Source organism: Clavelina lepadiformis, chromosome 8 (genome assembly GCF_947623445.1).
Source record: "Clavelina lepadiformis chromosome 8, kaClaLepa1.1, whole genome shotgun sequence".
Lineage (NCBI taxonomy): Eukaryota > Metazoa > Chordata > Ascidiacea > Aplousobranchia > Clavelinidae > Clavelina > Clavelina lepadiformis.
This window is the reverse complement of record NC_135247.1, coordinates 14,082,677-14,563,978: the sequence shown is the minus strand read 5'-3', so window position 1 is coordinate 14,563,978 and position 481,302 is coordinate 14,082,677. Positions and strand designations below refer to the sequence as shown.

The 481,302-nt window shown below is 36.1% G+C and overlaps 44 protein-coding genes, 3 long non-coding RNA genes and 1 pseudogene across 78 annotated transcripts; 25 read left to right on the top strand and 23 right to left on the bottom strand.

Moving 5' to 3' along the window:
* The first annotated feature begins 6,886 nt into the window (after nucleotides 1–6,886).
* LOC143468866 (growth hormone secretagogue receptor type 1-like) lies at nucleotides 6,887–11,491 on the top strand. The gene is made up of 9 exons (XM_076966316.1): nucleotides 6,887–7,212; nucleotides 8,363–8,485; nucleotides 8,769–8,898; nucleotides 9,300–9,428; nucleotides 9,650–9,789; nucleotides 9,975–10,111; nucleotides 10,266–10,394; nucleotides 10,651–10,789; nucleotides 11,084–11,491. The coding sequence occupies exons 1-9, from the start codon at nucleotides 7,187–7,189 to the stop codon at nucleotides 11,220–11,222; spliced, it is 1,092 nt and encodes a 363-aa protein (XP_076822431.1). The 5' UTR covers nucleotides 6,887–7,186; the 3' UTR covers nucleotides 11,223–11,491.
* A 7,435-nt stretch (nucleotides 11,492–18,926) lies between these two features.
* On the top strand, nucleotides 18,927–24,504 carry LOC143469071 (catenin beta-1-like). Its single transcript, XM_076966629.1, has 16 exons — nucleotides 18,927–19,226; nucleotides 19,338–19,534; nucleotides 19,626–19,805; nucleotides 19,935–20,059; nucleotides 20,185–20,386; nucleotides 20,462–20,606; nucleotides 20,977–21,116; nucleotides 21,277–21,375; nucleotides 21,447–21,650; nucleotides 21,930–22,103; nucleotides 22,220–22,354; nucleotides 23,016–23,151; nucleotides 23,300–23,418; nucleotides 23,505–23,613; nucleotides 23,709–23,929; nucleotides 24,045–24,504. Exons 1-15 carry the CDS (start codon nucleotides 19,016–19,018, stop codon nucleotides 23,888–23,890), a joined length of 2,358 nt encoding a protein of 785 aa, XP_076822744.1. The 5' UTR covers nucleotides 18,927–19,015; the 3' UTR covers nucleotides 23,891–23,929; nucleotides 24,045–24,504.
* A 9,067-nt stretch (nucleotides 24,505–33,571) lies between these two features.
* LOC143468848 (uncharacterized) lies at nucleotides 33,572–40,568 on the top strand. Its single transcript, XM_076966287.1, has 6 exons — nucleotides 33,572–34,031; nucleotides 34,258–34,385; nucleotides 34,719–36,654; nucleotides 37,962–38,109; nucleotides 38,309–38,889; nucleotides 39,955–40,568. Exons 1-6 carry the CDS (start codon nucleotides 33,721–33,723, stop codon nucleotides 40,028–40,030), a joined length of 3,180 nt encoding a protein of 1,059 aa, XP_076822402.1. The 5' UTR covers nucleotides 33,572–33,720; the 3' UTR covers nucleotides 40,031–40,568.
* A 2,011-nt stretch (nucleotides 40,569–42,579) lies between these two features.
* LOC143469301 (protein SSUH2 homolog) lies at nucleotides 42,580–56,113 on the top strand. 2 transcript variants are annotated; one of them, XM_076966949.1, is made up of 13 exons: nucleotides 42,580–42,719; nucleotides 43,201–43,285; nucleotides 43,414–43,498; nucleotides 43,824–43,878; nucleotides 50,247–50,705; nucleotides 53,140–53,266; nucleotides 53,432–53,498; nucleotides 53,603–53,732; nucleotides 53,848–53,959; nucleotides 54,112–54,197; nucleotides 54,481–54,573; nucleotides 54,680–54,911; nucleotides 55,055–56,113. In XM_076966949.1, the coding sequence occupies exons 2-13, from the start codon at nucleotides 43,226–43,228 to the stop codon at nucleotides 55,208–55,210; spliced, it is 1,662 nt and encodes a 553-aa protein (XP_076823064.1). In that variant the 5' UTR covers nucleotides 42,580–42,719; nucleotides 43,201–43,225; the 3' UTR covers nucleotides 55,211–56,113. The 2 variants fall into 2 exon arrangements, with proteins under 2 accessions (XP_076823064.1, XP_076823065.1); XM_076966950.1 differs by lacking the exons at nucleotides 42,580–42,719; nucleotides 43,201–43,285; nucleotides 43,414–43,498; nucleotides 43,824–43,878 and adding an exon at nucleotides 46,135–50,112.
* A 58-nt stretch (nucleotides 56,114–56,171) lies between these two features.
* On the top strand, nucleotides 56,172–64,241 carry LOC143468751 (uncharacterized). Of its 6 annotated transcripts, none has more exons than XM_076966121.1 (7): nucleotides 56,173–56,391; nucleotides 57,083–60,528; nucleotides 60,814–62,397; nucleotides 62,473–62,623; nucleotides 62,868–62,939; nucleotides 63,132–63,300; nucleotides 63,398–64,241. In XM_076966121.1, the coding sequence occupies exons 3-7, from the start codon at nucleotides 62,338–62,340 to the stop codon at nucleotides 63,507–63,509; spliced, it is 564 nt and encodes a 187-aa protein (XP_076822236.1). In that variant the 5' UTR covers nucleotides 56,173–56,391; nucleotides 57,083–60,528; nucleotides 60,814–62,337; the 3' UTR covers nucleotides 63,510–64,241. The 6 variants fall into 6 exon arrangements, with proteins under 6 accessions (XP_076822241.1, XP_076822236.1, XP_076822237.1 ...); XM_076966124.1 differs by lacking the exon at nucleotides 56,173–56,391 and having other exon boundaries at nucleotides 56,404–60,528; nucleotides 60,814–60,943; nucleotides 62,228–62,397; XM_076966125.1 differs by lacking the exon at nucleotides 56,173–56,391 and having other exon boundaries at nucleotides 56,404–60,528; nucleotides 60,814–60,943; nucleotides 61,392–62,397.
* A 3,110-nt stretch (nucleotides 64,242–67,351) lies between these two features.
* Nucleotides 67,352–76,136, bottom strand: LOC143468885 (uncharacterized). The gene is made up of 16 exons (XM_076966349.1): nucleotides 73,712–76,136; nucleotides 73,277–73,481; nucleotides 72,901–73,151; nucleotides 71,500–71,608; nucleotides 71,177–71,403; nucleotides 70,960–71,097; nucleotides 70,705–70,875; nucleotides 70,380–70,522; nucleotides 70,163–70,265; nucleotides 69,785–69,868; nucleotides 69,395–69,575; nucleotides 69,149–69,241; nucleotides 68,905–69,031; nucleotides 68,628–68,699; nucleotides 68,138–68,325; nucleotides 67,352–68,048 (listed from the first exon to the last, which is right to left on the bottom strand). The coding sequence occupies exons 1-16, from the start codon at nucleotides 73,727–73,729 to the stop codon at nucleotides 67,465–67,467; spliced, it is 2,694 nt and encodes an 897-aa protein (XP_076822464.1). The 5' UTR covers nucleotides 73,730–76,136; the 3' UTR covers nucleotides 67,352–67,464.
* Nucleotides 76,137–77,399: 1,263 nt separating this feature from the next.
* LOC143469293 (uncharacterized protein C11orf42-like) lies at nucleotides 77,400–80,011 on the top strand. The gene is made up of 7 exons (XM_076966933.1): nucleotides 77,400–77,611; nucleotides 78,028–78,139; nucleotides 78,265–78,395; nucleotides 78,528–78,739; nucleotides 79,099–79,270; nucleotides 79,677–79,795; nucleotides 79,854–80,011. The coding sequence occupies exons 1-7, from the start codon at nucleotides 77,529–77,531 to the stop codon at nucleotides 79,913–79,915; spliced, it is 891 nt and encodes a 296-aa protein (XP_076823048.1). The 5' UTR covers nucleotides 77,400–77,528; the 3' UTR covers nucleotides 79,916–80,011.
* LOC143469292 (replication factor C subunit 3-like) lies at nucleotides 78,989–87,643 on the bottom strand. The gene is made up of 8 exons (XM_076966932.1): nucleotides 87,412–87,643; nucleotides 83,044–83,218; nucleotides 82,854–82,929; nucleotides 81,650–81,769; nucleotides 81,002–81,132; nucleotides 80,640–80,754; nucleotides 80,442–80,564; nucleotides 78,989–80,318 (listed from the first exon to the last, which is right to left on the bottom strand). Exons 1-8 carry the CDS (start codon nucleotides 87,638–87,640, stop codon nucleotides 80,127–80,129), a joined length of 1,161 nt encoding a protein of 386 aa, XP_076823047.1. The 5' UTR covers nucleotides 87,641–87,643; the 3' UTR covers nucleotides 78,989–80,126.
* Nucleotides 87,644–93,348: 5,705 nt separating this feature from the next.
* LOC143468768 (microtubule-associated protein 1 light chain 3 gamma-like) lies at nucleotides 93,349–96,014 on the top strand. Its single transcript, XM_076966154.1, has 4 exons — nucleotides 93,349–93,593; nucleotides 93,887–93,942; nucleotides 95,042–95,148; nucleotides 95,387–96,014. Exons 1-4 carry the CDS (start codon nucleotides 93,530–93,532, stop codon nucleotides 95,544–95,546), a joined length of 387 nt encoding a protein of 128 aa, XP_076822269.1. The 5' UTR covers nucleotides 93,349–93,529; the 3' UTR covers nucleotides 95,547–96,014.
* An 8,400-nt stretch (nucleotides 96,015–104,414) lies between these two features.
* Nucleotides 104,415–109,040, top strand: LOC143468767 (uncharacterized). The gene is made up of 12 exons (XM_076966153.1): nucleotides 104,415–104,569; nucleotides 104,783–104,926; nucleotides 105,166–105,287; nucleotides 105,406–105,518; nucleotides 105,635–105,805; nucleotides 106,021–106,187; nucleotides 106,313–106,515; nucleotides 106,618–106,977; nucleotides 107,184–108,042; nucleotides 108,233–108,372; nucleotides 108,550–108,692; nucleotides 108,848–109,040. The coding sequence occupies exons 1-12, from the start codon at nucleotides 104,515–104,517 to the stop codon at nucleotides 108,912–108,914; spliced, it is 2,544 nt and encodes an 847-aa protein (XP_076822268.1). The 5' UTR covers nucleotides 104,415–104,514; the 3' UTR covers nucleotides 108,915–109,040.
* A 1,982-nt stretch (nucleotides 109,041–111,022) lies between these two features.
* On the top strand, nucleotides 111,023–117,638 carry LOC143468761 (uncharacterized). Its single transcript, XM_076966138.1, has 11 exons — nucleotides 111,023–111,196; nucleotides 111,280–111,404; nucleotides 111,804–111,892; nucleotides 111,964–112,134; nucleotides 112,364–112,530; nucleotides 112,770–112,927; nucleotides 113,195–113,581; nucleotides 113,764–114,730; nucleotides 114,961–115,070; nucleotides 115,791–115,927; nucleotides 116,933–117,638. The coding sequence occupies exons 1-11, from the start codon at nucleotides 111,139–111,141 to the stop codon at nucleotides 117,021–117,023; spliced, it is 2,460 nt and encodes an 819-aa protein (XP_076822253.1). The 5' UTR covers nucleotides 111,023–111,138; the 3' UTR covers nucleotides 117,024–117,638.
* A 287-nt stretch (nucleotides 117,639–117,925) lies between these two features.
* LOC143468760 (uncharacterized) lies at nucleotides 117,926–124,747 on the bottom strand. The gene is made up of 11 exons (XM_076966137.1): nucleotides 124,208–124,747; nucleotides 123,842–123,957; nucleotides 123,575–123,720; nucleotides 123,383–123,498; nucleotides 123,125–123,173; nucleotides 122,522–122,662; nucleotides 122,343–122,448; nucleotides 121,604–122,135; nucleotides 121,247–121,422; nucleotides 118,826–120,923; nucleotides 117,926–118,367 (listed from the first exon to the last, which is right to left on the bottom strand). The coding sequence occupies exons 1-11, from the start codon at nucleotides 124,653–124,655 to the stop codon at nucleotides 118,300–118,302; spliced, it is 3,996 nt and encodes a 1,331-aa protein (XP_076822252.1). The 5' UTR covers nucleotides 124,656–124,747; the 3' UTR covers nucleotides 117,926–118,299.
* A 6,071-nt stretch (nucleotides 124,748–130,818) lies between these two features.
* Nucleotides 130,819–138,635, bottom strand: LOC143469403 (cell division control protein 6 homolog). Its single transcript, XM_076967084.1, has 9 exons — nucleotides 133,737–138,635; nucleotides 133,379–133,581; nucleotides 133,059–133,231; nucleotides 132,663–132,812; nucleotides 132,437–132,533; nucleotides 132,047–132,221; nucleotides 131,687–131,895; nucleotides 131,459–131,599; nucleotides 130,819–131,331 (listed from the first exon to the last, which is right to left on the bottom strand). Exons 1-9 carry the CDS (start codon nucleotides 134,416–134,418, stop codon nucleotides 131,242–131,244), a joined length of 1,920 nt encoding a protein of 639 aa, XP_076823199.1. The 5' UTR covers nucleotides 134,419–138,635; the 3' UTR covers nucleotides 130,819–131,241.
* Nucleotides 138,636–139,306: 671 nt separating this feature from the next.
* On the bottom strand, nucleotides 139,307–151,604 carry LOC143469651 (importin-11-like). 2 transcript variants are annotated; one of them, XM_076967407.1, is made up of 13 exons: nucleotides 150,999–151,604; nucleotides 148,568–149,801; nucleotides 148,124–148,457; nucleotides 146,747–147,489; nucleotides 146,551–146,677; nucleotides 146,380–146,473; nucleotides 145,283–145,463; nucleotides 142,611–142,783; nucleotides 142,228–142,435; nucleotides 141,865–142,085; nucleotides 141,436–141,629; nucleotides 140,208–140,561; nucleotides 139,307–139,986 (listed from the first exon to the last, which is right to left on the bottom strand). In XM_076967407.1, the coding sequence occupies exons 3-13, from the start codon at nucleotides 148,430–148,432 to the stop codon at nucleotides 139,708–139,710; spliced, it is 2,883 nt and encodes a 960-aa protein (XP_076823522.1). In that variant the 5' UTR covers nucleotides 148,433–148,457; nucleotides 148,568–149,801; nucleotides 150,999–151,604; the 3' UTR covers nucleotides 139,307–139,707. The 2 variants fall into 2 exon arrangements, with proteins under 2 accessions (XP_076823522.1, XP_076823521.1); XM_076967406.1 differs by lacking the exon at nucleotides 150,999–151,604 and adding an exon at nucleotides 150,290–150,442.
* Nucleotides 151,605–151,844: 240 nt separating this feature from the next.
* LOC143469650 (uncharacterized) lies at nucleotides 151,845–158,365 on the bottom strand. 2 transcript variants are annotated; one of them, XR_013119175.1, is made up of 3 exons: nucleotides 154,547–158,365; nucleotides 153,379–153,512; nucleotides 151,845–153,314 (listed from the first exon to the last, which is right to left on the bottom strand). It is a non-coding gene; the product is annotated as an uncharacterized LOC143469650 (long non-coding RNA). The 2 variants fall into 2 exon arrangements; XR_013119174.1 differs by having other exon boundaries at nucleotides 151,845–153,512.
* A 3,896-nt stretch (nucleotides 158,366–162,261) lies between these two features.
* LOC143469648 (importin-11-like) lies at nucleotides 162,262–177,947 on the bottom strand (annotated as a pseudogene). Its single transcript, XR_013119173.1, has 7 exons — nucleotides 177,201–177,947; nucleotides 174,349–176,012; nucleotides 172,948–173,690; nucleotides 172,752–172,878; nucleotides 172,576–172,669; nucleotides 171,459–171,639; nucleotides 162,262–162,530 (listed from the first exon to the last, which is right to left on the bottom strand). The product of XR_013119173.1 is annotated as an importin-11-like (transcript).
* Nucleotides 177,948–185,545: 7,598 nt separating this feature from the next.
* Nucleotides 185,546–204,255, bottom strand: LOC143469423 (importin-11-like). The gene is made up of 8 exons (XM_076967117.1): nucleotides 202,247–204,255; nucleotides 201,805–202,138; nucleotides 199,885–200,627; nucleotides 199,809–199,815; nucleotides 199,689–199,730; nucleotides 199,518–199,611; nucleotides 197,036–197,216; nucleotides 185,546–187,704 (listed from the first exon to the last, which is right to left on the bottom strand). The coding sequence occupies exons 2-8, from the start codon at nucleotides 202,111–202,113 to the stop codon at nucleotides 187,512–187,514; spliced, it is 1,569 nt and encodes a 522-aa protein (XP_076823232.1). The 5' UTR covers nucleotides 202,114–202,138; nucleotides 202,247–204,255; the 3' UTR covers nucleotides 185,546–187,511.
* On the top strand, nucleotides 192,080–193,976 carry LOC143469646 (uncharacterized). Its single transcript, XM_076967404.1, has one exon. It carries the CDS (start codon nucleotides 192,123–192,125, stop codon nucleotides 193,650–193,652), a length of 1,530 nt encoding a protein of 509 aa, XP_076823519.1. The 5' UTR covers nucleotides 192,080–192,122; the 3' UTR covers nucleotides 193,653–193,976.
* Nucleotides 204,256–209,245: 4,990 nt separating the features above from the next.
* Nucleotides 209,246–211,777, bottom strand: LOC143469422 (uncharacterized). The gene has a single exon (XM_076967116.1). It carries the CDS (start codon nucleotides 211,775–211,777, stop codon nucleotides 209,246–209,248), a length of 2,532 nt encoding a protein of 843 aa, XP_076823231.1.
* A 4,083-nt stretch (nucleotides 211,778–215,860) lies between these two features.
* LOC143469647 (uncharacterized) lies at nucleotides 215,861–220,897 on the top strand. 4 transcript variants are annotated; one of them, XM_076967405.1, is made up of 2 exons: nucleotides 215,861–217,270; nucleotides 217,355–220,897. In XM_076967405.1, the coding sequence occupies exons 1-2, from the start codon at nucleotides 215,948–215,950 to the stop codon at nucleotides 217,427–217,429; spliced, it is 1,398 nt and encodes a 465-aa protein (XP_076823520.1). In that variant the 5' UTR covers nucleotides 215,861–215,947; the 3' UTR covers nucleotides 217,430–220,897. The 4 variants fall into 4 exon arrangements, 1 of the variants encoding a protein (XP_076823520.1); XR_013119171.1 differs by having other exon boundaries at nucleotides 215,865–218,939; nucleotides 219,453–220,897; XR_013119170.1 differs by having other exon boundaries at nucleotides 215,865–219,452; nucleotides 219,651–220,897.
* Nucleotides 220,898–223,971: 3,074 nt separating this feature from the next.
* On the top strand, nucleotides 223,972–232,666 carry LOC143468781 (transcription termination factor 3, mitochondrial-like). Its single transcript, XM_076966174.1, has 5 exons — nucleotides 223,972–224,874; nucleotides 225,063–225,254; nucleotides 231,942–232,072; nucleotides 232,242–232,345; nucleotides 232,411–232,666. Exons 1-5 carry the CDS (start codon nucleotides 224,312–224,314, stop codon nucleotides 232,582–232,584), a joined length of 1,164 nt encoding a protein of 387 aa, XP_076822289.1. The 5' UTR covers nucleotides 223,972–224,311; the 3' UTR covers nucleotides 232,585–232,666.
* Nucleotides 232,667–232,800: 134 nt separating this feature from the next.
* On the bottom strand, nucleotides 232,801–242,917 carry LOC143468780 (activin receptor type-1-like). Of its 2 annotated transcripts, XM_076966173.1 has the most exons (15): nucleotides 239,706–242,912; nucleotides 238,824–238,915; nucleotides 238,374–238,525; nucleotides 238,154–238,287; nucleotides 237,682–237,809; nucleotides 237,398–237,475; nucleotides 237,158–237,254; nucleotides 236,728–236,918; nucleotides 235,457–235,603; nucleotides 235,261–235,345; nucleotides 234,662–234,753; nucleotides 234,430–234,538; nucleotides 234,233–234,363; nucleotides 234,035–234,142; nucleotides 232,801–233,926 (listed from the first exon to the last, which is right to left on the bottom strand). In XM_076966173.1, exons 1-15 carry the CDS (start codon nucleotides 239,830–239,832, stop codon nucleotides 233,819–233,821), a joined length of 1,779 nt encoding a protein of 592 aa, XP_076822288.1. In that variant the 5' UTR covers nucleotides 239,833–242,912; the 3' UTR covers nucleotides 232,801–233,818. The 2 variants fall into 2 exon arrangements, with proteins under 2 accessions (XP_076822288.1, XP_076822287.1); XM_076966172.1 differs by having other exon boundaries at nucleotides 234,233–234,538; nucleotides 239,706–242,917.
* A 2,775-nt stretch (nucleotides 242,918–245,692) lies between these two features.
* Nucleotides 245,693–255,003, bottom strand: LOC143468779 (uncharacterized). 3 transcript variants are annotated; one of them, XM_076966168.1, is made up of 27 exons: nucleotides 254,781–255,003; nucleotides 254,421–254,525; nucleotides 253,972–254,199; nucleotides 253,078–253,207; nucleotides 252,736–253,016; nucleotides 252,449–252,553; nucleotides 252,289–252,374; nucleotides 252,046–252,222; nucleotides 251,658–251,854; nucleotides 251,390–251,492; nucleotides 251,041–251,133; nucleotides 250,782–250,934; nucleotides 250,232–250,288; nucleotides 250,024–250,149; nucleotides 249,450–249,576; nucleotides 249,198–249,263; nucleotides 248,945–249,125; nucleotides 248,735–248,859; nucleotides 247,696–247,940; nucleotides 247,505–247,605; nucleotides 247,239–247,447; nucleotides 246,981–247,084; nucleotides 246,777–246,888; nucleotides 246,637–246,687; nucleotides 246,404–246,522; nucleotides 246,116–246,263; nucleotides 245,693–245,991 (listed from the first exon to the last, which is right to left on the bottom strand). In XM_076966168.1, the coding sequence occupies exons 1-26, from the start codon at nucleotides 254,933–254,935 to the stop codon at nucleotides 246,133–246,135; spliced, it is 3,567 nt and encodes a 1,188-aa protein (XP_076822283.1). In that variant the 5' UTR covers nucleotides 254,936–255,003; the 3' UTR covers nucleotides 245,693–245,991; nucleotides 246,116–246,132. The 3 variants fall into 3 exon arrangements, with proteins under 3 accessions (XP_076822283.1, XP_076822284.1, XP_076822285.1); XM_076966169.1 differs by lacking the exon at nucleotides 250,232–250,288; XM_076966170.1 differs by lacking the exon at nucleotides 252,449–252,553.
* Nucleotides 255,004–261,705: 6,702 nt separating this feature from the next.
* On the top strand, nucleotides 261,706–267,120 carry LOC143469404 (uncharacterized). Its single transcript, XM_076967086.1, has 16 exons — nucleotides 261,706–261,916; nucleotides 262,121–262,128; nucleotides 262,624–262,724; nucleotides 263,063–263,267; nucleotides 263,576–263,680; nucleotides 263,827–263,899; nucleotides 263,991–264,088; nucleotides 264,203–264,304; nucleotides 264,426–264,610; nucleotides 264,718–264,940; nucleotides 265,051–265,269; nucleotides 265,911–266,000; nucleotides 266,181–266,241; nucleotides 266,321–266,463; nucleotides 266,599–266,790; nucleotides 266,862–267,120. The coding sequence occupies exons 1-16, from the start codon at nucleotides 261,814–261,816 to the stop codon at nucleotides 267,021–267,023; spliced, it is 2,070 nt and encodes a 689-aa protein (XP_076823201.1). The 5' UTR covers nucleotides 261,706–261,813; the 3' UTR covers nucleotides 267,024–267,120.
* Nucleotides 267,121–270,034: 2,914 nt separating this feature from the next.
* On the top strand, nucleotides 270,035–273,849 carry LOC143469290 (protein ABHD18-like). Its single transcript, XM_076966930.1, has 3 exons — nucleotides 270,035–272,747; nucleotides 272,919–273,145; nucleotides 273,336–273,849. Exons 1-3 carry the CDS (start codon nucleotides 271,880–271,882, stop codon nucleotides 273,582–273,584), a joined length of 1,344 nt encoding a protein of 447 aa, XP_076823045.1. The 5' UTR covers nucleotides 270,035–271,879; the 3' UTR covers nucleotides 273,585–273,849.
* Nucleotides 273,850–275,379: 1,530 nt separating this feature from the next.
* LOC143468205 (snake venom 5'-nucleotidase-like) lies at nucleotides 275,380–284,088 on the top strand. Its single transcript, XM_076965238.1, has 11 exons — nucleotides 275,380–275,656; nucleotides 276,042–276,498; nucleotides 276,853–277,294; nucleotides 277,780–278,019; nucleotides 279,716–279,892; nucleotides 280,842–280,961; nucleotides 281,174–281,309; nucleotides 281,561–281,766; nucleotides 282,038–282,328; nucleotides 282,568–282,846; nucleotides 282,933–284,088. The coding sequence occupies exons 1-11, from the start codon at nucleotides 275,632–275,634 to the stop codon at nucleotides 283,338–283,340; spliced, it is 2,781 nt and encodes a 926-aa protein (XP_076821353.1). The 5' UTR covers nucleotides 275,380–275,631; the 3' UTR covers nucleotides 283,341–284,088.
* Nucleotides 284,089–284,532: 444 nt separating this feature from the next.
* LOC143468206 (deoxynucleotidyltransferase terminal-interacting protein 2-like) lies at nucleotides 284,533–291,606 on the bottom strand. 2 transcript variants are annotated; one of them, XM_076965239.1, is made up of 8 exons: nucleotides 290,912–291,606; nucleotides 287,612–287,983; nucleotides 287,318–287,435; nucleotides 286,913–287,040; nucleotides 286,604–286,736; nucleotides 285,407–285,531; nucleotides 285,123–285,246; nucleotides 284,533–284,962 (listed from the first exon to the last, which is right to left on the bottom strand). In XM_076965239.1, the coding sequence occupies exons 2-7, from the start codon at nucleotides 287,944–287,946 to the stop codon at nucleotides 285,153–285,155; spliced, it is 933 nt and encodes a 310-aa protein (XP_076821354.1). In that variant the 5' UTR covers nucleotides 287,947–287,983; nucleotides 290,912–291,606; the 3' UTR covers nucleotides 284,533–284,962; nucleotides 285,123–285,152. The 2 variants fall into 2 exon arrangements, with proteins under 2 accessions (XP_076821354.1, XP_076821355.1); XM_076965240.1 differs by lacking the exon at nucleotides 290,912–291,606 and adding an exon at nucleotides 290,654–290,911.
* Nucleotides 291,607–298,607: 7,001 nt separating this feature from the next.
* LOC143468798 (GMP reductase 1-like) lies at nucleotides 298,608–300,585 on the top strand. Its single transcript, XM_076966199.1, has one exon. It carries the CDS (start codon nucleotides 299,014–299,016, stop codon nucleotides 300,052–300,054), a length of 1,041 nt encoding a protein of 346 aa, XP_076822314.1. The 5' UTR covers nucleotides 298,608–299,013; the 3' UTR covers nucleotides 300,055–300,585.
* Nucleotides 300,586–300,935: 350 nt separating this feature from the next.
* LOC143468797 (parafibromin-like) lies at nucleotides 300,936–310,517 on the bottom strand. Its single transcript, XM_076966198.1, has 11 exons — nucleotides 308,054–310,517; nucleotides 306,954–307,129; nucleotides 305,933–306,114; nucleotides 305,618–305,789; nucleotides 305,175–305,470; nucleotides 304,872–305,009; nucleotides 302,367–302,576; nucleotides 302,059–302,201; nucleotides 301,879–301,979; nucleotides 301,646–301,787; nucleotides 300,936–301,272 (listed from the first exon to the last, which is right to left on the bottom strand). The coding sequence occupies exons 1-11, from the start codon at nucleotides 308,182–308,184 to the stop codon at nucleotides 301,236–301,238; spliced, it is 1,728 nt and encodes a 575-aa protein (XP_076822313.1). The 5' UTR covers nucleotides 308,185–310,517; the 3' UTR covers nucleotides 300,936–301,235.
* A 353-nt stretch (nucleotides 310,518–310,870) lies between these two features.
* LOC143469460 (uncharacterized) lies at nucleotides 310,871–311,453 on the top strand. The gene is made up of 3 exons (XR_013119115.1): nucleotides 310,871–310,961; nucleotides 311,074–311,166; nucleotides 311,279–311,453. It is a non-coding gene; the product is annotated as an uncharacterized LOC143469460 (long non-coding RNA).
* Nucleotides 311,454–314,071: 2,618 nt separating this feature from the next.
* LOC143469596 (uncharacterized) lies at nucleotides 314,072–316,900 on the bottom strand. 2 transcript variants are annotated; one of them, XR_013119150.1, is made up of 7 exons: nucleotides 315,776–316,900; nucleotides 315,508–315,662; nucleotides 315,325–315,394; nucleotides 315,136–315,240; nucleotides 314,844–315,002; nucleotides 314,623–314,714; nucleotides 314,072–314,534 (listed from the first exon to the last, which is right to left on the bottom strand). It is a non-coding gene; the product is annotated as an uncharacterized LOC143469596 (long non-coding RNA). The 2 variants fall into 2 exon arrangements; XR_013119151.1 differs by having other exon boundaries at nucleotides 314,619–314,714; nucleotides 315,776–316,898.
* Nucleotides 316,901–320,345: 3,445 nt separating this feature from the next.
* On the top strand, nucleotides 320,346–325,191 carry LOC143468312 (uncharacterized). 3 transcript variants are annotated; one of them, XM_076965442.1, is made up of 17 exons: nucleotides 320,346–320,524; nucleotides 320,664–320,738; nucleotides 320,858–321,016; nucleotides 321,305–321,405; nucleotides 321,559–321,729; nucleotides 321,917–322,034; nucleotides 322,251–322,368; nucleotides 322,466–322,548; nucleotides 322,628–322,758; nucleotides 322,849–322,918; nucleotides 323,058–323,157; nucleotides 323,238–323,405; nucleotides 323,485–323,577; nucleotides 323,751–323,866; nucleotides 324,005–324,089; nucleotides 324,315–324,390; nucleotides 324,493–325,191. In XM_076965442.1, exons 1-17 carry the CDS (start codon nucleotides 320,426–320,428, stop codon nucleotides 324,701–324,703), a joined length of 1,974 nt encoding a protein of 657 aa, XP_076821557.1. In that variant the 5' UTR covers nucleotides 320,346–320,425; the 3' UTR covers nucleotides 324,704–325,191. The 3 variants fall into 3 exon arrangements, with proteins under 3 accessions (XP_076821557.1, XP_076821556.1, XP_076821555.1); XM_076965441.1 differs by having other exon boundaries at nucleotides 321,254–321,405; nucleotides 322,251–322,359; XM_076965440.1 differs by having other exon boundaries at nucleotides 321,254–321,405.
* Nucleotides 325,192–325,578: 387 nt separating this feature from the next.
* Nucleotides 325,579–330,127, bottom strand: LOC143468313 (delta(24)-sterol reductase-like). The gene is made up of 4 exons (XM_076965443.1): nucleotides 327,272–330,127; nucleotides 326,926–327,175; nucleotides 326,572–326,807; nucleotides 325,579–326,341 (listed from the first exon to the last, which is right to left on the bottom strand). The coding sequence occupies exons 1-4, from the start codon at nucleotides 328,147–328,149 to the stop codon at nucleotides 326,104–326,106; spliced, it is 1,602 nt and encodes a 533-aa protein (XP_076821558.1). The 5' UTR covers nucleotides 328,150–330,127; the 3' UTR covers nucleotides 325,579–326,103.
* LOC143468314 (N-alpha-acetyltransferase 60-like) lies at nucleotides 328,159–331,157 on the bottom strand. The gene has a single exon (XM_076965444.1). It carries the CDS (start codon nucleotides 331,044–331,046, stop codon nucleotides 330,189–330,191), a length of 858 nt encoding a protein of 285 aa, XP_076821559.1. The 5' UTR covers nucleotides 331,047–331,157; the 3' UTR covers nucleotides 328,159–330,188.
* Nucleotides 331,158–338,122: 6,965 nt separating this feature from the next.
* LOC143469722 (N-alpha-acetyltransferase 60-like) lies at nucleotides 338,123–340,054 on the bottom strand. The gene has a single exon (XM_076967520.1). It carries the CDS (start codon nucleotides 339,941–339,943, stop codon nucleotides 339,086–339,088), a length of 858 nt encoding a protein of 285 aa, XP_076823635.1. The 5' UTR covers nucleotides 339,944–340,054; the 3' UTR covers nucleotides 338,123–339,085.
* Nucleotides 340,055–343,409: 3,355 nt separating this feature from the next.
* LOC143468924 (uncharacterized) lies at nucleotides 343,410–359,763 on the top strand. 2 transcript variants are annotated; one of them, XM_076966408.1, is made up of 13 exons: nucleotides 343,410–343,463; nucleotides 351,775–351,808; nucleotides 351,934–352,039; nucleotides 352,925–352,980; nucleotides 353,200–353,324; nucleotides 355,000–355,049; nucleotides 355,581–356,075; nucleotides 356,305–356,451; nucleotides 357,642–357,686; nucleotides 358,029–358,125; nucleotides 358,372–358,522; nucleotides 358,837–358,964; nucleotides 359,319–359,763. In XM_076966408.1, exons 2-13 carry the CDS (start codon nucleotides 351,800–351,802, stop codon nucleotides 359,386–359,388), a joined length of 1,479 nt encoding a protein of 492 aa, XP_076822523.1. In that variant the 5' UTR covers nucleotides 343,410–343,463; nucleotides 351,775–351,799; the 3' UTR covers nucleotides 359,389–359,763. The 2 variants fall into 2 exon arrangements, with proteins under 2 accessions (XP_076822523.1, XP_076822522.1); XM_076966407.1 differs by lacking the exon at nucleotides 343,410–343,463 and adding an exon at nucleotides 349,706–349,828.
* A 3,077-nt stretch (nucleotides 359,764–362,840) lies between these two features.
* On the bottom strand, nucleotides 362,841–364,580 carry LOC143468990 (uncharacterized). The gene is made up of 2 exons (XM_076966497.1): nucleotides 363,732–364,580; nucleotides 362,841–363,645 (listed from the first exon to the last, which is right to left on the bottom strand). Exon 2 carries the CDS (start codon nucleotides 363,610–363,612, stop codon nucleotides 363,268–363,270), a length of 345 nt encoding a protein of 114 aa, XP_076822612.1. The 5' UTR covers nucleotides 363,613–363,645; nucleotides 363,732–364,580; the 3' UTR covers nucleotides 362,841–363,267.
* Nucleotides 364,581–365,816: 1,236 nt separating this feature from the next.
* Nucleotides 365,817–370,098, bottom strand: LOC143469717 (desmin-like). 2 transcript variants are annotated; one of them, XM_076967508.1, is made up of 13 exons: nucleotides 369,973–370,098; nucleotides 369,598–369,749; nucleotides 369,255–369,528; nucleotides 369,048–369,154; nucleotides 368,837–368,932; nucleotides 368,472–368,628; nucleotides 368,174–368,332; nucleotides 367,975–368,100; nucleotides 367,815–367,904; nucleotides 367,589–367,719; nucleotides 367,193–367,263; nucleotides 366,354–366,457; nucleotides 365,817–366,131 (listed from the first exon to the last, which is right to left on the bottom strand). In XM_076967508.1, the coding sequence occupies exons 2-13, from the start codon at nucleotides 369,735–369,737 to the stop codon at nucleotides 366,075–366,077; spliced, it is 1,512 nt and encodes a 503-aa protein (XP_076823623.1). In that variant the 5' UTR covers nucleotides 369,738–369,749; nucleotides 369,973–370,098; the 3' UTR covers nucleotides 365,817–366,074. The 2 variants fall into 2 exon arrangements, with proteins under 2 accessions (XP_076823623.1, XP_076823624.1); XM_076967509.1 differs by having other exon boundaries at nucleotides 369,879–370,013.
* Nucleotides 370,099–370,944: 846 nt separating this feature from the next.
* Nucleotides 370,945–376,613, bottom strand: LOC143469764 (uncharacterized). The gene is made up of 6 exons (XM_076967574.1): nucleotides 375,571–376,613; nucleotides 374,757–374,914; nucleotides 374,492–374,559; nucleotides 372,240–372,416; nucleotides 371,969–372,121; nucleotides 370,945–371,711 (listed from the first exon to the last, which is right to left on the bottom strand). Exons 1-6 carry the CDS (start codon nucleotides 375,721–375,723, stop codon nucleotides 371,605–371,607), a joined length of 816 nt encoding a protein of 271 aa, XP_076823689.1. The 5' UTR covers nucleotides 375,724–376,613; the 3' UTR covers nucleotides 370,945–371,604.
* Nucleotides 376,614–376,855: 242 nt separating this feature from the next.
* On the bottom strand, nucleotides 376,856–387,003 carry LOC143469609 (RING finger protein 17-like). Of its 3 annotated transcripts, none has more exons than XM_076967360.1 (18): nucleotides 386,080–387,003; nucleotides 385,804–386,001; nucleotides 385,438–385,569; nucleotides 384,676–384,821; nucleotides 382,743–382,971; nucleotides 381,928–382,116; nucleotides 381,523–381,750; nucleotides 380,940–381,223; nucleotides 380,659–380,802; nucleotides 380,319–380,538; nucleotides 379,992–380,087; nucleotides 379,633–379,751; nucleotides 379,103–379,290; nucleotides 378,599–378,858; nucleotides 378,166–378,261; nucleotides 377,858–378,043; nucleotides 377,575–377,759; nucleotides 376,856–377,377 (listed from the first exon to the last, which is right to left on the bottom strand). In XM_076967360.1, the coding sequence occupies exons 1-18, from the start codon at nucleotides 386,677–386,679 to the stop codon at nucleotides 377,128–377,130; spliced, it is 3,750 nt and encodes a 1,249-aa protein (XP_076823475.1). In that variant the 5' UTR covers nucleotides 386,680–387,003; the 3' UTR covers nucleotides 376,856–377,127. The 3 variants fall into 3 exon arrangements, with proteins under 3 accessions (XP_076823475.1, XP_076823474.1, XP_076823473.1); XM_076967359.1 differs by having other exon boundaries at nucleotides 382,725–382,953; XM_076967358.1 differs by having other exon boundaries at nucleotides 382,725–382,971; nucleotides 386,080–387,002.
* Nucleotides 387,004–392,772: 5,769 nt separating this feature from the next.
* Nucleotides 392,773–402,590, top strand: LOC143469369 (krev interaction trapped protein 1-like). 2 transcript variants are annotated; one of them, XM_076967041.1, is made up of 17 exons: nucleotides 392,773–393,307; nucleotides 394,093–394,171; nucleotides 394,408–394,485; nucleotides 394,559–394,734; nucleotides 397,303–397,419; nucleotides 397,608–397,734; nucleotides 397,850–397,965; nucleotides 398,466–398,612; nucleotides 399,381–399,537; nucleotides 399,750–399,880; nucleotides 400,008–400,141; nucleotides 400,274–400,344; nucleotides 400,654–400,758; nucleotides 400,959–401,125; nucleotides 401,290–401,433; nucleotides 401,595–401,751; nucleotides 402,269–402,590. In XM_076967041.1, exons 1-17 carry the CDS (start codon nucleotides 393,150–393,152, stop codon nucleotides 402,434–402,436), a joined length of 2,232 nt encoding a protein of 743 aa, XP_076823156.1. In that variant the 5' UTR covers nucleotides 392,773–393,149; the 3' UTR covers nucleotides 402,437–402,590. The 2 variants fall into 2 exon arrangements, with proteins under 2 accessions (XP_076823156.1, XP_076823158.1); XM_076967043.1 differs by having other exon boundaries at nucleotides 392,775–393,307; nucleotides 400,274–400,329; nucleotides 402,269–402,588.
* Nucleotides 402,591–403,056: 466 nt separating this feature from the next.
* Nucleotides 403,057–406,823, bottom strand: LOC143469407 (Krueppel-like factor 6). Its single transcript, XM_076967089.1, has 5 exons — nucleotides 406,672–406,823; nucleotides 405,797–405,915; nucleotides 404,879–405,560; nucleotides 404,438–404,561; nucleotides 403,057–404,033 (listed from the first exon to the last, which is right to left on the bottom strand). Exons 2-5 carry the CDS (start codon nucleotides 405,896–405,898, stop codon nucleotides 403,982–403,984), a joined length of 960 nt encoding a protein of 319 aa, XP_076823204.1. The 5' UTR covers nucleotides 405,899–405,915; nucleotides 406,672–406,823; the 3' UTR covers nucleotides 403,057–403,981.
* A 7,241-nt stretch (nucleotides 406,824–414,064) lies between these two features.
* LOC143468142 (dnaJ homolog subfamily C member 13-like) lies at nucleotides 414,065–439,725 on the top strand. 2 transcript variants are annotated; one of them, XM_076965152.1, is made up of 54 exons: nucleotides 414,065–416,966; nucleotides 417,257–417,332; nucleotides 419,167–419,316; nucleotides 422,664–422,762; nucleotides 423,037–423,126; nucleotides 423,240–423,290; nucleotides 423,395–423,601; nucleotides 423,689–423,784; nucleotides 424,027–424,185; nucleotides 424,525–424,676; nucleotides 424,855–424,949; nucleotides 425,070–425,175; nucleotides 425,264–425,363; nucleotides 425,499–425,606; nucleotides 425,872–426,027; nucleotides 426,162–426,269; nucleotides 427,255–427,401; nucleotides 427,652–427,747; nucleotides 427,888–427,941; nucleotides 428,282–428,442; nucleotides 428,683–428,728; nucleotides 428,843–428,950; nucleotides 429,164–429,264; nucleotides 429,333–429,492; nucleotides 429,607–429,669; nucleotides 429,798–430,007; nucleotides 430,339–430,541; nucleotides 430,616–430,700; nucleotides 430,777–430,876; nucleotides 431,013–431,113; nucleotides 431,184–431,335; nucleotides 431,627–431,828; nucleotides 432,019–432,134; nucleotides 432,243–432,321; nucleotides 432,450–432,585; nucleotides 432,832–433,016; nucleotides 433,151–433,342; nucleotides 433,567–433,746; nucleotides 433,914–434,072; nucleotides 434,193–434,306; nucleotides 434,572–434,688; nucleotides 434,832–434,885; nucleotides 435,853–435,961; nucleotides 436,191–436,282; nucleotides 436,421–436,595; nucleotides 436,731–436,843; nucleotides 436,962–437,131; nucleotides 437,228–437,324; nucleotides 437,404–437,526; nucleotides 437,662–437,841; nucleotides 437,987–438,130; nucleotides 438,221–438,364; nucleotides 438,624–438,723; nucleotides 439,065–439,725. In XM_076965152.1, exons 1-54 carry the CDS (start codon nucleotides 416,896–416,898, stop codon nucleotides 439,142–439,144), a joined length of 6,672 nt encoding a protein of 2,223 aa, XP_076821267.1. In that variant the 5' UTR covers nucleotides 414,065–416,895; the 3' UTR covers nucleotides 439,145–439,725. The 2 variants fall into 2 exon arrangements, with proteins under 2 accessions (XP_076821267.1, XP_076821266.1); XM_076965151.1 differs by having other exon boundaries at nucleotides 414,066–416,966; nucleotides 435,817–435,961.
* Nucleotides 439,726–440,515: 790 nt separating this feature from the next.
* Nucleotides 440,516–443,843, top strand: LOC143469765 (uncharacterized). 4 transcript variants are annotated; one of them, XM_076967575.1, is made up of 7 exons: nucleotides 440,516–440,650; nucleotides 440,812–441,509; nucleotides 441,786–441,920; nucleotides 442,050–442,159; nucleotides 442,302–442,464; nucleotides 443,041–443,441; nucleotides 443,604–443,843. In XM_076967575.1, exons 2-7 carry the CDS (start codon nucleotides 440,937–440,939, stop codon nucleotides 443,743–443,745), a joined length of 1,524 nt encoding a protein of 507 aa, XP_076823690.1. In that variant the 5' UTR covers nucleotides 440,516–440,650; nucleotides 440,812–440,936; the 3' UTR covers nucleotides 443,746–443,843. The 4 variants fall into 4 exon arrangements, with proteins under 4 accessions (XP_076823690.1, XP_076823693.1, XP_076823691.1 ...); XM_076967576.1 differs by having other exon boundaries at nucleotides 440,529–440,650; nucleotides 440,802–441,509; XM_076967577.1 differs by having other exon boundaries at nucleotides 440,535–440,677.
* A 4,145-nt stretch (nucleotides 443,844–447,988) lies between these two features.
* On the top strand, nucleotides 447,989–454,758 carry LOC143469040 (ras-related protein Rab-5B-like). The gene is made up of 5 exons (XM_076966575.1): nucleotides 447,989–448,238; nucleotides 450,904–451,055; nucleotides 452,287–452,409; nucleotides 452,501–452,594; nucleotides 453,543–454,758. The coding sequence occupies exons 1-5, from the start codon at nucleotides 448,076–448,078 to the stop codon at nucleotides 453,662–453,664; spliced, it is 654 nt and encodes a 217-aa protein (XP_076822690.1). The 5' UTR covers nucleotides 447,989–448,075; the 3' UTR covers nucleotides 453,665–454,758.
* A 2,073-nt stretch (nucleotides 454,759–456,831) lies between these two features.
* LOC143469349 (uncharacterized) lies at nucleotides 456,832–465,509 on the top strand. 2 transcript variants are annotated; one of them, XM_076967014.1, is made up of 21 exons: nucleotides 456,832–457,293; nucleotides 458,067–458,191; nucleotides 459,064–459,181; nucleotides 459,435–459,534; nucleotides 459,737–459,863; nucleotides 459,998–460,095; nucleotides 460,302–460,494; nucleotides 460,621–460,715; nucleotides 461,152–461,284; nucleotides 461,425–461,495; nucleotides 461,655–461,763; nucleotides 461,857–462,060; nucleotides 462,220–462,288; nucleotides 462,457–462,577; nucleotides 462,927–463,143; nucleotides 463,265–463,394; nucleotides 463,505–463,605; nucleotides 463,915–464,092; nucleotides 464,373–464,545; nucleotides 464,896–465,044; nucleotides 465,155–465,509. In XM_076967014.1, the coding sequence occupies exons 1-21, from the start codon at nucleotides 457,097–457,099 to the stop codon at nucleotides 465,192–465,194; spliced, it is 2,748 nt and encodes a 915-aa protein (XP_076823129.1). In that variant the 5' UTR covers nucleotides 456,832–457,096; the 3' UTR covers nucleotides 465,195–465,509. The 2 variants fall into 2 exon arrangements, with proteins under 2 accessions (XP_076823129.1, XP_076823131.1); XM_076967016.1 differs by lacking the exon at nucleotides 456,832–457,293 and having other exon boundaries at nucleotides 459,464–459,534.
* A 200-nt stretch (nucleotides 465,510–465,709) lies between these two features.
* Nucleotides 465,710–473,444, top strand: LOC143469788 (uncharacterized). Of its 2 annotated transcripts, XM_076967604.1 has the most exons (11): nucleotides 465,710–465,929; nucleotides 466,026–466,152; nucleotides 466,954–467,054; nucleotides 467,155–467,717; nucleotides 468,042–468,170; nucleotides 468,314–468,390; nucleotides 468,498–468,592; nucleotides 471,657–471,759; nucleotides 472,296–472,448; nucleotides 472,591–472,757; nucleotides 473,136–473,444. In XM_076967604.1, the coding sequence occupies exons 1-11, from the start codon at nucleotides 465,817–465,819 to the stop codon at nucleotides 473,380–473,382; spliced, it is 1,875 nt and encodes a 624-aa protein (XP_076823719.1). In that variant the 5' UTR covers nucleotides 465,710–465,816; the 3' UTR covers nucleotides 473,383–473,444. The 2 variants fall into 2 exon arrangements, with proteins under 2 accessions (XP_076823719.1, XP_076823720.1); XM_076967605.1 differs by lacking the exons at nucleotides 472,296–472,448; nucleotides 472,591–472,757; nucleotides 473,136–473,444 and having other exon boundaries at nucleotides 468,907–471,741.
* Nucleotides 473,445–476,052: 2,608 nt separating this feature from the next.
* On the bottom strand, nucleotides 476,053–480,496 carry LOC143469833 (insulin-like growth factor-binding protein 5). 2 transcript variants are annotated; one of them, XM_076967676.1, is made up of 7 exons: nucleotides 479,919–480,496; nucleotides 479,694–479,826; nucleotides 479,365–479,499; nucleotides 478,144–478,262; nucleotides 477,090–477,190; nucleotides 476,593–476,700; nucleotides 476,053–476,502 (listed from the first exon to the last, which is right to left on the bottom strand). In XM_076967676.1, the coding sequence occupies exons 2-7, from the start codon at nucleotides 479,765–479,767 to the stop codon at nucleotides 476,392–476,394; spliced, it is 648 nt and encodes a 215-aa protein (XP_076823791.1). In that variant the 5' UTR covers nucleotides 479,768–479,826; nucleotides 479,919–480,496; the 3' UTR covers nucleotides 476,053–476,391. The 2 variants fall into 2 exon arrangements, with proteins under 2 accessions (XP_076823791.1, XP_076823792.1); XM_076967677.1 differs by having other exon boundaries at nucleotides 480,316–480,496.
* Nucleotides 480,497–481,302: the final 806 nt, after the last annotated feature.

Below are 481,302 nucleotides of genomic sequence, written 5' to 3'. Positions count from 1 at the left end.
TTATTCGTGTAATTTATGACCGCACACCTATATAGAAGTGGATGTTTTATTCGGCATGCGCTTTTGAATCAATAATAAAAGAATATCACCACCGGGTAAGTTTAATATCTTTTTATACTTAACTAAATTCCCTTTCTGACCTCATATTCATTTGATGAAATTGATACGGGCGCCCTTTTATAAGGTATAAAACCTGAGTGAGATTCCACCACACTACATATTGTTATCACATTATAGGGACTTACACACATTAAAGATGGAAACGTAATGCGTATAAAGGCTTTGGTGTTGGCAGGCGGCAAGCAGAAAACCCAATATATTAAACGATAATTCTATTGCTACAGACGATGTTTTCTTGGTAGTTGACGTTTAATCATATCCGCCGTGAAATAACGATGAGTCAAGATATAGACTGCCTGAGATGCAAATAAACTGAGCACATGAGTAGCCTTGTTAAAATTCTTTCAGATCACCACTAATGAGCTTTTTTAGCTAGATAAAAAGTCCTCACAACACGCTTTACCTGAGTCGTTCCGTCTGATTATTTTAATAATCCAATCTATAACAACGGGCAGACCAAAAAACGCCAGAGTTTGTATACCAGTCCATAACCATAACCAATAAATATACTGATACACCGTTACAGTGAGTTACGTTTTTCTTAATCTGGTATTTTCCCGTCTCTTTATCTTTGGTTTACCTAAAACACAGTCAATTTCCGCGTCTGATGGTTTCGCTTAACCTCTAGCCTTCCAATAACATGTTGCTATATCTAGCAGTGCGCTGGTGGAACGGATATCACGAAGCTAGGGAGACCATTACGAATGTCACGTAATATGATCTCTTCAGCTGTAAAGCAGTCTGTACGTTCGTCGTGCTTTAGAGTGATGATCTTAGTTTAGCAATCAATCTCGCTTAGCCATTACGCATTTTTTACAGCAGACTCGGCAAAAAACTGTTGATCATTAGCCTGCACTGGTAGGATAACTAATTGCTCGACACATCCGATGATTCACAAAACCACGTGACTAGGGGAAGGTATACGCAACAGGGAAGTGAATTAGGTAAGCGTAACATATTGCAGCATCAACACAGCGAAGAAGCTATTATTGAAATAGGCCTATTCGTAAACAATTACGTCATAGTATGGTTCTGGCGCACGACCCAAACTGTACAGCAGTAGTTTCATTTTATGCACCTACTCGAAATTAATGGGGCAATGGAGACGTAAAATGAATGTAAGCAGAAAAGGCCAGGCTGTAATGGAATTTTTAAAGCATGTAACATCCTTTTCGATATTCGTATAGACTCCCATAAATCGAATAACTAAGATGATTGATGCAAGCGGGTTACGTCATGTATGCGCCAATTTTGCGAGGCTATTGGATACGCTCCGCAGTGCACGTTTAATTTTTCGTTTTCTGACCATATCACATGCAGGCCGTTGCCCGTTGCTTGATATAGGCTTTGAAAACAATTTTTGCATGGAAAGTTGCTTGCGACGATAATATTTTTGTGTAAAGTTTTTTCTTGTCGTAACTTGGATTTCTATGTATAAAAGGCGGTATACAGTAGTGAAGTATCTGTCAAATATTTTTCAAATTTGGTTAAGATTTAGTAATTAAACACTTTACCACATAATATCGTTTAATATTTACTTCCGTAATTCCCACGTGATTTTAATCAGGAAGGTACCAAAAAAATCTTAATTTTTCTTTCCAAAATGACATGTATAGACTTTGCAATTCAATGTTATAAATGTTTGCAAACCAAATGTTTCATTTTATTGTATGTAAACTATAGCATATTTTGTTTTGGTAACTTTCTAGTTACTTGTCTTATGTTAACACCACATTTAACTTTGACTATAGCAGAGAGCTGAATTAATTATCTCAAGCGACCATAAACGATTAACTTATCATTTATCAATCAACATATTATCGTTAAGTCGCTACAATGCATGAGACCGATGCATGTGCAAATAACAATAGACCATCAAACAATGCCCAGCGATGTGTCAAAACTAGTCAGGAGCCAGTGCACGTAGCGCGGCACGGGACAAAGTGCAAAATCAGCACACGGTTTAAGTGTGTGGGTTATAACTCAAACAGTATACCCAGCTACCTAAAAATTAAGTTCAAGGCACTAATGAATCATTCTAGCATACGTAGTCACGAAAGCTTTTCGTGTGAGTACCATAGATTTAAATGATGTTATTTTCAACTGTGCTTGGAAAAATGTAATGCATCAGACATTTTGTGAAGTGTTGTAAATAGTTTTTGAATAAGCTGATTTTTCAGCAATACAATTAATCTTCCTCGCTGAATGAATCCGTTAACTAGCAAATTCGAGTTTGGGGCAACAAAAAGCTCAATGTATGAAAACTCGTCAGATCGGCTACGCTATCTAGTAGCTATGTATGTAGCTATACTTTTTATTGGTGCTTCTTAAATCTTTTGTAGTCTTGTCCATCCCTATATTACACCGTAAGTATTGCAATTAGGGAAAACTTGTCACGGTCAGCAATGATCCACACACAACAAAAGGACTCCTATATTCTGTTTCCTGCAACAATTTCCATGATTAGTTCTTTTGAAAAGAACGGCAATGGACGGATAAAGAAACCGAAAAAGCAATCAACGTCGCATCTAACCCTTTCATACGAATTAGAAATAGTGGCTGCAGTCATTCAATCGCTACTTAAAGACATTCAAGGATAGCAGCTTGTATGAAACCACAGAGTTTATTTGAAACGTGTCGATAAACACAGAGCTTCCCGCAGCGATAAACATCGGTGAAAGAAAAAGATTCCCTTAAGTTTTAATGTCAAACTTTAGGGAAAAAATCTGTCCACCTGAAATATGTGATATTGTATATGTTTACACAAGTGTAACAGTGCAAATCATAATTTTTTCCATATTCAGGAAATTTCGCAAAGGCCACGGTAAAATTATAGTCTACATGTCAAAGTGATGTAACGTATAGGCAGGAAATTTCGCAAAGGCCACGGGAAAATTATAGTCTACTGTACATGTCAAAGTGATGTAACGTATAGGAAAAAACAATTTTAGACATAAAACAATTCACAACTGAACTTAGCAAATTCCAATTTGACATGAAAACCGTGTTTGATATTGGCTTGTGGACGCGCTGCTGTAAAAATGTGTTTCGGTGATTTTAGTCGCTTGAGGGCGTGGTATGATGAAACATTGTCACTTCAATACGTGCAAATGCAGAGGTAATCAGTACCGTAGTACTATAGCACCGAATTCTTGTACCACGGTACTTTTTCATTACCAATACCGGTACCGTCGGTACTTTTGAAAAAGTACCGGAACCCTGTACCTATTTTCAAGACATTTTAGCTCTGTCTCGATACTTGGTGCTTGTGATACTCAAGTGATTAATTAAAGAGTTTAAGAAGTATGTTTATCAAAACTTCATTTTAAATAAACTTATGCGAATTTTAGCGTTTGTTGTTCATTTTCTATCTGCAAATGCCGAAAAAAGTCGCAAGGAGTGACGACAAATAAGTTTTGAACTGGAGTAATCTGTAGCGGCGCCACAATAAAAGAAAAAAATGCACTTGCAGCAGGATTCGTTATACAGAAAGTACCGGTAAATAGAGTACAGACAAAGTACCGAACTATTTTTGGAAAATAGCATACGGAAAACCGGTACCGGCGTACATTTTTGCCAAGTACCGGTACCGTTACCGTCGGTACTTTTGAAGTACCGACCACCGAAGTACAACTAACTAACTTACAAGGTAAACTAACCTTTTTACTACGAAGGGTAGACTATATCGGATTTTTTCTTGATTATGTCAACCAGTGTAATATACGGTGAGTTATTTGCTATTTCCTGTAATTAGTTGAAATCGATTTTAAGGCGGTATTTATTATCAAACGTATGTCACCATAAGTTATTTTCCTGCAATATAAAGCAAAAACATAGTTTGTTGAACACAAATTTACAGTTAAAAGAAAAGTGCAGCAAAAATAGTGAAGTGGATAGAAAGAACTGGTCTAAAATCTTAGTCCATAAACGGCTGTTATATTAGATGACATAAAAAATTTTTAAAGGCGTCAACCAAAGTTGTTAGTCGGGCCAGGTTTTTCGGGTCCGAATTCATACCCATGTACACTCTGCCACATTTGCGTCGTAACTTCACTTTCTTGACACGAACTTTGCATGCACGCGCAGTATGCTGAAAACCTCCCTCAGATTTCAAAGCTTAACTCAGAAAAGGATGACAGTCAAAGAATGGCATGAAAAGATGACTTTGATTCATTTAGTAAACTTAATTTTCTGGCCCAATTCGGGCTTCAAATAAATTTTCGGGTTTGGGTTAACAACATAAGGCCCTTTAGCAACTTTGACATCAACTGTGGACACACTTTCTATTTACCACAAGTATCTGAGTTTGAAATTAATACCATTGTATAAATAAAAAGCGTTGCCAATGATTATGTTTGGGCAGGTTTCAGAATGGAATGTTAAAAAGGGTCCGTGGTGTAACGTCCGTAGATGATATGCATATAGCACTTGAACTCCTAAATCTTTAAATGTTGAGCTCCTTTACTTATGAAAATTGAGAAGTCCAAACTAAGACGTCAGGTCACCAGAGAACTCGCAGAACGAGTCCACTCGCCATTCCACTCGCCATTCCACTCGCCATTCCACAGGACTTAGTCCTAGATGGTACAGTTACATTACTGAGCTGATTTCGTCATGTTTGGGTATTCCTTTAGCTGACCTGGCATATGTGGTGAAAGATGGTAAACTGTTTAGGGAACTTCTTTTGTAGAACATTTGCCCCAACGATCCTCTTGAACGAATACTGTGGGTTACGAAGAATGTGAAACAGAAGTTGCCTCACACTTTAGCCAAATCTTACTCAGTTGCCTATTGAGGCAAGGCTTCAAAGTAACCTAAGAGACTTCAACATAATCAGGGCTAAGTGGAGTGTGTCATCGGCCAAGTCTCACGCTTGCTAAGTTCTGGTAGGGTTGGATTATCCGGATAGCGGTTAACCGGTTAACCGCAGGGTTTTTTTCTATCTGATATCCGGATATAAATCTGCCGGTTAACCGGTTAACCGGTTAAAAGAGTATCGTTGCTAATGCGTTTTACACTTTTTAATAAGTTTGAACATTCTTTGTTACGTAGAGGCTGACTCCCGCTGAGCGCAATTAACCCTTTTTTCACACTTCTATTGTCTTATACCAGGGGTGGGCAACCTTTTTGAACCCGAGAGCCGCTTTGGTTGTTAAATTTTTACTGACGAGCCAAGTCATAAGAACTTATGACGTCATAAATAGTTATATCGTTTAATTTTTCCATATCTGCATTCCTCAATCGAAAAATATCATTAAATTTGAATAATTAACAACTTGTCATGAATGCTGGCCTAAATAAGGAAAAGAAAAAGAGAGAAACGTTCATAAACGGTAGTCTTGGTAGCCTATACAATTTCTTTGAAATTTTACGATTCGACTAGAAGAGCCACAAAAAACATGCCGGAGAGCCGCAGTTTGTCCACCCTGTCTTATACTTTCAACTACGGTACTCGTAAAATGCACGAGTGAAATTTACTATCACGTCACAATGAAAGCATAATGAATGATTGAATGATGCATTGTGCTTTATAAGGAGGGCGTTGCAGAAGCAGTGAACATTAAATTTGCGTGATTTTTCTCGTATTCGCTCGTACTGCGCGTGTGCGTAGATCTGCAATAAAACTGTGTAATGATTTTACAATCCATTTTTCATGCAAACCTCGTGAAATCGATTGTTTCACTTAGCAGTTATCTAACCGGTTAACCGGTTAGATAAATTCCAAATATACGGATATATCCGTTATCCGGATAGTAAAAATTATTGATATCCGAACTAACCCTATGGCATTGCTATGATAAGATTTGACATTTGCAGTTGACGGACAGCATGAACATGGAACCATGTAGATCCGTATATGTGTACCTATAGGCTATGCTGTATAAACACCACACCGTCATCATCATCAGCAGACATATGAACTTCTTGTATACGTGTCTCGTATATTATCGGCATAGTTTGGGCACAGTTAAGCAAAACGTTTGCAGGATTTAAGTGATAAAAATTTCCATAAACGAGGATTTTTATCTGGGTTAATATACTTGTATTATATACTATCACATGCCGCATAAATCATTTATCAAATTTGTTTTCAGAAGGCCTACCTCAAACTTTTTAAGTGTTGACAGAAAATTGGTGTTATTATTAATATATTATTTCATATTAGTTAATAGTAATATTAGTAGGAATATTAGTTTCAAACAAGTGCGCGTCTACACACGTAAAACTGAAGTATGTTATATGACCAAAAATATTTACGATCTGGACCTGGTAGAAGGCTACTTGACAAAGAAGCTATCAAGATAACTAATCATAATTACACTGGACTTTTTATGACAAGGTTTTTTTGATAGTTTCCATTTAGAAAACGTTTCCCACCTGCTCACAATGATTGTACCAAGTTTTTTCTTGTTGTTTTGGTGTACTTGAGATCAGATTAAAGAGAAGACATTTTTGCCCACATGAGCCCTGATATCCACGATGTAATTAAAGGTACAATAACTTAAGGCAGTTTTTGAAACTTTTTGTCTGCGGCAAGCTTTATAAGGAAAAAGTAAAAACGCAATGCCGAAAAACAACATATGTTTCAATTGAAATATTCAAGAAAGCAGTGGCATACCACCACACACCCTGCGCATTAACTTTGGACTTTATCCAAGTTCGATTCTTTCTTCTAAGCGTGAATGACATTTTCTAAAACGGGATATGCCGTTAATGGTTAGAGATTATGTGCGACAAACCTTGTTTACGGATTTGCTTAGTCGGGTTCGATGCGCTGCTGGCAATGCCAGGTATTTACTTCGCATTTGTACGGTGTTGAAAAGCAAGAATGCAGCTTGGATAAACTGTGAGAATTTCCTTGTGGTTTCAAATACCAGCAGGTTTAGTTTTTTCATCCGATCTTATTTAACATTAAGCAGCACTATGTTTCCTTTTTCATAAAGGTGTTTCTGCTCAGTGACAATAGTTTAGAATAGTTTTGCAGTTCCATGTGACGAAGCTCACCTCACCAAGGGTGGCACGATCAGTTGCTTGCTAGAGTGCTCAAGTTTAGGCCTTCAGTGTCATGGAAACGTACAACGCTACACTCAGGTATCTTTGCTTTTTTTAGCTATAAATTTTAGCAGAATTATTTACTGACATTTTATAGTGATTTGGTATTAACCTTATGTACCAATAAACGTCTACAGAAATCTTAAAAGTATATACGTGGTTGCATATTTCTTTCCAATTTGTAGTCATTTGCATTTTTCACGTCTTTTCCTTTTATACCATTGAAATTTAAATTTTAAAATGGCTTAGAATAGATAGTAGCCAATACTCGGCAGGGACGGTGATAGATATTTCAAACCGGTTTACTGGGCATTTGCTGGGAGTGTTATTAAACAGAAATTCAGCAAATCTAACTCACGCTATCTTATTTTAAAGCGCAAAGATATTGTTAAATCACTTATTCCAACCTTCACTATAGAATAGAGAAAATTATGGCTGACGTAGAGATAAGACGCTTTAGACACGCCTGGGACCTAAGCCGTACTTACAAGCGCTTGATCAAAACCAATCGCTTCTGGTACAAGATGCCACAATAAATAAACACGTAATAACGTATGGTCGTCACGTTTAAACTTTAACCTGCAAGACATGTTAAAATGGACGGGTTGTTGAAAAAGTTTTATTAAAAAAATTGCTGCTATATGGAGCTTAAGCTATATGGAAACTTGAAATGAAAATGCACAAGTGTCATTAAATTTATACGGAGCATGAGTAATCGCCCTTTTTCAAGTACAAATAAACACACAAGTGGGTAGTTCTGTTGTAACTTTCAACAAAATTAAACGTAGTCATAACTAGTTGACTCATAGCTTGATATAGGCGTATATAAAAACATCAACAAGTTATTGTTTTAGCTACTTTTATTCTATCATATTCAAAGTAATTGTATGTTTATAATAAATAAATTTTCAAGTCTTTCGTATACGTCGGTTACTGTTTATGTTCGTATAGTCATGGCTGCGTGGTTGTGCAAAATTCTAAACTTTACCCAGAAAATACAGCACCTTATGAATTTTCCATTGTTATATATAGTAACTAGTACCACCCCATAACATCTATATATAGTTATAGAACACAACACGCACCATAAAAAATAACACTGTTACGTACAAGTTTACAAACGTGAATGACAACACTTGCTTTGTATTGTGCACTGCTTGCAGCCATATTGTTTGTATTTTGTGTACAGTCTGTCTTTCGATGGAACTGCTGCGATCGCGCTCTTCTCTGCACTGATTCCGCTCTGCTTGTTTGGAATTGCAGCTAATACGCTGACTGTTGTCGTCATATCTCGATCTGACAGGCTGCGACAGTAAGTGCCACATTTATTACGTGCTGATGTGATCTGGTCACAATCTTATAATTGTACACTTGATATTTTACTAACATGTTTTCAATTCCGCTCTAATTCTTGCAATACATTGTTGAGTTTGAAAACATAAACGACTTCACTTAGTTGTTAAAGTTGTGAAACTTCAAACTATGTATTCAATTTCATTACAACAAGCTTAACATTAAAAATATTAAAACAGTTTTCCTGGAATGTTATTAATTGTCCGCATCCGTGTTAACCGGATCCTTGTTTTTCTCTGAAGGTCTATTTTTAATTATTTTCTGTTGAGTCTGGCTGTCTCTGACCTACTTTCGATTCTAATAAGTCCTTTGTATCTGTATCGAAGAACGTGGGGCTTGGATCGATGGGTCATCTCTTCATTCCTGTGCAAAGTAAGTAAATTACTACACTTGGACATTTTTTTCGTTTTAAAAGGTATTCTTAAATTTCTGGAAAATGTTATTTTTTATTGACTCTGACTATTTCGTTGGAAAAAAATCGTGCGTTCAAAGTTATTTTTCATGGTTTCTTGTTAACCCAACTTAAATGTCATTCTAACATAGTAAAGTAAACCTAACCGAAATCTTCCTTGTAATATCTTCCTTGTATACCTTGTAATCTAAATCTAACTTCAATTAAACCCTAAATTGTTTAAATTGATTTTTTGCATATCCATTCTCCTGCCCTAACCGCCTATGTTTAACTAGGGGCTGCGTGACCTACACACGGTGAAATAGTCACTCCGTTTTTTATTTGATTTGTTAATTACCGTTGTATATTTTATATCTTTTAGTTTTATTGGTCAACGGAATTATGGACATCTTACGTCACTTCAATCCAAATATTTTTATTTGTCCTGTTGCGTTATGTGTTTGTCAGATCGACGTCACAGCATATTAAAACAAGAATCGTGCACGTTAAGGTGAGTGCAATGCAGACAAGGCTCGTAGGCGAACACAAATTAGAAATATTGTTCAAATTTTAAGTAAGTTTTTACGATTTTTGTTTTTACAATTTGTAAATTTTATAAAACAGTTTTTCAAAAGAGAGTAAAATCAATATAAAAAGAATTTATATAGTTCTAATTAGAAGTATTTCGCTGGTTGGAAGTTTAAACCTTAAGTTCAAATTTTATGCCATTAGATTGTAATTACCGTCGTTTGGATTGTGACATTTTTTGTCGGGTTTGTACCTTTCATGCTCATGTTTGATGCGAAACAGCGCGACCGAAGCAGTGGCGACGTTGACTCAAAATGGCCTTCCTGTCATTTAGATGTCGATTGGTAAGAAAAACTCTTGCAATTATCGGCTTAAGAAAATTCTTAACTTAGTTTTAATCTTTAAATTGTTACTTGTATGTGAGTAAAATAATATTTTAAGAGAAAAGTTTTTGCACTATAGACACATTATTGAAACAAAGAAGTATATTTAGTTTTAAGATTTTGATAAGATTATGTTGTTTTTGCAGGTTAAATGAATTCGTATCTTACACTGTCGCAACTTACAGCCTTTTCTTCTACATTCCAATTATTTTTATCATCTTCATTTCAATTGCAGTCATCTATAAAATTTACCAGAAGAGAAAAATTCGCCGGATTAGAATTAGTAAGATTCAACTTTGCTTGATTTGTTTTTACAAATGCACATAGGTCTAAATGCCAATCAAAAGCTATTTCATATATATTGTTAATTTTTTTGGGGGTATTTTTGAGTATTTTAGCATTATAGTTATTTCATCTACTCCTCCAATCCTACATAGGCTTAAGTCCTGGCTCCATAAGCAAAGAGATTTCAGAGGAAATAAAGCGCCAAAGAGATGAAGTAAAAATAGTTTTCCAGCTTTTGCTCATAGTCAGTTCATTCTTGTTGGGATACATTCCACATACAGGTAATTATTTCACTTGTTTACGTTTTCCTTTTGCAAAAATTTCACTTCCTTCTATTGTCGAAATAGTGTTTAGTCGGCACTTATAGGTTACATGATAAGCGGGATTACGAATGCGCGCCGCGTACTTATCTACACAGTTTACTTGTTTTATGAAAAAATGTTTGAAATATTTTTTTCTGTTTACATAAAAAAAAAATGATGAAGATAGCAAAAAGCACAGAAAATCTTAATTATATGGATATTATCATTTTTTCAGCTTACCAGTTTTACACAACGACTAGGATACCCACAAATGACGTAGACGAGGCATTTGATTGGTGGTTTGGCGTGGCCGAACACATCTGCTTAAGACTGAGCGAATGCTTAAATCCAATTTTTTACAACATAGCATCAAGGTATGATTGCATCTTACACGCGAAAAATACATTTTAACAACTAAAAAGTCGAAGCCGACAAATAGTCGTTGTGCAAGTGCAGGCGATAGTTTTAAGCCGGCTTGGAATGTAACTTGGAAGTCTTGTTGTAAGCAGATAAAGCCACCGTCGTTATCCAACCGCCATTTCGTCTTAAGACGCTTCGTGATTAACAAAAGATTTTTTTTAGAACCTTTGTGGTTTCGAACGATGTTACTTTAGCCACAATAGCTTGTTTGCAAGTCATATTAAATGCAATATTTCTTCATTTTCCAGGAAGATGAGAAAAGAAACAATCGGATTTTTGCACAAGGCATTTTGCTTTTTTTGTAAACCATCCGGATCAACTTTACCGGTTCGGGCGAGTTCTGTAACTGAAACGCCACACAGAAGCTCAAGGATCCCGATGCCTTAATATTGCTGGCATAGATGCGTGCACTTTATAGTCTGAGCTGTGTGGTTGGCAACTTACATGCTTGCTTAGCGTCCGTCACGTGCTACTTGTAAATGTCGTCACAATGTTGTAAACCGCGGCGATAATAAAATAATCACCAGCGAAAACAAACGCTTTAATTAGCATAAAGCTGTAAGCATGGAGAGCCAAAGAAAATCTCGCAAGTCATCTTCACTAAAACTATTTTGTTTGACACAAACGACTTGTTTAAATAGACCTTTTAAACTTGGTGTGTGTCTGGTAAGTTTGCTGAAAAATCTTTATATCTTTATCAGCAAATTTTTCCTTATTGCAAGAAATGATTTGTTTTTTTTCTGGAGTGAATCAAACTATGCTTTGACACGAATCCTTAGCAATCATACCGCAGACCAGAGTAGGTATTAGACGTAAGACGCCAAAATATGTTTACAAATTAACAGAAAATTCCTTTGTTAAATCATAAAATCAGCGGAATATACTTTGTTTAAGACAAGTATATGTTAATAAACAACGGATTCCATATATCGTGTTCTAAAAAAGCCTTAAGCGATAAATCTAAACGTCATGAATTTAGATGACATCATCCATAACGACCATTATGTCTGCCAGTAATCGGATGAAAATTGATGATGACGTCAATAGCGACGCAGAGAAATGCAGTAGCGTGTATCGTAAAACTGCCAATGCTTAAAACTCTCTATACAACGCTTCAAAAAGATCTTGTTTTGATAAGAAACTTGTCTGCAATAAACAAAAAGTAAATACATTGCCAACAAAATAATTCCACAATAACAAAAGAGTGTTGAGAGATCAATGTTATATGATAACTTCAAATTGTGCTAAAACACGGCTTGTTTGTAGATCACCAGGAACTGCTAATGCTACTCATTGTAAAATACCTTCCAAATGGGAATCGCTTCTGCAGCAAAAATAAGAAAAACATTTCCTAGCATTTGTGCTAATTTTACAACGGTTTAAGTTTCAATAAAATAGAACTCTAAGCGGGCGTGCAACAGTGTCTTCTGCCAGTTTGTTTCTGACGTTCCAATGAAGAATATCATAAGCGCAAGCTAACAGATGACAGAAGTGCGCGACTAAATATAAAACAAGTTGCAAGCGGCAGATGAAGACGACTTTGCTTCACCTCTGATTACAGTTTGGCCCCTTTGTTGGAGATACCGGTATGAGTTTCATGTTGGGAAACACTGGTGGTATAGTATATAAGAGGTATAGTAATAAGACAGACATACGAAAGCGGATGAAAAAGTAAAAACAGGAAGTTTACCCCACAAAAAATTTGATGATGGAGATAAATTGCGGTTTAAACAGTTTTGATCATATACTTGAAAGTAAATTTTACCAAGACATGAACTTAACTTTCTAATAAAACTTTAAAAAGATTTCATAATTTTTGAGACACCTGCTCGGAATGACTATTAGTATTGATTACGAAAACAAAGGGTGTTAGAGCAGTATGATCTAATAAAGTTACAAAACAATACCCTTATAGTATTGATTACAAGAATAGTATTTACAGTATAACAAAGGGCAGAGCTAAAAAGAGTTATAGCCAACACAAAGGTAGGAAAGTATTAATTATACCAAAGTAACAAAAGACAAACACATGGCAGAAAATACTTTTAACACATGAAATTCAGCAACGCAAAAACAAACATAAAATGCTATCACCACATATAGGCATAATTTTTTTATAACTTATTGGTTTGATACACTGTATATCTCTACCGTTCTATAAATAGCTTTTTACTAAACTAATGAAACGCTTTGTATAGTTTCTCCTAAATTTTCAGTTAAACATGGAAAGGGTAGTAAAAAACTTAAAATGTTATGCTTACCGTATGGGAAAAATTGCCTTGTTGAGCATGACCCCGCCAAGTTTGCTGGAAAACTTTGGGAGTTAAGTGTGTTGCATTTGCAGGTTGGTGAAGGCGAAAAAAAAATTATATTGATAGCGCTGCTCTTCTAGCTGCAGTCCGGACAAGATATTTAGACAAGGACATAACGTCCATGGTTAAGGATTCTATGCAGGGACTGTCGAAATTATATGTGGACAAAGCGCAAGCAGTAAACATTCATGAAAATAGTGAGAAATTTATTATTGAACTTCGACAAGAGGTTAGCGTAATGAGAAACAGCTCTAAATATAATTTAAATAAAATCACGCAAATATCCGATGATATTTCCATCGAAATGCAGAGAGCTCAAAGAAATAAAAAAATTTGTACAATAAATAACTTACCAAGTTATCCGGTAACTCAAAATATTGCCATCATCAGAAAAATATCTGACAAATTCTCACAAATTTTATTCGGTGATAAGCCGCCTTTGCAAATTTGCTCATGTTGGTTTGGGCTCACTTGCCCGAAAAGAAGTAACGCTGTTTTCCCATTTTGAAAACATAATTTTACTTTATGGTCAAAGGTCTGGAAAACTTCAAAATACTGTCATGTTTCAAATAATCCTGATCAGCAAAGAAAAATCCCCAATCCGTCTCTTAGGAATATAACGTCTTTGAAGAATTTTAAAGTAAACGACAAAAAAACGATTGTTTTTTTTAATAGATACACAAAATGTGGGATTCAATTTAACAGCAACATGGCTTTTGCTGGAGTACAAGCTCTCGGTGATAACAAAGTGGAACTGATCAGGCCATTATCGGGTATATGGTGAATTCGGTAGAATCGTGTTATGTCAAGCTGGGTTGAGAAAACCAAACATCAGACATTTCAAACCGTAATTTGGGAATTGTTAGAAGAAAATTTTTCCAAAGTTTTGATAGCAGCGGCTAATCTAATGAACGATTTTGATTCGCTCAATGTTCTATGTGGGTTTGACCCAGAAGCCAAAATCAAACAGATCCACATCATTAATTATTACAAGCCTGGGAAACATGTTGATTATAAAAATGGACTCGTCTTGCTTTTACATTGTTCATACTCTTGTAAACAATGTATTAGTGAAGCTGGGCACAATCTTAGTTACGTAATTGTAGTGTCAAATGAGTTAAGACTAAATTTGTATTGTCACGCCGGTCAGCAAATAGCTATAGTAAACATTCTCCAAGAAAGTGAAAGCAAGTTGCCACGCTTGACCTAATTTGTAGGCAGGAAAAGTGTGCTGGATTTCTTCGATGTCATCAGATGCCTACGATTAATTCTTCACTCAATTATTTGGGGTAATTAAGGTTCGCATAACAGATTGCGATGCCCTAAATTCCTTAATGCGTGGTGGTAGCAGAGTAACAATGTAGCTCTAGCAGCTGCGTTTAAAATACCAATTCGAACCATGAGTATCTATACTGGATGATAAATTTCGTCCCTCGTATCATGAGCGGATTTTTTCGCGATTCTTCTTTTGTGTTTGCTAGCAGTCACTTGGACAACTTGTTGATATTTTACAAAAATTTCAACAGCTTGCGGGATCTTTATGGACTGATACGTCCTTTATTTGTGGTGTATCCTGTATATCAGCATGCATTATATTCAAAGTCACTGAATTTGCTGAAACAATGTGTCAAGATAGCATTGAGGATCAAGACAACACCAATTCCGACGAAGTAACTTTATCAATGCTAAACGAATTTGTTTTGTGTTTTCTGGACGTGGACAAAGTTTAAGGAAAATTTATCCTGAAACTCGATCCACCTCGTTTCCACAGTGGTTCCAAAAGTGATTAAACGATTTAGACACCATATTTTTTGATAGAGACTAGAAGATCGTCAAGGAGCATTACAAAGGTAGCCTAAAATTGTGGAACACATTATGCAACGGTTTCTTCCTTTGGCTAGAATTAATCTCATTTCATATCCAGCTAAACGAGATTCAGGAATGTGGTTGAGTTCGCATTAGCTCTCCTGAAGTTTACCTTTGTATCCCATAATTTTAATAACAGCTCGCGACTTAGATGTAGAATGTAGATGATTCTATCGGCATGAACTTAATACCTTAAAAAGGCACGACAAAAACAAATTCACGCATCGCACAGAAGTCGTTTGGCGATGGGTCGTCTAGCACAATGGCTAGTTTGTTTCATAGATCACCATTCGGCTCTGATACTCTGAAAAGAAGAACTAGAATGTCGCTATGAAGATAGCATTACCTCTAGAAACAAGTACAATTGGTAGAGCTTACAACAAAACTGTATTGAAGCATTCTCACAAATGGGCTTAACCTTAACAAGTGAAATCTAAAACCTGAATTTTTCCATGTTGCTTACTGTATTTTTGATACCCGCTTTCTGTTTAATTAAATCATAAGTTTTGTTAGTTGCGAGTTTCCAGGTTATGTGGTTATTATCAGGTCTCTCCCAAATGTAGTATTTTCTGTGTATGCTGTAAGTACAATGTGTGTATTGCTTTATAAGCCGCAATCGTAATCTACATGATATCTTGATAAAAATGTTTATTAATTTAAATGGTTATTTTTTGGATTTGGCTGCAGGCGATCTTCAGAAGATCATTTTTTATGTTTTTTGGTGAATTTTCTTTGCCTTAAACTGGCCTAGATTGTAGCTTAACATTGTTTTTGCTGACTATGCCCGTATTCTAATAAAATGCTTCCCAGCGCTATCCATGGGTCAGCTGCATTGGTGATTAAATGTACAAGTAACTGTGTACTGTTGTACGTCAAAACTTGATCTGCAAACAAGTACCGTAAATGAATAAAAAACACATGACTTGTAAACAGCTTCACGTCATAGTACTACCTCAACACTTCCTATGAAATGGTCTTTCCCGTTTTACCCAATATTTATCTGTGTAAACTTTGTGTTTGTGGTACTTTTCAGAGTTGCAGCGGCAATGGGCCAATCGATCATGTATGACATTTTTTGAGCTTTTTTAAGCTTTTCAGATATGTTCTAAGCGTTTAAAACACTAAAAGTAGGCCTACACGCGTGAACCCGTACTCTGAAAAATTTGGTATTTCCGGAAAAAATTGTAAACTATTTTCCAGTTTCAGCTCACGTTTTATTTGAACCCTTATGGTGAATTTTTGCCATCTACTGTGGAAAACCAAAGTTCTGAGAGCGTAAAGCGCCAGCTAGCGATCACTTTACAGGTCACGATCACGATGCATTTTCGTATCGGTCCACTACATCAATTTTTCTGTAATTCTATTTGCATAAAGCTGTCAAACTCATGATGCTCAACTCTGGGCAAAATATGTTTCTGCTTTAAACATGCTACAAACTGGCTCTAGTTTTTTTGTTTAACGACTGCCAGACAACTAACCCAGTGTTCGCTTGTCTTCTACCGAGCGATGTGAAGTTGATCCAGTGTTCGTTGACGAGTTCATTTTCAAAATAAATAGAAAAACTTTATATAACAACTGTATGAAGTGTAGTGTATATGTTGGGTTAATGCCATCAGGGTTGTAGGCTATATAAGCTTCTGTCCGGAAAGTCAAGGAACACTTTTTTTGAACCAACTCCAAGTTTAAGAAACTTTTCTCGTTTTCACTTGCATAATCGCTTGTTTATTGTGTTGCTTTTAAAAATGGTATGTTGATAATTGTACTACTGTGCTCAAAACGTTGAAGTAAACTCCAAATCCGTTATTTCCTTGATTCAAAACGGTTAATTCGACCTTTGTTCTGTTGGTTTAAAACACAGTCATATCTCGATAAATAAAGAAACTTATACAGTACAGTAAGCCTACTATGAAATTTGCGCCCACGCTAAAGGCTGAGTTATTGGAAACTTCAAACCAAAGTTTCTTATAAAAAAGAAGTGTATTCGACTTATATTGTGCCAATTAAGTTTATTGCTGACTTTAACCACCCAACAGTTTGCTTTTAATATAGGCCTACGTTTGTTCCCGCTCTGATCGTTTATCGCATTCACCTAATTATAAAATGCAGAAGGTATGCTTTTATGGACCAAACATTGCCCCAACCAGAATGGGAGTAGGATTATGTTTAGTTGTATGAGGCTGTCACAATCTCACGGCATAAATCGTACGTTCAAATCTATTCTAACACTTTTTCGCTACCCACTACTAACCGCCTATCTTTAACAACAGGCTGCCTGAACTACTTATGGTGAAAAGCTTTCTTTGTAAGATACGGATCATAGTTAAAATCCACTGCAACAGTCTTATTGTTATAAGTCTTCCTTTAATAACGTTAAAACGCCAAATATTTGTTGATCGTACCAGGGTGCATACAAACTACTGTACTGTATAAACGAAAGATAAAGAGAGCATAGCGGCCATAGCTTACCCTAATTAATAAAATGCTTGTTGCCAGCTGATTTGTTAATGGACATGTATAGCCTACCAAAACAGTGTTGTGGAAAATTTTGTTCTTGTAAAAGATTAGGCTAAGCAAAGCACATTAACTCAGACAGCAATACGTTGTAATGTATGCAGTCGTTACTTATGTGAGCTTCGTTACTTTTTTCTTGGTTCGAGGAATCCACGTGTTACTTTAATAGCAGGATTCGTAGGCTTTAGTAGATGAGTGTAACATAAGCACTACGCAGAAATTGAGAAAAGGGAGTAACATAATAGCAGATTGTGTAAAACCAACCTAGCATTTTCTTTAACTGAGACGCCTATCACTGCAGGCAAATACCTTCACAAAAATTACTACCCAGCACAAGCACTGTGGAATTTATTCACTCTTCAGCACATATGGTTAGATTGTCAGGATGTGCCACCTTGGGTAATATACGTGCCGCCCAGCACTGCGTTAGACTCTCCAGCAGCCCTCAACACATACGCCCACGTCTCTCAGTGATCTCAACCCGTGAGTCACGCACCATCACTGTCATCTAATTACACGTCGTAGGAGAAAAATAAACAGATCCAAGCGACGGCATTAGGTTTCTTCTTTATTATCGCCCTCTTTCGTTTCGGCTCGCGGCTTCACCGCGGGATACAATCCTTTTCAACAGAGATTGCTCAAGGATAATAAAAGAAACAATTTTGGACCGCTTGTTCCGCTCGACCACGCGCGTCGATTACTTTTGACGAAAAGAAAAAAGATCTTGCGACAATCAACGGGAGTTGCTCGCCATTTTAAAATACTTGTTTGCTAATCTTGAGTTAAAGGTGGGATGTTTAGGGTTGATAAAACTGGATAACATCTTACAGTTTTCTTGACGAAAATACTTAGTCGAAAAATGCAAGCATCATGAAGTATGGTCAGAAATTACATATGTTGAATGTTAGCTGCTGAATCGTTAGCCTTATAGTTGGAAAGTGCTTCGTATTATGTTGAGGTTGGGCGCCATTGATTTCTTTTCTCCTCACCGCGCCTTTTGGGAGAGGAGATAAGCTTTTTGTCTGGTGAACTTACGTCATTTCCTAAACTTTTAGGCGTAATTCTAGGTTGATTTTAACTGTCTAGTTTCTAGAATAAAGTGGTGAAAGTATTAACTTCCCACTTACAGTTTTCCTTCAACCAAATTTAATGAAACTAACTAAAAATCATAGTAGACCGATACAAATTGAATGAATGCTTGCTGGTGGTTCATTATGACATACTTCAGTAAGTTGAGGAAGTTGGAAGAATATTGTATATGATGGTTTTCATGATCTTAAAATAGACTGAAGGTAGCTTATTTCTGTATGTAGTAAAGTTATCAGTATCACTGTTTTTGCATCTGTACTGGTGACATAAATCTTACTACATGACTTCAGTAAATGCTTTAAATCTTTAACATGTATGATATCTGCTTGCTATAGGATTTGTGAGTATTATCTTGATCCCACTTTACTTTTAAAAATCATTTGAGTAAACAAACGTCTGATTATGGAGGATATGATGATTAGTCATGACCTTCCTGCTGGTGATCCCAAGCAGCAAGTGCACATGTGGAATTGGGATTCTGGAATCCAGTCTGGTGCGAATACTGCAGCACCATCCATTAGTGGAACAAGCCACCATGAACCTGGCTCTTATCCTGATACAAACCAAGTTCTTGGTGATTGGCAGAGAGAATTTACTATGGATGAGGCAAATCGTAAGCAAATTAACGGAATAACTCTATGTTTAGATCGTTGCTGTAATGGTCAATGTGAAATACTGGAAACAATTTAAACTTTGACGTTTTGTTTTATGTATTTCCTTGCAGAAATCCACGACCAGTTTGTTCGTACACGAGCTGACAGAGTTCGAGATGTTCTTTTCCCAGAGACTATGCCCGAGGATGGCAGCATGGCACCGATTCCAAGCACTCAGTTTGACCAAACCGTTTCCACTTCAGTGCAAAGGCTTGCTGAGCCTTCCCAAATGCTCAAGAAGGCTGTGGTTAATTTGATCCACTATCAGGTGACTTCGACGCATCCCAGATACCAGTAACCGAACCATATTCGAGCCACTGTTTCTTATTATACTTAAAAACATAACCTCTAAATTTCAGGATGATGCAGATTTAGCCACCAAAGCTATTCCAGAGTTGACTGCACTACTGAATGATGATGACAGCGTTGTTGTTCAACAAGCTGCGCAGATGGTCCACATGTTGTCAAAAAAGGTTGCAAGTAGGCAGGCTCTGATGAATAGCCCGGCCATGGTTTCTGCTCTTGTTCGTGCTATGCAGGTATATGAAGCTTGTTGACAATCTTCTCGCAATCCATGTTTGCCATAATTTTCAAGTGAACTTTATGATATGTATTACACTATATTAATACATGTAATATCAAATCCATATTTATACACATCTTCACAGAACGCCACTGATCCTGAAACACAACGCGCTTGCACTGGAGCCCTCCACAACCTGTCACACCACAGACAGGGACTGTTGTCAATCTTTAAGTCCGGCGGCATACCTGCCCTGGTCAAGATGCTTAAGTATGTTAAAACGTGGCGAAGTCTTAGAAAATGACAATTTCTGTTACAAACTGATTCTTTGTTACAATGATGTATATCGTTTGTATTGCGTGCCAGATCTACTAAAACCGTTTATTTCACTGCAGTTCTCCAATTGAGTCAGTGGTGTTTTATGCTATCACCACACTGCACAATCTTCTGCTCCATCAAGAAGGTGCAAAAGAAGCAGTTCGCTTGGCAGGTGGTCTTCAAAAGATGGTTCATCTTCTTCAACGAGACAATGTCAAGTTCTTGGCGATTGATACTGACTGTCTTCAAGTTTTGGCCTACGGAAACCAAGAAAGCAAGGTTTGTGTGTTGATTTAACAGTCTTGAACTTTTATAATACACAATGAAACTTATTTACGATACTTTTCTTTTTAGTTAATCATTTTGGCCAGCAATGGACCACAAGAGCTTGTTCGTATCATGAGAACTTATGACTATGAAAAGCTTCTTTGGACCACCAGTCGTGTGCTGAAAGTTCTGTCAGTGTGTGCAAACAACAAACCTGCAATTGTTGAAGCAGGTATGTTAATTGAATTTTAATAACACTGTAAAGGATCGCCTAAAGTGAAGAAATGTGGAAAACTTTCAATTGCTTGTTTTATTGCGTGTTATCTTATGAATTGCTGAAAGATAAGCATCATTTCCAGGAAATAATTGACAGTATGATTTCCTTAGCAGGTTGTAATATGTATATATGTCTAGTATCATACATGGTTTAAGTGTCTACACATTACGCAGCTATCTAGTTTTCCGTAGGCATTATTTTACAGTGCTTAAGTTATCATGCAATTATTCTTTAACTAACTTCTTCCTATGTATGTTGCTAATAATGTACAATCGTGGCCAACTTTTAGCGTATTAAGATCTTATCATATCATTTTGTTTTGAAGGTGGCATGCAGGCAATGGGGATGCATCTGTGTTCTCCCTCACAGCGTCTCGTGCAAAATTGCTTGTGGACTCTTCGTAACTTGTCAGATGCTGGAACCAAGCAAGATCATGTTGAAAATCTTCTTCAAATGCTTGTTCAGGTAAAGCTTCTTTTTGTAAAAGAGGTTACAGGTTAAAGTAAAATTTCATGAATTTGTGGACTGTTTTATTTAGCATGTTATAAAATAAGGTCAGATTTGGCACAGTAAATCAATAAAACTCATGCTAGGTTGAAATATAAAAGGCTTCATATTGTTACAGCTTCTCTCATCAAATGATATCAATGTGGTCACTTGTGCTGCTGGCATACTGAGTAACTTGACCTGCAACAACATGAGCAACAAGACCAGAGTGTGCCAGGTAAAGTGTTATTTGATGATTCTTTTAGGAACTGTAAACAATTTAAAATGAAACACTTGCATATTTTTCAGGTTGGTGGTATTGAAGCTTTGGTGAGGACTGTCTTACAAGCTGGAGATAGAGAGGACATCACTGAGCCAACTGTGTGCGCCCTGCGTCACTTGACTTCAAGACACCCTGATGCGGAAATGGCGCAGAATGCTGTTCGTCTTCATTATGGTTTGCCTGTCTTGGTAAAACTACTTCACCCACCATCGCGCTGGCCCCTGATTAAGGTCAATTTCTTTGATATTAACTTTTAATAATGTTTTGTTATAATTATTTTCAACATAATATATACATGTTCTAGTTTAAATATCTTAACCAACATGAAAAAAAGTGTATTCTTCTAGATTCTATAGTGTTAAACTTAAAATAATTTTTTTACTGTGGCACGTACTATAGTTACAAACATTTTATTAATATTAATTCGTGTTAGCAAGCCTAAGTAACATAGGTGAATCCATTTGCTTACATAATTTAAAAATATATTTTTCTTCTTGTGAATAACACAGGCGGTTGTTGGCCTCATAAGAAACCTAGCTTTGTGTGCTGCCAATCATGGGCCACTGCGTGAGCAGGGTGCCATCCCAAGGTTGGTGCAACTGCTTATGAGGGCTCACCAAGATTCTCAGCGTCGTACCAGCATGGCTTCCAGTCACAGTCAGCAGATGTCCAGTCTTTACGTGGTGAGTAAAAACATTCCTATCATGTATTGTATGAGCCGATGGGCGACTATTTTCATTTATTTTATACTCTCTGTGATGTCCGTTTACCAAGCAGTTTATATGTGGTGTTATTTCAGGAAGGTGTTCGCATGGAAGAGATTGTTGAAGGCACATCTGGCACACTTCATATTCTTGCTCGTGAAGGACAGAGCAGAGCTGTTATTCGAAGCTTGAACACTATCCCACTGTTTGTACAGCTGCTTTACTCGCAGGTTTGGCAAACATATTTGTTTCTAATTAAAACAACCGTGGTATGACCTGTACAATTTTGTATTATCGCCATTTAAACGAAATCTTTTTATACTTTATAATTGAGAGCACCAAGTATATTTGCCTTGCTGGCCACTTAGTATGTCCTTAACAAGATGAGGGTTGATTTCTTCAAACCTTTGTATAAGAAAGTCAAAACTTACTTGAGCAATGGCAGAGATTGTTGCTTAGTTGAAGTTAAACAGAAGTTACAGATACCATAAATTTTTTGAACAGTGATTGCTCATTATGCTTGAGACATGTACAGTATACTATTAGCCTTCATGGCAAGCCCAAACACAACATTTACCTGAAAAAGTATTTGTGCAACATCCTTCTGTAACATTATACTGCTTCTAAACAGGAAGTGCAACACCTTTTAATAGAGTTGTGGCGTTTTCCCCTAAGTTTAGTTTCATTAATGTGCACCTTTTAATTGTAGTTTGTTGGGCTTGTACATTTTCTTATGGCAGTTGAATCTTTACTCATGAATACACAGTACAATTACACTATTAAACATAAATTGAAAGAGCTTGCATAACGCGAAAACTTGTCCATGGGCCGCCTGCAGACTTGTAGTTGGTCCATGCTGTCTTATAGTATTACATGATGTTCTGTTAATAGGTTGAGAACATTCAACGCGTTGCTGCCGGGGTGCTGTGTGAGTTGGCGCAAGATAAGGAAAGTGCGGATATGATAGAAGGAGAAGGGGCAAGTGCACCCCTTACCCAGCTTCTCCATTCCAAAAACGAGGGCGTTGGTAAACGAATTGCTTTTTATGCATAATTGGTCTATAGCAGTAGCTGACAACTTTCATTAGTAGCTGCAGTAGTTGACTACTGCTGTATTAATGTGTTACGTTGTATTATTGGATATACTTAAGCCGAACCTATCCACTTTTTTCCCAGCAACGTATGCAGCGGCTGCTCTCTTCAGGATGTCCGAGGATAAGCCACAAGATTACAAAAAACGACTTTCAGTCGAGCTCACCAGTTCACTCTTCAAAGACGACGGTGCTTTGTACAACGTATGTCATCCTAACTTGAACTCTGTGCTTACAAATACTCAATATGTTACAATTATTTATGAAATTATCATTCTTGTGCTTCACAGGGTGGGGATCTGATGAACATGGACCCAATCATACAATATGATCAAACAGTTGCTCCTCCGCTCTCACATCATAGTTCAGTCAGCTCGATGCACAACTCACAACATTCAGGTCTGCATGAACTCTGGTTATGTAGTTTGTCCAGTGCAGATCGGCAAGCCAGGCAGGCAGTGCTGATATCAAACTTTTTCATCATAAAATTTCAGGATATCCACCACCAGAAGGTCAGCAGCCAATGGACTATGGTCATCCACACCAAATGCAGTCAGGAACAGAGTATCCTCTACCAGAGTTATCAGGGGACATGGATTTTGACCCGATGTTGGGAGGTGATGATGCTGCACAGCCTGGTCAGGATCAATTAGCCTGGCTTGATACCGACCTTTAGTTTCTAAGTCTGGATCAACAACTACAAGTATCTTGAAAGGTTCGGCGCTTGCCTTTTTGTTCCCACGAATTGGTTTAACAGGAACTGTAATCATGACATAATATTGGATAATGGGGGTGGAAAATTGAATTTTTTTTTAAATTTTGTGTTGCAGGAATCAGTGTAAATGCAAATATGACTGAGCAATCATCGTCTTACGTCTCTATTTTAATGGAATGATGATTGAAATCAAATCTTTTTAACACCAGGTTTAAACGCTTTCAGTATTGCGTGTAATTGTTGTATGAAGTGTATAATGAACACATTTTTTAACATTTGTAAATACATTTCGGATTAGCCGTTTTCACACGTCAATTGAGAATTTTACGACTGACTTTGTATTTTTACTGAAGAATGTACGTGCTTGTGGTTTGTAGACACTTGCGAATGAATCTAGTGACGAGATATTTTTTGAGAAATGCTTCCCGTGTTTTTCCACAGCCAAAGCTTGCGTGTTTATGCGTGTAGCCTTAGCCTTTAGCCTGTATTTTTGTACCGCCGGTATGCTCGTACTCCGTTTGTCTGTGGAGTGCGTATATTTTAGCGCCAAATAAACCAATTGTGCATAAGTATAATGAGTGTTGCGACCAAGGTTGTATTTCGTGTTTATGCTAATCGTTAAGAAACAGATTAGATTTCACTGTTGAGGCTTATGATTGGTTTTGCGTGGGACTGACAATAATTACGTGCCGAGCTGCTGTTACTATCCACACAAAACGTGGGTAACTAGCTTTCCAATCTGTTTGCACTCCCCACGTAAACACAATTGAAATGCGTGCAACATACGCAATCCAGTTTAAGGAAATGTTTGGTAGAAAATAAGTCCGATCAACAACGGTAGTGGAATATAATCTCTTAACATTTTCTCTTGGCATAAAACAAGGACAACAGCTGAAACTGTGAATACCGCAGTTACAACGTTTGACCCTCATTTGGCTCAAGCGATGAGAAATTATCGCCGGGTTTAAGTCGTTCAGTCTTTCCACAGTTTGAGGATAAAAATTATCATACCATGACATTTAATTTTTTTGCATGGTTTTGTCACTAACTCGAAAGCAACTGATTTAATTGTGTTTAACGAACGATATTTTTAATAAAAAACCGAAAACTTATTGCGGGCACTTGCATTCTACCCTAATGACTAAAACCGTACCCACCCCACGATCACAGTGAAGGTCAAGGGGGTACCCACACCCAGCTCGCGCAGAGATCAGGAATAAACGGTACGGGGAGAGAACACCCCTTCTCCGCACAGCTTCTGCTTTGTTTTTCGTCATTGTGTGTTAATCGTGTTGTGGATTACATCGCTGTGGTTCGGTCTTCATCAAGTGTTAGCTTTAGGTAATTTATTTTTTCAAATTGATGTCGTCTTTAGCGTTTGGATCGAACGAATCTTTATTTCCACCATCAGAAATAAATTGTGATAAGTTAAGTTCAGTTACTAGTCTTTTCTAACCACGGAATTCTTCTCCCATCTTAAATCCTTTTGTTGTCTCTCTCATTGGCGACAAAGCTTTGTATAGGTCGGCAACTGCTCGGTCAAGAGCTTCTTGTAAAACGTGTATCATGGGATGGCTGCAGACTTTCCATCTGTAGTTAACCGAGTATGTTTTACTTACCTAACGATGACGATGTCTGCTATCACCTACATTGAATGAACTTACTTTTTCAGCAAGAGTTTTTGTCCAAATTTTATCATGACATTTTACGTCAAATTTTCTTTCTGATCTTTGGACGAGTCCTTCAATTGCTTCACAAGGACTGTCAGTCAACTGGAGAATTTTATGGAAGTTTATTCTTGGGGTATGTCCCTTGAGTTTCAGGATCAGAAAGAACTTCTCGATCTCTATTTACGCGTTAAATTCTAACTCTGTCCGTATGGGCAAGCGGCATTCTGATGTTGATTCCTTTGGTTTTTGAATAATGAGTTCCTCTTGAAGACCGTGGTTTGTGCTAAAATCGCTACTGTCAAATACTGAACAGTAGTGACGGAGTGCAAATTGTTTTTCCTCTAACATGCCACCAACGACTTTCAGAAAACCACCAGAATTTGATTCAGTATGGCGTATTTCCAGATTTTATAATGACACAACACTTCAATTAACTATTGCTTACTGCATTTACGCAACAACAGTAACGAGTTGCAAACAGTTTGAGTGCTAAATATATGAGAATGAGAGTTTAAAGCACATATTTCACATCAAATGCTTGCAAAATACATTTGCATCGTACTACACATCAGTCGCAAGCGTTATAGTACTCCAGTGCTAATTGCTAACACGCCTGGGTGGATCGCCTACTGCCTGAACTCGAACTGATTATAGCGGTTACAATTAAGAATCATCATGTGTGATAGCTAGGAAAAAAATGACCATTAGATTAAAACTTGCGTGGTGAGCACTGAGCAGGAAGTCTAGTAATTATGAATCATTCAGCGGCAAATACACGCTTCGCCTACCTGTTTCTGCCCTTGTGCCTGAGATACTGCAATATATCTTAGAATTAGACCATAGCTATTATTTAAAAGTAGATTCCAATGCTTGGTAAGTTCTAAATAATGCTGCATCTACGGTCTGTGTGAAAAACCTCTTTGCTCTAACAAACATTTGGAGTTTACGGCACCTTAGTCGCAACACTAGAAGTTAATTTCTTTCCAATCGATGATAACTTTCATACTGTAGTTATTTCACACGGTCGCCACGCATTATTCAACCTTCAAACACATATTCCCAAGGCATAAAACAGATGTAGCGTCAACGCGAAGCGCAAATGGGTGCGTGTTGTGAGGCATTACAAAGTGCATGACGTGTTTGTTATAAAATACAACTCGTGCGTGTGCGATAAGATACGCACGACATGTAGGCGGTTGCCAGGCTAATTTATGCATACGATTACTTGCATAATGTGCATGAATAACATTTAACTTTGTTGTTAGTAGAGTTTTAATTAAACCTGGTTATTACAATGAGGTTGAACCCCAAAACTGCAAAAGAGTTAGGTAAGAATTATAGCGATCATTTCGAAGGAAAACTAAGTAACACATGTCAACATTTTAGTGAAAGAATTAGCAGGAACTCTTTTAACAGTAAGCGACTGTATTTTTAGAAAAGATAGGGCGCTTGCTAAATTTAGAAGCATAATCTATTCCGAAAATGTCATTATTGCTTGATTTGATTAATTATTTTTTGAAATAGCAAACTTCAGACATGTAGGCTATAAGGCTACAATGCAAGCACAGCTTTATTTTTTATTTGTTCGGCAATCCCATATAATCAAAGTTGTTTAGGCATCTGTTATAGTTATATCGTAATATTTCGAAACGTGATTAATTTTAACCGATTTAAGCTAAATGCTACATACGGTGGATTGTCGACAGGTATAGAAGTTTAGGTGCTTCTCATAGACTTGTATAAAAGGTGTAGAAGCAAGCACACTAAAACAAAGACAATACTTTCTAACAATATTTTTGTTTGATGCCGCTTTGAGGTATTATCGATGGAAGCTTCACGAGCTGAAGAACGCAATTGACCACAAAAGTTAATATTTTCAACTGGGCTATTGTACTTTTTGGGAGGGCTTAAGTGTTTTTAATGAATGCAAGCTGTCGTGCTAATGATAATGGCCAGTTTGTCAAGACAAACAGTTTACACCAAATTGTTTCGTCTTGGTAATACTGCCTTTTTGCAATGTTGTGAAGTTATCTCATCGCCGCGGTTTGATTTATGGTTTTGTTCACCTTTGAAGTCAAGTTTGACCATTTTTCATACCTGTCATATTTTTTAAACATTTTTGAATTACCTTGCAAGTTACGATTGTTACTGCATCGGACGCATCACTCAAAGTTAATTTAGGCTACATAGCCTAGTTCAAGTAGCCCACGCACTGCCAAATGTTAGGCTAGTTTGGCTTAAAATCAATATGATCTGAAACACCAGTTAGCGTGTCGATCAGCTGGCAGTAAATTATGCATGTGCAGTGTGGCTCTCCTTGATCTGTAAATTGGATCGTGGGCTTGGAATAAATCGTGTTGGGCAATAAAGATAATTTAGGTTACCGTAAAAGCAGTGTTAAGATTGTTTAAAATATTGATATCTTTCTTGAATGTTTGGAGAGTTTTGTTGGATTTAGAAATCATTAACACCAGCCGAAAACATAAACAGTAAGGTCTAAAAGTAGTTTTTGGTAAAGTTGGGACATGTCCATGAAGTCTTGCTGATGACAATGGCTGGGTTGGTTAAATTACTAAAATTGTTTCAGGTCATTTTTAAGCGCATCGTATGAGATTTAATTAATATTTCTGTATCCATTTATCGAATAGCCCCAACCGCTCTCTCATTCTCTGTACAAACATGTTCTCGTTTATCAGAAAACTGTTACTGTTTTGGAGGTATTGTAACATGAATTTTTCAGAGGCAAGCGTTTCTGGTAATTTTCGTTCAACGGAATTGGCGTAAATTTACTTCCTGGAAAGTCAAGCCTCTTTTAATGCACGTTATAAGAAGTGGTATAGTCTACTACAAGAGAAATAATTGCGAACTTATAATGCATTGCTGTATGACTCAGTCCACGTTTAGGTAGGTTATCACTTCAGTTTCCGCGTTTTACTTTGGAATGTTCCTGAAAATGTAATTGTCTTTTTATTAAGGGTGATATTTTTTGCTGGAGCATGTCTACATTTCACGAGCTTGACTTCGATACGTCATTTTTTAATTCCTTGTTTTGACATAAATTAACGTTTTACTTTATCATACGTATAACCTTGTTTATTGAGAATAAGAATTGACTGTCGCACGCAGTACGACCAAAGCGAGTAAAGCATCAGAAAAAATTGCCAAATGTGAATTGAATAAGGGGCAGTCAACTAAATGGGAGCAGGACAGGGAAAGTTTTTTGTGCAAATGGCAGCAAAATGCATTCCGTCAGCAATCAATACATTCCATACCGATTTGTGTATGGTGAACAACGTTCTGGGTAGGGAAGTCATGCGATTTAAGGTGCTGGCCAAGATGCCTGGTTCTCTTGGGATGGCGTCCGGGAATTGATACGCGCCCTTAATGCCGCTATTCATCTGTCAAACGACGAATAAAAGATTGACGACATATTGTGTGCGTGTTTGAAAATCAGGCGAATCTCTATGTCCTTCCTCGCTACGTTGACAACAAATTGTTAATAACTTGTAATATGATTGACGCTGAGTCGAAAACACATCAAATTTATGGCTAAATATTAAGTATAGTATATTTACATAATCTATATGTTTGTTGCTTTTGTCACACACGAGATTACCATCTAATAGATTAAAGGCTATAACTGTAAAAATAAAATAACATCGACAGAGTATTACGTAGTTTCTATTTGCTAGAATATGATAAAATATGCAGGCGTTTATATTTTTATCAAAAGAATTCCGTAAACTATATATAGTTTGATAGAAATGTGAAAGACTGTCGACGATAACTGTATTTGAAAATAAAGAAAGAAGCCATGGGATATAACTTACGCGCAAAACTACACGTAAATCCATCGTAATCTAATTTAAAACCTGTAATTTGCAAAACGTAAATTGACAGCCCAAAAATGAAAACCATAAAAACATACCTTGTCCTTTACTGCTCACTTTGTTCAGCATATATGAACCAGAATTAAATGCGAAGCAAATATGTTGCTGAATTCAACTAAATGATATAATTATCAATACAACTTCTTCGGTAACAATCTTAGAACATATGACACTTTGTAGTAACAACTTAACATTTTTTGAGTTGCAATTAGCATCATGCATAACCATACAGGTAAATAAGCGTTTATGGTATGTGTTGGCGATTCTTATTTCAACTGCATGTTAGTGGGCTGCTTGAAGTCTTGATGGATGCGTCCTCAACGCTATTGTGCCTCTTCCTCTGTACGCGGAAAACTGCCTTTGTTTTTCCGTCAGTGGTACACTGTAGAGAGGATGTCCTGCGTTGGTAACTTGACAAAAAGCCTTTACAACCCATAAAATGTGATTGAACTAATGTCATACGGGTGTGACGTTTTGCAAAGTCATGTTTCTTGCTTCAGCTTAACTAAGTGACCTGTTTACTTGTTTTGCTGAAGTGCATTTTCCCCACGATCGATATATCCGCCTGACAAAGTCAAAAGTAATTTCCTCTTATCCTCAGCTTCCGACAAAACAGCAGCGAGGTCTTCTAATATGGAAATGATAAACAACGAACCTTCATTCCATAATTACTTATAGTCAACGATGTCGTTGTCAACGTCCATTACCACCACCGCCGTTATATTTTTCCTTATGTGCTACAACAGAGGAAGGCACGTGCGAGTGTTACCCCAAAGAAACGTTTCGTTTAAATAATATTGTCACAAGGTTCAATTAATTTGTAAAAATTTTCGTACTTTCCGGTACAACTACGGTCATGCGCACAGATAGATTAACGCAGCCGTATTGATTGCACATCACGTAATGCTGCTACACAGACGCGTGACATTTTCTTGTTGTATGCAACATGGCGTAATCATTTCAGTCACAGGCCATTTCCTGGATTTAGACTGGGAATGTAGCAACATCATATATCGTTAGGGTATACCCAATGATTCAGTAACTTTCGTATAATCATGTCGAGCCATAGTCAGTTCACCTGTTTGTGTGGTTTAATAATTCGGTCTGTTTTAAGCGCATGCAGTAAATGACCACACCGACAGCTTCTGTTTCACCTTCTTTAGTGGAAAAAGGCATTTTTATAAACAATTTTGGGGGTTTGTGTGTTTTAATAATTGATATTGCGCCAAGTTCAAAAGTACAAACAATTAAGAAAGTAAGTATCAAAGTAAACCTTTTCAGAAAGTTATCAGCGAAAAAGGTGGTAATAGACAAATTACTACAACAAGCGTATGCCGCATCTGTTGCGGGTTTATACGCCCTGCCCGCCAGCTGGGTTAGGCGTTATTCCTAATACCTATTCCATTAGACCAGTCTAAGGAGAAAAACAAAAATATTGGAAACAGGAATGGAAGGTGGCCTCCAAGATTGACTGCATGCACGCAAGGTAACAAAAGCAAAAGAATGTATTGATTTTGCGTTGCAAGAAATTCACTGAAAGGGCTGTATGCCGTCTGTGAAGTATTGACAAGCATTGCTAAGTGCAAGTTCAGTGTTATTAAGCCCACATAGTTTTAGGAAGGTTATAGGGCGAATGCGTATGAGAAAAACGATACCTCATATGGTAGAAGGATCAGCTGTATCAACTTTATTAAAAGCAACTGACGCCGAAGTGTGAAAATTAAAACTAACTTTTGCTGTATTTGCTCATTAAAGAGTCGGTGAATTCAGCTGCAGTAGCTTTTATGACTAACGAAATTCAGTTACTGCAGGGTGAGTAAAGTTGTGTTAGGAGTAAAAGCTATAGCCTTGCAAAGCTGTTAGTTAGTCAAACTGGTTATTTGTTCCCTATAGTTACTTATTCAAAACATGAATCTGGTTACCTGTCGTCTGGTTTCTTATTCAATTACTTGGTTTAGGATGAACTTGGTTAGATTGCGTGTTACATAGGTATGTCTTCATCTGATTACTCTTAAATATATCCACCGTTATTGAATTAGTAACTAGGGAACCGGTAACCAGTGTCAGGCGACTGTAATGAAAGCGGTGAAGAAGTACTGTAACAGAAGTTTTGTACAGCAACGAAAGGAAAACTTGGTTAATGTACACACCAAATACAAACGTAAATAACCGTGTATGGTCGACTCTATCTCCATAGAATATACATTTCTAAATTATATCTGATTTATGTAGCATGTACAGTAAGTATTTAAGAATGCATCGGTTCAAATATAATTAAACTGAAAACATCTAACTGTGCATCAGAAAATGTAGTTGGCCACGTCTTTACTTCTTGTTGGAAATACAGCGGCAGGAAATTATGCTGATGATCGACATCAGCTGTATAGCAGCTGCGTCTTTTTGCGATAGACCCGCCTGTGCCACCCATCCATCCATTCGTTAAAACAATGAACAAATGCAAATGCATTGTGATGAATATACTGCATAGCCCAATAACTTTTAATATAGTTAAATCATTATAACCGTGCGCAAACCTCAAGAATTTTCCATTACAAATCGAAAATAATTGCTGCATGATGAGCTGTTTTTCCATCGTTATAAGATGTAATGTTGTCTGAGTAGGTAATTGTCTTTTTTGTACTTAACAAAGCTGACAGCTGAGGAATTGTGCAAAGTTTTGATTCCTGATGCATTAACAACTCACTGACGTAGCAAATTCAATGGATCAGTTTTGCCTATGCGGTGATATATCAATAATGGCCTATTCAACTACACCACTGCATAAATACTGTACAGGTTTCTATTAAATTTGAAAGAATACCAGTTCAGCAAAGGATACGTTAGGTTAATTCATGTAAACTGCATGATAAACGAACAGGAAATGCGAGGCGCGCTTCCATGCTAACGTATACAGACTGGGCATGAGCCTACGCAACCAGTGCATGTTTAGAGCTGTGCCAGCATATTTTTGAGATCAAAAACAGCAGTAGGTTATACCAGGCTGTGGTCCAGGTTCTGGTTTTTGTTTTAAATGAAGCCTGTGTGCTGGAAACATAACGATGTTTTAAATTAAAACGTTTGTCCTGGTACAATGTTGCTTGCAGTTGACTTAAAAATCATTCAAGTTAAGTTAAACGCCCTTCTACAGACATGGCTTAGATTAGAAAGAGGCAAATGTCAGCTGTTAGTTTTTGCCGTCTATGTCTTTCACTGTGCTATGCTTCCCTTTCCAATGATCCTTTCATTAATAATTAAGTTGTGCCCGAACACGCACGTATGTTACAGTGACTTAAAATGTATTTCTAATTAATTTTCATGCAACCTACGTTAACGATAAACAAAGATCATTTTTCCTTAGCCCAAAAGGCTTTAGAAAAATATGTTGCCGATTAATATCATACTGTGCGATGTCGGTATTGTCGTGCATAAAGGAAGAGAGTAGGGTCCCCTAATTTTCGTTTTTAGTGTTAATTACTTTTGGGAAACGAGACACAGAAGCAGTTATTGCCGAGTATTTCCCTTTAATTAACCCAGCAGTTCAACAGCGGTCAAGGGCACCAGGATTAGTAGTAGGGTTGCAATCGATTGTACTTATGATTACATTTAAATGAGCAATACATCTGTTGAACATATAGGCATCTATAAACTTGATTGGGAATACAGTTGCCAAGGGAAAATGAGGTTATGACCACTTTGCCCGATTTATTCTTTAAAAACAGAACAATTAAACTTTAAAGATAATAAAAATCAAATTTGTCCGATTTTGTGCTATCCCTGCTGTGTTTTTGCGCGAATTTACACAAAGAGGAAGTGGATTGTTGTTATATGCTTCAAAGATCACATCAACTGTATAAAGTTTAGATGCGTTTAACAAGATAATTACTTTTTGTACAAAAATGCTTTCACATGTTGTGTCGTTCTCGCTCGCGTCTGGAATATGCCATATACACCTCTGTGTGATTCTGAAAACGTAAAGTCTAAATTAACTATCAGTATAGATAAAGGCCAAACATACCGTAGGCTACACCACCGCATACCACTATTATATACAACGCCGTTAGGGCACGAAGTAAGAATAATAAATCATATTTTCATTTTTAGATTTCTTGTGATTAGCTTTAATAGAAATCACAGGAAAGCTGGTTAGTGTTGTTGCTATGAAGAATTATTTTTCACTTCAGTTGACGGCGCGTCCATTTGCTTGGATGTTCAGCATCCAGGTTTCGGCTAAATGAACCGGCCAAGCTCTCAGTGTCTCGAAAGCCTCATAAGAACATTAAGGAGCAACCACAGCTCTGCTTCTCCAAATTATCCCAAAGAAACGAATTGTCTGCACAGTCTATTATTTGAAGCCGTTTCGAGTCAAGTTAACAACGAAAAAGAATACGAGGAACAATCATTAGACGTATACAAACAATTACGTGACTTGGTCATATTTATAGTAGCTGTTGAATTATACTCACGAAAATCTCGCAACACCTATTTCTGTCCAACGAGTTTGTTACCACAAAAACCAAGAATTTTGGATAATAAACATCCTAGGTGAGTACGGCATTACTTCACAGTGTTCCTGGTTTAGATTCCCGTACTCATTGGTCTTATTCATTCATTTACGCACAATATTTTTTATTTATTAGTCTAGTTACTGTTTATCAGTTAAATCTAGAAATATCTAATAAACAGATTACTCTGAATTGAAAACTTCTTAATTACAAAAAAATTTCTTGATTTACCAATAAGTTTACCTTTAATTTGTTCTTGTTTACAGCAAATCTACATCAAAGCAACGTTGGGTCTCTCAAAAATCAGCAATACATTTTACTTCATTAGGGAACAGCAAAACCGACCAGCAAAGAGTCAGAAAATTGGTTAGAAATTCGACAAAGCTTTGTTCAGGTGAGTGCCATTGACTTTATTCACTACGATTTGATGAGTCTTACTAGAAATGGTTGGTATATTTATGAGTAGGCAGTACAGACAAATCACACGTTCCGGAATTCTGTCGTATTTTTCAGAATGGTATGCATTGTTACCATTGCGTTGTTGCACTAATTTGAATAAAGAAAATAGAATATGCTCTATAGGAAATTATGCATCATCATCAAAGAGACGAGGCAATTAATCGTTAAAATAATTTACTTTGGTGGCTGCGGTGTGCTCTTGCTAATTCTGACAGTTCACCTCATGGTAAATTAAACAGAAAGGTTAACGTCAGCATGTTGTTTTCAGCAAACGCAAACGAAAACAACGACAACCCTACAAGTTTACCGCACAGTGAGAAACAATACATAGATGAGAGGAATAGTTACTGCAGCAAGCAACAAGATAATTCAACCGAGTGCTTATCAGCACCCGAATCGCTAGGACAGACTATTGGACCATCGACATTTGCTCAAAGAAAAAGACGCATTAGTTACAACACAAATCCGCTTTCCTCATCGTCTCCAGGGGGTAAAATTAGCCGAAAACTGGAGGCATTTGGCGATTTTAACGTTGACAGCAGAATAAACAATACTAAAAGAAGATTTGAAAACCAAAGCGGATCTGAGACTAGTCAGAAATTTTTTTGCATTAAAGAGTTTTGGGAATCGGAGAAGCGCAATAAAAATTCGTCGGAGTCTCTTTATATACCGCGTCGTCCGTTGAAGCGGCTCCTCCGTCGTTCAAAATCAGTGTATTCTTGTTTTCAAGACGCAAGCCTGGAAAGAGCAAACCGCAGCAGTTTGGTAAATTCAATCGGACAAAGCTACAAGCAACGAGCCACAGTGACCGACTGGGTGACATCGTTTTCAAAATCGGAAAAGTGTACCGACATCCGAGCGGGAAGATACGAAAGAATCTCAACAGCTGGTGAGGATTTGAAAACTCCTCCCCGCGTGTCAAGCGCTCCGGCCTGCATCCCGATCTGCAACAAGAGAGGAAGGCATACTATTTGCGAAACGATTCGTGATTTCAACAGCAACGCAAACGCGGCAACAAGCTGCACAAATTTGCCTTCATCTCTGAAAACGATTTTTGATCACAACCCAACGACTCCATCGCACTTTTCTCATCAAGAAAGCTTCAAGCTTGAGGAGTTTCGTGTCAAGCCACCTAAATTGACGTCGCACAAGACGTATAGTAGTAAAACGAATTTTACAAACGGAAGTTTTTGTCGTAAGAACGCTACCTTAGCTAGCATCACGGGAAATCTGTCACAAATTGGTGAGAAAAACACTGTGGTACTTTCCGGTTTGTCAAACAGCGTCAAAACTGACCCCAGCGCCCAGAAAAAACGTAATTCTGCGAAACAAGATCGTCATACTACTCTGCGTTCACCTACGTTTTGGCCACAGAGATCTACTTATAAAAGGGGCCAGTTCAATCATTCATCCATTCAAGATAAGGAGTTAGTGGATAACAACTGCAGCAGATTAGATCAGGATATAGCGGCTTCAGTCCGTTGTCTCTGTCGAATCTCATCAAGCGAAGATTCTTGTAAAGTTTGCGAATCGCCCAGTTGCATACCGTCGTTCAGAAATCGATTTCGCGTTAAAACCGAAAGTGATTGTCGTCTTTTAACCGGCCGAACATTTTCGGATTCACACGACCTCGTCCAAAAACACGAGGCAACTTTGTCGACAAGTAGGCAAAAAAGTCTCTTCGGCGATTCAAAATATCTGCTAAATTTCTGTCAAAACTCTCAGCAGTCCTCGGTAAACAACCACCACTCTTCAGAAGACTTACTTCCTCCAAGAGAAATCCTCCACCGTCATCGCGAAGATATTGATCTAATCTTCGCGACTGTCAGGTCGTCTCAAACGAACTCAGCACTTCTTTTTAGAAAACTCTTGCACGCCGCAAACGCAGCGTCGCCCAAACTAAGCACCCTGGGTATTATAACGCCAGAACAAACTGAAATGGGATGCTTCCACAGCGTCTCAAACAAGTCCAAGGTTGGTCCATGTCGGACCAACATATTCAGTGATGTCCAGGCTACCATAGACCAGTGCCCCACAGATATAGAAGAGATTTCTCCAATCGTATTGCGCTACAGGACGCCTTATTTTCGTGCGAAGGCTCAAGTTATAATGCCTCCGATTAGACGCAAAGAGACTTGGACCGTTGGCTGGATTCAGGCTTGTGACTACATGAAGTTCATAAACCAGTACGGAACGCTTGGATGGTAAGTTACCTTCTGAATTATATACTTGCTGTTATCCCCACCTTTGTATGCTTATATCTTTATTGTCAACAAACAATATTACCGGTACTGTAGAGTGATTAGGCTCCATTCGTTTTAGAAATCCTAGTCATTCTTTTTCAAAGATCAAGTTGATTTACGTAACAAGATTAAGTGCGAGCTGGACATTATTCATTTCTTAAATGTTGACGTAGTAGGGCATAAATCCCACAGTGTTAAGTGCAAAATATGGTACGCAAACGTTTCATTGCATGTAAATACCAACGAATAGTTGGTTGGGGTTTTTACATTCGTTCAACGCACACAATGTTGCAAGCGTCGATGATTTAATTTGCTTTGTTTATACCTACCCTGTATACTGTATTGGTTTGAAAAGTAAAGGCCCTTATTATTGTGCCGCTTATGCTCAGGCTCAAAAGGAAATATGAGACTACGGATGTTACGTAATGCTTACGTCATCCGGTTTGCTAGTTTCACGATTCTAGTTGAAGCTACAGGAATAGATTTGTTGATTTAAGTTTGATCTTAGGAAGAATGTGGTGTGCGCAAAACACGTCGATTTTTTATTATTTTATGCAATATTGATGACGATATGGCCTACGTGTCTTGTAGGTTTTCTACGTCGATTTGTGAGGTAAAATAAACGTAGCGTCGTAATACGTGAACCACACTTACAGGAAATTACCAATTCTGTATGGCGCTTATTTGAATCCTTTTTCATTTAACCTTACAACAGGAAGTGACAATTTTTCCTGCAATACGACCCGAATGACAAAGCTCTTTGACCGTTTAACCTTGTTTATTTGTACTTTATACATGTTGTAGCCTAAATAAACTTTAATGGTCAGTGTTACAGCCTTCAGTTTTGCCTATTTACGGTATTGGCCTTTGAATCTCAATGCACTCATTTTCCATTGGAAACGTCCATATAGCACCTGACGTGGGTTAACAGTTTTTTAAAGTTTATTAAAGCTTGAAAAATTGAAACTTGTCAAATCCTACATTTTACTCTAGTTACCAAAGGTCATTGTGAAGCACTGAACTTGCCACTTTTACCTGCAACAGTAACAGTTGAAACTAATTATAACTTGGCGTTTATACTCTGCCGAAGTGACCGCACGGTGGCGGTAATAGACAAACAACTGAAACCATGATTATATAATCAATGAGATTTTATCCGAAACAAGCGCATTGGTATTACTGTTACATATTTGCATCCGCATATTATTGACATCTAAATCAATAATGGCCATTTTTAGTCAAACATGCATCTTTGTTGTTTACTTTAGTTCCAGCTGGGAGATTCCAGCCTTGAAATCCGGTAAAATACCAGCAGTAAGTGACAGTGATGGAGTCTCCTATCCGTGGTACGGAAACACAACCGAGATCGCCACCATTGTAGGACCCACTGACACTTACAGAAGAATGAACTTAATGGTAATAAAATTTGGCCTGGGTAACAGTGCAATTTATGTCTAGTTTCATGTATACTAATACTAATGGGAATGGTTTAGTCGTTTAAAATTTATTTTAACTTCTTTAACATGAAAGTATGACGTTTTTCAATTCTGTAGATTCCACACACTCAGACTTTTACAATGTGGATTTATTTTGATAAAAGTTATGATTTTTATAGATGAACGACAACTTTTATCCTTCCGTTACTTGGGACATTCCAGTGAGCGAGGGAACGAACGCACACCTAACCCGCATCGTCCGTGACCAGAGCTTTATCACGTGGCTGGCTGCCATCAACGAAACTACTAAGGACATCATCGTGCTCAAAACGGTTCGGTGGAATTTCTATCTCGAAATCGACATCGATCCCACAAGGGAACTGGGCCAGAGAGCGCGAATCGTTGCTCCACGCATACAAAAGCAGCCAATAATCACCAACGGACCCGGGGAGAAGAATTACTTTAACAGCCCCCTTAGAAATCGTCGCAGGGTAGTCCCCGCCACAGACAACAACAGTAACAGTACTTTCGTTGGCCAGATACCCTTCAGCGCGTTGATACGACCAAGCGCCAACAACGCGCAAACTCTCATCTGGCGTCCCTCCGAAGGCCGGCCTGTCATAGTTGTACCGGCCAAAGAGGAACACAGAGATTCGACCGAACTGGTACTGTTCAATGGTTGCTCTGCGATGCATGGTAAGGAGTCAATCATTAAAGAGATCTCGAAACAAGAAGTAATTCAAATTCAGCAACTTGTCAGGTGACAAAGCATGACGGTTGTTACAAATGCTTTTAAGCCGGACAGCATGGCAAATTTAACTGACTGCTAAGCAAGTCACATTTGTGTTAAAGAAACAAAAAGTGCTTTCAGAAAACCCACATGACATAAATTCTTGCGGCAATACCATAAAAAGGACGGTTTGTATTCAACGCCCGCTCCTAACTGTTCCTTTGCTGAGATGCCAAGTGCACTCAGTTTTAAACGCAGCTGATACGGCATTGGCTGCAACTATATAATTGCACTTATCTTGTTTTTATGTTCATTTTTATCTTTCAAATTTCTTGTTTTGTCGGCCGATGGTTTTCCTCTTTTTAAGCAGCTGTAGCAGTGTAATGCTCTGGGATCCGTCACGTTTATTTTACTAATGTCATTGTTCATGAAGCTTTATTTATTGTTAATAACCGTCAGTCGATATCATTGCTCTTTTAGAAGGAGATTATAAACTATAACTTGTTTTCTTATTGCACATTATCCCTTAGGCAATCTGCTACTGCTTTAAATTAAATCTTTGCTTTCTGTTCTATGTAATGTTCAGTGGTATGGGGAAAATTTCAGCCCAGCCCTTTAATATTTCAAAAATTGTGTTCATGAGAAGATTTTTTATATTTTGCTTTATGCATTGTAATTTTATTTTGTCATGATGGCAATCTTTTCCTTTTTTGCACTACCACCCCTCTATTCTTCGTACTCCCGTTATCTCATTGTTTCTTCAAAGTAGTTTTATCACGATTCCCACAACAAATATCTGGGATCTTATCGTCTTAGTAACTGATTACTGTCTGAAAGGTTTAAAACTGCATATTGATGAGCGTCCAGTTAATTAATATCACTGTGTAGCTCATATCTTCCTTGTAAGAAACTCACTGTGCTCTAATCGCGAATAGCTTTGTTCTTACTTAAGCTTTCCTGGCCACGTCACCATCACTCTGACAGTTACCAGCGAGTTTTAAAACGCGAAGTGTTACGACTTTTGCGATGACTCGACAATAGACATTATTGATATCAATAGATCACTTATTAATCCGATAACTAACCATTTAACAGACAAAGATTAGAGAGTCAGGGATGCGCTTCCTCTTCTTCCTCCTGTTCTTCGTACTCATCCATCCATGACGAATGACGCAAGACGTCTTTGATTTCATAAATAGCTCCTATAGGTACACACTCAAGCTGATTTGCGCTTGTTCCTTACCAATGACGATTGCTTGAAGCTAGTTAGTTAAATTATGTTAATTAGTTAGTTTACTTCCACTCCGTGTGTTTCTCGTTCTCATGCAGTTACTCGGCTTTTTACTCCAAGTTCCATCCTTTTGTTGTTCTTTTTGTTGCTTTCACGCACATGCTTATTAACTTACTGTTCGCGCCCTGCAGCCATGACACTCATAGATTATTCTGGTTTAGCCGATTCATGTCCAAAACATTTCCCAAGATATTTTTTAAAGCCGTCTTCTTGTCCTTCTGTCTTATGTCCAACCTCTCCAAGGCATGCAGGAAAATTTATTTGTTATTTTGCCTGTTCTTCAAATCTTGCCGCCTATCTTTGTACTATCAGCTTTATTTATTCCGTTCTACGATAACGTTTATCGCTTGATTACGCTCGATATTTTATTGTTATTTCATCAAGTTGTACGCAGAATAAAGGCTGTGGCTAAAGTTCATTACAATATACGTTAACAAAAAAGCGGAGTGAAGGTTATTTCAGCAACAAGCAAAAGTTTCAGGCACAAAAGCGAATAAAATCTTTCAAGGAGTTTGCCCTTTTTGTTTCCATTATTTCGTCATTATCAATTATAAGCAAGCCCTAATAAAAAGTTTGTAGTCAATATATTGCAAATTTATTTCATGGTGACTTTGGCATGTAGGTATGTAGTAACTGTTCGAAGAGTGAAGTAGCAATGACACAGGTGGATATTGTATTGCAAAGAGTAAGGAATATACCGATACTTTCCCACACTCTGATATGGGACGGTGTCGGTTTATGTGAGGTAAAACTCGATACCTGTCAATTTGAGTTAGAGGCAATATATGAAAATGTCAAGCTTTTGAAAACTACTTTTTCCACAATTCCTGTTAGCAAGTTGTACGTCATATACCCCACTGTGTGTATTGCTTATGCTACACCACAGCTGTAAGTGCTAAGATTGATTTTTATTTGCCCACGTTCTTCATCGCTTGAGTAAACAAAAATCCGTGTCTATTCTATCACGAGCAACAGGGTGCTTTATCAAGTAGAAATTGTTTTAGGTTGAGCGGTCAACGATGACTGAGAATGTTTTTACTCCACTCTTTACTTGTGCAATGATGCGTTGAAAATAGCTTGATCGAATTCGGTGTCAAATCATTTGATACCAAATGAGTTTTAAGTTTACGCTCAGACACAATGACGATGGAATTAGAAGGTTGTGCTTAAAATTGTGTTCTTCATAGTACGCCAAGCGATCATCTTTCAGACCCATCAACGCAACGCAATCAATACGTGTCGGGGTGTAGCAATAGCATGTGTGCTGCAGTATAGCTGACGCCAAAATAATGGGTCGTTGCTGCCGTGAAAACGTTTGCATGTATGCGCGGAGATGACAGACATGAACGTGTAGCGATCATTTTTGATATACTGATGAATATAACTTCTGTTCAGGCATACCCAAGTTTTTGCAGCATTACACCGGATAGATTATAGCCTTAAATTTAAAACTGAAAAACCTACGTTAGTGCTAAGAACTGAAAGGAGCTCACATGATTTAGAAAAAGACATTTTAGCCCACGATAATATTTAACAGTATATGTACTGCTGATAAACGTGGCAATGTTATTTGCAAAAGCGAGATCGAATGCGGTCCATACCCAGAGTCCGCTTGATAATAATATAATATAACATAACATAGAAACTGTTTATAAATGCATGAAAAAAAATGTGTAACTGCACAAAACTTTTTGATCATCAATTCTTTGTATTTAGATGTAACAACAAACTAAACCGATAACGCCAAAAATAGCCCGAAAAGATTTTGTGGAAAGATAGATGGTAAAGAACCAGCTGATGAAAAAATAACAAGGCGGTCGTTTCACAAATATTATCATAAAACGTAATTCTTGTAGCGAGATCCGGTCTCGGTCAAGCACCACTCTTATGGTGTCCAACACTTGAACGGTCGATATTTAATCACTCTTGATATGCTTGAAAGCGCCTCGTTGATATTCAAACATAGTTTTTAAATGCGAGTCATTAACTTGAAATCCATAACTGTGGGTGAAACGCGATAGAATTGGATTATTTTTTCCACCAAATATTATGGTTTATTGCGAAAGGTCTAATGATTAATATAGCTGATTATAAACAATATAATTAACAACAGACTAATATGTAACTAATTGACAACAGAAGAAAGTGTATGTTAGAAGGGAAAAAGATGGAAGATATATACTTTTGCATCAATGCTATTATGTAACTATGGAGTTAAATATAAAACAGAGTGAAAATTATAACAAATTTCGATGTCTGACAGGCTAAGTGGGTTACTGTTTATCGTCGTTGCAAGCTTCTTGAATTTGATATCAACAACGGGGCATTACTGATGAAAATTATCGTAATGTTAAAGAGAAGTGGAAAATGTACAATTACGTAATATTACTGGTCTTTGAAATGTTATACCTCACATTAACTTGGTTATAGTTTATCGTATAGATTTAAGGTCCTCCGCTAATCAAACCGTTTCGAATATCAAAGCTTTTAGGTAACTGTTTATGAACCAACGCTGTGTATGAACGACTGTTCCTGATCAAGCCAAAGTGGCGAAAATCAGTCTGCAAAGGTAAGAGCAAGCTCCTGCAAAGACAACAACTTAACTTTAACTAAAATGTTAAAAAAATTAATTAATCTTAAGTACTTTATGTGTTTTGATTTACAGTAAATGCATAGGCTATGTATGGATTAAAAGTTTAAATGCTTAAACACAGACTGTATAACTATAAACGGTTAGAAGATATAAGTTATTCTATATCTCAGTGTATTGTATGGTGCAGCGAATTGCCAGAAAATCTCAGTTGACTTTCTATAATTAATCGAAATGATTTATAGTTTCGTGAGCTGAATGTCCTTGTGTTTCAATTTATATGTAAAGGCTGTATGAAAAATTATTTTATTTAGTGATCTGTGCAAATATTTGCAAGTTGTAACAAATCTTATACTATTATTTAGCTTTTAATCCATAACAATGATTATTATTTATTATGAATATGTCTGAATACCACAGCTACTTGATCAAAGTTTATTTACAATCGTGATTTCTATAGCTCAAAGAGTGACTTGGGTGAAAAGATGATGCCAAGTATACCTAAGGGCAACAATTTACACAATGAAGGCATTGAAATATTAGAGGTAAAGTGTTTGGATTTTTTTTCCACTCGACCCAAATTGCAAGGAAGCCGATAGCGCTACCTGAAGACAGATAAAATAATATTGTTTACCTACTTGATGTCATAGTACAGATTGTGATATTTTTTTAGAAAAATCACTCAAGTCTTCTCAAAAGTATTGATCAGCATTCCAATGAACAACAAACCGGAGATGGCGCACATTCGCACTCATCAGGTGCTTTCTTATACTTTAAACTAAACTTGCGTGAATCATTCTAAAAGCTGTGTATAGGATATCCCAAATAAAGACATGGGGTGTTTACTTGAAACGTTAAAAACGAACTGAATCGTTACCGAGAGAAAAAGCCAGATCTGAGAAAAGCAAAGCGGTGATTCGCTAATGAACTGCTATAACCTTCTTTAATTCATTTTAAAATTATGAACGAATTTGCTTTATACATGAAGTAAATCGCAAATTTTCTTTTCATCTTTATTTGTAAAAGAAAAGTTAACTTGGTCTTAATTTAGCTAACGTTAATAAACAAAAATGCTTTTTACAGGACAAATTGAGAAACGTCCTTACATTTTTGGAAAATTCAAAGTCAAATGTATGAGGTGAGAGAATGTTGTAGTTCAGGGGCGCGCAACTATTTACCGCAATGGGCCACAACATATAAGTATAATGATGCTGACGGTCAGACAACAGTAACAAGTATTTAAAAATAATTATAATGGGCTACTTGATAGAGTCTGTGCGGGAAGCGGGCCACATAAGTAAGTACTGCAGGCCGTATGTTGCACACCTCTGTGTAGTTCAATACAGCTTTAATGGTTACTGCTCGTTATTCGTGATGCCAGCAGACCGGAATTTGTTCTAAGAATTGTGAAATATCTGACAAAGCATAACATATAAAGTGCAGTAGAATCTGCTGAATGAATCCACGAATAACATTCGTTCCGCCGCTTATTACATACAATACATCTGGGCACGGACATCTATAAGAAAAATATACGTCGCTTGTTAAATTCGAACACTGTCTCATGCTGTGTCAGTGTTTTGCGCAGATGGAAGTTATTTGTTATAGAAAAGCCAACAAACAATCAACAATGTTGTTACACTGTTGCTGCTTTTAGCGTAAGGTGCATGAATTAAACTAGTTAATTTGCAATTTTTGCTGTATTTGCGGTACATCCGGTTTATGTTGTTCTATTCGAAATCGGTTACGGTCGATTTATCTAGCAAATCTTATTGGAATAATAAACTATAATTGCAGCTTGTTCAATTTCCTACCATAAATGCAAAAATAAATACCGTATACGCATCAGCGCATTATGTATGAACAAGTTTTTATAATATAACAATCTTTGAAGCCTTGCAGCAAGCAAATATATTCTATGTGATACGCAAAGCAACTATTTAAACTTGGCAACAATTTGAGTTGTAACCTTGTTATCGTTAGGTGGAGATAAAGAACAGCGTAACTTTCAAAACATATGTCAGCATTTGGACAGGGCCAATTATAAGATGTTTCTGAACTAAGGTTTAATCCAGCAGACAAACACACATAATGTTTTCAAATCCAATTTAATGCCAATTTTATGAGAAAACCACAGTGTTCTTCAAAAGTAGGAGAAAGGCGAAATGTCGCCAGATGTTATGCCTACATGCTGATATGTTTCTAATTTCTTCTCTTTGTGTACCACTTTCGCATGAGCATGACTTACGCAAAGATACATACCAAAATGTTATTTTTTTTCTAAATTTTGCAACGTGTAGCTTTTTCTAAACTTTTAGTCATCTTATCTTGGTTTGAAGACATGCAACAAGGCAATGCGTATATCAGGTTGAGTGATGAACTCACTTCATTAAACTTTATTTCTGGTTGTTTTGTCAACATTGTTAAGAACTGGCGTAGCAAAGCTGCCCGATAATTATTTATAACCTTTTTCAGTCTGTTAAGCTTCTTCTTGCTTACTTTTTAACAAGTGGGCCAATTGCCGGTTTAATACTTCCGCATATTTGAATCACTCGTTAAACGTCATGCGTTATAACTTGCCATGGAAAATTTTTGGAAAGTTGTAATCTTGACCATGTGGATAACGGTTGGCTGCACATGGCTGGTTTCGATCACAACAAAGAACACCTTTATGTCACGTGGTAGAAGCATGACGTCATCGTATAACACATAATAGCTTTCGAAATTTTCAAATATGTGAGTTAAAATTAACGTTTTGCACGGTTCGCATGTTTGTGCGCTCTGCTGCAACTTGTAATGCAAATGTGTTTTTATCATGCGTTCATTTGCAGCATTTTTACGTTTTAACTTTCTACGCTCCATGAAACATGACTTAAAACCGCAAGAACCGGTTCGAGCTGAACCGAGCGCCATATGATTAACAACGAATAACGCTGTTATGTGAAAATGATGAATGAAATCGAGTTTTAGTTCCGCATTTACTAAGTTTTGAAAAACGAAATTTGAAAAATTAAAATAATAACGACGTTTAAATACGGATAAAGACGTCTTGCGTGTTTCCAGTACCTCACCTTGTTGCAAGTTGACCTCAGTTTGAGGAAGTTTTTTCCGCTTCCTTTGTCGCTAACAATCGTGATTGACATAAAAGGAAGTATATATATATAATCGCTGTCCCTTCCAAAAGTTCCCCTTTTGGAAACTCTTGGACGGGGAATAATACCCAGTGTGAACTATGTATATATATATCTGATCCTCGTAATCTCGTTCGCAGCAAATTCTGAAAACTTGGCAGGTCGAGCGCCAGGCGAGGATAAACGTATTGATTTTAATGAAGCTATACGCCTAATATATACGGTTACACCTCGAATATTATCAAAAGAAAAGAACAGTGCTGGCTTCTTCGATGTTCACAAATATAATTTCTCTCGCGTGCATTTGGATCAAACACAGTATAGGTGCTACTCTGACGTCATGTCTCAAGGAAACAGCTCGCACGATTTGAAATAATTGTGTTAACAAATGTCTAGTGTTAAAATAACAATGTTTGCAAGGTTTTGAATTTGCACTGACTGCCTTTGCGCGTAGGCTATGATGCAATCGTCTGCAACATTTTTCAGCCAATTGCAGGTTGGCCCGAAAGCGGAACCAAGTAACGCAAAGGTGGGTAAAAGGTTTGTTTGGGGGCGTGGGTAAGATATTGTAAACTTCCACGCACCACCCAACAAAATAAAGCGACGAATAGGGGTAACATGAATAAATACTTTCAAAGAAGGCGACTTCCTTTCACAAGATATACTTCGGGTGGAACAGAACGAGTTAGGTCGTTGAGAGATATTTGCATTTGCCATAAATATGCAACGTTTGCGAGTTATGTTGCTGCAGTTAGTTCATCTAAAAGTAAATTTCTCATTTTAACAAAAACCGGAATTGCAATGCGTAAGTTTTATTATCCCAAGAATATTTTTTTTCTAACAAAACGAGCTTGTGTTGTCTGCGAAGTGTACTGCAGCATAGTTTATTGATTTTAAAGCAGGTGTATCGCCTTAATAATGCAATCTCCGATATAAGGAGCACGAACTAAAGCCCTATCCCGCAAAAACTCGTTAAAATAATTACGTTCCTTTTCTTGACTCCAGTTTTGCTCCCGCCGCTAATGAACGTGCGAACGACAGCGAATATAAATTTTTCAGCAAGAAATAGCAATAGGCCTATGAAGGTTAATTGAAAGTATAATAGAGACTGCAATATAGGAAGTGCTGACAGACGACATAATTGCAATTTGTGTATGGATCTTGGAACTTTCGCAAAACATTGATTTTATACAAGAACTCTAACTTTTAATATTACGGTACCAGAAACTAAACCATACAGCCTAAGACTATATTTATTGATGTATATTATTTAGCTTGCTCCATACTGCTTAGTAATAAACACCTTTACGATGCTACGGCATACTGTAATGCGTTTTCACGAAACAGCTGAAACGACCTCCCATCAGAGAATGGTATTAATGTGCTTATAATCGCTTTAAGTAGGTCAATCACCTAGTGCTGATACGGTTATAATTACTCGCTGTCCAATGTCCATAATGAATTATAGGCTTTGCATGCATGTAATAACGACAGCATTAGCAAATGATAATTTGGCTTTAATGGGCAAGGTTTACGAAATTGCAACACTAAGCTGGGATAGCATCATTTTTATTGGGTTGAGTCAGGGTTAAGTTGGGGTCGGATCAGCAGATTTCATAACTCCCCTATAAAGGCGACGACAACTTGTAAAATCTAAGGACTTTTAAGTTTTACAACGTGTCCCTTAAAAGAATTGATCAAGAATTTTAAACGGATATTCAGAATTACAAAGCGTTTTAAAACACCTCCTTTCGACATCCTGTTCTCCCTACTAATACTTACAAGCTATAGTTTTCGAAAGATCATGTTTACGGTTCCGCATATTGATTTTCCGTAACTGTATACTCTGACAAAAACGCTTTCGGGAAGTGATATTACAATATAACAAAGGAATAGCATGAGCAACATTTGAATATGATTGACATGAAATACCTAAATAAAGAATGAAAATGTTAATAGGAAAAACCAATCCGGGATATTGCATACGCTCATTTAAAAAAAGAAACAAGAAGAGAAAGAGTTAGTGGAGAGACAAAGGGAGAGAGACTAAAGGTAAAGGGTGATGCGCGTTTACTACGGAGGCTGGACCAGGTATAAAAAACTCAATTAAAAGTGTATCTTGGGGAGTTGAGACGCTACATCTTAATAATACATAAAGGTCAGTCCGCGTGCAGTAAGCATTACCGACTTTAACTTACTTTTGCAAGGGCCAAGTCAAAATATCAACCTAAGTAGAATCGTAAAATATATTGGTGGAATAGATTCAAATCTAAAGCGAGTTGCTTGAAATATCAAGGACTTAGCACTTATTTTACTAAAATTTGCTTTAATTTTTACGTTAACTTTATCGCAATCTTGATTTTCTGCCGTTAGCCCTCTGATGATAAATCTACCAGATACGACAAACGTGGTATTGGAAAAGCACTTAGCATTTATGCCTGGCAATTCCAGATGCGATAACGACACCATCATCAGTTAGGCGCAATACAGCTACCACAGAGCATGGCGTAGAAACTATTTTACAGTGATAGTGAAAGTAACCTTTGATGCCTGATGAAGGCAAATGGTATAGCTAAGTTTAGGATTTTAATATTCCCGTTTTATTGAGCGTTTATTGAAGTAATACAAGCAGCATTGCGGCATGACGAGAAAGGATTAATTGGCGCCGAGCACTGAGGTAGAAGGCGGTAACCATGCGAACACAATTGTTCTGGGTTTTACGTTACCCTCAAAGTAAATATGTACCCAACGCTCATTATGCTTTATTTTTTTGCAAAAAAAAATAAATTAAACAACGTTATCTGATTTTACATACGTCATCTGGCCAGCTGAATTTAAGGTCGCGACAAATCAGACATTTACATAAACTGTAGCAGGCACAACTGGCCCGTATGATTCGCTTGCGTTAATTGAACCGGTGCAAATTTCCGGAGAAAAAATCAATAACAATCTACAAAGCGCAATCAATAACCTGTGCAGCACCTTTACAAGATATTTATAAGCAGTACGGAGAAATTTCTTTCAAATATTTTCAATAATTCATAGCGTCAAACCATTTATTACGGTCATTTGGTGCTGTTTTTGTTTATTTTCCGGAAGATTTTCTGTGACAAGGATTCAATTGATGTCGGATTGCTTGTCCAAGGCTAAGTTGTAGTTCAAGAGAATTGGTTAGAATTTAATATTCTTCCTCTAAGATGTTTTCTTTGGCAAATTCGAGTTCATAAGAATACAGACTAGGAGACATGGCACTATTGTGTTACAGAGTTTTCCTTTGTCCTTTGCGAGGGATGAACTCGTAAATGACGTTTCAAAACACTCCGTTCGAACTATTTCAATTGTTACGGAATATAATTCTTTTGAAATAAATTTTTATTCCATAGTAATTTTTAATGTCACATACTGTTCATCAAAGAAAAATATGCTCAAGGTTGAATAAGTGTAAAGGAGAAACAATCCAGTACCCCTTTAAATGACGTATCCAGGCAACGCATTTCATTTCTGTTCGTCCGAGCAAGGTGACAACGTGCTGCGATATTGGGGAAAAGTACAGGACAATTGGTGGTCTATATACAACTAACCTTACCGCCCTTTGAAAGTCTTGTAGTAAAAGCATGTTTACTTTGGCATGGTGGGAGTTACAAGCATTGGCGTCAGATTCCCACGAGAATGCTTTCCAACATGAAGTAACTTTCCCGCAACAGGTATAAGGACTGTAACGCCCCGTGAGATTCGTCAGGCGCGAATTCTGTATCCAGTACGCTTTGAGGCGAAAATTATTGATAAGCAACGTGAATATGTTTTTGTTGAACGTTAAAATCGTAAGTTAAGGGAAAAGCATTCCTTAATAAAGCTTCTCTTTCTCAATTCACCTGTTCGAGTTATAAATAATTTAGGCCGGAGCGTCGGTAGCTAATCCATCGATCCAACGGTTACCGGCTTAAACTCAGAAATCGATGGCATTTCTCCAAACTTAATTGCTACGAGTGCATTAGGTAAAATTAACCAACTTCCAACGTGTTTTCTACTCATCTGCTTCCCAGTGTGGTTTGGTTGTAAAGAGATAAGGTTGTGATGTAAATAGGCATCGTAAATAGTTTTATCACGTTGCTTGAGAACAAAGAAAAATTGTCTCAGACAGCGCAAGTGAGCAAAAGGACATTTTGTTGTTAGCAATAATTAAATGTTGCCCGAAAATAGCCAAGAACGCAGCTTCAGATCAATGACAGTTCCATTAAAAGGTTAAAACACAATTTTTATGTAGTTTAGTTGATCAACAAACTTTTTGTTTCTTAAGATCGTTTGAACGTGTGGCCGTTGAGCTTTTTAAACATTTCATTTTAAGCCTGAAGCTGTTGACTTTATAATCAAATAGGATGTCATATCGCGCAAAAAAGACAACCAGATCATCCACATCAGTGGAACTGCGATGCAAAGAAAGAGATCCGTCTCCTCCACCTTCCTATACCTCTTTGTATCCCAACACCGTTGTGAAAGATTTTCCTACGTCTGAAGAGTCAACGGGGAATCAATCGGAGGCTAAGGAGACCAAGATAAGAAAATCAAACGGAAGTGAAAGGAAGAGACAGAGTAGTTTAGGCGAGGAGGTTTACCTCGATGATGTAGCCCAGAAGATTGAAAAAACCAACAGAGAAAGAATGCGCTCCGGACAACATTATAAGCTAAAAACCTTTCCTGTGTCTCTCACGCAACGATCAACAAGCTGTGAATCTGGGACGTCTTCTGGTTTCGATAAGGGAGTTGTTGAGAGGAGGATGGGGAATATTCCCCCTTTTTTGTCTTTTCCAGTTCCGGAGTCTCCGGAATACGCACTGTAAGTGACTCGTGTTTTCGAGTTTTTGAGTTTAAAAATCAGGATGAAATTTAGTTTTACGTAATTATTAAATGCTAACATGTCTCTTATCAATTTTTATTTACATTTTTATTTTAAATTTTTGTTTACATTTCAGCAATGGCTCGTTATTTGTTAAATTGTTACGATTCTTTCAATCTGAAAAGTAATTAAAGGGCCCCTATACTTCAAATGACAAGAAAATCTCAAATACTCGACCTACTTTTAGATAAAGATAACCATTTGGATTTTAGTTAAAGATATTTAATCTTGACAGAGAACAAAAACACGAGGGATCGTTTTCGCTACCCCACCGCAGAGTTGAATTAAAAAATCGCTTGTAACTCCAGCGAGCCATTGTCGAAGAAGATACAATGTAAACATTCCGCGTAACAATTGAAGGGAATCTACACACGCGATTTTTGTGTCACAGAAAGTGCTTCGATCGATTAGGCTAAAACACATATCGCACAGTTTCTTCGTATATTTTTATTGAGTAAAACTCGACAACACATCGCTGTCTTCCGAGTATGCAAAAAGTTTAAATTGCATATAATTGGGCTTAATTCAGTTACACATCTCAAGTTACACGAGGTCCCTCACTAATTACTCGGCGCGCTCATCGCATCATGAAATGTTTAACTTTCCTTGAAGAAGGTTGTATAGTATTTTCGCGTGGCTCGTGAATGTTGAAGATAAAGATTTACTCTTGTCTCTTTTTTGGTTACACGTCAACAGTGTTGTGTACACTGCACGCGATATATGTTTACCGAAAATAGCCGGTATGCATTCGTCAACGAAGCGAAAGCTTTTAGGAGAGTGATTCAACAGGTGCCATTGGAAGCAAGTGATGCGAAGCTACATCCTGCAGCAATTCATCAACATAATGTCTCCAATGTCAAGCGAATAGTGCAATTTTTCATGTGACCTGGCTTGGCCTGACACTGCTTCGTGCCAACCCGGCTAAAAGCGATTTCGCGTCTGTTGATTTTTTTAAACTTTTCAGCAGTTTGTCAACTCCGCAACGTTTTGATGAGGAGGTATTTGCCGTAAAACTGGAGAAAAGTTCCCTTTACCCTTCATATTTCCTTCATATTCGATTTAACCACAACCTTTAACGCTGGCAGTGTGTATTAATTTAAAACGGCGATATGCCGTTTGAGTCAGGGCAAATACTGTCTCTAATATCTACATCTCGTGCGGAGTTGATTTAATTCAACATTGCAACAAGCAAAATCAGGCGTATAAACGAGTTTAAACATAAGCTTTAATAGCGCCTCCTCTGTTACCCGCGCAGCTGTTGACGTCATTAAAGCAACGTACACAATCGTCATTGATCGATAACAATAGATAGTCGATTCATGTTCATTGATTGTGGTTGGTGACTACCACATGCTCTTCTATACTGGCTTGCTCATAAACACAAACATGTTTTTTTAATCTATGATCAAATTTTCTTAACGATGATTATAAGTGTTGGTCTCCGGAGAAAACCTTTTTGTTTTCGTGGATATTGGTGTTTTTAATTAAGGCAAAATTGAGTTTAATTACATATTTTTATTGATTTTCATTTGCAACTACATGATAATCATGCTAAAATTTTTATTTTACACTTTTATGTTGCCCTATGCGTATTGATGGGAACAGTCTTTGCTACGATATTTACGCTCCACTGACATTTACGACACGTTGTTATTTTTATTACCCATTGGTTGTAGTCCGTGGTCTGCCAATGACATTGACATCACATTAAATCACTTTCTCACGGTCCCAAGTGCATTGACTGTATCAGAAAACTCAAAGCAACAGGCGTATGTATATCGTCAGCTGTCAAAGTGCACTGCTGGCATATTATAAGGAGTCGTTTTGTTTGTTGGTAGCAAATAGCAATGTTCTGCGTGGCTCAATGCTCCAAAATATTTTGACCATCAGTAAAATACAGTCACGCCTAAGAACCCGATAGCCCAAGTCTCAAACAATCTGACATTTAAATTCTTCTTGAAACTTGAACGTGGCCAACAGATTTCGTCGCAAACGAAATTAGTTTGGATACTGGTCAATCACTGCAATCCGACTTTTGTGATTATTTTTATTTTAGACATTTAATTATTATCATCACTAACTATTCCGCCGTACGTCACTTGATTAAATGGTGTATTTTCTTGTAGGGTAGGCTTACCGATTTTCATTTCAACGTGGGACTAAAAACGGTTTATTTATATTATACTGCCGTGGGAATGATTAAGAAAAAACTGCTTAGTTACGTAATACGCATATTGACAGGTTATATTGATAGGCCAACAATATTTGACATGTTTTACAATTATGAACGGAAGGTTGTCAGCTTCCTGGCAACATTTGATAATGATGAAACTAAAAACAGCAACATCAATTTTTAAAATTGTGGTTTTTACAGAGTGCCCCACTTGGATAAAAGTGACGTTGAAGAAGTCTTGATGGACTACTACGCGAGTCAAAAATGTTGCGAAAGCAGATTTAAACCAATCAAGATCACACACACTGAGACCATAGTTACGTGGCATGTAAGTTGATTTCACTCGGTGTTATAAAGATATAAAGAAAATGGCAATTACTTAACTAAAAGACTCCAGAATCCATATGTTATTATATGACTGACAGTGTGTCTCTAAAAAATGTCTTAATTGCAGCAAATTAAAATTCTAAAAAGCATCTAACTTACGTTGCAGTACCATATCGAATCGGTCTTTGAACGTCGGTCCACGTGCAAGGTGGCGGCACCTTATTCCAAATCAGGTATTTCAATAATCAATATAAATATTCTTACTCATCTTTGAAACGAAAACAAATTAAACCCTATAGCTTTGGAGAAATTGAAAAAATCCTCCGCTTTGTGTTAGATTTTGGCCAGAAGAAGAATGACTCAAAACGGCCTGATATATGGGACATCAAAGTCGATCTGCCTAAAAATCTTGAAGTAGTTGTAAAAGAAAAAATCCCTTACACTTCTTCAATTCTGGAATGTGATAGGTATATGGCGATTACTAATCAGTCGCAACGTTCGTATCTTCTTAGCACAGCTTTAAATTTATAGAGGGCAAAAGAACTTTTAACTCGTTAACGATTGTTTCCTTTATTTCAATAGTTGCATTGGCGTAGGGCACCACTTTTGTTCCAAATGCAGCAGAACTGGCCAAGTTGCTTGCTGGCGTTGCCATGGTAACGGACACAGCACGTTGCACGAAACACACTACGAGGTGAGGTTTATGCTATAGTTTTGAAGAAAAATTACTGATGACATATCACGGCTTTAGAATGCTTTGATACAAAGAAAAGTAGTCTTTCCGAAATACAGTACGTAATAAGTTGCTGTAAGTTATAGATTATTATCATTATTTTTTGCCTGCAGATGAACCAAGTGACAAAACATCAGGAGATCCGTGGTTGTACCAGGCACGAGACTTGTCACAATTGCGGGGGCGCGGGAATGGAAGAGTAAGTGTGCATTGTTTTCATGGTAAAATTTCCTCGTATGAGAGCTATTCTCAAGATTGTGTCACAAACGCCATAATGGGGTGAAAGAATTATATATTTAACCAACCTGATAGCGGTTAGAGCACCTGCTTGGTTGGAGTGAGTTGACCAAGGTAGAATTTATATGAATGTATAATATTAAGCCTTTTGCGTTTATTTGGAAACATTAGTATCAGATTATGTTACTCTTTTCGACAGTCAATATGATACTTTACGTTTTGAAGTAGAACATTTTTTCCATCAGATGCTGTTTATGTCGCGGCCAGGGCAAGTGGTCCTGCAAGAGGTGTTCTAATTCTGGCAAGGTTGAAAAATACGAACAACTCATCGTAACTTGGTAAGAAAGTGGCTTAAACATTTTGGTATGAGTTATTAGCCGGAAAGCTACAAACTGCCCTTTTAAACATTAACAGCAATGTTTAGATGATTTCTTCTTCATTTAGGAAAACAAAAACAGGAAATTATTATTCCGAAGAACCAAAACTTCACGAGAATATTCGAACCAAATTTTTATGGAAGTGTAAAGGTCTTCCAGTCTACGAAGAAAGTAGCAAAAAAATACGCCCGATTCCTAGCAATGAGTGCTTAAACAAAGAAATGGTTAAAGCATCCAAGGCCTTTATAGAGTTACATAAAACTAACCATACTGCAAAATTGGGAAGACAGAGAATGCAGGTAAATAAATAAACTTCATCCATATATAACGACTTATAACTTTGAAGATTGAAGAATTGAAAAAGATTATTATAAAAAAATTGCTTGGATTTTCGGAAAATTTGTCACGAAATATGAAGATTTTAAAATAAGTGCAATTTTAGTCACAGACGCAAGTCGTGAATCTTATTCCTATCACTGAGGTTTGTGGCTTGACTTCGAGCGGAGAAGGCATAGCTTGGATAATTGGTACAGAGCGCTTTGTATATGCACGTGAACTTCCAGGCTTGAATGCTACATGGCCGTGTCAGTTGTTGTAGCTTGTCTTGTAATCCGATTGCCGTGATGTCACATGTCACCAGCAACATGATTGTTCAGAATAAGGCGAAACGACCGAGTGAAGGGCTGCACCCAGAAACGGTTGCTGTGGTGTTTTCCAACATGATAAAAAGCGCGTTTAGTAAAAACACGTTACGGTATATCCGTTGGCAAACACGCTATACAAGTAAACTAACTTTTAAACTGTAAGTATACTTTCCATTTGCAAAGTGTAAGGTATTCCTTTTAGTATTTGCTTAATGTGTATTCGTTTTCCTTGCTTTACTTAATTGCTGCACTTATTCCGTCTTATGCAGTGCGCGCTATGAACAGTATTGTTCCGTTGTCGCTTAACGAATGTCATAGCTATTTTTGGCATAAATGCTAAAAAATACAGTGACTTTGTTTACTTACTTTTTCACAGATATTTTGAGCACTTTAGTTTATTGTTTACATTTTTATCGCAAATTTGAGTTGTAAAATTAGCCTATAAGGATACGTCTTTCATGAAATTTATGGTGTTTTCTGTTATGGATATTATCGTAAAACAGCGACGATGTATGGATCATACATAAATACGCTACATCTAGTGAGTTAGTCTTTACTCAATGATTACTGTATTACGAGCGCGTAGGCATTTAGTTAGCACAAGCACTTTGATCACTTTTCTTTTGTAGTATGTATATACGCCATGCGAAGATCGTAAAAATTGTGTTTGTACCTGGACAGAGACAACCGTAATTTGAATCTTTCTGCGTTTGACAACGTTGCTTTTATTTGCAAAATGGAAAAAAAAACTTTTAGCCACAAGGATATGTCGGGTGATATTTTTCTATACCAGATACTTGTCATACTGCTTGGTTTGAAGTTAGTGCAACGCCTTTAACAGTAATAAACTTTGATCGGACAAACGTGGTCGTATCAATTGAGTTTCAGCACCCGCTTCGTCAAGGATTAGCCCATAGGAAAGGGAAAAAAGAACGCACGGATTACCCATTCGTATGGGCTAAAAAGAATATTTCCATCTCTTAAAATAATTGTTGGAAGGTTAATCGTGTTGGAATGAGTAATCCAACCGAGCGATAGGTCGAATAAGTAATCCAGTCGAACTGCTGTGGCTGGTCATCGTACGGTACGATTGGATGGCTTAGGCTACTGTTGTAGACTACTGAGATCTATACCGGTATGTATGGATAAGGTTTGTATAGTGATTGATGCATGTTGGAATGCCTTGCACAAACTATAAACGGATCTCACTAAAAATCTGAAAAGGCTGAAATGAACAAAATAGCCTAGTTTTCGATTTCAGTTCTTTCATGCGTTTGGTGTGTCTGGCATTAACGCTGCTTAATCGGTCCTGTTTCGTAGACAAGATATAGGTTATCTACCTCGGGCTTCTACTTACTGAATGTAGAATCCAAGCAAGTTCTAAAGACTGCTTAATTGTTGCACAGTGCAATGCACAATGGTGTTTGAACTGGCAATCCAGCCAACGATAGACCGGTACTCTAGTAGCCAAAAGTCACTTTTTTGGGTTTGCAGTGCTCATGCAATGTATTAAATTGAATTTTGGTAATTGCATGGTGCTTTTATTCAGCATCAGGTTGAAATAGTTTTGCATTCAAGCTGGTGTGATTGCATCAATTATATACAGGTGGCATACCACTGCTGTGGCATAAGGTCAAAGCGTTTCACAGCAATCAACATGGTTTTCTTTATTTGGCGGCTAGGATAGAAGTATAACTTCATATGTCATTTTAGTTCGCTTCCATTAACCTTTGTGGTAATCTTTAATTGCTCCAGCCCCACTTATCTGGCTAGCTCTTAAGCAAGTTCGGAATGATACACATATGTTTTTTATTGCTTGAATTTAGGTATGTTTATCAGAAGCACTGAACTGGAGCAAGCATTGGTAATACCCCAAGGGCATAACAATGGTAGTGCTACTGGGTAGTGAACACTGCCTAATTGCCAGCTCTAACCATTCGGCTACAAAGCTGGCTACTACTCAACATTGCTGCTTTCTTACATAACGAGCTTGCAGAGTACAGTGATCTTGTGTGATTGTCAGAGAACTTCGAAATCCTGAGTGGAGTGAATGAACAACTTAACATTGTAGTATTTCAAAAAGGAAATCCATCTGATATGCAGATCATAAGCAAAAGGCAATCATTTAATTTGTCTTGACTTTCGATAAACGAAGGTTTCAATCGTTCTCAAAGAGTGCTATTTGTCGATTATATGCATTCATGAGTTTGCAGATTATTACAAATTAAAAATGATAATAAACGGCCTCTAGAAAATAAATGTCTTGTGTAAAAATATCCCTGTTTTACCATCAGCCTGCTTCCTCTGAGCAAGATGTTATTTGGCAACACAAACTAGATGTTTGAGCTTGAGTCAAGTAACAACTGGGTAATGCTGCCATCCAAAAATTGATGACTATGTATTCCATGGGGAACATGGGGATACAATAGCTGGATATGTTGTAATCTTTATTTTGCAATCTTCTTTGTGCTACGTTCACAAGTTACACTGTTTGCCATTCCCTATTTTTACAGGGTTGAACAGAAACAACCATCTCCAGATAGCAGGCAATTAAGTCCCCCACGCCATCCTTAGCAGTGTAGAGCCAGTGAGCAATGGGTATCTTGATTTTATTTATCCGGCTTGCTTTTTTGCTGAGGCAAATAGTTTTGGGAGGAGCAATCAGAGTGGCTCCGCTTCATAATGTGCAAGGTAAAGAGTGACTCTATCGCACTGAAGCCCAGCAGGTTCAATGCTCACAAAAACAGAAAAATTGTCATGCTGTGGGGTTCTATAGGTCTACATCCAGTCACAGGACGCTGTTTACTATAACAGTGTAGATTTGGTGCCCAATGCCCGTTAGTCATTTTTTGACCAAAGATTTAAATTTTCTGCAAGGTGTCACAAGGTGAGCTGTTGATGTTAGCTTTAAGCTCACGTTTTGCTACCTTGGTGTTAGGGTAAATGGATGCTAACACTCATTGGTAGCTTTATTCTCCAATTTTGGATATATGCATTGGCCAAGGGTCAGCTCACTGTTTCCCAATTTTTGGCCGAGTACCCGATCTCTTGGTGGGTCGTTATTTAAGTTCACTCACCACTTGGCTCAACTGTGATGGGTAATTAATTATAAATTATTTATCTCCATTCATTAAGAACAATTAGTCTATTGGCAAAGATGCTGTCATTATCACAGTCATGTGTCATGAGGCAAGGTCCATATCTGCTGGGGACTCGCTCAGCATACATAACTTGCTCTGTTGACATTGTTTGCGCTTACTCAGTCATGTGAGTCACAGCAAGAATGCTGATATACTTCAAGACCTTCTATGGTAAACAAGCCACTAAGCGATACTGTGTAGTTCGTACCGCACTACACATCAGGGATGTTTTCAAACGTACCCAAAAAGGACAGGCATCAACGCAGACATCTGGGAAGTGCTTGTTGATATGCAGATCATGCTGTTAGTAGTGGCATCAAGTGAGATTAGGAGAAAATAATTTAAAGAGAGACAACAAAACATAGTGACCAACCAGCAGTCAGAGTAAGTCAGAGCACACGCTGTGGCAAAAACTGCTGTCCGAGAATTTTTCTGCTAATCGATGTAAGATGCTGCGCTTAGCGAAATTGATTACTTTTGAATGTGCTTCATTGCTTTTTAACTTAAGACAAAAGAAGGTTTTGTTAGATTATGCAGAGTTTTTTTGATGGTAATAATTATTGTCAACAGTAAAATATTTTGATTTGATTTCGTATTTTAAATTCTTAAATTAAAACTATTTAAATTTTTTAATTTGTTTGGAATGCAACATTATCCACCACCAAACATTGTTTGCCAGCTGAAATCTTCTGTTTGATGCACATTGTGAATGACTGAAACTTGGTTATTTTGGGAGAAACTTCACTTGGAAGTAAATACATAATGCATGAAGTTGTTTAATTTGGAAACGTTTTTTCATGTGTACCCCTTTACTGACCTTTGTTGTTGTTGTTGTACCAACTTTACCCTAGTTTGGGACCATGAAATTCTGAAGCCTGTCTTGACTTTTTTATTATCTGTTTTACATATTCTTGTAATTATTTCAAAATATACCACTACCTCCGACTAAAAAGTGTCAGTAAGATTTGTTCTACCTTTCCAAGAGAATGTTTAGAGTTATTACTGAAATGTGTACTTTGGCTCTAGTGCTCTTGATTTGAATCTTAGTCCATGCGAAAGCAACCATCTCAAGTGGCTGCCATCAAAATTACGACAAATAATAGGTTGTTGTTGTCTAAACGATTGCTTTTCTGCGAGGATTGAAAACAGCACTTCATTTTGGTGTAATGTTTTCAAAATAAAACTCAATTTCTTCCTGAAGCCACCTACTTTGTATGCTTTTCAGACCAAACATTTCAATTAAGAAAGTTACGATTAGCAAAGTTTTTGAAGGGCACCGGTTACTACAATATATATGATATAATGGATTTTAGTTAAAACATCCTCTTAAAAGTGCTTGTAAACAACTTGCCACCTCTTAAAAGCCATCCACTTTGAACAGTAATGCTGGCAATTTATTCTCAACTGCATTTAAGAATGGCCTATTTAAACAAAAATCTGGTCAAAGAAGTTGTGCAGATAAATGGCTATTTACTCCGAAAAACAATCGCTTATTACAAACAAATATCAAGTAAATTGATTTGGAACATTTGTCATTTCATGTCACAGCTACTATCGCTTATATTTTTACATTTTTATAGCATCAATGCCCATAACTTGGTTTTGCTGAGACAGACAATGACCTCACAGATTAAGTGTTTAATTCACATCAAAGTATGTGCATATAAGCTATTAGCCTAAAGAACATTGTGATATTGTAATACTATAGTGCTGTAGGAAAAGACTTACGTGTACCATATACATAAAAGGGTTGGCCAAACTTCTTGATAATCTTTGAAGCCTTTATGATTTGAAAAGGAGTTGCAGTTGGAACATGGCGCTTACTGTTGATTACCAAGCACCAAGAAAATCATATCTGTGCACAGTAAATTTTTGACATCTGTAAGACTTTAGTGTTGAGCGTTTGCTTTTAATGCAACATGTGCCCTAAGTTATATTATTTATTAGGACAACTATCTTTATGTGTGTATGTTCTATTCTTAATTCATATTGAGTGGTGATTACTTCTTACAAAACTAATTTTTATCCAAACAGTTTAGTTTATTGCATGTTTTAATTTTTGTAAAATTGTTAAAATTTTGTCGTACTATTTGCTCTTTTCTGAGTAACATGGCAAGCACTAGAAGATCTCGGTTAGTTCTTCATGTATAATAGCTAACTTATATGTATATATCTGTTGTATATTTAATTCGATCTTTGGTCATAAATAAGTAAATGTTAGTAATAGTATGGCATTTTTTTCATGTCACTCTGTTTATTTGCATGCAAGTCACTAAAAGTGTTAATAAAACGCTATTCTGAATTGCCGTCCAGATGGACGTAAGATATTTCGTGTAGATACAGACAAGCTGTGTTTTCAATTTAAAAAAAAAAATTTTTGTGTCTCACTTATTAATGATTTGATTTGCATTGTTCAGTAAGGACATTTCACAAAGCCAGCGGGATATGCTTATATCTTTGTGGGAAACAAAAGGTATGAGAACTGCAAAGTCAGAGCACCTCAATGAAGCAACCATTAATACTGGTTTAAGTAAAAACCAAATCAAGGTTATTCATCGTAGATTAAAGTTTTATTTGCCATAATTCATACTTGCTATAGTTATCAGCTCTTTCAGTATTACCGCAAGCTGTAGAACTGCACTCCCTGCTTTACAAACAAGTTACAGTTCATTACTGTAACTCTATGCTGTAATTTCCGCATGAAGTAGGCTATTATGATAGAACTCTGGTTGAAAGATGCCATTACGTACTTTAAGTTCAAAGATTGCAACAGTTGTCTTCGCCAAAATAATCTTGTTGGCTGACAAAAAGCTCTGTTCCTTGTCCGGGACAACTCTCCAACTTAAAGTAGTTATTGCATGTTTATTGCATGATCTTACAAAATGATTAAAGTTTGTCCCTTTCTCAGATCTCTTGTATGATGGTATGTTAAACTGCCACTACTAAATACTTTTGCCGCTTGTTTACTAGCGTTTTGACAACTGCTGTGTTTTAGCGCTGGATTTACAATTACAATGCATCAATAAGGCGAAGGGTTCAAAAAGTTAAACCTTTTCGAAAACGAAGAATCACAGGCTACAATCTATTTTGTTCTTCCATTAAGAAACAGAATATTGGTATTTTTAATACAGTTGCATGATTTCTTCCCAAATTTTCAAGGGAGAAGCTTCTAGACAGCATCACATGTGTTTCATTTAAGATATGTACAAGGTCTGATATTCTGGCTGGTTTGCTTAATTGATCGCTTGCTTCATTGAGTCATTAGCATTATGTCGTTAAATGCACAAATGTAGTTCTCACTGAAAATAATTTTCATTGTTTTTCACCCGATAAATTGCATTCATTGATTTCATGCTTACTGTGTTCGTTACTAAATTTGCATGTCGTAATTTTTTTTTCTCGGTTTGATTGTGAAACTTGTGTCACAGTGTTAGTTGGATTAGTGAAGAGCATGATACATAATGAATGATGCATGACTTGAAGTGCATGCTATTTGTGACCTCACATGATACGTGTGTAATGAATTTCCAAAAATGTGTTTACTGTTATGTTGGTTATTAGAAAGCCTTAGATATCGAAGATGTTAACATTGATTGACGCTGTTAAATCTTAAGAGGTGTAAGCTTCTACTCAACTTCAAAATTTACATAAATGAAGGTTTCACTATGTTAACAGCTGAACAATGAAAGTACTAGTTTAGACAAGTTATCAAAGTGTTTTGCATGAAGTAAGGTCTTGCCTGTTTTCAGTGTTCCTTACTTTCAATTTATGTTCATTTTTTTATAAAGCTTTCAAATGTTCTGTACTAATTTTTAATTGCTGTTTTTCAAGATTTCAAACTCTGGGGTAGCAGGTGGAGAGAACTTCCGAAGCAAACGAAACAAGTTTGGAAAGAGAAAGCAAAGACCTTCAATTCTGAAAGTTCCATACCACCAACTGAAATGGATGGAAATATGAAAAAAAAACTTAGACAAAATGCAATTGCTCGAATAATTCAAGCTGTATGTTGCTGTTCATATTATACTATGGTGTAACCGTGCTGTACACGAAACAAAGGTAACTTGTTCCTGTTTTAGTGTGGTGAACTTGAAGAAATTGGTGTGGCGGTTGGTGGAATGGCATTTGTTAACGATACATTCAATGCATTTGGAAGCAGGGATGTAAGGCCATATTTCTTGGAGCCAAGTGTTCAAAGTGGCTTTATTGAGATTTTACATGGCGGAAAAGGTAATTTTATGTAATTTACTGTGATATTTCTAAACATTTGTAAGAACATGATTAACTACAGTTACATTTACTGCAAGCATATATTAAAAGGAACTTTTATAGCACTTATTTTTTAACTTTAACTCATTGAAGATTTTTTTTGCATATGAACCTGAATGATATTAGTGTCATTATTAATCACGTTAATCATAAAGTATGAAAAAATTTTCATTACAAGTAACGTATGCTATATATTTGTATACAGCTTGCAGTACTTCAAGACAAAAAAACACCGAATTGCAAATGAAAGTTCGAAAAATTTTTAATAAGAAATATTGTAAGTCTTTTTATGACAACAAATTGTCTTTCTTTAGCCTAACGGTGTGAAATAAAAAATTTTATTATTAGTGTTGCGTATTTTTCCAAGCAATAGAATGTAATACAATAGAATTGATGCTAATTGTTTTATCTTAATTATATTAAGTTGTGTTTGTGCATGCCTTGGTATCTTTGCTCTGGTGCTTTACAGGTGAGACAATGCACAAATCCAATGGACGTATGCCGTATGCTAAAATTAACGAGTTCAGCATCACTGGAATGCCTTGTGGAATCCCCTTTCGAAATCCTGGCAGTTATGGTCCAGTCGATTGCCAGAAAATTATAGATGAGCAAGAAAATATTATAATTATGAAAAGGGGGTAAGTGATGGGATTTCTGTAATCTTTGCATGCATAAAGGGATTACATTGCAAATTTTACGCTGTGCGCTTTCTGTTATTCTTGTTGCTCTTTATAGTAATTTGGAGCTGGCAGAAAACAATTTAGTTCTTTTGGTGACAACGGAAGAATGTGAAAATGAGGAACATTTGCACTTTGCTGAACCAACACATAGAACAGTAGATTGGTAATTTGTTCGTGATTCAGTGTTATATGTATAACGAGTAAAAATTCCCGTATTATACGGAACATAAGGCGCACTTTAAATCCTTTTTTCTCCTCATAGATTGATCGTGCGCCTTATAAGCCGGTGCGCCTAATGTATGGATCATAATGCGTATGCGCATGCTCACAACGTATTTTAATGAGCTTTATACGGTAACACATGTGCCTTATAGCCATATGCCCTTATAGTCCGATACGCCTTATGTATGAACAAAAAACTAATCAAAGCAATTTATTGACAATGCGCCTTATAGCCCGGTGCGCCTTATGGTCCGTAAAATACAGTACATCATTTGGCAGTTTCGTTTTGGTAATGTTTGTTATTTTTACATTGCCGTACAACGGTGCAATGATTTCTTCTGACCAACCTATTGTGCTAATATACTGTACAGTATATAATTATATCACACACGTATTGATGAGCGGATAGTTACTTTTCGCTAATTTTCCTTATTTGTACAGTTAGATTTGTAGTGTGCCTCTTTTATAGTCTTTTATTATTAACGTAAGTTGCGATCATTCATTCCATTTTAGCACCTCATCCTTTATTTATGTCCGCATTTTCGTCATTGTATAAAGTTAACATTCGTTAAAATTGTTTGTTGTTTTTTTACCTATTTCACCGTCTTCAATATTTTCATAATTTTGCTTTTCACTTTTTGACTGCGCTTTCGGAAAATATACTGTGCTGAATCAAAGCATTTTTAGTGATAATGACTCACTGCTGTATTTTGGTACATTGATTTTCTATTAAGGCTTAATTTAACATTAACGTTTAACTTAATTTAACAAAATTCCATAGTAATATGGGGGTTCAATATCACTTTTCGTGACACTTTCACTAAAAAGTAGTTGCAATATGTGCAAAACTTTGATATGTAGCCTAAACGAGTCAAACTTGTAAACGATTACGTTAAAAGTCAATGAAGTGACGAATACAAATGGACGTAACATGATAAGAGGTTTCTTTGATAAGTTGGTCGCATGCTAATTTTGATGTGGCCACATTAAAAACAGAAGATCGTGATGTTAACTTCAAAATGTTACTCACACCTTTTTAGGAAGGTTAAATTAACCACTTTAAAAAGGACGCAACCTAACAATGAAAATTCTATGCAATATAAGTTGAAAGCTCTTATCTCTTATTGACGTGTGGGTCGAACACATTTCATCGTAATAATCTCTTCTGTCGTATGATATGATATTATGACCTGATATTATTGAAGAGGTAGGCGAGCTCAATCGCTGCAAGGCTATAAAATTCAAGTTTGTCATAAATATCTCCAACAATATCATGTCGGAATTTAAAATGCTTATTAACACTCAACATGCGTTTATAAAAGTAGCCTATAACCCTTTTGTTGTATGACATTTTGATCCTCTTTCTGGTTCACATGGTAAAACAAGATCAATAAAACGCATTTTTAGATCTTTTTGCCGGTTTTGCCAACTATTAAAATTATGAATAAGTTTAACGAAAAGAAAATTTTCTCAAATGGTTAGTTTTTTTTTATTAAATCTGTATTTTAATAAAATATCAAAAGAGAAACCTTGGCAAGACTTACAACCTACTGTTATTATTTATTGCATCGCTTCAGCAATTATAACTTTAAAACTTAGTGACACACCACATCACGTCCTTTACCGCCGTTCTTTTCTCTTGACGCTCTTTTCTCTTCTCTTGCAGAGACCCAATCCCAAGAAGCTAGCGCTGTGGACAGATCTATAAGCTCAATACTATCAATACTGCTCACAGTGTCTTGAACAATTTCGCTGGCCGGTCAGCTTAGTCAATACGCCCGCGCTTTTTCTCATCCAACACATTCGCCACGCAACTGACTGAATGCGGAATACACGAAAAGAGGGACCAAACTTGTTGGAAAAGAAGTGTCTGACCTTTAGAGGTTAGAAACCCCTGATGGCGAAAACATCTCTGGCCATTTCTCTCCAAATGACTTCGCTGCTGTGCTCTATCAAACAAAGCCAAGCAAGGTTCTGGGTCACAAAATTTCAAGAGCTTTTATCATCGTGATTTAGGGCCCGAAGATTTGTTGCCCCTATCTCTTTTGTGTGTCCTCTTGAAAGTCCGCAAACGCTTGGTCTACCCCTGCGTCGAAACCATAATCGACAACTTCTCCCCTGGTTGAATTCCAGGTCACCCGTATGACCCAGAACATCGCGAAAAGCTTCGGGATTAACAAAAAGGCTGGTGCTGCACTTCATAAACTTACAGCTGCCTATGATACAGTATGGCACCGAAGCTTTGCCTGCAAGCCGCTGCGTCTACTCCCAGACGAAACAGGTACATAATCCGTATAACCATGGAGCTAGTTTACAAACGGAGCTTTACCTTCACCCCAGGTCACAATAAACGAAACAAGCTATGACGCCTTAAAGACGGGATCCCACAAGGATCGATGGCACTCCTTCTTAAACATCTACGCGCTCTTCTGTCCAGTCCCCAAATAAGTCGGAATAACAGTTCGCTCACGTTTTGTCGAACTCGAACAGTTGGCTCACGTTTTGTCGACAACTTGAGTCACTACGCAAGAAACGAATATCCCGGATCGCCTTGAAAAGACAAATGATAGCTTTTGCTCGGGCACTAGGCTGCTACTCTCCGTAAAAAAGCTATGGTTTTATCGTTTTTGTTTATTAAGCGCTCTTAAACGATTAAGGCACACTTAATAATAAAAATTAAAAAAAATCTGCTCGTGTAAATGTCGGAAAGAAAAAAACACGGGTTTTTATCGGAGGAAAAAACACACACAAAACACATCTATAATCTTTAATTTACAGTTGCATTAAGGTCTGCTGGATTGGGTTCGTAGGTGTGTTCACATTTTTCGCATTGGAATGATTTAAATCTGTTATTGATACGTATTATCGAGAAGTTTGTACAAGTACATCTAATAAAGGCTGTTGTACAACGTTCACAGTAGATCGGTTGATGGAAATTCGGAGTTGTTTTCCGTGAGCTCTTGTTTCTTCGGATTCTAATAAGCTGTCCGCATGAGCAAGGGATCAAGCGTGATAGGTTAGGTGGTATCGAGGAAGCATCGTGTGGAATTTGTTCGTCCATAAATCCTGGTTCTTCTTGTTGTTGTTGTTCATCCGATTCTCCGCTTATGTTTTTTCTCTTGTTTCCTCGGATCTCGCTGTGTTCTCGCTCCGAGGATCCCTCATAGGAGTCGGGCTCCCGGCTATTTTCTTGTGGATTCTCTGTTGTGGGTCGACTCTTTTTTGCATCCTTGGCACTCTCTCGTTCTGTTCCTCGTCGCAGTTCTTTTGTTTCGGCAGCAGCATGGTCCACTGTGCTACTTTTGTTGGGGGGTGTTGCTGGTTTTTCATCGTCTGGATCTATAGCCCGCGTAGGTGTTTTCGGAAGTTCCTGTTTAGTCGTGTTGTCGGTACTTGGTTGTATCCTGTTGGGGCATTCTTTGAATTTGTGGCCCTGTTCAGTGCAGTAAGAACATGTTGAGATTTGCCCGTTGTAACTTACCGCACATCTCAGTTTTCCCAGGTATAGGTACGATGGGTGTTGGTGCCGCTCCATCGTCTTCTTGTTGACTTTGTATATCCTTCTTCGGTCTTTGATGCCATATTTGTCGACACCCAGTCGGGCTGGGGCTTGGATTTCGAATTCTTTGAGGATTTCGTCGAGGTCTTTCCACGTTTTAGGTCGACGTGCATTGCTCCTTTTTGCAATCATCGTACTCTTCCTTTCCGACAATTAAAGGCGAAATATTTGATAGACTGCCTACTGCCTAGGAAACGTGTCTGAGGCAAAACAAACATATGGCAAGTATATATGTAATGAACGTTTAATAACTGAAATGCGTACAAAAAATGGAAACAAATGCAGTTGAACGTAATTTTGTGGCATAACTGACTCAAGGACACGGGTTAAAACTAATTAGTTTAAGCTTCATCTTCGTTATCTGAACCTTCGCTTTCCGAGCCAAATTCAGTTAAAATGTGTTGAAGCTCAGATAAATTTATTGGTGATTCACTTTCATCATCTTCTTTCTCCATTGGGTCCAATTTTGCCATATTGGAAGTGCCTAGCTTCTCATTGAGCAGAGGTGTATTCGCTTGAAAAGGTACTGTGCCCTTAATGTCATTTATGAAAGAAAGAAGTTCGATCTCTGCTTGCAACTGATGGGTAACCACATATGGTTCCACAACCTCACAGCCTTCTACAAGATTAGACAGTATGTTTATTTGCTTTTGATAGAAGTTCATCACACTTGTCATATCTTCTTTTAAATGACACATTTCTTCTTTGCACCTTTCCCGAATGCAATGTTGTTCCTTGATTTTTTTTTCAATAAAACCAGGTATGTTTTTAACTGGCCCAGACCCGACAACCATTTCAAAAGTTATGCTTTTCATTTCATTTTGTGGAACATTCTGGTATTTATTATACATAGTAATCTGATGACGAATGTTGTTGTTAACCTTCCTGATGCTTCGCACTAGTCGTTGAACAATTGTTTGACCAGCTGAAAAATCATCATGTACAAACTTGAAAATAACAGAACAGTAGCTTTATCGATAATGTAACCCCATGCATAGTGCATGCACAAATTACCTGGGTATTTTTGAATCAAAGTAGATAAAAATTTTCTTTCGATATTTAATTTATAAATGTTCTCCAAAATTTCTGCTCTTTTTTTCTTCACAGCACTTGACAAATATTTAAGCATCATATCATCTTTTACATCCCAACGAATCAATATACCGTTTTCTACTTCAACTTTGGAAAGATGACTGTCAAGTCTACAAAACAATGCATACAATATGTAAAATAGAAGAACATGCAATACATCGATGAAGAAAGCATATATCATGTCCTGGCAAACAATACTCTTGGCAATTGAACTCCCATATACTGTATTTTCACCATCATTGTGTGGGTTTTAACTTTATCACAGTAAATTTGGTGGATACACTGTTGTTACTGTTTTATAAGCTTTTCTAAGGGTTTCTGATGTTGCAGCAGTGGGAAGTAACAATATTCGTTTATGTCTGGGGAATTATTGTAGTAACTCAATTTAACATTGATATGTCCTTCAGCTTACTTAGCAATTTGGTCAACTTTTCCAGAAAGTATTTCAGACGTTATTTCCTTGGTCAAATCTTCAACTTCTTCTCTACAAATTAACAAAATTATATAGTTTCCTATACAATTATACAAAATTCTATTCCTAAAGGATTCAGTACTTAAATTTGTATGTTCAACAGTTTCGCAATTTTCACTTTTGCAATACAACCCACAAACAGTAACTAGCGTGAATTTTATACACCACAAAATTGTATTGAAAAATGTATCATTCAGAAAACATTTAGTCAACTCACTTCAACCAATAGTATTCTTGAAGTTTAAGTGAGTATTCTTCTACCCAAGAAAAAGATGCCATTTCTGCAGAAGAATACGGCTCTGGTTGCAGAGCTATTGCTTTTAATTGATGTTGTGTTAATGTTCCTGTAAGGTTTATTGTATAATGTTATACTCTCATTTCTGAAAATAAATAACATGGAATATAATAATTCAAATATATGATACAAATACAAATATACAAAGACACATAATCATACATACCACCAGGGTAAGAAGCTGCCATAGCTTCTAATTCACTCTTGGCCAATTCCATTTTGCAGCTAGCTCTCTTCAGCTTGTTCATCAATGCACAACCTTTGAAACAGAGCTTAAAGCTTGTCATATTTGTTTTAGTTATTTAGTGCATGTTTGAAAGCTGAAGAAAAAGAAAACCTAAATCATGCAAGTTTACTTAATTGCGTGAAGATATCTTAAGTCAATCTGGACCAAATCACAAACAAGGCTTACCCAAATTTTTTTTGATTTTGCGCCCATAATGAATCAAGCCATCGGTAAGCAAATCAGTACGATGTTCCGGTTTCATCTCTTTTGAGATTTTGTTAAATCCACGAAGGTATGCCCATAATCGCTCCACAGTTTCACCATCCGTAAGTCCAAACCCGTCCAGGAACCTCGGGTTGAATTGTTTCTAAATTTTAAACAGAACAAAAAAACTGAGAGATAACTATCTCATTACACTTGAATACATCATTATATAAAGATTTTGTCATACAGACAACAAGTTTTTCAAAATTAGACCTTGATATTTTCGCTGAATTTCTTGTGCTCAGTGTAATAAAACTAAAAGACTTTGACCTAACAGTTGTACAATATATAGGTATAAAATATCATGTTTACCTGACAAGAGAAAATATGGCCATATGAATGAAAAACAGGTACTGCAAATGTTATTTTATTAAGAATTGCAAAGTTTTTTCGGACCTAAATAATAAAATCATATTGGAATTCAGAAAGAAAATCACAAAATCTTAATTATTATTTAAACATAAATGCAGTATTTTATGTAAGCAAAAATGATTAACTAACTTGCACATACAGCATCGTCTGCAGCATGCACTAACATTAAGAACACTAATGACATGCAATCAATGACCCAGGAGTAGATTGCTTACAAATAAAATATGTTTCGAAAAATGGGTTGTATACCTATAATTTAAACGTATATCAATGTTGCCATACTAACACAATATCATGTGTAAATTCTTAAAGGTATACCTGAAGATGACCTTTCAGTTTGCAAGCTATGTCATAGAAAACTCTTATTTTATTTTCGTTTCTTTCCAGAAGTTTTTCAATAGCTAAAACTGCATATGCTAGCCTGCAACAGAATCAGTTTTAAAAACATTGTTTACAATTACTAATACACAAATTCTACATATACCGTAGTAATACACCTTCCACAAAACAACTAAAGCAAGAATGTACACTTTACCTTTCACCATGTTTTAAGTCAAAAAACATTGTCGGAAACTCATGTTTACAACAAACACCAAATACACCTTTGATAGCCAGTTTACTGCTTTTAGATTTCGATCTAATGATGCTGCCTGCTTGAAAGTCATTGCAATTTTTGGACTAAAAATAATGATTCTAATTAATGCATAAGTATGCAGCATTTATTCTTATAAATACGCATTAAATTCCTTGAAATGTATAATAGGACCATAACAATATGATTGGAAATCAATTGTTGAAGTTATGTACTTGATTTAATATTTTTAATGCATTTTGGTACATACTGTTAAGAAATAACTTACAGCCGAGCCATATTTGTTTTCATCATAGGTGTCTACAAAGCTGTCGACTTCATTTTGGTTTAAAAAAAAAGATTGTTTGTGGTGAGGATCACAGCTTTTACTCCCAGACAAAATTCTTCTCACCAAACCAAAATTTGCATCTAAGCAATATGTCCGCATACCTTCAGGATTCTACCAACAAAACGCAGTTAAAGCCAAGCATTTACACTCGATCAAAGAGGCCTGGGAACTTTCAATCACACTTCTTAGCTTTACCCCTTCACATGCTGGACACAGGGTACCCGTATCTATATCATCAGAAGAGACCAAACCATGCAGATGTTGCAGCTTATAGACATGGTGTCTATATGCCTCAACCACTTCTTGTAGCAAAACTCTTGACAAAGACTTTACCTAAAACAAAAAAAAACAAGAAACATCCACAGGTTGTTTCGGATTTTCTTAGAAATACAAAACACTAAAAAGTGCTAACCCCTGCTGTATATCCAGGTACTCGCAAAAATCTATTTTCAAGAGCATGGCAAAATCCTTCAGTGGAAAGATGTTTTTCGAGACACAAGGCTCGAAAGTATTCCAATAGGTCAATGGATACTGCTAGTTTAGGCTTTTTGGGCGAACAGGTCCACAGATTTAATCTTAACAGAGTTTCAGGCTCACTCTCACAATAGCAAAATTGTACAGAAACCACATTTTCAAAACCTAAAATGCAAACTTTGCCAATGAACAAGAAAACAATGGATGAAAGAATGGCAGAGATGATTTATAATAAATGCAAAGGAATAAAAAAAATTATACCTTTGTAATCAACCACTGTAAGGTGTCGAGTGTAACTTGACTGACATTCATGACCATCAAATCTCTTCAAAAGTCGTACCGGAGTGACCATTTTGCAAAACATGTTACCCTGTAAAGTGTAAATAATACCATTAACAATGTGTTACAAGTAATATGTTGACTAAAATTGCAAGAGGGTGTTTGGATATTTTAACTAAGTGATATTGGTACATACACAAGAAATACAGGAATAGTTCTGTAAAAAAACTAAGTCTGTTTTAATCAACGATTTTAACAGGGGTAGAAGCTTACCGCTTAATTTTGTTTTCCTATGTGGTCAAATACCACAACAACACATTTTTTTGGTTTCGTGTAACATAGCTTCTACACTGAAATATTTAGGCTGTCTCAAAAAGCAATCATTTACAACCTTATCTTACTCCAACTGTCTTCTGTGATACATTGTGAGCAGAAGCAGCTAAACTTTAACGAAGAACTGCAAAACGTTTTCCCTAAATATATGCTTAACTTAAAATCTCCTTCACCACTTTAATTCTATAATTTCATCATGCCTGGATGCTTCACTTTGTTGCACAGAATTTTTTGTTCCAGATTTGTCTGAATAACTGCCTATCATTGATATAATTGATGACATTGAGCGATTTGAAACAACTTACAGCTAAAAAAAGAACAAGCACAAACATCATTCTCCAGCTACCAGTCTTGCTATTACTGATGTGGCAGAGACCTGGAGATGTTTGAGCATTTAAAAAGGTGTTATTAGTAAGTAGTAGTGGTATAATGGAAGGGCTCTGAAAAATGTGTTGGAGGGGAATCTTTTGAAGGCCATGAAATAAAATGTGTCATACATATGGCACCAGTATTGTCTTTTACTTTTTATACTTCAGATACATTTTTGACACATTTTGTATTTCTCAGCTGTGAAAATGTTTTCAACAATATTGTAAACAGAGATCTAAGTTCAACATTATTCGATACATTCCGGTAAAAATGTAGGAATAATTGCAAAGATACTTCGTTTACAGTATTAACCCAAACAGTTTTTACATTCTACTGCACAAAAAGCAACTATGACATTGTTGTCTAGACCAGTTTAAAGAAATGTAAGCTACTGTTTCTTTTCCTCTAATATTCTGCCAGTGACCACTTTTTCTTGTGGTAATTAATTAAAGGTATGATAAATTATTTTATGTAGACGAATGTATTTAACTTATTATATATATACATTTGAAATAATTATTGTTGATTATCAACAGACAAATTAATAAACATTTCTTAAGACTGCCTACAGCACTAAAATGTTTACAAACATTAATGGCCTTTTATATCCAGATAAATGAGTGGTCTTTTTGTGAATAACCTTTACAAAAATAAAGATATTTGTATATAATTATTATTTACCATCCATATGTCTGGCAAATGATACCAAACAAAAGAATGACAGTTATCCCAGCACTGACGACAGTAATATACATTTGGCCCACAATCTCCACAACGAATTATGTTGGCAACTTCTTCAAAGCATACACAGCAAGTACGTCGCTCAGGAGAATAGAGGGTTATGGACAACTTAAACAACTTTTCTTCAACTAATCGCCAATCTGAAGACAGCTTCTCTCTTCTGATTTTGTAATTTAAATTTTCTTCCAACTCTGTGATAACATGAAAATTAAAATGCAGTATTCAATATGACTGTTAAGTGATTATTTTCAGAAAAAATGTAGCATAAAAATGTGAAATATATTGTAAATCTCCTTATATTATTTCTTTCATTCACCTCCACAAGAACTGTTAACATTACTAGTGCTTGGTATTTCAGGATTTGTAGCAGTTAGATCACCTTCCACAGAACCTCTTGTAACTATGTGACTGTTTGCATTGGGTTTCAACGCTGGACCAAATGTTTTGCCAAAGAGGTAAACGGGTCGTTTTCTTTTTTTGGGTTCTTTTACCCAATATCGAAACTTAGCTTTTGTAATTCCCTATGCAATGGAAAAGATATATCAATATATTGATTACTCTAACCACTATTATTGCTGCCCCATGTAGAAAAAATAACAGGACTACCCTGATTTAGATTAACAAATTCTTGGTATTAACGCTTGAGATTGGTATGAAAAGAAACTAATTACTATCTTATTAGCTATCCCATTTAAACAGACGTTAGATAAAAAACGTAAAAAACATAGTAAAATATAGTAAACGTACTTACTCCTTTTATTTTTCCCATTTCTTGACACGTAGGTCAAGTTTCCATTTGCAGTAAACATACAGGCAAATTCTTGTGCTATAGATATTTTTGTCTAACAATAACAACAATAAATTCAATCCTACAAAGAGGGAGGGGTTATGTAAGAGTATGCAATATTCATTTCAAAGTTAGATCACTACTAACTCAGTTAGATTTTGTAGTGTAATTTGAATCAGCTGGGAAGCCTATATCTGAAAATAAAGCTAAAAGGAATACATTCAAATGTATATATAAAATATACTGCATATGATTGCACAAAAGTTGAGAATAACTGGTCTCAATAGCTGTCTCAGTTAAGAAAAAATTATGATCCTATGTCATGATTCATAATTTACAATACAGTGTTGCAGATTATAATTATTATTTAATGTAACTATATTAGCGACTTTTTCAAGTACTGTATGTATAAATTACCAAACTTACCGGTGATACGAATAAACAAGGCATTAACATGGAGGTACATACCATAGTGTAGTCTATTGTTTATGATACCTGCATACCATGGCAGCGACTTGCTTGCCCAGACAATTTGATATGATATATGCCACAAACATAAGGTATACATATCTCAGCAATATATTTAATACTTGAAAGTTCTTATCAGTGAGATGTGAGTCATCCACATCTTTTTGGGTCTGTTTAGCCAGTGGCAGTAGCCTACAATATATACTCATAAACAAGAAAACGTTTTCGTGCAAATAATTTTTGTTCATAAAAGGATTGCATAGGTTAGTAATAGCCCATTGGTTAAGATCTGCTCATGTAGACCAACAATATATAATAAAAATTGAGTAAAATTCTATCTGCTTATGAAGTAAGTAACATGGAATTCTAACATTTTAAATTAAATTTAAGCAATTTAAAGTAAGTTAAGTCTTGCACCACACTTTCTACTACGGTAACCAGCAAATATTTACAAGGTTCATTTCATTACAATTGGGTACACAGGGCCTGGAGAATGAACTATGCAAGACTCACAGGAGCTCAACCTGCTGACCCATGATGCTTAATCTAGCCCTTGAAATCCTGTAACGGTAACAAAAGTCTGTATGATGTGTGGAAGACCTTGATTTTCAAACAGTCAGTACTTATAAATTAGCTCCTGCACAAAATGCCAGCTCAAAGATGTAGCAGTTAAAGCACCTGGCTCAGCTTGCTACCGCTCGTAGTTAGCTATTTCAAATTCACTATACAGTTTCAAATTCGAGAAATACAATATAAAAAATTCAAATAAAAAAGTTGAAACTTAGACAAAAACAAGTTCAGTTACTAAACTCTAGTCACGCTGCGCAAAGATAAAGGTTGTGATTCTGTAACGAAAAAGTTGATTATTCTGTCTAACGCTGTAACCGTTAAGTTGAAAAATTCCAATGCATGCAATCAATGTTATATTCACAACTACCCAACTGTGAACCGTAAATACTGAGAAGCAAACCTTCCACGTGACAGACTAGCCAAACTGCCATTTTTCATATTTGTATTTTCTTACTTCGGCTACTGGCACCTAGTGAAATAAGTGTCTATTTCAAGACCCAAGTAGACTGGCAAAATACAAATAGCGTAAGCTGCAACCGACTAGGCATGTACAGTTGTAGTTTTTTTCTGAATTTAGAATCTGACCACACTGAAATCATTGCACCTTTCAACGAGATCTTAGAAGTGCAAGATGGCTGAAACTAGAATGACTAGGTGGAGGATGAGTAGGGGTGGGGTGGGGTACACTTTGCAATTTGGTTGGCAAAATCTAGAAACTGTAGCCTGTGTTTGCAAGAGGTAGTGTTTACATGTGAAATATTCGGGTGCAGCAAGCATAGTCTTTAAAAACCTTGATTGTGTAGTTGCCACGCATTCCACAATGGGTATAACTGGCAGTCGGTGAGATAGATGTCACCCAAATTGCAAAGTTAGGCACGAAAGCACCCAATATTGTTTTTCATAAACGTTAATGTCGCATATTGGGCTTGACAGCTTTCGGTGAATTTTCATACTTAATGATGTGGAAAAAAACTCCAAACTCAATTACTCAGCAGTTCGGGATGCTTACCACCACTAGCTGACAATCATTTACAAACATATTTAATATTCTACTGAAGTGTGTTTCAAAGTTAGTTATAGGGCATATAGGCCTTCTTGCAAACATTTTAGTGTGTCGGTGCAGTACTGGAATACTGGTAGCCTGTACTATACGGCCTACACTATATACCTATATAATCTGTAGGCATAAGTCATTTCATTACAAAGGACATTATGTAGGCTATAGGCCAATACAGGGTCCTGTATTTCAACTACCGCCAATTGTTTTAGGCCTATGTAGGCCAAGCACCCTAGCTTATATGCGGGATGACACTATTTATTACACTGTAGATGCAATGAAGTCACTGTAAATTCACGTATGCTGTCTGTTTTCTACACAGCTACCAGCAATGTGACGTGCCCAAATGGATTACTCATTCCAACACGATTAGCCTTCGAACAATTATTTTAAGAGATGGAAATATTCTTTTTAGCCCATACGAATGGGTAATCCGTGCGTTCTTTTTTCCCTTTCCTATGAGCTAATCCTTGACGAATGGGGTGGTTTCAGAGGTGATATGGTTAGGAGAATGAGTTTGCAAAAAAGTTGATTAAAGCTGTTTAGATTTTCATTGAAGTTAGAGTTAGATTAAAGTGTAGATTTTGTTTAAATTTAAGTTACTATGTTACAATAAGCTGATGGAATACAGTATTCTTGCTATTAGCGTCACCTTAGTGCGCTTATTACTTGAATTGAAATTGTTCTTAATTTTATGTCCAACCTTTTGAACTCAAGAGACAGAAATGTGGTGTCAGTATAATTAAAGTGTTCTTATACACAAATTCAATACATAGGCGAAGTTATTTCTTTGCAACAGGTGTTATCATACACGAAACCGCATTATAGTCACAGTCACAGTAGGGTAGACAATCTCTACGGTACCATGTTACCTTAATGAACGTTTCAGCGCTTATGTCATTTTTTTCTTTTGGTACATTGTTGACAAGCGAGGTGAAACACGTCAAAGGGCAAAAAGAAAAATTCCATTGTGGTTTTATCTTTTTAGTTCATTAATTAAGTTTTAAGTTTAAGTTATTAAGTTTTAAGTTTAAAAATAATTAAGTTTTTATTGGTAAATGAAATATTTTGTCGTTAATAGCAAAAATTATGAAGACGATATTAACCATGTAAGCTGTAAGTTCAAAGCCTCAAACAGCAGAAAAACTTCAAGATTTTGGACTCGTACAGTTTTCAAACAATTCAAGGTTTCCAATTAATGCAATGTACTGCTCCACTGAATATCACTCATTGATAAATAGAAATAATGATATAATTGTTATAGATGGGGGCGGGAAAACTGCCACAGAAATTATAGTTACATCTAGTTGTAAAATACAACAAAAGATACATAACTATCAACCTCCAAGGTACACCTCAGAGAACACAAACGGAAAAGATAAGTTTCAGGGGCAGTTGGCCTATGTATGCAACAGTACACCGGAACGGCCTTCACCAGAGCATTATCGTATTTTACAAAAAACCTCATATTACTTTTGACGTAACACTTTACAATTGTGATGTCATAGAGGATACCTATATCAAGAAAATGATAGCAAAATATTGGCTAGGCACGGTGTTGCCAACTAGATAGTGTAACGTAAACGGGATGCAATGACAGAAATTTCCCGTTAAATTAAAATTGCTTAAAATGTCAGTTTTACGGAAGATTCTTCCTTCAAATAAAGTCAACGCACGAAAAAGAAAATGGCTATAGACGAGCCTATGACACCACATATATTTGATAAGCTGACGACATGCGACCCTGAGCTAGCCTGGGAACTTTGCAGGTGAAAGTGATGAGTAAGTAGGGCTACCGTATCTACCTCCTCTATTTGGAGGAAATTTCGTTTTTAAAAATTGAAATTCTATTCAGGTGATACTGAAAAAACTAACAAAACGTTCTTTTTATATATAATTTGCTTATAATGACTTGGCACTTTTTTTTGTGTGGCAGAATTGGAAAAATAATTCACTCATTTAGTGTAGGCCTATTTTTGCCAGCTTCTAAAATGCCTTGTAGCCTACATTTTTTCTTTTGTGTTGTTTTCATAAAAGGCATTTCAGATTTTCCAAATAATTAGAAGAAACGCTGTCGTATCGTGTTTTACAGGACGATGAATGATGATAGATTGATAGTGTAGCATCCCTATATTTAAAAAAATTTACTGTTACTGGGTTCTTTTTTCTTAATTAAAACACATAGAAATTACGTTGGATTTCAACTGCTTGGGAAAGATGCCGTTACCGTACCATTTTTGGACGAAGCTTACCATTATGTACCTTTCGGCGTGATAGTCAAACAGAAAAAGCGATCGGTAAGGCAGCTAAGCATATAGCCTACGTAGCTAATTAAGCCCACGTGTGCGAAGTTTAGTGAGAAAACAATGGTTGTTAGCAAGAACTGAAAAGCTACAGTTAAGCATATGTTGGTAATATGTAGTCTATCAGCGGTTCGAAAAAGTCTTCTTACGCCATTATTGGAGCAATGGCAAACGTAACAGCGCCGCAAGTGGACAAAACTGCTTTCCGTCAAAAGCCAGAACGGGTGCACGAATATACTTTTAACGACAGGTAACTTTTGTCAGCCTACAATTTTGACAACCTGTGAGAGAGTGGAGCAAATTTTAGAAGCCAACTTAGTTCATTTCCGCACAATGTATCAGTATTTCATCACCAACCTGAAAGTATTTCGAAACGTTACAGATATGTCTACCGCATATCAGGGATGAAAAATGGTGTGAAAAAGGCAGTTAAAATAAAGATTAGCGGAACCGAATGCTTTGATGTGTCTATTAGCATGGAACTTGGAAAACTGGTTTTGGATAAACGGCTGCCAGCACTCGCTGACGTAAAGAAGTTGTTTGTTATATACGAAATGTTTTATGCACAATCAGTTAGCGTCAGCGTAACAATAGGTAAGCATGCTTCAAACAAATACTGTACTGAAAAGGTTATCACTTAAGTGAAATTAGTCTACTTACTAAGAATTGTTTTAGACGTATGTCGCAGAATGTAGAACAGCTAAGAAATAGTGTAGGCCACTTCTAGACCAATATTGGCAAGGTCATTCGTAATTTGTTTCAAAAATCGTCACAGAGATATTCTATTCGAAATATTAAAAAAATGTGCTCTACTAAAACTTAAGGAAAAATAAAAATTGAAGGTTACATCATTATGCGATTTATTTCGTTTAACTTTCCCATTGCAAGCGTTTGGAACTTAACATTTAGCCAATTAAACCAATCAGAGAAAATAACAGACAGCATTTACGCAGGTGAGCAACAGCCAGGTAACAAGTACATGGATACAAATAACAGGAAATTTGCGCACGACCGGCGCATGCCTGTGGGCTTCAACGCTCAAAAGTTTCCAATTATGTCAAATGGATGCGTAGGATTTATGGAAAGATCGAGTCTGGACTGTCTACGGGAAGGAAGGTGGAAAAGGTAGCATATTAGCAAAAGGTGGCATATTCTGCTTTAGAAACGTTAGAGTAACTAAACGTGGCCCTGTGCGACAACTAACGGCTTCGTTCAGGGGGCGGACATCCCAAAAAGCTTTACTAGCTTAAAAAAACTATAACACGATCATTGAAAAAGTGAAGAATAATCGCTTTATAACCTCGCGTCAACTGAGTTGGGTCTCATCACCTAATTACAAAGTAGCATACTTAAAGTTTGGTGCAACTAACGATAATACAATGCACATCACGCAATAGTTTTGGAATGGACAAGTTTTATAATCCAGTCAATGCAGCTAGCTCTTGTAAGCATGCGAAGTAGAGAAACATACTATCGACGGCTTTTTTGGAAAAAATATGGTAACTGTGTGAGTATGATTTGAAATCCCCAGAGTCTCTCGACTGCCCAGTGATCCTCTTCCTCTAGCTCCAGCAAATCCTGGACCATCCCGGCCATGGATGAGCCTCCCTGCTCGGAGGAATCCACACGACTTGCTTCCAGCGACACCAGGTAGGTGGGATTAGTACAGGGCATCAGCAGATTACGAAAAATAAAACTTCTCCTTCAGGATCAAGGAGGAATGATCCTCTTCCGCCTCCTCCAGTTTATTCATCTTCTTCAAGTGACTAGGAGCCACGAAGAAAAGTGTTCCTTGTTTCAAGATCAAGTTAAACCATACACTGCTTATGGTGTTTCAAAACCTTGCGTAATACATTTGGTAACTTACTTGTGTTTAACTGGACTTAAGTAAAAAACTAAAAAAATTACGTCAGGATGCAAGATTAACGCACAAACGAAACAGATTTTCGCTATTTAAAAAACACCACGTCCAAAAGTGTAATTAGAACATCATGGCATCTAAACCCTCTTCTAGGAAGTGTTTATAAATGCTCATAAATTTTGCTATGAAAGCCTCCAAATGATATATTGACTTTTGGCCAAGGTGAATGCGATGTTCATATTCGGCTGCAAGCTGAGTGATTTCAGTTTTAAGCGTTCCGTCGCAATTGTGTACTAATTCATCATAAATACCCTGCAGAATACAATCAACAAAAATATTCCTTTAAAACATACATCTTTTTCTAGGCAAAATTTCCATGGTAAAAGCTTTAAAAAAAACTGTGAAATCTGAAAATAAGTGATCTTATGCTCATACCTTCATGATTGCATCGGGAGGAATACACTTGGTTATGAGTTCATATAAACGCTGCCTTATTTCAAGTAACCTTTTCGGACTCTGTTCAGCCACAATGGCATTTGCTGTTTCCCGTAAGTAAATCTATACAGCATTACAAAACTGACAAATTGCACTGCTTTTGAGAATTTGAAATAGTTTAAAAAAACAATTCCTAACCTCCCAGTCAGGCTCCATCACCACTTGGTCGGGAGTGAATGGCTGCTGTTGCACTCTGCAAGTTTCGCACATCAGCAACGCCCGTCGTAAGTTGCGTTTCGAGGCAATGCTAATTCTGGGGAACAACAAATAATTGTTTTTTGGAAGAAAAAACTTTCTCTACAAAGAAACAACTGCACAATTTAAAGTCCACAGTATTAAGGCAAGAACTGTTCGACCAGGCTTTGTTTACATGTTTGAGCAATGAGGGATTGTTCCAAAGTTTTATTCGTGCAAAGAATTTCCTCAGACAGATGATAAAGATTCCAACATCATACATATATTTCAAGCACAATGACTTAAGCAAGTGCTGGCATTTTTACCTTTTGGCAAGTTCAGGCGGAAGAGTAAGACCTTCTTTTCTGCACACATTTGTAAGAATCTGGATGACATCTTCTTCCTTGGGAGCTGGAACACGAATTGCCAAACATCTGCTTTGTATGGCAGGTATGACCTAACATTTATATCACAACACAGCATTGCATAAAGACATACAAAAACAAGGTTTTCTTACAATTATTCCTTCTTTAGTGGTTCAACACCACAAAAATTGCATAGGTTTTGTTGTTTGTTTGTTTGTTTGTTCTTTGTTCAAGTCGTGCAGAGCTTTAATAACACATATATAAAAGCACCATGTAAACTACTTATCTGTGCATCATAGACTTAGTAGGGAGGTGATTCAGTTAAAACAGAATTATGATTGTTGTTGAATGAACCTAGTGCAGGTACAGTTATAAGTTTAACCTTTGTTTACCCACTTTGGCAAAGATATGTTTTGATAAGACTCCACCATCGTGGTAATGGTAATATATATCAAATAAGTAGGTAATTTTAAAAGCATAACACGCAACAACCATCAAGCCAAGATATGTCATTTACAAATGGATTCTGCATTGTATAAGGAAGTAAAAAAGTATAATCATGGCATGCATTATGTTACATCGATAACATCTTATTAAAATAATCAATACCTTGCTGGTAGAGTTGCAGTATAGAATGAGTCTACATGTTGACACATATTTTTCCATGGTTCGACGCAAAGCATGTTGAGCATCCCGAGATAAACGATCCACTTCAGTTAAAACAATCACCTGCAAAATATGACTGAAATGAAATATTGCGACCAGAATTAAGACAGCTGCTTCCCTTATAAACAAAGGGAACTTATAAACAAAGAGATCAAAAGTGAATTGATACATCAGATCTACCAGCTGTATCAGTGGTGGCCTTATAATAAACCGAAAACCAAAAGTGTAATAAAGACCCACTTATTTATTCCATGGCAATTTAACTTCAGTGTTGAGAGTTTAATTTAAAAAAAAAACGTTTCATACATTAAAATTTTAGCGTAAAATTAAATAAAAAAAAAAATTTTACACAGCTTTAAATGACAATTAAGTTGACAAATGCTAATTCTGATAAGTAAATTTTGAGTGTTCGGACCAGTTTTGGGTAAAATGTAAAATAAGATTCAAAACTATCACATATAATTATTATTAATTATGTACCAATAGTCTGGATTCTTATGAGGTGACTTAGATTATTTTAATACTGGGATAAATGTAAGAACCCAGAAACCAGTATTATAAGCCAATATTGCCAGAGAAAAATTTTTTAGGAGGTGTATGGGTCAAAAAATTTCTCTGATTTGGTTAGACTCTTACGTAGGACTTCAAAGCACGTGTTTACACTAATCAGAATGCAGAATGATTGGTGTTTTTTTCTAGCTGGGAATTTCCATAACTTCTGGTGCGTTTTAAAGTTGCAGGTTGCTCGGAAAACTTGGATAGAAATTGTTATGAAAAAGTGGGAAATGTGTGTTTTTAGGCCCAAAAATCCACTTTTGACTTTGTGCCCATGTAACGAGAATTGCGATTTTTACCATATTCCAGTATGTGATAGTATTTGACAAACCTAGTTTACGTGCAAAATTTCAGGGATCTCCTTGCCTTTTTAATAACTTTACTACATATAGAAATAAACAAAGAAATTGACCCTGTTTTGAAACCCGTACGCGTCCTTAACAGACTTCTAAGTGCAATGGTTTTAGTATGATTTTTATTCGCAGCACTACATGTCCATGAAATGCTGAACATCAAAATTTACGATATGAGACTGTTTTATAATACAATTAAATTGCACATTTCTTAGACCTAAAACAAATCACAAATTAACCTTGAAATGTTTTTGAGTTGTCACTTCAAGCTGTTGAGATTGAGCGACAGTTTTGATGAGCTCTTGAATGACAACTCTGCATGGACATCAGGACATGGTAAAAGTGAAAAATTAGAAGATTGAATGCAGAATTATACATACAAATATAATCATAATTTAGGCATATTAACTGTATATATTTGCCTGGTACCTGTCATGAAATCCAGCATCACTTGGTGTGACTTCAATATGATAATTACTGGCAAGTGTAGCTATCTCTACCTTTTTGTTGGAAGGTGTTGTAAAATGATGCTTTTCAATACGCAACTTTTCTACACCAGATCCATACATCTCTTTCAGAAGGCACATAATACGTGTTTTCTTACCTTCCAATATAATTAATAGTCATTTGCAAAAACATCGGAACACTCATAAAAAATCACCGTTATCTATACGTTATACATCACTTTCTAGTTATTAAATCATGCTTTAATTGTTGTTGTGTCATGTTCACCTTATTATAAGTCCATTGTCTTAACACATAATACCATTCTAGCCCGCTTTAAGATCGGAGTTACTTGAGCTTTGTTATCATTTTTGTTGATAAAATGCTCAAAAATGGGTGAAATTAGTACCATACAGATTTAAAGTGTGTTCAGATTGCTGCTAGCAACAAAATTGAATTTTCTTACTGCTAAATAACTTGGTTCTTAACTTGGTGTTAAGAAAATTTATGCTACTAGTTTCTCAGGACATTATAAAAAAAATCAGCAGCAGTCTTTATGACAACCAGAAGAAAAGTGGTTAGCCATACAAAATAACACCAAATGATAAAGGAAATTCATAAGACTAGATACGACTTTTCTGAGAAAAACTGCGCAAACTTCTTTTAGGAACTAGTGGGAGACCACTCCACTTGCTAATAGTTCACTTCATGGCCAATGCTTTAAAAGCTAATAAATATTCCATTTTTGGCTTAATTAATACAGAAAGAAATTTCATAGTTCAACAAAAAACACTTTAATGTGTTCTGGGGCAGATCTAGAAAATTTGATAAGTGAGTGTTCCGTTCACCGCAAGTTTTGAAAATGGGGGTTCCCCAAGAAATGGGGCCTTTGCCAAGTTTATTCTGTGCTAGTTTACTTGCTTTCATACTTCTATCCATATTGTACTGGTTAATGAGCTAAAAATATTTGCGCTTTTTTGAAAAATTTTGACTAAATTGTTCTGAGCCAAGCTCACCCCACTGTTTGCTTTCCTTGTTAAAATTATTCAAAGTATAAAACTACATGCAAATCTGTAAAGGTTGTTGGTTACTGGGGGTAACCCATGTCATTAAGTACGGTTTTCGTTGGCCATTAATACTTCTGGAAAAAATGAAATGGGTTTGTTAACAATGCCTGGATAATGTTATCTGAAAAGCGATTGTTACATCACAACTCACACAATGCTTTAGTGCACACACATACATACAAGTGCAAGGCTATATCTGTATTGTGTCATGGCCTTTGAATATTTGATACAAAGTGTTTAACAAAACCAGGAAATCAGGTAACGTCAAAGAACCTTGTAAAAAAATTATTTGTTAAAAATACAACACAATAAATAAAGAAGACCACATACACTTTTGTTTATAATATTACATATGTACATCTCAATATTATTGAGATTTGAGCAGTTTTTCTCCGTTTGTGTTAGTCATTTTTAACTTAGTCATGACAACATGGGTAGCAATGACACAAACTGTGTACATTACCGCTCTCGGTTATTAATTAAAATGCTCCTTGTTATAGTAAAACAACACGCTTTAGACACATCTAACCTTTTTTTCTAATGGTTATTAAAAACAGAAACATGACAGTTTTTGGTACCATTGAGCGAAATATTCATTAGAGAAAAATAAATGAGCTTTTGAGCAAGTGTCCATCCCACCACCTGTCAATCAATCGTGGGCAGCGGGTCAGATATGCAAGTTAAGCAAATTACTCGGGAACACGTAATATCATAATTACAATAACAATACCAAAACAATGTAATTGTATTCAGTGCATACAATGAGTGCAGCAATGGATATAGGTATTAATTGATAATCTGAATGAAATGAGATAACCACGATGATTACTACTGACCAGATAAGCAAACAGCAAATTGTGACCTATCGGCTATCGTATCCGGTTCTATTTCGTTTGTTTTCCTTCGATTTTAATGACAAGGTAGTTTAGCGCAAATGCAAACCTTCATGCAGCACAGTGTTGTCGCCCAAGTCTGATAGTTGTTCTTGTCACAAAGGCGTAGAGCAGGGGTTCCCAACCGGTGGTACGCGTACCACTAGTGGTGCGCGGGGCTTTTCAGGTCGTACGCGAGCAGCTCTCCGTTGCATGCGATATATAGTAGTATAACAATTTAATTTTGAGTTGCTAAAATATGCGAACAACACTTTCATTTCTTTCCGTACTAAATTCTCTGCACTCAGTAAGCTACTTTTGTCGATCTTGCTCCCGGCTGTCATTGTTATTAATACAATACTGCTGTGGGAACTTAATGGTGTCTGTGACGAAACTATTATGTGTGCAATGTGAATGGTGTCTGTGACGAAACTATTACTTGTGCAATGTGGTCTGTGCAATTGCAGAATTGCGTTTATTCTGATGTTGGTTTTCCGACGTGTAGTGGCTGAATCCTGAACAGCATTACATTTGTAATTTTGCTACTTTCGCTGACTTTACATCCAGATTCATCATCTTGCAAATAATTTAATATTGGATCAAATTAGTTGTTTTGAAAATAGTGGTACGTGTTGACAATCCGTGGTGGCTAAGTGGTACGAGAACATAAAAAGGTTGGGAACCCCTGGCGTAGAGCCTTCCAGTACCGCTATGCATTCAATGCATTGTGTTTCCTGAAAAATATTTCCTTAAGCGAATTGATGATGTAACATCTAGAAGCCTACACGAGCCACTTACACGCTTTGTGCGGGGAAACTTTTAATTGCATTTCAGCCAAGGCATTGTTGATACTAGCAATGCAGTTTTAATTCCCGCTGGACTGCGCTCAAACCAGATGGAAGTATTTAAGAGGGTACGGGAAAAATATTGGGCAATGGGAATAGAGAAAGGCGAGAAACGGGGAGAGGAGAAAAACGCTTGCCTCTTGTCATGAAAGCATTTTAGAAAATGTGTTGTGTTGCAATGGTTATTTTAAACCAGCAAAATAAACTGCAAGCGCCAAAATTATTTCGCCAACTGCTGAGAGTGGTGTTGCAACATCTTAACACCCGAGCTGTATCCACTCCTGGCTGTGTTAGAAAAGCTTTCATTGTCACGATTGCTTTGACATATATATTTTAATGGTAAGTTATCTTTATTCTGAAGTGCAATATATACTGAATAAAATGTTGTCATCTAACGCCAGCTATGTGCCAATGGAATTTTACCTTTTCTACATTATCATATTAAAAATAATGATGCATGCCATAAGCAAATAGTTATTCCAAAAATCACTCACAATTCAACTGCAGTGGTTAAGTATCTGGCAAGCTCATTTAACAATAGGTTTAACCAGCATGTATGAATTCACACTTGTTAATATAACCTCGCAGCTACACTGTGTCATTTGAATGGTCACATGAAATAAACATGCTTAAAGATAAAGAAAGAAACTTTTGATTTGAAGTTAAGAGTTTGGTTGGTAAATGTTCGATTTCTTCACTTGTCATCGCAGTTAACGAAGTGCTTTGCCATGTTAGAAATGTTGATCAAACGTCGCAATTAATCAAACCTGCAATGCCTGAGTAATTATTAAGTTCAACAAATTTCTAGCTGTTTCCGAAAGTAAAGGTGTGTGTTTTTCCGATTCTTTCAAAAAACTTGGTGATCGCCTGGAACTGATTTTTCAATCCTGATGCGGCGTTGTAGAGTTAATCAAAGGTCATTGTATTCTCTCCAGTGTCAGGTTTTACCTTCGTTGAAAGTTTGGAATCTCTAGACCTCACTGTTAAAAGCATGTCCTATTTGTGACGTGAGGACGAATACACTGACCGAATAAATTCCATATATATATATATAATTATAATCAGATAACAAAACGTCATACAGTGAATACCTTTAACTATTTTTAGTGGATGTCCTTGGACATCCTGGCTCTGTAAAAATAGGAGCCCCTCGAAAAAGTCGGATGTTCAACTCTGGCAAACTAAGCTTAATCTGCTAACAGACAGAATCAACCATACAGCTTTTTTAGGTGTAAAATTTCATAAAAGCTCTGCTCTTTTTCTTCTCAATGGTCTGGTTACAATTTCCAGAGTCATTTCCTGCAACTACATCCCTTAATACAATCTCATCATGCTGTGCGCATAGCATAGCATAGTTTGTCAAAGATCACACCTTAAGCAATGGCAATACCCAGACATCAGTCACATTGGCAACCTCATTGCGCAGTGAAGACCAATCATAAAAAAACAATGGTATTCAGCTCAATGTTGGATGCCCAATTCAAAATTTGGTTGCCATGGCACCGACACACCCACTAAAATCCGACATCGTCATACATACATTGGAAGAAATAAAAATATATTCCCTACCTGCTCCAGGTGGCCCATAAACAAGAAGATGAGGAAAATTTCCTGTCTTCACAAGTTTCTTCAAGTTTTCAGCTTGTTCTAAATGATAGTCCAGTTTTGCCAGACTCTTTGGTCTATACTTATCAACCCACAAGCTCATTGTATTCACTGATGATTTTATCACCTTAGAATTATATAGTACTGATAGCTTATGTTTTAAAAGGTTTCTAAATACACGCAAGCATACCATATTATGTAAAAGACCCATTTGAGTACCCATTTTGAAACACTTTGTTAAGTGATACAATTAGCATAGGCCTATTACAATTCACATTTATATAAAACAAGCCAAAAAATAATGGCACTATTGAAAGTAATGCACAATCAGAGCTGGTCATAACACTTTTGTGCACTGAAACAACTCTGGCTTTTGGTTGCAACTTGCTGGTCAAAAAAATCATGGTCTCGTTTTCATTTGCAGAGTTATAGTTAAAGGATAAAAGCATGCATGATATCATGCATTGGTGATATCACAAAAATCTTCGTCTAAAAAGGGTTGAAAAACACCAGCTCACACAAAGACAACCTGTTTCTTTGAGCAAGCGCCAGCCTTCTTCAATTCTTTGTTTATTTGTTATAAATTGGCGTTTGAACAATCAACTTTTCTTGGTTTATTTGTTATAAATCGGCGTTAAGATAAAAAAAGTTCAGCGTGCACGTTCATGAGTCTCGTTCGTCCAGCTTCCGCACTTTCTAGGCTACTTGGGCATAGACGTACGTGATGAAATGGAGTCTTTTTGGGCATGGGGTATAGACTACATCGACAGTGATGTTCAATTAACTCTATGATTTATGCCTATGGGATTAAGTATGATCTTTGAACTGGCCTAATCAAAAATTACTATGGAGCTGTAGGCCTCTAACCTAGCCTAATCTTGGTATGGTATAATCTTTATCCTCTGACAGAGAAAAGTCTTTGTACGACTTAAATCCGGCGACACGACTCGGTCGACTGAAAAGTAAGGCTGTTTTAGACGAGACGTTTTGTGTGCAAACACGCAAATGATGGCGTGCAGTCGTCCACTAAAGCTTCAATTATCTGTTTATTTTTTATAAATTTGCGTTTATATAACCAGCTTTTCTTTATTTATTTGTTATAAATCGGCGTTATGAGTAAAATATTCAGCGTGCATATACGTGTACGTGCAGGTGCCACACTTTCAACTATGGCAGGCTAATCTTTGGGCCAGTGGTATTCAACCTTACATGGTTAGTGGCCCACAAAATCCGTGGATTGTTTATTGCAAAACTCTTTATCCTACTTCTCTAATGCGTGTGCAGTAGCCTTCGCGCTGTTAATTTTGCACAGCAAGCACAAATTGTGAAAAACTTCTGTCCCGCCTTGCTTCGTTTTCCCCTACTACTACGCTATAGGCTAGCTCACTAGTGAGGCATTTTCTCGTCGCTACCGTAGAACGCCCCCATAGCCCCCGGTTTAGAAATCCTGCTTTGGGCAAACCACTTATAGTCTTATACCCTAAGTTTCAATTTGGCGGGAAAGAAATCCTTTTTCAATAAACTTTACCTTACCCAAGTTTTGGTCATAGATATCTTATAATTAAAGATATCTATGGATGAACTTCCCTCAAATAACCACATAAAAATCTTATTCTTCTTAAAATAATAAAGCTTTTTACCTTTACCTATTCATTCAGAAGGCAAAAGTTAAGATTGCTTCTCCAGAACTTTGGAGCAATGCGCTACTGACACTGTACTTGCCGGCCTATAAGTTCAAAAACATTTCAGTTTTACCATTTTCCCTTTCGTCTTCTGAATGGCGTGGTTAAAAGGCCCTACCTTCCAATATGAACTTCCCGACTACCTGTATTGTTCGTTCAATCATTGTTTTCAATATACGTGTTACGTATTACCTATGACTCAAGTAACCAGAGAGACATTCTTACGTTGCATTACCCAGAATAACATTTTGTTCTTAATTTTTGGAGTAACCGTGTGACCAGCTAAAAAATAAAATTTTTGAAATACAGTAGGCCATACTTAGGTTACCATTTGACTGTGTAGTCTATGTGAATAAGTAATAACTCACGGCACATGTCAATGCAAGATCGTTTTAAACCTAAATGAAAAAGGTAGGTTGCCTTTGCTAAGTGTTACCCAAATCGTGTTGAGCACACAATGGGTTGTCCCATGATTGCCGACACTGTACGTCTATATGTAGAGTGTAGAGCAATATTTCTCAACCAGAGTGCCGCCAGATCGGCCGAAGGTGGTGCGAGATTTTAGATAAAACAATGAACTTGCAGAGTAATCTTTTAATCACAAACAATTTTGTTTTAACAATTTGTTTTAACAGTATTGCTCTGTTTAAAAAAACTGATACTACTGCTACTGCTAATGCTCTGGAGTCTGTTAAATTAAATATCTTTCGTTATCTAAACTGTCTCCAATTTGCTTTCGCAATACCTATTTAACCCACCCGCGCAAAATTTGCCACTCGGCATTTGACAAAACATCAACTGTAAGCCTATAGGCTTACTCTCAAAAGCTTTGAAAAACTTTGAGCTATAATAATTTCCATCATCGTCGTAAGATACATTCTGCAAATAAATGCTGTATCACGTCATTTGCAATCGTCAACGTACTTTAAAAGGATTACAACCAAAGTCTATTATTTGAAATCTCAATCGATCTTTTCAGCAACGACCTGCAGTACTGTCATGGCCACCAAAAACCGGGTTCCTGCTCGTGTTGAGGTTTCTTTTAATGTGTGTTTTTTTTTCCCATCCATTGATGTAAAGCATTTTAAGCCATCTGTTTTTTGAAAACTCCACCTGCTCTTCGTCTTAATTAGGCTTTTTTAGTCTGCAAGTTTTAGTCAGAACTAAGAACACAACTCGTTTTACATTTTTTTTGACAAATTGTTTGAACGTAGCCTACAACAAACTTTGGTGTACTCATTTTAGCCAGATCATAGCTAAAGGTGCTACAGCTTTAATGTTCTTATTTTGCAGATTATGACAACGCTTTCCTATTATACAACTCTGCACTGGCGCTATTTTCTGTCGTGTCCGCCAAGGCACAGGTCTAATTGCAGCTTGATCGCAACAGGCTGTAACGAGGGTAGGTCATCAGGGGCGGGGGCAGCAAAAATATTCTGGAGGGGCTTAAATTTCACATCAGCATAGCATTTATACGAAATTGGTTTTATGCATAAAACACTTTAATTTAAGAAAGTGACTATTTCACCGTAAGTATTAGGTCACGCAGCCTGTTGTTAAAGATAGGTGCTTGGATAAGGGGAAAGGTAAAGCAAAAAGTTAATTTTAGCTATTTTAGGTTTTATTGGAGTTAAAGTTAAATTAGGAGGTAGATTTAGATTAAGTTTAAGTTATTCTGTTATGACATTTAAGTTAGGTTGACAAGAAACTGTGAAAAATAGCTTTGAACGTACGATTTTTTCTGGTTAAATAGATGCAGCATTAATTTAGTTATTGACTGTTCTAAAACAATTATGAAGGTGACAACTGAATTTTGTGGACGACAAAGTGGTCAAAAATGATTTACAAGCAGCCTGCAAACGTTTTTGTCTGACACATTTTTCACCATAGCCTAGAGCTGAGATGGACATTTGATTGGATACTAATCAGGTCAACAACTCGATCTATTCGATTACACTTCAATCGATCTACTGATCTGTACTGTAGACTCACTAATTCATTACCTCGTCCCTGCAATTTTGCTCAATAAAAGACCATTATGACGCCACAAACATGTGTGACTGATAATACAATGAAAGTTTATATTTAATAATTCGATCAACGGTTTCTAAGGTACATAAAAGTACATTACAGCGCGGCTACCTCTACGCAGTATCGCACCGATGTTTAAGTCAAATTAAAAATCAAAGAAAAAATTTTAAACATTGGAAGGGAATTGTCGTGACAAAATATTCTTTATTACATCGAACTGGTTTGAAAGAAAGAGTACAAATTTTCTAGGAAGCAGCAAACACACAAGAAAAATTATTTATTGAAGCTACTGGTTAAAATTTCAAGCGCAACGTAGGCTACATCAAAGCTTTTACAAATGTTGAAATCATTTATAAAAATGAAATTGTGCACTCAGTCGTTGGAATCAAAAGTGTAATTACGTGGATGAAAAGATCTTATAAGCATCTGGCTTCTTTCGTCGGCCGTATGCGACACGCGCCGCACTATACGGATCAGCAGAAAGGGTAGTTAAAAATTTAATGAAGGAATCCGAAAGAAAATCTCGATTGGTGTGAGAACAAGTATGTGCAGACAGTGCAGTAGTTGATGAGATTCACCCAGCTCCTTGTTAGTGCCAAAGAAGTGTAATGGCTGCTTGGTCTCGTGAGGATAGATTTTAATTAGTGTGTTGCTGATCTCAATATCATCAATCATCATGCATACGCTGGTTGGCTTCACGTTGCAGAAACAGGATATGACAGCAAAAGGTTAGCTTGTGGTTGCGTAGCCATTGTATTGTAGCAAATATGACGTACGGAAAATATAAATAGATGAATTTCTGGAATTTTAATATGTAGGGGCCTACAGATTTCAACAATTATTAAGGGTTCGTTAATGGGATAATGTTTGGGAACAGCATCATTCACTGGTGCTGGTTTGGAAAAAAATACTGAACTGAATGCAAACATAACTCCAGTCTTATTTAAGTTAATATGAGGGTAGTGCCCTTGAAAATGATGGAAATAAAAAAAAAATAACTATTATGAGGCGGTCGGGCAGCATAGAGAACTGCTCGTACATTTGTATTACATACAGTATGTTATAAAATATAGACCGTTTTTATGTTCATTCGTTTCCATTTTGAACAAAGGGTTCGGGGGCTGAGTCCACAACCTGCTCAATTGTTACTAAAGGCGCCACAGTTCATGTCGGGACTTTCCCAAAATAGGTTTACTGACAGACGAAATTTTGAATGACAAAATTGAAAAATCTACCTGGAAATTCTGTGTTGCCATCCTTCAGCATTGTAAGAAATCAATTTGTTGATGAATATATTGGGTTTGTTCTGTTGTGTTCCAAGTAGATGACTCCAACGAAAACATATTTTCGAATCCTTTTGTTATAAAATAATCTAAAAGAAAAGATAGTGCTGACATTTTTGTTTTCGAACACAGGTCCGCTTTGGTGTGGTGCCCTAATACTCCTAAATTAATTTGAATACTGCGTTCAATGTATTGCCAAATGCCACCTTTTAAAGTTATATAAACTGTTTGTCGGTATAACTGTTTGAAAAAAAATCTCCGTTTACTAGGAATGAATATAACACTTTGAATGTTTTACCATATGCTGGCTTACCCGGTCGGAAAAATTTCATAAGAGTGCAACCTATTAATGACACTTCGGGACTAGTTCATTTATAATAGTATAGCAGCTATATTAACGGTATATCAATGTAAGAAACCCTATTTCTGACGGTCATTGAAAATATTGTCGTTTTGTTGAATATGACAGGCTCGCATGATCGTGATCATCAAACGCTATGCAAATTTCTGGTTATTTGGTGTCACATGAATGAACATGACGCATTAATACGTCCATGCAGACGAAATGGTGATATGCGTAGGCACAACACGTTGGGGAAAGACACGAGACACCTGTTGCCAAAGCAAAATCATTCATTTGTACGTTTACTACTTAGTGTTTCGTATGGTCTGATTTAGATGTGTTAAACAGCTTGAGATGGCAAAGTCCAGCGGATAGAGTAAGGGCCAATAATAGCGCTGGCTTTCATTTTGGTTCAGCTGCTGCCTTCAAATTGTGATTGCGACAACCTCAACGCCTGCTTGATTAGGCGCAATTTACCCGCAGGCAGACGCGTGAGACGACAGCAGAAGAAACACGAAGACGCACTGGCTTGTTGATCACGTTATTGTGTCAGCTTGTATAGCTGGTGAAATGGGGTCGATCTCATTGTTTGGTGGTTTTGTTTTTCAGAGGTTTAGTTTACAAGATTGAGTTGATATGTGCATCTTGCTTTACAAGGAGTGATGCAAATAGATGAACTACACTGCTGATTTGCTGTAAGTCAAAACATTGCTAGTTACAGACGTAGTTTCTGAATTTGTGGAATGGTAATGGCGCGGGCAGAGTCACAGATTGGATACAAAACGTTTAAAGAAACTAAATCATTACGTAAGTCCATAAAGAAAGTATACAGTAAGTTTTTGCTCTTGTGTAGATATTGTGTAGCCGTAAGCCATTGCGCTATTCAAGTTCTACTTTGAAAGCTGCTGTCGTTAATTATATAGATAACAAAGTATGATTGACATGAGCATAAAAGTGGGTTCATTTCCTGGTTCTTTTAGTCAAGAAGTAAATGCCTGCGGGTTGTGTTTTAGCAATATTTCAATTAATGATTGATGTATTTCTTCATTAATATCTTTAAAACGTGACATGCCTTATAGCCAGACTACTCTGTTTTTCAGTTACAAGGAAACACGAAGTAAACAAAATCAGGGAGAAATTTCCTACCAAAATACCGGTAAGACCATTGTAATCAGTATCGATGCTAAGTGTATAACCATTGCTGCTGCTGCCACTTGATTACAACCAACTATGTCGAAATTAAGACAAAATTCGTGTATACTGAAGGTTCATAGTCCAAATAACTTTGTATCAAGCGTGACTTGCACCCGTCGTTTTTGATATGTCGTGCTGTGCAATTGAGTGGGCTTATGATGCAGCTGCTTGCCGGTACATGTGATTTACAGCATCGACAGCGACTTGTGAAATTTCTCGTTTCATTTCAAATGACTTAAAAGGCAATCGCCTTTAGAACTATATGTCACGTAGATCGTGAAACATTCCATGTGTTTGTTGTCTGGCGCTTTTTTACTTGCAACATCGTGATGACATCGTATACGTCACTGTTTAATTGGTGTTTACAAGCGAGATATATCACAATTGACGACAAGAAATTTCTGTTGTTATCGATTGTTCTCACTTACTGTTAATTTGCGGGCAATTGTTCTTACATTGTACACGTAGGTCGACTGGTGCAGACGCGTTTTTCTGAAGTTCATCCATAAAATTACTTTAAACAGGCCTAAAGATTTGTATAGGAAAGTAGTTTTTCGACTCTACATGTCTTTGCTATTAACTTAAAAAGTTGTTGGTCTGTTTCGTTGGGTGATGGTCCTACTCCGGTGGTTATTGTCGGTTTTGTGCCAGTGGTGGTATTATAGCGCTGAAGAAATTAACATGGGATATCTTTGAAAATATGGTTGCGATATCTGAGTCGCCATGCAGTTGCAGTCTACAGGTTAATATACCTTGGCGACATTCATTCTATTTTTAGCGATAGTTTGCATTAAAATTCTAATTTACCTGTGCAACAGAATGTGCCGGTACTTGTAACACATGTTACAAATATGGGACCATTATCACTATAAACATCAAACATGTAGCATTATAATTTTAAAAACTGATTACTTGGCATTTCGATGGATGTGTGCTTGGAACTCCGGTGACAGACAATACTATTGTATTGGTCAATTGCCGTGATGCTTTCCTCCTGTAGTTTTTTGTGCACAGTAACGTAAACTTTGTTGTTTACAAACAAGCTTGAAATTGCATTTTAGATAATTGTGGAGCGCTACAAAAAAGAAAAATACCTTCCCATATTGGATAAGACAAAATATCTCGTCCCACAAGAAATGACAATGAGCCAATTTGCCACCATTATCAGGCAAGTATGCATGTAGCAGGCCATACCATGTTATAGCCTACTTTTGTTATTTTCCTATTAATCATGACTGCATCGACACCCTTCTATAGGCGACCTCTCCTTTGTCAATTTTCTGGTTTGAAAAACTATAATCTGTTGAATCCCATTGAGTCAAACGGTGTAATACCAATTGTATAGCCGGCAGCCAGTTATCATACTATATGTATTGACCGATCCTAAATAACAGATTTTCTTTCAGGAATCGCATGTGCATTGGCTCATCCCAAGCAATTTATTTCACTGTGAACAAAAGACACATGCCGGGTATGGCGCTCACAATAGCAGAAATTTATCGTGACAATCTTGACGAAGATGGCTTTCTGTACATGACATACGCATCGCAGGAAATGTTTGGTTGATTCTTTTGATTGGCTTGAAGACATTTTGCAATTTCTAGGGTGCTTGTAGCCACCAATCCAGTCTTTATGGAAAACAGCTGGCTGTGAAATATTTACGTGTTTATTTGCTATTGAACTTAACACAATATTCAATGGTACTGGAAATATTTTGTTTTTGCTTATGTTGCTGTGCACGTATCGTAAAAACAACATGTACATGTTTATTTCTGCACAGTAATTTGCTATATGTCTGTAAGCTTCTACGTTCATAGCTTAGCCTTATACCATTCTTTCCTATCAAACGAAATCAATGCATATGACACGTTTGCCTGTGATGTTGTTCTCTGTTCATTGTGAAAGATGTATGCAACTGGTAACTTGTAGTAAATTAATCACGCTTGTCGATCTTCTGCGATTCAAAAAACATTGTATTTTATTATGTTTATGTTACGTATTTTGTTTCGTAGAAATAAAATCCGCTTTGTAAAATTTCCTCTGTTTCGAGGCAGAGTTAGCAGCGTTTAAACTGCATAAGTATACTATTACACACTGCTTGCATAACTTTTAAACATTATGTTATTACCATAAGCCCTATATATGTTCTGTCCTTAAAGCTTGTCTTTGTCATCAGTAGAACGCTTCAACGCGGTTGCAGGCGATTGTTTCCACATGAGCACGTGGTGCGTGAAAAGTAGAAAATTACATTAATGTATCGTGATTAGCTGTATCATTTTTTTGCTTTTTAAAATCAGCATTGTCTTATATAAAATTGAAAGATAATACAATAATTAGATTAGGTATCCTTCTCACATGCTGTAGTTTTATACACAAAGGTCTTAAATTTTACATTGATTTTGACCTTTAAGTTTTTTAACAGTATTGTGTACCGATGGTATCGGGCTTAGTTTTCACAGTTTGGAATGTCAGCAAACTGAATTAGGCAGCATGAAATCTAACCCTAAATTATGAAACACATGTGTTTGACAGCCAACGTCAGTGACGATGGGACAGAACACATTGCAAGAATAATTTATAGTTAACAAGTTTTGTATTGGTATAATTGGTTTGTCTGTTGTGTATAATCTGTGTTTGTGCCTGTGGTTGGTTACCCAACTTTACTAGCTTTCACCATGTTTTTCCTCGGTTTGCCGTTTTACTCTGAGCACCTTTCCCCAGCCCTTAGGCACTTTTTGCACCTGCGGTTGATTATGCGCAGCACTTTGTACAAATTCTTGCAGCAACCATTTGTCTTTCCGCCCTGCGTAGGAACATTTTTCCAATTCTTTTTCAGTGTTTTTATTTCCTGTCCCTATTTATACCGGTTTGTATTCGGCGTTTTTGGAGTTTTTGGAGCGTTTTTGGCCTCTGGAGTTACTCTTTAGTAGTCACGGTATATTACCTTCTCTCATTTGCGAATTAACGTGCCCACCTTTTGTCGGTACGCAGTAGTCGCGGCTCTATTTCTCAATTACAGGTATTAGCTTTTGCTTCTCTCACGACTTGGTTTTTATCGTTATTTTTATTAATCGCATTGTTTCTGTACTGACGTTGCGACTAAGTAGCTTAACTATTTGTACACTGAATGCGTAAGGATATTTGTCCGCTGGTAAGGCCAAACTCGAGATGTATAAAGTCCATAAAGTTGAATAGGCTATGTAGACTAATCTTTTTTATAAATGTCTAATGACATAAAATCCTAAAAATAACAAAAAATGCTTTAAATGTGCGATAATGGTTGGATGGTACGTAGGTAACAGTAGGACAACACGCAATAAATCATATCTTGTCGAAGTCCAACAAAATAATAGCAGTTTCTTTGACAGTATCGGAAAAATGTTTATAATGTAGGAGAAAATATTCGCATCTCAATAAGCCATTTGTTGTAGCCTCAATTGGAAACTGTTATTACATAGCAAGCCAGACTGATAAGAAGTTAAGATTAACTTAAGTTTTTTATGTATTAAAGATTTTAAAATAATTTAACTTCCACTAGCCCGCTTGGCTGCGCTATTAGGCAATAATCGAGCTAACTTGAACATGCATATAACTACAGCCTAGCCCTAAAACCTACTTAAATGTTCCATGCCTTAATCTTTACGCCAAACATTTTAAACTATACATGGAAAATTTAACAACGCAACTAAGGTAATTTTAGATTCTATTCAATACTATCGTACAAACTAACAGCAATTCAAAAAAGCTATTCTTATCGGCAAATCAGAATTTTTCTAAATTTTATCTCACTATTTCTACTAGCATGAAATTCGTTACCGGTTCCTTGGTTACTTATTGAATGACCGGACTAACTGAAAATGTGAAGTTGGTTTTCTGATTCTTATTCAGTTACTTTTTCGCAGTTTGAGTTGGCAATCTGTTAAATCACTTGTTAAGTGTTGTAGAAGTTGTGAATTAAAATAAGTTCATAAAGATTGTAAATTTGAATAAATTTATACAAATTTAGATAGATTCATACAAGTTCATGTAAAAAAGTAGACAAACTTAAATCATTTTATAAATTTAAATAATATCATGTAAACGTATATAAACTCAAACTAATTCACGGAAAAGGAAATAGATTTTGTAAATTTGAATACATAATATAAAGTTTAAAATAAAGTTATGTAAATTAAAATGTGTCATACACACTAAAATAAATAAATCAGAAATCAAATAAATTTACGTACAACCAAATAAAATCAAAAATCTAAAAACTGCGTACTTTTTAATACTTGTTTTAGTATTGAAATCAAAGAAGTTTTAGTATTGAAAGGAGTAGAAATGTACAATAGTGAAAACGAATTTTTTGTTAAAGTAAAAAAGTAATGTCAGCAGTATAGCATTGCGTGCATTATTGCGTTTGATTTTACCAAAATTACTGCTCGCTTTATATATCATCGTACATGGTTACCGATGTTACTGATAAATCTACAATAGGCGTAACCTCAACAAAATGTATTTTTACTATGAGCCTATATTAGCTATATACTCTTTACGTTTGTAAAAATCTAAGCACGCTGAACTTGATAGGGAGTTTACTAACTAGACCTTCATGTGAGTTTTAAATAATTTAAATTTGTCATGAATAATGAGGCTAGGCTACCAACCTTATCAAGACTCTGCTGAATGTAAACAATAAACAGGAATGAGGTGAATCGGGTTTAGTGGCCGCGCTAGTTGTTATCGGCAACTTATTACAGTAGGTAACTGAGATTGTTTTTCCTCCACACCTCGCTGGTGACAAAAATAAAACATATGAATAAATTGTTGATTGAACATCTGTTTAAATCAATGAGAAAACAGCGATCAACTTTGATAAGCTTTACAATTGTTTGCATTCTGTATTTCATAAATACGCACCCCAGGATTAATGAACATGTTTTGTGAATATAAATTTAAAATCGAATGCGGTTGTAACAAAAGACAGGGTTGTGTTAGAACTGTAGTTTAACTAAGCGATCACACCATCAAGTTACAAAGTTGCAGCACGTGGTAGATTGTAATTTCTAGTCCATTGATTTATGAGTCTCGAAGCTCGTGTAAATTTTTCACAACCAGGAAGTCTGATAGTTCGGGTTAATTTATTGTAGTCTGATTGCAGACAATTCTGAGCAGTTACTCCAGTTTAAATTGCTGGTAATTTGACTGCTTTTGTAAGCTCGACGAATTACGACATGTTTTGCGAAATTTATTTCTTGTGAGTAATGCAAACATAGTTACTGAAGTCACATAATTTTACCTAAGGTTTCTTTCACTGTCGACCATTGCGATAATAATTACCATAGAGTTAGGAAGTTGTAAAAGCGCTCTGATGTGAACGACAAGCGTATGCATACGATACGTTTAATTTTAATGCCAACACGTTTGTCAACTTAAAGGAGATCGAGGATTATTTCTAAGTGTAATTTTGCCATCGTAAAACCTACCATCACCGGAAAACGTGCTATCACAGGCTTTGTAAAATCGTATCACTGCGAGGCATAAGCTTGAATGATTCTTTGATCACTTTATATTCCACCACTAAGAGCAACAAGGTGAGATATTATATCTAAGCATGGAATGTTGCGTTCAAGGATGAAGGTTTTCGTTGGTACAGTAACAGTTATTTAAACTGAAAATATGTTGAAACTCCGGGAAACTGCCACAAAATGGCATAGTTTGCTATATTAAGCCTTTGATAAATATTGGGCGGAACGTTAATAAAGCAAGGCTTAAGCAGGTGTTTATGAATGTAAGAGACTTGACTTTACGAAGACTTTTCAAGCTTAAATACAAAAAAAACAACATTGAACATCAGTCATAAACTGTGGTTACATGACGGGCGGGTCGAGCCATATACAAAGAAAAACGTGTAAAGAAAGTTCTGTAAAAGTTCAAAGACATGTAACGTCACAGATTTTACGATAAAACCCAAAACGACAACAAATTACCCTCTAGCAGTTTATGCCCGTGCTAAATACGCGTGCATGTTTAAAATTGTGTAATGGCAAAAAATTTTTGCAAACTATTAGATAAGGTCATGCCAATAACTTAACGACAAAACTATTTTAGCCTAAAACACCCCAGGCGTCAAAATCTAGTAATCTTGAGTTGAAATTTATACCCGGCTGCATCTATTTTGAGTAAGATCTTGGATCAAAACTGTGACGAAATTTTAATGTTGCAGATAAGCGAAAAGTCCCCTATAGGCCTACGTAGTTTTTCCAGAAGTTCTGCTAATTATAGGAGAGGAAGCCGTGCCCTATTGCTGAGAAAAACATGTACTGGGCCGTACAAGTGCCGGGTTTAATTGTAAGCCCTTGAGCGTTTTTGTTATACTTTTTAACACGAAGTTTACCGCGAAATGTTGAATTTATAACGACCAATTGCTGCCTCTTTAAGCTGTTGGCGTTTCTTTGCAGTCTTTCTTTATGACAGAACAAACTGAAAGTACTCAAAAATATTTTTTTTAAATCTAAAAATTTTGATTTATTTAAAATTATCAAATTGTTTCTGAAAATAACAGAAACATTTTTTAAACATGTTTTAAAACGCCAGTTAAGTTGTATGTTGTTCGTGATTGTGGCGGATTATTTCTATCACGTAGGTTTCCAAGAACATTGTGCACTGACTCGAAGCCGATGTCATTGTTAACCTTATAACATCAGAAGAAATTTTTGAAACACTTTCATATTGTCTCTCATTACTTGGGACGGGATTCACTCCTTAATAAATATAAAACCGGGATCTATGAAAAGCAATATCTAAACGTAAACCTTACATTAACGCGTTGCAATTAAAACAGACCAACACGACCGCGCATTGACCGCGAATCTCTGGGCTTTGAAACTCAATTAAAGCTGAAGATGACATATCCTCCAAAGATACACAACAAACGATTTTTAGAAGGACCAAATGAAGTAGAAAAGTTGCACGTAAACGGAAGAACAGCATCTAAACCCTGGTCAAATTCATATTTAGCATATACTTTGACGCAAATATTTTGATAAAACTGTTTGTGAAATAGAGTGACATACGACCGCTTGTATAAACTTCCCTATATAGCGAGGTTTGCAGTGCCATAAAACAATAAAAATAAGCAATAAGCGTAATACGTAGGACTTGAGCTTTTTATTAGTGCAAGTAAAAAAAATTATCAAGTTAAATATACTTCATCGTCAACGTTTTTTTGCACAACATAACGTATCGGGGCTAATTATATATAAGCTGCAATTGGAGTTGTGCTGTTGAAAAGCTTTGAATATAGGCAGTCGGCGGCAGTGTGCGGAAGAAAACTCAAACGTGAAAAAGCCAAGGTCTTCGGATCCAATTGATAAAAAATAAGGTTTTCGAGAAAAATAACTACATATGGTATTATCAATACACAATCATAGTTTCAGTTTTAAAGAGTTTTCTTTATTTTTACATATACCTAAAGGCAAACCCAGTTTGCGGGTATAGGTCGTAGATTCATATCTGCGATCATATAATGATAGATTATGATCGAGCAAAGTGTAATTAAATTATTATTGACTGCAGACTTTTATACCTAAGTATATCAAAGGTAAGCATAAATGTGTAGGAATGTCACGGAAAAATCCTTTTCAAAAACTATTTTTGAAAGAATTAACGTTATAGTTGCTGTTATTCTATAAGTGACCTTTGTATTTAAAACGCATTTATCTGGCAAGCTTATATTCAAGCCACTTATACTTACTTTTTACCTCGACATAAATGTTTTGGACATGTTCTGTCTAGTTATGAGTGATATATCAACCAAAATCACCTGGAACAAAGTTTTAAGGTCAAAGTTTGTAACAAAGTTCATTTATGCATCGGCTCAAAAATGTTTGCTAGTTTATGGAAAAATGCTGATTTTTTAAAATAAAGATTTCTTATTCAAAATTTTATTATTTAGTTGTAACTTTAACATCTATGGAACGTGACTTCATTCACATAAGCACTTGCTGTTAAGGAAAACAACTTCTGTATTTGATTGTAAATGGGTTTATTATTAGTACATAAGCCTATATCGCGTACTTCAATAATTTTGAACTTCAAAGCAAATGCATCGAATTCATGATTAATACACAATCTATCTCTGTTATTTCAATGTCAGCCAGCAATCACATCAAGTATGAAACTAGTAGCCTACTGTTATTTGGCGCAGGTTACTGCAATATTTCAAACATAAATAATATTCAAATAAATGTCTTTTTGGCCTATATCAAAAACGGAAAGTATATTGGCTTCTCCATAAACATTGTTGCTGGCACGGCCAGTTACCGAAGCTATATGGTCTTGGTGCGGTTATAGAAATAAAATACCGGATCACTCCTTTACCCGGGAATATTGACGTATATAGGCAATGTATTATAAATATTTCAAAAGTTATTTCACTGGACGTTATCACGAAATTATGCCCTAGAGCAACCCACGCTTGGGTTTTTAGAGTTGAATAACCACTTTCAGCAAAACTGTGATCCCTGTTTGTTAAATTATGTCAAACTGAATATGCTAGTTGAAAATAATAAACAATTGTTCTTTATAAGCCATAAACATACGTTTTTGGCCGATTTATTTCAGTATTGTTAAAAGAATCAAAATCATAAACATACTACGTGCTTGCATTGGGCTTGACGTTTGTAGCACCTAATTCCGTACCAGTGAGAACCACTTTACGATAAGTTTAAAAATGATATCAATGTCGCCCTAAGCATTAATCCGTTTGGCTTATGAACGGTCTACACAGTAATCAAAGCAAAAAAAAAACTTTCGGCTTTTATATAAACTTTGATCAACGCATAGGCTTAGTCAGAACCATCAGTTGTTGCTACACTGAGCGCATAATCTGTGCAACAAGCGCTTATTTCAGTGAAGGAAAATTAAATGGTTTATCATTTTTCACGTTAATTTGAGAAATGAGTATAAATAGATTAGAAGCTATTTTAGCTTCGACAAGAATTTTTAGGCCGTATTCTGTTTTTTTTTATAAGTAAAATATATAAATTAAAATCATTCGAAGCAAAGTGGCTAATATTTTAACGCGCCTCGCTCGCTTAGTTTGGGTCAGATACGTGAAAATGAAAGGTAATTGGCTAAGTGCAAATCGCACTCATATGGATTGCAGCAAGAGAAAAGCGAATGAAACCGCGCATAGTACTATTGTATATGAGGCAATGTGCAGCCAACACCAAATAAAAAATTTTGTGTAAGTGCTACAGTGCATTTATTTTAACGCCACTCATAGCTGTAGTTGGATGAATTCTAAACTCTGGTTGAGTATTCGGAATACTGGTGGTGTTTGAACCTAAACTCTTCTTTAAAATTGTTTTATTTAACTGTTGCGTTTTATTTATTTTTTTTGGCAATTACAAAACGTAACTTTATTCCCTTTCTCACGTTTTGTTAACGAAAACATTTCTGTATTCGTGGGTTTGCAATTGGTATGTTTCTACACTATTACTAACTGTGAATAAAGCTATACGTAGGTCTTCTAACTTCTAACTTATAGGCCTATGTAATTCATGCGCTTTTAGATTTTTGTCTCTGTTACTTCAATCTTATTTATTAGTAGTAAATATAATCTTTAAATATTCGCCTAAATTTTGCCTAAGCATACTTTTACGTTTCAAAACTCAATGCAATCGAACCAAATTCATGATTTATAGGTTATTTTTTTTTGTTATTTCAATGTTAGTTAAAAATCGTATACAGTATGAATCGAGCACTTATATTTTCGAGCATGATACTGTAACACTTCAAACATAAATAATATTCAAAAATATGCATTTTCAAACGCAACAACACGGAAATTGTTGCCATTGGTTTTTCCATAAACATTGTTGCTGGCACCGCCAGTTACCGAAGCCATATGGTCTTGGTGCGGTTATAGAAATAAAAAACCGGATTACTCATTTACTCGTGAGTATAATTAAATTATAGGCAATGTAGTACAAATATTTCAAAATTTGTTTTATTGGAGGTTATCACGAAATTTTGCCCTGGAGCAATCCGTGCTGAGGTTTTAGCCTCGAAAAGCAATATTCAGCAAAAAAATTGTGATCAATGTTTGTTCTTGTCAAACTGAGTAATACCCACGTCATGTATTAAAAATAAATATTTTTTCTATTATAGCCTACTTCTATTTTTTTTTTCTTTTCTTATTTAATTGGATTACACAGTAACAACAACGTATCTCGAAGGACTAGCGCCATGTAAAATAATCAAACATGTGAAACCAAAAATTAAGCGTCCTGGTACAAATTTTTTGTACCAAAACTTTGAACAATGTATAAATAGGGTTCGTGTTCGCATTGGTCTTATAAGTTTCTGTAGAACTTTTTTCTTATAGACTACATGGTTTGAACCATTTCTTCTCGATAAGTTTAAAAATGACATCAATTTTACCCTCAGCAATATGTTGCTGCACATGCATATTTCAATAAAAAATAAAAACTGAAATAAGCTCGGGTAAATAGTTATAATCATATTTTCCAGGTTATTTTGAGAAATGGTTAAAATAGCAGCTTTTATAGGGCTGATCGCAGCTTTCCTCACTGTGGCAGGTAAAACACAATATTTTTAGTTAGTTTAATAAATGCTTATATGAAACATTAAAGTGCACACAATATGATATAAGATATAGTATTTCTGAAGCTTGTTTTGTGTCTGCTTTATCCGCCAGTTCCAATAAAATAAACGCTGAAATGATAGAAAAGTTTTAACAAGTTTTAAACCTCAATTTTTTTTAGGATTTAATTTTTTATTTTCCTTCGTAGATGCGCAGCGTCCCACTTGTAATAACAGAGCACAGAGAACACCTTGTGGCACAAGTGACAGGGAAGATGAATGCAGCACAGCATGTTGTTTTGACGCCACTTTGAAAAGGCCTTACTGCTTCCTTACTGAGGAGGCAGCTAGAGGTCAGTATTCCAACCGATAAGATTAAAACAGATCTGTGTCATGTTATAAATTATAGATTTTAAATAGTTTTGGTAAAATTCTCCCCTATGTAGAACCTTATAACGGCATTATAACCAACGAAAAATTACTAACTATAAGTATAATAAATATGTATGTTTCCGGAAACGATTCCTACATCACTTTTACTTGCTTTCTATACCCTATTATGACATGTAGCAAATCGTTATGAATTTTTCAGGTAGATCACGGGCATTAAACCGGATGAAAGAACAGGCAGAGGGCCGGTTACGCGAAGTAGAAAAGCCAGATAACTTTAACTCTGTCACGGAGCAGGCGAGAGCATTAACCGGAGCTGAACCAGTAGGTTTTCAGAAAAACAACCATTACGTTTTTCACAATTTTTTTGCGCATTTTTGACACAGCTTAACAATAAAAAAAGTTTTCCAACTTCACTGATTACCAAATGTCTGCTCCGCAGGAAATTACCGGCAGAGTCCAAGCACGTGGCTTAAACTTCGGAGGTGGCAACAGCTTGCTAGGCTTTGCTCTCGATTTTCCAGCATGTGCTGTGCCCACACCTTTTTGTCACAGGTACCCAAGATACTGTATTCAAAATAGCCGAGCCATAAGTGCAAAACTGACTTAGTTATGTTTTATAAAGTGATTAACTTATTTCGTAGCTTTTAAAAAGTGTTTTATATTTACAGGACGCGTTGTAATGTTCAAAATCCAGCTGCCGAGTTTGACCCAATAGAGTGTTATAAAGATCCATCCTGTTGCTTTGACAAAGATTTATTTCTTTACAAAGCTGTTTTTGGGCCTGGATACATGGGAGGTGCCCCTGTCTGCTATAATGGCCCCACTGCCTCTAGATACAGGTACTTGCGTATTACAAATTTTTTATCATTTGTTGTTTAACTATTAAGTTATTGAAATTTCATTAACTGAACAATTTTTATTGGTCAAAATCATTGGATTTTTTGTTGTTAGTGATACCAAAGCAACTTAGCAGACTATCCATTGTCGTTTTGATTGTTCGTATAGCCTACGTAAATGAATTGTCTTTCACCCATTGTATGTTGCCATTTGTCAGGCAAATCGCTGCAAGCATTCAACCATGGAATCCGTTTTTTCAAGAAGCTGTGGTAAATATTTTCGAAGATATTTTTGACACGGCCTTAAACTTTCAACAACAAATTATATGCCGAGTTACCAGTTTACTACCCCAAGGATTTGGAGTAGTAAAGTGTGGTTGGGAAGGTGAGAAAAAATTGTTTACAACTAAATGAAGGTAGATGTTTACAGCGTGTTTTAAATTAATATAATCTTGAGTGTTTACAAACCATAAAACTGTTCTAAACTTATTTGATGATCTTAATTTATAGGAATCACCAAGCTACAATGCAACCTGAAAGGTTGCTGCTACAACGATGACGATGACCGCTGTAATTATCCTACAACACTGGGTGGACAGCTGGTAAATCAACCTTACAATCCTATTGGAAACTTCGGCTTCGGAAATCTTCCGTCACAGGAATATTATCCTGAGCTAATCGCTCAAACTCCAGATGAGGCTGTTTGTCAACCGGTATGTTTGTCTTCGTTGTGTATTTAAAACTTGGTATATTTTTGATGTTTGGTATAATATTTGCCATTTGTACTAATTGTCTGACAATTTTCTTTGTTTTAGCCTTTCAGTCCAACTTTTAATCCCAACATTTTCCGTCGATTGCCCTGCCAATGCAATTCTGATATATCCGGTTACACGTCGCTTTTGTTCAGATGTCAAACCTCAAACTGTTGTCAAAACATCCTTGGCCTGCTTCCTGAATTAAGCGGTTTTGCCGCATTAAGTGGTGGTGTCCCGCCAAACCTTCTTACTTCCAATCCATTGTTGACGCCAGTTCTGTTTTCACAAGGGTTCTCCAATGTAGACTTTACAGATTTTTTCTGTCCCTATTTTTACTTCCCGATTCCAGGGTTTCCAGATCTAGATGATTTTACTGACAACTGTTGCACAATACACAGCTGCTACCACAAAAAGATATCCGTAAGTGATAGGATTTGGGCTTTTTAACCGAACCGGTTACTAATGTATACTATACGATTATTAAACAATATTATTTTTCGTCAGCGAAAATTCAGTTTTCACAAACTTGGTCAGCGCAAGTTTAAATTAATTATTTATTTGAAAATAAATGCTTGCACATCACAAACTGAATCCAAAATTGCTAAACCAAATATGTTCTAATGCAGGTCTTCCAGCCACCACCCTTTGTACCGCAAGCAAGATGGGGAAGTTATGGGCCATTTGGACCTTGCCAGGGTTGTGGTTCTAGTGCAACTCAAACAAGATCACGTCAGTGCCTACATTCAGATGGACGACAATCAGACACCTGCCAAGGGTCTGCGGTCGAAACGCAATCTTGTGTAGGACCCCCTTGCGCAGCCTGGGGCGGCTGGCGACCGTACGGTAGTTGTAGTGTTGCTTGTGGTTCTGGAGGAACTCAAACACGATCTCGTACATGTCTTAGCAATGGCCGGCCATCAGGTGGTTGTCCAGGTTCATCAACTAGTACCCGCCCATGTACAGGATCATCTTGCTCTCGCTGGGGCCCATATGGACCCTGGGGTAACTGCAACGCCCAATGTGGTGGTGCTGGAACGGAAATCCGATCTAGATCTTGTATCGGAGGAAGTGGCTGTCAAGGACCGAGGCAGGAATCGAGACAATGTAACGGTCCCCCTTGCTATAGAGTTGGTGCGTGGAGACCGTGGAGTCCATGCACAAGTGAATGTGTTCGTTACCGAAGCCGTGATTGCCTGGATAGGAACAATCAGCCAACTAATCCTTCCAATTGCTTACCAAACCAACTGAGTCAAGAAGGGAGATGCACTGGTGGTACTTGCTTGCCAACACCGTCTACTCCATGGGTCGTTTGGGGTGATTATACCCAATACACTCCTTGCACTAGAACCTGCGGTCAAGGTACACGAACCAGGGAGAGACCATGCTATTATCGAGGCAGATCTAACTCACCAATACATCCACAGTTTTGTATTTGTGCTTACGGAGGGGAGTTGCAAGAAAGTCAAACTTGTAACCTTGGCCCCTGTAAGTATATACTCTATAATTGCCATAATTTTGTGTGTCAGTGCTGCTTAAAACTGTTTTATCACATATGACCCTTGTTTGCTATCGCCCTGAAATATGAATAGTTTTGTTATGCCTTGTGCGAATCGAGCTATTTCTTGGGCTCTATTTTTTTAGAAGCTCATTAGTGAATGTTTGAACAATATTTTAGGTTTTGCAACCCAACCAACGCAGTATTTTTGGGGTGATTTTTCTGCATGGACAGTTTGCTCACAACCATGCAGTCCTGGGCAAAATCAGCAAAGATCTCGTCGATGTTTCCGACGGAATAATGCTGGTCAATTGATTCAGGTAAAATCGAAAAAATATTGACAGAAAACACTTTTTGACCGCTTTCCAATCTTTTCTGCAAAACCGCTGCGGCCTATATGACTGTTAAAATTCATGCGGAATGTAGTGAGCGAGAATGCTCCTATTTGAGTCCCAGTAAAGTATAACATAAGTCGAATAAAAAACATTTTGTGGCAGGTCAACTCAAACTTATGTCCGGGCAGTGACGTGGAAACTCGACCGTGCCCAGCGTGTGGCCTTCCTTCTTGTCCTCCAAATTACTATTGTTGCGAATGGTCGGCGTGCCCCGACACGTGTGGTGGAACTCGTGTACGATGCAGGTAACACACATGTAGCATGGAGTGAAAATCTACACAACTTTGTCATTGTTTTCGGCCTAGGCAAGATCTGAAACAAAGATCACTGTTGAATTAGAAAATCTTGTTTATAAACGAAGGTAACCACATGCATATCTAATACTCTTTTTACTTTGCAGATGTTTAAATCCAACTTGCAGAAATGAACAGCCAAACTTTGACCGTTATAACTGTCCCGCTTGTTAGTTCCAAACAACGTTTGCATTGAATTGTTGGCTGTAAAACCAATAAAGTTGAATACTGTAAAATACCTTTTCTGTGAGGAAAACATTTTGCGCCTGAATAAAATTTCTATATTGTGAAAAGAAACAATTCATACAGCAAAATTTTATATAGTCAAGGTGATTTATAGTTGATCGGACTGGGACAAAACTGTAGAACTTTGAGCCAAGAGAAAAGCAAAATTCCTTTTTTACCAAAAAAAACTTTTATGGCAGTAACAAAATTAAAGATTTTGCTATTTTAAAATCCAATTATCATAAAAAGTAAACAATGCAATTTTTCTCTCTGGTTGCTTTCAGAACTTAACAACCTTCAAAACGTATTTTAATAGCAATCGATTTTAGAATATTTTGAGACAAACAGCAAAAGAACACACAAAGAACAGCAAATTAAAATATGGGAATTTAAACTAGAAATGCGAATCAAGGCACGGCAGGCCATCCATTTTCTGTAAACAATCTTTTACTTCATTTCTCTGGGTTTCTCTTCATCCAACCAATGAATTCATATTAATAATAATCGGCTGCTCCAAAAAGTAATACACTGTTGACAGTTAACATATTTTGCGCGGTACTCTGAAGTCGAGGTATTAATAACAAGGAACTGACAAGTTTGCAAAGCAAAACTTACTTGAGCAGTAACAAAAATTGAATTATACGCTTGGTCGCTGTAACTCCATTTCAAACACTTGCCTATCCTATTTTCTAACATATTCCAAAAACAATCGAGAACATTCACTTTGCATAAAAAAACGTAATGCAGTTTTTTTAGCTCTGGAAAAGTGCATAACATAATCTCAGTACCGCTTGCTTGGTTCCAACTACCCTCAGGTTAAGTTTGAGTTTTACTGAAAAAGGAACGCAGCTTTGGTTCGATTGTCATACGGTCTCAAATGAATGTACCAATAAATCAGTACTTTTGTTTTTGATCATTAGCGCGGCTGGAATGAACAATTGCTATAGTTGCTAATTGCTATTAGCACGCGCTAATGCACGGGGAAAATGATAAAACCAAAAAAAGGCTTAAAACGAAAGGGCTTAACTCTTTTCCCTGTTTTATCTGTTTTGTATTAAAACGCAACTGTTGACATGCCACGACGTGATACTGATGTGTCATACCACAAGTGCGTCATCTTGTGATGTACATTCTTATCGCTTTTAATCACTAGACTGAGCCATGATATCGTAGTATAACTATGACTACATATCCCGGCATATAACGTACAAAAAATTTTATCCGTTTTTTGAAGTCAACTTGTTTTGCGTCGGTTTATGATAAACAGGGTTTGTGAGAGACATGGTGTTTTGACTCCCGTAAACGGGCTGTAAAATTTAAGAATCAATCCACATTTTAGAAAGAAAAATTTTGATTACTGTTACTATAAACCTCTTGTCTGTTAGTAAATGCTTGCTTTACGCGGATAAACCAAAAAGTTAGTTTTGTATAAATTAATTGACTTTGTATTTTGGGTTATCGTGTCTTCTCCGCAGTAGAAATACAACAAAACCGGTCAGATTGAGCAAACATAACTTGGAATATTAAATGTATCTGTTATGAATCTCAACTCTCTTTTGAAGTTACTCTGACCATTAAGAAGGTCTATGCCCTCATCCAATTAATGTAACCTGAGATTAAGCGTAATCAAATAGAGTTGCACAATAAAAAAATAAATGATTATATGGCCCCAGGCTATACGACACCCATTAACTACAACAGTATATGACGAGTAAGTCTATTTTGTGCACAGTGCTCTCGGTAAATGTTGAATAAAGACCTACCTCAAAGGTTTTTTCAAAGCTGACAACCGTGAGCCTCAGTAGTTAGCTCCTGACACTTTTGATGGCTGCCACGCCTTCTCTTTAATAGTCATTAGTCGAGTAAGCACCTACGGCGAAAAGTTGTCGTATTGAAGTGGTAACACTGGTAATTTTTGGAAACAGTGATGATAACAAAACCCGGTTCGAGCAATAACATAGGCGTGAGTGTTCAGTGAACCAGATCAGCTTGCAGTAGTCATATACTCACATGTTGGGTAGATAGGATACAAAGAGTTCACAAAATAAACAAGATTTGTAGTTTGTGTAGGTTTCTTACAAACAGGAGTAATCACATATTCTCATGCAGATATAATAAAGACTGTCGTATTTTGGACAATGTTTGCTTTGCATGTGTATTAAAGTTAGTCAATATGTACATCATTGCACTTCTGCTCACGTTCCTCACAGCATTTGCAAATCTTGGCTCAGGTATGTATATATGGTATGATATAAATTTGTGATTCAAAAGTGGTGTAATAATTTCATGAGACTCGTTGTTTTGCAAATTGCAGTGTCGACGCAAGGCTGGTATACGGAACTTGAAAAGCAACTGCAGGCTTCACATGGCATTCGGTTACCTGACAGCATGGATCCTGTAATAAATGCTGGCTTACTGCAAAAATACGGGTTGCCCAATGTAAGGCAGTAATCTTGAAATGAAAATGTTTTTTATTTTGACATATAACAGAGATTGAAGGATTGACGTGAAATGAAAAACGTGTTATTCATTGCTGAAAAAGCAAATTATAACCAGAAAATTTGAATGTAGTAACTATGTGTCGCCTACTGTTATCAATCATCCAAAGTTAATAGATTACACCATCTTTTAGCGTAACAACAAAATCTTACAAAGATAGAGAACCTACATTGTTTGTAATTGTTCACATATAACTAGAAGTTTAAACCACTATTATCAGTTTGTACACTGAACAAAACAGCTGTATATGTTCCAGATTGCGTAGCACACTTATAGTATAAACAAATATAAATGAGCATTCGACAAAAACTTATTGACGTAATTGGATTGTATTTGTAGATAAACATCCAAAAGACGAGCTTGGACATATCTCTTTTAGCTGGAGAAAAGTTACCAAACTGTCCAGTCAGAGTCCCAATCTGCCAGAGGTAAAGGTAAAACCTCTTCACCGAAATTGGAAACTTAAAAATATAAATGTATCATTTTATTAAAATCTTAGAACAAGATGTGCAAGGGACATTCCCGAAGCCGAGACTGATGCGGGGGTTTGTTTGAGAGATCCTAGATGTTGCTTTGATGATGACTTGCTTTTGCATAAACGAATGTTAGGAGATCATTACATGGACAGCGCACCAGTTTGCTATTATGGTCCAACTTCGAAACGTTATTAGTAAGCAAAGATAGGTGTTAGCAGAATCCTTCTCTTAACCTTACGATCCGTTTAATCGCCTCACTTAAACGTCACACTGTGAAACGACAAATGTAAACAAGCGCCATGTACGGTTATTTAAATTTAAGGTTGTGTATATCAGGTCCTGCAAGCTGATCATACGCAACTTGTGCATTTAACTGACATGGTTTCGTATCTGAGAACTCGATACAGTTAGTGATGTTTTTAGTGACATTGCAAGTCGAATCCAACCCTGGAATCCATTCTTTCAGCAGACCGTGGTGGACCTTTTCGTGTCAGGTTTCAACAACACCATTGACTTTAAGCAAGCAATTTGTTCCGTGAGCAACAGATTCACACATACACTGATCCGACAAACTGTATGTGGTTGGATAGGTAATGACCTTGTTTTTGTAAAATAGCTCGATCTAGCAAACTCAAAAGACCTTTGTGTGTAAAAAATACGAAACGTCTTAAACTTGTCGATACAATAAAATGAAGTTAAATTTGCATATTTGACCCTAAACGTTAGATAGTCGAATGATAAATACAAAACTTGTGACAAATGGTACTTAATAGACGGAGAACAACCAGATTATCTTCTCGATAAGAGCTATATCATATTTCACGACCAGGTATAACAAAGCTGGAATGTAGACTTAAAGATTGCTGTTTTGACGACATAACTGGTGAATGCAATTACCCTAACCTAAGGCTAAGCAAACATACTGACATTGCGCTATCACATCCCGAGCTAATAGCAGAAAGCAAAGAAGACATGGAATGCTCTACGGTGAGTTTTAAGAACATCTTTGGGTAAAATGCAATGTTAGGGCAATGTTGCAATGTTTACTATTATAAGAGGAGTCGTCCTAGATCCCGTTGTCAAATATCTTTACATTCCATAACTGCACACAAGCTTTCATAAGCATCAGAAAAAATACAATTAAAGATAATATAAATTGCGTTAAAGTATGGTGTAGCGCGAAAAATATCCTTATAAATCAAACAAATTTTACTGAAACGATTTTCTCGGAATAAAATGTGAATAGTTTTACAGGACTCGGAAATCAAGCCATCAACATTCCGCCGACTACCTTGCTTGTTTCCGAGGACCAGTGACTTTAATCTCACTTATACTCTACAGTGCCAGAGCTCTGGCTGTTGTAGAGACTTTTCGCCCACAGTGAACAGATTACCGTCTGTCGAAGGCGTAACTCAAGAACTCCTTTTCGAATTGCAGCAGAAAAGCCCAAACTTGCTGACGGGAATAAATAACGACAACCTGTTGGCATACTTAACTCTGATTTCAGGAGTACAACCGCGGGTGTCAACTTATACGAATAACTATTGTCCGTACAAATATTTCCCTTTCCCGGGTCTGCCTAATTTGAGCGATTCCGTGATTGGTTGCTGCTCCCACTACATTTGCTACCATCGCAAATTCGTGAGTAAAAATGTGAAAAGACAAAATTAATTTGTTATGATTCAGACATATTTTTGTGACTGTACAGACACTAGACTATTGCAATTAAACAGAGTATAAAAAACAAGCAATTGCTTTGGAAATGTAGCTGTTAACCCAAACAAATCTTTGAGTGGTTCAAATATACTTTAATATCATTGCAGAAGCCAGTACCGAGTTCGGTGAACTCCCCGGTTTTAGCAAGAAATGTAAATTCTGAATCTAATTTAACACCGCCACGAGTTCAGGAAGTTGGGAGTGCCTGGCTTTCATGGAACAGTTGGTCAACCTGCTCACATAGCTGCGGATACGGAACTCAGCAAAGAGAGCGTCACTGCGCTAAACATGCTCCACCAAGAGAGATATTGCCCTTTACAGAGTGTGACGGTTTGTCGAAAGAAACACAGTCCTGCTCAAAAAACTGCACCCACATTGCAGTCAAATGGAGTACATGGCAGGCCTGGGAAGACTGTTCTGCCAGCTGTGGAGCTGGAAGACAGCAACGACGTCGCTACTGTATATACGATAGCGAGCCTCAGGCTGCGGCCGACTCAAGGTTGTGCCACGGTTCGCCAGTCGAAGACAGTGTTTGCAACGGATTGAGCTGCCCCATTTGGGATAAATGGAGTCCGTTTGAAGCTTGTCAAGCTTCATGTGGTAAGCCTGATACTCAAACGAGGCATCGTTTGTGTGTAATAAATGGCGAGGAGGTTAACGTTGACTTATGCGTTGGCAAAAGCTCTGAATCTCAAACCTGTTTCACAAAAGAAAATTGCGTGGTTATAAATGAATGGGGACCTTGGACTGACTGCTCAAGCACTTGCGAGCAGGGAATTCAGCAACGAACGAGAGCTTGCTTTAACAGCACAATAGCACCAGATCAAGATTGTTCTTTCAATATTACCGAAAACCGTAACTGCTCGCGAGGACCTTGTCCAGCAAAGGTTATAAACTGGGATGACTGGGGAAGCTGGGAATACTGTTCAGCATCGTGTGGAGAAGGTCGTACAAAGCGTAACAGAGAATGTGTTTTAGTGGAAAATAGTGGTGTCATCGTGCATAGGTCTTTGTGCGCAACATGGCTCTCTGACAACCAGCACGAACAGCACCGAACTTGTAATTTGCGTTCCTGTAAGTTTTCGGTGTAAATCTATTCATAAAGAAGATTAACATGTATTTCAAACAATAACACTATATTATTCACAGTACGAATAGCGTACTGTAACCTCCACGACTTAACATTTTTATTACACCAAGAAACTATACTTTCTAACCCCGTGAGTAGTGACAGCTATAACAGACTATTAAATTTATTGCAATGTTAGTCGAGCTTTGCTCTCCAACTATATTTTTATAAATAGGTGATTCATTTCATGAATGGACGTCATGGTCAGCATACTCTACCTGCTCAACATCGTGCGGTGGGGGCATGACCTTCTCGGTTAGAAGCTGCGTTGGAGCGAATGGGCAGGTAAATAGATGTCAGTTGAGATGCGATAGTAAACCTTAAACAACACTACATCGAAATTGAGTAGACTTAATCATAAGCGATATACAGGGTAGGTCTGAATAATTGATTGTTCTGTCGATGGCAGTGCATATATTTTGTGGCTTTTACTGTCGTGCTACTTTTGGCAGAATTTGCAGTCATTTTAGGCCTTGGTAATAGGCGTGAGATTGGGCTATAACCTATTGTTATTAGGTCAGTTATAGCGTAGATGCGGTAACACAAACACATTAGTGACGATGGCTCCGCGGTCGCTCAATAATGAAATTTACTGCGGGAAAATTTATTTTTGTTTACAGATTAGTATAACTGATTACAAATACTGATAATCAAAATATTACTACGAAATGTATTGGGATAAAATATAGTGGTGTTGATGGTGGGTGAGATAGATAAGTGCTGAGATAAAAGATTGTTAATGATTGTTGTTTCCCCTTGCAAAAGGTTAAACGTCGTAGAAAATTTATCTTGAATTATAGTAAACTACAAATTATTACCTCAGAGAAGGGAGTGGAACATGTATTTAAGACTGGCCGTAGGGGTCGCGAAATTTTCCTTCTTATTATGCTGTAGAAATGTTAAAATGTAATAAATTATCATTTGCTGCGAATGAGATAATCTTCGGTGAAACCTTTACACGCTATAACCAGTTTCAAACTGTATTCAGAAACATATGTGCTTTAGGTTTCACCACACAATTGTCTTGGTGCATCAGAAAAATTTCGATCCTGTCATCAACCAGCTTGTGCTATCTACACAGAGTTAGCCTCGTGGGGGCGCTGTTCAAAATCATGCGGCGTTGGAATACAAATAAAAACCAGGTTGGAGAGAAATGACAGTGGTTTGATAAAATGAAATATGTTAGTTGTATGATTTTGTAACTTTCGCACGAGTGCAATTTCTAGAGAACTATATAAACGTGGCTTCTACTCGTTCTATCCACAGTCTGATTTTTATCCCCAAATATGACATAATTTGAATTGGGTGCGTATTCAAAGAAGATTGCATTTTCTTTCACGTGAATCGAATGAGTGAAAAAAATTCAAACATGTCAATAACTCTGACATTTTGGGATACTTTTGAGAGTATGAGTTATTAGAGATCAATGCTTCTTAAAAGTCAGAAAATTGCTCCAACTTCCGAAAACTAACATATGGTGTCCCACGAACGTATAAACTACTGCGTCATACTGAGATATATGACGCGTAATCGCGCTGAAATCATATACTTCGGTAACTCTGGCACTTATCGCTCTTGGATGACATAGCCCCCGGTATAATTGATATTTTACGGTGACCGATTGCAATGTTATATTCGAATAATAGCGCTTGTCAAACCGTATAATTTAGTGTAATGTCGACCCATTGCAATGTTATATTCGAATAATAGCGCATGTGAAACAGTACAATTTAGTGCTAAAATATTTTTATCATTTATAGAAGTGTATAATGAAGAACATCTGCTCTATTCAAAACACATTACGTTTGAAATCGGCGGTAAACCTTTATAACGCCACCACTTGGAATAATCACGATTGAAGTGGTAGTCTGTACAGTGTACACCAACGCGCGATCACGTATATACTGTATAAACCTTTTGAGCATAAAAGTTGTCCTAATATTTCATTCAAACATAATCGACTGGTCATTCACGTGATAAAGTGTAATAAATTCGTGATGTTTTATTGGTCTTTGAACGTTGGATGAATAAAATTAAATTACATTTGAACTGTATTCTATTCTATATGATATCATTATATCCACTGTATTTCAACAGAGTCATAGCCCATGATTTTTATGTAAACTCAGATTATTATTCATCGATAGGTGCGTTATGGACGAAAGTTCAAGTTGTTTACCAAACTCAATGGACTTTGAAGCTCGAAACTGCAGCCTCGCCCTCACTTGCTCAAATTAAACAAGATTGTTGTGAAGTAACCAACAAAGGTCAGGGGTCATGTGTCACAGAGGAGGCCGCATCGGAACGTAATAAGGGGGTTTCCTGAGAAGTCAAGCAAACTGCTTGTGCCAGTAACAGAAGAATCATTCGCTGGAACACCACTCAGATGACGAGTTCATTTCTTTGCCCAACGGGGTTCCAGTAAAACCTGATTTTAATATGACAAGTCTGATTTTACAACCGCTACAATCGCCAAAAGCTATTTCTCTTGCTTGTGTAAAGAGGGTTTATTCGTTTAAACGTTGCATTGGTATGTTAATACCGATCTATGTAAGTTTTTATACGCCAACTGATTTCGTTAACATTTCGAGTGCAATCATGAATGCTGGAAACGTTTTGATAGCGAAAAGTGATCGCGTTGGTTTAGCGCTGTTGTGCGTTTTTCTTCATTTCATCTAATCGTAGCGAATATTTTTCGCTGTTAATCAAGGGAAGCGAAAATATGGAACAAACCGTTGTTATGCAGCACAGTGAAAACTTTCCCAATTTGAATATAGTATTTGTTGATATCAAGTTTTTTTCACGCTTCACTTTAAAGAGGTTTCAATGCAAAAAATACAGATATGTAACGTAGTGCCAAATATTGCTTTGCGCAGAAAAAATTGGAAGGAAATATGAACGTGATTACTATTTAGGGCAAAATTACCGTTAAATGTAGCTGGTGTCAGAGATGCTATTAAATCCGCAAATAAATAATCCATAAACCAGTCGCATTCGAAGGAAACCAAGGTCTCCGATCAATTGTCTGCAAACTAGAACGACCGTTGCCCGGTAGGCCTATGTCTGATGTTTGCTTACACCAGTGAAAATTATGCTCAACCTGAGTAATGAGTATACAACAACACAACAGCACTCATATACAAGTTGAAGAAATGATCAATTTAAACGAAAAACAGCTGCTTACAAACAGTCGACGACTTTGTGTCAATGAAGAAAACGGTGCGGAAATGTGACAAGTGTTAAGCACATATACATGATACAAAATATACATTACAAGGTGCATATAATGACTTACAATGCTAAAAAAGTGGACAAGATTGCATAGTAGTAGCAAGCGTATTTTTGTACAGCTAAGAATAGTCTTAGTGTGAAGCGTTGCGGAGAAAACAGACCGAAAAACAATGTCACTGGGGAAAAAATTATTTCAAAAGCAAGAAAACAAATAAATTTCGTTTAAAGATTTCCATTGGTTGGTTGAATTTTTGAGATGCCGGCACACGCCTATCTTACACTCTCATAACGATACGATCCATGTTTGGTCTGGATCAAGGCCAAGCGATTGCACCACATCGAGAACACCACCTAGCGGTAAACAAAATCTACATTAATGATATTTGGGACAAAGCGACTAGAATTTTTCTTAAAAAGGCCTATACCTCAATAGAGTATAGAGTTGTAAGTCGGGTAGACTTTTCGGGTCTGGTTCGGGCTTAAGTTTGAAAAAAATTCCGCCCCAAATTCATGCTCAACACTCTTCCACAATTGCGTGTGAATTTCATTTTCCTTACACGTATGTCCGTGGGCGCAGAAAGCTCCCGAAAAGTGCAATTTAGAAAAGAATGACAGTCAAAGAATGGCATCAAAAGATGACTTTGATTCATTCAATAATTTTAACTTTCTGGCCTAATTTGGGCTTCAAATAAATTTTCCGGTTCGGGCTTGTATTTTCGAGTTAACAACATAAGACCCGTTTACAACTCTAATACAGTATACGAAGCATATTACTAAATGCGTTCAAAATTTTTCGTCACTAAGCCTACCTTCTTTTGGTTGTGCAGACGACTTCGCTCCATTGTCGCCATTGTCTGCTACAGTTTGTTCTTTCGGACTTGGTACAACAGGTCGCTGATCTGGTTTGTTTGTGCGACCAGGAAAGATCTTTATATCAAAGTCCTCGATTTTTCCCAGATTGTGCGGGTCTGGAGAACGGCTTTTACCCCTGTCAATGTTCTTAACATTAAACCCGATTGCTTGGGCTACTTTCTGCTTCATCAAACCATTTGTGGCTAGTTTTGACTGAGTTTTTTTCGTGTGTTCGACATCACGACTACATGTGGAGGCGCTTTCGTCCGCACTATTGTACAACTGCATTATGATATCAAGTTCTGCTGAGGTAAGAGGAGCACTGTGTGACGCAATAGGCACAGGGGACTCTACAACCCTACGATTGGGGACATGCTCTTTTATGTTTGTTGGGACCGTTTTATCGTCGGTTTTGTTTCCCCTTTTAGGCGTCGTTGGTTGAAACAACAAGTCGTCCTCACTTAGTCTATCTACTTCCGGCAAACGCCGATACTGACCAGAATGATCCAAACTTTCACTTTCCGAAGTGTCGTCACTGTATTCCTGTGAATGCGCAAGCGATTGTCTGGGTGTGTGATCGTAGATGCTTCCAGAGTAGCTGGCGACTATGCTAGCCTGGGCTGGTGATGGCGACATAGTGTTTTCGTGGGTTGAGTTGCTGGCAGGAGTAAGTATTTCGTCGGGTAATTTGTACTCGGTCGGGGCAGTGTAGCGAAGGTTTGCGACGCGTAAGTTTCCTTTTTGATTTCGGCCTTCCAACACAGAGTCGTTTACTGCAACAATGAAATTACTGTCAGTCGCGGAATGTGATCCTACATTTTCCTCGGACCTGACGGAAACGGAGCTCTCATCACTCGAAAGATCGGGGTCCACGTTTCTGATCTCGTACTTCTTACACTTGTGGAGCATTGAATCAGTGACGCTTACGGCAAAAGATTCGCTTTCCTTACTTCCTTGGGAATTACTCCGCGAGAAGAAAGGAGCAGATCTGATAGAGCTATGAGAAATGTTGCCTTTTGCTGAAAAGCTGGGTGTGACTTTGGTTGTTGTGGAACTGTTGAGATTGTAATCGGAGCTGTTAAGACTGCTACTGCTGGAAAAGTAACTCTGACTTCCGGTAGTTTTTCTCTGCTTGGCCCTTTCGAGATCACTTGGACCTAACCCTAGGATCCTTGCTGCTCGTTCCTGTAAGGTTTCTTTATGTTGCCTGGGAGATAAACCAGCCATGAGGGCCTGGTTGGATCTGGAAAGTTCCTGCTTTAAGGACTCCTCGCTTTTTGCTCGATGAAGGAAATCGTTCATGTCCAAGGAGTAGGAGTGCTTGAAAGGATTCATTTTGATCTCGTGGGATGGAGAAGTGACTTCAATGCTCTTCTGTCTCTCATAATGGTTGCGGGCATCATTTAAGTCAGAATGAGGAATGAAAGCGATAGTTGCTCTTCGGTCAAAACTGTTAATTCCAGCACCTTCCGTTTGTGATGAGGATCTTCGATGATAACGGAGTCTTCTCTTCATGGTGAGAGAGTCATGACTGTCGATACGGACCAGCTTACTTGCCAGTGGACTATTTTGCGCCTCAGCAGTCGGTTCAGAGTCCGAAAAGCTGAAAGAGGGAGAACCCGCGCATTCTTTTTCTGCATTACTACTAATGGATGAAACGGAAACGGAAGATGACGAACTCTTTCTCTTCCCCGTGCTAAAGATCTGCTCTTCTGCTTTATCTTCAATTTCTTCCGCCCCAATGGGAAGAGATGCCTCGGAGGTGGTTTTTGCAAAGATCCGTTTCACCTCGACATTGGCACCCTTTGATTCCTGTGATGACGCTGATCTGGGTGAAAATAATCTACCTTCCATGAGATCTCTCTTGGAAGCGGTGATGTTTTGCTCTTGAAGAGCAGGTAGGGGATTGCTGGGTGCATCCTCTAAATGATGCTCATAGTTCTGGGAGCGGCCATGGACAGATGCGACTTCTTTCACAAAGGGAGGCGATCCGGTCAGACCGAACCAAGTACCAGATTCAGCCGGTTGAGAGATAACATTGGGTAGAAGTTTACTCTGCAAATTTGTAGTTAAAATATCTTAAGTTCTTTAAAAATTATTTCATTTCATTACATATTTATGCTGGAAAATACCAATTTCATCAAAAATAGATATTATTTGTGAAGTAAAACAAAAATTTATTTATTTACTGAAACGGTCAGAAACCACGGAAACAGTAATTCGTGTAGAAATTACGGATAAAATATCAGTATAAACAGGAGAAACAGCATCTTTTAAAATTGTATTTGAGTACGCCAGAGTGATGTCAAGAGAGTAGAGTCAATAACAATGCTAATTGCAAGACTTTACAATAAAAGGAATGCCCTTGACGGCCGTACTTGTGCTTTATCTGCTACTCCCGTGTTATCTTGCATGTCGTCCATATAATCGCCGTTTGGAAAAGATTCTGATTTTGTTCGTTTGATACAAAAAACTTTCCCACCGCTGGTGAGAAACGACGTAGCGACTATTGACTCCTTTTCACATAACCTCATTATCGGTTCGCTTGAAGTACCTTTGAATACAGTTCGGGAGCACACAGTAAATCACAGGTAAAACATGTCTGTAGTGTTAATGGCATTGGCACTTTATGCAACATTCCTATGAAACATTAGCTTGTCATCTTATAACATCATGTTAAGTCGCTGATAACGGGAGAATATAATTTTCGATTTTTTTAGCAAATCATGCCTCACCTGCTTGGCCATGGGGTACGCTTTCGGAAGATACAACATTCTGACTTGTTCTATCTGAAATGATTGTTGCCTTAGACCTGTGAGTTTCCGAAAACTGATTTGAGCTAAATTCTGGCAATACGTCGTCAATGAAAACTTCACGTTCGGACAAAGGCTGTAATATCTGGGTTACATTGGACGTTTTTGCTTGGTTTAGGGTTTTAGGAGTTTGACTGAAAGTTGGTGTTGTCTTTTTTGGAGTGTCTAGAACAATGTCGTTGCTGGAGGAGTCTTCGTTGGATGAATCATCATCTGAGTCTTCTTCACATGAAGATGAAGAAGAGAAATTTTGCTCTTGAAGATGAAACTCGGCGTGCTTCACTGCATCAACCGATATCTCCTGATTTGCTCGATACGTCACGTTTTCGTGGATAGACCGCCTTGTTTCAGATATATCGTTAAAATAAGTTCCAGTAACTTCCTGTTGAGATCTCGGGGAGCCAAGACCTCCGGATGACAGAGCATCATCCATGGACATCGACTGGACCACCTTCTATAAATTAGCAGGAAAACGTTTAATGGTTCACTCTAATATAATCTAAATACGTCATGTTGCTGCACTCTGTATACCAAATAAGTTAAAAATCAAATATTTTCAATTTTACACTAGGTAGAAATGTTGTTCAATATCACAGCTTTAGGTATTTTCATTCGTGTTCAAAAATTTGCCAGTTACAGTAGCTACTGCCTCATTTTTCACCTGTTTTCGAAGCTTTCTCCTGTTATCCTGTACACTTTGTAGTGGATCGTCTGGCGCGATTTTATTGATTTCATTATAAGAACGGCTTCTGTGGACTCCCATGCGGCTTCAAAAAATAATAATTTGTTCTCAAAGGGCCCCAGAAGCAAGGCCACTTAAATCTTGAAAAGCATGCTAACCTTCCTGCTGCATATTGCTGTTTCTCCATGTGTGGTAGAGCACTGGTGGACATATAGACATGCGGGGACATCATATACGGATAGGGAGGATAAGGGAAACCGAAATAAGGATTCATTCCAAATCGAGGAAGTGATCCGCCTCTAGAAAACGGGAAAATGCACAAGCATGTACAGATAAAAATGAAGAAATGTCTTGAAGCGTATGCCGCTATAAGCACACAAGCAAAAATCTACTACATTCCAAAACAAGTCACTTATCGCCGATGTCGCCGCTGTTTTACGTTTTATATCAAAATCTATCGGCAGATATCATTTATTAATGTGGAAGTTTGTTAACTCGAAGCTAAAGGGATCGGATAAGTTACTTGGTGTCATCAGAAGTTGGTATAATTGACTTTATTGTAAGCGTTAACGAGCTTCTACTGTATTTACAAATACAGAACATACATTCGACTCGCAACACAGCTACTGTACATTTCATTGAAAATGCCAACCGCAGCGTCTTCCAAATAAATACTTTCTATTGTTTTTGCTCTTGCGTTCGTTTGCGTTTGAGTCTTAACTCCTAAAATTTATTGTCTGACGCAGTGAGTAGTATTTTACCTGAAATCCGCCGCTTCTTCATTCATATATACCTGATCTACCTGAAATGCTGCAAAACAATTCCAAAGAATAAACTTGAATAATACAGTAGTTTGTCTGAATGAAATAAAAAGTTACCGCAGCAAACTGCAGACGCAATTCTCATACAGGCCTATTCATAAATCGGTTGAATATTAAAAATTGCTTTCCGAAAAAATATTATTTCAAAAAATATGTATGACTTTAAAACAAAACAATACGGAGCACAAGTTGTCTTACATCCATCTGGAAACATAGTTCCTACTGGAGAGCCCATTCCGTCGACTATTTGATGTGGCCCGACTTCTCCTGAACTCTTTCCGTAAACGTTTGGTAGCGTACTAGCGTAAGGATATCTTAACAAACAACAAAGTGTTTGAGTAAGGGTGTTGGACTTCAAACTTGACTACAGCAAATAAGGCTTCAACTCACGGGTAAGTATTCGACCAAGGTGATGAATCTTGGGGCCAGTAATGAACTGCCGAGTTTAGCCAAGCTCCAACTTTGGACGCACTTGCGCTGTTCAGATCAGGCACGCTACGATGTGTTTCAATGTCTTTGGCAAGATTAGCTGATTTCTATAAAATAGCGATGCTAAGTAACACGTATAGTCTACTTAAAAAACTGAACGGTGGATCTGCTTTTATAAAATGTATAGTTAGAAGTGTATGGTTTATCCAGACGTAAAAAGTCACCCACCCGTTTTCCCTTTTTGCGATTTTTCATATCTCTTTTTCCGTTCTTTGGTGATTCGTTTTCATTCTTTTCCTCAGTTTTATCAGAACTCTTCTTTCTGTTTTTGCCTTGTTCCTTTCCTATGTAATGTGTAAAATATCACCAACTTTTGTTTAAACAAAACTAAAGATATCAGCAAACAGCAAACTGCATTAAAAGTATGTCCAATATAGGATGCCACTAATGCAAAGACCATGGCAGAAAAAAAGGGTTTCGAAACTTAATTTGTGGTTGCAATTAAACCGCAAAAATTGCCTGCACCCTGCATACTATAAAACGACTTAAAACAAAACCAACAAACCGATGCCAATACCAGAAAATAAGACATACTCTGTTTGCTTTTCTGACGCGATTTTGCGTCGCTTTGTTTTTCATCTCGCTGCTTTGATGACATTTCTGATTTTTCAGGAGAAGATTCCTTGCGTGGGGATCTATCCCGTCGCTTCCTTCGACGCCGATCCGAGTTATCAACTTTCTCCTTGCGACGCGAGAGATCATCGCGGGAGGATCTCTTTTGCCGTTTCAGAGATTCTTCCTTCGGTGTTTTTTCATCTTTTAGATCGGATTTGTGCGATTTGTTTTTCCTTGTTTCATGTCGGTTTTCTTCACTAACGTCACGATTGTTGTTTTGATTTTGTTCCGGTTTTGCATGTTGTCCGACCTCAAGTGGTTTCTTTTGAATGTGATTAGGTTTGGACGGAATGTCGTCATCAACTATGTAAGGTTTGTGATGTTTTTCTTTCAAAGGAAGCACATGGCTGCTGACGTCAGCACCCATGACGTAATCATCCGGATTTTACGTCATCCAAGCAGTAAAACAACAAATAAAATTTATGTGTCTTAGATAAAGTTACAGTCGCGTTTAACACCTTACCTGTAAAATGCAAACAAGGTTTAGTGTCTCTCAAAAGAGGGTAAAATCTCTTCGTTTTTGCATCGTTTGAAAACAATGAGATATAGGAACGTTAAACATATGTTTACTACCAGTTCCTTTTACAATAGCTATGTCATGACTCATGTCATATGTGACCGTACAGTAAAAGATGCTTCGTGAACATTTGGAAGTGTATTAACAAACATCGTTTACCTGTGTCCTCAACAAAGTGTTGAAACTCGCTCACGAAAGCTGATTTTAAAAGCAAGAATAAAAAAATGAGTACAACGATAACAACGTACGAGCTAAGTGCAATACTGTTAAATTAAATTTCACTTCTATTAAAATTTAAAGAAAGCAAATACAGACACCGCGCGAAAATTGTGAGATTGGATTCCGAGCTGCTGAGACATTTCATCCAATAAAGGATTTTGGACCACCGGTAACGCAATTACGCAACCGGCCGTATTGATTACTGCAAAATGAAACGAACGGGTTACAAGGGAGTCCATCTGTTCAACATACGGTTTGTAACTGCAGAGTAAACACAAGCCTGAAATTTTCAGGTATCTGGTATAGGCCTACTGCGTGGTTTTTGGCGCTTGCAATTCATCGATAATAATGTTTCACAAACAAAATGTTTTGGAAAGTTCGAAAAAACAACATGTAAAACGCACACAACAAATTCTTTCTCCAATCCAACTTCGTAAGATATCTGTCTGTCTGTAGCTAGCAGCTTATAATGTTTTCACGTTGGAGTCAATTAGTGGATTTTTCACGTTTTGTTAACTTATTATAATTGAAGTATTTCCTTTTCAACTTTAAGTTTTTCTTTAGTTTTGTATTTTATTGTTGCTAAAAACTGAATCTTTTTCACCAAGTTCACCAAGTCGAGTAAATATAATTAACCTCTGGAGTGCTACTGTATGATCTGTTTTTATTTTATTAAGAATTATTTTATTAAAAATTCATTAATAATCAATTTTTTATTAATGGTTTTACATACAACGACCTTTCATCAATACCCAGCACAAACATATAATGGCCAAAGGCAATTCAACAATGCCAACAAACATTTTATCAACACTGAAAGCAATTTTAGCACTATTCGGATCAAATCTATCAGAGTTAACAATAACGCAATTAATGTCGATAATATTAGAAAAGTGTTTCTTAGTACTTCTTGCAACATTGACAACCAATTCATCTTCTATAAGTCAAAGCAAACGCCGACAGCATGAGATAAGTTCATGATCAGTAGATATAAAAGTTGTCTACATTTATTTACAATCTAAACTTAAAAAGAACGTGTGAAACTGCGTGCCTAAAGCGGTGAACAATATTAAAACAACATTCTCACAAAAAGTGTTTCATGTGCTATATATAAAAGTATATATCTAACTAAACGTAAAGACCGGCTCCAAATCTCCTTATTTCGCATGGCGCTTTACAAAAGGCACGATAAAATACGTGGTGAGGCCTTGATTTGTATCAGAAGAACAGAGGGTTACACGATGACATCACAAGTATATTGAACTGGAATGACTTTTTGTCCAAATCGGACGCAAGTACGTGCAGTGCAGATACGATGGAAAAAAGAACTTTCCCGTCTAAATTCCGCTACTAACACTACAGTAACTTATTATAGTGCATAAAACGGATGTATAGAAGTAAGAAATGTAATAAGCTTACAACTAACTTACCACCGCACCCTAAATCGGTTTAATTCCATCAAGTAGTTTTGCAAAAGGACCTTATTGCCAGCTAAAATACCGTGTAGGTGCTTAACCTTTGCACAACGTAGACAAGATGTATGCAGAATATTTTAACTAGTCATTCTCTCCATTGTGACAACACTAGTCGTTGCTGTCCTAAATGATACAGAATTTTCATTTTGCTCAAAATTGAAACTTTATTGATTGACCTGCAGTTGGTCTTTGTAAAATTACGGTGAAATGGTATCTTGGGGAGCCTTTCATTCATGACAAGTAGTAAGACAGGATTGTTGTTAGCTAAATAAATCAATTAAGTAATATTGTAACCAAGTTTTTCTTGGGCCAGGAGGCCTCCCGTTTTAACGGCTAGTCACTTAGCCGGTTTCTGCCCTCCTATCTTTTATGAGTCTTCCTTTAATAAAAACAAACGTCTTTCTTGTATTAAAAACGAAGGTAGACTGAATTAACTCTTCTCCAAAAAACCACAGCGTAAGCAATTAATTATCATTCCGGTGTGAGAATGGAAATTGCGGGCAGCGTAATATACCCCGGGGGCGAGTTGTGGGGTGCAAAACGTATACGTGTGTAGAAAACTTACTAACAATAAAAGGAATCACAAGTGAAATATCGATGAATTACTAATTCTAAATAAAAACGCAGTCACACATTATGGCCACAACAATACGGGTGAAATACATCTTAATATAAATCTAAAAACACATCGTGGAATATACATCTAACTATACAACTAAAACGTATCAATGTGCAGTGCTACATAATAAAACAAGGGTGTAGAAATAATCCCGTGACAATATGAATGCCAAAAAGGTGTTGGAAGGAAAATAAACTAAGTTTTCAATAAAGCGTTTATAGTAGTAGGCTTATTGTAGTAATAAGCACTTCACTATTTCACAAAGTTAGCCTACCTGAGAACGGTATTCGCGAGAAAACGCAAGATTTATTGAGACGGCTAGAGGAATGTAAGAATTGTAATTAAATTTTCAAATTTGAGGACTGAAAGGACCGAGATGTTGCATCCTTTTGTGTCTGCGGTTAGCGTGACTGCGTGAGGTTGCAACAATGCACAGAACGCACCTCCCCTTTTATCGACTCGATAACGATTTATTTCTTAATACTCAAGCAAACAAGAGACAAGTATACGCAAATAGCTAAAAATTTTAGCAGTTTCATTCAAATCATGCAAAAGTTCATCCAATTTTGGCGAACCCGAAAAGCTCGTCTTTCTGTGTGTCGAGTCATGTTCAACTCTTGCAGCTCACATTATACACAAATGACGACATGAGCCCACAAGCGACTCTCCCAGCATAAAATATTCATGGTTTTTAAATTATGGTAAATGCAGATCATTTTTCATCAAACACTTTCCTATTTTCGGAAAAGGCCCCACATCAAAGCAAACCGCGTCTCCTAATGTCATGCAAAAATCCTTTCTGCAACATTTGGTAAACAATAGTCGTAGTTTGCTGGAAACCACAAATCTTACGTAGTCATTGCAAGGCCTTTTTCACTATTTAGTGTTAATATTTGCTTACACTGACCAGTTAAGTTATCTGTGCGCTGGGTGAGAAATTTTTTGCTCCTCGTTTCCACCCACACAACACTTCGTTACCAGATTAAGAACATTACAAATACACGCTTAACAGAATAATGCCGTACATAAAAAGCAAACTAACCAAACATTAAACATAAACTAGCATTTTAATCCAAGGTTTGTGGAACCATGACCCAGTACAAAAGAACACTTTACTACATGAAAGAAATTCAACAACTGAGTTTAAAACGAAAACTTAAACTCTCTACCACACAATGCTTGTAAAAAGCAGTTATAGGCAATCAAAACTTCTTGATTACAGCGGATGCAATCAGATGGTTTTTGTACATCGCTAACTGTAATTGAATACAACAAGCAATAGCACTTAGGACAATAACAATTGAAAGCCTTCAAAGAAAGCGGGTGTTTTGTGGAATCACTGTCATAATAAACTACATGACGTGATTAGTAACCTAACCTGCTTTCACACAAGATTATCTCAATTCTCTATCGATGAATGCAAATTCAATCAAGCGTAGAAATAATTTCCAGACCGTGACGATATTGCGGTTTTAGTACAGTGCTCTGTTTCAAGTCAAAACTCCCATACTCTTCCCACGATTCATTGGCAACAACGTCTTGCGAAATTAGATAGATACACAGTTAGTTACGGTAAACAATTTTGTCTCCTTCAGTAGCCAACTTCCTTAATAAAATCGAATCACTCGGGAAATAACACACCAGGGTAATCATTTTCATAGCTTACCCGTTTCACAACACGTAACAGACTCATGGGTTTTATAGCGGTCTTTGATCAGTCCAGCGGAAACACTTGAACATCTTACGGTCACTTAAATTTATAACGGTCTCCTCTTCACTTATGAAAGTGTCACTTTAACAGCGGCTGGCCGCTCTAACAAAGTACAATTTAAGAACCACACTAATCTATGGTCAATTACTGGTCTACTTACTACGTACCTTAGTTGTAGCCTTGATACGAAAATAACAAAAATGGTTGACAAAAAATAAGCCAAAAACATTTACAAATGTCTTACAGTGTGATAACACACTATCAGTCCAGTAGTAAACGGCAAACAATAAAAATAAAAGACCTTTCTTTATCTCTGCAGCTGAAATGCTATTGTATGGGCTAGTTTTATTTACTCAAAGTTATATCGCTGCGCTGCTGTAGACGAATAGTCACTATGGACCCGAACATAATTCAGTTAAAATTTAACTCTCAGTCAACAGAACTCATCCCGGAACTACAAACAGACATGTACCTTCGGTAAATATTGAAGCCTTTGGTGAACGCTTCCTGGAATGTTTCACTAGCAAGCTTTTCAAAAAACTTTTGAAACTACAAATATTGTTGAAGAGTACTACCTTTATAACAACTTACTTCACAATCTAACATATGTCCTACTAAGCTAATACAAATTGTCAATATCCTTTAACAATTCAATTTAACGAACTGACATGTCAAGTTCGTAGAGCCCTTGAAAATTATTAAGGTGCCAGTTACAGCTATCTGTGGCTGTGGGTAGAAATGTTATGAAATAACTCCCGTTTCCTAAAGGGAAAACAGAATAGATAACCTAACTTCATACCACGTGTAGTTTTCAACACTTTCTTCCTACAAAAGAATTAAAAATAATCATAAGTTTAGCGGACATTTAAGTCAAGGCAGTTTTGGTTGTAAGCCATCAAAACATATATCCAAAGTTGTTTTTACCTCTCCTACTTCGATGATTAAACTGCTAGTTAGCTAGTAGGTCTACTTCAACCAAACACGCAAAATCCTATTTTCAGGCTGCCTATTCATCAACAGCACAAGCTGGTTTGTTCAAAGCCTCTTCTCTTACAATAGAGCAGTAGACCATTCTAACAAGGGCTTTGTTCTCGTTCTGCTGTCCTCTCGCCCGCCGCCCATCACTATAAAAACGCCGACGTTGTCGCTGCGGTGATTGCCGCTTGCGTTGCCATTAAATTCCTATTTTAATGAAAGACAAACTACATTTCACATTTATAGACCATTCTAGAGTTGTCTATTTGAAATTGTTCATGACACTCAAACCCTCAAGTTGTAGTCAGTAAAATCTATCTTAGTCGTGACCTCCATACTGAAAGTTGCTTTATCTCGGTAAGTGCTTATACAATAAACCTGAGAGTAAAATATAAAAAAACAGGATATAGTTTGGCATTCTGAAGGTTAACTTTACTTATAGGGGTATTAGTACTTTAATACGCAAGCATAAGCTTGCTTCTTCGGGTGTACTCCGAAACCTGAGAGTGTAATATTTTGATACAGTAATCGAATCTTTATTTTCTTAAAATGTTTCAACGTTAGTGACGAAATATATAACTACTATTAATTCTGATAAGTGATAATACAGTACCGGCATACGACTGATAGGAACGAACAATGAAAAGAATTTTATAACGGCAACATAGAAATTAGACTTAATGCAGAGAAATAATATCAGATCCGTTAATATTTAGATGAAATCTTTAAAAAATCAAACCTACGTAGTGGTCACCGCTTTATAAGCCCACCTGAGGACCAGGCTATTATGAGCGGCTGGAAATAACTGTACTTGCGTTGGTTCTATTTTGCAGTGTATTCTTCTCTTGCTCTTCAGAATGGCGTCCACGCATATGTATAATGGATATGAAATTAATCTAACTCTTGCCGCTGGTTATTTCTACGTAAAAATGAAATGTATGTTTTCGTTATCCTACAGCAAAAATAAAAAATACCGTCTGTTTTTTGGTGGAGCGAGATATCCCAATTTAAAGGTGATTTTGCTTTTCTTTTTATTAAAACCATTGACATACAATAACCATTACACGTTTCACAACGCACTCAATAAAAACACTGACAACCAAAATCATGCAATTGCAATACAAACAACGGGTGCAGTACAATGACTAAGAACGTGTGTAAGGCAGTTCTTATCGAGTGAAAAGAGTGGCAGTAATATTTTCAGTTCCACAATGCCGAGAACTGCGGCACCAAAACAACACACCATAAACGCATATCTTTTTACAATTTCCACAATAGCATTAAATATAAATATTCACATATATGCTATAAAAGACAATAAAATATCAATTAGAAAGTTTTTCTGTCATAAAGACATAACTCGCATCACGATAGAAGAACAATAATAGCAGTTATATGACGACAGTGACTTAAGATACGTATGACGGAAGATATTTGTTAAGACAAGTTCATCTGCAAGATGGAAGATAGCAATGCTTTGCCTTGAAGTGCAAATTCAACATCTTTTTCTTGCATATTTAATTTAATCTGAAAACATGTTTAATTTTAAGCATTATTATGTGTGCATTAGGCGAATTTACTGTATAAATATGAAATAAAACACTAAACATGTGTTACATAAAATCTATACACAGTACAGCATGGGATAGCATACCTTGGTCTGTCTCATTTGCTTCGCTTTCTTAACTGATATTATTCCACGTGATTCCACCAACCCACACAGAGATACAAATTCTGATTGGCCAACAGATGGAACGTGACGCCTCTTGCATATGGTCGAGTAAGATTCATGCAGCTTTCAAGAAATATACCATTGGAATAACAAATAACAAAAAAACAGATTAACGCCATATTGGCGATATCACAGATTAATGATACATACTTTTCCCAACGATGCTTCTTTAGTTTTGGAGGTTTTACACAATAGGAAAAGTGAACAGACTACAAGCTTTTGCTGGAGTGGAAAAGCATCATCGTTGTCAGTTTCATTATCATTGTTTGACCTCGCACAGAAATTATTGGACTCATAGACGCCAGACAAAACATCAGAGATTTGCATCAATCCAACCTTCAGAACTTTTTTTGAAGATGCTAAGGGTAAGTTTGTGCAAACCATTAGCATTATAGTAACAGCAAATAAAAGGGTTCTTGTGTTTTACTACAAAAGATAAGCACAAAATCAGAGCAGATTGAACAACATTACGTATGTCACAATCTGACTACGTTGTTTGCCTTTTTTCACCTTTACTAGGAGACAATGTCTGCTTAGAATGTTTCCTCTCAACCATTTCTACGGCTCTTCTACAAACTTCCAAAGCTTTTCTGGCATCTCCAGTCATAGCAGCCACCTTGCGAGCACAGAATTGAACAGCAACTGTATCCACAACACTGACATCGTTCTCTTCATGCTCTGAGGCCTGGATTGATAAAAAGCAAAGTTAGCTTCGGTTCGGCTAACAAAGGAATGAAAAAATTGTAACAACACTGTTTTCATTGACACTGTGATATGCTTGAATCCACTTATGACACATGCAAGTCATTCGTAGACAAGCACCTATTACAGTAGTAAAATCTTAATTGGCAATTCAATTTACTTTAAAGATACTTTTTCGTGTTTAGTTGAGAAATATACCTTTTTTATCCTCGCTTGCAAAATTTGGACAAGTTGATCTTTTGAATAAGGTTTGAAATTAATTAAACGGGGTTTGCATTCCACATTAGCCTGTAATCTGCAATTGACAAATAAACATAACCTTTTGGGTACATACCACTTTCAGTCCACAACTATCATTTACTACCAACATACATAATTACTTGTTACCTGCTGCAAGTGTAAAACAAATTTTTTAATAACTTACCGTGGTAGAATCCTGTCAGTTAAATCGAGAGAGTTTGCAATTCCAATGAGAATAAGTTTAGAGTTTGTTATGGAAGCCCAGTCAAACATGGTGTAAAGAACTTCCTGGTGTTTTGATTCCAATTGATCCATTTCATCTAAGAGTAGGAGTCTAAAAGTGACAAACATAATTAGGATCTTCCATTATCTAGCACTTATTAAAAGGAACTAAACTGATAATGCAAAGAGAGCAAAGAGATGTACATTGACCAATACAACTGCATTTACACTGCAAAAAAAGAAGTGATAGCCAAATTATTCGAAGAGCATGAGAACATTAGTAGACAATAATATACAGTGTTACATGGTGGTATTGCATGTAAATAAACCACATTAATGTGAGAGTCTTTTGCCTTACTTCATTTTTCCTGGTTCAATTAATTTTTGTTCAATGAATTTCTGCGCCAATCTGGCCGATTTTAACTGACGACTTGTTGCTCCCATGTTATAAGCAACACGTTGATAAATTTGTTGGGCAGTGCGCATTGACATGCAGTTGATTGTAATCACTTGATCTAACTTTTTGCAAATCTGGAATACAAGTCAAACATAATCAGGAAATATATAAAATAGACGTCTTGTTTAGGGCTACAATACAACATTTGGATTACTGAATTTCTCAGATAAATACAAATAAAAAATATTTTTCATACTGTATATCCCAATATGAATATGAACCTTTTCGTTTGATAAAACATTCACTAAACATGCACTTTTCCCTGTGCCTGGAGCTCCAGAAATATATAAACTGCCAGCATTCCCTGAGGCAATGTGATTAGTGACAAAGGATGAAATTTCTGATAATTCTGGGTCACGACCTACTAACTGATCTGGTACAGCATTATGTAAAGCACTCTTCACTTTGTTGTATAGATTATTATCTGTGAATAAAAACGGTCAGAATAGTCAATAAATGAAATTAGGACAAAATCAATTGAAAAATGCATGAAGTATTGACTAAAAAAAACTTCCATCCATATATTAACAAAACTAAATATCAAATTCGTAACTGTTGTTATTTCTTTCAAATATATACCTTTCTTCTTCAGTTGAAAAGGAGGAATGTTTTCCTTGTTACAAAACTTATCTTGTAATATAGCCTTTGTAAATTTGGCCGGTGATTGCACAGATTTCGCCCGTCTTGGTTTTCCAGAGCTTTGCCCAAGCTTAGTCTTCTTACTTGGAGAAGGTGAAGAAGTAATAAACTTTTGTATCACTTTTTTAGGGCTTGCATTGGTGGCATCGTTCAATGGGGTTACATTCCCATTTGTAAGCACACTATTATTTTCAGGTAAGCTTCTTTTCTGAGGTGATTTAAGAACCTTTGGCGATGACTTATTAACTGAAGGTGGACTAGCCAACAGCACTGCCTGTAACTGATTCTGCAATGAAATTGAGAGAGCAGGACTACCTTTTGTCGAAGGTGGAGAGTTTAACGTTAAACTCCGTAATGGAGACAGAATGCAACGACAGTTACTGGCTTTAGGTACTATGTTTTCTTTGCATCTTTTCACAGGTGACACGGGAGAGAGTTTAAATATTTCTTCTAAAACTAACTCATCTGTTAGTGTGTTTTGCTTCATGTCTGTTGATGAGTCAAACAATGCAAGCTTCTTTCTTGCAGATTTTGTAAATGATGAATCATCTTTGTTCTGTCGATGCTGCTTTACTTCGGGAGTTGCATAGACTCTGCCACTTCTAGTAGTTCTCACAGACATGGCGACAAGTTAAAAAATAAAATCTAAAACCTTAAAATCTAAAGTTAAATACAATAAACATTTTCGAACGGCTGTTACAAGCAAGCAATTATTTGAGTTTGGAATAGGTAGGATGCTTGTCAAACTTTACATAAACAGTGACCAATAAACCATGAAAATCAAATTATAACAAATGTTCTTCATAAAGGTAATATATTTAAGGACTGCAAGGCACAACAGCAACAATATAAAGTGCTGCATGCCATGTCTTCAGAAAATGGGGATATTTTTCGGTTATTGGCTTCAGTTCCACACTACTGTACTAGGCAAAACTTCTGGGTTAATCTTTTTCTTCTCACTCGCATGTTTTTTGATTATCGCACACACATGGTACGAGTACAGTACCATTCAGTAATAACTTCTGTCAAATATTTTTGTTCAAAGCTGAGAAACCTCAAAATAGTAAAAGCCTCGTAAACTTGTAAATAAGCCACAATTTTCAGTTCATGGTCATTACCAGGTGTACAAGTTTTTTATTTAATTTTATCAATTCCGCTGGAGATGTAGAAATAAAAAAAGCTTGAAGTCGAGAAAACATGAGCTTTTGACTGCAATATTCCTAAGTAAACGAGCCCGAACGTTTGACGTCATAATAAATCGAACAAAAAAGAACTGTGAGCGAAATGCCTTTGCCATTATACTGCAGTGTAGGCTACATCCATAGCATACGTCCTCCGTTAGCTATAGGGGGATTTACGTGGATGTATGAAATGAGAGCATACGACTAACACAAACTGTGAGATAACTCTTTTAGGAACAAAAATTACGGTAGTATATTGTATATATAATACTCATGCCAGTGTTATAAGTCAATGAAATAACGAGTTAAAGATTAAGTGTAATATGTGAGACATTCTGCGCATGACATGCATGAACTATATAATGACTACATGAAGTGCACACACCTGTCGATAGCAAATAATGAAACAAACAAAAGTACATCAACATAACCAAGTTGTATATGATTTTCTTTGACAAGTATCACACTTTTTCACCCCACAGGCTTCACAATACCTAATTCCATACAATCCAATTTTCTCTATTGTAACCTATTAGTGTATTATTATATACCTATTCTATTGTATTATAACCTTGTAGTGATCGACAACAAATTTCAAACATGTATATCTTTAAGTTGCTTGGAAAAAAAACTCTTTGGCAACAGTATATATACTTCTTGTTTATTTGCCCAAAAGTTAATGTTCGGGTAAATCTGCAAGTGAGGCTCATGCCAAGCCTTCAAGCTCATTTTCTGTTTGGCATACCCCTAGGTTTTGCACATGCTTTGCTACGGTAGCAGTCTAGGGCTGAAAAGTCTAGTCTACTCGAGTACTTCTAAGTTACCTACACACTTATACAGCCTAAGCCCTAACCTATTGGTTAAGAAAGAAAACAAAACTTCAAGCATAAGAAAACTTAACACTGGAAGATTAGCATTGTGAAGCTGATATTTCAGTCACTCACTTAATCCTATCCAGAGATATACTTGCACACTTTGAACAAAATTGGGGTACCTATAGAATATACAGGTTCGCCTATACAGGTGAGGAAAGTGCGGCCTTTCAGCTATTTGCCTCCCAAAAGAGCCTACACAATAAACTAAGCCTATCTGCTAACAGACAATGTAGTATTTTTTGGTCAAAGGTTTCATAAAAGCCTTTCCTCTTTCCAATTATCTGGTCACAACTGTCTGCACTGCATAACTGAGTAATTTTCCTTTAAAGACATTGCTTAATACAATATCTTCATGCTGTGCACATAGAAGGCTTTGGCACAGATCAAGCTTTAAACCATGGCATTCTCCAGACATCAATCAAATGAGCAGTGCAGTGAAGTGTTACCCCTCCATTGAAAAAAACAATGGGTGCCCAGTGAGCATCTTTTTAACTCAATTTTGGATGCCCAATGCAAAATTTGTTTGCTATGGGAATGAGATACCCTTTAAAATCTGACCCTGCATACTTTAGACATAGTCTGTAACTTTATTGAAATAACAATTGTAGTTTGTAACAAGATAGTATTTCAGGAGGCTTTTGTGGATAGTTTTACCAACTCTTATATGACAGCAAGCGTTATTAAAATGAGTAAACAGAATTTAAAAACTATGGTAATTAAGAAATTTGGTTTGCTAAAAAATTTCAGTTACCGTAAGTGCCTAGTGTATGAATTTTGCTGAAAAATCATTATTCCAACATTCTTATGATCTAAATTTATGGAGCAGGTAGTAGGCATGATTCTTCTTCTGGCCATAATATGACATATTTAAGTAAAATGTTTCTTTTATTTCTATTGCATCCAACTTAGCCATATCATAAAAAAAAATTTTAAGCCCGAAATGAAATTGCGATGTTCGGTACAAAAATATATTATATCATAAAGGGAACTAGCTAGTGAGCCTTTTTTGTACTACAAAGTCAAAGTCCCTTCCTGCATCTCAATGAGTCACACAAGGCGGCCTATCCCCATTTGCATACTTTTTTCGCATGCTTGGGTCTTAATTCTTCCTTAACATTTTTGTAATTTGACTTACAAAGCTACCTTTTTTGCAAGTTTCTTTTTTAACCACTTTTCTCTGTGTGGGTTTAAGTTTTGTGAACCAGCCATTTCTGCGTATTCTAAGTATCGCAAACCGAGTCTTCAATCACTGCAAGACTGAAGCAATTTAAATAAATTTATCTAAATAATCGAAATAAGTTTCAGACAATTTCTATGAGGCTTGAACAAAACTTTTTCAGAATAAAGCTGAATTTTCTTATGAACATCGTCCAAAAATTAAATACCAAAATATTTGATGTCTATTTTTAACAAATCAAACAACCAGAAAACAAAAAATAGAACAGCAAAATGTGTGAAATAGAAAATTTCGTACACTGGCTCCATTAGCCCGATTGGAAAGTACAGCAGTTTTCCGCAAGAAATCGTGTATGCAAAAATGAAAAGTTTGGCATGAAGTTCACACTGAAGCTTTGTTTATTTATTATAAATTGGCATTAAGATAAAAACCTTTGACATGCACGCATTTGATTTTTGCATTTCGCATCTGATGATATAAATTTTGTTCCTTTGTCACAACAAATTCTGATTGATCTGCTCTTTCCATTTACCGCCAATACAACAAACCATTGCTTTTAAAAAATTGTAATGAAAACGGATATTTTCACCGGTGTGGAATATATAATAACGACATGGCAATCACTGGAATTAAAAACACCGGCATTCTTGTATAAAATCAAATACAGTAGAATAAATCCTCTTGCACAGAAATCCCAATCACCACAGTGCAATTACCTAATTAAAGTAAAAGATCAAAAAGTACGGGGGGTGGGGGGGGGGTGTTATATGCCTCGGAAAGAAGTTGTGTATAATGGTGTAGCCTTGTACGTGTATAAGAAACTTATTAAAACGCTAAGTCACAAGTCGTATATGAGTAAAATATTAATAAAATACAAAGCTACACATGGTGAGCATTAATGTTTACATAGTGCGTAAAAGCGGTCATAACAATATAAATAGTATACATCTAAAAACATAAACTCTTAGGCGAATGAATACGGCTAAGTAAAATAAAAATAAATCATCGAGAAGGTCTAGTGTTGACCGTTGTTCTAAGGAAACTCATATATAAGGTTAACCAATAGTTCAAACAAATCTCCTCAGTCCTCTTACTTTTCTAGTTTGGATGTTGTAATAGGCCTACAGCTAAAACAGAAAACTATTGCTTTTAATTTACAAAAAAAACGCATGCTTAATACAATCTACCGAACGCTTTCTGATGAGTCTCTTTTATACTTTTGCACTCCCATGCAAATCAGGGTTGAGTATTGAGGAATTAATACATCATGACTTATTTTCTATTATCTCATAACTCCTCCCCATTTATATAGGCCTTTAAGTCGGAGTGCAAAAGTATATGAGAGCCCACCTTCTTAAATTTTAGCTTAAGGCACGCCCTACCGTATATTAGTTATGGTGAAGCGTTCTGTAAAACAAATCCGAAAAGTTAATCATCACTTTAATCCACCAATAGAAATACCTTGTGCCCGAGACGTCCACCGATAACCACTAACAGACCCAGATAAACGGCACCTTAACAGGTAAAACAAGAATGACGATGGTAACTATCAAGAGAGTGAGCCTCAAACACCCTTTGCGCGGGAAAACCACCTTCCACTCCTTACACCTGCAAATTTGCCGCGAACTGATGAAAGAAAAAACAACACCGCTGTAAATTCGCGGCACTTTTTCTCAGAGGTCTTTGTAAACTATAGACATCTTAACAACGACGGAGCCTATAAATCTCGCTACTTCCCACCTTATAAAATTTAGTGAGTAGAGCTTACAAAAAAATATTACGGTACGGCATATTATGAATATATATTCTATAATCCTTTATTTCCTCATATTAAATGGGAATGAAGATTATTATTGAATATATACCTAAAAGATAAATGATTATAACTAGCAGCTGTCTATAGAGATATTACACCAGTTACAAAGTTACCTCCATCTTTTATATTTCTTTGACATACAAGTTAAACACATATTTGATTAACCACACACAAATGATCCACTGTTGAAATTTATTGCAGCTTTAGAAATATAGCCTACAATGCTTTTTACCTCGGTGTCGGAAGAGTTAACTGACAAACTTTTGCAATAGTCTACCTTATACACAAATAATTTTTACACTACTCTCCCTACAAAGTGAATTGGCATCCGATGGTTAAAAACAGTGCTCTATTTCCCAGCAATTGTCTATATAAATTGATACGCCTAGTCATCAACTGTAATTCCAACGTCATATGAAACTCAAAACTGATTATTATATGTCATTGAAGAAGTGCACAGCTTGAAACAAGCGTAAAATTTATTGAAATCTCTCATTTTAAACAAAAGGGATAGCACAAGCCGCGAAACTACTAATGAGCTCAACTGTAATGATTGCTTCACTACCTGCAATGAAACATTTCCAAAAACGAGAAAATGAAACAGTGTCATAAAAATGTAGCAGCGGTATAAAAACGAAAATGTAGCTTATCACCAGCTATCAAACAAACGTTACGAAAGCACTTTGCATTCAAGACTTTTTTCCAGGTGATTACTCAATACGCATGGTATCAAACTTGTTCCAAATAATCCAAATCGAAATAAAACAATAATCTTGCCTCTCAGGCAAATGTCTTGTACAACATTAAAAGCTTGTTTAACATAATCCGCGCAAACCTTCGCTTGTACATAAAACTAATAATTCTATAAAAAGTTTTGTAGTTCTTGCAAAACTTGTGCATCTACAACCGCAGTGAGCATAGTTTGAAGATTGTCCGCCCCGCCGTGAATATCAGATAAAATTTCCAATTTTTGCTTCACAAAGGTCTGTAGTGAAACTGTATGAGTAGGACCTGCGTTTAGCAGGGTACGCACCCTCATGAAATGAAAGTTATCCCATTCGTTGAAAACAACTGGCGCTTCGGGATTTGAAGTTACTAACACCGTATCGGAACCACTTTCATCACAAACGTCATGGAGTACCTATCATACAGAATAATAATATTATATTTTTCAATATGTACATAAAAGGGATCAATGATAAACAAAAATAGTATAAAAGTACCAAGGTCTTAAAATAAATTGCATAACCAACACAACCAAAAGAATAGCAAAAAAGGTGTAAAAGTCGAGGCATTTTCATCGATTCTATATTTTAGTTTATTTAACCTTGTAATGCCAGTAAAAACGAAACCAGCACTTACTTGTACACAAAGGCACATGATCTGCGGCAGTGAATGTCGAACTGGTTCACTTTGGGCGTACTGGTCGAGTATGCTGAGAGAAGCCATTGCTACAGCTTTTCTCGGTTCGGTCTCAATCACACAGTCGATTCTGTCGTTAAAAATCTTGGTTAACGCCATCAACGCATTCCCAATCTGCTGACCGGTTTGTCTCTGTAGAAGGTTCCAGAACGCCGATGGATTCAACAGCGCAAGTCTTGCAATCAAGACCATTCTGGCGGTCGACAATATCGTTGTTGTTTCGTCCGTAAGAACGTGCTGAATGTTGTCACGTACATATTGTTGAAATATTTCAGGCACAACAGCCGGGGCAACCTGAAAAAAATGATATCTGTCAGGGCAACCGACAAGAAACTTAAGGTAAATAATATTTGAAACGACAAGTATTAAAGCAGCACTGTGCAGGTAAAACGCTACAAAGCAGAAAAAAGTCTATTTCACAAAAATTATACGATTCACTTGAATCATCTCACAACCCCTTCAAGGATCTGTTCAAAATTTCAGGCGTACTAACTAACACATAACAGAATTGTGATAAATAATTTAAGTCAAACGTGTTTAACCCGAAATTGTTTAAATCCAGACATCAACTGATCATTTGATTTTTCGTCAAAAGCGCGGAGGGGATGAAAAAATCAAGCCAGTTTTTATTAGCATGTGCTGTTGAACGGGAAGAAGTGACAAAGCCGAACAGGCTTAAAACGTGCTCAAGAATAATTAAGGTAATAATTGCTGATGACAACTAGCACGGCCACTTAACCCATTATAGATTATAAACACATATAATCAAGAATTACGAATGCGGTTAACAGATGACCGCAACACAGAGTCCATTAATTAATTATGCAAAAGATTGCAGTACTGAGCATAGCCCGGCTCACCAACACCAAATAAGAAGCGATATATTGTTATTAGGCTAATCAGTGATTAGCCTGATTAGTAACATTGTGACTAGTAACCACATACATTCCACAGAGAAATATTGGCTTCACTGACATGTAAAACTACCATCTCCACGCAAACCAAATACCGTTGATAAGTACAGTACAGTACTTGGAAAACATGAGCTCATCTTTTCACATCCTGCTAGTCAGTGAACACAACAATTCCTTAATGCCAGTAACCTGCACTATCTATGATGTTTCAAGTAAATTGGTCTGAAAATATCAGCAAAAACAAGAATGCAAACCTGCAATGTGAGCTCGAGCAGACGCGTGACTAGCAATAAGCATTCATCCCGGACATCTGTAACTAGAGACAGAATGGCGGCTGACAACTTTTGTCCATGAATTCCACTGATGAAACTGCAGCCGCCGAGGACAACATATGACTCCACTATTTCAATACATGCTCGGACTGATTCCGAACTGAACTCAAACAGACCTTAAAATGTTGAAAATTTTCTTTTAGAATGAATTAAACAGAAGTATTTGCATACTTTTGGAATAGATTAAAAGTAACTTGTACAATAACTAACTTAAGTGGAATTTAGCGTCTACCATAGTCAATCCCACAATTAAGAATATGAAAATTGATAGTCACAACAAAAAGTGATATTTTGAACCAAACCAATGTAAAGAAGCAATAGATCATAGATGTAACATATCTATAATCTAACCATATATATTGTTGAAAAGCTGCATCAAGCTGTCTGTCAGGTCAGTGGTGTTCTGTAAGACAGTGATCCACAAATCCAATCCATCAGCAAGCAAGTATATATGTGCTGGGGATGTCGTGTCTGTGCTTGTATGGATAACATTTATCAGAAATGGATGGAAAGAGACTGATTGCTCTTTAAGACCAACAACAACATTGGTAAGTGTGGTTAGCACTGCACATCTAAACATGATTGCCATTAAAACTAACAAAAATAATATAATGATATTCAAGTAACTAATAACGGTTATTGTTTACTGTATAATGTCTTCAACTTTCCTGTAACTACAACTTCCTTTCAAAATGCACCCTGTTCATAACAAACCTCAGCATATTATGTGCTTCTGAAACTTGCCAAATTGCTGGAAGTATCTCTGCAAGTTTGTGGGCACAAGACACCACCCTTGACCCCAGCCTCTCTATAACAAAACTTAAGACATGGAGCACTCTCATCTTGGAATCTCCTGTCTGAGAGTCTTGAAGAAGTTTATACAGAGAGTCAGTGCATTTCTCTTGAAATGGGGCGAATGTATCTGGAAAAGCATCACTTAATGAGGATTTTGATACTATTCATGACGATGAAATATCATTTCTTATATTCCTTAAAGTTACCGCTATTAAATGAAAAATCTTACAAAAGGAGTCCAATACTTGGCAAATTACTTCTTCATGTTACTTAAAAACTGGAAGCAATAATTATTTTTATACCAAGGTCAAATTCAAAATCATCCAATATTTGGCGAAGAGCACTGGATGCTGCAAGACGAACAGCCATGTTAAGATTGGAGTCCATAGAAGAAATGATGAAGTCATACATTGCAGTTCTTGCTTCATTCGGGGGTTTAACTCCCATCCATTGCTCAATTAACCATAAAACACGTCTGAAAATATTCAAAAGAAATCAAAATAATTCTACAGGAGATATGTAATAAATTATCACAGAATGGGATGGATTGGAAAATTGATGTAAACTGGGACAAAAATTAGTATGTTTGAGAAAATTTAAATGTTTGCATAATATTAATAATATACACTTTTGTGTTTTGTTTTTCATGTACACACATGTTTCCAAAAAATCTTACTTCTGGTAAACATCAAAGTTTTCGGCCATTACAAAATTTTGATTTTTTTAAAAGGCAGAGATCTTCTTAAATGATCCTATATATTTCTAATATATCCTTTTACCATAAAGCTCCATAGGCTAATATCTGCAAATAACTTGGAATTGGTGATAGTAACAACTAGGTATATGTGCTAAACACCGGCCTGAGCCTGAACAATAAGCACAAGCCTCAACCAGTTAAGGTGTTTCCACAAACCTGAGCTTCATTCCCAGGTTTACCCAGCTGTTTATTTTTTGGACAAATACACAAAAAGCATTTTGTAGCCAGTTTTTTTTAAAACAATCTCAAGATTTATACAATTCTTTGTAAAAACTTGCTGTCGATCACTGCAAGGCTAGGTTAGAACAGTTTCACAGTTATTGTGAAGCGTACTGACCCTGTTTGACACTTGGTGCCGGTGATGGATAGTTTTTCTTTTGCAGTATAAATGACAAGTGGAAAGTAACTAATCAAAAAAATGTGAAAAAGTCATTTATAAGCAAATAACAGATAATTTACAAATGGAGAAAATCGGTTTGTATATAAAACGCATGCGCATTGTGTAGCCTACTTGATAAAAAGGTGTGATACTTGTCAAACTAGATCAAGTATAATCAGATATTTTAAAAACTGCAAATTTCCTCTAGTTCAGTGCTTCTCAAACCGGGCCACTTGGCTCACTAAAGGGGGAATTTTTAATTCCATGGAGGAAATTTTCTCTAGGGAGGAATTGGGGAGGAAAAAACTGTATATGAAAAAAACTTTAATTTTTTAATTTTATTTGTAACAGAAAAATCCTCTCGAAGAGGTTGTTTAGATGTCTACAATAGTGCGCGAGGACAAGCTCCTTAACTGCAGTGACAGACGTTATAAACGTGTCTGTTTGGTTCATAATGGCTATTGTTTTCTCTTTATTGTTAGTAAGGTACTTAGAGAACTAGCTAGTAAGCTAGTGATGAAAAAAAGAGGAACACACGATATTTGCGGAGACCTTCGAGCAAAACTCACACGCTTTTCTCCTCGATTTTGTTTATTAACTTCTCAACATGAGGCTCACGGTTCTCACTAACAATGAGCAACGATTTGTTTGTAAATTTGTTTGGTTATTTTGTAAGAGCGTTCTTTTGCAATTTTGAGTTTTATTCCTGAGATAAATCTTCAAAAGACATCACCCAGGGACAATATTCAGGTAGTGTAAAAATTTTGGAAATTATTTTTTGTGATTTTTTGGGGGGGAGGAATTGACGGTGTTTGGGTTGGTAAGGGAGGAATCGGAAAAAAACTTTGAGAACCACTGCTCTAGTTCCATTATTTGCTACCAGCAGTTGCCTGTACAGTCGGGGTAGAAAATCATCCGATGCATAGGATGTTACATGTATCACACTTAATCTTTTGGTTCGCATATTTAAGAACCTACAACTTATGTGTGCGAGTATATATGATATACTGCTTAATGTCCATGAAAGATCAACGTCACAGCTTGTATTAGTCAAATGTTTTCATTTCATACATCCATTTAAATATACATATACCTAGACCAGGGCTTCCCAAACTGGGGGTCGCGACCCCTTGCGGGGTCGCGTAACGAACTTCAGGGGTCGCAGAGCGTATACCAATTTTACACGAAGTACAAAATACAATCAAAACAAAATATACTTCCAGCCTAATAAACATAGAAACCGCCTTGAGACCAGCATTAACAGATATTGAGCCACGGCTGGACTTGCTTTGTAGCAGAAAGCAGTCGGACCAATCACACTGAATAAATGTGTGTGCTTTTTTGTTTGCAGTAGCCTACATATGTGTAAAGTAGTAAGTAGGCTTTGAGTACTGGTGGCTTGAATTCAGTCTTTGCATCTCAATAAATGTCACTAATGACTAATGTATATTTCGCACTGCTTATCAATTTAAACGTGAAGGGTCGCGGAAAACTTCAGAAGTTTGAAAGGGGTCGCGAGCAAATAAAGTTTGGGAAGCCCTGCTCTAGACGTAGCCTCGGCAAAAGCATTTTGCTGACTTGTTTGTTTGTTTTATTATGACGTCATGCGCTCAGGCTCAGCTACTCACAAAAGTTAACGTTAAAAGTTTGGGTTCTAACAAGCGTGAGCTTTTTTCATATTTTCACTTCCCTACTAAAAACACAATGTTCATTGAAGTGATTCGCAGTTCAGGTAAACAGAGACAACATATTTGAGTACTTCAAGTGTAAAAGAGATTCGAGTTATCGATAGCTGCTCACACTTATTTTATTAATAGGCGAATAAGCACTACACTTACCTGTGAAGTATTTTTCCACATGGAGTCGTAACACATTTCTGCACATAAGGTGACAGGTAAGTTAGAAACCACATTTCAAAGTCAAGCTCATCAAACAATTCATTGGCGGCCAAGCCAACAGCAGCAAAAACAGCATCATTTAAAAGAACAGAATTTACACCCTGATGATCCTGCAAGACGTCTGAGAAATGTAAAAATATAGAATATCTTACAAGAACTTTTCCGTTTTAGTATTTAATTATTAAAGTTTAAAATTTTGAAGGATGATTAGTTCAGCCAAAATACTTTTAAATGTATCTGTGGTAGATGTTTTGTTTCAATCTACAAACATTTCAAATTTTGGTGGTATAACACAATGCAGCTAGATTTTGTTTAGACTCGGTGTTAAGGAAATAAGGAATGAAATCATAATTGCCCATAAGGCCATTGAATCTCTAGTTCAGGGGTGTCCAACCCGTGGCCTGCGGGTCACATTTGGCCCTCAGGAAGGTTCTGAGTGGCCCGCGCTGTATTTTTCGAAATGACTTATATTATCAACTGAACAGCCTACATAATTTATGGTGATTTACATTTTGAGAAATTGGCATTAATTATTTGCTTTCTTTGTCTATTGCTCTATACAATAGACTGTGTAGTATAGAGCAATAAATAGTAGAGATAACAGATAATTAATATTGATAATATACTATAGTCTGGGGTGCACAACTATACAATTTAATTTTATTGCATCACAAGTTATTTTTCAGATTAGAATTTTGGTGTGAGGGTTTTAATTAGAAATTAGCAGTAAACAGTCAAGTGGCCCACGCAATCATTCGTAAATCGCATGTGGCCCCGTGGCCAAAAAGGTTGGACACCCCTGCTCTAGTTGCACTATGATTATGCCATCATAAGGATAGAGAATACTTCTAAATTGAAACGAAACGACCGTTAACGATATGTTCAAAAATATTTTGGTTGAATTATACATTGTTCGATTTACAAGCTGCACCAATATTCACAAAAATTTCAGCACTATTCACACAAGAAAAATATAAGCATCAGTAAGTATGCATAATGAAAACATATAAAATACATACTAAATTTTAAATATAAACCTTTTTGTGAATTTTGATTTACGGTGTCCAAAGTTGCCAAAATAACAGGCACAAAGCGTTCAGGGCTGCGATGTAGCAGGGTAAGAAAAAGAACCTGAAACAGCAATTATCAAATAAATTTTACAGAAAAACATAAAATTTTGAAATAATATCTTTAATTTTTTGTCTAACCTCCGCACTTGGTCTTAGGTTGTACTTCCACGTTTCACCGATCTCTTCGGAACAAAATTCTTCCACGTCTTCTTCCCAATTTTCAAGATCAGCAGCAGTCAATGGTAGAAAGGAGAACACCAAACCCCTAAAGACACAGTAATTCATGGCATATGACAAATTATTCATAGTTGACAGTAAGACTTGTCAAACTTACTTTAAAAGATCTTGCATATCATCCATTGAAACGGAACAATCTTTTTGGCCTTCATTAGGACCCACAAGTAATTTGATAACGTTCATGCAATTAACAACAAACCTCTCAGGAAACAAAGCTCGATTTTCAGCGAACAGGAAAATGCACTGTTTGCACATATTTACTATATCTGGCACAAAGTTTGCTACTTTGTTATCCTCCACTACAAATGTGTCAAGTAGAATTTTTGAATAAACCAACAAAACTTTATGGCATTTGTCCAATACCAGTTGATCTTTAAAACTGTGGGAAGTTGTTAATCCCAGAAAAGTTTTTAACATAGTTAGGACTTCATTGATAAAATTGCAGTTCGTTGTAGAATCAAGAGCTGGAGAGATACACTTGAGCGATTTCAGTATGTGCAGCAGCTTTTCAATAGCATGAAGCAGTGTGTTACTGTCACCAGTTGATGACGAAAGCATTTGAACAACCGTCTTATGGAATCTATCAAATGTTGCAAATATGCATGGATAACTGCTGCAGCTAATTTGTGAGAATAGCTTGCGATCATTTGGTAATCTTTTTGTGCTCAACTCTTTCACGACATATCGAAAAGTGAGCAACACAGTGTTGTCCCTTTGCTTTGTTGACAACACTTGCATGCTTTCTATTGCTGTCAGAAGAATATGCAATAAATGTGGCCAGTTCTTTGGATAGTCATATCTTGCAATCTTCGAAACTATCACCGCAAATTGCAGAGCAATCTGGAATATCAACAAACAAGGTCTAGTTAAGTGACATCATATATACTATTGATATTGGTTATCAGTGAAATATGAATCCAGTGGGATCACTCTTTTTCTGAAGTTCATTAAACTTCCATCATGATTCAAACTTTCACCCTATCAATTTAACGTATTTTATCCCAATAGTTTGGGAACCGTCACTGTTTGGATACAACAAAGAAGTTTGGAAAAAGGGGATCACGTCTATCAAAGTCAAGTAGTTCTTGCGTATTGGTAATAAAAAAGAAAAATCAATACTAGCAAACAAATATATGTGTCTGCTGTTGAACTTGATATGGATGTAAATGTGGTCTTTGAACGGGTGGACACAATAAAGTGTGCTGAAAACTTGACTTAGTTTCCACTCATCAATTGTTTTATTGGCACAGCTAATTAGGTCATAAATATGCATGCATTGTACTGCACCATCTCAGTCTTAAGCCATATCAAGTGACCACCGCATTACTATAGATTTGCAACAGTGAGTATATTTGATATTACTGAAACTCTATCTGATAATGTGCTGGGGACAAAATGGTTCCAAGATTACTGGCATCTTACTGTAAATGAGTACACATTAGTTCACCGACTTATTGGCAAAGCTTAATTGTACCTGATTGACCTCTTCATCAAAGGAGCTTAATATCTCATTTCGTATAGAATTCTTCTCTTCTTCTGTGAGCGGTGATGGTCCATGCATCCTCCAGTGCCTTTCAATGCCATTTTTAAGATATAAAACCGCAAGCCATCTCACATGAGTTTCTAGATTAAGTCCTGATGAAAGTGCCACTTTGAGCAGGGCAAAATGAAATCCAAATTTATCTTCATTATCTGTTAACGCTTGAACTGCTGGCTTTATATCAGCAGACTGTTGACTTGCAGCACTTCGTAGTGTTGTTACCAACTGTTCTAAATTATCCATTTTTTGTGAATTTGGTGATTGTTACCTAAAGGGGAGAACAGATTCATGTTTAAGTATTCATGCTTATGATATAATATGTACAATCAAGCAGAACAATGAAAAAAAAAACATGAAGCAACGTTGCAACATACCAACCTGAAATACTTTGTAATTATATGAATTTTGAAAAGAAAGCAAGGCCAAGGTATGCCTCAACAGAAACAACAAACTTTTAGGACTATGTCAAAAAGATTAATAATTGTGAGAATACGAATAATGGATTTTGATGTTTGTGAGAATCTGGATCGAATCTGGTAACTTTGTTCAAGTCCCTTCATTTAACTACATGATGAGCAACATAATCATGCAGAAATTTGTCATTTTTTTGCTGAATGAAAAAAGAAATAAGTTTTCTTGTTTATACAAGTAACTAAAATTTATTGCAACCATTTAATTGCTACGTTATGATTAATAACCATTACGATTGATCATACAAACAAGAACTTCATTGCTTTGCTGTTGATTTCTTACTTCAGATTGCAAAATTAGTATTTTGCCCAAATTTGCTTGGAAGATTAAGATTAATGCGATTAAAAAAAATTGTCGATTATCGTGCATAATATTCAGATCCGTATTCAATTCAGGACATCCCTACTAACTTTACTTACTGGTCAGAAATTTTGGTTAACTTGATTTCTTCTAATAAACGTTTGAACACACAAGACACAACCAGATAGTGCAAGTCAGCAAATGCAATAAACAGTATGATACTAAAGGGGTGAAAAATCATGCAAGTACAATCTGATCACAGTCCACAGATATTTTCTATTTTGACTGCTGACTGGTTACTAAAGTTTTTTCCGAATTTCTTCCAAAAAATGTTCGGATAACATGCAAGGGGGCCATGTATTGTATTGTTTATTTTTCCTCTTTAACTGTGCGAAGCAAAATTTAGGATGCTGCCCATTGTAGTTGCAGCACAATAAAACACATGCTCACGAACAATTAACAAGCAGGAAAAAGTGGCGAAGTCCAAGGGATTAAAATATGCAAGATAGCAATAATACAATTGTGCTATAAGATGGTAGGTTAAGATGACCACCAAACCCACAAAATAGTTGCTAAGTTTTACAAATTGAAAACCAAAATAACACAAACAATTAAACTATTGAAATATGTAGAACACATGTTCCCTAAAATTAAAAACATGGATATCAACAGCTAAAATAAATAAATAAACGAACATGGTTTGATTAAAAGGACAATGAATATCTCAAGTGCACAACAAATGGATGGTTAAAGAAAACTGCACAAAAGAAACTCCACCCCAGGGACCTGAATCCCGTTTCCGTGGCCAAGAGAGGGCATAATATTGAGGCCCACAAGTGAACTAAAAGATAAAAAGTAAGAATTAAATAAAAAGTATAATATTGCCATTAGGAAATCATGCCTCTACATTCCCTTCAACTAAAGTATTATGATATGTGACGAATAGTGAATAAGCTAACTATGGCGTATGCGGGCCTAGTATACAAATGCACAACCATATGACGTCACAATTTGAGTAGCTGGGGTCTAGCAAACAAAGGGATCCTGTTGTTGTGCACTTATGTATTAGACCTGCGTATGCCCAACCATTGCCCTTCCCCTTATTACGGCGCCCCTGCCTATCTACAAGCATATCTTCTACATGTCCCCAAATGTTATTTTGGGTATAAAAATTGATAGTCCTATGTGTTTTCTGAGCTTTTGTTGGTTCTTTGTTTTTTATTTAGTTTTAACTTGAGCGGAAAGCGGCTTAGGGCCTTCTGGGTTTGGTGACCGACTGACCGTGTTAAACTTATATCGTTGTATAGCACCACTAGGTATAGCTTACACCTTGCACATTTTAATCCCTCAAAAATCTAACGCCTTATCCCGTTCTTCAGTTGTTTGTGAGGGTGTTTCTTGTTTTATCATCCATTCATTCTATAGGCTAATAAAGCTAACACCAATTATGCTTTTCGTTCAACAGCTCCCAATAATTATAATCAATGACGAAAATAATACGATCCCACGTGACAAGCAATCAGATTATGTGAAAAGCACATTATTCAGCACATTATAGGAAAAGTGTCCAATTACCATAAAACCTAATGATTCGACAGGAAGTTACATAAAATTAAACAAGTTTAACTAAGATCCCGAATACAATAGAATAAGAGCCAAAGACTTTTAACAAAAATTGGATAACTTATTGTCTACCGACCAAACTTTGTGGTTTAATATTATGATATATGTGTCAAAAATGTTTTTTGTTAGGGGAAGACCCTAAAGTGATTTAATTCCATGAATCAAGTAGTTTGAACGTCGTCGTCAATATATTTCTTGGTTCTTATAATTTGAACTATAAATATGACGTATAATCAGCTTATGAGCAATTCCAAATTCGTGAGATACAGAACAATTTAAGACCAAATAAAAAGTATGTGAGTTTGTGTATGAGAATTTGCACAAAGGATAGCTTACGAATTGTAGTTCGCCAAGTTTAAGTCGTGCAAAGAATTTTCTCAGTCACACGATGAACATTAATAATTTTATGCTGTACCGAGTTGTCTCCATTAAAATCTCTATAATATTTCCTTGATCTTTTGTCTCCTTGGGCATGATCGCTTAAACGTAGTCCTAGCATCCCATGCTTCTTAGACTTAGGGCTTATTGATTTTTCTTTCTAGGATCAGCCTTCGAGCACTTCATTGCGTCATTGATACTTCTGACGAAAAATTTGTGTTTTAAAACTTTTTAAAAATTTGTTTTCACGACAAGACGATAAATAAACTCGAAATACTTAAATTTATAAAACAAAGTAAAAATGTGGTTCTGCCAAATTTGAAGCAACCAGTCTTAGTGATATGTTTCGGCGTCGGGTATTTTGTGATACACTTAGGAACCCATATTATTATTATCGCGCTTTATTAGAATGAAAACACCGCTGTTCATGCTGAACGTGTGGTCTAAACTCTAAACCTACTGACCTATAGGCTCCCTGCGCATAATTGCCTTTATGTTCTAAATTCTAAGCTATATTATAAATATTACAATGGCATGGTGCAAATTTTATCGTTACAGTTATTGGTGCACTGAAAACAAATTTTCCCAGTAGGTTATTGTGATAATAAGGGCATATTATTCTATACAGATCGAATATAGCATAGACTTCCTGCTTTCGGACATTGGCTTTGCGAAGCTTTGCAATGCGTGACGATGACTTCCTGTTGTCCGTTTTAAGTCGTGACATAAATGTCGTGCCTGCCTATCCTGCGTGTATTATTCACAACTGTTCAATGCATTGTTTCTGCTAAGATAATCGCTGCAACATGGACGTCTTTATGCGCGCACAGGAAAAAAAAGTGACTGAATGCGTTCCCAAAAAAGTGGTATGAATATCCCGGTATTTAGCCACTACCAGCTGGATAAATACAGTCCTTCTTGCGGCTAAATGCTAGTCTGAAACGACTAAATCCTTTCCAATCGTGTTTGGTTATGAATATCCCCATATTCAGCCTCGAGCGTCATAGTTAATGTAAACCTGGCTCAATACTAGCCCATATAGAACCTAGACCAGCCTGGGGTTTTCTTGGCTTAATCCATGCCAATTGAAATGTCGCACTTGAACATCACGTGACCAAAATGCATAATTAGCCTACCAGTCTTACAAAATTTTAATTATGTATCCTTCCAAAAAAGTGAAAGAAAAGAAAAAGCGATTACTTTCAAATTTCACAATCGGCTTGATGCCGTCTACCACAAGCTACGAGAACGAAACTAACGGAAATGGCATATAGACAAATAAAAATTATATACAAATGCAATACTGTAATGATAAAGTTTTTACAATAAACTTAAAGAAGACAAACAAACACTCCTCGTTTCGAAATACTGTAATGTAAACATTCAAGCGAAATTATTATTATTTAAAATTATTATTTTGGTTAATGTAATAAAACCGTATATTGCATATGGAAATAAAGAAATAAAACTTTGAGAATTCATAATTAGAAATAAAATTTAATTAGGCTACATGACCCATATTCACACAACGTTGGAAAATTGAAAACTGAAGAAGTAACCAATTTTTGCGATCGCCCCACAACTTTTTACCTGCAGCAGGATATGCTAAATCCAGGATAAAATACACACAAAGCAGAGATAATAGACACAAAAAATTCAGATTTTCCTAAATCAACAAATTGCAATTGGTCAACAACAACTGATTCGGGTCCCGGATCTGATTTAGTACCTGCACACAAAATATGTGGCTGATTTCGATCTTTAACGAGCTTTACACTTCCATCATCCATAAGCTTGATGACAGTAGATAGCCCTTTAGGAGAAGAAATTCCTTCTAGTTGGTTCATAACTTTGGAAAATTCCATTAGGCATACACATCCTGTTTCACAGCACAATGACCTTCCCTCGATGAAATTGCAAAATCGCAACCGGCACTTGTTCACAATGTTTTCTTTAGAGGAATATCCAAAGAATATAGCAATGTCGATTATGCACTGCAAAAATAGAGAAAACGTTACAACAATAACGTTGAAACGATTTTGTATCTTATGTTTACTAACGACAAAAAGCAGAGCCTGTTGTTTAAATTTTATGCTTAATGAAATATCAGTTAAAATCACACTTATCTTTTCTTTCAACTTGTATGATGGGTACTTTTCTAAAGTCTTTGCAGTGCGTTCGTTACCAGGAAATTTGATAACTTCCATCCCCCTCTTGATCGCTATTAATGACATTTCTTCCTCCTCGTTTGTGTGATTTTTCTTTTTCAGAAGTGGCCTCATTGTGAATTTATTTAAGGCTGCCATTTGGTTGTTGAATCGCTTTCGGATATGGGCAAATGAACAGGGCTTCACTGCCACAATGAAAATACAAAATCTTGTTTGTTAGATCCTAACTCACAACAAACCACTGTTCACCTCCACCAAAAACTGCTCCATCGCTGTTCCAAAAAATCTTTCAAGAAGTCTTCTGTCTTTGAGACTGAATGGACTGATATTAATTCCAACTTCTTGAAGAGATGAAGGCAGATCGTGTACTGTGACTTTGGCAACTGCAAAGTGCACATATTGTAAATTATTCGTTAAAATGATAACGCTTATAAATCCTCTATATTTTTTTTTAAATATGATTTAAACTATGTATTTTTATTATAGTATGTATTACAGTAGCCATGGCAGTTACCAACGTAATGAAATATAATAACGCAAAAGCAGTGCAGTAATCACAAACTTTGCTTTTTAAAAATAAAGACAGGTTTACATTTTTGACCGTAAAACTAAGGGCTATAATTTTGGAACAAGTTGCAAAATTCACTAAGTTTACGTTAGCATTAAATCTCTAATACTCAAATACAATGCATATTAGGCTATATCTATTGTAATAAAATTTAGTGTGTACACCACCAACACTGCGTAAACCGATTTTTACATAATAAAGTAACCAGTCACCAATGCAATAGACAATTTATAGCCCAAAGTTTAATCATTTAATATCACGAAGCTCGTTCCTCGTGTTGGTACAGTAGAATGTAAATCGATTCATTTTTGGCCGGACAACAGCTAGACATATGTGCGAATTAATGGAGTATAGTTAAGTATAGTTTACATAAAAATATGCCCCTCCGGTCTCCTTCATAACAATGTCACAACTCACAAAGCTTGAAAATAGTTCGCAACGGTTCATGGTTGCAAAATAAAACAGTCTTGGCTACATTACAAAGCTTTTTTTGTATTACCAATCGCACACAATTCAAGCATTACTGCGTTATGTGTAATTTCGTCATCGTCCTCTGTTTTTGCTTTTTCTACGAATCATTGATTACGCATGGAATCACTCTGGGATCAAGTGCGAAGTAAAAACGTAACGCGCGTAACGCACCACCGTCAGGCGAAATTAGTTACAAGGAAGTCTTACAAACGGAGCAGAAAGCTTTTGAAACTAAGCTGTTTTGAACAGCAATAGAAGTTTAATAACTTTGCTTGCCACAAGTTATGAAGTTTTACAATAAAAATGGAATAATCGGTTGCCGCAAAACAAAACGCCACATATGTAATGCCTGGAAAAACAACAGAATTGATAACAAACCTTCAATCCCTTTAATGAAAGTTTCATGCAAACCATTCTTGAAAGCGAAGTTTCGTAACCAAGGGTCCATCTCGTACAGTGTGGTGTTTGAAAAGAAAGTATTACTAGACTTGTGTAAGACATCATCCGCAAAGTTGTCTTTTATTGGTTGGATTGTTGGATACTTCCCAAATTATTTTGAGACTTTTTTCTTTCCGGCTAAATATTCTCCAGGTCTACCCACTTCTCTCAACTTCCCTTTTCTTGGCCAGTTAGTTTGCCAGCATGTAATCGTTAGCCGCAATACTTTATGCATAGTTCTCCAAAAACTTGGTTTTGTGTGCTAAATCATGAAGCTCTTTATTTGTAGAAACTGTACCAGCTATCAGAATGCAAATTATGCATGCAATTCCATTCGACTTTACCACAACCATTTGCGGAAACATGTTTGCGACTCTAGTTTTCGTTACGCTTGTCAAATTGAAAGTTGCAGGAAGAGATAAAAATTCCAATTTCCTGGCACAATCTAAAAAATAAAAATTGTCCAAGGAAAGTAAGTCTGGGTGCAAACAACCTCAACCCAGAGATTCACTGGCCGACATGATTTTTATTTTCTGGCAAAAATGGTGACTTCTAAGATAATTTGCTCACGCTGATTACGAATATGAAGTCGCTTTTTTTCTATCACGTCAAGAATTTTTATAATTTGTGATTTAAAATTTGCACTTCACTACTAATAACAGCCTGTTCAATGAAGTATTCCTCGTTGTTGGGTCATACTTACTATTGTCATAGCCATTATACATTATTATGACGTCATAATAATTTAATTGTGAGTAAACCAATTTACATACAAGCACATGTACAGTACCATATGCCAGCTTGTGCGTATCAAAGTCAAGCCTAAAAGCTGTATTGTGGCACAATACAGATCAATTTGCTTCTATCCCTGTAGCTCATTCAACTAGCATGAAGGAGTCTTACGAAAATATGAAACTTTTTCTTTCGAAGTTGCAATATAGCACTCATACATGGAAAGGTTGCGTTGATTTTAAAGTCCTAAATATGCTACTGGGTCAACAATTTGGATTTACAAAGTACCCTTGTTTTATGTGTGAATGGGACAGCCGAGACAGGAGAAATCATTGGATCAAACGTGAGTGGCCGTTAAGGGAGTATCTTACACCAGGCTATAAAAATGTTTTACAGCCTGCTCTTATCGACAGATCTAATGTTATATTCCACCATTACATATTAAACTGGGTTTTATGAAACAGTTTGTAAAAGCTCTCAACAAAGGAGGTGTATGTTTTACATACATTCGGGAAAAGGGGCCTCACTTGAGTGCCGAGAAAGTTAAAGAGGGTGTATTTGTTGGACCTCAAATCAGAACACTTACCAAAGACCCCCAATTTCTTATTACCATGACGGATGTGGGAAAAAAGCATGGCTCTCTTTCACCGAAGTTGTATCTAAATTTCTTGGAAATACTAAAGATCCGGATTACCAAAATATTGTAGAAAACATGTTGGTTTCTTATCAAGCACTTGGTTGTCTAATGAGCTTAAAGGTTCATTTTCTACGCGCACATTTGGACAATTTTCCTAAAAACTTGGTGGCATGGGTGACATGAGTGAGGAGCATGGTGAACGTTTTCACCAGGACATCAAAGCTATGGATACGCGGTATCAAGGGCGATGGGGTGTAACGATGATGGCGGACTACTGTTGGTACCTGAAATGCGACTGCGAGAATAGTGAGGCTGCAAGAAAAGTTAAAAGAAGAAAATTCATGCCAAACACCTATAAGAGTCGCTGGCTGGCGCCCTCGCGGTGCTCCCAGCACATGTTTATTTAAGCACCGTTAGTTCGTTTTACTGCCCTCTTTCCGTTTTACACCGCTTACGCACAGGACGTGTGAGTTTTAGTAAAGGTCAAACTCAGAACCTCGTGTTAATTTACTTTAATATATGAGCGAAGGAGAAGGAACAGCGATAGCAACCTTCTGTGACAAGGAGTCAACAACGCAGCAACGTGACGGCAACGCAACAACCTACAAGCTTTACCTTCGCCATAATAGAACCGTTTTTGAGTAAAATTTTCATTCAATTTTTTCAAAAACGTGTGACGTGATGGGTGAATTCTGACTGCAAATTCGGAATCAGCATAGTCAAATTAGGTAAACTCAATTAATTGTTTGAAAAAAATAAAAAAAAAGTTGAAAAATGTCGCCCAGTGTTATGTTTATGTAATTGACCCTACCCCAAACTGAAAATGGCATCAAACTTGCTTTACCTCAACACCAAAACACAAACAAGCAAACCTACAGGTCTTGAACATATTTGTTGTGATTGTTAGCATAGATGTCGTATTTTTTTGTGAAAAGGGAATAAAGTATTCGTAGCTGTGTCAAGTGGCTCAATATATTACGTGACGCGAATGAGATTAAGCCACTTGTTTTGCACTTGTAACGAAGTAAACGCCAATCACATCGTACACTGGGTTTTATTTAGCCATAATTGTGCGGCGATCGTGATAACAAATTATAACAACTATGTTATTGGCACTTTAAAAGCGGTTTGTGTTTGTTTCTCCAGCTGGATGAAATTGAATGTTTAAAAAGATGTATTACTCGTCGTTAAGCAGTTATTCAAACAAAGGAGTGTAGCGGCCGGAGTTTGAAATGTTTCAAGTAGCATTGTATTTTTACCGTGTAACGTTTCAATGATACTTTGGTCAAGAGTTTTGGTGATAATAGAATAATATTAGATGTGACATAGCTTGTACGTAGGAATGAGAAAAGAATATATGGCACGAGCCCATTGGTCAATACGGCGAATATAAAAGCTAATGTTTCGTTTAAATCGCTCTCTTCGAAACTCTCTCGTATCTTAACTATTTCTTCGGTTATGCTGAATTGAAGTGATTGTTGAATTATTCGGAATTGGAATCATTACTGAATTCGAGTTATAGCTTTGTTTAAATGTGGAAAGATAGTGTAAATGTTTCTAATTCGATACAACCTATTCGGACAATATAACAATTAGACTTTATGAAGTTGGTGTTGCTTTGAAGAAACATTATAGAGACAGCAAACGCAACGGAGTCAAAGACAATTAGCTCGGAGTCAAACAGCAAGACTTGGCTTTAGATTAGGCCAACCTTAAAGTAAACCACCATCATCATTCCCCATAATTGTTTCCAATGCATCGGTGGTGCGTAGTTAGCCATACAAAGGTGTTGCGAACTGTATGTAGGCAGGTTTATGGTACTTGGACCAAAATAAGGCGTGGGGAGTGTTTTTTTGGACGAAAGTGGCATTTTATTAGTCAATGATGAAAATTGTGGACTATTATCAGTCACTATTTTTTCCTGTGATGCTGTTGCCGTGCCAATGTTTTGTCTAAATGTATTTGTTAAAAGAAGTCTCATTATAATCAGTATATACCATCACGGGCGCCGAACCTGGGTGGACAGGGTGGATTTGTCCACCCTGGATTTTTCTAACAACTAATAGCGATTTTATGTTCAAAACGTTATACAGTCAAATCCGGTTAATTGCATTCTGGATAATCACATAATTCGTTTTATCGCATAAAGGGCGCAAGTCCCAAACTGTAGGCGTAGTCTGTCATTTGTAAAGACAATACTTCGGTTTATCGCATAACGGTTTATTGCATAATCCGGTTAATTGAATAAAAATGAAGATAATTTATTCGATTATTCAAAAATGTTTTGAAAGATAAAATTGAAAACAGCGCGCACTGGGAGCGCACACGCAATGCGTAAGTTTTGTGACTTGTACTGCGGTCTGTTACGAAACAATGAAACCAACAGTACTCAATTTAAGCATTAACACAAATAACACGTGGCTATCAATACGCAGACATTAACATTCGCACTGTTTTAGTTTCATTTAAGCGTTGCGTTAAGATTATGCCGTAATATGTGAAGACGTTTTACGAAACAAACAAGTTGAAAAAGACGACAACAATAAAGAAAGCACTGGTGACGCAATCGTTGTGACAACACCAAAAAATAAAGAAGTTCCGCATGTACTTCATACAATTCGCCAACGATTAGTTTGAAGGGGCGGACATGGCCACATTTGTTCGCTTAAAAACACAAATGCAAGAAAGCATGTTTTCATCTTTTGCGTGCTTGAATAAATGAATGATCGCTATACATAATAAACGTTAGTGATTTGCGTGTTGACGTCTTTACACGTGACCAGCGTCGCACGTCAAGTAAGAAAATAAGTGGAATCTGCACTTTCGCATAAACACATAATTCGTTTAATCTCATAAAAAGGCTTGGCAAATTGACTATGTCACTATGCAATTAACCGGATTCGACTGATATGCTTTTGTTGGAAGTGTTTTCCCATCTCTGGTGTTACGTCTGTACAGACAAACATAATGACCAAAAATAACCTTGGGACGACACATGCGAAGAGTTTAAAGAGAATAGGGAGAGCAAAACTAGAAGAGGTGCAGAAAATCACGGACGATAAATACAATTGAGCTATAAGTGTTAGGTTAGCATAACCAACAAGTGTAGAATTTTTATAAAGAGCAAAAACTTGTAGCATGGCTGTTGCCGCAAATAACGTTGATTAGAAGTATATTTTATGTTGTTTTGTGTTTTGCAACAATCCTTGACACGGGGAATTCCCAAACCCATTATCATTTCCACCCTACATTTTGTAAACTTCGTCGCCTATGTATACCATTGTTGAATTAAATTTAAAGTAGCTCTGCTGCCATATACCTCCTTTCCATCATGATGCTCCATCATACCTCCTTTCCTTCGCTGATGCCCCAGGTGTCATATACCTCACTTTTCGTTACAGTATGTAGGCCAGTGATTTACAAAGTCGGGGCCAGTGCTTCTGTAGTCTGTGGGTGCGATGAGGTGACGTCGAGAGTAAATCGTGACAATTTCAAGAGCAGGATAATAAGCAACTTTTAGTCATTTTCGCTTAAAAATAAACACGAAACAGAAAGATGTTGACTGTACGAGCTTTGTGACAGATAATGTGGTATTCTTGTAGGCAACGTTGCTTCACTGAGTAAATCGTTTTTGAATAGTAGTACTCTTAACCGGGATTCTGGCTTTGAAAGATTAATATAGATAAGCCTGACTCTACACTTTTCGAAAGAGGTATGTCTTGACCTTGTAAGAAATGTTTTAGTTGTATAAATAGACCCATCATATGTCGAGTAATTGTAAAAAGAAACAAATTTCAGGCTAATTTTAGTGCTGATTTTGCAAGCATGCACATGTTTGTTTCCTTCCCACTTATCAAAGCTGGTTAATAAATTCGTTTTTACTTTTTTGTTGAATGTGTGTTTGAGCACAATTTAAGTTCATGTTTCAAAAAGTTATGGAAACACTGTTATAGACGTATAGCCTACTGTGCAGCCGAGCTGCAGACTATGGCCGTTTTCAGCAAGATCTTGGCTGCGCCAAATATATTGAGCATATTGTTTTAGCTGTTTGTTATTGCAGGTTGATTAAAAAGAAGTTTTTATTGACACAAGTTTTGTAAGGCTTCACTGTTAACCTTATCCTATTACAAGTGAAAAAGTTCAAGCTAACTCTAAATGTTTAAAATGTCTGATGATATAGGATGTAAACTTGTTCAGGAGGAGCCACTCGCAAAGCTGATCTTCGAGGAATTACAAGGATTTCGAAAGGAAATCAGACAGGAACTCAGGATTTTAATCGATCTGCTCAAGCAGTTCATGTCAGTTCAGACCAGAAGAGGAACATTAAATACCTCTTTGGATTTTACTTCAAATGCCACACATCCGTTGACATCCGCATATGACGAGATCTGCGGTCTGAAGTCGGTCCAAAGCACAAACAAAACTCTTAAATTACAGCTGTTAGTGATATGATGCAGAAAGAAACCAATCATCCACAAAAGGTTCACAAAAAGATCTTTATGATTCCTCACATCAAATCAGGTGTTTTGTTTATAAACAATCAGTCTTTACAAGCTGCTTCTCCAGAAAAGGATTTGTCTTCGAGCGTTGTTGCATGTAAAGGGGAAAATATAAGATCAATTTCTCCTGAAGGTGAAGTGGCACAAATGACAGATAACTCACTTTCCAAGCACAAAATTTCATCAAGTTTTTATGAGCCAGTTGGAAGGAATGAACCTGCAGATGATGATTATTCCACAGATAATACTGATGAAAGTGGTGATATTGTTGAAGACAGTTTTCCAACGAGAACAACATCATCATGTGAACCCTGTGTTGAGGATGACGAGGACAAGAAGCTTACTGCTTCATGTCAGTTATGTTCAAGAATATTTGTGAATAACGCTTCACTTAAGTTACATTTGCGTAGTCATGCTGTTGTTGATGTTGGTAGTGTAAAAAATGAAGGCAGTAAATCTGTGAAAATCTCAATTTCGGAGAAACAAAGTAATACTTTCAGTGAAGGCGATCTCATTAAATCTAAAAACAATGAACCCAAGAAAAGGTCACTTTCAGAAGCATCTGATAATTTGTTCAATGGCAATGCGAAAAGGATGAGTTATCAATGTGAATTCTGTAACAAAATATTTACTATGGCTTCAAAGCTTGACTACCACATCAAACATCAAACATCAACATTCGGACAATCGGTACCTTTGCAAACATTGTGACAAATCATACAATAATAAGGTGCTTTTGTTAGAACACCTAAAAACTCACACTGGCGAACGTTTTCAATGTCACAAATGCAAACGTCTGGTTAAGGTGTTTGAAACTTACAAAAATCACAGCACCATATGTTTAAAATATAAGTTTTGTTGCAAAATTTGTAACGAAGAGTTCATGAGCAGAAGACATTACGATAGACATATGAATAGTCGCGCTCATGCCATGAAAAGAGCCAATGTAATGAATGTGAATGGAAACACTCCACCGACGTAAAACATTCAAAGTTTTTCGCGACTAAAGATTGTTTTAGCCATTAGCCAAAAATGTTCATGAAGGAGGGAATTTGTAGCAAAATCTTTGGTAATCCATTGACTGACAGGAATTCTGTTAATGTTAATCATTTTAATGCTTCATGGCTTTGTTTTACTGATAGACTGTGTGGTGTAACATGACATAAATTGCCAACACAACCCTATTCATCACATTTCTTTATAAAAAAAATACAACTTTTGCCTACAATTTACATTGTTGCATGAAATTTAGACACTATGGCAACTAAAGGCTAAAAAGAGTTGGCTAAATTACCTGTCCTAGTCCATCACTCTCTGCGACAAGAATAAAAATGATTTGATCACTGCAAATGATAAATGTCGCAACCACGAGCATCAACGTAATTCAAGTTAGAATGCTATCTGCGTCTTTAGTTCTTTTGGCCTTTCTCTTTTCCGGGGTTGTTTTTTCTTTTTTAACTGCTTGACGAGACTATGTGGGATTCATGTTGAAAGATTGCAAAAAACTCTTGGCGTTTGTGGCTTGCATACTACAGTATTACTATAGGTGTTTTTTTTTAAAGCAATTAAAGCTGGAATTACAGGAATTAACAGTGAAATTATTACATTTTGTGGAAATGATGACAAACATATTTTGCATGGCGTGTGCTAGCTCGTTCTTTTTCCATAGTTAGGATTGTTTCTGATTATTATCTTTTCAGGTGATCGTGTGAAATGTTTCAATTGTGCTGAGAGTAGTCAATCGTTAACAATAGACGTTCTAATATTCATTAGATATTCATACAATATTCATTTAATATAATATATATTCATTTAATAGCCTACTTTGGACTGACTTGAGAGTCGAACTTGTGATTTATGAAATCATTGTGTGATAGTTTTCCATACAAAAATATGCAACGTACAATTGAAATCCGCCAAGTTTTTACTCCAGAATATTTTACACCTTAGTACGGGGGTGTTCAAATGGCGGATCCGGATCTTTTTAACTTTTTGTGTTGATCTTCCAGTGTAGTCTTGAAACAATCTTGCAGCTGTAGCACACTTCACTTTTGACCTGTAAAAAGTTATAAATAAGCTGTAGGCCCTACAATGTAGGGTACATTTACACAAATAAAGCACCATAAAAATTAAAGCATGTCCAATATGTTTACTATTCGTATTTAGTGGATCATCACGTTGTTAGGTTTGGCTGTCGTGGATCATGGCAGAAATAATTTGAACACCCCCGCCTTAGTATATCAAATCTAAATAAAGTGATGTACCATTACGATTTCAACCATGTTTTTGGGTTGGTTAAACCTAGCATTAAAACTATGGCAGCTATACTTTACCCGCAATTCGAATGGCTCTGGTTAAGTAAAATAGCGTGACATGACACCTCATTGTTTTAGAAAGTTGAGATCAATGGCGATGATGTGTATAGATTTGGAAAGTGAGCATCTCTTTTGCTTGGCGTTAAGTCTGTTGTGAGAATGTTCAACTTTTAAGGGCTGGCGTGTATGACTTTTTGAGGACCCTGAAAGCACTTTGTAAACTTAAGATATTGTACGTAATTTAGCCAACCAGGCAATAAATCCTCAGCAAGAAATGGCATAGATACCCATGTTTGACCTAGGTTATAAAGTACGTATTCACATAAGAATATAAACAAGATGTGGCAAGAACAAGGTAAGTTATCGCAATGAAGTCACTAACTTGATGATGTAATACCTTGCCAAACCCCCGGCAACAAAAGTCTGCCTATGCCTGGAAGTTAACACCAATGCTTCCTCATTTTAATGTTAGATGGCTGTAATAATAGTTATTTGTCATTTCTGTTCTAGTTAACTGTTGCTAGTGGCAGGAAAAAAACTGCAAAAAGTTTTAAATTTTTCAGGAAAAACATTTTATATCGTGTGTACGTAACTTTTGTAATAACGTCTTTGTTTTTAAAGATTGCTTTATGGATGTTTTTAATTTTCATTTAGGATTTAAACGTTGTACAGTAATACCAGCACCTGGCGTGTGTGCGCTGCCAGACCTGAGTGTATGTATTTGTTTTTGCTGCTATGATCTCATTCTTTCTTCTGAGTTATATTTATCTCTTATACTTTTTCTCTTGGGATTAGACAAACGCTTTCCCTGAATACAAATTCGAATTCCGATTAGTTGCAATGTGTCCAATGCATGATTTCTAAATTTGACAAGTTTGATGTTTTATCGCTGTTTTTTCTAAGCCAAGTTGTGTTTTGACCTTGTGGCAATCAACATGCCGTTATGGGTTTTTCTTTTTATGTGATGTGTTGTTATGTTTTTTAAATTCCATGCACAAAATTTGTAAATGACCATAATTCAAGTTAACCCTTGTCTTTTTGCATGTGCAGGTGGATGCAGAAATGAATTAGATTTAATGAGTGTTTTTGTTTGAAAATAGAGACAATTTTTGCCATAATCGGCAATTCAATGAAATCGCTGTGTCTGACTTTGTGAACAATGCACCCATCTCAATCAACTGCATTTGTTGTGGAAAAATAAAAATGTGAATCGTGTCTGAGTTTGCGTTAAATCAACCTATCCACAGTTCCTAAGTGAAGAACAGTAGATTGCAATGATCATGACCATTCGGTATCTAACTGTCTATAGTTCAGCGCTTCATACCAATGGGTCAGTAAGCATGCCAAAATGTTTCTAACAAATTGTGACAATTGTTAAGTAGGATTTGTACTGTAGGCTATTGTAAACACATTTTTGTTAATAGGTTATTTTAATTGGACTTGTCTGTAATATTTGACTAAAAACTGTGTCAGCCTTGTTGTATGTAGAAAGTTTTTTTCGAGGATTTGCACGAAATCATGTAATGACAGATTACGATAAATGCAGTTTCATCAAAAAACGAGCCTTTGAAGAGAAAACTTTAGAGCAGCATGCACATGTGATAAAACTTACAAATTTAAACATTCCAAGTTAAATTTTTACAAATTCATGCTCCAACGCCTGTTCGACGATTAACCTGTTAATAATCTCTTCTGCACAAAGCACTTGATTTTTATAGATGTTTAACAAAACAGGTTTGTTCATTCAGATTCACCACTCGTATTGCGCAAATATGTTTTAGTCTGCGTAATGTAGAAAAAGAACGTTTGCTTGTACATGTGGTCACCGAACGAGTTAAAAAATTGTAAGAAATGAATAAGTAGCCAGTTGCATCGCTTGGTCTTTCTGTTTCGCTAAACCGACTAAATTTTCTGAACCATACTTTTAATTCAGCAATTAAGTCTTCCAAAAATTTTGTTAAATCGTTTTGATAAACTTTTCCCATCACTTGAATGCTTTCGATTTGTTTGGCTGACGGCCCTGGCATTAGATCAACTAGAGTTCAACTATGTAGCCCACCAATGATAGATTTGTGGGCAGTGAATCTATACACAAGATTAGGGATAAAACTTTCCGAAATCGGGTTAACTATTCCAATTTGCTAATAATTATAACTGCTTAAAACTTAAGAAGAGCTGAACTGACACAGCATTTCAGTAGACATAATTGTTAATTCAAAATTGTGACATAACTTTTTGTTTTTTTTCTGGAATTCTTTGTGATATCATTTAACTGTATCAATACATCATGCATGAAAATTGTTGTTCCATGAAACATAAGATTGCACTATAGTAGTTGTTTTTGGCAAAAAAACATTTAAAAATTATTAAATTTTCAGTTTTCTAGTTGTGTTAAGTTAAAAGATGTGTCCTAATTTCATTATGGAGGAAAACTACTTATTTAAAAATTGTGAAAATTTGGCTCGAGTGTTTTCATATACAGGCGAATCCGGTTAATTGCATAGTCAATTTGCCAAGCCTTTCTATGCGATTAAACAAATTATGCGTTTATGCAAAAGTGCAAAGTCTACTTATTGTCTTACCTGACGTGCGAAGCTGGTTACGTGTAAAAGCGTCAAAACGCAAAATACTACTGTTTATTGTGTATTGCGATCATCCATTCATTCAAACGCGAAAAACAGTCTATCATTTATTGTTTATTGAAGAAAAATACTGACTGATTGTTCTTTGTTTAATTTTATTTCGCATGCTTTCTTGCATTTGTGTTTCTAAACGAACAAATGTGGCCATGTCCGCCCCTTCAAACTGCAGTCGTCGGCGAATTGTATCAAGTGCATGCGGAACTTCTTTATTTTTTGGTGTAGTCGCAGCGATTGCATCAGCAGAGCTTTCTTCCTTGATGTCGTCTTTTTCAAATTGTTTGTTTCGTAAAACGTCTTCACATATTACAACATCATCTTAACGCAACACTTTAACCCTTTCTTTACGCAGCGTTTAAATGAAACTAAAACAGTGCGAATGTTAATGTCTGCGTATTGACAGCCACGTGTTAATGCTTAAATTGGGCATTGTCTGTTGGATTGCTTTATAACCAAGCGCAGTACAAGTCACAAAGCTTGCGCATTGCGTGTGCGCTCCCAGTGCTCGTTGTCTTCAATTTTATCTTTTAAAAACATTAAAATAATCGAATAAAACACCTTCATTTTATTCAATTAAGCGGATTATGCAATAAACCGCTATGCGATCTAATAATCTTTCTTTTGTGTAATCTAATGTGTAATATAATCTTTCTTTATTGTAATCTTTTCAAGTGATAGACTATGATTTAGGATTTGCGCTCTTTATGCGATAAAACAAATTATGTGTTTATTCAGAATGCAATTAACCGGGTTTGACTGTATTCGTTTGTTAGGTATTTATAGGTATAAAATTGTTGTCCCCATTTAAAATATATTATGTTGTTTTTTTTGATAAACTTTTAAGATAAACTCTAAAGTTCATGATACTTGACCTGGTTCACAATTTTCTGGGGTTGATAGGTCCAATGTTAATTTTACAATTGATGATGATGTGTGAAGAAAGCATTAGTCAAGTGTTTTATTTAATTAAGAAAACAATTGCTGTCATGAGATAAGATAAAACATTTTTATGAAATTGACGGAATTAAATTTGAAAAGAATTATTTTGAAATAGATTATTGTCATCATGTGTAGGGATTCAAATGGTTATATCCTGTTTATTTGTGTTCTTTAAACACATCATACATTTTGTCAACTGTCAAAATTTATTTACATTTACATATTTATTACAATTTACTTTTAACATTTCAATTCAATTTTTGGGTTTTGACATCTTATTCAAATTAATATGTTACTTTTTATTAAAACGTTTTACCTTTCACATTTTCAGCCAATAATTTTATTGTATCACAATCAAGCTATGGAGTGTCATCCAGATAATATGCATGTTGATTTTTTATTGAAAGCAATCAGTGATATGGTTTTACAAGAATTGAAATCAATGCGAGAAGATATGAAGATAGAATTTGCAAAAGTACAAGAAAATATGGAAGATATGGTTTCAAAGATTCTTGTAGAAACAAAGAAAGCTGAAACCATAAACAATGCAATACCGATTAAAGAAACATCACAAACATTAGATGTAGAATCTGATATCGGCTTTTGTATTAAAGGAGTTCATTCTGAGAATGCAACAGTTCTTCCTCTTGTTGAAGCTATCAAAGAAGAACCTTTGCTGTTGCAGCATTGGGAGGTTTCTGAAACTGATCAACCCAGTTTATCCATTTCAAATATGTTTTCTCTTCAATCGGAACTTGGAGTAAATGCCCTAGTTAAAACTGTTGAGCCCCAAACCTGTATTGAAGAAGATCATTCTGAAAAGGCATCATTTTATCCTCAATTTGAAGTTATTGAAAAGGAACCTTTGATGTTGCAAAAATATGCAGTTTCACAGACTGAGATTGATCACCCAACTATATCCATGTTAAATAAATTAACTTATCAGTCAGAGATTGGAGTAAAAGCCACAGTTAAAACGATCGATAGCAGAAATTGCATTGAAAGAAGTTCAGATGAAGAACGCAGCAATTTTGTGGAAATGTTCTTTGATAATTCTGCAACAAATGATAGAAACAATGCTTGCAAAGTTGATGCTCAGTTGCTTGTAGGAAATAACAAAGAAAAACATTTTTCTTGCAACTTTTGTGATAAATTATTCCAACACAAAACAAACTTGAATGCTCACATAAGAACTCACACAGGTGAGCAACCTTATCAATGTCAAGTTTGTCACAAACCATTTCACCAATTTGGCAGTTTGCAATCTCATATGAGAACTCACACTGGAGAGCGACCTTATCAATGCGATGTGTGCCACAAGGCATTTTCTGTTAGCTGCAGTTTGAAAAGGCATATGAGAACTCACACTGGAGAACGACCTTATAAATGCCAGGTGTGCCACAAGTCATTTATCCAAAGCAGCACTTTAAAAGCTCATATGAGAACTCACACTGGAGAACGACCTTATAAATGCCAGGTGTGCCACAAGTCATTTATCCAAAGCAGCACTTTAAAAGCTCATATGAGAACTCACACTGGAGAACGACCTTATCAATGCCATGTAGGTCAAAAGTTATTTTCCCATAAGAGAAATTTGTGGAGACATGAAACTATTCACTCTGGAAAGGGACCTTACTAATTTTTTTTTTTCAAAAGTCCTTTACGTTAAAACGATAATTAATTATTAACACATATCAAAACTCACATTAAAATAATATAATCTTTTTCAAAACGTGTTCGGACAAAAAATTAGCCTTGAAAAACATTTACAAACCATTCATCCAGATACTGCATCCATTTGTTTGTGTTTTATATGTCCACTTTTACATGTTTTATCGAATACTTTTTATGATTCATGAATAATAGAATAGTAATTAAAAATATTTAAAATCTGAATTTACAGGAATTAACGGAAAAACTATTAGATTTTGTTGGAATGATGATAAATATATTGTGCATGGCGTGTGCTAGCTCGTTCTTTTTCCATAGTTAGGATTGTTTCAGATTATTATCTTTTCAGGTGATCGTGTGAAATGTTTCAATTGTGCTGAGAGTAGTCAATCGTTAACAATAGACGTTCTAATATTCATTAATAGCCTACTTTGGACTGATAGGAAAGTCATACTCATATTTGACGAAATCAATTTGTAATAGTTTTACTGAAGAATACTCTACACGCTACACCCTTAGTGAATCTAATCTAAACAAAGTGATACACTATTACGATTCCAACCATGTTTTTAGGTTGGATAAACCTAACATTAAAATTATGGCTGCTATGCTTACCTGCAAATGCAATTCGCATGACATAGGTTAAGTTAAATAGCTTGACATGACATCTAATTGTTTTAGCAAGTTGCGATCAATGGCTGTAATTTGCATAGATTTGGAAAGTGTGCATCTCTTTTGCTTGGCATTAAGTCTGTCGTGAGAATGTTCAACTTGTCAGGGCTGGTGTGTATGACTTTACGAGGACCCTGAAAGCACTTTGTAAATTTAACATGATGTCCGTATTAGCCAACCAGGCAATAATACAAATTCGAATTTCAATTAGTTGCAAAGTGTCCAAGGCATGATTTCTAAATTTGACAATTTTGATGTTTTATCTCTGTTTTTTCTCAGCTAATTTGTGTTTTGACCTTGCTGCAATTAATATACATTAAAATGTATCAAAACATCATGCATGAAAATTAAGTAAATTTCATTCATTTAAACAGGATTTTTCGTAAGCTTTAGCTTGCTTTGTCAGATTTAAAACGTACGCAAAAATATCTTCGAAATAAATACTCAAGTGTCTATAGGAAATTTCAAAATCTATAGCGACTTAATAGATAAATAAAGAAAATCATCCACGTTAACCCAGGGGTTCTTAAAATTTTTGGCACACGCCCTCCTTGACGGTACCTAAAAATTTTGCGCCCCCTTGATTGCAAAATAAAAAAGCATTAAACAGAACAGCAATTTATTTTCAATTAACTTTCATTAATGAGAAGGATGTAGTTGTTTTTGGGAAACCTAACGTTTAATTCTAGGCTTTGTGGAAGATAATGCACACCTTAGGTCGGCTTCACAGTCAAGTTTGTTCCTAGGTTTTGTCTTTATATTCATGAAGATGACGCTGCAAACGACTTGGTCTCAAAACATCGTTTTTTAAGCATATCAAGCATTGCGGTACGACTTTTTCGTTCACTGTGGTATCTATACAGCCATACGTCAGATAATTTTGGTCATACTTTCTTTTTTTCCACTCAATACAATTAGTTTAATTACTAAAATATCTGGTTATTAAATCAATACTAAATTTAAGTTTTACTTCATTTTACGGTTTTAATATTGGCTGACGTTGGTTTTACCGTATTTAAACCGGGTGCGCGACATTACTATCTTTATTATGTGTGGCCGACACTGCACACAAGTTTTCAATCGTTAATGACTCGAAAATTATACGTCGTAAACTGATCGGATATTTACAGGTTAGTAGAAAAAACATCTGGTTTCCTGTATACATCATTATTGTAAAACTAAAGAAAATGCATTTAGTGTAAATTAAGTATTTCTACAACTGATACATTTTTAAAAGTTTTTGTTGTTAGTAAGTAAGCTTTTTGTTGTTGTAAGCTTTTTTATGCGATTAACCGATGTATGCGTTTCGTACATTTTCTCCGCTATTCTCTTTTAAACACCGGGGCACGCATTCTTTGTTCCTCCGCCGATTTTTGGAATGACACACTGCATTATGATGCAACACCATCAACCTCACAGCTTGTATTAGTCAAATGTTTTCATTTCATACATCCATTTAAATATACATATACTCTAGACCAGTGGTTCTTAACCTGGGCGCTACCGCCCCCTAGGGGGCGCTTTTGATTTTTACAGGGGCGGAAATACTCAGGGGGCGTTATATTCAGAAGGTGTAACGATATTTATCTCACTGCAAATTTGCTTTAGTAGTTCTGCTAGATCAAGATCAATGTATGCTCTTGCTTTGTATAGGCCAGTGGTGGTCAAACTGCGGCTCACCGGCACCCACATGGCTCTTATAGTCGAATCAAAAATTGCAAAGGCTACCAAGAGTACCGTTTATGAACGTTTCTCTCTTTTTCTTTTCTTTTTTTAGACCAGCATTTCGTTTATGACGTAACCCTAGACATAGAATCCGAAGAGTTAGTTAACAGCAAGTCAACGGAATTTCATTGCTAAGGCAGTAAGGCAATGGTTCCCAACCTTTTTTGCTGCTCGTACCCCTTTGTCAGGTCAAAGCATTCTTCGTACCCCCAAAAAAAATCGAATGGGATTTTTCATATATATATTGAAAAATTCCATCATTTTCATATATATATTGCTCTATGGCCCAAGGATCTTCGTACCCCTTGATGTTCAACCTCGTACCCCCGGTTGGGAGCCGCTGCAATAAGGTTTAGCTCAGTTCAGTCTACAGAGAAGGGATGCGGTTCGGTCTCTTCAGAGAAGGGATTCAGTTCGGTCTTGCAACTCTTAACTAAGAAGAGAAATAGATTGCAAAGTAAGTAAGAAGGGTGCGTGCAAGTAAGTAAGAAGGCGATAAGTAAGAATACTTAAGTAACCATTAAATACATTTTTCCTGCTTTATTAATGTGTAATTCTCTTATTATTTCTGTTATTATTACTCTTATTAATATATTAAATAACATCGCTTCTCCCAAATACAAGGCAACTGAATTGGTGATTAAGCCGGTCTTTTCACTAAACACTCATCATTTTTATCACAGCCCTTTCATTATTGTGGGCAGCAGACTATGGAAACCTCTGAAAAGTGGCGTTGGGGGAAAAAGGGTTAAGAACCACTGCTCTAGACGTAGCCTCGGCAAAAGCATTTTGCTGACTTGTTTGTTTGTTTTATTATGACGTCATGCACTCGGGCTCAGCTACTCACAAAAGTTAACGTTAAAAGTTTGGGTTCTAACAAGCGTGAGTTTTTTTCATATTTTCACTTCCCTACTAAAAACACAATGTTCATTGAAGTGATTCGCAGTTCAGATAAACAGAGACAACAGATTTGACTCACACTCACACTTATTTTATTAATAGGCGAATAAGCACTACACTTACCTGTGAAATATTTTTCCACATGGAGTCGTGACACATTTCTGCACATAAGGTGACAGGTAAGTTAGAAACCACATTTCAAAGTCAAGCTCATCAAACAATTCATTTGCGGCCAAGCCAACAGCAGCAAAAACAGCATCATTTAAAAGAACAGAATTTACACCCTGATGATCCTGCAAGAGGTCTGAGAAATGTACAAAATATAGAATATCTTACAAGAACTTTTCTGTTTTAGTATTTAATTATTAAAGTTTAAAATTTTGAAGGATGATTAGTTCAGCCAAAATACTTTTAAATGTATCTGTGGTAGATGTTTTGTTTCAATCTACAAACATTTCAAATTTTGGTGGTATAACACAATGCAGCTAGATTTTGTATAGACTCGGTGTTAAGGAAATAAGGAATGAAATTATAATTGCCCATAAGGCCATTGAAACTCTAGTTCAGGTTCAGGGATGTCCAACCCGTGGCCTGCGGGTCACATTTGGCCCTCAGGAAGGTTCTGAGTAGCCGCGCTGTATTTTTTGAAATGACTTATATCATCAACTGAACAGCCTACATAATTTATGGTGAACTTACATTTCGAGAAATTGGCATTAATTGTTTGCTTTCTTTGTCTATTGCTCTATGCAATAGACTGTGTAGTATAGAGCAATAGAAAGTGGAGATAACAGATAATTAATATAGATAATATACTATAGTCTCTAGTGCAGGGGTGCACAACTATACAATTAAGTTTTTATTGCATCACAAGTTATTTTTCAGATTAGAATTTTGGTGTGAGGGTTTTAATTAGAAATTAGCAGTAAACAGTCAAGTGGTCCACGCAATCATTTGTAAATCGCATGTGGCCCCGTGGCCAAAAAGGTTGGACACTGCTGCTTGAGTTGCACTATGATTATGCCATCATAAGGATAGAGAATACTTCTAAATTGAAACGAAACGACCGTTAACGATACGTTCAAAAATATTTTGGTTGAATTAATTATTCATTGTTCCATTTACAAGCTGCACCAATATTGACAAAAATTTCCGCACTATTCACACAAGAAAAAAATAAGCATCAGTAAGCATGCATAATGATAACGTATAAACTACATACTAAATTTTAAATATAAACCTTTTTGTGAATTTTGATTTACGGTGTCCAAAGTTGCCAAAATAACAGGCACAAAGCGTTCAGGGCTGCGATGTAGCAGGGTAAGAATAAGAACCTGAAACAGCAATTTAATTATCAAATAAATTTTACAGAAAAACATAAAATTTTGAAATAATATCTTTAATTTTTTGTCTAACCTCCGCACTTGGTCTTGAGTTGTACTTCCACGTTTCACCGATCTCTTCGGAACAAAATTCCTCCATGTCTTCTTCCCAATTTTCAAGATCAGCAGCAGTCAATGGTAGAAAGGAGAAAACCAAACCCCTAAAGACACAGTAATTGATGGCATATGACAAATTATTCATAGTTGACAGTAAGACTTGTCAAACTTACTTTAAAAGATCTTGCATATCATCCATTGAAACGGAACAATCTTTCTGGCCTTCATTAGGACCCACAAGTAATTTGATAACGTTCATGTTATTAACAACAAACCTCTCAGGAAACAAAGCTCGATTTTCAGCGAACAGGAAAATGCACTGTTTGCACATATTTACTATTTCTGGCACAAAGTTTGCTACTTTGTTATCCTCCACTACAAATGTGTCAAGTAGAATTTTTGAATAAACCAACAAAACTTTATGGCATTTGTCCAATACCAGTTGATCTTTAAAACTGTGGGAAGTTGTTAATCCCAGAAAAGTTTTTAACATAGTTAGGACTTCATTGATAAAATTGCAGTTCGTTGTAGAATCAAGAGCTGGAGAAATACACTTGAGCTATTTCAGTATGTGCAGCAGCTTTTCAATAGCATGAAGCAGTGTGTTACTGTCACCAGTTGATGACGAAAGCATTTGAACAACCGTCTTATGGAATCTATCAAATGTTGCAAATATGCACGGATAACTGCTGCAGCTAATTTGTGAGAATAGCTTGCGATCATTTGGTAATCTTTTTGTGCTCAACTCTTTCACGACATATCGAAAAGTGAGCAACACAGTGTTGTCCCTTTGCTTTGTTGACAACACTTGCATGCTTTCTATTGCTGTCAGAAGAATATGCAATAAATGTGGCCAGTTCTTTGGATAGTCATATCTTGCAATCTTCGAAACTATCACCGCAAATTGCAGAGCAATCTGGAATATCAATAAACAAGGTCTAGTTAAGTGACATCATATATACTATTGATATTGGTTATCAGTGAAATATGAATCCAGTGGGATCACTCTTTTTCTGAAGTTCATTAAACTTCCATCATGATTCAAACTTTCACCCTATCAATTTAACGTATTTTATCCCAATAGTTTGGGAACTGTCACTGTTTGGATACAACAAAGAAGTTTGGAAAAAGGGGATCACGTCTATCAAAGTCAAGTAGATCTTGCGTATTGGTAATAAAAAAGAAAAATCAATACTAGCAAACAAATATATGTGTCTGCTGTTGAACTTGATATGGATGTAAATGTGGTCTTTGAACGGGTGGACACAATAAAGTGTGCTGAAAACTTGACTTGGTTTCTACTCATCAATTGTTTTATTGGCACAGCTAATTAGGTCATAAAAATGCATGCATTGTACTGCACCATCTCAGTCTTAAGCCATATCAAGTGACCACCGCACAAACCACAACACAATACATGGCATTACTATAGATTTGCAAGAGTGAGTATATTTGATATTACTGAAACTCTATCTGATAATGTGCTGGGGACAAAATGGTTCCCATATTACTGGCATCTTACTGTAAATGAGTACACATTAGTTCACCGACTTATTGGCAAAGCTTAATTGTACCTGATTGACCTCTTCATCAAAGGAGCTTAATATCTCATTTCGTATAGAATTCTTCTCTTCTTCTGTGAGCGGTGATGGTCCATGCATCCTCCAGTGCCTTTCAATGCCATTTTTAAGATATAAAACCGCAAGCCATCTCACATGAGTTTCTAAATTAAGTCCTGATGAAAGTGCCACTTTGAGCAGGGCAAAATGAAATCCAAATTTATCTTCATTATCTGTTAACGCTTGAACTGCTGGCTTTATATCAGCAGACTGTTGACTTGCAGCACTTCGCAGTGTTGTCACCAACTGTTCTAAATCATCCATTTTTTGTGAATTTGGTGATTATTATCTAAAGGGGAGAACAGATAAGTATTCATGCTTATGATATAATATGTATAATCAAGAAGAACAATGAAAAAAAAAACATGAAGCAACGTTGCAACATACCAACCTGAAATACTTTGTAATTATATGAATTTTGAAAAGAAAGCAAGGCCAAGGTATGCCTCAACAGAAACAACAAACTTTTAGGACTATGTCAAAAAGATTCATAATTGTGAGAATACGAATAATGGATTTTGATGTTTGTGAGAATCTGGATCGAATCTGGTAACTTTGTTCAAGTCCCTTCATTTAACTACATGATGAGCAACATAATCATGCAGAAATTTGTCATTTTTTTGCTGAATGAAAAAAGAAATAAGTTTTCTTGTTTATACAAGTAACTAAAATTTATTGCAACCATTTAATTGCTACGTTATGATTAATAACCATTACGATTGATCATACAAACAAGAACTTCATTGCTTTGCTGTTGATTTCTTACTTCAGATTGCAAAATTAGTATTTTGCCCAAATTTGCTTGGAAGATTAAGATTAATGCGATTAAAAAAAATTGTCGATTATCGTGCATAATATTCAGATCCGTATTCAATTCAGGACATCCCTACTAACTTTACTTACTGGTCAGAAATTTTGGTTAACTTGATTTCTTCTAATAAACGTTTGAACACAAAAGACACAACCAGATAGCACAAGTCAGCAAATGCAATAAACAGTATGATACTAAAGGGGTGAAAAATCATGCAAGTACAATCTGATCACAGTCCACAGATATTTTCTATTTTGACTGCTGACTGGTTACTAAAGTTTTTTCCGAATTTCTTCCAAAAAATGTTACATGCAAGGGGGCGATGTATTGTATTGTTTATTTTTCCTCTTTAACTGTGCGAAGCAAAATTTAGGAGGTTGCCCATTGTAGTTGCAGCACAATAAAACACATGCTCACGAACAATTAACAAGCAGGAAAAAGTGGCGCAGTCTAAGGGATTAAAATATGCAAGATAGCAATAATACAATTGTGCTATAAGATGGTAGGTTAAGATGACCACCAAACCCACAAAATAGTTGCTAAGTTTTACGAATTGAAAACCAAAATAACACAAACAATTACACTATTGAAATATGTAGAACACATGTTCCCTAAAATTAAAAACATGGATATCAACAGCTAAAATAAATAAATAAACGAACATGGTTTGATTAAAAGGACAATGAATATCTTAAGTGCACAACAAATGGATGGTTAAAGAAAACTGCACAAAAGAAACTCCACCCCAGGGACCTGAATCCCGTTTCCGTGGCCAAGAGAGGGCATAATATTGAGGCCCACAAGTGAACTAAAAGATAAAAAGTAAGAATTAAATAAAAAGTATAATATTGCCATTAGGAAATCATGCCTCTACATTCCCTTCAACTAAAGTATTATATGTGACGAATAGTGAATAAGCTAACTATGGCGTATGCGGGCCTAGTATACAAATGCACAACCATATGACGTCACAATTTGAGTAGCTGGGGTCTAGCAAACAAAGGGATCCTGTTGTTGTGCACTTATGTATTAGACCTGCGTATGCCCAACTATTGCCCTTCCCCTTATTACGGCGCCCCTGCCTATCTACAAGCATATCTTCTACATGTCCCCGAATGTTATTTTTGGTATAAAAATTGATAGTCCTGTGTGTTTTCTGAGCTTTTGTTGGTTCTTTGTTTTTTATTTAGTTTTAACTTGAGCGGAAAGCGGCTTAGGGCCTTCTGGGTTTGGTGACCGACTGACCGTGTTAAACTTATATCGTTGTATAGCACCACTAGGTATAGCTTACACCTTGCACATTTTAATCCCTCAAAAATCTAACGCCTTATCCCGTTCTTTAGTTGTTTGTGAGGGTGTTTCTTGTTTTATCATCCATTCATTCTATAGGCTAATAAAGCTAACACCAATTAAGCTTTTCGTTCAACAGCTCCCAACAATCAATGACGAAAATAATACGATCCCACGTGACAAGCAATCACATTATCTGAAAAGCACATTATTCAGCACATTATAGGAAAAGCGTCCAATTACCATAAAACCTAATGATTCGACAGGAAGTTACATAAAATTAAACAAGTTTAACTAAGATCCCGAATACAATAGAATAAGAGCCAAAGACTTTTAACAAAAATTGGATAACTTATTGTCTAGCGACCAAACTTTGTGGTTTAATATTATGATATATGTGTCAAAAATGTTTTTTGTTAGGGGAAGACCCTAAAGTGATTTCATTCCATGAATCAAGTAGTTTGAACGTCGTCGTCAATATATTTCTTGGTTCTTATAATTTGAACTATAAATATGACGTATAATCAGCTTATGAGCAATTCCAAATTCGTGAGATAGAGAACAATTTAAGACCAAATAAAAAGTATGTGAGTTTGTGTATGAGAATATGCACAAAGGATAGCTTACGAATTGTAGTTCGCCAAGTTTAAGTCGTGCAAAGAATTTTCTCAGTCACACGATGAACATTAATAATTTTATGCTGTACCGAGTTGTCTCCCTTAAAATCTCTATAATATTTCCTTGATCTTTTGTCTCCTTGGGCATGATCGCTTAAGCGTAGTCCTAGCATCCCATGCTTCTTAGACTTAGGGCTTATTGATTTTTCTTTCTAGGATCAGCCTTCGAGCACTTCATTGCGTCATTGATACTTCTGACGAAAAATTTGTGTTTTAAAACTTTTTAAAAATTTGTTTTCACGACAAGACGATAAATAAACTCGAAATACTTAAATTTATAAAACAAAGTAAAAATGTGGTTCTGCCAAATTTGAAGCAACCAGTCTTAGTGATATGTTTCGGCGTCGGGTATTTTGTGATACACTTAGGAACCCATATTATTATTATCGCGCTTTATTAGAATGAAAACACCGCTGTTCATGCTGAACGTGTGGTCTAAACTCTAAACCTACTGACCTATAGGCTCCCTGCGCATAATTGCCTTTATGTTCTAAATTCTAAGCTATATTATAAATATTACAATGGCATGGTGCAAATTTTATCGTTACAGTTATTGGTGCACTGAAAACAAATTTTCCCAGTAGGTTATTGTGATAATAAGGGCATATTATTCTATACAGATCGAATATAGCATAGACTTCCTGCTTTCGGACATTGGCTTTGCGAAGCTTTGCAATGCGTGACGACGACTTCCTGTTGTCCGTTTTAAGTCGTGACATAAATGTCGTGCCTGCCTATCCTGCGTGTATTATTCACAACTGTTCAATGCATTGTTTCTGCTAAGATAATCGCTGCAACATGGACGTCTTTATGCGCGCACAGGAAAAAAAAGTGACTGAATGCGTTCCCAAAAAAGTGGTTATGAATATCCCGGTATTTAGCCACTACCAGCTGGATAAATACAGTCCTTCTTGCGGCTAAATGCTAGTCTGAAACGACTAAATCCTTTCCAATCGTGTTTGGTTATGAATATCCCCATATTCAGCCTCGAGCGTCATAGTTAATGTAAACCTGGCTCAATACTAGCCCATATAGAACCTAGACCAGCCTGGGGTTTTCTTGGCTTAATCCATGCCAATTGAAATGTCGCACTTGAACATCACGTGACCAAAATGCATAATTAGCCTACCAGTCTTACAAAATTTTAATTATGTATCCTTCCAAAAAAGTGAAAGAAAAGAAAAAGCGATTACTTTCAAATTTCACAATCGGCTTGATGCCGTCTACCACAAGCTACGAGAACGAAACTAACGGAAATGGCATATAAACAAATAAAAATTATATACAAATGCAATACTGTAATGATAAAGTTTTTACAATAAACTTAAAGAAGACAAACAAACACTCCTCGTTTCGAAATACTGTAATGTAAACATTCAAGCGAAATTATTATTATTTAAAATTATTATTTTGGTTAATGTAATAAAACCGTATATTGCATATGGAAATAAAGAAATAAAACTTTGAGAATTCATAATTAGAAATAAAATTTAATTAGGCTACATGACCCATATTCACACAACGTTGGAAAATTGAAAACTGAAGAAGTAACCAATTTTTGCGATCGCCCCACAACTTTTTACCTGCAGCAGGATATGCTAAATCCAGGATAAAATACACACAAAGCAGAGTTAATAGACACAAAAAATTCAGATTTTCCTAAATCAACAAATTGCAATTGGTGAACAACAACTGATTCGGGTCCCAGATCTGATTTAGTACCTGCACACAAAATATGTGGCTGATTTCGATCTTTAACGAGCTTTTCACTTCCATCATCCATAAGCTTGATGACAGTAGATAGCCCTTTAGGAGAAGAAACTCCTAGTTGGTTCATAACTTTGGACAATTCCATTAGGCATACACACCCTGTTTCACAGTACAATGACCTTCCCTCGATGAAATCGCAACCGGCACTTGTTCACAATGTTTTCTTTAGAGGAATATCCAAAGAATATAGCAATGTCGATTATGCACTGCAAAAATAGAGAAAACGTTACAACAATAACGTTGAAACGATTTTGTATCTTATGTTTACTAACGACAAAAAGCAGAGCCTGTTGTTTAAATTTTATGCTTAATGAAATATCAGTTAAAATCACACTTATCTTTTCTTTCAACTTGTATGATGGGTACTTTTCTAAAGTCTTTGCAGTGCGTTCGTTACCAGGAAATTTGATAACTTCCATCCCCCTCTTGATCGCTATTAATGACATTTCTTCCTCCTCGTTTGTGTGATTTTTCTTTTTCAGAAGTGGCGTCATTGTGAATTTATTTAAGGCTGCCATTTGGTTGTTGAATCGCTTTCGGATATGGGCAAATGAACAGGGCTTCACTGCCACAATGAAAATACAAAATCTTGTTTGTTAGATCCTAACTCACAACAAACCACTGTTCACCTCCACCAAAAACTGCTCCATCGCTGTTCCAAAAAATCTTTCAAGAAGTCTTCTGTCTTTGAGACTGAATGGACTGATATTAATTCCAACTTCTTGAAGAGATGAAGGCAGATCGTGTACTGTGACTTTGGCAACTGCAAAGTGCACATATTGTAAATTATTCGTTAAAATGATAACGCTTATAAATCCTCTATATTTTTTTTAAAATATGATTTAAACTATGTATTTTTGTTATAGTATGTATTACAGTAGCCATGGCAGTTACCAACGTAATGAAATATAATAACGCAAAAGCAGTGCAGTAATCACAAACTTTGCTTTTTAAAAATAAAGACAGGTTTACATTTTTGACCGTAAAACTAAGGGCTATAATTTTGGAACAAGTTGCAAAATTCACTAAGTTTACGTTAGCATTAAATCTCTAATACTCAAATACAATGCATATTAGGCTATATCTATTGTAATAAAATTTAGTGTGTACACCACCAACGCTGCGTAAACCGATTTTTACATAATAAAGTAACCAGTCACCAATGCAATAGACAATTTATAGCCCAAAGTTTAATCATTTAATATCACGAATCTCGTTCCTCGTGTTGGTACAGTAGAATGTGAATCGATTCATTTTTGGCCGGACAACAGCTAGACATATGTGCAAATTAATGGAGTATAGTTAAGTATAGTTTACATAAAAATATGCCCCTCCGGTCTCCTTCATAACAATGTCACAAAGCTTGAAAATAGTTCGCAACGGTTCATGGTTGCAAAATAAAACAGTCTTGGCTACATTACAAAGCTTTTTTTGTATTACCAATCGCACACAATTCAAGCATTACTGCGTTATGTGTAATTTCGTCATCGTCCTCTGTTTTTGCTTTTTCTACGAATCATTGATTACGCATGGAATCACTCTGGGATCAAGTGCGAAGTAAAAACGTAACGCGCGTAACTCACCACCGTCAGGCGAAATTAGTTACAAGGAAGTCTTACAAATGGAGCAGAAAGCTTTTGAAACTAAGTTGTTTTGAACAGCAATAGAAGTTTAATAACTTTGCTTGCCACAAGTTATGAAGTTTTACAATAAAAATGGAATAATCGGTTGCCGCAAAACAAAACGCCACATATGTAATGCCTGGAAAAACAACAGAATTGATAACAAACCTTCAATCCCTTTAATGAAAGTTTCATGCAAACCATTCTTGAAAGCGAAGTTTCGTAACCAAGGGTCCATCTCGTACAGTGTGGTGTTTGAAAAGAAAGTATTACTAGACTTGTGTAAGACATCATCCGCAAAGTTGTCTTTTATTGGTTGGATTGTTGGATACTTCCCAAATTATTTTGAGACTTTTTTCTTTCCGGCTAAATATTCTCCAGGTCTACCCACTTCTCTCAACTTCCCTTTTCTTGGCCAGTTAGTTTGCCTGCATGTGATCGTTAGCCGCAATACTTTATGCATAGTTCTCCAAAAACTTGGTTTTGTGTGCTAAATCATGAAGCTCTTTATTTGTAGAAACTGTACCAGCTATCAGAATGCAAATTATGCATGCAATTCCATTCGACTTTACCACAACCATTTGCGGAAACATGTTCGCGACTCTAGTTTTCGTTACGCTTGTCAAATTGAAAGTTGCAGGAAGAGATAAAAATTCCAATTCCCTGGCACAACCTAAAAAATAAAAATTTTCCAAGGAAAGTAAGTCTGGGTGCAAACAACCTCAACCCAGAGATTATGTTTATGTAATTGACCCTACCCCAAACTCAAAATGGCATCAAACTTGCTTTACCTCAACACCAAAACACAAACAAGCAAACCTACAGGTCTTGAACATATTTGTTGTGATTATTAGCATAGATGTCGTATTTTTTTGTGAAAAGTGAATAAAGTATTCGTAGCACTTGTGTGAGTTGACATTTCAGGATTATTTAAAAAACGCCTTTACCATTTGGGGAAAATAATTTGGGTAATGAAATTTGTAAAAAATCTTGGCCTACTGTACTTACGTGGGAAAACTTTTAAGTTCCTTCCTCCTCTTACAACCTTGCATTTAGTAAAAAACTCATGAAATTATGGCATTGCAGGGATAAGAAAGGTTTTAAACATTGACGAAATGTCACCATCTCAATATTAATGTGGTGTTTAACGCGGTAACAGCAACTATTAAGCCGGTAACTCTGACTGTGTCAAGTGGCTCAATATATTACGTGACGCGAATGAGATTAAGCCACTTGTTTTGCACTTGTAACGAAGTAAACGCCAATCACATCGTACACTGGGTTTTATTTAGCCATAATTGTGCGGCGATCGTGATAACAAATTATAACAACTATGTAATTGGCACTTTAAAAGCGGTTTGTGTGTGTTTCTCCAGCTGGATAAAATTGAATGTTTAAACAGATGTATTACTCGTCGTTAAGCAATTATTCAAACAAAGGAGTTTGAAATGTTTCAAGTAGCATTGTATTTTTACCGTGTAAAGTTTCGATGATACTTTGGTCAAGAGTTTCGGTGATAATAGAATAATATTAGATGTGACATAGCTTGTACGTAGGAATGAGAAAAGAATATTGGAATCATTACTGAATTCGAGTTATAGCTTTGTTTAAATGTGGAAAGATAGTGTAAATGTTTCTAATTCGATACAACCTATTCGGACAATATAACAATTAGACTTTATGAAGTTGGTGTTGCTTTGAAGAAACATTATAGAGACAGCAAACGCAACGGAGTCAAAGACAATTAGCTCGGAGTCAAACAGCAAGACTTGGCTTTAGATTAGGCCAACCTTAAAGTAAACCACCATCATCATTCCCCATAATTGTTTCCAATGCATCGGTGGTGCGTAGTTAGCCATACAAAGGTGTTGCGAACTGTATGTAGGCAGGTTTATGGTACTTGGACCAAAATAAGGCGTGGGGAGTGTTTTTTTGGACGAAAGTGGCATTTTATTAGTCAATGATGAAAATTGTGGACTATTATCAGTCACTATTTTTTCCTGTGATGCTGTTGCCGTGCCAATGTTTTGTCTAAATGTATTTGTTAAAAGAAGTCTCATTATAATCAGTATATACCATCACGGGCGCCGAACCTGGGTGGACAGGGTGGATTTGTCCACCCTGGATTTTTCTAACAACTAATAGCGATTTTATGTTCAAAACGTTATACAGTCAAATCCGGTTAATTGCATTCTGGATAATCACATAATTCGTTTTATCGCATAAAGGGCGCAAGTCCCAAACTGTAGGCGTAGTCTGTCATTTGTAAAGACAATACTTCGGTTTATCGCATAACGGTTTATTGCATAATCCGGTTAATTGAATAAAAATGAAGATAATTTATTCGATTATTCAAAAATGTTTTGAAAGATAAAATTGAAAACAGCGCGCACTGGGAGCGCACACGCAATGCGTAAGTTTTGTGACTTGTACTGCGGTCTGTTACGAAACAATGAAACCAACAGTACTCAATTTAAGCATTAACACAAATAACACGTGGCTATCAATACGCAGACATTAACATTCGCACTGTTTTAGTTTCATTTAAGCGTTGCGTTAAGATTATGCCGTAATATGTGAAGACGTTTTACGAAACAAACAAGTTGAAAAAGACGACAACAATAAAGAAAGCACTGGTGACGCAATCGTTGTGACAACACCAAAAAATAAAGAAATTCCGCATGTACTTCATACAATTCGCCAACGATTACAGTTTGAAGGGGCGGACATGGCCACATTTGTTCGCTTAAAAACACAAATGCAAGAAAGCATGTTTTCATCTTTTGCGTGCTTGAATGAATGAATGATCGCTATACACAATAAACGTTAGTGTTTTGCGTGTTGACGTCTTTACACGTGACCAGCGTCGCACGTCAAGTAAGAAAATAAGTGGAATTTGCACTTTCGCATAAACGCATAATTCGTTTAATCGCATAAAAAGGCTTGGCAAATCGACTATGCAATTAACCGGATTCGACTGATATGCTTTTGTTGGAAGTGTTTTCCCATCTCTGGTGTTACGTCTGTACAGACAAACATATTAGACCAAAAATAACCTTGGGACGACACATGCGAAGAGTTTAAAGAGAATAGGGAGAGCAAAACTAGAAGAGGTGCAGAAAATCACGGACGATAAATACAATTGAGCTATAAGTGTTAGGTTAGCATAACCAACAAGTGTAGAATTTTTATAAAAAGCAAAAACTTGTAGCATGGCTGTTGTCGCAAATAACGTTGATTAGAAGTATATTTTATGTTGTTTTGTGTTTTTACAACAATCCTTGACACGGGGAATTCCCAAACCCATTATCATTTCCACCCTACATTTTGTAAACTTCGGCGCCTATGTATACCATTGTTGAATTAAATTTAAAGTAGCTCTGCTGCCATATACCTCCTTTCCTTCGCTGATGCCCCAGGTGTCATATACCTCACTTTTCGTTACAGTATGTAGGCCAGTGTTTTACAAAGTCGGGGCCAGTGCCTCTGTAGTCTGTGGGTGCGATGAGGTGGCGTCGAGAGTAAATCGTGACAATTTCAAGAGCAGGATAATAAGCAACTTTTAGTCATTTTCGCTTAAAAATAAACACGAAACAGAAAGATGTTGACTGTACCAGCTTTGTGACAGATAATGTTGTATTCTTGTTGGCAACGTTGCTTCACTGAGTAAATCGTTTTTGAATAGTAGTACTCTCAACCGGGATTCTGGCTTTGAAAGATTAATATAGATAAGCCTGACTCTACACTTTTCGAAAGAGGTATGTCTTGACCTTGTAAGAAATGTTTTAGTTGTAGAAATAGACCCATCATATGTCGAGTAATTGTAAAAAGAAACAAATTTCAGGCTACTTTTAGTGCTGATTTTGCAAGCATGCACATGTTTGTTTCCTTCCCACTTATCAAAGCTGGTTAATAAATTCGTTTTTACTTTTTTGTTGAATGTGTGTTTGAGTACAATTTAAGTTCATGTTTCAAAAAGTTATGGAAACACTGTTATAGACCTATAGCCTACTGTGCAGCCGAGCTGCAGACTATGGCCGTTTTCAGCAAGATCTTGGCTGCGCCAAATATATTGAGCATATTGTTTTAGCTGTTTGTTATTGCTGGTTGATTAAAAAGAAGTTTTTATTGACACAAGTTTTGTAAGGCTTCATTGTTAACCTTATCCTATTACAAGTGAAAAAGTTCAAGCTAACTCTAAATGTTTAAAATCTCTGATGATATAGGATGTAAACTTGTTCAGGAGGAGCCACTCGCAAAGCTGATCTTTGACGAATTACAAGGATTTCGAAAGGAAATCAGACAGGAACTCAGGATTTTAATCGATCTGCTCAAGCAGTTCATGTCAGTTCAGACCAGAAGAGGAACATTAAATACCACTTTGGATTCTACGTCAAATGCCACACATCCGTTGACATCCGCATATGACGAGATCTGCGGTCTGAAGTTGGTCCAAAGCACAAACGAAACTCTTAAAATTACACCTGTTAGTGATATGATGCAGAAAAAAACCAATCATCCACAAAAGGTTCACAAAAAGATCTTTATGATTCCTCACATCAAATCAGGTGTGTTGTTTATAAACAATCAGTCTTTAGAAGCTGCTTGTCCAGAAAAGGATTTGTCTTCGAGCGTTGATGCATGTAAAGGGGAAAATATAAAATAAATTTCTCCTGAAGGTGAAGTGGCACAAATGACAATAACTCACTTTCCAAGCACAAAATTTCATCAAGTTTTTATGAGCCAGTTGGAAGGAATGAACCTGCCGATGATGATTATTCCACAAATACTACTGATGAAAGTGGTGATATTGTTGAAGACAGTTTTCCAACAAGAACAACATCATCATGTGAACCCTGTGTTGAGGATGACGAGGACAAGAAGCTTACTGCTTCATGTCAGTTATGTTCAAGAATATTTGTAAATAACGCTTCACTTAAGTTACATTTGCGTAGTCATGCTGTTGTTGATGTTGGTAGTGTAAAAAATGGGATCACGACATATGGCCGTGAACAAACTCACCGGCGACAACTGGTAGTGGACAACTGACTGACAACAAATTAGCCGGCGATCAAATTAACCGTGACGTAAATTGGCCGAGGATGAAATTAACCGTCGATAAATTGGCCGGCGATCAAATTAACCGGCGACAAATTGGCCGTCAAAAGGTCAAAATTCTAATTCACTATCTAGTCGCGCATCAGCTTTAATCCCAGCCAATTAAGTATGTGTATTGCAGTCAAGGTTGACTGATTTGTCAAATAACAGTTTGTGTAAATTTTAGTGCCCTTATTATGTAGTGTCATATGTGTTTTGCAGTGAACTTCTGTTAATGTTGTTACTCGTATTTCTCGTATTTCCGGAAATATTTCTGTTTATTTCAATAAATGTTTCAATGTGTATTGAAATAAAAAAAAAATTTGTTAAAAAAAGGAAATAGTTACAAACAAATATTTAGTTTACATATCATATATTACCATCTGTTCCCGGTTAGTTTGTTCGCGGTCAATTTACGTCACGTTCAGTTGTCCCCGGTGAGTTTGTTCGCGGCCATATGTCGTGGAACCGTAAAAAATGATGGCAGTAAATCTGTAAAAATCTCAATTTCGGAGAAACAAAGTAATACTTTCAGTGAAGGCGATCTCATTAAATCTAAAAACAATGAACCCAAGAAAAGGTCACCTTCAGAAGCATCTGATAATTTGTTCAATGGCAATGCGAAAAGGATGAGTTATCAATGTGAATTCTGTAACAAAATATTTACTATGGCTTCAAAGCTTGACCACCACATCAAACATCAACATTCGGACAATTGGTACCTTTGCAAACATTGTGACAAATCATACAATAATAAGGTGCTTGTGTTAGAACTCCTAAAAACTCACACTGGCGAACGTTTTCAATGTCACAAATGCAAACGTCTGGTTAAGGTGTTTGAAACTTACAAAAATCACAGCACCATATGTTTAAAATATAAGTTTTGTTGCAAAATTTGTAACGAAGAGTTCATGAGCAGAAGACATTACGATAGACATATGAATAGTCGCGCTCATGCCATGAAAAGAGCCAATGTAATGAATGTGAATGGAAACACTCTACCGACGTAAAACATTCAAAGTTTTTCGCGACTAAAGATTGTTTTAGCCATTAGCCGAAAATGTTCATGAAGGAGGGAATTTGTAGCAAAATCTTTGGTAATCCATTGACTGACAGGAATTCTGTTAATGTTAATCATTTTAATGCTTCATGGCTTTGTTTTGCTGATAGACTGTGTGGTCTAACATGACATAAATTGCCAACACAACCCTATTCATCACATTTCTTTATAAAAAAATACCACTTATTACCACCACAATTTACATTGTTGCATGAAATTTAGAGACTATGGCAGCTAAAGGCTAAAAAGAGTTGGCTAAATTACCTATCCTAGTCCATCACCCTCTGCGACAAGAATAAAAATGATTTGATCACTGCAAATGATAAATGTCACAACCACGAGCATCAACGTAATTCAAGTTTGAATGCTATCTGCGTCTTTAGTTCTTTTGGCCTTTCTCTTTTCCGGGGTCGTTTTTTCTTTTTTAACTGCTTGACGAGACTATGTGGGATTCATGTTGAAAGATTGCCAAAAACTCTTGGCGTTTGTGGCTTGCATACTACAGTATTACTATAGGTGTTTTTATTTTAAAGCAATTAAAGCTGGAATTACAGGAATTAACAGTGAAATTATTACATTTTGTGGAAATGATGACAAACATATTTTGCATGGCGTGTGCTAGCTCGTTCTTTTTCCATAGTTAGGATTGTTTCTGATTATTATCTTTTCAGGTGATCATGTGAAATGTTTCAATTGTGCTGAGAGTAGTGAATCGTTAACAATAGACGTTCTAATATTCATTAATAGCCTACTTTGGACTGACTTGAGAGTCGAACTTGTGATTTATGAAATCATTGTGTGATAGTTTTCCATACAAAAATATGCAACGTACAATTGAAATCCGCCAAGTTTTTACTCCAGAATATTTTACACCTTAGTATGGGGGTGTTCAAATGGCGGATCCGGATCTTTTTAACTTTTTGTGTTGATCTTCCAGTGTAGTCTTGAAACAATCTTGCAGCTGTAGCACACTTCACTTTTGACCTGTACAAAGTTATAAATAAGCTGTAGGCCCTACAATGTAGGGTACATTTACACAAATAAAGCACCATAAAAATTAAAGCATGTCCAATATGTTTACTATTCGTATTTAGTGGATCATCACGTTGTTAGGTTTGGCTGTCGTGGATCATGGCAGAAATAATTTGAACACCCCCGCCTTAGTATATCAAATCTAAATAAAGTGATGTATCATTACGATTTCAACCATGTTTTTGGGTTGGTTAAACCTAGCATTAAAACTATGGCAGCTATACTTTACCCGCAATTCGAATGGCTCTGGTTAAGTGAAATAGCGTGACATGACACCTCATTGTTTTAGAAAGTTGAGATCAATGGCGATGATGTGTATAGATTTGGAAAGTGAGCATCTCTTTTGCTTGGCGTTAAGTCTGTTGTGAGAATGTTCAACTTTTAAGGGCTGGCGTGTATGACTTTTTGAGGACCCTGAAAGCACTTTGTAAACTTAAGATATTGTACGTAATTTAGCCAACCAGGCAATAAATCCTCAGCAAGAAATGGCATAGATACCCATGTTTGACCTAGGTTATAAAGTACATATTCACATAAGAATATAAACAAGATGTGGCAAGAACAAGGTAAGTTATCGCAATGAAGTCACTAACTTGATTATGTCATACCTTGCCAAACCCCCGGCAACAAAAGTCTGTGCCTATGCCTGGAAGTTAACACCAATGCTTCCTCATTTTAATGTTAGATGGCTGTAATAATAGTTATTTGTCATTTCTGTTCTAGTTAACTGTTGCTAGTGGCAGGAAAAAAACTGCAAAAAGTTTTAAATTTTTCAGGAAAAACATTTTATATCGTGTGTACGTAACTTTTGTAATAACGTCTTTGTTTTTAAAGATGGCTTTATGGATGTTTTTAATTTTCATTTAGGATTTAAACGTTGTACAGTAATACCAGCACCTAGCGTGTGTTCGCTGCCAGACATGAGTGTATGTATTTGTTATTGCTGCTATGATCTCATTCTTTCTTCTGTGTTATATTTATCTCTTATACTTTTTCTCTTGGGATTAGACAAAGGCTTCCCCTGAATACAAATTCTAATTCCGATTAGTTGCAAAGTGTCCAATGCATGATTTCTAAATTTGACAATTTTGATGTTTTATCGCTGTTTTTTCTAAGCCAAGTTGTGTTTTGACCTTGTGGCAATCAACATCCCGTTATGGGTTTTTCTTCTTATGTGATGTGTTGTTATGTTTTTTAAATTCTACGCACAAAATTTGTAAATGATCATAATTGAAGTTAACCCTTGTCTTTTTGTATGTGCAGGTGGATGCAGAAATGAATTAGATTTAATGAGTGTTTTGTTTGAAAATAGAGACAATGTTTGCCATAATCGGCAATTCAATGAAATCGCTGTGTCTGACTTGGTGAACAATTCACCCATCTCAATCAACTGCATTTGCTGGGGAAAAATAAAAATGTGAATCGTGTCTGAGTTTGCGTTAAATCAACCTATCCACAGTTCCTAAGTGAAGAACAGGAGATTGCAATCATCATAACCATTCGGTATCTAACTGTCTATAGTTCAGCGCTTCATACCAATGGGGCAGTAAGCATGCCACAATGTTTCTAACAAATTTTGACAATTGTTAAGTAGGATTTGTACTGTAGGCTATTGTAAACACATTTTTTGTTATTTAGGTTATTTTAATTGGACTTGTCTGTAATATTTGACTAAAAACTGTGTCAGCCTTGTTGAATGCAGAAAGTTTTTTTCGAGGATTTGCATGAAATCATGTAATGACAGATTACGATAAATGCAGTTTCATCAAAAAACGAGCCTTTGAAGAGAAAACTATAGAGCAACATGCACATGTGATAAAACTTACAAATTTAAACATTCCAAGTTAAATTTTTACAAATTCATGCTCAAACGCCTGTTCGACGATTAACCTGTTAATAATCTCTTCTGCACAAAGCACTTGATTTTTATAGATGTTTAACAAAACAGGTTTGTTCATTCAGATTCACCACTCGTATTGCGCAAATATGTTTTAGTCTGCGTAATGTAGAAAAAGAACGTTTGCTTGTACATGTGGTCACCGAACGAGTTAAAAAATTGTAAGAAATGAATAAGTAGCCAGTTGCATCGCTTGGTCTTTCTGTTTCGCTAAACCGACTAAATTTTCTGAACCATACTTTTAATTCAGCAATTAAGTCTTCCAAAAATTTAGTTAAATCGTTTTGATAAACTTTTCCCATCACTTGAATGCTTTCGATTTGTTTGGCTGACGGCCCTGGCATTAGATCAACTAGAGTTCAACTATGTAGCCCACCAATGATAGATTTGTGGGCAGTGAATCTAGACACAAGATTAGGGATAAAACTTTCCGAAATCGGGTTAACTATTCCAATTTGCTAATAATTATAACTGCTTAAAACTTAAGAAGAGCTGAACTGACACAGCATTTCAGTAGACATAATTGTTAATTCAAAATTGTGACATAACTTTTTGTTTTTTTTCTGGAATTCTTTGTGATATCATTTAACTGTATCAATACATCATGCATGAAAATTGTTGTTCCATGAAACATAAGATTGCACTATAGTGGTTGTTTTTGGCAAAAAAACATTTAAAAATTATTAAATTTTCAGTTTTCTAGTTGTGTTAAGTTAAAAGATGTGTCCCAATTTCATTATGGAGGAAAACTACTTATTTAAAAATTGTGAAAATTTGGCTCGAGTGTTTTCATATACAGGCGAATCCGGTTAATTGCATAGTCAATTTGCCAAGCCTTTCTATGCGATTAAACAAATTATGCGTTTATGCAAAAGTGCAAAGTCTACTTATTGTCTTACCTGACGTGCGAAGCTGGTTACGTGTAAAAGCGTCAAAACGCAAAATACTACTGTTTATTGTGTATTGCAGGCATGCACAACTCAAAACAGTACACGGGCCGTTTTAAGGAAAAAATATTTTTCGCGGGCCGCGTGCTAACGTTGTTGTAACTAACGTGTAGCCTACTTTATATAATGTGACCGATTAACCGTCGAATAAGAGATAATGAGCGAAATCACGGAATATCTCGCGGGCCGCAGGAAAAGGTTTCGCGGGCCGCATGCGGCCCGCGGGCCGTATGTTGTGCATGCCTGGTGTATTGCGATCATCCATTCATTCAAACGCGAAAAACAGTCTATCATTTATTGTTTATTGAAGAAAAGTACTGACTGATTGTTCTTTGTTTAATTTTATTTCGCATGCTTTCTTGCATTTGTGTTTCTAAACGAACAAATGTGGCCATGTCCGCCCCTTCAAACTGCAGTCGTCGGCGAATTGTATCAAGTGCATGCGGAACTTCTTTATTTTTTGGTGTAGTCGCAGCGATTGCATCAGCAGAGCTTTCTTCCTTGATGTCGTCTTTTTCAAATTGTTTGTTTCGTAAAACGTCTTCACATATTACAACATCATCTTAACGCAACACTTTAACCCTTTCTTTACGCAGCGTTTAAAAGAAACTAAAACAGTGCGAATGTTAATGTCTGCGTATTGACAGCCACGTGTTAATGCTTAAATTGGGCATTGTCTGTTGGATTGCTTTATAACCAAGCGCAGTACAAGTTGCAAGGCTTGCGCATTGCGTGTGCGCTCCCAGTGCTCGTTGTCTTCAATTTTATCTTTTAAAAACATTAGAATAATCGAATAAAACACCTTCATTTTATTCAATTAAGCGGATTATGCAATAAACCGCTATGCGATCTAATAATCTTTCTTTTGTGTAATCTAATGTGTAATATAATCTTTCTTTAATGTAATCTTTTCAAATGATAGACTATGATTTAGGATTTGCGCTCTTTATGCGATAAAACAAATTATGTGTTTATTCAGAATGCAATTAACCAGGTTTGACTGTATTCGTTTGTTAGGTATTTATAGGTATAAAATTGTTGTCCCCATTTAAAATATATTATGTTGTTTTTTTTGATAAACTTTTAAGATAAACTCTAAAGTTCATGATACTTGACCTGGTTCACAATTTTCTGGGGTTGATAGGTCCAATGTTAATTTTACAATTGATGATGATGTGTGAAGAAAGCATTAGTCAAGTGTTTTATTTAATTAAGAAAACAATTGCTGTCATGAGATAAGATAAAACATTTTTATGAAATTGACGGAATTAAATTTGAAAAGAATTATTTTGAAATAGATTATTGTCATCATGTGTAGGGATTCAAATGGTTATATCCTGTTTATTTGTGTTATTTAAACACATCATACATTTTGTCAACTGTCAAAATTTATTTACATTTACATATTTATTACAATTTACTTTTAACATTTCAATTCAATTTTTGGGTTTTGACATCTTATTCATATTAAAACGTTTTACCTTTCACATTTTCAGCCAATAATTTTATTGTATCACAATCAAGCTATGGAGTGTCATCCAGATAATATGCATGTTGATTTTTTATTGAAAGCAATCAGTGATATGGTTTTACAAGAATTGAAATCAATGCGAGAAGATATGAAGATAGAATTTGCAAAAGTACAAGAAAATATGGAAGATATGGTTTCAAAGATTCTTGTAGAAACAAAGAAAGCTGAAACCATAAACAATGCAATACCGATTAAAGAAACATCACAAACATTAGATGTAGAATCTGATATCGGCATTTGTATTAAAGGAGTTCATTCTGAGAATGCAACAGTTCTTCCTCTTGTTGAAGCTATCAAAGAAGAACCTTTGCTGTTGCAGCATTGGGAGGTTTCTGAAACTGATCAACCCAGTTTATCCATTTCAAATATGTTTTCTCTTCAATCGGAACTTGGAGTAAATGCCCTAGTTAAAACTGTTGAGCCCCAAACCTGTATTGAAGAAGATCATTCTGAAAAGGCATCATTTTATCCTCAATTTGAAGTTATTGAAAAGGAACCTTTGATGTTGCAAAAATATGCAGTTTCACAGACTGAGATTGATCACCCAACTATATCCATGTTAAATAAATTAACTTATCAGTCAGAGATTGGAGTAAAAGCCACAGTTAAAACGATCGATAGCAGAAATTGCATTGAAAGAAGTTCAGATGAAGAACGCAGCAATTTTGTGGAAATGTTCTTTGATAATTCTGCAACAAATGATAGAAACAATGCTTGCAAAGTTGATGCTCAGTTGCTTGTAGGAAATAACAAAGAAAAACATTTTTCTTGCAACTTTTGTGATAGATCATTCAAATGCAAAAGCAACTTGAAAGTTCATCTAAGAACTCACACAGGTGAGCAACCTTATCAATGCCAAGTTTGTCACAAACCATTTAACCAATTTGGCAGTTTGCAATCTCATATGAGAACTCACACTGGAGAGCGACCTTATCAATGCGATGTGTGCCACAAGGCATTTTCTGTTAGCTGCAATTTGAAAAGGCATATGAGAACTCACACTGGAGAACGACCTTATAAATGCCAGGTGTGCCACAAGTCATATTTAGATAGCAGTATTTTAAAACATCATATGAGAATCCACACAGGAGAGCAACCTTATCAATGCGATGTGTGCCACAAGTCATTTATCCAAAGCAGCACTTTAAAAGCTCATATGAGAACTCACACTGGAGAGCAACCTTATCAATGCGATGTGTGCCACAAGTCATTTTCCTTTAGCAACCAATTGAAAAATCATATGACAACTCACACTGGAGAGAAACCTTATGAATGCAATATGTGCCACAAGTCATTTTCCACAAGCAGCAGATTGAAAGTTCATATAAGAACTCACACTGGAGAGCGACCTTATCAATGCCAGGTTTGTCACAAGTCATTTACCCAAAGCAACAATTTGAAAGCTCATATGAGAATCCATACTGGAGAACGACCTTATCAATGCCATGTAGGTCAAAAGTTATTTTCCCAAAAGAGAAATTTGTGGAGACATGAAACTATTCACTCTGGAAAGGGACCTTACTAATTTTTTTTTTTCAAAAGTCCTTTACGTTAAAACGATAATTAATTATTAACACATATCAAAACTCACATTAAAATAATATAATCTTTTTCAAAACGTGTTCGGACAAAAAATTAGCCTTGAAAAACATTTACAAACCATTCATCCAGATACTGCATCCATTTGTTTGTGTTTTATATGTCCACTTTTACATGTTTTATCGAATACTTTTTATGTTTCATGAAATATAGAATAGTAATTAAAAATATTTAAAAGCTGAATTTACAGGAATTAACGGAAAAACTATTAGATTTTGTTGGAATGATGATAAATATATTGTGCATGGCGTGTGCTAGCTCGTTCTTTTTCCATAGTTAGGATTGTTTCAGATTATTATCTTTTCAGGTGATCGTGTGAAATGTTTCAATTGTGCTGAGAGTAGTCAATCGTTAACAATAGACGTTCTAATATTCATTAATAGCCTACTTTGGACTGATAGGAAAGTCGTACTCATATTTGACGAAATCATTTTGTAATAGTTTTACTGAAGAATACTCTACACGCTACACCCTTAGTAAATCAAATCTAAACAAAGTGATACACTATTACGATTCCAACCATGTTTTTAGGTTGGATAAACCTAACATTAAAATTATGGCTGCTATGCTTACCTGCAAATGCAATTCGCATGGCATAGGTTAAGTTAAATAGCTTGACATGACATCTAATTGTTTAAGCAAGTTGCGATCAATGGCTGTAATTTGCATAGATTTGGAAAGTGTGCATCTCTTTTGCTTGGCATTAAGTCTGTCGTGAGAATGTTCAACTTGTCAGGGCTGGTGTGTATGACTTTACGAGGACCCTGAAAGCACTTTGTAAATTTAACATGATGTCCGTATTAGCCAACCAGGCAATAATACAAATTCGAATTTCAATTAGTTGCAAAGTGTCCAAGGCATGATTTCTAAATTTGACAATTTTGATGTTTTATCGCTGTTTTTTCTCAGCTAATTTGTGTTTTGACCTTGCTGCAATTAACATACATTAAAATGTATCAAAACATCATGCATGAAAATTAAGTAAATTTCATTCATTTAAACAGGAGTTTTCGTAAGCTTTAGCTTGCTTTGTCAGATTTAAAACGTACGCAAAAATATCTTCGAACTAAATACTCAAGTGTCTATAGGTCATTTCAAAATCTATAGCGACTTAATAGATAAATAAAGAAAATCATCCACGTTAACCCAGGGGTTCTTAAAATTTTTGGCACACGCCCTCCTTGACGGTACCTAAAAATTTCGCGCCCCCTTCATTGCAAAATAAAAAGCATTAAACAAAACAGCAATTTATTTTCGATTAACTTTCATTAATGAGAAGGATGTAGTTGTTTTTGGGAAACCAAACGTTTAATTCGAGGCTTTGTGGAAGATAATGCACACCTTAGGTCGGCTTCACAGTCAAGTTTGTTCCTAGGTTTTGTCTTTATATTCATGAAGATGACGCTGCAAACGACTTGGTCTCAAAACATCGTTGCTTAGCTTTTTTAAGCATATCACGCATTGCGGTACGACTTTTTCGTTCACTGTGGTATCTATACAGCCATACGTCAGATAATTTTGGTCATACTTTCTTTTTTTCCACTCAATACAATTAGTTTAATTACTAAAATATCTGGTTATTAAATCAATACTAAATTTAAGTTTTACTTCATTTTACGGTTTTAATATTGGCTGACGTTGGTTTTACCGTATTTAAACCGGGTGCGCGACATTACTATCTTTATTATGTGTGGCCGACACTGCACACAAGTTTTCAATCGTTAATGACTCGAAAATTATACGTCGTAAACTGATCGGATATTTACAGGTTAGTAGCAAAAACATCTGGTTTCCTGTATACATCATTATTGTAAAACTAAAGAAAATGCATTTAGTGTAAATTAAGTATTTCTACAAGTGATACATTTTTAAAAGTTTTTGTTGTTACTGCATTATGATGCAACACCATCAACCTCACAGCTTGTATTAGTCAAATGTTTTCATTTCATACATCCATTTAAATATACATATACTCTAGACCAGTGGTTCTTAACCTGGGCGCTACCGCCCCCTAGGGGGCGCTTTTGATTTTTACAGGGGCGGAAATACTCAGGGGGCGCTATAGGGGGCGTTATATTCAGAAGGTGTAACGATATTTATCTCACTGCAAATTTGCTTTAGTAGTTCTGCTAGATCAAGATCAATGTATGCTCTTGCTTTGTATAGGCCAGTGGTGGTCAAACTGCGGCTCACCGGCACCCACATGGCTCTTATAGTCGAATCAAAAATTGCAAAGGCTACCAAGAGTACCGTTTATGAACGTTTCTCTCTTTTTCTTTTCTTTTTTTAGACCAGCATTTCGTTTATGACGTAACCCTAGACATAGAATCCGAAGAGTTAGTTAACAGCAAGTCAACGGAATTTCATTGCTAAGGCAGTAAGGCAATGGTTCCCAACCTTTTTTGCTGCTCGTACTCCTTTGTCAGGTCAAAGCATTCTTCGTACCCCCAAAAAAAATCGGATGGGATTTTTCATATATATATTGAAAAATTCCATCATTTTCATATATATATTGCTCTATGGCCCAAGGATCTTCGTACCCCTTGATGTTCAATCTCGTACCCCCAAGGGGTTTGATTACCCCCGGTTGGGAACCGCTGCAGTAAGGTTTAGCTCAGTTCAGTCTACAGAGAAGGGATGCGGTTCGGTCTCTTCAGAGAAGGGATTCAGTTCGGTCTTGCAACTCTTAAGTAAGAAGGGTGCGTGCAAGTAAGTAAGAAGGCGATAAGTAAGAATACTTAAGTTGGCAAGTTCTCACCAGCTCCAAAGTAGCCATTAAATACATTTTTCCTGCTTTATTAATGTGTATTGTTCAATATCAACCATTCTCTTATTATTTCTGTTATTATTATTACTGTTATTATTACTCTTATTAATATATTAAATAACATCGCTTCTCCCAAATACAAGGCAACTGAATTGGTGATTAAGCCGGTCTTTTCACTAAACACTCATCATTTTTATCACAGCCCTTTCATTATGGTGGGCAGCAGACTATGGAAACCTCTGAAAAGTGGCCTTGGGGGAAAAAGGGTTAAGAACCACTGCTCTAGACGTAGCCTCGGCAAAAGCATTTTGCTGACTTGTTTGTTTGTTTTATTATGACGTCATGCACTCAGGCTCAGCTACTCACAAAAGTTAACGTTAAAAGTTTGGGTTCTAACAAGCGTGAGCTTTTTTCATATTTTCACTTCCCTACTAAAAACACAATGTTCATTGAAGTGATTCGCAGTTCAGGTAAACAGAGACAACAGATTTGACTCACACTCACACTTATTTTATTAATAGGCGAATAAACACTACACTTACCTGTGAAGTATTTTTCCACATGGAGTCGTGACACATTTCTGCACATAAGGTGACAGGTAAGTTAGAAACCACATTTCAAAGTCAAGCTCATCAAACAATTCATTTGCGGCCAAGCCAACAGCAGCATAAACAGCATCATTTAAAAGAACAGAATTTACACCCTGATGATCCTGCAAGACGTCTGAGAAATGTACAAAATATAGAATATCTTACAAGAACTTTTCTGTTTTAGTATTTAATTATTAAAGTTTAAAATTTTGAAGGATGATTAGTTCAGCCAAAATACTTTTAAATGTATCTGTGGTAGATGTTTTGTTTCAATCTACAAACATTTCAAATTTTGGTGGTATAACACAATGCAGCTAGATTTTGTGGTACTATGACACCTTATCGAAAGACACTTTATCGAACGACAGTTAATCGAGCCGACAGTTGATCGAACGACACTTTATCGAACCGACAGCTGATCGAACGACACTTTATCGAACCGACAGTTGATCAAAACGACAGTTGATCGAACGACACTTTATCGAACCGACAGTTCAAGCAAGATTTTTGCGTGTTTCTCAAACATTGAAACAATAAGCCATAACAATAAGCGATTGAGATTGCAGCAATGTGGTGTAATATACTGAAGTGAGTGTGAATTATAGTATGAATGAGGCATCAGGTAAGTAAATAAAGTGACTAACCGCTAGAAGGGAAAAAGTGTTACCGTAGTCTGTGCTATAAATTCATAATCAACAGGAAATATTTCATTTATTTATATGTTATTATTTATTTATGAGTAGGGCAACCAAAAGTCAATATGGTCAATTTTTTTACCTGCTCAGAATGCTATGAAACAAGCACAAAACAAATTTCAGGTTTGTACGACGTGTGGTATAGAAGTTATTAGGTCAGATAAAGTCAAAATGTTACGTTAGGTCAAAATACGGTCAAATTGTCTCGTTAGGTCTTTTTTTTAGGTCAAAATCTATTAAACTTGTAATTTTGTAACCATTTTGTAATATTATTCTTCCGTTTTTCTCTTTTCTTGTACCGCAAACAATTCCAGTGCAGCAAATTTTACTTAGTTGACAGCGTCGTAGCGCTTCTTCCGTGGTGGGCCATCGATTCCAGCACTCAATTGTTCAATTAACATTTCGTTGGAACCTTGTTCCTGCTTAATTTTCTTGACGAGTCTGCGAAGCGTCGGATGGGATATTGAGACACGCTTGCTGAACGCATTGTGCCATCCTTCAATGCTATTATTCTTGTGATATCTTATTAATATGTGGGCGGGCCGGCCGCCATGCGAAATCGAACACTTTATGATACAAATATAAAATATAGATATAAAATATAAATCGTCAACTTTATGATATATACATCACAATTCATTAATGCACACCATTACAAAGACCGCACATCACAATGGCTCATTGTTTCAATGTTTGAGAAACACGCAAAAATCTTGCTTGAACTGTCGGTTCGATAAAGTGTCGTTCGATCAACTGTCGGTTTGATCAAATGTCGGTTCGATAAAGTGTCGTTCGATCAGCTGTCGTTTCGATAAAGTGTCGTTTGATCAACTGTCGGCTCGATTAACTGTCGTTCGATAAAGTGTCTTTCGATCAGCTGTGGTTTGATCAGGTGTCGTTCGATAAAGTGTCTTTCGATAAGGTGTCGTAGTACCGTGTGCGGGAGAAGCAACAGTCGATTCGATCAACTGTTGCTTTGATCAGCTGTCGGTTCGATAAAGTGTCGTTTGATCAACTGTCGGTTCGATAAAGTGTCGTTCGATCAACGGTCGTTTCGATCAGGTGTCGTTTCGATCAGCTGTCGTTCGATTAAGTGTCTTTCGATAAACTGTCGTTCGATTAAGTGTCGTTCGATAAAGTGTCTTTCGATCAGGTGTCGCGTCACGAGATTTTGTATAGACTCGGTGTTAAGGAAATAAGGAATGAAATCATAATTGCCCATAAGGCCATTGAAACTCTAGTTCAGGTTCAGGGATGTCCAACCCGTGGCCTGCGGGTCACATTTGGCCCTCAGGAAGGTTCTGAGTAGCCCGCGCTGTATTTTTCGAAATGACTTATATTATCAACTGAACAGCCTACATAATTTATGGTGAACTTACATTTCGAGAAATTGGCATTAATTGTTTGCTTTCTTTTGCTTTCTTTTCTTTCTTCAAATGGCCCACGCAATCATTTGTAAATCGCATGTGGCCCCGTGGCCAAAAAGGTTGGACACCCCTGCTCTAGTTGCACTATGATTATGCCATCATAAGGATAGAGAATACTTCTAAATTGAAACGAAACGACCGTTAACGATATGTTCAAAAATATTTTGGTTGAATTAATTATTCATTGTTCCATTTACAAGCTGCACCAATATTGACAAAAATTTCAGCACTATTCACACAAGAAAAAAATAAGCATCAGTAAGCATGCATAATGATAACGTATAAACTACATACTAAATTTTAAATATAAACCTTTTTGTGAATTTTGATTTACGGTGTCCAAAGTTGCCAAAATAACAGGCACAAAGCGTTCAGGGCTGCGATGTAGCAGGGTAAGAATAAGAACCTGAAACAGCAATTATCAAATAAATTTTACAGAAAAACATAAAATTTTGAAATAATATCTTTAATTTTTTGTCTAACCTCCGCACTTGGTCTTAGGTTGTACTTCCACGTTTCACCGATCTCTTCGGAACAAAATTCTTCCATGTCTTCTTACCAATTTTCAAGATCAGCAGCAGTCAATGGTAGAAAGGAGAACACCAAACCCCTAAAGACACAGTAATTCATGGCATATGACAAATTATTCATAGTTGACAGTAAGACTTGTCAAACTTACTTTAAAAGATCTTGCATATCATCCATTGAAACGGAACAATCTTTCTGGCCTTCATTAGGACCCACAAGTAATTTGATAACGTTCATGCAATTAACAACAAACCTCTCGGGAAACAAAGCTCGATTTTCAGCGAACAGGAAAATGCACTGTTTGCACATATTTACTATTTCTGGCACAAAGTTTGCTACTTTGTTATCCTCCACTACAAATGTGTCAAGTAGAATTTTTGAATAAACCAACAAAACTTTATGGCATTTGTCCAATACCAGTTGATCTTTAAAACTGTGGGAAGTTGTTAATCCCAGAAAAGTTTTTAACATAGTTAGGACTTCATTGATAAAATTGCAGTTCGTTGTAGAATCAAGAGCTGGAGAGATACACTTGAGCGATTTCAGTATGTGCAGCAGCTTTTCAATAGCATGAAGCAGTGTGTTACTGTCACCAGTTGATGACGAAAGCATTTCAACAACCGTCTTATGGAATCTATCAAATGTTGCAAATATGCACGGATAACTGCTGCAGCTAATTTGTGAGAATAGCTTGCGATCATTTGGTAATCTTTTTGTGCTCAACTCTTTCACGACATATCGAAAAGTGAGCAACACAGTGTTGTCCCTTTGCTTTGTTGACAACACTTGCATGCTTTCTACTACTGTCAGAAGAATATGCAATAAATGTGGACAGTTCTTTGGATAGTCATATCTTGCAATCTTCGAAACTATCACCGCAAATTGCAGTGCAATCTGGAATATCAACAAACAAGGTCTAGTTAAGTGACATCATATATACCAGGGGTGGCCAAACCTGCTTCATGCTCGAGCCGCATATAACATATTCCAGTTTTAAAAGAGCCACAACACAAACACAACAAAAAACACGAATTTATTCACTCACAAAGAAGTGTAGCTATTGATTAACATTAGTGTTACGTGGTGATACTATGAGTCTCCAACTGGACTTCACCAACTCTTTTTGCAATTATTGTTATAACCGTAACCAAGACTTAAAACTGGTTCAGCCCTGACGTATAGCTGCAATCTGACAGTTTACGTAACTACAGTGTACAAGTTAGCACACTTCTGTACAATAATGTACTTTTTGGAGTGTAATTTGATTATTGCTAACAATGAGTCCATTGTTAATACGTGTGATAGAACGCATTGTTTCATAATCTGATCAAACAACTCGTCTAGACCGGGAAAATGCATGTCTAATTCAACAATGCTAATTCATTAAAGAGCCGCAATCAAAGGCTCAAAGAGCTGCATGCGGCTCGAGAGCCGCAGTTTGGCCACCCCTGATATATACTATTGATATTGGTTATCAGTGAAATATGAATCCAGTGGGATCACTCTTTTTCTGAAGTTCATTAAACTTCCATCATGATTCAAACTTTCACCCTATCAATTTAACGTATTTTATCCCAATAGTTTGGGAACCGTCACTGTTTGGATACAACAAAGAAGTTTGGAAAAAGGGGATCACGTCTATCAAAGTCAAGTAGATCTTGCGTATTGGTAATAAAAAAGAAAAATCAATACTAGCAAACAAATATATGTGTCTGCTGTTGAACTTGATATGGATGTAAATGTGGTCTTTGAACGGGAGGACACAAAAAAGTGTGCTGAAAACTTGACTTAGTTTCCACTCATCAAATGTTTTATTGGCACAGCTAATTAGGTCATAAAAATGCATGCATTGTACTGCACCATCTCAGTCTTAAGCCATATCAAGTGACCACCGCACAAACCACAACACAATACATGGCATTACTATAGATTTGCAAGAGTGAGTATATTTGATATTACTGAAACTCTATCTGATAATGTGCTGGGGACAAAATGGTTCCAAGATTACTGGCATCTTACTGTAAATGAGTACACATTAGTTCACCGACTTATTGGCAAAGCTTAATTGTACCTGATTGACCTCTTCATCAAAGGAGCTTAATATCTCATTTCGTATAGAATTCTTCTCTTCTTCTGTGAGCGGTGATGGTCCATGCATCCTCCAGTGCCTTTCAATGCCATTTTTAAGATATAAAACCGCAAGCCATCTCACATGAGTTTCTAGATTAAGTCCTGATGAAAGTGCCACTTTGAGCAGGGCAAAATGAAATCCAAATTTATCTTCATTATCTGTTAACGCTTGAACTGCTGGCTTTATATCAGCAGACTGTTGACTTGCAGCACTTCGTAGTGTTGTTACCAACTGTTCTAAATTATCCATTTTTTGTGAATTTGGTGATTGTTACCTAAAGGGGAGAACAGATTCATGTTTAAGTATTCATGCTTATGATATAATATGTATAATCAAGCAGAACAATGAAAAAAAAAATGAAGCAACGTTGCAACATACCAACCTGAAATACTTTGTAATTATATGAATTTTGAAAAGAAAGCAAGGCCAAGGTATGCCTCAACAGAAACAACAAACTTTTAGGACTATGTCAAAAAGATTAATAATTGTGAGAATACGAATAATGGATTTTGATGTTTGTGAGAATCTGGATCGAATCTGGTAACTTTGTTCAAGTCCCTTCATTTAACTACCTGTTGAGCAAAATAATCATGCAGAAATTTGAAAAAAATAAATATGTTTACTTGTTTATACAAGTAACTCAAATTTATTGCAGCCATTTAATTGTCTTTACAATTGATCATACAAACAAGAACTTCATTGCTTTGCTGTTGATTTCTTACTTCAGATTGCAGAATATAATATTTGTCCAAAATTTGCTTGAAAGATTCAGATTCATGCGATTAACAAAAATTGTCGATTATCGTGCGTAATATTCAGATCCGTATTCAATTCAGGACATCCCTACTAACTTTACTTACTGGTCCGAAATTTTGGTTAACTTGATTTCTTCTAATAAACGTTTGAACACAAAAGACACAACCAGATAGCACAAGTCAGCAAATGCAATAAACAGTATGATACTAAAGGGGTGAAAAATCATGCAAGTACAATCTGATCACAGTCCACAGATATTTTCTATTTTGACTGCTGACTGGTTACTAAAGTTTTTTCCGAATTTCTTCCAAAAAATGTTACATGCAAGGGGGCGATGTATTGTATTGTTTATTTTTCCTCTTTAACTGTGCGAAGCAAAATTTAGGATGCTGCCCATTGTAGTTGTAGCACAATAAAACACATGCTCACGAACAATTAACAAGCAGGAAAAAGTGGCGAAGTCTAAGGGATTAAAATATGCAAGATAGCAATAATACAATTGTGCTATAAGATGGTAGGTTAAGATGACCACCAAACCCACAAAATAGTTGCTAAGTTTTACGAATTGAAAACCAAAATAACACAAACAATTAAACTATTGAAATATGTAGAACACATGTTCCCTAAAATTAAAAACATGGATGTCAACAGCTAAAATAAATAAATAAATAAACGAACATGGTTTGATTAAAAGGACAATGAATATCTTAAGTGCACAACAAATGGATGGTTAAAGAAAACTGCACAAAAGAAACTCCACCCCAGGGACCTGAATCCCGTTTCCGTGGCCAAGAGAGGGCATAATATTGAGGCCCACAAGTGAACTAAAAGATAAAAAGTATAATATTGCCATTAGGAAATCATGCCTCTACATTCCCTTCAACTAAAGTATTATGATATGTGACGAATAGTGAATAAGCTAACTATGGCGTATGCGGGCCTAATATACAAATGCACAACCATATGACGTCACAATTTGAGTAGCTGGGGTCTAGCAAACAAAGGGATCCTGTTGTTGTGCACTTATGTATTAGACCTGCGTATGCTCAACCATTGCCCTTCCCCTTATTACGGTGCCCCTGCCTATCTACAAGCATATCTTCTACATGTCCCCGAATGTTATTTTTGGTATAAAAATTGATAGTCCTGTGTGTTTTCTGAGCTTTTGTTGGTTCTTTGTTTTTTATTTAGTTTTAACTTGAGCGGAAAGCGGCTTAGGGCCTTTGGGGCTTGGTGACCGACTGACCGTGTTAAACTTATATCGTTGTATAGCACCACTAGGTATAGCTTACATCTTGCACATTTTAATCCCTCAAAAATCTAACGCCTTATCCCGTTCTTTAGTTGTTTGTGAGGGTGTTTCTTGTTTTATCATCCATTCATTCTATAATAAGGCTAACACCAATTAAGCTTTTCGTTCAACAGCTCCCAACAATCAATGGCGAAAATAATACGATCCCACGTGACAAGCAATCACATTATCTGAAAAGCACATTATTCAGCACATTATAGGAAAAGTGTCCAATTACCATAAAACCTAATGATTCGACAGGAAGTTACATAAAATTAAACAAGTTTCAGTAAGATCCTGAATACAATACAATAAGAGCCAAAGACTTTTAACAAAAGTTGGATAACTTACCGGTATTGTCTACCGACCAAACTTTGTGGTTTAATATTATGAATAATGATACATGTAACAAAAATGTTTTTTATTAGGGGAAGAACCTAAAGTGATTAAATTCCATGAACCAAGTAGTTTGAACGTCGTCGTCAACATGTTTCTTGGTTCTTATAATTTGAACTATAAATATGACGTATATTAGGGTAACCATATTTTCGTGGCCTAAAATCCGGACACTCTTTAGTGCCCATTAACGGTTTTTAGAATGAGGTATGAACACATTGTCTGTCAATATGACGCCACATTAGCAATGCCCCACCTTGACGGTGCGAACAAAACCCGCGGCCCACTTCGAAATCATTAAGCATTAAACAAACGACAATTTCCTTGGTTTTTTAATTTGGTCTGCAGCAGACTTCTTGTTGCGCTATTTTTCTACTGCTTTATAATTTTCTTCAGCAAATATATGCTCTTATCGTTTTAGACATGTTCTAAATTTTGCAATATCGACCAAGATATAAGGCCTTCAGCTACTAGCCTAGCGCCCATCATAAAATTCCGGGCATTTGAGCATTTTTTTAAATTCCTCCCGGACGCAAAATTTAACCCTACATTCCGGACATGTCCGGAATTTTCCGGACAGCATGGCAACCCTTTTATGAGCAATTCCAAATTCGTGAGATACAGAACAATTTTAGACCAAATAAAAAGTATGTGAGTTTGTGTATGAGAATTTGCACAAAGGATAGCTTACAAATTGTAGTTCGCCAAGTTTAAGTCGTGCAAAGAGTTTTCTCAGTCACACGATGAATATTAATAATTTTATGTGGTACTGAGTTGTCTCCCTTAAAATCTCTATAAAATTTTCTTGATCTTTTGTCTCCTTGGACATGATCGCTTAAGCGTAGTCCTAGCATCCCATGCTTCTTAGGGCTTATTGATTTTTCTTTCTAGGATCAGCCTTCGAGCACATTGCGTCATTGATACTTCTGACGAAAAATTTGTGTTTTAAAACTTTTTAAAAATTTGTTTTCACGACAAGACGATAAATAAACTCGAAATACATAAATTTATAAAACAAAGTAAGAATGTGGTTCTGCCAAATTTGAAGCAACCAGTCTTAGTGATATGTTTCGGCGTTGGGTATTTTGTGATACACTTAGGAACCCTTATTATTATTATCGCGCTTTATTAGAATGAAAACACCGCTGTTCATGCTGAACGTGTGGTCTAAACTCTAAACCTACTGACCTATAGGCTCCCTGCGCATAATTGCCTTTATGTTCTAAATTCTATATTATAAATATTACAATGGCATGGTGCAAATTTTAGCGTTACAGTTATTGGTGCACTGAAAACAAATTTTCCCAGTAGGTTATTGTGATAATAAGGGCATATTATTCTATACAGATCGAATATAGCATAGACTTCCTGCTTTCGGACATCGGCTTTGCGAAGCTTTGCAATGCGTGACGATGACTTCCTGTTTTCCGTTTTAAGTCGTGACATAAATGTCGTGTCTGCCTATCCTGCGTGTATTATTCACAACTGTTCAATGCATTGTTTCTGCTAAGATAATCGCTGCAACATGGTCGTCTTTATGCTGTTGCTGTGCCAATGTTTTGTCTAAATGTATTTGTTAAAAGAAGTTTCATTATAATCAGTATATACCATTGTTGAATTAAATTTGAAGTAGCTCTGCTGCCATATACCTCCTTTCCATTACAAGCTGTTGCCCCAGGTGTCATATACCTCACTTTTCGTTACAGTATGTAGGCCAGTGTTTTACAAAGTCGGGGCCAGTGCCTCTGTAGTCTGTGGGTGCGATGAGGTGGCGTCGAGAGTAAATCGTGACAATTTCAAGAGCAGGATAATAAGCAACTTTTAGTCATTTTCGCTTAAAAATAAACACGAAGCAGAAAGATGTTGACTGTACGAGCTTTGTGACAGATAATGTTGTATTCTTGTTGGCAACGTTGCTTCACTGAGTAAATCGTTTTTGAATAGTAGTACTCTTAACCGGGATTCTGGCTTTGAAAGATTAATATAGATAAGCCTGACTCTACACTTTTCGAAAGAGGTATGTCTTGACCTTGTAAGAAATGTTTTAGTTGTAGAAATAGACCCATCATATGTCGAGTAATTGTAAAAAGAAACAAATTTCAGGCTAATTTTAGTGCTGATTTTGCAAGCATGCACATGTTTGTTTCCTTCCCACTTATCAAAGCTGGTTAATAAATTCGTTTTTACTTTTTTGTTGAATGTGTGTTTGAGCACAATTTAAGTTCATGTTTCAAAAAGTTATGGAAACACTGTTATAGACCTATAGCCTACTGTGCAGCCGAGCTGCAGACTATGGCCGTTTTCAGCAAGATCTTGGCTGCGCAAAATATATTGAGCATATTGTTTTAGCTGTTTGTTATTGCTGGTTGATTAAAAAGAAGTTTTTATTGACACAAGTTTTGTAAGGCTTCATTGTTAACCTGTTAACCTAAAAGTTCAAGCTAACTCTAAATGTTTAAAATCTCTGATGATATAGGATGTAAACTTGTTCAGGAGGAGCCACTCGCAAAGCTGATCTTCGACGAATTACAAGGATTTCGAAAGGAAATCAGACAGGAACTCAGGATTTTAATCGATCTGCTCAAGCAGTTCATGTCAGTTCAGACCAGAAGAGGAACATTAAATACCACTTTCGATTCTATGTCAAATGCCACACATCCGTTGACATCCGCATATGACGAGATCTGCGGTCTGAAGTTGGTCCAAAGCACAAATCAAACTCTTAGAATTACACCTGTTAGTGATATGATGCAGAAAGAAACCAATCATCCACAAAAGGTTCACAAAAAGATCTTTATGATTCCTCACATCAAATCAGGTGTTTTGTTTATAAACAATCAGTCTTTACAAGCTGCTTGTCCAGAAAAGGATTTGTCTTCGAGCGTTGATGCATGTAAAGGGGAAAATATAAAATAAATTTCTCCTGAAGGTGAAGTGGCACAAATGACAGATAACTCACTTTCCAAAGACAAAATTTCATCAAGTTTTTATGAGCCAGTTGGAAGGAATGAACCTGCAGATGATGATTATTCCACAGATAATACTGATGAAAGTGGTGATATTGTTGAAGACAGTTTTCCAACGAGAACAACATCATCATGTGAACCCTGTGTTGAGGATGATAAGGACAAGAAGCTTATTGCTTCATGTCAGTTATGTTCAAGAATATTTGTGAATAACGCTTCACTTAAGTTACATTTGCGTAGTCATGCTGTTGTTGATGTTGGTAGTGTAAAAAATGATGGCAGTGTAAAAAATGATGGCAGTAAATCTGTGAAAATCTCAATTTCGGAGAAACAAAGTAATACTTTCAGTGAAGGCGATCTCATTAAATCTAAAAACAATGAACCCAAGAAAAGGTCACCTTCAGAAGCATCTGATAATTTGTTCAATGGCAATGCGAAAAGGATGAGTTATCAATGTGAATTCTGTGACAAAATATTTACTATGGCTTCAAAGCTTGACTACCACATCAAACATCAACATTCGGACAATCGGTACCTTTGCAAACATTGTGACAAATCATACAATAAGAAGGTGCTTGTGTTAGAACACCTAAAAACTCACACTGGCGAACGTTTTCAATGTCACAAATGCAAACGTCTGTTTAAGGTGTTTGAAACTTACAAAAATCACAGCACCATATGTTTAAAATATAAGTTTTGTTGCAAAATTTGTAACGAAGAGTTCATGAGCAGAAGACATTACGATAGACATGTGAATAGTCGCGCTCATGCCATGAAAAGAGCCAATGTAATGAATGTGAAAGGAAACACTCTACCGACGTAAAACATTCAAAGTTTTTCGCGACTAAAGATTGTTTTAGCCATTAGCCGAAAATGTTCATGAAGGAGGGAATTTGTAGCAAAATCTTTGGTAATCCATTGACTGACAGGAATTCTGTTAATGTTAATCATTTTAATGCTTCATGGCTTTGTTTTGCTGATAGACTGTGTGGTCTAACATGACATGAATTGCCAACACAACCCTATTCATCACATTTCTTTATAAAAAAAATACCACTTATTGCCTACAATTTACATTATTGCATGAAATTTAGAGACTATGGCAGCTAAAGGCTAAAAAAAGTTGGCTAATTTACCATCACCCTCTGCGACAAGAATAAAAATGATTTGATCACTGCAAATGATAAATGTCGAAACCACGAGCATCAACGTAATTCAAGTTTGAATGCTATCTGCGTCTTTAGTTCTTTTGGCCTTTCTCTTTTCCGCGGTTGTTTTTTCTTTTTTAACTGCTTGACGAGACTATGTGGGATTCATGTTGAAAGATTGCCAAAAACTCTTGGCGTTTGTGGCTTGCATACTACAGTATTACTACAGTATAGGTGTTTTTATTTCAAAGCAATTAAAGCTTCTTCTTCGTTTGAGCGTTTCTTCTTCCTTCCAGACTAGATTTCCGGGCATGAGGTCATCAGCCATGTTATTGTATCCTCGTCTAGTCTTTTCAGACCACGCACACCATGTGGAGGCCGATGGATTGGGCAGGCAATGAACACATGGTCTGCTGTCTGCTCTGTGGCACCACACTCGCATCCTGGTGAAGGAGCCAGTCCCCATTTGTGCATGTATGAACGAAAGCGTCCGACGCCGGTGCGCAGGCGGTAGAGCCTGACTGACCCAAGCAGTTCTTGTGAGGGACATTCCCGGTGGATTTGGGTCGGCGTCGGCTATGAAGTCACAGAGTCTGGAGGTGTTGTTTTGCCACTCTGTGCTCCACATGTGGTTCATCCAGTGCGCCGCACTTAGTCCAAGGACTTCTGCGCTAGTGAGTAGCTGTTGTGCGGCCGGCACAAAGGGATGTCTTGATTTCAGTCGCTGCTTTCCAGGTGGTGGTCGCTGGAGTGGGGTATGGAGACGGTGTTTAGGGTCCAAAGCGCGGCGGGCGAGAGAAATCATGGCTCCTTTGCGGAGTAGCTCAGCAGGTTGGATGCCTGCAAGGATTGGTAGGTAGTCCCTTGGAGTTGGACGCAGGCAACCAGTTACAATACGCAGCGCGTCGTTTATGGCGGGTGTGGGAGCTACGACACCACACTGGTGCGCAGTACTCGGCGGTGGAGTAGATAAGTGCCAGGGTGGCTGTGCGGAGGGTTTTTGTGCCGCCCCCCCAACCTGAGCCCGCCAGCCGCCTTAGGAGTGCGACGCGCGCAGATAGTTTATTGCGCAGTAACTCCAAGTGTCGCCGATACGTGAGTGCCCTGTCCAAGGTCACGCCGAGGTAGGTGGGCTCGGCTCTGTAGGGCAGGGTTTCCCCATCAATAGTGATGTTTATCTCACGCTGCGCTTCCTTGTTGTTGAGGTGGAAAACCGCCGACACTGTCTTTGCCTTGCTGAGCTGCAGCTTCCATTTCTGGAGATATGCTGTTAGTGTTTGCATGTCTTGGCTAAGATGCCTCTCCATTGATTGCCAGTCTCCGGCAGAATGCAGGAGCGCCAGGTTGTCTGCATAGGCATACTTCCTGGAGGTGGTGTTGGGCAGATCGTAGGTGTATGTGTTGAACAGGAGGGGAGCCAAGACGGAGCCCTGTGGGACGCCGTTTCTGAGTCGGCGTAGTCTACTTTGTGGGCCGGTGGTGAGGGTGAAACTGCGGTTTTGTACAAGTTCCATGATCATGCGGACCATGTGCCTGTCAGGAAGTAGACGGAGTAGTTTGCAGGTGAGACCGGTGTGCCACACGGTGTCATAGGCAGCCGTGAGATCAACAAACACGGCGTCGGCCTTCTTCTTAGCTGAGAAGCTGTCCTCGATGTCTTGGGTCATAAGTGTGACCTGGTCTACGGTTGATCTTCCGTGTCGGAAGCCAGCTTGTTCACGAGGTAGCTGTGGGTCTATTATCGGTTCGACACGGGCGTAGATGAGTCTCTCGAGGATCTTGAAGGGGATACAGAGCAAGGAGATGGGACGGTAGCTCTTTGGATCCCCTGGGGGCTTATTCGGCTTAGGGACTGCAACCACGAGGGCTCTTCTCCAGATTTTAGGGATACGCAGGTGGCGCATGCAGCAGGAAAGGAAGTCTTTCAACCAGGACTTCAGGACGGGAGCAGCATGGAGTATTAGTTCCGGACATAGATGGTCAAGGCCCGGAGCTTTACCTGGCTTTATTTGCTGGAGGGCGGCGACGAATTCTTCCGTAGTGAAGTCGCCGGAGATATTGTCTGATGTTGGTACCTTCCAGAGGTCCGTCATTTCCTGAAGGACGGACCTGTCTGATTCACGGTCTCTCGTTTTAAACGTCCCGTTCTTCACGAGTTGTGTCGCGATGGCATTAGGCGAGACAGGGCATTGTTGACGAGATCCTCGTGACCTGCCAGTGAGATTGTTCAATGTGCTCCATGCTGTGAGGCTAGAGTGTGTGAAGTCGATTGACTCGACAGCCTCTGTCCAGCGGAGCTTCCTCTTCTGATCAAGCCTTTCTAGTAAGACTGTGGCTGATGTGTTGGTGTTGTCACCCTGAGGGGCATCAAGGAAGTCGCAGTAGAGGCTTTGGCACTCCTCATCCCAGCATGGTATGTAGGTCTTCCGACGGCCGCGGGGGATGGATTTTTTTTGCCGCAGATGATATTGCGTCGCAGAGGTCCTGGTAGGCTTCGTCCACGTTGATGGTGTGTGGCGGAGGTAGACGGCTTTTTTTGTATGGAAGCCGTAGCGTTTCCAGTTACACCGCTTAACCCGCTTGCTCGGAACAAGCAGTGCGAGTTTGGGGGCCGTGACAAGCGAGGGTCGATGTTGGGACCTTGGGAACTTCTCTAGCACGCGTCTGTGCGGGTGTCGACAGTCGGAGTCCAGACTTGCGAATGCCAGGTCTGGGTTTGTACCAGTGTTCCAGCGCCCGGAGAAGAAGCTAGCAGCACCCTTAGGATCGTGTAGTAAGGTGAGGTTGTTATTGGCTGTCCAGGCAGCCAGGCTTTCTCCATCGTTGTTGGTTGTTTTGTAGCCCCAGTCCGTGTGGTGGCTATTGAAGTCACCAATGTAGAGGCTGGGGTGGGGGAACACTGGTATGGTTAATGGTGTAAGTCGCAAGGGTGGGGGCTTGTAGATATTGATGATCTTGTAGCCTGTTATGTCTACACAAAGCCACTCGAGCTCCGAATGAGCTGGGGATTGATCTTCTAGGGTCCAGCTCAGTTGGTCATGGACAAACGTGGCGAGGCCGTGTTTCCTGCTGAGGGTTGCGCCTGCGAGTGTGAAGTTGGTTATTACCAACTTATCCATAGATGTGCAGTGGGTCTCTTGGAGGACGATGATGAGGGCTTGATGTTTGTTGGCCAGGTGTTCTATAACACTGATCTTGCTGGCGGTGATGCCCTCGGTGTTCAGCTGCAGGACGGTGGGTCTACGGTACTTTTCGACAGAGGAGCTGCCGCGCCCTAGGAAGGGCGTTTCCCTCGCCACTCTGCGCTGAACTCTGGTCTGGGTAATTGCTCGGTTTTGACAAACTTCGCTTCGCATATCTTCGTATTAGATATGTTACTGACAGGGGGGACCACGTGAAGGTGCTTGCTTCCCCCCCCCCTTGAAGCTGTGTTGCAAGAAACTTAGATGAAGAATTCAGCGATTCTGTGGAGATGAATCTCAATAAATCTACTGCAATTGAAAGAATCAATGCTTTCAAAGTTGATGCTCAGTTGCTTGTAGGAAATAACAAAGAAAAACATTTTTCTTGCAACTTTTGTGATAGATCATTCAAATGCAAAAGAAACTTGAAAGTTCATTTAAGAACCTTATACTTAACCTTATCAATGCGATGTGTGCCACAAGTCCTTTATCCAGAATGGCAATTTGCAAGCTCATATGAGAAATCACACTGGAGAGCGACCTTATATATATGTGATGTGTGCGACAAGTCATTTTCCATTAACAGCAGTTTAATAACTCATATGAGAACTCACACTGGAGAGCGACCTTATCAATGCGATGTATGTCAGAAATCATTTAGCGTTAGCAGCAATTTAAAAACTCACATAAGAACTCATACTGGAGAGCGACCTTATAAATGCCAGCTGTGTGAAAAGTCATTTACTCAAAGCTGCTATTTGAAAGCTCATATTACAACTCACACTGGAAAGCGACCTTATCAATGCGATGTGTGCCACAAGTCATTCACCCAAAGCAGTAGTTTAAAAACTCATATAAGAACTCATACTGAAGAGCTATCTTATCCATGTGATGTGTGTCAAAAGTCATTTTCCCTTAGCAGCAATTTGAAAACTCATATGAGAACTCACACAGGTGAGCGACCTTATCAATGCAAAGTTTGTCAAAAGTCATTTACTGTAAATGGCAGTTTACAAACTCATATGAAAATCCACACTAGAGAGCGACCTTATCAATGCAATGTGTGCCACAAGTCATTTTCCGTTAGCAGCAATTTGCAAACTCATATGAGAAGTCATACTGGAGAGCGACCTTATAAATGCCAGGTGTGTGAAAAGTCATTTACCCAAACCAGCAATTTGAAAACTCATGAAACGATGATTATTAACACTTACTAATTTTCCCGTAGTAATTATTTCAAAAATTATGTGAGAATCCACATCGGAGTGCATAATTATCAATGCCAGATGTGTGAAATGTCATTTATCCAAAGCTTCAATTTGAAAACTCATATGATAACTCACACTAAAGAGCAACCTTATCAATACCAGGCATGTCACATGTCATTAACCAAAAGCACCGATTTGCAAGATCTTGCGACTACCTATTATAGCAACATCAAACCATGGAGTGTCATCCAGATAATATGCAAGCTGATGTTTTATTGAAAGCAATCAGTGATATGATATCGCAAGAATTCAAATCAATGCGATTGGATATGCAGATGGAAGAAACAAAGGAAACCGAAACCATGAACAATGCAATGTCCCACCAAAGAAACATCACTACCATTAGTGTCAGATCAAAAGTATGTGTTTTCCCAAGACTCCCATTACCGATATGCGTTGCATTTTGTTTGTCTTTTCCCTTGAATTCTTTAGCAGTATGACAAAGTAATTTCTACTAACATTGTGTGTGAGGAAAATTTTATCGCATCCCGCTGAGGCATTATTTAAATCAAAATGATTGTTTAACCAGGTTGAAAACTCAACCAAGCAAGGCAATTTGAATTGTTATTAATCATCATTAAATTAAACAATGATATCATAAACGAAACTGTTGAAACGTTTTTAATATTTTTCACTAGTACAAATACTATAATTTGAAGATCTGAATTGAACCTAAAACAATTCAATCACATCAATGGTCATAGATCAGTGATTTCCAACATCACGTCAAACAGACTTTAACAGTTAGTTAAGATATAACTTTCCTAAAAGTGTTGCCCTATGATTTTTAAGTGATTGGAGCAGTGTCTATGGTGTGTGCTAGATGTGTGTGACTGTGTGTGCCACTGTTTATGGTGTGTTATGTCATTTAGTATTATTAAGTGTGTTTTGCATCTTGAAACTACGCAGAAGTCTTTACAACCTTATTCTTTCAAAAGAACATGGAATCTTTTTCGATTTTGTTTTTGTATGTGACAGTCACTGCTGCTTTTCACTTTGTAGTAAAGTTTGAAGTTAGAGTCCTGAAAATTGTTGCAGTTGTTTGTCGAGTAGTTTACTTGATGCTATGCAAGTTGTGTTTGTGATAAAATTGGAGCATGACATTATGACACCCAGTTATAACAATCGTCGACTGACATTGCCATCCTGTATCCTTTTAATTCGGCGTCTATCATTACTTGTATCATTCTTGTTTATTACACCAACCAATTTCTTCAGGAAGTAGCATGTAATTAGTTTCATTCATTATTAACATGAACTATAGAAGGTGACCTTGGTACAACGCAAGTTGATGCTGCATTGAAAACTAACAGTCACGTTAATGCAATTTTACAAGAATTTAAATTAATTCGACAAGATATGAAGATGGAATTTGCAAAAGTGCAAGAAAACATGGACAATATGGCTTCAAAGATTCTTGCAGAAACAAAGAAAGTCCAAACCATAAACAACGCAAGTCCAATTAAAGCAACATCACATCCATTGGATATTGAACCTGCTAATGGCATTTGTATTGAGCAAGTTTATTCTGAGGAGGCACCAGTCCTTCCTCCAATTGAAACTGTCAAAGAAGAATCTTTGCTATTGGAAGAATTTAAAATTTCACAAACTGAATCTGATAACCCCAGTAACAAACCCCCAAACAAATTTCCTTCTGTCTCAAAGATGGAGTAATGCCGCAATTAAAGCTGTGGAGCCACAAAGCTGTATTGAAATATTTCAAATAAATAATGTAGCGATTCTTTGGAAATATTCCTTGATGAATCTGCCGAAATTAGTAAAGTCAGTACATGCTTGATGCTCATATGTCTGGTCAAAGTGACAAAGAAAAACAATTTTTGTGCAATTTTTGTGATAAATTATTCCAACACAAAACAAACTTGATCTCAAACGGATGAGTGACCATATCAATACCAGCTGTGTCTCAAGTTATTTACCAAACTAAACCCGCTCCAGTGTCATATAAGAACTCAAACGGAAAAGCAACCTTATCCATACCGGGTGTGTGAAATTTCATTAAAGCTAAGCATGTTTTTGACACCTTATATGCGTTGCATTTTGTTCGTTTTTTGCTTGAATTCTCAGACAATATGACAAAGTAATATCTAGAAGCATTGTGTGTGAGGAAGTTTTATCGCATCTCGCTGAGGCATTGTTTATATTAAAACCATTGTTTAACCAGGTTTAAAACTCAACCAAGCAAGGCAATTTGAAACTTTATTAATCATTATTAAATTAAACAATGATATCATAAACGAAACTGTTGAAACAGTTGGAATAGTTTTCACTGGTACAAATATCATGATATGACGATCTGAAGTGAACGTAAAACGTTTCAATGAAATCAATGGTCATTGATCAGTGATTTTCAACATCACATCAAACAGACTTTAACAATTAATTCGGATATAAATTTTCTAAATGTGTTGCTCTAAGATTTTTAAATGATTTGAGCACTGTTTATGGTGTGTGCCAGGTGTGTGTGTGTGCCACTGTTTATGGTGTGTAATTTCATTTGAAATAATTTCGTGTGGTTTACATGGTTAAACTATCCACAAGTCTTTTGAACCTGTTCTTTTAAAACAACAGGGATTTTTTTGATTTTAGTTTTTGTATGTGACAATCACTGCTGTTCTGTACCGTATTTTACGGACTTTAAGGCACATGTGTTACCGTATAAAGCCCATTAAATTACGTTCCGCGCATGTTAACGCACGCATGCGCATGTTAACGCACGCATGCGCATTATGATTCATACATTAGGCAACGGCTCATAAGGCGCACGATCAATCTATGAGGAAAAAAAGGATTTAAAGTGCGCCTTAAGGTCCGTAAAATACGGTACTTTGTAGTAAATTTAGAGTAAATTTATTTAGATTTAATATTTTTATTCAAATAGTTTTGGTTACATTTTATCAATTTTCCACTATCAAGAAAATCTTCAAACATTTTAATTTTTTTTTCAGCAAATAGGTTATAAGTTTGTATAATAATAATCAGACAATGGAGTGTCATCCAGTTGCAAGCAAGTTGACATTTTGCAAGATTTTGCAAGATTTTGACATTTGCAGATAATATGCAAGTTGACATTTTCTTAAAAGCATTCAGTGATATGATTTCACAAGAATTTAAATCAATGCGACAAGATATCAACAAGGAATTTGTAAAAATGCAAGAAAGCATGGAAGATGTGACTTCAACGCTTCTTGCAGAGATAAAGAAAACTGAAACCATGAACAATGCAATGCCAGTTGAAGAAGCATCACAAACAACAGTTGTAAAATCAGACATCAGCCTTAATATTAAGGAAGTTTATTCCGAGAAGGCACCAGTCTTTCCTCTTGTTGAATCTATCAAAGAAGAACCTTTGCTGTTGGAAGAATATGAGGATTCACACACTGAGATTGATGATCCAAATATATCCATGTTAAATAAATTTCTTCCTCAATCAGATATTGGAGTGAATGCCACAGTCAAAATTGTTAAACCACAAAGCTGTGTTGCAAGAAACTCAGATGAAGAATTCAGCGATTCTGTGGAGATGAATCTCAATAAATCTACTGCAATTGAAAGAATCAATGCTTGCAAAGTTGATGCTCAGTTGCTTGTAGGAAATAACAAAGAAAAACATTTTTCTTGCAATTTTTGTGATAGATCATTCAAATGCAAAAGCAACTTGAAAGTTCATCTAAGAACTCACACAGGTGAGCGACCTTATCCATGCCAACTTTGTCCAAAGTCATTTCCTGTAAATGGAAGTTTGCAAGCTCATATGAGAATCCACACTGGAGAGCGACCTTATCAATGTGATGTGTGCCACAAGTTTTTTTCCTTTAGCGGAAATTTGAAATCTCATATGAGAATCCACACTGGAGAGCGACCTTTTCAATGCGATGTGTGCCACAAGTCATTTTCCTTTAGCAACAATTTAAAAATTCATATAAGAACTCACACTGGAGAACGACCTTATAAATGCCAGGTGTGCCACAAGTCATATTTAGATAGCAGTAGTTTAAAACATCATATGAGAATCCACACAGGAGAGCAACCTTATCAATGCCAGGTGTGTCACAAGTCATTTACCAAAGGCTACAATTTAAAAGATCATATGAGAATTCACACTGGTGAACGACCTTATCAATGCGATGTGTGCCACAAGTCATTTATCCAAAGCAGCACTTTAAAAGCTCATATGAGAATCCACACTGGAGAGCAACCTTATCAATGCGGTGTGTGCCACAAGTCATTTTCCTTTAGCAACCAATTGAAAAATCATATGACAACTCACGCTGCTGAGCAACCTTATGAATGCAATATGTGCCACAAGTCATTTTCCGCAAGCAGCAGTTTGAAAGTTCATATAAGAACTCACACTGGAGAGCGACCTTATCAATGCCAGGTTTGTCGCAAGTCATTTACCCAAAGCAGCCTCTTAAAAGCTCATATGAGAATCCACACTGGAGAGCAACCTTATCAATGCCAGGTGTGTCACAAGTCATTTTCCCAAATGAGCAATTTGTGGAATCATGAAACTATTCACTCTGGAAAGGGGCCTTAACGAGGTTTATGTTTTGTCAAAAGTCATTTACGTTGAAGCGATTATTGTTAAGGAGGCGTCAAACACCTAATACTCAGATCTCTATGAAATTGTTGGACGTCCTACGTAGAGCTTTAGAAAACATGTTTAGACAAATCAGAATTCAGCATGGACGATGTTGTTTTCTAGCCTGGGAATTGCCCTAGCAGTTGACGTGCTTCAATGTCCCATGTCGCGTGCAGAATTATGCTAAAATTTAGCACGAAAATAGCTAAAAGTGGGTTTTTAGACAAAAAATTCCAGTGTTTATTTTGCGCCTCTGTAAAAAAATTTTTAATCATGGTTTTTTTATGGCATTTTATGAAATGCTAGTTCAAAGCATACTAAATTGACATGCAAAATTTCAGAGAGCCCCATGGAGGATTTTTCGGGTAATCAGTCTTTTAGTAAATTCACTGTATTAAAATTTATTATTAATATTAATAATATTATTAAAACTCATATTGGGGCAATGTAAATATTTTGAAAAGGTGTTTGGATAAAAACTTAGCTTTAAAAAACATTTACAAACCATTTATCCAGACGCTACATCCATTTGTTCACTTTTACATGTTTTATCAATAACTTTGTATGTTTAATGAAACATAAAATTGCACTATGTGGTTGTTTTTGGCAAATAGTTTGTTTTTTCTGGAAGTTCATTCTGAGAATGCATCAGTTTTTCCTCTTTTTGAAGCCATCAAAGAAGAACCTTTGCTGTTGCAGCATTGGGAGGTTTCTGAAACAGATAACCCAAGTATATCCATGTCAAATATGTTTTCTCATCAATCGTAGATAGAAGTAAAAGCCACAGTTAAAATTGTTGATCCTTGAAGTTGTGTTGAAACAAATTCGGATGAAGAATTCAGCGATTCTGTAGAAATGTTACTCGATGAACCCAGCGCAAATGCTTGCAAAGTTGATGCTCAGCTGTTTTTTGGAAATAACTAAGAAAATCATTTTTCTTGCCATTTTTGCATTGCATTTTTGCAACGCAAGGTTCCACTGAAGAAACATCACAAGTATGTGTTTTCCCAAGACTCCTATTACCGTTATGCGTTGCATTTTGTTTGTCTTTTCCCTTGAATTCTTTAGCAGTATGACAAAGTAATGTCTACTAATATTGTGTGTGAGAAAATTTTATCGCATCTCGCTGAAGCATTGTTTATATTAAAACGATTGTTTAACCAGGTTGAAAACTCAACCAAGCAAGGCATTTCGTAACGTTACCAATCATCATTAAATTAAACAATGATATCATAAACGAAACTGTTGGAATAGTTTTCACTAGTACAAATACTATAATATAACAATCTGAAGTGAACCTAAAACGTTTCAATCAAATCAATGGTCATTGATCAGTGATTTTCAACAACACATCAAACAGACTTAAACAATTAATTCGGATATAACTTTCCTAAATTTGTTGCCCTAAGATTTTTAAGTGATTTGAGCAATGTTTATAGTGTGTGCCAATTGTGGGTTAGTTTAGGTTGTGACGATTACGTCACGAATCACGAGTTGTTTTCCAAGATGTTTGGAATTTAATTTAGAATCCTATAATTCAGTTGTTTATCAGACTTGCGTTCTCCTTAATGACGTCAGATAATTTCCTCGCTTGAACTAGCTTGCCACATATATATACTGTTGTAATGTTTACGATCTTCCCTTTTACTGTCTCATTGGTTACAGAGCGCGATGTAACATTCAGTAAGCTTTGCCCGAAGGTGAAAGCCTAAGTGTCTGATAATAAATAAAAATGGGAACTTTATAAGTTAGTAATTTATATAGACAGAATCAAGCAACTAACAGCATAGTCACGCAAATTTGAGAAATGAGAACTCATCAATCGAAGCAGAAGCAAAACAAGTCACCAACCATCAATCGTCCTCGCTCATATTCAAACAATTACCGCCAGCATATGCGGTCTTTATGACAGATAAGTTCATTGTGTAATACCTCACACGAGTAGTACACAAGCGAACGAATTATTAAATGTCATAAGGTAAAACTGTTGTGTTATGTCATTTAAGATGATTTTGTGTGTTTTACATCTTGAAACTATGCACAAGCTTTTATAAAGCTATTCTTTCAAAACAACAGGGAATATTTTTGTTTTTGTATGTGACAGGTCACTGCTGTTCTTTACTTTGTAGTAAAATTTGAAAAAATTTGTTTAGATTTATTATTTTTATTCCAACAGTTTTGGTTACACATTATCATCACAAATTTTGTGCAAGAAGAAAGTTGTTCGGAAAATGCTGTCCCTACTTTGCCAAACAGAGAGCAGATAGTCAGTAGAGATGGTACCATTTGGGCACCTGAGTTTCCACCTCAAAATGGACGTGCAAGTAAACGAAATATAATTAAAACAAGGCCAGGTACTAAACAGTTCATTCTTGCACGCTCAGACAATGCAAAAGACGTGTTTCAAGAGATTGAAATTCACAATAGCCGAAGCTAAGCGACAAGGAGATAGCGAATTTTCTCTCAGAAAAGAAGAGTTGGAAGCGTTTTTTGGTCTGTGCCTTCTTCGACCAGTTTTGAAAGGAAGGGATGAACTGCTAACAGATTTCTGAGATTTAGAATATCACTAGGAACAAATTTCAATCAATTATTCGTTGCATACGTTTTGATGAGAAAACTTCAAGGCAGCGTTGCCGACAATCTGACAAGTTTACTGCAATTCGAGGTTTGTGGAATTCAGTGAAGGAGAATTGCCAAAAGTATTATTTTCCTCTTTCTCATGTTACATTTGATGAGCAACTTTTCCCTTGCAGATCTAGTTAAGGCTACATATACGTTTTGTTGCATATTATTACCATATCTGTACTCTCTGTATGAATTTATATTCGTATCAACATTTAGATGCCCATTCATACAGTTCATGCCCCAAAAGCCTATTTGGTATAAAGTTTTGGATGCTGTGTGATGCTACAACCTACTACGTTTTGCAAGTTTTTCTTTTGTTGGAAAAGAAGACCGGGAAAGTTGACATGGGGAGCATGTGGTATTGTCGTTGATGGAAGCTTACAAAAACTGTGGGCTCAATGTTACTACTGACAACGCTTTCACGTCATTGGCTCTTGCTAGGAAGTGATTTAAGAGGAACACTACATATGTTGGCACTATCAGATCTCATCACTGAGAAATTCCCTCTGATGTTGTGACGATTACGTCACGAATCACAAGTTGTTTTCGAGCTGTTTGGAATTTAATTTAGAATCCCGCAATTCAGTTGTTTACCGGACTTGAGTTTTCCTTAATGACGTCAGATAATTTCCTCGCTTGAACTGATTTGCCACATATAAATACCGTTGTAATGTTTACCATCTTCCTTTTTACGTGATCGAATTCACTGGTTACTACAGCGCTATGTAACATTCAGTAAGCTTTGCCCGAAGGTGAAAACCTTTGTGTCTTATAATAAATAAAATGGGAACTTTATAATTTAGTAATTTGTATAGACAGAATCAAGCAACTAACAGCATAGTCACGCAAATTTGAGAAATGAGAACTCATTCATCGAAGCAGAAGTAAAACAACTTATCAACCATCTATCGTCCTCGCTCATACTCAAACAATTACCGCCAGCAAACGCGGACATTATGACGGATATATTCGTTGTGTAATACCTCACACGAGTAGTACACAAGCGAACGAATTATTAAATGTCATAATGTTCACCTTGGAAAAGATATGCAACTGTACACTTCAAATTTGTTTTCACACAACCACCAAAACATATTATGCTTCTCGTGTATCTACTTCCTTCACTTCACATTGTTATGGAGGTAAATGATAAAGCGAAGAAGAAACCATGGGCTATGCTAAACTACAACTCTAGTAAGGGTGGGGTGGATACAGCTGATGAAATGCTCCGCCCTTACTCTACTAAGGCAGCATCACGAAGATGGACACTTGCTGCATTTTTCAACTTGTTGGACATTGTGGCACTCGATGCATACGTGATATTCAAAGATGTGCAAATAACAATTAAAAAGACAAGAGAAGAGAAGACAAAATCTACAATACGAGTAAAAATATAAAACAATAAATTAAAAAACTTCAACATAATAATATGTAATCTAGTTAATAAAATCATAACAAAAGTTTCTGACGATGAGTAGCATTTAGGTATTCCATGTAAATGGTTGAAAACCAATGAAATAGTGTCAGCTAAACCCAAAATAAACGTTTCCTTTTTAATTGTTCACTAGTAACAACAACAAAAACCCAAGACAAAAGAGATTTAAGCCAGCTTTGTAGGCTTAGGATGTTGCAATATGATAAATGAAAAACAATAAAATTAAATAATTTCAAAACATAGACATCAGATATTATCTGTATAAACGGGGTTACCATATTTTCGTGGCCTAAAATCCGGACACTCTTTAGTGCCCACTAGCGGTTTTTAGAATGAACACATTGTCTGTCAATATGACGTCACAATAGCAATGCTTTGCCTGTCCATTGTATAACCGAGTGGATTTTTGAACATAGTGTCGTGAATTCACTAGGATTTTGGGCCATCTCTGATTTGACCTCTGGTCAGGCATACTATATTTTTGTGCTTAAAAAACGGGAAGCTTCGGAGCAACGAGCCTTATCAGACAAATGTGGTTCATATTTTACTAGGAGTATGAAACTATTTTGGATTCCTATCGTCAGGGACAACTAAAGTAGTAAGACACCAAGAAAAACTAAAATAATGAATTATAAAACTTATTTTTATTTATTAAGCAAAACGTTTCAGAACAGCATTAATAGAATATTGCGCAAGTACGCTAGTAACAACTTTTTCTGTTTTTGTGCGGCCACTACTAAACTTCTTCGCTACATTAGAATCAGGGAAAATCTTTTTAAGTAAAACAGATGTACAGTCCATGGACAAAAAGCTATGATGATGCTTAACAGCGTGAAATTCAAGAGTGCCTTCTGCGGCAGTGAGTACATCTTCGCATTTGCTTCCTGCTGTAACAAAATAATTTTCGTTGATGCAACAGCCCCTCTTACTGCTTTGCGATGTTTTTCCGATTCCAGGTGTGTGTTTAAATCACCATTACCTTTGTGCACGACAGATATATAGGTTCCTGACGTGCAAACCAAGCATTTTGCCTCATAATCATTCCTGCCTTTTCTAAAACATGGATGTTTGTTTTGCATTTCGTTAGTGAATGCGCACTTTCGTTTAGAATTAGCCATTTGAAATAATATCTTTTTTTATTAACAATAAATACAACCCAACTAAAAGTGCATAATCTAAAAAATAAAGTAGTTTGCCACCAGAATAGCTGAACCAAATGGTTCCTGACATTTTAAGTAAATCACTAGGCTTCCTCCTCTATGACATTTTAAGTAAATCTCTGATTAAATGTGCGAAATCGCCTGCTTTTATAGACTGTTGGAATGTTCTAGTAATTTTCGCAGCATGTGATCTAGGCTATATCTAACCAATTCTGATTCAGCGCAACGGTCAATAAGTTCAAGAAAGTTCCAAAGCTCCAGAAAGTTCTCAGTGGTAAACATCATTGATAAGGAAAACTCTATGTTACATCATAATTCCGTACAACCTCGTAGTAAAAAAAAAATGCACACGGTACGAAATAACAATGTTCTGGATTGGCAGTGTGCACAGTACGATTGCAGATGCAGTAAAATGATACCAGCAAAGATAACGTCCAAGGCATTAATATCAAAGTAGTAAGTGAGATAATAGCCCATGGAACACCAAAAGACATGTATAAATGTTTAAAGTTAAACATAATTTACAGCAGGTGTGTCCAACTCAGACACGTCGCGTGCCACGTGTTGGACACCCCTGATTTACAGGATTATTCCCGCAATTCTAATTCCCCCAAAACGCCCATCATAAAATTCCTCCCGGACGCAAAATTTAACCCTACATTCCGGACATGTCCGGAATTTTCCGGACGGTATGGCAACCCTAACGTATATGCATAACTAAAGCATAATGACGCGATAACGCAATTTTAGAACTCATCTTTTTGTTAAGTTATTATCACGTCATTAATGCTTGCTTTTCCCCCATCTGTCGAAATTTGACGATATCCTTTACATTTTACAAGTTACTTTTGTTCGGCCTGTATAGAACGAAGTTATAAAGTTTATAACCATAACTTCTTACCTGTTGTAAGATCAGTTTTTTTTTAAAGTTTCTACTGTTGCTCCATTGACAGAAGTAACATATTCTTACCAAGTAATTTCAGTTATTTGTATATATTGCATGGTTCGGTAACGAACTGGTAATCTAGAGCGCCACGCTTGCATTGATTTGTCATGATTTAAATTTGGTGATCTGATGACCAGTCATATTGTATGTTTAGGGCAGGAAATGAGTAACCAGCCACGTGTAATTATACGAACCTGTGTTTGATAACCAGCGGCACTGCTATTATATTGCCATTTTGGAAGTCACTTACGACGTTTGTTCTTGTTTCATTGTCTTGTTCCAGAGTGCTTGCCATGTGAGCCAGCTTGGCCGACTGTCAAGAGGTGTGAACTTGGGTTTAACCTTGACATGGCATTGGCGAATACACATGTTGACGCAAACATTGAAATTGCAAATTCACTTTGCTCTTCAATTTTCTCTTGTTTAGACAAAAAAGAGCACAGTGACTCTTTTGTTAGAGATTGTAGTTGACAAAGCATCTTTGGCGTAACGCCTAAGTTGTGCTTAGAATGAATGATTTTTACTTCTAACTTCAACTTGTTTTATGTTATCTTAGTTGGAATTTTTGTGAAAAAACTGCATCACTCTAGTGTAGTAATAAATAGGTGTTACAAACACTTGCTCTGTGGGCATAAGTTGCTTAATTTATAAAAAATTAATACGTACCAATAATGTATTTTTGCTCGAAATGGTTGTTATATAATCCAAACTCATGGTGTCAAAAATATTACACTTCCTTTCTGCACAAGAAGTTTGTTGCGATAGGCAATATCTCACCATTGGTACAAGTGACTCTCTACCATTCAGAGGCATGTAGAAGGAAGCATGGTTTTAAAAATGCAACGATGCGTTATTTTACTGGAACCACGTCCAATTTTTTGCTCGATCGCGAAAAGATAAAAAGTTTTGTTGAGTTTGACAAGAAACTTTCCCAAGAGATGGAAAACTACGACCCTCCACTAACTCCATTAAATTCAAGAAATTTTGCTGATTTTGTAAACTCGTCAGAACTTTTGCAAACACTTGTGATGTTTGGTGTTAATCTGTCAATGCTTCAGCATTCCCATCCAGCTTCAATACAATTCTTAGTGAAATTAGATATGGAAAGAGATTTATTGCCCAAACTGAATTTCTTAAAATCACTCGGGATTGTAGCAAAAGAGTTTGGAACAATATTGACTAAAAACATATTGATCCTCAATCCAACAAAAGTTGTGGACGATCTTAAAAACGTGTAAGTAGCAACAGTCACAAAATTACATGGTTCATTGTGGTATTTAAATTTTTTTAAAACTCGCAAGAGAGAGAATTATGCATGTGGGTGCAACCATAAAGAACAAGATGATCAATAAATATCACTTTAAGAAAAGAGGTTTATTGCTTTTTTTGAAGCGTTGTTACCTTGGCTGTTTGCACTTTCAGTGTCAGCTACTTGAAGTCGAAACAGTTCTCATCTGAACAGATTGCATCAGTTCTGGTTAGATATCCACAAATACTAAATTTTGAAGTTCCCATGCTAGATGCTGTGCTTGGATTTTATCAAAGAGTTCCTACAAATTACGAAAATCGACCAATCCACTACCGTGGTGATGAAGTACGAACAATAATTACCAAGTAGGTCAAATACGTGATTGTTTTAAATTCGTGTATAATAACCAGGTTTTGACAGCCAAATTGAAGAATAGTGAGATTTATGAGAATACGTGAAACGATTAGAAAGCTGTCTCTCACAACGTCACAATACCAGCGTATTGTGATCTATCAGCGTACTCTGTACTCTGTTTGCAAGAGCCTTCATTCGGTGCACCTTAGAATCAGTTAGAACCTGCCTGTGTTTAGTACGGTGCATTATGTCTAAGCCAAATGAAACACGTAAACGTGTGAACTTGTCGGTGATGCAGAAACTAGAACTGATCAAAAAGCTTGAAAAAGGGGCCAGCGTTGCGAGTGTTTGCGATCAGTATGGTGTCAAAAAACAAACAGTCTCAAACATTAAGAAGAGCAAGGACAAGCTGTTGAAATGCGCTACGTCTTATTGTGTTGATGCGGCGTCTTCCAAGGGTGGTAAAGTGAGCAACAGAAAACATATGAAGATGGGTAAGGAACAATCTTTGGACGCAGCAGTTATGAAGTGGTACGTTCAACAACGGTCCAGTGGAGTGAATGTGCGTGGGACAGAGTTAATCGCAGCTGCTGCTAAACTTGCTACCAGTCTTGGCTTAACCGATTTTAAGGGCAGTGATGGGTGGCTTTGGCGATTCCGAAATCGCCACAGATTATTTAACGAGGTTCTGCATGGCGAGGCTGGTGATGCAGATACGGCAAGTGTGGCCCCCTTTCGCGAAAAATTAACAAAGCTGATTAGTGACGCAGGCCTCACCCTATCTCAAGTATATAACGCAGACGAGACGGGAATTTTTTGGCGTTCTATCCCGAAGAATTCTCAAGTCCGTCAGGGTGAGGAGAAGACCAAGTAGTCCAGTCAATCCGGCTCAAAATAGGGCTTGACCCACCTCTAATTGCAAATGTTTTGACCCATACATTTTCTGAAAGCTTACTTCATACAGAATAACATACTAAAAATCTGCTGCGAAAAATTTAGTGGAACACCCCTTTTTGGGGGTAAAAACAAAATGGCCGCCATGTGTCCCAAAAATCTTCATTTTAACGTATCTTTTCACCTAATTCATGTAATTTAGTTCTGTAAAAGAGCTCGTTCTATATTTCTGGTACAAGGAATTTATAAACAGACACTGGAAAGTTGAAAAATGAGATAAAAATTTGTCAAAAATCTTCGTTTTTCCTTATCGTTTAACCTAATTCGCACAATTTAGTTCTGTAAAAGACCTAATTTTATCAAACAATTAATAGTTTAAACCAAGGCATCATCATCAGAGTCAATGTCTTCCATTAGGCCTAATGACGAATTGGAACGTAACCCATGACATTCACCACATGCAACTGTACATTCTAAACCAGACTTCCGGCATGTGCATCGAAGTGTAGAACAGCCGGTCTTGCAGTTGCAGACAATCATTTCCAGGAACTGAGATGGAGCTGGAGGTTTGTCTGTCATCACAGGCACCAGACTGCCTTCACTAAAACGCCAACCCCACTGTTCCGATGGCACATCTGTCTCATGACCCAGCCACACCTGCACTTGATGATATACCCTGAGACTGTGAAACATCGCTGCTGATGACGTGGGAGGAAGAGAACATGGGTCTACTGCAGTCGTACTTCTTGCTGTCTTTCCACAGAAAATTTGATATCTTAGATCGTCAAGATTGTCATCTTGCCTTCCATTGTACATGGCAATTAGAGCCAACTTCCCTGCTTTTACAACATCATTTGCATTTGCAGAGAATGACATGAAATTTGCTGCAGCTGTTCTGAAGTTTTCATCAGTTCTTAGTTTTGTAACAGCTTTCTGTTTGCCTATTCCAAATACCCTTGAAGTGGTATCACATCCCAACAGTGCATGGGCAAAGAAAAGATTATTTTACACAGTGTCTCCAAGAAGTTTTCTGGTGACTGAAATGTTCCAGCACTTTGATGGTTCTTTAGTGCCCTTTTTAGATGCTGTTTGCAACCAGATGTTGTGTGTGGTATTACTCTTCTTGTAATGTATGAGCAAAATCAGAATATCAGTATCACTTGCTAAAACTACAGTGTCTTGTTGCTGTGCAGATGACATCGCGGTTTCTACTATCAGGACATCTGCATCTCCTCTGGCATGGTGGACAACACATCCTGCTCTTTCGAGTCTGTCCCCTATCATATGGATTAGTCGCTGTTTATTTTTATGGTTAGCAAGAAAGTCTTCCTTTTTGTTTTGGAGCTTCATTGTTGGATCGAAGATTACTTCAGCCCCAATCCTACCAACAGTTCTTCGGAAGTGAGCACCATCTTTTGTGGAAGGCGAATTTGTGTAACCATCAAACACAACAATACAGGCTCCATATTTGGACATCACATAATCAGTGTACATCTGCATAATTTCATCCCATGCAGCTCCTTTTGTCCAAGGAAGTTTATGGAGCAGGGCACCTAGTACATGCTGGACTAAGGGCTTAGATGGTTTTGGAGCAGACTCAATTGATGAAGACCACAAGAAGTCAGCCAAGGAGGCCTTGTTGGCTGGTCTAATGATGGACTTTGATTCAAACAAGGCTGATGGAAATTGACAAAGTTCATACTGGAATACCTCTGGTAGCTGATTCGTTGTTGTGCCAGAACAGACTAAACGTTGAAATAGGATGGGATCAACACTCACTTCCCTGTCCTTGACTTTGACCGATTCTTTTGCACCCATGGTGATGGCTTGGTGTTTCTTTCTGAAGGAATGCTCAGTCACCTTTACTCCAGGCATTAGTGCAAGGATTTTCATACCTACATCCCATGCTGAGTCACAGTTGACACTGTCATGAGCTGCAATGCCTGTCACTATGCTTCTCAGGCTTGGTGGGCCATCCTTTCGAAATGGATTTCTCACTGTCAAATACTGAATTAGATCTTGAAGATCTTTCATATCTCTGCTCATCCTTGCTGGGGTACTCTCTTTGTGTTGCTCACTGGTGAGAAATTTCACCCCTGTGAACTCTTGCATGGTTTCATTTACTTGGGCGCATGCTGGTGCAGATAGAACCCAGATAAGTCGTTGTGTCTCTGTCAATCCACGCCCCCTTGTAAGTCCACCCCTTGACTTCGCAACGAACAACTTGATGTCCTTCCATGAAGTGCTTGTGGACAAGAGGCATCTCACTCTGAAGGTTGGACATCTTGGCTAGGTACAAGTGGATACTTTTCACATAGTGATTGTGACCTGATGCTGCCAAGTACAGAAGCATTTCATACATGGACTGCAGATGCAATGGCCATAAGCCTAGTCGCTCTGCTTTAATGAATTTGCACAGGATTGTGACCATCGAAATGTATTGTAGCCAAAGTCGTGCTGTTCTAAATTCCCTGTAGTAGATAATGGGTAATCACCATCAAAAACTTTTGGAATGCTGTGGCCAGTGCGAAAGTTGACATTACAAGCAGTATGGTAGACTGCATCTGCAGCTGGCAAATCGTGTACATAGAGGACTCTCCCCTTGACAGCATCAGCCCAGGTTCCAAGAAAAGCAACACATGCTTGAAATAGCTTATCACGGAAGTTCAAAGCTCTAATCGGAATAAGCTTATGGTCATTTTTTTTGCCATCATACATATCAGGACATCCACATAATATACAGTTGTCTCTGTAAGAGAAAGTGCATTCTGAACGAAGTGAGTGTTGACCATGATCTTCATCTTGATCTTCCTGACGCTTTTTCATTTGTACCAAGAGTGCTTTTGGATTGGTGTAACGTTTTCTGCACTCCACATGTACAGACTGATCAACAACAATGTTCAGATTTTCTCCTCTCTGTGCACTTGCTTTCACAATTCCGTCAACACCTTTCGCTGTCAAAGTCACAGCTGCATCACATTTCAGTATAGAATTCGAGCAAAAAACACATTCATTCATAATGTAGAGATATCAATAAAATTCAACACACTTACAAGAAGGATATACAGTCTTTCCCAGATCATCAGATATAGAGAATGAGGTCTGTTGCAGAACTAAATTTTTCAGGCAAAGCAGCGCAATTATCACGATAGTTACGTCATAATACAAACGGTAATGTTTGTGAAATATTGATCTGCAAGTTGAAGAAACATGAATATGATCAAACTAGCAAACTTTTTAAGGGTTTATGTTCGATTTACAGTGAGTTATTAACATAAGTCTTTTGCAGAACTAAGTTAGATGAAAAGATATGAAAAAATTAAAGATTTTTGGGACTTGTGGAGGCCATTTTATTTTTAAATTGTTATAAATTTTAAAGACACGTTTTTGTCTCATATTGCAACTTTCCAATGTCTGTTTTTGGATTCCTCTACCAGAAATAGAGAATGAGCTCTTTTACAGACCTAAATTATATGAATTAGGTGAAAAAATATGGAAAAATGAAGATTTTTAGGACACATGGCGGCCATTTTGTTTTTACCCCTAAAAAGGGGGTTCCACTAAATTTTTAGTGGCAGATTTTTAGTAAGTTATTCTGTATGATGTAAGCTTTCAGAAAATGTATGGGTCGAAACATTTGCAATTAGTGGTGGGTCAAACCCTATTTTGCTTGGACTAAAGGGGAAGAAGACAAGCAAGTAAAGGCTGTCGGTCCTGGTCGGGTCCAATGCCACCGGTACTCACCGACTGAAGCTAGCCGTGGTGGGCAAATCGAAGAAACCACGGGCATTTAAGGGATTAAACGTCGAGCGTGACCTGCCAGTAGTTTACTACAACTCTAAGAAAGCTTGGTTTAACTCTGCAATATTCACTGATTGGTTTTTCTTGCATTTTGTGCCTGCGACTCGGAAATATCAAGAAGTGCTGAAGATTTCTCCTGATGATGTACGAGCGGTCCCATTTTATGCGGCCCGCCGGCACTTGCAGAAACTCCTACTCATCACTTATTGTTTTAATTAAACAGGTTACATGACAAAATATTATTCCCTTTACGAGTGTGTTTTTCTCTTCACTTTCAGTGCGTAAACACACACACGCCAGTCGCGCATGTATTGCAACATGCTTCCAGAAACTAGCCGTACACTTCTCACGCATTGTTTGATTCAATTGTTTGATCATAAAATACAAATACGGTAGCGGCTACCGTAGGCCTTTGTGATGAAGATTGCGTAGCTTTAAACGTAACTGAGTGTGAAATGCAAAAATTGTGTTTAATATGAATATGCGTTTATTTACACACCGGGTAAATTTTCCTACTTTGTAATGAGAGTGTGCGGCCCGCCGGCTGCAACATTTTTTCTAATGCGGCCCTCAGTACAAAAAGTTTGCCCACCCCTGGTCTACGCTATAGCAGAGTACTTGACTGTACACTGTACAGTAGTGGGAGTACGTTATTTTCGATTAATGGACTTTTTCCAGCAACGGACTGCTGCTGGTCCGCATTTGTACGTTAAATCGAGGGTTGACTGTATGTATCATTGCTTTTGGTATTTCTGTGAATTCTAATCAGCTGATTTCAATTTGTGACCACACCTGACTAGCAAATGAACCATACTAATTGCTGGAACTTGTCACTTTGTTTGGTGAATGAAAAAAATCAACCTGTTTTTGCTTGCACAAAATTACTAAAAATTGTCAGAACCATTTTTTTAGGATTGATCATGCAATCAAAACTTAAACCCTGAACTAACTCCTGCTAAAGATTCGACCTGAATCTACTTGCAAGAATTGTCTTCATGAGAATAACAAAAAGTGTAATATTTGTGCATTATATTCATGTTCTATTCGGCACATTTCTACTAATAACATAACATTTAACTTTAAGTCCCTCAAAATTAGTGAGTGAACAATTTCCACATAATGATACAGTCACACCTCAGAACTTTAACTTGACTTCTTGCTGGCAGTTGTCGGTATAGTAACACATTCAAATTCCAAAGCAATACTTCTTGGTGATCAAAGCTTACATTAATAATAATCCACTCACAGACTCTCCACCACAATACGTATAAAACAACTATTCGTTGTTATTTTGTAAAGGGGGGTCTAATCTTTTGAACTGTGGGCTGCGAAATGAGAATGATTAGTGTCGGCAGGCCGCTTCCAAAAAAAGTAACGCTAAATTTTGATGAAGGGAATAGTGAATAATCATGTTAAAAAAATAATGAAAATAATCAAGTAATTGTGTTAAAAACACATGGCTGTGTGTGCTGTGGCGTAATGGACGTTAGAGAGCTAAAAAAGTCAAATTTACCAAGTGCTTTGATTACTGAACCTGACAAAATTGGTTGCATAATGGGCCACTTTGTAATGCAAACTCAATATGATGTCAAGGTATCAAACTAGTCTCACAGGCTGCGGACCTCAGATTTAGTAATTTGCATATGTTACATACGTATAAAATGTAACAGGACAACCGCTTTTTAAAACAATCCCGACTTTTCATGTGATTAATTAATTATTATGCATAGTTTTAACTAAATCAATAAGAATTTAAATGAAGGCTAGTCCTACAAATGTAACATAATATTTTCGAATAGTAGGTAAAAAATAGTGTATCATAATACCTTGAATTAAATGGTCAAAACTTGTTATTTCTGCCTATGCTAACAAAAGTATGAAAAGTTTACCAAAGACTTTATCATTTTCAACACCAGTCCCGTTTAAATAAACTGAATTTATTCATGTAATGAGAAATTTCAATGTATTTCCAAGTAACATTCTATGAACTATCAAATTTCAAGGTGCCCTCAGTTAACTGGAGCATCAACAGAAGCAATTTTTCTTCAAATTAAAATGTTGGAAATTTCTTGTGGATTTAATATTTCTCAAATCAGGCAGTTAATTTTAAGCCGACCAAAAGTATTACTAGCAGGTAAGCAGTACTAAACTTAGTAAGCTGCAAATACAAGTAGCATTGAGAAATAGTAGAATACTAAAAACTTTGGCTATTATGTCATATCAGCAATTACAATTAGCTCATTAATGTTTTGTTCTGTTTTTGCTTTCAATATTTTTTTACATAAGTTATATTTTGTTTTTAGAACAGAAATCTATTGAGATGTTATACAAGTTGTACATTAAAGAAATGCTTCTGACACATGACCAATTGGCTAAAAATGCTTTTGTGTTCGACACCAGGTTGAAGGTACATGTGGCTGAATCTGCAAAGCAAGTATGTAAAGGACATATATTTTAGGGTTTTATTCTTAGGTCGTGGAACCAAGACACTTCTATTTGAAGTCCATGAAGAGGAACATTTACCAAGAAAACCAACCTGGTTACTTGCCTTTGTATGATATAATTTGTTCAACTGACCAAGAGTTTTGTGAGAAATGTCAACTTGGACCCAACTCTGATTACGAAAAATTTTTAAAAACTCAGTGAGAAGGAAATCGACAACTGCATTGGAATGAAATAAATACGACACAGTTCATTGAAGCCTTTTTTAATAAAATGTGTCATTGAAGGTATGTTGTATAGCGAGGGCAAAGTGCTCTTCATAAGATGTACAACATGTAGCCGTAACTTATTCTGAAAATTATGTCACCATATTTTGGACTTCCTCTCCTCCTCCATCGCCTGATTCATATAAAAACAATGTTGAACGTGTGGTGATGTACTTAAAAGGCACAAACAATGAATAAAAATCGAATAAAAACATAAAAAGTAAACAGTTGAGAGAAAAACATTTGACCAATGTTTGCAATGTACTATTTGCATTTCCAAAATAGCACCACTAGCAAATTACAACAGGTAACATTTATATAGAGTTACACAGCATTTGATCTGTTGTAGCATGACAAGCACCCTACCATATGTGATTATATGTAACTTACGGTATTAAGACATTTCTCACTATGAAAATAAAAAGTCTAGAAAAAATTCATGAAGTATCATTGATCAGAAAAAGAATAAAAATATTTAAGAAGGCAATATGTTAAAGTGTATTCTATGTACATATGAATTCATTTCGAAGTACGCATTTGCATTATCAAATTTACAAACCAACCAACAAAGGAGAAGTTAAAAATTTTGTTTTACGTTTACAGATTTTTCATGATTAATGCAAAAAGTTCATAGCAAAACATCAATCAACTGGTAAAATTATTAAACACTGATTACAAACCATAGCCCCGAACAAGAAGTCAGGTAGCATTCGATACAGCCTTTACATATACTACTATTTAAGGGATGGAATCAAGAGTAATAGGTACAGTAGAAAAACAAAATCGTCACCACATAATTAAATTTTGATGAAACAGCTCGTATGTTTTAACAAAAAATACTGAACTTCTTCCTTGCACCTTGAAGGGATTACCTTAAAAATGACTGCATGAGTGCGTTGTACTACATCCATCAATATAACAAAGAAATCATGTAAAACATGATTTAAAAGCAGTTTATTCTGCTTTCAGCATTGCAAATAATACTACTTTATTCTAAAAGTCGATCATTCCTTGCAGTTAAGGTAAGTGATGTTGAAGTTTGATGACAAGAAAGCCTGTCTCACTACATAGGCAATGTTTTAAAGTTAACAGAATTGACACACATTCAACCACTCTTGGTCCTTGGCAAGAAATAGAACTGCACAATACTGGGTCACATTTTCCACTAGGAGTTAAAGAAGATTGTTAGCATAAGCACTATCATCTATTTTGGGTGGTATAGTAATAAGTGGATCTTTTTCTGGTGTAACATTCATCTTTTCATGCACAGTAGGAGCAAGCTGAAATACAATTCATGGAATAAATACGATTCCAACAAAATACAAGTACACACATTATTGAGTATTGAAATAATCAGCAAGTAGTGATATTCTGAAATGTATCGTCACCTGATCTTTTGCCTTGAGCAAAGACTTTTTGATTCGAAGAATGGTCAAGCGAGCGGATGGGTTCTTGCACCAAGTTTCCTTCATTATTTTTGTTACGATAGAAAGTGACTGAAACACAGAAGAATGACAAAACAACTGGACAATTTTTGGAGTAGATTGGTTCAGTTTTAAACTAGACTGAACATTTATCTAACTTACAGGGTCTGAGCTCCATCTATTTGGAATAACAGGTCGATAGCCATCTGTGCATACAACCTTCTTCATCTCTTCAAAACTTGGATCATAATTCACAACGTCATAATATGGGGGGTTGTACTCCTCTACAAATCCTGAAAGGGTCAAGCTTTTAAGATAAGGGACTTTTACTGCACTGATGGGCAGTACTATGACCTTACCTCCAGCAATACAACGCCTTGCAATTTCCCACAGTACAAGTGAAAAAGAATATATATCAGCTTGTTTGAAACTTTCGAAACTGTTTGCATTTAGCGTTTCATCCAGCACCTACATGACGAAAACAAAAATGCAAAAATCATAAACAATGAAAGATTTTACAGTATATAATAAAGGTATAAACTTATGTAGAATATCTCGTTGTTAAGTAATGATTGAAGCAAAAGTTCTCACCTCTGGAGGCATATAACGTTTGGTCCCGACACGATGATTGTTCTTTGGGATGGTAATCTTGTCTTCAGCAGGATTGTGAGTTACAGCAAGACCTCAAAAATATTTTGTTTAAATTTCACAAAAGTTTACAAATAAAATGAGTTTGTTTGGTACTTGCTTGAAAGGTGCACGAAAAGAAAACAAAAAAAAGAATAAAAGGTGCAAATAATAAGAAGGCACACGAAATGATCTCAAAAAAGTATCGTGCTTAAAACGTCTCTTAGAACTGGATAAATGTCGTTGTTTTATCAACAAAGGAGGCTCAAAGAAGTGAAACAAAATACCATAGGTACATACTTAACTACTGATTGACAAGATTAACAGCATAGTAACTGTATACGGTATTATATTATTGTATTGTATTATTGCATATAGTATAAATTTATGATGGCAAGATAAAAATAAAGGACGCAAAAAATGCTTGTAAAAAAAATAAAAGCCACAGCTTCTACTCAAATAAATACACTACATATGAAAGTTGAAAAATGCACTTAAAACCAGCATGAAGAAGTGTTGAGCATGGTCGTTTTAATATTGATATTTATTCCTATTATAGTTACCAAGATCTGCAATGCAGCAAGTTAGATCATCTTTCACCAAAATGTTCTTACTTTTTATATCACGATGTGCTATTGCAGATTTTCCCTAAAGAAAAGTAACTTCAAGAACACAACATAAAGGAAATTAACTAATAAAAATCCTGGTAACGCAAAACATCTTCCAACAACAAAAGATATCTAAATTGTATATACTTACACAAACACCCGATATATCAGTGTGTAGATGTGCAATACCACTTGCTGCAGTAACACAGAGTTGCAACATAAGATGCTTATCTAGTTCCTTTCTCTGCAGGAATTCATACAAGGAACCGTGGGGATGATAGTAACACACCAGCCACAACTGTAACGTGAAGTGTTCTCAGTAGTAATAAAAGGTTAATATATTGTTTGTATATACCTTTGTTTGATTAATGTATACAAAATTAAGCAGGTGGTAAAGGTTCTTTACCTAAATGACACTTTTGTACAGGAATTAGTTTTGTGTTGAAAGATAACCATAACACTCTATATTATTACAAAACATTTTTCATTGCTATGCATTATATACATATTAACTCACAATCAACATGCCTGCAATTTATACACCAATATCATAATATTACTTACTCACACCATTAAATTATTATAATTAAAAGTATGATTAACCAAATTGGCTAAGTCCAATTATTTAGCTGCCGATTATTTAAGCCTTAGTTGCATACTAGAAAAGAGTCTTTTTTAATTATTTCAGATAACAAGAGATTTGTTGAAAGTATTCACATGTCACCAAATAAGTAAGAACTTTTAACAAGACTTATACATTTTATTTAGAAACTGCCATGTGATGTGGTTGCATAGCACACTTGCAATATACAGTTCATTGAGGAAATTTATATGTTATTTTACAGCTTTATCAATGGCTGATTAACCAACACCATTAATAATAATCAATCTTAAAAATGGCCGATAAGACAGATTACCAATTAGAACTGTATTATTAGTAACTGAATCATCAGTTCAAGCTTTTTTCAAACATATTTAGTGTTAACTATACTGTACCAAACGAGTTAACCACTGTAGTTTCCAGCAAAAACAGGAAACCAGCATTATACTAATTATTTTTAAGAAAGTAATATGGAGTGTACCACCAAAACAAGTACAACATTTGAAAGGCTTTAAAAGATATAAGACTGATGGCGAGCAAGTCAGTTTGAAAGTGCCTTTCTTCCAAACACAAGCATTCAAAATAACTTGATCACAATTGGCACACTGTAACAGTGTAGACTATTAGGCACCAGGAGTGCTACATGGAATGCCATCTAGGCTGTTAATCCATCATATAAGGCTCCAGTAGTGCACTTACTTGCACAAGCCAGACAGAAGTTAAGCTGTTATTCTTTTTGAGTTTAAGCTGGGTAAACATGCTTTTTAAGCTTGTTATACAGGGCTGTGGTGTTCAATTGAACGCTACTTAACATAGCTAACCTGGGTTTCAGAATTCCTTGATGTCATGTCGGATGCAATATACCCCAAGATGTTGCTATGGCGTAATAATACAGTGTTATAGATTTCGGTTTCTCGGGCCCATGATTGTTCATCACGCGATGCAAAGACTTTCACAGCGACAGGTTCACCTTGCCAAGAACCTTTCCAGACCTCTCCGTAACGACCTTTACCTAAGGTTATGAAGTTACAATTTTACTTCAATAAATGTCACATTGCACAGAGGGCATAAACTGTCCTATCATTCTGCAAGCTCAACTACCGAGTAGTAGTTTTGTAACTTGACTTTTTATTTTAGAAAATTAACCACACCATTTATGAGCAAAATGTCCGGGTGGTCTATGTAAAGTTGAAAAAAAAACTTTTTATAAACAAATAAAAACATTGTCAACTATTTTATACAGCAAAGTACCTATGCAGTTAATCAAGTTTATCTGTCTTGCCATGGTTCGTTGCACAAGAAAAGGTAGACCAGAGCCGCTTCCAGATGTAGCAGAGTTCATCCAATCCTTTACAAGTATGGTACGTTATAGGCTATTGCCCTGGTGAGTGTTTGGTACGGTACTTAGTAAGTACTTGTTCTTGAACGTTGATAACTAAGACAGGCGCAGCCTGTGTCAAGCAATACTTTTCAATTACAATAATATATCACCGCTAATGTGCTATCTCCAATTTGAGTTGTTCTTAAGCCTCCTTCTAATCTACCAGCCTCACGCTGCTCTTCAAGTTCCTAAATGAAAACGTTATCATGCGAGCCAAATGCTGTCATTGCAACTGATAAATAAAGTTATATAAAAAGCTTATTAATCAATTAAATTTAAATTTTATTTATAGGAGTCTATCAACATTTTTTGTTTTACCTTTTCAATTTTTGGCCAACTTTTAATGCTTGCTTAATTTTCAGCATATTTTTACGCCAATTAAGAAACTCCTTACCTTCATTCTTTTTTTATGAAATCGCCGTATGCAGTAGATAACAAAGGCAGACAATAAGAAAAACGCTAAAAACAGACTAACGATAATTGCCACAATCTTCATAGAGTTGCTGTCACTAGGTGGTGGGTCTATGAAAACAGTATATAGTAAATGTATATTTTAAAATCAACCAGCTTTGCCGTTATCATTCAGAGCATTAAATATATGTGTGGCTTAAAACAGCATTAAAACCTATTTACGACAACAAATATTCGTTCAAATTTAAATAAATAATTACCTAAATGATAATTATCATATCAATTATAATAATTAGGCAACAGTAACATCACAGATTAAAAATTCACTAAAAACAGCATTATCAGTGGAAATCAGGAGATCATTTCTCCATTAGCAAAAGCATACTGGCTTTGATAATTGTTACTACATCTTGACAAAATGCACAGAACATACAAATATTCAGCTTCTAACTAACCTGTTGACGAAGGAAGCGTGGGGTTAAGTTCTTCATTACATAAATTGTTCGTACAACAGAGCATTGGCAGGATATCCGACTCACACATAAAACCAACCATTTGCGGTGCAGATATGCAACCTCTAAATGTTTCACTAAAATATAATAAAAGATCTCCGCCATTAGAATACAAAAATTTATAAACCAGTATATAAATGAAATTAACAACAATGCCAATTACCCAGCCTCATTCAAATAAGAATAGCAAGACACAGTAGTGTTGCACAATCCTTGATCATCACAGGGTGAAACATCTGAATTTGTAACAGCTTCTGACTGTTCACAGAGGCAGTAAAATAAATCGTTTTCTTCGACCTGTGGCCCACGTGGCAGCTAAAAGAATTATCAAGACAAAGTTAACCATCAGTGAATTACTGCACTGCCAGTGCACACTATCATTGCATGTTAAATTAACCGAAGTCATCAATGTTAAAAAACAACCCATTCTTCCATTTTACAAGTCATCTTTATATTTAACACAAATGTTTGTCCAAGACAGGTTAAGCTATGAAATACAGTGAGGTGTATGGAATACAAACCCATGGTAACACAGTATAGCTACAGCATATAAAAGTTTACAAGTAAAACAAGACCAACAATAATTCAGGAAGCTATCAAAACTATCGCCTACGTCGTATACTGGAAGATTCCAGCTTCCTTTGCCTCCTGCAGCCAATAAAGAAACTCTTGTGCTGTTGTCAATTCGATCTGGAACGATTTGGCCTAAGGTTGACATTAAGAATAGCGATAAATTTTAACTTCAAATGTAACATTTAAACAAAATAATATACTTAAGTTATATCAGCACAGTTTAAATTAAACACATATGAATATCTGAGGTAGTCATATACATATATATGTGCATCTTAATTAATTTGGGAGATTGCAGAGAAATGTCAAAAAATAAGATCTTGCATGTACCTTACAAATAATAAAATAGTCAATCTAATCTATTAGTTTCCAAAAAATGGTAGTACAGCAGAATCCGCTCAATATGACCACCTGCTTTATATGACCATTTTCTTGTAGCCCTGAATTTTGCCATATAAAATTCTTCGTTTACAACGACCCATCTTCAGATATTATGACCACTTTTCCGATCCTTTTCAGAGATTTTTCGATCACTTTTTTGTGTAAATTATGCAACTTGACAGTGACATTTGTGTCACTTGTATTCCTAATTCACCTACTGATGTTTACTTTAATGTTACTTACTTAACGTTAATGAAATAAATGATGAATTTGACATATTTTGTCATTTCATGCCTAATTGTATTGATCCTGGTGTGGTTAAACAGTACTGCAGCATTTTCGGTTACTTCGATCATTCGGATATTATGACCAAAATGGTCTAGTTCCAAGGTGGTCATAATAAGCAGAGTCTACTGTTTATATAAAGTTTGGCAACTAAATGCAGAAAAATGATTTGAATACTTTGCCAGACTGCGCCTTCTTACGCACAATATAAAATATGACTTACATTAATGAAAAACGGTTGTCAATCATTGCTTACCATTTTCAAATTTTGCACCTCCACCATTCAAGCAAAGAACAACCAACAAAGATACAATCTGATTATTCATGGTGCAGAAAAAATTTACATAATTCCTGCAAAGTATATTTGACAAGTGTAACCACATCTTGATCTTTGCACAATTGAAACGAAGACTGAATGTTGCTAAATGTCATAAATAAGCACAGCAATTTGTCTCAGACTTAATTTATTTAACACAGCATCTCACACCTTGCATAACTATTAACTTATCCAAGTTTATGAAACTGCCTCTATCTTCTCAAAGTTTAAAAATTTGACAACTGAACTGTAAAAATTTCTCTCCAGCTCCAGTCAGTTCAAAAGAGCAATAAAAATTCCACATTCCCAACTAACTCCAAACAAATTACAGTAGACAACGACTAAAACAATTTTATTAATTCTGACACAACACGTTGTTGAAAGATGAAAATTAGAGTAATTAGCATGACGCAAGCCATATAGTTTTGATTGAAGTTGGCAAACAAAAGCTTGTCCAGTTAAATTTTTATTATAGCAGGGTCAAGGTACTTGTTTTGCTTTTGCTACATTTAACAAAGCAGTGTCAAATACACTTACAATTATGTACATTCAACCAACACAAGAACCATTCGTTTGGTAAAGAAAATAAATCATTTTTAAATTGTCAAAACAGCCCTTATAACAGGTAATAAATTATTATTAGATTTACTTCAAGCAAAATCTAGTTCAGACAAAATAATAAACAAGTAGAATGAGTTTGCTAAAAACGTTATGTTGCAGTTGATGTAATATGCCAAATTTGAGAAGTATGGGAGCTTAATAATAAAATTTAATTAAGCACTTGTGAAAAAAGCATACACAATGTCATATGCAAATAACACAATACACTGACAATGGTCTTTTTCATTAAAGATTTGTTAAAAATTTTGCTGATTTTGAAACTGTCAACAGTGTCAAACTACAAATGTTTTTCCTTGGCGTGTAGCATAAGACTTTGGGAACACACTTGAAAAAATTAATTTTATTATAGTTTTTTTCATAGTACCGGTGTGGTTGCAATAAAAAAATTTAGAAGTAAGCCTACATAAATATCCAATACTCTTTGTTATTATGACAATCATGACTGCTAGGAATTAGGATCATATGTGAAGTATTATGTTTTCTGGTAAAATTTTTTGGAATGTTTTATTATAAAAAGCCTTGTAGAAAATCAGTCAGTCAGTCAATGGGATATAATGCTGAAGAATTTTAACAACATTTGAAACAGAGCTTAATTATGAAAACTCATAGCATGTGACATGCAAACGAATTTTTTGTCATTTAAACCACTAATCATCATAAGTAAGGTTACTGTTGGCACAAAAAAGTACATACTTTTACATAAAAAGTCAGATGGCATTCAAGGCAAGCTGAAAGACATATTTTTTAACAAAACTGCAAACCTTATCGTTTATATTTTGTCATTCCTTGTGAAGGAATAAAAAATTAAACGCTAACCATTAGAACATGACAAAATAACAACGCCACCAGCAAACTAAAAGTGGGAAAAAGCAGCAAAGCCCAAACGAATAATGGATAGCAGTGCCACTAAACCCAACATATAAATAAACAAGTTGGAAAAGAGAATATTAATGCCAAAACAAACCTGAAAAACATAAAAATACATAGTAAAGTTATATGAAGTTGGATACTGAGCCAGAGTGGCAATTACAATTAAAATGCTAAAGGATATGTAAAATATCAGTATAGTGACATGGTTGCATAGTAACAACAATAAACACTAAGTTGATAAACATTAAATGCATCTGGATGGTGAAACGAAGCCCAATGATCCGGATCTCTCTTGCGTGGGCAATGTAAGAGCATGTTAACAAGGTCTTCTGGTAGTCTAGTACACTAAACTTATTGAATATCATAACCTTGTACAATACAAGTCAGTAATGAGAAAATGATTTTATTTTTTTCATTAATAGTGGTAGAGATAAAAACAAAGTGCAGCAGTTCATAACCAAATGACGCCACTGTGGCAATTTTGCAATTTTCGTAACAGAGGTGTAGTGTACAAATGCATCATCTGTGTTGCCAGATTGAAAAGTTTACTAAGTGCATGAAGGATGGAAAATATTTACGTATATTACATATAGGCTAATGGCTATTGTTCCATCTTGTTGTGCTAAGGATTTCTTACCCAAAAGCAGCGAACTTTCAAACTTGGCTGTGCTGTTTATGTCCTTTTGCACCTAATTGGAAAGTACAGCATTTTTTGATAAGAAAGAAATTTTGGGAAGATAGCACGCACTGAAGTCAACCCTATTTATTGTAAGTTGGAGCTCAAACCATTCAGGTTTCCTTTGTTTATTCATTACAAATTGGCATGAACATAGAAAATATTGACATGCACATTGATGAATCTTCTGCAAGCATTAGCCACATTTTCCGCCCAAGGCTTCTGCATTAAACTCCAAAAAACAATGCCAACAAACAACAAACAGTTCTTTTGACAATAATGATCAAATGCAAATTGTTCAGCATTCCTATGTATGGTGTTGAAATTCATAAAGCTTAGCCTATGGTGTTTTAAATTTTCTCTTTCGAGTTTTTAATCAGCTTGATAAGAATAAATTAACAGTTCCTCACATTTAGCATATTTAGGCTACATCCTCACTTTCGCCTAATTCACATGTTTCCCATCAAAGCCTAGCCAGCCTATTGCTTTGCAATTCGTCAGTTCTCTAACTCTCTACCTTCCATCTAGTTTAGCCGGGTCTAGTGTACAAGTGCACAACCTAAGGATGCCTTGGTTAGCTTAGTATACTAGACTTCAGCTCCTAAAATTGTGACGTCATATGGTTGTGCACTTGTATATTAGACCCGCTTAGCTCTCCTTTCATATAGTGTAGGGTTGTAGGCTAAGCATATAGCCTATGCAAAAAAATGTTCAGCTAGATATTTGAAATGGTATAATAATGTTTATCCTCGGACTGAGGAAAGTCTTTGCAGGGCTTAAGCCCGGCGATAATTTCTCGTCGGTCCAGCCCCGGTTACCAAGCAAGCCTTTGTTACACATTTTTTATTATGTAATATTGTACTATATATAGTATTGCCCGAATTTAGAACTGTCCACAAGGTTCACCGAACAGGAGCAATTGTTGTTAATGCCTTGCCCAAGGGCATTACTACGGTATGGCGCCACTAGGTAACGAATGATTGTCCGTGGTCGTCGCTTAATTTTCTTAAGTAAAGCTAGCCTGATCTTTTTCCAGTCCGACCTTTTCATTTGTAACGTGGCGTCTACAAATTGTGGCAAGCAACATAATAACTTCAAAGAAACCTGGAAATGAAAACAACTGCAAAGTATGCATCAGTTGGCAACAAAATATCTTAAATCAAAAATATACAGCTTATATTGCCAGTTCATCTTTTAATTCCATACAAATATTTCGTATAATATCTTCAATATGCTGCTAACTTAATTGCTAATTAAATACGATTCCGCATTCACAAAACAAAAATTTTTTCTATACGTTTGATCATCTATCACTCTAAAATAGAAAAATAGAAAATTAGCTGGCATTATTTTTTATTTTATACTCAGACAAAATAGTGACTTAACTTTGGTTCTCACCGCTCGCAATCGGTCACTTGCATTGATTAGGGCCAAACTACGCATGAAATATAGCTGCTCAAAAAAAAAATTTTCGCAAAAAATATTGAAATAATTTTTCATTACAATTATTTATCAATCACTCTAGATTAAAAAAGTATAAAATTTGCTGGCATGATTTTTCATTTTATATTCAAACTATAATTGCCGTTTTGACTTCATTCCTCACCGCTCGCAAGCCGTCATTTGCATAGATATCGGCCAAATTATGCAGTGTTCGCAGACACTGTTCCATAGATTGACACAGGTGGTAACAAACACGGAATACAAGCCATATCTGTTTGCGAGGCCAGCCCTCGAACCACTCGGCTACCGAGTCGACGAAAGTAAAGACACGATATACGAAAGACTACCATTAGCCTTTGTCCATTTTTATAAAGTTTATAAACTGATTGTGTCCGTTTTGGAAATTGTCGTAAATGGAGCTAAATCTCTTCAATGGGCCTAGTCAGGCTGGAATGATTCCTAATGTTTCCGGAGTTCTGTTTTAATGTTTAGTGAGTTTATCTTTCGATAATAGACATCCTATGTGCAGCTAGCATAGATATAAAATAAACAAGAAATTCAGTCAGTCTCCATATGGATCGAATCCAGAGAAAAAAATCAAGCATTAAAAACATTTAAATTTTGATCTAAAATAAAGTTATTGCTCAAATAAACAGTCTACAAGACAAGAAAAGTACAAATCCCAAGAGATTCTCTTGGAAACAATTTTATTCTATAAAAACCTTTCTCGCCACTAGAGGACGTTCCTATATTATATAGTGCAAAAGGACTCATTTATCCGGTCATTGTCAAGCTCCACCATTAAACTCAGTGCAAATAAACTATTTCATTTAAAATTATTCTTAATTTTACGTTTACATTAGTAGAGGGTGAACTGATAAACTCCTCCACTGTTCCATCCTTATGGTGAAGGATCTTGGCCATACGCTTTCATGCGCAAAGTTACAAAGCCATACACAGTTACACACAAAAATAAACATTCACAGATTACTGCCCTGACGAAGCTCACCCGCAAGGGTTTGCGAAACGTTGGTTCATAAAAGAATTAAGTCACCAGCTGACCACCTTTTGTAATTGAAATTATGCCTGGTGGCAAACATAGTATTTTTGTACATGAACTAAGTTCAAAGTTATTCCTTCAGTTTGCCACTAGAGGACGATAGAATACACGGGCACACCCAAGCAACGAATTTAACCGGGATTGCAAATTTAGACACTTTCATACCAAGTTTCAAGATCATAGAACAAACGTACAGCGCGTAATCGTCCGTCATAATCATAACCAATAACTATAACAAACTGAAAAGCAAAAAAAGCATGACAAGCTATAATATTAGGTCAAATATTCAAACCGTAAATCTTGTATCCACTATTCACTTTCTGTTTGAACAAAAAGTGAATAGTGTTAAAAAATCTGAAAAAAACTAAAAGCATTTAGAATAAGCAGAAAGTCAAAGATCACCCCAAGAAGTGGGATGCTTGCCTGCCTGCCCTAATTTTTTATAAAGTCGGTACTAATTACTGCTTTAAGTTTCCATTTCGTACGTATTTTGTTTTGAGCTGCCGTGGTATGTTATTATATGTCAATAAAAAGGATTGGAAAATGGCTGTAACCAGTGTTTGCATTTCTGTTATATCTTTGGGAGTCTGAGTTAGTTTGCGCTTACTGTATTGAATGAAATTGATCATATACTTTAATCAGGATGATGTGCACATTAATTACATCAGTAATGCAATTACAACCACTTGCTTTAACCCGTCGTTCATCAAAAGCTTGAAAGCATCATGAAATATTCTAGAACCAGTATTTAGGAAAAACCTGCATGACTTCGTAATTGATCGCTATAGATAAAGATCGGTACGGGTTTGTGTCATATGTTAATTCGGTGGGTGACAATCTATTGACGTTCCGAGTTACTTTAAGTTGTACCTCATATATTAGTCTAATCGTCGTCGTGTTATAAATACTTCTAAGCAAGCAATAATAGAAAGTCTCAGGTGAAAAATTAGCAAACGGTACGTAATGAGTATACGTTAACCGTACTGTTCTGATGATATAACGGTACTGTTTAATTAACAATCGCTAATACACGTACAGATGACCTAACTGTATTTCACAACCGATATTTTGGTTACATTAAACTGAGGTCGGTAACTTTCGTTCTTGGTCAATAGCTGCAAAGGCGCAGTTCTGATAAAACTTCACCGTCCTCTGCCTCACAAGCAAAACGACGGTCTATAGACGGGTAAAACCTTGTCAAAACTAAAACTGACATACTGTTTATTTCGGATCGGAATTTTAGTTGTTGAAACAAAGTTTAAAAGACGACATTCGCCACTTTATTTACAATCAAGCATTCAAAACAGTTTTTACAATTCAATGCGTTGCTACAATTCGCAAAACTGCAACTTGAAAAAGGTCGAGTGACGCTTAGGAATATATTTTTCATAAACATCATTCCTAGTAAGTAAAAATTTCTCTGTATAAGCCCAAATACACATAAAGCGTTCCACAAAACGACGGCAATTGATACAAGAAGTTTAATTCGTCCAGAAGACGAAATATTACACAAACAATGTCAGAGTCCTGTGATGATGATATCGTGCTCTTTCCAACTAGAAAGTTGACAGAACACACGCATTAAAAAGAGTAATAAACTGAAACATTACAAGATTAAAACTGTTATAAGTTTGCGGAAAAACAAATTCAAAAATATTCAGAGATATTCGAAAAAGTTACCTTTAATTTTGCTAAAATTATTGCTCATTAGTGCCCTCTTCTTCTTGCTCCTGATATTTGTCGTGGGTCCAGAGATCGGGAGATTTCTTGCGTTCCTTCTTCAACTCTTTCTTGCTCTCTATCTGATGCCGAGCATCGTCAATATTTTCTACAAAAGCAAGAAAAATTTGAAACATTTCTGTTTTAAACTATAATAAAAAAACACAATTTCAGATTTCCTGTAGAATGATTACTACAAAAACAAGAGATAAGAACCTTCTGGGTATAAGTACCACAAATAAAGCTTACTTTCTTCCTGCTCCTTTTTATTGGAAGAACGATCTTTTTTCTGATTATCTGATCTGTCTGAATTGTCACTGCTGTAGCTGCTATCGCGGTCGTGTGACCTGCTACGGCGTTCCCAAGATCTGAAATAAAGAAATAAGACACTATTATTTGCGTATCACACTTCGGTATCACCCGTCCATGTCGATTTCTTTCAACATAGGATTTGCAATAAAGCAATAAGGATGAAATTTTACTGGTCTCTTGTGTCACTCTCTCTTCTTTCTCTGTTGTATCTCCATTGATTCCTGCACAAAGTGTCCAGGCATTACAAATACTACAGCGTCTGTATGTCTTCGTTTCTGCTTGTTCTAATTTATGTTGTAGCAAAACTTACCTGTTGTAATTAGGATTGTTGTTGTTGTTGTAGTAACCTCTTCCACGATTGTGGTAGAAACCACGATTATAACCACGATTGTGCTGGAAGTTACCTCGAGCACGATAATTAACTGCAGAAAAGGAAAGCTTTACAAGAGAGAACTATCATTCAACAGCTATATGGTCAGTTAGATACATCCCAACACATACAATAACCACTTACCCCATCCACGACGCTGGTATCTCTGGTTATTTTGGAATCTCTGATTATAAAATCCTCCTCGATTTGATCCATACATTCGACGATCATCATCCCTTGAACGTGATCTGCAACAAACATCAGAAAACTCATACTAACATAACTGTATATTAACGTTTGATTGCTCTCGTCTATAAAATTTTATTGTAATCAAGTAACGTGATCAGAGTTTGTGAAAACACACATGCTGTTAAAAAAATGTGAAAATAAAATTTAGTATACCTTTTGGTTTTCATGCTGTATGCTTTCGGGAGAGACCTGGAACGAGATCTGGATCGTGACCTCGAGTATGAAGAAGCAGAACGTGAACGACGATTGTCAAGTGATCTTGACTTTGATCTTGACCTTGAACGAGACCTAGATGGAGACCTTGGAAGTGCCTCTTCATATTTCATATCAACCTTGGACAGACTTGCCAAGTTTACGGAAACCTGAAAAAATAATGTTGCTGCAAAACTATAAATTTTTAACTAAAACAACCTTCCAACCTTCTGCGGGATAATCTTCTTTACTTCTTCTGTTTCTTCCAAATACTTGTTGATCCGCTCGCATAATGTAAGCTTTGTCATGTGTGTGACAGATCTTGTGCCTGCAAGAATCGCATACTTACCCTTTTCGGCCTTATCACAGTTGTATCAACAGTCAACATGCAGTAGAAGTAACAACCCATTGTTATTACCTTGTGGTTTGACTTTTATCTTTTTCAGACTTTTCCTGCTCATTGTAAGAGCAGATTCTGATGATGCCGAGTCACTGTCCTCCTGGAAGAGGGACACAAACTGATCCTCGTAAGTATCTTTGGACGATTTTCTGTTCTCTATTTTCCCAAAATCAATATCGGCAAATACAGATTCGGAACCCTCTTTAGGCCTTCTCAGAACCAAAGCTCGAATATGGGAAAGCGGGAGGTCCTGGGGGATTCCTCTGAAACAAGAATTAACGTCTCAACCCATTTTTTTTAGTAAAAACACAGACTCCTTGAAAATTGCGTTAAAAAAATTAAACAGTAACACAAAAGCACACAACATCAAATATATAACCACATTAATTGACTTAAGCATAAGTTTAATTCTATCTGAAAAAAGTCTTGATTAACACAAATGCAATCTTAAAAAACTAGCCTATAGTAAAAAATGCCATTCAACAAACACATTTTATTTTCAAGTTTAACTGATTGCAGAAAGCTTTAGATGAAAAATAATTAAAATTGAATGAAAACTACGATAAGTTGTCACCCCTACTAACAGTATAAAGCTATTTATCAGGATAAAACTTACCATGATTTTCTACATAAATCTTTGATTTGATAATAAGTAATTGTAACAAATTATAAACCATTCATTGACTGGCATAGCAAGTAACAAGATACTCCATTGTAATGTCATAGAACATCAATTGAAACAGAATCGACAACAACAATGCAATGAGCCATATTTCAGACCAATGAAAATTCTGCTTTGAAACGTGAAAGCTCAATCATGTGTATCCAGGTTGTTATTACAATCCACATTCATGGAAATATCAATATTGCTGATTTTCCATTATGACCAAAAACAACTGTGATCATCTTAAAAAGTGACTTGTATTAATTCATCCAGCCAACTTTTTCAGCATTCATCCAGGATAAAATTTTGTAAATTCATCTTACAAAGTGTCTGAGTTAATATTTGTTCGAATCATGATCCAACCTGAAATAAATATAAAAGAAATCTTCCTACCTCTCCAAACCATCATCCAATTTCTTTTTCTCGTCTGTTATATCGTCAGAATCCTTCAAACTTTCCCTCGTTGACTTTTTAACTCGTTTTGTTTCTGGTTCACTCAAGTTCTCTGTGTCCTTGTCCTGTGAGTATAGTGAATGAGTTTGAATCGATATTGACATGCAATTTATAAAACTTGCAAGAATCGACAAAAATTATCAACAAAACCTTGTTTTTCTTTTTTTTCTTTCGCTTTTTATCCTTCACAACTGGACTCATCGGCTCATCTGATGCAAATGACTCTTTTCTTTCTTTTTTGTTTTTTTTCTTCTTATGTTTTTTTCCTTCTTCCTCAGATTCATCCATTTTATCTTTTGACATGGATGGTTTTGACTTTTGCTTGATATTTCTGAGAAAATTCAAAAATGTTTTAAAAAACGGGTTTAAAAAGCCAACTTCAAATGTTTTCACAAGAGCTTACCTGTACTTAGATTTGATGACATCATCATTTGAGTCAGAACCTTCATCTGATGAAACCTTTTGCGACCTGTTTTTCAAAATCAAACACTCCACATCACGATACAAACTGTTAAGTTCACAATGCAAATTTGACAACTTATCAACAAAACTGTCACCAAAACAAGACAAGATGGTGTTATGAAGATTCAAAATCTGTCATTTGGACACAGAACAATATCATTAATGTTAATGATTGATAACCTTCCATTTGTACCTATCAGTCCGGCTGAGAAATTCATCAGCTGCAGAGTTCCACTGTTTCTGTTTTCCATCATCAACGACTCGATTTTGTTGCATTGGTATTGGTGTGCTTTGCATGCTGCTGAACACTGGTGTAAATCCTGAAGAAATGTAATTTCAAAATTCAATAATCTTGCAAAAGTTATAAATGAAACTGCATTAAACAAACAAACTACATGACATTGTAGGTTTCCCAAACTGTGTCAACACAAGTGGTCCTTTTTTAAATACAAGGCACCAGCTATTTTCTAACAGCAGTTATTCAGCAGCATGGCCGGCTCTCTAACTCACACTGAAAGTGCTTATTAATCAAAGGCCAAGTCAGCCATGCACACTCATACTGGTGACACAAGATAAGGCAAGATAAACACCTATTTGTTAAATGGCATGGATTTACAGGCTAATTTTTACATTAACCTAAATTTGGTTTCTTAAATTATCATGTGCATATTTTGGGGTCACGAGTAAGACCACTAGGAAATTTTTTTCAAAATTGGTGTCATTTCAGAAAGTTTGAGAAATACTACTATCATTAAGACTAAACAAACCTTGAGTTATGTGAGGGTATGCAACTGTTTGCATAGCTGTAGTTTTATTAAGAACAGAGCTTCCTTGAACATGGTTGACCTGGTCAGTTGCACTGATGTTTGAACCTCGCTCAGCAATGTTTGGATCTAACCAAAAGAAATGATACATCTCCAGTATTATTAGCTTGCCTGTTATTGATTCCACTTGATCAATTGAGTATTATCAAACCAGAGAGTAACACAACATGGCTGCCATCCATACTAATTTCTCTCTTCTCGCATTTCTCTAACAATTACAATTCCAGACAAATCGATCGAAAAATGACACGACATGAGGTTTCAACATCTTTCAAACATTGCTTCCGTTTTGCAACAACAACAAGTTGATATATTTTCCACAAATAACCATCATTCGGAATTTAACATCAAACAATAATGCGAGATGTGGTAGAAAACTTAAACAAATCAAAAAAATGGTTGAAAAAAAATTTATTAGTTACACTATTACAAATAGGTGCCTTTTATGCTAAACTAACTTTTATTAAATTATAAAAATCTAAAAATGCAATATTAGAAACACTTCGCTTGTGATGGGTATTCTCAGATTCACTGCATTGGCCTTGTTAGTGAGGAAAATTTGTAAGCTTTTGTTAAAGAAAAGGGTGAGAGGTTTAATGAACAAGAGAGACTGTTAAACTTAAAATCAACATAGAGTCAAAGCGCAAAACATAGAAACAATCACATGAAAAAGTTTGTGCAACATGAACAATAGAACATACCTTGCTTTGCATCTAAACTGGAACGATGGTTTCTGCCAGCAAGTGTTGGAATATGTTTGCCACCCTCAACCTTCTTTGAGGTTTTTCTTTCCTTGTTTTTCTCACCAAGTATGTCTGGGGATAACCCAAGAATCATTTTATCTCCAGACTCATCTGAAAGATTTAAAAAAGAAAATCTTTACAAAATGTATTGAATGGTGTAAAACTGTATCGAATGGCGTCAGTGGAAACAATAAGAATATGAATTTCACAAGAAAACCGAGTATATTTGGATAATCAAAGCCGGGTATCAATCCAGAATTGTTGTCACTTTTTGTTTTCAACGGCCATTCATTTGCTTTCTCGATGCCATCTTTTAATCATAAAAATCATCATCATGACATCATAAAACCACTTTATCTTAGAATGGTCATACGTTTGCACTACGATGTTTTGTGTCGTTTTAATCAAAGTATTTGGAAAGTCATGGCATTTAGCAAAATAAGTAGTTTGGCAGGTTAACAAATACGTAATATAAATATTCATGAAGACGTGCCTGTTCATACCTTTACAGGCTTACATATGCGATAGGATGAAACATAATGTAAAAAATGTGAAGGACATCAAACCTATGGCGTCAGCTTCATAGTCATCCCACTTGCTTGTGGCTGGTTTAGGAAGGAACCGTGTCCTAATCACCTCCTTTCTACGGGCCTGTTTTTCACTAAAATCCTGGACAAAAATTCTAATTTAAACCATTGTCCTTATGCTCCAATAACGTATAATGTCTATGTTTAGGGTTTAAATATTTATATTAATCTAAAACTTTAAACATTCAAATTAACTTACAAGCTTGGTTAGCAAAATGTAAAGTATTATTATTTCCAGCTCACAAACCTTTGATGATTTCAATGTTAGACTTTCATCAGCTTTAGGTGTGTCATTCGAATCGCTAATGGGTACAACTTTAAGGTGAGATGGAAGTGACTGACTTGTTGGGGGTGGCACGGGCTGTGGTACGTTTCTACTCACTTGCACCGGGGCATTCCCTGGTTTTGTAGTGGGACTTGAAATTGCCTGTGGAGTGGGCTGGACTGCAAACACAAAAAAACGTAACTCACATCAGGGTTAATTGCATTAAATCAAAGTTTACTGATGGTACAATACAATTCTGCAGAAAAGGTATGTTTAAATTTTAAACTTTTATGAAGTAAAACCTTTTACTTTGTACAACATCTTAATTTTTTAATTAAACCTTTCACTTTGTGGTGTGTAGCCAACAGACCTGGTGAGGCGACTATAACCGGTTGGGGCAATGCATGGCTAGCTTGTTGTGGAAATGAAGGAATTTGAACAAATTGAATCATTTGGCCATCTGGGCCTGGCATTTGAATCACATTCATTGGCTGTCCGTAAGGATTCACCATCGGCATTTCAACACTTGGGGGTGCCATCATCATTACTAATTATAGAAATTATTCTTATAAGTGTAAAGTCGATTTCATAAGAAATGGGTTTCACGGCATACCTGGCTGAGAGGGAATCCCTTGGGACATATTTCCAGATGGATAAGCAAACCCAGGAACCAATTGTTGAGGCTGGGTTGGAGGAATACTAAAAACAGAAAAAGAAAGCACTAACTTTAGCTTAAAAGTTTAAGAAAAATAGGGTAATTTTGATGAAATTACATCTTTTCATCTCCCGTCAATGATGATGGTGGATTCTTTTTCCCGGAATTTTTAGATTTCATTGCAGAAATCTTCAACGATTCAGATACCAATTTTTCATGACAGCTATTACCATACAAACCAGATGGAGTAGTATATTTGTATGTAAAGTAGCAGAATGTTAATTTCAATCAGCAAGGCATGTTAAGCACTTCACACACACATGACTAAGAGCAAATCGTAAAATATCTACAATTCACCACGGCAAAAACTTTCCACTAAGACAATAAACTAAGTTCGCAACAAACCTGCGAGAATCTTCATCAGAATCAGTAATCTCAATAACTTTTGTCTTATGACTTTTCTCCTTCGTATTTTTCTTCGTTTTCGATTTTTTCTTCTTCTTTTTACTTTTTTTCTCAACAACCACCTCCTCATTGGACGACTCACTCTCATCACGTTCCTCAACCTTCATCATTTTTCGAAGAGATTTTTCATGGCGTTCCACAGATTCAAGAGCGCTCTTTGTCATCTTTTTCTGCATTTCCTCTCCATCAAAATACTTTCCTCTCCCAGTGTTTTCCATTTCCTTATGTTTAAGCTAATTTTAGTAATGCATGGAAAGTTTAACACAAAACTTTTTAGCAAACCTTGTTAGATGGCATCAGTGAAGATTCCGGGTTGTGAATTTTAAAGGACATCTCCATCTCTGACTTGGGATCACTTTTCATGGAAGTTCCAGTTGATTTGTCTGGAACTTCATCTCCTGATATTTGTGAACTACAACAAGGTAAGGCCAAATTACATTGGTAGCCCTTTCAAATTTAGTAATGCAGAGATGATAAAATAATTGGCAAAAAACCTGAAATATTTAACAGTTTTGTTTGTTAAACTGGAAAAATTTAAATGTGTTGTACGTATTTGTAAAAGAGGATGAATAAAGCTTTTCAATATTCTTCACAGCATCATCCTATCGAATATGGAAAGCACTAATTTAACCAGGGTGTCGAAACAAATCTGAACTTCTAAACTGGTTTGAGCAGAACTTTTGGAAAACTGAACCAGAACCCAATATAATAAATGTGTCTGAACCTAAACCCAACCTGAGCTATTCAAGTCTAAGAGGCAAAAATCCAAGTCCACCGGAATCAAAAATTTTTAGGATGCAACCATTTTTAAGCGGGGTAACCTCATTCAAGAGTTATTGAGAATGTATTCCGAGACTTATAGTATTCCTATTTTAAAATGTAAAAGTCTTAGACTAAAAAGACATCAACGTCTGATGAAATTTATTGAGTTTACCAAGTGCTTGGGCAGTGCAGTTGAGGACACAAGACAGCAGTTAGCTAAATAATGTCATTTAAACCCTGACCAAACAGTTTATTAGCAAGTCTGCTGAACCTAAACCTGGAGTGGAATTAATGTCTGTACCTGATACACACCCGAACTAGAGTAGAACCATAAAATGAAATTTTGAAAAACCTGAACCGGAGTTTAATCGTTTTCTATTGTGATTCCCTGAATTAAACATTGTTAACAAACACCTAAAATATGAAGCTGCTTCAGACTTTATCACATTCTTCTTCTTTTGGTCAAAACGATCTTTCTCCGAATTTTTTCTTTCGCCAGAACGTGATCGAGATTTAAGAGGAGAGTTTTTTCTTCCTCTAGAAGATGACCTTGATCTTGAGTATGAAGAACGATCATATGATGGTGATCTATCATGTGAGTGTGATCTATCACGTGATCGTGAGCGAGAATAAGACCTTGATCTGAAAATGCAAACACAAGTTTATAGGTCTACATACATAAACATTTATACATTTGTATAACAAACATACCAAGAAGCAAGTATAACTCTTCTGAATAGAAGAAAAGAGTGAACAATAGCCAAATAAAAGTAAAATTTAGTCTATCACAATAACAAAAGATTTAATTAGTATAAAAGCGGATAAGGAATTTAAGAACGAATGAAGTCTCTTTGAATAGTTGCCTTGAACGTGAAAAATCCCGGCTATTGTAATCCCTTTTTACTGGAACATAACGATTTCTTCTCCAATTCTGCCCTCTGTTGTAACCTCTTCCTCGATTATGAAACCTAAAAAAATGATTACTAATTAGTACTTATTAATAAGTGGTGTTGATACTCGCTACAGTAACTAGTGTTCATCATAATTTGATAAAATATAATAAGACTGTTAAAAAATGTTTCAGAATGATATCAAGAAAAAAATAATAGAAAAGTTTATTAATAAACCAGTGATAAACTTTCATCTTTTTCAGCTTGTTTAACATCAATCTTATCACTCATCAAATAAAACTAAAAAATCATTAACATTGAAGCATATGCAACCTGTTGTTATAATGGTTATATCCTCCTCTGTTATTGTAATGTTGATATCCTCGGTTTTGTCCTGGGCCACGAAACTTCAACTTCGTCCAATTTGCTGTGCGAAGATTAGCCCCACTCTCAGTGCGAATAGGACTAAGAGATATTGACCGTCGCATTGCTAATATCACTATGCGCAAACTATTAAAACAACAATACTGTGTATCTATAACAACAAAATCATGATAGCAAATTTGTACACAGCAATGAACAATCTCCATGAATCTTAACATACTCTCCATGATCTGATCATCTCACATTTCATCCAAACATGGATAGATGACAGTTTTTTACAAGAATGTTGTCAACTATTAGTATATATTGATGATCATACTAGCAGATACTTAAGTAGTGCAAAAAACACCGACCTTGCTTTGTTTGCCAATTACTAAAAGTATGGATACATGGTAGAAACACTTGGTGGAAAGATATTTTTTGTAATTTTTAACAGTAAACTTTCAGTGATGAGAAGGTTTGAGAGCAGCTTGATATATCTTCGAAACAATATATAATGTTTTTGCTTATTATGGTGTGATATGATAATCTTTATCCTTGGACTGAGGAAAGTCTTTCCACAACTTAAATCTGGCGATGATTCCTCTTTAACTCGAGCCCCAGTTACTAAGCTAACCCTTGTAAAAGTTCCGATTGTCGTAAGTTTTTTTTTATTTTTTTTTTTATTTCTTTTTGTATAGCATTGACCGAATTTAGAACTGTCCACCAGGTCCACTGAATAGTTACAAGTTTCATTAGTGCCTTCACCAAGGGCATTACAACAGTATAGTTCTACTGGGTATCAAACACTGAACACGAGCCTGGAAAAGTGCTCGAACAACCCAGCTTCCTCAGATTGCCGAGTTTGGCATAGGCGCAGTCAATAATGCTTTTCATGAGCTTCAGTGCTGTATATAAGGTGCGTTATTTTGCACTTAATGACTTGGAAAGAACTTCTATGCACTAAATTTTCAATTGATTTAAAGATTGAATAAGTCAAACCGTGTACATTACTGTGAAACTGCGCACTTAAGTGTGCACTTTCATTGTGTCTGAGCATTTTTGTGCACCGCATTTCATTTTTGGGTGTTTGGCACACCTAAAATATTGCTGAAAATCGCCATAGTCTGCAGTGCGATGGCTACCGAGCAGACAAATATAGAATATACCAAAAGCCAAATGCAATTTTACTACAGAAAGCATCATATCCATACAAGAAAGTTCGTGTATTAATCCGCCGCAGCAAGTTGGCTTTTACGGGAATTTTCTGCCACAGAAATGCTGTTTCACCCTATATTCTATATTGTAAGTTTTACCGGTACGTTGGCGTAGCACAAATTTTGGCATCACATTTATCTGGTGCATTGGTGGAAAGTGTGGCACCTGCACGCACGATGTACGAGGTTTATTGAAGTGCACACCCAACTTTTTTATCTGAACGCAGATTTATAATAAATAAAAAAAATACAACTGCATGTATCGTGTTGTTTATCTTTCACCATAACTGTGTGGCACAAAAGTTAGGATGCTAACCGTTATAGTTATAGAACAATAAAACACATGCTCACCAACAATTAACAAACAGGAAAGAGTGACAAAGCCCAAAAGCTTAAAACATGTAAGATATCAATAACAAAATTGGGGTATAGTATATACAAGTGCCCCACCAGATGACATCGCAATTTGAGTAGCTGGGGTCTAGAACAAAGGCATTATGTGGTTGTGCACTTGTATACTAGACCTACATTTGCAATACTTCAATACAATAGATGAGTTGACTTTGACTCTTCCTATATGGTAGATTAATCCTAGCCAAATCAAAAATATTAAAATTGTATATTTGAATATTAAAAATATTAAAATTGCAATATACAGTTATAGGCAGGGTTACCATTCCGTGCTTATTTTCAAGTACAATGTCTAAAAATACTAGGGATGGGCCGATACGAACCCAAACCCGAATAGATTCGCTGAATATCGCCTTTATGGAAGATTCGAGCGAACACGAATACCAACAATGGCGAACCCGAATACAATATTACTTATAAATTTACTGACTTTTGTTAAAAATGATGATCTAGTTTTCCGACAAAGCTAAACTAGAGTCAGCAGTACTTATAATGAACGTCGTTTACCTAACGATTTTGCTTTTTCAATTGTTTTTTTAAATACTATTTTTCAAAAGAAAGCGATTTGTTTATCGATTACATCATGTTACAAGCAAGACTTGACAAATTTTGGATGAAATTTTATTGTTTGGTTCTAATACGAATAGATTCGGGATTCGTTCGTGTCGACCTTCATGATATTCGGGTTCGTACAAACCCGAATAATATTCCTCGCGGCACATCCCTAAAAAATATTAATGTGCTAATTTCTAAGAAACGTGCTTATTTTTAGGGAACAGCTTTCTTTGGGTATTTCGACCCCTTTAGTATAGGCTACCATTTTGTACCAAAGAAATACCAAAATTAAGAACATGCAAAAAGTGTCTCGTTATTTTTTATCTTTGAGGAATATTGATTGCCTTCTCCTGTTGTGCACGGTTTAAGGCAAGGGTCGGCAACCTACGGCCCGCCATATGAAATCGTCCGGCCCGAGACATATTAATTAGTTATCACAAGAATACGGCCCGCCCTTTCTAATTGAGTTTCAAACTGCAGTGTTTGAAAAAAATGTGTTATTGTTACGCCATAAGTACGTCGTACTAGTCTATTGTTACGCCATAAAACTGGTGCGAAGGCGGTAGACTAGTATCTCGTACTAAGTACGAGATTGTCTGTAGAGTAGACTAGACTAGTCGTTATAGATACAAAGAGAGATGCCGTGTCACATTAATGCTGTGTTGTGTGCAGTGTGAAAACATATATTTTGCTATTTTTTGTGATTGGTATGATTGAGATTGCAGCAATGTAGCGTAATATACTAAAGTGAGTGTGAATTATAGTATTAATGAAAATTCCGGCCCGCCAAAGAGTTGTGCACTCGACATTTGGCCCGTGACTAGCAAAAGGTTGCCGACCCCTGGTTTAAGGTATCCTAGTATTCTTCTTTCATTTCTTAGTGGTCCTTATTTTTAGTCCATACCGATGGCAAACCTGGATATAGCCTAGGCCTAAATCAACACCTACGCAAATCTTCAGCTGCATTTAGACCAGCGTGGTCCAACTTCTTTTCATCGCGGGCCATAATCAGAAAATTTTTTATCTTGCGGGCCAATGTTTTTAAATTAGAACTGAAGAACAATGTGACATTGATATTAGAACTGAAAAAAGTTCTCTTTTTTATTAAAACTGAAATTAGAAAAGTTCAAAACTTAGCTGATAAAATTTAAATGCTGATCAATGTGACATCTGCGGTCGAGGTTCTTCCTCAACAATAGCGACTATCAAAGCTGACTATCAGTTCGCGGGCCAAAAAATCGGTGCTCACGGGCCAACTTTGGCCCGCGGGCCTGCAGTTGGACCACGCTGATTTAGACTGTAGTGTTTGGCTGCGTACGCATGCCACTTTATAAGGCTACTCGTGTTATCGTGTACTCCCGTTAGCTCGAATAGGGGATATAGCCTAGGCCAGGGGTCGGCAACTCCTGGCACCCGTGGCACGCGAGATGATTTGACGAGCACGTTATATCACCTTAAGAAAATGTAAAAAAATGCCTTACGAAAATGTTTGGCACGCGAGTTGTTGATATTTTGACATTATTCATAAACTGGCACACTGCATACGAAAGGTTGCCGACCCCTAGCCTAGGCCCTAGTAGAGGACTTGCACCGTGACTCAAAATGGCTGTATGACGTCACATATCTTTGGCCATCAATATCTGGAGTTGTTCAGTAACGTAATTTTATAATAAGCATCTTTGACTGAGCACATGTCAAAATTTTCTGGTGTCGTCACCAATTGCAGCCTGCTGTTTTTAAGTAACACCTTTCAAATGGTTCCTGATTAATGATTTAGACTTCAGAGAAGCAGGGTCGTATTGTATTGTTTATTTTTCGTCATAGTCTGTCGGAGAACGAAAAATAAAATGCTAACCATTGTAGTGTAGCGTCTCGCTTGCCGCTGCTAAATCAAAACACAAAGTCTACGCCGCTTATTAGTATATATGCTCGACCATTGGTAATAACTACTGAAGTGCTAGCCGGCCGCATTTCTTTGGATATTGTCAAGTGGCAGGCGCCTAACTAACTTACACTCTCCCGTGACACGACGAATCTTTAAGTACATTATTTTCTAAACAACAATCTACACTTTACTTGGAACAAATTTATATCAGCTGCTCACTTTTCTGAAAAAATAAAGCTGCGTAACCATAGAATACTAATAACTAGTGTTCTACGGTGTAACGTCACCAATAGCAGCCTGTCAGCATAGACTACTATAAAAGCAATAGCAGGGTGCTATAGAAAAACAGCAGGCTGCAGCACCTGTTCTTTAGGTTACGGCCCCGCCTCTAATTTTAATAGCGACATTGGCGAAAATATGACAGTCCCAAATTATTTCCAAAGTGGTTTATTCAAGAAAAAATGAAACGATTCACTTCTATAAGTATAAAAAAGTTATTATCAGATTTTGCATACTTGTCAACTAGTTCGACTTGCGACGTATTTTTTAATTTCAGTACCATACCCATAGATATCCTATAAAAAATGAAAATAATAAAATAATAGTAATAATAGGATATCTATGACCATACCCTTTAAAATTGCTGTTTGTGTTTTGATTTGTGTGGTTTAACCATAGATATGATATAACCACAAAAATTGTTTTAAAAGTGGTTCATATTTTATCTGTAGCCAACTCTTTCTTTATCTCCAATATTGTATTGTATTGTTTAGTTTTTTGCCATTAACTGTGCGGAGCGAAAGTTACGATGCTAACCGTTGTTGTTGAAGCACAATAAAACACATGCTCACGAACAGTTAAGGAGCAGGAAAAAGTGGCAAAGCCCAAAGGCTTAAAACATGTAAGATACTGTAGCAATAATGCAATTGTGCTAATAAGAAGTTAGGTTAGCATGGCCACCAAACCCACAAAATAATTCCTAAGTTTAACGAATTTAAGGACAAAATTACACAAAACAACTACACTTTTGGAAGATGTAGAAGACATGTTCCCTAACATTAAAAACATGCAATTTAATAGCCAAAATAAAAATGTAAAATGACATGGTTAGATTAAAATGACAATGAATATCTTAAGTGCACAACAAATGGATGTTTAAAGAAAATCACACAAAAGAAACTCCTTCCTTGGGACCAGAATCCCGTTTCTATGGTCAAGAGAGGACACAATATTGAGGCCTATAAGTGCAATGAAAGATAGACAGTACGAATAAAAGTATAATAATGTCGTTAGGAAATCATGCCTCTACATTCCCTGCAACTGCAGTATATGTACAGACTTTAGCGTGTATACACTAGTGATTACGATAACTATGCTACAACAACATATTACAATACACATTAACAGAAAAAAGCAATGTCTCAGGCGATGTCCCAAAGAACATCTTTGTAAGAGATCCGCGATTCAGAACGACCACAACCAGAAATGAGTGTGATCCAATATGACAATATTGCTAAATTTGACCGATGGTAGTAAAAATGCCGTGCCGTCGAACATAAAAAATAATGTAGTAAAAATCATGTACTAGGAGGAAATCCGGTTGAGTGTGCGGTCAAAGTTTACGCTAGCGGGCTAGCGTACAAATAGAAATATAAGTTTTGTTATAATAAATAAATAATAAAATTGTTTAGTACTTACCATATACCGCTACGTATATGAACATTATTTTAATCACTATTCTGTACTCATTGTAGGTAATTTCGAAGAAACCATAGGGACACTATTGAATGCAAGTTTTTTTGTGCACCATAGAGCGTAATTTTCAGAGACTGGTGTGCACCAGTAGACAACAAAAACTGTGCACCAGATGTCCTTGTTTTGGAATTGCTTAGCTTACAAACTAGCTCTTCTGACCCATTTTGGAGGCGGAGAAGTGATCCATTTATGACCTGCAAGCCAGGCTTCAAATTCAGAAGCCTGGGTGGAGATTACAAAGGTCATGGGTTCTGCAGATTGAAGCCTGTATCGAGATTAGAAAGGTCATGACTCGTATAAAATGAAGCCCCTTTGGGGCTTTATTTCCCCAAAGGAGTTTAGGCCTATCATGACAACAAAAAAACAGTTTTCAAAGTAGGGATTGTCTGTAACATCTGGAATCCCTGCATGTTTTTAAAAGTTCCACTTTTTGTATTGTAATATGAGTGCAAAGTTGTATTTAGATCATTTTTATGTGTATTTTCCAACTAGGACATATTTTTTATATATTTTTTGTGGTCTTGCCTGAATTCGGAACTGTTTATCACTTATAAGGGATACAGAACAAGTAGAAGCATTGTTAATGTCTTTTCAAAATGATAGCATAGCACAACACTGAACATAGGCCTAGTTTGTATAATGGCAAGTAAGTCAATCACAAACTGGCAGAATAACCACTAAAGTTTTTAAAAGCTTTGATATTTAATAGATAAAAGCATCTTGTCTAGTACGGATATATTATTTTAATCACTTAGGCAGAGTTACAGCTATATATTTTCAAAACCGACATTTACAGATAGGTTATTAGACCATAGTGGAAAGTGTGGCAGCTGTACGCACGAGATTCATCAACGTGCATGCCAATTTACAAAAGATAAACTAATAATTGACGCTTCAGTGCACACCATCTCGTCAAAATTTGCACACACGATTTCTCGTCAAACTGCTATACTTTTCAGTCGGGGTACCGGTAACAAATAGCAGCAGTTTTAAAATCCCTGATGTTAACGTTGGTTAAGAATAACAATAGCTGCTTTGCGCAGCAGTATAGTGTTATTGTTTTGATTCTCACTCTTCTAACAGATAAAAGATTTTCACACTTTGATAAGTTACAAACTCAATAAAATCAAAATCCAAGAAACATAATAAAGTGTTTTTTACAAAGCTAAGCTTAAAAGCAATGGCAGCATTTAGGTTTCTATCTTATCAGAAGTATCTGTTGAAAAACTGTACAAAATGGAACAGCACAGGTTACTTACTTCGGCAGAAAGCATATACATCAGGTTTGTGTTTGAACACTATTTTGTTGTACCTTCTCCTATATCTGTATAACTGGTAGCAATTTGCAGTAAAACACATTAAATGAAAAATTATGACGTTGCTAGCTTTGAATGTTCAACATTTAGGCTGGCATTTAAAAGTATTTGAGTGTATATGTAATATGTATACATACTAAATAATAATAACTTTAGTTATTGATGTTACAGATTCCCAGGTGAGGAGATGAATTTGCATGCACTCTCAGAAGATTGGAAAGCAATTTAAATTATACTATCATGCATTTAAAATAAATGTTTCGAAAAAAAAATTAAAAAGTTAAATTACTGAATTAGTAGTCTATCATTTTTTACGTTCATGAATGTATATTCTCCAAAGTATGGTTTGTGAGGTTCACAGACTGTGTAATATAATGGTGCGCTTTAATTGCAAGAGCATTAACCTTACTTGGACCACTGAGATCATAAAGATTATTTTGATTTATTGGTTCATGTTTTTTTTTAATCCACGATCCATGCGATCAATCTGGTCCAAGTGAAGTCTTGTACTTTGGAAGGATGTGTTCCCCCATACACAGTTGTTTATTCCAATTTTAATATATGATACTTCAAAATAATTTCAAAACTAAATTTGTTTTTCTATTATTGTGTGCTTTCACCTGAACTGAGTGTTCTACTTTATAGTAATGCTTATGAAAAAATGTTTTTTTCAGTGTCTTAGATTACTTGCACCATTTACATCAAGACAAAATGATATTCATTCAAGTTGTGCAAACTTGGCTACTTCAAATAAAATGTCTCCCAAGGAGATAAGGTAAGTTTTAAAGTTTTGCATATTTCTGGAATTGGAAAAGTGTTGTACAGAATAAAATAAATTATAAAACAGAATGTAAGGTGACACTCTAATGTTTAATGCTCTTCACAAGCTTTTGCAAGCATAAGCTGGCGTCATTATGTGTATGTTAAGAGTTGAATAAAATCTATTTCTAGTAGTTAAAATATCAAACATATTTGAGTAATATTCACAGTGAAACTGCACGTTTATATGAATTCTATATCATAATCGTTTGTATATAAATTGATGGAATTGTATGAATGCACTTTGCAATAATTTTATATTCATTATTATAAAACTATAATTTTACCTTTAAGGGATGTGTGGGAAAATGCATGCGGCACAAACGCTCCTTTATCATTTGACATTGACAAAATGACAGAGTTGTTAGATCACGACAATCACGATATGAGGCGTAAATTTCGTGAATTCATGAGTGATCCAGTCATGACCCCGAAATATGACATATCGCTTGCTGAGGAAAGAGATGTTGCTTTACAGAGGCTACAAAGAATATGTGATGTATGGAAAGTATTTGTAACTTATGTGTAACATAATTTGCATGGTTGAACTGTTTGAGCCACTTTTAGCATATGAAGTAAGATGGGAGAAGCTGCTGTAAACCTTTTAGATGTGGAAAGATTTGTTAAACAGTTCACTGTTCATACAATAAATTTTTTATTCTTAAATTTTGGGTACTGTATTCTGAAAAAAAATCGATAGCATATTTAGTTTGCCATTGTACAATTCATTCACTTAAAAACTTTGCTCTTTGACTTCAGTATGACAACATGTGATTGGTTTTACTTTTGTGATATTTATTTTCTAAGAATGGATTCATTTCTGTCACTGATTTCTGGCACAATCCTCTTCGAATTTTTGCTGCTCATGAAATATCTTCTATAATTGATCCTGCCATGACCACAAAGATGACTGTGAGTTTTGGCTTTTTGATGAGTCTCCGACTCCCCATGCATGTCTGATGCTTATTTTACATGTTCTGTAAGAATTGTTGAAGTGCTGATGTTCAGAAAAGCGATGTAAACGGTACGGTATCAAAAATTATCTGTGTCTTTTATAGGTCCAATTTAATTTGTTTGGAGGATCTGTAATTAAACTTGGAACAAAAAGGCATCATGATAAATTGATCAAAGGTATGTCACATAACATGAAAATTAAAAAGACATATTCAGCGACATTACAATCAGACATATATTTTTGCTTGACAAACTGCTTTCCTTCTAGGAATCGATACTCTAAACGATGTTGGCTGTTTTGGCTTAACTGAACTGGGATATGGAAACAATGCTGTTGAAATGGAAACTACTGCTGTGTATGATAAGGTAACATACAACTTGTACTGGAAAGAAGACTTAGCAAATATGTGATTAGCGCCTCTGCCCATTACTAACATAATGGAGTGGGCCATGTTAACAACAGGTATTGACTGTCAACAGGAAACTGAAGAATTTATAGTTAACACTCCAACTACTCTTGCTCAAAAATATTGGATCACAAATGGTGCTATTCATGCAAAGCATGTCATCGTTTTTGCTCAGGTGAAAATGTATTTCAGTTATTGTTATAAATCGTAGTTAGATTATCCATAGACGCATGAAGCATAAATTACTTAAGTGTTAATGATTTGTAAAGGTAATTATTAATGTTTAAACCACTTAGCTGGAAGTAGATGGAGAAGGAAAAGGCATACATGGTATTCTTGTGCGAATCCGTGATGATAATATGAAGGTTATGCCTGGGGTGAGGGTGGAAGATATGGGTCATAAAATGGGATTGAATGGGGTGGATAATGCAAAGTTGTTCTTTGATCATGTACGAGTTCCTCGAGAGAACCTTTTAAACAGGTTTGCTTTGAACAGAATTTGGAAATACTTTGTTTTTGTGTCACTTGTCAAACTTTATAAAATCACTGCAACAAAATTAAATTACATTTAACTTTTGATTTGTGTAGATATTCTGATGTGTCAAAAGATGGTGCTTTTACAACAACAATCGAAGGCAATCGTAACAGATTCTTAACTGTTGCTGACCAGCTACTGTCAGGAAGGATATGTATTGCTGCAATGTCCATTGGTGCAGCCAAAGCATGCCTCACAATAGCACTGAGGTATGCTGCAACTCGTCTTACAGTTGGACCTAGAGGAAAATCAGACATGCCCATACTCGCTTATCAAGTAAGCTGAACATTTTAACATTGAATTAACTTTGAAGTATTTCAGTAGTACTCTTTTTTTAATTATTGAAATTTAAAGATTTTACCATAGAACTTATGAAATCTGTGCAGCTCCAACAGCGCACCTTGTTGCCATTATTGGCACGGACGTATGCAATGAACATCGCACTTGATTATGTGAAAGAGAGATGGGCTGCCACGCAGAATGTTGAACATGTCAACCCAAAAGACCATACCGAAGTGGTTATTTTGTGTTGTGCTATCAAAGCCTTGGTTGGTTGGCATATTGGAAAAGTAACAACTGTAGCAAGAGAACGTTGTGGGGGCCAGGTAAGCTGCACCTTGGGTTTCAGAAAGCTTTTTGCTCACTGCCTATGTAATGTATACTAGATTGCTTATTATGTTTTACTAGCATAAAAAAAAACATAGCAAATGATCATTTAATTTTTAACGGTAGAAATTAGTGATTATATACTTCGTAAGTGTCCTTTCGTTTATGAACAATTGTTTTCATGCAGAATAATGTTAGATCTTTTATTAGCGTATTTAATATTAACTTGGATCGATCTTGATAATATGCAAAGAGGTGCAGCTAACTCTCACCTCAGTAGTTATTACCAATGGTCGTGTATATACACTAACAATCTGCATAGATTTTACGTTTATGGTGCCTTCTTGAAGTAGCAGCGGTAAGTGAGACGTTACAAACTTACTTGTAATCGAATATTATTTTATCAAAGGAATAACATGAAATTGGAAACAAAATATAAATTATTTCCATAAGAAAAATAACATATTTAGTTAAGTATGGAAAAGATATGAGGACTTACTGCTTGAAGGAATTATTCAGGGCAATTTGAACCAATTCCTGTTATGATATCATTATGGTGTTGATAGAAAAATGCGTCAACTCAAAGTTATCAAATTTCATATGTAACATTTTTATATACTATACCAATTTTTGCTTCCAGGGTTATCTAAGCTGTAATCGATTTGGATCATTTCTTGGTTCAGCTCATGCAGCAATGACTGCTGAGGGTGATAATTCTGTCCTAATGCAGGTAGCTATTGCTTGGTGTTATAATTGTTCAGTAAACATATCTCCACATGCTGTCAAAACGTTACAAAACCAATGACATGATGATAACTGTAGCTTAATTAACTATATGTAATGTTATTTGAGATAGAACTTATAAAAATGTTGCGGTAAATAATTAAAATTCATGTTTTGTTGTGTTTAGAAAGTGGCTAAAGAGAAACTTGGAATGTTCAAACCCAAACAGCTTGCTCCTGTGCCAGAAGGTTTGTATTTTAACATGTGGTGAGTAGGCCTATGCAATTTGTGCTCTACAAAAACTGAAAATATATGAAATATCTCCAGATCTCAGTAATGACGAATATCTCCACTTTCTCCTGGAAGCACGAGAACTATCACAGTTTTCTGAACTTGCCATGAAACTAATGAAAGGAGGGAAAGAAGGCCTGTTTGAAACATGGATGCTAAAGGAGAGTGACTTAGTTCAGGTAAAGAAGTTCTACTTCACTCCTGCTTGCTACCAGCCCTGAAGACCAGAAACTTCGTAATTTTTTATTGCAATGTTAAGTTGAATGACACAAATTTCGGAACTTTTTTGTATCAAAGTTTTTTTTTTAACCCAGAGTGCTGCGTTTGCATTTGGTGAACTTCTGATCTCACAACGAATAAAAGCCGTAATTGATTCTCCTGAGACGAACGATTCCTTAAAACCCATTCTTTGTGAATTACGTCGTCTCTACTTGCTCGACGCAGTGCTGGCAGATCTTGGTTGGTTTGCAGCAAATCAGTTGATAACTCCAGAAAGTGCAAAACATGTAAGTATAGGCAAGTACTGAAGTTTGAAGCAAATTTTGAAATCGGTTTTATGAAAAGTAATTGTTATTAGGTCAATGAAGCTACAGCAGAAGCTTGTCGAACAATAGCACCCTATGCGTTGCGTTTGTGTGACGCATTCGACTTTCCCGATGCAATGTTGTCTGCTCCCATCGCTCTTGACTGGGTTGACTACAATGTTGGTGACAACCGCGGCGAAGTTCAACCTGCCTAATTTTTATTTACAATTGTTATTTTGTATTTCTTCTGTTTACTGCAAAGAATTCCTATTGCCTAATTATTGTTATTAAATAAAATCGAGTATAGTTTCAGGTTTTAAATTCAGAAGGCAGGCGTTGTATCTGAACCAAACAACCTAGTTTTCTAATTACAAGGAATCGTTACAAAATCTACATTATTCTTTCTAAAGTAAGGTCCATGGAACTCAAGGTTTCATTCAGAAACATATGTGGCGCCCGCGCGATCCCATTGGACAATTTAACTTTTTGTTTAATGTGAATTTTTTTTGGTGATAACTAGGGCAATTATTTTTTGACCTAAAAAACTAAAAATTGAAAATTTTGACATTAAAAAACTTTTTTTTGACCAATTTTGACATATGAAGAATTCAAGTACAGTAGTTAAATTACGCTTTATTGTACAAAACGTTAAAATTTATTGTAGTACAACGAGAGATACTTTTCTACATTTAAAAAAAAACAAGACCCTGGTTATTCTCGAATAAAATTGCAGACTAAATAGTTAAGTTGAAAAACAGGGTAAGGAAGTAGACACACATAGAAATAGGACAGAATACAAAACAAGTGGCAACGTTGGAGCCAAATATGGCTGTAGGCTAATCTAACTAAAACGAAAGAATGTGCAAAAGTCTAACAGAAGGGCAAAATCTGAACACGGACCTAGCCTATTCTGAAAATGGAAATGAGCTAATTACAAATCACTGCAGCTAAGACACAACAAAAACTGTTCAATACATGATACATGAAGTATCTAAAGCAATACCGAAGCAAGAGCTGCACCTAACCTACAGCTGCCGCAAAATGACTTAGGACCTAGCAAAAATTTTACACGTTTTGAGATGTGTTGAGCATCACACCATATCAACTTAATTATTTCACTTAATGGTTTATGATTCACAATACGTAGACAATGGGCCATTTACAACAGTATAAAGTAGGCTACAAGGTGTAAAATGTTAAATGAAAAGTTCACTGACAGTGCAACCTCTACGAAACCACGGCAATGCAGTTTGTAAAAAATTTTGACTTTGTAAACAATTTTGACATAGTTTGACCTAACGCTAAAAATTTGACCAAATTTTGACTTTTTTTGACAAGTCAAAAAATAATTGCCCTAGTGATAACTGATAACATTCTTTTATCAGCGTTTAAATCAGTTCGATTAAGTTTGCTTTGTCTATTTCTATGAATTTAGTTCTATCCGGTCTTTTTCTATTGGCCGTTCTGCTGAGCAAGTGCAATGCCGAAATGTACCCGCAGCTTTCAATATCATGTTGAGTCAGATTAACATCATTTCATGCGATGCATCACATTGCAAACTGCCACAGATAACTGTTATGGTATCATAATAATAATATTTACAGCATAGCGTATTACAGTAGTAAAATGTGCTATAATCACAATTTCTAGCGTTGCACTAATCGCATTAACAAACGTAAAATTGGGCGACAGCACGAGTGATCATTGCTTAGTATCAATCCAATTTGTTATAAAACTATGCGATGTGCTTGACAGCTTAAATGATCTTGCAGGGTTCCTCGACTGAAACAGTGAGTATGGGAACCACAACCACTGGCCTTCATGAACGTGGAGTTTTTGGTCCGAGCAAAAATATTTTTTGATGTATTTTTGGGAGAAGGTCCATGTTCAATTAGCTCGTACACTGTGATTTTTTTTTAATTTAAACTATCATTGATTTTCTTATTTTTGAATATGCAGGTCGTTTTAGTTTTAAACTTTTTTAGCCTAAACTGCACATTATGCTTTGAAAATGTACGATGTCTATGCTTTCATCTAAACAGTTCTTTGCTTTTAGTTGCAAACCGAAGTCATTAGTGCCTAGCCTACGCGGTGGTATGAAGTTATGAACGTGAGAGGTGTGGAATGGAATTAGGTGTCTCTATTTCATCGAAAAAAATTCGTGCCTTCAAAGTTATGTTTCACAGTTTCTTGTTAACCTAGCTTAAGAGTTATAACCTAGTAACCTAAATCTACCTTCTATCTATATGAATCTAATCTAACTCTTACAGTCTTTAACTTGAACAAAACCTCAAATAGCTATAATCAACTTTTTGCATGACCTGACCCTAACCTAACCGCCTATCTTTAACAACAGGCTACGTGACCTACATACAGTAAAATAATCACTCGCATGCAATTAACAGAGGCAACCACAGGATGCCTTTTATACTAGCCTAGACCCCGGCTAATCAAATTGTGACGTCATCTGGTTGTGCACTTCGGCACTAGACCAGGGACATCTAAACATGTGTTTTCAACTCCCTTATGGCGAAGGGTTAGTTGTTGTTACGTTGTTGGGATGTTGCGTTGCTGACTCCTTGTCTCAGAAGGTTGCTATTTCTGTCCACTGTCTCCTTCGCTCATATAGTAAAACAAATGAACACGAGGTTCTGAGTTTAACCTTTACTCAATCTTGAGTCCTGTGCTCAGGCAGTGCAAAACGGAATGGGTCGTAAAACGAACGAGCAGTGCCGAAATCAACATGTGCTGGGAGCATTGTGAGGGCGCCAACCAGCGAAAAAACAAACAGACACCCAATGGCCGCTACACCCTTACTAGACCCAAATTATTTTTGATGTTCAAGTATACCATTTAATTTTCGTACCCAAAACTTTTTCGTGCACACCTAAATTTGCAATTGAATCTTAGCAGCATTTATTTCACAGACTGCTCAGCTCCTGGTGATCGAGTTTGGAAAAACTAATTTCAGTTAACAGCAAGCCTGTTAGGCAATTGGTTTTTTTCTACTTCTGTAACCAGCAGTCGATGAAGTAGATACTTATTTTACTGTCCAATAATGTTCCCTCTAATTGTTCACGAGTCGGAGCAAAAACACTAACTCCCTGAGCGGTCCCTTGGACCACTGTGAGCAACATCAGACGTGCGCGTGCGCACTGTGGTCATTATTATGCGTTTATTTCATTTTCAATTCAGGTTGGATTTTTTCTTGTGCGCGGAGACCGTGTCAGCAGTGTGCATTTGCGCACGCGCGCAGCTTAGAGGGAACATTGCTGTCCACCCATTATCGAAGTAGGAAAATACCATAACGGTCTAGAGAAACTATGCTTGTTTTTAAATTGAAATACTGTACATGTTAATTTTCAACCCTAAATAACAAACTACGTTTTCTAAAGTATATATTAAACTAAAATTCATCCCCTCAAACCAAAACTATCGCTTCTCATAGTGTGACACTCGTATGCGCCAAGATTCGTTAACGTGCACGACTTACTTTTCTTTATGCCAAATTATATTAAATAAACAAATGAAAACTGGTTGTTTGAACGCCAATTTATAATAAAAAACAAATAACTGAGGTTTCAGTGTATGCCATCAAGGCAAAATTTGCGTCTTTGTGTGCACAATTTCTTGTCAAAAACAGTTTTACTTTCCAGTTGGGCTCAAAACTAAATTAACTAGGCTAGGTTGTAAATTGTAATACAGTAGAACTCTCATGGATAACCGTAAATATCGGATGAAAATTCTAGTCCGGATGGTTTCCTATTCTCTTTAGTGCATTTCAACTTGCTTATAACCGATTCCTTATCATATATAACGGATACATTTTCCAGTCTCTTTGAGAAAAACCAATGTAAAATACGTGGTACGGTATATAACAAATCCATTCATCATTGCAAAGAAATCGTTTGTTGACAGTGCAATTGCTATTGTCACAGAATTTTGAAGTTTGTTTAAGACAACCCTTGGAAATCCTTCACTCACCAATAAAACGGTGTGACATGGGAGTAGAATTTAATATTTTGCCACAAACTCTCAGTGATCTGATAAAAAACGTATGTACAGCATGTTATTTCTGACTTGAATATGTCTTGTAATTAACTCTGGAGTTTGAGACATAATACATAGGGACCTGGCGAGCCTGTGTAGTGTGCTGAGCGTCAATTTTGTATACAACGGAGGAATATCGCTGGTCCTGACTTGTCCCTTATATGCGAGTTCTACTATACACACAAATTTTTGACTTAAAGGGACATACTATTTTTTCTAAACTCCAAATTAATCTAATATAATCCCCTCAGATCCAAACACTCACCACTCAAAAAAAAATTATAAAAACAGTGGAACGGACTTTGAACACCAAACATCCATCAAAATGTACGAAATTAATTCCCAAACAATCGTTTTAAATAAATAAATTTAAAAAAATAAATTTTATCCAAATTAGACCTTGTAAATCCAAATCTTTTAGGGGCATACCAAAATATTAGCAGCAAAAAATCTTAGCACCTAAAAATTAGTTGGCGTTTATCTAAAAATATTCCTTATCATAGTTTTGCCCACGATTAACAATGTGACTTTACAGTCTGGCAGCTAATGCCATATGACTGAGGGCTAAATCAGCTGCAATGCTAATGCAAAATCAACTAAATTTCCAGCCCTAATTGACAGGCATTGATTAACCCAGTTTAATATACGAGAACAACATTTTTCTATATTTTAATACATATGACATAAAATATATAGCATAATAGTAATATTTACATCGGTGAATTGGCACATAAACCAATTTTCTGATTTATTCTACACATCATACAGATTGTCCAATAGGGAGTTTGCACTAGCATTGTACATAACATTCAATCATTTCAATTTATTGTGATTTCTTAATGGCCTCCAGATTACATTAATTTACTTTGAAACAACCAATTTTATATGGATTTGTGATATTTTTGCATTAGTTAGGCTTAATGTTTTATGTAAAATGTAAATCCCACCACTGACAATGTAACTGCATTGAAGAAAATTGTAAGTTGACCATCTTCTGGACTTTATACCACATCGAGCAGATATGGGCCTCAGCAAAACAGACCTCCTTTTTCGAAAACTAGTCCTGACTAAATTTTATACAAGAGGGTGGGGTAGACCAGATGTGATGAAAAAAATATTTGAAATGCACAAGTTAATCTCGAATAGGGAAACCTGTTCTAAATTGGTTTCACCAAACTATGAAGTAGTCATTGATAAAGAGATAAATTTTGCTAATTACAAGCTTATTCATGGACATTTCATAACTCCACTTATGGATTATCTTCCCAAACTTGTGCCAGTGTGTGCCCAAGTTGCAACATTTGAAGTTGTCATCAATAAGTCCAAGGTAAGAAGCGACAGCCATGGCCCAGCATGCATTCACATGGCTGGAACTGGAGACCACGGCTTCCAACGACGAAGAGAGATGATAGCAAAACCACTTCTAAAATCAGGAATAACTTCAGTGTTGCTAGAAAATCCATTCTACGGAACACGGAAACCAAAGGAGCAATTTAGGTCTGGACTGTTGCATGTAACTGATCTCTTTGTTATGGGTGGGTGCTTGATACTGGAGGCACAGGTGCTATTACATTGGTTAAAACGGATCGGTTATGGTCCACTTGGTGTGACAGGCATATCTATGGGAGGTCATATGGCTTCACTGGCAGGTACAAACTGGCCTGAGCCCATTGCAATTGTCCCATGCATGTCTTGGACATCTTCTTCAGTTGTGTGGACAGAAGGCGTGCTCAGCAAAGCTATTCCATGGAGAACGCTTGAAATGCAATACGCCAGAAATCCGGAATATGAAAAAGAAATATTGAACATGTTACACCATATAGATTCCTATAAATTGGGAATGGATTTTGTGACTAGCAAAGGAGTACTAAAACCTAAATCTGAGCGTGGTAATGTGACTCTGCTCTGCTGTTACTTATAAGTGCCGTTAAACATAAGATTTTGGTGAAATATCACTAAATTACTGCAATGTATGATATTTTTGTATGAAATTATTACGCTCATAATGCCTTATTACAAGGAACTTATTGTTTACAAACACTTATGAATTCTGTTTAAAGTTTCACAAGAAGATGATGATAATATCCCAAAGAAAAACACGGACACAGAACGGAGGCAGCAAGAAACAGTCAAGTTTATGAAAGGGGTCATGGATGAAATCACGCACCTCGGAAATTACTCTGTTCCTGTTGATCCCAGTGCTGCTACATTTGTTATTGCTAAAGATGATGCTTATTTTCCACAATCTTCCTTAACCCACATGTCACAAGTCTGGCCAGGTTGTGAGGTATGCTTACATTTTAGGCCGGTTGGTCTAGTTTGCTGTCAACAAAATTTACCCAAACTGTAGTGGATGGTGAAACCCTGCAGTGTGTGGTGTGCCATTGAAGTTCCATGATCTTCTTTAATGTTTTTAGCTGTAGTTTTGCTGCTAAATATATATGTTGATAATTAAATCATTATGTATGGGCTTTTAGGTTCGTGAAATGAACTCTGGCCATGTGTCTGGCTTTTTGATTCACAATTCTGCCTTTCGTTCAGCGATTGTGGATACATTTGAGAGATTGATGAAAACAGACAAGCATGCTTCTGCAAAAAAACAATCAGGAGAAATAAAAGAGGAAAATGGCTTATGTCATTCAAAGCCTGCAAACTCAGTTCCAGTTAAATCACATAATATATCTTCTTTTGCAATTGCCCTAAAAGCATTTGTGCTTAAATCATAGCGGTATACTTATCAAACTGTTTTGCACTTTTAATTTTTGCAGTTTTGGTATTATTTCTAAAAACTATGCTGGTTATTTTCCGATGTTCATGTGTTGGCCGTGTGGTGCTTATAACACTGTGTTGTTGGACTTTTCTTTCAATAATTTCTAATGTTATACTCCAAATTCATGCTTGCATTTGCAATACTTATCATACTCTAATATACAGTTATCTTTAAAAGAGCAGCAAGTTCATAAAATAATGTAATAAAGATTCACCAATCACTGTTTGTTTGAAATGTTGTCAAACAGCAGCAGTTTTCACGTTTCAGATGTTTTTTGGATGGCTGAGTTGTTTTTCGTGTAAGTAGTTAAAATATATTCCATTGCGAATTAATGCACATGCAATTGCGCCTGAAAACTAGCAAATTATACTTGGGTGACCAACTTCATAGAAATACATGACATTTTTTAAAAGTCGCATATATTACAGTATTAATGGATTATTTCTGTGACAGGAAAAAGTCATCATCAATGCCCGCGCACAATGTAAAAATTTTTGCAGTCATTTAAAAATGCAAGACATAGCAATGTATCCTAGGAGGCCCGGGCTTACTTGATCTAAAAGCATAACAACTTGCTTTTCTTTCAAAAGAGCAGATTGCCTGGGGATTAATTTGCAGCCTCTGCATGATTTCTTCCACTAATTCATTAGATCACTTGGAATATATGGGATTTTATGTCAGTACATGTCGTATATATTAATGACGGTTGGTCACCCTAAATTATACTTATTTGAACGTGATGTTAAGCTAACTGTTTTTTTTAAAGTTGATTTTAGATTTATGAAAAATCAGTTGTCATATGAAATTAGTGTAGTTGGTACCATAAGAAATGTTGTTTCTAGAGTAAATGTTCCTTACAAAGCAGGGATTCTGAACTCATCAAAACACAAATTTGTTGACCAAGTACAGTGAGAAGGCGGAATCTACTATAAATGAATGGCATAAACCAGACTTTCTTACTAATGGTTTATCAGCGGTAAAAACGTTAATGAATGCGACTTAACGGAAGTAGGCTATAATACAGAAATATAGATACTGTAAGACAAATCCTACATCATTCAGTACGTCCGATAGTACACTTACCTATACTGAACTGCAATGCGATTAACCACATAAGTTCACCAAATGACAACATAACATATAAGTCAAATGCGTCAAGGAGATTATACACTTTTGATGTGACATGGGAAATAATAAACGTACTTCAGCGGAGATATTACAGTTATTTTTGTACTCATATTACGCTTTTCGTCAACCCACGTAAAGCACATCTTTAGATACATTGTACATCCACATTAGGTGACAAGTGTAACAAACCTTTGTTATGCGTCGCTTATTGCATGTCAGTGGAAGTCTCCTGGTAGGCCCATGGTTTTGTCATTGTATTTACATCATACTGGGTCATGTGACACTGCTTCGTCAGCTGTGAAGCTACGACCAAACAAAGCAGCAAACATCGGTTAAAAGGAAATGGCTGCACACGGCGACTTAAAAACGCTCTGCAATAGTTTGAGTTTGTTATCAAAGCTCATAAGCTAACCTTTAAGATAAAAATTTTGTTATAAATATTATTATAGAAAATATTTAAAGTTGAATACACTTAAATTATTACTTTATTGGTTATTAAAGCGCTTTTTAATTGAAATAACTAAAGGAAATAGATTCTTGATACGCCCAATACGTAGATGCGTACATGTTTATTATGACCAACTCACTATGAAAAGGTTTCTTTTCCGTTTGCAAAGCTACCAGTAGGAGGCTTCTTTACATTACTCTCCTATTTTACCATTGTTATTATGACCTTGTGAAAACGTTTTTCGTGTTTTATACGTGTTTTAGCTGTACAGCTTATCCACTAGGTTATATAGCAAAAGGTTTACTGAAGTATTATGTGCGCAAATGTTTCATTTATACTGTTAGCTACAACAGGATCGCAGCCGTGCAAAGCAAGAAGTTTATAGGAGCAACTTTGTATGCAGGAATATACTTTGGCAAACGTCTAAATGAAATATAGGCCCACTATGAAAGGTAAGTAAAATGTCAGATTTTGTTTTAGAAAGAGTTGGTTGCGTGTATTGTTTATTTTTCGCCATTAGCTGTGCGGAGCGAAAGTTAGCAGGCTAGATAACCGTTGCAGTTATAGCACAATAAATGTCTGCATTGAGAATGCTCCAAGCTTGCGGAAACGCGATCAAAAATAGGCATTTTTGCCTGTTTGGTCGTATAATGATTGGTGTGGTTGTGAAGTTTGAAGCAGTTTTAGATCTGTAAGCTGCTGTACTTGTAATGTCAGTTACAGCTTACGTTTGCATTATTATTACGTCATAGACTCTGCATTTCACCGTGTTAATAATGTCATGTTTTTGCGAAATAACGTATCTTCCGAAAGGGTGATAATTTGCTTGTATTACAGACTATCAGAAAAGAGGCGACTTGACATCCGAAGATCGAGAAAATTCAACTCTGGCAATTACATCTAGAAGAGACTCGATTAACCGTTATTATCAGGGTGATCAAACTGAAAGCGAAAATTTTTTTGAAGTTGACAATCACCGATCGACAGACACCGAATATTTTAGTAAACATGCGGAAGATACATTCTTGAATTCTACCTTGCAAGCAACTTTTCATCTTTGCCGAGGAAAAAGCAATAATTCAACCAGAAAATTTAGCCTTCGTACCCGTAACTCCAGCGTGGGATTGAGCACAAACAGCAGCCTGTCTAATAGCTACAGTTCGACGTCTTCGTCTCCTATTCGTGATCTCCTTTATAATGAAGACGTGTTCGTTGAACACTGCGATGCTCGAAAGTCAGATATAAACAACAACTTATCTTGCTCTTGTGAATGTGGGTGCGGTATTTCACATAGGTGAGCATTATATACAAGAAATGTATGTTTCAACAAAAGCTTCATGAAAAGTACTACTGTAATGGTGATGCGACGACTGTGGTTCGAACTGTATGCCATAGGTTTGGTATTCTATGCATTCCATGTACTTGATGTTGTTTCTGTTAGTTGATAACTGGCATAATGCAGCGGCGTCTAGGTACCACAACGTATTTGCCAACAGCTAGTTACTGTTACGCTGCGTGTGCGATTACTACCGCCTTGTACGTAGTAAACTGTAATGTCCGTGATTGTTATGGTAATCATATTAAAATAAACAAAGATAACAAGTTTTGGTGAACCGGTTACAAATTACCTTTTAACTAATTTTCTCAGGAAAACGACACCGACACACAGCAACATGGGATGCAATGCAAGCTCTGTGAGTGAAGTTAACGAAATAAATCGCGAGAAAGTAAATAAGCAATTCGACCCGTCCTCACTGGCGAAAACACCGATGTTGAATCGCTCGGAAATAGACGATATTGGGATGACATCGGTGAGTAATGCCGACCTTCTAGATGCGCAACGTTTGCAATCCACTGATGTCACGCGAGGACTGGAAGACAGATGGATAAGAAGTCATTTTTCGGATCAAGTCGTATCGAAAAACGACACCAGATCGAAACGGAGGCAGAGTAGTCTAGTTACTTGTGAAACCGCCTGTGAATATTCGGCCTCCCCGCAGGACGACGGGCAGCTCTTAACACATGATAGTTTGCTTATTGCAGAAAACGCAGATACCTCGATACCACGATATAATGGCGAAACTGAAAATGTAAGTTTGACTTATGAAAATTTATACCATTTAATGAAGTGTTATCAAAAAAATTAATGTGCATTCTGCTTCTGTCGTTTTTGTTGCAATTATAGTTACACCTTTAGCGTTTGAACTAATATTGCGTTCTACATACACCTGGTATGGCATTATTTAATACATTACAGAATATATAGCGTTACTGAATGTTATCTTTAAAAATCTTGTGACTCTTTATTGTTTTGAACACTTGTAAGCCTATCTGCAGCAAAAACAGCTAAGGTTATGTCATCCAAAGGCGAGCATTTAGTTTCACTTTTGTTTTGTGTGGTTATAATTAGGCTTCTGAATTAATTTAGGCAGGTTGTCTTCTGAGTTTTGTTTGATTGTAATTTCATCTCCGACATATTTTAATAATTTGGAGAAGTATAGTTACGCATAAGGGGAATTCCCATTTGACAAACTGAAGCCTATTTGCTTGATCAGCAACCTTTCTTTGTTTTCAGGTGCAAGATCGATTGTGTATTCTTCATTTCAATGACGTATACGAGATAGCAGAGAGAAAAACTGAGCCTGTTGGGGGCGCCGCCAGGTTTGCCCACCTCATCAAACAACAGGCGGACAAAATCAAGAGAGAGACTGGTGAACGACCTCTCATTGTTTTCGGCGGGGACTGCTTGAATCCTTCTACGTTGAGTTGTGCCACGCAGGGACTTCATATGATTGAAGTACTGAATTACCTCGAGGTTTGTTTTCGCTTTGGCATGCAATGTACGTTCGATTATGCTTATGACGCTTGGATTCACTTTATGGCGTCACATAATGCACAAAACGTTGTTTTAGCGTAGGTGGACAACAAAGTGTGTATCTCGCACCTCTTCATGTTGTAACAGTTTACGTTATGCTAAGTATGTTGCTTTTTTCGCCGCCGTCTGTCCGATTTTAAACATTACGTGACGTCTACGTCATTCAACGTAAATAAAAACTTTTGCGTGATGTGATGACACATTTCCTGGTGCTTAACTCAAACCAATGATCACCTACTTATCAGCTTATCTTACTTGAATACATGGTTCACTACTCTTGAAATGCGTTTGTCCAAGTTTTTATCATATGCGTATGAGTAGTGTTACATCTTCTTACACGCATACGTCATACTTTTTACAGTATACTGTATACAAGGTAACTGGTAACACATCATAATTGGCAAAAAACGAGGGTCATTATGACCAACTTGCTGGGTCAACGTTGCTCATTTAAATGTGGTTGCCATCAGGTATAATAATTTAATCATCAAATGCAAGGCAGAACTGGTGAAAAACAGATCTTCGTTATCTGCAGACGTTTTATTAACCCATTCGAGTTAACGTCATCCGGCAATTGGAATAAAATTTGAATTTGACGAAAATGTATAGAATAACAATTGCTTGGTTACCAATTTGTCGCATTGTCAGGAACAATTATGACACATAAATGTGACGTCATCACGATACATACTTAGCTAATACTTTGACGTGGTTATGAAACGTGGTTAAAAATTAATCTATATATTTTCGCCAAACTCAAATTTTATTCCCATTGCCCTGATGAAGTTAACCCAAATGGGTTAATGAAACGTCGGCAGACAATAAAGTTTTGTTTATCACCAATTGTGCCTTGTGCTTGTTGCTCTTTTAAGTTGACCATTTCAACTGAATTCTGTAGCCTTGGTGGTTAATTTGACCTTTATAACAACCTTTCCTTGAAAGTTCTTTAGGTGTCACACTTATTGCGTCATTGAGATGTATGCTGTAGCAGCATGTACCATGTACTTCCATGATGTGAATAAAACTTTATCAGTGGCTGTCGGTAGTCAATTCACTATGTTGGTTGCTATGCTTTGTGAAAAATTCCCCGGATGCAAAACTCTGTTGTCCATATTACTTTGTACAATTTATTTCCTGCTTTTTGTCATAGTTTTGAAAGGGTACCCTTGCTTGTGAGCTATATTCCGACTTTTTATATCTTTCACAGGGATTTTATTTCATAAGCAGCACGTTTGGCAATTATTTAGTATAAATTACGGTTTTACCAGAGTCCTGGTTTTACGGACGCAATTTTAGGTTTAATTGGCATGTGGTAACGCATACAACTGAACTTCCCACGGCTGTGCAAACATGCTAAAACATATTATACATTTGGATTATAATATTCTTAAATAAATGCGTTTGTGTGTATTATGGGCAGCAGTTTGCAGGTTGTATGTACCAACTTTTGTAAACCTTAAAGAATACGCCTATAGTGGGAAACCTCGGTCGCTAAATTCATTGACTGGACACACTACCTAATAAAAGTTATATTGCATTTACAAAATTTCTCTTCCTTTACTCTTATAAGTCATATTGTAGGTTATTTGCAACATTTATTTGTGAAATTGTAACTATAGCAGACGTCATTTGACAGGTCGATGTGGCTGTATACGGGAATCACGAATTCGATTTCGGCGTCGCGCATGCGGCGCAGTGCATAGCAAAGATGAATTCAACCTGGTTTCTTGGCAACGTTACGGACAAGCTGACCAAGCGAAACCTTGCTGAGGGAAAGAACAAGCTTATGATAGAACGAAGAAATGGATTTAAGGTAACTTGTATGAAGCACTTACCTTTGGAAGGCCACTTTGAAGGTTATACGGTACTTGTTTTGCTTGTTGTCCAGGGAATTCAAAGTTTGCTTTGGCGCGCTAATATGACATCGTTTCAGCGCCTTGCACGTTTTAAGCTCTTGAGCCTTAGCCGCTATGTTCCCGTTCGTTGATTGTGTTAGAGCAATGAGCATAATTTCCTTCTGTTATGTTGTTAAGTCAGCACTTAGCACCATCTTTTTCGTTCCCCATAGTCAATGGCAAAATTAAATGACACGTTACGAAAGTTTCTAACAGATATCTGCCAGCCACTTGTTAATCCGAGAGTTTTAAGTAGATAGCTATTTGATAGAATGCGTTGTTTATACAAACCTGCCGTATGTCTACGAGTTGGGTTTAAAGTATAGATCAAACATTGAGGTCGTTTAATCCTACGCGTTCATCATCGCTATTTGCTGTGTGTTCCGTATAAAGCAATTTCTAGATTCTCCCTGTCATAACTACCAGTTTTAAGCCTAACGCAAATGCAGCCAATATCATTTGGTTTGACGTGCATTCGAGCATTTCGTTGGCATTTTGTTTACTGTGTGGTAAAAATACGATCTAGAATAGATTTCTTAATTACGAAGCATAACTGCTCAGTTTAACAAAAATCATAAAGCAAATAAATTCAAACTCTATCGATAGGTTAACTTTTCCAGGAGCGCTATATTGCATATAAATTAGTATTGGTCCTGCGAGTGTGCATAATAACAACTATAATTGGCTAATTGCCCTCATAGTCGAAGGTCAAACGGTAATAAGTTGTTCGGGCACTAACGAAATAGGTTATTGGGCCCTTGATCTCTTTCCCCTCTGACACTACTCACATACAAAAAAGAGTTAATGACAATAGCAATGTACTTTTAAACTATAGCACTCAAAATGTGGCTGTGGTATTTTAAATAGGTTGGATTTCTCGGTCTGGTTGAGGAGGAATGGCTGGACACGCTTGCCACAGTTGCCAAAACCGACCTCGATTATCAGGATTATGTCAGCCGAGGACGAGAAATAGCGAAAGAATTACGGGTATGGTTGTTTGTCAAATCGACTTTGAAAATTTCGCTTCTTTATTTTTAGCAATTATTGTAATTTCTTTAATATTGCTGAAGTCAGCAAATGTGTTGGCATTTAAAGCTTCGCCACATGTAAAAAATGCATCAATGATCGCTTTCTAGCGGAATTCCGTGCAAATATTTGACAGGAATCTCATAAACATTTTTATGACGTTTAATTTTCAGGAAGAAGGCGCTGATTTCGTAGTCGCACTCACACATATGAGATGGCCCAATGACGTACGCCTTACGCAGGAAGTGCCAGATATCGACCTTGTGTTGGGGGGTCATGATCACGGCTACGGCGTGAAGGAAATTGATGGTGAGCTAGTTTACAGTATTTATAAAGGCGATTCGGGCACTTTGTAAAAGTTTGTTAGTTTTTTTTACCCAACCAATTTTTGGTGAAAACAAATCTTAACTTTGATTCAAAATTAATAGAGTTGAATGAGTTGTGATTCAAACTTTTATTAATGACTATGCGTCAAAAAAACGCAGCTATTCCATTGAAATAAAATTTGAAACTTGAGACTCATAATCCGCAACATTCGTTCACCCACTTCCTCGTTTCAGATTGTCTCATAGTCAAGAGTGGCTCCGATTTTCGAAACTTCTCCACGGTCGACGTCCTCATGCGCAAAGAAGGATGTCTTGATGTCAGACTAACGCGTCATGACGTGTCAAAAGAAGTCCCAGAAGATAGGGGGATGGCGCAAATAGTACACCGTTATACATCCGCCCTGGAGAAAAGTTTAGAAGCCAGGATAGGAATTGTACTGGTAAGAAGGATGTGCATCATCCATGTATAGAGTGTTGTTTGTCCTTTCTTAACCATAAGTTTGAGCATAAACAAACTGTCCTGGTTATTAAACTGAATTTTCTGGAAACTGTTGACGGTTGAAGAAATGAAGGGATGCAGTCACAAGAGTTTCCGCAAAAGGACTCTGACGTATTGAGAAGAATATTAAACTTGTTGCAAATTTTATACATTAAGGGTTCTTACATTCTACCAACATTCGAAATTCATCAAATTTTCTCGTCTTTTGATAGACCGACCTCGATGGAAGTTTCGATGTGGTCAGGAGCCAAGAAACTCGTCTCGGAAACTTTGTCGCTGATATTATGGCGTCGGTGACAAAGGCGGATCTCGTCCTTATGAATTCCGGCACATTCCGTTCCGACGGAGTCCATTCCCGTGGAGATTTTCGACTTCGCGATCTGATGACAATCCTACCAATAAATGACAGTGTTGTCGTCATTGTTGCGACTGGAAAACAGCTGCTTGAGGCGCTTGAAAATGGCGTTAGTAAATACCCAAAATTAGAAGGGCGTTTTCCGCAGGTATGTTTTTCGTTTTTCAAAGCTTGTCGCATTATGTAACATTTTTCTATACGCTATAATAAATATCCTTAATAAACTTACACTTGTACATCATATGTTTATGGATGTTGTACATACGACAAGTTCTCTGTTTTAAAACATACGTTTGCTTGATCTAGACACATCGCTAACACTGTGTTAACTTACATTACTCTTGCTTTGTTCGTATGTAGACTATCATTTATATCTTTTATATTTAGGTATCTGGCATATGTTTCGGCTATGACCCATCTGCCAAACCGGGCCACAGGGTGGTGCAAGAGACGATATTAATTGGTGGCAAACCTCTAGACTTGAACAAAAATTACAAGATTGCAACCAAGGCGTATGTCGCCCGTGGAAAAGATGGTTACACCAGCCTCAAAGAATGTAAAATTTTAACTGATCCGGATTCCGGACCATTATTATCAACTATTGTCCGAAACCACTTGACAAATGTCAATCGTCTGATAGATTTTCAAGAAAGCCGAGATTGCAAGGTAAAGCTACGTTGTGGTGACCTTCTGTGCATCATATCTATTTATAAGTTAGCTGACGACTACTTATTAACCTTGCTATTGTATAGGTGAGCATTTCTATGGATGGTTGCAGCATTTCTTGTAATAAATCCAACATAGATGTCAAGGAAGCATTTAAAGATGGAATCGCTGAAGCCCCGATTGCAACCCTAAAAAATTCCTTGAAGTCTGTCATTAGTCAAAGTAGCAGCAATGGTTTAATAGTCCCAAGTGACGCTGCCTTTTCGAACGACCTTCACACACCTCGTCATCTCCCGAGCTTTATAGCAGCGAGCAAGTTCGTGCAAGCAAACTACGGCAGTTCAGCGCACGCGAAACTTCGCCAAGATACGCTTTCGTCCGACCAAGACAATTTGAAGCTTTTACGCGAACGCTCCAATAATCCAAGTGAAGTCAGGTGGCAAGTCTTGCCCTTGATCGAGGCTAGAATATTTCCCTGCGCAAGCAACGTCTGATATACGGCACAAATTTATCAACACTGTGTTCCCGCAACGCGCAGCACTTGTTTTAACCTTGTTTGAATACATATTTATGCAAAAAACCTTGATTGCACTATATCTCATGTTTCTTATAATTAATTTATTATATTTTACTTTCACTTAGTTTATTGTTTATCATCTTAAACTGTGTCCAAGTTAATTTTGTCAAAATAATTGTATAGACACGTGATTCACAATTTTTTAAATTTTGGTGAAAACTGTAATAGGCGTGATGCGTGCTTATAGCAAGAATGGTCAATATCCTGTTGCTGAAAAACTGTGTTCGTGTACATTTTGTCAGGAAGCTCTGGTCAGAACAACACGAACAGAAGTTTATTCATTATACTCAAAGCTCAAAAAATAAATTTTATATTGCTTTTGCCCCTTTGATTACGGTTATGAATTATCTGCGGGTGCAATGCCTCCGAAAAGCTTACCCGTAGTTAATCTTACATAGTCGTAGTTCATGTTTTGCCAGTTGTAGATATAGCTGCTCGAAAAGGCGATTTGTTTCGGCAAATCGCACACAACTCACCTTCCAGCCGAATAACTTTACAACATAGTTAATTGTACGTATTAGTTTCTCTAGTAAAAACAGTACTCTATAGTTAACTTTAAATATTAGAATGTTTTCTTCAAATTGCTAATTTACCAAGGCGTTAACGTTGGGTTCGGTGGCCGTGATAACCATTATTCGTTTTTATCATATGGTCACATTGTTTTTGCACATTTTAAGCCTTTGCGGCTGTTTGACGCTCATTGTTTGCTTAAGAGCTGTTATTTTACCACGCTATAATGGTTAGCATTTTATTTTTCGTCCCTTAACAGATGATGACGACAAATAAACGACACGATCACCACCAGGAGACGGCACCGTTCATAATTTTGTGATCTATTTAGTTGTCACTTGATAAATAATTTCGTTGAAGAATTGTTAGAAAGCCCAAAACTGACACAAACATATTACAGGTTGCAGATAGGCTCCCAGTTCAGCTTCGATATGACAAGCAAAACACATATGCACATTAACCAATACTTGAGCGGTTTCTGATAAGATAATAAACTGTTTGAGAAAGTTCATTAGTCTGTAGCCATAGACTTAAGTATTTGCAATCAAACCATGACCATAAACTCAGCTGGTACACTTACGGTCGGTATGCGGATGAAATTCGCTTTAGTCAAAGTTTATTGCGCATTCAGACTGCATTCCAGCGAATGGCCGAAATTTGAGAAAAATACAACACGAAAAAACTCATAAAACTTGATAGACTAAGATTAATTATTAGTGCTTGATATTATCAACAATCCCTCTTCAGGTGGAAAGCATTTGCACGTAACATGAAGAATTCTTCTGGATATAAAGAATTAATGATAGTGAACGTTGGATTCTGATCTCGTTGGAAGCTAATTGCACAAATTTGCATATCTTTTGATTGTATTCTTGAACCTCAAATCTCCCCAAGAAACACTTTTTGGGGGAACCTTATTTTTTATTACATTCTTCATTTCAAAAGTTCAAGAAAAGTGTTTCAACCAAACAGCCAGTGGCTACTTATGCACCCCGGGTTAAAGCTGTTTTCCATCTATATCTTCCCAATCTGCAAAAAATCACCAAATTAATTTCTCAAACGCTAAATATTAGTTTATCTTATATCAATTTTTTAGAACAAATTAGGAATGCAGCCTGTAAAAAAGTTTAATTATGGATTTTAGACAATGTTTTGATGAATTTTTATTGTATTACAGTAGAGCAGGTACCTGGCATAGTCTGTGCAAGATAATGTCCACTTAGATTTTGGATGTCTTTTTTTTTGATTTGGATTTTTTTAAAGAATGTTTCCTACCGGCTAAAGCTCTTCGCTTAGCATCTATCTCCTTGTACCTATAAAATGATTGTTATCAAGTTCTAGTCGACAAACAAGACAAAACATCAAACAAAAATACTAAATAACAACATAGTGCTGCAAATAATATTAAAAAATCTCACACGAAAGAATAATTTTTGAACTTGTGAAGTATGCCAAACACATTTAAATACAAACTTGCGCTTCTGGTAGTTTTTAAAGTTAGCATCAGCCAGCAGTTCATCCGCTAAGGTTGATTTCCGTTGCTTCTTCGGAAGTCTTGAGGAGTAGAAATCAGTTGCATTGTCCATGATTTTACCCATCTAAAAGTTATATTTACCATCATTTATCAAATTTTAAATCGAATCATAAAGCTACTGACCATAAGATGTTTGAAAAGTGGTTTCAAACACTTGTTGCTATAAATAATAAGCTAAACTAAATTAACAATAACTTAGTGAAGGACAAATCCAAAAACATCCTGGATAAAGGTTTTCTAAATACGATCTAGTGGGAAAGTAGTTACTGCCAAAAATGTATTGCTAATTATGACATCATCAAGTAAAACCAACATGCTTGATTTCCAAGGTTTAAACTACAGAAGGTATGGTCATAGTAGCAGGCTGGCTAAGGGGTTTTGGAGTGAATACGACTCAGCCCTGCAAGTAAACGATTAGTTGCAGATAATGCTTATTTTCACCATAAAAATGTTACAGATGACAGTGTGAGTACAAGTAACAGAAAAGCATTTGTGTCTTTTGGCAATTATCAGCATCAAACTACGCAAATGCCAACAGCCGATAGTCCTAGACTGAGCTAAGTGAGTTGTATCTTAGCACCTATATAAATAAACCAAGTGTAAGCTGGGTTAGGCTTCACTAAAGCAAGGTATTCCTGTTATGAATTACCTATTACTCTTTACCTATACACTTTTCTAGTTGTTCACATGAGACAATCTATCCAATGAATAGTATAGAACAGTATTCATACTAAGCAACACCGCAGTCATGCATGGCATTCTCTTTTTTCACATTTTGGAGTCATAGAAGCCACCACCACCGTCATAATTAATCGAAGAAACAGCATTTGTTGCGATACAGTTTTGTCAAAAACTACTTAATCACCAAGTATTATTGAAAAACTATTTCTCAGTATACGGAATACTTACAGACAACTCATCTTTGATTTAAGATCAACTTGTTTTGGACTTGCCCAAAACAAGACATAATTAAGACTAAGACTGTATTTTCCGACTGACTCGGCATGGTTTAGAACATGATTTAATAAAATAGAATAACCAAGGCATAATCAGTATAAATACCGGATGAAGTTTCTTACATCTAATCTTAAAAAGTCAGGCTAATATGACGAAAGCAAAACATACTCATATTATACCTGGAAGTATTTTGGTAGTGTTTTTCTGTCGTTATGCTTGTAAAACCTTTTAGGATCAAGTACAGATCGCATTTGTAGAATTTTCAAGTCTCGTTTCACGTCTTCAGTCAACTCGGGTGCTTTCATGTGATACCTAAATGTTAGATTCACTGTTAATACAAAAAAATCATCCTTGTTTTTGAAACAAGGGACAGATGCTTTCCTAGATTTCCTTTCCTAGAGTTTTTATGTACATAGTTGCTTATTACCTAAACACAAAAGAGACAAAAGTTAATGAAGTTAGAAGTGAAATGCCACATAACTACCAACCAATTCTTGCCAACAGTTGCCTTTCTTTCCAATTTTCGTATTTTCTTTAATGCTCTGTAACTTGGATTGGAACAAACATCATGCTTGGTTTCAAAATCGGGCGTAACGACAGATTTTTTCAGCACTTCCTGATATTTTGAAGATAGTTCATTAAACAAGCAATAAACTTTACGGCATCAGTTGCCAAATTAATTTACTGATACTCGTTAAAAAAGATTTTACAAAAGTAACAAATGGGTTTGACTAGTTTGGTCTTCATGAGGAAGGTTAAATATTTTTATTTATACGTAAGGTGAAATATTTTCAAGCTGTGAATGTGACTGTTCTTAATAACGTTAGCATAAAATGTTTTTTATGACATCGTAATTAATTTCTCAGGAAAATAGTAAAATTCCAAATACATACCATCTCGCCAGATTCATAAAACAAATCAAGAACATTGTCTCTTCCTGTTTTACCTGCATTGGAATCAACATCTATGTAACTGTCTACATTGATGTCACTGACATCAATTGAAGAAGGCCTAGAAAAATCATTTTTATAGATTACATGCTAGTAAAGAGCAGATTTTGGTATTTTCTTTGCAATATACATATATTTGTTATAAATATAACACATGCAGGAAGCAAACTGTGCCATCATATATTGGCCAGTATTCAAAAGAGCATATAAACCATTTCCGGTGTTACGTATACTTACAAATCGTCCACCTTTTCATCACGTTTCAACAAAATTTTATCAGGTAAGTCAGAAGTCCTGATGGAAGTTAATTCAGCAAGGGGTTTAATCTTTTTTATGTATTTTTCAGCAAGTGTGACTGCAAACGAATCAAGGTCACTGTCACTGTCTTCGCAATGATCGTTCTCTACAGATACATTTTCTTCATTGTTTGTGATGATGGGTTGGTCCTTTATTGTAATTGAAGCCAAGTTGGTGTTGTCACATAATGCTATATCTACAGAACTTTCAGTTTTATCGGATTCTGCAGATGCGTCTCCTCGTTTAAGGAGTAGTCTTGTACTTCGTCTAGGCATAGTGACCAACCTCAGATGTTTGAATGGCTCCAATCAACTAGGTTTAAAACACAGATTTAATGCTGCCTTAGAGTCAATTGACATTGAGCTTGCTCAGTTGGTTGTGCAATGTGATACTGTTACAATCCTAAATAAGCGGTATCACAAAAATAATTCGATTTAGTGTATCTGGCGATCTACGTCTAGGTGATGCCTAGGCTTTGTCCAACACAGTATGTAAGGGTCCAAACACTTTCTCAAAAGCAAATTTTCATAAATGACAGCATCTCGCATGATACTGAACAATTTGAGGAATCAAGTTCACCATGTCTATATGTCTATTCACAAAAGTTAAAAAATGGCTATTTGATAACTAGCAGGTTTCTGCTAATAAATTTATCAACCGTTTGAGAAAGAAAGGCGACTGCGTGGCGTAGTGGTTTGGGTCAGAGCTAGTATGCTGAAGGGTTAAGGTTCAAATCCTGCCAATGCTTGGCTAATTTTTTCAAAATGTATTTTTGAAGTAATTCAGTCATGAGAGGATTAGTTTTAGATGAATCTAGATTTTGGAAAAATTAGTATGTCATTAAAATCTGAAAAGTAGCATATACAGTATTTCAATTCGCAGGTTAACCTAATTGCTGCTCAACTATTGGAATTTTCTTACGTCGGTAACCTATGGCCAATAAAATAAATGCAGCTTATTGTTATTTAAGATTTAGTCATGAGGAAGAGTTATTTCTGGAAAGATTGTAGGTCCCAATGCTCATGCCGTACAGCACAGGTACAAGCACCACACTGACAGTTAATAGTATGACCACCATACTGACCGTTGCAATATTTCAAGTTTTAAAATTAAAAGTTTAACATGCTAAGAACAATACCAAACATATCAATTCAACGTGTGGTCACTGACTTTATTTGTTATATGATACATAAATAAATACTCTTTTTGGTTTGGTTCAGGCCTTTACATCAGCCTGCAAACTATGACACAACATAGACAGCTCACTTTATTTGTATCAACAAACGATTGTTGACTTCATTTTTTACTGCGATACATACACAGTTGAGCTGATTACATTTCGGTTTAAAGCCGTAGGCCAATATATGGCCAGATTGTAAGGTTGCAATTCTGCATATAGCAAAGTAATTTTCTATGTGATTACATTATACAAATTAACAGAGCCAGGTTCCACAAATAGGAACTATTAATCTAAATGAAAATGCTGCAAACTGCCATTAGGTATCCAATAGTTTGTTTATATGCACATTGCACAGAAGTTGACAATAACTTTTGTCCTAAACGTGTAAAACATGTCAAAAGCTTGCTTTATAGTTTATAGTATTGTATGGTTTATTTTTTGCTAATTTCTGTGGGAAAATGAAATACAAAATGTTAACCATTATAGCATAATAAACTTTAAAGTTATGAAACAAATTCAACTTTTATAAATTGAATTGTTCTTTTGTTAAATTTTTTTGACAGTTACTATTTCACCGGAAAAAGTCGTAAGTTTAAAGCTATTTTTTACGATTTCTTGTTAACGTACTTAAATGTTATAACATAGCCTATAGCAACTTAAACCTAACCTAAATCTTCCTTCTAATCTAGGGTCAATCGGCCCTATTGTGGCCACGGCGCTTTTGCGGCCGGTAAATTTTTTTCTGAAATTACCGAAAAATTTTACAACGAAAAATTTTTTTTTTTAAATTAGCCTCATCTAATATTCCTAACAAACAACTCCAGCAAATTTCAGGAAGTTACTCCAAGTAAAACGTTTGTTATTACCCTTAGAACGTGACTACCTCAAACAGAGACCAGAACGATATGAAAAATAGCCAAAAATTTTTTTTCACTCTGCAAACTAAACTGCTGTTTCTCCACCAAATGTTGCTCTTTTTTCATTCTTTTTTCGCACACGAGTAGCTGCATCCTTCTTCTGTGTATGTACAAAATTTGAGATGTCTATGTCTCTTTTTTCAATGTTTTTTTTTTATTTTTCCGTGTTTCATTACAATTACAAAACAACCCCCTAAATGCGGACAGCATAACGTGGTCATTCTAGTTTATCAAATGCTTTGTTTGCACGTGATTATTTGCTTACTTTGGTCTACTTGCGCAATATGGAGTTACCAAGTAAGAAATCAAGGAACTCTTACGATCAAGTAATGCTAAATGCAGCTCTTTCAGCTATTTGCTAAAGTGGAAAAGAGGTCCGGTTGAACCGTCATGGGTAGCTTGTGATTTCTGGGACCATACCAAATGCACCAACCTCAATATCGAGGTTAATGAAATTGAAAACGTGCAGTGGTATTGTGATATGTTTGTGTGAAAATGGTGCTGATAAAATTTTTCGGTTCTTTTTTCATTAGCATCGACTCTCAAGTGGTATTTTCTTGAATTGTTTCTTGTCGCATGAAATAAACAAATACATTATCAAAAAACATGTTGTACCATAAAGTTTTAACATGTAGGCCACACGAATATAAGCTTGCCGCCTTATTCCTTTGGAATTTTTCTTGAACTCGATGCAGGCTAAGCGTAATGACTCGCTTTTTATTTTGCATTACACTGTAAACATACGATAATCGTTACGGTTAAGTTACGCTTATAGGATATGTGAGGTATACTAAAAACGTTTAAAACTTGGCCCGTCCATTATACAAACGCAAAAGTAAAAACGAATCGTAGTGGTTACGCATCGTTTTTCACCAACCAAGTTACCTGAATATTCTTCTCCCTTATTCTTACAATATTTATACATACATATATTTATTATACAGTTATTCGATGAATCAATGAATAAAAACAATTTATTTTGCATTGCTTGTAACTCCAATGTTCTTCTTCAGTCTTGCACACAACAAACGGCAATACTGTAAAAGGCTAAATTCTTCATAAAAATACGTCCGCAAAAGCAGGGAAATGCGGACGCATTTATGGAGATGTGTGGCCGCATTTGCAAGGAGTGTCCGCAATTACCTGGAAAAAGTAGTCTTGGAAGAAATCGTTTTGCTCCGTTTTTGCATCAACAGAAAATAATATAAAATTATAGTAAAAAAGTAGATTAAATTCTGCACAATATGGTGAAAAAATTTTTTCGCTAGCCCCAGGCAAACGTATTTAACATGAGATTTAAATCGCAAAGAAAAAATGTGGCCGCAATACCGCCGATAGACCCTATATCTAACTTCAATTAAACCTCAAATCGAATTTTTGCATGCTCATTCTTCTAACCTAAACGTCTACCTTTAACTAAGGATTGCATTGTTTCCTTTTACACAGTTCTTTTATTTCAGTACAGTTACTTTTTTGGATTGTTTGAGGTGTGCTTTATCAACAGCGGTGCCACGCATAGACGAGCTTGTCTCCAAGAGACAGCACCAGCCATCTCACTGACGCTACGTTTTAGATTTATTTATTGGAACCTTTCATACATTCCTTTTACCTTATTTTTAATTGTACTTGTGTTAGCCTATTATTGTGTGTACATAACTGCATTATTTTGGAAGGGGCTGCTAAAAGGGCCGCGGTACGAAAAAGGTTGAAAACCACTATTTTAACATCATTAACGTGAATAGGCTACCCATTATTCCATCAAGGGGTCGCATAAAAATTTCTTTCCTGAAAAGTCCTATAGAGTATAGACTACAGTCAATGGTAGCCTACTAACCCTACCATGCTTTTTAGAAGAAATACCCATCCATACATACATACATAGAAAAATACTTGTCATAGAAATCATACCTGGTTAACTTTCCCAGTTTTCGTTTTCTTCGAAGAATTATTACAGTATTGCGTTAAACTAAAAGTTTATAGCAAAAAAACTACAAACAATAACGTGGAAGTCTTTTCTAAATATGCGCTGCAGCCTATTAACTTTTTACATTAAAACAATGAAATTACAAAAAACCTAATTTTAACTGTCCAAATCACTGTTGGATACTGATACCCAGTTAGAAAAACAAGTTAATTTTTGCAAAAACCCTGTTCAAATCCAAATGCCTAGTACAATCTGTTACAAGATAATTTTTTCACAGAAGGTAAATTGTCCAATAGACAGAGATGGGCAGTCGGTACTTTGAAAGTAGGCTACCGTCGGTAACGGTACCGGTACTTGGCAAAAATGTACCGACGGTTCCGGTATTCGGTACTATTTCAAAAAAGTAGTTCGGTACTTTTCGGTACTCGGTACCGGTACTTTTTGTGCAAAAGATGCTGCTGCAAATGCAATGTTTGCCGCTATTATGCCCCGGGTAAAGGTTACTCCAGGTCAAAACATATGTGACGTTAATCGCATGCGATTTTACTTGTCATTTCTAGATTAAAAAAGATCAACAGATGCTAAAATTAGTATTAAGGATTAGTTAATATGTATTTTTGAAAAAATACTACCACGTAATAACTACCGAGTAGGCTACTGGGACCGACGGAAATTTCTTTAAAAAAGTAATTCTGTACAGAGATTCGGTACTGAAAAAAAACCACAGTGCAGTAATTCGGTACTATAATACCGCGGTACTGCCCACCTATGCTAATAGGTGCAGTAGCGGTCTATTTACATGCTGAACTAAAGTAGAGTTAAATACTGTGAAGCTTTTGAATCATCCGTTCCAGTGACCACTGTGTTTCCAAAAGCGCCGGTAGCTGGTTGAGGTCAAGCAGTGTACTTCGGTATTTTAACAACCTAATAGGCCTACTACTTTTTACTAGGTTTGCAAGGTTGGTTGTTCAATATTTTTATAGCAATAGTCAGCTATTTAGTGATGAACTGCAAAATATAATTGAAATGTGAAATATAGCATACTAAAATTTTTGTCTATAACCGGGGACCGTCACAAGCTTTTTTTTAAATTTTATAATGTTCAATTAACATAAGCTGGAGCTGGAGCTGATGTTAAAGTAAAAAACACACACACTGAGCCTTTGGAAGAACATGCTTGGAAGCAAATCAGTTTGGAAATAAAAACAAACATGGAGCTAAAATGATCTAACCAGACCCGATCAGTAATCTCAGAATGATCTTCTTGAGAATCCTTACAGACTTTGATTGATGGAAGATTCATTGGATTCTCTCACCGTGATTGGTGTGGATGACGCCGTGATAACTTTGTAATAAGAAAAACTCGAAAGGAAATAAAGTCTAAGTAAAATGAAACACCAATATACTATTAAATTACAAAAAAGATGTCTTAAAATTACGTGAGCGTTTGAGAATCAAATTATATGAAAGTAATCTCAAAGCAGGATGGAACGAATTCACACGGAGGTTCGATTTTCACAACTTTCCCCTATTCTAAACACAATTCATACAGCTAATTAGCTAGACAAAAATTACTTAATTAACTATCAAGAACCAGTGAATCACTCATGTACCGAAAAAATGCGACCAGTTAACAATAATATTCATGCGCAGTGTTTTTTTAGAGCGCGTATACAGATATAGGGTCTCGCTCGCCTCATCCTAAAGCCACTACAGTCTGTATGGAACATTTGCCACCTTGAATATCAATAGTGGCGAAACCGAACACAAAATTATTTGAAAATTTATCGATATCAAAAAATAATGATAATTTTCTGGCTGAGCTAAAGTAGGGTCAACATTTTTACGATGAAGGACTTTTACCTAATGATTTTGCTTTCTCAATCGCAATATAAACATTATTTTCTCGAAATAAAGTACTGTAATTTATTTAACGATTACACCTACCTAGTGGCGTAGGAGCATGTGCTTCCGCCCCTGGCTTTCGTTGAAAATGCCGCCCTATGTAGACTGCAGCAAATTTTGAAATGTTCAAATGTTCATGTTCAAGCAATCTTTTCAATAAAAATAATTACAAATAATGTGCCGCGTCTCAGAAGTTCTATATTGCTTGAGAAAGAAGCCTCACTGTCTCAGCGTTAAGGCCTAAAATAAAAGACAAAATATGGAGAACAAATGTATTAGGCAAATAAAAGATTAATAGCCGCCTCAAAATTGAACTTTTCGAGCTTTCGCCGAAGCAAAATCAGCAATAATATCTTCAAAATCAAGTTTTTGAACGTAGTCTCTCTCTATAGAAAGAATCGATAGAGCTGATAGCCGATCATCATTCATGGTAGAACGTAAATAGGACTTTATCATTTTGAGCTTTGAGAAACTCCTCTCACAGCTCGCAATTGAAACACGAATGGTAAGATAAAGTTTCAGACACAAGCATAAATATGGTGTCGAATCAAGTAGGTGTGATTTAGCTAACCACTGTAAAACATCAAACGCTGTTGCATTACGATCAAACGTGGTTTCACTGCTTCGCACCAGCCTCTTAAATCTGTCAATTTCCACAGCTAACTCCAAAAAGTCCACCTCATCGTCATAAGTGCTTTTAAAAGCGTTGGTCAATCCATTGTGACTTTCGCTTTGCAGCAACGCGTGAGGATTCATAAATCCAAACATATCATTCAAGTGGTGTATGCCGGTAAACCTAGTTTCAGCTTCAAGTTTAAATCTGTCCAATGCTTGAAACATGCATCGTCTTACTTCTCCAACAACACTAAGGCCAGCATCTTCTACGTGTTCGCCAGGCATTCTCTTTTTTCTGCGAACTCTCCGATCTTCAACTGGAATCTCCAGCTAACTCTGTGCATTTTTTGATCGCTGCATCCACAGAACCTTTAACCAGATTATCTCGTTCTTCCACTAAAAAGTTGACAAACGCTTTCATCTTGTTAGAGCATTGCGCTAACAGCAGTCCTTTTTGCTGCAAGTAAGTTTGAATATCATGAGATTCTCGCAGGTTTACTTTCCAAAAACATAAGAAGGAAAAGAAAGAAAAATTCTGAATCGCTTCTAGAATACTATGAGCGTCACCTCGTGTATTAAGATTTTCGTTTGGATTACATAGTTCCTCTAGACTCTAGAGCATCCATAATCTCATCAAAACCTGCATGAAGGGCCTTTACAGCAGCGTGATGTGCGCTCCATCGCGTATCAATCACTCGCTTCAGCGCGATTGGCGCATGCTTTAGTTTAGAAGGACATCCCATCTATGAGTAGAGGCAGAAAAAAAACATACAATCTTTCTAAAACAGCAAAAAATCTGTCGCTTAATTGCGACGATCCGACGGGATGAACACCTGCAAGATTCAGTGTGTGATTTCCACACGGTACGAATAGTGCTTTTGGATTTATGTTTTTGATTTTTTGCTGAACTCCAGTATGAATTCCCGACATAGTAGATGCGTTGTCGTAGCCTTGTCCCCTACACATCATCACATCTAAGTTGTTTAGTTCATGTTCATCTAGAATAGATTGAGAAATTTCAGCTGCCGTTTTTCCGCTCAACGGAAAGAAATTCAAAAACGATTCCTTCAGTTGGGCAATACTGTTTTTGATTGTTACATATCTGACTATAAGAGTCATCTGATCAGTATGTGATATGTCCGGAGTACTGTCGCACATAATCGCAAAATATTTAGCTTCGCGCACCTTTTCAAGAACGATGTTTTTTTTACCGAGAAGCAAAATTAGCTCATTTTGAATAGTGGGAGAAAGATAAGTAGTTGTCATCTTCTTAGAAATATGAATATCAGAAAGGTGTTTGCTGAGTACGGGACTATATTTTGCCAGAAGCTTCACTGTCTCTAAAAATTCCCTTGGTTGTTGGATTCAAAAGCTTCATGATGTCCTCGAAAAGGAAGATTTTGCTTACTTAGAAATAAAATGACATCAACAACGCTTTCTAAAATTGCTTTCCACTTTTTTCGCTCTTCATCCATATGTTTCTGCATGTTCTTGTCAATTGTTTGTTACAATTGTAGTCTCATTGCAAGCTCTTTCCATTTTTCCATGCATTCTTTGTGGATTTTGGAATTCTCATGCTCAAATATGCGTGGATTTAAATGCCAAAAATCATTGAAACATTTTGTGATAAATAAAGCATAGCCAGTAAAATGGAACAACTTACAACAATAACAATGAAATCCCGATTCCTTTTTCGAAAATAATAACCAACTTCTCAAAATTCTGTCACCGTTTTTGAGTATTTTATAGAACCATTCTTTGGAAACACTTCTTCGTTCAAGTTTAGTGCTATCTCCAACTTTAATTATTCTGCTGCTGGAAGCAAATGGGCCATCCTTGTTTTGATACTTTTCTGGTCCTGCTTTGACTAGTTCAACTCTCAAATGGTGACCTATAACTTCAGGCGAAGAGGCCACATCATTGGGCAAATTGTTGACTACTGCAACTGCTTCGTCGTTATTTTCACCTTCGTCTCCATCTATAACTGGCAATGCATAATTGATTTCATTATTGGTATTACTCTTGATAGACCCTGTTTCTTGCGTTTCTGCTGATAAGCTGATCTTTTCAGTATCTCTCTGGAGCTCAGCGTTATTGTCTGGGTTATCATTCGAATCGTTCTCTGGTAATGTTAAAGAAACATTTGAACCAGAAGAGGTTACAAATTTTAGCATAGCTCCCTTGTGCTTTTTTAATTCAGCTCTCTTGCTTTCTTCTTCTTTACAAAAAAAGCTCCACTCTCTTTGACACGTTTCATTTTCGAGTCTAAATTAACACTTGTATAAATTTAATCACAACCTGTCATTTAAACGTTTACAATTAATAACAACTTAAAAGTTTACAATTAAACGTTTAACACTAGAAGGACGACAATTTTCGTATACCTAGAAGGACGGAGTGCGTCAAAAGGTCAAAACGGCCCAAATCTAACGTTTTTTGTTGAGAAAACTGTGCTGTTGCTCCGAAAAAACTACTTCTATCGCATGTCCGCTATGTCCATTTTAATTAACAAAAGCAATCGCATTGAAAATACAAGCCGTCGTGCCTAAACACTTCTGTTTCACGTAACTTCTTTATCTTCTTGCACTCTTTTGGGCCTTCTCTCCTGTTCTGGTGCATTGTCCCTACGAGGCTGCACTTCTTTTCCGCAAGTCGCAACGCCAGGTCAAGTGAGGTGAAAAAATTATCGCAAGTGATGTTGTAACCTCCTTGAAAAAGCGGAGCCATGAGTTTCAGTACAACGTCGGTGGGCACACTCCCTTGGGGGCTCCTTGCGTCATCTTTTCCAACGTAAGGAAAACCGTTGAATAAATATTTGTTTTCGACGTCAACTGTCAGCCAGAACTTTAGACCAAACTTGTCTGGTTTATTGGCCATATATTGGATGAACTTGCAGCGTGCCTTACACGGCAATAGTTGTTCATCCACAGTTATCTTCCACTGTGGAATGAGTGATTTTTGGCAGATTGATATAAAACTGTTCCAAAGTTGTGAAGCGAGTGCAAATTTATCATGCAATAGATTCCTTCGCCTTTCCGTCTTCAGATCGAAGCGAAGGAATCGTATGAGCTCCAGAAACCTGTCTCTTGCCATGGTTTGGGAAAACATCGGACATCCCCACGAATTCCCCCACAAACTCTTCACAGGGAAATTGCGTCCTCCTGTCATGCCACGAGCAACCACCAAAGCCGACGAATTTATCTAATTCATCTAATTTATCTAACTAAGAAACTCTTACTACACTTACGCTTCGATAAACTTCAAAAATTCCGATATTAGGCTGCGCTTGTGACGAAACTACTCTGTTTTGCGGAAAAGTCGACTTGCATAGTTTGTCAACACGTTCGTTACACCCCTGTGCTGGCAGCTGTGACCTAATTCGATAAACCTGTAATTATCAGCAGAAACAAAACATTGCTCTCTATTGCGAGAACTGGTTTTTGTAGTGTGAAGTAACAATGCGTCAATTGACGCGCCCCCTCCTTCTAGGTAGTGACCACGTTAATTATCTCTACCGGTAAAATAAAAACTTCATATTCATGGGTTAGTTACCTAACACTAATGTAGGAAAAGTCAGGAAATATCACGGTTGTGCGATGCCCCACTTAAAAGTTATAGATGCACTTAGGTTGAAAATGCGTCAATTGACGCGCCCCGTCCTTCTAGTGTTAAATGCCCAGGACTGGTTCACCTTCCCCAGTTTTCTTGGTTTGTGGGACCAAATCGTAACAAATTAGCTCGTTTACCGCTGCATTTTTTTTAATTCTCGTGCTGCGTGCACTGTGCAGCCTCATTTTGCCGCCCCCTTGCAGCCTGCCGCCCCTGGCGCAGAGCCAGAACCGCCAAGTGGCTGCTACGCCACTGACCTACCTCATGTTACATCTGCAGGCTTTTAGGTGAAATTTTATCGTTTCGGGCTTTTCATGCTTATAGAAATAGAATTAGGATTCATTCGTGTCAAACTTCAGGAAATTCGGAATCACACGTCATTGAACAATCTTTCTCGCGGCAAATCCCTATGGCCTAGCTCTATGCTAAACACGGCTATAATTGCAGCCGCAGCTACACAAAGTTAATTCAGTTTTTAATGCACTTTCGTCATGTGTTAGTTTAATAAACATTTGCCAATGTTTTGCTATTATGAAACAATAATAACCTATTGTGAATAGATATTGCAACAATCAATTCCAACATATTATAAATTTATTTAAATTTTAAATCCTAAATTAAATTTTGGTGCTTCCATAGAATAACTAGATTGTTGTTAGATTTCTATGATGCTACTCAAAAACAGCATGCTGCGTTATGATGAAAATTTAGCATGTGCTCAGTTGAAACTGCTGTTGGTCAACCACCTGAAATGTATGGTTTGTTATGCATGGTGATCAGCAAAATACAGCACGGCTTTCGCTTTGGAGGTGAAACAGCTGTCAGGCTGTTTCGTGTCAACGGTTAATGGTGTGAAAATTAAAGTTGATGTGAGAAGTGTAAACTAAGAACATGTAGGCCACCTGTGTCTTATACTTTAGCACTCACTCACATTCTCAGGCTACTTATTTACTTAGAATTAGATAGGCTAAGCCAGGTAAAAGTTGACCAGGCTAGCTTTTACAAGTCTCTTGTCTTATGATATACTAAAATAAGTAGGTTGTCGAAATAGCTTCCTCTTGGTTTCATTTGTTTTAGCCAAAACAGAAAGTTTGTTAATTGGTATTGTTCAGCATTTGTTTTTAGTTGACGATAAAAGTAGAGTGACAAATTATCATACCTGCATGTAACAGTGTAACCAGAGAAATTCAAGATGCCACGTATAGATAATGACATTAAACTGGACTTCAAAGATGTTCTGCTTCGTCCCAAGCGGAGTACACTGCGCAGTCGTAAACAAGTGGATATGACTCGCCACATAAAGTTTAGGAATTCTGGTCAAACATATGTTGGAGTTCCTATAATGGCTGCCAACATGGACACAACGGGAACTTTTGAAATGGCGGCTACGTTTCGTAAACATGATGCCTTTGTTGCCATTCACAAGCACTACACTCTTGAAGAATGGCTTAATTTTTCCAAGGAACATGCTGAGTGTTTGGACAACATTGCTGTTAGTTCTGGGACTAGCGATGCAGACTTGGATAAGGTGATTCAAATATTAACAAATATTGAACAAATAAAATTTATCTGCATTGATATTGCCAATGGCTATTCCGAACATTTTGTGGAGTATGTGAAAAAAGTTAGAGCGAGATTTCCATCTCACACAATCTTGGCTGGCAATGTTGTTACTGGTGAGATGGTAGAGGAGCTTATTTTGGCTGGTGCTGATGTCATCAAAGTGGGAATCGGACCGGGTTCAGTGTGCACAACTAGAAAAAAAACTGGTGTTGGTTACCCTCAAATAAGTGCTGTAATAGAATGTAGTGACGCCGCACATGGTCTTGGTGGACATATCATATCAGATGGAGGTTGCACGTGCCCAGGAGATGTTGCAAAAGCGTTTGGAGCTGGTGCAGATTTTGTCATGATTGGTGGTTTATTTGCAGGGCATGATCAATCAGGAGGAGAGACCATTGTAAAAGATGGAAAAAAACTCAAGCTCTTCTATGGTATGAGTTCAAGCACTGCTATGGTAAAGCATATTGGTGGTGTGGCAAACTATCGTGCGTCTGAAGGCAAAACTGTTGAAGTCCCGTATCGCGGTGATGTTTCTGCAACACTTCTTGACATTCTTGGTGGAGTACGTTCTACTTGCACATATGTTGGGGCTGCAAAATTAAAGGAACTCACTCGCAGAACCACGTTTATTCGAGTTACGCAGCAGTGGAATTCAATGTATGGGCATTAATCCCTTTAACATGAAACACAAAAATTCTGTTGGTGTGGAAACGTGTTTGCTATACCCCCTTGATTGTACTAGTCAGTGTGTATCTTTTATAACCATTGCTGGTTGTTTTTAATTGTGGAATGCTTTAAACAGCAGTAGATTTGAAAATATGATCAAATTAATTTTCTTGTAAGTTTGCATGACGTTTATTATTGCCTTATGCATTTTCAGGAACTTTGCGTTGTTTAAAAAGTGCTTTTTGTTGAGGATGACTATGCTTGCCTTGCCTTGTACTTCTTGTGAAAATATCTTTTAAATTTCTAAGTTGAAGTTTTGTTGATACCCTTATGTTCTTACATTGCACATTGGTTGCTATTATTTACAACTTACGAGTGGTGCGTGATGCGTCTTTGTATGCTACACTTTTAATATATAGACTGTGTAAGTTTGGTTTTCGATTGATGACCATGTAATGTGGTAAAAGAGCAAGTATTTCTGTATTTGTCATATGTTATTAAACGGTCGATTGTTTAAATATAGAACTAGTTTTAAGTTCTTGCTTGTTTCGCTGTCAGATGTTATCAAGGTTGTTATTTCCAACAAACATCACAAAATCCTTGCAAGATTGCATTTAAAAGGCCAAATGAAGATGATAAAAGCAATCTTAAGCTCAAGCTACTTGAGGCCTAAGGGTAATAGGGTCTGGGTCTCATTTCTAAACAAATTGGTAATGCAAAAATGGTGTTTTCTAATTCAACATATAAATCTGAATGACAGTTATTTGGCTTTACCATTTACAGCTTGAACCACTTATTTGAAGGAAATATATTACAAGTTTTAGACCACTCGGTCATGCTACATTGTCTACTTCTCATGTTGGGCATAAAAGACAATCAAATGCATTACTGAGGGCTAAGGCATATATTCAACAAAATCGGATTTCTCAGTAATCTGCAATGTAATTACAGGAAGACACTTAATTTTCATCGTTGCCATCCAAAATTCACCTTCAACTCCCATGCAACATAGATCGAAATAGAGAAAAGGTGCAACAGATGAAGCGCAATGTATAAGGTAAACAGTCAAGCTCGTGAAGGCACAATTCTTTGCTGTCACCTTTCTATTCCACTCAGACGTAATACTCTTGGTCTGAGGCTGTTGATCTGGAGTGTTGTGTGACATGACCTGTTTATGAAAGTTCTCTAAAACCTCAGCTGCGGCTTGTTCTTCACCATATATCTGGGAATATAATATAGTTTTATTGCTTAGAATAATTACGGTACGTATCTGTATACAATTTCAATAACGCTGTTTTTGTGGATCACTGACAACGAAAAGTTATGACTGAACATATTTTTGCCGATTTGGAGCATCACTTCAGCATCCAATATTCTTGGACGACATAATATTCCGCTATTTACAGCGTATGCTGGTTACATTGGGAATGCGATCAAATCACTTGGATGCACACTTTTGTGGCCATTATCATTTATATTAATTTCTTTTAACTGTAACTGATTCCTGTTTTTGGCGCTTGTTAAATATAGTCATTAGTTAGCTTAATGAAACAATTTAATCATTTATTAAATGATAAATACAAAAATGGGTGCACCTGTCTAGAACTTCCCAAAATTTCAGTAGGGCAGCACGGTCCATGTGTCTCTTTGTTTCACTTAATTGCATAATGTGAACGTTCCACTTCGCAACGTTGGGTTCCAACTTTTGTTCAACAAATTTCAAGTGGAAAGCTTGAACTGCATAGAAAATTAGTAATAATTATATTAATTATAGTAATAATTATAAAACATGATAACTTTGATACGAGCAACGAATAAACATGCTAACTTTTTGAAAAAATATCCACAGGTGATCCGTCCTGTAGTAACCAAGGCCAACCCTTGAACTGCCAAGCTGGACCTTGAACGAAAACAGCAACCACCCTCTCCCTAGAGGAAAAATTGAAACAGAATTGCATTTTGAGCAACTCAGATATGAATATATTTCGTATGGCTGCCATTGGCATACCAATCATCATGTGTTTGCAGTTTGGAAATATTGTCTATAACTCGGTATGGAACTGTGGTTCCACTGTTGTCTTTCCTTCTTTGAATTAAAACTTCGTTGTCTCGTTTCATGCCTTCAGACTTTTTTTGAGCAGTGGACACAAACTGAAACAAGAGAAATGAAATAAAAAGAGGAAAATGGTAAAAAAAATGGATGTGTATATCACAACACTGTTTTTCTATGCAAAAAATTAACTCTGTTAAATTCCAAGTTTTCTGCATTAAAGTTGGAGAACTAAACTTTAATGAACTTGGAAGTGAAAACAATACCTTGAGATCTTGCAAGATATCTTTTGCATTATACAATGTGATCAATGAAGTTGTGGCTGCAGGGATAATTATGATGGGTGTGCGAGAAACACGTTTTGGCGGTTTACTTGATGACTGTTTAGGTCTTGGGGCAACCGGAACAGGTTTGGGCACAGAACGAGATTTTGACTGCTGTGATCCGTGACTGGTCTTTTTAGCTGCTGCCCCTTCCTAAAATTGCAATAATATTGGTTATAAATATATGGAACTGGTAAAGCTGTGATAAACAATAGTAGTTAGACAAAAGCAGTAACCATAACAAAATACAGAAATATCTGAGACACATAGGCAAGTATCAATTATGCAAAAGTGTAAGTAAAAAAACCCTTTGACAAAATAAAACTACAGTGAAAGCTTGTTAACCTGACTTTTCAGGTAACTCAAAGTAGCTCTACTAGTCCAGGCAAAGCGTGTTTTACAGGGCGTGAAAACAAATAACACTATTTCAAAAACTCATTAACTCGAATTTCAGTTAGATTGAGGTGTTTTGTCAACCCTGGGGGCCAGGGCAAAAAGAATACCCATTATACCAAAATTACAGGGCAACTCAATTAGAAGGCAAGCGAACTGCCAAGGAGATTCCACTTAAACCAGGAAGGGTTTGGGGGCAATATCATGCAATGAACCTACAACTGGATCACAAAACTGTGTGCTTCTCGCTGGTAGAGCAGTTTGTCCCCACAGTGGTGAAAATGTGATGGGAATACCATGTAATGCAATGACAATTCTTAGGTATCTATAGAAAATGATGGGGAGCCAAAAAAAGGACCAATGTGAATAGTGCAAACTACGAAATATATTCCACTTCTTCTTGAGCTGAAAGGCTCTGACGACTCAACAATCGCCAATCAGGCAGCTATGTCTTCCAAAGGCGATCGAGATACAATCCAACCAAAGAAAAGTGTTAAAAACCATGTCTTCTAACAATGACAACCAGATTCCAATCCTGCCAACCGGCGGCCAACAATGGAGAAAGGTTGTGCAATAATGTGGCAAATTTAAACTATACCTCCTGTCAACATGGCAGCAAAAAACCAGTACTATGAGCTGGATTTAAAACTATGTAAAATCCTCCAATCAATAGCGATGGCTGTGGCACTGGGTGGATTTCATAGCATCAAGACAATGGCCACAATTATCTTACACGACCCTATTTCACCCTGGCGTCTTATGGAAATTCCAATACAAAACTGAGTTTATTGATCAGGAATCGAATAAGAGCAACTTTGCGAATGCCTAGGCCTAAAAAACACCAAAAAGAAATGAACAGTTCTAAATTGTGGCTGCTACAGTTGTGATACCAAATGAACTAACCAGAACTGAAAAACACAATAAGGTCACGCGTCATAATTGCACGCGGTGCCTTTGAGGGAGGCGTCAAACACCTAAAACTAAGATCTCTATGATTTCGTTGGACTCTTACATAGGGCTTTAAAAAACTTGTTTAGACCAATCAGAAGACAGCATGGTTGGTGTTGTTTTCTAGCCTGGGAATTACCCTAGCAGTTGGTGTGCTTCAATGTCCCAGATAGAGTGCAGAATTAGGTTAAAAATTGGCATGAAAGTAGCTAAAATTAGGTTTTTCTAGGCCAAAATTCTAGTGTCGATTTTGAGACTCTGATAAAAAAAGTTTGAATCATGGTTTTTTGATGGCATTTCGTAAAGTGGTAGTCCAAAGCATACTAAACTGACAAGCAAAATTTCAGAGAACCCCATGCAGGATTTTTCGAGTAATCAGTCTTTTAGTAAATTCACTATATAATAAAACAAATAAAGATTTTAAGGCATTTTCCTCCTGAAGGATCCTCCTGATCCATGAACAAAGATTTGTTAAGCCATTTGCGGTTAGAACTTTACAAGTGTATTCATTGTAATGTAATACCATCACTTTTAGTTAGTTGTAATGGTTTAAAAGTTGTTAAGATATTCTTTTAGGTTATTTGAAGTGCCTGCTCACCTAAGCATACGTGCAATAGTAGAAATAAGAGCAGCGTAGGAGATTAAAGTATCTAAACCAGACAGATTAAAGTAATTAAACAATATAATCTAATGCCCGAAAGAGGTTATGACACATTATTATAACCCATTGGTAATAGGCTAGCGCTGGTGAGGGCGATAGAACTTAATAGGTACAGTTGAATGGTTGTTCTGAGGTCGATGCAATTATCACACTGTTCTGTACTGCTATTAAATCATATAAACGTTTATCCTATTTTTAACAAAATCCACAGCAAAAAAGAGGTTAACAGAGAGCTAAAAATGAATCCATTATCGCCCAATTATGTTTTTGTGGTTATCTGGAGCCAATTACGCAAACTTTGGACATTACCATGTAGGAAGTGTTTGAAGTAAGCTCAAAGCAATAATCATTAAAAAATAACTTCAACTTTGAATTACTTCAGCCTTCGTGGTACTACAGAAATAACAATTTACTCATAATACAGATGTTCTAAAGCAAAAGCATACCATCACAGATTTCAAGCTCATATCATGGTATGTTCCTGTTGTGTCAATGCGAAAACCCAGCGTCTCTTCTTTACCTCGGAATCGTTCTTGGTCGTATCTGCTGTAACCAGGAACTTGAGTCGGCGGTTTCCGAGTAGACTGCAAGAAAATCCACAGATTAATTCTACAACAAGCGTTTCACACTTACTCTGCTGAAGTATGTAATCAGTTTAACTTGAAGCACAGTAATAGAAAAGTGTGGTATTTGATAAAGTAAGCTTGTGGCAATTTGTACTTTTCTCAGAGTACTGGTTCTTGGCATACCGAACTAGTCTTTGTTGCTGCATCAGTAGTGGTTGAAGTGGAGGTATTCGAGGCAGATGCAGTAATGTCTTTCTCGGTCGTACTTGATCTTCCTTCCTCTTTGGCTTTGATGGATGACAACAGAGAAAAAACGTTCTTGCTGAAGTTCTTCCCGGCACTCTGAAGCACGGTGGATCGGGTTCTCCAGTTCCGTTCACGTGAAAGTATTTCCGATGTCATGTCAAATGATGCGGCATCCTCATCTTCAATTGCTTCGTCATTTGCAGCAAAAGCTGTGGGACCACTTTTTGATTGATCTGATAAGAGATAAACATGTGAAAAATATCGAATGTGCCAACAAATTATATGAAGGAAATACGTGGCAAACAGGCACCCATAACTGACTAATATTATTCTTGGCTTTGAAATTATAAAAATTGATGTCATTTCTGCAATTTACTTACCAAAATCGCCTTGTTCATCAACTTCTTGAATAGTCTTACGCTTCCTTGCCATGAATTTTGCCTTCATTGCTGCAATCTTTTCTACAGAGATCGCTTCTGAGAGTGATTTTATCTGTTCTGTTGTCACTGATTTATCACCCACTTTGCCTTCCAATCTTTCTACGAGACGTTGCTGTGGCAAGAAAGCAAGCCAAAAATACACTTTAAAAGCTTTTAAATAAGTGACTAAAGTAACCCAGCCTTTCAGGTTAATGACGATAGGGTAAAAAGATATATTTCAAATTAGGATAGTGTTTAAAGCAAAGCATTTATTACTCTGTTTCGTAAATTTTTTTGAGCGTCTTCAAATCTCGATCGTTTGGGCACAGGTTCATTTGAATTTGAACCTTCATCCCCGCCAGATGGAGCTGCCTGTGAAGGGATTGCTTTCTTCACTTTAGTTGGTCTCTGTAGTGTTATGTCTAGTGGAGCACTTTTATCAATGTTATTTGATGTTGCTGCAAAAGTACGTATAATTGTATGTTACATGCAGGCTTATTGACATTAAGCAAAAATTTAGTAACATGTACGTTATATTATTACCAACGCAATTTTAGAGGCGTTAGAGCTGCATCTCATAAACAGAACAAATGAAATGACGCATGGATCATACCTTCAAGTAAGTAATTCATCAGTCATTACTCATTAATACCGAATATATACCATCAACCAAATATATACCCTATACAGTACCACATTTAGTGCACTTTTAACTCAACAAGTAAGACATACATATAATCAGGGTTGCCATCGGTCTCAACTCAAAAATAAAGACGACTAGGAAACGAAAGACAAATAACAGCTTAAACAGTGCAAAACAGGAGAAAGCAACCAATGTTCCTAAAGAAAAACTGACACTATCTGCATGTTCTTAATTTTGGTATCTCATTGGTACAAAATGGTATACTAAAGGTGTCAAAATACGAACCTCCGCCCTAAAAATAAGGACGACAATAAGGACATTTCTTAGAAAAAAACCACAAACATATTTTCTAAGACACCGACCTTTAAAATAAGGACAAATCTTAGAAATAAGGACGGTATGGCAACCCTGCATAAAATCATAAACTAAAGGTTAAACTAAATCATAGAAGGAAGAATTTGCAGCTATAAGTGCCTCTTGAAAGAAAAGGTGAATGTATCCCAACTAAATGACACTACACTGCTAATAATAATGGCATTGAGCTACTGTTGTAAATGCTGATAATATGACTGAAAAGTCACTATGAGGCAAATTTTCTGCTTACGTTATATTGCAAACAATAAATATCAATGTTAAATGGAAGTCAGGTATTACCAATCTCTCCATTTAAATAAGCCAGAAGGTCTTTTCTGTCTGGTCGCCGAACAACAGGTATGTCTTCTGCAGCTGCATGGCGTACGTAGAGTGGATGTGAAAGCTTGATATTTTTAATTAGAAAGTAGATGGATTCTAATGTATAGTATTCCTTCTGATTTCCATCTCTGCCTGTCCTGTATATAGCAATTTTAAAACTATCAAAAAGACAGATAAGTTAAGACAAAAATTATTCGAGTTTCTATTTAAATGAATATCAAGATTCAAGCATCTTGATACAAGCACATTGCAAACATATTTAAATCATTCCTTTAACAAAAATAAATCAGCAAAGCTCTATGTGTATTGTGCTAACATAAAAGAAACGCTAAATAAAGTAGTTTGTCTTTTGTATGAAAAGTAAATATAAGTTAAATAAAAAAGCACAGTTAACCGACTTCTGAAAACAGAAATTTTGTTTTGTAAAAAAGTTCAGCGCAAAATATTTTTTCACTATGTCAGTTATGGTTTGCTGATTGCTGCTGAGCAATATTACACTTTATTTTCAAATTCTACAAACAAAGAAGGCTATAGTGGAAGCATGACACATATATACACACCACTTTTGCCATCCAAAATTGCATATCTCACATTATTACACGGCCTAACTGAACAAACATTGCAGTAGCAGAAATGCAGTGTTTTGATGTTTTAAATGGCATATTGTATTTGTGACATGCTCAGATTTTGTTCTCAGCATACCTATTTCAACTTTTTGTACTCTTCAGTTTTCGGTGTTAAAAACATGAGATCTTGTTAAAAACTATCACACTTTCTAACCTGATAAATAGGTAGGTTAATGTTTCAGTTTCACCGAAAGTTGGTGTGAATGTAATATTTTGTGAATTATATTTAAGTTTGGTGCAATTGCATGTATCCATAGGTTATATATGTATATACAACAACTACATACTTCATCAACTGTATAGACCCTACAGAGATAATTGACATAATAAGAATAATTTTAAAGCTGTCAGGTATGGAACCTGAGAAATAGGGTTGCTTAACTGCAACACTGACACTCTAACTCTAACCACTGCAATACAATAATATCCTCTTACCCATATATAACATAGTTCGTCTTGACATCTTTTGGCCAAGAAAAATCACCAAATATTATATGGCCATCTTGCTCTTGTATCGTTTTTTTCGTTGTATTATAATCCCGTAATATACTTAAAGCATCTGCCATACTTCACAGATTTTGTATATTAACCTGAAGTACATGATCAATTGGTTAATGTACGTAATGGAATACACTAAATGACTTGAGATACATAATGTACTTAATCTGCTAAATTCCTACAATAAAATACATCCAGACAATCTTCCTCAAGACAAGAAAGTCCGAAGGGAAAGTCTAATCTTTCATACCTATAAGTCTTTAAACTTCTGAAACAGATATAAAAGTAAAAGTCAATGAGCAAATGTTGTGTCATACAAGATAGACGTTAGCTCAGTTTTAGATTAGACAAGATAATAAGCTACGTTTTGGTAATGGTGTTTTCTAAGTACAGTATATGTATCTCAAAATCCAAATAAATCAGCCTGGAAATAAGCACATTAAAATTAAGTATCTTGAGTTGCTAAAATCAATTTTAAAATGGGCTTTCTAAATAACATCTTCCAGTCTTTTACTTTTTGAAGTAGAAGTTTTCACTTTTCAAAATAGATTTGCAATTCATGGTGGCAATCTTTCGATGTGTTTATGTTCACAGTTAAATTTGGCAAACATAGTGGAGAAACATTAAACAAAAATTTGAAATTAAAGAAATTGCTTAACCTTATTGAGTGTGTTCAAATGTTTATGCATGTTTAAAACAATTTTGCATTATTTTTTCTAAAGTTTACAGCAGTAAAGTTGCAGATTGCGCATTGTAGAATACTCAAAACAGAAGTTATTTTTGTTATGAAAATACTCCAATTTGTTAATTAATTAGCATAATTTGTTAATTAATTTTAATTAACCCACTAAAACAAAATGACAAGCTGCAAATGCTATATCTAAGCTGACAAAAAGGTATTTTATTTTTTATGGAAAATAGTTTTAACCCAAAAATAGGGTAAAGTTAGCAGCCTAAAAGCCAGGATAGAAAGTTAATTACATACATTTTGTTTATTTTTTTGCCATCAACATGTGAAGCCAAAAAAACACCATGATAACTGTTATAGGACAATAAAAATATGTTAATGAACAATTAATGAATGGGAAAAAGTGGCAAAGCTCCAGCGACTAAGAACATGCAAGAGGAAAATACATTAAAATTTCCCTATAATTTGAGATTGGTACAATTAAAATGAATTTATCAATTAAGTTGTCTTATGTCATAGATTACTAATGTTCACATTTATGCATTGTACATGATTGACAAAATTCCTGGTAATTAGACATGGTATATAATTAAATAATCAAAATGCGTCGCAGATACGAAATAAAGGTGTTAAAGTAAAAAAATTGTCGAATTACATAAAGCTAAATTAAATGAACTGATAAATCAGAATCTATACAATTCTACCAAAGACCAACAAAAATGTGATAAATTAAACAAACTGTTGAAGTAAAAGAAGCCGAATTGGGCAAGCTTTACCATAATACGATGATGCTATAAAATGGTAGGTTGGCATGTCCACTAAACCCAGGATAGAGTTGATGCTTTAAATTTTACATAAAAACTGAGTATACAAAAATATAACAAAACAATAGAAAACTGCAAAACGTATATAAAAACATAGAGGGCAAGCTTGCAATCATTGCGGAGTTCATATCTTTACTAGATGTACACAACAAAGCAATAGCTGAAGAAAAACAGAAAAAATAAACTCCATCACGATGACAGGAATCCCATTTCTGTGGCCGAGGAATGGGCATGATATTGATTGCCAGATTGTAAAGGTAGTTAAGTGCGTGGGGAACAAAAATTAATTGTACATATAATGGCTATTGTTTCAATTGGGCGACGAATTTTTCACCCAAATATTTTAAACTTTCCAATCTGGCTTGAGTGCACTAAAAGATAAAATGCCATAAACAAAAACCATCGGTAAATACAATATTGCCATCAACAATAGTAGATATAGTGAGACAGGAGGTTCATCAATGTGATGCCAAAATGTTTTATCTTCACGTCGAATTATAATAAATAAAGAAAAGCTGGTTGTCCCTAATGGAAGGTTTGTACGATGAGCAGAATTCTGTTTCACACTATTTTCTATAACCTATATGGTAAGCATTACGTTGGCATGGCACAAATTTTTAAGTTTATTGGGGCATTTATCCGGCGCAATGAAATCAAAATTTCCAGTAGGGCTGATTGTTTGTGTTTGAAGTGCACATCCACAGGATGTATTTGTATACTAGGCCGGACCTTGACTACTCAAATTATGATGTCATTTGTTTGTGCACTGGACCAAAAACACTTCCTTTCTCTAAAATCCAGAAAAACGTATCAGCATATAGTGTAAATAGCCTATTACTGTTTTGTTTCTGCTACAAGCTTTACATACGGCAACAAATTCTTCACCATAACGTGTTCTACCACTGTCATTCTGGCAGAATCCCAGCAGAATCATACTATCCAAACGAACAACAGTGTTTCCGACTCCAAAATTTTCAAAAACAGAATGAAACAGCATTTTATAAGAAAGCAGACAAAGTTTAACGCTTCCAATCATCGAAGTTAAAAAAAATAAATTTTAGACACATATGTTAAAATTAAAAATGATGGTAACACAAACCAACATGAAGGAAAAAAACAACAAAGTATACACACAAAACGAGTTTCAAGAGATATGAATGTTGTACTCCTCTGTCACAATTAAAAAACAATTTGAATACATGACGTAATAATGGAAATAAGGAAAATAGCCTTGTTGCAGATTCTTAAAGAAGATTTCCTCCTCTTCACGATGGTGACCTTGAAATCGATCCCCCCTGACCGGAAAGTTCCGAAATTCACAAAAACGCGACAGGTACTAAGAAATGCGATAGTACCCCCAAAACGTACAGAATACCGTATTTATTAAATGTTTCACGTAAATTCTGCTGAGTGTTGTCGGAAGATGTGTCACTTTTTTATTGCAGATTCTTAAAGAAGATTTCCTCCTCTTCACGATGGTGACCTTGAAATCGATCCCCCCTGACCGGAAAGTTCCGAAATTCACAAAAACGCGACAGGTACTAAGAAATGCGATAGTACCCCCAAAACGTACAGAATACCGTATTTATTAAATGTTTCACGTAAATTCTGCTGAGTGTTGTCGGAAGATGTGTCACTTTTTTATTGCAGATTCTTAAAGAAGATTTCCTCCTCTTCACGATGGTGACCTTGAAATCGATCCCCCCTGACCGGAAAGTTCCGAAATTCACAAAAACGAACGATCACTTAAATAGACACTCAAACCACAAGTAGTGACACACTTAAAATGTAAAATCTTAGTATAAACAAAAGAATATAACAATATAAAAATATATAATCTCAGTATAAAAACATGTATAAAAACACAACCACAAAAACACAAAAATTTGCTATTAATAACTACATATACGTGCGTGAGTGAAGTGAAAAGATGCGTCTATTATCATATTTTCCCTTTCAATATCTGGGTAAAAACAAGGTCTACGTTTAATGCGTTGTGGAAGGTTTGGAGAATGTAAAACATCATCGGTTACTAAACTGTTATTTTGAACTGCGTTCTGAATATTTTCCGGCACTATGTACACCCCTGGTCGCAGCTGATAATTGTAGTAGCCGTTATTTCCGGTTCCAGACTGCAGCATGCACGAAAGTGATGGCGGTTTTTGTCCTATCTGTTGAGCAAGAATTTTGCCCTTCATTCTCGCTCACACCTTCTTTGCGATTTTCTATCAAACAGTTTGCAGGAGGAATAACTTTTTTTAACAACTTAGGGGCCTGTCGTAACGCTTCTTCATTTGAAACCTACGTTGTTCCAACCTTGATTGAACTGTTTGGTGAACCAATTCCATTCGATCTTGAAGATGAAGGATGTCTTCACACTTTGGAGTAAAAATTGGTGCCTTACTAACAAGATCTGCAGGCAACCTAAGATTATTTCCAGTGAGCAAGTAATGAGGATAAACTCCAGTTTCCTCGTGAACACTTGAATTGTAAGTAGCATTAACCAAGAAGAGCGCGTCATCCCAAGAAGTTGGGTCAACCTCAACATAATTTTTTAAAATCGCAATTATGGTCTGATTGTTTCTTTCCACAGCACCGTTTCCCATTGCGTGATACGGGCTGGTTCTTGTTTTTTTGCAGCCCATTAACCGTGAGAGCTCTTGAAAAAAAATGCTTTCAAAATTCCGGCCCTGGTCGGAGTGAATTGTTTCTGGCACGCAATGTATCGTCACCCAACGGTGGTAAAGCAAATAAGCAGTATCTTTGGCATTTTGGAATTTCATTGGCCAACACTGCATGTATTTTGTGTAGGTGTCACCTACGACAAGAATATCACGGTTGTCGTTTCCTGTTTCGCGTAGACCGCTTAATACGTCGATTTCAACTTTCTGCATAGGTGGATTTTCCTCTGATGGAACTAATGGGGCAAGAACAATCCGCCTTGGTACTTTTCTTAAATCGCGCAAGCAACACTCTTTGCAGTATGTTTCGACATCTTTGTGGCAAAATGGCCAGAAAAAACGCTCCTTTAACCTGGCAAATGTCCTTTTAACGCCCATATGTCCACCTCCGTGAATTAAATCGTGAACAGACTTCAACACATCATTCTTCATTGTTGAGGGCACCAGCAACTGAGCATAAACTTCTTCCAGAGAATTCTCGATTTTTTTTTTGAATGATGGTCGGCGTTCCTGGCTCATCCACTGAAACAGTCTTTTCAACACTGGATCTTTTTGCTGCGCCTTAATAGTGTTTTCGGTTGACCATCCAGATGCTTCTTTTGCTTTTGGGGTTCAGGCAAGCGTCTTGGGTGCTGGCGTATAGGGAGCGAGTCTCCAGTTTCGATTGAGTGTTCGACCAGTTCTGTTTGTCCAATATCGTACGGGTGCAGCGAAAATACATCACGATAGGAAGAGATTACGGAAAACAGCTTTTGGCGTTCAACTTCTGACAGTTCCAATTTGTCCAAACATAACTCATCGTGCAGTGCCGACAACTCATCGTTCGAAAACTTGTTCTCTATGCAAGTCCTGATCCATAGTTTGAACCTGGTAGATTTCCCATGGTGGATTGCTGTGAGTTCCATGTATGTCAGAAGCACGTCGAAAGTTTCTTGCACGTTGCCTGTTACAACGTCGAGCAATGTGACCATATTCCCCAGAGTTAAAACACTGAAGTCTTCTTCTCTCTTCCCGAGGTTTTCTTGCTGTCTTCATTTCTTTTCGCAGTTGGAAAATTTCGTCTTGAAGTTTTTCGACACAGTTCTTTTTAATTGGGATACGTCCTGGTGATCTCCTGTAACCGCTGCTACTTCTGACGTCATTATACGTGGTTCATGATGCGTCCGTTCTGCGTTTTCAATAATGTTCTTTGCTGTGGCGTAAAAATCCGGTTGTGCATTTTTAAAGTTATCGCGTAAGATTTGAGAGGCTTGTTGACGATCTCTCAGTCCTCGAACAAGTAGGTTGTACAGCACACTGCTGCGCATTTCATGCTGTTCGTCGTTTGTATAAGCCATTTTTCCCAATTGAGCTATAGATTCAAGAAAGTTTCTTACAGATTCGTCAAAACCTTGAGTTCGCTGAACGGGTTGTTGCATGGCATGCTTTTGTGAAGATAGTCCTGAAACCGTGTCTTTTGCTTTTTGAATGAGTTCGTCATAACTAAGCTCGTAGAGTTCTTTACGACCATCGGTCATTGAGAATCTCATGTCTTCCGGCAAGCTTTGTAGAAATGCATGTTTCTTCACCGCATCCGATGCTTTAACGCTGTCGCAGAAGGATTCGAATTGTTTGAGAAAAGACGAAAAACTATTGCCACGCTGGTAACGAGGCGGAGAGTAAAAAAAATTCAACCTCAGTAAAACTTGATAAAATCTTCTGAGCCTCTAAGAGGTCGTGCCGTGCTCGCCAGTGTTACGTTTTGTTGTTCTCACTCTTAGAATTACAGGCACATGTTTTATTTTAAAAGCAGTTAGGTCAAGTTTTCGTTCACACAGCTCATTTCAGGAGCTCCAATACAAAACTGTCAGTGCAACTACTTGTCAGACACACATCGATAAAAAGACACATGTGCTTAATTAACCACGGAAACGCGCAATCGGCCGCAAGGGAGAAACGCAACAGATACAGGGCAAAAACAAGTGTAACAGAAACAACAGAAATCGTTTGCTGCCTTTGTATAATGAGGTAAGACACGGCTCGATGTTAATTCTCTATATCGCCGAACATTTCACATGCTTAACTTCCAAAGAATGTTCCTCATGTCCTGGGAATCCTATAATGAGCGTAAATGTTCAAGAAAGGTTCATTTCCACGTCACAACTGCTTGTGATCGGATTGAGAAGACGTGATTCAAAGTCACTGTCAGAAAAGATTGTGGTTGCCAATCGTGAGTTAATTATACCCTGTGGAGAAGGAAAAATAAGATATAAACTTCAGGCAGGGATTTGTTACCTTGAGTTTGGTGAGGAAAAACGGCACTATATTACCTACATCGTGCGTGAGGAAAGAGTAGTCCAGTGTGATGGTGGGGAAGTGGGGATAGTAGAATTTGATGGTGTTCCTTCCAAGATCGATTGCTGTAACTATATATTTTTTACGAAAAAAATCAGCCAATATTCCAAAACATCATAAAGACGTCAATAAGAAAACTGCTTTCACGAAAGAAAACAAGTCTCAGCATAATACATAAATCATTAAATGGCGAAAACTACCGAAATGTATCCTTGACATGGAGATAATCACAACAAATGAGCTGGAGGAATTTCAGCCACAGTACAACTGGCAAGGTGAGGCTGATAAACACTGGAAGGATTTGTCGACGGCCGTTCTGGACAATATTGCTCAATCACTTATTGACCTTATACAGTTTTCTGTAGAAAATGCAAAGTCAAAGATGTTTGCTTATCGCCACTATCTCTTTTTACAGTGTTCAATGACAAAATTAAAGATTTACGTGTACGACTTTACGAAGTTAAGTACACGGAGAAATATCTCAGTAGCAACCTTGCATCAAATCTCCTGGAATTTGTTCGCAGCAGACTGTGTGTACAACAAGTGAGGAAGCGATGGGTAGACAACTCTTTTATTTCCCATATCACTGTGGGCAACCTTTAAATAAAGTATTTTGAAAAGTATCAGTGTAGCTGTAACGTTTACCTTGTATGAGTGTTAGAAATAGAAGCCATAATTTACCTCACTCTACACCTCTATCACTTGGACTACAATAGTGCTTCCAAGAAGTTGAATTTCCCAATCAAAACGTCTGTTGATGAAATTAAGAGCTGTTCACAATCACATACAGTTCACAAAATGTACGATAGTATAAGTGCATACGAGCACTGGGACGTCTTTGTATATAAAGAAATTTATATGTACTTCTTCATGTAGCACAGCGATGTAACACAGCGTCAGTTCACTAGATTTTTCCATGGCATGTGTAGCCTCTGCCAGTCCCATGTTTGTGCATTCTTAGATGTTATTCTAATGATGATGTATCTGGTTGGCTCCACATTCTTTTATGTTCACTTTGTCTGTTTGTATTTAAAGTGCACAGTATCATAATTGTTGTGCCTGTTTAGTATTTATGCTTCACTATAAATACTACTTCTTAGTGTAACCATTGGTTTCGTTCAACGAGCATTACCTATTATCGAGGTATAATATGCCTATTGGGGAATGTCCTGATGAAAAAACCAAACGACCATGAAAGGGCTGCCTCAGGGGCATGGTTGGAAAATCCATCAACAGCAAATTATGATTTACACAAATAGATATATTGGTATGTTCAATTTCAGTGATAATAATTGGAGTGATAATAATTAATGTGAGAAAACTTAAATATGGTAAAAGCACAAATGAAATCACAAAACATATGAGACTTGCACAACAATAGAACATGCCTTCAATACCGACATATTGGAGCTTAACCACATTAAAATGATAAATCCTCTTCTTGTATGTTTTAAAGGGCTGAGTTGACTTTTAAAACAGTAATTGCAATACTTACCGTATTGATTAACTTTCAAACAATTTTAACTTATCTAGAGAAAAGGATGTTTACACCAAGAAGTACTTAAACAAAACTTCCCATTTCTCTGTCATAAACTCAGTATTTTGTCAACCCTAAAACATATATGCAATTTGACAAATGCTTACTATTTACACTAAATAGGCCTATATAACATGTTAAGAATTCAGAGCCAAAAAACACTTGATAAGTAGGCTATTTCAACATCTTGGGCAGGTAAATGCATTTACTGAGTACATATAATACAATTACATGCACATTTATTTTGGAAATCAGTCAAATTACTACATCTATGCTTTTACTTAGGTTTGTAGACTGTTATCCATACAGTTGCTGACTTGATTATTGAGACAGTGCAAGTGCAACCTATTGCGATTTTGTTTTTTCAACTACATGCAACCTGTTATTAAGCTATAGCTAATGGGCTATGGACTATGGTCTATGGTCTACAAAGAAGCTTCACTTCCAGACTTCTGCATTGCATCAACCTAATAAGCCTAAAATGTCAGAAGAACCTGACATTTTAGCCCATCAGCATTCACCAATTTTACCTTTTACCTAGGCCATGCAATTCATAATGCTAAATCAAAGAATTTTCTCATTAATATTAATAATAACGTTTGACTGCTGACATCGAAATACCGTAAACAAAAATACTTACATGCGATGTTAAAAACAGACAAGTCACGACTAGGCATACCACATTAAAACCATTAGGCAGTTTACCATTAGCGCTTAAGAATAATTATTTAGTCTACTGTACATAGTTTATAAAAAAATGAACGGAAACCCTGCTGTCATTTTGGAAGCTATGATTCTGCTAGGATTCTGCCAGAATGACGGTGGTACGTGTTCTGCACTGTTGCAATTGCAGAAACACTAAATTTTCTAAAAACGCTGAATTTGTTTGTACGTGGCGCTTTAAGATGGTGAGACGCCACGTTTGGCATACTCAATACCAATACCTCTTTAAACAAAAGAATAAGCAGGTAGGCTAGAATTAAAAAAAAATTGGAACAAACTGCTTCAAATCAACGTCATTTGCTTTTTTTTTCATGACCTAATAATTTAATAGGTAGCATAACCCGAATGAACTTCAAATGAAAATTAAATATAAACTGAAAAAAAAAACTTACGGTTTTTTTATTTTCCCTGTGCTTAATATTTTGAATTTGCTTTCTAAATGAAATAAAACAAAGATGGATTTTTAATTATAAATTGGAGAAACTGTTACAGTTCACGCAGTAGATTACAGATGTCACTCCAATTGGCGCCAATATAGTAAAACTTTACTTCACTTCACTTCGGTTCTTTGCTCAAGAGAATCGCGTGATCAGCCTACAGATATGCCTATAGGATTACTCAGCCTAATTTGCATGAAATTTCCGTGTTCTTTGTTGTGCTATAACTGTAATGGTTAGCATCGTAGTTTTCGCACAGTTAATAGTGAAAAATAAAACAATACTAGCTGTAGCATACCGTTAGAGTCAGATCGTACTATACCAGCATATAGCCTACCGGTTCCTGCTAGCAGCTAGGCTATCATATAAGCTTTCCAATATAGGATGTGCAGTTTAATGAATTGCGTGCTGTAACTGTATTTGTACTAGCCTAATGTTTTAGATATATACTATGGGTCTAGTATGCAAGTGTACAACCACGGGATGCCTTTGTATGTGCTAGACCTCAGCTATTCAAATTGTGACGTCATCTGGTTGGGCACTTGCGTACTGTACCAGGGGTGGGCAAAATTTTTTGACTCAGGGGCCATGCGAATATATAGTGGACAAAGAGTGTTTACACTAGTTTTATGACCTAATTTTTGTACAATAATTTACATTTAAAAGCAACAAAACTTGCACGAAAATTGGATTGAATTCTAGCATGAATGATATTTTTAGGCAACCTTTTTTGCCGAAACAGCAAAATTTGGTGTTTTGTTGATGTTCATCAGACTGAACGTCTGTTCACAAATATATGTGGAGCTAAACAACACCAAAATAAAAATATTTAGCTGTCCGATCTGCTTTGAACACTTTTCGCTTCTTTGACGTAGTCATGTTGAAAGAAATTATTCTGTAATAATTTAGACGAGCTCTTTTTTAGATTAGAAGATCACACAGTTTGCACAATTTAACCAGACGAGCTCTTCTATAAATCAACTTTTTTTGCTAGGCCAAATCAATTGGATGAAAATGGTGTCTCCAAAAAAAAAAAGATACATTAACTTTTGCTCCGATTTATACTGCAAAATTAGTGTTTAAAACCGATATGTTTTAAAAAACTCGGGAAACAATAATTTTTTTCCCGATTTTCATCCTATAGGACGTAGGTCCTATATGTACCTTGCCTGTACAAACGCCGGGAAGCCTTAGGCCACGAGTTGCAGTGCACATTGGAATATTGCTTCTGTACACACGAGATCTCAGCAAAAACTGTTAACCAGACTGCAGAGTTTGGCATAGGTGCACTCCGTACTGTTTTTGATGAGCTTCAGTACCGCACTTAAGCTGCGTTATTTTACATGCACTTAATGAATTGATTGACTGTGCACTCAATTTGCAATTGATAAAAATTAAATAATAATTTAAACTGTGTAATTGCGAACCTAAATGCGTACTTCCATTGTGTCAAGCATTTTTGCGCACCACACTTCCATTTTTCATTGTTTGGCGCACCCAAGATCTTGCTTAAAATGTCCATACACTGCAGTCCAATGATTGGGCTCGTATGCTGGTGGTCTCGGGTTTGAAACTTACTGTTGTTTGACTTTTTTGTCCAAACTTATGAGAGGTGAGAGTTTGGGTCAGAGGGGATTAGTTTTAAATTAATTTAGATTTTGGAAAAAATGTGATTTTAATTTGAAAAATAGTGTTTATTGCAATTCGCAGCCTAGCTTAGTAGTTAATCATGAGAAGTGAGAGTTTGGGTCAGAGGGGATTAGTTTTAGGTAAATTTACTCTTTGAAAAAATCATTTCGTTGTTTTAAGTTGAAAATTAGCATACCTTTCAATTCACTGGCTAACGTACTTGGCATTACCATATTTGTAATTTCCTACTTGGGTAAACGGTGGCCGGTAAAATAAGTGTCTAATTCACCAGCCGCCATTACCAAAGTAAGAAAATACCAATTGCGTAACCGGCAAACCGTTTAGCGAAGTAGCTTTTTCAAAATTCGGTAACCAGCAGCCGATGAAATAGACATTGCCATTAATAAAAACTTAAATAAATAAGTTTATGATTAAAATAAAAAACAAATATTTTTAACAACATACCTCAACGCAAGACAACACGCAAACTTTTTCAAATTTACCAATACAGTACTATGCAAGTGTTCACCATCGAGTAAATGCAGTTACTGACAACGCTTAGTTGTGAACATAAAAGCAAGATTTTATATCGATTAGTTATATATTTCTTCAAACACAATTTCAAAGTTTTATTTCAATGACAACATGGTGTTCAATGGGTCTTGTTTGTTCATATTCATTAACTACCAACACATCAGGAGTTGATCTTATAAATATCCACTTTCTCGAATAATTGCTTCAGTTAATACTAAAACACGAGTTCACAGTTGGAATTGGATCTGCATTACTGTGTTAGAAACGCTTTCATTTTTGCGATCAATTATAGTTACGTTTAGTAATTGCGAAATTTCAATAGGTTTCTGGTCTTACTTACCCTTATTTTTTATTTACCCTTCTCGTTTGACGAACAGTTGTTAGCCTATTGTAATAACACAAACAATACATGGCTTCAAACATTATACGTAATATGTGCTATTTTATGCCTGTTTAGTCATTCATAGTGGTAGTTCCACTGGTAGTTCCCAGTAAACCAAGCTTGCTTAATGATATCATAATGGATAGAAGGTGGTGGGACCTAATTCTATAATCACATAGCAAAAGAATTGTTGCGCAGCTTTTTGGTTCAATAGTGTATCCATGCTGTTGTTTTTTTGTTAGTATACAATGCCCTTTACTCTATTTGCATGGAATGTTCATTAAAACAAATTTCATTTTAAAAATGCAAAGGATTTAGAAGTGTTTATGAATGTATTGTAGACCATGCTGTTTTTATTATTCGGAATATTTATATTTTGGCTGTTCGTGAATTGGAGAGTACATGACTATGCTAAAACAATCACTTCTGTTTAAGTGTAACTAGCTCATTATTTTTAAACCTCTGAAAAATTTTCAGCCATGGATATGTTAAGGTAACATAGTGTGTATAATATCTATTAGCAACTTTAAGTTATCCAGTATGGCCGACAGGCGAAGGCGCAGGCAACCAAATGCAAGTCAAGAAGTTCTGTCAGAAGGAGAATCTCAGCATCCCGAGGGTCTCGCTCTATCAGAATCTGTTAGTTTTAAGCTTTTAGTTTTAATTATGTTATAACCACAACTGCAAACCATTAAGTCCAAGCTTTATCATATATATTTTTGCTATTTTTCAAGAATTTACTTTATTATGCTATTATCATCTTCATTCTGTTTCACAGGAGAATGGAAGCCAAAAAAGCTATATCGATTTGTCAGAGTATGAATCTACTGACGACGAATATGAATCAGAGAATGTACGTGGCATTAGGCATCACTTATGTTGTAATGTTGCTGTATTTTTGTGGTGAAACCACTTACATTGCTGCAAATGAAATGTGGTAAGCATAACAATATATAAATGTTTTTCTGACAGCGTGAGGAATACTCCTCAACGGCAGAGGAAGAACCCACTTCAGGAGGTAAGGAAGAGTCTGTTCATTCCTTGGAAGACCATGATGTACAAGATAAGCTGGAAGAGGCAGATCAGTCTGAAAACAAATGGGATACCAAGCGGGAAAGTGGAGATGGAAAAGTAAATACACTAAATCTAAAGTAGTTGCACTGCTGGTGTAGGTAAAGTCGGCAGAAAATTTACTTACAATAAGTTTTAAAAGAAATAGCGAAGGCGGGAAACATGACGGTAGTTAATATTTACTGCCTAAAAATATAGTTATGATATGATAAGTAATTAACTGATATCATAAATATATATTATTTAGTATGGTCGAAACAAGTTTAGAACTTTAGTCATTTTTCTGTGTTTGGACAGTCAGACAATGACCAGGAAGCAAAATCTAAGTCTAATAATAAAGTTTTGAAGATATCAGATGACCCGATAGAGGATGAGGACTCGCCCTATTTCATCCCAACAAAAGGAAACTTTTACCAGCATGACATGAGATCAGAAAATGAAAGGCAACGGTAGGTTGTTTTGTTGGTTATTTGTTTCGATTAAATTCTTTGACTTTTAATGCTAACTTAATAACTTTGATAAACTTACTAATTAGTAAATTGTTTCTAACATAAGGCTGATCTACTAAATAGACATAACACAAAAGAGTTTGTTTTATGCAGACAATCCGGTCGTAATGCACGATTCCAGCCAGATACAGGAAGGTGGCTGCATGACAAATACAATGAAGAGGAACAAACTTCAAAGTGTACAGAAGAGCTGATCAACGAATATGGTTTTGACATACGTGCTCATGAGTATGGAGCTCCCTGGTCAAAAGGAGGCTACAGAGGGTAACTTGTTTTGGTGTCAGTTTTGCATGTGATGTCAATAAAATTAATGTATTAACTTGTAAAATTAAACATTTTTGTGTAATGTGTGCTAACAGGGTTAAGCTGTGCTTTATGGTAAATTTCATGCTCCGGTACTTAGTTAAGAATTTTGGTTAAAACTATTATTCAATTTAATTTTTAAAATTAGACAGCAAAATCGAAGAAGAGGAGCTCCGAGGAGAGATCATCCTCATAGAAGCAACAGACCAGCATATTCCCATGTGAGGGAAAGGCCCCAAGATCAAGAATGGCCTACATTGAATGATGTGCGTTCTGCTTAAAATTTGATATTTTGTTATTTTGGCTTGTATCAAAATTTGGTATTTTGATAAAACTTTGATTAAAGTTTTGTTTATTATATCATATTTCAATAGCTTTTGGTACATTCAGCTGTAGATAGTCTTGTGATGTTTTACCTACAACTTCCGCTTCCTGTTAAATTTATTTCATCGAATCTTTGTAAGTGTATGGTCTCATTTTAGGAGAATGTTCCAAGAAAACCAAGATCTAAAGCTCAATCACAGAGTACTAGCAGTGATAGAACAATTCGATCACAAAATTTCCATGCACGACGAAATCATCAGCGACCAAGTAATACAGGTATTTATCTAATGAAACAGTTTAAACCTGTTAATTCCGTGAATAAGAAAACTGTGTTTTTTGGTTTTTAACAGTGAGCAACATTTTGTTTTATCAGATGATAATCACAAATATGATCCTATAGCTACAAGACAGGAGGAAGATGAAAAGAGTAGGAAGACTCCTTTTACGGATCAAGCTGTAAGGATGTACCTCTTTTCTTCATTTAAAGGATAGTAAACACATAAAAACCTTATATCACATTTTGGTTAATTCACAGGCGGCAAAAGAGAAAAGTCAAAACAGCCAGGCACACTCTGATATGAACAATGTCCTGGATGTAATTAACAGCAGAGAAAATTCAAGAAAACCACCAACAAAGAGGAGGGAAAAGGGCTATTCTAATCAAAGGTAATTGGTAGAAATTGAAAAATGATTTCGTGCAAAATTGGTTAATCTGAAAATTACTTGTCATAACAAATCCAAGCATCTTCTTTATAGACATGGCAATAGATTTGAAGGCAAACTGTCTGATGGAATGCGTTCACTTACTCTTACTGGGTCTAAAGAGGTAAATTAATTGCATACTTGTTGTCAATAGCCCTTTTTTATTTGCCGAATGCTGGTGGCATTTTATTAATAGAAGCTAGTGGCTTATGTTGTTTAACTTAAGATCTTTACTGAGCCATTACTGGTGAGTTTTTTTTCAGGGTGCTAACCCAAGACGGTATTCCTCATTAAGGCAACGTCCTGCTGACTCCCCAGTAGATATTCCACGGATACCACTGGAATGGGCTAAGCCGTCATTAGGTAACTTTGAATAGTTTTTAAAATTAATGCATTTTAAATAATTAGTTTCATGGGTTCAACTTCATCATAATATTTTACAGAAAATACTGTTCAAATGAAGCCCCAGCAAACTAAATCTGGGATACAAGGCCCAGCTGCAAATATTTCCAACATGGCATCTTCTGGAACGCCCAATGTCTCTCCTCTTCCCGAAAACAAAGCAAACTACGGAAAAATTTCTAGTGTCTCTGAGCCGGCTGTAGCTCCTGGTATGATGCACTGTAATTGCTACCACTTAACCACAGCTATTTTTCAAAATATTAATAAGTAAATGTAACAAATGTTTAGATTTGACGGTTAATGATGCTTTGACTACTTCAAAGCTTGGTGCATCTGCTGCAAATGAAAATGTGACCGTGCCAAATATGCAGTGGTATGAAGGTATGATGATCTTTTCCCTACTGTATTTATTGATGTGCTGTACGATTGTACATGTATGTAGTGTAAAACATGAGCATAAGATGAGTGACATTCTTAGTTGTACGACAATAGGAATATCGCAGGATTTCCCATTATCATATCAGAAACCTTTAGCATATAAATTGAATTTCCAGCCACCTTGGCTTATCAGCAAGCAATAATCTCTCAGTCTCTTCTTAATCAACACCCTCCTCCTCATCTGATGCCACAGCAACCACCACTTGGCGCACCCATCCCAACAAATGATCAGGTGTGCGTTACATTACTTCCCTTTTCAGGATTGCAGTTGTATTTCTTAATGTAATGTAAATATTAATCGTTTCTTACCACAACCTTGCTAACAAAATCAAAAAACATAGACATCTTAATGTGTTTTTGTTATCGTTAGGTTGGTCTATCCAATGTCCTTTTAAATGAAGAACAGAAAGTAACGAGTCCTCCACAATTGCCTCCTATATCTCAGTACAACCAAGGTAGTAGTTATTTTGAAAATGTCTTTTGTACTTACTGGAAGATTATAGCTAGTAAAAATTTTATTAATAACTAGAAAAAATTATTCACTACATGTAGTGTGCAAAGTCAAAAGTTTTTATTTTTGCGAAGTATGATGAGGTGATGGCTGTTTAAGAAATAAATGACCATAGTAATTATCCAGCATTTTTGCTGTATTTAGTCCTGACTTTATGTTGTGTTCATAGATTTAGGTAATGTTGGTTCCTTAGTTTTCCCTCCTCCACTACCACACAACTTCCCCCCTGCCAACTTTATGCAAAGGTAACAGTACAGCAATGAATGTAGAATGTATCTACAGTAATAACTGAACACACATAATTCGTAAATTCATATGTGACAGTAAATTTATTTGACTCGTTTCAGGAATACATTGGCAGAACCTCCAGGATTACCCCCTTCCATGCAATTACCCTTTCCTCCTACTGTCGAGCTGATGGGGCAAGAAGTGGGTGGCGTAACATATTACCCGAACCCTTTGCAGCCTGTGCCAAATATGGTACAGGTAAACACCCCAGTTGGGTCACCCATGCACAGAATAAATGCAGCAATTCCTATAAAGCAGCCTATGGAATGAAAGGGGTAAAGCCCTGGAGTCTAAATTTCTAATGGAAAAGGTAGTGGTTACAACAGCTGTTGTGAGATAACACAGGGTAACACGGTCAGTGTTACAAGTGTACGATTTTGGTTGGAGTCATCAGTGTTCGACCTGCAGATCAAGCTGTGTTAAATCAATATGTAACGAGTATAAGCTGTGCACGCCAAAAGCCATGCTCTGCTTTGGTGCTTTTGAGCAAGTGCATCCGCACCTATTGATTTTTGTGTTAGAAGCCGTACATGTTTTTCGTTATTAATCCTTTCAATTTCCAAAAATTCTTGCAGTGAGTTTTATAATCAAGTTTTAGTTTGTGAGGTAAAGGTGAATAAATGGTGTTTTGTGATTGCACTTTTCTAAACACTTTATCTTTGCCAACCGGTTACTTTTCAGCACGATTTCTCACGCAGCATTGCGCTCGCTAGCTTAGCTCTGTCATTCGTTATTTTAATAAAATAATGTTCAGTTAATGTTTGTGGTTAAGAATATAACACATTGCTGGAATGGGTTCAAATCATTAGATTTGGCCCTATTAATAAGGCATTTGGTGTAATACCCGGCATAGAATTTACTGCAACCAAGTGTTGCCCCTGCAGGGCATGACATACTTATCTCTTAGGCAGAAACTTGCACATAATCCCACAAATAATGATCAAATTGCATTTAACTTGAATAGAACATAAACACACATTGCATAGAAATTAATGCATTTACAGCAGGGATTTGGCAGATCGAAAAAGATTCGGATTTGTGACAAAACAACTATAATTATAAATTAACTATAATATAATAAATTGCACAAATCGAAATCTGCCCAACTCTGCTTATTGCACTTGATCAAAATTTTTGACAATCAATGGAATCATTCTTATTTTATTGATGAATATACGAACAAATCAACTTTTTTGTTGTTTAAAATTAAAAAAACACATGCTAATATTTCACCATCTTTAATATCAACCAAGCATTTGTGAACACCTGAATCTACCAGCAAAATTTCCGATTTATGTTCGATTCGACACCTCCCTAATTTACAGTATAATTTAGCACATTTCTATTCAACTGCTGACCTAATCAATTATAAATGAAGTTGTCCAAAGTTTAATACTTTTCCTTCTCAGCGAAACCCATGACACTACAGTATTTGCTTCATCTCAGAAAAATAAAACTCAAGGTTATCCTTACGAAAAAACAAAAAGTTAATATCATTGCCAAATTTCAGTTAAATTGCAATGATATTGCTTGTGACAACAAAATGCTGTCTTACACTATACAAAATTAAATAGGTCATTACTCATTGAAAAATCTAGCAAAAGTGGCATAAATAACAGCTGTTTTATAACTGGAACGTAGTTTAGTTAGTTATCAACATTACTGTACTATTAATTAGCATGTGCTTTGCCAATCGCAAACACATCAACTTCAGGCCGCACTTTTTCATAAAGATGAGGAAAGGCATCTTCAGCCTTATACTTTTCTCTGCATTGATTGTAAAGAGTCAAATCAAACATTTCATTAAATTCTTCCGATGTCATAAATATGTCTGCGTACAAGAAGGAATATCCACCACTGTCTCGAATAAACTTTTCCATCGCTCTCATTGCTTCAACGGCATCATATCTAAAAGAAGAATATTAAAAACGCTTGCAACTGGTAGAACTTTGGGTATTGTATACCTTGACTTGGATATTTTCTGATAAACACAATTTTTCTTTGTTTATTAATTTTAATGCACTCTTTGCTTAACCATGTTTTATAGTTTAGACTTAATGGAATAGTTTCTGCCCTTTTACTTACATTTAACCAACAATTAAATATTGTAATACATATCAATGTCCAAAATTGTTCACCTTTCCCGTCTTTTCACTTTCCCAGGGACTCCATACACTCCTAGGTCGTAGAACATTCCGTAATTCCCGTTCGGACACATCTGGTCGGGGCGTGGTGGTCTTAATTGTCCCATGTGCTCCCCATGGTTGTATATCCGACACGGATAGATCAGAACAGGATATGTATCAAATAAGGACTCAGCCACATCTATGGACTTCTCTAGCACTGTCATGGGCAAAACAATATCCTGAAAAACCTGCAGCAAACATGAAAAAAAATTGATATATCAACCAGCAAAAACTCATATAGAGTAATGTAATTTGACAATTGGTTGGTAATTAGCATTTAGCTCAAACTACAATGAAACACAAGACCTGTTTGGTAAATGTCATGGCACGAATTCCTGGAGTAGTGCTAAATTTCAAAAAGGCTGGTTTCGGAGGACAGAGCCACCCAAGAAAGTAACGAAAAACTGGATGATTACCAAACGGTATCATTGATTCAACTACCCAGAAAATGGAGCGGTTATGACGAAGCAGGTAATCCCCAAGTGGTATAAATTCTTCACCCTCTCCAAGGTGTAAGAAATTCTCAACATGCTTGTAAAACCAAGGTTTGTACCACCTGATGTAACAACTTATACAATTATCTATTATCAATTTTTAAATCTTAGGAGCAGCACAAGCATGATGTCATTGCATATTTAAAGTGTAAATATACCTCGCAACATGATTGATTAGCTTTTTGTCATTTGTCGACTTGACATCTGCAAAATTTCCTACCATTATCACTGCTTCTTCTCTGCTATACACAGTAGCTTCAAGATAGTCAGGCATCAGTGCTTCTTTGTCTAGTGCACCAGAGAGCTTCCTCAATTTATCACAATAGGCTTTCTGACCCTTCACTGGTATGTATCGCATGTGAACGTATGGCTTTACCGGTATGATCTTTAATTCAAGTGCAACCAGAAATCCAAGTGTACCGTGAGACCAAGGCAGGCAGTAAAACAAATCTTTATGTTCATTATTTCGAGTGACATGAATTAAAGATCCGTCAGAAAGCACAATGTCAAACGATTCAACTGCTTCTTGATACAAGCCCACTTTATGGGAGTATGTTGTCATTCCAACAGCTAAGGCTAATCCTCCACAAGTTGCATCTCCTATTTCTAGTGTAACAGCCAAGGTGTACCCACGAGGTACCAAGTAGCTCACCATATCTCCAACAGACACCATTGGTTCTACCTTGACAACCATTCGTTGCTCATCAAGATGAAGGATATCATACAAAGGTATGGAGATCTTGTCACATTTGTTTTTCTGGAAAAAAGTGGTTGAGAGGCTCAACCAGTTTGGACGAGAAGTACACAACGGCTTCTTGAGAAAAGAAGGTAACTTATTCCTCTTTTTAACTTGATTGCATATTGCATCGACCCTTTCCTCATGCTTATGTGGAGCTGAACAAAATCTTCTTCGAATGGCATTCTGAATCCTGAAACACAAGTCAAAGAGAAAGCTGGCTGGCAGACAAAACAAAACAACCACAAGGCCCCTATTGTCTTCAAGAAATCGAATAATTCTATTTTTGTTCAGAAACATGGTGGTTGATTCTGGAAGAAATAAACAAGGTAACAGATAGCAAGCAAATTGTGGTTGATGGGCAACTGATAGAAAGTTAACGAGATAAACCAACAGTCACAGCATGAAATAGATTACCACAGTGCATGTAATAAAATGAACACAAAAAGTCGGAATCTCAATTATGTAGAACAGGGGTGCCCAAGATATATCAACTGACAACGCACATATCAATTCTGGCATTCGATCACATAAGAATAAAAAAGGAAACCATGTTCGGATATTCACCTACTATCATTCTTTTCTATTATTTTACTTGCACTTTTAAGAAAATTGTTTCACCTTTTCTTAAATATTTTTTTAAGTAAAATCATTAAGAATTTCTTGGGTTAAGTGCCTGAGCACTTGAATACATTCTGTATTTTGTGTAAAAACTTTTTTATTACCATAGTCGATCATTTTGAGCTGGCCGTTGTATATGTATCTCGCGAGCTCAAAAGTTTGGACACCCCTAATATAGGCCATACAATATTGGAAAGCGTTTAAGAAAAAGTAAATCTACGGCATAATTGTATACAACAAAACGTACCCTAATTAACGTATCATAACTCAATAATAATGTTATTCTATCGGTGTTTTGGGATAACTAAAAATCTCTATTTTAAGATTATTTGGCCGGGTAAAGAATTTTGATGGAATCATACAAAACCAAAGACTAAATGTAGATGTTCTGTGAAACCTAAACTTGTTAAAATTTAACTGAATTTTCCACTATTTCTAAATGGAAGCATACAAAGATTACCAATGTCTTACACATACTGTATATATACTACTGTTTTTTCATATAAGTCATATCCAGATGTTGGCAGTCATTACTTTGAAAGTACCATCAGTAATGGTGCCGAAATTCGGTACTGTTTAAAAACAGTAGTTCAGTATTATGTCGGTACTCGGTACTTTTTGTGTAACAGGTTCAGCTGCGTGTAATTTTTGTCTCTATTCAGGCCCAGCTACAGGTTACTCCAGGTCAAAACTTACGTAACCTCACTCTTTGCAGCTTTAATAGGCATTTGTAGATTAAAAAAGAATAACAACCACTAAAATTGGGATTAATGTTTAATTAAGATGAATTATTGAAAAACATATATATATACTTAACATATAAATCTTGAAATAATCACTTGAAAAGTACTAAGTACTAGAACTGACTTAAATTGCTTGAAAAAAGTAATTCAGTACTTTTTTTCATACCGGTGTCGGTACTGAAAAAATACGGCGTTATAATAATTCAGTATTATAGTACCGCGGTACTGTCCACTTATGGTCATATCAAAATAATTGTGACATATTTTACCCAAATAAACCAATATATTATAGTAATTCACTATTTCACAAAAATAACAATGCAACCTAGCATAGTATCTCAGACTATTTAACAGATTTTTCCCAGACAATACAGAAATATTGCATGCAGAATCTAAAAACAGTTTAAGAAGGATATATATATATATGTCAATTGATCAAGCACTTCACTATAACTAAAGCTATAAACATTCCTTACAGCCGACAAAATATATATGCATTTTGACCATGACCAAAACCTACCATATCCCATGTAAAATGGCTTCAGCTTACAAACTGTTATGATAATTCAAACAACATTCTGCAGTATGTGTTATACCAGGAGCACAGACCCCTTTTCATAATTAAAAGTTGGCATTTTATACAAACTTCAGCAATATAAATTTTGATGACAAACAACACAAGACATAATACATAACGTTAATGGTATGGTGTGCAACTCCATTATGTGAATTTTGTACATAAATGAGATAATTTCCTTCCAAACAGTGCTTTACCAAAAATATCCTTTCTCCATTTTGGGTATTAAACATGTATTATACCCAAGGAAGCAGAATTATTCATTACAACAGTTTTTAACTGGCATAACAAAGAACCTATTCAGTGTCGTGATACTAGTTAATGATAGTTTTAATTGAAATATCAACAATCAAGTATAAGGTTAAAATATTTTTATGAACATTCCTACTAAAAATAAACTATAAATTATGACATTGTCGAGTTTTTGACACAAATGGAGAAAAATGGGACCATGATAATACGTATCGAAACATTTTGCACAGTCTCACATAAATTACACCCGGAAAATTTTGAAGCTGAAGGTAACGCAACTGAGCAAGATAATTAAAGCAGTACTCCAAACATGTGTATGAAGGTTGTCCACCATTTACATGTAGTACGTATGAAAAACCATCGCGTGGTACTCCATCGATAACATAGTAAGCAGGTAAAAAATGAAGCAGCTTAAATTTATGCCGCTCATAAAATTGAATGGCAGATTTATTTGTGCTAAGCACATGCAAGTATATTGCTTTCACTTCTTGAGAAGATATATTGTTGTGCACACAAGTAGTTGATATAAAGTTATACAATAAGTATGATGCTACACCTTGTCGTCGAAATGTTTTAGTAACGCCAAGGCTTAGAATATAAGCAACTTTAGTATCTTGCGAAAATGATGAAGCAAGTAGATCACAGTCTTCTCGAAGCACCTGCCAGTAAGGTTTAATTTCCGCAATTAAAATAGCAATTATCTTATCTTCAAATGTAGCAACAAGAGAATAAAATCGTTTATCAACTGCAACATGTTGGTACCAACTATCTGGATATTTAATTGGAAACCATTCCATGCACAATTCCTTTAGAGTTGAAATGTCATCACTGGTCAACAAGCGCAGTTTCATGCTGTAAACCAGTTTGGATTTGCAAAGCTTCTTCTCAGTAGCAAACCTTACATTGCATTGACATTTATCAGACAGCTTGTTGGGATGACGTCCTGGTGGAACTTTGCTGACATTACAACAGTTATCGTACTCCATTTCAATTGTTGTACTCATTTTGTCAGCACGAGAAGCAATTTTTGCACATCTTTTTATTGCACAGAGCAACCATTATTTTGAAGTACCAGATTAATCAAACCAACTTTAAAAATCCATGATTACGACAGTTTACCTACAAATGCATTTAGTTAATAATTTAGTTATGTAAAAAACTGTTGGCTAAAACTATGATATGGGTTATCTACAAATTTAACTCATGTTGGAAAATTTTTTTCAGTGTGCTGGATACATAAACTAAATGAATTAGTCTAATGCCACAACTTGCCAAATAGCTAAAACCAAAAGTATGTGCATTGGGAAGTTGGCATATAAATCAACTTTCTGTTTTCTGAGCCTCAGATATCACCTAGCCTACTGTCGGTAATAATGATAATGCGGGTCTAGTATACAACGGCATTCTGTGGCTGTGCACTTGTAAATGCAGCTTTTTTATTTCCTGTTTGGATATTGCAGTTTACTAATTTCTTGTATGATTGTTTCCAATTTCTTTGAAACTACACACTGGAATTTTAAGGCACCACACCCTGACCAACCATTATATTGACAATTATCGCCTCTGCTGAACAAAATTTATGGTATTCATTTGTAATTTTTGGGAGCAGACTGGTTTTTGAAAATCGAGATCGAATAAAAAATTTCTTTGCTGAAAGAATTTATGGACAAAAAAGTTCAAAAATCACTGCTTTGCTTTCACCTATCACCAAATCGTGGTTCCCCAAGTAGAACTTGCATTAATGGAAAACGAACACCAAATGCCTATTTTCTGAAGTTATTCAGCCCAAAAGCGGTTGAAAGTTTACTATGCCTAAACTATTTGATAAGTATTTCAATGAGCTTTTTATTGCAACTTGATTAAACCACTTACACTACAAAAACTAAAACACAGTAAGTAAAATAAAAAAATAATTTTTGCACTTAGTTTTAAATACTAGGCCTATATCACCAAACCATTGGTTGTGAACTTCTCAACTAAACCCCCAAAAAATATAGGAAGTGATTATTTCACCGAATGTAGCTAACGCAGGCTGTTGTATAAGATAAACAGTTATAGGGTTAGGAGAATGAGTATGCAAAAAGATGATTTTAGCTAGGCCTATAATGGCTTTATTGGTGTAAGATTTAGATTAGAAGGTAGATTTAGGTTATGTTCAGGTTACTATGTTATAATATTTACATTAGGTTAAGAAGGAACGGTGAAATATAGCTGCAAACGCACGATTTTTTCCGGTTAAATAGTGGCAACCTATAGTATATAACAAAATAAAAAAGCAGTATATTGTATGGCGTTCTTGGGTTAACTTTAACTTAATTTTCTAAACAAGCTTTGCTTGTGTATTAGCTTGCTTCTTCAGGTTTATTTAAAAATATTAAGGATACAGTAGTATGGTGTTGTTCCATTTGATTCTGTTAGAGACAAAATCGTTATCGGTAATGCATTGCTGAGAATGCTAACTACTATGCGAGTTGTCATGTATAGAATATCTATTCCAAATGTGATGAGTTGTGAAATCCGGCTAACGTCCACGTTCATCGGCAAAAAATCCAAAACTTCAGTTAGTATCGAATGTCCCGGTATCGGTACTGAAAAAGGTATTAAAGGTATCGGTACAGTAATTCGGTACTATAATACCGGAGTACTGCCCACGTATACGGATTAGTAGATGCCCTAAAATTAACTTGCTAAAATTAACTTGTAGTTGCCCTAAAATTAACTTGTAGTTGCCCTAAAATTAACTTGCATTCGGTCTGGTAAAAAAATATTAATTTGCAGTTGTTTTATTAGTTCGACCGTCTGGACTAATAACCCAACATTTAAACGTGGTCACTATATAGCAGGGGTGGCCAGACCTGCTTCATGCTCGAGCCGCATATTACCAATTCAAGCTTCAAAAGAGCCGCAACACAAACACAATAAAAAATACGAATTTATTCACTCACAACGAAGTGTAGCTATTGATAAACATTAGTGCTGCGTGGTGATACTATGAGTCTCCACCTGGGCTTCACCAACTCTTTTTGCAATTATTAGTGTAACCGTAACCAAGACTTAAAACTAGGTCAGCCCTGAGGTACAGCTTCAAACTGACAGTTTACTTAACTAGGCCTACAGTGTACAAGTTAGCACACTTCTGTACAATAATGTCCTTTTTGGAGTGTAATTTGATTATTACTAACCATGAGTCCATTGTTACTACGTGTGATAGAACGGATTGTTTCATAATCTGATCAAACAACTCGTCTAGACCGGGAAAATGCATGTCTAATTCAACAATGCAAATTCATTAAAGAGCCGCAGTTTGGCCACCCCTGCTATATAGTATACTAATACTACATTTGAGTTAACTGTTGAAAAACTTCGTTTTCTATTAGACCAGGGGTCGGGAACCTTTTTCGCTAAGGGAGCCATGAAAGCTACATATTTTTAATTGTATTTCCTTAAGAGTCATATTATATTTTTCAACACTTAATGCAACTAAACGTTTGCATTTTTAAGCAAAACCAACAATATTAGACAACGGTAAATGTCTGAATTTACTGAATTGGTTGGTTGTTACGTTAGCGAAGATTACAGAAAAGGTTTTATTCGTAACAATCGTGCTAAGAAATGCCAGCTTAGATTTAACTACGAGCCAGATGCCGTCATCAAAAGAGCCACATCTGGCTCGCGAGCCATAGGTTCCCGACCTCTGTATTAGACAGAGATACGGGATCCTTTTTAAATATCTCGGAAACGCGGGGTTATAGCAAAACACTTTGTAAAACAGGCTTTACACACAATTTTCCCGATGATAAATAACTATGAAAATTATATTAATATTTGTAACCAAATACGAAGTCGCAATATAATAAAAGCAATCACTGTGACAGTTAGGCTACGTCACAAGGAATTTAACAGCAAAAATTATATGACACATTTAGCAACGGTTTCAGGGTTCCCTGAATTGTTTTTGTTCCTGGATTAACTATGGATTCCCTGGAATCACTGGGTTTCCTGGGTTGCTTGGGTTAAGTAGCTTTCACCGAAAGATTCGTTTTCTTTTTGCTTTTCATGAAACTATAATGAATAAAAAAAATTCGAATGCTTTATTGTAAGTAAAGCATTTAAAAATATTTGCGCTTGATTTTTCATATTCTTAATGCACAAATGGCAATAACGAACTCAGTGAACCCAAGAAAATCAAGGAACACAAAATATTTAGATTTTAGAGGGACCGGAAAGGAAACTAATTCTTGGATCTATTGTGACATTTAAGAAATGCGTAAAATTTGAATAAGGGTTTATTCAAAAAGCATTAATTTATCTGCATTGATCTATATAGCCTTGTGCTTGCTACTTGTATATGTATTTTTTCCTTGTGCATAGAGTGCACTTTCCGTACAATATCCGTCTTTTACAAACTTCCTTTGACCTTATGTTTTCTCTTACCTAGCTTACGTACTTACACTATATAGCCTCTAAGGTCCAATGAATTTTGTGATGGGAGAGGATCAACGTCACGGAAAGCGAATTTCTTGGGTAAAATATTTTTACATTATTTGTGAATTATGGGCGCTTTCTCAAACAGTCCCTGGTATACTTTACGGTCATTTGAAAAACAGTACGCTGGTACCGGTGTGCCCAGATTGAAAGATTTGCTGTTTTGAAAATTCCCCCCAAAAAACAGCAGAAGAAAAATCCTCCAAATAGATATAACAATAACCATCACACGCAGTTAATTTTAATTACGCACATAGAAAACTTTCTCATCTGGCCTATTGCCAACAAACTAGGTTTAGTCACGGTTTGTCCCGTTTTTTACTGTCTGCATGCGTGACTGTAACCTCTTCTCCTTCGGTCATGGACTTATCCAAACATGCTGGGCCTATGGCATACTGGTAGTTTAGAAATCAATTCCGATGTACAACAATCCATAGGCGCTGACTTCCATTTTCGCAAGGGGTGGCGGGGACATGGCAACCTGCAGTAATCTACCTAAAAAACTTTAAGCTGAGTTTCAGCGTGATTGTTTACTTTCTTTCTGCTAACCGTGTTCTGTAAGGTTAAGGCGGGCAATTGTCATCTTTTTTAGGCTTGGTTGTTTGCAGTGAGCGATCAGTTATCACTGCTAAAACATTCCATGCAATAGTAAATGCATCGAAAAGAATTATGGCAAGACAAAATGATCAAGACATGTTTAATATAACTTGTCTTTGTTGATATCTGAAACTAAAGAGACGGCAGCTTTAGCTTGCAGGTGTTTGACATTAACACGGACAACGTCACGCAAAGTTTGCGGTCAACAAAGACAAATTAACTTTTGCACATGTATCCACCACCTGCCATCAATTTTAGGCAGTATGCTAAAGTTGCGAGTCAACTAAATTGTGCTGGCTTACGTAGTGCCATTATTAACCAGATGACCATATGACAAAATATGACTTTAAGCATTGCATATATTTACTTCGCTTTTAATGGTGCATTAATTTGGCACAGTTGCAAATTGTTATGCAGCCCAGTGACATGGCCAAGTCTGATTCACAAGCGTGTTGGCTTCCATTGTCATTATGCAGTACATTGTGTTAGTCTTTTTTCCTGAATTTTTAACTATATATATGACAACGCAACGCATTGTTTGAGAGGAAATTTTTATGTATGAGAGGCATTGTTCATAAAAAAAGGTCCTTAAACAAGGTCGAAAACTCAACAAAGCAAGATGATTCAAAACTCCATAATTAAGTTAAACGATAACGTTCTAGGTTCTATCTTAATCTTTTCAGAAAGAACCTTATTGAAATGGTCGCAATGACTTTCATTACCGTATTTTACGGACCATAAGGTGCTATTTAAATCCTTTTTTTCCTCATAAATTGATCGTGCGCCTAATGTATGGATTAAGTAGTGCTTTATTGCCTACACTCAAACCAGTACCGATACTATTATTATATAAATAAACCACCGTCTTACACAATAAACTACGGTAAAAGCAACTAGCAACTGTGATATTCACTAGGCTCATTTTTTCTTTTGCTCATTGTACTATTGTGACTTGCTTACATTTATTTCGTAACAAGGTGCGCGGTGCGTAAGGCGCAATTTAAATCCTTTTTTTCCTCATGAATTGATCGTGCGCCTTATGTATAAACAAAAAACTAATCAAAGCAATTTATTGCCAGTGCGCTTTATGGTCCGTAAAATACGGTAGTATTGACAACGGTTGTTACTATTTTACTGGAAAATTGCAGATTAGAAGCTATTATCCCCAGTCTTTGTTAACCTAGCGTAAATATTTTAACATAGCAACATAAACGTAACCTAAATGTAACTTAATGAACCCTTAAATAGCTAAAATAAACTTCTTGCACACTTATTTTTCTGACCTAATTGCCTATCTTTAACAACAGGTTACATGACTTATTTATGGTGAAATAGTTACACTAATTTACAATATGCCAAACATAAATAGACTACAAGTGCTACGATGTGCAGAACGGAAGTTGAACAGCCGCCTAATCCTAAACCATTTTAATCACATCAATGGTCAATGATTTTCAACACGTCCTACAGACTTTAACCATTAGTTCGTGTATTATTTTTGTTGCGTTGAAATAATTACCTGAGCAGTGAGCATTGTTAGTCATACGTGTCAAATTTGGGTTATTTTAGGTCAAGCTCACATGTAACGTCATTACAGATGATCTTATGTGCTTTGCGGCTTAAAACTTTGCAGAATTCTTAAAAACCAATTCTTTAAAGAAACAGTAGTAAAACTTTTGGTTTTACTACGTTCACTGCAGTTGACTACTTTGTGATAAATTTTGAAGATTGAATCATAAATATTTTTTTATGAAAAGTTTGGTGTGAACATGAAAGCAGTATAGTAATGGTTTGAAAAAGTCCGTGCACAATTGACGTAGTTTACCCTGTGCTACGTTTGATGTGTTCATGACAAAATTGATGCATCAATTTCGTCTATGCTTTATGTTGTTTTGGGGCACAGGGTGTTTTTCTCCTTTGAGCTGGCCACCACCCTGTAGTAGTGGCCATGGTATAGCGTGGCCACTCTGTAACCCCACAAGTCAGCGCCTTTGCTAGGATCATATTATTATCGTAGTTTATAGTTTATCTCTTTACTATATACCAATATATATTCTTTGTATATACAGCAAACTTAATGCCTATATTGGAAGGTTTGCTGTTTTGGGTGAGAAATAGTTATAGCCATTAGTCAGATTTATTTTGAAAATAGTTTACATGTATGATTAATGGCCCACGTTTAGGAACATAATTTTGAGTAATCCACACAAATCAGTTTGCGGATTTCTCATTCCCTGCACACTTAGCAAACAATCTGGCCTACACATAGCGGAAAGTGTGGTACCTGCGAGCTTGAGATTTCTCAACATGCACGCTGAATAGTCTATTTTACTCATCACGTTGGTTTATAACGAATAAAGAAAAACTGGGTGTTTGAACACCAATTTGTAATAAATTAACAAACATTGAGGCTTCAGTGCACACTATTATGCTAAGTTTGCATACTCGCTTTCTTGTCGAAAACTGGTGTACTTTGCAGTTGGTCCTATAACTTACCTAATACAGATACCACACAGTAATTTTTTATTTGCTATGTTACGATATTCCTTATTTTACTATTTATGCATAAGCTGCATTGCATTGTATAATTGTTATATATGATATGTATCAAAATCTTCTATTTTGATCTGTGTTAATGCTCAGATATGATTATTTGAATAAATTTGATTTACGTCAGCGCTTGTTTTGCTTGAGCAGGTAATTACTGATATTGGAAAACTGATATACGGAAAACATATTTTAAGAGCGTATTCATGAAAAAGTTAATGCTTTATTTTCTGAATTCTTTTATGAAAATTTGTATTGAACAAGTAAGAAATTAGACCACAACACCTTCACTGCAGCAGTTGACCAACTACACTATGACAACAGCATAGATCAAACAGCAAACTTTTTTAACCCTGGTACATGATCAGTGTATGGAATGGCCATTTAAGATTAAAAAATTAGATTAAATTAGATTAAATTAGATTTGTAGATTAAAAAAGAATAACAACCACTAAAATTGGGATTAATGTTTAATTAAGATGAATTATTGAAAAACATATATATATACTTAACATATAAATCTTGAAATAATCACTTGAAAAGTACTAAGTACTAGAACTGACTTAAATTGCTTGAAAAAAGTAATTCAGTACTTTTTTTCATACCGGTGTCGGTACTGAAAAAATACGGCGTTATAATAATTCAGTATTATAGTACCGCGGTACTGTCCACTTATGGTCATATCAAAATAATTGTGACATATTTTACCCAAATAAACCAATATATTATAGTAATTCACTATTTCACAAAAATAACAATGCAACCTAGCATAGTATCTCAGACTATTTAACAGATTTTTCCCAGACAATACAGAAATATTGCATGCAGAATCTAAAAACAGTTTAAGAAGGATATATATATATATGTCAATTGATCAAGCACTTCACTATAACTAAAGCTATAAACATTCCTTACAGCCGACAAAATATATATGCATTTTGACCATGACCAAAACCTACCATATCCCATGTAAAATGGCTTCAGCTTACAAACTGTTATGATAATTCAAACAACATTCTGCAGTATGTGTTATACCAGGAGCACAGACCCCTTTTCATAATTAAAAGTTGGCATTTTATACAAACTTCAGCAATATAAATTTTGATGACAAACAACACAAGACATAATACATAACGTTAATGGTATGGTGTGCAACTCCATTATGTGAATTTTGTACATAAATGAGATAATTTCCTTCCAAACAGTGCTTTACCAAAAATATCCTTTCTCCATTTTGGGTATTAAACATGTATTATACCCAAGGAAGCAGAATTATTCATTACAACAGTTTTTAACTGGCATAACAAAGAACCTATTCAGTGTCGTGATACTAGTTAATGATAGTTTTAATTGAAATATCAACAATCAAGTATAAGGTTAAAATATTTTTATGAACATTCCTACTAAAAATAAACTATAAATTATGACATTGTCGAGTTTTTGACACAAATGGAGAAAAATGGGACCATGATAATACGTATCGAAACATTTTGCACAGTCTCACATAAATTACACCCGGAAAATTTTGAAGCTGAAGGTAACGCAACTGAGCAAGATAATTAAAGCAGTACTCCAAACATGTGTATGAAGGTTGTCCACCATTTACATGTAGTACGTATGAAAAACCATCGCGTGGTACTCCATCGATAACATAGTAAGCAGGTAAAAAATGAAGCAGCTTAAATTTATGCCGCTCATAAAATTGAATGGCAGATTTATTTGTGCTAAGCACATGCAAGTATATTGCTTTCACTTCTTGAGAAGATATATTGTTGTGCACACAAGTAGTTGATATAAAGTTATACAATAAGTATGATGCTACACCTTGTCGTCGAAATGTTTTAGTAACGCCAAGGCTTAGAATATAAGCAACTTTAGTATCTTGCGAAAATGATGAAGCAAGTAGATCACAGTCTTCTCGAAGCACCTGCCAGTAAGGTTTAATTTCCGCAATTAAAATAGCAATTATCTTATCTTCAAATGTAGCAACAAGAGAATAAAATCGTTTATCAACTGCAACATGTTGGTACCAACTATCTGGATATTTAATTGGAAACCATTCCATGCACAATTCCTTTAGAGTTGAAATGTCATCACTGGTCAACAAGCGCAGTTTCATGCTGTAAACCAGTTTGGATTTGCAAAGCTTCTTCTCAGTAGCAAACCTTACATTGCATTGACATTTATCAGACAGCTTGTTGGGATGACGTCCTGGTGGAACTTTGCTGACATTACAACAGTTATCGTACTCCATTTCAATTGTTGTACTCATTTTGTCAGCACGAGAAGCAATTTTTGCACATCTTTTTATTGCACAGAGCAACCATTATTTTGAAGTACCAGATTAATCAAACCAACTTTAAAAATCCATGATTACGACAGTTTACCTACAAATGCATTTAGTTAATAATTTAGTTATGTAAAAAACTGTTGGCTAAAACTATGATATGGGTTATCTACAAATTTAACTCATGTTGGAAAATTTTTTTCAGTGTGCTGGATACATAAACTAAATGAATTAGTCTAATGCCACAACTTGCCAAATAGCTAAAACCAAAAGTATGTGCATTGGGAAGTTGGCATATAAATCAACTTTCTGTTTTCTGAGCCTCAGATATCACCTAGCCTACTGTCGGTAATAATGATAATGCGGGTCTAGTATACAACGGCATTCTGTGGCTGTGCACTTGTAAATGCAGCTTTTTTATTTCCTGTTTGGATATTGCAGTTTACTAATTTCTTGTATGATTGTTTCCAATTTCTTTGAAACTACACACTGGAATTTTAAGGCACCACACCCTGACCAACCATTATATTGACAATTATCGCCTCTGCTGAACAAAATTTATGGTATTCATTTGTAATTTTTGGGAGCAGACTGGTTTTTGAAAATCGAGATCGAATAAAAAATTTCTTTGCTGAAAGAATTTATGGACAAAAAAGTTCAAAAATCACTGCTTTGCTTTCACCTATCACCAAATCGTGGTTCCCCAAGTAGAACTTGCATTAATGGAAAACGAACACCAAATGCCTATTTTCTGAAGTTATTCAGCCCAAAAGCGGTTGAAAGTTTACTATGCCTAAACTATTTGATAAGTATTTCAATGAGCTTTTTATTGCAACTTGATTAAACCACTTACACTACAAAAACTAAAACACAGTAAGTAAAATAAAAAAATAATTTTTGCACTTAGTTTTAAATACTAGGCCTATATCACCAAACCATTGGTTGTGAACTTCTCAACTAAACCCCCAAAAAATATAGGAAGTGATTATTTCACCGAATGTAGCTAACGCAGGCTGTTGTATAAGATAAACAGTTATAGGGTTAGGAGAATGAGTATGCAAAAAGATGATTTTAGCTAGGCCTATAATGGCTTTATTGGTGTAAGATTTAGATTAGAAGGTAGATTTAGGTTATGTTCAGGTTACTATGTTATAATATTTACATTAGGTTAAGAAGGAACGGTGAAATATAGCTGCAAACGCACGATTTTTTCCGGTTAAATAGTGGCAACCTATAGTATATAACAAAATAAAAAAGCAGTATATTGTATGGCGTTCTTGGGTTAACTTTAACTTAATTTTCTAAACAAGCTTTGCTTGTGTATTAGCTTGCTTCTTCAGGTTTATTTAAAAATATTAAGGATACAGTAGTATGGTGTTGTTCCATTTGATTCTGTTAGAGACAAAATCGTTATCGGTAATGCATTGCTGAGAATGCTAACTACTATGCGAGTTGTCATGTATAGAATATCTATTCCAAATGTGATGAGTTGTGAAATCCGGCTAACGTCCACGTTCATCGGCAAAAAATCCAAAACTTCAGTTAGTATCGAATGTCCCGGTATCGGTACTGAAAAAGGTATTAAAGGTATCGGTACAGTAATTCGGTACTATAATACCGGAGTACTGCCCACGTATACGGATTAGTAGATGCCCTAAAATTAACTTGCTAAAATTAACTTGTAGTTGCCCTAAAATTAACTTGTAGTTGCCCTAAAATTAACTTGCATTCGGTCTGGTAAAAAAATATTAATTTGCAGTTGTTTTATTAGTTCGACCGTCTGGACTAATAACCCAACATTTAAACGTGGTCACTATATAGCAGGGGTGGCCAGACCTGCTTCATGCTCGAGCCGCATATTACCAATTCAAGCTTCAAAAGAGCCGCAACACAAACACAATAAAAAATACGAATTTATTCACTCACAACGAAGTGTAGCTATTGATAAACATTAGTGCTGCGTGGTGATACTATGAGTCTCCACCTGGGCTTCACCAACTCTTTTTGCAATTATTAGTGTAACCGTAACCAAGACTTAAAACTAGGTCAGCCCTGAGGTACAGCTTCAAACTGACAGTTTACTTAACTAGGCCTACAGTGTACAAGTTAGCACACTTCTGTACAATAATGTCCTTTTTGGAGTGTAATTTGATTATTACTAACCATGAGTCCATTGTTACTACGTGTGATAGAACGGATTGTTTCATAATCTGATCAAACAACTCGTCTAGACCGGGAAAATGCATGTCTAATTCAACAATGCAAATTCATTAAAGAGCCGCAGTTTGGCCACCCCTGCTATATAGTATACTAATACTACATTTGAGTTAACTGTTGAAAAACTTCGTTTTCTATTAGACCAGGGGTCGGGAACCTTTTTCGCTAAGGGAGCCATGAAAGCTACATATTTTTAATTGTATTTCCTTAAGAGTCATATTATATTTTTCAACACTTAATGCAACTAAACGTTTGCATTTTTAAGCAAAACCAACAATATTAGACAACGGTAAATGTCTGAATTTACTGAATTGGTTGGTTGTTACGTTAGCGAAGATTACAGAAAAGGTTTTATTCGTAACAATCGTGCTAAGAAATGCCAGCTTAGATTTAACTACGAGCCAGATGCCGTCATCAAAAGAGCCACATCTGGCTCGCGAGCCATAGGTTCCCGACCTCTGTATTAGACAGAGATACGGGATCCTTTTTAAATATCTCGGAAACGCGGGGTTATAGCAAAACACTTTGTAAAACAGGCTTTACACACAATTTTCCCGATGATAAATAACTATGAAAATTATATTAATATTTGTAACCAAATACGAAGTCGCAATATAATAAAAGCAATCACTGTGACAGTTAGGCTACGTCACAAGGAATTTAACAGCAAAAATTATATGACACATTTAGCAACGGTTTCAGGGTTCCCTGAATTGTTTTTGTTCCTGGATTAACTATGGATTCCCTGGAATCACTGGGTTTCCTGGGTTGCTTGGGTTAAGTAGCTTTCACCGAAAGATTCGTTTTCTTTTTGCTTTTCATGAAACTATAATGAATAAAAAAAATTCGAATGCTTTATTGTAAGTAAAGCATTTAAAAATATTTGCGCTTGATTTTTCATATTCTTAATGCACAAATGGCAATAACGAACTCAGTGAACCCAAGAAAATCAAGGAACACAAAATATTTAGATTTTAGAGGGACCGGAAAGGAAACTAATTCTTGGATCTATTGTGACATTTAAGAAATGCGTAAAATTTGAATAAGGGTTTATTCAAAAAGCATTAATTTATCTGCATTGATCTATATAGCCTTGTGCTTGCTACTTGTATATGTATTTTTTCCTTGTGCATAGAGTGCACTTTCCGTACAATATCCGTCTTTTACAAACTTCCTTTGACCTTATGTTTTCTCTTACCTAGCTTACGTACTTACACTATATAGCCTCTAAGGTCCAATGAATTTTGTGATGGGAGAGGATCAACGTCACGGAAAGCGAATTTCTTGGGTAAAATATTTTTACATTATTTGTGAATTATGGGCGCTTTCTCAAACAGTCCCTGGTATACTTTACGGTCATTTGAAAAACAGTACGCTGGTACCGGTGTGCCCAGATTGAAAGATTTGCTGTTTTGAAAATTCCCCCCAAAAAACAGCAGAAGAAAAATCCTCCAAATAGATATAACAATAACCATCACACGCAGTTAATTTTAATTACGCACATAGAAAACTTTCTCATCTGGCCTATTGCCAACAAACTAGGTTTAGTCACGGTTTGTCCCGTTTTTTACTGTCTGCATGCGTGACTGTAACCTCTTCTCCTTCGGTCATGGACTTATCCAAACATGCTGGGCCTATGGCATACTGGTAGTTTAGAAATCAATTCCGATGTACAACAATCCATAGGCGCTGACTTCCATTTTCGCAAGGGGTGGCGGGGACATGGCAACCTGCAGTAATCTACCTAAAAAACTTTAAGCTGAGTTTCAGCGTGATTGTTTACTTTCTTTCTGCTAACCGTGTTCTGTAAGGTTAAGGCGGGCAATTGTCATCTTTTTTAGGCTTGGTTGTTTGCAGTGAGCGATCAGTTATCACTGCTAAAACATTCCATGCAATAGTAAATGCATCGAAAAGAATTATGGCAAGACAAAATGATCAAGACATGTTTAATATAACTTGTCTTTGTTGATATCTGAAACTAAAGAGACGGCAGCTTTAGCTTGCAGGTGTTTGACATTAACACGGACAACGTCACGCAAAGTTTGCGGTCAACAAAGACAAATTAACTTTTGCACATGTATCCACCACCTGCCATCAATTTTAGGCAGTATGCTAAAGTTGCGAGTCAACTAAATTGTGCTGGCTTACGTAGTGCCATTATTAACCAGATGACCATATGACAAAATATGACTTTAAGCATTGCATATATTTACTTCGCTTTTAATGGTGCATTAATTTGGCACAGTTGCAAATTGTTATGCAGCCCAGTGACATGGCCAAGTCTGATTCACAAGCGTGTTGGCTTCCATTGTCATTATGCAGTACATTGTGTTAGTCTTTTTTCCTGAATTTTTAACTATATATATGACAACGCAACGCATTGTTTGAGAGGAAATTTTTATGTATGAGAGGCATTGTTCATAAAAAAAGGTCCTTAAACAAGGTCGAAAACTCAACAAAGCAAGATGATTCAAAACTCCATAATTAAGTTAAACGATAACGTTCTAGGTTCTATCTTAATCTTTTCAGAAAGAACCTTATTGAAATGGTCGCAATGACTTTCATTACCGTATTTTACGGACCATAAGGTGCTATTTAAATCCTTTTTTTCCTCATAAATTGATCGTGCGCCTAATGTATGGATTAAGTAGTGCTTTATTGCCTACACTCAAACCAGTACCGATACTATTATTATATAAATAAACCACCGTCTTACACAATAAACTACGGTAAAAGCAACTAGCAACTGTGATATTCACTAGGCTCATTTTTTCTTTTGCTCATTGTACTATTGTGACTTGCTTACATTTATTTCGTAACAAGGTGCGCGGTGCGTAAGGCGCAATTTAAATCCTTTTTTTCCTCATGAATTGATCGTGCGCCTTATGTATAAACAAAAAACTAATCAAAGCAATTTATTGCCAGTGCGCTTTATGGTCCGTAAAATACGGTAGTATTGACAACGGTTGTTACTATTTTACTGGAAAATTGCAGATTAGAAGCTATTATCCCCAGTCTTTGTTAACCTAGCGTAAATATTTTAACATAGCAACATAAACGTAACCTAAATGTAACTTAATGAACCCTTAAATAGCTAAAATAAACTTCTTGCACACTTATTTTTCTGACCTAATTGCCTATCTTTAACAACAGGTTACATGACTTATTTATGGTGAAATAGTTACACTAATTTACAATATGCCAAACATAAATAGACTACAAGTGCTACGATGTGCAGAACGGAAGTTGAACAGCCGCCTAATCCTAAACCATTTTAATCACATCAATGGTCAATGATTTTCAACACGTCCTACAGACTTTAACCATTAGTTCGTGTATTATTTTTGTTGCGTTGAAATAATTACCTGAGCAGTGAGCATTGTTAGTCATACGTGTCAAATTTGGGTTATTTTAGGTCAAGCTCACATGTAACGTCATTACAGATGATCTTATGTGCTTTGCGGCTTAAAACTTTGCAGAATTCTTAAAAACCAATTCTTTAAAGAAACAGTAGTAAAACTTTTGGTTTTACTACGTTCACTGCAGTTGACTACTTTGTGATAAATTTTGAAGATTGAATCATAAATATTTTTTTATGAAAAGTTTGGTGTGAACATGAAAGCAGTATAGTAATGGTTTGAAAAAGTCCGTGCACAATTGACGTAGTTTACCCTGTGCTACGTTTGATGTGTTCATGACAAAATTGATGCATCAATTTCGTCTATGCTTTATGTTGTTTTGGGGCACAGGGTGTTTTTCTCCTTTGAGCTGGCCACCACCCTGTAGTAGTGGCCATGGTATAGCGTGGCCACTCTGTAACCCCACAAGTCAGCGCCTTTGCTAGGATCATATTATTATCGTAGTTTATAGTTTATCTCTTTACTATATACCAATATATATTCTTTGTATATACAGCAAACTTAATGCCTATATTGGAAGGTTTGCTGTTTTGGGTGAGAAATAGTTATAGCCATTAGTCAGATTTATTTTGAAAATAGTTTACATGTATGATTAATGGCCCACGTTTAGGAACATAATTTTGAGTAATCCACACAAATCAGTTTGCGGATTTCTCATTCCCTGCACACTTAGCAAACAATCTGGCCTACACATAGCGGAAAGTGTGGTACCTGCGAGCTTGAGATTTCTCAACATGCACGCTGAATAGTCTATTTTACTCATCACGTTGGTTTATAACGAATAAAGAAAAACTGGGTGTTTGAACACCAATTTGTAATAAATTAACAAACATTGAGGCTTCAGTGCACACTATTATGCTAAGTTTGCATACTCGCTTTCTTGTCGAAAACTGGTGTACTTTGCAGTTGGTCCTATAACTTACCTAATACAGATACCACACAGTAATTTTTTATTTGCTATGTTACGATATTCCTTATTTTACTATTTATGCATAAGCTGCATTGCATTGTATAATTGTTATATATGATATGTATCAAAATCTTCTATTTTGATCTGTGTTAATGCTCAGATATGATTATTTGAATAAATTTGATTTACGTCAGCGCTTGTTTTGCTTGAGCAGGTAATTACTGATATTGGAAAACTGATATACGGAAAACATATTTTAAGAGCGTATTCATGAAAAAGTTAATGCTTTATTTTCTGAATTCTTTTATGAAAATTTGTATTGAACAAGTAAGAAATTAGACCACAACACCTTCACTGCAGCAGTTGACCAACTACACTATGACAACAGCATAGATCAAACAGCAAACTTTTTTAACCCTGGTACATGATCAGTGTATGGAATGGCCATTTAAGCAAACAAGACCAAGAAAAAATGCCGTTTTACATCTAAGTAGTTAACTTACATGCTTAAGCTAGCATACTCAGTGTCCACACAACATTTTTCGGTCTCAATAAAATAAAGCAACGTCGATGAACGATATATAAAAATGTGTATGGCAAAACTTTTTTAGGCTGTAGTAAGCTCTAAAATGTCGAGATAAGCACTACAAAATTTTATACTTTGGATTTGCGCTAGACCTTATGAGCCTTATTTTGAACAACTTATGTTCAATGTGTTTTGATTTGTTGTTTTCATCAAAATTTAAAAAATTATGATCTGCTCAATTTAATAGTTGTGATGTTGCGTTTGAGTTGAAGATATTTTCAACTTCAAATTATCCTAACTAGTTACTAACAATGGCCTTCAGAACGGTCAGCACAACGCCTTGGCTTCATGCTTTTTTATCAATCTCTACCACAGTATGACCTGGCTGGCATCTGCTTCTGTGTTTTAAGTCTTGGGTTATCGTGCAGTTTATTTGTTGGTAACAAGTTTTTAAAAAGAATCGTGTTTTGGTTGTCCACTGATATCAGCTAGAGTAATAATAACAACAATATTGTATGCCGCACAACCAACATTAATGCTTTTAAATTGATCTGCAACCATATTGTCAACATAGACATCAACTTTTGATAGCCAAGGATTTTTGTGTCAAAATGTTAATGCCACAATTAATTGGGGCATAGAGGTATCACTCATACAGTCAAGACATGTTTTCACTGATGTCTGATATTGTTTGCAACTAATTGTTCCAAGACTTTTCTAATTAACAAAGTTTTGGTGCAATAGTGAACTCAAAGCATTTAAAAAAATCCACTTACTAATCCCTAGGCACTTCCTTATAGGTATTTCTTACTCTAAACACTGATAAATTACAGAACCTAATTTACTCTCACTGCGTCCAGCCATTTCCCAATCATTACATTACAATAGCTACAAATCCTTGAAAGATTATGAATAAATGCCAAAGTTATTAGTTGTTCACACTTGATACAAAGTTGAATAAAATGTGGTTGAAAATTTGTTTATTTTCTGCAGAGGTATACAACATATGGCCCGTGGTCCAAGATAAATCGTAAGCAGTCCTGCACTTTTAAGTTTCTAATGTGAAAGTACAACATACAAAATCGAGAACATTTCAGAATTTTTAATTTCCTTAGAGGACCTTGTATTTGTATTGACAAGAGAACTTGTGGTAGCCCTACTTGTATACGTATTATTTAGTAAGCAGTTTCCTAGAGCCAACATGCTTGAATTACATAACTTCGATTTGTTATACGTTAAAACACTGGGAGCAGTGAGTAACGTTAAAAATATAATAGGCAAAAAGGTTAAGTTTTACCAATATTGCAGCAGGACCTATTTGTACAAAAGATAACAGTACAGACTTAATACTACCAACAAAATACCGAATATTTTATCAAAACTACATTTTTTGCCTGGTACCATTACTTGGCAAAAAAGTATAGAGGCAATACAAACAAATAACTTTGTGCCAACCCTTAATGCTGAAGCAGATGTGTGTTTTAAATGTCAGTAAAATGCACTCTCAGTGCCAGTAAATGATGAGGATATTTCAGTATGTGCAAACGTTGACAACACAGTTAAGTAACAACTGAGAAAATTGTTACGGTATTTACATCTTCTCTTGGCAACCGACGAGTGTCACACAAGTGTTCCATATGGCCTTGTCTGGTGTTGCCTTTAGCTTGATTTTTTTCAAAGATATTAGTTTTTTAGAAAAATTCATACAAACCTTTCAACAATAAATAATTCCAAAATGCAGTCTGTTATATAAAAACATTATACAAACATTATTGCCAAATTAAATCTGTGTGCAAAACAGTGAAAGTAAATCACTTTTAGCTCTAAAACTAGAAGTAACACCACTGTAACTAATTCTCATGTTTGCAGCACCATCATATGCCTGACTATTGGCTTATTTACTAAGATGTTATTGATGTCCAGAGTGAGATTGTTAAGTAATTTTATCAAAGACTTGAAAATAACAGATGACATTGTGCAGGCAAGTGGCTCAAACTTTATCAAAATCTTCCAGCAGAATTCAAGTATGTAATATGGAGGGACAGCTGTTTATGAGTTGTGTTTGATATTGGTGGTTTCGTCAAGCATTACTAAAAATAATTTTGCATTTTTGTACATCCAAAATTAGGTTCAGCAGAACAAATGTTCAAAAAACGTTATTTTTTTGCTCATATTCAACCTACTATTTTGATATGTGGACTTGTCTTGCTTGATACAGACGAAATACGACTCACATGCTACTAATTTTGCCTCAGTTAGACTGGTTGAATCGATTTAATGTTTATTCATAATCATAATGGCCTAGTTGTAAATTTGTTTGTGTTGTCAAATTGTTTGTATCTGAAAGGGACCTATTTCGTAACACCAGATCATGCAACATAGAAGGAAGGAACGGTGACATGCATTTGTTAACTACAATTTTGTAAGTCCACGATCATGATGTAGTGTAATAACTACAATCAGACTGCCACAGTGAATTAGGGTAAGGAATGATTGATATGTTTAAGAAAAGATACTGTGCAGACTTGATGCAGGAAAGTGCGTTGTAGCAGACATTATAAGTTTGTTTTGTTAAGAAGACCTGAGGGGTCATTGACCCCTGTTCTGGCTCTGCCACTGAGTAAGATTGTGTATGGTTATAAAATTATCCTTGCCTTTTTGTGATTTAATCTTGAAGTTTTGTTTTTGTTTGATAGATCGAGTAGAAAAATATACATATATATCCTATGTGATATATATCCTAGCTTTTATATATATTTGCCTGTGATGTATGGAAGGAGCGTATCACAAGTGGAAAGGTAAAAAAAATTATTTTTGACAAATCTTTGCAATTTGCTTTTGGAATAAAAATGCATGACAAATTGCAGTACTTTAGCAACTATTGTAAATATAAGATTAACAAAATAGAAAGAAGCCAGCAGAATTAACTATTTATGTTACGTTAACATATAAACTCAATGCAATAACATAAATCTTTCAAAAAAATTTTTGTGCTGCTATACCAACTGGTACTGCAAGTATTTCTTATGAGGTCAGTGAACATCCTCATTCCTGGCCTAAAACATCCTTTCTGTGGCCCTCTCCGGCTTGACAGCAAAAATTTCACTCAGTTTAATTAGAAACCTGCAGTGTGAAATTTTTGGAACCAAAATCAAATTTTTCCTGATAAGTTACTTGTTGTCCTCAAAACTGAATTGCACTAAAACCTTTTATGATAAGGGTACCATGTTTGCACTAACCTATCAAACAACAGAAGAGCAGAAAATGAGCATTATTGACCTGCACATCCTATAACCTTTTTAAATTGATAGTGTTGTAGACTTTCCACCCATGGTTGTGTGATTCGGTTGCAGAAAATAATCGAATATGTTCACCGTAACCGTTCATGCAGCTCTTTAATTGATCACACAGTAGTCAAGTTGTTTCTGGCTTACGTTAGAGCTCAATGAATTGTTTTAATACAGCAAAATGGTATAATAATCTTCATCCTCGAACTGAGGAAAGTCGATGGATGATTCCTCATCGATTTAGCCCTGTTTAATGAGCTAGTCTTTGTGCAAGTTCGGATTGTCACACATTTTTTCGGTTTTTAAATTTTTTATATACTATTGCCTGAATCCAGAACTGTCTACCAGGTCCACTGGGACCAACACCAAGTAGCTATTCAAAACAAAACGTAGTTAACCACTTGGTGTTGACAAAGCACAATTAAGATTACATTTTACGCTTTACAACACCCGATCTGTCTTAAACATATTTTAGTTTAAGCGGTTAGTCATGTTGATATTGATCTGATAGGCAGTTAGCCATATCGCTACGCTAACAATAAGTTAGGCCTCTGCCCAGCCAAGTGATTGTAAATACTACCAGTAATTAATTTTTTCAAAGAATTGTTTTGTAATTCAATTTTAAATACAAACCTCCTTTAAATATTACCGTATATATTCAGACGTTCATTGTTTTGCTCCTAGAATTTTTGGACAACACAAATGAGCAGAACGTAATATCATTGTTAGCGCTCTGAGCCCGCTAGGTTAGATTAAAATCATTTGACATAGACAAAATGCTGGTTGGCCACATTTAATTTGTTGTGGGCCAGTCGTTTCACGGAAAAGTCTTATTTTTTACTATCGTCTTTGTTTTGTGTTCCAAAACAAAGGTAATGTGTTAAACTTACAACCTATCACCGTATTATATATAAACTTTTTGTCTATGTTTCTAAACTGGAGTTTTGCAAACCCAGTTCCCCAAGGCTAAGGATCTGTAGCACTTCCATGAGAAACTGTGTTAAGTTACCTAAGAAAATGTTTTTTCGTGAAATTGTCATACTGTACTACCATTATTATGTGTGCAACTTTTTATTTGGGCTAAAACCAGAAAACCAAAGATACAATCAAGTTAACACAGGAATAAAATCTAATCTGTTAATATTGGTGTCAAATTGGTTTAGATTTAAGCCTATTCCAGCAATAAATCTTTTAGTTTAGCTTTGTATGCGTTTTTTCCTTGATCTTAAGGATATTGTCCAAATATCGTTTATTGTTTACATGTGCAGGCCTATAAAAGAGACAGTGAGTGAGTAACAAGTAGACAAAATAAAAAAAGTAGTTAAGAAAAGTTCTCTATGGGGAAAGTTTGAAAAAAAGTGTTCTTTGTTTTAAGACAAATTTCAGTAATAATTGTACTTTAAACAGGCTTACAGCTTTGTAGACATTTTGTTTATTTGTCTATTTCTCTGTTTTAGGTATGAATCAGGAGCTAAGGCCACCATGCATCAGGTTAATATACAGTATAATACAGTTTGTGTTAAAACTTTGCTGTTTGTTTGCATATTTGGTATCACTTTTAATTTCCTATCTATCATCTACCATTTCCTTGATCGTTTGTATCATTTATTCTCTAGCACATGCCATCTAGTGGACACCGTACTTCGTCACATAGCAAAGACAAGGACACTCGTAAGATCGATTTAAATTCCAAGCACAAAGACAAAAATGCGGCCTCTTATCGTAAGTATAGTTTCAAGTGATTATCGAACTTTGAAAGTGTGTGACACCACAGTTGCTAACATTTCATTTTTTCTGAAAACGACACATCTGCTGCAGTGATGTAACAAGATGATGAGATAAAATAGTGTTATTGCTAGACTCGACATCAAATCACCAGAATAGGCATATACATTATTTATGCTATACGATAAAAATTAATGACACGTTAACAAAGAAGATAGCCTGCTAAATTAGACCGTTTATTATTACAATGTTTAACCATAGTTATAAGCCTTAAACACAAGTCATTTATAGTTTTTTATTTACAATGTAGCTAGTTAGTATTTTAGCATATCACAAGTGAGGAAAGAGAACTTTTTTACTATTGGATCTCTTTTTTGGATTGAACAACAAATTAGTTTTTTAGCTATTTGTCAGTCCCATAATAAATGTGTTTGCTTTCTTTTCTTTGTGCAAACTTTTTCCCAGTAACGGCATGGAACCAAAATATATTTGTTTTGAACTTTTAATAAAAACAAAACACACATGGAGCACTTCAGTATGTAAAAAAAATCCGGCAACAAATATTTGACCCTTTCTTGCCTCCAAAATAGGTTGACATGAAACAATGCATTTATGTAAATTTTACTGACTTGACTTTAAAGTCATTTTTGCTTGTTGGAATTGTATTGATATGGATGTCAACCAAGATGTATATAAGATAATGTGCCTATTTTGATAGCATGTTCTGTACGAGTTGGCAACTTGAGTATGCATTCTGTAAAATAACTTCAAACATTATATTATAGCGGTTAAAATCACATTTTAAATTTCAGTTTTTGTAAGTGACCATAAAGCTAAGTATCTTTCACCTGAATGGTACTTAACAAATGTATTTGTTTGCAGGAGGAGCTACAAATCATGTCATAAAATCATCCAATGAACGCTCCAAGCATCGCAAGGTAGTCTAACCGATTTTAGTTGTAAAACTCTAATGGAAATAAAACCGGAAAAAATTACCAATAAGTTTGGTATCACCAAAACATTTTTAGATCAGTTGATTTTATTTGAATAGAACTATTTCTCATGGTGTTATACCACGAAACAAGGTTTGAGTTTGACAACATTGACATAATCTAAAATTCAGAACACTATACCGATGCTATATGATTTAATCATAGGCACAGGGTCCACTTCGTGGATGTGGCAACTGGTCAGAACATATCAGTTCATCAGGAAAAAAATATTTTTATAATAACGTATCAGAAGTCTCTCAGTGGGAGAAACCGAAGGACTGGAATGACAGGTATGTTCGGTTGGCGAATATATTTTAAGGAAACTTGTAACCCAAAACACCATTGTTTTCTAAATGCAGCACATTTTGTGGTTTGGTTTTAAACAATGCTGTGTATGGTGTGTAGTTTCTACACCAGATTCCCAATACACCATTACGCCCACTTTTATTTTGTTAAATTGTGTAGGTAAAATTTTGTAGCATTCCTTATAAAATCATGATATCTAACATATTCTCAGAAAATAGTGTCATTTACAACTTTTTGTATGAAATCAAATTCTGTTCAAGTAATGATACTAGAATGGTTTTAATTTCATTTGTTAAAACTATTGAACTCGACTTGGTGATGTTTCATAACATTTTTCACTAAACTTAGTATATAATAGATCATTTATTTACTTGTTTATTTAAACTTTTATAATAAACTTGCATAACTATAGTGCATATTTTTTGTGAATTATTTGACAAAAAGTATCTTGACAATGTTACTCATCACCGTCTTAAATTTCGGTGTAAAAAGGGAGTAGGTTACTTTGTTTGAGAAAAAGTTTGGAATGATGTTTTTGTTTATTTTATAAAAATGTCCTTGAAATAAGAAAGTTTATGATATAAAGCTAACCTAAAGTGATTCTTGTCTCTTGCTATTAGAGGGTGCAGCTATTATCGGTTGAATGACCTCTAAATTCAACAGTTTTCTTGAACTGGAGATGAATATTGTCTAGCTACTTTGTTTTGGGCCAGTCAACCAAAATATATGACATTTTACACAACTGGATTTTTAAAAATTTATAATTTTTTTTCATATCTTATCTTAGTGATGTTAAACTTTTTGTATGGAAAATGTCCTTTTATGAAAACTATTTTTCTAACTAATGCACACATCCTTGCATAGAATTGTTGCTTTGGTATTCAGTTTTTTTACATCTTGTTCTCGTGGCAAAACTGAAAACTATTTCACATCAAAATCTTTATTAAAATCTTGGAATAAATCTTGTTCATCTGAACCGTTTTGTCTCCAACACAAAGTTTCGGTTTTTAAGTTAAGTTTTCCATAAGATGAAACAAAATTACTCAAAACATTTTTATGTGACAAACTCAAACGAACCACTTAAACTAATACAGTATTGCTGCCGCTCCAGTGTTTTCCTTAAGAACAGGCAACTGTAGAAATAGTTCCGACCTATACCACCATGAAAGAACGGCTTGCATATTTCAGGGCAAATAAGTTATCATGAAATAAACAAAAGAGGTGCAGCCTGCTTTCTATTTTCACCGCCTAAGTTTCAAGAAAGATACAAACAACTTTTTTAAGTTACTTTTCTTAAATTTTCTTTTTTTGTATTTTAAATTCTTAATTTTCAGGGTTTGTGATTAGGGCTTTTGTATGGTCCCAAAAAGTTTAGTTTTACCACTTCTAACAATATCTTGTTAAGTACGTTTAAAAGAAAAATTGGGCCAAATTTCATGATAAATTTGAAATAGAAATTTTAGCCTTTACACTAAAAAATTAAGGTAGTATCTTTTATATTGGCTACTGTATGTTATATAGTAGGTTTATCTTGTATTGTAGATAATTATCTTGTTCAACATTGTGTTTTTAAATGAATGCTTTTAAAAATCTCATTCAAACGGTAAAAAATGAAGGCATAAAGTTATTAATAATGTTGTTAATGTTTTGTCTTTTCAGTTCTGCTGTTGACCTCAAGTCACGAGATAAAACAAAAAGTTCTCAAAAAAGTAAGTGTTTTTAATTTCATTGATAAAAAATTGCTGACAGAATTGAAGAATGAAATAATCAGTTTTTAATTTCGTATCTTAAATTGCTGTATAAGAAATAGCTCTGTGAAGCAGCAAAGGAAAGTCTTGTTTAAACTGCCTCAGAAACTGTTTGCTGAGACACTTGTTGGTATGAATGCCATATTTATGCTTAGTGATTTAGATTTAGTGATTTAGTGATTTACACACGCTTAGTGATTTAGATTTCATCATAAAGTTTAAGTTAAGCATGCTGTATAAAGTTTAATGAAACAACATGGGAAATATAAATCTCATCATCATCAAAACAGTTTCATATTACTAAATACATTCCCATTAAAAGCAAGTAAATGAAGTGGTATTAAAGCATTTGCTTCGGTTTTTGACAACAAATTAGCATAACCAATTTTAAATTCTGGTTTTATCCACTAATTCACGCATACTTTCATCACCGTAATACATCCTTCACTTTGTGCACCTGTAAATACATACTGTAATTTCTTACCTGTCCAGGTAATATGAAGCCCAACCGATCATTACAAGCATCATCTTCTGGCCAAAGCCAGTCAAGCAGTCATACTCATGCAGACGCTGATAAAGATTATCGAAATCGGCATAAAGACTATTGCGATCGCGATTACAGAACGAAAGCAACAACTGGGGATCGCGATTACAGAGACGTTGATTACCGGGACGTGTCGTCTGTCAGAAAAGGCGACCCTAAAGATGCTTTACAAAGATCTGTTAGTACAGACAAAGATTATAGGACATCACAGTCAGTTACATCAACCACCAATTGCCATGTACCTGCATCTGTTGCGACCGCAACATCTGGTAGTAATGGTCAAGTTTTAGTTAAAACGGATATTTATCTTCCTTCCACTGGTGAATTTTATGATTACTCATCATGGGATGGGAAAGCAAAACTTGACCAAGCCAAAGGAGTAAATGGAGGGATAAATTGTCAGAAAACGGCATTGAACTCGCAAAAGCTGCTGCACGATGAAAGTAAGGTTTTTGCTCACTTGCTCGAATTTGTAAAACAATCTACTCTAATCTGTAGTACGTCTACATGTTTTCAACTCTATGTGAGACATGTAATAATATGTTGTTGTCAACTATATGTGAGGCATGTAATAATATGTTGTTGTCAACTCTATGTGAGGCATGTAATAATATTAATGTTTTAATGTTTAATGTTTAATATTAATGTTTATTAATGTTTTTTGTCTATTAGCCTCTAGCAATGGCAAGAGTTCTGCTGAAAGCAAACTCAACGAAAATGCTGCTTCTGCATTTGTAAGAAAATTGTCAAATGTGTTAACTCAAGCTGCTACAACTTCAAATGATAACAAAAATAAAACAGAAGGAGGTTTACAGAGCGGTGAGTAGAATGAAACAGAGTTAAACCGTGAAAGCTTGTTAACTCAGCTTTCCGAAATTCAAAATTTCTGTTAACTCAAAGTAACTTCACTTGTTTTGGTAACTTTCCTATTAGAATGCATGTAAGCAACTAGCAATAACTCGATACTCTTTAAGTTGAAGTTTCAGTTAACTTGCAGTGTTTTTGTGTTTCGCTGAGCATAACTAGTGTCTGTTACCTCTAAATTTGTCATAAAATCGTTTTTGTAACTTAAACCCCCGTGATGGTTTTCTACGTAAATGGGTTGTTGTAGGTTATAAACATGAAATCTTAATTTTGAGTTCTACAAATAAATATGTCTTCACTTTTAAGCAGTCGGGTATGTTTCAATGTATAAAAATAGGGTTAAATTTAACTTTTGTTAGTTTCGAGCTAAACAGCATCACTTGCCTCATGCAAATGTGATGAACCATGGCTGAATCTTATGCATAGTTATGATATTGCCTCAATAAACAGTGAAAGCACGGAGAGGTTCCATCATAAGACCATTTTTCTTTGTGGTTAATCTACTGGTTACGGTCTCGGTAGCGAGCACAACTCCATTGCGAGCGAGCAAATAGCCGTAATACCGCCCCTGGTCCAGGGAGGTGACTCCAGAAAGGTTACGGTACTTTATGATAACCTAGTACAGGTATCACCAAACTTTATTCGCAAAGAATCAGATAAGCATGAGAAGCAACAATCAACGACGATGAACCCTAACCTCGTAAATTAGCCTAGGTGAAGCTGAGGTTGAAATGCATAAACAGTAGTGACAGATGGACATTATTGGTGCTATGTTGAGTGCTTGTGTAACAGCCTATTGCGGCTAGATCAGTAAATATATTTTTGTATAATACCTTTGTATCAGACATGCCTTTTAATCGATGCTGAAAATGCATCTATCATCTCCAGTGATGTTTTTATAGTTGTTTGCCACAATTTTACCAACTTCAGACAAGTTGAAGTAATTTAATCGGTCCGTCCAATTTTAAATTAATGAGCTTCCACTGTGTTATTATTTTATTTCGTTTATGCGCTAGTTCTGTTAACCAAGTAGTAGTTTACGGCTTATGCAGCTGATTGTTTTCAATTTTTGACTTGTAAATTTTGTGTTATTGCAAAACGGATGTACTAGTAAAATAGATTGTAAATTCTGTTCAAATTTTTAGTTTTTCAGCTTCTTCTAAATGCTGCTGCCAATCAAAAAAGTTCAAGTATGTTATCACCAACCTTAAGTACACAATTTAAAAGTTATTTATGTTATAACTTCTTAACTCGGACCTTTGTATAAATATATTCATGTATATGAAACGGTTGTAACATCATGAATGAAATAACTATCCTATTAAAATAGTTTTGAATTTCATGCTTTCTATTATGCAATTTGTTTCGTAAGATTACTGATCAAGTATTATTTGTAGAGAAATTAAAAATGAAAGTTAACTCTAAAGTGCCATCCTATATCCTGCTTCTTAATTTTACTACATACTGATTATACTGGGTTAACACGGTTCAGGCCACTATCAACTTTGTAATCAAGTATCGGTTGATTTTAGCTTCTGGAGAACGTGATCCCCAGCATGAAGCAGAAAGAAGTGCATCGAATGAAGCTCCTCCTGCGAAGCGGCCCTGTCTTGAGTCCGACGAATCAAGGTGAGATCAATCACATCAGTTTTTCTCCTATGTTGTACAGTTTGCAACTAAATTTTTTTTAAACCAATTGTATCTATTGAAAGCAAACTTATTTCGACATAATATTTTCTGTAGCTGAATGTTTCAGCATCGTTTTGCTCGCTTTCCTAATATTCTAACTTTGATCCAAATTGGAAGTTCTTTAATGCATCATTTTTTGTGCATACCACATGCTAATGAGAAGAATTTTTTTCGAAACGTTCGCAGAAAACCACAGGACAAGTCTAATAACAGCAACCTTGCACCAGGGGAACCACCACCCCCAGAATTTCCATATCTGGAATCACTGCGGGATGTCTTTGACCGCACCAGCATTACTCATGTACATGGCTGGCCAGCAGAACAATTTGAAATACAGGTAAACGAAAATGTTTATTTATTGTTGATGATATTGGATATTTGTATTAGATTTAGAAGCGAACCAATATATTTTGTCAATCATAGTACATTAAAACCTGTTGCCGTGACATTTGGTCAAAGTAAAAACTGATTCGTGCCAAAGGGCAAACTTGTATTTGAAGAAAGAGCAACCAGTCGAGTTTATCTCCATAACCTACATAACATTTAAAGTTTAATCTCAGTTTTACCTTTGCTAATTTTTTTGGGTGATATCTGAATGACATGCCATTTGTATTGTGCATTACGCTCTTAAACATTTTTTCTTCTTTGTAGTGTCATCGTTTAGGTGATGATTTTCATCGTTTTATTGTCGATCATTTGTCAGAACTTAGTGCTCAATTAACAAACGCAAGATCCGATGTCAGGGCATCAGAAATTCGCTCTACGTTGCAGGAACAACGGTACATGAAAAATATTATTGCTTTGTCCGTCAATATTGTTTTTGTGTACTATTATAATCGGCTGTTGTAATTTTAGTAGGCTATTTGAAAAATTATGTTGTTAGAGATAGGTAGATTACATTTGACAATACGTTAAAATTAATTTTAAAAAATTAATGAACACATGAATAAGATTATATTTTCATTTGATAATGGTATTTATAGATCTAGTTTTCTTCACAGGTCAGGCTTTTTATAACTACCATCTATTGCAGTTTTTTTCCGCTTCTAAATATTCGTGAATAAGTAGCAATGAAATGTTTTAAGTATTCTTAAACACAACTTATAGTTTCATATGAGTGTTTGTTTTTGTAGGATACTATACATAAGACAACAGATCAAAGATCTCGAACGAACAGTAAATTCGGCCGGTCCATTTACTTGAGCTTTGTGAAAGTGAAGAATGCTGCTGAAACACCTCGCGCTTCATGACAAGATTTTATTCCGGCTTCGATCGGAAGAGTTTCGTCTGAGTTCCGAAGAAAATCGATGTGTTCCAAAATGACTGTTAGAGTTTCAATGATTTGTATTTTCAAACAAGTTGGCCAAGTTATTCGTATCCCGAGCTGCCATATTTAGAAGCAATATGCATAAGGGCAGGTGTTGGTGTATGTTGTATGCGCATGGCGTATACCCTCAAATGCTAGTTGCGGCTGGACGACCAGTTTTCTACAAAGGATTTACTCAACTTTCCAATTCAGTTGTTTTGTAGTGTTTGCTGTATCTGTTTTTAACTTAAATAATTATCAACTTTAATGGATGTTTTTGATTTTTGGGAATGGCAGGAGGTTTATGTTACTTCGTGTTAGGCTTATGAGATAGGTAAAGAGTGAAGTATTTCTAATCAGCCCTGCACAAGACGAGATGCTAATTGTCCTGTGACAAAAAATCGCTAAAAACCGGTCTTATTCCAAGACTTATAGCCACTTAGCCAGTACATGATTTGCATTTTTTTTCAAATTTTTATTTGTGTGCTTGTATTGACAAATATTCGTTTTGAGAATTACCAAATGGCCACGCTGCCCGCGGTATGGGTGCATTAGAGATGAAATTGTTTGGAGAGCTTTAAGGTCTCTCGCAGGCTATGCAAGTACTTCATGAACTAATGAAGTTGATTTTGTGACCTCTGGTTATCCTATCTCTGATCGGCAGAGAAGCTTTTATTTGTTGCACAACTAAGTTCAGCTGATAACATTTTCCGCTCTCGCATTCTCCCACCTGTGTTGTGATTGTCACTTTTGCGTTTTGTTTAACTGCAGATTGCATACATATTTAAAAAATCAATCTTTTTGCCCTGATAACAATACAATCTTCCACAAAGCTACGGTATGTAAACTCAAAATTGCAACCATAGTCACTTGGTTTTCTTACAATTATCACTGAACTAATAAGAGCACTTAAACATATATCGTATTGAAACACTGTACAAGATATACTGTAGAAATCAAATATAGCGAAAAGAGTATATATTTTATAGAATAAATTTTACGACGCACGCACAACAGCAGTGCGTTGGCGTGAAACGATTCCACTCTCATTCAGTTACTGGTTTAGCACGACGTCCCCATCTAGCGGAATGTTTCTAAAACGAAGAATATTCTTTTACGACTTCATCACCAGTCAGATCTTCGAAGTTTTTCATCCAATCGCTGCCTAGTGTGCTGCGCATGCGCTCGTCTAACAAATCCCAACCGTCGGGTACATCCGACCAGCATAGGCGATAGAGCGCTAGCGCTCTTCGCACCACGTGATTTCTCTCCTGATTGTTATTGGCAGGAACTGGTTGAATTTTGTTCTGAAGAAATTCTTTGAAGCCGTCGGGTACATAAGTCAACATTGGGCGGCGTCCACGGCGGTTGAAAATTGGTGAGCGCCTCCACGCATATTCAGACATGACTTAAATTGAGTTTTAGTTGAATTAAAAATGCTATTGTTTTCTGTTCAAATATATAGTACAGTTATCGTAATCGCTAGCGTGTTTACGCCATAATCGTCATATCCACTATTCATCACAAATACCGTAGTTGATAGGAATGTAGAGACATCATCTCGTAATGACATTATTATACTTATTATATTATACTTTTTATTTGATTCGTACTGTCTATGTTTTAGTGCACCTGTGGGCCTCAATATTGTGCTCCCTCTAGGACACAGAAACGGGATTCCGGTCCCTAGGATGGAGTTTCTTTTGCGCGGTTTTCTTTAATCATCCATTTGTTGTGCACTTAAGATATTTATTGTCATTTTAATCAAACCATGTCATTTTATATAATTATTTCAACTATTAATATAGGCCTACGCGTTTTTAATGTTAGGGAAAATGTCCTTGAGGCCTACATCTTCCAAGAGTGTAGTTGTTTGTGTTATTTTGTCCTTAAATTCGTTAAACTTAGGAATTATTTTGTGGGTTTGGTGACCATGCTAACCTACCATTTTATAGCACAATACTATTATTGCTATCTTGCATGGTTTAAACCCTTGGGCTTTGCCACTTTTTCGCGCTCGTTACTTGTTCGTGAGCATGTGTTTTAATGTGCTATAACTACAACGGTTGGCATCCTAACTTTCGTTGCGCACAGCTAATGGCCAAAAATGAACAATACAATACAATATTCAAATTAATTTTAGGTCCTGTAATTTATATGAATAGGACTTGCACCTACACAGAATTTTGAAAATTAAAGAAGTAAATTTTTGCTCACAGGTTGGTATTGTTTTATAACAAACATAGCCTAAGTTTCTAAAACTGTTTTATGGCTTCGTATTTTCATAACGTAGCGCACCCTTATTTAAAGAAAGTCTCTTTCTATACCATTTAAGCCGTGGTTTAAAATAAATCTTACATTTAAGTTATGTAAATTCTCTTTCTTGTTACCTTTTGTTACATTTCCTAATATCAGATGTGTTTTCATCAAAATATTCATTAATTTTGATTTGCAAATAACTTAATGCTTTAAAACGCTCGACTTCCATATATTCATTACTTCCCTTATGCTTTAATTTAATGTATGGCGTAAAAAAGTTAAATAGCCTGGAATCCAGACTCCATATAACATATACAATTGGTCTCTTAAATTTTGATTTTGTTATGAGCATATTCATGGCTTTCGATAGTCTCAACTCAGTTTTTCTCTGAAAGAAAACTTAATTGTTTTGGAATTAACGCTGCTCCTAGATCTGATAAACCACAGCATTACCACGAGCACATCCTTCGGTCTGACCAAGTGCGTAGCTATAATACTTTTTAACGTTCATATCACATGAGATAACGACAATAGATATTTCTCATGGAACAGCAAAATTTATACGAGCCTGGAAGTAAATTATACGCCCATTGACGCAATTTTGTTCGTACTTTTGTTTAAAGAGATGACGTAAATATTGACTGAAAACGGACGTCTTATATTTCAAACATACACTAGTTAAAGTGTTTGTTTATGACAGTTTGATCAACAGTCTTGAGACGATCGCAAGAGGAAATTTCGTGAAACTTCAGGGGTTATGTGAGATTTTGTTTATCGTAATTTTGATTTTGGTTTTGTTTATCAAAGACCCAGAAGCATAACCTGTTTGCTGCCTCAGAAAAGTCAACGCCCCCACAACACCCACTTGCCATTATACGAGTGTGTGCTTCAACAGAACTAACAGTGCTCTTTGCTTTACACAGTTTATACAAAGAAAACATCTCAATAACATCTTAAGCCACCGGTTTAAGTCACAAGTGTCGAATATATAAGCAATACGTTTGGGCAAGGCATAAAATTTTTACAAAAATGCCCAAATTTCTAGACTTCTGTAGCTTCATGTAGATTGTAGAGTATAATCATGTCCATATTCCCGAGTCAGTATATGTTGTTACAAAGAGAACATGCGGTACGTGATAAAAAGCAACTTAATAATACTGCACAATTATACCAGCAAAAAGTGTATGAACTGCTTGTATATACAAGAAAATTTACCCTGACATTTTGCGCTTTACATCAAAAGAAACTAAATAAATAAGAGGTAATTGCGGTTCTATTTTGAAGGTAACATTTAATGTTAAAACTGTAATCGCTGTTGCATTACATATTGTGTAATTCAAATCTCGATTTACAACAATGTTTATGAATAAGCTATATTCTTTGACCAATGACATATAATGTAAATCGCGTTTCGTAACGGAAAACCGACAAATATATGAGTAAGTTTATAACACAACATATTTGGATAAATAACCAAGAAAACAATGTTCATGCTTTTAGCTAATTCAGATCTGTTTTTAAGGGATGCGCACAGGTTCTCCGCTCCTTTTTTCGAAAGATTCCATCCAGGAGTCTCCCAGAACTTTGCACAGCCTCTCATCCAATAACTCCCAGCCATTGGGGACATCTTGCCAGCAAAGCCGCCAAATAGCAAGCGCTCTTCTGATGGTGTGGTCACGCTCAACCTCATTGGTGATAGGAACTGGTCGAATTTTGCTCTGAAGAAACATCTTGAACTCATTAGGTACGGAGCTAAGGAGACGGCGACCCTGTCGCTTGCTCCCGTCAAACTTTGGAGAATGAGACCAGGCTAAATCTGACATGACGTTTTTCTTAAGTTGCTTGACAATCTTTTGATACATGACAAGAAATACAATCACTTATAACTGCATCCACTAAAAACAAACAAGCAAACGTGCTTTTCACTGATATTGGAGGTAAAAACAAAGTATTTTACGAAGGAAAATGTTTTGATATTTACCTGTTGGATTTGTACAAAATGAAAGCACATGTTTTCTTAAGGCAGTATGCCATTTAGTATACTTTTTTGCTGTTTAAAGTACGAAAGCGATTAATATGATACAGTTTTTAGGCTTTTACAGCATTGTGTACATGTGAATTTATTGCTGAATTAATGTATTACTGCCCGTAGTTGCCCTATGGCTTTACGAGATCAATGCATGGGGCTAATTTTTATAACACACGGTTAAGTTATTCAAATCATAATCTAATTTTATATCATGAAGTTGACTATAGCTAGAGATCCATTGATCAGTCACCTACGAACAATGCAGTTACTACCTTGTAATATCATTGAGCAAACAGCATAGCTAAAGGTTGACGATTCAAGCAAACTCGTTAATATCGTTCAACCACAAAAGCTACAACTGCTCATAAAACTTTTATAACAAGTTGCTGCACCACTCAAACTGCGATTGTTGTTCTGCAATCCTTGAAATAATATCTGCCTATCTTATACATTTGCTGACAAAGTTTTGCAGTTGGTTTGAAAAAATAAAAAATATCATTTGAGTGGTGATAAATAACTGGTCATTGCGTTTGTTAAAACACTCCACAAATACGGTATATTGATTCAGTCGTCTCATTTGTCTTTCTCAGATAGCCTACATTCTGAAAGACTTGACAGCTTTCATCGATTGAGTAATATTTGTTAGTTAAAGGCGACTCCCGTTTAGCACATCGCTAGCATGTTAACTCCCAACCCCATGTTAACTCCCAACTCCCAAGCTATCAGATCATGATTTTTTCGAAAGATTTGACGCACTCGTTACTATTCTCCCGATTTAGGATTTTTTCTAAACACGCGTTTTTTTATAACAACGCAAACTCTTTTAATCTAAAAGAACTTTGACAGTATATCTTCACATTTTTTGTCTTTTTTGTGGATGAAATTAAAATGCTAAAGTGAATGTAACGTGAAACCAGGTTTTTTTATTTTCTGCAAAAATGCAAGTTAGCAGTGAGAAACAAATACAAGAAAAAGTTCTTGATTTTTCTCACTTGACAAATATTTACGTAGGTCATTGTCTGACTCATGATAGTCAAGAGTTTTTCAATCTGCTGACGTAACCACTTTCAATAAAATGACCAAAGTAACAAAGCTGCGTCAACACATCTTATTATGTATGGCTACTTCAAGAAATTTTCTCTTCAAAGGACACAATAGTGATTGGGGTACCACGCAAATGTCGTCGCGATTCTTCTTAACAACAACGTGTTGACCAAGTATTCGAGAAAAAGGAAATCACCATCGAGCTTGTAGTTTGCCGTTTGTATACATTCTCGCTTTAATTTGCTTTCTCAAAGAGGTTGAGCTCGTTTTTAAAGGTGTTGTTATGTTTGATTAGAATGTTAAAGAACCTCGTAACCTCGTAACCTTTTTAAGTATTGTCAAATATAACAAACTTTGAAGCTTTTAATTATATTCCTCTCATAAACATCATTTATACTTGTCTCTTTACTCTGTGAGCGCAAAACAATGTTAAACTCTATGTACTCTATGCTATGCAATGTTTTCTCACAAAGGAAAACTTGGAATTGATCATGATTGATGGGCATGATTGCCAAATAAAGTGTTTGATGTGACTAGCAGGACGCAATGTTTATCCTCGTCATCGGAACCTGTTTAGTTTCTATCTCTTCGCTACTATATTTATCTTACCTGGGAATTACAATACAGTATTATGCAACACAATGGTTAGCAATTTTCTAATCGATCTTAGCGCATGAGCGGCACTTAACGGCTTATTTTAAATGGCTTTCCAGCCGCATTATGTTATCAAAAATCAATGCCTTTTGGAAAGAGCTGGTTATTTGATGTAAAACTTTATGTAAATCCATTTCAAATTACGCAAGTGGTTCTATAACCTACATTTCCACTGCCCTTACCATTCCACACAACCCAGCATGGTGCTAGTGCGGCCGTCATTTTATGTATGGATTAGACAGAAATGTAATCAACCAAGCAAATACAATTTCCCTACCTTTGCAATATCCCCATTTTTGTTTTATGTACTTTCTTCGACTCAACCCAACGGTGCGTATATAGCTTAGCCCTAAACATTTATTTATTTTAACCTCAACGGGTAAAAGCGTTAAAAAACTCAACATCGCTTTTAACAAAGTTATGCCTTTGTAGTAACTTTATGATGACAACCATTAGTTTCAGTAAGCACTCTCGCAAACCAGCAAGCATATACAGTTTCGACAAGCGTATATAATTTATATCGTGTACACAGGGTTCTATTTGGTAATTATAGTTAATGTAATTCTAATTGGGCCCGCAGGGATACATGTATTTAAATCAGAAGTCGTCGTGATCGCCGCTTGATTCTCGGACATCTTCTGATTGGCTTACCACCTGAAAACAGGAAGTTTGTGTGACACTAATCGGCGTGATGTTTCGTATTCAAAGTTAGCAATATAAGATAAACTTTGCTCATTGGAGTCATTGATATAACTTAGAAAGGTTTATGTGATAAAAGAATGTGTGTGTTTGTAGGTTTTGAATTACTTAAGAAGTTGCAACTGACAAGCGCAACAGCTGTACTTGAATATCGCATCAAATCACTAGATGACTCACCTTTCCATCCTTCGTCTCAATCGTTTTCACCACAACCTTCTTGGTCGTCACTGTCTCTACGTCATCGCCATTTGCAGCTGCGCCTTGGTCGAAACCCGAGTAGCCTGTGTATGCAGGCAATTAGAGATTATGGAGACTTTAAGTCTTACCAAACAAACACGCGGCGGTGTCTTTCAATTAAACGGATCGTGAATTGGTGAGGTGATAATTTAATAGACACAGTTCTGTCGAAATGGTTTTCATGTTTATGTTAAGAAAACATCACTCGCTTTAAAATCAATTTATGTAGTTTTACAACACCAAGCAATTACCGTGTTTTCTTGAATAGAAACCGCGGCTACTATTTTTTATTTTTGAACGTTTTGTGCGGCTTCTATTTGAGGGCGGCTTCTATTCGAAGGCGGCTTCTATTTTTATTACATGAAGTACCGGTAGTGGTGATTAGGTGACAATAAAATTCTGCGCTTTCTTTTGACAAAAGGTTTTATTCTATTACTATCCGATCATTATTGTAATGTGACAACTGCTGTTTTTCGCATGTGCAAGCTCTCAATGACAGCCTTTATATTACACCGAAGCGATTTCAGCATTGTCTTCTGCTGCTTCTATGCGAGGGCGGCTTCTATTCGAGGGCGGCTTCTATTGTTAATTTTTAATCAAATCGTGCGGTTTCTATTCGAGGGCGTCTTCTATTCAAGGGTGGTTTCTATTCAAGAAAATACGGTACTTAAACGTGTTTTCACAACTATTGTTCAACTGGTAGCCTATAATGTGCCTTTGATACAAAAAAATTAATTTATGGATCTCACGAGCCAGTTGCAGCGTAATTTTTGGATTACCTCTGCGAAGTGTAGTTGTGTATCCTGATTTATATCCACTTTGAGATGATGGTCTTACTTTGTCTGTGAGTCTAAAAATAGTTTCATCTTTTTCTTTTATCTTGGTTTCAACGTTTACAATGAAACCGAAACCTATAGCTAAAATTCTTTTCCCAAAAATGTTCTATTAAAATAAACATACACAGTGGGGCCTATTTTAAAAATAACTACCTTAAAAATTACAAATTAGTAACGAGCATCGTTAATTTGCAACCAACCATTTAAACAACCATTTAGATTCTAAAGGCAGCTCATGAGGTTACTTAAAAAAATTTAGAAGTTGCCTCATGAGTCAAATATTTAAAGTAACTATACCACATCAATATAGACATGCATTAACTTAACACGAAAGGTCACCTTGATTCCTCCCCTTCGAGAAGCTTTCTGTAAGTTGCAATTTCTATATCAAGCGCCATCTTGACATCCATAAGTTCCTGATACTGACGTAGGTGCTGGCCCATTTGAGCTTTCAAACCATTGCATTCAGCCTGAATGCGAATATGAACGTTATAAAACCTTAGGTTCAGTGTATATGAAATAAGTTATAAATGAAATGTAGCAACTTGAACTTGATATTTCTCACACGCAGAGTATCCGCTGTTTCTTGATGCTGTTGTACGTCTCGATTATATCTCTGTTCAAGTTCCGCGATGGTGCGTTGCAAAGAATCGTTCTGGAGAAGAAAATGTACTTTTTTCTGTCGAAATGCTGTGATTAATATTATACTTATACTTTATTCTTACCGAACCGCGCAGCGAGTCTAGCTCGAGGTTAAGAGTTTGAACCGTTTTTCTGTATTCACTGATATCGTTGCGAACATTTCGAAGGTTATCCTCATTTTGAGCAGATTGCATTTGCATAGCCTCCACCTTTTAAATAAATCAAACCACCAATTGCTAAATCTGAAAAGTGGGCAAACTTTATCTTGGGTAAAGCGTATACCTTTTCGGTGTACCACTGCTCAGCGTCTGCGCGGTTTCTAGCAGCAAGTTTTTCGTATTGATTTCTCATGTCCTCAACCAGCTCTTCCAGATCTGGACCGGGAGCCATCTCTACTTTGATTTCCGTTTTCTTTAATTGCTCCTTAAGTTCCGCCACTTCCTGCATTTTACAACTCATCATTTTAAAATCTTTAAGTAGGCCTAAGCTTTACTTGCGAGCAGTAAAAAAGTGTCTTCCATTTGCAATAACCGGTATGTAAATCTTATGGTCATAATCTGTCTGTCAAAAACATTTTTACTTGTTCCTGGACATTCTTTAGGAATGCAATTTCTTCTTGAAGAGTTTCCAGTCTTCTTTCCAAATCTAAACGGACGAGTGTGGCGTCATCACAATCCTTCCTCATGTCATTGAGGTCATTTTCAAGCTCCCGAGTATTGGCAGCCTCATCTTCATATCTGTGAAATTAAGCAAGAAGTGAAAGCATTGTGTTCATTTTACTAATTGTATTTATAAAACTTAACCGTGTTCAAGGATAGTTTTGAACTATTCAAATTCTTGTCTAAAACTTCTTTTCATTTCTATTTTTCACACACGCACGTAGCGGTTCACATATAATTATCTGCATACTACAAATGCCGTACACGTAAGTTTATATCAACCAACCTTCTTCTCCACTTTTCCATCTCAGTCAGAGCGTTATCCAATTGCAGTTGGATGCTGGATTTTTGACCAGTTATCGTGTCCACTTCACGTCGAAGCCTGCAATGTCACAATTAATTTGTCAGCATATGTCATATAAGTAGCCAAGCAGGTTATATATTCAGGAAAAGGAAAGCAAAACGTTTAGCCAATTTTAGTTTGGTTGCATTCTTACCTAGACATTTCCTCCTCGTACATGTCTTGCAGGTTTGACGGTTGGATTGCATTGAACTGGTCAAGCTGAGCTTGTAAAATTTTGTTTTCTTGCTCCAAGCTTCTAACCTGGTTCAAAAATTCACGTCAGCAGATCCACGATCAGCGGAATATTACAAGAGACGTCGCTTAAAAAAGTTTCTGAGAAACCCATTAACCAACTACGCACCTTTTGGATGTAACCAGCGAATCTCGAGTTCAAAACTTTCAGTTCCTCCTTTTCGTTGACCCGTAAATCTTGGAATTCTGGGCCGAGCGCGTCAGCCATCATGTTAATATCTTGCATGCTGACTGCACTTCCAAGTGGCGCAGAACGCATCGTTCTGATGCGAGATGAGCTGGAGGATTCTCCTCCATATGCCGGAGCAGAAGCTGATGCTGCTCCTGCTCCTGCTCCTGCTCCTGTTCCTGCTCCTGCTCCTCCGGCAGAGCTCGATGAATAACTGTTAAAAGATTTTCTTAGTAACACTCGCACGCCCTGAAGATCATGGATGTTTATGTTGTCATCATACCGGAACATTCGAGATGAATTGGATGTCTGGCGACCTGGAGAACTTGTGGTATAGGAGAAACGAGCAGGACCATCCCCGAAATGCCGCTTGTAACTAGAAGTTCGTTCCTCAAACGTCCGTTTAGAAGATTGCTGAGACATCGTTTAGAAAAACTGTGAATACAAATGTGAATTCTTCAATGATATTATGAAACGTTTATGTCAGCCTTCAGCACGGATGTATATCCGGTCTAATACCTAATGTATGTCAGGACACAGTAATAAAACTTAAATAATAAATACCACATATAAGCAAATGCGACAGCTTGCGATTTCAAACCTAAAGCTAACAACAGGCTTCTAGCATATATACATCGTTTCTTCAAGGTATAACTACCTGGTAACGATCGAAAGTCTTCTCTTATATCAAGTTCGTTTGGAAGGGCAAGGACAACTATGTGGCCTTATATACCACCCCACAGCATATTCTTAACTTCAGTTGATATGTCATTGCCTATTTTAAGATTACAATGACGTAGCAAGCGAAATAGCAGACACAACTTCGCCAGCATCTGCCCTATTACATGACGTCATCATAGTTTATGCTCTCATCATGTAATGATTTGAACGGCAGATTTAGTTAGAAGTAACAAAGTATCGTCAACTTTATGTATCCGGTCATGCGTGTATCCAACCTCAAATACGTGCATCTAACTTCACGCCAGTTTAATTTTTTATTTCTTGAAATTGACTGCCAAAATCCAACTAAAGTAACAGGGAAATAAAAGACGATTTTCCAACCTCTTGTCCCAGTAGTAACAAACTATCGCTTTTCAAAACCCTTCCCGAAAAGCTGTGTATCAACAATAATAATTATTATATTATTAATTATAATTAATCGACTATTTTTGTTCAATTCTTCAGCCACTAGTAAGAATCTGGAATGCATCACCAATCCTTATCGGCTATAGGTCTTCAACCAGAAATCAAAAGGAAATTACCCAGGAAACAAAATTCTTTGTTGTAAAAGTACATTATAGTGTCTACTTTTGGCAACCAGAAATATTTAGCAATTGGATGATTACAAGAGATTTGGTGAGGCTAAAACTTCTTGGCTAGCCAGCTCCATATTAAGCTCAACAGGGACCTGAGTTTACGTATAGGGCCTTTTTCATTAAGTCGTTCTTTTTTGTAAAGTTACCTTCCTATATTGTCACCTGGGAAAACACGCTTTTCTTTCTATAGCGGGGGGTCAGGTACTATTCTATTTTACAGCGTGATAAACTTTGCACAAAATAATTTGGGATACAGATATGTTCATTTGCATAAATAGAGATATCAATGAATATGGTAGAATAAAAGATATAGATAAATATAGATATAATAAAAGGTATAGAGATATCAATATATGGCTATTATGCTTATGTTTTCAGAAAAAAACAGGCTTGATATAATTTGATATTCTTATAAAAACATATGCGTGAACGTGAATTTTAAAAGCGCTGTGGTTGCAACAGTATTTTTAATTATGACGTCGATATAACTTGCATATAGTAGACTACCAGTCAGTGAAGCAAAGTGAACTATTTTTTCATAAAATGGAAATTTATTAACAATAAAAATAGACAGTTTCGTCTGTTAATAAAATTTAATAATATCTTAAGTATTTTTAATTTAAACGTGTCTTGTTATCCAGCTGCCTATCTCAAACAAACTGTGTATTGTGCCGGTGAAATCATTATTCTATTAAAAACTGTTGGGCCTACTTGCAAGTAAATGCCACATTTATGTGAAAGTAAAAAACAATAAATTCAAATTTCAATTTTATTCTATCCCACTAAGGGTGAAATGTTAAACATTCTAGGTATGCTTGCCGGTTGTGCTTGACCATAGCATACAAAATAAACATGCTTCGGCGCTTGTTGCATAATAAACATCATAGGTAAACAAAATCAATGGTAATTATAGCGGTATTCTATCAATCGTTAAGCATTCTAAAGAACAGAATAGTTGTAAGTCTTTCTTCTCTTCAGTCCCACGCTCCATAGTCTGTTATATGAAAATGGGGGCCTTCGTATGTGCTTATAACCGGTTTTTTCTGCACTCGGTCAGCTATCTTTTGCACTGAGTCATTTTCTGCAATAAAATATTATTGTAAACAGCGTTTGCATATACAACACAGCTTTTGCATTTACCTTACACCAATGTAAGGGTAAGGACATCGTACAGGCACATGAACATAATAGCCAAGTCCAAAAGAACTTCTTAAAAACAGTGTTTTAAGAAATACATTTGATTTCAGACACGAAAAGCATGCAAGTCACAGCACTATCAAAAAACCCGTGCATAATCGAAGTTTTCATCCTCCAAAAAAATCAAAAACAGTTGCATACCTTCATGACCAGTTCTTTTAAGCCACCTTGTGACTGAATAGGTCTCATGTGGGACATTTTTGGACCTTAAAGTAGGATATTGATGTCTCTGGGTTTTAGCCTTTTCATTTTTTTTCTTCTTTACATCAAGTGATTTAAATGGACTTTCTATGTCTGTTTTAAAAGTAACCTTTCAGCTTGGCATTTCGGTTTATACTTTGCATAATCAAAAACCAACTGGAGCCAAGCCATGAATTACCATATAATAGATTATTGCAAGATACAAAATCACCTCTTTCGGTTTTTTGTTTAAACCGTGCTTCATTATAGTTATTCATTTGATGGTGGGAATTTTGCTGATAGCCTATAGCCGTGAAGGGTCTTGACTGTGGAGATTCCCTCAATGCTCGATGAATACCACGCCTGTGATTTGATATGCACTGTACCAATCGACTATTTACTGTTGCACCTATCAATGTGAGAGCAGTTGTGGTGTCAGTAAATCCTAATTTTTTTGTGAAAGTAACATGAATAATGATAAGTTTTGAAATATATTCAATGGTTTATAAAAATCTATGGCGGTGCCAGAAGAGTGCGTAAAATTCCAGTTCAGATTTAAACAATTTGCAATTTTCCAAATCGGAAAATAAAAAATTTGGAAAAAATCACTCAAAAAATTAATTAATTAAACCATCTAAACAGAAAATCCCTAGTATACAAACTGACAAGAATTTGTCAAAACTATAAATCCGGACAATTTTAAACTAAAAAAATCGTATTATGCGAGAACAGAAATTTATAAATATTCTAAATAAGAACTACAAAATAAGATGATTTCGTACAAAAAATGGGGCGCTATAAAATTTTAGTATACAAAAAAATTGATATTTTTCAAAAAGAATAATAAAAAATTGCAACAGTCACACAAGAAATTAGTAAAACGGAAAAATACAAACTGGACATAAAAAATTAACTGCGTTATTTCCAACGAAATTTTTTCAAACTGGATAATTCAAAACAAAAATATGCAAAACTGGAAGATTTTGAACATCTTCTTGTTTGAAATTATCCATTTGGGTCAAAACTGTACTGATATTTTACAGTGTCTTATGTTTTCTTGTCTAAAATTACCCTATTTATTTGTTTCCTGTTTCGGGTAGTCATCAGGATTAATTGCTGTTTTGGCATAATCTGACATCTTTATTTTCTTGTTTGAAAAATTCTTGTAGGAATTAATGCAGGTTTTGATCTTGTATAAAAATATTTAATTTTTATAACTTGATGTTTAGAGCATTCCTCAGGATAAATTTTTGTTCTGGCATAAGCTGACTTCTTTATTTTCTTGTTTGAAATTATCTGGTTTTATGAATTCTAGTCAAAGTTTATGCAGTTTGTTGATTTCCTGTTTAAATACTTCCAGATTAATAATTTCTTGTGTGATTTTTCCAAATTTGCTTTCTGATTTGAAAAATTCTAATATGTTTAAATCTGTAGGCTACTGAAACTTTCTAGTGCCTCGGTTTCAGAAAAAATATTCTTTGAAAAACAAGGATGGGTAATTAATTATAGGCTGGTTCAAGCATACAACTATAAGTAAAAGTTTGCCATGTTTAACTAGCAGGAAACCAGCATAAATTAAACAACAATAGTATATACATTAATACGTCACGATAGTATCTTCTCTGATGGTAAGTTTGCTTAAGTGTTAAACGTCAAAAGAGTCAAAATTTTCGGAATTTTTAGTCTGTTTTTATGAAATAAAAATGGAACAAACTGAGAAAAACCACCAGCAAGGTCCTGAAAAAAAAAAGAATTACAAATCGTGAGCTGCCAGAAACCTCCTTTCTTGGTTAGTGCCCCTTCTAATGAAAGTTATATTTCAGAAATACTTTTTGAATGAAAGTAGGCTACACTATACCGATTACCGAAAAACGTCAATGTTATCAAAAAGTTCTGATACTGATATTGACAATGTAAAATTTCTGCAAGTCTACCATAAATTTTTCAGAAAATAAGCATTTATTAGCTGCAACACATTGTTTATCCTTTTAAATAACTAAAAACTTAAAACAAATTTAAACCTTGTACTGCCTTAGGTATAGTTAAATTAAAATTTAGGTTCACATTTCTGTTCAATCTTAGTCATTACAGCAATGTTGGGATGGTTACAAACAAACGCTGCTACTAAAATTGAAGTCTTTGCCAAAACTTTTCAGTTTTGATTCTTATAACGGAGTTAAGATTACTAGAGCATTAACTTGGGATTAAGGTAGGGACTTTTGTACTTTTTGTCATTATGCTTGGCGGATTTGGCTATTACGGCAAAAATGGGTTATTTATTTAGAGAATAAAATGTTTGCAGATTTTGCGCTAAATCTTTTAGAAACAATCGTGTACTCATCTATAATATTTTTTTTGACAATTCCATAAAATTAATCAATTAATTAGTTTGTTTTCTGTTTTTAATTTCAACATGCATTAGTCTACTATGACTGTTTACTTTAAAACAATAAATTGGCTAAATCATAATGTAGGCCTATATACCTCGCTTCTCTGCTTCTGCAGGATTGTAGTAACCTGGCAGTTGTTTCAGTCTTGTTACAAGAAAAATGCTGTCAAAAGTACGAAAAAATCAAAACAAAAGTTAAGAAGCCAAACATCAAAGTTTGAAGAAGTTTTCTTTTTCAATGTTAATGAAACTTTAAATTTAGTTATAACACTCATGTCACAAACTTGTACACATGACCTATTTCTGGTTTTAACCTTTGAAATTAAATTATCACTTTGTTAGAAGAAAATATTTCCTTACTTGGGAGGATGTGGTTTATTTTTTCTATTTCGTGATGATGGTCGGCAGTATTCACTTGTAGGTTCATCAAGCTGTTTTAGGATGTGATAAGAGTCATAAGTCGTTGGGGCCATTTCATGTTTATCTAGATCACTCTTCCACGCTTGCTTAGCATTTTTCTAAAACAAAATCAAATTAAAAGTTTTGCTGTGTTTCTAGCTAACCAAAACCCCGAAACGTTACAAAAATTTTGAACATAAGTAAAGAGACTTAAAACTTTCTATGACGTATTTTGTAAGGTTTATCAATAATATGTATACATTTGCATTTTAATGCTTCAATTTCGAACTGTTACAGTTAAAGCTCTGGCAAAAAGTTGTATTATCATTTGATAAAGCATGAATTAAATCATATTATACTTTAACCTACTAATCATTTTATATTTTTAATTTGTACGTGTCATAATATATAATGATAATGCCCTGAATCCCAGATATTTTAAGTGCTGGCGATAAAGAGGCCATATACTATTCGATGTTATGTGACTTGGTGGCAATAGTTACACATTTTCCTCCACGCTGTCAGGGAAAACATAATTGTATTAAGCTACACTTAACAATGACATGACCGTTAGCTTATCTTTCCAATCTCGTAACCCTAATAAGTTAATTTTCGCTGGACACTAAAATTCCTCACATCAGTCGCATACCCAACCTATTACGCATTTTTCAGCTTTTGCGGATTGTATGATCACCAAGGGAAAATACGATCGATCAACAGCATAACACTAACCAAATATGGTATTGACATTTGCATACTTTCAATTTCACGGTACCTTTATCTCCATGACTTCTTCTGCATTCAGTGGACGTAGAATCTGACGTAGTCTAATGATATCGGGCGGTGCTGAAGCGATCCTTCCGAACTTTATTCTTGGTTCTGGTAGCCGTCGCTTTCCCAGGCCGGGAAGAGGATGTGCCATAGCCATGTCTGCAGCCTATTTTGTCAAAATTTTGGCAAGATTCAAAATGCAACTTGATATAACCTGGTGCGACGTAGTTTAAGTTATGTATACAGTCGGAAACTCTCAAACCGCAACCTCTCCCTTAATTAAACACCCAACTTTCACTCGTAAGGGTAAATATGAACGATCTGTTTTCATTGCGAGCTGTGTTGTGAGGGTTTTGGAAATGGGATAGGCCTCCTACTCATCAAACAAAAGCGAGTTGCCCGGTTTTTTACTGTTTACATAACGGCCAACAAAAGGTTTCTTTCACCTGTTTCTTGTTATGACAAAGAAGTATTGTCGATGGAAATGAAATTCTGTACGAGGAATCCTAGCAATAAATAGATTAAGAATTTGACAACTGAAAGTTTCGGATTTTGTTTCGTTCATGTACTGCCAGCTAACCTTATTTTTTGTGCAGCCGCATTTTCTGAAATGTTTTCTACAGTATTCTGCCTATGCGTAAAAATGGTTCTTAATTTTAATTACCAACTAACTAACTGCTCTTTACACTACCAAGGCAGCAAAGCAATCTTCTGTTCGCAAACTTTTCCTTGGTTCGAACGCAATATAACTTCAGTTGCAACCTATGAACACCACTCAACAAAGTCCCTTAAACCGGCACAATATTTTAGGTTTGATACACGGCGGCAGTGATTGTCTGGTTCAAATAAACTTTAGCCTGTGATATAGGAATTAATTCCAACGGTATATCAACCTTGACCAAGTTATTATCGAAATATCTATGCCGGTTATGTGTACATTGAACGTATTGCTCGTTGTTACTCTATAACGACGGCCTACTTCTGACGATTTAAATAGCTTAGCTAGTTAGCTTATTAAAAGGAATTTGCTTTGTTATTGACTCCACTTAAGGCCTTGAAGTGGTCAAGACTCGAAACCACTTAGACTATTTAGCGACAAATGCCAAGAATCGAGTTTTAGTGCGATCGGCCATGGACGACTTACACACGTGAGCACTGAAAGCGAAATTACACGATCAAAAACAATATGTTCTTGACTAACTTGAAATTAAGAATATCACTGATTTGTTACACTTGGGAATAGCTTGGAAAATTACTATTCGTTCTGAGGGTACCTCACAAGATTAATATGAACATTTTATTGTCTGAAACAAAGAAAAGGAACATTCGAAATGCAAAGAATGCGAAAGGAAAATGAAATCTAAGAAAAACGAAAATTGCACCGCCGCTTAAAAACGAAATTTCAGGTTAACTGGTGCTGGAAGACAGAAATTATACATGATTACAACCGAACCTTCAAGCAGCACAAATCAAATTCTATACAAAAATGCTGAAAACATACCTAGTCACACTAGGTTTTAGCTGTCATTCATTAACTGCAAAATCAAATGCTAAAAAACAACTAATAAGCTTCACTATCACACATAGCGCCACTGCAGAATACATCGTCATCTACATCTACGGGTGTCGTGTTTTTGACGTAGCCCAAATTTGGATAATCTTCAATGGAATTCTTCAATTCACTGCAAGATGCTTGTGATGAAGCCCACCCGCTTTTGGAAGAAGTCAAATGTAGATTTTCCTCTTTTTGATAAGCAGCTTCCGATTTTTGAAAGAGAAGCTGAACTTTGCTGGTGGGGTCACTGTCTAGCCTGCACAGAATTGAAAGCAGATGTAAGTTATAATTATACTCAAATTTAAAAAATCCGTGGCAAACATTTCAACCTCCAATTTCAAAGACTCAATAACACGGCAATCATCAAGTACTCAGCACTCTCGTTATATTTGTGCTGGCTTTTATTATTACAATAACAAAAATTGTAAGATGTGGAAGTTAAAAAATACTTACATGGTCTCCTTAAGACTGTTGAGGTTGAAAAGAGGAAGAGCAACTCCTCTTAAAATGAGCTCCCTGCTCACATCAACATCTTCTTGGGCGCTGCAAGGGATGAAGAGCTTGACTGGCAGAGCGCCAACTTCATCACAATTACTTGCTTGGTTGAGTAACTTACACTCCCGTTTTCTTACGATGTCCTGTAACGGGCGTTTAAAATTATTCATGCGGGTATGATAGCAAAAGAAAAGAATTTAGAAACAAGTTTGTACGTGAACTAGCTCTTGCAATGACCTACAGCGAACATCTCTTGAGCTGTTAAAGTCCACTTGGAACCACCTGCGGGCTGCACATCACATAGAAAGCATGATGTTGTGTACTCAGGCATATTTTGGAATTCAGACGGCAACTTTTGAAGTGCAATAATAGAAACAATTTCAATAACTCCAAAATCTATCAACTGAATGTTGCAACGACCTTCATTCTGAAACAATAAGCTGCATTAGCGTCTATCTGTAATCTGAAGTACATTTTAGCACATCTGTAATCTGAAGTACATTTAAGCACATCTGTAATCTGAAGTACATTTTAGCACTTTGTACTGACCTGAATTTCAATAATTCTGGCTCTGCACCAACGTTTTTCTGTCTTAGAGTAAATGGCACACACATCACCAGCATTCCAGGTATTATCACTAGATTCCTTTAGGTTAGTTTATCAAATAGATTAGATTGAAACATACATAGCACATGCAATATATAATTATATATACGTCAGTTGAGGAATCACAGAGTATTCCAGCAAGAACCATAACGATTATACTACTGCTTTAAAAAATATTAGGATCATAACAAATATGACAAAATGTAACTATAATGGCCTTTACTGGCTACTTGCAACAATAATGTGAGATTCCTTTTTAATCAAACAGACAAGTAAGGCAGAATTGTTCTGTTTTTTTTTGCTACTTGTAAGGAAATTACTCTGGGCTAGTTAAAAGATTACAAACTTAATAAATATTCCAATGCATAAACCAAACCTTAAAAGCACTTTTTTTAAATTTTTTATGTAAACTTCTGGCAAGAACATTGCTGTTGTTCCACTGCTCTTTGGTTTGTACGTAAAATGAGGCAGGAGATTGGGCAAACACCACCATGACCAATGAGGTATCTTCGGATTGTGATGAACTGCTCATTTCACTAGGATTTGGTGAAGTGGACGACACCGATTTGTAATCTAACGTTAAATGACTAATTCCCTTGTCGTTGCTTGGCTGGTGAACCAAACTATCATTACCACCTATTTTAAAATATGAGTAGATGGCAATCACGGTCATATTGCAGGATCAATAAAAACATTTAACTGACATATTCAACCATTACAAACTGTACAGCACTTCTTTATATGATATGCTTTAGAAATATGACATCTTTCGATGTACCACACTGGGCTAGAATATAACAATTGCATCTTTTCAAATTTTACTCGAATTAGCATGGGGCATAAATAGCACAAGGATATTTAAAAAGTTAATAAATCATACCCATCTGATCTCGCTTTTTGAAAATTGCTGTTTCTTTGTTCTCCACAGGACTCATCACTTTGTGTACTGTTAAGCCCTTGGCAAAGCCCTCATGCACCAATCTCTCATTGACAGACAATATGTTGTCATTTTTCTCTCCATCCACGATTTCAAAAAGCTCAACACCATAAATTCCATTAGTAACATGTCTGTGATATATAACCTCGATAATGACAGCAGGAGTATTCAAAACGAGGTGTCAAAACCATTATGGAAAGCTTTGTTGAATCAAATTACAGTTTAGTTTGTAAGCATTATTCTGATATTTGCACTCTTCATTCCTCAGTTATTAGATGCAGGCAGATGTAAACATATTTAAGAATTGAGTTTATGGCTTTTTCATTACTCAAATTAAACCCAATAAACAAGATTGCCAATAATGGCAATTAGCCTGGTTTACCAGGATCTCTAATTTACAATCTATACATGAAAAGTTTGGATCTAAAGACGGTGTACATAACATACTGCAGAGTACAGTGTCCATAACATACCTGATGTACATGGTCAGCATCTTATCACCGACAAGCTCAAAAAAACGATCCAAGATTTCATCAGTCCATGTAGCATCTGCATCTACAGGATGTATGTCTGATAACATACATGGAACAGCCTGCAAAACAACAAGAACAACAGAAACTGTAAAATTTTGGGCACTTGCAATAAACTTGTCTTGGTTACAGGCACCTTTTGAAGCAGAACAATGATATGCACGTTATTTGCACAAAGTCACGCTAAAACTTTTTCCTAGTTATATATCACTGTTTGAGCTATGTTTATTGTCAAATATTCGTGCTCAGTGCTATTTTAGAAGGTGAACTCAGCACCATGGTAATGGAGAAAATGAAATAACCTGGTAGGGCAGCTTCATGAATTCATCAGGAATCTTCATGGCATCACCAATGTCGATTATAGACTGATTTCCATAATCGACATACAGAACAGTCACCTTAACAATGTAATTTGCTTTTGAGAGTACCAGTATAAGAAAATATAAAATACTGTGTGTATAAAAAATAAAATACCGAGCTTAATATTGGACTAAGGCACATGAATACTCTAGTTATATGTATGGTTTAAGAAAGTACCTAGGTAACAATGTATGTGATTTATGGATTTCGAAAAACATCACAATACAATCAAAACACTTTTTAACAAAAAACTTTATGCGAAGCCGCACTTTCTTCTCTGATTGAAATACTTCCATTATCTTTGCCCGATACCACGTCTTAGTGCAGTTGTATTTGGCAAGACAAGGCATGCCTAATCGTGGCTTTAGGATAGCAAATGGTGAAGCTGGATTAAGGCTAGATTTGCACTTTGTCTGCACAAACTTTTGGATATCTTTTGACATCTTGTCAAGGTAAACGGCATTGCTGTTAAGCTGATGAACATAAAAGCTACAAACAAAAACAGATATATTTGGTTACCACAATCATAAATATAGTTGAATAGTATGAAAAGAATAATGCCTCTTAGGTACGTTCGATATTTACACAAATAATTATATATTTATGTACTTGTCTATGGACTCAAAGTGACACAACATGACTGATTCGAAAGATCTTGTAGGAATAGAGGTTGGTTGAAAATAATCACGTGGCTTTTCTATCTCAAAGCTTGGCATCTGGACCTCAAGTGATGAAATCTTTGAACTACTAAACCTGCAAGGAAACAAACACGTTGTTGTATTAGAAATGGATTAAAAGCATAATCATATCAAATAATTGTGCTTAATACAAATAATTACTGTATCTTGTAAGATTTAATATTTCTTATCATTTATATCAAATATACTAACTTGGCAAAATTCAAGAAAAGCAAGGCATCTCGCACCGATACAGGCACGTCGTCATCGATTTCATCTGGTCCTGGTTTGTGCAGGTCCACGAAACGACGTCCACCTTGGCGTGAAAGAGTGGTCATTAACACTGGACGATTTTCTATCATTTTTGTGAACGCCACGACAGATTCTTTTGACCACCCCACATCAATATCAGAAGCTGTAACTCCGACAAGCGAGCAAGGAATAGCAAGAGCGGGAATCCTTCGAAATTCCGTTGGTAGATGGCGTAAACACGAAACCTAAGGCACAATGATTACAGCTTACGAGTGTTTTACATTATGATGCATGACTTGTAAAGATAACTATAATTTGTAACAACGGGGAATAAAGTTAGCAATTTATTCATATTATATATTTCATATCTTGTTATCAAATTCTTTACTATGCTAACTACATAAAATAACCATCTTCTTTAGGGTATGCTACCTGGCTTAAAACCATTGTGGTGAAGTGCAGTTAATCATAAATAAATAATTCAAAAAAGCATTTGATGTTTAAGAGAAATATGAGAGTATGATTTCTGAAATTAGGACATCACCTTAGCCTTGGCATAGTTTCCATAATCAATGAACTTTATTTCAACATAATCTTTGTGATCAGCAACACCACAGTCAAGTTCATCATCATGTTCTCTAGATGAACCAAGCACTTTGACAACCCTGGCACGATACCATTTGTTGTTGAGTGAATAACGTGCCGCACACAGATCATCGACATGAATGTATGATATCAACTCATCTTCCTTTGGGGGGCGAAAGTTAAAAGCCTTCAAACAGACCAAGTGGTTTCAAACTTATGTGAAATGATGATAATATCCCCAACCATTATATCAGTGCAAACAACTTTGCATTTGTTAAACCACCATATCAAGTGAACACTGTAAATGTTGCAACAACTTGATGGTGTCGATTGTGAAAACTAAATCTAAACAAAACTTTTTTACTTTTAGGGGTTTCTCAATATTGCTTGCTTGATTACGATCACAATTCCGTTGTACGTAAAAATCATCTGGACTTGTCACCATTGTTACAAACACTAGTTCTTGGTTACGAGCTGGAGGCACTTGTATGAGCCTTAATTTCATGCTTGTTTCAGAGTCCGATGAGCTCACTTCTGCACTATCAGCTTCTTCCTAAAGTATTATGAGATATATATGAAAATTTGCTGCAATGCAAGTATAAAACAACTCTGCCAATAACACATAAAAATTTAACTTGCAGCCCTTAAAAAGAAAATATGCAATTTACGATGTTATATTGTAATTGAGTTTACATTACAATGCAGTCAACGATAAATCAATTTTTGTCAGGTGCAATGGTCAAAGTATTCGAAACTTTTTGGTAAAATTTTGATTCATGTTAGTGTAAAAGGTTTGCATGTACTTGCGTGCTACGTCACGATTTAGCTTGTTACATCACCTGTTTTGACTGCAGATAAAGTATTTTTTTCATTGTAGTTTTAACTGCGCAGTGATTAATACTAATTGGTAAAGTATGTATCAAACTGACTCGATTTTTTAAACTCCCAGTGGTCTTTTAACCACTCTTATGTAGTGGACAGTGAAAGGGGTAAGCCGTAATCCTTTGTTGTTTAAAATCTAGTGTTTCATTCTATAGGCGTAGCCTGCTAGTACTCATTCTTTTGGTTTTACAAATTGCAATTCCAAAATGTTGAATGATTCCTGTTTTAAACACAGCAAAAAAACAAACTACAATTCAAAACAATAATGTTCTTACTCACAGATTCCTTATCTTCTACCTTTTCCTCTGCAACCTGTGCAGGCTTTGGCTCTGTAATACATTTTTTGCTTGGTTTGGAATCTTCATCTAAATTTTCCAGCTGGCAAATAGACCTGAGACCATCCTCTACCTTGTTAAGCTGGGATTTACTAGCTGGAGAAAGCTTATATTTAAATGCATGTTTATTGTGAAGTATGGTGTAGTCTTCCAAGTCAAGTTCAGCATCTTCACTGAGAATCAATACAAATCTAGTGAAAGATGGAAAGTAAATTTGACTTTGCCATTCCAAGCTATTACTGCATTGAAACAAGTGCAATTAAACCGGAAAATTACCAGAAAAAAACAAAAGTGGCAAACACTGATACAAGAAAAATACTGCATGTTGGCAAAACATGGAAAATTTTTTTGCAGTCAAGGTGATTTAACATTATTGTTCAGTTTACCAGAGCAATTATACTACACTTTAGAACAGGGGTGGGCAACCTACGGCCCGTAACAGCATTCAAACAGCTCCATGTATCCGGCCCGTGACCGCATTAAAAAATGGTGTTTTTGCTGCTCGGCTGGATGCAGTTTATGCGGTATATCCCTTTTATGTACCAACGTGTTTTTTGTTTCAGACTAAATACGAAAAGAGTTTTTAAATTAACCACTGATACAGACGTACTAGCTAATACTATGAACAAGCATTGTTACGTACAAAGACAAAGTTAGTGTGCGTGTGTGTGTTTGCGTGTGCATGCATTGGAACTGTGTCATAGAGTTGTGTTGAAGTTTACAGTGCGGCTGGGCCTGATTCCTAGTAGCCTAATCAAACTTGTCCAAGGTTAAAGTTTGAACAAGCAAGTACAGTAGTTTATTTTATAATTGTACATATGACAGCTAAACGCAGCAAGGTTAATGTAAAGCGCCGCAGTATTCAGGAATCTTGGACTTTAGATTACCTCTTTAAACAGCAATGTCAATGTCCACGAACGTTGCGTCTTCTACAACATAACACCGCTGGTCGAATATTAGATATGTCTGATATGAGAATGGGTTTCATATTGAACGAATACGAGTTCAAATACTTGAAGTTAAGTTCGCCTATTCTTATGTTACTGCACGAGCATCGTTGCGGCCCACCTCCGCAATATCATTACTTCATTTGGCCCGCGCATGCAAAAAGGTTGCTCACCCTTGCAGATGCTTTTGTCATAAAGTATTATTATGTATTGCTCGCTATGAAAAGTGTTATTATGTAGGGTGTAGGACAAAAGACCTAATGTTTAGTGTAGTTGTACACATCTATCAAATATAAAAGTCCTTGTATGAACAATTAATGCTTTTACAAAAAGGTATGATAAATAACTTTCATGGCACATAAATATGTTTTAGCTTAGTTTGGTGGTTGTAGCAAAATAGTTCCAACGCACTGTGTGAGCCACAGTTTCGCTTAAACAAGTGTGGATGTGTTTTGCAGTATTTTTGATTTTCAAAAGTATCATACTGAGCTATCTATCAGATGCTTTACTCAATTGTTGCAGAAATTACTAGGAACATTGGTTTTGGTTATGGTCTTATAAAAGAAATTACCATACCTAAATTAACCATAGCAAAGCATTTTTGCCCACCTACATTCCTATAATGTTGCTGTGCACTAAAGAGATTTTATGTGAGAGTAAATTCTTTATTCAATAAACACGTTGGCTGCCAAAAGTTTTTTTTTTCATGAAAATCGGTTGGATTTCTGCTATCAAGCATGAGCATATTCATTATTACCTTTTTGCAACCAAGGATCCTCCTTAAATATATTTAATGTTTTACATGAAAATTAACGAACCCTGGCATCTGATTGAAACAACAAAGATCTCGCTAGCTACCAATACAAGTATGAAACTTAAGAAAATTGTCAAGTTACTCGACAGTTCAGTCCATGAGTTAACAAAGAAAATGGAAGTATGAAAAACTACCTTTCGTTTGAAAAATTAAAGTCAGTTTTCTCGTTGTTGATCTGAGTAATTTCCATAATGCATGGGTGTTTTGATGCTTTTGTAAGCCATTGCAAAGTCCGCATGGATTTATCCAAAGAATGAACGTCAACTGGATTTGTCACTATCTGCATAACATAAAATACAGGTACCAAAACTATTATATTGTATATACATGAAGTTCAATCTTCTAAATTCTGCAGCTATTTCATGCAATAACGTTTTTAGTAAATATTCACAAATACAGTAGGTATCAACATTACATTGCAGAATATGTTTATGAAACAAAAAAACTAAGTTTGCCATAGCTAGATAAAAATTTTATGAAAAATTAGAATTGCAACAGTATTGCTACAGCAGAGAAATAATTGAAAATTACCATATAGCAGTGGTTCTTAACCTTTACTAACCTGCCGAACCCTTACGCTTATCTGCAAGCTTTCGTTGAACCCCAAATTTTCGCTGATTCACAAAAACAAAAATCTACCACATTTAATAGTAATACATTACTGTATCAATGAGACTTCTGTTGTTGTTTTTCGGAGGCCAATAGTGAGATTCGAGGCTTTGTCTCGGAAACAATAATTCTCATGTCAATTTCTCATATTTTCCAAAAATATTCGCTGATATACCATTCAGTAGGCCGTGTGTTAATGTTTCAGAGGAGGTTCGCGCCGAACCACTGAAACAGCTTCGTCGAACCCCGGTTAAGAACCACTGCCATATAGTATGTAGGACACTCACCATTTTTGCATCCACACAAGCGATTTGTATTTTATTAAGAAGGCTCGTAGCACTATCCCTTAAACTAAAAAGATGCTTGGCATGAGCCTTTGTCATCAGTTCCAATCCATGTATTAACGAGAGAAACTTATTCTTAAAATAATATTTTGTTGTAACCAAGGTGTATTGCAACAATAAAGATCATTTATCGATTTTGATTACAGTCATTGTTTTCACAATAACCTATACTGGTATATACTACCGTTTGAAAGTCAACGTATGTCCATTTCACTTATTCTACTACCTAAATTGTCTTAGCTATATGCTTTTTATAGTTTTATTTGAAATTCTTGAAAAATTCAAAGGCCTTATGGAAGTAACTTGTACCTGAATTTTTCCTGTTAAATTCAAATACCAGCGAATGATTTCATTTCTTTTTTGTTCAGATTCTTTTTTGACGTCTTCCAGTTCTTTTTCAATCGTACCAAGCTCTTCTTTTAGGAGTGAAGTTATAACTTTTACTTTAGAAGTCGCATCATTCATTTCTTGAGCAACTTCACGGCACTTTTCTTGAAGAAGCACAACCTAATTAAAAAATCAAGGGAGTAGTTTTAATACCTTATTCAAAGAGGAGAAAACTAATTGCATATTTGCTGCTTCAACCTTATGCATTTCATGACCAGAATCAAAGACGCATTCCCGACAAAGAGTGATGTTGTCATCAACGCAAAATAATTCTATAGGTAACTGATGAGATTCGCATTTAATTGTACTTGCTGTTGAACTTTGCTGATGGATAGGTACGCCAACATGCATTTGCAATACCCTTGAGTTTTTGTGTATTCTCTTGAAGCATTTGGCACAGACGCTAACCCCACACTGTAAACAATTCGTGCATGCAACACAATTCAAACATTCAGAGCATTTCTGCTTAAAAGCATCAATGTCCACCTTCTTTAACAGTAAAGGTTTTGCTGAATTTTTGAAGCATTCTTCGGTAAGTTTTTGTCCAATCATAAGCATTCCAAGAATGCTTGCATTAGGTACCAATTCGTCAAACCCAGTATCAGAACAGATTGTGTATGATTTACAAGTAGGGCAAAGAATCTTTAATCTCATCTCCGACAACTGTACAACACAGCTTCTACAGAATGTGTGGCCACATCCTAGTAAAATTGGAATGCCTCCATCACTAGCTATATGTGTACCATCTTTCGGCAGCAAATATTTTTGAGAACAGAAACAACAAAGAAGCCAGTCCATAGTGAAGAAGCTGATTTTACTTAATTATCAAATATATGAAACTATTTATTCCCTATCTTGATGAAGGAACAAGTAAGGAAAAATTATTCCACTTACCCTATTCAACAAATTACCATACATTATTTCTTCTGTCTCATAAGCAACCAACACTAGTTATCGTTAATTCTTATGGCTGCTATTATTGAATTACAGCGGCAGACATGGCAATTTCTAATCAGATTTTAAGGTACAAGTTGGAAGAAACTGGGATGATTCCAAACAGAGCGTATACTTAGGTAAAATAATTGTATGTAGAGTTCTAAACTTCTGCCTACTTAATTTTGGTTTTCAGTGAAAAGTGTCAGAGTGTCTCTACATAACTGGCATTACAGATAGATGAAGTTTGTTGAAGGATGACCTTATCGAATTGTGTTGCTTAACCTAATAAAATTCATGAGTATGTGATGATATGATAAGATTACCTGCAAATAGAATGCCGCATAGAATACTGTTTTGTTTACGGAAATCGGCAAAGCAAAGCATAACGTTACGTAATCGATTACTCTCTGCTTATCGTACTAAGTCGTGACAAAAATGTCGTGCATGCCTGCATTGCGTGTGTTGTTGTTCATAGTTGTTCAATGCGTTACAGTCTACGAAGTCAACCCTAGAAAGTGGTCGACTTTATTATGTAGCTGTCACAATGTTTTATCTTGATTTATTCGTTCAAAGAAGCTTCAATATAATCAGAATATAAAGTTGTCGAGGTGTACAATTAATTCTAAGATTAAGAAAAGCGAAACAACGACCTTGAGACTCATTTACTTCGAGGACAATAAACTATTCAACAGACAAACTTTGTAATTGAAGTGGTCGCCCTTACAGGTTAAGGTACGACAAACAACCATTTCATTACAAGTACATCAATAGGCTAAGACGATGTTTTTCACCTTTTTACGCAATTTATTGAAGTAGTAAAGCATAATGAAGTGAGACATAACACCAGAGAAAAATTAAAACACGTGAGACTTAACACACTAAACAAAACAAACACATGGGGCACAACATCTGATTAAAAAGAAAAATGCATTAAAAAATAACAAATAGCACTAGGATTGCTGTAAAAAGGTAGCAAAGCAAACAAAGAATAACACACGAGCTATTCACATCAAAAGCTTCGTTGCCAACTCTCGTCTATTTATAGACTTGACATTATTGATTACATGCTTCACTGCAGCAAATACGCCACTTTCTTCCTTTTCCCAGTTTTATCCCCGAGGGACCTTTGATATGTTGTAGACAGGACAAAAATAAATATAGCGCTGCGCTAATGAAGTTTGCCTTCTTCAGCGAAACAAACCCATTTTGTTTCGCTGCATAAACAAGTTTACCTGGTGCCTACCTGGCATATCTACCTTTTGCGTAAAATGCTTCCATTCATGTTATAATTACCTGCAATACTTCGGCGATTCCCTTTACCTTCAGAAATTTATCAATAGCATTTTTCATGTCCTCATCGGTCGATAGTGTTAAGTTCTTTTTTAGTAGAACCCTCTGGTATATTTCAGTTTAAACATTCACCACTAAATTTTGAAATTGCTAGGCTAGACTAAGTGTCTCCCCTAATCTCGATTAAGTTGTAACGATACTCCAATAACTTTTCTCTTTTTGCGGTCACGACGATTATGATATCATTTTTCGCATTCCAATCGGGAGAGCTTTTATTACTCACCACGTTGAAAGTGAAAATGAAAAGGCTGAGTGATTTTGAAGTTATAAGGCAATAAGTGCTTTTATGCCAGCAGTAGAATTGTGCCTTTTAGCGACAAGTACAATGTAGCTTTTCATCCACAATTTGAAAGTAGCAACCCACTTTTCATGTCTTAAATGGTTAAAGGCTTTGCCATCCTATTTCCTAGTTTATTAAGTCCAATTTATTTGGTCTTTGCAGTGGATAAGAGTGGAAATAAACTGCTTTATGAAATATATTTAACAAATAAAATAAAGATTTAAATTTTAAAAGACACCAAACAAAAAAAGGAAAAAACTTCAGTCACGCGAAGAGTCGTCTCAAGACCACTCAGGTGACCTGCGTTTTTTTAATGTGCAAACAGCAAAATGTATACCAAATTCAAACGCACGTTATTGCTTCTGACTCTACGGAAGATTTAATAATGTTTAACTTGAGATCGATGACTAAAACCAATAGCCTTACAAAATATGTTCAGATGAGAAGGTCAGACCACATGCAATGAGCTTATCTTTAGCATGTGATTAGATGAAAGACAAGTCACATAAAAGACGATAATTTATTTTTTGTTTGTTTCTTATAATGACCTGTGCGCATTTTTTGGGGTCAAATCTGTGAGTGTCTGATTTAGAACGTTTGACCATACATAAGGAATGCAATGCAAATTAAAATTATGACATGCACATAATAATAACTTAAAGGGTGATAACAAACTCATGATATGTCAAAGAAACATACAAAACAATAAATTAAAATGAAAGAACTCAAAACTGCACTCAAACATGCACAATTTTCGTGAAGTGTGGTCACATTTGTTACATTACATAAGATTTTGTTTTCCAAGTCAAGCAAAGTTTAAAATAATCCATTACAAGTAAAACAAACCGAATTATTACATTCAAATGCGCTGCAGAAGCCATACAAACTCTTACGCATTTTACGTCGCAGGCTACGCTGACCATGTAACGTGACTTCGTTTCGTATCGAACAACTCCAGTGCGTAGGATTTAAACAACTGGAAAATAAGAACTAGGCAATACCCATAGCGGAAATTGCGTGTAAGCCAAACTTTTTAAACTTCAAGCTGAATTATAATAAATAAATAAAGAATTAATGTTTCAGTGCATGCTATCACGTCAAAATTTGTCGCTTTGCACACATGATTTTTTGTCGAAAACTGCCATACTTTTCAGTCAGGGGCAACGTATTTTCAAAACTTTTTTTGATCGTGTAGAACAGGGGTGTCAAACTCAATAGCACCAGGGGTCAAAATTCAAAACTTATTTAACGCCGCGGGCCGTAAGGATAAAACTTGATTGAAGGTTTCATGACACGAGTACATAAATTGGAACAGGCAGCGAAACAACAACAAATTTTTGATGTTTTTGACTGGGCTTTTTTTGATTATTCTTCTCTTACATCATTATGTTTCATTCATCTTCTTACAAAAGCATTAAAGAATTAACAAACAATAAAGAAAAAAGCAGCCCAGATTACAAGCGATAGAATAAATTGATTTCTTCTATCGTATGAGGGGGCAACTGTTGTGCTGCTGTATTGTGCGATTTGTAATAATCTTGATTCTTGCATGAAAAAATTAAGTTATACGGTACAATAATCTTGCGGGCCGGAAATAGTTCAATGTATAAAATAGCATTGTGGACCAAGTTTTATTGTAAAGCGGGCCGGGAGTTTGACACGTATGGTGTAGAAGAATTCATATGCTACCCTTCTGATCTGAGCAAAATCTTTACAATCCAATGCCCAGAACGTTTGTAAGTTAAAAAAGAATCAAAGTCGGTCGACAATTTTCATTGTTAAGTTTAGGTGTAGGTGTATTGGTGGTCGAAAAAATTTTGCCATCCTAAAAAAGGCCACCATAACTCGGAAAGGGTCTATTTGGTAGGCTATTTAAAGAAAACAACGGATGGTTACTGCTGGGTTTCGAATATATCGTCCTACAACTTAATACGCATTTCATTTACAAGCACAGCAAACAACCAAGTTTGTACGTATCCTAACAAACGAAGCAAGTTTCTTAACTTTTATTTTGACAAACCCCTATACAAAAGTTTCTAAGCTTTCCAAAACAAGGCCTCTACAGTTTCATATAAATAATGAGTGTTTTCATTACAATTCTTCCAGCATGAATCGAACAAGGAGAAAAAGCGCAACGATCAACCATAGCTATTATTATAGGTAGTCTCAGCGGTAAGAAGCTGCATAGGCAAATTAAGCACAGCACTGCATGGTCCCGCGGTGGTGTAATACAATTGGAGCAGCAGACATCCTCAAAACGTACCCGCCATTTTCTCAATGATAGATACGTTTTCAACGTTAAGATATAAAAAGGTTTATAAAGTTTTGAACTAATTAAAACTTCCACTTAATTTAAGGTAATATAATGTTTATTAAGAGCAAACAAAGCTCGAATTAATTTAATGTAGTTAAACAGTTTTAACAAAATTAAATAGTTTTTATTTTTTAATTGTTTTTACTAAGGTAATTCCCCCAAAACAATGTCACACCGGAAATAAAAAAGTTATCGTTCAAGATCAGTAGGTGGTAAGGTGCGGTAATTGTAATTACATTTCAAACACATATACCACTCCTATAGCACTTTAATTCTGGATATCATTTGTAGATGTATAGATATCTTTGTTTATAGTAAATTATCATGCCATAATTAAAATCGTAGTTTATGCTAGGCCTAGCGCCCTACCGGTAGTGCATTTTTAAGTTTTACTGAAATGCTGACCAATTGGACTATTACTTTATTGAAGTCAACATTGCAATAGACAATAGTAGGCTATTGACAGAAAAAAAAACATATTTTGCATAGGCTATATAAAAAACCATACGTAAGCCGAGTCAACATTGGTATTTTATACATAAAGTGGTGCTTTATTGTTCAGTTGTTGGCTAGCCTAGCTTATTTACGGAAATCAGAAAGTTAATGTATTCTACTCTGCTGCAAGATGAAATTGATCAGTCATAAAATTCTGCGATATCCAATATGCCCACTCGGTCCAGCCAGGGTGCATTCAAAATGATTAACCTATATGCTCTGTGCCATGCTAAGGTCAAACTGAATTTATGCCGCTATACTGTATGCCCTGATGCCGAACATCTTTGGCGTAATTAGCTTGGAATGCAATCTGGCTATGCATCTGTGCTTCACCACAGTGCTTTTCACGTGAGTTACCTTTGCCGAAGCTATGGTCAAGTGGTGTGATACGGAGCCAATTCTCATTTTGGTGCAACCACGGAAACTGCAAATGGCGCTTTGGTTTTTGTTTTTCTCTTCTTCAGACTAAAAATAAGCAGAGTGTCTCCTTTTTTTAGAGATTACAGTTGGCACAGTCTTTGGTGCAATCATAATGTACGCCAAACTGACCTTTGGTGTCTGCATGACATGGAATGCACCCTGGGTGCGTCATCTGACATTTCGAGCTTGTAAAATGTTTTTTAAATTCTCTTTTACCCTCACATAAATATAGATAATATAATAAAACTTATACACTTTTTTTATTGATTTATGAAGTTAAATTATAACATTGATGAGATTGTTCTTAACAAAAATTTCTGTGGCTAATAAGCTTGAACATACAAGTCAGAAGATAGACATTATGTTACATTAATGGCAGCGTCTATTTTACCCTATACCGGTTACCGAAGTTGGAAAAAACTACTTCGCTAAACGACAAGCCAATTATACAATTTGTATTTTCTTGCTTCAGTAAACGGCAGCCGGTGAAGTAGACACTTATTTTACCGGTCGCTGTTTTCTGAAGTAGGAAAATATGGTAAACAGCAATTACACTAGTCTGTGAATTGAAATTTATGCTAATTTTTAACTTAAAACGTTGTACTAATTCTTCCAAAGTGTAAATTAACCTAAAACTAATCCTCTTTGACCCAAAGTCTCACTTCTCATGATTAAATTACTAAGCTAGACTGCGAATTGAAATAAACGCTATTTTTTAACTTAAAATTACAATTTTCCTCAAAGTCTAAATTAATTTAAAATTAATCTCCTCCTGCCCGAACTCTCACCTCTCATGACTAAATTACATCAAAAATAAATTTAAACTAAAAAAAGCCAAACAATAGCAATATTCGAACCCAAGATCTCCAGCATACGAGCCCAATTGTTAACCACAATGCCACTTCATTGCTGTCTTCTCCTCATCTAAAATGAGAGTCATAAACCCAACTGCGAAAATCTGCCAGTCACCGTATTGTGATTTAGCAACTACGGTAGGTGGACGCCAATGAAATAGTCACTTCATACATTAAAGGCTGTGATTATTTCACTGGGAACAAAGTAAGTTCCAAGCTCTTTGAAACAGTTTCTTGTTAACCTAATTTAAATGTTATGACATAGTAATCTACATCTACAAATTGCTCTGAGGACAAAGTGAAAACTTTTAATTTAACCCAAGGGCCGCAATACACACTAAAAAGCCAAAAGGATAACACGATAAGTACATAAAGCTTCAAAAATGTTTTATACAATTTTGTATTGAAGACTTTTTCAATGTATAAACAAAGACGTGGCGCTTCAAGTAATAATTGTTTATTGTTTGAAAATTCCAAAATATATATATATCGGGACAGGCAGAAAATATTCTTGTAGGCCGCACCCTCGCACTACATTAAAATATCAGTGATAGTGCAGTAATTTTGATGCCATCCTTCTTGTTTAGTTTTCAGGCTGTATTTGATTGATGTAACACATATGAATATGTTTGTTTGTGTTATAAGACCATTGTTTTCGTCTTCTTCAAAGAGCAAGGAAAAAAACTTTAAGCCTAAAGATTGTGAGGTTTTGCTACAAACCAGGCACCATTCAACTGATCAAAATAATCTTGATGAATCATTGGAGAAGAAAACTTGGTAAATTTTCTGAAATCTTAAGCAAAAGCCAATCCTATTACATTTATATTTAAATGATATTGTTCTTGTGCCCACAATTCAGTATAATTTTGTATAATGTCTATTGGTCTTTTATCACCAACTTTTCTGTTTTTTCTTCTGTGAACATTGTGTGTGGATAGTGTGATTTGTGGTCACTCATAAGTGTTTTCAGCTGTTTGCTGTAAAACTGTAGTGATGAGATTCACATTTTTAACAATGGGTATAATATACCAGGTTTGACAACCTGTGTCTATTCTATTAGTAAAAATTGGTGGTTTTCATACAAAGGTTTACAATGTTCTCAACCTATTAAAATACAAGAATATATAATTGTGACCAAATCTTCCATTATTGTGACCATGTGCCAATATATATATATTTTCTTCCTGTTTTGTGAAATACTGTTATGGTTTTGGCTATAGTTTAATTTTTATGTGCAAACATGATACAGTATCATGTGGTGTTGTTTAGTATCAGTATTTATATTGCTTAAATTAATATTTGCAAGTCGAAAAATATTTTAGTTGTTTTATGGTCAAGTCTAAATGCAGGTTAAACAAATTTATTAGTTTTTGTTCACCAGAACCTTTAAGCTGGAGCAGGTGCCATTAGCACAATGTATAATGCAATGACAGTGGTAGTGTTTGGTGCCAAGTTTCAAATTTGAATCGATTTGTGGCCAGTCTAACAGTGGCACACTACTAGTACTAAATCTGCTAATGTTAATTATAATTTTTTGATGTTCATTATGGTGTTCTGTTTAGTATAAAATCTCTGCCATTCACCAGAAGTGCAGATAAAAGCCAGAAGGTTAAATCTGTGGTTGCAGACCATCTATTTAAGGTAGCATGAAGCTTGCTGGTTAGTTATTAGTAGTTTTATGAAATTTTTTGGAAGTATTTAGATTTTGATTATGCGTAAGCAGCATAATTATAATCATATCCACACCAGTGCATCGCTTCATGTCAATGAATCAATGTGTTTTTGTTGAAAATTAAAGATTACCTAAGTTGTTTTTTACTGGGATTTTTTTGCGGCTTTTAGTCAAATTTCCACTGTTCATCTTTTGACCTTTGCAGATAACTCATTCAAGTGACCCCCCTGTGCCTGGACTTAAGGTAAAAAGAGTTATTCATGCAAAGAAGCAGAAACTGCAGGTATGGAATTTATCTATTTTTCAGCATAGTCTCAGTATTTTCAGTAACTTTTGTAATCCAACTATTTTATCAGGTGGGAGGAGCTCTAGAGGACGTGTCGATTTATGTTGTTCCCACCTTGGCAAAACTTGATCATCTTACTGCGCATGGCAAATTCAGTTTTTATCTGTTGTCAGCTGCCATCAGTGAAACTTATGCTGCCAGTGATTATGCTGATGGAACCCAACAAATTTTGGAAGCCCTGGATAGGTGAGCAATGGACTTTCTGAAATGCACTTAAAGTTTATTTAGGTATTTAAAGTTTAACATACAATTAAAAGAGTATAGTCAAGTGGGGCAAAAAATTGCAAAATTAACAAACTTTTGATTTTCTGGCAAAAAAATGGGCCAAAAAGTCAAGTTTTACCCTCTATTGATCAATATTAATACTCCATTGATGTATCCAAAAAATTGGAGCATTATGTTTATTCTTTTTATTTTTATTGAATAATTTGTGTTGTTTTTTTTCCCCAGTGTTTGGGGCAATAAAAACCATGTACGGGGTAAAAAAAACAATCAATTTCGACAGCAAATTTTGTTTATTAAAAGCAACACAAAGCAGAAGAAATAGCAATATATACAGATGAGGATGAAACTGTAACATATTGTTCAAACAAACAAAGAAGTTTATGCATTATGAAGTCCATATTTGCTTAGGAACACAAATTTTTCTTTCACTTCCTCTTCCTCGGCAAAACCAAAATATGATTTTGCACGTCCGACAGAAGTTAACACTGCGGTTGAAGGACCCCAAAAACAATTTTCAACGTTGACTATATCTATGTCCTCCTTTTTTGGCCAGTCCCAATACACTGCACCTTCCGAAGTTGATTTCTTGTGCAAAAACTTAAATTCAGCTTGCTCAATTTTTCCATCAACCTCGTCTCTGAAGACCTTCAGAAGTTTTCCCCAATAATATGTTTTTGGCTTCTCCCAAAACACTGCAAAGTACTTTCCAAATTGCTTTTTGTTTATTTCCAATTTAATTGTTCTCTTTTCTTTCCTCTGTTCATTTACACTTTCTTCAGTTACATCTCTTCTCTCTTCCTCTACATCTTCCATTCCAACAACTGTGTCTTCTCTTGTTTCATCATTAATTTCTTCAGATTCATCGTCAGACTCTTGTACCATCTCATCCTCTGTATCTACTCGTTGGAAGTATCGTCACCATGCTCGTATCTACTCGTACTACATGCATTGGAAACACTGTCTTCCTTCCTCGCTTCTTAACCTGATCTTTCAAACGGTTCTTTAAAAGCGTCCTGGATACACCATACTTTATAGCAACACTATTCAAGCTTTGGCCTTGCTGTACTTCGGCCACTGCTTTTTCAATTCCTGCCTTGGTATAATGCTTAACTTTCACTTCATAATTCCTCACCATGTTTTAGTTTATCATTCACTCAGTACTCTAATTTAAAGATATATATATATCACCTGAAACATACGAGTACATTAGGATCAATATCTAATCAGAAATTAGTCTGAAGCGACGCTTCAGTGCTCAATGACACGAACTCAGAGCTAATCATATTGATGAAGGGCAAGTCAAGTTAAAGCATTTTATTTGCCTCAACGAAATTGCCTATTTGCCTATATACGAAACACAATGCTACCAGGACTGGTTAAACTAACACTGAACCGAGACATCTGAAACTGGTAAATGCTTACAAGAAGGTTAAGCTTTTGAATAGCTACTTGGCAGGAGTTCAACAAAGTGGAATGGTACATAAATCAATTAACTACAAAGAACCACACAAAATGATTGGAGAGTGAAACTTCACGCTTAACTTCACTCGCTTAACTTAATTTCAAATGAATCATCAGTACATTAGGTTTAATGTATTTACTAGAGATCAGGAAACTGAGACAATGCAAGTAAAACATTAAAATGTTAGTTTAATTCCTTATAGCAACCAAAATCGTTTTAAAATGAAAGTTATTTAAGATGGGGTAAAAAAAAACAAGCACAGGGAAAATAAAAACAGCTGTCTTTTTTTGCCCCAACACATTGTGTAGTTTTGGGGCAAAAAAAGACAACATAGAATAGAATGAAAGGTTAACAGAAATCAAAATTGAAGTACTGGAGTACAATCATACTAAAATATCATGTAGATACACATAAAAAGATTGTGATTGTCAACCATCGTTTTCAATCCACAAAAAGTTTAGTAAAGAGCAAAAAAAGTTTTTTTGGACCGTTTTTGGGTCAATTTAGTGATTTGCATAGTTCCTGAAGAGTACTTACCTCTAGACCTGTATTGTATGTTAAAAAACTATGCAAATAAACGATGTTTCTAACCATGCAAAGCTTTTTCAAAAAAATCATTCTTAGGGGGAGTTGGGGGGGTTGTCCTTTTTTACCCCAAGTACCCCTATGTTTTTTTTTGCCCCAACTGACTATAAGTGTTTTTATAGCAATAACATAACAATATCGTCACCTAAATCATCTGAATATGTTCCAAATGGCCTGAATATAATCCTTTCTAAGCAATACTTTTTCGTATCCCTTCCATAATCTAAAAGTAGGCTTGGTCTTATTTTAATATTTTTTAATTGTTTTTATGTTAATCTTACTCTATTGATGAAATCAATATGGGCGGCTAAACATGTAAAATTACTTTTTAGTTATCATTTAAAACTGTTGTACTCATTGCTTTGTGTGGCTAAGAATTTTTGGAATTTTTTGAAAACTTCAATAGCAATATAAAAAAGTAAAATCCCATCAGACTGTGCATTTGTTTACTAGTGGTTGATTTGCAATTTATTGTGTTTTAGGTGGTTAAAAAAACAACTATCTAGGCCCCATGCAGTACAAGGCATCTTTCGGTCTACTGCACTTGATCGCATTCATGAAAACATTACTAATCCTGCCTATGCTGCTGAACCAAATCAGTATGCAAGTTTTGCTTTTAATCTAAATCTTGTTATATAATTTGATATTAAGTAATAGAATAGCAAGCATCTATTTACAAATAGTAAATATACCAGATTCAAAATATTTTGCTGATCTGAACAAGATATTGTCTTTGTCTTAAAGCCTGTTTTGTATTTCTAAAGTTGATCAATTTTGTTATTCTTAGAGATTGGTTACTGTTAGAAAATGGTCTCAGACCTGATGAAGCGATGGCGAAAATGAAAGAAGCAAATAGTATTGATATGTTTGTTACTAATCCACTTTATGGAACTGATCTGAGCATTTACAACAAGGTATTTCAATTTAATTTTTTCTAACATATTAATCACAAGCTATTAATTTGAAGACATTGAGTTTATGCAGAAGTAAAAAAAGATTTCTTTCTACAGTTTTTCTTGTTTTGCACAGATTGATTGCTATGTATTGAATCCATTTTATGGACAAAAAGTTCCTGATTATACTAAAATAAAAATTCCTGATCGTGAGCAATGGTTTAAAGGTCAAGACATTGTAGAGGAAAATCGGTAGGTTTTTTCTGGCCACTGCAATTTTTCAAAATGAGCTTTTTTCGGTTTGCTTGTTTTTTTTTTGTAATCATGTCCTTACTCTTTTTGAATTAGTCTATGTACTTGTGCCATCCTTTTCACAGTAAAATAGTAGCAGTGACAACTGAAGCATCTGCATAAATATTTTTTCCAGCATTTTGGCTCTGTTGTTTGTTTTGCTTATTTTCTCAAAACGCTGGACATTTTACTTCTTTTTTGGTGTATGTATCAATTTTGATTGTAAGTAGTTTTTGAAATAAACCGTAACAAATATGCTTTAAAACGTTGCATTAGCTACTGCTACATCGTCTAATTTAAATATTTAATATTATCTAACATTAAACCATTTGGTATTCATAAATTTGTGTAGAATTTAATTGCACATTTTTGTTTTTCTCAAATACTTTTCTAACATGTTTTTCTCAAATATGTGAAGATTACGTACAAAGTTTCACGCTGATTTTTTTCTAAACATCTAGTGAATTAAGTTGGGTTGAAGAGTTCCCTGTGCATCGTGCAGCTGCTGATGGTGATATATCTGCTTTGACACATTTCTTGCAGAGTGGCAATTCCCAGATTGAAACTTGGGACCATGATGGTTGGGCTCCTTCGCACTATGCTTGTTGGTAGGGGTGTGGAAAATTAAACAAAAATTGATGTATTACTCACGAATATCAGCCATTGTTGTTATTCTAACCAACTTGAATGTCGCGAGCTGATTCAGGCCGAATCCTTTATTTTGCATGAAGTGAGAAACCAACTGTAACACATTTTAGTTTTTGTTTGAATGATTGACTGTATAAGCAGGGGATTTGGTTGTAAGAATTTTTAATAATTCCATATAACTGAAAAACGGATTAATATCTTGCATTCGTCAACAAGATGACAAGTTTGAATTTGATCCTTTGCTTGTAGAACACTTTGATCAAGTGCAATGAGCAAAGTTAGTCGGTTCAGATTCTTACGAGTGTCATTATCTTTTCTTTGAATTTTTTTAGATATGAGGCTTTTTTAATTCAGGACATCTTTTATTGCTCGTGTGTGTTTGTACTACTTCCTTTTAAAATTGTCAACATGTTTTTTCCTTAGTTTGCACCAACTAGTTTTAGTGTATTTTTATACCTTTGTGTTTGATGCCATTTAAAACTTTTAGAAAATTTTATTGTGAAAATATTTATTTATTAACTTGCATTACTGTAGGTTATGATGTTAACACTGTGGCCGGCTGGTTAAATCAAATGGTTGGTTGCACTTAAATTTTCTACAACAGTTTATTCTAGCATTTTTGCTTTGTACTGCTACAAAAATATTGTTTTGAGTTTTCATAGTTATCTGAATATTCTACACACTTTGCAAGACATTAAATGCTTATCCCTCAAATATATTTGTTTCAGGTATGGCAGGACAGAAGCGATGAAATTGCTCTTGGAAGACGGACGGTGCGACCCCAATTTGTGCAATAGAAATTCAGCTAGTCTTCTACATCTTGCTGCTGGTTGCGGTCATGCTGCAATTGTAAAGATGCTCTGTGAACATACGTTTGTTGATCGGGTAGGTATTTTATGTATAGTTTGTAGTGTTTGTTTTGACTATTATTTTGCTTATTGAAAATTAAAATAGTATAATTGCATTAAAATATAATTTATTCCTTGTTATTAGCATTAAGCACACTTCTCCACGAGGAGGAGTGTAATAAATTTTCCAGTTGCCACTTTGCAGTAATTTGGGATTTTGCTTGGAATGTTATATATTGTAATTTTCAGCATGTAATTGACAAACAAGGTCGTTCTGCATCTGAGTGTTGTGAACAGATTCGATCCAAAGATTGGCATAAGTGTATGAACTTGTTAAAAGAACTATCACACCGGCCATATCAGAAGCTATTAATTCATAGGTGTGGGTATTTTACAACATGCACAAAACACGGTATAATTTATAAGCCTGCTTTACCTATGCTTTTTTGAAATGTAAACCTTGTATGTTATGCTGAATTCAATGACTTTTTCCATTTTCATTTGTAGAATGGATGGATCAGAGAAGGCAGTTGAGTTAAAACGTGGAAGCAGAACATTAGTGGGAGATATCTTAGAAAGCCTTAACTTTTCTCATGAGGCTAAATGTTACTTTGCTCTATGGATTACGTCAAAAAGCTTACGTATGTCATATGAAATTGTACAAACACAGTAATATAAGCCAACTAAACAATGCAAATTCATTTGGCTTCAATAGTAAAAGCTTTTAACCAAGTTCTTAAAGATAGCTTTTGAAGAACCCACATCTTTTGTAGATCTTCAGTTAAAGCCAGAGCATAGTCCACTGGTAGAGATGAACAGATGGCCAGAGGTACAGCATTTCAAAGTATATACTTTCTTAATTACATTTCCACTTTCCAATATGCTGTCATTTAATGAAAAATAAATTGTGATTAAAGAGAGCTTACCAAACACACAGCACAACAATGAATAGTTTGCAGCCAAGGCTGTATTAAGTTGAGTAACATGTCACAAACCTAAACTAGCCAAAATGTTTGAATGAAATAGCAAATTATGCAAAAGCAAGGCAATATTTCTGATAAAACTATACCTTAAACATCTCCTTTGCCTCAACAAACTAAAGGAAAATGATTCTATGTTATAATTAATATATTCTACATCTCTTATTTCACAGGTTCTGAGACAGTTAAGCGGCATTCAGTGGAAAGCATGTAAGGAAGAAAAACCCACTATAGTTGTTAAACGAGATGTACGACTTCTTCCCAATGCAGAAGAAGTGGTAAGCAGTGATCTGGAGCACAGAATGATTTTTGTATTTTTAGTAACGACAAGGTTAATTTGCAGCTTATGCCACACTGATTTTATCATTGATTTTTGATTAATAAAAGTGTTTACTAATGATAGTAATTACAAAAAAGATTTGGTCTGGGTTTTGTCGTAGAAATATTATCGGTTTACAAGTGTTTTTTTGGAATGTAGGTCACTGACATTTTCTCCATTCACTTGCTCTATGAAGAAGCTCGTGTGCAAGTATTAAGAGGTCTATATCCTTGTTCAGACCAGGTGGCCATTGCCATGGCTGCTGTTGGAATGAGAATATTGTTTGGTCCCCATGATCCGAAGAAACACAAAACAGCTTTCTTCACGTAAAAACTGTTTTAAAAATATTCAGTAATAAAACTTTGAAAAAGTTCTTGCTATGATTGAGGGATTAGCAAACGACTCTAATACACTTGTGCGGTCAATGCTGTGATAAATACAATAAGAATTGTGTCGTGAAATGGTGACTGTGTCTTCATGTTTGTTTTAGGGATGATGTTCTTTGCCAGCTACTGCCCATTTGTAAACTTCGGCTGCGATCTGTGAATTGGCCTCAGAAAATTTTGACTGAACACAAAGAAATCAGTGAAGAAGGACCGGGTGAAATTTCACAACTTCAACTTTTGTACTTGCGGTACATACGATTATTATTTAATCCTAGCATTTTTATACCATTTTAAGACTATTTAAACTGTTTGAAAATGTGTTGTTTCCGCACTTCGACTTAGAGCTATGTGACTATTTGTCGCTAACCGTTAGGTTTGCTTTTCATTAGAATATTTGTTATGTTTGTAGATACTGTTGGACACAGATACCTCCCTATGGTTCCGCGTTCTTTACAGGGTATGCATATGCTACAAAGCACCAAGGCGGAGAGAACTATCAGAGAATAGTTCCATTATATATTGGCACAAATCACAGAGGAATTCATTTCATCAAAGTTGAAAGCAAAGTACCCTATATAAGTTGTTTTTACGACTTTTCTTTGTATTGAAGCATGTTACCAAGCTGTAGACCAAGCAGTAATGAGATTATTGATACTGATGTGATAGTTCTTTAGCTATTCCGTACTGGTTAACATTGGTATAGCTGTTCATACATTAACTATGTTTTAACATTGGTTTTACAACATATTTGCGACGTACAGTGTATGTGTAAGTATGTGTACAGTGATGATCAACTTATTTTTTTTTAAATGAAAAAAAACTTGCCATTGCATAAATACTAATGTCTGGACACTCCTAAATGACGTCATTATTAATTCCTTTTCTCTCATCTTGAATCAATAGAAGCAATGATTTAAGATGGTTGTAAGGAAAGTAAGCAAACAAAGGGAAACGGCATATTTAAAGCTTTGTTTATTTTGGAGTATGAGGGGTTAATAGACAACGGTATCTGCTTCAGTCATATCATAGAAATATCAAGAATTTTTACTGACATTTATATGTTGTTATTTTTTTGCATTCTAGACCCTTTTGGTGTCGGTGAGCTATCACTCTCTGACATGGGTAGTAAACGATGAAAAACGACTGTTCCAAATTCGTACAGATGATGACAAAATCAACATGGTGATACACACACCACAGGCTGCACTTGTTTGTAGTCTCATGACGAAACTCAGCCAGGCAACAACATAGATATTTATGTATTTAATTCTTTACTTTGAATGAATCATTGCGTGGAATATTCTTTTCATGTGGCGTAAAAATAAAACTAGTTTTATCATAAAAATATGTAGTTAAGATATTTTCTAAGAAATGCATTGGGGCCATGGTTTAGTATTACAGTCCATTTGCCAAATTTGTTTAGGATTAAAAAGTTTCGCGTGAATGTGTAGCATTGTAATTTAAATTTGACAGGAGTTGAAAATTAATGCCCTAGGCAAGCTACAGCAGACCTTCATAAATGTGCTTCTAAATTCTCTATTTGGGCAATAGGTATGTTAAAAATAACGAAGCAAAATACTAAGTCATAAAGGAGAAAAGAACACTATTTGATCCGTGTAGTATGACCTTGTTCTGCCCTGCGAAAGCTGCATTTCTCTGAATCAAAATAAGTAGTTGTGGATGTAACAACAGCACAAAAATGCAGTGCATAGGTATTATGTGTTTCAGTGTTTGTTTCATTTGCTCTTTGAATGGACTAATGTGAAAGTGATGTGTACTGTATCTGCAGTGTTTGCTTTAGTTAATCTCTCTATCCAAGACAATTTAGCTATTCAATTATCCATTCCCAACAACAAGAGAAACACTATGGATGAGTATGGTAATGAATTTTATTAACCTTGCACCACTACAAAATGGCTGATATAGGGGGCATGATAAATGGGGAATTTGCATAAATTCAATAAATGATTCGTGAAATTTAATTAATAGGCCCACAAAGGAGGTTTATAAGATATGGTATAAGGCTATGAATAATATCTCCGAATAATGCAAATAAAACAATTGGTAAAGGTGGTTGCAACAGATTTTTCAATTAACTCGCACCAATACAGTGTGTTTGAGAGTGAAAGTACACCCTGAAAAAGGTCATCCAGTTAATATCTCTAAATGCCAAAGGTTACATGTTAAAGTTTCATTAAGTATCATTGGTTACAAGTAAACTGCAAGATGGCATCATAAACGACTGAAACTGTAAGCCTTGATGTAATCAGTAACAGTAATTTGTAAAAATAACTGTGCTCACAGGGCACTCTGCCACTATAGGCAAATTAACACTTATTGCAAAAACGATAAACAACGTTGCACAATATAAAGCAGCGCTATTAGTTATACGCGTCATTTTAAAACAAACTCTATACTGTGACTGCATTAATAGTTAGAACAGGAATGAATGTTAAAAATAAAAGTGCTAGTGTGCAAATCTAGTGAGTAGCAGGGGGCTACACATATCCAACAGATAATTGGGCACGAGTAGGCAAAATTTTATAAAAACAGTTTTCATCTAGAACTTAAAAAAAAACTAGCTGCATGAGCCAAACACATTGTAATACTGCATTTTATTCGTGAAACACACCTTATTTGGTGTCGATGGAACACAAGCGGTCAAACAACGGAAAGAAAAATGTGAATAACTCTGTATAAAGCCCTTTATTTTCCAGTTTTGGCAGTGCTTTGTTACACAGTGAAACTTTTTTATCGTCATGTCTTTCTGTGAGTTTAAACTAATCTTGTCTGTCATCATGCATGTCTTTTCATATGCAGTGCCAGGTGGTCAGATCGGGAAAAGCATCTGCAAATAAAAAAAACAGAATTTCAACAAACTCTATTCGTGGTTGTTCACAAGCGGGCATCTATGGTAAATGTGCCACCCTATACGAAAACATACAATGGACTTTTGCAACTTTGCATTTTGGCTGAAGATGAATTGGTCAGTGTTTATTGCAAGTAAGATAACGTCCAGTTCAAGCGAGTTCTAGAAGTGTCTACAAAACCAAATATGGAACGACCTCGCCGGACAAAACATATGTAATTGCATAGGCAAGTGTTGTCATGTCTATTTCACAACAATGTATGATGGTTTTTGGTATTGCAGTGCTCGCACTGTTACATCAAAAAAGGAAAACATAAGATGCTTGACCATGCATGTATGTGAGGCATAATTTGAAAGTAGGAAGTATGAAAGCAAGCAAATACCTGTCACATTGTCCACATTTAAATGGTTTGGCTCCAGTATGTTTCCTATAATGTCGTGTTAGCTCATCACTGCGGGCAAACCTCCATTCACAGCCCTCCCAGTTACACTTGTATGGTTTTTCACCTACAAATATATATACAGTCATATATTTTAAGTAGCTCATATATCGTGATATAGCCCAGTATTGTTTATTGCACGCACAATACAATGGGTTCCCTACTTGCAGGATGTGATATAGCAATTTCCTTAGCTATCATTTAAAATAGGACCAAGCAGGAAGTATCATACGCTACATGTCTGTACACGAAGCACGAATTTTCCTTACACTAATATCATTTAAACAAAATGCATCACTATAGCTGTTAAGATACAATTCTAAACATTGATCATTACACAAACTGATGTCCAGACTCCGTACATAGATTTTGCCAACAAATTACCTGTGTGTGTTCTTTGGTGAGCTTTCAAATGGGAACTTTTTGTATAAACTTTACGGCAGTTTGGATAATTGCATCTATGTATGCGTTTCTTGCTAGTTTCACTGTCATCGCTACTTTGTGATTTTAATCTTAGACTACTTGTTCCTGAGACACCTTTTAAATTAATACAGTTTTGATTACTGGCAGTTGTAACACAGCGTGCTGTTGCAACCTTTGCTGTGAAAGTGTTCACATCAACACCTGAAAGAGTCATCTTAGAATGACAATTTAAATTTTTGTCACTAGTTTTGTTGCACAGTTTTGAGATAAAAGTTTCATTTCCATCTCTATCTTGACAACCAGAAATTGGACTTGCTGGAGGAGTGATGCCCAAGGGCAATGAAGAAGATTTCAGCACTTTCAATGCATCTTTCAATGGGTCTGTTGTCATTGGCATCGAGCTAGTTTCTCCAGAGCTAGCATCCGATGAAGACATTGACCCGACGCCAGATGAAACACTTCGTTTGATACTGCTACATTTTCGAGCAATCTTAATGTCTTCAACTGTCAAGCCTGGACCACCTTTCACCCTTAATGGCACCATGAATTTGCTCCAGGGATTAATTTGATCTTTTAATACTGACACTGACAGTTGGTAACTCATTGGTTCAGACTGGAGAAACTTTTCCATTTGAAATCTTGTCTGCAAAAATAATGTATATAGTTAGTGTAGAATTCTACATTCAACTACCAATCAACCGCCTAATTTGCCATTTTGCACTCAACAACGTTCCATTTGAGCATTCATCACGTCAATGATAGAAAAAGGAAATGATATGCAACCAAATGTTGACTTGCTTTTTGACAGTTTGACAAATTTTATTTCACTTTTCCAAGTAAAAAATCCAAAGATTTAAAAAATTAAGCTATGTAATTTACCTGCTGCCAATTTTCTTCCAAACTTGGCATAGCTGAGAAATACCCAGTGTCATGGATAATTTGTAATTCATTAAATATACTTCCACACGGCAGTAGATCCATCACCAATTACAAAATATCTGGCAATACAGAACAAAACCATATTTAATATATCAATGCCAAGCAAGATGCTTGTAACATCACATTCCCTAAGTACTCTGCATTTGTTCAACTAGACGTCAGAGCAGCTGCTTATCTCGGCGTATTGCCATTAAAACAATGGAGCAGGAACATAATTCTGTCAACAAACTTACAAATCTTCTTTCTTTACCAGACTTTTATTGCATTGACATGTTTTTGTTCTTTTAATGAGACCATCGCATATTCTTGTCTCAGGGTTTTCGCTATTTTATAACTTTAGCGCGCGATATTATCTAAGAAAATACTTGGCATATTTTGCATTCGTCCGTTCTCGTTTACCTACTTCAGTACTGTACTTTGTATGCAGTCGATATAGCAGCTACATATGACGTAATGTCGAAGCATCCGCAACAACATAGACAGGCTTAAAACACAAATTGTCACTTCAACCATGTTTTAAAGCAAACAAGGCAAGATTCAGAAACCAATACAATACATTTTGCCTCAATTTAACGAAAACTAATTAAATGAAATAATGCAAACGGCAATGCTTAACCATGATTTTACTTTTGTTGTTCTGTTGCTCTTTACAAACAGAGTTACAAAACTACAACTTCGACTTGGAACTAATCAGTCATCATGTTTTCTCACAAGTAAAGAGTAAGTAAGCTAAAACCTTTTAACATTCCTATCTTACATTACGCAAAACGAATGCGACGTGATTGCTGAGAAACGTACAACTAACTAAGCCATACCTCGCATTTCCGCTGCATTCATGAACTGCTTTACAGAGCGGCTCGAAGCTAACATTAAAATATGAACAGTTTTAAGCTGTTTTACTTCGCTATATACCGTAAGAATTTTCTATAGCTTCATGTTTAAACAAAATTTCATACTTTCATTGTTCCATAATTCACCAATGGTCCCGAATTACGGTTTATTTTAAAAACAATTTCACTACCATCTAAGTGGTCATGCATGAATAAGTCAAGATGGCGACGTCATTTTAAACGCTTCCTATTGGTTCGTCTGTCGATAGAGTCATTGATCTATTTTTAGCCGAGTATAAAAGAACTCCGGGTGCGTCAGTCTGTATTTAGTGTCGATATCGAGTTGGTGGTGGTTGGATGGAGAAAGGCCCGCTGACTGAAGAATGCAACTATGTCAGCTAATGACTTCAATAGCAACACAATACTGGTTATTGTTACTATATTTTTGTGGATGACAGTAAGCCTACGCTAATGCTGTAATTTACTGTACGTATTAACGAATTAGGCTTTTAACTATTTATAATTGATAAATTGATTCATGTCACAAGTTTTTGTTACACCGCCATTAGAACATAACATTCCCCTGCTTTTTCGCACTGAAAATGAAAGCCGCATTTTTACAAGGAAGCGGAGCGTACAAAAAGACACGAAAATTGTATTTTCAAATGCCCTACTCTAAATATATCTTCAAAAGCATTTGGTGGTGTCCGGTGTCGTGGAATTTGTGCTATGCGATGCTGCCTGTAATGTTGCGTGGGCTCACTTTTTGCCAACAACTATCAATAGATGCATTGATATTTCAACGTAACTGTTAAATTCTGGCTTGACAGCATAAAACAAAACGTCATGTTTTTTCGCGGTATCTTTAAAATGTGATACCTTTGTGGCGTACTTATTTGTAGGCTTACTATTTAGGCAGGCTGATATTGAAGAAAGCAATTTCCTGCTGGAAATCTGTGGGTATGTAATAGAACAAAAAGGAATACGAATAGTAATCACAATTGTAGCCCACTAAGTGAGCTATTTGAACAGAACCCATTCATGCTGAATAAGAAAGGATAAAAATGATAAAAGTACATTTTGTTTTGATTTGTCATATCATGTCAATTTTAGTAAGCAGGATAAATTCCACATTTTAATAGCCCTATCAGGGAATGGTTTTACGGAATCCGTTCGTTCAAAGTGCCTCACAGGATATGAGTTAAAACAACATCGCTATTCTTATAAAGGTTAAATTAAATACTTTAAATTAGGATTACCTCAGCAGACAGTAGCGTACTTTTCTAAGATAAAATTGGTCTTACGAAAAAACAGTCGTTTAGTCATCCGAGAGGTACGCAAAGGAAGGAATTTCAAGAATGCCAGAATTCCACCACCAATGTTATTGCTATACCACAAAGAACAGCAAAAGCTATTCAAATTTTTACAAACTTTTTTGTGCTCTTACAAGCGAGCTTCCTTTTTCATTGTTTTCCCAAGTTTAAAAATAAAATTAAATGGAAGGATCAGTTTGTATTTCCTCAATTTCATTTCCTTGCAGGAAATTTGTCGCTTTACGCAAGAACCAAATCTTTTCAATGACAACAGTAGCCTACGAGGTATTTCAACTGTATGTTAAGGCTATAGTATTGCGGAGACCACACTCATGGGTAGGGTAGGCTATACAAAGTCTTTGCAATAACCTGTATGGGATTTCTATGGTCTTTGGGCTACACTATAGGCCTACGGCTAAAATTGGATACACGTTTTAAACAAAACAAGCTTGATTCCATGGTGCTAATGCGAAAATGTAATATGCTAGGTCTGCAATTTGGATTTCCATTAGTCTATTAGATCTGCTTTGAAGTAAAGCCTACAGTTAGCCAATACGATCTATATCGGCTATCCCTGCCACAATAGGCTATTATATTCTGTTGAATGTGGTTGTCTAACGGTAGTTACTCTTAAAAAAAATTTCTAACATTAATTCAGGACTAATATTTCAATGGTCTAACGATTGTTACTTTGAAATATTTTTTTTGTATCAATAATTAGGGATTAATATTCCAATGTTTCAGGAAATAATGTGTATGATGTAGCCTAAAAACACTGTATTCGAGTCACCGCAAAACTCCTCTATAGTAGACCACTAAATCTAAATTCTAATCTAATATAAATCTAATTCTAAATCAACGTTTAATGTACTGTAATTAAGTCGTAAACAAGGTTCATTTTATCGCGTTATAGGAAGACATTACGCATTATATTTATATCTACAGTTCTACACAATGTTTGGGCCAAATACTGTTGAGTTAAATTGTAGCGGCTCTTTGAGAAAATCATTAATGTCGCTAGTTGGCGCTAGCGTTTTTACTATGGATCCGAAAAACGGGATCACGTGAAGTGACCGTGAACAAATTCACCGGCGACAACTGGTAGTGGACAACTGACCGGCAACAAATTGGCCGGCGATCAAATTAACCGTGACGTAAATTGGCCGGCGATGAAATTAACCGTCGATAAATTGGCCGGCGATCAAATTAACCGGCGACAAATTGGCCGTCAAAAGGTCAAAATTCTAATTCACTATCTAGTCACTATCTAGTCACTATCCAATTTAGTATGTGTATTGCAGTCAAGGTTGCCACTCGTAGAGTTTTTTGGCCCCTTGTAGGGTGTAGGGTGACCCTACGGGTTTTTCACCTTTATTCATAGATTTCCTATTGTTACATGCATTTTCCCGGTCTAGACGAGTTGTTTGATGAGATTATGAAACGGGAGCACGACATATGGCCGCGGGAAAGTGGCCGCGAACAAACTCACCGGGGTCAACTGAACGTGACGTAAATTGACCGCAGACAAACTGACTGTGACATAAACTGGCCGGCGATCAAATTAACCGTCGATAAATTGGCCGGCGATCAAATTAACCGGCGACAAATTGGCCGTCAAAAGGTCAAAATTTTAAACTCGGTAGTATATGATATGTAAAGTAAATATTTGTTTGTAACTATTTCCTTTGTTTTTAACAAAATTGTTTTTTATTTCAATACACATTGAAACGTTTATTGAAATAAACAGAAGTGACTAGATAGTGAATTAGAATTTTGACCTTTTGACGGCCAATTTGTCGTCGGTTAATTTGATCGCCGGCCAATTTATCGACGGTTAATTTGATCGCCGGCCAGTTTATGTCACAGTCAGTTTGTCTGCGGTCAATTTACGTCACGTTCAGTTGACCCCGGTGAGTTTGTTCGCGGCCACTTTCCCGCGGCCATATGTCGTGGAACCTGCAATAACAATGGACACTTTAGTTAAGTAAATTGTCAGATTGAAGCTGTACGTCAGGACTCCCCTAGTTTTAAGTCTTGGTTATGGTTATACTAATAATTGTAAATTGCAAAAAGAGTTGGAGATCAACTTAAACACAATAATTCAGCACTTGCACGGTCAATTTACCTCCCGGTCAACTTTCATTCCGGTAAGTCTGTTCCCGGTTAGTTTGTTCGCGGTCAATTTACATCACGGTGAGTTTGTTCGCGGTCAATTTACGTCACGTTCAGTTGTCCCCGGTGAGTTTGTTCGCGGTCATTTTCCCGCGGTCATATGTCATGGAACCCCGAAAAACATCACGTTTTGAAAGCTTGAATGTCAACTTTGTCGTTGCTCTTCGTTCCAGTTTTCGATATTCTAGCTTCGTGGAGTTTGATGTTGCCCGAAAATAAACTTCAGTAGGGAGAATGGAGTAAAAGGCTTACGTGAGAAATGAGATGAGTTGTAACTGCAAGTCTGCAACGATGTGGCTTGAGTGCGTGCGTGCCGTGACCTCGAATTACTTGCGTGCAAAAAATCCCTTTTTATTACAATATATAAAGACCGAAAGAAATGAGTAATTTTGTCTTTTTGTCAGTTTTTATATTGTTCAATCGGCGTAGATGAAAATAAATTTTAATAGATGCATACGGTGTTCGAAAGAACAAAGAAAGCGGCCTCCTGGTTTTCGTCTGCTTTGCGAGCTCGATACTCTGAGGTGCGAAAAGCAGCAACACAATATGTCAAAGTGACAGCCTAAAGCAGCGGTTCCCAAACTGGGGTCCGTAAAGCAGTTTCAGAGGGTCCGCAATGAGAATTAGTCTTTAAAGCTTTAAAGCAGTTTCAAAGGGTGGATGTAGTACACGACATGAGAGTTGCGCTATCCAAAACCAAACCGAACATCGATGAGTTAATTGCAGCAAAACAAGTGCACCCATCCCATTAAACGCTTACCGTATTTGTTAGTTTTTGCTTTTTCTTTCATTGGTGTGGTTTTTGCATTTTTTCCTATAGCATTCTTTGATTTTTATAGGGCACCGAAATATCAAAATAATTGCAAAGGGTCCGCCATGCAAAATTTTTAGAAAAGTTTGGGAACCGCTGGCCTAAAGGGTGGAGCTGCAAACCTCAAACAACTCGGACAAAATTTTGAGTCTCTATTATAAAACGACTAATAAAATATCCTTGCAAAATATTTGCAGACTGCAGTGCAACCGCGCAAACAATCATCTACTGCAGAAGTCCATTATTAAACATCAACAGCGTTATCGCCTTCTCACCAAAAAAAAGGTAGGCCTATCCTTTGCTGGTGGAGAGAATGCTATAGTGGTGGGTTGAATCCGGTCACAGAAACTTCAACCGACACACATTCGGTGCGTTTTAGAAAAGAAAGTAATGTCACTGAGGCCAAAGTCATCTATTAAACTGTAAGATCTCTAAAAGTTAGTATTGATAGTCTAATTCAGCCATTGATTTTCGATCTTTTTTTGACATTTGACGGCAATTTTGGACATTATCCCCAACCAGAAGTTAAAATCAAACTTTTTCAAGTCAAACTTCAATTCATTTACCATAGTTCCAAACTAGTTAGCCACCGTAGAAGTTATAAATTAATGCCTGTAGACACCATTTTATTTAACAACTAATGGTATTTTAATTTTACGCGCCGTATGTCTTTGAATTTTTTTCTTTTTTAAATTTTTGTAATGCTTAATGTTATTGTAGAGTTGTTGGTGCTTCACTAAGTTATAGCTTACACCGCTACTAAAAATCGTGGTCGCTTGATTTAGTCAATGCAGTAGCTTATGTCTGACAGAAGGTCTTTGGTGGAGGAGTATGTAAAAGACGGAATCCACGCAAACTTTTACGGATTCCGTAAAATAGGTAAAAGACTGAATACCAATTTTGCAAAGCTAATTGCAAATTTTCCAAAGCTACCAATTTTGTAAATATTTTATTTAACAGAATATTTTTTGAATATCGATTAAAGGCCATTCTACAAGCCTGCAACTGTGTTATGTGTTAACTAACCATTACGAAAACATTATCAGAAGGTTACGATTTATGATTAAACAAAGGAATGATTACCGTACAAACGTCTGAGTCCTATCATTGCCCCCATGATTAATAGCTAATAATAACATATCACAACAATAGTATCCGAGTGACATTTTATATTCAACATATTATATCTTGTTAGTGGCACACGACACGACTGAACTTCAGTGAATGACGCACACTAAATAATACATCAGAAAAGGAAGCAAGCATTAAAAAGGCATCGAAAAGGGCAGAATATCATCAAACTTACTAATTTATTCTAAATGAGGTATTACGTAATTACATTAACATTTTTCACTAAATTGAATCTACAGTAGAATGTTCCGTGGTAGTTACATGACTTAAACTTAGCTAATGATTGGCTAATAATCACATTAAAATCAGCACAGCTTTCTGAAATCTAGCAATAATGACCCTGCAAAGAACAACGAGCAGCAATTCGCAACAAAACATAGTTAACCACTACACATGGTGAATTAGCACTCGCCACAGCCATCGGTCATATCAACGCAATTGTTTATGTTTTTTTCTATACTGAGAAAAGCATGAGTTACTTAAGCTACAGACTTTTTTTGATAATGAGACGATCAGTATAAAAACCTGTATAGAAAAATTTCATGAATAATTTCGTTGGTATGATCAACGACTTATATACATATACAATGGCATATATGTCATTGATATGATAAGTTAACAATGGGATTCATAGTAAACGTGTCATCATTAAATAGTTCGTAGCTAAAATAAATCATGCTTTTTGTTAAAGTCTATTCACAATTTTGTTGATGTAATAAACAGTGAATGTATAAGAAACGTGAGCTAATGGCCACTGGTCGATGACCAGAAAAAATACATTTGAACATTTACATAATTCGTAGGTGCGTAAAAGTTTGTGGAAGTTCGTCTCCGTAAAAGTCCGTTCGGATTCCGTATTTTACCTCTTCCCACTTGACTCAGGCGAAGTTCATGAACAGACAGGATTGCAGCCTACTGGAGCTGTAAGGAAGAAATGAATCAATAATTTTCTTTTTCGTTATCAGCGAGATTGGGACGAAAGAAATCAGTGCTAGTTGTTATTAGCCTAACATGCGCTAAGGGCGTTGAACACTCTCTCTCCACTGGGTATTGGACACTCTCTCTGAACAGCGCTCTAACCACTCCAAGGAGCGGATTGCATTTAGCCTATAGTCCATTGGTTAAACCATTACCAGTTAGGCTTACAGAAGCAAGCTAATAACTCTGCCAAGCTATTAAGCCGACTAATAATGCAAACCGTGTTCATTACCCAGCCAAACGACCCTTCTAGTACCCTTGGTAGGCCCATAGCTTGGGCAAAGTATTTATGATGCTTGCTGTTATTCAGTGGACCTGTTACTAGTGTTTGCAACTCGGGTTTACCCAAAACCGGTTTTTATTTTGCTATTTTTTACAACCCAAAACCCGGTTTATAAAAACATGCAAACCCGGGTTTTTTAGGAAAAGACTATAAAATGTTTTCATGCTCGATTTGGCTTGGTTGAATGCTATTCATACTATTCATTATTTGCTTACTGCTTCGTCATAATATATTCATCGCAATACGATTGTTGCGAAATAAAAAACTTCGGTACTTCCGTGCCCGTTCCCCCGCACTCTCACTCAGCACTTTCCTCACACACGCTCGCTGGCACTTTGCACATACACGCAATTAATGTTCGCTCGCTGTCCATGCTTTTGCTCCTTGCGTGTGTAACGTAAGTGCAGAGCGGGTGTAAGATAAGGGCAGGATATTAACACAGAGGCACGCGCAGCACCTTGACAAAGATCGCCGGCGTGCCGCGTGCGTCATGTTTCATGCGTCACTATTACACAAATCAGTGAAAAAGTGTGCTTTATCAAAACAAACTGAATAAACATTTCGTTAATAAAACACAAGGTTTTTCATAGTACATATCAAGTCCATTATTGAGAGAAAAAAAAATCGCTTTTATTGGAAACCCGAAAAAAACAAGTTTACCCGGTTATTTGCTGTCACATACCTGAAACCCGGGTTTTAAAATTTGGCCCCAAGTTGCAATAACTACCTGTTACACGTTAAACAGTTTCAAATTAGAGCATTACGATAAGGATAAGCTACTGTCATTTTTTCTTAAGGGATTATTTGTTTAAAATGAATAACTTCACCAATTACAAAATCAAATCCAAACAAGGAATCGCACTAACTGGATAAATATTACTGCTATGCACTTTCGGGTCTAGTATACAAGTGCTCAGCCAGATGACATTACAATTTGAGTAGCTGAGGTCTAGTATAGAAAGGCATCCTATAGTTGTGCACTTGTATACTAGACCCGCATTTTCAACTCTAAAACTAACAACTACATCGTATATATCAGGTTTGGGCAAACTTGTTCAATGAAAGAGTCACGTGCGGAAAACTACAAACAGTAGCGAGCCGTAAAATCAGTAGTGTCAATACAAATACGGTAAACACGCAAAACACTTTAACATTTATTGTGTAATGCAATCGTCCATTCGTTCAAACACGCAAAACACTTAAGCATTTATTGTTTAATCAAGAAGTATACTGCGCGAAAATACTCTTTCTTGCTCTTTTACACGATGGGTTTACGTTGCTACGATCTGCAGAGAAAAGTTTTTCTTTTGATTTAAAAATTCGTGACACTTGTGATTCCGAGATCCCAAAATTTTTGGCAACGGCACTTGTCAAGTTTGCCAATGGCAAGAATTTTGTCAGATAACGATAAATCTTTCCCCTTACTTGTTCCTGCTTCAGTCATTTTGAAATCACAGTGTCTTGCAAACTGTGTACTGTATTGTACTGCAACGCTAAAATGGAACTAAAACAGTGCTAATGTTAGTGTCTGCGTAATGACAGCCACGTGTTAATGTTTTTAATCAGCATTGTCTGTTTGATTGTTCCGTAACAAAGTGCAGTACAAAGCACAAAGCTTTCGCATTGCGTGTGCACTCCCAGTGTGTGTGCACTCCCAGTGCGTGTTGTTTTTACATCTACCTTTTAAAAAATTCTGAAAAATCAATAAATCACCTTCATTTTTATTCAATTAAGCTGATTATGCAATAAACCGCTATGCGATAAATCGAAGTATTATCTTCACAATTGATTGACTATGGTTTGGGATTTGCGCTCTTTATGCGATAAAACGGATTATGTGATTATCCAGAATGCAATTAATCGGATTCGACTGTATATGGGCACACCTCGCTAATTCCCACCACTTTTTTTCACTGACAAATATTGATGTAGTGATGTATTCGGATAATCGAAAGAGTGTTACGTTGAAATCAATTTACAAAAGATAACATGCACTTAGTACTACACTAGATTAAAACACGAAGAAAGAACCTGTGTTGAAGATCCAATTCCGAGAGTTCAAAGGAAGTTAGAAAATTGGTCAATGACTAAAACAAACATTGATATGTGACAAGTATGAATTATTGACGTACAAATATTTAAGACTTGCCAATCTGGATAGGTGAGTGTTTTTTATTAATTTGGCATATTCATTTCTAAAATGTCGTGCTGGAGTCTGACAGCGAAGTTTCTGGATTAGGGGGATATAATGCATTGGAACAAATCAGTTTTTAGTAGTTTCATGTTGGATAGTGGGGATTCCCATTTTTGGGGTTGAATAAACGAGGTCTGACTGTATTCTATATTCTGACTGTCTATAATTCTTAAGTGCAACTTACGAAAAAAACTTATAACCAAAGCGATACAGTAATTATAATTTTAACGTTATATTGGATTAATCTAAATACCTTTCTCTTGCCAACATATTATTTGGCATATTACTGTCTTTTAAAATTCATCGTTGCTGTTGCCCTGTTGGATGCAGTGTTACGTTTTGTTTCTTGCTTTCGTATTTCTTCTTTCTTATACTTGGACTCATGAATTGGAATGAAGTCTAATTGGTGAATTTGGTTTGCAATTGCTGGGTATGATTTAAAATACAATGATCAATGCCTTTATCAGACAAATTTGCAAAGGAACTGAAAATAATTTCATTATAGCATGCCCCAAGCGAAAGCAAGTTAACTGCAGCAAAAAGTGTATGAAATGACACTTTAAGAGAGGCACCCAGTTTGTGTATAGTAGAATATAAACTCTGGATGATATCGAGTTTTTGTGTTGCAATATTTTTATTCATGTTTTAGTGTCTACGTTAAACATATTTCTGTTCTTCATGCATTGTGATTCTTACCTTAGACAAGGCTAAAATTGATTGCAAGGTTTACCAGCTTAATTTATTTTATAGCATATAAATATATAGCTTCAAATACTAAGGTATCAAAGGATATTAAAAACATTATGATCAGAGCTTTTTCAAAGTTAGGTCTTCAGTCAGTTTAGTAGCTCTTAGAGTCATGTGATATTGTCAGTATGGTGCTAGGATATTTATTTTGCGTTATTGTTACATTGCTTTGCCATCACTGACACCAAAAACTTGATAAAGCTTAATTATTAACTTATGTACGTGATTAAACCAGCTTTGATGTATGCATGTCTTTGCTTAAACGTTTTATTAGTTAAGAGTATTTTTACTGTTTATGTTTAAAAAGAACCTGACAAGCACCAAACTGCGTTTGGATTATTTTTATTATGTTTTTTTTTATATTGAATTTTACTAATCTTGTTCTGCCTTTAGAAAGGTGTTTTACAGTACATGTATTGATAAATAAACATTGGGTGAGCAAGCACAGAGATGGCATTAAAACATGTTTTTCAGTCAGGAAAAACTGTGCAAAGTTGTCAAACTTAACCATATTGTGGTATTTTATGAAACACTTCCTATAGATATGTAGGTCTTGGTGGCATATGTTAAGAAGAGTGTAATGTCCCAGATTATTGCTGACAATGTTGATGTTGCATGCTACTACACAACTAAACATTCATGGAGGGGCAAGTAAGTAAAAATCACAATATATTTCACGATTGACTTTTTTAATCAAAGACTTCTACCTTCTGCTAATTGATAGGCTATTAATTATTATCTGTTTCATGTATGATATGTGATGTGTTTTATGAATGAAGAAAATTATTGTTGTATTTTTAGTTATCACAACTTTATATTATTATATATAATATAATATTATACATTATATTATATGATGTTAGGAAATCGCTTACTATAGTTTTCGTTATAGCCTGTTTCCATTTCTCTGCCCAGTTAAGGTTTTAATTCTATCTTAACAGGTATAAGCGATTGTTTGCAGTTGGAACAAAGGGGATCACAACTTATAATCCAAACACTTTGGAAGTGACAAATCAGGTATGCATTATACAACAGGACTCGCCCAAGCTGCAGCATATCACTGACTTGGTTTCTGCTGAGAGGCTGTGGTTTTCTGAATTATTAAGTTTGGCTAAGTTGTTTTTTGCCGAATTTGCCACTGCTTTTGCTAACTCTGAGCAGAATAATTGGCAAATCTCCATAAATTTTTTTTAGTGTGATTACATTGCAAACTTTAAATTGCTGAGGCTGCACTAGGGTTGTTTCGCCTAGCTGTCTACGATCCTTGCTGGTGTAACATTTACTCATTCTGCATCACATGATGCATTTATGGACTCATTATTTTTATGCACTGAAGAAAATCCATCCTACATAACGGACAAATCTTTTGCAAAACAATCGAAGGCCCCAAATTACTTAAATATTGCATCTTGGAAGTTTAAATGTGTGACAGGCCGAAAGGTGCTTCCTGTTTTACGTTCTTCATTTTCAAATGTTCAGCTTTCAAAAAAATTAAAGGTTCTCTAGTTTTTGTAGGCTTGTACATGTTAATGTGTTGTTTTCCCAAGTCGCTAGTTCACTTAAGCTGCCACTTTTTCTGTCCCCCTTGAGGTGACAACTTTGACAAATTCCACTGTATGTAACTAATATTACTTTGTATGACCAGTGCAATTTTGTTAGTTTAGTATGATACATGAATGATAAGTTCTTTTATTGTAGTTGTTTCTTTAGGGATAAGACAAAAAAAAAAATTTCTTAGGCATGTTGTAATCTGATTAGTCAGAGTTATTATTCAGTTAAGTCTGGAGTACATGGTTATTGTATGACATCTCAATATATCATTAATGATGTCGCATTTACTTGGTATATTTGCACAGGACCATGTGCTTATTATGGCCAAGAATGCATTAAACACAGTGCATAACTGGCAGATGACATTTTACAAGATATTTTTAAATTAAGATGTCTATGAAAGCAACTACGGTGGTTACTTTTATTAATTTGTTGCAATAAAAGTGGCAGTAACCAAATACTTACTTACTTACTTACTTTTATATAATACAAATTGTATTGCAAGTTGTGCTACAGTTGACAGTTATTAGTTGGCTATATCATAAATACAATTCATTTGCTAAAAATTGAGACATGTTCTTTGAAAGCTTGAATGATCTTGAGGAGTTTCTTGGGGGAAAATGTTGGGAACCACTGATATAATATATTAATTAATTTTAACTTCATTAAACTTCAGCAATCCTCATATTTGTAGTTTTAGTCTGATTTTGTTTTTATTACTGTAAATTTTTTTTTATTGTGGCATATTTTTTTGAACATATTTTTGACGATAAAACATGCAACACTAATGATAGAGGACATACACTAACACATACAGCTGATGTAAAACGAAAAAATTGTGGTATTTTTTGCGAACTTATCAGATATTTTTTGTTTGTACAAATGAAAATATGCCAATACTCGGCACATTACTCGGAATCAAATGCAACTTGTCCCATCCTTAGTTTATTAGTCAACCAATTTAAAATACTCTGTGTACCACATTTAGTTGTTATGTCTGCTAGATTTTAATGTTGTTTTCATAAATATCAATGTACGTTTGTATTGCATTTTGACCTGAGTTTTAATTTCACATGTGAACTTGGGTCCATGTAGCTGATTTTCCAAGTTTTGCTTGCAAAAGTCTATGAAAACCTTCATGTAAAACATGGAGCTAAGATGTGTACATAAAATTTTTCTGAGATTCAGTTATGTGATACTTATTTATTGCATTATGCTTTTCCCGGTCTGCTTAGTATATTATAGTATTTGATTTTTTATCATTTTTATGTATACCTTTACATTATTGTGTATTATTTAGTGGCCATACAATGAGTTTGCCGGAATAATTGCTGACAGCAAAGCGAAAAACAACAATGAGTTTGTCATATCACTGAGGAAAACTGGAAAGAAAAATGACACAATGCGATTTTCCTGTGATTGTCGGGCAGATGTTATCACCGAGGCATTGGTAATGTAATGTTTACACAAAACTGCATTAACACAATTGCAATCCATACACATTTCCTATTGGAAATACTTCTCGTTTTGAAAAGTTACTGCTATCCCAAAAGATAATTAAAAAGCACTGAAATTTTTGTTTTGCACTGGCTGATTGTAATTACGTTTTTTGTCTTGTGTTTAAAGAGGAGCTACATGCGATGCACAGTATGTACTGGCACTGATTGCAGCTTCCCACTCTATATGATAATGAATTAGTCAATTGCAGAGTTCAAGAAAACTCTTTATCCCAGTAATGAAGTTGCAGTACATTAACAGTCATTACATTATAATTTTTAAAAATTATGAAATCTCTACGACTTATAAGTAATCCTCTACGACTATTTGTCTCTCTTCCTATGTTATTTGTAATTAGAGCTCCAAATTATTTACCTTTTATTGCTAAGATCACTTGCATTGGACTATCAAAACACATTCATTAAAAAATAATTAACCTTCCGAAGTTGCCTCTGTCTCATTAGGTATATCACATAATACATAAATATTCAAATTTGGAGTAAGAATTCAGTACTGGTACTCATTACTTTTGGTTTCAGTACCCCCGTCTCTCTCTTTTTGAAACCCACTTTTTCCTCTCAGAAGGGTTGTTGGGGCAGCAGCTTTAGGAGCTTATGGAACAGTTCGCAATCTTTTGCCACTTCTGTCAGTTTGGCTAAAGGAATATCTAGTCGTAACCAGGCCAGGTCAGTGATATAATTGTACCACCTGGTTCTTGGTCAACCCATTGGTCTTTTACCGTTTGGTGTGGCAAGCATGACTTGGTTTGCAAGTCTTTCTTGAAGCATTCTGGCGACATGACCAAACCATCCTTGTTGAGACCTCTCAATTCGAAGAAGTATGGGCTCAACATTTAGAGATTTACCGATTTTGGTGCTACGCATTTGATCTAGTAACGTTACACCATAAACCCTTCTTAAAAGTTCCATTTCTGAAGCCTACACTTATGAGCACACTCTTTCGGTCATTATCTAATCTTCATGACACTAGATGAGAATTGGAAGGAAAACTGACTTATAAATTGAGAGCTTTGCGGTGTCAGAAAGCTCTCCGATCATGACGACTGAACGATGTAGTTCACGCATGACTGCACTTGCTTTACCAATTTAGGTGTCTAATTCAGTGTTCTGTCTTCCATCACTTGTGAATTACACTTCCAGATACTTGAACTTCTTCAACTAGTTTAGTGTTTCTCCACACAATTGCAGTGAGCACTGATCAGGGTTTCTTGAAAGGCGAAGTACCTCAGTTTTCTTTATGCTTATTTTCATCCCGGAGTCATTACAAACAGTTGCAAAACGATCGCGTTCATGTTCAAGTTTAGAAGAAGCGAGAAGAACTAGTTTATCTGCAAACAACAAATGACTAATCCTACTGCTTCCAACCACGATACACTCTTAACCAAGGCTGTGCCTATCTATCCAGTTCATGTGAACTATGAAAAGGAGAGGTGACAACACATATACCTGACGGATTCCAACATTCACAGTGAAAGGTTTTAACTTAACACTGTAAAAACAGACACAAACTTTAGGGCAATTGTACATTGATTTAATGGCTACTAGTAAGCTGTCGTCAATACTGTTCTCCTGCAGAACTCTCCAGAGCTTATCTCGAGGAACTCTATTGTAAACTTTTTGGAGGTCAGCAAAGCAGGCGTAGACATCTTTTGCATATTCCCAAGACTTTTCGAAAATTTTCCTTTGAGTGAAAATTTGATCTGTTTTGCTCCGGCCAGGAAAAAAGCACACTTTGTGTGCTCAAGTTGAGACACAACTATTTTACAGAGTTTTTCAAGACATTTGGCTTACACCTTAGCAGGTAGACTAAGCAGAGAAATACCCCGATAATACTTGTCACCCTTCTTGTGTATTGGGATGATAACACCCATTTGCCAATCTCTTGGTGTTTTACCTGAACTTCATTCCACTTGACACACACGGATCAGCCAGAGGTTTCATTCAGAGTCCATGGCCTTCAACATTTCCAGTCGGATTTCGTCACACCCAGCGCCTTATCAACTTTCAGAGATCTTACAGCTTGGGTAACTTTGGCCTCAGTGAGATTATACTTTTTTTTCGAAAAAATCATTGTCATTTGGTGTTTATATATTCTCTCCATCTACCAAAGATATCATCCTCTTTGGTAAGGAGGCCACCCTGTTGATTTTTAACAAACTTCGCAGCATATGATTTTTTGTCTTGCAGTCTGTGGATGGTTTGCCAGAATACTTCATTAGCTGTTCTATAGTCTGATTCCAACTTTTGTCCAAATTCCAGGAAAGCAAAGGAAGACATGTCATGACGCCAGGCTTTGCAGGCCGCCTTCTTTGCTCGAATAGCTTCTTTAAACCCTTGTTTCCAACATGGGGTTCTTTTCTCAATATTCCTCACCACACCGAGCCGTTTCCATGCACAGGCTCTGATAGCAGTTGCTGGGACTGCGGATTTAAACAGCGTCCATTCCACCTCAATGTCTTCCGTGCATCCTGAAAGTTCCTTGAACTTTGTTGACATGTTGCCACTTGCCAGCAAAAGGCTTCCCACTTAATTCTACAAGACCAGTTGGTACTATAAGATCTTGGGGGTGCCAGAGGTTTCAAGAGATGCAGGTTGCAGACAACCAGTTGGTGATCGTTAGAGATCTCAACTCCCCGTGTAACTCGAATGTCCACCAACATGTGCATTAAAGTCTCCATATAGAAGTGTAGATTCATTGGGCACCACCCTCTGCAGGGCAGCCTTCAATTCATCAACAAACTCGAGATATTGCAATGTTGAGTTTGGGGCATATACATGTATACAAAACAGGCTTTGTCCCCTTAAGCTTCAACATGCACACTTGACCTCCTAACAAGATCCATTCATCTACACAATCTGCCAGCTGAGGAATAGTGAGTACCTCCACACCCACCTGGGCAGATATTTTTGGATTGACGCTAGAGCAGAATACTTTCCATCCTTACGATATCTGAGCGATACCGTTTGGCCTCTTCAACTAGTTCCTGCTCCTTTCCTGTCAGAGAAAGGACATTCAGGTTTCCAACTGTTAGCCTTCGTGAGTGAATTTGTCAATAAGATCTCCAAGAATACAAGTACTCTGCGCTGTCCCCAGTCACCTCCCCAAACACGTAGCAAACGCATTGGTGGGTTTCTGTTTCCTGGGCGGCTCGTGGGGGAGAATATCGCTTACTTTTCGAACAAGCCCCTCTGCCTAAAGCTCAAATTCGTTCCTTGTTAACCTGCACAACAAACGATGTGGTATGACTGATCTGATTCTAACTCATTTTGTATTTTGCAGAGATATTGCAAACATTTTTCTGAAAATTATCACAAAGTTACTCGGTTCAATGCTAGGAAACACCACTGGAGTGATACAAATGTTAGCATAGTGTTAGAGGTAGGTATATATGACGCATTTATATATGTTTTATATGCATCCATGTATGTATTTGTTCTGAATATATTTTTTAGCTACCTGTAAAGCTTGTTATTAAATTCCATCCAGGCTATGTAACCTATTTAAAAGTACTTCTAAATCAAATGCTATTGTACATTTGGATGTTTATTTTAAACTATAGTAACAATAAGTGGCTGGAAGCTTTTGGTAAATGTGATGCTTCCGAATTATTTTCAAATATGCAACTGTGTTTGAGATAAAAATTCTCTTTTAGGTCGGTGCAGGTTCACTTCATCAGTTGAATTCTTCTGGTACAAAAATTTTGGCATCATATGACTACAAAGATATTGAGGGTTTTACAGAGGTAAATAAATACAACATAAGTCTTCATCTTGATAGATTTATACATGAGATCAAAGTTTTTACATTTAAAACATTTATCTAAAGTGTGTGATTTATTGAAGTTTTTTTGTGTAGGTATCAGGTTTCCCTGGTGGCATTGCAGTCATTTATACTTTTAACAGATTGGTAAACGAATTTACATCATATAATGAAATGTATCAATAGCATGAAATATACTTCCTTTTCCCTTTCGAGGTCACCGACTAAATCCGTTTTCGCTCTTGTCCCAGCATCTCTTTTCCTGTTCGCAATCAGTAGAGCTTATAAAAGCCTGTGTTGATGCGGCTGCAAGAAATATTGGGATTACTATAAAGAAGCGCAAAGAAGCTATCTCTTTCGACCAATTTGTCAACTATCGTTTTGGTGATTTCAGTTCTGATGAACATATAACTTCCGTGACTGAATTTCAAGTTCAAAAATTAACACACAGGTCACAGGTCAGAATTCCGAAAGATTTTTACTCTAACGACTGACAGTATCCTTGACGTAGAATGGTTAAGCACATTTTTTTATCTTGACTGAAGGATCCTGTGCGAAGAACACTTTGCCTGAGTGAGGCTTGTATATTGGAAAGAGATCCGGCAACATATTCCATCATCACCTTACGCCCACTTTCAGAGGTCAGCCTAACTATTAAACTATAAGACATGCTTGCCAATGTAGATTTGTTTGACCATGCTCAGCTACATGCTACCTAAAACACAATGTGAGTCAAACAAAACAAGTTATCGATTGTCTAATTCATTAACTATCATTCATACTTGTCTCTATTTAATACATACTGTGATTATTATACTGACTAAGTTTGGTTAATGGGAAATACCTAAAAATAACTTGCAAAACATTTTGTAACTTATTATAGATTTTTTCTCTCGTAAGAAGTTCACAAAACCCGCAGCTATTTATAATCGAATATTGTCGAGGTCAAGTACGGAGGTATTTGTCGACCGATCGTGACTCTCTCCTTGCAACGTTGTTAGATGGTGTCCGTGCTTCTGGTAACAGGGATGTTTGCATTAAGGTGAAGTGAAGATCATAATTTATGTCAAACACGAAAGATTGTTCAAGATTGTGTTTGTAATACAATATCATTATCTTTGCTATTTTTACCAGATTTTTGTATATTTTAAGTTATAAAGCAGAAATCAAGTGGAATAAAGTGTGTCACCTACTTAATGTTGAACTATCTGAATGTTTCTTGCACTTTGTGAACGTCAGTTAGCATTTTTCATGATTGCTTTGTATTACTGAAATTGCCAGGATGGTTCGAACATTATGATTCTCTGTAGCTATAACAGTAATAAGAATGCTTTTTCGGTGTACATTGGAATTTTATTTTCCATTTTTGTTACTGTTTTAGATGCAGCAAACGGACTTAGGCCAGCGTGTTGGTCCTCTCTACATTCCAGTCGAAGAAGAAGTGGAAAGCATGCACTTAAAATTTCTTGTCCAACCACCCACTGGAAATTTTACAGATGCACTATTTAGGTTTAACAACTGCATACAATACAGGTAGAGTTTGCAATATAAATGTTTGTGCCTTGTGTGAAACAAAAAAGTTTTAATTATAATTTTGACATGTTGCTTGTTTTATAAAGGATATTTGCTACATATACTACAAGCTAATGGATAATGACAACAGTATTATATACACTAATACATATAATTATTTTAAGTTGTGTTTTCTTAGTGGTTTGCTATGGTCTGTGAAGCAAGATGGATTTTTCACAGAAAACAAAGAAAAAATGATCAACGGTGCCATTACCGCCTTACTTGACAAAGAAGGTCCTTGTTGTCCGAATGTTATCTCAGCACTAAGTTTAATTTCAGCAGAGACAATCCATTGCTTTTTTTAAACTTTGTTATAGTTAGTTTGTTTAAGTTGGTCATAGAGTGTATTTTCAGGTGACCAAGATATGATCTCAGAACATGAACTTCAAGCTCAGTTTCATGCCCTCCGTAGACTAGTTGCATCAAAAGCGGGCTTTATAGCATTCACGCAACTACCTCGGTATGCATCAAAAATGATTTTTTGCCAACCATTTTGATTTTTTAATTGGATTGTACTTACAATATTGTTTGCTGTCTTTTTGATTTAGTTTTCGTGAGAACCTTGGTGTGAAAGTTATCAAAGCTTTGCAACGTGACAGTGACGCTGTAACTCATGCTGCAATTGATATGATTGTTGCATTGTTGTGTGTAAGTAACATGCTACAAGTCACAAAGCATATCTACATTCAAAAACTCCGTTTTCTTTGCCAAATATAGTTAAAGCATTCAGATGGTGGTCTTGTCATACATTAAATGATAATATTCTCTTGAAATGTATTGTAGCCTATGCACGACAACTATGATCTTCGTCAAGAACAATTAAACAAAGCCTCCCTTTTATCATCAAAGACATTTCTAGAAGCATTGCTGAACAAGTTAGAAGATCGAGTGGTAAGCTTGTTTGGGTGTGTGTGTTTTAATTTTGGATGTGATGTTTTAAATTTGTTGTGGCAAAACAGTTTTAACTGTAAGAGCTCTTTTTCATCTGAAATTATTACTATATTTACTTGTATGCTTAACTTAGAAGTGAATAAAGTTGAAAGTGGATATTGTCATATAATCCAACATCAACATAAAAAAAACTGTTTCTCTGTCAAGTTCAAGCCACAGTCTTATGACATGAAATCAGTATATGATAATTTTTGATTATTCATAGTTGAAAGGCTGCGGTGCTTTAGTCATCAACGCCATGTTGGATTTTCTCACTTTTGCCCTCTGCGCACCACACAGTGAAACAACGGAAGGAAAATGCTTTGATCAGCTGCTACAGCTCGTTGCTGACTTGGGTCGTTGTCTATTCAGGCTTTTTCAGGTACATGAAACCGAAGCTTTTGTCGAATGCGATGAATTTTAATTTGCAAAAATCTAGCCGCTCTGAATACGTAACGAATTATGATGTTATGTTGTCCACTATTCCTACACCATTTGTTGTTGATATTTTCCTAGCATCCATCCATGGCGATTGTGAAAGGAGCTGGCCTGGTGATGAAGGCCATCATAGAGGAAGGTGATTCGGAAACAGCAGCTCATATGCAAGGACTTGCTCTCGCTGAGGTCAACTGATGTTGTGTTTTGTACTAGTTAATGATGTCTGCTGCAGACACTAGACATGATATATTAAAACGGTGTGCACAAAGCTATAAGTTCATCAATTTATTCATGAATGTGATTATTTCACAAACAGATGGCATTTCAAAATTGAGATGGGGCATAGTTTAGGACAAATAGTTGAAAGCGGGTTAGAAATTATGTGAATTAAATTTTATTGATAACAGCTAAATGATTTGTTGCGGTTAAGTTTAGGATGCTGTGTAATAATATTTAACCAAGAAAAGCTGTTTTGAAGGTATGATTTGCTTGTGATCAGGCATGAATGCATAGTTAAATGGGGACATTGTCTTTAGATATTTAAAAAACTGTAGCTTACTTCATCCATAATCTTTCATAAAAGCTTTCCTGATGCTGCAAAGGTGTCCACCCACCCACGTATTTGTATCTTGAAATCGGTGCACAGATCCTGCACGCATGTTGTTAACTAGCTGTAAAATCAATGGATTAGTCATCATACACATTTTTGCATTTCGGTGAATCATCAAAAATTGTAAATATTTGTGACAAATAACTAATGCTGTTCTGTTTTTATTTTTTGTTTTTTTCTATGTGTTCACGGAGTTGCTGCTATTAAGTATGTATTAACTTACTTATATTGCAATAAGTCTAACAAAAGACAGCATAGACCAAAATTTGTTTCAGAAAATGCCTCAATGTCTAAAGCTGGTAGTTTTTTGTGACATGCCATGGGCAAGTCATCCACAGAACTAAGATCATGGCAATAAAATAGTCATATGAGAGTGTTAGTATTGGTCATGTGGAGTATTATGGACAACTTACTATGTTTTTTTCTTGAAAAGATTTTGTATTTAAATCTTGAAAGCATTTAAGAAAAAACTGTACAATTACAAAGGGTTTGTATTATATCAGTAATCGCACACCCCTTACGTTAACTTACATTAAGACTGTCCTTATTTTTTCTCATCAGGGTGCCCTTCCAAGGCATCTTCATACTTCCATGTTCACAACATCAGTGGACACTAGAGTGTTAACCAACCGTCAGCTCAGTCAACATTTGATCGGGTTATGGGTCACTGGCCATCCACCTGCCATGGCGTTATTAAAGAGGATCATGGTAAATGCTTTCATATCATAGTGATCTTTTGTGGGCAGGTCTTTTTGGCACCAATATATCTATGGTGCGACTCATAGTGTGTCAGTGCACGTTTTTACTTTGATGCTGACATCAGGACATATTGTAATTGTGGGAAGTTCTAGAGCTAACTCCAGGAACTTATGTGCACACCTTATTTTGCGAAATTTTGAACTTATTAATTCGGAATTCACAATGGCTTTCTAACCCTATTTTAACACACTGTCTTTAGCCAGCAGGCTTACTTGCATATCTTGAGTCCGATGAGGATGTTCCAGAAAATGAAAAAGATTTGCTTCACATCAGGGACAACCTTAAATCGGCAATTGTTAGTACTAGAAATTATGAATGCTTTTTCTTAGCAAATACATGCTATAGTATAATTGAAGGTCATTAATCGCATGAAGTCATAAGTATTCATTTAATGCATTTAACATTGTTGGTTTTTTTTCATTTTTACTTTACTAGGACCAAACAAAAGGACAAACAAAATGGCGACAAGTTGACAAACAATTAAAACAAGTGAGCATTTTTCGTAATGCCAAACATGACATAGACAGCATAGCATATACTGTATAACTAAATACTGTGTCATAGTTTACTCATATCTTTATTACTTTTATTCCTGCTGCAGGGAATGACGTTAAGATAATCCATGATTTTTCCTACATGATTATCTTGCAAGTTAATTGTAGTTGTGTAACGCTTTATTTAACAAGATTTGTTAAATGTATGTTTTTCATTTTGTAAAGAAACACTGTCTTCTATCACATAGTGCTTACTATCAGATGCCTTTGGTCAAATTACAATTTAACTTCAATCCAAGTTGCAAATACCACAATCTGCAACCCATTTTGTGCAGGTTGAACGGCTTGTGCGAAAGCAAACAAGCCAACTTATGACTCACTGGAGGGATCAAATGGGTCTCAAGCAAGTGGACACGAATCAACAGAAGCCGATTGTATTGAGGAAAAGACGGCAGCGGATAAAGAGTGAAGCCAATTGGCCTTTGTTTTATTACCAGTATGTCAAATGCTTTTTGTTTTATTAGTATTTTAAATTGCTGTTTATAAACAATTCATGAGTGTTGTAAACTATAATTATTCTGTCGCATACTATGCTTATTCATACCTGCAACGATTATTCAGTAAAAAATATGCTTAATTGCTTATAAATTCACTATCTGTAAGACTGTGAAGTGTGTAACCATTGATCTGATTTGTGTATAGTGGTTAACGCAGTGTGAATTTTTGATAATTTCAGATTCAGTCTTGATCATGCTAAGCCAAACTTAATATGGAACCACAAGGTAAGTAAATTGATTATCATAATTTATAATTATTTCATCTTCATGCATTTTTCGTGTCTTTATATGATTGATAGATGTTATTAGTCATGTTAAATGTTTGCATTGATGTCACAGACAAGAGAAGAACTTCGCGATGCTCTAGAAAACGAAATGAGAGCTTTCCAGATTGACAAGGAGCTTGGATTGAAAACTGAAATATCTTGGAACTATACAGAGTTTGAGGTGGAAACTAGTTTGAAAATCTTATGCTCAGAGATGCGACCAATATGTTGTAGTTTGATATAGATATCGGTAGTCATTATATTTTGCATCGGTGCATTTGTGTCATGAAACTTAACAAGCTCCCATTCAGTTAGGAAGAATGGGAATTTGTTACAAGTGAATTACATCACATTCTGCTTCTATGGTAAATGAGCAAATTTCGTCGTTTGTTAGATGCTGTATGAATGCTTGTCAGATGAGATTAAGATTGGAGATTATTACTTACGTCTCTTACTGGAAGAAGAATTCGAAGATAGCCTTATTATAAAAAGATCGTAAGTTTTGTCAGGTTAAACTGCTTTTTATAGAAAATTGAACTGACAGAATGGCATTGATATCGTAGATATGAATTTTACAATGATCTCTATCACCGTTTTCTACTCACTGCAAAAAGTGCAATGAAGTGCATGTGCTTGCAAGCCATGGCTATTGTCTATGGAAAATACTGGGAAGATATTGGGCCATTTCATGATACCAAATACATGATGGGAATGCTTGAGAGGGTATCTATTAGTTATTAAATACATCTAAATCTTTTATTCTATAATTTGTTTGGTATTAAAACATTTTCTGCATTCGCCATTCATACACTAATAGAAAGCCGCTATCTTTAACAGTGTGCAGATCGCATGGAACGTGACAGGCTTGTGCTCTTCGTAGAGAAATTGATAAAGCACAAGGTAGTTTCATTTTTTGTCAATTACTGTCTTTCATTGTACAACACCACTGACAAATGGTTTTATGAATATTTGAACACTTTTCTGTGGATTTTGAATATTTACAACACTGTCGTTGCAACTACTTCCAGCAAAATGCAAAGGAAATTATTGATGCCAACGGAATTAAAATCCTTGTGGATCTGATGAGCTTAGCACATTTGCATGTCACTAGAGCCCACGTTCCAACGCAGCGTAACGTCATCGAAGCAACACCTGAGATGATGGCTGGAGCTAGTGAAAAAGAATGGTATTTTGGAAACAAGGAGAGAGAAAGACTCGGCCCGTACAGCTTTCAAGAGGTTTGGTTACAATTTTTTAGGGTGTTTTAGTTTAGAAATAACATGAATTTGCCTTTTCTTTATTGTCATAAGCGAATTAAAGCTGATGAGTTAATATGTAGTGCTAGTATTAGTAAGAAGGTATGTGATATAATAAAAAAGCAAGATATAGGATTGCAGTATGACACTCTAGAGTTAATTTCTAGTTTTAATCTCTCTACACAAGCTTTTGCAAGCATAAACTTGCTTCATCAGGTGTACTAAGAAATGACCATCTATCAGTCATAAGTCGGCCAACTCTTTTGCCTATTTACCACCTTACTAAATTTATGTTGAATTTGTGCTTTCACAGATGAAGGACTTTTGGGAAGACGGAACCCTAACTGCAAAGAGCCGGTGCTGGGCACAAGGAATGGATGGCTGGCGTCCACTGCATCTGGTCACTCAGTTGAAGTGGACACTCATGGCATCTGGTCAAGCTGTGATGAATGAAACTGATTTGTCCATTACCATTTTGAATATTTTAATCTCAATTTGTCGCATGTACCCCAGCAAGTTAGTAGAATATGATGTCTGAAACAGCATGTACCCTCTTTTGTGAATGAAATAATTGACAATGTCATTTGCAGAGATGAGAATAACGCTGTGATAAGGCCTCTTCCAAGAATTAGACGTTTGTTAGGTGAAGCCATTTGTTTCCCACACTGTGTGCAGGTGAGTAAAAAAGGGTAGGAGTATGTTGGATGTACTTCAAACGACCACCTGTATCATCTATGACCTTGTGTTATAGCTCCTCTTGACTTTTGACCCAATTCTTGTTGAGAAAGTTGCAACACTTGCACTTCATGTTATGGAGGATAACCCAACACTGTCTCGAGTTTATTTGACAGGTTTGTAATCCGATAAATTCAATGAAGTGTTTTATCATAATATTTGTCACGTGGCTATACACTGGTATTTTGACCTTTGGTACTTGATGGATGGATGGAGGTCGATATGTAACATTCCATTTTTTTTCTTTTCAAGGTGTTTTCTTCTTCATCCTCATGTACACCGGCTCTAACGTCCTTCCCATCGTCAAGTTCTTGCAGTACTTGCACTTGAAGCAAGCATTCAGATCTGAACAGGTATGAGACAACAACATTACAACATACTTATAGAATACTTTGTCGTTTTACCAACCGTCATATGATGCAGCAAACATCTGACATGTTGGCGCAAAGTATCCTCGGCTCAATCCTGCCAGAGGCAATGATCCATTATCTTGAAAATTACGGGTCTGAGAAGTTTTCTGAAACTTTCCTTGGAGAGTTTGACACCCCTGAGGCAATATGGAACAGCGAAATGAGGTTAGTATTAAAGGTAGCATAACACCCATTGCACTGCCTGCAGATTTGATAACTGGATAAAAAAAATTTGTGTTTCTAATCGTAACTGACAGTTGTATTGATGAGCGTGACTTTGGTGTCAGGTATTTTAGCAGTTTGGCCTATGCTTCAAAAGCCGTAGTTGACTTGGCTTGATCTATAATCGTCATAGATAGCAGTAACATATCACTACTAGTCGACTATGGCATAACCAAAGTGTTGGTCTATGGTATTCGTTGTAACATTCAACATCACTCACATGCTAACTTACAGGAGGTACATGATTGAGAAAATCGCTGCTCACATCGCTGATTTTTCTCCTCGTTTGATGAGCAACATCCGTGCTCTGTATCAGTATGTTCCTATCCCAGCCATATCATTCCCGCAGTTGGAGGATGAATTATTCTGCAACATCTACTATCTAAGGCATCTTTGTGATGAAACTAAGTTCCCAGAGTGGCCAATTAAAAAGCCTGTAAGCTTATTGCCCAGTTATTTGGGCTTACCCGCACAACATTGTGTAAAAATTCATCAGATACGTGTTGCATGTTGTACTTATTGTATGTATACAAATGGTTTTTTTCTGCTACGTTGTCAAACTATTTCAGCAAGTCTTTTCTGTTTCACTCCTTTAGAGATGAAAATCTATTTTTTTATATTTTCAGGTTGAATTTTTGAAAGACATTTTGGCAACTTGGAAGAAGGAAGTGGAAAAGAAAGCTCCAAAGATGTCGTATAATGAAGCATATGATGTCCTGAGAATGCCCAGAGATAAAGCCCCGTAAGCATAATCAAGGAAGCGCACTATTACGCACTGTGAATCTTCATTACTACCATGGGGCAAAGTATTTTAACTTGACAATTCAAACATTTCTTGAACTTGTTATAGATTCCATGAAAGTCAAATCAGAAAGGCTTACTTCAGGATGGCCCAGAAGTACCATCCAGACAAGAACCCAGAAGGCCGAGTAATTTAGTTGCACGTCATAAAAATATAAGGAATTAATCTATATGGAACGACACTCAATTTAAGTGTGAAATTAATGTGCAAAAGGGATAAGCTGCTTGAAGTTGCATCTCTATATCTTCCATGTAGGAAATATTTGAAGCAGTGAACAAGGCATACGAGTTTCTCTGTTCAAAGAAGAAAAGAGTTATTGATGGCCCTGACCCACGAAATGTACTCCTTGTTCTTAAAGCGCAAAGCATCTTGTTTAGAAGATACAAGGAAGGTATAACCATTATTATCTATACAATTGAATTATCTTGTTTTCTTTTAAGCTCTATTTTAATTTTGATGATCCAGAATGTTTTTAGTTAAATCAAATGTCATATTAGATCATGAATTTTTTTAGCTAGTGCTAAACTTTTAGTGGTAGTTATTAAAAATAGTTAGAAAATTAGTTTACTCTTGACGCCTTATTTACATTTCATGAATATAACTAATTACTTTATCATTAATTACAACATTAATGCAGAGCTCAGCCCATACAAATATGCTGGATATCCTGCCCTTATTAAGACTATCGTCATGGAAAAAGATGACGATCAACTCTTCAGCAAAGAGGAACCTCTGCTTGCTGAGGCAGTAGAACTCGCATACCACACTGTCAACTGCTCTGCACTTAATGCTGAAGAACTGCGGAGGGAGAGTGGAATTGAAGTTAGTAAATGGTTGACCGTGACACACTGACACAGAAAAAAAAACGTTTACGAATAGGTTATGACTAATAGCTAATGACAAGCACTGTATGATGTAGATAAAACTTACTCCTGACATCGTAGATGTTTTTGTAGATCCTTCAATCCTCTTTATCAAGATGTGTATCGATGTTGACTCAATCTTCAAAACCAGGTGACCTCGCTGTCCGAGTATGTGCAAACATATGTCGATGCTATGCTGTTTCTGCTCAGTTTGAAGAATGCCGAGAGAAGTTTATGAATGATGCCACAATCATCCAGGATCTTTGCCGCATGCTCTTTTATAAGGTTTCTAACTAAAACGTTATCTCTCAAAATCCTAACTTTGTCTGGTATTTTACGAGTATATTATTGTTATTCTATATCATATTACTATTATTATTTCACTTTCAAGTTTTATTTATATTTATTGTTAACTACCCTTCGCATTGTTATTAGTCGTAACCATAGAATGATTGTTGTATTAGAGATCACTGTTAAAATAGATAATTATGTCAAATTATTCAAATTAGAATCTGCCACGTTTATGTATTGTTGCCACTGAGTGCGTTAGCGCATTCGCGATTGATATCGCGCTTCAAACACAACTCTTCAAAGCTGGAGTGCTCTGGCATCTTTTGCTCTTCCTTTTTAATTATGACTTCACTCTAGAGGAGGGAGGAGTACAGAAGAATGAAAAATCCAACCAACAGGTATTTCTTGTTAAAAAGTAATTACACTTAATGATTGACTATTGTTAAGTAATGCACAAGTATTAATAGTTTAATCAAAGAAATTCACCGATCATTTAATGAAATATTAGTGCAAGTTTTTTGCTGAACTCTTTACAGAATTTTTTGCAATGTTATTTCTTTCACAGGAAGTAGCAAATCGTTTAGCTCGACTCAGCATCAATGCACTCGCATACCTCGGCGGTTACATGGCTCCTGACAGCACCAACCTCCTAGTTCATAAATCTGTCTGCGCACTCATCACTCCCTACCTGACAAAGCAGCTTACACTCGGGAAGTATGACGAGGTAAGCTCTCCAGTTTCTTCACATGAGAGCTAAATAACTTGGTGCTGTTGGACCCAAGGTTGTAGAATTTTATTTTAACTTGTGTTAATTACGTGTTTCTGCTCATGGTTTGTCACTCAGGTTTTGAAGATTCTCAACAGCAACACGGAGAACCCCTATTTGATGTGGGATAACAGCACTCGATTTGAGTTGACCAGTTATTTAAAAGATCAACAACAAAAGCATGTCAGGACGGTAAGTGTTATAATCATGTATAATAGTCGTCATCACATGTCATACATATTATGTCCTATTTCAGTAACATAACAAACTTATATCGAGCATTGTATATCTATTAAAAAATTACTTTCCTGTTCACCGTGTATTGACTAATGATACTAATGCTTATTGTCAACCGGGGTTCCATAGCAGTAATCATAAGTTGCTTTTCTCGTGCTATTTTTGGAATTACTGTCCTTGTTAAGTTTCTTAAATATGATATACGTCTTTCATTCATCAGGGAGTGTGTGATCCTTCGTATGGAGCAGAGTTTGTGTTTAGTCTTCACAGCAAAGAACTCATTGTTGGTGATATATTTGTAAGAATTTACAATGAACAACCAACGTTTCCTGTCGAGGTGAGCCTTTGTTTATTTTTTATCAAATTAATTACAATGGAATTATGAAAATACACTAATCCCCACAGATATTGTTTTCTAAAATGTTTTGCGATGTTGAATGCTTCCAATGCTACTTTAACTTAAACTTACATGTTTAACAGGATCCACGATTTTTTGCCCAAAAGTTAATCGATTTTCTTGGCTCACAGGCCGAGGTAAGTCTGAAAATGATGTAATTTACTCATGCTAAGATTTTTAATTTATGATGACTGCAGAGTGCAAGACTATGCAAAACACAATTTTAAAATTGTAAGTTTTCAAATCTGGCAGCATTTCAATTTTTTGGTATTTGGTATTTTTCTTAAGCTAAAATCAGCCTGATAAAATTAAAAATCATCAAAAATCTTCAGAAAATACCATCCTAGTTCATACCAATGCAAAAATGGGTTGATGTGCCCGAATGACTCACACTACCTAAGCTTAAATTGATTTGTATTGATTCTTTGATTGAAAAGTTTAAGATCAAGACGTTGGTCTATTGCAATCTTTTCATGGTTACTTTGAAATTTAAAATATGAGTCCAGAATGGTATTTTAATTCACTTGAAAACTTTTAACGCAGACATCGCTCCTCACAATATTTTTTCTGCAGTGCTGTATGTTTTGCAGTCATGAAAATAATTCAATGGTTTCATGAATTTTGATGATTGTCTTTTGGAAGTTCTTAATTTCTTGACACTCAAAAGGATGCATAACTAATAAACCATTCGCTTAGGATTTATTTGATTTTTAAAATTTAACAGTTTTAAAAAGATTAGCTTTGAAATACCAATTTTTTCAATGCAATGATGTTTCTATTAAAATCGTCTAGTGCATTTGCCGGTAACCTGAGTTTTCTTCTTTGATTTGTTTTTCATGACATCTGCAACTGATCATCAATCTGCACTTGATTGGTTTGTTGGATCGATAACTAAATTTGTGCCATACCACTAATTACTATTTTATCTCATTAATATTTTTCTTATTAATGTTTACTTTTCATCATAATCTGTTTTATTTAATAACGTATCTTCTTCACATCTTGCTGCTAATAAATTTGCGATTTGTTCTTTTCACTGAAATTGGACAATTTTCTTGCTACTAAAAGTACATATTTAGCTGTATTGCTATTGGTAACCAACAGAATAATCATAACTCACAGAAGAACTCAGTGCCAATAATGTCTCATGAAAATACAAAGAATTGTCTTGCAGCTTTGAAGGCCCTTTCAAATGTTATGAAGAACCACTCAGGTAATCTAACTTCTGTATTTTTTTTCAATGAAGTCTCGTTTTTATTTGGTATAATGTTCCTATCTATGGAACAGTATAGATATTATTTGTTAAGTACAAAACTACACACTAGTTGATCAATTCAAACGAGTTGACTGTTATGATGTGAAGTTGATTGTGAATTACTGATCTAAGGCTGTTGTATTTCATATGCAAGGTCCACTAAATAACATTGCCATTGTTTCTGCAGAAACTGCCACTGTATGCATTGGGCACTTCAAACTTATTTTTTCTTTGCTTCGTGTGGAAAATGCATCAGAAATGCAGCTTATGGCTCTAGAGGTTGGAAAATTTATGCAGCACATACAGCAGTTATCTGTCTAGCATGAAAAATCTGGTTTTTAAATATTGTAATTATAATTGATTTAAAGTATGATATTGAAACGCAAAAACAAAAAATTATGAACATGCCATCTTCAGGTGCTGTCCAGCGTAACAAGCAACAAGATGTGCGTTGAGAATATCGCCGACTCTCGTGTCGTGACACTTCTGCTGTTGACTCTCGAATCTCTTCCTGCTGGCTGTCCAACTGTGCTTGAAGTTTTGCATGCTTTGGCTTCAAACCCCAAGATAGTAAAAGAAATGTTACAGCAAGGTGTTTAAAATCTCAAAGTTTGAAATTTATCATTTAAATAATTTTCATTGTCAACCGTCAAGGTTGTTTGTGCAACTTACAATGTACATGCGTTCTTATGCCTTTTGAAGTGCTTTCAGTATTGCTTTATTTTAGGTGGTTTGTTATATATGCTCAATCTATTCTGTAACTCACCAAACCCTGAAGTCAGACAGCAGACTGCAGAGCTCTTTGCCAAGCTTGCATCAGATAAACTCAATGGTCCAAAGGTATTTATGGACTGCTTCAATTTTTTGTATTTTGTTTGAATTAGTCCTGGAAAGAAAATGGAAAACTCTTGGCTTTGGGAACAGTATTATATAACATTTTTGAACCATTTTGTTTCAGGTTCGCATCTTTTTGAGCAAATTTTTGCCGACAATCTTCATGGATGCGATGAGAGACTCGCCAGAAGCATCAGTTCATATGTTCGAGGGAACTCATGAAAATCCGGAACTTATTTGGAATGACGAATCACGTAAAAAAGTTTCCATGTCGGTGAAGAAAATTACAAGAGAGTAAGTCTCTAGGTCATTGTCAATTATTGCAGCCATTTATTGCAGCCCTTTAAGTTTGGTAGAGCAATGTGATGTCGATGTTTCTTGTTTTGTTAGTTTGTTTAAGCAGCAAGCGGTGAATCCTGAATTATCATGGAACTTTCCCCCCAACTTTGTGTCGGTATTTGATGTGGATGATAGCAATGAGATCATGGTCAGTTAAGAAACATATCACAGCTAGAAGCGTCATTATATACTCCATTTAGTTGCACTAACAGTTGTCACTTTTTAAGGTTGGTGGCGTTTATCTCCGGCTATTCATTGCCCAACCCGGTTGGGTCTTACGCAATCCACGTGAGTTTACTGTTGAAATAATGAACGCCTTATCGGAGTTGGTTGCCTCTTCCAATCCGCCGGTAAGTATCGCAGACCTTTAACCACTATCGACCATCGCAGTCTATGAAAAGCAGTAAGACTAGACGTTAATTTAGTGCTAGGTTAGTGTAAGCCACCAGCTGATTTAACCTTACAGTGCTCTATCAAATAAACAGGGTGAGAAACTGGAAACAGTGACGCAGGCGGCCTGTTGTTTGTTTACAACACAACCTGCGCTGGCAGAGCACATTCCCGCACTTGGCCATCTCCCTATCTTGTTCAAAAGCATGATGGGAAAGAATGACGCTGTGCATAAGTCCTGCATATCAGTCATCCATGTTATTTCTAATTGTGAGGTGAGTTGCAAATCAATAATTTTCTAGTTTTCACCACTTTGCATATAGTTTTCAAAACTTAAAATATATTGAGTAGGCGAATCTATTAGTAGATTTTTCCAGAAAATAAAGTAAATGTCACTTATGTATTTTTCTATTTCGTCAGTCATGTGTCCACGCATTTGCAAGTACAGACTGCATTAAACCTTTGATGAATGCAATGAAGTCGAGACCAGACCAGGCAGATAGAGCATGTGAAGCACTACATCACATGTTTGCTAAAGACCAAAGCCCCCAGTTAATGTCCCAGGTAATTCAAAATAAAACGACTTCTCACGTCAACTTCATTGACGTTGTCTCTCCGAAGCCAAGGTGCTTCATCTTTATAATTAATTTCCAGGTGATGAAAACAGGATTGATCCCTTATCTTCTCCACCTCCTGGAAGGCTCTTCTCTGCGTGGTGTCAAGAACGTTCAATCTGTAAAAGCTCAGATCGTGAAATCGCTCAAAGCCATGATGAGAAGCATGGAGTTTGGTGAACGAGTACGTTAAGTGGCGACTGTGTTTGTTGTAATGCTGTTGTTTAAATTTGCGTCAAATTAGGAAAACTTTAAATTTATTTAGAACTTTATTGCCATTGCTTTCCTTGTTTTCAACATTGACAAAAAGATAACTTCATTTCTGAAATGAAAAGCAAAGAATATGTTTATGAACTAAAGTGCTTATAAGTTTTCATTCGCGCATGTACCTGATGTACAACACACAGCACCTTTGTTATTTCTTAAAATTCCATTTCGTACAGATCCAGAAGGAGTTGGAAGGTTCTTCTGTGTGGGCAGCATACAAGGATCAAATGCACGATTTGTTCATATCAGACGCACCAGTGGCCGGCTATCTCACAGGTGGGCCTTTCAACAAAAAAGAATAAGATCATCACACGCACCAATTTATCATCCATAAACATTGGAATAAAGCTAATAGCGTATTGCGTTGAATATAGAAAATGAACTTATTTTATTGACGTAATGACTTCGTGTTCTTGGGCCATTTGAGCTGGTGATGATATTATTTTGTTATTGATGCAAAAAACGCTTTTCATTTTTAACTGTTCAACAATATATGGATTTTAGGTCCATTGCTACTTGACTCATACTACTCATGCTTGAGCATTGGGCGGTTTATTTTTGAAGTACTTTGCTCCATTTGTGTATTTTGTTTATTTCAACAACTGTTTTTTGCACAGGTGGACCTACCGTTGCTGGATATCTGACTGCTGCCCCTCCCAAAAACATGCCCCAGGCCCCACCCCCGGTCGAGGAGTGACAGGGACCGTGTGAAAGTGATTTTGAATCTACATCACAGAGAACACTTCAGTTTAAGTTGCTCTCATTATCAAACTATTTGAACTATTAAGATGATGTTTTACTGTAGCAATCAACCAGTTCCACTAAAAGGCTTTAAAAATTTGGCCCTCGCCCACTTGTTGTTTTAATTGTTGTTCTTGATCATTGTGCAATCTATATTGAGCGTGTTAGCAGTTTCCTATTATTAAAATTTCCTGTTTTTCACCTTTGATGTATTTTGTGTGTGTTTTGTGATCTCTAGCGTAATCGACATTAAAGCCAAGAAGCAGCCTGTTAATTAAGCTTCCCTTGATATTTGTCACAACATTTTATCCATATTAATAACACTTGTCTTTTCAGCAAAAATTATACGTTTGTCTTTCCCTGCTTTTCAAATAATTTGCTTTAGCCGGAATACGAAGATCTAACGTTGCCCATGCTGCCTTAATCGTTTATTCTTATTATTAGTTCGTCATTTCTAGATTTCAGACTTATCCACTATTTAAGCTTATTTGATACCGTGTAAAACTTCGCTTAAATTAAACCATTGATATTACATGACTTTATGTCTTGTTTTGTTGTAGGCTTTACAATTGAAGTTATATAACGTACACTTTAAATTACTAAAAACAGCAGGTAAAGATGGTTGTGATACCGCAGGGTTTCGTCTATACCGCGGTTTTTCTTTATTATTTTTTTATCGGGTACGCATCATGGGTAAATGAATAGTCTGCAACAGAATTGGGCTTTTCAATGTTCTGTTTTTTCTGATACAAAACGCGGGTGCTCATTGCACAAAACAATACGGTTTTGATGGCGCAGATATGTGAGGTTGTCAGCAAAGACAGGCCGTACATTACAGGCTTTTTTAAAGCTTTCACTTTTGGCGTCCTATGAATTTATCTTGCCATCCTTAATTGGCCTGGCAGGGCTACCATTCCATATGCAAAATAGCAGTGTCGATTTCAAAAATACTGTGCAGAAATATGAAATAAGTAAAGCTGTGTTTCATTTATCCGATGCTGTTGTTATAATCTTAAATTAGTGGTGGTGCAGTTTCATCATTTAGAAAGATTTGTGCGTGATATTGAAATAGCCGTTCATCGTGTGCACTTCAGGAAAAATAGAAAAAAAATACGCTAATAATTATATTGCATAAGATCAGAAGAACAATATAATCAAACAGTCCCTAGACTGTGATGGATTATTTTCAATAAAACAACTGTTTATAGAGATTAAAATTAGGTGTAAGGATTGGACAATAGAAGATATTTTTTTAGAGCCGGTATTTGAGAAAAACTGCCCTCGGGCTATACCTAGTCCGCGACAGGCACGTTTTTTACTGTCAACCAGGCAAGTCTCTGAACAACTTGTTACTACAAAGATGCAAAAAGTTTCTTAAGTTTTCATGAAGAATTGTGAAACATATTGCAGTTGTCGATATGAAGCTGGCGACTAACTGTCAGTTGCCTAAAAGTTTTGCAGAGTAAGTGAAGCAAGTGCGAATTAGATGGTAAATTTTTGGAATATTTCAGCATATGTCTAAAATGTATAGGTTTATGGGCTTCTGAATTACGTTTTAACAAAAAAATTTGACTAGTTATTTTCGCACTGGTCTAAGCCTATCTCATTTGAAGTTTCATGTAGATTACAGTGTTGGCCATATGCGGGAGAGAGTTGAATAATAACTTGGAAAGGAGTCATTCAGTGTCAAAGACTTGTGTCTGATTTCAAATTTCTTTATTTACTGAAGTAAAACTACAGCCAATAAAATGCATGTTGCACGATGCATACGAAAAACTCGACTATTCTTGAAGTTCATTACTGCATTACTTGTCGTATTTATTATACGGACAACGTTTATTTCCTTCAAAGATAATGGACGCGTTGCAAAAAATATTTACGAGAAAAAAAACGTTGCTTTATTTTCAAATGACTACCGTACCGTCAATGGATTGCTACAGAAAGCTAACAAGAACAAAGCAATCGTAAGTTCAAAGAAACTTTTCGATAGTATATATGGCCAGGAAGTACAAGTGGATTCTTTTGACGATGCGGGATTGCCGCAAATTATGTTGAGAGAAGACAAAGATCGACTCACCAAGGACAACACCAAGAAGATGAGTGAGATAGACTTCATGAAGATGTTGGAGGAGCAGAAACACGGAGCAACAAAATCACCTACTAACGACAACAACATTCAAGTGTGTGTCCGGTTTCTTAACGGAACGGAGAGCTGTATGTTTGTCAATGAATACAAAAGATTCCGAGCGAGGGAGTTTGTAGAAGATTATGCTAATCCCTTCATGAAAAATAACACAAAACCTACTCTGCAATCATATCCGGTAGAAACCAATTCTTGAAACTTTGTCGATTACCATTAACTTATGCGTTTGTCTGTTTGTTTAATATTCTTTTTCGTCACATTTTCCATTTTTCGCTGTAATTAACCTACTTTAATTTATAAGTTCATTTACAAAAATTTTAAAAAAGGGAAATATCTGTTTCATATTTTTATCAGAAGATAAACTATAGCTCTACGGAGATGGCCGTCAATTTTGTTGGAAGCCTAGTTTTTACACTAAGTTAATAGTCTAAAAGACTGCGATATTGTCTTGCAGGATAGCATACTCAGACCAAATCCACTCATAATGATAAAGGACGCTAGCAGGAGCATCAATAACGTAAAGATCGATGAAGAGCTCCGTAAGGAGAAAGCTAAGCGAATAAGAGCCGGAGACACTGATATAATGAAGGTCATCTTTGGTTTGAAACACTCTTCTTTTTTCGTAATTCATTTAAACATTTTCGAATAAACCAAAGAGAAAGCTTAAAACTAGGAAAATTATTGGTCTTTTACAAAATTTTTTTTTTTTACAATATAGATACCAGAAGTGCAAAGAATACTAAGCAATGTTTTTGAATATATGATACCGAATATTGTGCATTTTATATGGTTCAACTGCCACAGATATCTCATACATCACTATATCAGGTAAGCATATTATCATATCCCAATTTTGGCATATTGTTAATCAAATCTCAATAAAAATGAAGACATTTACGACTAAATGCTTTCAGAGTTTTGATAAATTAGGAATTTGATTCATGTAAAAGTGACCAAATTTTGTCTATAGCATGCTCAGCGCATTGCGTTATCAAAAGCCGTCGTTAATTTTGTTCCATACCAACTGTGTTCCGAATGGAACCTATTGGGCAGCTTTTGTAGAAGAAGCCGCAGAAAAACTTAAAATCGTAAAAAGAACTCCCCCAATGAGTGTGTGGGGACAACAAGTTACAGTAAGTTCAGTCTTGTTACTTTTAACTGTAAGCTCAGCTTAGGCTGAATAAAATAGGGTTTAAAAGCTTCTTGGTTTTGGAAAGTAGACCTATTTCGATAGCCCATAGATTATAGTAGACCTTTATAATTAGGCTCATGCTTGTCGGTTTACAATGGTAGCCTACCAAATTGTGCCGAAAAGTTATTGCCGTGAATCGGTATCGATTCGGCAAATAAGGAAATGATGCTTACAACTGAATAAATCAACAATCAGCTAAATTGCTGCATGGCGACGTAACTTATCGGCCTCCTAAATACTTCCTTCAAATCCGTAGTCAATATTCGGAAATGCCTCACCGCAAATAAAGTTACTATTTCGATGCAAATTGGAAGACTGATAAAAAATGGTGTTGGTGTTAATGGATGTTATGTTTCTAAAATGGGATACCTACCAGTTTATTCACGTTTGGAAAGAAAATTATCTTCTTCAAGAAACTCCTTCCAACTTCACATTTCGTCGTGCCTTTTTAGTTCTTAATCTCATGAATTATTTAGCAATATTTATAAATTCTTACAACTTATTTTTATTTCTGTAGCGCGTCGAGCATCAGTCAGATGTTGCAAGAATACACATATTGCTTGAAGTTGGAGGAATTTACATGGATGATGATGTAGTCGTCCTAAAATCTTTAGATTCTCTCCGGGACAAAGAAATGGTACTTGGAGAAGAAAATTACGATGCACTAGCAAATAGTATCATCATGGCAAATAAAAAGTCCTGGTTTCTCCGACGATGGTTTCAGGAATATAACAATTTTAATGGGTCGCGTTGGAGCGACAGTTCCTGCTTTGTGCCGTGGTCAATGTGGCATTTATTTCCAACGACAATATATGTAGTAAAGGAAAAGATGCTCAGGCCAAACTGGGAAGAAGTCGCATATATTTATCGTGAGCTTTGGGACTGGAGAAAAAGTTATACAATTCATTTATATTCCAGGTAGGCGTTGATGCACAACTTGAATAGGTATTTAAGCTAGCCTATTTTTGTTTTTGTTGGCCTAGCCTTGGACCAACGACGCCAGCTAGACCTACAATAAATTCAATGAAAAATATTTTATTGAAATTTCATTAATAACAGTTTTATAATGTACTTTGTCAGATTTATGCCTGTTTTTGATGGAAGACACGAACGAACACTGAAGGAACTTGCAGTTCTTAATACAACTTATGGGGAAATTTCACGCCATGTAATATGGGGTGACTCCAGTTTCAAAGACATCACGGATTGGATATTGTCTTGAAATAATCCATATCACTGCAATCTATTTCCTCTCATTTTGCACATTTTTTCAAATAAAAGTAAAATGAAATACAGTATGAAATAATCCCATTGGTCGGATTAAGGCATCGATTTTGTTGGGTTTTATCAGTCTCAAAGTGCCTTCAAAAGTCCCTAAATTTACAGAAAGTTCGAATAAGTTAACTTAATTTTTAAAACTGATTTGTTAAGAACAAAATTTAAATGTTTACGATATTAAAAGTTTCGTTCGATAAAAGAAATAACGAAACGTTATGATTTTTTACAAACCTGGTCATATATAGGCCTACCAGTTTATTAATATTACAAAATGACAATAACCTATAGAAGGCATATAATAGATTTATGGGTCATTAATCTAGATTAATTTACCACGATGAAAATATGACTCATTAACTGTTTTGGTAAAGTTGTTTTTTCAACAACTGTGTAGGCCAACAGCACAAAAAGCGTAGCTACAAAAATGCTGAAAATCACGTGACAGCCATTGTGGTTACACATCACATCTTTCCTTTATCTCACTTGAACGAGTACTGGCAAATAGGATTTTACTGTCCTTGGTCAGGGGAAAGAGAACGATGTGCTGATTTTTAACGCCTACTATAGGCTGCTGGCCATCATCCACTACGACTCAGCGTTTTTTTGTCTCTGTATTTCGCCATTTTCTTTGTACAAGCATGTAAGAGAATTGTAGGCGTATTTTAATAAGTAACCTTAGAAGCCAGCCTATTTTTGAAAAAATGCTTTATTTTACAAAGCCACAAAAGCAAACTTTTCTACAGTTGTAAAGACTGAAAGAGTGAAGGAAGTCGTGTTAACATTAGTCTTTTTTTGTTGCTTTGAAGTTTGTAGTAATTTACACCTGTTCCTGGCGCATACAGACATAAGACATGCATACAAGCAGACAGAAAGTGTTAGCCTAGCTTTAGTCCATAGGCAGATTTAGCCTAGCTGATAGGCTTTGCCCATAAACCTAACATGTAGACTAAGGGTCTAGTACAATCAGATGACGTCACAATTTGAGTAGCTTTTGTCTATTATACAAAGGTATCCTGTGGTTGTGTACTTGTATACTAAACCTGAAATATTCATGTGAAGTACCGGTAGCCTAACATCTTTAGGCTTATAGATAAACAGATAGTAACACTTTTTAATCAGAATATTTATCTTAGGAGAGACATAATTAATTTACAGAAGAATTAATTCGAAAAAGTGATGAACTAGGCCTACTGTGTAGTTTAGGGCTGGCAGCCTGTACAATGATTTTCAAACTATCAGAATGATTGGTATAGCCTAGTAAAGGCTGGGCCACGATTACACCATAAAAATTGTGTGTTGATAGCTTTTTTAATAGTATTTCAGTATTTTTGTTAACCTAACATAAATGTTATAACGCATTTTCAAAAGCTAAACTGAATCTTCCTTTCAGTCTAGGTCTAAATCAAATTTAGATTAAACCATAAATAAGTAAAATGAACTTTTTACACACCAATTGTGCTAACCTAACTGCCTACCTTTAACTGTGGGCTGCGTGACCTACTTTCGATGAAATAGTCAACTCTTTATAGTATTTATAAACAATGCTTAGAATATTTTCAGAAGTCGTTAATCTTTAGAAAGTTAAAAACAAAGGTCTGCTATATTTCTACATTTCACTGTCAGGCAGCCAGGATCAAGTATTAAAAAATTATTATGTAACTGTAATGTAATTATGTAAAATTATAATGTATTATTACATTATTATTGTTATTATAACTTCTTGTCCTTATTGGAAAGTGTGGCACCTGTACGCTAAACTTTTTCATTTTTACGCCGATTTGTAATAAATAAAGAAAGAATTGACGCTTTAATGCATACCGTCACACCAAAAATTGTGGCTTCTTGTGTCTTCAGGTCTTCATTCTGGAGAGTAAAAGTGAAAGAGGCCCCTCCCTCAAAAAAATACGTATATTTGTAATGAATGCCTTGTCTTAGAATAAATTTGGCGTATTGCTAAGGTTGTTGTAAATTCCAGTGAGTCTTTGGAAAAGAGCACTTGCAAAAATTTGAAAGTATTTTTGTACAAGTTAATATTTTTACTAAATATTGCCATTTCAGTGCAAAACAAATCATGATATGTACAGGTTGAAGTTAAATATTTCTTATTTTTCTACATTTTGCCACATTCTGATATTTCATAAATTGCTGTAAACCTCTTGGGATAGAAAGAAAACTGCCCTGGTCATATTGCCGTATTTATAAAGAAAACAACTGAATGACAGCAACCATCAATAAGAATTTAGACACAGACATCTACAACCATGGTGGAAAGTGTAACGCATGCACATAGGAAGTTCTTTAACATGCACAAGATTTTATACATTTACGCTGAATTATGATAAACCAACAAGGTTTAATCCAGTGTTTCTCAACCGGGGTACCCCAAGTTATTGCGCACTAATCACTAGTCCAGGAAAACGGTTGCGAAAAGTATTTTAATGGAGAAACTTTTTGTTTGACTGTGGGTGCCGCCAAATCTTTTGGTTGTTTGCAGGGTGCTGTAAGCCAAAAAAGGTTGAGAACCACAGGTTTAATCGGTTGTTTTGAATGATAGTAATTTATAATATACATATATATATAAGTAAGGAATTGAGGCTTGAGTGCTTGCTGTCACAAGAAAATTTGTGTCTCAGCTTGCTTTATTTCTTTTCAAAAATTGACAACTTTTCAGTCTGATTTTACTGCGTAGTTTATTGCTTCTGAGATTTGGTTCTGAAACCTGGATTGTTTTAAAGGAATATGCCGAGTTCTATTGCTTGTTTAACTATTGGCGTTCAATATTTTTTGTGATCGAACCTGAGTTACTACTTGACTGTACTACTATGTACAAGTGCATGTGCAGTCAATTCAAGGACAACTTATATGAACCTCATATTTTACCCCCTTTTTCAGCTGTATTTGTAAGTATGTAACGTTTGGTAAAAAAGATCAGTTTTTTGTTTTGAGCCTACATGTGGATAAACAAGCGATTAATTTTATTTATTCAATTCTTTGATTGTTCACAATTAGCAAGCTTTTGCCGTATCGGGATATGTAAAAGTTTAAATTTTATTCTTAAAGACATGCATGTTCAAAACAGTAACATGGATTGCAAACCTGCTTTTAATATAGTATTTGTTTATTTTCTACATCCAAGGTATGTTATATGCTACAATATCATTTTGTCATGTCATGACCATGATTTATGCTCGACTTACCCAGGTTTGGTGCCACTCGTTAATATTAGGGATGTTACGAGCTTCACCAATTTTAAGTGTTCCCACAAACCAAAGCTTAACTCCCTGATTTCCTGAACGTTAACTTTCTGTGCAAATAAACAAGAAGTTTGTCTTTGGCAGAAAATTTTTATCCAAAAGTAATTTGAAGTTTTTATAATGTTTTGTAAAATTTGCTGTCAATAAGTACGTAACATATAATTACTGTGTACTCTACAGTACTTTTAACTGCTAGGTTGCGACCCAATCAATCGTTCACTCAGCAATGTTTGTGAGTCATTGCCATGTAATACATAAGGTAACATAATTATTAATTAGTGTATAGATTGCAACTCTTACACATGATGTTAAGATTAAAAGTGGTAGTGTGTGTCACCTACTTTCTTTTGTTAATAGCCTAGATGTCATAAACTCATAATCATTAGTAAGGAAACGGTAGCAATAGCAATTTTGTATTTTTAGATTGTTTGTGGTTTAGATGAAATGTGGAAAACTATGAGCAAGATCAACTTACTTTAGAAATGTTAAAGAAAGTTATTTTATGTATTATACAGATAATTATCTGTGATAAATGGGTCACCAATTTTTATGCTTGAAATTTGGGTGGTGGCTAAAAGAGTTTAAGAACCACTAGCTTACGACAAATGCTGGCATAAAGTATTTTTTAGGAACTTGCTTGGCATCATGGTGCTATGGTGCTTGTTGTTTAACAATTAAACAAATAATTTCCATGTTATTTTTTGCCTAAGTTTCAAGTTTCGCCAAAATTCCATGCTGATTCTAAAGATTGGCGTATGAAACTATTGTGATACATATATACATTCTCTATCAGTTTATCTGATGACACCGCTAATCTTTCCCCTACCAAACTGACCACTTTGGGTAGCATCTTCTCTATATCTACCCACAGCAAACCTTGTTCATTTTTGTTGATTGACATCATACTGATGGTGATTATGCCAATTGTTTACTTGCAAGTTTTTTTTCAGATAATATATACAGTATATATATATACCCTGAAATTAGGTTTGATTATCTTTTTATTGTAAAATTTTTGACATGGCAAGTCGAGCACCTCAAAGACCTAATAATGCGTCACCACAAGGGAAAATCTGCCAATTTAAGTTGGTATTGCTTGGTGAATCTGCTGTGGGGAAAAGCAGTTTGGTATTACGATTTGTAAAAGGCCAATTTCATGAATATCAAGAATCCACAATCGGAGGTAAGTACAGTTATTTGGCAAAATGTAAATTGAAGACTTGTGTATGAAACATATTTTGGTATGTCATAAGTTTTTCAACAAAGATATGTCCTCTTTTTTCAAACATAAATTTGATTTATTAGACCACTATACATTTCACTAGGTCACGAAACAGTGAGAGAAATCGCCAAATAGAAACTGATAAAAAAGTTTGTAGCCTTCTTTGTTAGCTGTAGGTGTTTTAGTCCTAGTTTGATGGGAGTAAACCATGTTTACTTTATGGGGATCAACAAAGTCTTAATTGGGAAATTGTGTAGCTACAACACCAATTTTGCTTTTAGAATTGGTGCATTGTACAAGTCTTTTTATGTTTTTAAAGATTAAATTTATTACATGAAGTTTTTATAACATGTCATTTTTAACTAATTTTTACAATATACATATATATGTGTGTGTGTGTAATTATTAGGGCCCGCAAAAGTCAAAAATGTTTAAGGACCTCGTCTGACCACGAATCAAAGAATAAAGTTGTTTTCAGCACCTAGGGGATTGTTTCTAAAAAGTTGATAGGTCAAAATAAAGTCAAAATTTACAATAAAGTCAAAATTTTCAATAAAGTCAAAATTTGTCAAATTATGGCTTTTGACAAAGTTTTTGTGTTTCTTGAGAGTAATTTTTGTAAAAATCCTCGTGGAAGCATTGTAAATCAGGAACTGCGACACAATTAAACCATATTAACCCATAAAAGCAGGAAATAAGTCACACTGCCCACTTGGATCAGCAGTAACTTTTATCTGAAAAAGCTATTGAGAAAAGACAGAAATTTCAAGCCTGAAAATGTTAAAAATTACATGATGCTGTATTACAATAAATAAGTTGAAACACTTTTCTGTAGTGATTTCTTTAAAGCCACGTGAAGGGGGTTACATTACTTCTTCCCTGTTTAATTTGCCGTTTATTAGAATTTATCATGCGGAGAAAATCGAGGCAAAGTGCCCTTTTCACAAGGACAAAATAACACAAGCTACCTAAATCTATCGCCAAAAAACACGACGCACTTTTTATAATCCATAAAACACCTTGACTTTTCGAAAAAATATTACGTTTAGGTCTGACATCGACAAAATATTATGTTTGGGTAACTGGAGGAAGAACTGTGGCCTCTACAAATAAGCAATTTCGTTAGGTCAAAATAAAAATGGCTCTAGTATGTACATTACCAGCAATCACTTAGTCTAAACCTTTGTTTGATGCTAACATTTAATTTGAATAAATGTCCAAACTAGAACAAAATAGCTTGTTTTTTCAGTTTTGACCAGCTTTCTTCATACAGCTGCATTTTTTCTGTTTTTGTCACTTGGAGTTGTCCCAGCAAACTATTCTACTACAAGTTTTATGAACTTTCGGCCAATGATGCAAATGTCTCTGAAAAAAAGTTTAACTCTTGATCAGTGCTAGGCCAATAGTATTGTTAAACATGTGAGATGGCCACCTGCTTGCAGCTGTGACAAAGTGATCATTTTATTGATTGATTGACTGTTTATTGTCATACAGTATTGACCCTGGCCATAGATACATGTCTGGCATTGGTTATCAAGCATCTTTGATTGGTGCTGTAGCAAAAATTTGCATTTTCTTAAAAGGAATTGGCTATCTCAGGTTTCCCATTCAAGACTCAAGAGTTTTTTACTTGTTGGTTTCTTTTTTTAAGGGTTGCAGTTTCTGTCAAGGTTACAGTTGTACACAATTTAGCATTGCATGTTGGTAGTTGCAACTGAATAATCTGTGCAATAAAATTTTATCCTTTTTGTTTCTTCCTATTTAAATCTTGTAAGCTTAGTCTCTGCTGCTGTGCATTTAGTATGCCTTTAAATGCAGTCTGCTTCTTATGAAACAAATTATTAATTACGAAATATCAAAACCACGACATTTGCTTTATCACTAGCAGAATGACCTAAGCTTAATTTTTGACTTGCTGGTATTTTTAACTCTTTAAAGATCTTCAGGGATTCTAAAAAATTTATTGGTACCTTTAAGAGTTTAACAAGTCTTTGCAGTAGGACATTTTTGTTCCATGCATTTTGCTACATTTGGGTTGTTTAAGAAAGTCTAAATTTTGTCAGCTTGGTAAAAAGGCATTTTGGATCTCAACCAATTGCCATTTCTTGATTAAAATATTTATAATGATTAGTTCTTTTTATATAACTTTCTGGTATATAGACAAATAAAGAATTAAATTACATTGCAACTACTGCTGGCCGTAAAACTGGTAGATATTTTAGTTAGAAGTGTACTAGGTTATTCTGAATAGGACATAGGCCTAGGCTTCCAGGTACTTTTTTGTATTGTTTAGGATACTATATATATATGTGCTTCATTCTCTAAACAGTTTTATTTGAGTTTTCTTGTTTCTTTATTAGATTATCATTATATATAGTACATATTACACGTTTCATAAAGATTGTTTACCCACTAATTATGCTACAAGTTTAACCAGCAGTTTTAAGTTGCATTATGGAAAGTATGATCAAAGGCGAAATCCTAGAGAGACCGAAATTTCAACACTGTATTGCCCAGAGTGTGTATCCAAACTGGCACTGGTAGTTTTCCACTTACTCAAAAACTAGCTTAGACTAAGATGTTCTGTTATGTGAAAATTTATTAATGCAAAACATCTATTTTTCAGCTGCTTTCTTAACGCAAACAGTCTGCCTTCAAGATACAACTGTGAAATTTGAGATATGGGATACAGCTGGGCAAGAAAGATATCACAGCCTTGCTCCAATGTATTACAGAGGGGCACAAGCAGCCATTGTTGTTTATGACATTACAAACCAGGTATTTGTAACTCCCTCAACTACAGCTAACAAACAGTTCTTATCAATTTTGTTCTATTCTTATATCAATTTTAGGCTATGAGTTCTCAATGTAATGATAGTTTTATGAGTACTGTATGTCAGCTTGCTAAAGTAATGTAGAGGTAGGTACAGTAATATTGAAAATACCTCAAATTTCTCAATCATTACTTTGGTTAGCCAACACTTCCTTGATTTCAAAGAGAGAATACCATATTAGAAACATGAAATATTCTATGCTCCATGCCCAGATGCATTGTCTTTACTTAATCATTGTTTTAGTTGGTTGTTGATTATTCTAATTTGGTTACACAGTTTTGATTAACTGCCGTTGTATGAATAATTGACCAGACAACGAGAAATGAATTATGTAATAGTGTGTGTAATTAATAAAACTGAGATTGCTTAATACATTATTGTGGTTTCACGTAGTATGAAACTACCTCGAACAGATTACAAGATATGCGTCTAACCTAAACTGTTACGTTGTTTAGAGTTTCGTTTGTCAATATATTTGCTTCATAGTCGTAACTTTCCCCCACTTGGCATCTCACATTTTAAGTTGCTTTTAAAATTGTACTTTACTAAACTAATGAATACTAATTCATCATAATCCATCCATTAATGACAACGGATGGATTATTATGAATTAGTATTCATTAATATACTATTTTAAAAGCTTCATTTTACCCGAACAACTGGCATTGGTTTGTTTCTTTACATTATTTACATATCTTTTTTACGAGAACACATGACTATATTTATGTCTGAATAATATCTCTACATGGATCTGCAAAAGTTAACATTTGTCCAATTTTTAAAAAAATTGAGAATTTCTGTTAGTTTTGGCATTAGTATTGAATGAATTTGAAGAAAATGTCAAAAATGTTTAGTTAATTTTCTTATTGCAAAGCAAAGTTACGTTATTCTAGCTTTGGGAATAAGGTAGGTACCTGCCTTTGCAATATCAGATTTTTGGTCTTTATTTGACATAATGTATCTTGTGGTTTGAAATGATTTACCAAATTATATTGCCAAACTTCCATTGTTGTCATAATTAATATAAAGCGGTCAATTTCTTAGGTGAAAATTTCCTCGTACAGCAGCAGACTCTCATTTAAAAATCGTACTGTGAATGGCAAACTAGCACACACATTTTTATATATACTGTGATATGTATAGTATATACAACAAATATTTTCTCAAAAATCCAGGACACATTTGCACGAGCTAAAACTTGGGTGAAAGAACTTCAGAGACAAGCAAGTCCAAATATCGTCATTGCACTTGCTGGAAACAAATCGGACTTATCAAACAAGAGGATGGTTGACCATGATGTAGGTTTTTAACTGTTGTTTTTGCTAACTTAGTTACTCCCATCTGGAAGGTTTTCTCGCAATAAGCAGTAACTTTTTATTCGGTTTGCAGGAAGCAGCTGCATATTCAGATGAAAATGGTTTACTTTTTATGGAAACTTCGGCAAAAACAGCGATGCATGTCAACGATATATTTTTAGCTATTGGTAAGTCTTTAAAGGAGGTCCTGCCTAAAACTAAAAACAGCAACATATGAACAAACAGTGGAAAAACATTAAAATTTGAAACTGCATCATACCTTACTCCTCTTAATAGTTACGCAGTATTTGCCTGTACAGTACACTTAAACTTTGATAATATAAAACTGTAGTATCACTGTGGCGTTTAGGTAAATCAGATTCTTGTCACAAGAAAGTGTTTATGTTGGGTAATGCAAAATGTTGCACTTTGCAGACGGTAGTCATCTCCTGGTGACAGAACTTTAACTAGAACAAACCCGTCTGTTCCAGGCAAATTTCCTATTACATGTTGTGTTGAACTTCATTAAAGTTTAGAGTTGAAGGATAAGATTAGTTTGTTTATCATAAGTGTTATCAAAAAAATGTTTTTTTGGCAAAACAAAATTCTGCAACCTACTCCACTAGAAATTCTGTAAGGTCGTGAATCTGTGATGCTTGTGCCAAGGATTCTTTGGAATAATCTTTTTAGAAGTATGGTAAAAATCAATTAAATATCCAAAGAATAGATAAAAGGGGCAAGAAGCTAGCTATCGTTTTAATTTTAAATTTTTACTCAAAACGTTTGCAAATAAAAACATTGCGAGCTTAACATTTTGTTTATTCTTAACTCCTCAGTTAAATGTATTATTTGAGAAGTGGAGAATCAGCTTCGGACTAAATTAACTGATTTAAGTTTCTTTTGACACGGACATCTCTAACCGACTTTTGTAAAATGTTTAACAGGCCATAGCAGTAAATTTGTGAATTTGTTTGATACAGTGATAAGCATTTGTATGTCAAAAATAACAGACAGGTTTGATGTTCATCAAAGAGTAAGTTGCAAACCATAGCATATGAAAGAAACCCAGCATAAACAATATTACTTTTGGCGTTACTATTACTGTATTGGTAATATTAATATATTCTATTTCATAGCTGAGAAATTGCCTAAAAACGACGCAGGAGGCCCTACCCCTCATCGTTCCCCAGGTGGTGTTGAGCTTGAAAATGGTGGCGGTAGTAATCCACAGGGCGGCTGTTGCGGACGATCTCAGTGACAACTGACAAGACCGGAGCCTTTTTATACCAAAAATTATAAGCAAACTTTGCTCAATCGTGATGTAATATCTTACATATTTATATGAATTTGCTAAAGTCATCAATTTGACATATATATATGAGAATCTGTTGCCGTCTGCGACTTGGTAGGCCGTCCTGCCTTCCGTACTGACATATCCTCGCAGTTAAGGCCGAAGGTGCGAGAGAAATGTCCCTTAAGCGCAATTGTTTTTGTTTTCTTGCGTTTTCATTGGAAGTGTTGTGCAATGTGTGTTCTAATAATTAACCTTCTAATTTTACGGAACATAAAAACTATCTCCTGTAACATATTATTTCCCATTCCTGTTATTTCTCCTGCGACCTGCTAAGCAACGCACTTCACAATCTCTCGTGATTTATTGGCGTTTTTGCAAAAAGGCTTTCCTCTTTGCATTCAAACACTTCAACAACATGTTATACCTAAGCAAATTGGCTTTTCAGCAACAAATATCTTGGTTTTCTATCGACTCTCGACAACCGTGCTCCATAAACATACTGTTACATTCTATGCATGAACGGTCTTCTATATGTATTCATGTGAAGGTGTTTGGCTGATGAGAACATATCTGAAATCTCATTTCGCTACTACCCTGTCGTGCGAGTTCCGCGCTAACCCAACGAACAATTGTGACTAGCACCTAGCAGGCTCGTGTTGCTTGGTGACAGTCGTTTAAATCAACAATGCTGTGACTGGGTGTTATTACCTTTCCAGACACAGGTGGGAATAAACATGCCTTGCAGTTAAATATTTTCATGTGTCGACCTGTATAGCTCACACCATACTTTCCATGGCATAGTTCATCGTATGATTTTAGCACTCAAAACCGCTTAATATGTTTTTTTAACCGACTTAGTGCGAACGCTAAAATCCGTAATCAAAACTTTTGCTGTATTTAACATCTTCGATCGTCTAACTGATGAAGCCTTCTCTTCCTACCGGTAGTAAAATCGATTTTTTTTCTGCTTTTGATTTAAAGAATCTGTATATTTTCAACATTTTTTGATTCGGTTTGGTTTAATGCGTTTCATTGATGTAATAAATGTACACATGATACACTTGCTGGTTTTAGCGATATACATTGTCTTTTGGTGTGAAGAAATGCTGATATGCACAGTTTGCAAACTTTGCATCGACCTTCGAAAAGTCTAGATCAGGGATGTCCAACCTTTTATTAAAGTGGGCCGCATTGTCACTTGAAATAATTCAATGGGCCGCAGAACCTATTAAATTTCAAGAAAAATGGGTACATAAAGTACATACTTTTGGAGTGAAAATGACTAACGGGCCGCACAAAAATCTCAGGCGGGCCGCAGGTTGGACATCCCTGGTCTAGATAGATGAATCAGACTCTATAGAAGTTTTAAAATTTAACCCAAAACATTTTGAAGCAGGGTTATTTTTGTCAAAACAGCAAATATCTAAAGGAGATGAATAAGGTTGCATTATGTTATGCAAGAGCAAGTTTAGACTGATTTTTAAATTTGTTAACGAACAGTGTCCGGTGTGCTGAGCAGGGGCGATCTCGGAAAACTTTCTTTTGAAGGCTACGAAGGGGTTGAGTGAAAACATGAAGAGCTAGCCTGCTATAGTGGGTAAAAACACATGGAAAATGGGTGGCTTTGAACCTTTTTCTGGTGGTGAAGTACTTGAACGAAAATTCGCTAACATATTGCACCACTTCCACCATCATACCCAAACATTTTAGAATAATTAATTAACTATCTTACCAAACACGTTGGCATGCTTGGCCATTTAGAAAGCATAATTAAGCTAAGTATATAACATATCCTTTGGCTTACTCGTCAATGCAGAAAATTCGTTTGCACTGTTTAATAAAAAGTATGTGTAATAAAAATAAAGCGCAGTTTCATAAAGGTCAAATTTTGTTCAGATTAAAAGTTTGTTTGTGACGCTGCTTGATTACGCAGTGCAAATTTTCCCTAAAACCGTTTATTGCAAATCACGTTTCCTCGAAGACGAACAAATTTAGTTCACTCAGCAGTCTTTTTGGAAACTAGATCTATAAATGTATCTACAAGTAAAACCCTGGTGCAAGTTGTTCTGAACGAAACAAATAGCAAGAAAGTACAGAAACCTAAACTGCGCAATTCATTGTATTAGCTCATTAATTGCGTTCAGGTAGCCCACGATTAATTATACGAAGTCGCTACTTTACCGTTAGTATAGGTCTCGCAGCTTGTTGTTAAAGATTAGCAGTTAGTTAGAAGAATTTTAGCTATTTATAATATAACTGAGGTTCGATTCACTGTAAATTTAGGTTAGGATTAGTTTGCTATGTTACCAATAACATTTAAATTAGGTACTGTGAAAATAGCTTCGAACGTAAGTAAGGTGCGATATTTTCCGACGAGAAAGTGACAGCCTCCATTATATCATCCCTCATTTTCAAAACATGGATTTACGAGATGCATGTTAGATAGGCTTGCTGTTTGGTAAACGAAAGCTAGCAAGCTGTAACAGTAAGGCAAATGTTAAAATTAGTTGCTGCTGACTTTTCACAAAATGCAATAGCCGAAAAATGGGTTCTTTCGCGTAGTGTAATCGTTGTCTTGCTATGTCGAAAAGCTGTTTGATAGTCTTGGCCCAGCTCCAGAGGAAATAACGTAACACTTAGAACAATAGGACTATAGTGGCCAAAGTCTATGACAGCAATGAATCAACAACAAACAATTCCAGTTTCGGCTGAACTGAAGTCAACCGTAATACGACAACATTAACTACAAAACACCACAACACCATGCACTTCAGTTCTACTTAATTAACTGTGCAAATATAATAAAATCAATGTGTGTTGTCCTTGAGACCTTTGTGTACTTTCGGTTCGGGTACAAGCTTATTATGTTCGATCTATATTCAAAAATTAAGGTTATTACGCGCATAGCGTTAACCATATAGGACAAGATGAACTAATAATAATCTCTGTTTCAGTTTCCGAAATGCGATTAATTTATTCATTCATGATCGGAGTGTAGAATAGCGTAAGCTACGCCTGTTGGCAGATGTAAGCTATGTGATAAGAAGCATGCCGTGAAAATAGAGATCAGCTCCGAACCGGAAGTGTTTCTACGCAACATATCGAGTGCTAAGACTGCTGTGACTCACGTTTTCTTTGTGGTGGCTTTCTCGAGCAGCAGCAGCAGTGTACTATTTTGTCAAATACAGTGGTTTGGTTTACAAATTTAACCCGTTCTTTTGGATTAGCAAGTAATAGCGCAACGTAGCCGCTACAAGATATAAGTGAAAGCAACTCTTAGTGATAAGCAATTGACTTGGTTTCAACAAGATTGCAAGTGTTGTATCTGCCTGACAATAACCAAGTGACATTGGTTGTTCTGTGCTGTATGCTTTTAGTTTCTGTACATCGAACAAGATGGCAGCGCCGGATGCAAAACAACTGATTCATGTAGAAATTGAAAAGGAAGGGAATAAACTTTGTGCAGACTGTTTCACTGTTGACCCAGGTGTTGTATCTCTGAGCTTGGGGGCTTTTATTTGCGAAAAGTGTGCCGTATATCACCGGAAATTGCCAGCGGACAAGAGTTGCGTTGTTTCAGTCCATACTCACGCGTAAGTGAAATTATTTTTGGTAGAATTTGTATATTTAAATTAATTTGAATTGTGCTTCTATTTGTTGAAGTTGTACAAATAACGACGAATAAGAAGGTACAGGAAGCGGTCGCATTTCATAAGAAACAATCACAGTATAGTGAGTGAAGCTACGAGAGTTATAACGTCAGTAGACAACAATAGATTGCTATCTATAGCATCTTATCAAATATATTTATTTTCAAAGAGATAGCTCTACATTTCTTGAATTAGTTAATTTTATTGACGAATCGAAAGCTACAAATCCAAGCACTTTCAATTTATGAGAAAAAAGGGCAAGGAAAACAAAAGTGTTGGGAAGTGTTCACTTAGACAAGGAACTTCAACATTGCACCATTACACAATAACTAATATGGTTCTATTCGCTGGGTAGTGACTATCACCGCGATGGTAGTTGATCAACTGAGTGACAGTTCATTTGAGTGACACATTGGAAAGTACTGTTCAAACTACAATAATGGGTTAGGGTTAGGGTGAGGGTGAGGGTTAGGGTTAATTACGTCACTCGAATGAATAATTTATGTCATAATTATGTCACTCAAATGAACTGTCACTCAGGTGATATACAACCCACCGCGATAACCCACGTTCTGCTTATAATAATAGATGGAATGGATCTACTTTAAACTTAGAAAAACTTTAAATGGCATTTTATCAAACATCAGATACTTTGATCACCATGAAAACCTACCCCAGTTGTGGTATATTGTTATTGAACTATACTTATAATGCAGGTGGACGGACAAACAAGTTGAATTCATTAGAAAGAAAGGAAACATAATTGTCAATGATGAATTCGAGAAGTGTATTCCAGCATATTATCACAGGCCTAACGATGGAGATCCGTCTATAATAAGAGGCAAGTAAATTTCTACAGTAAATCAATATCTTAGCAACATTTATATACCCAGAAATTAAATAGCACTCGGCCACTGCTGGCAACCGTAAGACATCTGCTAACAATAGCATAACGCTTTTAGCCTACGACCCAACAATAATAGTTACTTAGTTAGTTTGTGAGATAATATGTTTAATTTCATTTGTGCAACGAAGTTTTCCGTATACCCCCACAACCAGTTGTTTACTCATGGTATATACAAATTTTGTGTGACATGGATAAATTCTACAACATATTGAACATATTGATAGTGTTGCTATTGATGTTTCCCATAACAGTGAATGCTCAGATCAACGCTCCATATTTTTACACATTTCTCTTTGTATTTTACATAATGATTGATATCAGCAACGACGTTCGTCCCACACGTTTGAGCTTAAGGTTTACAATTTAAATGTTCCCGGTTATCTCACCGTGGTTCTTCGCACCTGTAATCATCGCGCTGATCCCTATATGTTTAAGTTGGCTGCTCGGTGTGCAACGGATTCATTCCTGACTTTTAGAGTATTGGTCGGAGGCCCTTTTTTCACTGCTAGTTTTTATTTACATGCAAGTTGTTAGCTTCTCAATCCACTTGCTTTGACGTGTCATCTTGCTGCTACGAATTACGCCACGAATAATAATTAATAATTATGAGTTATATACATTTTCTGGCTTAGCGGTGAGCTGTAATTTCAATGCAAAATTCCTGGCAATCCATTGCGGCTGGATTTATTCGTTTACCTAACTGCTGAACATACAATATTATAGCTAGTTAAATGGGGTTTTGATGTTTGCCAAACAGAATTATTAAGATGTGCACATCCTTCAAAAAACTCGTTTTGTGTGTCCAGAGCAATTTGTACTAGCCAAGTATCTAAGGGAAGAATTCAAGGATGTATCGCAACAAAGTGCCTACAACCAAGGATCCAAGACTGGAACTTTATTTAAGCGTGGGAAAGACAACGAGAAGTATGTATAAGCTGCTTGCGAAACTGAATAGGAAAGTTTTTATTTGAATAAAACCGAAGGTTCATTTTCTTTCCGCTGCTAGCTTACTGGAGAAGTTTTCTGACCAATGAGATCGTTGTAGCATGTCTAATGCAAATGTATTGTGCGGCTTATAACAATACGTACATTCAAATTCGAAAAGCGTTTGCAAAGAACTATACAGAGTGAGCTCTTTCTAAATCGGTACTGTAGCGGCTATTATCAACATTTGCAGGTTTTTGAGGAGAAAATTTGTTTTAAAAGAACCGGAAGGAAGCTTGCAATATTTTATCAAGTTCAGCGACCGAGTTCCTAAAGACAACATCACGGTCAGGGTAAGTCGCAATCTTCATCTTCATTAAAAGTTCATCCTTAAACTTGATTTCAAACGAAACATCGTTTTTGTCTGCTTTGCTTGGTGTCATACAAGTTGGGACATTTATGTTGTGAATTTCTTAGTTCTAAGACAAGGTTTTCATTTCTTGAATTAAATCAATCAATTAAGTTTATACATATCCGGTTTCTCTGTGCTATCAGAATGTGGTCAACGTGTATATGGTTCCGGATAAAGTGGGAAATGAGAATGGTATGCAAATAACTTATGAAAAGGAAGGCGTGCGAAGGAACTTGTTCCTCTTTGCAGAAGATGCCAGAAGCACAATAGGTCGGTTATTTATTCGTTCATGCGGTTCTACTTTCACAATATATACTCTGCGATTTAAGACAAACTTCTATACGATAAAAAGATATGCAAATAGATAATGTTTGTCTCCAGTCATACTAATGTGTTTTTTAAAGATTGGTATCACGCCATCCGGGCATCGATGGTCAAGCACAAATTCAAAAACTTCCCAGAGAAAGAGATGAAAAGATATTTGAACGCCAAAATCCTACTGGTGAGCTCACAGAACAAATCATTTTCTTTATAGAAGTATTCTATATACAAAGCTTGCAAACTCTTTGAAGAAATAATAAAGCAAACAAAAGCGAACTCGCATGCAAATTGAACTTGTCACTTTGATACTAAAACTAGGGCCGCTTTGTCTGACATTTTCCACATAGCAAACAAGATAGTTTCACGACAAGTTCATTTTCCCTATAGGAAGGCTGGATGAGCAAAACTGGGCCAACAAAACAGGAGAAATTCCGCAAACGTTGGTTCAGTTTAATTGGTAACATGATTTGGTATTACACACACCCCCTGGACGCACATCCACTCGGTTACATACCGCTAGGCGCTAAAAACTTTGGTTACGGAGTGAAGAAAGGATTTCCCCAGAGAGTTAAGGTTGACGGTAAGTGTACTGAATGAGCCATATTTATATTTGATAAAGTTAACGTGTTGATATAAGTTTAATTACAGTTATTTTATATTGGTACTTTTCCGTGCTATTCCTTGTGTTTTTTTTTTACAAATATAGGCTATGGCATGACCATACACACGCCGGAGCGGGTATACGTGCTTAATTGTCCAGATCTTATTTCACGTGAAAAATGGGTGGAAGCAGTTACCAAAGTGAGAATCAAGTTGATAGATTTTAACTTTTTCACTGCTATTTCTCACAGTTATCTCCGGTGTTATAAGTCATTTATGAAACGATTTCCTAGTAGGCCTAGTTAAGATACTGCAGTGCAGCACTCGCACCTGTCAGGCTTTCAGCCTGTCACTGCTTTGCGAACAGCAAAAACGTTTATGATGATGCTCATGATCGTCTTGCTCCTGAAACCGACTGGAAAGCATGTCTTGTTATTTTGTCGTGAAATGCATACATACATGTTTGCTTATATTGGCTTTGGAAAGTTTATAAAGCTTATCAAACTTTATAAGTTTTGTTGCATAATAATTCTTTTCTGGTTTAACCTGCTGGTTTGTTTATCGCGCATTAACCTAACCCGAGTTATAGACAAAATAAATGTCACTAAAACTGAGCATTTTTCTTTGAATACTAAAGGTTCTGAATTCATGCACGGTCGTGTGGAATCCGAAAGAGGAAACTGGGACGAACAAAAATAACGGAAGCCATGGGATGGCCAACAACCCAAACGCTTTTGCTGGTTTATCACAGAAGTACGAACCCCCTACAGGTTGGTATCCCTTTGCAAATTATTGTCACTCGATAACATTTAAAACAAACTGCAATAACTGATAAACTACCCCCCTCCGAGGAACTTATTTTTGATCGAACAAAGAACTTATTATATTTACTGCGTATATGTCGTCACAGTTTCCAACAGTAATTCTTCAAAGGAAGCGATTGACGGAACTCCAAGTGGCCGCGTGCCTCTATTTGAAAAGGTGCTGTGAGATAAGGACGGCGTAAAACTACGTTGATCTTCAGCAAAAATCATCAACAAAACGTGTTTACGTATTTCAAACCTTTTTTGATAATGCAAAACATCATTAGATGACAAAAATCACTTTTAACAATAATGATTGAATGTTTAATTTACAAAGAAAACAAATCGAAGAAGCGGAAGTGGCGCAAAAATAGCCAAGATGAAGAAAGGAAGCACAAAACACAACAGAAGCAGCACGACAAAGGTCCGAGCAAACCAAAACGATGGTGAGTTAAAAATTAAATGAAAGCACGGTACGAAAATAGTGGCAAAGCTCGCCTCAAAAACTGTTACAAATCAAAAACTACAAACAAACTCAGACTACGTTGGAGACGATGAAGTGAGTGAAATTCCGATAGAAACATCGGATGCTGAGGACGAGGAGTCGGACGATAGTCCAATAGTGCGGCAAGCAGATTCCAAAAAGTTTAGTGACGACTCGGAAGAGGATTGGGAGAAGGAAGACGTTTATCAACTCGCATCCGACGTCGACTCGGTTCAGGATGTTGTCACAGTTATTCAAGGTGAGCATGACAACGACACTATCCTTTGTAACTTTCAAAATAAATTTACCATAAATATTCACCGTTTATCGTAAACATATCTTGTCAAGATTCGTTATTAAGAGCAATCTGAAATTTTAGGATAACGTTGTTGAGGTGTAAGCTTTACTTTTGATACAGATGTTGCTCTGGACAGCGTGAAACGTGACGCTATCTTACCAATAAACTCTTCAAGAGAAGGCAAAAATGGTAAAAATTCCAAAAAAAACATAAGAATTATGAACAGCGTAAACCCTTGCTGAGTTGGTAAATGTAAGTTGCGATAAGTGTCCGCAGCAGATTACTCGGTCGTTTAGTTAAGACTTATGCTGTATAAGTGTATATAAACATCCTAGATTTCTTCTGTTTTGCTTTCAGATCACAACAACGTTTCCGTATCGGACGCTCCTGCAAAACCACCAAGACTAAACCTAGCCAAGGAGCGACATCCAGTTGATGTGGCTCCGTACGAAGAAGTAGTCTTAAAAGAACAATCAGGGTATACTATACATGTATATGTATATCTTGTACATGTTTTCATACTTTGCACAGTTTTCGAAGGTTTCAAGTTAGTTTAACTAAAAAGAATTTAACCGACAGACGATTCAACACCAGGCGATTAAACCAAAGACAACCCAAGAATATAGTCCGTGGCTTGAATTGTTCTTTGGATAAATTGTCCTGGGTTTAATGGTCCTTTGGTTGATTTGAAGGACCACACTTTAGACGTCATCTAATAATTTTCAATTAGTGTTCTTATTGTCATGAATCACAATAATTAATCTTCTTGAACCGAATAATTAAGTAACTCGATAATGCAACAGCAGATCTTCTTCACACACTCACAGATCTCCATCAAGGAGTCGCGCTTCACCAGAAACCGCTCTCGAAATGAGAAGTCCGTCACCTCCGCTGGCGGAAGATGATTTGGAAGACCAGTATAACGCGTCCGAACTCGACTCGGCATCCGTCCAAGAGGCTCCAGACAATCTTTCATCACTTCATCCTACGAAGAACTGGAGAGAAAACACCTTCAATTCAATACGTCGTCTGGATGGTCACGAAGTAGAACTTGTTTTATATTTATCTCCATTTTTAAAAATCTTTGCACGTTCTTAAAGTCGTCTTAACGTGTCTTATATCGGCTGCGAAGTGAGCAAGATATGACGTAATAGTATTCTAACAGCGCAAGTCGGTGAGGAAGCAAACAGATGATAAAAGCAGATCCACCTCAAGCAGTTCATCAAGTCCGAAATCTGATACAAAGGAATTTAAAGAGGCCAAACCCAGACCCGTCGATATTACCTTGAGCAATCGTAAATCTTTAACTGAAAAAGCCTTCATGTGTTTGTCTGTACAAAATGACATATCAGTGTTAGATTGAATTTGGCAATAAAGCTCCCTTCTACTTTTTTTAATTCTACAGAGATGGATGGAAGTTTATGGTTTGTTGCTTTCCAAACTGAAACAGAACCCGATGACGTTGAAAGTTACGTCACGCCTTGGGTTGGCGCACAAATAGCTGAAGTATGATAGTACATCGAATACTTTTACTATTATACATAATATATAAGGGGATATTATTAGAAGCGTAATTAGAAGTGGAAATATGGGATCTATACTTCACATCAATATTTTTATCAGAAAGCATAACTGAGTTTTGCGAGATGAAAATCGGCGAAACATCGTTCAAGCCCTAAACAAATTTACCCGAGCAATTATTTGGGATAAATAGGATATAATTACTAAATATATGGGGGCCATCGCACATAAAGGTGCGGTTTCAGCATTTTGTTTTTCTTTACCGTCAGTTCACAGCTTTCAATACAATCACAGGCACCTGCGTCTGTTGGACCTATAAAAATTCCATCTGACTTCGAGATCGCCGTCATAGACACCGCCCCTGGGGGTTTTGGTTTAATGCGAACTACGGGTCCCTTTTACGCGGAAGCCGGAGACGTGTGGGAGGTGGATGTTCCAGCGGACGACGGATCTTCACCCGAGATGTACTATCGTGAGTAACCTTTTTAATCCATATAACGCTTTTTAACCTATTAAAGTTATCCATGTGATATAGTGGTCCTTGTGTATTCACGATCCATATCATTTGTGCGTGTACGGATATTTCACCCTGTGTGAATTAGTCCCAATTTACCCAAGCAATGTCCAATATTGTTACAACCATTGCCTTTCTGTTATAGTTTTCATGAAAATAGAATGATTTTAATTTTGTCTTTATCATACTGTACCTGATATTTTCAACCAACTGATATAAAACGAATCTTCATTCACAGACGAAGGCATGGAAACAGACGATGGAAGTATTATGCTGTATGCCAATGTAACAAACGCCAAGAAAATCGAAGTTGCTGTATTCAAGAGCGGGAGGAAACTATTCAGCAGAAGAGGAATAAAACCAGGAGAGTCAATTAATATCCAGATCAAACCAGCAATCTATTTGTTAGAGGTTGGTAAACGGATTCATTATGTGGCTTATTAGGGTATTTAGATAGTCTGGACAGTGAACCAGCAGTTGGTAACGATCATATAAGGTTTGGTGTCCGGTATTGTCACGTTCGCGACAAAATTAGACTTTACCAAAATTATGCAACGTTTGAAATATTTCGTTTTATGCCTTGTACTGTCTAAATCTTCTACGTAAATATATGAGTCACGGGAAACTGTTGCTCGACTCTAAACGTCGTATCTTAAAATATGCTCTTTCCAAAAATACTCCATATACTTCGTGATTCTCCATGATTTGGAGTATTTTACTACTTTGTATGCAAAATGTAAATATTTTAATTCTCTGTTTAGGTGGATCAAGACACATTTTATGACGTGGAAGGTCAGGATCTGAGGGCAAGCGAATACATTCCAAAAGCAACGTGCATCGATTTAAATTATCGCCAAACCAAGATGAGAATATTGGCAAAAAAACGTGGCAAAAATGTATTTTTTACCAGGTAAACAAAACCGAAATATCATTTTTCTAAAAAGAAATATTCAACAAGAGATTCATAACGAATATTTCCCTACCAATATGCATATTGTTAACCTGGTGTATAATGTATAGTGACAAGACGAAAGGTGGCAGATTGGTAAGTCAAACATGAACAAGCAGCAACCAGCCGAAGGCATTTGATCATAAAGGTGGCATGGGAAAAAGCAAACTTGTCTATTTCTTCAACTGCATCCATTCAACGTGAAGTTCAAAACAAATTTCATTTCTGAAAATCTCATTTTAAGCTATTTGCGACTCAAGTCGTCGTGGTCTCATTTTTTCCCATAAAAAACTGTTTTTGAATTTGGTCGTTTACACATCACTATACTGTATATGTATGAAGAATCGTTGAAGTTTTATTCTGAATGTGGTACCACATTTTCATAACCGTTACATTATTCCATTCTAAATACAATATTGCGGCAGTCTTGTGTGTTTTGACTTTTTACAAAATATACAAGAGATAAACATCATTTAACTGAGGACACTATTGCAAATTTATCGGATTAGTCACAAGTGGTCGCTTTAGAGTAAATTGCACAAGCAATTACGAAATTGTTACGTGTTGCTGCGAAAGCTGCTGCTACTTCCTATATATCTAATTACACCTATCGCATAGGGGTAGACACGGAAAAGGTTGTTAGGCCTAATGATAAAATTTAAGACGAACAATTAAAATTAACAGAATGTAAATTGCGCCAGTGCGTCCTTGCTAGTTAAACTCATTTTGTGAGATGTATTTGACGAGCTTTGGGATTTTAAGCCTTCTGATAGGTGTGCTTGTACGAGGAATTGTGGGCAGCTGCAAGACTTCAGAAAATGACACAGCTTGCCCATTTGGCTGCTGGTAGGTATTACAATGTCACCTCGAAATATAAAAACGTTGATAGGTAGCCCACACATACCGCTTATATTTTGGTTACATATTATTGTTCTATTTCAGTTGTAATGCTGAACAATATTACGTTGCGTGTAATGGCAAGAAATTCACCAAAATACCAGTTGGTATTCCCAAAGATATTAAAATGCTGAGATTTTCAAACAACATCCTGACCAATATAACTTCAATGGTGAGTATAGTTTCATGTCATTCAATATTATTATATTAAGATATTAAGTCGATCACAGTGCGATGGACCAACTTCTAGATATAAAGATGTAACATTTATATTCGCAGAAGAAGTTAATGCAAATGCAATTTGCTTATTGCATATTTTCTAATAACGTGTACGGTATCTTTTCAAGATTAGAGACATTTGTTTTACATTGATTCTGTTATATATTTTTTAAAACTGTACAGCATATACATGATTTCGTAAAACTAAAAGACAAAAATTTTTAAGTGAGTAATTCAGATTAAAACTTATAAATTTGTCTCATTATAACGTTATTGTATCTCTTGACTATTAAGTTTTGGAGGGTTCCGCAGGTAATCGTTTATTACTATACACTTTAAGCAAAAACAAGTTTTACGTTAAGCTTTAAGAGTTTCTTACTTTTAACTTTATGATAGCAGTTTATAAGACGATAGTATATGGCCTTGCGAATCTAAGCTTTTGCAAAAAATAATTCCAAAGTGCTGTAAGCATACTGAAATCATGAATAATTGACTTATTTCCCCAAAAACCTCCATTGTCGAATAATATTTTTATGCTTATCCACGACACATATGTCTCAAGTTGTTAAATTATTTATCGTTTGTAGATGGCGAAGATTATCTTGTAGAGGATATCCGAAATTTTTTACAATGCTCGCGAAAGTTATTGCAGAGTTCATTCGTTATTTTGTTGTTGCTTTTTCGCCGCTCTAATAATGCAGCAGTGTTAGGACTAATTTCTTAACATGCAATTAACTCAGTCAATCCTTTTGAGGTATTTGAAAGTTTCCAAGCGCTAGAAACATTGAATCTGAACGACAACAACATAGTATCGATATCAACAAACGCTTTTGCCAATCTTAAAAGTCTAAAAACGTGAGTTTTTCTTCGACATTGTAGATGCACGTTTGTTTAAGACTGCTACAAATGAATTATTTTAAAATATTTGGTCACATTTCTTGCCTTTCTTGTTAAGATTGGATTTGTCCGGAAACATATTGATACAGTTTCCTTGGAAATCTCTCCTCAATCTTCCAAAACTACAATCACTTTACCTTGAACGAAACAAACTTTATGATCTCCCAAATGAAGAAAATATTTTGAATCGACTTGGTGGACTAATGCACTTGAGTGTGTACGCCAATCCTTTCTTGTGTTCTTGCAAGCTTTTGAACTTCAGCAGTTGGTTACAACACAACTTACGTGCAACCAAAAGTGCTGGGAGCGTAAATGTGGTAAAACATGAAACGCTAAAATGCACTTCTCGGTATGGCTTGGTTTCCTATCTCTTGCCATACGTAAATGCCACAGGCGTTTACAAAAGCAAATGCGTTAAACCTGACGCTAAGATTTTTGCCGGAAATATATCTGATGATTACTTAATCAAATTCGGCCAAACTGCAATAACTAGATCTCTCGAAATATATCCTTCTATGGCGACTATATATCTACATCACAACAGCAGCGCTTTAGTAACTTGCAAAAGTGGGTCAGATGATGGTGACCTTATGACAGCGTACTTTTACAACAAAACTGACGGTACGTACAACCGCTATCATGGTCACGGAGATGAGTAAGCATTTTCTTTTTCATTCCTCGCAATGTCTTATTTGCTGATTGCTTGTTTTAACCGTATGTTATAAACAGCGTTTTAACAATTATAACCACGTAGAGATTGACATATTGCTGCACTTTTAGTAAAATATAAGCAATAACAATTATACATAGCCCATGCAGTAAAATGTGTGACACAATTTGTAAAGTATTGGAGTAAGTTATCCGCAGTTTTAGGCACAATACACAATGTCGCTTTATTTTTTATTTTCATGTCAAACAACTTACTTTAAAACCTGATTTGAGCAGGCGGGAGCAGCTTTATCTGTGTCGCAGAAAATTTTGCCGGTACATCTTTTCTGGAAGCTCGATTGATTGAAGAAAAGCCAAAGTACTTTACTCAACTACTGGATGGACTCGATGCCATTACCTCGGAGGGTAAAAAGGATTAAGGTTACGTTAAGGTTAAAGTTTTCTTTTCCAGGGATATGCAATAATTTACGCTTAAAGACTTTAAATATAGACAACCATAGTTTTAGGCGTTAGAAATTGATAGATATTTTAAGAAGTCTTCCGTACAGTACAGGCAACTCTACAACCAACCAGAAGCGACGGAACTTTTTATTCAAACCGAAATGCCACGTCAAGACAAAATGAAGTAAGCTTCTTCTTTTCCTGACATTAGAATAAAAATTATAAGCAACTTATGTTATGTTCCAAAACTGAATTTGTGAATTAAGTCGATATTTGTTTATTCCAAATCAGCTTGGCGTCAAAAAAATTCGATCGCAATGCGCCATTGGCTTCAATGCCTCAGTAACCATACTCAGTCCTGCGCTGGAGTTGCCATTGACTTACAGGTACAGTATTTGGGAATGCACAATTTGACATCAAAACTGTATTTTTAGAGGTTTCTGAAATCGGTAAATTCCCGTGAAACTTTGTTGCCATACAATTCTCCCGGTTAAACTATCAATAATATTTAGCCATGGTATGGATATCATAATCCCTTTTCTTGGAATAGGAAGCTCAATCTTTGCTCGACGTAATTTCTCACTGTTCTTAAGCTTCTTCTTCTATCTAACGAGAAGTATAGTTTATGTTACTCCCTCCATACCCTGGATTCAAAAGGTGATTTCCTCGTTAATGTTGTGGAAACCCTGTGTTTCTTCAGGTTGTCCCTAGATGGGGGGCGGGCAATTACATACAATGCGGTGAGCAGTTTCATGTACTGCACTACACTCACAGGAGAGAGACGGTCAATGATCTCAAAGGAAAATATGACAGTTAAATCTTGCTATAATTCGGTTCGAAGACAATTTAAGGCGAATCAAGCTTTCCATGGCATATTAGAACCAGCTGACGCCATGATATTTGGTAGTATAGTGAACTGCGCAAGTTGGCTTGTGTTTTCTCATTTGGAAGCCCAAGCATCTATGCAGAACATTGTAACTGGATCTACAATGCGCATTCGACAGCATGGCAAACAAGAGAACGCCGTGCGGGAATCGCTCAAGTTCCGTACCTTTGTTGGCCCGTTGTTACCAGATCACTCAAAGGGTGCGGCTACAATTCACTAGAGCTCTTTCAACCAGTCTAACCACTGTGTTTCTTTGCGCGTTTGTAATTTGGTAATCCCTGTAAGCATTGGCATGGGGTCTATTAGGATGGAGCCGTGGGGCGAAGGCAGCCAGTAATAAAGCTTATGTTGTTGTTTAGGGATAGGTATAACTTTCCAACGTGGACACTACGATATAGCGAATATGATGAGCTGTATTAATGAATTGGATTTATCTAAAGCCGAAGGCTTTATTTGTCTTTGAGAACTCCTTTTCTCTATTTAATTATTGACTCCGTTGTTTGTGCTATCGCTTGTTTGTTTCTTCCAACCGGCACAACATTTACAACTGTCCAAAATCTTATATTTCAAATGTAGTCATATTGTAATTACATAATAGAAGAAATTTAAGCATGTACCATTTCAAAAACATGTCTTTTAGAAGAGAGAGCGATTAAACCAAAAAAATCGTTTTCATCGTTTTCATCAGTATGGAGTATACCGGAGATTCGTGCAGATGTTGCCTGGATCGAGGATCTTGCATGGCTTTGTTTGCTAAAAGGGGACGGCAAGCTCTTCAGGAGAAAATTCACCAAATTTGTTTCCATGCCAAGTGTTTTCACAAACACACGACTTTGCCACAAGATTTGCACTCTTTCTCCTCGTGCATCTCGTTTTTCACCAGCTAATTGACGATGGCTTTCGCAGAAATGGGACATGGATGCAAAGAATGAGATGATCGGCCGGTAAGGCTGTTGAATTCTTCATGTCTTTCGGCTCAAATGTAAGAAATAGATGTTTTTGACGGATTCCGTCCACCCCTCTAGCTTTTTGGCATTAAGTCTCTCTAGCAAATTCGCGGCAGCTTTGTTAGAAGCTCTGCCTGCAGAGGCACGAACGAAGGAACGTTAAAATGTATCACATTCAGTGGTTAGGGTGGTGGCCGCTTAGGATTGTCTTTTTGGCGTTAATATCAGAGCACTGCAAAAATCTTTTTAAGCCTGGGCATAATCAGGTGGCAATAAATCTGATGCAAATTCGTTGGCTAGTAGGCTTAGGTGCTTTCAGTCCAGCCTTTCCGAAGTTCATATATAATTGTATCAACTTCATAGCTTCACTGGAGTGCGCTTAAAACTGATGTCATGAGTTTTCAAGCAATTACTATTAGCGAGAGGTTGATGTTCGCACAGCGGAAATTCTGAAGCACACATCTGTTCGGCAATTGGTTGTCCTCAGAGTCAGTGCTAGCGAACTCCAAGTCGGTATTTTTTTCTTGATCCCTAGCGTGCAGAAAAGAAAACGACTGGCTTTTTTGAGCTGGAAAAAGGAACATGTAGTTATATGTTGACCAAGTAGCCAGGCAGTCGCTATTGGTTTGATTTTACCTCCAGTCACCAGGTTGGTATAGTTAAAATCCCCGGTGTTTTAGACTGGGGCTTGGGGGAAAGGAATAGGGAATAAGGACAATGATGAAGGTAACATCTTGTATACATAGTAGATGCTGTGATTATCAACATTTTCGCACACCCACTCAATCTCCGCCCCTGGCAGAGATGGTAGACGAGAAACCATTAACAAACGGGGCAAGGTCGCATTTCCCATTTATTGTGAATTGAACTAACAAGATTGGGAAAAATTGGGAAAAGCCAGCTTGTTTGCAGAGGTTTATTCGGATTCTTGGAGGAGGATGACAAGGTGCTTAATGACAGTGAGCTTTTTCCAAGTTATGCCCTTGACGTTCAGCTGCAGGCAGTATTGTTGGGCGATGGTATTTAAAAGCATCAATAATGGCTCGCCTTAATTTCAAGGCAACTTCCTTGCTTTCTGCTGCAGAACTTTCCGGGTTGAGGCTCTGCTGTTGCAATCTTTACTTTGCATATTTTCAAAAAGCACGCATCCTGGACAGAGGACCGTGAGAAGGTGTCAGTTGGGAAGCATCATTTTAGCAAGTAACTATAGCCAACATCGACATAAAGAACCCGAAAGAAATATATTGGCAGTATGTCCAAACATTTCCGAATGACATTGCATTTAATTTTTATAATTATGGCAGTTGTAAGCTATGTCCATAACGTTATACTGATAAAACCAAACTTGCCGCCAGGTGTGATACTTGAGGAACGGATGTACTGTAATATGCAACGTGCAGAAGCTTGAGTCAGCCTGCACTGCGTCATGTCGCCAAGAATAGATGAAATGCTTGCTCTCATTAGGGTGAAGTGTGACGGTTCTCACTTAAGACTATAAGTGTTTTAGTTCTCCATGATAACAATATTACTTTTCAAACACTATTTCCGTTAAGCCGAGGAAAACTTTTACAGTAAAAAGTTGTTAATTCTCGTTTTGTTATACTTTCTGATTCCAAGGTACAACTTCACAAATGAAACACAAGCTACAATCAAGCTGGAAGATCCACTCCGAGGCGCTATCAAAGTTCTGATTGAAGAAATGGCGTCAAACAAATTCATGGTATTTCTTTACGTTGGCTAGGATTAATGGTGCGTCAGAATTCGAATCCCAAAATAATGCAATGTGTTTGTTGTTTATATTGTCTACACTCAGTGCACAAATACATGCAACGCTCTTGATAACACAATAGAGCACAGGTTAAAAAAATTTTAGCCCATGTTTAGCGTGTTGCAAATAATGACGTAATCCTGCGGACAGCGTTCCGTACATGTCATGATACGTGACATGCGAGACCCATCTAGTGCATAGAAGAACAGACCTTTGAACAATTTGAAAAGAATTTTTGAAGACTATTCATTTCATCGTCTGCGGAGTCTTGTTAATTGCTTTGCAATGACTTAATGTCGACTGCGACAGCCGTAATTCCTTGAAAAAGAAAAGAAAGTCTCTTTTTGCAAAGACGGACAAATTATCCACCTCTTTCTTGTCTAGACGCGTTATAAGTTAACATTACCACAGGAAGCAAGTATTTAATACACGGTGGTCAAACGAGCTAAATAGTTTCGACAAACCGTCAATTTTTTGCCTCGTGGCAGGCTCAACTTTGTCGAATTTGGCAAGACCGAGAATTTGAGATAGTTTCACGTCACAACATCAATCGTGTCGACAACGACCTCGCGATCAAAGATGGATGTCGTTCTTGCCGATACGTTATCTGCCTCTTTAATGAAGCTTATCCTACCGTGCAGGTAAGTAACATCCAACGTATAAATAAATCGTATCCAGTGAATAAAAACTAATTGACGATAAATTTAGAAATTACGGTAGTCACCGCATGTTTCTTTCAAATATGTTACAAGATACTGGCATCGGAATATTTCATCTATATAGGTTTGCGCAAACTTTACTCTCACCTCATCCAATCTTGAAAACGACATGTTGGTAGTTTGGATAGTTGGAGGATTTTTTATGAGTCTCTCGTTTATTCCACCGCTATTGTGTGTTCTTCAAAATTATAATCTTCTCGATAAGAAGAGCCGCCGCCGTGGGGTGTTAAGGTATGCAGTGTGGGTGTCTTATCGAAAGTGTTACTTTTATTTTCGTCAAATCCTGTTTTCGCAAAAAAAAGGTTTGTCTGCACAGTGTGCAGCATTACCCTTTCTTCATAATCCTCATTTTTCTATTTAAATGGTTATGAAAAAAACTACATAGTACCGAGACGTTGTTTATACGTAATTAATAGAGGATGCCAGACAAGTAATTCACCAACTTACTTACTTGCTTCATAACCTAACCTTGGCTTATATATTTATTCATATGTAAAACTGGATGAGATAGGTTCTTGGTGACGTATTACATGTATTCGGATTTGAAACTATTTGTAACTAAGTATACATTAGAGACATTCCATTAGTTTTGGTGCGTTGTTTTCTCAGATGCAACGAACACAAGTCAACAAATGACTTTCCTCAGTACGTTGAGCAAGAGGAACCGTTAGTTCCAAGGAATTCAAGCAAAACCAATTACAAAAACTTGTCGCTTGTTGGGTCATGCAAGCTGGTAAGCAGTACCATGGGAAATAATCTTGGCGGCGAATCATCGAACCCGAGGGACTCCGTACAGGTGTGGCTGAACCAATTGAATCATGAAGAATGGAGCATGTCAAGTGATGCGTCCTTGTAATTTGGTAAACGTTAATATCGCTTGGGTTTAATCCTTTGTAAATAAATGCATTTGGCATGTCACCTGGGGAGTAGTGCGTCAGACATTGTGTATATGGTCAATAAATTTAGCCAATCCCAATGAATGAAATCGGTTATCCATCCATTTTTCATGGAAATATCATCTTATTCTCTGTGATTATAGATTACCGTCACATTGCAGTTCTTTTTACCTTATGCTTAGCACTTTTGGTCAATACAGATTTTACAAAGGGTTAGCCTCTGATCGGTTATCCATAAATAAGTTCTCATCCTACTCGCTTATTACCGATTATTACCGATCAAGTTGGCTTTTGGCAGCATTCCAGATATCCATACAGAGCAAGATGTATACGCGGTTGTTGGCAGTGGGTTGCGACCTAGCAGACAACCGACCACATAGAAGTCTACTGAAAGTTTTATCTGATATTTCATCGTGGTTAGCCCGAAAGTCAAGCGGATACTTGTGTTTTATTAAGTACCAAGATTTCACAAATTTGATATTTTTTTAAAAAGCAAGCCCAGTAGAACAAACATTTTAGTAAGCAAAGTTTGGATTTGTATGGCCTACTTAGCTGAAGTAAGCAAACTTTTTCTATAGTTTCTCAAATCATCAAATTATCAGTAGGCTACAAACAATTTTCGTTTTCATCAATGCTAACAGAAGGTTGAAAAACAATGTAACTTTTCTGTATATACTATATATAATAGACAAACTAACAACCTAGATAAAATGAAACAGTTGACATCAATAGCAAACAAGCCCTAAATCTGCTGACCATAGAAGTGTGCTGTTTTACCGGCTGCATATCCGCAATAGTGTTTACAGATAATACGATGTCGATTAAGTTACAACTGGAGTATAATTCGGCATGTGCAATGGCATGTGTAATCTTTTCTTTTTTCTAACCACAAAATTATCTCTAACACCATGTAGCGCTAAGTAGACAGTTATTCGGATATCTATGAAGAGGCGTAAGCAGCATTTCAAAGTTATACAATACCGCAATCTCATGTCGTTCAGATTTCAAAACATTTTCGTGTTGTATGGATGGTGCAAAATGTACCACAATATATACTGCAGCCACTTCAAAAGTGGTTCATCAACATCAGTAACATGCAATAACATGAACATGTAATATGCAGTATAGCGTTAAGCAAATTCCCCGATTCTTACATACGAATATTCTGTTTCAATGTATACTGATGTTGCAAGTCGACTCTTAAACACCTGCACAAGTCTCACCAGAAATAGTTTGCTTTCAATCATAAACTTTGCTTGAAAATGATACTTCCGATTATAGAAAAGCGATTTTTGCTACCGTCCGACCTTTGGCTTCGAGGTTAATTGTTTCACGCCAGTGGTTTCCAGTCTTTTACGTGTTTGCACCTCCAAAAAGTTTAGGGCCCCGGTGCACCTTATAAGTAATTAACTGTAACTAAACAGAAAATAACAGTACTTAAACAAGAAAATTTGTTTTAACCTATTCTTTTTGATACTGTAATATGTAAAAAGTTACCCAACGTTAACCAAAATCAACTTTTTAAAAAGTTAAAAACCAACCTTTAAAGTTAAAAGAACCGATTAGGCACCGTTCCAACTAAACTATGCTACTGTGGAGTCGCAAAACCCAATTTTGCGGGTTGTCGTCTAAAATTCTGTGGGTTAGGTTCCGACATTCCGTGGTTTTGGTCTGATGCCAGCTGAGGGTTATAACTGCCGATGCGAAACCCTGTTTTAGCAAACAGGCTTGCTTTGTGTTTATGTTGATGTTTTTTTACTTATTACAATCATATGCGCCCTTAAAGTTTTGTGAATTTAATTAGTTAGGGAATTCTAAACTCTAAAGTCTAAAATGTTTTCACAGCAGTAAGCATGTGCATTAGGGGCATCGTGTTATGCAAACATGTTTTGCTGTATTTGATCGTATCGCCCACCATCACGTCATCAAAACATAGATTTTCTAGATTTCAGACAAAGGTCCAAAGCTACAGTATTTTGACCATATTATTTATGGTACGATCGCTTGAAACGATCGTTCTAGGAAACTGCAAATGTCGTGTAATTAGTAGCTTTAAAAGCTTTGATCATGCAGATTTAGTAGCAAGATCTCTCATTCTGAGCGGATTAAGTATTTATAGCAGACTTTGTTCAAACCAAGCAGATAAAAAACATGACAAATTAAAGGTATCAAATCAAAGGTATGTTATGTGGTTTTGTAAACGAGTAGTTGAGACAAAATTAGACAATATAGAAAAATATTATTTTAAATTAGTGGGTTGGCAAGTTAACAAGTTTCTTGCTAATAAATTTCGGCGTGGCTACTTTGGCAAAGTAATTTTGCTTCGAACAGAATGTTAATGTGTACCACTCCTTTCGAAAAGCGGATATTGTGCAGATTGTCTTGTCGTCGTCGTTGTTAGACGTTGTCTTTTATTCGTAAGACCTTAGATTTAACATTTATGCCGTGTATTGCAAAAGATGACCAAACTATGTAACCGCACTAATATCTAACTTTTCAATCATCATCATCCATCGTCACCATACCCGCAACTTTACAAACTAGCTAAAACAATAAAGCATACCTGTAGACCTGCTTCACATATAAGGTTTACAGATTTCTGATAAGCTTGAAAACTATATTTAAGAGAGTTCAAAGTTGGAGATTGTATTAATAAATACGAAATAAATAACGCAAGTACGATCAAACAAAAGTATGGCAAGAAAAAGGTGTAATATTGCTTTTTTACAAAGAATGTATCTTCCCATTGCAACGACTTCGAACACTGACATTAAACGTTAAAAATGTGGCTTCATTATACCGTACATTACAAATACTCGAGCACAAGTCCTATTTGTATCTAATTTGTAGTCTTGAAAACGACGTGAGTGCCGGCGAATAGAGAGGTTGAGTTGCCAATGGGGCGTCCCTAGAAAGCTTTGACCTGGCAGCTGCCACTTAAGTCAGTGGTAACACTTCCTGTGTCTCTCCTACCTGCCACATTCAAAACTTCTTCTTGTAAACGGTGTGCCAGGCAGCGCCATTCCATTTTCATTTACACACCAACACTTTCCTCTCAGCATCCCCTTTGACGACAAACACTAAAATATAAAGGGCAAAAATTAACAAAATGTGCTATGAGGTGGTAACCTTAAAATGTTGTTTAGATTTACAAGATTCACGTCGTGTACCTGTTTTCTTTCGTAGTATCCGTGATGGTCGCAATTTGGCAGCCAAACTGTGACAGGTAAAGTTCCACATGACGTCATCAATTTTTCATAGTGTCTTGAGCAGGGTCCCTGAAAAAGTTTAGGAAGCATATTTGTGAGTTTAGGTTTAGAAGTGCCATCTTATAAATTAAACATGCTGCTTTATTTCTCGCTATGACAATTTTTACAACTTTTCGTCAACCTAACATTGCGTTTGACATTTGCAATGTTACAAATTACAATGAGCAATATTTTTAACATTTTTAAGTGTAGATATCATTTCGAATGAAAATTGCATCACTTTTTTTGTCTAGTGCACTGTGATTGTCATGATTAGCAGAACATTGCCAAAATTACTTTCAATTTCAAATTTTGTGGTAAGAAAGTTCACACTGATGCGAAAACAAAATCACCGAAAATCTTTTATCAAATCATTTCTTAACATTAGTAAAAACATAAGAATAAATGGTTCTGCTTACGTCAAAATTAAGGGGGTAGAGCAACCCATGATGTGGATGACGCGTTACTCGTCGTCCTTTCTTGCTTCCTCTTCTTCCTGTTGTTCTCGTGGATTCACGATCTAAAGATCATATCTTTAAGCATCACTGTATATTGGATTTTAGCTGACCGTGTGAGAGCGCTTTGCTTTGCTATTGCTCATTGTTCTGGCGACTTTTACATGCTATCACGGCAATTAGCGACAAAAGATTTCTTTTTGCGAATGTTGCATTTGCAGATAAAATTGCTTTATCTAATTTTATAGATGACATTTCATAGAAAAGTGCCGTAGAAAAATTACTACTTGAGAAAGCAGATGCAGTATTACTGACATTCTCACAAAAGATGACATCTTACTACGCTAACGACGTGATAAGTTCCACGGCCTCATCGAAAAACGATAAGTAACCAAAATTGGACAGCTTCAGGTGCATAGGAAAATTACTACTTGAGAAAGCAGAAGCAATATATCTGACAATTTACATTCCCGCAACACGAATAAAATATCTATATACGGTTTAATTAAGGGCAAGATTTTTCACGGAAACTTCAAGTGGAAATCATTTAATTCGATTTGCAAATTAGTGGTGGTTTTTGACTGGAAATAATCCAAGTCGTATAAGGCGAACATGATCTCGCGGTTAACACTTACGTACTTGTGTTTTCTGTTTAATTGCTTCTACGAAGAATTATTTAATTAGAGCGTAATCTTTGACCCAGTTTTTTACATTAATTGAATTTCCTTATTTGCCAAATGGCGTAGTGGTTGTACATGAAACATGACTTCTTAAACCGCATATTTTGAACTCATCAAGTTGGGAGTTTGTTTCTACAAAGTACGAATGACGTTGCACATTCACATCCAGTAATTTACTTCGTCAGCTTACATGCTTTCTATCCGCAAGATTACCGGACACTGTAAAGCACCCCGCTTTGTTGTATATATGGCTTTAGAAAGTATTTGATAACTGCATCGAACTGGGTAAGCTAATTAGAGAATGTAAAACAACAAGTATCAAATTGCAATCTTTTTACCTCTAATTGCTTGCGTTTGACATGTCCCTCTGTTGTTATAATAGTCTCTAAGTAAGGCCTTTCCGTGTTTCCCCAAGCATTGCAAGCCTTCGGCACATTTGGGCAGGTTTATGCCACACCTGCAAATATAAACAAAGTTCACGTTTAAGTTCAGACATGGAAAATATGTAATAAAGAAACCAAAAAGCTAACTAATGATTTAAACTCCGTTTGACGTATAATGCTTAATTAAAATTTTTACAAAATGTCCAGGAAACGCAAAACACGTCAAATTAGATAATTTGGGCTGATTGACGCCCAAAAAAACAAAACAAAAGGCAAACAACTTCAAAGTTAAACGAAGAACAAAGACAAAACATGACATCACTCAAAATCTTTTACATAATTATTTCTAATTTAATTGTAAACCTAAGAAAGGCCATTATAGATATATACATTATATAGGTATAAGATATTCGCAAAAAGCTGAATTGTGATGGTTAATAAATAATCTGTTATCATTAAGACCAAAGTAATTTATGCAAAATTGTTTAAATAATAATCTTTTGCAACCTATTTGTACGACATTTGTGACACCACTTTTCACTTGATTGGTACAAGAGGCAAAAAATTACCTGTTGTTACAACGCAGTTGCTATACATAGCAGTTTAAAACAACTTTGACCCAATAAAAACTTGTGATAGTTCATATAAAAATATGAAAAATGTCTTGAAATAAACACTGCAACTACACATGAAGAGTTTGAATCCCAAGCGCCTGCATACTATGCGTTTAACATGAACTCAAGGGAAAAATAAATGTAATTTTAATAAGTAAAGGCTACAAGTGTAATTTGTTATTAATAGAATATCACCATCACTATTTCACTAACATGACGTTTCTGTCAAACTTTACCAACACCAATTAACACCCAGGATGTAAGGAATCGTAGTATTCCAAACTTGTGTAATCAAGTTAAAGTAAATGTGAGGTATTTCAATTTGGTATGAACGCTTATACCATTTGGACTTAAGACTGGTTTTGCTGATGTAAACGGAATTAATGCAACAGAAACTGTATGTCTCTCACTATACGTGTGATTGCAAAGATCTGTACATTCCTAAGTAACTTGATATTGAATACGACAAGAAGCTCATACATTTTTTCTGCACTATTAATTTGACAATTTTGCGCAGATTAAACATGTTCAGTATAACACTATAAAGCTATATACTTCTTACCTATCACCTTCTTCCGATGCACAAACCATGCAACAGCTGCATCCAGGACCCTTTACTAAATTACGACAATTTGGTTGTGGAGGACACTCTTGGCGCATCCTTTGCGGAAAGCATGGTGGGCAGAGATTAACACAACTGCATGGTAAAAAGAGACTTGATGTAAAATAGGAAAGGATTTTTTATGATCAAACAAATTGAAATTTTTTTGGAGCAACAATATAAAGTTAAAAAGATAGATTTAGCAATTTTAACGGTAATATAACCATTAAAATAATGATACGCAATTATTTGCAATAATGATTTATAATTATAACAAGTTGGTAACTTACAGAGTTGCTTCGTGTGCAATAGTGATCGTCAACCATTTGTAAGTAAAAACTAAAACTAACAAAACGTAGTTCATTTCGAAAGGATTCCGTCGTTTATTTCAATTGAAAAATCGCTTTTCTCAAGCTAAGAAATCTGGATGGAATACAAATACGTTTATATACTGTATACAACTTACGCCAAGATCAAGGAAATTGCAAATTTTATACTGGCTACAAATGCCCAACCTGAGCAATTTCACTTGACTAAACCATATTTTCTTATAAATTCTGAAAATTTGCCATGAAGCATGTCTAACTAAAAAAAACCTTCAAGACACGAGGGAGGAGTACACTCTTCGTGTCCTCCTTCACGAATAAAATCTTTCTAGCAGGTGCAGTTAAATTTATACCCGCGTCACTTTAAAAACGTTCCGTGCTCCAGCGAAAATATGCGTTACGTGTAATCCAACATACTTGCGCTACCGTAGAATTATAGCAGTCACGTTCAAATGACGACAAAGATGCCCATTTCGCTTTATAATTACGCATCATCAAGTATAGACATCCATACCGGGACATTAAACTTGACAAAAGCCGCAATTATACACAAAGAAATCTTCAATTTTCTATCAAAATATTCAACCTCATTTTGGTATAAAGAAAGGGTGGAAGTAATTATTTATCCGTTTTTCTTTGTTCTTGCTTTCATTGTTTATGATAAAAGCAGCCTGTTGGTCGAACCTTAATCTTTCTCCAGCTTCTAGACATTTTTATTCATGATGTGACGCTTTATCGACAAAAGTTTAGATGTCGTGAAACCTGAAACAAAACAAAGGTGTCGTGCAGAGCTGAGCTGGTGTGGCAAGCAAAAATTAAATTAAAGTCAAGTAAAATAGACTATCTGTGTAGTTTGAATGGATATAAGTTATAGTATTCGTACATCACAAAAATTTCTTTTTCTTTTGTTAATATCGATCAATTAAATTTAGCGTTTAGGAAGGAGTGAAAATGTTTTTCAAATATAAAATATATAAGCTATACCAATATTTCAATTTTGGTAAATTCAGTTTTGGTATATTTGCAGAAGACACGCTGAAAGCTTCCCTTCCTGTAAGTGTAAATAGTTTATAGTTGTACAGTACATTTGTTCCGCTGTAATTATTAGAAAAGTTAACGCTAAAGTTTCGACATTGACGTATGCTACTGCGCGGCATCTTTTAAGTATACGAAATGGCTTGTTAAAGCAAAAAATAAACGGTAATTTTCTGGGCAAATTGTTTCCTTGAAAGGATTAACGGGGATAGTTTTGATAGAGCTTGTAACAGTTTCTCTCTCAAGCTACATTTGAAGTCTTGTGAGCGGTTACGCCTACTTTATCACCTCATAAAAAACGTTTTGTGAATTTCATTCAGAGCAAATGTAACAAAACTTTTTCGTAACCAGGAAGCTTCCCGCTTGACATCTAGTCAATTAGCTCATTTGCATCACTAACTTTTAATAGCATTTTCTCCGATAAAAACATCCATCCTACTTCTATAAAACCCAAACGTAGCTGCCCTCAACCCTGTTCCAGCACTTCCCAGCCGAGCGCAACATTACACCAAAACAAATTCCACGCAATGAGAGAATC

Coding starts and splice junctions, on each gene's coding strand:
- LOC143468866 (XM_076966316.1), top strand. CDS start 7,187: ATGGAAACGTACAACGCTACACTCAG. Junction 7,213..8,362: donor ACGTACAACGCTACACTCAG/GTATCTTTGCTT, acceptor TTTTGTGTACAG/TCTGTCTTTCGATGGAACTG. Junction 8,899..9,299: donor TCTCTTCATTCCTGTGCAAA/GTAAGTAAATTA, acceptor TATATCTTTTAG/TTTTATTGGTCAACGGAATT.
- LOC143469071 (XM_076966629.1), top strand. CDS start 19,016: ATGGAGGATATGATGATTAGTCATGACCTTCCTGCTGGTGATCCCAAG. Junction 20,387..20,461: donor ACGGAAACCAAGAAAGCAAG/GTTTGTGTGTTG, acceptor TTTTCTTTTTAG/TTAATCATTTTGGCCAGCAA. Junction 23,419..23,504: donor ACGACGGTGCTTTGTACAAC/GTATGTCATCCT, acceptor TGTGCTTCACAG/GGTGGGGATCTGATGAACAT.
- LOC143468848 (XM_076966287.1), top strand. CDS start 33,721: ATGAACCGGCCAAGCTCTCAGTGTCTCGAAAGCCTCATAAGAACATTA. Junction 36,655..37,961: donor CAGTACGGAACGCTTGGATG/GTAAGTTACCTT, acceptor TGTTTACTTTAG/TTCCAGCTGGGAGATTCCAG. Junction 38,110..38,308: donor ACAGAAGAATGAACTTAATG/GTAATAAAATTT, acceptor TGATTTTTATAG/ATGAACGACAACTTTTATCC.
- LOC143469301 (XM_076966949.1), top strand. CDS start 43,226: ATGATGCCAAGTATACCTAAGGGCAACAATTTACACAATGAAGGCATT. Junction 54,198..54,480: donor GGGGGCGCGGGAATGGAAGA/GTAAGTGTGCAT, acceptor TTTTTCCATCAG/ATGCTGTTTATGTCGCGGCC. Junction 54,912..55,054: donor TGGGAAGACAGAGAATGCAG/GTAAATAAATAA, acceptor GTGCAATTTTAG/TCACAGACGCAAGTCGTGAA.
- LOC143468751 (XM_076966126.1), top strand. CDS start 62,338: ATGGATGGAAATATGAAAAAAAAACTTAGACAAAATGCAATTGCTCGA. Junction 62,398..62,472: donor TTGCTCGAATAATTCAAGCT/GTATGTTGCTGT, acceptor TTCCTGTTTTAG/TGTGGTGAACTTGAAGAAAT. Junction 62,624..62,867: donor GATTTTACATGGCGGAAAAG/GTAATTTTATGT, acceptor ATTTGTATACAG/CTTGCAGTACTTCAAGACAA.
- LOC143468885 (XM_076966349.1), bottom strand. Junction 70,876..70,959: donor TGTGTCCAGCATGTGAAGGG/GTAAAGCTAAGA, acceptor TTTTGTTGGTAG/AATCCTGAAGGTATGCGGAC. Junction 68,049..68,137: donor TTTGATTCAAAAATACCCAG/GTAATTTGTGCA, acceptor ATGATTTTTCAG/CTGGTCAAACAATTGTTCAA.
- LOC143469293 (XM_076966933.1), top strand. CDS start 77,529: ATGGCTATAGACGAGCCTATGACACCACATATATTTGATAAGCTGACG. Junction 78,740..79,098: donor TAGCGTCAGCGTAACAATAG/GTAAGCATGCTT, acceptor GCATTTACGCAG/GTGAGCAACAGCCAGGTAAC. Junction 79,271..79,676: donor CGGGAAGGAAGGTGGAAAAG/GTAGCATATTAG, acceptor TGAAATCCCCAG/AGTCTCTCGACTGCCCAGTG.
- LOC143469292 (XM_076966932.1), bottom strand. CDS start 87,640: ATGGTATGCTTGCGTGTATTTAGAAACCTTTTAAAACATAAGCTATCA. Junction 83,219..87,411: donor TTATGGGCCACCTGGAGCAG/GTAGGGAATATA, acceptor TTATATTGGAAG/GTAAGAAAACACGTATTATG. Junction 80,565..80,639: donor TGATGGAGCCTGACTGGGAG/GTTAGGAATTGT, acceptor AATGCTGTATAG/ATTTACTTACGGGAAACAGC.
- LOC143468768 (XM_076966154.1), top strand. CDS start 93,530: ATGGTAATGGCGCGGGCAGAGTCACAGATTGGATACAAAACGTTTAAA. Junction 93,594..93,886: donor TAAAGAAACTAAATCATTAC/GTAAGTCCATAA, acceptor TCTGTTTTTCAG/TTACAAGGAAACACGAAGTA. Junction 95,149..95,386: donor CAATTTGCCACCATTATCAG/GCAAGTATGCAT, acceptor ATTTTCTTTCAG/GAATCGCATGTGCATTGGCT.
- LOC143468767 (XM_076966153.1), top strand. CDS start 104,515: ATGGTTAAAATAGCAGCTTTTATAGGGCTGATCGCAGCTTTCCTCACT. Junction 105,288..105,405: donor CATTAACCGGAGCTGAACCA/GTAGGTTTTCAG, acceptor TCTGCTCCGCAG/GAAATTACCGGCAGAGTCCA. Junction 108,693..108,847: donor GGAACTCGTGTACGATGCAG/GTAACACACATG, acceptor TTTACTTTGCAG/ATGTTTAAATCCAACTTGCA.
- LOC143468761 (XM_076966138.1), top strand. CDS start 111,139: ATGTACATCATTGCACTTCTGCTCACGTTCCTCACAGCATTTGCAAAT. Junction 111,405..111,803: donor AAAAATACGGGTTGCCCAAT/GTAAGGCAGTAA, acceptor TTGTATTTGTAG/ATAAACATCCAAAAGACGAG. Junction 112,135..112,363: donor CCAACTTCGAAACGTTATTA/GTAAGCAAAGAT, acceptor TGATGTTTTTAG/TGACATTGCAAGTCGAATCC.
- LOC143468760 (XM_076966137.1), bottom strand. CDS start 124,655: ATGGGTGCTGACGTCAGCAGCCATGTGCTTCCTTTGAAAGAAAAACAT. Junction 122,663..123,124: donor GAAGAAGCGGCGGATTTCAG/GTAAAATACTAC, acceptor CCCGTTTTCTAG/AGGCGGATCACTTCCTCGAT. Junction 121,423..121,603: donor CGTACCCCATGGCCAAGCAG/GTGAGGCATGAT, acceptor CTGTATTCAAAG/GTACTTCAAGCGAACCGATA.
- LOC143469403 (XM_076967084.1), bottom strand. CDS start 134,418: ATGTCTGTGAGAACTACTAGAAGTGGCAGAGTCTATGCAACTCCCGAA. Junction 132,222..132,436: donor TGCAAGCGAGGATAAAAAAG/GTATATTTCTCA, acceptor TTATCAATCCAG/GCCTCAGAGCATGAAGAGAA. Junction 131,600..131,686: donor AAGAAGCATCGTTGGGAAAA/GTATGTATCATT, acceptor ATTTCTTGAAAG/CTGCATGAATCTTACTCGAC.
- LOC143469651 (XM_076967407.1), bottom strand. CDS start 148,432: ATGGATAATTTAGAACAGTTGGTAACAACACTACGAAGTGCTGCAAGT. Junction 145,464..146,379: donor AAATCAAAATTCACAAAAAG/GTTTATATTTAA, acceptor TACATTTCTCAG/ACGTCTTGCAGGATCATCAG. Junction 142,436..142,610: donor TGATTTTGAATTTGACCTTG/GTATAAAAATAA, acceptor ATGCTTTTCCAG/ATACATTCGCCCCATTTCAA.
- LOC143469646 (XM_076967404.1), top strand. CDS start 192,123: ATGGAGTGTCATCCAGATAATATGCATGTTGATTTTTTATTGAAAGCA.
- LOC143469423 (XM_076967117.1), bottom strand. CDS start 202,113: ATGGATAATTTAGAACAGTTGGTAACAACACTACGAAGTGCTGCAAGT. Junction 200,628..201,804: donor TTGATGAAGAGGTCAATCAG/GTACAATTAAGC, acceptor TTGATATTCCAG/ATTGCACTGCAATTTGCGGT. Junction 199,612..199,688: donor ACCTAAGACCAAGTGCGGAG/GTTAGACAAAAA, acceptor TTGCTGTTTCAG/GTTCTTATTCTTACCCTGCT.
- LOC143469422 (XM_076967116.1), bottom strand. CDS start 211,777: ATGCGAAGCGAAGTTTGTCAAAACCGAGCAATTACCCAGACCAGAGTT.
- LOC143469647 (XM_076967405.1), top strand. CDS start 215,948: ATGCAAGTTGACATTTTCTTAAAAGCATTCAGTGATATGATTTCACAA. Junction 217,271..217,354: donor AGCGACCTTATCAATGCCAG/GTTTGTCGCAAG, acceptor TATCAATGCCAG/GTGTGTCACAAGTCATTTTC.
- LOC143468781 (XM_076966174.1), top strand. CDS start 224,312: ATGTATTTTTGCTCGAAATGGTTGTTATATAATCCAAACTCATGGTGT. Junction 224,875..225,062: donor GTGGACGATCTTAAAAACGT/GTAAGTAGCAAC, acceptor TTGCACTTTCAG/TGTCAGCTACTTGAAGTCGA. Junction 232,073..232,241: donor ACCAAAAGTATTACTAGCAG/GTAAGCAGTACT, acceptor TTTTGTTTTTAG/AACAGAAATCTATTGAGATG.
- LOC143468780 (XM_076966172.1), bottom strand. CDS start 239,832: ATGTGGTTACACTTGTCAAATATACTTTGCAGGAATTATGTAAATTTT. Junction 237,255..237,397: donor TTGGAGATAGCACATTAGCG/GTGATATATTAT, acceptor ATACTTGTAAAG/GATTGGATGAACTCTGCTAC. Junction 234,143..234,232: donor ATAGATGGAGCTCAGACCCT/GTAAGTTAGATA, acceptor TCTGTGTTTCAG/TCACTTTCTATCGTAACAAA.
- LOC143468779 (XM_076966168.1), bottom strand. CDS start 254,935: ATGCGACGGTCAATATCTCTTAGTCCTATTCGCACTGAGAGTGGGGCT. Junction 253,017..253,077: donor CACTGATGCCATCTAACAAG/GTTTGCTAAAAA, acceptor CTTAAACATAAG/GAAATGGAAAACACTGGGAG. Junction 247,941..248,734: donor TTGGATGATGGTTTGGAGAG/GTAGGAAGATTT, acceptor TTCTTGTTTCAG/AGGAATCCCCCAGGACCTCC.
- LOC143469404 (XM_076967086.1), top strand. CDS start 261,814: ATGGCAGCATTTAGGTTTCTATCTTATCAGAAGTATCTGTTGAAAAAC. Junction 263,268..263,575: donor GGCTACAAAGAATATGTGAT/GTATGGAAAGTA, acceptor TTATTTTCTAAG/AATGGATTCATTTCTGTCAC. Junction 264,305..264,425: donor ATGTCATCGTTTTTGCTCAG/GTGAAAATGTAT, acceptor TAAACCACTTAG/CTGGAAGTAGATGGAGAAGG.
- LOC143469290 (XM_076966930.1), top strand. CDS start 271,880: ATGGGCCTCAGCAAAACAGACCTCCTTTTTCGAAAACTAGTCCTGACT. Junction 272,748..272,918: donor AAAACCTAAATCTGAGCGTG/GTAATGTGACTC, acceptor TTCTGTTTAAAG/TTTCACAAGAAGATGATGAT. Junction 273,146..273,335: donor AAGTCTGGCCAGGTTGTGAG/GTATGCTTACAT, acceptor ATGGGCTTTTAG/GTTCGTGAAATGAACTCTGG.
- LOC143468205 (XM_076965238.1), top strand. CDS start 275,632: ATGAAATATAGGCCCACTATGAAAG. Junction 277,295..277,779: donor ATAATGGCGAAACTGAAAAT/GTAAGTTTGACT, acceptor CTTTGTTTTCAG/GTGCAAGATCGATTGTGTAT. Junction 279,893..280,841: donor AACGAAGAAATGGATTTAAG/GTAACTTGTATG, acceptor TATTTTAAATAG/GTTGGATTTCTCGGTCTGGT.
- LOC143468206 (XM_076965239.1), bottom strand. CDS start 287,946: ATGCCTAGACGAAGTACAAGACTACTCCTTAAACGAGGAGACGCATCT. Junction 287,436..287,611: donor GATGAAAAGGTGGACGATTT/GTAAGTATACGT, acceptor TGATTTTTCTAG/GCCTTCTTCAATTGATGTCA. Junction 286,737..286,912: donor GCAACTGTTGGCAAGAATTG/GTTGGTAGTTAT, acceptor TCTAACATTTAG/GTATCACATGAAAGCACCCG.
- LOC143468798 (XM_076966199.1), top strand. CDS start 299,014: ATGCCACGTATAGATAATGACATTAAACTGGACTTCAAAGATGTTCTG.
- LOC143468797 (XM_076966198.1), bottom strand. CDS start 308,184: ATGGCAGATGCTTTAAGTATATTACGGGATTATAATACAACGAAAAAA. Junction 305,471..305,617: donor TGATGAACAAGGCGATTTTG/GTAAGTAAATTG, acceptor ATCTCTTATCAG/ATCAATCAAAAAGTGGTCCC. Junction 301,788..301,878: donor TGTGGATATTTTTTCAAAAA/GTTAGCATGTTT, acceptor TTTTCTATGCAG/TTCAAGCTTTCCACTTGAAA.
- LOC143468312 (XM_076965440.1), top strand. CDS start 320,426: ATGGCCGACAGGCGAAGGCGCAGGCAACCAAATGCAAGTCAAGAAGTT. Junction 322,035..322,250: donor AATGGCCTACATTGAATGAT/GTGCGTTCTGCT, acceptor GTCTCATTTTAG/GAGAATGTTCCAAGAAAACC. Junction 323,867..324,004: donor CCATCCCAACAAATGATCAG/GTGTGCGTTACA, acceptor TGTTATCGTTAG/GTTGGTCTATCCAATGTCCT.
- LOC143468313 (XM_076965443.1), bottom strand. CDS start 328,149: ATGTTTCTGAACAAAAATAGAATTATTCGATTTCTTGAAGACAATAGG. Junction 327,176..327,271: donor CTAATCAATCATGTTGCGAG/GTATATTTACAC, acceptor TTGTTACATCAG/GTGGTACAAACCTTGGTTTT. Junction 326,808..326,925: donor CCATGACATTTACCAAACAG/GTCTTGTGTTTC, acceptor TGTTTGCTGCAG/GTTTTTCAGGATATTGTTTT.
- LOC143468314 (XM_076965444.1), bottom strand. CDS start 331,046: ATGAGTACAACAATTGAAATGGAGTACGATAACTGTTGTAATGTCAGC.
- LOC143469722 (XM_076967520.1), bottom strand. CDS start 339,943: ATGAGTACAACAATTGAAATGGAGTACGATAACTGTTGTAATGTCAGC.
- LOC143468924 (XM_076966407.1), top strand. CDS start 349,797: ATGTATGGAAGGAGCGTATCACAAGTGGAAAG. Junction 352,040..352,924: donor CAAAAATGCGGCCTCTTATC/GTAAGTATAGTT, acceptor ATTTGTTTGCAG/GAGGAGCTACAAATCATGTC. Junction 357,687..358,028: donor TGCCAATCAAAAAAGTTCAA/GTATGTTATCAC, acceptor GGTTGATTTTAG/CTTCTGGAGAACGTGATCCC.
- LOC143468990 (XM_076966497.1), bottom strand. CDS start 363,612: ATGTATCAAAAGATTGTCAAGCAACTTAAGAAAAACGTCATGTCAGAT.
- LOC143469717 (XM_076967508.1), bottom strand. CDS start 369,737: ATGTCTCAGCAATCTTCTAAACGGACGTTTGAGGAACGAACTTCTAGT. Junction 368,629..368,836: donor ATGGAAAAGTGGAGAAGAAG/GTTGGTTGATAT, acceptor TTAATTTCACAG/ATATGAAGATGAGGCTGCCA. Junction 367,905..367,974: donor TAGACTCGCTGCGCGGTTCG/GTAAGAATAAAG, acceptor TTTCTTCTCCAG/AACGATTCTTTGCAACGCAC.
- LOC143469764 (XM_076967574.1), bottom strand. CDS start 375,723: ATGGCTATGGCACATCCTCTTCCCGGCCTGGGAAAGCGACGGCTACCA. Junction 374,915..375,570: donor AAGAAGTCATGGAGATAAAG/GTACCGTGAAAT, acceptor ATTTTGTTTTAG/AAAAATGCTAAGCAAGCGTG. Junction 372,122..372,239: donor TAAACAAAAAACCGAAAGAG/GTGATTTTGTAT, acceptor CTTTTAAAACAG/ACATAGAAAGTCCATTTAAA.
- LOC143469609 (XM_076967358.1), bottom strand. CDS start 386,679: ATGGACTGGCTTCTTTGTTGTTTCTGTTCTCAAAAATATTTGCTGCCG. Junction 384,822..385,437: donor CTTGTGTGGATGCAAAAATG/GTGAGTGTCCTA, acceptor TATGTTATGCAG/ATAGTGACAAATCCAGTTGA. Junction 381,751..381,927: donor ATATTGAGAAACCCCTAAAA/GTAAAAAAGTTT, acceptor GTCTGTTTGAAG/GCTTTTAACTTTCGCCCCCC.
- LOC143469369 (XM_076967041.1), top strand. CDS start 393,150: ATGAATATGTTTGTTTGTGTTATAAGACCATTGTTTTCGTCTTCTTCA. Junction 398,613..399,380: donor CCTTCGCACTATGCTTGTTG/GTAGGGGTGTGG, acceptor TATTTGTTTCAG/GTATGGCAGGACAGAAGCGA. Junction 399,881..400,007: donor CAGAAGCTATTAATTCATAG/GTGTGGGTATTT, acceptor TTTCATTTGTAG/AATGGATGGATCAGAGAAGG.
- LOC143469407 (XM_076967089.1), bottom strand. CDS start 405,898: ATGGATCTACTGCCGTGTGGAAGTATATTTAATGAATTACAAATTATC. Junction 405,561..405,796: donor TGGAAGAAAATTGGCAGCAG/GTAAATTACATA, acceptor TTATTTTTGCAG/ACAAGATTTCAAATGGAAAA. Junction 404,562..404,878: donor TCACCAAAGAACACACACAG/GTAATTTGTTGG, acceptor ATATATTTGTAG/GTGAAAAACCATACAAGTGT.
- LOC143468142 (XM_076965151.1), top strand. CDS start 416,896: ATGTCCCAGATTATTGCTGACAATGTTGATGTTGCATGCTACTACACA. Junction 416,967..417,256: donor AAACATTCATGGAGGGGCAA/GTAAGTAAAAAT, acceptor CTATCTTAACAG/GTATAAGCGATTGTTTGCAG. Junction 436,283..436,420: donor TGCAGCTTATGGCTCTAGAG/GTTGGAAAATTT, acceptor TGCCATCTTCAG/GTGCTGTCCAGCGTAACAAG.
- LOC143469765 (XM_076967575.1), top strand. CDS start 440,937: ATGCATGTTGCACGATGCATACGAAAAACTCGACTATTCTTGAAGTTC. Junction 442,160..442,301: donor CTCATACATCACTATATCAG/GTAAGCATATTA, acceptor TTTTGTCTATAG/CATGCTCAGCGCATTGCGTT. Junction 442,465..443,040: donor TGTGGGGACAACAAGTTACA/GTAAGTTCAGTC, acceptor TTATTTCTGTAG/CGCGTCGAGCATCAGTCAGA.
- LOC143469040 (XM_076966575.1), top strand. CDS start 448,076: ATGGCAAGTCGAGCACCTCAAAGACCTAATAATGCGTCACCACAAGGG. Junction 448,239..450,903: donor TCAAGAATCCACAATCGGAG/GTAAGTACAGTT, acceptor TCTATTTTTCAG/CTGCTTTCTTAACGCAAACA. Junction 451,056..452,286: donor TTTATGACATTACAAACCAG/GTATTTGTAACT, acceptor TCAAAAATCCAG/GACACATTTGCACGAGCTAA.
- LOC143469349 (XM_076967014.1), top strand. CDS start 457,097: ATGGCAGCGCCGGATGCAAAACAACTGATTCATGTAGAAATTGAAAAG. Junction 462,578..462,926: donor GTCTTAAAAGAACAATCAGG/GTATACTATACA, acceptor ACACACTCACAG/ATCTCCATCAAGGAGTCGCG. Junction 463,606..463,914: donor TTGGCGCACAAATAGCTGAA/GTATGATAGTAC, acceptor ATACAATCACAG/GCACCTGCGTCTGTTGGACC.
- LOC143469788 (XM_076967604.1), top strand. CDS start 465,817: ATGTATTTGACGAGCTTTGGGATTTTAAGCCTTCTGATAGGTGTGCTT. Junction 466,153..466,953: donor TGACCAATATAACTTCAATG/GTGAGTATAGTT, acceptor AATCCTTTTGAG/GTATTTGAAAGTTTCCAAGC. Junction 468,391..468,497: donor CCACGTCAAGACAAAATGAA/GTAAGCTTCTTC, acceptor ATTCCAAATCAG/CTTGGCGTCAAAAAAATTCG.
- LOC143469833 (XM_076967676.1), bottom strand. CDS start 479,767: ATGAACTACGTTTTGTTAGTTTTAGTTTTTACTTACAAATGGTTGACG. Junction 479,500..479,693: donor ATTGCACACGAAGCAACTCT/GTAAGTTACCAA, acceptor TTTACCATGCAG/TTGTGTTAATCTCTGCCCAC. Junction 478,263..479,364: donor GCATCGGAAGAAGGTGATAG/GTAAGAAGTATA, acceptor TTATATTTGCAG/GTGTGGCATAAACCTGCCCA.